The sequence below is a fragment of the Theropithecus gelada genome, chromosome 6 (genome assembly GCF_003255815.1).
Source record: "Theropithecus gelada isolate Dixy chromosome 6, Tgel_1.0, whole genome shotgun sequence".
Taxonomy (NCBI): domain Eukaryota; kingdom Metazoa; phylum Chordata; class Mammalia; order Primates; family Cercopithecidae; genus Theropithecus; species Theropithecus gelada.
The window spans coordinates 140,344,637-140,921,352 of NC_037673.1; the positions used below are offsets into that span (position 1 = coordinate 140,344,637).

At 37.7% G+C, this 576,716-nt stretch overlaps 2 protein-coding genes and 2 pseudogenes across 7 annotated transcripts; 3 read left to right on the forward strand and 1 right to left on the reverse strand.

Annotated features, from left to right (window-relative positions):
- Positions 1–111,174: 111,174 nt before the first annotated feature.
- On the reverse strand, positions 111,175–124,021 carry YIPF5 (Yip1 domain family member 5). 5 transcript variants are annotated; one of them, XM_025387683.1, is made up of 6 exons: positions 123,822–124,021; positions 123,141–123,256; positions 118,408–118,580; positions 117,077–117,222; positions 115,203–115,384; positions 111,175–113,565 (listed from the first exon to the last, which is right to left on the reverse strand). In XM_025387683.1, the coding sequence occupies exons 3-6, from the start codon at positions 118,526–118,528 to the stop codon at positions 113,403–113,405; spliced, it is 612 nt and encodes a 203-aa protein (XP_025243468.1). In that variant the 5' UTR covers positions 118,529–118,580; positions 123,141–123,256; positions 123,822–124,021; the 3' UTR covers positions 111,175–113,402. The 5 variants fall into 5 exon arrangements, with proteins under 5 accessions (XP_025243468.1, XP_025243466.1, XP_025243467.1 ...); XM_025387681.1 differs by having other exon boundaries at positions 123,137–123,256; XM_025387682.1 differs by having other exon boundaries at positions 123,137–123,256; positions 123,571–124,021.
- A 116-nt stretch (positions 124,022–124,137) lies between these two features.
- KCTD16 (potassium channel tetramerization domain containing 16) lies at positions 124,138–442,637 on the forward strand. Of its 2 annotated transcripts, XM_025387678.1 has the most exons (4): positions 124,138–124,304; positions 127,717–127,893; positions 166,275–167,432; positions 438,917–442,637. In XM_025387678.1, the coding sequence occupies exons 3-4, from the start codon at positions 166,601–166,603 to the stop codon at positions 439,369–439,371; spliced, it is 1,287 nt and encodes a 428-aa protein (XP_025243463.1). In that variant the 5' UTR covers positions 124,138–124,304; positions 127,717–127,893; positions 166,275–166,600; the 3' UTR covers positions 439,372–442,637. The 2 variants fall into 2 exon arrangements, with proteins under 2 accessions (XP_025243463.1, XP_025243465.1); XM_025387680.1 differs by lacking the exons at positions 124,138–124,304; positions 127,717–127,893 and adding an exon at positions 165,162–165,928.
- LOC112626147 lies at positions 391,771–404,291 on the forward strand (annotated as a pseudogene).
- Positions 442,638–508,060: 65,423 nt separating the features above from the next.
- On the forward strand, positions 508,061–508,939 carry LOC112626741 (annotated as a pseudogene).
- Positions 508,940–576,716: the final 67,777 nt, after the last annotated feature.

The window sequence follows — 576,716 nt, forward strand, 5'->3', positions numbered from 1 at the left end:
CTGTTTTATTACTGGCTTAAGTCTGACCTCTGCTCCTAGAGGCCACCTGCATCCCTTCTCACATGTGCCCTTCCATCCTCAAAGTGCAACAGTACTGACTCCATGTTAGAGAAAAGCTTGCTTGCTTGAATACAATGATGACTTTACTCAGATTTGTAGATTATTCCCTAAAAACAGCCCAGAAAAAAGGACCTTCAAAAGAGGTAAAAGAAAGTACCCTAGACTGGCAGTGGCTCACACCAGTAATTCCAACATTTTGGGAGGCCGAGGTGGGTGGATCGCCTGAGGTCAGGAGTTTGAGACCAACCTGGCCAGCATGGTGAAACCCCGTCTCTACTAAAAATACAAAAAAAATTAAAAAATAAAATAGCCAGGCATGGTGGCAGGTGCCTATATTCCCAGCTAGTCGGGAGGCTGAGGCAGGAGAATCACTTGAACCTGGGAGGCGGAGGTTGTGGTGAGCCGGATTGGGCCATTTCACTCCAGCCTGGGCAATGGAGCGAGACTCTATTTCAAAAAAAAGAAAGTACCCTGACCAACAACCCTGGAAAGGACTAATCTAATAAGAATAGACTGACAATGCCTGCAGAAGGGTACAGAACAGCAATGGAGAAAGCAATGATTAATTATCCACCTGAGACTGTGCACATTTTACAAGAATGTTTTGATCATCATTTCCTCTAATTTCCCTTAAAAATCCCTGATTCAGAGGCACAAATCAGAGACTTGGTCTTTGAACACCAGTTCACTGCCTCCCCTGCATTGCTGGCTTCTTGAATCAAGCTAACCTGCCTTTCATCAAAGCTCATCTCTTGAGCTTTTGACTTTCAGGTGACAAGTGGCCTAGATTTGAGTTCAGTTACAAAGGCAGCAAGTGTGCATCGAGTCCTTCCTTCTCATTCAATTAGATCATGCCCACTTGGGTAACCTCTTGTCTTAAGGTCAACTGATGTGGAACTTTATTTGCATCTACAAACTCCCTTCACAGCAGTACCTGGATTAGTGTTTTATTGAAAATGACCAGGGACAGGAATGTTAAGGGGTTGGGGGTAACATAGGTTTAGGGTAAGAAAGTGAATGAGGTGAGAGACCACAGAACAGTGAGGAATAGAGAGAACCAGCTCCCATGGTGCTCTAGTTGTAGGAGCTGCCCCTGTGCGGCTCACCCAGGTTACTGCTGCACGGGAAAGTAAAAGGAGTGTTAACTGATCTTTGAATTTTTCCAAATCAGGAATCTGTTTTTTTTTTTTTTTATGTGACATCATTCAATTAGAAAAAGCTTACAATGAACTTAAAATTAAAATGCAGGATCTTCGGGACACCAGTCAGAAACTGCCTACACAAATTCTGTGACCATGGCTGATTTTTCCCTGACTCCTTAATCCAGTCACTTGTCGTGTCTCCATGTTGACAGCCTTGTCTTTGCACACCAACCCTGGTCTCTCCATCGTGAGCACCATAAACCAGAGCAGCTCAGTAGCTGATCTTCAAAGGTTAACAAAGCATTTCTTAAGCATTGGTTTAGGGCTTCCCCAGACAGTCCCAGTGACTTTGCTTCACTGTTCTTTCACAGAGAATCTGCTCCAACTGCTCCCCAAAATAGCCCTCTCTAGGCTATAGTTTGTCTACCTCCTTTATTAGATTGTTAGCACACAGAAAGCAGGAACCAACCATGCTTTATTTGAGTCAATGTTCCCTTATTTGAAGTAATTGCCTGGTCATACTTAGTAATTATTTCTTGAATGAACAAAACGCATTCTGCAACACTAAGCAATCTCTAGACATTCCTAAAAGTGCATTGGTCATCCTGAACCTACTTCCAGAGTGTGTCTGAAACTAGAGGGAAAGATTATTTACTTGAGAGTCTAAATACCAAAAAAAAAAAAAATCAAATAATGGAATTGTTTTTAAAAAGTCTTTTACATGAACATCTATTTTTAAAAGTCATTATTACAATAATAAATGGAAAACAGTCCTCTCTGGGTAGGACCCTGGAAGGGTTGCTGATGGAGCTGCCCATGAGCAGCTAGTGTTGTCACACAGCAGGAGGTATGGTACAGACTTGGTGGTTGGAGTAGGGTGGGTGGAGTAGGATGGACTGTAAAAGAAGACTGCTGGTAATGTGGTGACTCTGATAATGTTCTTTTGTTTTGTATTTCAATAGGTAAGAAGAGTTTAAAGGCACCAATTTACAACTATATATATAGACATTCTATATCCTACTCCTTAATCCTTGCAATAGAAGGAAACCTTAAGGAAGTGTGCATAGAACAAAGCTGGGACTAGACCATCTGTTTTCTATCACCTTGCGCCTTTGGAGAAAACTCCAGCAATATTGCTAATCCAAAACAGATCAGACCCTGGAAATCGCAGGGAACCTAACTGCTGCAATTCCTTGTCCATATTTCTGGGATATTATTTTGAGCCATATCCATGAACTAGTCTCCCTCCTGTTGTTATTACTGCCATGAAAACCCTTCCTAGCACAATGGATGGCAGCAGACAGCTGCACTGGGCTTGGTCCTGCCAGAGACACTTCTCTTCACTTCTCCCTAGTTACATTCCTGTTCTTGCTTCCATATTACCCCTAAATGTAGCTGATGTCTATACTTGCCTGCCGAAGTAAATATTACTAGAATGTCCTTGCAGAAAGCACGCTGGCCTGGGAATCAAGAGACTTTGTCCAGTCTGCCATTAACCAGCTCTGTGATCCTGAGGAAATTACCTAACTTCAATGGGTCCCATTTTCTTCATCTACAAAATAATGTTCTCTCAACTAGAAAAAATGTATGAATTACGTGTTTTTATGATGATAAGGAATAGTCTTAGTTACGGTTTTATAACTGAAGTGGGATATTTCCCTTACCCCTGTGTGGGACTTGTAAAGGGGGTGCCCCGTTTACTCAGCCCACAGCTCTCAACTCCTTGTGGGAGGGATCGTGAGAGTGAAAGAGGCAGGAACTGGAGCACACGATCACTGGAGTCAGCTGGCCACTCTGGTGCCAGCAGGTGTGAACTCGACTCACTCGGACCTGCTGCATTCCACCTCTCACGGGAGGGGACATGCAGGTGAGTGGGTGCAGGATCTGGGGCGAGTGCTTTTGGTGCCAGCAGGAACCAACTCCGTGCCAGCCCTGCAGCAGCATCTTTGTTAGTGGTGGGGTTGGGCGGGGACAGGGGTGGGGGTGGTGGTGCCTGCGACCCCTGAAGCCCCAGAGGGACTGTTACAGTGCTCCTTTAACTTTGCCATCTGTAAAGGGCTTACATGTTGACAGCTCAGTGGACCCTCTGCCTTTTCAAATGAGGTGCTTCCTTCCACCAGCAAGGGCAAAGGGTCAGTGCAACAGCATTTTGCATCTGTACTCACGGTTACTGAGCTCTTGTCCAGCATCCAGGAGAAATGAGTGAATCCAGGTCTCATGAATGAATTGAAAGATGGTAAATGTGGGGGATTTTATTGGTGATGAAGGTAGCTCTTAGCAGGAAGGGGACTGAAAAGGGGACAGGGTGGGAAGGTAATTTTTCTCCTGAAGTCTGGCCAGAGATAGCTAGATTCTTCTCCAAAGTTACACCCTCAAACTGTCCCTCTGAAGTTAAGCTGCTTCTCTCTGTTGTCCAGCCATAGTTTCCAACGTCCAGTTGCTTCTCCTCTCTCTCTGTTGGCTGAGCCTGTGGTTTTCCTGCATATAGGACTGGGGGCGGGATGGGCCATGGGTGGTTTTGGAAAAGGCAACATTTGAGCAGGCAAACAGGGATGTAAGTTCTCACTTTGGGCCACGGTTTCAGGCTTTTTGGCCTGAGGGTGCAGCCCTCTATAGGAACCTGCCCTCTTCTGCCCAGAATTTCCCTTTCTCTTGCCCCTGTCATAACAAGTACAGTATATCAGTATGGTATTATGCCGATAAAGAATGTTCTTTCTTAGATCATTGGCACAGATTGTTCTTATATGAAGTCGGCTTTTTTTTTTTTTTTTTTTTGTAAACAAATGGACTAGAACCCAGAATTCCCGAATCACTAAATACCAAGTCCATCACAATGCGAACATAAAACTGCAGTTACTCTAATCATTATCTTAAGCTGCAAAGGACAGTTTCTTTAGTATATGGGATTTGTTTTTCATGTTTCTCTTGATTTAAGAAAAATAGCTGCACAAATATGTAATGAAATTGACTGTTTCTAAACACTTTAATCAGAAACAGTGTTTTTTGTTTTTGTATTTGTTTTATAAATCTTTAATGTTTAAACCCAGGAAGTAAAAAGACAGAATCTCACTGGAAAATAATACGAGAGATGTGCATCAAAGAACACTTCTCCGCCTTCATCCCTGCCAAACTCCGTCAATCTTACTCATCCTTCTGATCCCTCCCGGCAAGTGTTGAAGTTCAACTCTCCACTTTTTAAAAATTTTCATGTGATGTGGACAACAAAGAAGTTACATGAACATCAGAAATATGATTTTATGCAACCAGAATCTTGATATGGAACCCAATGTTTATGAAAAGTGAATAGTAATATTCTCAATCGAAGGGACCAAGTGGCAGGGGTGTGGCCAAGCTGGACAGGGAGAGCTGTGTGTGAAAAACGAGATGTACTCTTTAGTAGCATAGTCATCTACTCTAGTGGTTTCCAAACACAGGGGTGAGCAACTCCATGGTGTATGCAGGTATGAGGAGAAAAGTCTAGAAACCACTAGAACTTCCACTTATATTTATTTTTACACAAAAATAAAGAGTAATGGAACTTCAGTAATACTTATATGGATTTACAAGAAGATCTTCATTTAGTCAGTCTGATATCACACATAATGTTTACACTGGTCTGCTTAAGTGGACTTCTAGACCATATTAAGTATTTGAACTAAACTGACCCTCACAAAATGGACAAATGGCCATGTTGTAAAGAGACAGATTTTTAAAGAGAGCATCCATGATCCAAGTATCACAAATGGCAGAGCAGACATTTCTCCTACTCCTAGCATGAGTTCTTAAGAAGTAACGTATTTAATCTGTCCCTTCATTGAACAATTTGATATTTTAATAATAACTGAGAAAAACCACTGCTTCCCAAAAGAAACTCATGCTATGGAGAGAGCATTTTGAAAATGAAAGTTTAGAAATGTTTTAATCATTATGTGGTTTCTCACTGAAAATACGTGTTGCCATGTCTTCTTTTAAAATTCTTATATCTGTACACTTAACGCTGTTTACTCTTAACTTCTGCACAGCAAAAATATGGCTATTTCTGTTTTTTCTCTACACAGAATTTATCTGCCATTTTAAAATCCACGCAACACTTTCCCACATTTTGTATTCCTGGTCCAAACAGCCTGATTCTTGCCATGTTTTCTAACCTGTTGTAAAAATCTCCCAACTGAAGAATTTATGTCAACTAATTCTTATTATTATTTAGTAGACTAAATGATTGACATAAGAGATGACAAAAATTTGTCAGTCAAATTTCAATAAAAATGTTTACATAATTAGTAGATAGGTATGAGAAAACTGTGTATTATAAATCATTAATATCAGTTAATAGTATCTTTGCTCCATTTGGTGCTACAAATCTTTTGAAGCTATGATTTTCCTCTATGACAGAAACTATAGAAAAAAGGCTTAACCACTCCATTGATTTACTTTATCACAAAGAATTAAAACAAGATTTAAATAAAAATAAAGCATAGTTAATAACATTGTTCTCTTTAAAGTTATTATTAATAATATGTTTAGGGAGAGTAGGGTGGTTGTATTTAAATTAACAAATTAGTTAATATTAAATGCCATTCATTTCATTTTTTAACTCATTCTTTTAAATGTGTGCTTTGTTTTCTGGGTTATTGTCTTTTTTTTTTTTTTTTTTTTTTTTTTTGAGATGGAGTCTCACTCTGTCTCCCAGGCTAGAGTGCAGTGGCGCCATCTTGGCTCACTGCAAGCTCCGCCCCCCAGGTTCAGGCCATTCTCCTGCCTCAGCCTCCTGAGTAGCTGGGACTACAGGCGCCCACCACCACACCCAGCTAATGTTTTGTATTTTTAGTAGAGACAGGGTTTCACCATGTTAGCCAGGACGGTCTTGATCTCCTGACCTCATGATCTGCCCACCTTGGCCTCACACAGTGCTGGGATTACAGGCGGGAGCCACCGTGCCTGGCCAGGTTATTGTCTATTTTGGAGATAGGGTCTCCTCTGTTGCCCAGGCTGGAGTGCAGTGGCGCCATCACAGCTCGCTGAAGCCTTGACCTCCCAGGCTCAAACTATTCCCCCACCTCAGCCTCCCAGGTAGCTGGGACCACAAGCACACACCACCATGAGAGAGAGGTAGGGTCTCCCTATGTTGCCCAGCCTGATCTTGAACTCCTGGGCTCAGGCAGTGCTCCTGTCTTGGCAGCATAAAATGCCAGGAATACAGACATGAACCACCATGTTTGTACTTTGTAAATTACATAATATAGAGAAGTATATACTGTACTATTATATCATAATATATTAAATAATTTATAATGTATCAGTAAATATAGTTATAATGATTGGGGCCTATTTTTTAAACTGATAGATGTATTATTGAAAGAATTTAGAGACCACAGTTCTTGATAACAAGAGTGGCATACCTGTTGTCACCTTTTTCCAGTAATTTGAAACTGGAGACTGCATTATATTACAGTCCAAGTCCTAAAATTGTATCACGGGTACCTTCTGTGATGAGTAAGTTTATCTACGTTAAGACCATTTTAAAAATGCAGGATTTTTATGATGTTTGAAATCTCCTCAGACATTAGTAGAAGTCCAGGCAACAATGGTTAATAAAGCCAGTTCCTTAGAGGTGCTCACAACAAATTTCCAAAATACTTCTTGCTCATGCATTAAGCTTGAGCAGTTGCAGGTGAGCAAATCCCAATCTAGGCTCCCAGACAAAATACTAAAGACAGCATCTATAAAATAAGGCAGATTCTAAAATTAATTAACTACTAGCAGAGAAGAGTCCTGTCTTTTGTAGCCTTCTGCAGTGCTTCCAACTCTCTTCCACCAAAATGATTTGTTTGAAAAGTCGCTGACACTCAACAAAGCCCACTGAGTGCAGCAAGACCATCATATAAACCTGGGTGGGGCGGACCCCTAAGAGCTGCTTCCAGATCTGCCTCTACCACCTTGAATGCTACCAACTTTGCATTGTTGCCATTTTTTTTCCCTACACTTTTTGTGAAGCCAGAAGCACTTTTTTTACTTGAGGAAAACCTGGCTCGAGAAAAGATACATCTCCCCCTTGAGCTCAGATGTTGCCTAGAGCTCCAAAGAGGGGAGTCTCTAATACCATTTTGAGTGTTTAACCTGAGTGCATTTCTGAATAGTCTTTGATGGTTTGTGATTATGACAATAACTGCTGTAAGCCTTTTTTACAGATTCCCCATATGGCTGCTGAGCATTTTTTGTGTATTTTCTCTTTTAACTTGATTATCATACTATTATCATCCTCGTCTTCATGAGGTCTAAAGAGGTTAAGAAATTGCTACAGTTACACAATTAGTAAGTGGAATATCCAGGATTGAAATCCAGGCTTGACTTGACAGCTGGATTCTCAGTAACAATGCTCTTCTGACTTTTCTAGAATGTGCTTTCCTGCTTGACTAATGATTTACATGATGAATGTTAGTTTAAGACCAGCTACACTTTTTTTCTGAATTATTTCTACATTCAAAATGATTTAGAAAATCTATAGATAATTTTGATGTTATTATCAACAAACTTTCCATAAAACAGGACAATTAAAAATCAATTTCTACTTAGAACATAGACGTTAATAATGTTGCAAAAGGAAGTCACGAATCTGAAAAGACTACATACTGTATGATTCCAATTACATGACCTTTTAGGAAAAGCAAAATTATGTAGACAGTAAAAAGATCAGTGGTTGTCAGGGTTTTGGGAGGAGTGAGGGATGAATACATGGATTTTTAAGACAGTGAAACTATTCTGTATAATACCACATGGTGAATACCTGTCATTATACATTTGTCAAAACCCATAGAATATATGACACAAAGAGTGAACTCATGTAAACTATGGACTTTGGTTGATTGAAAAAAAAAAAAAAAAAGAAAGACAGTTGTGCTCCAAAAATACTTGAGAAAATGAGTAAACAAGTCACATACTAAAAGAAAATATACAAAACAAATGCATTTGACAAAGGATCCTACTCACACTACATGAAGAACTCCTATAACTCAATCATAAAACAAAAATACAATAGAAAGGGGAAAGGCCAATATGACCATATAGAAACATCTCCAGTCTGCAGCTCCCAGTGAGACCAATGTGGAAGGCAAGTGATTTCTCCATTTCCAATTGAGGTACATAGTTCATCTCAATGGAACTGGTTAGGCAGTAGGCGCAATCCATGGAGAGTGAGCAGAAGCAGGGTAGGGAGTTGCTTCATGTGGGAAGTGCATGGAGCCCAGGGACCATCTTCTCCCAGCCAAGGGAAGCGGTGAAGTACTGTGCTACCCACCAGGGGTATTATGCTTTTCCCACAGATTTTTGCAACCCAAGCATCAGGAAATTCCCTTGTGAACCTATACCACCATAGCCCCGAGTTTCAAGCACAAATCTTGGTGGCTGTTCTGGCAGGCACTGAGCTGCAGGAGTTTTTTCATACTCCAGGGGCACCTGGAACTCCAGTGAGACAGGAGAACTGTCCACTCCCCTGGAAAGTGGGCTCAAACCAGGGAGCCAAACAGTCTCTCTCAGTAGGTCCCACTCCCATGGAGACCAGCAAGCTAAGAAACACTGGCTTGAAATTCTCACTGCCAGCACAGCAGTCTGGAGTAGGTCTGGGATGATGGAGTTTGGTGCGGGGAGAGACAGCTGCCATTACTGTGGCATTAGTTGGCAGTTTTCCCTTGACAGTGCTAAAGAGACTGAGAGATTTGGACTGGGTGGAATTCAATACAGCGCAGCAAAGTGGCTGTGGCCAGACTGCTTCTCTAGATTCTGCCTCACTGGGCAAGGACTCTCTGCAGGAAATCCAGCAGCTCCATCAGGGGCTTACAGTCAGGACTCTCATCTCCCTGGGACAGAGCACTTGCGGGGAGCGGCTGCGGTTGCAGTTTCAGTGGACATAATCTTTCCTGCCTGCTGGCTCTGTAGAGTGGCTGATCCTGACAAGGAGGATTCTCCCAGCACAGCACACCAGCTCTGCTAAGGGACAGATTGCCTCCTCAAGCGGGTTCCTAACACTGTGCCTATCAACTGGGAGAGACGTTCCAGCAGGGGCCAACTGACACCTCTTATAGGAGAGCTCTGCTGACATCAGGCCAGTGTCCCTCTAAGATGAAGCTTCTGGAGGAAGGAGCAGGCAGCAATCTTTGCTGTTCTGCAGCCTCAACTGGTGATACGAAGGTAAACAGGGTCTGGAGTGGACCCAGAAAACTGTAATCGACCTGCAGAAGAGGGACCTGACTATTAGAAGAAAAACTAACAAACGGAAAACAACAACAACAACATCAACAAAAAAGACCCCCGCCACTACAAAAACCCTATCCAAAGGCCAGCAGCCTCACAGATGAAAGGTAGATAAATCCATGAAGATGAGGAAAAACCAATGCAAAAACACTGAAAATCCCAAAAGCCAAAATGCCTCTTCTCTTCCAAATGATCTCAACAACTCTCCAGCAAGGGCTCAGAACTGGATGGAGGATGAGATGGACGAATTGACAGAAGTAGGCTTCAGAAGGTGGGTAATAACAAACTCCTCTGAACTAAAGGAGCATGTTCTAACCCAATGCAAGGAAGCTAAGAATCTTGATAAAAGGTTACAGGAGCTGCTAACTAGAATAACCAGTTTAGAGAGGAACGTAAATGACCTGATGGAGCTGAAGAACACAGCACAAGAACTTAGTGAAACATACACAAGTATCAATAGCCAAATTGACCAAGTGAAAAAAAGGATATTAGAGTTCATAAACCATCTTGCTGAAATAAGGCATGCAGACAAGATTAGAGAAAAATATAATGAAAAGGAAAGAACAAAACCTCTGAGAAATATGGAACTATGTAAAAAGATTGAACCTACAATTAATTGGAGTACCTTAAAGTGATGAGGAGAATAAAACCAAGTTGGAAAACACAGTTCAGGGTATTATCCAAGAGAACTTCCCCAACCTAGTGAGACAGTGCAATATTTAAATTCAGGAAAAACAGAGAGCACCACTAAGCTACTCCACAAAGAGATCCACCCCAAGACACATAATCATTAGATTCTCCAAGGTCAAAATGGAGGAAAAAATGTTACGGGCAGCCAGAGAGAAAGGCCAGGCCACCTAGAAAGGGAAGCCCATGAGACTAACAGCAGACCTCTCAGCAGAAACCCCGCAAGCCAGAAGAGAGTGGGGGCCAATATTCAACATTTTTCAATGAAAGAATTTTCAACCCAGAATTTCATATCCAGTCAAACTAAGCTTCATAAGCGAAGGAGAAATAAAATCCTTTCCAGACAAGCAAATACTGAGGGATTTCATGACCACCAGGACTACCTTGCAAGAGCTCCTGAAGAAAGCACTAAATATGGAAAGGGAAAACTGGTACCAGCCACTATAAAAACACACCAAAATATAAAGACCAATGACACTATAAAGAAATTTTATCAACTAGTGTGCAAAATAACCAGCTAGCATCATGATGACAAGATCAAATTCACACATAGCAATGTTAACTTTAAGTGGAAATGGGCTAAATGCCCCAATTAAAAGAGACAGACTGGTAAATTGGATAAAGAATCAAGACCCATTCATGTGCTGTATTCAGGAGACCCATCTCACATGCAAAGACACACATAGATTCAAAATAAAGGGATGGAGGAAAATTTATCAAGCAAATGGAAAGAAAAAAAGAAAAAGAAAAGCAGGGATTGCAGTCCTACTCTCTGACAAAATAGACTTTAAACTGACAAAGATAAAAAAAAAAAAAGACAAAGAAGGGCATTACATAATAGTAAAGGATCAAAGCAACAAGAGGAACTAACTATCCCCCAATACAGGAGAACCCAGATTTATAAAACAAGTTTTTAGAGACTTACAAAGAGACATAAACCCCCACACAACAATAGTGGGAGACTTAAACACCCTACTGTCGATATTAGATAGATCAATGAGACAGAAAATTAACAATGATATTCAGGACTTGAAATCAGTTCTGGACCAAGTGGACCTAATAGACATCTACAGAACTCTCCACCCCAAATCAACAGAATACACATTCTTCTCAGCGCCACATGGCGCTTATTGTAAAATCAACCACATAATTGGAAGTAAAACACTCCTCAGCAAATGCAAAAGAACTGAAATCATAACAAACAGTCTCTCAGACCACAGTGCAATCAAATTAGGACTCAGGATTAAGAAACTCACTCAAAGCCACACAACTACATGGAAATTGAACAACCTGCTCCAACAGAATGACTCCTGGGTAAATAATGAAATTAAGGCAGAAATCAAGAAGTTCTTTGAAACTAATGAGAACAAAGAGACAACGTACCAGCATCTCTGGGACATGGCTAAAGCAGTGTTAAGAGGGAAATTTATAGCACTAAATGCTCACATCAGAAATCTAGAAAGATCTCAAACTAACATGCTAAGATTACAGTTAAAAGAACTAGAGAAGCAAGAGCAAACAAATTCAAAAGCTAACAGAAGACAAGAAATAACTAAGATCAGAGCAGAACTGAAGGAGATAGAGACACAAGAAAACCCTTCAGAAAAAAAATCAATGAATCCAGAATCTGGTTTTTTGAAAAAATTAACAAGATATACCACTAACTAGACTAATAAAGAAGAAAAGAGAGATGGATCAAATAGACACAATAAAAATGATAAAGGGGATATTATCACTGACCCCACAGAAATACAAACGACCATCAGAGAATACTATAAACACCTCTATGCAAAGAAATTAGAAAATCTAGAAGAAATGGATAAACTCCTGGACACATATATCCTCTTAAGACTAAACCAGGAAGAAGTCGAATCCCTGAATAGATCAATAAAAAATTCTGAAATTGAGGCAGTAATTAATAGCCTACCAGCCAAAAAAAGCTCATGACCAGATGGATTCATAGCTAAATTCTAATAGAGGTACAAAGAGGAGCTGGTACCATTTCTTCTGAAATTATTCCAAATAATTGAAAAGGAGGGACTACTCCCTAACTCATTTTATGAGGCCAGCATCATCCTGATATGAAAACCTGGCAGAGACATAGAAAGAAAGAAAACTTCAGGCCAATATCCCTGATCAACATTGATGCAAAAATCCTCAATAAAATACTGGCAAACCAAATCCAGCAGCACATCAAAAAGCGTATCCGCCACGATCAAGCTGACTTCATCCCTGGGATGCAAGACTGATTTACCATATGCAATCAATAAACATAATTCATCACATAAACAGAACCAATGACAAAAACCACATGATTATCTCAATATATGCAGAAAAGGCCTTTGATAAAATTCAACATCCTTTCATGCTAAAAACTCTCAATAAACTAGGTATTGATGAAACATATCTCAAAATAATAAGAGCTATTTATGACAAACTCATAACCAATGTCATACTGAATGGACGAAAGTTAGAAGCATTCGCTTTGAAAACGAGCACAAGACAAAGATGCCCTTCTCACCACTCCTATTCAAAATAGTATTGGACATCTGGTCAGGGCAATCCCAGGCAAGAGAAAGAAATAAAGGGTATTCAAATAGGAAGAGAGGAAGTCAAATTGTCTCTGTTTGCAGATGACATGATTCTGTATTTAGAAAACCCCATCGTCCCAGCTCAAAATCTTAACTGATAAGCAACTTCAGCAAAGTCTCAGGATAAAAACTCAATGTGCAAAAATCACAAGCATTCCTGTACATCAATAACAGACAAGCAGAGAGCCAAATTATGAATGAACTCCGATTCACAACTGCTACAAAGAGAATAAAATACCTAGGAATATGCTAACAAAGGATGTGAAGGACCCCTTCAAGGAGAACTAAAAACTACTGCTCAAGGAAATAAGAGAGGACAAAAACAAATGGAAAACCATTGCATTCTCATGGATAGGAAGAATCAATATCATAAAAATGGCCATACTTCCCAAAGTAATTTACAGATTCCATGCTATTTTCATCAAACTACCTTTGACGTTCTTCACAAACCAAAAAAGAGCCTATATAGCCAAGACAATCTTAAGCAAAAGGAACAAAGCTGGAGGGATCATGCCACCAGACTTCAAACTATGCTATAAGGCTACAGTAACAAAAACAGTATGTACTGGTACCAAAATAGACATATAGATCAATGGAACGGAACAGAGACCTCAGAAGTAACATTACACATCTGCAACCATGTGATCTTTGACAGACCTGACAAAAACAAGCAATGGGGAAAGGATTCCCTATTTAATAAATGGTACTGGAAAACTGGCTAGCCATATGAAGAAAACTGAAACTGGACCCTTTCCTTACACCTTATACAAAATTAACTCAAGATGAATTAAAGACTTAAATGTAAAACTCCAAACCCTAAATACTCTAGAAGAAAACCTAGGCGATACCGTTCAGGACATAGGCATGGGCAAAGACTTCATGGCAAAAATGCCAAAAGCAATGGCAACAAAAGCCAAAATTTACAGACAAAAGGGATCCAATTCAACTAAAAAGGTTTTGCACAGCAAAAGAAACTGTTATCAAAGTGAACCTTCAAAATGGGAGAAAATTTTTGCAATCTACCCATCTGATGAAGGTCTAATATCCAGAATCTACAAGGAACCTGAACAAATTTATAAGATAAAAACAAACAAACAAAAACATTAAAAAGTGGGCAAAGGATATGAACAGACACTTCTCGAAAGAAGACATTTATGTGGTCAAAAAACATATGAAGAAAAGCTCAACATCATTGATCATTAGAGAAATGCAAATCAAAGTCATAATGAGACACCATCTCACGGCAGTCAGAATGATGATTTTTAAAAAGTCAAGCAAAAATAGATTCTGGTGAGACTGTGGAGAAATAGGAACACTTTTATACTGTTGGTGGGGATGTAAATTAGTTCAACCATTGTGGAAGACAGTGTGGCAATTCCTCAAGGATCTAGAACCAGAAATACCATTTGACCCAGCAATTGCATTATTGGGTATATACCCAAGGGATTATAAATCATTCTACCATAAAGACACATGCACACATATGTTTATTACAGCACTATTTACAATAGCAAAGACATGGAAATAACCCAAATGCCTATCAATAATAGATGGGATAGGCCGGGCGTGGTGGCTTATGCCTGGAATCCCAGCACTTTCGGAGGCTGGGGTGGGTGGATCACCTGAGATCAGGAGTTCAAGACCAGCCTGACCAACATGGAGAAACCCCATCTCTATTAAAAATACAAAATTAGCTGGGCATGGTGGCACATACCTGTAATCCCAGCTATTCGGGAGGCTGAGGCAGGAGAATCACTCGAACCCAGAAGGTAAAGGTTGCGGTGAGCCAAGATCACATCCTTGCACTCCAGCCTGGGCAACACGAGTGAAACTCCATCTCAAAATTAATTAATTAATTAACTGATTAATTAATTAGACTGGATAAAGAAAATGTGGTACATATACACCATGGAACACTATGCAGCCATAAAAATGAATGAGATCATGTCCTTTGCAGGGACATGAATGAAACTGGAAGCCATCACCCTCAGCAAACTAACACAGGAACAGAAAACTGAACACCACATGTTCTTCCTCATAAGAGGGAGTTGAACAATGAGAGCACACAGATATAGGGAGGGGAATAACACACACTAGGGCCTGTCGGGGGGTTGGGGTCAAGGGGAGGGAGAGCATTAGGACAAATACCTAACTCATGAAGGGCTGAAAGCCTAGACAATGGGTTGATAAGTGCAGCAAATCACTAAGGCACATGTATAGCTAGGTAACAAAACTTCACATATCACACGTGTATCCTGGAACTTAAAATTTTAAAAAGTAGAAAAAGGACAAACTATTTCAACAGATGATTCACAAAAGAACATATGCCAACGACCAATAGGCATATAAAAGAGTGTTCACATTATGAGTCATCCAGGAAAAACAAGTGCAAATCACCATGAACTACACTACACACCTACTAGAATGGGTAAAATGTAAAATATTGACATCATCAAATTTTGTAGCAACTGAAACTCTCATACATTACTAATGGGTATATGAAACGTAACCATCATTTTAGGAAACTGGCAGTTTCTTTAAAAGTTTAACACACATTTCCCCTATGACCTAACAATTCCACTCCTAGAATTTATCGAAGAGAAAAGAAGAATTATGTGTACAAAAAGCCATATAAAAATGTTCATAGCAACTTTTTTTCATAATAGGCCCAAACTGAAAAAATCTCAGATGCTCATCAATAGGAGAATGGATAAGCAAACAAATATTCCTGTAATAGAATACTACTCATAAATAAAATGGATAAACTACTGATACCTGCAGCAACATAAATCATTCTCAAAAATGTTATGCTGAATGAAAGAAGATGCAAAAGACGACATATTATATAATTTAAAAGAATCTTTAGAATATGCAAAACTATCATATAGTGATAAACAGTAGGGTTAGTGGTTGTTTCTCAGAGGGGAATTGCCTGTGCAATGACACAGAATATATCTGGGGTTGATGGAAATGTTCTGTGTTTTGATAGGGTTGTGGTCTACACAAGTGTACACATTTATTGAAACTGATTGGATAGAACACTTAAGAACCAAATATTTCACTGTGTTGAAATTATACCTCAATAAATAAAAATGGAAGGATTTATTCTTTCAAGTATTCTGTGGCCAGATTATACTTGGGGGTAGTTATGGTGATAGTGTTGTGAGGGATGCCATGGAAATGGAGATAAGAATGTGACAGTCACTCTTTAGTGTGTCCTATTGCATTCATTTCTTTATAAAACTTTATGGGAACACTTTTTTCAATATAGAAAGCTGTACATATTTAGTATATTCAACTGGGTGAGTTAGGGGGATAAGTATATACCCATGAAACCATCATGACTATTAAAGCCATAGACATATCCATCACCTCCCAGAGTTTCTCACCACCCCTTTTATTATTATTATTTGTATGTGTAGAGGGAGAGGGTGGGTAAGAACACTTAAGTTTCTACTCTTTTTGCAAATTTTAAGTGCAGTATTGTTAGCTATTCGCACTTTGTTGTATAGTAGATCTCTGTGATTGTCTCCAGGGCCCTGGGAATTATAGACTGGGAACAGATATGGAGAGGCTCATCCCATGCCTGTAGGACATCAACAGATAACTTATGTGGTTTTCAATTTCATTTCCTGCCCTGATTTAATGCTGCCGATTTAAATTTCATAGTTTAACAAATAGCATGATAGGCTGACATTAACGGGAAGGCACAGGATTACAGGTATATTTTATTGTCATCTTTATGGTAATAAAAATAAATTAGAAGTAAATGGGCCAGGCGCGGTGGCTCATGACTGTAATCCCAGCACTTTGGGAGGCCGAGGCAGGTGGATCACAAGGTCAGGAGTTTGAGATCAGCCTGACCAACTTAGCGAAACCCTGTCTCCACTAAAAATACAAAAATTAGCCAGGCGTGGTGGTGCGCACCTGTAATCCCAGCTACTCAGGAGGCTGAGGCAGGAGAATCGCTTGAACCCGGGAGGCGGAGGTTGCAGTGAGTTGAGATCACACCAGTGGACTCTAGCCTGGGTGACAGAGCGAGACTCCGTCTCAAAAAAAAAAAAGAAAGAAAGAAAAAGAAAAGAAAAGAAAAAGAAAGAGAAGTAAATGAATACCTAAGTGAAGTTTGTAAGTACCAGCTTTTGAGGAATTAGTGGAAAAAGATAATTATATCATGAGATTACTTGGAAAGTAGTATATCTATGAGGTTATAGAAAGGTTAAGGAAAACGAAATAAGGAGAGTAGTATTATTAATTTATTTTTGAGACACAAGATTTGAGCTGTAAATAGAGACCAACTCTATTTCATGCCATATAACCAATTGATAAAGAAAATAAATTATACTTAATGCAAAATGAGGATTTGTATTTAACAGCAATCAAAAGAGTGGTGAATGTCTCTTAAGTGGAAATGCATTGTATTAACAAAAGAAGAGAGAATGGAGTCTGTTGAAAATGTGCCTTTGCTCAGGTGCAACCAGTAGAACAGATAATTTAGTCTTTGGGAGCAATCTGGTGATGACTAGTGTGAGGAAATTATTTAAACCTGTATGAGCTAACTTATTAAATTTATATTTGTGATTGGCTATATTTTGCTAGCATTTCAACATTTAAAAATCAGTACAACACTTTGTATGGACAAAATTAAAACAAAAAATATTGGAAAGATTATTATAATGATAGAAGCTAATTTTATTAATCATTAACTACAAAAATTTCTTGATTCTAAGATTCCATTGATTTATTAACATTTTCTAGGGAAAAAAAAAAAGAAAAGCAAAAGAAAAGAAAGCCTATTAGGAATTTCAAATGTAAGATAAAAATGTGTCTTAGAATCCAGGGATTATGGTCTGATACTGTGCTAAACAATTTGCATAAAAGTAATGTTGATGAAAAAGTCAAATTCTGTAAAATATTTGAAGAGATTTATTCTGAGCCAAATATGAGTGACCATATTCCATGACAGAGCCCGTGGGAGGTCCTGAGAATAGTGTCCAAGGTGGTCAGGGTGCAGCTTGGTTTTATACATTTTGGGAGGGATGAGACATCAACCAAATACATTTAAGAAATACATTGGGCCGGGCGCGGTGGCTCACACCTGTAATCCCAGCACTTTGGGAGGCTGAGGCAAGCAGATCACGAAGTCAGGGGATCGAGACCATCCTGGCTAACACGGTGAAACCCCGTCTCTACTAAAAGTACAAAAAATTAGCCGGGCACGATGGCAGGCACCTGTAGTCCCAGTTACTCGGGAGACTGAGGCAGGAGAATGGCTTGAACCTGGGAGGCGGAGCTTGCAGTGAGCCGAGATTGTGCCATTGCACTCCAGCCTGGGCGACAGAGCAAGACTCAGTCTCAAATTTAAAAAAAGATAAAAAAGAAAAGAAATACATTGGTTTGGTCCAGAAAGGTGGTACAACTGAAAGCGGGGGGAGCTTCCAGGCTATAGTTACATTTCAGCTTTTTCTGGTTGATAATTGGTTGAGTTTGTCTAAAGACCTGGAATCAACAGAAAGGAATGTCTGGGTTAAGAAAAAGGATTGTGGAGATCCAAGTTCTTAATTGCAGAGGAAGCCTTCTGGGAGTAGGCTTCAGAGAGACTAGGTCGTAAAATGTTTCTTATCAGACTTAAAGTCTGTGTTGATGTTAATGCTAATGCTGGAGAGGTATAATGAGGCATCTCCAACCCCTACTTCCCATCAGGGCCTGAAACAGTCTCTCAGGTTAAATTTTAAAAGAGCCCTGGCTGAGGGGGAAGTCCACAGGAAGTCCATTCAAATGGTTGGGAGGCTGTAGAATTTTATTTTTGGTTTATATAATCACAATGAATCCTCACAACAATCTTATGAAACAGGGATTATCTTTCCTATTTATAATTATCCTGCAAAGATAATTAACTTGACCAAGATTATATTGTTAGTAATTACTGGGCATAGATTAAAGCCTAAATCCTTCCTGGCTTCAAAGTCCCTGCATTGCAGAAGCTGGGATAATTCATTATCTAGTGGTCCTGTCAATTCTGGTTTCTGAGCCAAGGAAAGATCTTATTTTGCATGGTGTCCTCTCCTCAATTATTTCTGAGGCTCCCTCATGGCTTAGCTCCAGTCTTTCCAAATCTGTCTCATGTGGAGCAAAATTAAAATAAGAGAAGACAACTATATATGAGTAAACGCCAACAGATAGTAGAGTGGGGGAAAGACCAGAAGATTCTTTTTTTTTTTTTTGGAGACAGAGTCTCCCTCTGTCGCCCAGGCTGGAGTGCAATGGCACGATTTTGGCTCACTGCAACCTCCGCCTCCCGAGTTGAAGCAATTCTCCCACCTCAGCCTCCCAAGTAGCTGCAACTACAGGCGTGTGCCACCACTCCCTGCTAAGTTTTGTATTTTTAGTAGAGACGGGGTTTCACCATGTTGGCCAGACTGCTCTTGAACTCCTGACCTCAAGTGATCCGCCTGTCTCAGCCTCTCAAAGTGCTGGGATTACAGGTGTGAGCCACCACACCTGGCCAACCAGAATATTCTTACCAAATATTTTAAGTCCTCACAGGCCAATATGAGCAATGCAGGGAACCTTGGTGCTTTGCAGACACCACCATGGACTAAAAAAGTGCTATTTATTCATGGTCTAGATCCAGTTCATCTGAGGAGCAGCAAGGGCTTTTGCTCCAATTATCTTAAAAGCTTTAGACCTCCACAAACACTTTAGGGATGGCCTAGTTCCTCACTATACAGAAGAAGAGTCTCAGTGAGTGAAAGTGATTCGCCCTGGTGAGTCAAATAGGGAATCACTGGTAGATCTAGCAGAAGTGCTCAATTTTTTAATCAGTAATCATAATAATGACGATAATTTGTTGAGTATTTTACTATATGCTAGGCCCTGTGCTATTAAACAACAATTACTCTTGCACCAACCTAATTATTGTTTTATATGCAATTTTGAAAACAACTTTGTGAGGTTGATCCTATTATTATCTCTACTTTATAGGTGAGGAAATTGAGGCTGTGAGAGGTTACTTTCTTCACCCAAAGTCACTTATCTATTAAGTAAGGCAGGAGGATTCATATCTAGGTTTATCTGATTCCAGAGTCTGTGGCTTTCTCCTGCTCTTTCAATTCACAGCATGATCAATTGCATCAGTTCTCCATTGGTTTTGTCTATAATGTCTGTTTCCTCATGAGAGTTGACCTCACACAAGGATGGAGATACCCACATTTGCTGTGCTGATACTGACAGCTACTTTATGATGTTTCTATTTCATTAGCCAACTAAATTTTCCTACAGAAAATAAGCAATATAAAAATTAAGGTATTAACATTTGTTCAAATAACGTATCCCTCAGCTAATATGTGCCCTTTAACAAATGTTGAATATCTATCAATTGATCATCTATCTATCTATCTATTCAATGATGATGGAAGTGTTTTTCCCTTTTACTATAGCTAAAGAACAGCCCCTCTAAGCCAGTGGTTAAACTGCCATGATATTTTCCCCTCTTCTGCCTCTTCCTAGTTAATTTCATTAGTTTGGGAAAAACCATGCCATAAGCAATTGATTTAGGCCAGTTGATTTCTCCACAGAATGTTCAGTAATTTTCATTGCAGGACTGGAAGCCCTCACTCTCTAGAGACAGAGGTAAAATTTCCTTTGTAATGGGCGATACTGCTGCTGTGATATTATATTGTGATTTAGAATAAGAAATATATATATTTGGTGTGCCAACTTGAAATAATTGAAAAGGATCAGAATCCTGTAAATCCTTTAAATGTTCCCTTAAATCTCAAAATATTTTAAAGTTCCAACAGCTTAGATTTTGAATTACTCGTTTCCAAAGGCCTTTGACCTTTTCCTGGCACACAACTCCTACAACCCTTGGAATCTCCACAGTGATCAGTAACTTTGTATGCTAGTGAGATGACTGGTAGCTTGGGACCACTAGAAAGAAGGCCAAGGCATGGTTGGAGGGTTGGGACTTTCAGCCCCACTGACAGATCCCTGGGGTGGGGCGAGGGGCTGGTGGTTGAGTTGATCACCAATGGCCAATGATGTAACCAATCATGCCTAGGTAATGAAGCCTCCATAAAAACCTCAAAGGACAGGGTTCAAAGGGCAAACATATCCACAGCTGATAGGGTGAAATACCCAAACTTCACAAAGTCAGAATCGCCTGTGCTCAGGACACTTCCAAATCTTCCCTTATGCATCTTTTCACTGACTGTTCATCTATATCCCTTATTAATAAGCCAGTAAATGTAAGTAAAGTGTTTCCCTGAGTTCTGGGAGCAGTTCTAGCAGATTAATTGAACCTGAGAGGAGAGTCATGGGAATCCTTAATTTATAGCGCCTTGATGAGAAGTGTAGATGACAATACCACTTTCTGTTGGCAGCTGAAGTGGGATTTTCAGGCTATATTTAGTGCAAAGGATATCATTTGGGGAGGAAGTTTGAAGAACTGCTGCCTACTGGGACTTCAAACCAAGTGGTGTACAGCTCCCAACAGAATGATCACTGTGCAACTATAACCTTGATGACTGAGAGCTTAGAAGGGTCCCCAGTTATATAACAGGCAAAATGACAACATGCTGCTAAAGAAAAAAAATTATTCAATGATACTTGTTAAAGGATGGTAAGGAAGACTTTATTCAAGACCGTCACTCATGGGTATAGAGACCACTTACAATGAGATTTTGTAGTGAGGGAGTGGAATGGGGCTCAACTCTGAATACAGCATGGGAAAGTAAGAATTTATAACTGAAGACTGGAGTAAGGGCAAGTAGATGAAAAAATACTAAGAAAAACATCAAGAGTATGGAGCATTCTGGCTAAAGCAACCTAACAGGATTCTTGCTAAAGACATGCCAGAGTGATCATATGTCACCAGGAGGACAGTGGAGAATGAAGAACCTGATGAGATATTGAGGGTGATCAGATATCAAGGATAAGGAATTCTTGCTAAATTGACTTTGCAGCGTTCTTTGCTAAAATTGGATTTTATACAGAAGGGCACAGGTGAGGCTAGGAGAAGTTTCTGACTAAAGTTTGGCCAGATAAAAAAAAAATCTTTGTCAATGCCCAACATGCTGCTGTGCTGTACATAAATACAAATCACCCTTGTTTTAATGGATGAAAAACTATTAAGCAAAATAGGGGAAAATAATGGGTCCCTGACGGTATCAAAGCAGTGGGCACCACTTGGTGAATTTGAGTTGCCCTGGAGAATGGCCTCGCCCTCAGATAAGGAAGGCTGTGTGAAATGTTGTGGCACGCTTAGTCTAAATTACACCTAGGTGCGACCACCACTCATCTAATCTAGTATGGGGCACCCAACACTTTTGGGTGCAAAACATGTGTCCTAACTGCACTAGGGCTGTTAGACAATGGCAACAATGTGCATGGATACCCTTGATTTTCCAGAAAGGCACCTATCTCTACAAAGGCTCTCCTCTGCCTTGTGAGCCAATGATTCTTACTGTGAGGAGCAGCATCCAGAGGAAAAATATTTATTATCTAGAATAGGCAGATAAGAGGGATTCTCTTTCAGGAGGAAGCCAAAGTATGGGAGCCAGGCTGGAAAGATAATGAGGCTTTAGCAAAGTGGGCCAGGGAGATGCAACAAATAATTCAGGAAAATGGTCAAACTCAGCTATGGGAAAGGGGCCTGTGCCCTGACTCGACAGGGCCTCTTGACTGTTTTTAATACAAATTGAAGTTTAAGTGGCTATGGGGCAATGACCTTGTCTTTTAGCTGCTGAAGCTCAAGGGGCACACCTGTGGGAATCTCATGGCTCCCAAAACTTATAGAAGTTCTCTGAGGGCACTTGTAATTTATATTGATATACTATGACTGATCTTGCTCCCCAAATAGGTGAAAACAAAATATATCCTGCAGTACAGTTAGCAGAGATAAGAGCTATTCTAAATACAATCTATATTCTCCCTGTAGGAGGCAGGTGGGCCCTGCTGTATTATAGCTCCCAATGGAAACCAGTCTCAGTGCAAGCCTGTGAGATGAAACAGAGTGATTGGCTTTGTCCCCAATTGACATAGAACTCAGAAGTAACCACGTCATGGGCAATTGTAACAATGTCTGTCCTTAATAACATCTGGTATATGGGCAAGGGTAGACTCTGAAAAAGCAACACCTCTGTAATTTTTACTGATTTGCTCTGTAATGAAACTGAACAAATGTACATGATCATATTGTGATATGATGTAATACTGGTGTTGTTGGTAAAATTTAACTACTGCATGTAAATAGCCTTATGATAACACTGATCCTGATAATCAAACTTATTGGGAGACTGAGTTAAATTGTCCTTAGGATGTAATACCTATGGAAAATGACTGGCCTGAGGAGGAATTGGATCTAGTTAAACATCAGCTGATTTTTGTGTTAAACAGTTGTTTTTTTTTTTTTTTTTTTGAGATGGAGTCTCGCTCTGTCGCATAGGCTGGAGTGCAGTGGCCGGATCCCAGCTCACTGCAAGCTCCGCCTCCCGGGTTTACACCATTCTCCTGCCTCAACCTCCCGAGTAGCTGGAACTACAGGTGCCGGCCACCTCGCCCGGCTAGTTTTTTTGTACTTTTTAGTAGAGACGGGGTTTCACCGTGTTCGCCAGGATGGTCTCGATCTCCTGACCTCGTGATCCGCCCGTCTCGGCCTCCCAAAGTGCTGGGATTACAGGCTTGAGCCACCGTGCCCGGCGTGTTAAACAGTTTTGCACAAGCTCATGACAAGGTACAAATAGCAGTAGATGAGGAAGGAAAAGAATAAGTGAATTAGTACAAGAATATAAAAATGTATGTAGTGGCATTATAGGGAAAGTTTTTTGTTTCTTTAAATCTATCCTTACTCCACCCTGGCTTCTCCAAATGTTAGCCGTACTTGTGTTGGTATTCTTGTTATATCTATTCTATAAATGACACATTAAATGTAAATACTCAGAGAGACAAGATCATTTTGCTGTAAAGAGTCAGTGGCTAGTGACCAGGGGGTTGGCTAGAAATAATAAGAAATGTGTGTGTCTATGTGTGTGTGTATGTGTGTGTGTATATATGTATGTTTATATATATTTATATATGTTTTGGTCTCTGCTCCCAATCCCTGGCAAAGAACTCCTAAAACCCATGTAATTTCCTGAATGATAGAGGTGCTAGAATCCTTTGTTCTAATATTTTGTCTTTGATCTCAGTTCTGCCACAGAGCGCCTAAGACCTTTGTAATTTCCTGAGAGGTAGGAACGTCTGACATAGAGCTCCTAATCCGTTGGAATTATGTGGGTGGCTGGAACATCTTTTGTTCTAATGAAGTAACTCTTGGTAGGCTCCTGGAGGGGGGCTGGTCACCAGAAAGACCAAGCCAGGATCATAAGCTTGGAGCTTTCAGCCCTACCCCTCCTTATTCAGCTGATCAGGCAGTAGCACAGGTCACAACCTACTGCTTTGCAATTGACATCTGAAGGGAGGGAAGTCTTGTGGGACTGAGCCCTTAACCTGTGAGATCTAACTCTAACTCCAAGTAGATAGTGTTAGAATTGGATTTAATTATAGTCCACCCCAGTGGATCAACTAAGGTCAAGAGTTCAAGACCAGCCTGGCCAACATGATGAAACCCTGTCTCTACTAAAATTACAAAAAAAAAAAAAAAAAAAAAAAGAAGAAGAAGAAGAAAAAGAGCTGGCATTGTGGCTCATGCTGGTATTCCCAGCTACTTGGGAGTCTGAGGCATGAGAATCGCTTGAACCTGGGAGGCAGAGGTTACAGTGAGCCAAGAGCATGCCGCTGCACTTCAGTCTGGGCAACAGAGTGAGTGTCAGTCTCAAAAAAAAAAAAAAAAGGAAGAAAGAAAAGAAAAGAAAATTAAGAGCAAAATGAATGGGAACCCTAATTCTGGGAAATGTTACAAAAGGAGAAACTTAAAAGTATTATGTGGAAACTAAGGATAAATGATGCTTAACACCACATCTTGTTTTAAGGATACTTACATCTGTTTTAAAAATATTTTAAACATTTTATCATTTTAATTGTGATTTTTTTAAAAAAATACAGAAAATGTAGAAAATAAAGAAACATGTTCATCTCCCAGTTTTATTCAATGTTAATATTTTGATTTTTTTTTCTTTGAACTAGAACATTAAGAGTATAACTATGTTTCACTCAGCCATTGCCACCCCCCCTCCTTCTCAAGGATAACCTTTATCTAGAAGTCGACGCCTATCATTCCTGTAGTTATTTTTTCTTTCACTACATGTGTACATGTATATTTGTGTGTATACATACATTTTTACATAAGCAGAAAAAAATAACAACAATAATAATAATTCATGTCTGCTGGAGAATTGCTTGGTGTATGGGGAAAAACCCACACACAGTTTGGTGACCAGAGATGAAATATTCTGTGTTGAGTGGTACGTGAGAGTAGAAAAAAACAGTTTTTTTTTAATGCATGTATCAGACAACTACCTACTCCAGTATTTCCCTAAATGATTTTGAAATTGCCTAATTTCCATTCTGAACCCTGCACTAACACTTTTTTGTGTAGGCTGTCACTGTGTTGGGGCATCTGACAGGATCTCCAAGGGAAGGTCTGGCATACTACAGCTTAGTGTAGAGTTCAGGTAGAAAACTATAGTTTTCAGGCCAAGCCTTGCTTGCCACCCGTTTTCATAAATAAAGTTTTAGTGTGACATAGCCATATCCCTTTGTTTACATAGTATATTCGGCTGTGTGGAGTAGTTGTGACTGAAACTATGCTCCACAAAGACAAAAATATTTACTATTGGACCCTTTGCAGATCCCTGGCCTAGTGGATCTGTGTTCACTTTCAGGATTTCTCATTGAAGTGGGAGGAAAATGAGTATCTTCTGGGTGGCTAGTGTAGGTAAAGTTGAGCTACCAGGGAAAAATACAGATGTATAGGATGTGTTGTCTCTCCTCAAAATAATATTCATTGGTGGATCCCTTTTCAAAGAGAAGAATGCTTTTCGTATCCCTCCCTGCCCATATTATTTTCTCTGAGAAAAGAATCCAGCTAGTGTTAGCACTTGTAATTCATGACATTTATATAGCACCACACAGTATGCATAGCCTACACATAATTTTATTGAATCCAGAGATCGGAATCATTGTTTTCCTTCCACATTTGGAGTGGGAGGGGGAAGGCAGAATGAGTCAAAAGCTGGAAATGAGAAAAAGTTTCCCAAAGCATGAAACAAAGTAGAATAGCTATTTTGCTGTGGACCAAGTGGGTAAAGACATGGCATAAACAATGTGGATTCACTAAAAGCCATTATCATGAGCATGATTCATGGGTGTGTAAAAAATTTAAACAAAAATTCCTTTACCCAGTAGTCAAATTTCTCAAATTTATGACTCACTCATCATACCCTTCTATCATCTGGAACTAAATCAAATATTCAGGTTCCATCATGTTTTGGATATTTCAGGTCTTCATTTATCATTTCTCCCCTTAAAGGACGCTCAGGGAGAGGCCAACATTTTGATGGATTATATATTTCAATCTTTCATTTGTAGGGTAGCCTCCTATTTCCTGGTGTTAAAAGTAAAGATTGTTTCCTTTCCACAAGCAAGCTTTTAAGTCCTACTCATTAACGTTTTAGATTATTTAATGGCCTTATATATGATGTAGTTTACAATGAGATCATCATCAAAAATTTATGTTGCTGCCACATAAAACTAGAGAAAGAAAAACTATCAAAAGAGGCACCTCTTTTAAAAAAGTACCTCTATTAACATGAATATACTGCAATGTTTAAAGATGCAGAACATGTTACAATTAAATGGACATGACTGATTGTATTTCCCAGCCTGGCTACATTTTCATATTACTGTGATTAGTTCTGTTAAGGGAGGACAATTATGACATCTGAAAGTGTGACTTGATTTTTAAAATCCAGAAAGGAACATGCCTTCTTGCTTAAATTGAGTTATTAAAATATTCGGTAAGAATGAACTTCCCAAAAGGTAGCATAGCTTTGCTTATCATCTAGACTTAAAATTAAAAGCAGCTTTATGTTAGATTTTAATAAACGGCATAATTTCTAAATTTCTAAATTATATATATATAAAAGATATATAAATATATATCTTTTTTTATACATAAGATATATATCTGTTTAGTTATCAGGATAGCACTGTGTTTAAATTAATTTTTAAATATTAACAAGGCAATTTAATCCACATTTTTGTAGGTACAGCTGGTTGCCTACATAACTTTTATTCCCCTCCTTAAACTTCTTTCTCTCTACTAAAATTCTAATTTTGTGTGGATATACACCCTCTTCAATAGGGTCACTTACTTCAGGGAAGAATGAGCCCTGATTAGTTTAAGTTAATCATGTGATTGATTTAGCTTGGCATGTGAGGCAGGCCAGTGGCTATCAGCAGAAGTCAGCTAAGGACTTTTTGTGAGATAGTTCTTTCTCATTTGAAAAGTTTATAAGAAAGAGTTCATTACTGGACATTTTTAATGTCTACATGGGATAGCTAAAACTGTGGGAGTCATATTGAGACTTCAGGCAAGGAACTAGGGGAGGACAAGGCCAACAGGCTGAAGATGGCACAAGACAAGGAGGGAATCATGATGGCATCATGAGCCAAGGATTAGTTAACCTGTTCTGACAATTCTTGTTAGAGGAAATGGTTTATCTTCTTTAGTATCAAAGCTAACTTGTATTGATGTTTTTGGTAACTTGCAGCCTAAAGCAGCCTGACTGATACACGCCTGAAAGTCAAGCTACTACTTAGCCATTTTGGGGGTTCCTCTCAAAATACTAACATCATCCCAAAGGAAGAAAGTAGACACACTGTCACTGTAGTATGCCATCTTCAACCGTCTAGTGGGCATCTATTGATTTTAATTTTCTTTAAATCTAAGGAATAACTACTATGTTCTGAGTGTTCTGTACTTAACCAAGCTGATTGTCCAAGGAGAAGATATGTCTCTACTTGACAAGTTCTCCTATTTCCTAATTAAAGTACAATTCATACTCTGAAACAAGAGTAGCAAACTTTTCATAAGAACTCACACATGGTAAAGAAAGAGCTAGAGTGTTGACAATTACAAAGCATCAGTGATTAAATGAGAGTTAGAGGCTGATATGGTTTGGCTCTGTGTCCCCACCCAAGTCTGATCTCAAACTGTAATCTCCACAGGTCAAGGGAAGGACCTGGTGAGAGGTGATTGGATGATGGGGGTGGTTTCCCCCATGCTGTTCTTGTGATAGTGAGGGAGTTCTCACAAGATCTGATTGTTTGATAAGTGTCTGGCATTTCCCCTGGGCTCACTCTCACTCACCTGCCACCATGTAAGATGTGCCTTGCTTCTCCTTCACCTTCTGCCATGATTGTAAGCTTCCTGAGGCCTCCTCTGCCATGCATAATTGTGAGTCAATTAAATCTTTCTTTATAAAGTACCCAGTCTTTATAATAATAAATAATATTATAATAATAAAAAAGAATGTATAATAAATATATAAAGCATAGATAATAAAAAAGAAAATGTATTTCTTTTTAATAGTGTGAAAATGGACTAATACACAACACATATTGTGAATGTATCTTTTTAATCATTAACCAGCTGAAAATGTGAACGTTTCTTACTTGAACTAGCACATAGTATCTTAAATTTTTAAAAGCAGCATATAAATATCTTTGTTTAGGAATGGAAACATATATATGTTATACACACATATCTCCAAATTGTGTAGAAAATGTGTATGCTTAGTTTGCATACACTTGTGCATAAGTGTATCCTCTCTCTCACACACGTACGTATGTACATTAAACAGACACATCTAAACACATATGTAAACACATGGGAAAAGGTCTAGAAGGATTTACCTAAGACTATGAATTCTTCTCTGGATGTTAAAGCAGTGGCGATAAGTTGAAGGACACAGAGATAGGAGAGCACCAGAGGATATGAAATCTATGCTATGACTTTAAATTTTCTATGAAAAGCAAAGATGTTTTTATTATATGTATATATGTGACTTATAAGTTCAAGAGCCTTAAAATATTATATTTTTTTATTTAGCAATTTCTCCTTTACTAAGTCATCATATAAAAATAAAGTTAAATGTGGAAAAAATTTATATACAAAGATACTTTTCTACAGAATTATTTGTAATGGAAAATATGTGAAGAAACCAAGATGGCTGAATGGACACAGTCAGGAAGAGCTTCTCTCAACAAGACAGAACAGACAATTGAGTAGCCTAGCGCACTCTGAATAGATCTTTGAAAAGAAAGCATTAAAAGTGTACAGAGGGAGGATGCAGACCCCAGTCTGTAAGGGGAGGAAGCTGGAAATCTTGCACAGGGATGCTGAGCACCAGGACTTGTTACTAGCCCTGAGTGGCTCCTGGGAAAGGGGTGAATGAAATAAACATGGAATGGCTCACTCTTGTTATGGACCTCTGGCATGCTAGCTGTAGGAGACCCCACAATCCCCATGGACATTTGAGCTGGCACAGGGAACTGGATAGTTGGCAGGGATGGAACTCTTGCTTGCATAGAGGCCAGAGGGTTTTGTGCAGGAACAGCTACACTAGAGTACAGCCATGGGTACCCATAAACCAAGACTCACCACACTCCTCTAGGTGGCTTTAGCCTCTATTGTCTGCTGGACAAGGACAGAGCAGGATTATCTTGTTTGTAGGATGGAGCCAGTCTGATCTAAGCAACACCCTGTCTGTTGGCCTATCCCAGGGTCCCTACTGGCTACACCCTCTTGCAGCGTGGCCTCAACTATCTATCCAAGGTGCTTGCCAGCAGCCACATCATAGCTCTTTCTCCAGCAGATGCCACCTAATAGAGAGTTTCTGCTGGTGGGCCCCCACTGATGAGCATCTGCCAACAGTCCTCACTGGCTAGCACATACTCACCTGCAGCCCAACTGCTTCTCAATCACACATTCTCCTGCAGCCTCCCACGGCTTCATTAATGCAAATGCAAGGTCAGTATTTTCTACTACCTCCTGTGTGCTCATGCATGGACATGGCTGCTGCCCACCATCTCCCGGCTGAAATACTTTTGCCAGCATTCCTCATTGGAGGGTTGTTGCCAGCAGACTAGGAACATCTCAGCCCCTCCAATGCAGCAGGTACTGAAACTTGAGGGCCCAAAGAAAAAAGCCATGGCCCAGTCCCAGCATCCCCAGGGTTAGAGCACAAATTTCAAGAGTGCGGAGCTTAGCCTTGGCCCCCTGAACTAATCAAGAAGCAAAGTCAATAGACGAAACCCAACTTATACCACAGTCAAACCCACAAGGGTATCAAAGAATATAAGAGCAAAGGGCCCTATCCAAAGGGAGCAATTTTAATAAAGGAACATCAGCCCACACAGATGAGAAAGAACGAGCAGAAGGACTCTGGCAACCCTAAAAGCCAGAGTCTCTTCTTAGCTTCAAATAACCTCACTAGCTCCCGGGTAATGGCTCTTAGCAAGACATAAATGGCTGGAGTGACAGACATAGAATTTAGAATCTAAATGACAATGAAGATCATCAAGATTAAAACCCAATCCAAGGAATCTAAGGAATCCAGTAAAACAATTCAAGAGCTGCAAGACAAAATAGCCATTTTAAGAAAGGATGAAACTGATCCTATACAGCTTAAAAACTCACTACAAGAATTTCATAATAAAATCGGAAGTATTGGAGCAAAACAGACCAAGCTGAGGAAAGAATCTCAAAGCTCAAATGCCAGTTCTTTAAATGAATTCAGTGAGACAAAAATTTTTTCGAAATAATTTTAAAAAATGAATAAAACTTTGGAGAAATATGGGATTATGTAAAGAGACCAAACCTATGACTCATTGACATTCCAGAAAGAGAGAGAGCAAGCAACTTGGAAAACATATTTGAGGATATTATCCACAAAAGTTTCCACAATCTCTCTAGAGAGGTTTACATGCAAATTCAGGAAATTCAGAAAACCCCAGTGAGATACTATACAAGATAACGATTCCCAAGACACAGTCATCAGATTTCTAAATCAATGTGAAAGAAAAAAATACTAAAGACAGCTAGAGAGAAGGGGAAGGTCAAATACAAAGGGAATTCTTTCAGGCTAACAGTGGATCTTTCAGTAGAACCCTTGCAAGACAGAAGAGACTGGGAGTCTACATACAGTATCCTTAAAGAAAAGAAATTTCCAATCAAGAGTTTTATATCCAGATGAATTAAGCTTCAAAAGCAAAGGAGAAATTAAATCCTTTTCAGATAAACAAATGCTGAAGTAATTTGTTTCCACCAGAACCTGGCTTACAAGAGGTCCTTGAGGGGGTGTTAAATGTGAAAAAGAAAGACCAAAACACACTGAAGTAGATAGACCATCAACACTATAAAGCAATTATACTATCAAGTCTACATAACAACGAGCTAACAATATGATGACAACATCAAATCCTCCCATCAACGTTAACCTTGAGTATAAATGGGCTAAATGTCCCACTTAAAAGACAGCAAGTGGCAAGTTGTATAAACAAGCAAGACCCAATTGTATGCTGTCTTCAAGAGACTCATCTTTCATGTAATGACACATAGGCTCAAAGCAAAGGGATGGAGAAAGATCTATCAAGCAAATGAAAAACAAAAGAGAGCAGAGGCTGCTGTTCTTATTTCAGAAAAAACAGACTTTAAATGAACAATGATCACAAAGGACAAAGAAAGGTATTACATAATGATAAAGGTTTAGCTGTCCTAAATATAATATATGCACCCAACTCAACAAGAAGACTTAACTGTCCTAAATATATGCACCTAACAATAGAGCACCCAGATTTATAAAACAAACTCTTAGAGACCTATGAAGAAACTTTAGATAACCACTCAATAATAGTGGGAGTCCAGCACCCCGTTGAGAGTGTTGGACAGATCACTGAGGCAGAAAACTAACAAAGATATTTGATAACTCAACTAGACACTTGACCAAATGGACGTAACAGACATCTACAGAATACACTCAACGACAACACAATACGTGTTCTTCTCTGCTGCACATGGAACTTATTCTAAGATCAACAATATGCTCAGCCATATAGCAATTCTCAACAAATTCCAGAAGAACTAAAGTCACACTAAGCACACTCTCAGACCAGAGTGCAATAAAAATAGAAGCTAATGCTGAGAAGGTCTCTCAAAACCATATAATTACATGGAAATTAAACAATCTGCTCCCAAATAACTTCTGAGTAAAGAATGAAATCAAAGCAAAAATCAAGAAATTATTTTAGACTAATGGAACCAAAGATACAGTATGCCAGAATCTCTGGGAAAGAGCTAAAAGAACAGTTAAGAGGAAAGCTTACAGCACTAAATTCCTACATCAAAAAGTTAGAAATACCTCAACTTAACAACCTAACATTACCCAGAGGAACTAGAAAAACAAGAACAAACCAACCGCAAATCTAGCAGAAGAAAAGAAATAACCAAAATCAGAACTGAGCTGAATGAAATTGAGATTTGAAAATCCACACAAAAGATCAACAAAACCAAAAGTTTGTTCTTTGAAAGATAAATAAGATTGATAGACCATTAGCTAGATTAGTAAATAAAGAAATAGAGAAAATCCAAATAAACACAATCAAAAATGACCAAGGGGACATTACCATAAACCCCACAGAAATACAAAACATCCTCAAAGACTATTATGAACACTGTTATACACATAAACTAGAAAACCTAGAAGAAATGGATAAATTCCTGGAAACATACAACCCACCAAGATTGAACCAGGAAGCAAATAAATATCTGATTAGAACAATGATGAGATATGAAATTGAATCAGTAATAAAAAAACATGCCAACCAGAAAAAGACCAGGACCAGATGGATGCACAGCCCAATTCTACCAGACATATAAGTAAGAGCTGATACCAATCGTACTGAAATTATTCAAAAAACAATTGAGGAGGAAAGATTCATCCCTAACTCATTCTATGAGGCCAGCATCATTTTGATACCAAACCTGGCAGAGATACAATGAAAAAAGAAAAGTGCAAGCCAGCATCACTGGTGAACATAAATGCAAAAATCTTCAACAAAATACTAGCAACTTGAATCCAGTAGTACATTAAAAAGCAAATCCACCATGATCAAGTATGCTTTATTCTGCAGACACAAGTTTGGTTCAATATACACAAAGCAATAAATGTGACTTATCACATAAACAGAACTAACAACAGAAACCACATAACCACCTCGATAGACGCAGAAAAGGCTTTTGATAAAATTAAACTTTCCTTCATGTTAAAAACTTTCCAAAAGAACATACTTCAAAATAATATGAGACATCTATGACAAGCCCACAGCAAACCTCATACTGAACCAGGCAAAAGTTGGAAGCATCCTGCTTGAGAACCAGAACAAGACAAGGATGTCCACTCTCACCACTCCTATTCAACATAGTGCTGGAAATCCTAGCCAGAGCAATTAGGCAAGACAAAGAAATAAAAGGCATTTAAATAGAGAAGAGAAAGTCAAACTCTCTCTTTTCACAGGCGATATGATTCTATACCTAGAAAACTTCATAGTCTCTGTCCAAAGGCTTCTAGAACAGATTAACAACTTCAGTAAACTTTTGAGTTACAAAATAAATGTACAAAAAACAGCAGCATTTCTGTATACCAATAATGTCCAAGCTAAGCACCAAATCAAGAATGTAATCCCCTTCAAATAGCCATGAAAAATTAAAATACCTATGAATACAGCTAACCAAGGAGAATAAAAGATCTCTTACAATAAGAATGAAAAAACACTGCTGAAAGAAATCAGAGCTGACACAAACAAATGGAAAAACATTGCATACTCGTGGATAGGAAGAATCAAAATTGTTAAAAGGGCCATTCTGACCAAAGCAATTTACAGATTCAGTGCTATTCTGATCAAACTACCAACATAACTTTTCAGAGAGTTAGAGAGAAAAAAAAAAAAATTCTAAGATTCATATGGAACTAAAAAACAGCCCAAATAGCCAAAGCAATTCTAAGCAAAAAGAACAAAGCTGGAGGCTTCATGCTACTTGACTTCAAACTATACTACAAGGCTACACTAATGAATACAGCCTGGTATTTGTACAAAAACAGACACGTATGCCAATGGAACAGGTTAGAAAACTAAATAAACTAGTAAAGCCACACATGTGCAATCGTTTGATCTTCAGGAAAGTTGACAATAACAAGCAATAGGGAAAAGACTCCCTGTTCAATAAATGGTGCTGAAATATCTGGCCAGCCATATGCAGAAGATTGAAACTGGACACCTTCCTTTCACTGTATGCAAAAATCAATTCAAGATGGATTAAAGACTTAAATGTAAAACCTAAGACTATAAAAACCCTAGCAGAAAACCTAGAAAAAACTATTCTGGACATAGGCCTTGACAAAGATTTCATGATGAAGATGCTGAAAGCAATTGCAACAAAAATAAAAATTGACAAGTGGGATCTAATTAAACTAAACAGCTTCTGCACAGAAAAATAAGTTATCAACAGAGTAAACAGACAACTTAGAGAATAGGAGAAAATGTTTTCAAACTATGCATCTGACAAAGGTTTAATATCCCGAATCTATAAGAAACAACAAATCAACAAGCAAAGAACAAACAACCCCGTTAAAAGTGGGCAAAGGACACAAATAGTCCCTTCTCAAAGATGACATACACGAAGCCAATAGCATATGAAAAAACAATGCTCAACATCACTAATCACTAGAGAAATGCAAATCAAAATCACAGTGATACTATCTCACACCAGTCAAAACAGATATTATTTAAACAGTGGCAAAAAACAATAGATATTGGCAAGATTGCAGAGAAAAGAGAATGCTTATACACTGCTGGTGGGAATGTGAGTTAGTTCAGCCACTGTGGAAAGCACTTTGGATATTACTCAGACCACTTAAAACGGAAGCACCATTCAACTCTGTAATCCATTACTGTGTATATACCAAGGGAATATAAATCATTCTACCATAAAGACAATGTAGTATATTCATCACAGCAATTTTTACAATAGCAAAGACATGGAATCAAACTAGATGCCCAACAGTGGTGGATCAGATAAGAAAATATGCTACATATACATCACAGAATACTACGCAACCATAGAAAAGAATGAAATCATGACCTTTGCATGGACATGGACGCACCTGGAGGCCATTATCCTAAGCAAATTAACACAGGAATAGAAAACCAACTGCTGCATATCCTCATGTATAAGTGGGTTCTTATCACTGAGTACACAAGGACACAAAGAGGGAAACAATAGACACTGGGACTTGCTTGAAGTAGGAGGGTGGGAGGAAGGTGAGGATTGAAAAACTACCTATTGGGTACTATGCTCACTACCTGGGTGATGAAATCATTTGTACACCTAATCCTAGCACCTTGCAATTTACCCATGTAACAAACCTGCACATGTGCCTACTGTACCCAAAATAAAAATTGGAAGAAAATGGAGATCTTTAAAACTATAACATCATAATATGTACAACTATATAACACATTTTAAGATTGGAATGAATGAATATTTCCTAGGAAAAGAAAATGACCACAACTGGCCACAGAAAAAAAATAAAAGACCTAAATAGACTAATAATCATAGAAAAATCTGAAGATATATTCTGATAACTTTGTTATCTTAAAAAAATCACCAAACTCTCTTAAAAAATGATTTCACAAGAGATTTCTTTTATAATAAATAATTTCTCTCTCAGTTTTTAAAAACTGTTCTAAAGTTTGGAAAAATATAGAAAACTTTCTAAATCATTTTAGGGAACTAGCGTAGCCATGAGACCAAAATCTATGATAGCACATACACAAAAACACTCTATGACAGTTTAATTTATAAGTATAAATTTAACAAATCTAAATAAGACATAAGCAACTCAAATTGAGAAGTGCATTAAAAGAAAAAGATGTATCACCACCATGTAGAGTGCGTCCCAAGATGAGCCATTCCAAGTATGGCTCAACATTAAGAAATGTAAATATCCTTTACTTGTTGAACTGTATCTACCAGAAACCAGTAAGTGTAAGTGTCTTATGTAATGGTTTGGTAGTGGAATAATTTCCTTTAAAACAAACATAGAATTCTTATCGTCATTACTATCACTCAATATGGACTGGAGGTAGTAACCAATGCAATACGACATTTATTTGTAAAAGAAGAGATGATCTTGTAATTATTTTCAGAGATTTTTTTATCATTTACCTAGAAATGGTAAATTGATAAGAAAACCCTTTATATTTTAAAAAAATTTCTCCATTTTCTATAACAAAATCTATAAATCCATCTGTATAGGTTCCTATATTTTCTATTTACTCTCCCTTTTGAATAGAAGACTCTCCCTCTTGAATAGAGTCTCTCTACTCAAGTCCTGGGGTTTCATCCTTTCTCTTCCCTCAACAACTTTGCTTATGCATGCTTTCTTCTTTTTCCTACATCTTTGATTTCTTCCTTTCTGCTGGATTATTGACTAGTCTCAGAAGAGATACAAGATCTGATATCTAAAATATTTTGAATAAGAGCAAATCATTCCCTGACCTCGCTTCATTCCCTTTTGTTACTACTCTATTTCTTTGTTCCCATTACAACAAACCTTCTTTAAGAGGTTAATTGTGTACTCTAGTTGTCTCCATTTCCTCATCTTCCATATTACTCGACCAATTTCAACATGGCTTTCATCCCAATATTTCACTGAAGCTAGTTTTGTGAAGGTCATCAACTACATCTTCTTTTTTCCCAACTTCTCAGCAGCTCTTAATGGAGTTCTTGATGGAGCTCTCTCCTTAAATCTCCATCCTCTCTTGGCTTCTGTGACATCACTCTTTCCTGCTGTTCCTTCTCCATTTTCTCCAGCTCTTTGGCTATCTCCTCCTTCTCTACCTGATATCTAAACAACACATTGACACAGAGTTTGGTCATGAGCTCTTTCTTCTTCCGCCTCTTTCTTCTTCTCCTCCTCCTCCTTTTCCTCCTCCTCCTCCTTCTTCTTCTTCCTCTTCTTCCTCTTCCTCTTCTTCCTCTTCCCCTTCTTCCCCATCCCTTTCTCCTTCCTCTTCTTTTTTTTGAGATGGAGTCTTGCTCTGTCACCATGCTGGAGTGCAGTGGCTTGATTTGGTTCACTGCAACTTCCACCTACTGGGTTCAAGCGATTTTCCTGTCTCGGCCTCCTGAGTAGCTGGGACTACAGGCACGTGCCATCACGCCCAGCTAATTTTTGTATTTTTAGTAGAGACAGGGTTTCACCATTTTGGCCAGGATGGTCTCGATCTCTTGACCTTGTGATCCACCCGCCTCGGCCTCCCAAAGTGCTGGGATTACAGGCATGAACCATCGCACCCAGCTGCTCTTTCTTCTTTAACTTTACTATCTTCCTACATTATCTCATCTAGTCCTACAGCTTTAAATTCTAACTACATGCTTACAAATTTCAGGTTTATATCTCTAGGATTGATTGTTCCCCTGAGCAACAAATTTATCTATGCAAGCATATATTTGACGTATTCACATGGATATCAACTAGGCATTTCAAAATAAACACTTCCCAAACAGAATCCTTGATCCTCCCTCTCCTTTGAAGATCTACCATTCTCCAGTGCTTGTTATCTCAACAAATATTACCACAAACCATCCCAGTTATTCAAGCCAAAAGCCTAATAGTCCTCTCCATTGAACGCATTACTGAGTCTGATTCAGTCTACCTCATAGTTTGACTTGAATGCTTTCGTGTCTCTCCATCTATTACTGCCAATCTAGTCAAGCCACCATCACTCTCAACTCCTGTAATCAACCTCTCCTATTTCTACTTTTGTTTACTTGAAGATATTTCTCCACACAGCCTGAGCAATAGTTTTAAAGCATAAATCAGATTGTTTCACTACTATGCACTTTCAGTAGTTCCCAACTGCACTTGGAATATTTGAGATTCTTGCCCTGGCCTAACCCGACTTCTATTATCATGGGTTTCTATTTATTTCTCTGAACTCTCAACCTTGCACACTTAGATCCAATTTCTGTTCCTTGTACTGCCAGATGCTTTCTAGCATCAGGGCCTTTGGGTTAGTTGTCTACTCTTCTAGAAAGTTCTTGACATGACTGGGTCTGCTTTCTCCTCAGTCTCAAGCATGTCCTCAAAAAGGCCTTCTTTGGTAATATACCTGTGTATGTGCTCTTCACTCTTTGTTACATCATTCTGTTTTATTTCTTTCATAGCACTAAAATACATATTTGTTTCTTTGTTTATGACTCATTTTCCTACACTGGAATGCAAAGTCTCTGTGGGCACAGACCTGGCAATATCTCCAACGTTTGGCACATAATGGGTGCTCGATAATTATTTAATAAAAATCTAGATAGCAACTATTTGATTATTCAAATTAATAAATGGGTTAAAAAAGGTGACTACACTGTAGCAATAGGTAAATTTTAGGAGTATTCCTTTTCATAAGTAATAACAAATTCGAAAATTTAATAGATTTAAAAAATCTTGCTGGGCGCAATGGCTCACGCCTGTAATCCCAGCACTTTGGGAGGTCGAGGCATGTGGATCAAGAGGTCAGGAGTTCAAGACCAGCCTGGCCAAGATGGTAAAACCCCATCTCTACTAAAAATACAAAAAATAGCCAGGCGCGGTGGCAGGCGCCTGTAATCCCAGGTGTTCAGGAGGCTGAGACAGGAGAATTGCTTGAATTCAGAGGGTAGAGGTTGCAGTGAGCTAAGATTGTGCCACTGCACTCCAGCCTGGGTGACAGAGTGAGACTCTGTCTCAAAAAACCAAAAATACAGATATAGATATAGATATAGATATAGATAGATAGAGGCAATAAAACCTTATGAAATACCTATCAGTAAACCTGACAGGGAATATACTAGAATCTATTTGAAGAAAACTATAAAACCTAATTGAAATATATAAGAGAAAATCTGAATAAATAGACTAATACATCATATTCCTGGATAGGATTAAATAAAATAATTTCTACAAAATAAATTGACAGAGTCAAGTCAGTCTTAATAAAAATCTTTTTTTTTTTTTTAATAGAAATGAGGTCTCACTATGTTGTCCAGGCTGGTCTTGAATTCCTGGGCTCAAGTGATCCTCCTGCTTCAGCCTCCCAAAGTGCTGGTATTATAGACGTGAGCCAAAATGCCCAAACCTTCAATAGCAATCTTAACATGATTTTAAAAAATGTAATGAGAGTCAGTTCTAAAACTTTTCTGAAGAAGAAAATAAGAAAACTTTCTGAAACTTTTTAAGAGAAAGAATAATAGGGGAGGGTAAACACTTACCTTACCTGATGTTTTAAAAAATTAAAATAAATTTAAAAATTAAAATGACAAATATTAAAATAGTGTAGAAATGGCATAGGAGTGAACTAGATCAATGTAACAGACTAGAAATCTATGAGGTATGTTAACTGTAATGTTTCAAATTAGGGGTATGGACATAATAGTTAATAAATAGTGTTGAAAAAAGTTGTCAATTTTTTAAAATAAAACAAAATCTCTACCAAGCACTGTACACAAATGCAAATTATTTATGGATTCAGGTATTCAACAAAATATATAGAACTAGAAAATAATACGATGAAATTTTGCCAATATTCTTACAATGTAAGTACTGGAGATATAAAACCCCAGAAACTATTAAAGCAGCTGAAAATGTAAATTCTCTTAATAAAAAATAAATCATAAACAAGATTTAAAAAGAAGTACTAAAAACGTTATTTGCAACATACAACACACGAAAGTCTCAATATCCAGAATATACAAAGAATAACCATAAATCTATATATATATATATATATAAATCAATATAAGACACACGTCATAGCAGAGAAATGAACAGAGATCAGGAACAGATAACTTACAGAAGAAATACAGCTGTCCACTTAAAAACATGAATAAATGTGAGCCTCACAAAAAATTGTGGAAATACAGTTTTTAAAAGAATAATATTGTTTTGACCTATCATTACGCTGGCAAGAGATTGAGAAAATAGACATTCTTACAGACTATATGATACACCCTTATTGGAAAGAAACTTGTCAATAATGTCAAAGTGTTAAATATTTCTTCCTTTAACCCAGTAACTGTCATTCCAGGGGACCTATCCTAAAGAAATTCTAGTGTGAGCACATAAAAAAAGTATATTCTTTCTATCATTATTAGTAATAGCCAAAAGAAGAAAAAAAAATACACTGAAATATTTATCAGTTGGGAAATGGCTAAAATAACTTATGGTACATCTATACCACAGAATGTATGCAGCATTTAAGAATAATTAAGTAGACCCACAGATAAGATCTAGAAAAATCACCAAGTTAAAAAAAAAAGACAAAAAACTACTAAGCTGCAGGGAACAATACCTACAGTACAATTTAGCACAGGCACAGGCCCTCTTAGAAACTGATGCAGTTTCTGCCCACTGTGGGTAATGTGGTTCAGGTGCAGCTGAAATAACACAAATTACAGCTCTTCTAATTTCCATCTGTGTATGCGGGGCAGCCTCTTTAACCTCCACTTCTTCATATGTAGTATGGAAAAAATAATCTGCTTCTCACATTTATTATGAGAATTAAATCAAATAAAATAAGTACAGCTGTAAGCCACTGCCTGGTACATGTTATATCCTCCGTAAGGGGACACATTATTTCTGATGGTGACAGTGATTGTGATGATGGTGGTGGTAATAATAGTAGCAACAACTCACATTTGTTTGGTCAAGGACTCTACTAAGTCCTTTCTAGGTATCATCTCATTTTATTATTGCAATCACCTGAGGAGGTGTGTACTATATTATATATAACATCCTGAATTTATAGATGAAGACTCTGAGTTCTAATGAGCTTAAGTATCTACCGGATATCATAACCTAGCAAGTAATAAAGTCTGTGAATGGAACTGAAATTTTACTGACTCCCAAACCCTCTCTAAATCACCATGTTACTTGTTCCTTTGAGCCAGGAGCCAGGAAATCTGCTTCATCTGGTTACCCAGGGAGGCAGATTACCCAATACATTCCCAACATCATTGCTTGAAGTATGCTTAGTAGACTGCATGCACCAGATTTATTTTCAGAACCAAAACCTGAGGGTGGAGCCCTGAATACTCATTTTATTTATTTATTTTTGTTGTTGTTTGTTCTTTTAATTTTTTTAAAAAAACATGCCACCCAGCTGAACCTAATATACTCTGACTTTGGAGAAATACAAGCTAACCGTTTCAATTATGTGGCAGGAATACAGACAGATAAAATATGCCTTGGCTATATCCTACCCTCACATGCTTGTTTTTTTCTATCAGAATGACTAACTCTCCATTTCCAGGATGATTTGTTTTTATCCCTTCCACTGCCAAGCATAAGCTATAACATCATACTATACTAGCCACCTGTAGCCGAGGACACATTCCAGTGATGACTTTGGATTACTCTCATCCCTGACCTTTATATTATGCTGGGAGTTTAGGCAAGGCTGAATTTGGATTTTCCTTGGTCTAAGTCATTAAAGAAGTCATAAAGGACTGGGTCCTCTGGATGTTATATAGTCCCCCTAGGCACATAAATTCTGAAGTTTATGTAAGCTGACTCTGGACCAAGAAATTGGGCTACATATTTCTCTCTATCTCTGCTTCTCAGGTTCTCTCTCCCACTCCCTTCTTCCTGCTCATTCTCTTCTTTTCCTGTCTCTATGTGTTTGTCTCTCTCTGTCTCAAACAAACAACACACATACACACACACACACATGCTTAGAAAGCAAGAAGGCATCAGGTCCTAGCCGTTCTATGGTACTGAGATCAATCAGGGCAAAAATGAGAGTGCATTTCTTACTTGCTTCCCCGTCTCCAGCCATGTCCTTTCTATCCCTGGCACTTCACTGTCTTTAGGACACTACGCATTGATTCTTTATTTTGTTTTTTTTGGTTTTTGTTTTGAGACAGAGTCTCGCTCTGCGGCCCAGGCTGGAGTGCAGTGGCCGGATCTCAGCTCACTGCAAGCTCCGCCTCCTGGGTTTACGCCATTCTCCTGCCTCAGCCTCCCGAGTAGCTGGGACTACAGGCGCCCGCCACCTCGCCCAGCTAGTTTTTTTTTTTTTTGTATTTTTTAGTAGAGACGGGGTTTCATCGTGTTAGCCAGGATGGTCTCGATCTCCTGACCTCGTGATCCGCCCGTCTCGGCCTCCCAAAGTGCTGGGATTACAGGCTTGAGCCACCGCGCCCGGCTACGCATTGATTCTTAAAACTTTCTCAACTGCCTAGTACAGAAGAAAGCAGAATATTGAAGGACCATCACAGCCTGTACACATAAAGGTCAAATGCTTCCCCTGTGGTTATCTTGCCATGTATATTCTTTTGCTTGCTTTATTCCGGTTATAGCAATTCAGGATATGTGTGTTTGGAAACTTCACTGAAACAGATCATCTGTAATTCACTACAGCATCCCTCTCCTGTAGCTACACTTGCATGTAAGGTACAGCGGTAGGAGTTTTTGTTTCTGTTTTTGTTTTGGCAGTTACCACATTCCTTGGAGAATTAGAGCAAGCAGAAGAAACTAAATATCTCTTCAATGCACCTGGCTCAGATAAAATAGGAAGCAGACAAAAGCCTGCTCAATGCCACTCAGTCTTTGTCACACTCTAGACCTAGCTTACACTTGTACTAAAGGGTTGTTGATTTAACTTACATTCTTCCTTTTCAAACATGCATTAAACAGGATCAGCAGGAAATGTGAGTTTTTTCCTCTTTTCCCTCCAAAGTTTCCTGTTGGACTTTCCACAGATGTTTTTGTTTGTAGCAGCAAGGCACAAACAACTTACTGCTTAGAAAAAAAAGCAAACAGCTTGGCTAATAGCAATGCAGCTCTGATGAAAACTCTCCGGTGAGTCAAGGAGGGAATGTGGTTGTTGCAAACATTTATTCATTAGGTAATGGGTCTCTTTAATCCCCTACTCTGCCGAACTTCAGTGAACCCCTGAGGCTGGCCCCTGACCAACGTGCCAGGACTTCAAAGGGAGCATGCCTGAGAAGTGTGGGGCTCTGGTCGGGGGTTGGGGATGTGGCCCCTTTCCTGGAGCTGGAGGGGCTTACACTCATGCTTACAGAGTTTGAAGGGAACCCCATCTCCATGGGGCAGTCTGCTTGGGGGTAGGGTTGCCAGATTTGGTAAGTAAAAATACAGAACACCAGTTAAATTTGAATCTCAAATATGAATCTTCTTTTTTTTTTTAGTATAAGTATGTTCCATGCCACATTTGAGACATACTTATACTTGTTTATCAGGAATTCAAGACCAACTGGCTGTCCTGTGTTTCATCCAACATATTCTCTTAGGGTTCTCTCTTTGACAAGCCATGGGTTTTTTCAGGATTATTTCTTTCAGGGATCATTTTTTCTCCTTGCAGCTGGACCTGTTGGGCTTTACATTTGGAAAATCTGAAAGTGAAATATCCCTTCCCTCACTCTTTTCTCCTGAGGGTATCCAGGTGTATACATCCAGTGAAGTCTTTGATTTCACTTTCTGGCAGTGAATCGTTAGCATGGAGCCAGATTCTCCCAGTGGGCAAGTTCTTCTGTGGGAAAGGTTGAGGGAGATCCAAAGTTATGTTAACTCTTTCAAGCCCCGAGGATTCCATTTTGTAGGAGACACTCTCAGGACAGGAATGCTCCAAGAGGCTAACGGCTTCACCCAAATGTCTCATTTGAGCAGTGTCTTCTTAGAATCCCAGCTTAGTTCATCACAGATCTGGTGTGGAGGGTGCTTTCTTTTTATATATGAATCAGATTGGTGCTGATGGCCAAACCCATCATTAGTGTTTTCTTAGTGCCAGCAACAATACCAGCATGCCTGCTTGTGGTGGCCTAACAAGTCAGTCGGAACGGGGCTGAAAACACCTTGTTTTCCAGGCTCAGACCTATCACTCGTAGGGCGATTTTAAGTTCTGTTGCATAGAACCCAAGGTGTGGCTGAGCAGCCTGGATCCTGGACCCCTTCAGCTCCATGCCAACCAGAGTGGCTCCATTAATAACTGTTATATACTTAGGGTTTTATCTAATGCTGTTTGAAAGAAGGGCTCTTTGGCTGCAAGCAAGTTTGAAAACAACTGAACTAGGATGAGCTCTAACTTTTCTACTGACAGTGATCACATTTTGACAATGCTTTCTCAAAACCCTTCACATGGCAGTCATGGCTGTCTACGCATTAATACCATGTCCCTTGTTTACCATTACCAACCTGTGTGTACTTTGGTTCCATCCACAATGCACTGGGAATGTTTGTTCCCTAAACAGCCCACACTTTACTCTTCTACTTCTTTATTTTGAAAAACTCTTCTTATCTTTCCAAACCTGATTCAAATTGGTCCTCCATGGAGAGGTCCCCAGCTCCCCCTCCTCCTCCGAGAGTTGGAAATAAGCTCTTCTTCCTGCACACTGCCAGACAGTTTTGTTCATATCCATGCTACAAACACACTCCTCATTCATTGTTGATGCAGCTGCCTCTCAGACTCGATTTTCAGCTCTTAGAGAGTAAGAAACTGGTCTCTGTGTCTCTCACAAATCCAGCGTGGGACATTGCATGCAGCAGTGCTAGACAAAAGTCCATTTCGCCTAGCCTGCTACTTTTCTCCATCTCTCCTTGCTGAACTTCCCAACCGCAAGAACTAAATCAAAAGTAGCTTTCTCCAGGATGTCCTCCCTGACTCTCCATTGTCACCAGACACAGTATAAGCATTCTTATTATATTATCACTTTCTATTTAAAATTGTTTATTTAGATGCATGTCTCCTTCCCACAAAGTGAGACCCTTGATGGCAGAAACTGTCCTATCATCTTTGTAACTAAGCCTAGTATCTCATGTGGAATTGGTACTTAAATAATGCTTATTGAATGTATGAGTGAATAAATGAATGAAGAACTGATAGAAAGACCAAATGAACAAAGTTCAATCTACCACTATTTCTTATATATTAACAGTACAGTTCAGAAATCTATTGTGTAGTAGATTAAGAACATAGGCTCTGGACTCTGCTTGAGTTTGAATTCCAACTTTTCCACTTCCTAGGTGTGTAACTGCAGGCAAGTTAATCATTTGTGCCTCACCTTTATCCCCAATAAAATGGGAATAATTACTCCATTCTCCTTCTAGGATGCTTATGAAGATTGTATTAGATAGTCAAAGTAAAGCATTTCTCATAATAAGTACATACTAAATAAATGTTAACTATTATTATTGTGATTATTATTACTGTAGTTAGTCCAACTAAGTCAAGGAAGACTACTATCCCTGTTAAAAAGACAATAATTTGTATATCTGTAGCAACATGAACATGAACTTATTTCCAGCATTTCTACAGTATATGCAATAGGCATATATATATATGCTCATTATTAAAAGTTAAGATATGAGTCAAGTCCTATTCTGGAACAAGAAAAAATACCTTTACACAAAGGGTATAACAACTCCCAAACCATAAGCAAATTGAAAATATATTTTTTCCACTGACTCCATCACATCCTGTCCTAATGGACTTGCACTGACTATCCACAGGTGGACCTTCTCTATGCCCTGAGCAGCAACAGCCATGTGACGGTGACTTCATGTCTGTCCAGAGGGGTCCTTAGAGTCAGCACCTTGAGTCATCCAAGGGTGGAGGTGCAAAGGCTCTGACTATTTCAATAACAAGATGTGGAATCAGTGACCTTCTATGGCAGTTGAATGCTTCTCCCCTCATCTCTTTCCAGTGGGGAAAGGGATTTTATCTTTTTATAGCAGCCCTTTTCTCACAGCTGAAATGCCTTAGTCCTGTTGATTCTTACAATGTCCCCAAGGTTTGGTAGCTTTTGGATCCTTCAGGCAAAAAGTTATATTCTTTAAAGGCTTGGTTCCTGGCAAGTGTCTCTCCTAATGAGGCGTGGAAATGGGCTTGTGGAAAGAAACACATAGGCCTTGGCTGCCAACTGTCTCCACTCCAAGGTTTGTGTGTGGGCTTCTGAGGATATGATATGGGCTAGGGTAGTTAGAGTGGTTAGAGGCAAGAGAAGATGGGCGAAGCTACAATCTGACTGGGAAGGCCTTGCAATCCCAGAATATGTATAGATTCTACAAAGACATAGCCATGCTGTGGTCCACAAACCACCCAAAGCCAGCAGCTGCCTGTTCTGAAAGCCGGATTGTTCAGAAGCTCTCTTTCCATTTTCCAGTATGAGGGAGGTAGAGATCAGGAACAGAGTGTTCTCTTGTCTGGAAAGCAAACATGGAATTTAAATTTCATATGTGTTTCATCAGGGAAAAGATATTTGGCACACACTGGGAAAGTAGGATTAATTTCCAGTAGGATTTGGGGAAAGAGGAAGAAACATGATTGTTTTTACTTTGGCATTTCATGGCCAAATAACACAGATTTAAGGAAGAGCGCTAGGTAGGGATCAGAAACTGGTTTCAGTTCGGCCTCTATATCACCTTGCTGTGTTCTTGGAGCTCATTGTGCTTCAGAGCTCCAGTCCACAAAGTGAAGGTTCTCTAACTTTTCAAGTGCAAAAGAACACCCTGGGAGCATTTTTAAAATGCATATTCCTGGCATGCGATGCCTATACCTGCATCTTTAACAAGCCTCCCAGGTGACTGCGATGAAGGTAATCCTCAGATCATTCTTTGATCTTTGTTACGAACTAAAGTTCCATGACTCAGTGATTCTGCATGTCAGCAGAGTAGTAAAATGCTATTTCAAGCTTTAGGTGCTCATTTGGTCACAAGGCCATCAGTGTCCATTAACCCTGATGTTAGTAACCTCCCTTGAGGGTTATGTATTTTTTAAAGCCATCACCCTTCAAATCCTTTTCTAGGTGAGTTTATGGTTGCCAGTAAAAGGTGTGCAGTGATGGGCAGAGAGAGATTTGGGTATGAGCAGCCCATCATGTAAAACATGTAACTTTTCAAGTCAGGAAGTGTAAAACCTGAAGTGGGGGTGAGACCTGTGGGAGACCTGAACCTGGGGATGAGACAGATTAAAAGCCACACACAGGAAAGAGTTGTAGACCTACTTCCTCCAAGTTCTTAAAGAAGGTTATCACAAAAGACTCAGCATGTAGATCAATAAAATAAGTGTAAGTCTACTTGGTTATCCATTTCCTGAATTGTTATTATAAAGGAAATATAAGGAAAGTTTATTAAATCCTACAACAAATATTCATTAGACTATAGGTTCCAGGAGAAGAACAACAGCCACATCTTTTTCATCTCATATTCTCAAGGCCTAGTACAGTACATTATGCCTAATAGATGCTCATGAAAAAAATTATGGAATGTAAGAATGATATTATTCTTTAATGACTGTAAAGGAATAAAAAAATTAATGTAAATTTCTGTTTTCAGTTGTCTCTTAGGTGGCAATCTCAGAAAGTATCTTTTGTTTTTAAATTGCCAAATATAAAGTCTTTGCAATGCCTGAAAGTAAATGTGTTCATTCCTTTATATATTCAGCAGATTATATCCAGCTAGCAAGGGGGTTATGAAGATGAAATGGACACTGCGCTCATGGAACTGATGATGTGAGATAGAGTTGCAATGTGTATAAGATTTGAGAGATTTCAGGAAACATTTGGTAAAGGTAACATTTTTAAAAATTACATATATGTAATAGAACCTCTCAGGCTAGGCCTTCATTCTGTCCGAAGGAAGAAAATGCAAAATTTCTTCCCAGTACTTACAATCTAAGAGCAAAAGCTTGGATCTCAAAAACAGGCACAAAGGTTGCATAAATAGATGCAAAGGTTGCTAAAAAATAGTCAATAAAAATAGCTCGATTTGCCTTCCCATCTCTATCCCTCATGTCCCCTGACTCCTGCACCAAATACAAAAACCTCACAGGACCTACTCTCCCTCAAATCAAGCATGTTTCTAACTAGTGTTTATCATAATCAGTGGGAAAATTCCAACTCAAAATGTCTGAGAAATAAATAACACAATTTCCAGGTAATTCAACACTGATAAGTACTGGTAACATTTCTCATGATCAATGGTGACAAGTAGACTTGGAGGCTGCTGGCCAGACCAAAAGCAACTGCTTCACCTGTCTCCTCCCATTATAAACCTGCAGGAGTCCTGTGGAAGTGGAACCTTCTGTACACCAGCAGTTGGATGCTGGTTGATCCAAAAAACTGCTGCTTCTAGAAAAATGTAGGGACTGGGCAAGAATGTAGAACCAGGTTTGTCTCAGAAATGCGACGTCTGACCAGGCATTTGCTGTGGGTGGGCTGTCTCATTTCTTTGAATGACTGACGTAGTTTAGATATTTGTCCCTTCCAGTTATCTTGTTGAAATGTGAACCCCAGTGTTGGAGGCAGGGCCTGGAGGGAGGTGTTTGGGTCTTGGGGGTGGATCCCTCATGAATGGATTGGTGTCATTCTCGTGGGATTGAGTTCTCACTCTTAGTTTCCACAAGAACTGCTCATTGAAAAGAGCCTGGTATCTCCTCCTCTGTATCTTCCCTCTTCTATGGTCATGTGATCTACATATGTGAGCACCACTTTGCTTTCTGCCATGAGTGAAAACTTTCTGAGGCCTTCATCAGAAGGAAATGTGGGCACTACGCTCCTTGTACAGCCTGCAGAACTGAGAGCCAAATAAATCTATTTTCTTTATAATTATCCAGCCTTAGGTATTGCTTTATAGCAACACAAATGGACTAAGACAGTGCCTAAACAAACAGCTTTGTCTTTGCCTACCATTCAGCATTATTCACACCTCCTATTCACCAGTCTTTTTTACATCAAAAAGGTTGAAATGTATAGTGAGAATTGTTTGAGTTTTCTAAGTTAATTCTAAGGCCACCAGATAAAGCTTCAGGTGGTCACTTCCTTCATAGTACATCTGAGTGTATTTTGCTTTTGTCTAATGAAATTTTTAAGAAATGAAATTAATCAAAGCCATATAGAGAAACTTAGAGATCCAATTCTATAGCAACTCCAATTCCTCTGACATCAAAGGTTTGGGCTAGTAATTCTGAAGAGACAATGAAACCTTTTAAGGAGTATTTAGAAAATTTGGAGAGGAGTTGTTTTGGTTACACAGTGATTGAGGGCACTGCTTGCCTTTAAGGAGACTGGGAATGCCAGATCTTGACAATTTTAACAATTCAGCTTGAGGAAAAAATGTCTCAAGATTTGCATGAGTTTCTATTGTCCCAAAAGACAGTCCTGTAGCTAAGAAACCTATTTATAATGATCTTTGCATAAAATCTTTGGTTTCACATAAATTTAAAGATTTTTTTTCACAGTTTTGATTTAGGGCAACTTTCTGGCAATGCAACTACTATGCAGATTGATGGAAAGGTTTTTTTGTTTGTTTTTGTTGTTTGTTTTTGCTTTCTCAATTTCACTGGAACATTACCAAGAACTGTTCACCATTTTAGAAAAATCAATCTTCAGCAATTGCTCATGGCATTCAAGTCACAAATACAACTTCCTGTCATCTTCATGGTGATATGGTGTACAGGGATGAGCATCTGACTATTCCTTTATGTCTTCAAGTGAAAATAGGACTGAGAATTTTACATATTAAAATATGCGTTTCATATTAAATTAAATGTATTTCTTTTTCACCTTGTAGTTAATGCATTTTAATTTTTTACTGTTTAATATTATGCAGGTAAATAAGTTATCTATGAATTTTATTTCAAGAGAAAAAAGCAACAGAATTATAAAATATTTGTTATAAAAAAAAGTAGTTGGGGAGAATATTACATTCTTATTCCTTTTTTAAAACCTGCCTAAGGTGAAATATTATACACAAAGCAAACACCTGTGTAACCACCATCCAGATCAAGAAATAAAATATTGCTAATACCACAGAAACTCCTTTTTTTTTTAACTGAAGGACGAACTAAATACATCTTCTGCAGCAGTGTATGAGAGTTTTTTGGTCCTGTATTACATTTCCACATATGAGTGGGTTCCTTTCTGCAATCTATGCTATCCTATTGGACAATTAGTCTATGCTGGTGCCAATACCACACTGTAACTATTATATAACAATCATAAGCCTTGGTTTCTGGTAAAGCAAGTTCTCCTATCTATCTTTTTAAAAGGTATCTATCTTTGCTGACCTTGTTTCCTTGAACAAGAAAAAAACAAACAACCCCATTAAAAAGATGGCAAAGGACATGAACAGACACTTTTCAAAATAAGATATACATGCAGCCAATGATTATATATGTATATAGCTCAACATCACTGATTATTGGAGAAATGCAAATCAAAACCACAATGAGATACCATCTCACTGCAGTCAGAATGGCTATTATTAAAAAGTCAAAAAATAGAAGAGGCTGGCGAGATTGTAGAAAAACAAGAATGCTTATGCACTGTTGGTGGGAGTGTCAATTAGTTCAACCATTGTGGAAGACAATGTGGCAATTCCTCAAATACCTAAAGACAGAACTATCATTTGACACAGCAATCCCATTACTGGGTATATATCCAAAGGAATGTAAATAATTCTGTTATAAAGACATATGCATGCATATGTTCACTGAAGTACTATTCACAGTAGCAAAGACGTGGAATCAACCTAAATGCCCATCAACGATAGACTGGATAATGAAAATGTGGTACATATACACCATGGAATACTGTATAGCCATGAAAAAAGAATGAGATCATGAGATCATGTATTTTGCAGGAACATGGATGAACCTGGAGGCCATTATCCTTAGCAAACTAACGCAGGAAGAGAAAACCAAATACTGCATGTTCTCACCTACAAGTGGGAGCTAAATGATGAGAACTCATGGATACATAGAGGGGAACAACACACACTGGAGCCTATTGGAGGGTGGAGGGTGGGAAGAGGGAGCGGATCAGGAAAAATAACTAAATGGGTACTAGGTTTAGTACCTGAGTGACAAAATAATCTGTACAACAAACCCCTATGACACAAGTTTACCTATGTAACAAATCTGCACATGTACCCCTGAACTTAAAAGTTTAAAAAAAAAACAAAGAAGATGTACCTTTCCTTGAGGCATTTTAATTTTGCCTGCGGAAAATTATTGTAATTAACACACATATTCAGTGTCTTCTTCATGAATGGTGCCCCTTATAGTTGTGCAGTATGTTGTATATGGTGACCTGGCCTTCCCTTACCCATCCCCAGCCTAGGTCAGGTTTCCCAGATCTGCACTCACACAGGACCCTATACTACTTCTCTATAATACTTATTACAGTGCAATTGCTGTTACAATTCCCCACGACACTCTAAGCCCCAAGTGGGAAGTGGACAGTATCTTTGTTTTTCACTGTGTACACATAGTAGGTGGGCAATATTTATTTATTTATTTTCTGAGAAGGATTCTCTCTCTGTCACCCAGACTGGAGTGCAGTGGTGCGATCTCGGCTCACTGCAAGCTCCACCTCCTGGGTTCACCCCATTCTCCTGCCTCAGCCTCCCCAGTAGCTGGGACTACAGGTACCTGCCACCGCGCCCGGCTAATTTTTTTGTATTTTTTAGTAGAGACGGGGTTTCACCGCATTAGCCAGGATGGTCTCGATCTCCTGACCTCGTGATCCGTCCGCCTCGGCCTCCCAGAGTGCTGGGATTACATGCAGGAGCCACTGCGTCTGGCCAATAAATATTTTTGAGTAAATGAGTGCACAAATGAATTTTAACTATCTATGTATTTATTCGTATTTGTATAATTTAAGGCATACAAGTACAGTTTGTTACATGGATATATTGCACAGTGGTGAAGTCTGGCATTAGTAGAATCATCACTTGAATAATGGACATTGTAGCCATTAAGCAATTTCTGATCTCACTTCCCACTCTCCTACCCTTTCGATGTCTATTATTCCACACTCTATATCCGTAGGTAAACATTATTTAGCTCCCACTTAGAAGTGCAAACATGTGATATTTTACTTTCTGAAATTCTTGTAGGTAAAACCAAGTTGGGGTAAAAAGGGCTTTTCCTAGTATCAAAGGGCAATTACTCTATCCAGGCGATCCAAGAGTTAATTGCCTTTCTCTAAGCGTTTCTTCCATGTTTCTCTGCTTCTTAAGAGTAGAACAGAATGGAGAAGATGCTTCAGGACATGGCTTGTTCTTTTGCAAAGACTCATATCTGCAGCCGATACTGCCATTGACCTTCCAGGTACTGAACAAATTTAGGTAGCAAACTTCTAGAATCACAAGAAATGATTTCTTTAGATGAGTTAGCTGGCCCAGAAAAATTAATGTGTGATTCTAATTTCTGAATGAGTCAAAGTAAATAATCATAGAGCCACAGTTGATGGAATGCATTCTGCTTGTGCTGAAATGGGAGACAGATGTTTTACTTTCTAGATGAATTATGAGTGTTATTAATCAGTCCATTCCACCCTGCTGGTATGTAAGGCCAAGGCAAAGTCCAGCTGACACTAAATCAACTAAGAAATTAAAAAAAAAACTCATCAGTTTTGATTAGCTGGTATTTAAAAGTCAAACCATCATTACTATGATTTTCAATGATCAACAATAATAACAGCTCCACTGCATTGAGTCCTTACTCTATTCCATTAGCTCATTTTCTTGTCACAATAACCTTATGAGATGAACAAAGTTATCTTTGTTTTGAATATAGAGAAAACAAAGCAAGGAAATGTTAGGATTAAATTTCCTCAGGTGGCCCAGTTGCAAATGGGGGCACTGAGATTTGAATCTGAAGTCACAGACCTGCCTGTTCACAAAGGCAGAGGTACCAACCCAACCAAAGTTTCCTGAATGCCTTACGATCATTCAACAGGTGTAGGCAAGAGCTGCAGTTGTCACAAAGACCAAGTCTCTTGTTATTTGATCAATTTAGTGACTTTAAGAAAATAGCAATTGACTGGTTCTGGTGACTCCCACCTGTAATACACCCAGCTCTTTGGGAGGCCGAGACAGGAGGATCACTTGAGCTCAGTAGTTTGAGCTCAGCTTGGGCAACATGGTGAAACCTCGTCTCTACAAAAAAGACAAAAATTAGCCTGGTGTGGTGGCGTGTGTCTATAGTCCTAGCTACTCAGGAAGCTGAGATGGGAGGATGGGTCTGGGAGGCAGAGGTTGAAGTGAGCTGAGATCACACCACTGCAACTCTAGCCTGGGCAACAGAGCCAGACTCTATCTCAAAACAAAAACAAAAACAAAAACAAAACCTAGCAATTGCTGTCTGTATCCTTCCTGTGGCTACAAACAAATTTGAAAGGTAGCACAAAGGATTGTATCAAGCAAGAATTTTCCAATAGTAGTGTTTGTTGCTCAGAGAAAGAGACAGAGAAAGAGAGAAATGAAATGGAAGCATCTGTTTCTGCAGGTGGATAACCTGCTAGGTTCCTGGAAGCTCCCACTTTTTTCCCAGGTAAGGAGTCATGAGCCAATCACCTGCCACCTCTATTAGTAAACACCTGTAAACTAGCCTTCCTCATTTTCATAAATGGAACATCAGCTGACTACCACTCATAAAAGCTTTACCATAGGCCATAGACCAGCCACTCTGCCAAGCACTTCACAGACACTAACTGGATGAATCTTCTGGAAACCCTATGACATTAAGTATATCTTGTGTCAGAGATGCTCTGGGTCACCCAACCACCTTCTCCCCCTGGACACCTCCTGGGCATCTCCTTTTCCTTCGAGATCACCAGCCTGTTTTGAAGTTAGATCAGGCCGTATAACTGACCTCTGCTCTATAGGATGTAGGCAGAAGCAATTGACTGGTTCTGGTGACTCCCACCTGTAATACACCCAGCTCTTTGGGAGCTGCTGTGGGGATAATTTTTCCTACACCAGGCAGCATCCTTTAATTTGGGGGTTATAGTTTTCCTGACTGACACTATAGATATGTCATATTACAGATGAAAATGAATGTGTATGATCTGCCTACATGCACATGTCTAGTGAGTTGTAGACCTTGGACTCAAACCCATACCAGTTTGACTCAAAGGCTTACTCTCTCACTGTGTTCAACACCATAGTTTGCTGCCTTGGAAAGTGGAATTACCACGATCACCAATCCAGTACCCCTACAAACGCTACAGCCCTCCTACTGATCCCAAAGAACATGCAGCAGAAAACATTGCCTTCTTTTTTTAATCTAAAAGAGAATTCTTTCTTTATCTAAAAGAGCACATCAATCTGCTCCAACATTTGCTTTGAATTAAGCTGTAAGGCTCTGTTATACTGCATCTTTGGTTAATTCTCATTATTGTAAAAGAAAGATTTTTTCCATATAAAAACAGATTTTAAATTCTTAATAAAAATTGTATGTGCTGTCATAAAATGCAGATGGAGTGTATTTGCCTAATATCAAGTTTCTCAAAGTTTAGTGCAATAATTAGATACTGCTACCACGATGAGAGTTTGGAGCTCTGCTGAGCAAGTTGCTGTAATGCTGCTGCCATCTCAAACTTCCTCTCTTTTGGAAGCTCCACATACTTTACTTTGGTGCCACTGTCAAAATCCTATGGAAAAATATAATCATTGTACAGACTCAGAGAGGAGATCTGCATTGAGGTATGTTGAAACAGGGAGAGTTGAGAAGATGTTTTGACTGGTGAGAGGGATGGTTGATGCCTTCTTTGTCTTCTTCTTCAGTCTTAGGATGTTACACTGTAGTTGCTTGAGACCCATTTCCCCTCCCCTGTCACTACCAATTTATTTAGTGAAGCTGATAAAATTCCTCCATTTTCTGAGCTATGAATTAATGCCTTTCAGAGATGATCTAATAGATCAGGGGTCAGCAAACCTTTTCTATAAGGGGCCAAATGGTAAGTATTTCCAGCTTTGCGGGCCATGGGCTTCTGTTGCAGTTATTAAACTCTGTTGTTTTAGCATGAAAACCACCCTAGCAATTCATAAATGAATAAGCACGGCTGTGTTCCTATAAAATTTTATTTTCAAAAGTAGGTGTTGAGTTAGATTTGGACCATGGCCATAGTTTCTGACTCCTGCTGTAGAGAGTCACCTAATAAATGAAAATATCCTTTATTTGAGTGTTTATTCATTTACTCATATGAGAAATATTTGTGGAGGGGTAACTTGAGTGTTAGGAACTGTTCAGGTCACTGGAGATAAAGCAGCAAACCAGACAGGTAAGACCTGCCTGGTCTCTGAAACTTGCTTTCTTGGCAAAAAGACGATGAATAGCTAAAAAATAATTTTGGATAATAACAGGTGCTTTGAATATATGAAAGCTGAATGTGTGATAAGAAATGTCTGGGCCCTGAAGGAAAATTTATATAGTACTTCAGATGTGAGTCCAAGAAGGTGACTTAGCACAGAGGCTATGTGTCTGTGGCCTGTGCCTTATAAAACAGTGTCTTTAACTGCCATTATAACACCACCAGTTGTATCATTATACCTTTTAATATAGAAGAGGAAACCAAAGCTGAGAGAGTCAGAGAGGGAAGATAACTCGCCTACAGTTCATAGCTACTAACGACAGAGCTATAATCCAGGTCTCGGCTGGGATTCAAATCCATTTGTCTCTAAGGGCCAAAGACTTTCACTTTCTCCTAGGAGCTATTGTCTTTGCTCAGAGAGTCCCATGTAGTGTCCCTTCTAGCTACTAATTAATTCTACGAAGTCAGGACTGGAAAACTGAGAGACACCTTCATTCATTCACCCAGTCATGAAAGCATCATTAATTCCCCAAACAAATATTTACTGAGCATCTGCTATGTACCAGGACAACTGGGGATATAATGAGCCAGACAAGTAAGGTCCCTGACGATATGCTGGTAAATGTTGAAAACTGGCTCTGCAGGAGTGAAAGCAGGCCTGATTCATACAATTTGCTTATTTCTGTAGTGTAAATACTTCCACTATGGCTGATTTCATGCTGCCAACTTGTCATGAACCGGGTTGCAAAATTTCCGAAAACCTAACAGTTGGTTCTTCTGAACAGCTGCAACCTAGCTCCGGCCACTGCTATGGCACTGGTGCACAGTGCTTGCAATTTGGTGGGTGTATGAAAATAAACAGAACATTTTAATATGGGGCACGAAGTGCTATTATAAGAGGCCTTGGTAAGATCGTTTTGGTGCTGGGTTAATGCAAAGAAAGGGCACTTAACCCAGACATGAAAACAGAAAGAAAGAAACCAATCACTGTCAATATATACTTGACATCAAAGACGTAAATATTTGGAAACATTTGTATTTTGATGGATAAAAATCTTTACTTTTAATAGAAATATTGTCACCTTGTTGGCACACTCCAAATGGTCTTTTGCCCAAATTATTTAGATTATTGTTTGAATTTTTACTTTTCAAAAGGGAGCCCAATTTAATGAGAGGTTTGAGGTTCCCATTTAGAATTATTGTTTGAATTCTTTACTTTGCAAAAGGGAGCCCTATTTAATGAGAGATTTGAGGGCCTAGAGTCCCGTTCCTGCTGTTAATTGTTGTGACCATGGGCAAGTGACTTGATTCTCAGTGTACTGGTGTCTAGATAACTTAAGATATGTCAAGTGTCCACACTCTGCTAATCGGACTCTTCAGATATTAGAGTTTTATTGATATAAAGCCTCTGTCTTCTGTCCCTTTCAGTAATGACTCTCAGACAACATGCACAGAAGATGAACTGGAATTCTGCCTGGCTTATCGCAGGGCACTGTCATTTTTCACACTCTAGAACCATTTAGAGAAGGCCCCATTTAGAATTTAAAATGTAGCTGGGCCCAAATAAGTATAAAACATGTATCAAATCCACACTATTTTAAAACCAAGATGGGACAGGAAAATCGATGCCATGTGGACGGCCTTTTGAAAATGTCACCAGCTCTGAAATATCTACCAAATTAAGGCAAATTCTGGGATTCCTGGGACTTGAGCACTTTTCCAGTCATATCCAGAGGCATCTGCTCAATTCTTAACACCCACCCTCTTTGTAAATGGGACAGCTGGCTGGGTTCTGTTCACACATCAGCTAGAAACGTTGTTTGGGAAACAATTGTTGCCAGAACCAGCACACATGTGCTGTCATGCTCACACCCCCCAGAGTTATCATTGCCTCTCATATTGCCAAAAACCAGGGCCCACGTGCAGTTCCTGGTTGTGTCTCTGGATTCTCTGATTCTGAAGGCAAAGGTCTGCAGCTGTTTCCAAGCCTTTCTTTCTGCAGTCATCCCAATTCAATTTGCCACCTCTGAAGGGATCTGTGTGGGTAGGCAGCTCTTGGCTGTTCCAGCACAAAGCTCAGCAATTCCAAGTCTTGCCTCACTTCATTTGTAAGTGAGGGTTGCATCCCAGAGACTGGAGATGTGATTAAGAAAACAACTACAGCTGCAACCTGAGAGCGGACATATTAACTCTTTTCTTATGGTTGTTCCAAGCATATGTGTTGGGTTCATTTGTAATTCATTCCTCTGACTTTAATTCAAAAGCAGCACCTAGAAGTCTTCAGATGGTGCATTGTGATGACAGCCTTGTCTGTGTCTACAAAGTGCAAATTTGACAGCTCTCGAGACTCAAAATTCTCCATTGATGCTATGTAACTTGATGTGGTTAACTAATGACCAAATCCGTACTTCACTGCGTTCTTTGTAAACCAAAACCTCATTGCGTGTCTACAAAGCTAGTATCAAGGTCAATGTGACCCACTGTAATTTTCTGTCTGTCAGAATATCAGTAATTACACATTCAACCAGATTTACTGATAGGAAATAGAGGTCAAAATTTTGTCAGAGAGACAACAGAGAATACTGGAGATTGAGGCAAAGTGGAAAACTCATGCCTTGTGCAAAGAAGGCAGCCTTTACTTTGTTCCACGAGATTGTTGTCATGTGGCAATGTAAGTCCAGTGCTAGAAGATAATTCCAAATTTTCAAAAGAAGCATGCAATCTGTATTGTAATATAAATTCCCCCAATTTAGAGGTTCACAACTAATTTAGAGGTTCACAACTAATTTAATTTTTGTTTAAACTTGTCATCTAAACACATCTGTGGGTTTAAACCTGGTGCACACAGACTACGATTTTGTAATCTCTGGTACTAACAACCTATAACAAACTGTAATTTTGAAGATTTTGCAGTACCTAAAAATTTTCCCCACCACTGCCATGCACCCTTCTTTTTTTTTAACATATATTTTATTTTATTGCAATATAAATTAAGGAAAATATATATATGTCATAAGTGCACTGTTTCACAAACAGAACATATATGTGTAACTAGCACTCAGCTGTGGAAATAAGCCATTATTCCAAAAGCCTGCCCTGGCCCCCTCCAGTCATTACTCACCCCCATAAGAGTAGCTGCTGTTGCATGCACTTTTCTATTACTTTTTTCCTGTAAGTATAGTCAAATTAATGAGTCAAACAAATGCTATCTATGCATGAATTCGTTACAATAATACAAACTGTGGTTTGCTAAAAAGAAACCAACAACGTATTCATATAGAATTGTCATGCTGAAAACCTTGGGCTGATATTTCAAACCATTTATCAGCAGACTTTGACATAACATCTTTATGTCATAACATCTTTGGCCATATTTTCCATTCACTTCGTCCATACAAACAAAGCAAAACAAAGGCTTTGCATTCACAGCCTTTATGTTACCTAATCCAAGCCACTGGAGCCAAATGCTTCCCTAACTACATGTGTAGATAAAATTCAAAGATTCCTGGTCTGAGTGTCAAGATACTATTGCAAATTTCTTCATGAAGTGAACCGTATGTATAAAATATGGGACTTTGCTTCAATGCATGTATTTATTTTACGAAGTTTATGACAGTCCATCAACAAGCCCTGCTGTGTTTTGGCTTCTCAATATGTTTCTCTTTTCTCCCTTCAGCAGTCATCCTGCAGTTTAAATTTTTTGGTTCTCACATCCTTTGTTTTGAAAGGAACCTGAATCTGGCATCATTTTTTTTTTAAATGGGAGATCATCTGTGAAGTATATTATGGCATATTTGGTACAGGATGCCAAAAAAAAAAAAAAAAAAGACGGGGTTTTGTGGGGTTTGTGTCAAAACACATGCCAGCATATTGGTGAAAATAGTTGCCCTACTTCTTACTGTCAATCTTGATCACTTCCTGATTGATTCAGCTGCTGGACATCTGCTCTGGCTACTCTAGGTCAGAGCTGCTCTTCTCCATGCCATGCTGGGCAGCAGAGAAACAAGCACATTGGACTCCTGTCACATGGCCTGCTGTCTATGGATCTCTGCACGACTAGGCATTCATTGGCCATTTTATAAAATGTTGTTTAAAATGCATCTTCATTGGATTTTAAATCCAAATGGATTAAAAAGCCACCAAATATCCTGGATAAAAAGTCACCCAGTATTCAGGTCAATGTGACCCTTTGTAATTTTCTGTCAGAGTATCAATTAATTGTACATTCAACCAGATTGACCAATAGGCAATAGATTCACACATTTTATCAGAGACAACAGGGAATGCTGGAGACTGTGGCAAAGTAGAAAACTTATGCCTTGTGTACACAAGGCAGCCTTTAATCCGTTCCACAACATTGTCACCATGTGGCAACGTAAGCCCAGTGCTACAAGGTATTCTAATTTTTCCAGAGAAACATGCAACCTAGGAAACAAACTCAAGCAACATTGAAATGCCTTTTTACCTATCAAATGTGAAGTTTGTTATTGTAATTTTTTCATTGCTTAACTAATAAGGCCTGCATTTGAGGAGAATGTGAGAAAATGGAAATTTTCATACAATGCTGGAGGCAGTATACACTGATATAGGACATTCTGAAAAGCAATACTTACCGTGTGTGGTAGGTGGGATTTTGGCCACCATGGCTTTTGATCCTTACCAAGACAAAAGGGACTTTGCAGATGCGATTAAAGCTATTAATCAGCTGGCCTTACAATAGGGACATTATCCTGCGCTATCAGATGAGCCCAATGTAATCACTTGAACCCTTAAGAGCAGAAGAGGGAGACACATGTGTCTGCTTCGGAATGACTCAACCCTGTTTCTAGTCCTGGGCTATGGTGGGCTCCCTGCAAGTGCAGAAAGTGGGCTCTAGTAGTTAAGGGAGGCCCCAGCTGACAGTCAGCAGGGGAACAGGGACCTTGTCCTACAGGTGCAGGGAACTAAATTTTGTCGACAACATGAAGGAGTCTGGAAACAGGTTCTCCTCTAGAGTCTCCAGAAGGGGATCCAGCCCTGCTGACACCTTAATTTTGGTCTTGTGAGGCTTCAGGCAGAGAAACCAGCCAAACCTACTGGATGCCTAACCTACAGAACTGCTAAATAAGAAAAGAGTGTGGTTTTGAGTCACTAAATCATTCATAATTTGTTATGGCAGCCATAGAAAACTAGCACAAATTCCCTCAACAAATCTCCACATCCTTTGATCCAATAATTCCTGTTCTGGGACTTTAGAAATCCATCAAAGATTGAATACAAAATGTTTATCCCAGTAACTATTGAAGATAATCTAATTGTCCAATGTTAGAGACTTAGTTGAATAAATTATGGTAAAGTCATATGATAAAATACTATGCAGTTACAAAGATTCATTTTTATGTGAATATTCAGTAATATGAAAATGCATACAGTATAATATTAAGTGAAATAGAAAGAACACAATGTGATATATAAAACTTGGCCCTGTCACATTTGTGTGCTTTCTTCTCTATGTGTGTGTACATATGTAAGTATATGTTAACAGGATGCTGATCTTGGTTCTGGCCAAGGCCTCAAAAGCCAAGAATAAAATTAGATGAAGGTGCCCCACATTCCAAGGCCAGGTGCTAGACAGGATTGGCAAAGGGGGTCACTGAAATTAGCCCATCACCCTCTCCAGGGTATAAAAGAAGGATTCAAGGAGTGGAGGTGCTCTCAGCCTCTTTTCTTGACTGTTTATGGAAGGAGAGGGAGGTGCTTGACTTTCATCTTACAACAAATGAAAGAGGGATTTCAAGTGGCTATACAGAGAATTTGCCATATCCTCTCAAAGTGGAGGACAAAGGGGCTGGCTTGTGTCACAATTTTTAGTAACTCCATTCATACATTTACTCAATCAAGCAAATTACATGTGCTGTGAGCCAAATTACATGTGCTATGTACTGTGCCTGGTGCTGGATTCTAGGTCATTTTTGTTAAGTTTTAAAGTAATTTAAAGCATTAAAAACAAAGTAAAGTGATCTACTGCATTAAAATCTCTAGAGTGGACATTTATTCTGAAAATACAATGCAAAAAATTTTTTTTTTTTTGAGATGGAGTCTCCTCTCTTGCCCAGGCTGGAGTGCAGTGGCACGATCTCGGCTCACTGCAAGCTCCGCCTCCCGGGTTCACGCCATTCTCCTGCCTCAGCCTCCTGACTAGCTGGGACTACAGGCACCGGCCACCACGCACGGCTAACTTTTTGTGTTTTTAGTAGAGACGGGGTTTCACCGTGGTCTCGATCTCCTGACCTCGTGATCCGCCCGCCTCGGCCTCCCAAAGTGCTGGGATTACAGGAGTGAGCCACTGTGCCCGGTCAATACAGTGCAATATTACGTGAAAAAGAACAAATACAAAGCAATATATGAAATTTGGTCCTATCGCAAATTATGACTCCCCATATCCATTCTTGCTTATCCTGCATAAAGCCCACAATTTGGGTTTGGAAATTCACCCTTCCCTACCTCAGGGCACTCTTAGCTCAAGTGTGGAGTATATGGCTCAAGCCAATTAGTGCCCCTTATTCCCACAATCTTAGTGATTAATTTAGGAATGAACACGTGAATCTCACAGAGCAATGAGATGCAGTGAAATCTTGGCTGGAAATCTTTGAATAGAGGCAGTTTCTCTTTCTTGTGAATGTGAACTTGAGGTCAAGCAAGAGCTGGAACAGCTGCAGTCATTTTGTTACTGTCAGCAACTTGGGAATTGAGTCACTGCAATGGAGAAAGCCTGGTGACATTGCTTGAGCCCAGGATGGAGCCGTAACTGAAGCCAGCCCTATTCTGGTATTAACGCACGTCTATGAGTCCTCTTTCCTTAAGTCAATCTTCAAATTGTGGGGTATCACTTGCAACAGAAAATGCTCTGTTACTGACAACATCCTTTACTACTTCATGTTTTCAACTCTAAAATGTTTTTAAAAGCTTGAATGTAAGTTCTCAAAATGGAATTTGAAACTCAAAGAGGAAAAGTAATATGACAATCTTATAAATTTAAAACTATACATACATAATACGATAAAAGTGATTTTATATCTTAAAATATGCCTAAACTAAATTTTAAATCAAAACACCCTTAGGTCAGGGAAAGTATGATAAGCCAATTAAGAATGAGAGAATGTTTCCATTCTCTTTTAAGATTCTTTGATTAACTCTCTTGATGCTTTCAGATTACAGGCCAATCTGAGAATAGGGATATGGAGAAGAAACGCTTGAAGGGTAACAGAAGAAAAAAAAAGTCAGCAATTATTCTGACATCTAAACTTCTGTCAGATGCCTCTGATCCTATGAAGGAACTTTGATGTTAGTTGCCAATTTCCTTTTTAAAAATTCTCTATACACTCGATGCTCTCAAAAACACACTAGAACATATCCTGTCATATACTTAACATCTGGAAGGAGGGGAAATTTCTCAAAGAAATCTTGGCTGTTTCGTGCTCCCCTGAAGGAATTTCCCTCAGAGTTAGGATGACAGTGTGTTAAATAGCCATCATTCATTTGTGTGACAGTTCAGCATCTAACCACATCTGAGAATAAAAGAATGACGGTCTCTGATTTTTGCAGGCTAACGTTGGGATACATTATTTGATGCCAAAACATCCAGATTAACATTACAAATATTCAGTCATTCATCCACATTTTCCAAAGTATCCAGATATCTGACATCTTGTAAGCATAGCATGTGATGGCACTAATTGGATACTGTAAGAATTTTCATACTCCTTGGTCATTAAGCATTTATTGTAATCTGCTTATGTGTCAGTCATATAGGTTAGATTGATTCATAAGTCATTGCTCCTGCTCATTATGGAATTCACTAGCAATTGGCATACAAGTCACACAGAACTACAAGAAAATGTGACGAGTGCTGTACCAAATTAGGATGGTTTCATTGCAAAAAAGAGAACATTCAACTAAAAGCCCAGTTTCCACTAGCCAGTTTTGTGCTTTTATGCAAAATTTTAAAAATATGCCTCGTTCTCTAGGCAAACACAGTTCTACATCATAATAGATATGGTGGTGGGCAGCAGTACACCCTTGCACACGTGTACATGAACTTTTGTAATATAAATACTTAACATTTTCTAGAATGAGAAGTGTAGAGGTAGGCAATTCCAGGGTTGATCAGTTCTGTGATGGGAGACCTGTATTGAGAACTAGATGTATTCCATATTTCTACTCTGGCATTATTAGCATATTGGCTCTTATCTTCAGGCTTATCCCCTCATGGTTGCAAAAGAGTTGCTGCAGTAAACAATACTTCTTCATAGAACCCAAAGGCAAGAGGGCATCTGTTTTGATCAAGGTGGAAAATTATTTTCCAAAGAGCTTCCAGAAAATTCCCCCTTACTTCTCATTGGCCATAACTGGACCACTTACTTATTTCTAAGTTGATCTTTAGAATTACCAGGTTTGGTTGTAACCTGTCAAAATTTCCTACTTGGGTATAGTGAGGGTATCAGACTCCCCTTACTTATAGAGACACCTGAAACTAACAAAGGTGGGATTTGGTTAAGAGAGAGAAGGATAAAGTCCCTGTGGGTTATATTAACCAGTACCTAACATATAATCAATGAGTGTAATCAAAGTGCTACAAGAGCAGAAAAACAAGCAAAAAGGCCATTGATTTGACCTCATGGTAACTCTGATTTTGGAATTGGTACTTGATACATGAGAAGTATTTCTCAAGTGAATAAATGATGAGAACATATTTCAAAACAAAAATATTATGTAAAATTATTAATTTGAAGGTTATGTTAATTTTTTCTTATAATGAGATAAATGTTCTATACACTTACAAAGTTATCCAAGAAAGACATTGTAGGAAAAAAGTAAAAGATGTAAAAGATAATTTTGTTCCCATTAAAAAAATGCATTCTTTTATTGAAACACATACACATATATAAGCATTATTTTTTAAATACAAAGCACAATTAATCCAGACAAGGATACAGTAAAAAAAGAAAATCACAAGCCAATATCCCTGACAAATATAGATGCAAAAATCTTCAACAAAATACCACAAATTGAATTCAAATGCACATCAAAAAGATTATGCCTTCAAGTGGGCTTTATCGTAGGAATGCAAAGATGGTTCAACATATGCAAATCAATAAATGTGACACAACACATCAACAGAATGAAGAACAAAAGCCATACGATCATCTTAATAAATTCAGGAAAAAAAGCATTTGATAAAATTCAACATCTCTTCATGATAAAATCTCTCAGGTTATTAGGTATAGAAAGAATTTACTTAAACACAATAAAGGGCATATATGGCCAACTTGCAGCCAACATCATACTAAATGGGGAAAGTTAAAAGCTTTCTCTCAAAAAACTGTAATAAGACAAGGATGCTCACTTTCACCACTCTTATTCAACATATAACTAGAAGTTCTAGAAAGAGCAATTAGAAAAGAAAAGAAATAAAAGGCACCCAAGTTGAAAAGAATGTCAAATTGTACCTACTTACAAACAACATAATCTTATATATAGTAAAACCTAAAGACTCCAGGAAAAAAACTCTTAGAACAGGTAGAATAATTCAGTAAAGTTTCAGGACACAAAATCAACATGCAAAAATCCATAGTGTTTCTATATACCAATAACAAACTACTTGAAAACAAATAAAAAATTAATCTCGTTTATAATAGCTACAGAAAGATAAAATACGTAGGAGTGAATTTCACCAAAGAGGTTAAAGATCTCTATGATAAAAACTGTAAAACATGGATGAAAGAAATGGAAGAGAATACACGCAAAATGGAAATTCATACCATTTTCATTGATTGGGGCAAAAAATATTGTTAAAATGTCCACACTTCCCAAATGATCTACAGATTCCGTGCAATTCCTATCAAAATGACAATGATATTTTTCACAGAAATAAAGAAAACAATCCTAAAATTTGTATGGAACCACAGAGACCCCAAATAACCAAAGTACTCTTGAGTAAAAAGAACAAAGTTGGAGGCATTACACTACCTGACTTCAAAATACATTACAAAGCTATAATAACCAAACAGCATGGTACTGGCATAAGTACAGATACATGGACGAGTGGAACAGAACAGAAAACCCAGATATAAATTCACATATTTACAGCCAAATGATTTTCAGCAAAGATACCCAGATTATACATTAGGGGAAAAAATATGTTCAGTAAATGTTGCTGGGAAACCCAGATATCCATATACAGAATAATGAAACTAGACCCCCATCCCTCACCACATACAAAAATCAACTCAAAATGGATTAAAGATTTCAACATATGGCTAACAACTACAAAACTACTAGAAAAAAAAATACAGGAAAACACTTCAGAACGTTGATCTGAGAAAAGATTTTATGGTTAAGATCTCAAAAGCATAGGTGACAAAAGCAAAAATAGACGAACAGAAATCTTATCCAACTAAAAAGCCTCTGTACAGCAAAAGATGTAATCAATAGAGTGAAGAGACAATTTGAAAAATGTGAGAAAATATTCGGGAATCATTCATTTGATAAAATATTAACACCCAGAATAAACAAGGAACTCAAACAATTTAAGGGCAAAATGGCAAATAATCCAATTAAAAAATGGGCAAAGGATCTGAATAGATATTTCTTAAAAGAAGACAAATGGCCAACAAGTATGTGAAAAATGCTCAACAACACTAGTCATCAGACTAATACATATTAAAACCACAATGAGATATCATCTTTCCCCAGTTAGAATACCTGCTACCAGAAAGACACAAAATAACAAATGCTAGAGAAGATGTGAAGAAAAGGGGACTCTTTCTCATACACTGTTGATGGGACTGTAAATTAGTACAACCATTATGTAAAACAGTATCAAGTTTCCTCAAAAAGCTAATCATACAACTACCATATGATCCTGCAATCCAACTACCAGGTATTTATCTAAAGGAAAGAAAATCACTATGTCAAAGAGATATCTGCACTTCCGTGTCTATTGCAGCACTACTCACAATAGCCAAGATATGAAATTAACCTACATGTCTATTAACAGATGAATGGGATATATACGCAATGGAATATTATTAAGACATAAAAAAGAATGAAATCCTGTCATTTGTGACAACATGGATAATCCTGGGGGACATCATGTTACATGAAATAAGCCAGGCACAGAAAGAGAAATAACCCATGTTCTCATTCATATATGGAAACTCAAAAAGTTGATCTCATGAAAGTAGAGAGTAGAATAGTGGTTACTAGAGGCTAGGAAGGATAGGAGAAAGGGTGGATAGGGAGAGGTTAACAGATACAAAATTATAGCAAGCTAGGAGAAATAAGTTCTAGCCTTAGGTAGCTCTATGAGTAAACAATTCATTGTATTGTTTTCAAATAACTAGAAGATAATAGTTTGAATGTTACACAAAGACAAAATACAGTTGTGAGGTAATAAATATGCTAATTACCCTGATTTGATCATTACACAGTATGCATGTATCAAAGTAGTACACATGTATCAAAGTATCACACTGCATTCCATAAATATGTACAATTATTATGTGTCAACTAAAAATATATAGTGAACAATTTTTAAAAACTTAGAACTAGCCTAAGTAAAAAGAGGACTTACTGGTTATTCTACTCAGAAGTTCAGCTGTAGATGCTGAAACTATTCTGTTCCCCTCAGCGATGACTGTATTCTTCCCTATGCTGACAGAATTCCTCTAATAGCAGGGACAATTGGCTTTCAACAACTCCAAATCCCAAACTTGCAGATTTAACAACCTCAGAGAAAAGTGAATATTTCTCTTCCTTTGTGTGCATATCAATACTAGAGAAGGACACTGACTGGTCATGCTGGGTCAATTGCTCACCTCTCAACCAACCACACTTGCCAGGAGGGTGGTAATGCTCATCTGGCCTTTTGTTGTTTTTTGTGGCTATCATGGTGGGTAACACCTTTGTCCGTGATAGTAATTGTTACAGAAAATTGAAAAAAAAAGAAAGAAAAAAGAATAAAACTACATTTAATGACATTGTGAAAAAATAATCACTGTGTTCTTCCTGCAATATTAGAGTTTTGTGTCCTTTTCCAATATTATTTAAAATATATTATAATTAACATTATAAAATTGTAATCCTATATATAGTATAAATATAGTTTTGCATTATGTTTTTAAATATTATATTGTTATAAAAGTATTTTTAAAACTAAATAATTATTCCATATTACAGAATTCCTTTTTATTTTAGAAAAAAACAGAACACATAATAATTAGTTATTCACTCAACCAATTAGGAATAGAAGGGAATTTCCTCAGGCTAATAAGGCTTCTACAAAAAACTCACAGCTAGCCTCATATTTAATTGCAAAAAGATTGAATTTTTCCCTTCTAAGATTGAAAACAAGACAAATATATCTGCTGTCATCACTTTATATGCAGCATTATAGCAGAGATTTTGGCCAGGACAATCAGGCAAATAAAAGACTAAAAGATATTTAAATTGGAAAGGAAGAAGTAAAACTACCTGTATTTGCAGACGATATGATCTTGTATATTGAAAATTCTAAGTAATCCACTAAAAACGATTAAAACTAATAAATAAATTCAGCAATGTGGCAGGATACAAGATCAATATACAAAACTCAATTGTATTTCTATACACTAGCAATGAATAATCCTAAAATCAAATTCAGAAACAATCCTGCTTATAATGGCACTAAAGGAATAAAATATCCAGGAATGAATTTAACAAAAGAAGTGCAAGACTTGAACACTCAGGAACTATAAAACATTGAAATAAATTTAAAAAGATCTAAATAAATTAAAAGATATAACATATTCCACATCCATAAATTAAGATAACAATTGTTAAGATGGGAATAATTCCTAAATTGATCGAGAGTCAGTATAATCCCTTTCAAAATCCCAACTTTTTTTTAGATATTAACAACTTGGCTCTAACATTTATATGAAAATGCAGGGGGGCCAGAAGAGTCTAACTAATCTTGAAAAAGAAGAACAAATACTGGAGGACTCATGCATCTTAATTACAAAATATTCTACAAAGCTACAGTAATCAAGACCATGGTACTGGCATAAGGATAAATATGTACACAGATGAACCATAATCCCAAATCTGATGTAAACCCTCACATTTATGGTCATTTGACTTTTTATAAAGTTGACAGACAATTTAATGGGGAAAAATAGTCTTTTTAACACATAAAGCTAGGATAACTGATATCTATATGCAAACAAAAAAAGAGAGAAAATAATTTTGACCCTTATCTCATACCATATACAAAAATTAACTCAAAATAAAGATATAGCTAAATATAGGAGCTAAAACTATAAAGATCTTATAATAAAATATAGGACCAAATTTTTGTGACTTTGAATTAGGCATCAGTTTTTCTGATACGACACTAAAAGTATAAATGGCAAAAGAAAAAACAAACAAATTGGACCTCAATGAAATTAAAAATTTTGTGCCTCAAAGGCCAATGTCAAAAAACTGAAAAGGCACTCTACAAGAATGTAGAAAATATTTTCAAATTGTATCTGACAAGGGAGTTGTATCCAGATTACATAAAGAAGTCTTACAGTGCAGCACTAAAAGCACAAATAACCCAATTAAAATGGGCAAAGGACTTGAATTGACATTTTTTGTAAGATAATAAAGAAATAACGGTCAATTATCATTAAAAATATGCTAAATATAATTAGCCATTAGAAAATTGCTAATCAAAACCACAAGGGGATAAGACTTTTCACCTGCTAAGATGGTTAAAATTAAAAAGACAGGTAATAGCAAGTCTTGAAGAGGATGTAGGTAAATTGGAACACATACATTAATGGTGGGAATGTAAATGGTGAAGCCACTGTGGGAAACATTCTAGCAGTTCCTCAAAATGCTAAATACAGTATACACCCAAGATTAATGAAAATGTATGCCCGTACAAAAACTTGTAAATGAACATTTATAGCAACATTATTCATAATAGCCAAAAAGTGGAAACAACCTAAATGTCCATCAACGGATGCATGGAAAAACAAAATGCGTTATATTCATAACAATGGAATATTATTTGGCAATAAAAAGAAACGAAGTACTAATACATGTTACAGCATGATGCACCTTGAAAACATGCTCGGAAGAAGCCAAACACAAAACACCACATGTTACATAATTTCATTTATGGGAAGTGTTCATAATAGGTAAATTCACAGAGACAAAAGAAAAGAAAATAACAGGTAAATTGACAGAGACACAAAGAAATTTTTCTTTTTTTCTGACTCCCAGGGGCTAGGCTGCATGTGGGGAGTCAGAAAAGAAGAATAACCATGAATGAGTATTTCGTTTCAGTTGGAAGTGATAAAAGTTTCCACAATTAGACTCTGGTGATGGTTTTACAACTGTGTAAATATACTATAATTCACCGAAATCAACACTTTAAATAGTTAAATTTTATGGTATGTGAACTAGAACTTAACAAAACTTTAAAAAATTAGATTAGCTCTGTGTGTGTGTGTGACTACTACCACCACCTAGAGATAATCATGTTAATATTTTTGTGCATCATAATACAGACTTTTCTGTAAGTATGCATACAAAACATGCATTCTAATGTTAATAAACTGATCACATATACATGCATATTTATAAGTGTATGTATATACATGTAAACATACACATACATGCATGTATATGTGTATACACGTGCATGTATATCTGTATATGTATTTACTCATGTATGTATATATGTATTTATGTATGCACATATGTGTTTATGTATTATATATACACATATATTTATATATACACATATGCATTTGTGTATATATATGTACGTATACATTATGTATACATGTATATCCATGCACACACACATAATTGATTTAACCATTCTTCCCTTAAAGGAGAGACCTTTTCAAAGTGTGCTCACTCAGTTTCTGTTTGATTTTTTATTTGTGAGTTAAAATGAAAGTCTGACTCGTGTTGAAGATTTCATAAAACTTATTAGAGAAAAAAAGAGAAAAACACAAGCATTAATCTATTTATTTTTAAAACTACTGCTGTCATAACAATTTTATGTTGCCTTGTAAGTGGTACTCTTTTTTCGTCAATGTTATATTTAGAACATTAGTAACCATAACAACAAGATATAATTCATCATATAGAAACTCAACCTGAAGAGCATTGTCTAGTAGGAATTTTTAGATTATGTTTAAACATAAAGATGAAAGACAATTCTATATATTATTAGGTTTAGTCTTCTGCATCTAGGATTGGTTGCCCTAAAACTTCCAAATAGGCTATAAACTGATTTTTAAAAGAAATATAAAATAAGACTTGTGGAATCAAAATCCTACTATCTCATTTCAAAATTTGGTTCAGTTCTAAAACCAAGGTGTAGGTATTCTCTGTGGAATAAACCTTAAATAATTCTCCCATTTACTTTTTCGTGGGTATGCAAAAACATAAACATAAACAAAAACCTGACCCTAACAGCCTTTCTTAACCCCAGCTTTTATCAAACATGGCTGAGCTCCAAAAACATACTAGCAATGTGCCTTTTTAGCCACAAAAGGGAAACTTTTCTTCTACCATGTTTGCTTCACTGCCTTTCATTAACATCAATAATGTTTTAATCTTTTGGCTCATCCATCTCTTCAGGACTCTGCTAAAACCCAGGGCCCTATTTATAGAGAAAATGTACATAATTTTATTCAATTTTATTCACACAATTTTATTCAAATTTCAGGGGTTTCATGGGTCCCCCAAAGCTCATCTATAACCCTCTAAAGTTAAAATTCTTGGATTACATTCTAATGGATTCTATCTTTCCATTTCATTCATTTTCATTTACTCATTCATTTGTTCAGCCAAACATTTACCGAAGCTCATGACGTGGCGTGCAGTCTCCTAAGTACTTATAGTCACATGAACTTCTGCATTACTCAGGAGACTTTGTGAGGACTAGCAGGCTCTGGAAGGCTGAGTATTGCTCTCTGTGCTCTAACACAATGCATTTCTACTTGTTTTACAGAAAAGTGATTCCTTTGTTTGATGCACCTAGCTATTACGGTTTCCTTCTAGACGTATAGTTCTATGTAGCTCTGTGAAAGCCTTTTTCCTAGCAACACAGGATTTTGTAGAAAAGACAGCATTCCAGGTCAGAAGGTTTGAATTCAGTCCCAGCATTACCATATCCTATTCCCATAGGCCTGGACAAGTCATCTAACTTCTTAACTCCTTAATTTCTTCCTCTGGAAAATGGAGCTAATAGTAATGACTACCATGCATTACCTCTGTCTGAGAGTATGAGTTTAAAAACCAACAAAATAACAAAATGGATGTTGAAGCATTTTGCAAACCATAAAACAACCATTAGTATACTATTGTTGTCATTATGCCATTGTTATTATTACTGAGTACTGAGAATCAGACCAAAAGATCACTTTCGGCTCTATAGGGTAAGAGAAAGGTATGACAACCCACTTCAGTTTTCTCCTCCAGTTTGAATTCAACTAAAGGTTGTTGGAAGAAAGCAAGTAGCATAGTTTCAAAACTGTGAGACCTCTCACGAGGCAATTCCCAGCCTCTTATTTGCAGCTATCGTGCACCAAATTATAATGAATTACATGCACACACATTCACTTTACATAAACCTAGGTTACTTCTAAGCATTTTCAGGAATGAAAATACATTTTAATTGCTTGTCCTGGGCATATCTTGAAAAGGCCTTTGCAAATGGTATTAGGAATAATTTTGGCGGGAAGTAATAGAAACCAGCTCTCCTTGCCTAAACTTCCATATGAGGCATTTATTTTCAAGATAAGCAGGACCTTATGGATCTCATGAGCTGGGCTGAGTTGCCTGCTCATCAGGAAAGGCTGATGCAAGGGCAGTCGGAACCCTCAGAACTCCTCCTCCACCCCTGCTTCTCTGTGTGGTATGCTCACATTGTTCCTGAGTCTTTCTCATTATATCAGCTTCCTCTTCCCCTGAACACAGCAGGCAAAATATAATTGTATGTGACTGTACCCAACTTGACATGTTTGTGCCCAGTGCTCCAGATAAATGGAATCTAGCTCTTTGTCCCAATTCCGCACCCCCAGAGATGGGACTTAGATTGGCCTGAGTTGTATCAAGGGCCTGTTGAGATTTAAGAGGACCCAGTAACACCCAAGCATCCTCTTTCCAACCCAGATTTTAAAGCACCTGAGAAAAGAATAGAGAGATGGAAAAGTAACCTATCAACTGTATTACAAATAAAGGTAGTTTAAATGTGCTGAAACAGTGGGATTCCAATTGGGGGCAGGAGCCTTTATCCAATGGCAGGAAACTGGCACAGCAAATGTTCCCTGGAAGCAGAGAGCACCCAGGAGAGGCAAGGGGGATGGGCTGAACCAAGCAAGCCCAGCTAATCGTCTGGAACTCATCAATCAGATGACTTGCTCCTCCTCTGTGGGAGGAAGGAGTGAAGGAGGCTGGTGGTATTGTAGAGGCAGGGCTCTCTCTGCCTGAATGAGTTTCAGGCCTGAGAGGAAGTGTTCTCCCCTCATGCAGGGCATACTCCTCATCTACTCAACTGTGTTTGTGGGCATGGGATAGAGTCATGGGGACAGTCATGGTTCCTTTGGACAGCGTAACAATTAAGGGAATAATTGTGAACTGAGGGTATACTTCAAAAGGTGTGCACTACAGTTATTTCTCCTTTTAGATAAATAGAGAATCCCTAGAGGTTATGATTGGGCCTTGAGTTCAATGCTGTCAGAAACATGGCAGGAGAGAAGTTGAGACCATTGTACTACTCTTCAAATAAGGGGACTCTTCATTCAATCTCTGCTTTTATTGTGGCAGGAGAGGTTTCCTGTCCCCTTCACTCTCTCTGGCCTTTCCACTTTTCAGCCTTACAGGAAGGAGTTCTTGTTTTGTGTTGATCTAGCCTAGCATGTGCTCAAGTTAAGTAATTTGGTGCAGTCAGCATTAGGGTTTGGATGGGGTATTTATATTTGGAGTTTTCTCATTATGAACAACTGCAAGGCACAGCTGATTTTAAGGAGGCTTCTGTTCTACTAGGACACATCGCAGAAACGTGATTGCTGACATTACCCAAGCTTTATAACTTGCAGCTTCACCTCCCTCCAGGAGAGAATGATTTTACTATCTAGAATTCAAGTTAGCTTTGTCAAAGATCAGATAGTTGTAGGTTTATAGCCTTATCTCCAAGTTCTGTATTCTGTTTCATTGGTCTATGTGTCTGTTTGTGTACAAGTATCATGCTGTTTTGGTTATTATAGCCTTGTAGCATAGTTTGAAATCAGGTAGTGTGATGCCTCCAGCTTTGCTCTTTTGCTTAGGATTATCTTGGCTATTTGGGCTTTTTTTTTTTTGGTTTCATATAAATTTTAAAGTAGTTTTTTCTAGTTCTGTGAAGAATCTCAATGGTAGTTTAACAGGAATAGCATTGAATATTTAAATTGCTTTGCACAGCATGGCCATTTTAATGATATTGATTCTTCCTATCCATGAGCATGAATTTCTTTTTCTATTTGTTTGTGTCATCTCTGATTTCTTTGAGCAGTGTTTTGTAGTTATCAGTGCAGAGATCTTTCACCTCCCTAATTAATTGTATTCCTAGGTACTTTATTCTTTTTGTGGCAATTGTGAATGGGATTGTGTTCCTGATTTGGCTCTTGGCTTGATTGTTGTTGTATAGGAATGCTAATGATTTTCATACTTGAATTTTGGATCCTGAGACTTCACTGAAGTCATCAGATTAAGGAGCTTTTAGATCAATACTATTAGGTTTTCTAGATATAGAACCATGTCATTTGTAAATAGGGATAGTTTGACTTCCTCTCTGCCTATTTAGACGCTGTTGTTTTTCTCTCTTGCCTGATTCCTCTGGCCAGGACTTCCAATACTACGTTGAAGAGGAGTGGTGAGAGAAGGCATCCTTGCCTTGTGTTAGTTTTCAAGGAGAATGCTTCCAGCTTTTTTCAATTCAGTATGATGTTGGCTGTGGGTTTGTCATAGATGGCCCTTCATATTTTGTGGTCAGTTCCTTCAATACCTAGTTATTGAGGGTTTTTAACATGAAGGCATGTTGAATTTTATCAAAAGCCTTTTCTGCATCTACTGAGATAATCATGTGGTTTTTGTCCTTAGCTCTGCTTATGTGATGAATCACATTTATTGATTTGCATATGTTGAACCAACCTTACATCCTTTGGGTAAAGCCTACTTGATCATGGTGGATAAGCTTTTTGATGTGCTGTTGGATTCAGTTTGCAAATATTTTGTTGAGAATTTTTGCATTGATGTTCCTCAAGGATATTGGCCTGAAGTTTACTTTTTCTGTAGTGTTTCTGCCAGATTTTGGTTATGATGCTGGCCTCATAGAATGAGCTGGGAAGGAGTCCCATCTCTTCAATATTTTTCAAATAGTTTCAGCAGGAATGGTGCTAGCTCTTCTTTGTGCATCTGGTAGAATTCAGCTGTGAATTGGTCTGGTGCTGGGCCTTTGTTTGTTGGTAGGCTATTTATTGCTCATTCAATTTGGGAGCTTGTTTTTGGTCTTTTCAGGGATTCAATTTCTTCCTGGTTCAGTCTTGGGGAGATGTATGTGATGAGGAATTTATCTGTTTTTTTCTGGATTTTCCAGTTTGTGTGCATTGAGGTTATGGATCTGATGGTTATTTGTATTTCTGTGGGGTCAGTGGTAATATCCACTTTGTAATTTTTAATTGATTTCAATTGGATCGTCTCTCTTTTCTTCATTAGTTTAGCTAGCATAGCGGTCTATCTACTTTATTCATTTTTTCAAAAAACCAAGTCCTGGATTCGTTGATCTAGTTATGCTTTTATTATCCTAAAGGATTTTACCTGGTTTTGTAACAAATTGAGCATTATTGTCTCAGCATTACTTACTTTCTTTGCTATTCCTTATCGAATCCCAATTTTTCATATCATCTTTGGAACTAGCTTTGATATCCATCTGCTTCTCTCATGAATACATAAAATCAAATCTTAACAAGTGCTCACTGTTTGCATTAAAATCATGTTTTAATGGGTGGACAATAATGACTCAGTTTCCTGCTGGGCTCTAATTTCTCACTCTTGGCTTCATTTTCAAATACTTTGCTAGCTTTTTCATAAGGCAGATTCTGGGCTCCCTCCCCAGAAATTCTGATTCAGTGAGCTCTTGGAGAATAAGTATTTTTGAATGTTCTTCATGTGATTCTAACGCATTACTAAGTTTGACTCACTGCCTTGATTAATATTAATAATCATATTAATACTAACAAATATTAAATTTATTACCTTAGATAAAATTAATAATAGCAACTATTGATCATTTCCTTATTACCAGCCTCTGTGCTATGTGCTTTATATACATTGTGCCTTTTATTCTTATCTAATCTCTATCCAAACCCTAGACAAAAAGAGGCGGCTTGGAAAGCTCCATCCATTTTTTAAGGGTACCAGGCAAAATAGAATACAAAAAGAGTGCTTTAAACAGCAAAAATAAGAATAGTTGACATTAATCCAGCTGTTTCTTTTTGCCAAGTTCACTGCTAAGGAATTTACAGTTGGGTACTCCTCCCTTTGCCCCAGACTGAACTTCAATTATTTTTGCATGATTACGTTTATTCATTAAATCATCCTAATAGCATTTGTCAGCCATCTACCATTTTCCAGCTACCGTCCCAAGGATACCAGGCAACACAGCACCTTATCTTTAAGAAGTTTATCAGCTTACAAGGCCAGGGAATCACTTTTTATAAAAAAAAAAAAAAAAAAAAAAAAAATTCAGACCCTGGTCAATTTGTGTACTTTTTTTACCTGTATTCTAACACTTGCTCAGGATTATGATCTCCCAAACTTATGGCCTAGGATGAGAATCATTGCAGAGAGATCTGTCCAGGCCTGACTACCCCACTGTTGCAGAACTTTCTCCTTAGTTTAGCTAAACCCGGGCTCTTGTCACACAACCAGGAAAGATTAGGTTCATGGACACATAGAAGGGTGAGAACAATGGGATTTAGTGGGTGAAAAGGAAAAATGAAAAATAACTCTCAGCAAAATGAGAGAGGGTCCTGCTAGCAGGTTTCCCACCTCACAGATAGAGTCCCAGGTCACCACACAGGGACAGGAGAGGCCAGGGTCCTCGTCGCTGCAAACAGTGTGCACTTCCTGAGGCTCTACCCCCTCCTCCCAGTGTACAGGTGGGGATTATTCAGAAAGAATCAGCGGGCTTCATCTGGGACCACCCTCCAGTTTTTCAGCCTTCAGGCTATTTTAGGCTTGAAAGTGGGGTTTCGCGGGGGGACCCTTGGCTGCCTTCTTTTGTGCCCTTTGTTAAAAAGGAATTATTTTAGGCACTACCTACCTCCACAAACTCTCAAGCAGAATTCGGCAGGTATTGAAAAGGTTCAGATTAATCTTTTGGTTGGCCAAGAAATAGTTACACAGTACAGAGCCTGTGGATTCCAAGGATTCATGGATAGAATCTGAAGATCTTTGAACTGGGTAGGAAAAATTATATTTTTATTTTCATTTACCTCTAACTCAAATGAATCATGCGTGTAGGTAACAAAACAATATTAACCAAATTCAAGACTATGTTATCAATACAAATCACAAATGTTGTTATATCATGTTATTTATTATAGTTATCTCTAAAAATCGTATTTATCACCACTTTGATATCATGATGTTTACTTGACTTTCCTCTAGATCTTGTTATTTAATGCATGAGTAAAGAAGCATATATATTATTATGTCACAAATGTTTTTTAAAAATATTTTGAGGCTGGGTGTGGTGGCTTATGCCTGTAATCCCAGGATTTTGGGAGACTGAGGTGGGCAGATCACTTGAGGCCAAAAGTTGGAGACCAGCCTAGTCAACACGGCGAAACCCCATCTCTACTGAAAAAACAAAAAACCAAGAATTAGCTGGGAATGGTTGTCTGTGTCTGTAATCAAAGCTATTCGGGAGGCTGAGGCATGAGAATAGCTTGAGCCCAGGAGGCAGAGGTTGCAGTGAACCAAGATCATGCTACTGTACTCCAGCCTAGTTGACTGAGTGAGACTCTGTCTCAAAAAAAAAAAAAATGTTTTTTGATAACTCTATCTTCATACAACTGGCTTCCTTTGGAATCCTGTATATTTATAGGCATTTTAAAACATTCTAAGAAGGGAATAGATAGGCTCCACCACACTCACACATTAAGAATCCCTCATATCAGTTTGTTGATGCTCATCCCATTATACATGCTATGCAACATAGAGAAATAGAGACACTTGACATTCACAAAAGAGATGTTCCAATACTGCCATGATTATCTAAATTCACAAATGCCCCCACCGTGCAGCAGGTATGAATCTCAGTACACAACTGAGGTGTGTAAGAAGTTTAATTTTCTGTAACTTAATTCCCATTATGAGCTTCTTTACATCAAGAGGCAAAAACCTAGTATCATTCAATTCAGAGTGCAGTCCTCCTTTTGAGGGTGGCATCTAATTTCTAGGGATGGTAGTGTAACTACCCAGGCATTGTGCAACAGGCTTTATCAACCCCTGTTCTCCTCTGCTGTGATAGCCTCGGCCCTACCTGATCTCAGTCCCTGGTACCACGGGTGGCTGCTGGGTGGTTCTTGGCCCTGGCCCAGGGCTCCTTTGGAACTGTGTCTATCTGATTGTTAGACCCAGCCAGGTGTGTTGGGAGTGCCCTGCTCTTCTCCGCCTATGCATGTCTGCCCTAGGTCCATCTTCCTGGAACTACCACTAGCTATTTCTACTCGAGGGCCTCACCTTCTTCCAGGACATAGTCAGAAGCTGGGCACAGCTCTTTTTTACTCTCAGATCCCTCAATCCTATCTGGAATTTTTGTCAACCCTGCTCCAAGAAATTCATCCACCTGGGCATGGGCTGACAGAGGAGAGAGAGTTTAAAGAGCCACTTTTTTGGATATAAACTGGGGTCAGAGCTTCCTCGCTTCCCTGCACTTCCTTACCTCCTCTTAATTTGAGCAAACTTTCCAGTCTGGGAGGCTAGGAAGATTTGCTTCTACCTTCTCTAGGCCTGGCTCCCCCTCAAATCCTATGACTTGAAATGAAAAGGCAATGATTTTTAAAGCTGGAAAGCTTTTACTCTGTGTCTTGTCCTCCCTGGAGCAATCAATGTCTCTCCCCTTAGGCAAATTTAGGGAAAAGTCAAGGAGTTAAAAGGAAATACCAGGGAAAACACACCCATTGGTGCAAAATATTTTTCCACCACAAAAACATACAAATTCACATACCAAATACGTAGAACATAGTTAAAGGAATTAATCTATCCATTTTCACTGTCAATGAGAAATTCCACAAGAACGTAGAAACTAATAAAGGTGTAATGAGATGTGGATGTTGTCTTGGAGAGGCTCACTTATTAACAAAATGATTTACTTCCATGCACCACACTCTCACATTATGGGAGTCAAAAGAGAGACTCCATAAAGTACAAATTGTTCCCTGTCATCTTGTAATACTTTCAACAGTTCCTCTCTAAGCCCCCAGGCTGTAGGAGGGCTTTTTGTCCTATGCTTCTCTAATACCCTGGGTAAACATCAGTCTCAACTCAAAAAGGTACACAGGGTAAGACAGCGAGGATTGAGCAACAACTATCAAGATTTTGCTGCCAAGCAGAGTCTAGGCTCTGGAGTGTATGGTAAATAGTTTTTAAATGTCTGTATATTATGATGTTTTGACATCTTAAGCCTTTCTGGCTGGGGAAAGAATGCATGTCTTTGATATGCAAACTAACCAATCTAGAGCCATGCCTCCTTTGTCTGGCCTGTATACCACAGGAGGTGATACTTCTCTGCCTTAATCATTCCAGGGCCAAACGTCAGGAAACTCAGAACCACCCCTAAAGCTCAAAGCTCACCAAAGTTATTCAGACTGGCTAAACCTAAACTGTTCATTCTGCTCTGCCTTGCCTTTCCCATGGAAACGCCAATAAAGGCAGTGGCCTAAACCTTTCCCTGGCTCCTGTCTTCTGCCTCCTGACCATTCCTCCTGACCATGGTGTGTTTCCCATGTGGCCCCTGCAGGGCGTGCTTCTTATCTCTAAGACCTGTACTTATAATACATATTTTTTTCTTTGAGTCTCTTCTGTGTCTCCTCTTGTGGCCACATCTGACTGATCATCACATAAAATAATATGCAACATGGGAGAGGAATTCTGAAGGGGGAAAAGTGAGGCAGGTATTTTACAACAAAAGATGGCAAACTGCATCTATGGAGAGGAAAAAAAGCAAAGCCTCTCTGTTGCTGCCTGGCTTCTTCCACCTCGGGTTGTGGGCTGGGTTGGCACGGAGCTGGCTGCAGAGGCTCAGCATCTATCTCAAGACCAGAGCATCTAGCTGCCCCTGTTGCACACATGAGAGATCATGTTGAGATTATGGCTTCCAGTCACGCCTGCACCTTCTGCACGTGGTTGGTTGCAGTGAGCTGAGATCACGCCATTGTACTCCAGCCTAGCAACAGAACGAGACTCCATCCCAAAATAAATAAATAAATAAATAAATAAATAAATAAATAAAAGAATGAATAACCCAACCCCCCAATGTTTACTGAGCACTTTCTTGGTGTGAGGTTCTGGGCTTACACTTGAAATGCACTATCCCACTTCATCCTCACAAAGAGCCCCTGAGGTGCATGCAGCACCACATAGAGGACATGCACATCACCTAGCGTCACACACTTGGTAAGTGACAGAGCCAATATTTCAATCAGGAGTGGCTAACTCCTGAGGCTCAGCTCCTAAACACCTGCAATGCCGAATAGAAAGCACTGAGATAGAAAGCATTCTGTAACTTCCTTGAGCATCAGGAGACTGCTCTTTAGAAGTCCAGGGCAGCTAGAGCTGGAGCTGGTGTGGACTGTGGGACTTGTGTTTCCATGGTTGCAGGTCTGCCAAGATTTCTGAGTAAGGTACAGCACAGAGATGAGAGCCTGAGCTTTTTTGTCAAATGATAAATCCTGAGATAGTTGTATTTGTATTCACTGGCATCTTTTCCAAAAGGTTCAAAGAAAGCTTGATGTCCAGCAGCAACAAAACACACACATACAGCAACAACAGCTGAATAGAGCAGGCGCCCCGAGCTCACCACATTTTTGGGGCATCATCCCTCACGCTTAGGTTTCTCTTTTGTAAAATGCGGAGATTGCGATTCTCACTGTGATTCTCCATCTGTGGACTGGCAACTAATAATATTTTAAAACACAGTTTCCAGGTTTCCGCTCTGCAGCGTTTTTATTTCAGCAAGTTTGTGGTAAAGTCTTGGAGTTTGTATTTTTAAAGCTCATTGAGTGATTCTAATGCTCAGCCTAGTTGGGAACCACTGGTCTGGGTGATCTCCTTGGTTGCTTCCTGAGTGGATTACCCATTTTGGGGATTAAATCCCCGAGTACTATCAGATGAGTACAGGGGTGCTATAGAATGTTTAAGAAATGTTAAACCAAGTCTGGGGATGGGGACCAGAAAAAGTATCTGGAGAATGTGACAATACTAATTTACCTGATAAGTGGTTAGAAAGACAGTGCCTTTTTATAATGAATGTCTTTTGATTTTGCAGGCCCAGCATTCATTTTGTTACTGTTGAAAAAAAATTGATGTTCCTCTGAGAAATCACTCCATTCCCATCTCTTCATCCCTGTGTTTTGGGTGGGTTCGAAGCCACTGTGCTGGTGACCTCAAGGGCTATCCCTGCTTGGCTGCCCAGTGTAGGCATGGGACCCAAGCTAGGCCAATAGGACTCAAACCCAGGGTTTTTGATGGCTTGGTTATAAATCTAGGACATTTTAATCTTGGAGCTGCTGGCAGCCCTCTTCCATCATTGCAGGGAAGAAGCCTATGTACAATAGGGAAAAATGAGGCCAACACATAGAACACAGACATTGTAAATAAACCTCTAAAAGCACAATCTGTAAGGTTTTAAATAGTGATGCATTTTATTACACCTAGATTGAATTTTGTCGGTGACTGATACTATGAACATATTCAAGAGAAGGCTGCCAGAATGTGAGAAGGGATTGGTTATGTCAAAGAAGAAAAAGAAGAAAAGAGACTAATATCTTTTAGAATACGCAAGAAACTCCTGTAAATAAAGAAGAAAAAGATTGCAAATGAGTGGACGATATGAATAGAAAATTTACAGAAAAGGAAACTCCAAAAGTTAACAAACCTAGAAATGAGCTGCTTGAAATAATGATGATCGAGAGAAGTTCAAACTAAAACAATTAGATATTACTTTATACCCATTAAACTGGAAGAAATGAGGAAGATGGATATTGCCAAAGGCTGGAGAGAATGTGGAAATACAGGACGCTCCATGTATTGCTGGAGGGACTGTGCACCACTGTAGCTTTTCTGCAAGGAACTAGGCCCAACTTGGTCAAATTAGCTCTACACAAGCCACAAACCCAGTAACCTACCAGTGCTGTCGCAGGGTCTACATACCAGTGGATTTCTCTCAGGTTCACAAAGGGGCATGTGTAAGGTTCATAGAAATATTGTCTGAGGTAACAAGGAGCTAGAGGTACCCATCACTGGGAGAAGGAGTGAGGAAAATGTGGTAGATCCACACCATTGATTATTAGGCAGCAGTCATAATAAATAAAGACAAAATATATCTACTACAAATAAAGTGAGAAAAGGAGAAATCAGAATAAGGTCTATAGCCAAGTACCACTTGCACAAATTAAAAATACATGCACACAAAACAATTTATATTTTGAAAAGACATATCCAATAAAAGCCTATATATATTAAACATATTAAAATGGATGCCTCCAAAGGATCCCTAGTCCTATGGGTGTTAAAAAAAAAAAATGGAATCAAACAAATATTGGACAAGTGCAATAATGGGAAGACAAAATTAAAAACCCAGGTGCTAAGAGAAAGAATAATAAGAGAAATTTACTTCGCACAGGTTGGTCAGGGGAGGCTTCTCTGAGATCTCTGGTATTTCAGCTTCAACATGACCATGGAATAGCATCTGAGTGAACAGTTCTGGGAAAGCAGCTGCATAGAAGAGAAGTCAAGAGAAAAACTTGGAGGAAGGAAAGAGTTGGATAATTAGGGAACTAAAAGAAGTCAGAGAATGGTGACCCAAGGAGGCAAAGTCTCTCTTCTTGAGAGTTTCTGAGTTGGGGGATGGTGTGGGTGAAGCTGGGGCATCACAGTCATCATAAACAGAGTACAGGTCTGGAGCTGTGGGAGGATTTTTGAGCACAAGCAGGCAGCAGACTATTCCCCTGATAGAACTGTGTTAATATCACATAATTAGCCTGAGCTGTAATATCCATTCTCTTTAGTCTGCACAGTCATTACACGGAGGAAGGAAAACACTTTTCAGGTAAACCCTCCTTTCAGAATTGCAGCAACTAGAGTGCATTTGGAAGAAATAGGTCTGTGATTGTAATGGGAGGCCTCCATGTGGAAGTAACACATAAACCTGCCTGTGAGGTACTGCTTTGAACTCTTCACTAATCAATAGTCTGAAGACATGGAGGCTGTGTGGTACATGGGCAAGAACTTTAGGATCTGAAGGCCTGTCCTATTCATGATGGAAACCTCTGTCTGGTGCCTGATATTCTATTCAGTAGGTACACAATTATATCTATGGGATGGATATAAATAAATATTTTACTTACTTTAAAAACAGAAGTTTGAATGAAAAGGGCATGATATAGTATGACTGGTTACACCCCTGCTATCACACACACACACACACACACAAACACACACACACACACACACACACACACCAAAGCCATAAAGAAAAGACAAGAAGCAAATGGAGGAAACATACCAAAAGTGTTGACAGTGATTATATATATATTATATGGAGGGTATATGAGCAAACTTCATTTATATTTTTAAATTTCTAATATTCCATATTTTCTAGTATATTATGTATATAACCTAATATATATTTCTGTAATTTTTATTTCCTGTTTTTTGATGTTTTTTTTTCTATAACATAATTTTTTTAATGGGAATAAATCATTTAGCATAGGAAGAAAAAATGTTGTTAAAAATACTCTACCTCCTCCTCTTAGGGGATGAACCATATGCATATATTTTTGATGGCTAATGGTTACACATATATATGTAAGGTTAGATAGATAGAGAGATAAAAAGAAAGAAAGCAAAAAGAAAGAAAGAAAGAAAGAAAAAAAGAAAGAAAGAAAGAAAAAAGAAAAAGAAAGAAAGAGAAGGAAAGAAAGAAAGATAGAAAGAAAGAAAGAAAGAAAGAAAGAAAGAAAGAAAGAAAGAAAGAAAGAAAGAAAGAAAGAAAGAAAGAAAGAAAGCAAAGCCAGTATTTGGATATGCAAGGATAGACCTGAAGCATAGTCTAAGGGGGAGCTGAAAGCTATAATTTTTGTGCCTGAGTAAACAAGAAACGTGGGTTTGCACCTGCATCTGGAGAGATGGAAAGCCTAGGAGACAGATGAGCCCAAGCAAAGTAATGACAGGCAGAATCCAAGGGAAAATATGGCCATGGAGAAATTTCCCACGATGGGGTTGCTGTAAATTATTGAGAATAACAATGTCTGGCTTTCTGTGTTAATTTCTGGAAAGGAAACATCTTCTTATGGGCCAGGCCATATGCTTGGAGCTAGGGTTACAATGTTAAAAAGAGAGACAAGACCTCTGTTTTCCAGGATTTTATGTTCTTGGGAGGGGGAGAATAATAATAGTAATAGCTAGTATTTATATAGCATCAAATATGCACCAAGCACTGTTCTCAGTGCTTTATATGTATTAACCCCTTTAATCCTCACAACGACCTCACAACAATGAGCTCCTCATTTCACAGATGCAAAATTAAAGCACAAAAAATTAACTAGCCTAAGACCCTTTAGCTAGTACATGGTGAGGATGGGATTAGAACTCATGTAGTCTGCCTCTAGGAATCGTAAATAAATGTAGTTATAGGCTGTAATGAATGGTAGGAAAGGTATTTTCCGAGTATTTTGTTGTGAAATAACTAGGCAGGATCCACTTTCGAAAGATTGGTCCTAGAAGCCCTTTAAAGTGCCATTTAAAGGGAAACTTAACTGATGAAAATGAGACATGTCTAAGCTGAGGTGCATACTTTTCTATTATCCCCATGCACAGCAAGTTGACTAGCCTTGGGGGTAATGGGGCTTTGTAGAATGCAGGAAGAAGGTGGTGGCAAAATGGTTCTCAAAAAGGGTGACCAAAGGAGCTAAGCTGGGGGGTGGAGTTGACACTAACCAGGACTAGATATAACACACGCTCATTTCTTTCAAAACACAGTAGAAGAAAATGATTCTCAGATCAGAAGACCCAGGATGGTATTTACACGGACAATATAGAAAAAAGCAAACTAGGCAGTAGACACTAGGGTTACACATCAGAGACAGGAGCTGACTGCAAAAGGGAAGTTGTAATCTCTTCCTCCCCACCCTCTTCAAAGTACCTTTTGCATAATATCCTCAGGCCGGTTTCCTAAGAGGCATTGTTACAAATTGGCACGATATAAAGTGCTACCAAATTAACCAGGTTTCACAGTGTTCTAAATCTATGCCCACAATATACAACGAGCTTTTTAAAAACAAGAAAATGAGCCTATTTTTAACAGAGGGGCATGAATAGTAATGCTGCCCATTCATGAATGACCATTGCTAAGTGGAAGATTATTCTAACATATTTTATTATTCAAAAATCACCAGGATTAAATAGCTGGTAAGATGAAGCTTTGGCTGTCCAAATGAGACTCATTCCAAACTATTGCCTTAAACTTTGGTACTGCTGAAAAGACTTTTGGTAGATTTGATGTGTTTGCAGAGGCATCTCCCTTGGTGCCATCCCTGCTACTTCTGAAGAGCCCCTACACTTGGTGAGAAAAACCTGTTGAAATTTTCTGTTGATTCCTGCCACTAGGAAGATTTTCTTAGACAGCCAAAGGGCTTTCCCTCATGTGCTGCAGAGACCTTCATGCCTCTTCTGCCTTTCCTTCTGCCCTCCCTTTTAACCACGGTTTATTGGTGGCCTGGATTAGATTGTACCACTGAGACTACATGCTTTCAATTAAAAAATATTTAATCATTGCAGTAATTCATTTTGCTGTATAACAAATTACCCCAAACTCAGTGGCTTAACAAAACCCAACCATCTATCTTAGAGTTGTTGTAGGTCAGGAATTTGGGAGTGGCTCAGCTGAGTGGTACTAGTGCAGGGTCTTTCAGCACATTGCATTCAAGATGTTGACTGGGGCTGCAGTCATCTGAAAGCTTGACTGTGGCTGGAGAGTCCACACCTAAGGTGGCTCACTCACATGGCTCCTCATCATGTGGGCCTCTCTACAGGGCTTCTTGAGTATCCTCATGAGCAATCCCCGGGAGAGTAAGGCGGAAGCCATAATGTCTTTTAGGATCTAGCCTCAGAAGTCACACAGTTTTCATAACATCTTTGTGGTTATACAGGCCAGCCCTTGTTAATGTAGAAGGAGACTACCAAGGGCATTTAGAATTATGGGGATAATCTTGGAGACTAGCTACCATACCAGTGAAGGGTATGTACTCAGCCTCTGGTTTGAAGATATGGAAGCATATAGAAATCAAACTGAACTGACCTGCTTAAAAAGGTAGTCAGCTAGCACACTCTTTTCTATATGGTGATATAATTAATTCACTCATATTTATTTGGGGATAAATTATCTATTTTGAAGATTGTCAAAGTCATTATCAAGAGGATTATGCTTAATCTTATTTTTATTTATAATCCCACTTATTGCATTCTACTAGGTGTCAATTATAGGGCTAGGCACTTTACCCACATTTAATCTTCACAATAATCCTATGAGGTTGGTATTACCAGTTCCTCTTTACAGATAAGGAAATAGACGAAGAGTCTCCAGTTTACAAATAATCTAAAAGACCATTGAGTGTAAATGCCTCACAGAAGGGAACCTGTAGGTTGGAGAGTTTAAGAGACTCTTCTGCAGTCCATAGTGAAAAAACAACTGAGTTGGCACCAAAGTCCTGGCCTTCTGAGTCTGGGAAAAGTTCTCTTTCAATTACGTGAAGCAGCTGTCTTGCGATATTTTTTCCTAACCAAAAAGCTAGAACTCTGTTAAGACATCTAATCTCTGTGAATCTGTTAAAATGGGTATAACAATAGAACTTATATAGTGCTGTGAAGATTACATGAGCAAATGAATGTAAAGTGCCAAGTGCAGTACTTACCACACATCAAACACTCATCATATGATAGCTCTTATTCCTGTCATTGTCGGTATCATTATTGATTTATGAACAAGAAAACTAACCTAAGCCATCATTCAGCACCTTGATGGTGGGGATCATGCATTAAAGTCAGCACTGTGCTGGACTCCACATCACCCTTCCTAATCAAATCAATCTGCTGAGTTGGCATAACATATTATGAACTAGCCAGTCTCTTCTTTACTCTACTACCAGGGGCACACAACTTAAATCCAGCCAGGGGCACGTGACACTCACTTTGGCTAAAAGCTGGATTTAAGATGGTTCCAGTGGGCACACATTTTTATATTTTAATAGTTATGTATTTATTTTAATAAGTATTAGAAAAATATAACTAGCAGATAAACCACTGACTTAACTGATAATCTTCCCTTGGGGGAGGCTGAAATGGATGAATTTATAGAAGAATATTAAGTGAATAAATAACAGAAATGGTGGCATGCAATTACAATAAGAATTGTAAAGATGAAATGTAAATTAAGTTTTGGAAGCACTGATTTAACATATGTTGAAAATGATGACAGAGATTTGACAGTTCATAATAGCTTTGTTTATTGTTATTATTCTTGTTATTTTGCCAGTGTACTCTCTTCTGAGGTAGCTCAGCCTGTGTTCTTTTTTACACATGCCACTCCATGCCTCTCTTCTTGTCCTAACCTTGCCTTAGAAATTATTTTCCACTCTCTTTACTTGGATAATTCCTCTGATCCTTTAAGCTTTGGATTAGGCATGGTCTCATTTGAGAAGAAGGAATCTCCATTACCCTTTAAATCCAGCCTCCCAATTCATCGTCTTTATACCTCTATCCTTGCATTTAGCACTTTGTACAGAAATTAAATAATTTTATGCCTCTCTCCCCTACTTTTCTGGAGCACTATTTGTCCTCACGTACCCAGCACCAAACACCGTGCTGGCATAGGGAAGACCTTCAGTTAATGGTTACCTGAAATGAGCTAGTACCACAGACTGAAAAAGAAATACAGGCAATGTTCCTTCTTGCTGGTCCCTTAAAATTCACTGCTTGTCCAATGCACAGGGGCAATCATGAAAGAGCTTTGTAACTATTCTGTTTTATTCATGAACCTAGTGGCTATTAAATATTTCTCAGCTTGTCAAGTGTGGGAAAGGCAAGAGATGAATATGTTGAAGAAACGGTAGCATTGTTCGGGCTCTAGAATACACAAACTTCTATTTGCTGTAACTGGTAACCTGGTTTGAACTGATAACTTTTAATTAGAACAAAACCTTGGGGAAAAAAAAAAAAATCCCTCCCGCATGCAAATGCTTCCATCTGTGATCCTATTAAACATTTGCTAGTTCAGCAAAGACTTGCCAAACTGCCACATTATCTCTTCTTCTTGATAATTAACATTTGATCCAGCAATGAAGAATGGTGGAACAAACATAGACTATGGGACTCATTTTAAACTGAGTATTAAATAAAACAAGCCTGCAACTTCATTAAAGTCTTGAATAACTTGCCAGAAATTGCTTTCTACTCTAGTGTGATGAATCACTAGACTAGGCGGTTTCCATCAGGACAGGAAAGAAAAGTGTACTGCAAGAGTGAAGAGATTTAGATTCTATCTCTAATTTTGCTTTTGGGTAGGGCTTTGGGCAAGGCAGTGAACCTACTTAGACATGAGTTTATCCTATAAATTAGGAGATTGAACTAGGTTATCCTACGCTTTTTCTAGGTTTAAAAGCTATCTTTAATTCATTTATACATATAATAAATATTTATTGAGCATCCACTCTGTGCTGGGCATGGTTCTAGGTCTTTGTGGGTAAACAGTAGCAAGATAGATGAGGTCTCTGTTCTACTGAGACTGGGTGATGGAGATAAGCCTGAAGCAAGTGACTATGCATGATTGGACAAATAACTATTTAAGCGTGTTTGCACTAAGCACGTTGAAAAGGGCAGGGTAGCATGACCATACATGGTGAGGAGACCTAGAGTAGCCCCAGAGGTCAGAGAACGCTTCCCTGAGGAAGTGAGATTTGACAGCTACTATCTGACAGATGGGTAGGGGTGGCCCAGGGCAGGAACAGGGAGAAGACTGATTCAAGTAGAGGAAAGAAGCTGGGTGTTTGAGGAACTAAGAGTAACCAGTGAGGGGCTGGGAAGTCACATGAGCTGAAACTGGAGAGGCCAGCTGCAGCCAGTCCATGCAGGACTTTATACGTCATGGAAAATTTAATCTCCTTCAGTGGTAAAAGGAAGCTGTCATTAAAGGTGATATAATTAGAAGTGAAAAGATTCACAGTAACTCTGACTAAGGAAACTTACTTCTCTCTGTCCTGATCCCCAAACTGTAATAGGCTCTGATTGGTAAGATCTTGAATTGGATTCTTCTGGATTCACTATTGCAAAAGAAATATTATAATCTGAGGCTTCTTTAGGGTTCTTGAGTAATTCTACATGGCTTCCGGACCTCCAACCCTTGCAAATAAGCATGTGCTTAGTTTGCACATTATTGCAACATTCCAGGAAAGAATATACTGCTAGAATCTTAAGCAAACCTTCACTGATGGGTTCCCACACAAATGCTCTAGGCAGGAAATAGCACCTTTGTAAGAACCATCATGGACAATGTTTTGAAGGAAGTCAGCATCTTTTTTGCCTTTTGAACTCTATAAAGCTCACTTTCCCCTTTTCTCTTCTTCTCTTTGTAAAAGATCTAATAGCTTCCATTTAGAAGTTGAGGTGAATGAGAATCATGTGCTCTCTTTTTTCAAGGACACTAACATTCTAGATTTAACTCCTATTGCAGATGGAAAGGCTTTGTACTCTATTTTAAGACTCTTAGAAATCAGCCAGCTGGTGGGAAAGAAATTGTGGAAGTTTGGGCAGTGAAAGGGTTGAGTTGAGGATCTTCACAAGTGTGCCTGTGTATATTTTGACCACATGTATCACACTGACCAAGAACTATGTAGGAGCCACTTGGAAATTGGTTATAGCAAAAATTCCCTAATAAATATCCTGGGAGGTTTATCTATTTTTTATTCTACCTAAACAAAAGTATTGTTTTTCTCCCCCTGCTTTTAAAACTACAACCCTTTCAGTGATATGCATTGTTGCTATTCTTGATGCCTAACCATATACAAGTCAATCCAATTATTGGACAAGAACCTTTCTCTAGGACCGATTTGGAGTTCACAATCAATATGGTAATGCACCATAGTTGCCACTTATACTTTGCCTATCTGATTTATAGACAATCAAGCAGCCAACAAAAAAGAAAGAAGGAGAAAAATAGGTCATATAAACTCCAGGCCCTTTATTTCATGGAAGAGCTTTGGAGTAATGGAACTCGTTTACTAACTGAAACTCCAGCAAAAATCCCATGTGTCTAATGACCTGCTTTACCATGAAGGTTAGTCAGTTAGCAATGAGTCAGGAAGGTCTGTTGGAGGTTGTGGTAGTGAGAAGCTGCGTATTCAGATAATGAAGTGACAGCAGAGGTACCCAAGTAACCACATTCTGCTATCTATGGCCAAACTGCAATAGTCTTTAAAAGTTATCAGTATTTTTAAAAAATGGTATAGTATCATGTTTAAGAACATAGATTTTGGATTCCAGCTTGACCACTTCATAGCTATGTGACCTTGGAAAATACTATTTACCTGTCTATGCTTGAGTTTCCTTAGTTATAAAATAGGCATAATAACACCTAAGGCTGTGGTAAGTAGGGTAAGTCTTCAGTGAGTCAAATTTTAAGTGGATGCCACAAAATAGTATTTTAATGTAATTAAACAACAATGTCAAATTGAATGCAAAAAAAAAAAAAAAAACCCAAAAAACCATGATGAACAAAATATCAAAGAGGCTTTGTGTGTGAATGACTGAAAATACTGACCTTTAAATCTTTTGGAATTTTAACAAAAGTTGTGCAGTCACACACACAGCCTTTTCTCTCTGCTACTGTTGGGTAGCCATTTTGAACTTTCAGTATCTTTTGATTTAAACAGTCTGAGAATATTCAAAATTATCCAGTCTTGCTTATGCCATATTATTGACTCATTTTATTTTGTTTGTTTTACTTCTTCTACTAGAATTTAATCTCTGTGAAGGCATGGATTTTCTAAAACATGTTTAAGTTGAAATAGTTTTAGATTTACTGAAAAGCTGCAAAGGTAATAGAGATAATTCCCATATATTCTTCATCCAGCCTCCCTAATGTTAACATCTTATAAAACCATGGTACATTGATCAAAACCAAGAAATTAATATTCATAGTATTGGCACAATAGTATCAAATGAACTATATACTTCATTTAGATTTCTCTAGTTTTTCTATTAACTTAATTTTTCTGTTTCAGGATCCAATTCAGGATATCACATTGCATTTAGTCATTATGTTTCTTTAATCTCCCCCAATTTGTGACAGTTTCCTCTGTCTCTTTCTGCTTTTCATGGACTTGACACTTTTAAAGAATACTAGTCAGATATTTAATCAAATGACCTTCAGTTTTGGTTTGTCTGATATTTTCTCATGATTAGACTGAGGTTATGAATTTTGGGGAAGAATATCAGAAGTGATGAAAGTACATTAAAAAAATCTCATTCAGTGATATTTCCTCAGCATCTAGAATTGTGCTTGGCATATAGGAACATTAAAATATTTGTCAGTTATTTGAGACAGAGCTTATATGCATCTACCTGACGATGTGGCTGAATGATGTGTATATACAGATTTATAGCTATAAAAAGTTTTTCTAAAAAAACCCCTTGTAAAAGGTTTCTAAAGAAAATTGACTTCACTGAGACATGTACTTATATCCTAAGTCAAGGTGAAAATCCTATTTTTAATTAAGTTATTGACTGTCAGAAAACAAACAAAAGACACAAAAATATAAGAAAGCTAGATTTAAGTACAGTGTATGAGATGCAAAAAATACTCACTAGTTTTGCTGCCAAATCATACAATGTTTTACACTTAAATAAGAGTTGGAATTTGTAGAAGGGAAGCAGGTGGGTCCTGCTATGCTCTGTATTGCCAGCATCCAGCATCTTATGTGCCCCTCATGGGTGCTTTACATGAGCATTTGCTTACCCCAATCTATGCTACTGAACGTACTGCACAAGGAGGTGCATACTGGTCCCTAGGCAGCTGCTCCTCCAACTGGTTTGGGAGAAATGTCACAGGCTAATGTTGAGTCAAACAAATATGCATTCAAATCCTAGCTCTACTAGGGCAAGTTTCTTGAGCTTTCTGAATTCCATTTTCTTCATGTATAAAAATGGAAAGCCTTTTTACCTTTGTTGTCAGAGATGAAACAAAGTGTTTTATTTTTTTATTTTTTTATTTTTTCAAAGTGTTCAGCAGGAATCCTAGCACATAGAGGATGGTCAATAAAGAATCTTTCTTATCTTTCCTTCTGTTTCTTTTCAGCTTCTCATCCTCTCTCCTGGTGAAGACAGGAGGATTCCATTATAATAGACCACTGCCCCCAAGGAGGCAAGCGCTACTGACGGACAGAACCGGGAAAATATGTTTGTGGATTTGCCACTCAGAAGTGGCATGACCTTGGATAGGTTATTAACTAACCTATTTTTTTAGTATAATGGAGATAACAGTAATTACCTCAAAGAGATGCTGTGAGGATGCATAAAATGCTTAGGACTCTGCCTGAAACAAGTAACTCCTAATACATACTGCTTGTTGTTATAATGGATAGTTATATTTTATACACATGGCTGGTGACAGTAAGACAGCTATGTGAGGGAGAAGAGGAAAATAAAACCAGATTTATTATGAAGAAAATAAAAAACAGTGAATGATGTATTATAATAAGACGATAATTTTGTCTGACTCAATAGCTACTTTAGAGCTGACTCTAAACCTTTCGTGATTTAAACTTAACTGGAAGGGATGGGGGGAGGGGAAGGGGACATTGCTCTTCATTATTGTAGCATTTCCAAAGGTTTGAAACATGGGTCAGCAAATCTTTTCTAGGAGAGGTCAGATAGTAGATATTTTAGGCTTCAGTGACCACATACAGTTTCTATGTCCTATTTTGTTGTTTTCTCAAAATATTTTTAAAGCGTAAATACCGTTCTTTGGTCCACTGACCAAGGTCTGCTGATCCCTGCTAAAATCAATTACTATATTTTAGAGAAATTTGAAGAAAGATGTAATGAGGAGGTGAGCTTAAAGGTTAGAGCATTACATATTTGCTGATAAGGGAGAGGAAGAGAGTTGCAGAATAGACAATTAAACCCCTTGTCAAAACCACAGAGTGGAAGCAAGAAAAACCCAGAGTTGAAATCCAAGGCTTGGAAAAACATTCCTTTCATATATAGATAGTTCGTGATTTATTTGTGACACAAGCAGCAGGAAATTCATTTGGCCAAAGCTGTTCATAACTATTAGAAGACAATTCTCCATGGGCCGCTTAGGTTTCTGCACATCACGTGAGCAAGGCACTCACTGCTCCTTTGTTCCAGACTGTCTTTTGACGAACATCTGTGTAGTGAATAGCTTTGTAAGATAGAGATAGTGTCTCCCTCTGGAGCACAGACAAGACATGCTTACTGACTATCCTAGAAGATCTGGGTTCTCTAAAATAAGGCTCTTTTTCTGTAACACACCCACTGCATGTGGTCATCTGGCCTTCTTAACGGTGGAAAAGAATGCTAGGGTAGCTGTCCTTTATCTCTTACCCAAGAGCCTCATGTCATCTGTCAACATCCATGAAACTCTGGCAGATTTACTTAGCTTGTAAGTAGGAAAAAATCTCAACCCTTTCACACGGTTTGATAGTGATAGAAATAACAATGAGGGACTAGTTAAAGCCAGACAGCTAGAACGCTATTTAAAAATTTACCTTTAAAAACACATTTAGGAACATCTTTAAATGGTATGATACACTGAAACAGGAAAGGAAGTGGAACAACACGGTAAACAGTGACCTATTTAGCCTGCGTGGGTGATTTGGGTGAAAGTATCACATCGCCAAAGTGCCCCCCACATCTAATTTGGCGGTTTGTCTACTAAAATTGTCCACATTGTTCAAAGGGCTTCTCAAATACCACTTTGCCTGGAAGGGACCTTTTCGTCAAAGCTCAATAATTTATACCGCTTCCATTATTATATCATTTCAAAAGTAGTGATCTCATGGACATGTTGGCTTATCCTAAATGATAAATCTAAAAGATTCTAGAATGTGTATGTTGTTAATAAATGTGTATGTTTTCATTTCTTTAGTTATGTATTACGGTTATTATGCCAGTCTTATGTAGATTGTAAGCTTGTTGAGATTAACAATCCATTTTTATTTATCTTTGTACCCAAATTAGGTATTTGTTATAGGCTGAATTGTCCTACCTCCCCCCAGATTCATTTGTTGCAGTCCTAATCCCCAGGACCTCAGAATATACTGTGTTTGGGAGATAAAGTCAACATACAGGGAATTCAGTTAAAATAAGGTCATTAGGATGGGCTCTAATCCAATGTAACTGGTATCCTTACAAGAACAAGGAATGTGGACCCAGATAGAAAGGGGAGATCATGTGAAGACACAGGGAGAAGATGGCCACCCAAAAGCCAAGCAGAGAGGCCTCAAAAGAAATCAACCCCGTCGGGGCAGTGGTGCATGCCTGTAGTCCCAAGCACTAGGGAGGCTGAGGCAGGAGGATCGCCTGAGTCCAGGAGTTCTGGGCTGTAGTGCGCTATGTCGACTGGGTGTTCGCACTAAGTTCGGCATCAATATGGCGACCTCCCAGGACTGGGGGGACCATCAGATTGCCTAAGGAGGGGTGAACTGGCCTGGGTCAGAAGGGGAGCAGGTCAAAACTCCCGTGCTGATCAGAAGAAATCAACTCTACTGACACCTGAGCTCAGACTTTGAGCTTCCAGAACTATGAGAAAATAAACAACAAGAAATGAATTTCCATTGTTTAAATCAAAGTCTGTAGGACATTGTTATTGTGATCCAAATAAACTAATACACTGTTCAATATTTAGCTCTTAAATAAATGAACTTTCTGTGGAAGCTATCCTTCCTTGTGGGTTAGATATTTCTCCTACTTATTGCGGTAACAGCTGGTACTCACTTCTATCTTATCACCCACCTATCACATGGCATTGTAATAATCTCTGTATTTATTATTAGTATATATTATATATTTATATATGGTATTATATATTATATATGTTATATATATTATTATACACAATAATAACATTATATCTGGTGAAAGTGACAGAAAATCTGGTTCAAATAAGATCAAGCAAAATGGAAATTTACTGACAGTTCAGAAGGAGATCTAGCTTTAGGCATGTTTTGCTTTAAAGACTCAGATTGCATCACTAAGGCCAGTCTCTTTTCATCTCTTAACTGCCTTTCTTCACACTAGTGTCATTCTTAGGCTTCATGTCATGACAAGGCAGCTGCCAACAGATTCAAGCCTACATACTCCCAGGTTACTTGATATTCAAGTTTCAGCAAAATTCCCCAGGTCGCATTTCACTAGGTCAGGCCACATGCTTATCCCTGAAGCAATTAGTGGAAGCAAAGGATGCAACTCTCAGGCCTAGGTGGAATCCACGCCTTGCCAGGAAGTCAGAGGCAGAGTCAGACACCTGAAACCCAAGGACTGAGGGAGGGAGAGAGGGATAGGAGATGCTTTCCAGAGGAAAGTTGAGATCCAAGAGAAGGGAAATGGATGTTGGGTGGAAAATATCAAGTGTTCTTGATGCTTGTTTGTTGCTCTCATATGACTGTTAAGCTTCCAAAGACTAAACAATCCACTCTCTTTATCTTCTGGACCCAGAAAGTTCACTAAATATAAAATAATAGGCACCAATAAGTGTGTATTGAATGAATACATGCAGTAGATGCAGCACCATCAATGAAGCATGAGAAAGAGATTTCTGTTCCTGTTCGACCAGGACAGAGTGGATGAGTTTCACTTGTCTCCAGAGTTAGAACAAGTCTGCAGCCTCACAGCCTGAGCCTGGCCTATGGAGGAAAATGGCCCTCTTCTCTTCTTCAGCAAGTAACATACAGGCAGTTTTGGTGAGATAGTGAATATCAACTTTGTGATCAAATTCTATCTGGACATGGAAGAGTAGGTGAAAATGAAGATATAAACAAATGAGGAAGGTGTGACAACAGGAACCCTGTCCTAGAATTTTCAGTTCTTTACTTCAGTCGGCAAGTGGGAATGACATCAGATAGGTTACAGAACCACCTAGTGGTCGAAGAGCATCTGTGCTGGTATTATAGTATAGACTTGTGAGGTCTGTGTGTATAATGAGCTTAATCTGTCATCCTGGGTGTGGGAGAGTGTTGTGTCTCAGTCACTGAAGGGTCTAGGTGCCCTCCTTGGCTTCTGCCTCTTCTCCTACTTCTGGGAATGCTACTGAGAGCAGGGATTTGGGATAAAATGTGTCACATATTGGCTTTTCATTTCTACTTTGTTACAGGAGGTGTTGGGGAAAGGAGATGTTGACATGACAAAGGAGGCTGAAAATGTTCGTGAAAATCTCAGTCCAACATGTTCTTCTCACATCTGTTAACTCCTACTGTCCTTAGTATCTGTGGGTGGGGAGCACATGAGGGATTTCCAATTTCTACTTTATATACTTTTGTACTGCTGGAATCAATTTACAATATGCATGCATTGCTTCTGTAATAACAAAAAAGAGGAACCATTTGAAACATAAAGAAATGGATGCCACTTCCTCAGGAGCTTTCCCTGATATTTGAAGAGCAGAGTGCAGTCAACCTGCATTGATCTATCTACAAATCTCCCACTTGCACTTTTGACGTATACAGCTGGCATTACAAGCATAGACAGTGACTTTAGCACTAAATGGTGCTAACTTATTCAGATGGGAAGTTGATCCATGGACCTTGTTAGCCTGGGAACTCTGATCTTCCTCCAGAGAGTCTTGCTTTTGGCAGTACAATACTACAGGCCCTTGCCCCTCATCCTCAAGGGAGGTGGCTTGCAGCAGTATTTGAAGGAAATGAGGCTGGCAGATGAAGATGAGATGGTACTTCATTCATAAGACGGTAGTCATAATTCAAAACGCAGTTCGGTGGCCTAGAAGTGCAGCTCTTTATGATGTTCTACATAAAGAGCCCTAAAGGCTTTAGATCATAATACATATAGCAGGAGTACTGATAATCAAGTACACTGTATTTAGAAATGTATCATCCCCCAAAACTGCATTTTGGGGAGGGTGATTTGTGGCCTGATGATTTGGAGAGGGAGAGACACCAGCTTCCAAAATACTAATTAGGAGAGTGTTGTAATAATTCAGGGGCAATAATGATGACAATTGCCATGGCAGGGAAAAGAGTGTTTCTTTGCCAGCATTGAATCCTCATTGTGCCCATTACAGTGCCCAGCATAGAGTAGACCACTGATAAGCATTGGTTGAATAAACATTTACATAAACTGGATAATTAACCATAGTACTGTAGAGGATGAAGGCACGGGTGAGACTTGAAAGAATACAGAAGACTTGCTTAGTTTGTAGATATAAGAAGGTATGGGGAGAGAAAATCAAATGATGACTCCGCAGTCTTGTTGGTTAGTGGAATGGATGTGAGAAAGAGATGGAGAGAGAGGGAAAGGGAGAAGAAGAGAGAAGTCAAGAGGGCAAGAGATGGTAGGAAGGAGAGAGAGACAGAGAGACGGAGAGAGAGAGAAAAAAACGGGGAGGCGGGGGGAGAGAGAGAGAGCACGCATTGTGGAGGGGCAGACTGCCAGAGTAGAAGAGGGAGGAAGACAGGAGTTCCATTGTGCATAACTTGACTTTGAGTTGACAGTGGGGTATCTTAAAGGAATGTCTAGCAGGCAATTGATAATAGGGATTTGAGTATGAGTGAAGTGTTGGCATTTGGGATATAAACTAGATACATCTAGCATAGAGGCAAAAGTTGAATCTGTAAGAGCAAACGAACTGTCTTGCAGGGCAAGATGTAAAGAGAAAAAACAGGGCTCAGAATTGAGTTCTTAGAAACACTGACTATTTCAAAATGTGTTGGGAACACGGATAAACTTGAAGGTGACAAATTTCTACAATTGCCAGTTGGACTCTTCTTTACTAAAGGCTAGGTAAAATTACTTGATATTTTGAATGTAGACTATATAGAGAGTTATTCAAAGCCAGGTATAAAGTGGAAAATCTTGAGTTACACAGAAGAAATAAAATATTCCCATCTCTTATTTGTGCTCTGTTTTAAAATCTGCAAAAGCAACTCCAGCTTCTTCAATTAAAAAGTTTACATCTAAAGTTTGCTCTCATTTTAGTCCATTGGAGTATCCTTTTTCCCTTCTGTTTTTGCTTTTGTCCCCACTTTGTAAAGAGGTTGCTGAAACCTGTGCATCGAATTCTTTACAAAGCAACCCAGCCACTAAGGGACAGTCAAAAAGGAAGCACAGTGCATTTATAACAACTTTGCTGGGAATCAGTGGGAGGGGAAACCAAAAGGAGTGCTGTCTAGATCAATGACCCCAGAGCACTGGGAAAAGTTAATTGGCAGACCATGAAGGAACATAATGGGGGAACCAAGAGGGGCTTAAGCAACCTTTTTAGGATGAAAGGATGATACCTTTGGCAGTAACCATTTTTCACTTCCTTTCTTCCCAGTGGCCCTCTTCTGGTACGTTAACAAAAACAGTACTTTCCCAGATGTAGTCAGATATCTAGAAATAAGAAACTGCCTGGATGAGGGAGCTGCTGAGCACAATTACTGTCTTGAGTAGTGTTGAGGCACCAAAAGGTTGCTGGAGGTCATGTTGAAATAAACTTACATCACTTTAACTGATGCAAGGGGAAACAATTTCTCTACCAGGGATGTGTATGTGTGTATGTGTATGTGAGAATGTGCATTACCAGCATCAATCTGGATAGGTAAATGGAAACACGTGATTATTCCACAATGCTGCAAGTATGATAGAAACAATACACTTTTCACTAAGTAGATATCACATGGAAGCAGGACCCAGGTGTTTCCTTTCTGAAGGAAACTCCCAACAACACTGAACAACACTAAATCCAATGTCAACAATGAAAAGCATTGACAGAAAATCCAGTGATTCTTAAATCAGATTCTTAAAGGCTTAAAACACTGTAAATTCAGCTCATTAAACTGAAAAGGGGAGAAATTAAAAAGTAATCATTTTAATTATCATGTTTGTGTTACGTTTAGCCAACCGCTACAATAATATCATTTGGCTTGTTCTACTGTAATTAATCTAGTAAGTGTACAAAGTAAACAGATTAGAACTATTTATAGCTCTAAGGCTCAAGTGGAAATGAGATATGCCCAAGTACAATTACAATAAATATAGGGCTTGTTGATACTCCTTCAAATTACCCTGTTAGGACTTTTAACCCCCATGTTATTGTTCAACTGTACCAGCCTTCAGAAAACAAAGAAAATTTCAACAGTGGCTCTTGTCAAACTTATTCTCAGATGTACACGTCAAATTGAGTAATCAGGTCCTTGTTTTATGTGAGCCAAATTAGGTAAATCTCATTAAAGATATGCTAACTAACATACAAACACCAAGTGCAGTTTTAAAAGAAATCTCTGCAATGAGGTGCAAAGAGTACATGATTTTATGAGTCAGTCTCACAGAATAAAAGTTATGGTCAAGATTCATATCATTTTACTGCCATAGATGCCTTTAGACCCAGATAATAATGAATTATATATAAATGAAAGGAAATATATATCTGACACAAAAGAGAAAAAAATCTGTATTGAGAGGACCATTTTTTAAATGGTAATATCCCTCACTTAGTAAAAACAAATGAAAATTGCTCACAAGACCGCTGGTCAACTATTTAGGTATAATACTTGCAAATTAGGTCCAAAGTAATTATATTCACAATTGTAAGGAAAAAAAGATCTCTCAAGATACTGCTGCTACAACTGTTGCTGAGACCACTACTGTCCATAATAATAAATAGCATCTACTATCTGTTGCAATGCTTTTAGTTCACAAGGCACCATATTAAGTACTTGGCATTCTTTCCCTCAGTTAATGCCATAAAGGCTCATAAAGGAGGTGTGGTAGTTATCCCTGTCCTGAGATGAGAAAACTGAGACTAAGTGAGGACAACTCCTTTATGATTCTAGTAGAGAAGCTGGCTTTTGAGCTCTGATTGATCAGATTACAAAGCCTGGGCTCTTAAACACTATATTGTCTCCTGGCAAATAGCAATTTCAAATGAAGAGTTTGAGTGGGACTTTCAAAAGTAGATGAAATAGTCTGCTCTTTTTAATTTTTTTTTTTGTAGAGACAGGGTCTCACTATGTTGCCAGGGCTGGTCTTGAACTCTGAGCTCAAGCAATTCTCCCACCTCAGCCTACAAAAGTGCTGGGATTACAGCTGTGACCCACAGTGCCCGGCTGGAAATAGCTTGCTCTTTGTCTGGTTTGAATGAAGCCAAGAAAATCCACCTTCTGTTGCTTACAGAAGAGCCCACAGTTTTGCCTCAGTATATCAGGCTTAGGCTCTGGTTTTACCCCAACCACAGGTTAATGTAAACAGCTCATGAGTATATATCTGTGTTTATTCTCTACAAAAGAATGCCCAAATGTGTGTAGTCATTTTACATAAATGGTCTCTTTTGATCCTCTACTTGGTGAAGTGGGCAGAGGAAGCATTTTTCTCCCCATTTTACAGGAAGTATAAAACTTACTTTATTCAAGGCTGTATGATGGGTTGAGGGCAGAGCTAGAAGTAGAATCTATTTCTCCCTCCTCTCCCAACCACTTTGCACACCAGCTTAGCTCTTCTATGTGAGGGAAAGCAAAACAACTACAGTAGCCCAAAAGATTTTCCAGGCACCCTCTAAACGAAGTGAATAACACCTGGCTTCATGTTCTCATGTTATCTATAACTTAGAACTAGAGGCAGATATCTCCAGTTAATTTCAAAACTGAACCCAAGTTCACTAATCCAACCCTGAGAGACAGCCTTACTTCTCATTTGTTGTCCCAAAAGCCCTTTGGGGAAAAATCAAAAATGTAATTCATCGGTTCAGTGCTGGATATGTAATTTATTTATTTTTTTCTAGTTTGTCCTTAGGATGAAAAATAAATTATAAGGCAACATGAATTCCATTCAAATGCCACCATGTTTTCAGGTTTTCATAACTACTCTTTGTCAAATCATGGCTATACTCTTTGTTAGCTATGTAATCATAGGGCAAACACTTTGCATCTTTAAAATAATCTAGAACTATAATAATAACATCTATTTCACTGACTTGTTGCAATAAAGGATATATGCATGTGACACACCTGGCAGGGTGCCTGGCACGTGGCATATGACAAGTACGTTACAGTTGTTGCTGCTGATGTCAATCTTCAATGCATTTTTAAATGTATATTTGAAGCTATGTACCCAAATAATGATTATGCTTTTGTCAATTTATCTTAATGTTGAAGTTAATCAGATTTGTCAACTAATCCAATATACCATTCAATTGGGAATTAATATTGATTAATTTGCATCTCCCTTAATAAGGGGTGTAAGGTGCCAGAGCTGTGAAGACAGTCCCTGCACTGGATGAATTCACTTAGGCTTTCTCTTTACTTTCTCAAGTAATTATTAATATTTCATTAAGTTGTGAACTCCTTGAGGGCAGAGCTGGTTGTTTTTATCTGTATTCTTCCATAGAATCTATCATATAGTAGTCACTCAGTAAACATTTGTTGAACATTAATTTGAAGCCAGAAAACTAAAAGCTATTCATCCATTAAAATAATTTATATAAGTTTGAGATTTCCAGTGTATCTGGTCAATGAGAGCACCTCTAATTCTCTGGGATCTGAATTCTATTCTCAGGCATGGAATCCTTTATTTTTTTCTGAGCAGAGCTTATAACACAAAAGAAAGAGGGAGAGAGGAGAAAAAATAAGCACAGAAAGAAAAGAGAGAAATAAGGAGTGAGCACGTTGAAGAGAGAACAAAGAATTAATAATTTTCACTTTTGTCTTTCACCAAATATCCTTCAGTAGGTTTTTTTTTTTTTTTAAGTATGACTATTTATAACTTTTACAGCTGAAAGTAAAAAAGCTGCTGGTTGTTGTATTAAAATACTTCAATTAAAATGGCAGTGCAACTTGGACCTGATTTGTCATTGCAGCTATTATCCATAGTTTGGAGATTCCTGGAAGTCTTACAGTAGCAGAGTAGAAGGGAAAGAGCATGAGGCTTTGAAATCAGACAGACGTGGTCCTACAGCAATCTGTATTACCTTGTCCAATTGAATTAACCTCTTAGAGTTTCAACTTATTCATTATTAAAATAAGACAATATTAATTCTCATCTGAAAACTGTATCAAGATCCAGAGCACCAGCTCTGGAGTGAGGCTCAAACGATGGCTCCAACATTTACCTGCAGGGTAACTTTGTGTGAACTTCATTTTCCTTACGAATGAAAATAAGTATTAATTATGTTAACTCATCAGGTAGGGAGGAGACAAATTAGAGAACCAGAAATAACTCCATTCTACACATTAGTAGACCTGTATTATCAAAAATTATACTCAATTACTATATTTTCAATTTTCTCAATAAAAATTTTGTGGAAATTTGTTCTCTTTCATATATATAATATGCATTTTACATCTATAACACCTATTTTACATGTACAGATATTATACATAATGTCCTTGATTTTGTCTCTTGGCCAGCAAAGCTAAAATATTTATTATCTGGCCTGATAGAGAAAAAGTTTTCGGACCCCTGGTTTCAGCTATAGGGAGTCACACTGTCCTGAGATACTACTTCTTCTAAGTCATGTATCTTTTCCATTAATAAAGCAGATTCCATTAAGGTAAAAGTAGAGAGATTGAGGCTAGAGGAGAAAGAAAAATATAGACAATTTTTTAAAGAGATAATTCTTTCCTTAAAGGAGAGAAAAGGTTCCATTTTTTTCAGGACTAATCTAGAAAAATGCTTTATGGTTAGCTTAACAGTACCTATCCTGGAGAGACTATAAAATACATGGTGTTGGAACAATTGGTTATGCATTATGGGGGAAAACACCAGAAATTGATTTCTTCTCCATATAACAAGAGGCTAACAAATTTTAAATGTGAAAAGCAAAACTTTAAAATCTTTAGAAGAACTATTGAGACTGTTTTTATGACTATGGGATAAGGCAAAAAGACACAAACCTATACAAATGTAATACTTCAACCCTATGTAGATACCCAAGTAAACCCTTGCACACACGGTAGATACACTGCTTACAGACCATTGTTTGTAAAAGCAAGACTGGAGACAAACATAACGTCTATTAGCAGAAAAACAGATCAATGCGTGATGATATGCTCATGGTGTAATACAGACCAGTAAACAGAGCCTCACCAAGTACTCACATAACTGAACTGCACGAACTTAGGAGGAAAAAAGTAAGTTACAGAAGAACAGCACAGCATTGTATCATTTATATAAAAGTCAAAAACATGCTAAGTAATACAATTTTTAAGAATAGATACATATGCGGTAAAAACATAAAGAAAGGCTCAAAATGATAAACTAGTAACCTCTGAGGGGAAGATACGGGATGTAATTACATAATATGCAGGGTGTTTTAGATAGATTTGATATTTTTTCACATTTCACTCTAGATACAAGGTACATGGTATTACATTTTTTATCTTATTGCATATATTACATTTTATGATAAATATAAAAATCAAATCCATTAACAAACAACACAAAAGACTCCCTCTCCTTTATAAGCATTGCCTTTGGAGAGTCATACTGATTTTTCCTGGACTTTCCATGTTGCTGAAATGGACACAATTGCTTTCTTCAAGAGCAGCGCAGCTTTCAATTTCTCAAAAATATATTAGTTATTGAACTAAGGAATGGTTACCGGACTTTTTGTGAAGAGTCTTGTTACACCCCAGGAAGCTAGTGTTAATGAGAGATGAATGTCCTTGGTACTTCACAGTGAATCAAGTAACTACAAGATTGAGAGAGGCACTGATGAACCGAAAGAAAAAAAAATTAATCTAATGGTAGAATATCAAACTCTGAACTATGGGTGATATGCCTGTCTAATAGTTATATTTTTCAATGCAATTAGACTGGAAGGATAACATTTTATTTGTTTATTGATTGAGCCAGGGTCTCCCTCTGTCGCCCAGGCTGGAGTGCAGTGTGATTATGGCTCATTGCAGTCTCAACCTCTTAGGCTTAAGTGATCCTCCCACCTCAGCTTCCCAAGTAGCTAGGTTTATAGGTATACACCACCATGCCTGACTATTTTTTTTATTTTTATTTTTGTAGAGACAGGGTCTTACTATGTTACAGGCTGGTCTCGAACTCCTAGGCTGAAGCACATGACCTCTCAAAGTGCTGGGATAACAGGTGTGAATCATTACACCCAGCCAAGGACAAAATATTTAAAAGTCAAAATTACATTAAGCGTTATTGTAGCAAAATTACATTTTCCTTCTAAGGTATAGTTGAAACTTCTTCCAATCAACTCAAGAAGCTTGAAAACAGCATCTATAAATTAATTAATTCTCTCATTTAGTAAAATATTTGTCCCAGGTGGCAAGTGTGTGTGTACACACACGCACACACACAAAAATGTGTAAAGTTTTTGTTTTTTTTTTTTTTACAAAGATGATATTCTACATATATTTCATGATAAAATTAAAATATATTCAGGGAAAACTTTACCAAGTCAGCATTTATTCTTTTTTTAATATAGCTAAAATCTTATTACCATCTCAGAATTTACAGAATTTCAGAATTGAAATGCTTTAAGGAATCTAATACAATTTCTTCATTTTATATAGAGAAAATTAAGGCCCAAAAATTACTTATTGAAAAATCTTACCACATTTTTTACCCATAACAGGGTTAGCACTAAGATATGTATTTATCACTCCTGGTTCAAAAGTATGCACGAAATGTGTCACTTAGTTACATGAAAGGAAATAGATGGTTGGGCACAGTGGCTCATGCTTGTAATTCCAGCATATTGGGAGGCTAAGGTGGGAGAATTGCTTGAGCCCAGGAATTCAAGACTAGCCTCAGCAACATAGTGATACTCTGTCTTTACAAAAATATGTAAAAAAAATTTCCAGCTGTGGTGGTGACGTGAGCCTGTGGTCCTAGCTACTCAGCAGACTGAGGAGGGAGGACTTCAGCCCGAGAGGTTAAGGTTGCAGTAAGCCACGATTGCACCACTGCACTCCAGCTGAGGCAACAGAGCAAGACCCTGTCAAAAAAAAAAAAAAAAAAAAAAAAAGATGTGAGGTCACCTTTACACACTTATCATTAGATACATGGAACATGCATGTCCTGATTTGGACTATACAATTAAAGAAAGACATGAATAATTTGGAAGGAATTTAGAGATTAATCCAAAGGCAATCAGAAAAAGAAAATAAGTTGTGGGGGGAAAAAAAACAAAAACCAAAACATTGAAGTAGAGAATATTAAGCTTGCTGCGGAGGAAGCCAAAAGCATGACTTTGTTCATGGTGGGCACTTAATGGCTTGGAACTGCATTGGCAAAACTCATAGAGCAAGAGTGGAAAACATTTTTCAAGTTCCTAAGCCAGGAAAATCTCAAGCAGGGGCCTAATTTCTCCCCTTATACTTGCAAATGTATATTTGATATTATTTTTCCCCTTACTTGAAGAAGAAATATTCATTTACTTTTTTGACAAAAAACTGAGAATAGACAACTTAAAACTTTGAGATGCACAACAAATGCTACAAATACATCTTATTTCTAGATTAGAGTCAACTAAAGATCAAAGGGAAGGAAGAGATTATGAACAGAACGGTGAGACATCACAAGGATAGAGACAGAGGTAGGGATAGAAGCCATACCCTAGGCATTAGCTATAGTGTTCTTCTTTAAAATCCTGATAAACTGCCTGCTTTTTATAGCTCTCAAACTGTTCAAACTCGCAGGCTCTATTCTGATCAGAATAGCGTGATTGTCAATGTGTATAAAATGATTTTTGGAGCAGTGTCAGCAACTAGAGCACTATCAGCCTGGGAACGGGCCTGGGGAAATCGGGGGGTGTGCATGGGAGGGGAGGCAGATGAAATGAAGACTGTTAGGATGGTAGTGAATGAATACTCTCTTCCAGATCTTGACTAGGGACCACAGGTTCCCTGCTTTAGTCTCAGAGGATGGTGACGTGATCGCATCTCCAGTAAAGAGAAAAGAACCAAGCTCCAATTGCAACATGAGAAATTTAAATTTGTGATTAAGAAAAATTTATCAACACTAGGACTATAATGGATTTTTGAGAGGTTTTCCAGACATGTTAAATTAATATCAGCAAGAATTGGCTTATGTTATGTGAATATTTTAAAACTGCTTTAGAATTGTTTGAGAATTGATTTAAAGCATTCACATATCTTTCTGCTGCTTATTTGTAGTAGTTACTGCTTTTATGCCACGTACATAGGCTTTATTTTGATACACTAAACTTTGAAAATCAATGTTTACATAATATAGTATAAATATTAAAACAAATTCTCCAGCACATCTTAGCACAATCTCTCCCAACCTTTCTTCTGCTGGTTTTTGTAAGGTCCCAGATTCCTCTCTAGCACCTTCAATCCAGTCTTGACTTTCACACAGTCACCTTAGCTTCCATTCTTCCTGTAGCTGACTCCTGATTAAGACAGAGCCTCCACGGTTTGCTCATAAATGATTCTCTCTTATTTTACATGAATAAAAACAGAAAGTCAGTGTGACTCATGTCAAATATTAAATTCTAACTTTGGTTCAAAGTAGATGATCAATGTAACCATGTCTAAACACCCTTCACCTCATTGGAGATGCAGTTTAATCTTTTATTCTAAGCACAGAAATGATTGGCTCTATTACAGAAAATATCAAAACCAAGTTATCTCATCAGAAGACTGTGATCTAAACCAGGGTCAGAACAGAACATGATCTAAAGAGAAGATACAAATTGAGCCTGGGTTAAGTACGACTTTGTGACAGACCCAGACATGTGAGGAGTACCTAAATAAGCATTTTGGCCAAGGGATGTTGTTCAATACAACTGCTCATGTAGTGAGTAAAATGTACCACATTTAAAATATACAAAAATAGTTTTAAAAAATGTATTAGAAAGCAAGCCTATCTATAGGCTACAGAACATTATGAATAGAATACCCAAATGCCCTCAAAACAACCATGTCCAAACAAAAAACAACAAAAAATGCAGCATTTTAAATCATTTGACTAAGAAATTCAACTCTTAAAGCTCAATACAAATTTATATAACAAACTGATTTATGCAGATGTCTGGATTTGAGGTGTTGCTTTTAGTTTTCTTACTGTGGTAAAACTTAATGCTTAGGAATTTAAATAGGAACAAATTGGGCAATAAGGCCTAACTTGAGCAAAGCCGCTGTCAGATCATGCTATACATTTGACTTTATCGTTAGCATTGAGTATTGATACAATTTAAGCACAATTAGTCAAATATTAGGGGCAGCATGAAATGACTAAATTCGGTGGGCATACAGACCCAATCAGGAAGTTTAAAATGGGATTACTTCAGAATTTCTTAGAAAGCTATGTAAAGACAGTGACCTAAAAATCACACTGTCGGAATGACTCTTCTAAATAGGAAGAAAAAAAAAAAAAAAAAAGGCGGCTCCCTTTGAATACAGTCTTCTCTTCCAATGTGGGAATAATTTAAGGTAGGGGGTGCTTATCATCTGTTTGACAATATTCATATTCCACTGTTACAGAGTAGTAGAAAAACATAGAGATAGTTGAAAACCAAAGAGCAATGCCTTGTACAAACATGGATGTGATTTTCATGCTTCAACAACTAACAGAAAACTATACTCACACTAAAAAAAACTTAGGAAATAAAAATATTGAGATTTTAAGAATTTAAATTGGCCAGGCATGGTGACTCATGCCTGTAATCCCAGCACTTTGGGAGGCCTAAGCCGGTGAATCACAAGGTCAGAAGTTTGAGACCAGCCTGACCAACGTGGTGAAACCCTGTCTCTAGTAAAAATAGAAAAATTAGCTGGGCGTGGTGGCAGGAGCCTGTTATCCCAGCTACTTGGGAGGCTGAGGCAGGAGAATCACCTGAACTTGGGAGGCAGAAGTTGCAGTGAGCTGAGATGGCGCCACTGCACTCCAGCCTGGGTGACAGAGTGAGACTCTGTCTCAAAAAAAAAAAAAAAAAAAAAAAAGAATTTAAATTGAGTTTACAATAATGACCAACCTGAGCACAATGAACAGCAAATGTGTACTCTAGTTATAAAAATGCCAACAGCAAAGCTGCACAACTTACAGTTTTTTAAAAAAGTACAAAAACATCAACTGTCCAACAATAGGGGCTAAGTAAATTAAACTCCACTCACTTAATTAAATGATATACAGCCATTAAAGAGAATGAAGTAAATCTCAATGTTCAGCATATATAATAATGCCCACAACAGACTGTTAAGTTTAAAAACAAGAGACTTTGAAAACATTATGTAAACTCAAAGATGCCAGAAACAAAAGGCCACATAGTACATGCTTCTATGTCTATGAGATGTCCAGAATAAGCAGATCCAGAGACAGAAAAAAAGATTAGTAGTCGTCAGGATATGGAGGGAGGGGCAAATTGAGATATAGAGGATTTTTGTGGGGTGGGGGTGGGGGGGGTGATAGAAATATTCTGAAAATAGTGGTGGGTGATGACTGTACAACATTGTGAATATACTAAAAAACATTGAATTGTACACTTTAAAATGGTTAAAATGGTAAATTTTGTTATACGATTTTAATTCAATAAAAACAAGTTTAAAAGGTATGTACATGTATGTATTCTTGTGTACACAAGTCACTAAGAAGAACTGGATTCTCGTGTGTATAGTCGATAAAATGTATGCTAATCTATTTAAACGCAGTTATGGGGGGAACGAAATTTAGGGATAGAGGGGCAATTTCACTTGTTTAGTATTAATATTCTTCTGGGAAAAGGTACTGTATATATTTTAGTCTCTATTAAAATCTATCCTAAAACCTTTCTCTTGAACTCTAGAAACATAGATGTTCTGGTGGTTGCTCTGCCTCCCATTCCCCTAAAATCTATCCTAAAACCTTTCTCTTGAACTCTAGAAACATAGATGTTCTGGTGGTTGCTCTGCCTCCCATTCCCCTTTCCATGTTTTTTAAAAAGTTTATTAACATAATTTACATACTGCAAAATCCACCTATTTTAGTATACACTTAGTAAACATACAGTTGTGCAGCCATCACCACTCAAAAAGTTCCCTCCTGCCTCATTTGCCGTCAATCCCCACTACCACCTTCTGGCAACTCCTTATCTGCTTTGTCTTTATGGATTGGCCTTTTCTAGATATTCATATAAATGGAATCATATGACATGTGGCCTTTTCTATTTTTTTTTTTAACTTGGCATAATATTTTTGAGGGTCATCCATTTTGAAACAGCTTATCAATAATCTGCTTTTTATTGTTGTATGGAGGTATTATCATGATGACGGTGTACCTAGAAAAGGAAAAAGATTTTACATTCCAAAAATTAAAAATTAAAACACAGAAAACAAAAGGGCTTTTAGTGCCATTCATTGCCTAAAGACTCTACCAAGTTCTCCAATATTATCAGACCATGAAACTGATAACTGAAAGCAAATGTGTCATTAAATTTTACAAAGACACTCCTTTGCATTATATTCTAACTAGGAAAATACAAAATAACTATATTTTTTCCATTTGTAGGAAAATAAAAGAGTCATCCAACTAGATTAAAAGTATAATTTACAAGCATGTTAATGTTTCTGCTGAGTACTTCATTTTCTCATTTTTTTCTTTATTCATTTGTGTGTGCCACAAGTGCTGATAAGCTATTGAAAACACCTTAATGCATAATTAATCACTCTGCAAGCAATCAGCAGATTTAGTGCTAGTTGCAGAAATAAACCAAATTCATATATGCAAGGTAAGCCTAATTAGTTAAGCTCACAAAAAATGTAATATCCGATTTTTAGAACCTAATGTGCTCAACAAAGTATTTGTGCTTTTAAATTAGAACAGCTCTCTATTTAATTAGTCCTCATTTGAGTATGTAATCATTTTAATTTATTTACACAAACACAGGACATTGTGCTCCATCAGCAGATAATGTTCTTCATTAACCAGAGTAGGAACTTTGTGCTCAAGGGCAGCAGAAATATTTCCACCTGTGATGCAAAATCAGAACTGCATACTATCAAATTGCATTGTCTGGTTTTGATAGTCACCATCCTAAGATACATATTTGTTAATAATAACACAAGTTTGACTAAGTACTCTACCAATCCATAGAAATTAACAATTTAAATATTTAATGTTTCATTTTACCTATTGCCCAGTTACAAAATGGATATTTAATTATTAATGAACAAATTAACTTACCGAAATTCAAGTAATAGTAATGTACTACAATTCAAACTTCAATAATTTGGATGGTGGAGCAGAGTTAATTTTTTAAAAAGTTAATTCTTTCTTTGTTAGGGGTGCAAAGTAATAATAGCCTAGATTGTAGATAGTGGTGAGGCTATGTTTTATTTACACTGTATAAAAACAAACACTGTATGCTTGGCAGGCTAATGACAGATCATTCTTATGTATTTGTTAAAGCACATGAACCAATTCTTCCTTTAGGCGTTTCCAATAAACCTGGATACCTTGTTACTGGCACACTGCTTCCGCTAAATCCTAAATACACTCTAAGAAGAAAAAAAAAGAGGCTCTCTTTAACTCATCTGCTGTATGTTTTTGCTAGTAAATAACAGTTGAAATTTGACATGTCACAAAATGAGTCAGCGGATAGCATGTGATGGCAACTTTAACATGAGGAACTGTTTGGGTAGGAGGTTTGCTCTATATAGTATTTTGAAGGAAGGCCCAGTGCTACTTTTTGGTAAGTATGCCTCATTGTACAATCTGTATAATAAGAGCCGCTATATTGTTTTGAAAACTTTCCATACTACTTTATGAAAGGCTAAATACTTGCTATATACATACATTTTTTTCTTTTTTCTTTCCACAAACGAAGGGAAACAACTTGTGTGAGTAACTACATCAGATCTGCTTTATATAACAGCATGGCAAATGTGGCCTTGATTTCCCGTAACTCTTCACGATATACAGCATCTCTATAGAGTAATATTTTAACTTGTACAATTTCCCTTTAACCAAAGTTTAAAATTCTTCCATTTATGTGAAAGAAATCTAGTGTATACTTTACATCAGAAAGTCTCCCTTTTTCTGTAGGTAGTAAGTACTGCAAGCATAATTGCATGATTTTAACTTTAGAGACAACTGACAACTTTGGAGCATATCTGAGTTTAGCAATGCCTATTAAGGTTAAAAATATAAATGTGCAAAATACCAAATGTACAATGCTAAATTCTATCCCAAATCATATCATTAGATACATTTTAAAAAACTCTCTTTGATTAGGTGGCCACTATCCAAGGATAGTATCTTAAGATTTCTAGAACTTTACATTATCTGCATAACTACATCTGGAAAAAGAATGTCTATTTCCATAAGCCTAGTTACACAGCTCTTGAAAATACCCATTGATAAGCAAAGTATTATAGCAATGCCATAAAATATATGTTTACTCCATATGTAAAGTCAGCTACATGATCTTGGCATGTATACATGCATGAGTAACACACTAGTATAAGCCAACTTGCCACTCCACTGACAAGTACAGTATTTGGAGACAAGGCATGTGTCAGTCTGTCACTCCCACAGTGAGTTTCAGTTACTCGGTGACAATCACTGGATGTGTTTTTAGTTATGGTGAGTGTCTCTAGTGTTTAAAGATACCCGTATGCTTTTAGCATAAAATGGGCCTAAAGCAAAGCAGGTAATCTACCTGGTACTTAACTGAAGAAACAAATCTATTCCAATGATAGACCAAAAAAAAAAAAAAAAAAAAAAAAAAAAAAAAAGCCACATAGTACTTTTCCACACACAGTACAGCAGTCTTTAATGTATATAGAAATATGCCTACATAACAGAGTTTGATAAGAGAAGTTTTGGCTATATATGACTCTGCATGTAATCCAACTCTGGAACAAAATTTGCATCAATTCCAACTCCAATGCATAGCTGTTTTGACAGAGCAAGTTAAGCATAAAATAGCTTTGCACCTTATTATTTTGGAGCAAAATAAAAAATTACCACCAACAAAAAAAATCTCTACAATAACTTAAACTAAAAATGTTGTTGGGGATAGAGTAAACAACAAAAAATAAAATAATTTGATCCATATGTGGGTATTTGGCTGAAGATTAACAGTCTTAAGTCTAACCAACGGCGAGATAATTTTAATTTCCAAAGCACTTCTACCGTTTATTAGCAATATTTGGATATTAATGGAAGACATTTGCCTTAACAAAAACTATATTGAAAAAGACAAATGAATTGAAAAAGACAAAAGTACTATCCAAGATTTACAACAAAAAATTTAGTTAAGTTGGAAAGCCTATCAAATTGCTTTTCTAAAGCAATTTGGTAAGTTTGAAAATCTAGCCCAAAACAAATTAATGACAAGTGAGTTTCTCCAGATGATTAAGAATGAAGAAAAACATACTTATGTGAATCAATAAATATGTTATTTCTCTCACCCTCTTTTTATGCTTTGAAAACTTGCTCTAAACAAGAACCACTGATACATCAGTTTGGCATTTCTTTTTATTTAGTCTGCAAATCTCTTAAAAAAAAAAAAAAAAGCAGTATTTTCCTCCTTGTACCCTATCTTTCTCATAACTACAACTGAGCTTTGTCCAGAATCAGAGGCAGTTTTTCTAGAAAAAGCCAATGATCAATATGCAAGATACAGTATTTTCCTACAGACTCACTCGGGCAAGAGAACATGACAATATAAATCAAATACATTTAATACAATAAAATAATATAACTCAAACTGCTTCTCATTTAATCCCCTTTTTGTCTGATTCTATATTAGCTGATTTCTATCCTTAAAGCTTAAATTAGGGGTCAAAATCAGAGACTAGTTAAAAAAGAGAACAGTAGTTTAGTAAAAGTAAACTCAGTAACACAGTTAAAATTAATTGGGAAAGTTTTAATTAATAAGCATTCAAATGTACTTTACATTGATAACTGCAATACTGAATTTTGTAAAACTTTAAATATTTCCCTTAAAAAAGGTTAGTGATTTTTTTTTCTTTTCGGGAAATGTGGAGATCCAACGATTATAGCATTAATGCAACCATTCCAGGTCCCTCAGGTTGAGTTAACATTAATATCTAAGTAAGTGTTCCCATTTCATGTCTACAATAAGGTAGATTGTGAACTTCCTGTATCTCTGAATTTTAGCAAAAATTCCACAAGATAATTTACAGTAATGTCAAATTTTTGGAGTGCAAACTCATACTCTACATTTGGATCACTTTCCTCCTTTGAGTGTACCTGACTTGAGAATACAAGGCAATTTTTCTTTCCTAAATCCTTGGAAAAATATTTTTGCAGTAAGTCTTGTGCCTTTTTTTTTTTTTTTTTTGAGATGGAGTCTCGCTCTGTCGCCCAGGCTGGATGGAGTGCAGTGGTGTGATCTCGGCTCACTGCAAGCTCTGCCTCCGAAGTTCACAATATTCTCCTGCCTCAGCCTCCCGAGTAGCTGGGACTACAGGCGCCTGCCACCATACCCGGCTAATTTTTTGTATTTTTAGTAGAGACGGGTTTTCACCGTGTTAACCAGAATGGTCTCGATCTCCTGCTCTCGCAATCCGCCCACCTTGGCCTCCCAAAGTGCTGGGATTACAGGCATGAGCCACTGCGACTGGCCGTCTTGTGTCTTCTTTACTGTGACTGGGTTGTTTTTAAGAAAGGTTATCAGCTTTGTGTTTGGTTTCCCACAGTTGATAAAAATCTATCAAAAACATTATAATTTGCAAGGAAAAAGGTTTTTCAAAGGCTGCAGGAACCAGAAAGAATTAGCATTTCTTATTTGTATAAACACAAACATTTAAAGCTAGTCACACTGCAGGTAAATCCAATACAGTATTCAAAAGTTCTATAAAAATGAACAAGAGATACACATTTACTTTCATTGCTCCAACAGTCAAATGTAAATCTGCATGAGAGTTGCGCTGCAGCAGTTCACCGGTCCAATTTAAGAGTTCAAGGTCCTTTTTGTACATCTGGCCCACTGATGTTCACATCCCAGATAAATTTTCAAAAGACAGAAATCAGGGCAAAGACTCCATATAACAAAGCGCAAGGATATGCTACTAAAAGTTGCTGTCCTTCCATGGCTAATGCAGAAATAAATATTTTGGAAGCAGAAAAACTACACCATCCAATAATCCCAGCAGTGAGAATGATTCCTACCATTCCTCTGTAACCAACAAGGAAAAAGGGGGGAGGAGAAAAAAAAGCAGATGACATTAGTTATGTAAGAATACTACAATAACCTATTCTAAAGCATTTTAAATTTACATTTTAAAACTGCAAGTAGACGTATGCAGAAATAATCAGGATTTGTTTTTTCAAATGCTAAAATGTACCTCACAGTAAATTCAATCATGGCAAATCATTTCATGTGATAAACAGCTTTTGTTAAACTGTTTTACTTTTTAAAAATATAAGGTCTCTCACTCTTGGCACTACTAACATTTGGGCTGGATGTATCTTTGTTGCGGGGGCTGTCCTGTGCACTGTCAGAATGTTCAGCAGCATCTCTGGCCTCTACACCTAAGATACAAGCAGCACCCTTGACCCCCATCAGACATTGTCAAATGTCCCCTTGGAGGCAAAATTGTTCCTAGTTGAAAAAAGGGTTTTAGCAGAAAATAACTTCTGTAAAATTCAAATATGAATACACAAATTCTTAATGAATAAGAGTGATTTCTACACTGAAAATACGAAATATTTCTATTGAAAGCAGAAATAGTATAAAGCATCACTTTGCCAAATTTCTTGTATCAGACAAATAATTGACATATTTGTCTCTTCTCCCAAATCTCCACTTTAGCTTTCAAAGTGTAACAAAGCCTGACCACTGGTAATGTCTAACACTAGTCACAAGGAGGATTTTATATTGAGACCATCTGTACACTGGCCACAAGGAGGAACCTTACTGGCGGTAATGTATACCTTTCCTTTTTTTTTTTTTTTTTTTTTTTGAGACAGAGTTTCGCTCTTGTTGCCCAGGCTGAAGTATGCAACAGGGCAATCTCAGCTCACTGCAATCTCCACTTCCCGGGTTCAAGTGATTCTCCTGCCTCAGCCTCCAGAGTAGCTGGGATTGCAGGCATGCGCTACCATGCCCAGCTAACTTTGTATTTTTAGTAGAGATGGGGTTTCTCCACGTTGGTTAGGCTGGTCTCAAACTCCTGACCTCAGGTGATTTGCCTGCCTTGGCCTCCCAAAGTGCTGGGATTATAGGTGTAAGCAACCATGCCCAGCCATACCTTTTCTTTTAACCTAACATAAAATATCATTTAAAAATTACACATACTTAAAGCTGCTTACAAGTACATCTATCTGAGAAACACAGTAGGCTGATAAGTCTCTTGTCATAAAAAGATTACGTTTCATTTCCAGTTAAAAAGCTGCCCAATAGAGTATGTATTTATTACTCATACATTTGGCATATGTCCAATGGTTTCAATAAATTAGGTGGATCTAGAAAACACCAAAGAGGGTAAGCATAATTTGAACAATAATGACTTGACCTTTCTCATGTAATATTTAACAATCACCCTGTTCAATTTGTTACCACTATGACAATGGTAAGTAAACACAAAACTAGTGAAATTCTTGATCATGGGTAAAACAGAGATGGTATAAAGGTTTTAAAATTTATTCTCATTACCATTGTTCTTCATCCAAAACCATTTGGCACCATCTCTACTACAAGAGGCACTATCTGATATGTTTGCTGAATCAGTGATTTATCTCAAACTGAAGATGAGGTGAATCCTACTACATAGAATTGGTCAATCAACCCCCAAAATAAAGAACAGTACTTACTGCAAAGAAAATATCACTGCAAAGCTGGAAAGCAGGATCATAGGCAGAAGACAATATCCAAGGACACTTGCCACACAACCAAATGAAACACCTGTCATACTCATTAAGTTTAATAAACAAAACATTCCTAGACATCCGATTGCACTGATCCCGTATACATAGCCAAACTGGATTTTGCCAGCCTACGGGTAAAGAAGAAGATTACAGGTTAAAGGGCAAAAAATAAGTTATTTCTGGCCTTATTTCCCCTGAATCAGTATAGGTAGGAAATATTTCATGAACATCAAAATCTACTAATCTATTCTTTATGTAGAGAAGTAAAAGATTGAGCAGACTGGCTTGTTACATTCTTTGTAACTTTAAAGTACACAGATATTTGGTTCTCCATTTTCCAGTTAGCGTGCAGGCTTGGCACAGAAGTGAACAAATAAAGAGACAGAAGCATAGCAGAATCACTCAAAATAGTAAGGTTTCTAAAAAGAACTCTGAATGATTTTAGGCAAATAAACTAGAGACAAGAGGGAAGCCATTCAGAATATTTAAATAACAGTTATATCAGTTGAAAGTACCTAATTCCACCAAAAATGCCCCCAAGCAATTAAATCTCATTGGTGGAGTTGTCATAAACTTTCTAAGAAGAAATCTTATGATTCACTTTATATGGGTATTAGAGGAGCAAGGGGAAAGGAAGCCAGGATAAACAGGAAGCCAGGGTTCTGTGAGGAGGAGAGAAGAAATGGCAAGAAGAATATAATGGAAGATATATATTTTTTAATTTTTCCAAATTATTGGCTGATTTACACAGTCCTTTGATTAAGAAAAGACAACAATAAGCAGTTTAAGCACTGCAAAGATTAGCTAAATTGGAATTATCCTACTGTTAGTCGAGTTTGTGAACAACAAACTTTGTATTCAGGTCACACTATCACTAAAACCAGTTTACAAAAAAGCCTTCAAAAAGCTATTGATTTATCCAACTTTTGTCATATAAAACTAAATTAAGAGAATGCCTCTACAGTTTATGTTAAGTAAACAAATTGTTGGGACATTTATTAGATTATTTGTAAATACTTGACTAAAAGTGCAGAAGTTTGAAAAAGCTGAGTTCATTGATGAATTCATTCATGTAGTAATAAAAAACCTCACATTTGTACAGTGTTTTTCACTTTTCAATGTGTTCTCACATAACCTGTCTTGTTTCATCTTCAAAATAATCTTGCTAGGTAAGCAGGACAGGATTATTTTCTATGAGAGGAAACTGAAGGATTAAATGATGTGGCCAAGGGCAGATCAGGAGCACTCTGTTCAAGCCCAGCTCTTATGACTAAAAATCCCATCTTCTATACATTACAGTAGTTATCTATTATTCAGAGACATAAGATAAAATAAATATTAACAATCATCTTTACAACTTTTCTGTTTTCAATATGCCTTAGCAGTCTTGGGAAGGTGATAAATTGGGAAAATAATATATGGAAAAGTAATCATCAGTATGACTATAACAAAACATTAACCAAGGTTTAGTGATTTTTTAAAAAATATTAAAAAAAAAAAGTAATAGCGTAAAAACTGTAAGTAACCTCTGAAAAGGCAGAATTCTAATGAGGGACTGAAGCTATACCTGTTGTTTACTATTTTATTTTCCCCTAATAATTGAATCATTTCTTAGAACAAGAAATGATTTTTAAAACATGCTACACTTACTATAGATGGAGAACTAACGAATAGGTATAAATACAAGCAACTCAGTACTATTCCAAACACATCAAAGACTTGAGGTGTAAAGCAGAGTTTCAAAATGGCTTTTGGTAGAACATTCAAAATTTAAAGGTTGTTCTTTAATTGCACCCTGAAGGTTGAAATGCAAATCTTACCAGTAGCAATGTGGCTCCAAAAGCAAGGCAAAAAACCATTGGTCCTGCCAAATCAGTTTCATTCATGATGCTGCCATCTGCTACTTTTAATGGATGTAATACTGTTAGTGTTTTTTGCCAGATGTGGTCAAAATTGATACCTAACTCTAAGGAGAAAGAAAATTTAAAAGTTAATTAGGATTTGTGATGTATTTTTAATTAACTGATCAAAATCTATGTTGAAATGGGAGACAAAATGACATAGATAGCATCAAAAAAGGATCTAGCAATATTGGATGACATTATTATTATTATCATTATTGTGGTAGGTTCTCTCTCTGTCACCCAGGCTGGAGTGCAGTGGCATGATTATAGCTCACTACAGCCTCAAACTCCTGAACTCAAGTGATGTTCCTGCCTAGCCTCTTGAGTAGCTGGGACCACAGGTATATGCCACAACATAGAGCTATTTCTTTTCTTTCCTTTTTTTTTCTTTTTTTTTTTTTTGGAGAGATGGGATCTTGCTGTGTTGCTCAGCCTGGTCTCCTGGTCTCAAGAGATCCTCCCAGCCTCGGCCTCACAAAGCACTGGGATTACAGGTGTTGAGCCACTGTGCCTGGCCTGAATGGTATTATTTTAGTGAGTTCTCTATGCTAGTCTACAATGTGGTGCTCATCCCACAAATATGTCATTTCTGGATTGTTGTTGGAAAAGGGTACGGATCTGATGAAAAAGACAGTTATTACATCCCTTAGGCATGACTGCATAGCAAAGAATATACAAAAACGGTTAACAGTAAGAGGTTCTTTATCTGGGGCTTCAGGAATACCTGGGGGCCCATTTAACTGTATACAAAACTACATCTCTATGCATATGTGTGCATTTTTTCTGAGGAGAGTGTTCATACCTTTCATTAGATTTTCAAAGAGTATCTAGTTCAAAAAAAATGTTCGGAACTACCTCTTCCTAGGTTTTGGAATACAGTTTGAAAATCACCATTTTTTTAGTGATGTCACTAGTTCTGCCAGTTTATTTCCACATAGAATAATGGATACCATGCTTTTTCTTCTCACTTTTTCCACTAGTAGAATTTGGCCAATAACCTGAAGTAAAAGTCGATGCTGACAGAGTAATATACTTTATTATCACTATTAAAAGATCTATTAAAAATCCGGTCTCTTCTGGCCCAATGTGGTTTCACATATACTCTGTTTAAAATGAGTTGTTTAGCAGAAGACTTTTTTCTACAAGATTTTTTTTTAAAGGAAAATACAATTTCTCCAAATTAAGATTAATTTTCACTAACCAGCTGAATACTATTGAGTACTATCAAGTGTTGCAACCAATCTTACCTTCTAATAAAGGTGGCTCATCCTCAAAGCTGTTTCCATAGAAGGGCTGAGGTGAAGCTGGAGTATATGCCTGAGTTGGCTGGTAAATCTGCCCAGTGTATGGCTGTTGTGGCTGCATCATGTCTGGAGGGACAAATCGGCCTTGCTGCGAATAGTCATAGCCAGCATACTGTCTATAAATGAAAGAAAGTCAAATTTTTCAGAAGTATTTCAACTCTGTACAGTTAATATCCCTTAAATTCCTAAATTTTCATTTGACAGCTAAAGAACCTTAGTTGTGCAATTACTAAGATACAAACTTTGCCAATTTTTATAAATCATGGTTGAAATGATTACTAATATCAAGCTGATTATCTACAATAAAAACTCATAATTTTTATAGAAAATCTTCTTAATGAAACCAATATTCACCTACGTAGCACTAAGCATTTTACCAACTGTTAAAGGTTAGGAGGTCAACAAATGAAAATGTAAAAATTGTGTCTATTTTTCTCCCTTAGTGGATATATACAATATGAAGATACACTATGAAATAAAATCTATGGCTAAGACTGAATGAAACCTTAGGATATCAAACTTTGTAATACATGTTATATAATTTTTCACTGTAATTTGGATAGCCATTGAATCATCGTTCTTCTTTCCTCTTCATAGTATGTTACCTTTGGCAAGTGGACAAATCTCTTTAAGAAAACCATCAATTTAAAAACAGAGTGGACAAATCAAGTTTTGCTTTGTGAGCACTTGTTGAATATAACAAAACATTTTTAGTACACTTTGCATTTGAATAATATTTTTTCAAAGTACTATTTCTCAAAGTAGTTATAAACTTATTGTCTCATTTGATATGTGCTATAGCAAACCCTGTATCTAGAGGGAAAGCTTTATACAGCTATTTTAGTGACAATGGCAAGAGGGAAGAGAAGGATACTGAAGCCACATCTTTAAACATCTGTTCCATCATGTTTTGAAAAAAACCCAGCTTACTGATGGGACTAATCTAATGATACACTAAGAAACACAGATGTAAAATAATTATTTTAAAAGATATTCTTAAAAATGAGAGCTGAGAAGCCTTAGAAAACCTTTAGTCTAATTCCCATTTAAATTCTTATAGCCATAATGTCAGTTGTTTTCCTTGGGGTGAGGCTCTCTTTACTTGTTTTTGGGAACATATCTGCCGAATGCTCAAGTCTGAATAACCATAGTTTATCTGTAGTTCTTTCAAATAAAAATGGTCTTCATGAAATAACAGCCAGTTCAGCTTGCACAGGTGCTTTTCGTAGAGATAGTAATTGTACTTTAGTATGTAGTAAATACTAAATTTCGTCACAAAGAATATTAAAGAAATAGGCTGGGTGTGGTGGCTCAAGCCTGTAATCCCAGCACTTTGGGAGGCCGAGACGGGTGGATCACGAGGTCAGGAGATTGAGACCATCCTGGCTAACACGGTGAAACCCCGTCTCTACTTAAAAAAATACAACAACAAAAAAAAACTAGCCAGGCGAGGTGGTGGGCGCCTGTAGTCCCAGCTACTTGGGAGGCTGAGGCAGGAGAATGGCGTAAACCCGGGAGGCGGAGATTGCAGTGAGCTGAGATCCCGCCACTGCACTCCAGCGTGGGCGACAGAGCAAGACTCCATCTCAAAAAAAAAGAAAAAAAAAAAAGAAATATGTGTACTAAAGGGTCAGGATTTAATAAAACGATAATTCTTACTGCTTCCTCAACAGAATCCTTAAATGAAATTGACTACCTGCCAACTCTCTAACAAGTCTATAGAGTGATGAAGAATACGATGACTACTAGAACAACTTGATGCCACTATCTTGATTCATATTTGGGTACCAGCAGTTTTACCAATCAATACTTTTGCAACAGCACTGCAAATGTTAACATACCTAAAAAGGTATATGATATCTTAGTATTGTTATGAAAATAACTTTGACCTTAAAGAATCTCAGAAGAGTCTCAAGGACCCTCTGTAGTCTACAGCCTAAATTTTGAGAGCTACTGATACAGACCCATAAATTTCATGTAAGGAAGAAAAATGCTGCAAGCAATTGTTTCAAAGGTGGCACCATCATTCCATCTTCAAGAGGAAAGGTGAGAATGACAACATCATAGAATTTTACTATTTCCTTTTCTGTCAGGACCTATTCAGGAAAATTTCTGACTTGCTCCTGCTGGTTTTAAACTAAAACATGGTATGTGAGACATGATCTTTATAGGCTAAAACGACATACTTTCATGGCAGGAGAAGCAGCAAATACTAAATCAATGCTCTCATAAGTACTCTGAATCAATAACAAAGACAAACCCTCTTAACATATTGGGTTGGTTACCTAAGTTCATGGAAATCCTCAGATATTCCATAAAGATACTATCAGGCAAGTCAAAGAAGAAAAAAAATAGCCTTTCATACTTTAAAAAATGTGACTTGGTATTATGATATATTTCATAAGCATATCTGGAATACAATGTGGAATCTATCCAATTTTCCATTCATATAACTCAACAGATTATGATCAAAGGGCCTTTTACACTTTTTTTTATTGTTTTTTTTTTTTGGTGAATGGATATATGAATGGTACTTGTGAAACACCTATAGAAGAAACCACAAAATGTTAAAGCTGACTTCATTATGGCAAATGCAGAACTGTGTACTAATAACAAGTCAAGGTAAAAATGTAAAGGCAATGCAAGTAATATGCTATTTGCACCTAGATTTTCACCAATGGCGAGTGTAGTTATTAGCGGATCTCTGTTACCAAATTAGCAAATCCAAGAAAACATTATTTGGTTAACTGAGATGGACGTTTAAAATGTCATTAGATTGCAGATCTACTTGAAGGTACACAGAGAAGAGTCCAGCTTTTAAAAAATAAATCTCAGAAACTCAAATTTATTACTGTTAATACATTAGGGTTCTTGTTTTCCCAGGCATCATCTATAAACCCAAGTTTACAGCAATAATGGTTATATAACCACCCGGAATAAAACCTCTTCACTAGTACTGAAGCAATGCTTACTGGTACATGATTTGGTTGGAATGAAACTGTGAGAACAGTTAGCAACAAGTTGTTTAGAATATCTAAATTGCTGTGTAGAGATCTGAAATGACTGTTAAATGGAATGAGACTATAAGTCACACCTTTTAAGTGATGCAAATGTGGACAGGACAAAAAAGCAGAGATAGATAAATCTCGTAGGCTGCAATCTAAATGGAATAGTTCTGTTGAGTTCTAATCATAAAAATCATTCGGTTAAAAACAGGCCTGCATACAGAGACAGGTTCTCCAAAGCCCTGTTGCTGCTTTAGGCAAGGGTTTATTAGATGGACTCTGTCTCCCATACACAAAGCAATCACCATAAATACATATTTTGGTAAATAAATGAATGGAAATATCTCAATACAAATTTTCCAATTCTGCCCATTAATTTATCAAAAGAGATAAATCTTCATTGGTATGTAATTAAGTAACAGAAAAGGGAAATGAATCACAGAGGGTATTCTGACATGCTCACTCCCATTGTTCATATGTGTTAAGTTTTAGAGGAGAAAATAAAGCCTTAGAATATACCAAATTAAGCAGACTCGAAGAGACTATAGGTTTCATAAAGGATAGCTTAACCAAGACAGACTGTATTATAGAGCCATACCGAATTTGAATTTTGTTTTGTTTCTTAAATTCTTGAGCACTCTAATCCAAACACATTCTTGTATTGCATGTTTCTCACAAACTGACAGATACATAACCTTCCCCTGCCCTCAACGTGGAACAGTCTTTATGAGGTTTTAAATTCGGGATCCATGGATGATTATCATATAACACATGAATTGTCTGAAGTTATATATGCACATTTATTTGGGTGTTTGAGTGAATGCATGTATTTATGGGAAAGAGGCCCAGTTGTAATAAGATTCTCAAAGTGATCTAGAATCATCTTAAGTTTAAACAATCCTAGTATAGGAAGCTCCTTTATTTGACAGGAAGTTGATAAGATTATCTCTAGGGTCCCGAGAAACTAAGGAGATGATATCCTAGGTGAGATTGCTAGAAAGCCTTCAGTTCATGTATTTTTGTCACAAACACCAGGCACTATAAAAAGATCACTTTTTTTTTTTTAATGTTCAGAGGCTAATGGCTTTGAGTCAACCTCCTCAGTATGCAACTTATAGCATGTGTGGTACTGACCATAAGGGTTTCAGAAAGAGGAGTAACGAGGAGTAATAAAAATGATTATCAACTGCTGTATGAAAATCACCTGATGATTCATAATAGGGAGTTTATATCATTAAATAATGTCACTAAGTACTTTCAATTAGCACTGATAAAAGTCTCAAGTTGGACTGATATAACTATTACCAAAATATTTTAATTTTTCACTGTCCCATGAACTAACAGCCTATCTTCTAGGTACCTGAAGCTCCCATCATCATCTAAATACAGAAATACTGTTACTAGAAAACAGTTCTTCCAACAAGTTACTTTTCCCTTCATGGTACACCTGAAGATTTTGCAGAAGATACTCAACTCTAAATAGAGCAAGCAACTGGTTTCAAACCCAAGCCAGTGTCACATCTCTCTAGACGAAGAAGATTATGCATGAAAGATCATACTCCTAATAAAGAACATGTTCACACATTGTTTTAGGCAGAACCAAGTATTCTAAATATGTGTTTTCACTGCAATGTAGACTAAATTAATTGCCAAAGATGAAAAGTTACTTGCTATAGGGTCCTCCACTTCCTCCATAATCATAGGACTGCTGTGACTGATCATCGATGCTGTAACTTGTCTGGTAGAAATCCGTGTTTAAGTTTTCAAAGCCTGACATTGCAAATAATCTGTAATAAAAGAGAAACGGCAAATACTGCTTATGCCCAAGGTTCTATTGAATTCGCTCCTGGCAGTCTGCTTAAGCAAATACAGAACACAACAAATATTTTTTCAGTAATTCGGGGCGGGGGCGGGGGAGGAACGCAGCATTTGAAGGGCGGTGGCGGAGAGAGAGTAAGAAAATGCCTATTCTTTAAGTTGCGGCCCAGTAAGACAACTCCACCTTAAGGAGCTGATATGCCTTCCATCAGGGGCGAGGTCGTGGGAGTTGTGGTTCCATAAGGGGTCCAAAATATCAATAACAACAAAGATGATTTTTCACCTTAGGACAGGGCTTTACAGCTGACAACGCGACTGCTTCCTTGCAAAATAAGGCCCGCAGCCTGCCGGGAAAGTGCAGAATCTTGGAAGGTCGCGCCTGAGGTGCAGGGGCCCGCGTCAGGGCAAGGACTTGAACGGGAGCGAGGGTCTGAGCGAAAAGCACCAGGGCGCGGCGCCGAAAGACCGCAACAAGCCCATTTGCACAGGTGTGGAGAGAAGCTGAATAGTGTGCCACGGGCCTGGGTCACTCACCAAACTCTCAGGCTGCGCTGGCGGCGAAGGCAGTAGCTTCAGTAGTCCCAAACAACCCCCAAACTCTGTTTCAGACCCTGAAACAGCCCCGTTGCTACGTGTCACAGGGCCAAAAAACTGCTTCCGGAGCACCTCCGCTCGCGCAGGCGTGTTAGCAAGTTTTGCGCTCTCCTCTTTGGTTGGGCACCGGTGGGCGGGAGGAGGAGACACGAATATAGAGCATGCGTAGTATCTACCCTACCTGCGGCGGGCCAATGCGAAAGAGGAAAGTACTTCCGGCAGCCTGGTTAGCGTGAAACCAGGAAAGCGCAGGCGCAGCAATTGCTACTTACTTGTGGGGAGGAGGAGGAGTTTCTCAGACCGAGGTGATGAAAGGCTGGGAGGCGCTAAAATGAGACAGCCGGAGCCCCCCTTTCCTGTCCACAAACTACAATGCCTCGGTATCTGCATTTATTGTGATTCAAGCACTGTGCTAAAGAGTTTGTATGTATTATTTAATCTTTACAACCTAATGAGATGGTTACCCTATTTCCCTGTTTTAAGTGAAGCTATTAAGTGTGCATTCTGTGCTAGCTGCTGGGGATACTGTAGTAAATATAAGCTAGATGACTTCTACCCACCTGGAGTTGGTGGTGGAGAGGGGTAATCGAACACATACAAATGCGAGTGAAATTGCTGCTAATATTCTTTAGCGCTCCATAAGGGTAACATTCATCTGGGAGGAAGAGTCTGTAAAGCCACTATAAGAGAGTTAACGAAGGGTGAGTGGGAGTTAGGGAAGACGAGAAAAAAAGGGGAAAGGACAAGGGTAAAGGAGGATAATAGGTAAAAAGGTAAAGGGAAATAAAAAGGTAAAGGGAAAATAGCCTGAATATTTTAGGCAAAGAGAACAATGTGTGCAAGATCTGGGAAACATGGTCTGAGGAAAGATGAAAATCGAGCCCTGAACTTCAGCATTATTAACATTTTGGGTCAGAATGATTCTTTGGGTCATGCCCTGTGCGTGATGCTTAGCATAGCGTCCCTAACCTCTAGCCATTAGATGCCAGTACTCCTCATAACCAACCACCACCACCACCACCACCACCAAGTTGGGACAGCTAAAAATCTCTCCAGACATTGCCAAATCCAAATGTCCCTGGGGCGGGGGTGGGGGCAACATCACCTGAATTTGTGAACCACTCTTCTAAGTGGAACCTGAGTGACTGGAACGGCAAGTGAGGGGAGCCACATAGGAGTTGAGGCTGGAATAACAGGAAGGGGCCAGGAAATATCCTGTGGGATTTGTGTGTTGGTTCTAAAAGAAATGAAGATTGTGAACTGATGAGTGATGTTTAGATTGTTTCCTTTTGAAAAAGATTGCTTTGGCTGCTGTGTTAAATCACTTTCCCAAGATGGTGGAATCCCAAATACTGTGACTCCAAATAACATGCTATTAACTAATGAGCAGAACTTTCTTCAGGGTTTATAGTAATAACATTTATCATGAGCCATTGCATTATATTCCGGTATCAAAATCCTGAGGCCCTCACAAAAGAAGCCAGACCATTGTTGAGGACTAGTTTCCAAAGGAACAATAAAATTTCACTTAAAATTTTTCTCTCAACACCCCCACCCCAATAAAACAAACAAGTAAAACTAAAACAAACAAAAAACGCACTCCCCTCCAAACAAAAATAGCAAGAACAAAAGGCTATAACAACCATATCAAAAAACCTAGGATTGTACCCTAGAAACCAACAGGCAGCTGCCCTTTGAGGTTTTTACTCCATTGGTGAATTTAATTTTTTTTATTTTTACGGATGTATCATAGTTGTACATATTTATGAGATAAATGTGATATTTTGATACAGGAATACAATGTGTAATAATGAAATCGGGGTAATTGAGATGTATCTGTCGCCTCAAACATTTGTCATTGCTTTGTGTAGAGAAAATTCTAAATCTACTCCTAGTTATTTTGAACTATACAATAAATTATTGTTAATTATGGCTACCCTATTTTGCCACTGAACACTAGATTTTTGTGCTTTCTGCCTATATTTTTGAATTTCTGAAATTGCTCATTCAAGTGTTCACCACCTTTCATCAATCATTTTAGCATTTATTGGTTTAGGTATCATTGGCACAACTTTAGGTAGAATGACCACATATTATGATTTGCTGGAGACAATTCCATTGTCCCATTTTCTGCCTATTTTTCCTTACCCCCAGCATAATTATTAATATTGTTCCCTTTTACTCTCAAAAATATCCTAGTTCAGTTGATAAACTTTGTGATTGTACTTTCTTTAAGCTACATTATCCATGAAGCTGTGTTTCGAATCATCAACAAGATGCAGTAATCCATCATTATCTACTTAATCTTATGGTTAAAAAAAATCTGGTCTGTCTTGTTTTTTTCTGATGTTTCTATTTCTTCTGAATCAAAAAAGATATCCCTTTCAAATTTGAATGAGCTACAAGAATATGAGCATTAAAAATTGTCCATTTAGATGCTGGTAAGGTTGTAGAGAAAAAGGAATGCTTATACACTGTTGGTGGGAGGGTAAATTAGTTCAGCCATTATGGAGCACAGTGTGGCGATTCTTCAAAGACCTAAAGACAGAAATACCATTCTACCCAGTAATCCCATTACTGGGCATACACCCAAAAGGTTATAAATCAATCTACCATAAAGACACATGCATGTGTATGTTCATTGCAGCACTATTCACAGTAGCAAAGACATGGAAGCAACTTAAATGCCCATCCATCATAGACTGGATAAAGAAAATGTGGCACATACACACCATGAAATATTACGCAGCCATAAAAAAGGAATGAGATAATGTCCTTTGCAGGGACATAGACAGAGCTGTAGGAAATTATCCTTAGCAAACTAATGCAGGAACAGAAAACCAGATACCACATGTTCTCCTTATAAGTAGGAGCTAAATAATGAGAACACATGGACACCTAGAGGGGAACAACACACAGTAGGGCATGTTGGAGGGAGGAGGGAGAGAATCAGGAAAAATAACTAATAGGTACTAGGCTTAATACCTGGATGATGAAATAATCTGTACAACAAACCCCTATGATACAAGTTTATCTATGTAATAAACCTGCACCTGTACCCCTGAAGTTAAAAGGTAAAAAATTTGCCTGTTTTAGGAATGAATTATTAGATATAGATGTTCTTCAAATTCTACTTCTGTCTCTGAAAGCAATTAACATATTTATTTAAATTTTCCCCCTTGAATTTCTGCTCCAATTGAGAAGCCAAGCAAGAAAATTGAGTTACCTGATTGAGTTTTGCATATTGTTTATTTGACTTTGAGACATAAGCCAAAGTATCCTGCAGATGCCCATTAGGGATTTTGAGAACATCCACTAATTTCATGGCTAATCATGTAGGAATTTCATTTTGGATTTTTTCCTTTTTTTTTTTTTTTTGCATTGCTCCCTCACTCTGGGATAGGCTTCAGAAAGTTATATTAAAGGAAACTGGAGTCCTTGGTAGATGTGCCGTCCTCTGTTAAAGTCACCCACTTGGCTTTATCAGGAGTAGAAAGCCTCACCTAGGTCAAGAGATGAGGCAACATGAGCTAGAGCTGTAATAGCTGCACAGTCCTTCCCTGGGACCTAATGTATCCATCACCAAAACAAAAATGGAAAGGACATCCTAATAATGAGTAATATTATTTAGTTAAGACAGTCATGCTAGTATACACACTAACACTTTTACATACACACAAAACAACTTCATTTTTTAGTATGGCTCTGAAACTAAGGTACAGGCCCTGGAGCCAGACTGCATGGATTTACATTCTGTACTACTTACTTGCCATGGAGCTTCAGTAATTTATTTAAAGATATTTTAGAGTTGCCTTCTTTCCCTTCTGTTTTTTAGTTAATATGCCGTGGAAAATTGTGCCAGAAAATTATGGTTTGAACATGGGCAGTTTTCTCCTACCTTCAGCTATGTCCACAAGCACCACATGAAATGGAGATCTGGCAGCTCTGTGTATTTCAGTCAAGTTCCACAATGAAACCTGACAACTACGGTAAAAACCAAATAAGTGCCAGTGTTTGTTTTCACTGTCCCTGCATATTAACTATGTAACCTCTTTTCTCAAATATGACAATTATATTTCCTCTAAATTATCTTTTTTCCTTTACCAAAGAGTTTCCTCATCAAGTCTTCTGTACTAGGTTATTCAAATTCTGCTTCTGTTATTTCAGTTATTTTACTTTGAACAATGAATAGTTTTGAGAAGATAGATTTGCCTGTAATGGCATTGGATGCCTTTGTATAGAACTGGTTTTTAAAAGGCAAAGAAATTTAACCCTAATTTTATAACTATTCCTGGAAACTTTACGTCGGTATTGAAAGTGCTGCATGTTGTTAAAAAAAAAAAAAGTCTTTTAAAGATAACATATAAGCAATATTGTAAATACTGTAAATATTTTCATTGCAGAGATAAAAAATACCCTCTTAAGTAACAAATAAACCTTTCTAATATCAGGTGAATGGCTATTGTGGCTTGGAATATCAGTTTCAGTGAAGGCACTGAAGCACTGGAAGTCTATATTTCAAATAACTTGGGTAGTAAGGGAGATAATATGAAAAACAGCATGGGAGAACTCACAGTGGGCTCTAATGATGGCAAAGCCACTCATGCCAAAGGTAAAAATGAAGGATTTGAAAAATATGACAGTTAGCACCTATATATACCTCAGGCATTTGTGTGCCAAGCATTTCTTTAAGCACTTTGTACTTTTTACTCAATTACTCCTCCTCTTAACAACCCAGTGAGGTGGGTGCCCTATAACTCCCATTTGACACATGAGGAAATTGAGAACAGAGTAAGTAATTTGTTAAACATTATTATGCTAGAAAATAGTAGACTAGACATTTTGAACTCATTCCTAAATCCTTATGCTAAACCACTAGGCTGTATTGTTATTGTGTTATGAAATGTGAATGTAGAAAAGTCAATAATTCTGATTAATATCCTAATTTATCTAAAATGTGATTACTGAAATCCATATAAATTAAAATTGCAACTAGACATTTGATAATTGCATCTGCGTCTCCACATGTATATATATTCAAATTGATAAAAAATATTTTCTGTAATGTTCTCATTGGGCAAATAGTATTTAAACCTTATGTTTAAGTTTATGTTACATTAGTCATGTATGTTAATTGATATTGCATAGTGGTTAAGGGTATAGGCCCTGGAGCCAGACTGCATGGATTTACATTCTGTACTACTTACTTGCCATGGAGCTTCAGTAATTTATTTAAACTCTTTGTACCTCACTTTTCTCATCTGTAAAAGCAAGATAAGAGTGTTCATTGCTAGAAGGGTTATATGACATAATGTTTTCAAGTATAAGTGTCTAAGTACTAAGTATTCAATAAATATTTGCAATAATTATTGTTGAATCTATGTAGCTACAGAAGCAATACTATTTCTTCAGGAAAAATCGACTTTTTAAAAGCTATAAGGATTGGGTTTGAACAAGCTAACTACGTCTAAGATCAATTATAAATGTTCACTCTGTTGTTTGCCCTGCAGATTCTGTATTATAATTTGCTTTTTGATAAGGTGGAGTGTATTAAAATATGCTTTTTTATCTCTGTCCAAGATTTTTCAAATTTGGCTTGTCTGCATTGTAAATTTTAGTCTCATAAGTACTGTTTTAAGAACCGCCTATATTTAGGGCAATTATCCTTGAAAATTGTGAACAGTGCTTCTCATATTTTATTTTCTTGATATGTTTCATCTTATTTCAAATACTATAAAAAGTGTCCATCTTTCTGCCTTCCCTTTCTCTCCTCTCTTCCCCTAAAACACAGAATTTATCAGGAGACAGAGCATAAGATGATTTATATTGTGGAAAACATATTTATTTGCAAAGAAAGAAAAAGGCAGTATCTCAGGCAAGTGAAATAATAGCCATAACAATTTTTAAAGATATAGTGTTTCTTAAAATCATATATGTGTCAGGTTTTATTACATTCAGTGGGAGAGCAGCTTGAAAATTACTGCAAGCATGATATATATTGTGGTTTAGGTTCCTCTAGGCAGTATACTTTTTCTATTTTTTGTTAGAATTCTTCATGACCATATCTGTTGCCCATTTTTAATGTGGTTATTTGTTTTTCTTGTCGATTTAAGTTCCTTATAGATTCTGGTTACTAAATCTTTGTTGGATGCATACTTTGCAAATGTTTTCTCTTATTTTGTAGGTTGTTTACTTTTTGCTGTGCAGAAGCTCTTTAGTTTAATTAGGTCCCACTTGTTAACTTTTGTTTTTGTTGCAATTGCTTTTGGGGACTTAACTCAAACACTCTTTGCCAGGGCCAGTGTTGAGAAGGGTATTTTCTGGGTTTTCTTCCAGGATTAAAAAAAGAAGAAGAAGAATTCCTCACGACTCTCAATTAGAGTTATTTTGAAGAAGGTTAATGCTTGAACCGCAGTAACTGTCATGCTGTCATATCTATATAAGTATATCATTGTAATTTGTGCAGAAATGATTGGTAAGAAGGAACATTTTACTGCTGTTGAGGAATGGAAGGGATGAGACTAAAGTGATGGTTTGAAAAAAAATAGTATTCAGACTGGATTAGTTTCCTGGGGCTGCTGTAACAAAGTACCACAAACTGGGTGGTCTACATAAATGAAATGTATTGTCTTAGAGTTCTGGAGGTTAGAAATCTGAAATCAAGGTTTCGACAAGGTTTTTTCCTTCTGAGGACTGTGAGGGTGAATCTGCTGCATGCCTCTTTTGTAGCTTCTGGTGGTTTGAAAGCAATCTTTGATGTTCCTTAGCTTGTAGATGCATCACTCCCATCTCTGCCTTCACCTTGACATGGTCTTCACATAGTCTCTCTGTGTATGCCTGTCTCTGTGTCCAAGCTTCCCTTTTTTAGGAGCGCCAGTCATGTTGGTTTAGCACCTACCCAAATTACCTCATTTTAACTTGATTATCTCTGTAAAGATCTTATTTTCAAATAAGGTCACATTCTGATGTCCTGGGAGTAAGGACTTCAATATATCTTTTGGGGGATGTACAGTTGAATTCATACCAGCCTTATGATGTTACTGCATTCTTTTGCCCAAATATAGACTGAGCTTTTTGCTACACACATGCTCAAAAGAACAATAATCTGAAATTTTTTCACTTTGATCAGCTATTCATGTCAATGTCAATTGGTTGTCACCGTTGCAGAATGGCAAATCTTTTGAATCAAATCTGTAGCAATGGAGTCTTCAACTGCATCATTTCGGGTGTCTAGTTTAACATTTGGCCCAAAGTAAACTTTTTACATTGGGTTTAAAGGCAGTCCCATGCTTGTAGAAAGACACATGGCCGGGCGCGGTGGCTCAAGCCTGTAATCCTAGCACTTTGGGAGGCCGAGACGGGCGGATCACGAGGTCAGGAGATCGAGACCATCCTGGCTAATACGGTGAAACCCCGTCTCTACTAAAAAATACAAAAAACTAGCCGGGCGAGGTGGCGAGCGCCTGTAGTCCCTGCTACTCGGGAGGCTGAGCCAGGAGAATGGCCTAAAACCCGGGAGGCGGAGCTTGCAGTGAGCAGAGATCCGGCCACTGCACTCCAGCCTGGGTGACAGAGCGAGACTCCGTCTCAAAAAAAAAAAAAAAAAAAAAAGAAAGACACATGCTGGAATATTTTTCATCAGACTTTCTGAAACAAAGTAAGAGGCCATTATGTTTATAAATAAGTAAAAGCCTGCTAAAGGAAAATCTTAATGTCTACAGTGCCAATTCTTAAACAATGTTATTTTATTGAGTTTGTTCACTTGTGATGATTTTTAAAAATATAAAGTAGAACTATAAAAGTAGGCATTTTGATTTTTCAGTTTTCTTCCATAGAAGAAAAAGTTATTTAGTCATAATGCTTTTAATGTACTTAGATATTATTTTTTGTTATTAAGACTAATTATAATGCTTGACACTTTTCCTTAAATGAGGATTATTTTATTTTAAAACAGAGACATGTGAAATCAAATGTCTGATTTTAATTAAATTCTGCACATTTAGATCTAGAAGTCAAAGACAAACACATTTTTTTCCTTTTGATTTTAGGTTAAGCAGTCAAGATCTTTTTTATTCTTCTTCTACAGTCCTAATTTTTTTTTTTTTTTTTTTTTTTTTTTGAGACAGAGTCTTGCTCTGTCGCCAGGCTGGAGTGCAGTGGCACAATCTTGGCTCACTGCAAGCTCCGCCTCCCAGGTTCACGCCATTCTCCTGCCTCAACCACCCGAGTAGCTGGGACTACAGGCACCTGCCACCACGTCTGGCTAATTTTTTTTTTTTTTTTTTTTTTGTATTTTTAGTAGAGACGGGGTTTCACCATGTTAGCCAGGATGGTCTTGATCTCCTGACCTTGTGATCCACCCACCTCGGCCTCCCAAAGTGCTGGGATTACAGGCATGAGCCACCGCGCCCAGCCCTGCAGTCCTAATTTTTTGTAATTTAATGAAAATCATAAATCCCCTACTGTCTGTGATAATGAATTTTCCTCTCTGGAAGAGAATATAAACATTTCTTAACTCTTGCTAAAATGTTATTTTGGAAAGATTAACATCATTTAAAATATTATTTGATTCTAGATTTATAAATATCCTTTCTTTTCTGGACTCTAATTAAAAGTTATTCTTTTTAATTTAAAAATTGACTTCTGTACTAATATTATAACACACTACACTCCCCTTCCCACTTCCTGGAAATGAAATGTCTCAACTTCATATTAAAATTTTGAGAGGCCCCTAGGAAATTGGCCTGAATTCACTGAGATAGCTCTAAAGTTAACAAGAATAGACTAATCTTCATAGAACAATCAGGACAGCAAGTGCATCAGAAAATGACCAAAACACCCCTTGTTTAACTGGCTACACATATTGAGAATTAAAGAGAATTAAAACTTGCAGGAACCTTGAGAGAATTCATTCCCCACTCTTTGACTTTACAAATGAAGATCTGAGGCCAGGAGAAGTGAAGGGATGTGTTTAAGACCTACAATTCCATGTGATACCTTGACATTTCTGACCCTGACAGGGTCCTAAAGGTTTAGCCATGAGTTCCCTTGCTCTTGCCAGATATGTCCCCTACCCAGCAGAAAAGGCTCCCCACCAGGCAGGTTCCTCTATCGGCCACCCCACTCAGGCCTCAGCCCAAGTCATTTTGCCTTCTTATGAGCTGGTAAAATTATTCAAAGAAGCATATTATATCCCCCTCCCCCCATGGGAACCAGGAGGCAACTCATCCTCTAGATACTATACACCACAGGCCCAGCTAATTCACTCTACTCCTGAGTGTAACCACTATGTATCCCTGCATGGCGTGCAGACTCTTCTCTCCCAGGCTGGGCGTGTATGTGATTAATGAACTGCTGCCAGTCTCATCTGTCCAGTGCTGAGTATATCAGGAGCTCATCCATCTTGTACTATTTGGGAACAGGGATCCTTCCTTCGCCAACATGGTAGGTAGAAGACTATCAGAACAAGGGATTTGGTTGATTTTACTAATATGGCTAGTATCAGATTTACCATTGTGTCTTGTCTTTGCTTTTCAGCTAGTACATGACAAAGATTAGATGATAAATAAGTGATTGTAACCATCTAATTATGTCAGAAACTCTATTAGAAGAGAGGTTATATTATATTTACTTTTGTATCCCAACTATACGACATAAAATAATGTTGTTTGTGGTATTTATTCATTCGTTTGTTACAAAGATTTATTGAGAACCTACCATGTGCCAGTCACAATATACAACAAACAGATTGTGTGCCTGTCTATGGTATTTTTTAAATTTATTTTTTATTATACTTTAAGTTCTAGGGTACTTGTGCACAATGTGCAGGTTTGTTACATATGTATACATGTGCCATGTTGGTGTGCTGCACCCATTAACTCATCATTTACATTAGTATATTACATTAGGTATATCTCCTAATGCTATCCCTCCTCCCTCCCCCCACCCCATGAAAGGCCCCGGTGTGTCATGTTCCCCTTCCTGTGTCCAAGTGTTCTTATTGTTCAATTCCCACCTATGAGTGAGAACATGCGGTGTGTGGTGGTTTTCTGTTCTTGTGATAGTTTGCTGAGAATGATGGTTTATAGCTGCATCCATGTCCCTACAAAGGACATGAACTCATCCTTATTTATGGCTGCATAGTATTCCATGGTGTATATGTGCCACATTTTCTTAATCCAGTCTGTCACTGATGGACATTTGGGTTGGTTCCAAGTCTTTGCTATTGTGAATACTGCTGCAATAAACATATGTGTGCATATGTCTTTATAGCATCATGATTTATAATCCTTTGGGTATATACCCAGTAAAAATGGGATGGCTGGGTCAAATGGTATTTCTAGTTCTACATCCTTGAGGAATTGCCACACTGTCTTCCACAATGGTTGAACTAGTTTACAGTCCCACCAACAATGTAAAAGTGTTCCTGTTTCTCCACATCCTCTTCAGCACCTGTTGTTTCCTGACTTTTTAATGATCGCCATTCTAACTGGTGTCTCATTGTGGATTTGATTTGCATTTCTCTGGTGGCCAGTGATGATGAGCATTTTTTCACGTGTCTGTTGGCTGCATAAATGTCTTCTTTTGCGAAGTGTCTGTTCATATCCTTTGCCCACTTTTTGATGGGGTTGTTTGTTTTTTTCTTGTAAATTTGTTTGAGTTCTTTGTAGGTTCTGGATATTAGCCCTTTGTCAGATGAGTAGCTTGCAAAAATTTTCTCCCATTCCGTAGGTTGCCTGTTCACTCTGATGGTAGTTTCTTTTGCTGTGCAGAAGCTCTTTAGTTTGATTAGATCCCATTTATCAGTTTTGGCTTTTGTTGCCATTGCTTTTGGTGTTTTAGACATGAAGTCCTTGCCCATGCCTATGTCCTGAATGGTATTGCCTAGGTTTTCTTCTAGGGTTTTTATGGTTTTAGGTCTAACATTTAAGTCTCTAATCCATCTTGAATTAATTTTTGTATAAGGTGTAAGGAAGGGATTTCAGTTTCAGCTTTCTATGTATGGCTAGCCAGTTTTCCCAGCATCATTTATTAAATAGGAAATCCTTTTCTCATTTCCTGTTTTTGTCAGATATGTCAAAGATCAGATGGTTGTAGATGTGTGGTATTGTTTCTGAGGGCTCTGTTCTGTTCCATTGGTCTATATCTCTGTTTTGGTACCAGTACCATGCTGTTTTGGTTACTGTAGCCTTGTAGTACAGTTTGAAGTCAGGTAGCATGATGCCTCCAGCTTTGTTCTTTTGACTTAGGATTGTCTTGGCAATGCGAACTCTTTTTTGTTTCCATATGAACTTTTAAGCAGTTTTTTCCAATTCTGTGAAGAAAGTCATTGGTAGCTTGATGGGGATGGCATTGAATTTATAAATTACCTTGGGCAGTGTGACCATTTTCACGATATTGATTCTTCCTATCCATGAGCATGGTATGTTCTTCCATTTGTTTGTGTCCTCTTTTATTTCATTGAGCAGTGGTTTGTAGTTCTCCTTAAAGAGGTCCTTTACATCCCTTGTAAGTTGGATTCCTAGGTATTTTATTCTCTTTGAAGCAATTGTGAAAGGGAGTTCACTCATGATTTGGCTCTCTGTTTGTCTGTTATTGGTGTATAAGAATGCTTGTGATTTTTGCACATTGATTTTGTATCCTGAGACTTTGCTGAAGTTGCTTATCAGCTTAAGGAGATTTTGGGCTGAGATGATGAGGTTTTCTAAATATACAATCACATCATCTGCAAACAGGGACAATTTGACTTCCTCTTTTACTAATTGAATATGCTTTATTTCTTTCTCATGCCTGATTGCCCTGGCCAGAACTTCCAACACTATGTTGAATAGGAGTGGTGAGAGAGGGCATCCCTGTCTTGTGCCAGTTTTCAAAGGGAATGCTTCCAGGATTTGCCCATTCAGTATGCTATTGGCTGTGGGTTTGTCATAAATAGCTCTTATTATTTTGAGATACATTCCATCAGTACCAAATTTATTGAGAGTTTTTAGCATGAAGGGCTGTTGAATTTTGTCAAAGGCCTTTTCTGCATCTATTGAGATGATCATGTGGTTTTTGTCTTTGGTTCTGTTTATATGCTGGATTATGTTTATTGATTTGCATATGTTGAACCAGCCTTGCATCCCAGGGATGAAGCCCACTTGATCATGGTGGATAAGCTTTTTGATGTACTGCTGAATTCGGTTTGCCATTATCTTATTGCCATTATCTTATTGAGGACTTTTGCATTGATATTCATCAGGGATATTGGTCTAAAATTCTCTTTTTTGGTTGTGTCTCTGCCAGGCTTTGGTATCAGGATGATGTTGGCCTCATAAAGTGAGTTAGGGAGGATTCCCTCTTTTTCTATTGATTGAAATAGTTTCAGAAGGAATGGTACTAGCTCCTCCTTGTACCTCTGGTGAATTCAGCTGTGAATCCGTCTGATCCTGGACTTTTTTTCGTTGGTAGGCTATTAATTGTTGCCTCAATTTCAGAGCCTGTTATTGGTCTATTCAGGAATTCAACTTCTTCCTGTTTTAGTCTTGGGAGGGTGTATGTGTCCAGGAATTTATCCATTTCTTCTAGGTTTTCTAGTTTATTTGCATAGAGGTGTTTATAGTATTCTCTGATGGTAGTTTGTGTTTCTGTGGGATCGGTGGTGATATCCCATTTATCATTTTTTATTACATCTATTTGATTCCTCTCTCTTTTCTTCTTTATTAGTCTTGTTAGCGGTCTATCAATTTTGTTGATCTTTTCAAAAAACCAGCTCTTGGATTCATTGATTTTTTGAAGGGTTTTTTGTGTTTCTATATCCTTCAGTTCTGCTCTGATCTTAGTTATTTCTTGCCTTCTGCTAGCTTTTGAATGTGTTTGCTCTTGCTTCTCTAGTTCTTTTAATTGTGATGTTAGGGTGTCAATGTTAGATCTTTTCTGCTTTCTCTTGTGGGCATTTAGTGCTATAAATTTCCCTCTACACACTGCTTTAAATGTGTCCCAGAGATTCTGGTATGTTGTATCTTTGTTCTCATTGGTTTCAAAGAACATCTTTATTTCTGCCTTCATTTCGTTACGTACCCAGTAGTCATTCAGGAGCAGGTTGTTCAGTTTCCATGTAGTTGAGAGATTTTGAGTGAGTTTCTTAGTCCTGAGTTCTAGTTTGATTGCACTATGGTCTGAGAGACAGTTTGTTATAATTTCTGTTGTTTTACATTTGCTGATGAGTGCTTTACTTCCAACTATGTGGTCAATTTTGGAATAAGTGTGATGTGGTGCTGAGAAGAATGTATATTCTGTTGATTTGTGGTGGAGAATTCTGTAGATATCTATTAGGTCCACTTGGTGCAGAACTGAGTTCAATTCCTGGATATCCTTGTTAACTTTCTGTCTCATTGATCTGTCTAATGTTGGCAGTGGGGTGTTAAATTCTCCTGTTATTATTGTGTGGGAGTCTAAGTCTCTTTGTAAGTCTCTACGGACTTGCTTTATGAATCTGGGTGCTCCTGTATTGGGTGCATATATATTTAGGATAGTTAGCTCTTCTTGTTGAATTGATCCCTTTACCATTATGTAATGGTCTTCTTTGTCTCTTTTGATCTTGTTGGCTTAAAGTCTTTTTTATCAGAGACTAGGATTACAACCCCTGCCTTTTTTTGTTTTCCATTTGCTTGGTAGATCTTCCTCCATCCCTTTATTTTGAGCCTGTGTGTGTCTCTGCATGTGAAATAGGTCTCCTGAATACACCACACTGATGGGTCTTGACTCTTTATCCAATTTGCCAGTCTGTGTCTTTTAATTGGAGCATTTAGCCAATTTCCATTTAAGGTTAATATTGTTATGTGTGAATTTGATCATGTTATTATGATGTTAGCTGGTTATTTTGCTCATTAGTTGATGCAATTTCTTCCTAGCATTGATAGTCTTTACATTTAGGCATGTTTTTGCAGAGGCTGGTACCAGTTGTTCCTTTCCATGTTTAGTGCTTCCTTCAGGGTCTCTTGTAGGGCAGGCCTGGTGGCGACAATATCTCTCAGCATTTGCTTGTCTGTAAAGGATTTTATTTCTCCTTCACTTATGAAACAGTTTGGCTGGATATGAAATTCTGGGTTTAAAATTCTTTTCTTTAAGAATGTTGAATATTGGCCTTCACTCTCTTCTGGCTTGTAGAGTTTCTGCCGAGAGATCCGCTGTTAGTCTGATGGGCTTCCCTTTGTGGGTAACCCGACCTTTCTCTCTGGCTGCCCTTAACATTTTTTCCTTCATTTCAACTTCCGTGAATCTGACAATTATGTGTCTTGGAGTTGCTCTTCTCGAGGAGTATCTTTGTGGCGTTCTCTGTATTTCCTGAATTTGAATGTTGGCCTGCCTTGCTAGGTTGGGGAAGTTCTCTTGGATGATATCCTGCAGAGTGTTTTCCAACTTGGTTCCATTCTCCCCGTCACTTTCAGGTACACCAATCAGACGTAGATTTGGTCTTTTCACATAGTCCTATATTTCTTGGAGGCTTTGTGCGTTTCCTTTTACTCTTTTTTCTCCAAACTTCTCTTCTCGCTTCAGTTCATTCATCTGATCTTCAATCACTGATACCCTTTCTTCCAGTTGATTGAATCTGTTACTCAAGCTTGTGCATTCATCATGTAGTTCTTGTGCCATGGTTTTCAGCTCCATCAGGTCATTTAAGGACTTTTCTACATTGGTTATTCTAGTTAGCCATTTGTCTAATCTTTTTTCAAGGTTTTTAGCTTCTTTGAGATGGGTTTGAACTTCCTCCTTTACCTCAGAGAAGTTTGATAGTCTGAAGCCTTCTTCTCTCAACTTGTCAAAGTCATTCTCCGTCCAGCTTTGTTCTGTTCCTGGCGAGGAGCTGCGTTCCTTTGGAGGGGGAGAGGCACTCCGATTTTTAGAATTTTCAGCTTTTCTGCTCTGTTTTTTTCCCCATCTTTGTGGTTTTATCTACCTTTGGTCTTTGATGATGGTGACGTACAGATGGGGTTTTGGTGTGGATGTCCTTTCTGTTTGTTAGTTTTCCTTGTAACAGTAAGGACCCTCAGCTGCAGGTCTTTTGGAGTTTGCTGGAGGTCCACTCCAGACCCTGTTTGCCTGGGTATCTGCAGCGGAGGCTGCAGAAGAGTGAATATTGCTGAACAGCAAATGTTGCTGCCTGATAGTTCCTCTGGAAGTTTCGTCTTAGAGGGGTACCCAGCCATGTGAGGTGTCAGTCTGCTCCTACTGGGGGGTGCCTCCCAGTTAGGCTACTCAGGGGTCAGGGACCCACTTGAGGAGGCAGTCTGTCCTGTCCGTTCTCAGATCTCAAACTCTGTGCGGGGAGAACTACTCCTCTCTTCAAAGCTGTCAGACAGGGACATTTAAATCTGCAGAGGTTTCTGCTGCCTTTTGTTTAGCTATGCCCTGCCCCCAGAGGTGGACTCTATGGAGGCAGGCAGGCCTCCTTGAACTGCAGTGAGCTCCACCCAGTTCGAGCTTTCCAGCCGCTTTGTTTACCTACTCAAGCCTCAGCAATGGTGGGCACCCCTCCCCCAGCCTCGCTGCTGCCTTGCGGTTAGATCTCAGACTGCTGTGCTAGCAATGAGGGAGACCCCGTGCGGGTGGGACCCTCCGAGCCAGGCGTGGAATATAATCTCCTGGTGTAACATTTGCTGTGACCCTTGGAAAAGCACACTATTAGGATGGGAGTGACCCATTTTCCAGGTGCTGTGTGTCACAGTTTTCCTTGGCTCGTAAAGGGAATTCGCTTCCCCCTTGTGCTTCCCAGGTGAGGCGCTGCCTCGCCCTGCTTCAGCTCTCACTTGGTGGGCTGCACCCACTGTCCTGCACCCACTGTCTGAAATGCCCCAGTGAGATGAACCTGGTACCTCAGTTGGAAATGCAGAAATCACCTGTCTTTTGTGTCGCTCACACTGGGAGCTGTAGCCTGGAGCTGTTCCTATTCGGTCATCTTGGAACCCTCCCTGTCTATGGTTTTTTAAGCTTAACATAGTTCTACTCGCCCATCTTCCCTGCAGGTGCTTGCAAGTTCACAGCCATCAGTCCTCTGCCTGGAGAATGCTCCTGTTCCTCAATGCTTCTAGCTTGATAAGGTCGTTACTACACTTCCATATAAGCCAGGATCACCACTCTTTGTGAACTGGAAGGTCTGAACCAAGAAAAGATTCTAATTTGGAGATCTGCTGCTTGGGAAATGTTTATAGTGATCTGCCAATGACTATCCTTGCTGTCAGTGATAATGATGCTCCTACATGAGAAGCATTTATCTGTTTCTAAGACCACAGTCCTGAGCATTAGTGCACCTGGGATTAGACAGTGAGGGATAGCATACTTTGAGAACTTTTTATTTTGTTCAGGGCAAGGGGAAGTATATCCATGCCAACAGGACACCACAGAAGCACTCATTTAATCCCCTTGTAGTTCATTTCCTTAAATTCTTCTGCCATATTTCTCAATATAACTATCCCTCATTCCAATTATCTGTTGCCTTGTAAAGAAAAACAGACAAAAAACTCCAAAAAGCCAAAAAAAAAAAAAAAAAATTAAAAAAATCTCAAAACTTGGTGGATTAAAACCATGACAATAACATTTTATTTCCTGAAAATCTAAAATTGGACAGGCTTGTTGGGTGTAGCTCATCTCTGTTCCACACAACTTCAGCTGGGGAGCTCAAAAGCTGGATGTTGAATTCATCTGAAGGCTCATTCACGTATGTGACTGTTGATGCTGGCTACATGTTGGGATCTCAGCCAGAGCTCTCAAACAGAACATATACATGTGGTTTCTTCATGTGGTATGGGCTTCCTCCAAATATGGTGGCTGTAGTCTGGGGAAGAGAATCCTGAAAGAGAGAAAACAAAAAAGGCTGTATTACCATTTCTACATCATCCTCCGAAGTCATATGATATTCTGATGCATTCTATTGGCTAGAAACATCTCTCTAAAGCTGGCCCATATTCAAGGAAAAGAGAATTATACTGCAACTTTTTATGCAAAGATTTTTTAAACATGTTTTAAAACCACCACTTCTCAATGGGATGTAAGTGAAAAAAAAAAAAAAAAAAAAGAATAGTGAACATAGTGAACATTCTTGTGTAATCTGAGAGACCTAGATTGGTTAGTAGCTGTATCTACACAGCAATTCCCTTTTGGGTGTATATAGCCAAAGGATATCATATCAGCATCTTATAGAGATACCTGCACTCCCATGTTCATTGCAGCATTATTCAAAATAGCTAAGATATGGAAATAACCTAAATGTCCATCAGTGGGTGACTGAATAAAAAATTTGTTGTTGGTGGTGGTGTTTGTGTGTATAATTGAATATTATTTGGCTTTTAAAAAGAAGGAGATTCGGCCGGGCGCGGTGGCTCAAGCCTGTAATCCCAGCACTTTGGGAGGCCGAGACGGGCGGATCACAAGGTCAGGAGATCGAGACCATCCTGGCTAACACGGTGAAACCCCGTCTCTACTAAAAAATACAAAAAACTAGCCGGGCGCAGTGGCGGGCGCCTGTAGTCCCAGCTACTCGGGAGGCTGAGGCAGGAGAATGGCGTGAACCCGGGAGGCGGAGCTTGCAGTGAGCTGAGATCCGGCCACTGCACTCCAGCCTGGGCGGCAGAGCGAGACTCCGTCTCAGAAAAAAAAAAAAAAAAAAAAAAGAAGGAGATTCTGCCATTTGTGCAACATGGATGAAACTGGAGGACACTGTGTTAAGTGACATAAACTAGACATAGAAAGGAAAATACTGCATGATTCTCTTTATATGTTGCTATGGTTTGCATATGTCCATCAAAAAGTTGATGTGTTGGAAACTGAATGGTCATTGTAACAGTATTAAGAGATGAGGCCTTTAAGAGGTGATCAGGGCCGGGCACAGTGGCTCATGCCTGTAATTCCAGGACTTTGGGAGGCTGAGGCAGGTGGATCACCTGAGGTCAGGAGTTTGAGACCAGGCTGGACAAGATGACAAAATCCCATCTCTACTAAAAATACAAAAATTAGCCAGGTGTGGTGGCGTGTGCCTGTAATTCCAGCTACTTGCAGGCTGAGGCAGGAGAATAGCTTGAACCTGGGAGGTGGAGGTTGCAGTAAGCTGATATCGCACCACTGCATTCCAGCCTGGGCAACAAAAGTGAAACTCCATCTCAAAAAAAAAAAAAAAAAAAAAAAAAAAAAAGGTGATCAGGCCACTAGGGTTAAGCTCCCATTCTGAAGGGATTGATGCTGTTATTGCAGGAGTATGTTTAGTTGTGGCAGGAGTGGGTTCCTAATAAGGTTGTGCCCATTCATTTCTGTCTGTGTGGTAGCTTCCACCCTTCACCTTCCGCCATGGATGACTCTTGCCAGGTGCCAGCACCATGCTCTTGGACTTCACAACCTCCAGAATGATAAGCCAAATAAACTTCTATTGTATATAAATTACCCAGTCTGTGATATTCTGTTATAGCCGTAGAAAACAGACTAAAACACATGTGAAATCTAAAAGCAAACAGAGAAAGAAAGCTCTTTAAATATACAAAAGCAGAATAGAATGATCGTTATCATAGGCCAGGGGGAGAGGGGATTCAGATATGCAGGCCAAAGGGTACAAAGTAGCAGTAATGAGGATGAGCACATCTTGAAATCCCAAGTACAGCAGGGGGGCTATGAAGGTGATAGTTAATAATATGCTATTGCATAGTGGACATTTTCAAAGAGTAGATTTTAGGTGCTCTACTTCAAAGAGTCGATTTTAGGTGTGTGGTAAGAGCTTAAGCACACCGGGGATTGCTTGAGCCTGGGAAGTTGAGGCTGCAGTGAGCCATAATGGTGCCATTGCCCTCCAGCCTAGGCTGACACAGGGAGATCCTGTCGGGGGGGGGGGGGGGGGAGAGAGAGAGAGAGAGAGAGAGAGAGAAAGAGCAGACAGAGACAGGTTAAAGAAAAACTTTCTTAAAATTAAGTACAATTGTAGTCTTAATTACCTTTTACCCTTCTTCACTCCCAGTTATCTGTTTGTTATTATTATGTCTTTGTTATTATCGTTTGTTGTTATTTAACACATACACATACACAGAGTATCTGTGAGATGATGGATATGGTAAGTTGTCACTTTCAATCATTTCTCTATGTACATGTATATCAAAAATCATGTTGTATGCCTTAACTTTATGTAATAAAACATAAAAAAAATTAAAAAATAAAAGAGTGGGTATAAGACCAAAGCAAAATAAACGTGAAAGAGATAATTCTAAATATGTATTAGATCATAACATGTGAGTAAAGGGCTACTTCAGTATTGAATCGACTTATTGGTGTTTTGTGTTTCTGTAGATATAGTCTTACTGTTATTACCTACATTTAGAAATGTTATTCAATTACTAGTGAAGTATTCTGCTTCTTGCACACTGTTCTTCCCTATAAAAACGTGGTCCCAAAATAAAATAATTTACTCATAGACTAAAATACGGTTGGATAACTATTCCATAGTGCTCTTTCTCTAACTATAAAGATGCACAACATTTGCTGTTTGCTTATTTTTTTAATGATGCATAAAGGATGACTCTCCTTTTCGTCTCTACAATTTCACATCAGTAAAATGTTTATTCCATACTCATTTTGCCCCCTAGTGGCTTTCTATGGTCTTGTCCCGTATTTAAAAATAATTTTCAAATCTTGTGGAATATAGGAAAAGTACAATTTTGTTCCTCTGCCACATGCACATCGCTTTATAGATGAGGAAACTAAACCCCAGAAAACTCGCGGAACTTGTCTGGTGTCACACATCCAGTTAGAACTAGAAATTGTATATTGCTACCTTCTCCTACCCTACTACTAGAAATAAGCCTCAGGAAGGCAGGGCAGTTTTGTTCATTGATGAACAAGAACAGTGCCTAGCAAATGGTAGGTGCTTATCAAATATTTGCTATATGTTATAAATAAAAGTATAAATGAATCAAGACTAGAACCTGTATTTATAGGTTTCATGCTTTACATAATACTGTGTAGTCTGTTTAATCTTTACCATAAATCTTGTACATAGTGCTTGATACTTGATTCTACTTTACTCCATGACAGTTTCAACTCCTTGAACTACCTCACCCTTTACTTGTTTTGTCATTAGGTTTGTAACATTTTCATTCATTTAATATTAGTAACAGCTTAATCAGGCACTGTGCTGCCTACAGAACTATGAAGAGGTACTTTTTAAAATTCAATTTTTATTTATTATTAACTGTGGTAACTTTTTAAGTATACAGTTCAGTGTTGGTAAGTGTATTCATGTTGTTGTGAAACCAATCTCTAGAACTTTTTAAACTTGCAAAGTGAAATTCTGTATCTATCAATCTTCCCACCCCAGCTCTGGCAACTAACATTCTACTTCTATTTCTATGCATTTGACTACTCTATATAGTATTATTATTTTTATAACTGGCTTATTTCACTTAGCATAATGTCCTCAAGTTTCGTCCATGTTAAAGTATATGGCACATTTTGTTTGTCTGTTTATCATTGATGGACACTCTGGTTGCTTCCAATTTTTAGCCCTTAGGAATAATGCTCCTATGAACATGGGTGTACAAATATCTATTCAAGACCCCGATTTCAATTCTTTTGATATATACTCAGAAGTAGAAGTGCCTGATTATATGGTAATTCTATTTCTAATTTTTGAGAAACTGTTTTCCGTAGTGGAACACCATTTTACATTCCCACCAACAGTGCACTAAGGTTCTAATTGCTCTATACGATAGCCAACACTTGCTATTTTCTTTCTTTCTTTTTGCAGTGCCATGCTGGTGAGTATGAGGCAATATCTTATGGTTTTTATTTGCATTTCCCTAATGACTAGTGATTTTAAGCATCTTTTCATATGCTTGTTGGACATTTGTGTATCTTCTTTGGAGCAATGTCTATTCAAGCCCTTCGCTACAAAGAGGCTCATTTAATTAATCAATTATTTCCTCTGTACACAGAAAAATCTTAGCAACATGATAAGAGCCATTTCCTTTGTTCTTTTTGTTACACTTTATCACCATTATTTCAGATCTCAATAATATAAAATAATAACTAAAACTTTTATTATGTGTCAGGCCCTGTTCTAAGTATCTTACATATGTTAACTTATTTAATCCTCAAAACTTCCCTATAAATGGATACTGTTAACTATCTTCATTTTACAGAAGAAGACAGAGGCAGAGAGGTAAGTTACTTGTCCAAAGTCAAATGGCTGCTGAGCAGTAGAGTCAGGATGGGTACCTAGGAAGTTGATTTAGAGTCTATGCACTCAACCACTACTCAAAGACTGAGTAGGTGCCTCTCTGACACCTACTCAATCTTTTAAAATATCACCTACATCTTTTTTATTGGGCACCTCTTCTGTATAAGTTTGTATTTCAGACAACAGAAAATTAAATGCCAATTGATATCGTTGTAGGAAGATATTCATTGTTCAGTGGACGCCAAGTCTAGGGTACAGCTAGCTTCGGATATGTTTGAATCCAGTGGCTCAAACCATATCATATGTATTAATGGTCCCAGAAAACGTTCCCAACTCACATCTTTTTGGCTCTGATTGAGCTCCATGTCCATTGCTATGATAAACATGGTGGCAGGGAGTATAAAGTGCTGTGACCAGTCTACCCAAGTAAATCATGCACCTGTACCTGGAGCAAGGGTGACAACATTACCTGAAGCACAGAAACCTGGAGCGGGGGAGGGATGATTCTCATACGGTTTTACTAGACACCCATTCACATTGTATTGTTTCTTTGGGAGATAGGGAGCTTTTTTTTTTGCATTAGGAATAAATACATGAGTGAAATTATTAAGATTAAAAAAAAACCTTTCTTATGAATGATTTGATTAATAAAAAGGTAATAACAATAGCTAACATCAATTTAGTACTTACTATATATTAAATGCTGTCCTACGTATTCTACATGTATTGGCTCAATTAATCCTCGTAAGAACTCTCTAAGTCAAGTGCTATTATCATCCTATTTTACTGGTAAGATACCTGAGGTGCAAAAGGGTCTGGGTGTACCTGGAAGGGAATATGATAACTTGCCCTGGGTGACCCACCAGTTGATGAAGTCAAGATTTGAACTCCAGATGAGCTTCAGAACCTCTTCTGTATTCTTATCATTTGAACACCAGACTATCTTCAGAGCCTATTCTATAATCTATCATTCATATCATAAGGTAGCTTACTTGTCACATATAGAAACTGTAGCCCACAAAAGAAACAGAATAATTCATCAGTTATGCCTGATGTTTACAATCAGGAAAGACAGCAGAGACTCTCATATGGCCAACCCAGAAAACAATTAGAACTTACACTATCATGTAAAGTTTATAGTTATATAAGAAAGAAATATGTAAATATGAAGTCTACTCTACCAAATTGGTGCTAGATCCCATTAAAAAAAAAAAAAAGAAAAGAAAAGAAAAAACTAATGGTTTATGGTCCCTGTTCAGAGCCTAAGGGAATTGGTTTAAAGTTTAAATAAAAAATTGTACATGCTGCCAGTCAGAACTATTCATCATCATAAGCATTGCATTTATTTTATTTATATGTACTTTAACAATTTTCTAGTTTTGTAGTTTAAAAAAAAATAGCTGAAAAGTCTGTCTCAAAGCTCTCTCACCTCTTAAAAGAAAGCAGGACGACTTTAAAAAACCAGTTTGTTTAAACATGGCCAGACTGTTTTCCAGGTATCCACATTTTCTTCTCAACACATGCCCAATTCAAAGACAGAGCATCAAAGGCGTTATACTATATGTATGTTAAAGTTTTAATATTTACAAAACTGATTAAGGTAAAGGATTATTAACTTTTTTAACCACTAGAAGTGTAAAAGCTGTGTAGCTTTTCTTGGCCTCAATTTTCTCAACTGAATAATGAAGACAAAAAGAAACTGGAATAGGGATGTATTGATCCATTTATTCATTCAGTAACTATTGAACACCTGTTACATGTCAGGCTCTGTGCCAGGTGCTAGGGATGGGATATATTAATGAGCAAAAATAATAATGATCCCTTCTCTCTCAGCATTTACAGTGTCACTGGGGGAGAGAAACATGATTCAAATAATCACTCCCCAAATAGTCAAAGGACTCCTTAGGGCTTTTCAGTTCCTAAATTCCATATACACGCAAACATAAAAAATAGTTCATAGAACACAAAACTTCTTACATGTTTATTTGAAAGATCTGACAAATCTCATTTATTTCTTAGACTCATTTTTTTCCAGATTATTAGCCACAGATATTGCAAACCACTTATAACAATTTTCTGCCTGCCAATGACATAATGCATTGTCCTGGCTCATTATTGTAATAGTTGTTACTATGCATATTGAATGCAAATTTCAGGTAATATTTTAGTCTTCATTTTCTATTCATTCCTAGGACTACATTTCTATTTGTAACAGGGAGAGATTAAAAAATAAATAATGAATTTATTTTTTAATAATAAAATTTAGAGTTTCAAAGGTAAGAGCTGATTACACACACACACACACACACACACACACACGGGGTGAGAGAAAAATGTTGTTTATTTTTCTAGCTATAACAAAATATCACTTGGGTTCCCCTTTTCCTCAGATTTTAATTCTATTGATGAAGCATATACAGAGGAAAATAGGAAAATGAGTTGTTTTCACTGAATCATTAATGACTTGAGGTTTGCAGGAGGTAGACTTTTTAATTGCTTACTTGTTTATTAGATTTATTCTATAGCAGTTGATCTCTAGATTTCTTTGGGTACCCCAGAGTCTTGTTGTTAATCAAATATTCTGTAAAATTTTTGGTTTTATCTGTAAAAGTGATTCTACAAGTTCCAGATGTCTTAGGTTGTGTCAAATGTTTGACGAAAGAAGGCTATTTATTGGAAACCAGCCAGGATCTTTGTTTAGATTATTTTTGCCAGCAGCTCTTCTACTTCAGGCTGTGATTTCATCAAAAAATATTTGCACAAGCCATTGCTTCAGTAACCACGTCTCCAGCCCCACCGGAAGTGGATGTGGTTAATCTAGTAGACAGTACTCTTCCGTCTGAGCCTAGCTTAGACATAGTAGACTGAAAAATTACGTATCTGGAGTTGTTTTTCACCAGGGTTAGCAAAAGGCTCTGATAATCTGCCATCATTATAGGTTTCTTGCTTCTTATCACAACAGCAAGTCTTCTTTGATGGGGAAGAGTCTAGGCAAATGTTCTGGTTGATAATGAATTGTCCAAATCTTAGATTTCATCTGGATTTTTCTGTTAATGTAATCCTTCTCTGCATATTGTCCTTTGGTACTTACAAAAAGCTAATAGATACTAGCTTTTTATCTCTTCCAGATTTACTGTTATTTAGCAATAGGGAATCATTAAGTTCGCATTCTCATCCTAGATCTGTTTTCTTATGCCTATCAATAGAAAATACATGAGAAAATAGTCAAAGTTAGTTTTAAGAATGCATTTCCTGGTGGAGATTAGAATGATACATCTGGTGGTAAGCTTTCTCATCCTAACTCTTCTTCAACCCACAAAGGGTGCTTAACCAAAAGTGGCTAGGCTGATGATTAGTAGGTAGGACATTTCAACCTCTGGCAAATTTGTCATTGAGCAGCATCAGTAAAAAGGTGGAAGATTCTCCACTATCCTCAAAACTTTTTCAATGACTGTAAATCAAATGTAATAAGGAGGCATCTAACCAAAATAAAATTTAAGCTGTTGTGCCTAAAGTGATCCAAATATACATGAAGAGAATGTATCAACAGATAAATAACTTGAGTTATGAATAGTAAGGACTGAACTAGTGGTTTGGAGTGGAAAAGAGTCAGGTGAGAGGTCGGTTTGAAAACACCAAATGGGCATTGTAATATTCCTAATCAAATACTCATCTCCCCTCCCCCGCCACAAAAGGTTGCCAATCAATACTGAGTGAACAGCTTCTTTGAAAACTGAATCTACAAAGAAGTTCCAAAAGAGAGATAAAAGATCAGTTATACACAACATAATCAAAAGCAAGCCCTGTTGTCATGGTAAGGCCTTATATTCATATGTAGGGTGTCTAAGTAGCACTAGTAATTTGCAAACATTGATAAAGGCAATAAATAACAATGATATCTAATGATGCACTTAGACATTTTGGACCCTCTAAATTATGCCAGGCTCTTCAAAATACTTAAATCTACTGGAGTAGCAGTTCTGAAAGTATTTAACACATAGCTCTTAACCTATTTAGAGAACATGTACTGTTTTGAAATTTGGGTGAACTCTTGGGATCTCTAGAAAATGCAGAGCAAGTCGTGCCTGTAATCCCAGCTCTTTGGGAGGCCAAGGCGGGAGGATCGCGAGGTCAGGAGATTGAGACCATCCTAGCTAACACGGTGAAACCCCGTCTGTACTGAAAACGCAGAAACAAATGGTGTGGTGGTGGGCACCTGTAGTGCCAGCTACTCGAGAGGCTGAGGCAGAAGAATGGCGTGAACCCGGGAGGCGGAGCTTTCAGTGAGCCGAGATTGCGCCAACCTGGGCGACAGAGAGAGACTCTGTCTCAAAAAAAAAAAAAAAAAAAAAAAAAAGGCAGAGCAGGTGCATAGAGTTTTGCATACAATTTCAGGGAATTCATGAATTTTGTGAATCCCATTTGCAGACCTAGGTTAAGAATGGAGGCTTAATGCAAATCGTGCTAGGTAATAAGGACCTTCACGGAATGTAGTTTTCCTTTCTCAGTAATTGTTGTCAGCCACCTTGTATCACAATACACATGCCCTTGAGTTTTTTCAAGTGGTTTGCCAGCATTTTTTCCTCTTTTCCCGTCTATTAGTCATCTCATTTTAATTCATATGGTTGCCATATTCCTTAGCCTTTTATGAAGGTAGTTAAGGTAGACTGCTCTCTTGTTATTTCCCTTCCTTCTCCACAGTGGCTTTAAAGAGTTTATGTGGGCTCTGTGTCAGAACTACTTATTGCATTCAGGATGAGGCTGACAAACCACAACCTGTGAAGACAGACTGGGGAAATCCACCGGAAAAGGTTTTAGACGGAACTGCAGATTCGTTGTGAGTAACCAGGCCCAGCGAGAGCAATGAATTGCATAAGCACAAATGAATATGTCTGCATTTTGATGACCCTTCACCCCACCCGCAGCCAGGCACTTAGTCACTCTTTCCTCTGTGTCTCCTTAACGCTATTATACCTCTATTATAGCTCCTATCACTGCACTGGATTTATTTGTTTACGAGTCTGTCTCTCTTACTAGACTATGAGCAATTCCAAGGCAGAGTGCATGACTTATTTATCTCTGTACCTCAACCCAGTGTCTGGGTTAAGAGTGCAGGCTTTGGAGTCAGAGTGTCTGCACTCAAATCCACGTTCTGTACATTGCGTAAGATCGCTTGGGCTAGCTACTTGACTTATCTGAACCTTGGCTTCTCTCTCCTTCCTTTCTCTCTCTTACGATGCCTCACCTTCCTTTGCACCTGTAAGTGTCACACTAACAAGGTTATTGTGAAGAATAAATGAAATAATGCTCAGCATAGCGACAGTCACTTAGTAGTGATTCAGTAATTGGTATCTATTATTATATCTATTAATATTACAATTGATTGCTGAATGAAAATTCCTTTCCTTATTATAGTTCACCTGACTGGAAAAAGCTTTTTTTAGCTTAAACTACTAAAGAACACACTTTCTCCCTACCTCTTTCCTTGTCCTCTCTGTCCCTTTGCTATTAATACCCCTCCCCAGTAACGTAGTAATTAATATTCTATTTTATTTTTCTCCACTATATTTATTATCATCTGACATTCGATATGCTTATTCATTTATTGTCTAGAATGTGAGCTCAGTGAAGGCAGGGGCTTCAGCTCTTTTGTGTTCATTGTGGAATCCCCATTGCCTATAGCAATGCCCAGCATGTGGAACATACTAAACAAACATTTACTGAATGAATGAGTGAATTGGCACTCACAGACACACACACACCACAACACACATAAAACATCCTCATTCTCTGCTGAAGGTGAGCCTCACTGATTGTCATTAATGTGTGACATTCAATGTATACCATTCTTCACTTTGCCAAATGGGTAATAGAGCAGCTTTTCTCCTTATTTCCCTTTCTTTCATGGCTGGGGGATGGAGGGAAAATATTTTTTAGTACTGTCGTAAAAACTGAAATTCTTAGAACTTTAATGTCAAAGCCACACCTGTCAGTGGGACACTGAATGGGAATCATTGGTGGAAGTCCTCCCTGATAAGTGAGCAAAGGGATGCTAGGGAGAGGGTAGATGAGTTCTGGATTACTCCTTAGAAGTGGTAGTTGTTGAGAAACTTGTTTCTGTCATTTCTCCTCAAAAACTCACAATTACTACTTAGTGTTTACAGAATTAGGTTCAAACTCCTCTATTGTTCTTTCACTGGTGCTTTTTGCTCCAGCCAACCTGGATAATTCCCTGTTCTTTTCCCAACTGCTGCTCCCCTCTATATACCCCTGACACACACTTACGCACACATTTTTTTCACCCACTTTTCCCTTCTACATAGAACCTTTAGCTTCTGTTTTCTAGGTTCCACCTGTCCTTCAAGGTGCAATTGCAACCCTGTCTAGTCATGATATTTCCTCTCATTCCTCTCATCCTCCCTCCCTAAGCCCTGAAGGCAGCTGACTGAGTTCTCCTTCCTCAGATTTCTTTAAGAAATTTCACCACCTCTTTGGGGGTGTTTCCAGCTTTTGCCTCCACATATCTGTCTCTAGACTTGTCTGCTAAATTATCTCAAGGACCGAGAGGGTTCCCTGTTTTGCTATGCATCTCAGACTATCAGTGAGTGTTTGTGGCAGTGCTTGTGTACGAAGCTGCATATTTCCATTTTTTTCCCCAGCAATACAAAGAAACTTTAGGCCTTTTCTGATGAGAACATGTTAAATAGAAAGTATTTTTCTTATATGGTCAATACAAGTGAATTTCTTTCACCATTCATTCTGTAAAAGGCAGAATAATTAATAATGAAGGTAAATGTAGAGACAGGCTTGCATTTCTTGAGGCTACAGTGAGAAGGGATCAGTTTCTCATAGGGCTTGGCAGGGTATGTCAAGTTGGTAGACCAAAGGGGGCATCTCATTGCTGACTTTGGGAGTTTAAGACTTTACAAGTGGAAAGAAATGAGTAATTGAAATTGGGACTCAGTTCAGGATGCTAGGTAAGTGAACAGTGTTACTCAGGGTAACTTTCAGTTTCTCTTCTTCAAGCTTTCAGGTGGATGCAAGAGACTGTGATAACACTGCCCCCTTCTGTTACTCTAGGTTGTTAATCCTGATGATGTCTCAAGTCTGGTTTGATGATCTTGACATGAATTTTTGATTTCCAAGAAATGCTTACTTAAGACAGAAGAGAAAGGAAATCATATGGTCCATGTGATACACAATTTCATTCTATTACGTTCCGCCTTTTTATAGTTCGCTTGATCATTACATTTTGTTGTGAGGTTTCACTTCAATTGCATTATAATGGGAGATTGATTTTAGACCAGGGAACGAATGAAGCCAAGGATCATAACAAAATCAATTAATTCATCTATTTATTTGTGTTCTAAGGGGCTACATGGTTTCTTCTGGTTCCTAGAGCTTTCCTATTTCTTCCCTTGGAAGTTAAAGCAAGCCACTGGTTGAGGCACTGTGGCTCTTTCATTTATGACAGAACCTTTCAGATTTTAAGAGCAGTTGAAGAGCTGTGAATACTGGCCTTCACACATCCAAAACCAGCACCACTTTCTGTGAATATCACTATTTGTGAAATGATTTATCTCAGAACTTTGGAGTATCTCTGTAACCATTTTTTCCCTTTCCCTATAAGCCCATTTGTATGGAACTCTAAAGAAGGTGAGGCCAGATAGCAGAGAGCTTTGAATATACACCAAGGACTTTGGAGTTTATTCTGTGAGCAGTTGGGAGCCAATTAAGATATCTGGGCAAAGAATGGCATCTTTAGAAAGAGGACACTGTTAGCTTTATGTCAAATGAACTGAGATGAAAAAACTTGAAAGGAGGGAGAACATTAACAGGTCCATATAGAAATACCAACACCTGTATCCCCAAAATCCTCACCAGCTTTTCCTCATTTATTCTACTTCACTCTAGTCTGAGACATCATCATATATCACTAAATTCCTGCAAATTCTCCCCACTGATCTCCCTACAACTAATTGTGTTTCCCTGACAATCTATTATCCCCATATCAGCCAAAGTCACCTTTTAAAAAGTAAGCAAACCAGAACATGTCACATCTAACTTTAAATTCCCAATGACTTCCCATAACACATAGAATGAAATCTATGGTTTGGTCCCTGCCTGCTTCTCAGACCTGCACTCTCACCCTTGCTCACTGGGATCCAACTTGCTGGCTTTCTTGGATCCTTGAACAAGCCAAGCTTAGTTTCACCTCAGACAGCTGAGCCTTTGCTCTTGCCATTCCACCTGACTAGAGCACACTGTTCCCAGCATTTCACATAGCTGGCTCCCCTCCCCAGAGTCTCAGCCTGCAGTACCAATCCTCTTCTTCTTGCCCCCAAACAAGGTATTTTTAAAAATATTACCTATTCTATTTTATTCATAGCTAATTTCACTATTTGAAATTATCTTGCTCATTTATTTATTTATTTGTTTATTATCTGTGTTTCTCGCCTTTAATGGAAGTTCCATGATGGCAAAGAGCTGGTCTACTTTGTTTCTGGATCCCCAACACATAGAGCTTATAGCTTAGTGTTGTGCCTGGCTCATGGTAAGTGTTCCGTAATTATTTCCTAGTCAAATTTGGGTAAAAGGCAAAGCACAAAGGTATGACAAATGGAAGTGAAGAGAAGAGATATCTGAAAGAAGTATAGTAGAGAAAGTGGGTAGATTTAATTATTGAGTGTTGGGTGCCAATGGAAAGGGAGGGGTCAGATGATGGATTTTCACTTGGACTGAGAAACCTGTCATGCTCTTAACACAGAAGGAGAACTTGGAAATGAAAAAGATGAGAGTGGAAAACAGATATTTAGCTTTGGACTCCAGTGTAAGGTGCTGGTAGATCCCTGTAAAGATGCCCAGCAGGTGTATGGAAGTTGGGAAGAAAGCAAGGCCAAGCATTTAGATGTTGCAGTCATTTGCATACAGTGATGATGGTTCACTGAGACTGAATTAGGTCAACAAGGGGAATATTTGCAAAGAAAGAAGAGAACATTAAAAATGTGCAGACTTTTGCTCAGATATCCTTGTATATAAAGCACCATGCTGGGACAAGTGACATCTAACAAATGAGGAGCAAGCTCTGGAGCTTATGGGGCCAGAGATGGTGACACTGATAACTTGTCAAGTAGAAAATGTGTTATCCATACAAGAAACATTACAACACTGCTGTATAATGCTCTTTGATTTATCCAAACCACCTCTCAGTAGGAGGCACTGCATCCACGAGGGAGATTTATGTGACTGCTCTGTTTCCTTCCCTTCACATCTGTAAGGGGTCCAGAGTAAGGATTGGCCAATGTTAGTGATGTGACTCTACCCTGAGCTCTTGTGGAGCTAATAATCTAGAACAGTCTGGGGAAGGGGAGAATTCATTTCTAAAAAGACACGAAGCAATGTGTTTGTAATAGCAAATGCTACATTTGTTGAGCATTTACTATGGGCCAGTTAGTGAACTAAGGACTCAACATGCATTGTTTATTTAGTTCTCACAAAACTCTGTATAGGAAGTACAATTATTACTCCTGTTGTGCAGATGAGAAAACTGAGGCTCAGATGTATGTAACTTTCCAAGCTGGTAAATAATGGAGGTGGGATTTGACCCCAGGACTCTCTGATCCCAAAGCCCACCCTTTTAGCCGTGATGCTTCATTGCTTCTCCGTGTGAGAAATAATCATTTTTAGTACTTAAATTGTGTTTTGATATTTTTTGTGAATGCTATGAATTTGTGACTATTAGATTAACTTAAGGAAAAGTTTATTTGCAGTAATTAAAGGTGACCACAGATCCTTCAAAGTTGTCATTTTGTGCTGATCAAAAGTAACTTGTTATTTTTTCAAGATTTTATTAGATCTCCTTTGTGTCACAAATTGCCTAAAAGAATCGTTGCTTACACCGTCAGCTTCCCCAGACCCTTAGGATATCCTTCATTACAGGACTCCCTGTGTATCTGAAATAGAAACAGTGCTTGGAATCCTCCTTTACCACCATCCCCCAATGTTAAACTATAGTCATACCCTGTTAGCATGAGGGAACCTCTTCCTGGAAATTATCACATTAACTAAATTGATGCTATATGTGCCTTTGGCTAAAGATTTCTTCTATTTACCTTTCATATCTTTCTGGGTTGCTGCAAGGCTTATGTTGGCCCTTCAAAATCTCAAAGGATTTCTACCAGGCAACAAATGTCTGCTGATCTGGGTTTCTTAGACCACCTCCTTAGGGACATCTGAGGCTGTTGCAGTGCAACCTGCTTGCTACCTTCCAGCAGCTTTCATGATTTTTGCAGAATCTCCAGCACTGTTGCTTGGTCACCTTTTGTCAGCCATCTTGAGCTTCTGCGTTCACTGGCACACTAGGAACCAGAGAAAGAGGGAGCTGGTGGAGTCAACAAATGGAGAGGGAAGGGCCACTCAAATGGCTCTTAGTCTCCACTGGCTGAGAACCAAATACGAATTAGCTGTACAGTAGAGTGCTGCAACGGACTTACATTTATATACACATATAAAATATTTCTGAGATCATCAGCACTCTAATGAATCAGCCCTGTCTGGAACAGCTCTAAATGAATTCTAAATGAGTGCCTCTCTGACTTCATACCAGTAAATGTATAGTAATGCAAAGTGGCACTTTCTTTAGTTCATCAATAATTTATTAATGGGCACTTTGTTCTAGGCATGATGTTTCTTAGAGTTTCAAAAAATGACTTTGTCTTTGGTTGCTCTGTTTCTCTCACAGAACTTTTTCTAGTTCTCTTAGCAGCAGTCATCACTTTCTCCTGTGTGCGAGTTGTCTCCAAGTCAGACACAGAGTGTTTTCCCTATTATAAACTTAGTGAAAGTAACACTCATGTTTGATTCACTATTACATCCTTTATAAAGCTTAACATAGTTCCTTGTACAAATAGATACATACATATTTGAGTAAATGAATAGTAATAAGAGACATGGACAAAACATTTTAAAGGGGCTCAAAATGTATTTTGTTGGACTTCAGCAATCTTAGCTGTCATTACTATGTGGGGCTCTAGGGAAGGACTCTATGTTGACTCTGATTGGCCAGTGGCTCTGCAGGTGATCTTGTTTTTTCTTGAAGAGAAGTGACTTTTTACTGTTGTGAAGCCCTTTTATTATTGTCAGTGCCTCACAATAATAAAACTCCATCTGTCACTTCCATTGGGCAGTTACTTTTTCTTTCTTTAGCCTTATAGGTATAAATGACCTTGGACCAAATGGCAATAAAAGGAAGGGATTTTATTACTGTCTTTGGTGCAAATAAAGCATTTATTATTTCTCCATCCCTAGCCCTTTCATCTAATTTTTAATCTGAATTTATAATTGTTTTATATGTCCTATCCAGGAGTAATTGTAGCTTCTATGTCCTGCACATCAACAACACGAATGTGTGTAACTATTCTCAAGACCTCATTTAAAGATATGAAAAATTCAAGAGATTGTTCAAGGGACACCAGGTTGAATCCAGTATCTATCTGATACATAAATCTTTTTTTGTGTCACTCCATTTGTTCATAGGCATTCTTTTTCCTGATGAATGTCAACCAGATTTATCAGGAAGATATACAACACTGGCTCCATTTCAAACAATTGTCCGATGTCCTCTGGCAGCCATTGGAACTGCACATTGCAATGGTACCAGCCTGTCATTTTGAGAGACCCCTAGGGTAATTGTGAGATGTGCTTGAGGCTCAGATCATTGTCTGTAAAGGTAACATGCAATTTCCTTGGCAGAAGCTGTGCAAATCTGCATTGTACAGCAAAAAAGGTGATGTTTCCTACCTCGTATTTGAATTATGTGCTTTGGCCCCTTAAATCTTGTGCCCAGTATGTGTGTCTATGTAGGTCAATCATTATCAGGCATTCTAACTCCATAACCCACCCTACACACATGTTTGGGAAGAATGCAGAGTAACTGATGCATAAAATAGTTGGATTAGAATTGTCTGGTACCTTGCCAAAATACTTTTTCAGTAAATCATAGTTTTCAAGCATATAAGCACTTAAAAAAGATAAAAACTAGAATTTTATTGTTTTGATATAAATTCTTATCCTAAAAGCAATGTCTTATTTCTATAAGCTTTTAAATTCTGGAACATAAACATATATATTACTTATCCTTTTGGATTCATGAAGGGTCAGTTCTCTGATGCTCTATTCATAAACATTTCATGTTTCACATTTGGAACCAACATTTCAGTAAAGAAAATTAGATATGCTACACTCTTAGATCACATGCTCGCTGTATCCAGCTGAAACTTCTGGATACCACTGCCCTAATTGGTGGTCTGTTCTGTCATTTATTCATTTGCTTGTTCATTCTCACAACCCCTTAACAAATATGTACAGAGTGCTTACTCCGAGCCTGGCACTGAACTGCGACTGGGGATATAGTGGTGATCTATGCTGGATTGTGTTGTTCTGTGTGATGCCAAACCAAAATATATTGGATACACAGTGAGGATATTTAATAAAATAAACTATATGCCCAAATAAGTTGGGTGTAGTTAAAAAGGACCTCGGAATCAGACAAGTTTGGTGTGATCCGCTGCTGGTTACTCAACCTCTTGGAGGCTCTTTTATTCTCCCCACAATGCTAGCATTTCAGAATTGTTTTAGGAATTAAGCTAGAAAATGCATGTAGAATTGCCTGGCAATTGGGTCAGTTAATTTTATTAATTTGTTTGGCAACAGGCGTAGACATGAGTCTTTTAAGAAACTGGTGTCAGTGAAATTTTGAAACCGAAAACTCTGATCTCTTACTCTTTCAGTAGTGTTTCTTTTAATGGTTTTTCTTTTTTCCATTCCAATTTGACCCGACATTGAAGACATGAATGACCTCTTTGTAGTAGTGGGATAAGAGAGGGTGGTTTTTGCAGTCAGCTTATTTCTCTGGGACCCGACCAAATGGAAAGATCCCTGCTAGCATGTAGAACTCAATGTTTGAGAAATAAACTGGAATCAACTACCTTATATTCCTAACCAACAACTCCATCTGATGTGACCTTATCAGCTTTTTAATTGTTTCACTGGGCCATTCTGAGGATATCGACCTTGGTTCTGCAATTGAATTAAACAAACGTTAATTGAGCATCTCTCAGATGCCAGACCTTGTGCTTGAGGGTACCAAGAATGACCCCTGCCCCATGGATTTCTTGCAAATAATTCAAAAGGGAAGGGACGAAAGTGGTATTCAGAGCATATCTTCAATTCTCAGCTTTGAGTCCTCAAGTCTTCTAATAAAACAATTCAATTTTGCTCCTTGAGCTAAATCTTTCCATTTGTTATTTAGTGTTTGCCCTTCTTTCTTCCTGCTGTTCCCCATCTGCAGATGCCACTGGTAAGATTCATTTCAGCCTAAGAGTATGACATGTTTGGATTTATTTGTGAAAAACGCCTTCTACAAACAATTGCTATACCAAAGTGACTGTGCTGAATCACTGTAAGATGATGTGATCTCTTTTGAATGAGCCAGCCTGTTCATTCACTTTCTTCTGTTCATCATCCTTTGAAAGGTGTAGATTCTTTCCAAGTCAGAAGTCCTGTTTTTAAATGAACTAATTATCAGTCTCCAAGGGCAAATATGCTTAAAGTTCCTAGTATCACTTTCCTTTCTCCTATTCCTCTCCTACAAGGGAGAGCCAGGCTTTCAGAAAAGGGATCGGTCACATCAACAGCATAAGAGAGTAAAGTGTTTGCTCATGTTTATATAGCTGGTAGGTACCTCTTTCAAACTCTGTTCTGCCTGATTCTAAAACCTGTTCCTTTTCTTTACAACCAGGATTTTAAAACTCTTATTTCCTTAAGGTGCTTCAGGGGATTCCACAAATTCCATTTATACATATATAAAACTATTTAGAAAAAATTTAAATGCACTCTAAAGACAATTGATATATTTATTATTGCAAATTCTGGAAGATTTTTTAAAAAATAAATATTTTTGAACCTAATACCTAAGTGAATTCTGATTTCATTCCATTTGTATCGTTGCATATTATGGAAAGACAACAAAGATGCCTTTGGAAAGATGGAGATAAAAGGTTGATAATTACTGGCTTGCAACTTACACTACTCGTTTACCGAGAGATATATTACATAGCAAACAGAGCAGACATAATGAGGACTCCACCAACATGTGTAATACAATGTAGCTAACACACATCATACAGATAGTAACAGGACATGGATCAACACCCTGTAGGGGAAGGATTTCAGGGGAGGCAAGCAAGGTAGGCCTCTTGTTTTTAGGGCTATTCGTAAAATAGTGCATGTGTATTTAGTAAAACCAATTGTTTGAGAATTGTGCAGCTAATTGTGTAGCTATGTTTTTCATTTGCCAACTCATTTTCAGAAATAAGTATATTTCTGTTGGTTAGGCTTCATGCTGATGAGATTACAGTTTTAAAACACGTATGTGGCTTTACTTGACTTCATGGCCAAATTGTACACTCCTGACTTTGACCATTTTTTCCAGAATAGCTTCCTGTTTTTTTTTTTTGTTGTTTGTTTTTTTTTTTTTTTTTTTTGAGATGGAGTCTTGCTTTGTCACCAGGCTGGAGTGCAGGGGCATGATCTCCGCTCATTGCAATCTCTGCCTCCCGGGTTCAAGCGATTCCCCTGCCTCAGCCTCCTGTAGCTGGGACTACAAGTGCGTACCATGACACCTGACTAATTTTTTGTATGTAAGTAGAAACAGGGTTTCACCATGTTGGCCAGAATGGTCTGGATCTCCTGACCTCATGATCCCCCCACTTCTGCCTCCCAAAGTGCTTCCTCGTTTCAAAGACAAATTTAAAATGTGACTTCACATCTGTACCTACTACAGAAATGTATACTTCCATACACACTCACATACATGCACACTGCAAAAACTTTAGACCCTGTGAATCTAGTCAATAATGTTGCCTTTATGCCTGAAGAGCAGTACTTTTGTTTTCAGGTAGCATAAATTTTTTTAAAGATCAAATCTCAAAATTATAGTTCACTGAGAAGAACTTTGTCCTATAGACTCCTGTTCAGAGGCACGATGGTGATAAAGACAGCTTTTGCTTTCATTTGTATTTTATGACAGTGGAAATCAGGAGTATTTTCAAGGAGAAACTGTGAGAGAAATGACTTGGCTGAACATCTGCTATGAAGCTTTTATCTGAATCTGAGGCTGCAGTGGATGACCTCGAAGGATCTCCACTCCCAACTTTTAGATTATACAAGTCTAATCCAAATTCTTTCTTGTAAGGCTTTACGTTAACAAGAAAGATGGCTGCTTGCTGCCTTCTTCATCTGTTTTTTACATAGCAAATTACTTCCTAGAATGTCTGAAGTTTTGATAGCTGCATTTTGTCTTTATTTTATCGTTGGTCATGATACGTCTTTAAGGGGAAACAGTTCCATTTCATAGATATGGAAGCAGAGGCCATCTGAGGTTAAATGGTTTGTCAAAATCATATGTGAACTATGTAACACCAAAGGCCAAATATAGCACTAGGGATATTTCTGAAAATAAAAGGCAGTGCCCAAGAATCTATAACTTTGTTTTCTTTTTGAGGTAGAGTCTCACTCTGTTGCCCAGGCTGGTGTGCAGAGGCACCATCATAGCTCATTGCACCCTTGAACTTGAGACTCAAGCTATCCTCCCACCTCAGCCTCCCAAGTAGCTGGGACTACAGGAATGCACCACCACACCAGGCTAATTTTTCTATTTATTAATTTATTTTTGTAGAGACAGGGATTTGCTGTTGCCCAGCCTGGTCTCAAACTCTTGGCCTTAAACAGTCTTCCCACATCATCCTCCCAAAGCGCTGGAATTACAGGTGCGAGCTACCATACCCAGGCAATGTAACTTTAATTTTTTTCCCCCATTGGTAGGATTTTGAGTTTGTGTGTGCAGTTGCATGTGAGTGTTTGAGTCAGATATTATATCAAATTTGGCTTTGCATCTCAACTACCTAGCACTGTGCTGGACACAACATAGGCACTTAATAAATCCATGTAGTATAAATGAAAGGGTACCAGGGAAATAATCTTGTCTGGCAAAAGATAGTGGCATTTTCATTTTTAATCACTGGGATCCCGATTATTTTCAGTTCCCCACTCTGCCACCCCATCTCCCCAACCAAATCCTGAAATTCCCCCATGAATAATAAATACATTTATAACAAGCAATGGTCTTAACCTGAATTTTCATACTGGAAACAGTAACGATTTTGGATGTAGAACTCAATTTCTATGTTTGGGCATCTTTTGTAATTTCTTTATGCCTCAATTGGAGTTTAACAACAATGAATACAGATATTTTAAACCACTAGCATGAACGCTAACGACATTTATTAAGCACTTGCTGAAAGCCATGGAATGTGCCAGAGAGCTTACATGCATCTTCGTATTTAGTCCACGCAACACACCTGGGAGGCAGGTCTTCTTATTGCCACCATACCCTGGCTCAGAGACGTGAGTCTCCTGTTCAAAGTCACAAGGCCAGCCAGGCAGAGCTGGAAGAGGAGTAACGACTGACTGTGGTGAGGACTTGATGGTCAGCCCTCCATAAACAGCAGCTATTAAGATAATGGTGATAATGCAGGAGTCCTTGGGAGCACATAACACCATGAGTGTGCAGCATCTTAGCATAAGTAAGTGTACGAGATCTGTTTCCTCCCTAATAGTGAAGGCTGTCAGCATGAAAGCTATCTGCTTGAGGGCAGGGAAAACTTAAGGATGTGTTAGGGGTGAGAACGTAGAGAGTGATCACATTATTTCAAAATTAAAATAGTCCTTTTGAGAATATACCCTTCAATATTTAGCTGTGTATGTGAAAGTAGGAAACAGAGGCGAAAACATATTTTATCAATTTCACAATTTACCTAACATACGTCTTGATTTGCTATATGCTTGAATATTACAAAGAACAGGATGGAACATTCTTCCTTGCTCTTCCTCTGAGAGAAATCTGTTGCCGTATGCTGTTCAGCCTTCAGTCCGGGAGTGCCATCCCACAGTATTTCAGTGGAGAGCTGCCAGGAGAGAATAATAACACTAGCGGTGTTATTTGCTGACACGAAGGCTAGGAATACACTCACAGCCTAGACTTGGCTTCTTGCCTCTTGTTAAGGCACCGAACAGCCGGGCTTACCGACAACTTCCCTGAGACACACTCGCTTACTCTAGCACTATTTAAATCTCTTTGTGTGGTGTATTGCTTTATTTCCTTCAAATCTTTTATCTTTTTAATCTCACCTCTCATTCGTTTTCATCCCTGAGACTGAAGAAGGAAGAAGGAGTACAGATCTGGGGATGTTAACCTGAGGTCTCTGAACCCCAACATGAATGGGCTTCAGGTCAATCTTGAACCAAACCCCTGATCTCTCAGAAGGTAAGGGAGGCCTAGACCATCTTGCTTTTCTGAGGTTCCATTTAGATTAAAGAGTAGATATGCCCAAATAGAGTTAGCAAAGCTAGTGTTTATTTTTAACTGCTTACTATAATAAACTCTTTTAGCACATAACAGTATAAAAATATGATGCAATGTAATTGTGCAAAACAGGATATTTACAGTGTTTATGAAAAATACCAATTTAAAATGTTTCAGGTGGTATGATCAAATCATGGGTTGCAAGATTAAAGTGGTCTGGTGAATGTTTTCCATTTTTCAATTCTCAGCATGTGTCTCTGTGAATGTATGTGTAATCTAACTTCAAAAAGAAGTTTCATAGTCAAAATTTGAGGAATTCTGCTTATGTGAATCATCAACTACATGCCCCCCCACCCCCGCCCCTCACTGGTTCCTCTTTTTACTCAGCCTTTCCTGAGAGGGTCTGCCTTGACAGTGAATGCAATCTTTTATGCTCATAGGTTCACTTCCTAGGTTTTATTAGATGCTCTAGGCAGTCCATTTTCCAAAAAAAGGGTACAAACCTACTTGTCTCAAAAGTAATCTAACCTATTAAACCCAGACCAATGAACAGAACTCCTCATTTTAAAAATTCAGAATATTATTCTTTTATATTATAAAATCTTTTAACCTTGCAATTTAAATTAATATTAATTATTGGCATGCTTTTAAAAAGCATGTTTAGTAATCTTGAAATTTGTTGTTTCAAATTTCAAGAAAGTGTCTTGAAATTTGTTGTTTCCAAAAAAATCTTGTTTCTTAAATTTGCCGCCTCTCTATTCCTGTTCAGGAATATGTAAGGTTAAAACGAGGACACGGGTTATCCTAAAGAGTCAGTGGTCTAAAGCCCATCCTGCTACTCTGGCGCTGTGTGACCCCGAGGCAGTGCTCACCCTCTCTGTTCCTCAGTTCTGCATCTCTAAGATGAGACAGTTAATTTTTCATTCCTCACGTCCTTTTTAGCTCTAAAAGATTATTAATTTTCTTACTCTGTTTCTCCACCTACTTCCATACTGCCCCTGCAATGTTTTAATACCTGAGCTCCAAGGCTATTGTCATGACGTTCTGGCCTACTCTCTTAGAAATAAAAGAAAACAAAACATTTGCTTACTTTAACTACAACCAAAATCAGTACTTAATAGGTCTGAATTCAGATATATTTTGTCTTTGACCTGATGTCAATGAAATATTTATTTTCTTGTCATGGTGAGCAGTGCATGCCAAGGAAACTTAGATCACTATAAAAACTTAAAAATAAAAGAAAATCTAAATGTTTTGGCCCTGTTGCCAGATACAGAGCTGCACTGATAGCTTAGGGCACTAGATGGCGATATAAGTGTATCACATAACAAACATCTTCTTGATTGGTCCAGCATTAAAATCCTGATGATTGAGGCCAGAACAGGTTAATGCATTAGTTAAAGAAATGAAGTCAAATATAATCAAATGTAGGAATGTTGGCTAATGCTCTGAATATGTTCAGTAACCCAATGCTTATTGACAGAAAAGATTGTTAAAGTAGAAACTAATTTATCCTACTGTTGGGTGTATCTTCAAGCTAATTTTTTGGGCAAGAGTAGCCAATAAGCACGTTTCTCATAAAATGTGTATAATTCCTAAGTTCAGCTCCATTTTTGGTTTTCACTTTTTAAAAATAGCAATTGTTTGGGATGGCGTGTGCCTCACATATATTATTCATTACCAAGCACTATATTCTTATGAGGGATGTGAGCCCTAAGACACTGGTGTTTTAAAGGGGAAATGGCAGACTTACTGTAAGCTGTTGGCTGGGCCATTATTGACTGGCAGGCTCAACTGGAAGCACTTTGTTAGTGGATTAGGTTGCCCTGGAAATGCCTTCCTGAAACTCTAATGATGCACTTAAGGGAGCCCTCTGGAACAGGAGTAAAATGTCTTTTAGCAGGAGTGCCTTCCACCAGAGTCCTCTTGGGATGACTTGGGAGGGGGCTGGGGGCGCATCCAAAGAGATGCTCAGTAAGGAAACAACCCCAGAAAAAGGTTGCAGGTATCAATTTCTTACAGGTAAGCTAAGATAATGACTTACGGATGGATGCAAACTGTGGGCTTTCTGTGGGTGCCAGTGTTTCATGTCTTCATTTAGAAAGAACATCATTAATTTCAGAGAGTGTTTATTTATCTACCCATCTACGTATATATTAATAGTTATTTATTTATTTGCTAGGGGTTGTGGTGGCAGGCAGACGAAACAGAAAAGAAAAAAGAGAGAATCTGAGTGTATATGGTTTAAATCAAAGGATTAAAAAAAACCCACTTTGTAGTTTGAACATTGGGGTCATTTGGTGTGCGTGTCTGTGTTTTAAAGCAAGCTTTAGAGAGAAATTTGCCCTTCAGCAGGAATTCCGTGAGCGGGAAGGGGATAAGGGGGAGGGGGGAAGATTTGTAGATTTTTCAAATAAAAAGTCACTTGTGTTTATCTCACAACTTACCTCTTGGGTGGGGGGCGGGGATTTGCTGTGGGATGGTGATGGTGGTGGAGGTGAAAACAAGAAAGAATGAAAAGGCCCTTGGAAACTCCAGACTCCAGGACAGGACAGGGAGGGAAGTGGCTGCGCAGCACTGCGTCTCCGCCCCAAGCCCCGCGCGCCCGGCAATCGCGTGCCCACCGCTGGAGCGCGGCGTCCCCATGCAGTCCTGGCAACCTGTCACGGAGGAGGACGTGACTCGGAGCTGCCGCCGCTTCCTCTAAGCCATATTCCTTTAAGATGATGTAATAGTCATTTCCCTGGATGGTTTCTTGCCTGCACTGCTGAAACAACAGCATCCGAACTGCACTGGGAACTGTGGAACCACCCAGCTCCGCCACCAGAGAAGCCGGAGCCCCGGGCCCCCCGCCGGCACCTCTGCGCTGCGTTGGCCTCTGGCTCCCACCGGCTCCCACCTGGCTGGGAACATGGGAGTCCGTTTGCCCTTGCCGGCAGGTGGGGTGGCTACCTGGGACCCCAGCAGGGCACGTCTCTCCATCTTTCTGCTTCTGGGCTTTCTGAAAAGCTTCTAAGTCCTGGTACCTCTTGCAACTCTCTTCTAAGGATCCTTTCCAAAGATTTCTTTTTCCATTTCCCCCCCCCCACGGGGAAGCTTTGGTTGAATATTTTCTCTGCTTTACTTCTTCAACCCAACCTCCTCTCATCACGGTTTAACTTTTTTGTGACTTGTTTTAACTTAAGATACGGAGTGAATACATATGTACCTACATACTTACATAAACACAAATAGGCATTTATATAAATACATACATATAATAGTTATCTTCCAAGAGCACACCTCTCTGGCACTTTTCATTGATACCTCGGTCGTTTACCTGTTTGGGATTTGACAAGATCCAGACTCAGTTTGGCTGTGGATTCTGATTGCTTTACAAATGGTTATTATTATTTTTATTTTTTCACAAGAACTGGGTCTCCAGCACTCACTAAGGTAAGCTCTAAGACTTATTGCTTTTCCTGTTCAGCTGAAAGAAAACCCCATTTAGAAGTTGAAAATTGCATGTTTCTTTTTAAGGTAGACTTACAAGTAAAATTGTTTTTCATACTAATTGCTGGAGACAGAGGCTTATAGATAAACATGTAGACACAAAATCGCATGAGAGAAGCATGATTTAATTGAAGAATGACTGAGATCAGTAGTTCCAGAGCTGCTTATGTAAAATAATCTCTCTCTCCCTCCCTCTGTTTTTCCCTCCCTCCCTCTCTCTCTCTCCAGAGGACTCTCTTTTTCTGACTCATTCCGGGTTTGAGGAAATAATTTTTCTCTTTTCCTTCAGACGGACATCTGAGTAACTGGGGAATTGGCCTGCCTTGCCTGTGAGCTTGACGGAAGATTGGATATAGATGAGTTGATTATATTCTATGAAGTAACAGCTCACTACCATCTACCATCCCGGGTTTAAACTACTTTTTCAGCATCACTTCACCTGTGGACTCTTATACATTTTGCTTTCTTGGGGGAAAAAACCTGGGATAAGAGGAGGTCATTTTTTAATAAGTTAGCATCCTTTTCCCTTTCTTACAAGTTGATCCAAAGGATAAGGCTGTGACTCCATTGGATTGCACCTTCAAATCAAAATAGCAGCAGCAGAAGAAAGGGACAATGGCTCTGAGTGGAAACTGTAGTCGTTATTATCCTCGAGAGCAAGGGGCCGCAGTTCCAAACTCCTTCCCTGAGGTAGTAGAGCTGAATGTTGGGGGTCAAGTTTATTTTACTCGCCATTCCACATTGATAAGCATCCCTCATTCCTTCCTGTGGAAAATGTTTTCCCCAAAGAGAGAGACGGCTAATGATCTAGCCAAGGACTCTAAGGGAAGGTTTTTCATTGACAGAGATGGATTCTTGTTCCGTTATATTCTGGACTATCTCAGGGACAGGCAGGTGGTCCTGCCTGATCACTTTCCAGAAAAAGGAAGACTGAAAAGGGAAGCTGAATACTTCCAACTCCCAGACTTGGTCAAACTCCTGACCCCTGATGAAATCAAGCAAAGCCCAGATGAATTCTGCCACAGTGACTTTGAAGATGCCTCCCAAGGAAGCGACACAAGAATCTGTCCCCCTTCCTCCCTGCTCCCCACCGACCGCAAGTGGGGTTTCATTACTGTGGGTTACAGAGGATCTTGCACCTTGGGCAGAGAGGGACAGGCAGATGCCAAGTTTCGGAGAGTTCCCCGGATTTTGGTTTGTGGAAGGATTTCCTTGGCAAAAGAAGTCTTTGGAGAAACTTTGAATGAAAGCAGAGACCCTGATCGAGCCCCAGAAAGATACACCTCCAGATTTTATCTCAAATTCAAGCACCTGGAAAGGGCTTTTGATATGTTGTCAGAGTGTGGATTCCACATGGTGGCCTGTAACTCATCGGTGACAGCATCTTTCATCAACCAATATACAGATGACAAGATCTGGTCAAGCTACACTGAATATGTCTTCTACCGTAAGTACAAAGGGTTCTTTTAATTTTTTATGTGTGTCAATTCTCTTCGCAAATGTATATGGTCTGTGTGTTCTGTCCATACCTAAGGAACATGGTTTGGAATTCTTTTAACTCTTGAGTTATAGTTAGAGAATTAGAGGTTATAATTCAGCTCTCATGATTAACCTAAGGCAACTTTTATCCAATGAGGTCACAGAATATTCAAAGGCCTCCAAAATCACAAGATGCAAATGATGTTGGTATATGCAATATGTAAAATGGAAACAAGCATGTATATCTTTTTTTTTGCCAAATATTGAATTGTGAAAGTAAGGTTGATGATTGCATCTTGGCTGTTTGTCCATAGGAGCTTGGTATACTCAGTGGAAAAATTACTGCTGTCTATTCATTTAGCTGGACTTTGAGGTCTATTAAGCTGGTTGCTGAAGACTTGCTTTCATCAGGGGCTTTGAAAACACAAATGGATGTTGCCATGAATAATGTGGTCTTGGCTAGATGGCAGTACAGACTGCTGAAAGGCCCCCTGCTCCCCCCAAGTCTAAAATTTGCTTTTAAGGGTTTTACAAATCTGCTGTTTGATTCTGAAGCCTTTTGTACTGAGACCTGAGTTGCACTGCAGACTTAATTAAGCTGAACTTCATTTAAGATCTATCTAAAAGGAACTAGATCCTTGAGAATTGTCAATCACATACAAACACCTTCAGACAGCTGAGGTGATAGAATTACTGACATAAAAGGAAACCAGAGAGGGAGGAAATGAAACAATGATACTGAAGCCTTTTAAGTAAGGGGTTCTTAGAGGTCAGTTCATTTGCTTAAATGAAGATACCCTGCAGATTCCTCATTTTATGATATGGCATTATTCTAAACTATAAACTATGAGCCATTGGTCTCTGAAAGGAAGAGTAAATCAGCCTGCACTCTTTGGTACTGTATTTTAACTGCCAGTTTTCAACAGGCCCAGGAGTTGGGTGAAGTAAATTCCACAAGAAATGTGTTTCCAGTGTTAACATTTGATTTCCTGTATTCTTATTCTAAAACAAATCCAGAATTCAGAATTAAAATATCTAAATTTCTTTAAACATAAAAGTAGGACTGACTTTCTTGGACTGGTTTTCTTCCTTAGTTATGTTTATTCATTTGGCAATGGTGCTGGAAACCTTGGTGAAGAGGCTAGTGGGAAGCCAAGTCGTTCTCTACTAAGCTATCACACATTTGGTTTTGAGAAGTGAAGGCACACGTATTGCATAGCCAGAACAACCTGTGGAAAAAAATGAAATCAGTAATCAGTTCAGGAGTATACTGATGTGCAATAACAAACATCATTTGGTTCATTAATCCTATCTGTGGCCTTTATCTACAGTCTATATCTTCTTTTATGCTAGAGCCTAGTGGACAGGTATTGTTTTCTTCCTTTTGGTAAATTTCCCACTAGTGTAGAGATAAGATTCTGCCTTTTTAGCTTTGTATAAAGGAATATGACATTATCTATCGTTCTAAAGAAGAAATATCTTCTCCAAACTTTTTGGAGAAGTACATCTTAGAGATAGTTCCCATGCAGCTTTGTAATATTTACCATGTTCTCCAATTTTGAATATTTGAAAACATAGCATCATAAGAAGCTTCAACCACATAAATGAAAACATACCAGTTATAGCCCCCAGAAAGACCACATTGGATTTATAGTCACTTGCTCACAGAAATGAGACCGACACACTGAAATTTATTTGTCTACCAGTGGCATTTCTGTGTTCATCAAAGGCTCATCTGTCCAACACAATTTCCCTTTAGATTGCTCTGGACAGGCTCCATTCTCCTGACTATGTCATTTCTTCTTTCTTTGTTGAATTGCTGAGAGATTGCTGAGGAATAGTTTGTTCTCCATCTCTCCATGGACAGGCTAGCACAAATGCGCAGGAACTTCATACCAGCAGCATATATCTTGCAAATGATATGCTTCCCCTTTGTACCCAACATCCAGAGCTAAGTGTTAACTCTTCCTCTGTCTTAGGACCAATAAAACTGACAGCTGGCTTTCTAGGGTGCGTAACAGCTTCCGTGCAGCTGCTTAGCCATAATTATTTAATTAGAAGCTGCCAACTGTGCCTATATAAGCATTAATTCATCAAGCTGTTGTGCTCGGGTTAATGGGCCAAAACCATGGGAGATGCTCTAAAGCAGGGAGTTGGCTGCATGCAAAGATGCTTTTCACAAAGGAACTCAACTTCCTCCTGGGCTTAGGGGGAAATACATACATATACATACATACATATATTATATATACACACACACACACACACACGCTCCTTACATCTAAGGAATTAACAGTTTAAGCAATCAGTCTTTTTTGATAACACAGGAATAATGCAGAGTCACTTTGCATGGATCAATATCTCAGTAAAAAGTAAACAGCAAGAAATTAGTGCATTGCATGATGGTTCATAATCATGGGGAGAGACTTCTTGTTTCCCTGTTTGCCTATTTTTTCTTCTGAGTCTTCCAAGAAAAATTTGGTAGACTGAAATCTACCTATCAACCATGAATAAGTTAGATTCTTACCTCATTTACATTTTCATGTGGACCTAGAGTTGATGGTCACTATCAGGTGGTTTTGAGTGTGTGTTTTGTTAGCGTAGAACTATGAACAATGAAAAAGTCAACAGGTGTTTGTTATGTGCTTAAGAGGAAGGTAAGAAATGTGTTTGTCTACATCACTTACACACCAAAATATAGGTGAAATGCTATGGATTATGATTCATTTATCTGCAACTAAAAGAGTTAATATGAGTGATACAGGAACATAGAAAAGAAATGTCTACCCTAGGGATTGTCTTACAAAGTATTTTAGACGTGTCCTTTGCTTTAATTTAAAACAATAAGAAGGCTTCTTTACTCCTTTCCCACCCAACTGACTGAATAATTACTTTTCAAGCATTATGTGGAAGGTGAGGTGATAAATATCATAAAATGCCTTCTTGATTCACCTCTAAATAAAATGAGATCTATGTAATTTGGAAAAGACAAATCCTGATTTTGAACTAGATACTCAATGACAATTCACATCACTTAGGAACCAAATGACAGGTGCATGGAAATAAATGAACCTTTATTTCCAGAGCCATCTTCTGATGCCTGAGAGAGTGGGAAGATTGTTCTTGGTTGGAGAGAATTATGCACATTTCCAAAAGCCTACTCATGAGTGAGTTACTTCAGCCAAATGCCTGAAAGCACTAAGATTTAAAGGCATTTGCCTCTAATAAAGCTGTGATAACATCACCACACATAGGGAGGTTAATTCATAGGACACTTATTCTGAAAACATACACTCTGAATTCTGTGAATTATAGAAGCAGACACATTGATTCATCATCTTTTCAACAAATTGCAGCTTGTAAGTGCATTTTAACCTTTCTTCTCTTTACTTATTTTCCTAAAATTTACAGTTGCTTCCACAGAAGTCTCTAAATTGCCTTTTAGATGCAGTATATATCTTCAGGATTATTGATTAAGATAGGCTGTCGGAAAAAAGTAGATCAAGAAATTATCTTCCACTTATAATTCAGCTGTGTGACCTTGTATTGGGGAGAAATATATGCTTTGGCCACTGTGAATAATTTAGGTAAGATTGACTTTAACAAGCTTCAATAAGAGCATGTGCTTTCATAAGAAAAACAGGTGGAAATGCATCTACCCTAAAATGATTCTAGCTTTTTTTTCTCATGGCTATTTGAAAGATCTCAGTACAGGTTGAGCATCCCTAATTCAAAAATACCATATCCAAAAGGATTCAAAATCCAAAACTTCTTGAGAGCCAGCATGGTGCCACAAGTGGAAAATTCCACACATAAGTACTCAACACAAACTTTGTTTCATGTCCCAATTATTAAAACTATTGTATACGATTACATTCAGGCTATGTGTATAATGTACATATAAAACATAAATGAATTGCATGTTCAGACTTGAGTCTTAGCCCCAAGATACGCCATTACGTATGTGCAAATATCATAAAATCTGAAAAAATCCAAAATCTGAAACATGTCCGGTTCAGGCATTTTGAGTAAGGGATACTCAACCTGTAAGAATTTCAATTTTTATTACTTATAGAGATATGGTATTGGCACATTCAAAGTGAAACATCAGGGATAGCAGAGTGGCCAGAATCATAAGGTATGTGAGGTTTGGTCCCTACACCACCAGCATCTCTCTCTGTGACTTCCTTCTGTTCCTCTTTCCTTCTGTTCCTCTTTCCTTCTGTTTGAGTCACTCCTGCTCTCCAGTTCCTTCTCCCATGCCATAATCAAAGCTCATCTGGAAAAATTCTGCTCTGTCATTATACTTAGAATGCTTTCAAGGCATGATGTTACCTTCCCCAGGGGTATTTGTACATAAGAGCACTTTTAATAGTTGTGGCTCAGGCATCCTTTTACCCTGAAGAAAGTAGTTCTTAAGATTTGAAACTTCTTAATTTCTGATAAAAAACAAACCACAGCTTAAGTATAAAACTTCATTGTGAAGTCAGTTTAGACCCATGCTCAGGCAGATATTGGATAATAAAGGGCAGAAGCAGCAGGCATAATTTTTCTTATTTCTTTAAGATGCTGTGCATTGAGAATTGGGCTTAATAGAACAGTGATATAAGCATGTTAGTGAAGTATTTTATTATACTGTTTTCACTTCTATGCCAAGCAAGAGCTGTTACCTGAGCCCAGTCCCTTGTAGGAGAAGATTAAAATAGTTTCTTCCTGGGTCTGTGGCATCAGGGAAGGTATTTGGCAGCAAGAATTGTGTCAATGTATGGGTGAAAAGGGGAGGTCTCTGAGGTTGCCCCCAAGTATTCTGATACATTAAAGTATATATGATTGGAAAGAGAAGACCGAATGTTTCTAACAGCCTAATGAGGTTGTATCTAATCAAAGAAATTAGAAATGGAAGTAGCTGAGAATGTGCCACAAAGCTCCATCTGGAACACCTCCAAACACAAAACACGGAAAGGAGTAACTACGCATAGGATGAGTGCCAGTCCCATGCATAGAAAGAAGTCTTCCAGAAATGGATAGACAAATGCTCAGTTTCTGCATCATAACGCACTGTTGCTCTTTTTCTTTTGTCTCTGCGATGGCTTTTCTCAAGTATTGTATTTCTTGGCAAATCAGTTAATTTTTTTTATTACAGAAATTTTCAAACCTATCCAAATGTAGAGATAATGGCATAATGAACTTTCATGTAACCATCACCCATCTCTAATAATTACACTTAGCACTGCAAGACCAATCTTGTTTCATCCATATTCCTACTTAATTTCCCTTCTGTTGACACTGGATTATTTTGAAGCAAATCCCAGACATCAATTAATTTCTTCATCCACAAATGCTATGGTATGTATTTCTAAAATATAAATTATTTTAAAAGCAACATAACATCATTATATGGTATTATACCATATACCATTATAACATACAAAATTAATAATCCTTTAATATTATCAAATATCTAGTCAGTGTTTAAAGTTTCCTGATTTCTTCACAATGTTCTTAAAAGTTGGTTTTAATCAAGATGCAAATGAAATCTACATATTACATTATATTTGTCTGCTAATTTTCTCTCATGATTTAAAAAATATTGCATATAACTTATATGCAACGAAGTGGTAAAATGTCCATCTTATGTCTCTTTTAATTCCTCCCTTTCTTTCTCTTCTTCTGTTTCAGTTTTCCCTTCCCTTTCCTTCTCTCTCTCTTTCTTTTCTTTTCTTTTCTCTTTTCTCTTTTCTTTTCTTTTTCCTTCCTTCCTTCCTTCCTTCCTTCCTTCCTTCCTTCCTTCCTTCCTTCCTTCCTTCCTTCCTTCCTTCCTTTCTTTCTTTCTTTCTTTCTTTCTTTCTTTCTTTCTTTCTTTCTTTCTTTCTTTCTTTCTTTCTTTCTCCTCTTTTTTACAACTTATTTGTTTCATGAAGTCAAGTTGTCATGTTGAATATCCTGCATTCTGGGTTTTGCTCATCCATCTCTATGATCTCCGTGATATTATTAACACATCCTCCTCAATCCTTATGTTTTCGGTAAGCTCATTAGATCTAGACTCCAGATTTTAGAGGCTTAATCAGATTCACTCTATTTCTGACAAGTTTTCACAGGTGATAACAAGTCCATTTTAAATTTGCGTTGGAGGATTGAAATGCTGTATGTTATGGAGGCAAGATAAGGGCATGTTTTTATTGCTAGCTTTTGCATATTTATCATCTGAATCAATAGCAATTGGGTGTATTCTCTCCATTGTTCAAGTTGATTCTGATGTTAAAGCAAGCATTTAAAGAGGTCCCTCATTTTCTCTCCAGTCATTCAAAGTCTAGTATTGCCCTTCCATTGTCATTAGATTAGGCTACCATTCAGGTGCTGCAGTGAGCTTACCAAGTTGTGCAGTGGGCCCTATTGACTATGAGAATCATTTTGGGTAGAAAAGTTTGCCTTCTGGCTCTTCTGATTTTACATTTGAGTATCTTTGTATTCTTTCAATTGTGCTGAAACTCCACTGAACTTACCATTTGTGTTTCCCAAGCCTCTTCTCTAAATGGCATTGTTAGTCACTCATTGCCCAAGGAGGAATAAAACGTAGGTGACATTCCTGATTCTTTCTTCTCCCCACTTTCTCCAATCTCCAACAAGTCCTGTTGGTTCTTCTCCTTCATCTCCCTCAGGTCCATCCTCTTCTTTCCATCTCCGCTGATGGAAAGGCCATGAGCATTGCTTTATTGCTTTTCTATACTCTTACAAATGAACTTAAATTGTTCTCCCCCTCCTGCATCCTGTATTTTCCCCTTTGGATCTATCCTCCTTGCTCCAAATATGATGAGATTTTTAAGGAGTGACTGACTATATCACTCCTTTGCTTAAAGTTGATGACTGTCTTACAACTGCTCTTGTATTCAAACACAAACTCTTTAACGTGAACCACGTCCTTTTGTGAAATCACTTCTGCTTCCCTCCCCAGCCTCTACTGTTGCCATTTGGCCCTCTATGCATTTATAACCTTAGCCATAACAGATCTTTTTTAGTTCCTGAATGCTGCTGTATACTTTCATGTTCATTTTTTGTGCGTGATGTTCCTTCTGCCTGGAACTCTGCCTCCATCTGCTTTGATTAGCTAAATGTTCAGTTTCCCAATCCAGAAGTTACTTCTTCTGGGAAGCCTTTCCTAGTCCACCATACCTGGATTAGGTACCCCTTATCTTTGCCTCTTTAGATCCTATTTTTCTATATCACAGCATGTATAATAATGTATTCTACTTGTTTATTTACCTGTCTTTCCAACTGTAAGCTTTGTGAAGACAGAAACTGTATCTGTCATGTTCATTATTATGCCTGATTCAGTGCCTGGAACAAATGTAGGTATAGTACTTTATAAATATTTCTTTAGAATGCATTTTTAAAAGTTCCTACTGCAATATTATGTTTTGGTCATAGATGCTACTGTCTTGAATATACTATTGTATTATCTCTTAATAGAAGAACTGGAGGGAAGTGATGGTATGATTGATGCCTTAAATAATAATAATGTTATTTTCTAACTTTCACTGAGTGCTAAGCATTTTACAGACTAGTTGGAATTCTCATTGAAAGGTGCTCTACTCTTGGCACCTGTGCAAAGATTCTAGCTCTAGGGAACTGAGAAAAACACTTACCAGCAGCAAAGTCTCCTGTGGTCTCCTTTCAGTTGGTTCATCCAAGCAGGAGTAAATTGAAGCTGGATGTGACCAGGGTTTAGGGAGAAATCCAGGAGGGAACGAGGATTCACAAAAGTGCTGCAAAATTGATAAATATCCCCAATAGAAAAAGAGCTCTACAAGAAGGCAACCTTGTCGGTCTCACAGTACAGTTCCTTGTCGGTCTCACAGTACAGTTTGCAAACTGTACTGTGAGACCGACAAGGTTGCCTTCTTAATTTTCTTACTGCCAAAGTATTCCACTTCCTCATCTCTTCCCATAAATGTTAATTTTCATTTCTTTTTTTTTTTTTTTTTTTTTTTGAGACGGAGTCTCGCTCTGTCGCCCAGGCTGGAGTGCAGTGGCGCGATCTCGGCTCACTGCAAGCTCCGCCTCCCGGGTTCACGCCATTCTCCCGCCTCAGCCTCCGAGTAGCTGGGACTACAGGCGCCCGCCACCTCGCCCGGCTAGTTTTTTGTATTTTTAGTAGAGACGGGGTTTCACCATGTTAGCCAGGATGGTCTCGATCTCCTGACCTCGTGATCCACCCGCCTCGGCCTCCCAAAGTGCTGGGATTACAGGCTTGAGCCACCGCGCCCGGCCAATTTTCATTTCTTAATGCCAGAGGCAGCATAACATAGTGGTTAAGAGCCTGGATTTTGGTGCCCAGGCAGCTTGAGGTTGAATCCCAGCTTTGCTACCTACCAGATACATGATCATTAGCAAATTGCTTCCATGTCTCAGTTTCCTCAACTGTAAAATGGAGAGGATAACAATAGTACTTGCCACATAGAGTTGATATGATAATTAAATGGGTTGATATATAGAAAGTGCTTAGAACAGTGCCAGACACCCAGTCAGTGCAATAGAAGCCTTAATAAATACGAGGCCTCTGGGAATACTGCATGGATGAGACATAAGCGCTTCCTTTAAATAACATATGCAATTCTTTCTAATAGTCCTTTTGAAAACTTTGCCCAGTTTATTGATGTTAAAACAGGTTAAAACAAACAAAAAATATACAGAAGTCACTTTATAAGAAGAAGTTTTAGCTATTTGTTATAACTGAATCTGAGGTAAACCCCTTAAAAAGCTTCGAATTCTATTAACTCTTTGCTTCATTCTGGTTATTCCACAATGGAAGTGATTAATAGAGGGTTTCCTCCCCCCATCCCTCACCTTGATTTCAACCTATGGCTTTTTGGAACCTAGAGTAATGTACGATGGAATTAAAAATTAAGAATACAGCTTAAATTATTTATCTGATCACTGCAGAATTAGAATAACCTTTTGTGAATATCAGCCTAGAGAGTATTCCCTCTCATGGTGACAGAAAATGGTTACTGAGTATGCCACTGACAATAGGATCATTGAAATTGCTCCAGAAATGAAGACAAGACATTTTGCTTCACACTGTGAGTAGCTGTGTTATATAGCATTCAAAGGAAATAAGATTGCTAATGGGATGGGAGGCTGTTACTGTGTGACCCATTCAAAAACTGCCCCATGTGAAGAAATTCTTACTTCTCGCCTTTTACGCATCAGTTCCACTCCAAAGAAGAAAGTTAGAATAATTTCCTCAGTCAAATTCACAGCAACTTTTTATTCTGAGTAAATTGGATGTAATCTGATTAGGAGTTAGTTGTACTGATGAAAATAGAAAGTAACTAGTTGAACATAACTTGGTGGCAAAGTTAAGAGACTCTCAGCTGCGTGTGGTGGCTCACGCCTGTAATCCCAGCAGTTTGGGGGCGCTGAGATGGGAGGATCACCTGAGGTCAGGAGTTTGAGACCAGCCTGGCCAACATGGGGAAATTCCATCTCTACTAAAATTACAAAAATTAGCCGGGTATGGTGGTGGGTGCCTGTAGTCCCAGCTACTTGGGAGGCTGAGGCAGGAGAATTGTTTGAACCTGGGTGGTGGAGGTTGCAGTGAGCCGTCATCATGCCAATGCACCCAGCCTGGCCCACAGGGTGAGACTCCGTCTAAAAAAAAAAAAAAAAAAACAGAGAGAGAGAGAGAGAGAGAGAAAGAGAGACTCTCAGGCTGTTTTGGACAACATTGTGGACTGTCCAGGTCAACAATGAGAAAATAGAGAAAAGGACAACTAAGCTCTGGTAGTGGTAACATTTTTGTACAGGGGACTCTGGAGCAGCAGAGAAATTTTAGTAATTAGACTAAAGAAAATTAGGCATATCGATATTAGAGTGTGGCAGAGGCATAGAATTAAAACCAAGGGACTTATCTTGACTTAGAGAAGAGTTTCAGAGTTCTGAAGATACCCCAAACAGAGAATGAGCTGGATCACGTTGAAAAGCACATCAAGCACTGGTCAGGCATCACTGCTAATTTTCGTACAGCTTAAGCACTCATTTACATCAGTTAAAGACATTTTCCTATGGGCATATGCCTGCAAAATTACACTGTAATTCAAATGGAAAATAGAATCCAGTTTTCACTAATTTTCTTTCTAGTCAACTAGGTGAGATTTTTTTTTCTTTTTTCCTTAAACAGAGGGATATCTGTGTGGAGTTGTTCAATTTTGTCAAGCTGCAACAAAATAAAATTTGTTAATTCCTATTTGCCCAATAAAAGCATATCTTAGAAAATGAGCAGTTTCACTTGGCTTTTCTGAATAGATATTCCTTTGGGACAGAGAGGTAATAACTGATAATATAATGTGTGATATTTTCAACAATTTTAGGTCAACTTTGGATGCTCTAAAATATAAAATATTTATTTGGAAAGGTGTTATTGCTTCACACTTATTGAGGACCTGTCTTATGTGAAGTACTTTTCTGCAGGCCTGTTCAGTTAAAATGGGTAGAAAATGTCATATCTGTATGCAAAGAATCAGCATTCTGATTCACCAGCTCTTCATGTTAATGATTTTCTAGTACTTCTCCACAATCTGCCAGGGAAGTGATTAACAATCTGCATATACTTCATTGATTGGAAACTGCAGGCACTTCAAACCTTCCTTCATCTTCCTTCATATGCATCCTTACATACAGACCAAAAAAAAAAAAAAAAAAAAAAAAGGTAATGAAGTGTAATTTTGTTTTCTTACACACCTTGACATCCTTTCAACAGAATGACCTTCTTTAACAGGCGGATTTAGGTCTAGCCTCAGTTACTCGCTGAGAGTTCTGTTTACTACTTTCTGGGCAGGTGAGTAAATGACAGGCACCGTGACCTTGCTGTGCCCTTTGCTCTTGTGTGTGTTAGGTTCCTCAACATCATCCACCACGTGCAGTGGTGGGCTCTTATACATCTTCTAGAAATACCTATTGAACACCTACAGTGTGCCCACGATTACACGAAGCTCCAATAATTCACCTGTGAGCAGAAGCATATGGTCAATGTTGTCATGGAGCATAGGGTGTAGAAAGAGATTATAATAGTAAATGGGAAATTTCAATCTAGTGTGATGAGGAAGTGTAAACTGATACGAAGATAGAGAGTTAGCTCCTAGTCTGAACTTGGGGTATCAGGTAATGAAAACTGATTTAATGTTAATACTTAGAGAGGAGAAAATACTTAAATCTTTTTTGCATTTTTTGACTTTCAGACACTAGCTGGTGGATGGGGTCATAAAAATTATATCCTAGGAGGCTTAGGAAAACTTTAAGATTATTAACAATCTTTTTATTTCTGATTTAGAATTTTTGCAGTGGTGGCTGTGCAAATGATATTATTAATAGTTATAACCAAGAACCAACATCATATTTTTTTAACTCTTGAGATTTCTCTTCCATTCAAACCCTTGTCTTTTAAAAGTGCTTATGCCAAATCAGAGTCCAAATGATAACCAAGATAAGCAGTAATTGATTTTAAGAGTACTTTATATTTGTAGTCTCCTTTTATAATGATTATCAAAATGATATATATCATTATTATTAACTTTAACTAAACATGACTGATTTACCTTGCTAATCTCATGCACAAATCATCTGCAGCAACTACTACAGTGCTGAACACTCAGGAGGTGCTCAGTAAAAGTTTGTGGAATGTATGAATAAATTAATAACACCACATTTTAAAGCAAGGAAACGTGAAATGTAAAACAAATGAGATTTGCCCTCATTTTACTTGCTACTTACTTTTAATCATGAATATACCCCATGAGTGACAGTAAAATATGGTTGAATACCCTAACAGCATCAAACCCATCTGGATAAAAGCCTTAGTTCAGTTACTTCCTATCAGAGCATACTTGGGCAAGTATCTTTTCTTCCTAACACATCAGATCACCTCCCTCCACATAAAAGGGGATGAGGAAGCTTCTTTCATGGCAGTGTTGTGAATGCTAAACCAAGGTCAAGCCATCTTGTTAGCTTTGTTCTCATCAGTAGCCAGGCATTTTATCTCCCAGCTCTTTTTTTTTTAATTTTTTTTTTTTTAAATTTTTGAGTCTAGCTCTGTTGCCCAGGCTGGAGTACAGTGGCATGACCTTGGCTCATAGCAACCCCCGTCTTGTGGGTTTGAGCGATTCTCCTGTCTCAGCCTCCCTAGTAGCTGGAATTATAGGCCCCCACCATCACATCCAGCTAATTTTTGTATTTTTAGTAGAGACAGGATTTTGCCATGTTGGCCAGGCTGTTCTCAAACTCCTGACCTCAGGTGATCCACCCGCCTCGGCCTCCCAAAGTGCTAGGATGAAAGGCATGAGACACTGTGCTGGGCCTTTTTTTTTTTTCTTTCGAGATGGAGTCTCGCTCTGTCTCCCAGGCTGGAGTGCAATGGTGCGATCTTGGCGCACTGCAACCTCCGCCTCTCAGGATCAAGCGATTCTTCTGCCTCAGCCTCCTGAGTAGCTGGGACTCCAGGCACCTGCCACCACGCCTGGCTAATTTTGTAGTTTTAGTAGAGATGGGGGTTTCACCATGTTGCTCAAGCTGGTCTTGAACTCCTGACCTCAGATGATCCACCCGCCTCGGCCTACCAAAGTGTTGGGATTACAGGCGTGAACCACCATGCCCAGCCTGTCCCAGCTCTTTTAATTCATCTTACAAATGTTTGGACCCGGCAGGAGAAACTGAGAGCAGATGGACCTGTTAGAGTGATGCTGCCTGCTGCCGAAACAGAAGTGCCACAGCTACCCACTGGTCTAACTCTGCACTGTTACTACACATACTTCATGGCCCTGGAGACAGAAAAAACATATCACAACTCACATTCCTTTAGTTCCTCTGATCTGCTCACCTCTCCTGCCCCTTCTTTAGGCACTCATTCATTACACTGGCCTTTTGATGGTTCTTACAACAGGCCAGCCTCTTTCCCACCTCGAGGGATTTGTCTCAACTCTCTGCCAAACACTCATCCTTCCACTTCTCATTTTTCTGAGACCTACTCATTCTTCAGGGTCAGGCTTCAATGGGTTTTCCTTGAAAAGGCCTTCTGCTGCTGTCCCAGCTGAAGTAGCCAGTGTTTTCCTAGTGATGTCTATTCAGTACCTTGTTTGTTTCCATCCTAGTACTGTTCACATGTGTAACAATTTGCTTGATTTACTTGTTTATTCTCTCTATATATAAACTGTAAGCTTCCTGGGGACAGGAGCTATATTTGTCCTACTCTTTTGTATCCTCAGCACCTAGTATAGTGTCTTATACGTAGTAGGAACTCAATAACTTATTTTTCTCCATTCTCCCCACCTCATGATGATAAATTATAATAATAGAATTTCCTCTCATCATGAAGGCAGCAGGTTATATATATATTTATGTACATGTATGTGTTTATACATACACATGTACTATATACATGTATGTAGGTGTATATAATAGCTGACTTGTTATAGAAATGAATAAGAGATAAAAAAGAAAAGGGCAAGTTAAACCTTGAGAGAGAGGATAAGAGATGTGGACAGGAGTGGGGAAAGCCACTTTGCTAAGTCAGGTGCCTTAGGTACCTCTGTTGTATGACAGGAATGGTAGATCTATTTAACTGCATCGTAAGACACTGAGTAGCAAATAATACCACATATGTAAAGTGACCATGTTGCCTATTAGATGTCTGCTATTAAGGCAGATTTTATGTTAGCGTGAGTGAACATCTAGAGAATGTCTTAAGGATGGGTAATGAAGAAGAAAGACATTAAATCTGCTTTATTCTTCTTATTATTATACTTTAAGTTCTGGGATACATGTGCAGAACGTGCAGGTTTGTTACATAGGTATACATGTGCCATGGTAGTTTGCTGCACCAATCAATCCATCATCTACATTAGGTATTTCTCCTAATGCTTTCCCTTCCCTTGCCCTCCACCTCCTGACAGGCCCCAGTATGTGAGGATCTTTCGCTGTGTCCGTGTGTTCTCATTGTTCAATTCCCACTTATGAGAGAGAACATGCAGTGTTTGGTTTTCTGTTCTTGGATTAGTTTGTTGAGAATGATGGTTTCCAGCTTCATCCATGTCCCTGCAAAGGACATGAACTCATCCCTTTTTATGGCTGCATATTATTCCATGGTGTATATGTGCCACATTTCTTTATCCAGTCCATTATTGATGGGCATTTGGGTTGGTTCCAAGTCTTAGCTATTGTGAAAGGTGCTGCAATAAACATACATGTGCATGTGTCTTTAGAGCAGGATGATTTATAATCCTTGGGGTGTATACCCAGTAATGGGATTGCTGGGTCACATGATATTTCTGGTTCTTGATCCTTGAGGAATCACCACACTATCTTCCACAATGGTTGAACTAATTTACACTCCCATCAACAGTGTAAAAGCCTTCCTATTTCTCCACATCCTCTCCAGCACCTGTTGTTTCCTGACTTTTTAATGATCGCCATTCTAACTGGCATGAGATGGTATCTCATTGTGGTTTTGATTTGCATTTCTGTAATGACCAGTGATGATTAACTTTTTTCATGTGTTTGTTGACCACATAAATGTCTTCTTTTGAAAAGTGTCTGTTCATAACCTTTGCCCACTTTTTGATGGGGTTGTTTGTTTTTTCTTGTGAAATTTTTTAAGTTCTTTTTAGATTCTGGATATTAGCCTTTTGTCAGATGGATAGACTGCAAAAATTTTCTCCCATTCTGTAGGTTGCCAGTTCTAACTGCGTTTTTTAGAGAGTTGCAAAAACATTTATATATCAATGGTCAAAATAAAAAATAAGTATTTTTAATGGGCAAATACATTTCTATTATTTAAATTATTATAAGATTATCAATTAAGGAAAAAGTAATAATGTGATGTGGGATATTAAACATTAAAGTAAGATGCATAACAACTATAATCCAAGGGCCTGGAGGGGAACAATGAGGATATGCCATTGTAAGATTCTTATGTGTGCAAAGCAGCATAATATCACTTGGAATTAGATAGTAGAAAGTTAAAAATATATACTATAAATTTTAAAGAAATCACTAGTGTAACAAAACACAGATGTGTAGCTAATAAGCTAATAAGGAAATAAAGAAGATAAAATGAAAAATAGGGTTTAATAGAATGGTAACACCAGCCCTATATTTTTATGAAGTTGAGTACCATACATCCAAGATATGGGTACATTTGGATCTCCTTGACTTGTGTAATAATTGTACCCTTATGGTGTGTAGGTCCTAGGTCCTGGCCAAACAGATGAAAACAAATCCCTTATCCAAGTCCTGTAAACTGCAATGCTGGATGAAAGTGTGAAGTACTTTTTTTTTTTTTAAATCTTAGGCTGCGTACTTTATAAATTCAACTTACTTTATAAAATTAGAGCATCCCGAGGTGGAGAGGGGAGGAAGTCCGAGATTTCATGATTCAGTTTCCTGACTTTGAGTTGCTAGGCTGTAAATGAAGTCCTAGGTAGAAGACAACATATAGAAACTTTTAAAGTGGTGCTGTTTAGATTGAAGTGAGCATTAGGTAAGGTGTTTTTCCCTGTTCCCCATTTCTTCCTTTTATCTTGGTGGTCCTTGGGACAATTCCAGGAAACCTAGGGCTCAGCGTAGGTGTTTAAAAAAAAAGCCTGACCCAGATATTCTAAATAAAAGGTGAATTTCCCTCTCTTGAAAACTTGGCTTTTTGCATTTTTGTTCAGGTTCGTAGTAGTGTGTTCATTTTTATTTGTTTTATTTTCCCTTGGCTTATATTGAGTACTCAGAACAAGTCTACATGAAGGCAATTATTAGAAAAATTAAATGGCAAAAGCAAATTAATTTTGATTCTATCTTTTGGATCTTTCTGAGAACGTCATCTTAATTATCCAGTTTACATTTTTTTTTTTTGATAACAACACAAACAATAGGAGTTATTTCTGTTGAAAACAGGGTGTGGAAAATGGTTTCTACAACAGATTTTAAATGCTTTCTACCTACTAGTTTGGAATTATTTCTATATTGTAAACAAAACCCAAGGTTGGTATATTATTTTATTGGATCAATATAATGTGTTTTTTTCCCCCTCCAAAAGGCTTAGGAAACTGTGGTAAAATCTCTGGTTAAAATGATGCTTTCTATTCTGACATGAAGAATTAATGGTAAACAAAAAAACTATTTTGGGTGTGTTCGCAAATAATTCCTCATACCAGCCCTATTCTTCTGTATGAACATAGCAGGAACACTTTCTTTTTATCATAGCTATATTTTTATATTTTTTATTGTCTGTAATTTGCCTTGGTAATTCGCTTCTTTTTATGAGAAAACAAGTTTTCTTCCAAACAACCAGATATAATGTAGTCAAACAATTGCTGTCTTAACTTGCTACTGAAGTCCTCCTGACTCTAGAGAGAAATAAAGTATAGGTATGCTATGGTATATATTTACATTCTGTGATGTTAGCAATAATCGTGGCTATCCTTACTGAATGCTATGTCCTGTATCAAGTATTCCTCATTTAATTTCCACAAAACCCCACAATGATAAACTGGAGCTCAGAGAAGTTTAACTTAACCAAGATCACACTCTTAGGGGCTGCTTCAGAATTTCTGCATAGTAGAACCCAGCAGTATCCATCTGGCTTTAAGTTTAAAAAAAGTTCATAGGTTCATATTAAGAATGGGGGTAAGGGTAGACTGATGAAGATCAGGGGTTAGAGATGGGTCTGAACTTTAAAGTAATTATCTCTACCCCATGGACTCACATCAATGCCATGTAATATAATAATTGGTACAAGCAGAATTCAAACCCCAATTGCCCTGACCCCGAATTCTGGCATTCTTTACCGTCATGCCATACCACAGAAATACCAGATGGCAATGCTATCTTTTTCGAACTGCCAAAGCAGAGCTATTCAAGGGAACCACCTCACAAGATAAAATGAGAAGCCCACATAAAGCCTCTAGTAGGGTGTGTGGATGGGAGAAGGTGCTTAACATGGCTGATTTTTTTTCTTCTTTTCCTCTTCAAATTTCAAGTTTTATGAACACAATTTTCTCATGATACAGCTTTAAAAAAATTGAACCAGATTGGGCCGAAATCTGACAATCTGTCCTCAGTTACCCACACAGAACTTCTGGGATACAATCTCTTCTCTCAGTGACTCCTACACAGCATTATTTTTAAGAATTTGATTTCCTAGGTACCACAGATATGAAAAGGCACAGAATTTCATAGTACAAAAAAGACGTCAAAAAAAATTCGAAACAGAATAGGGAGAATTTATCATTTTGTTCCTCTACTCCACCAAATACCTAAGCAAAAATAAATAAATAAGAGTGTGTGTGTGTGTGTGTGTGTGTGTGTGTGTGTGTGTGTGTGTGTCTTTAAAACTAAGAAGTCGTATTAGTGGTTTCTGGCTCTAGAATCAGTAGCAAGACTAATAGGAGTGAAGTAGTCTTAAACAAGATTAATCTTGGTGCCCTAGCAGGCATTGTTGGTCCCTAGAGAAAGAGTACATTTAAGCATGAAACCTATGACTAACCTGAAACTCTATTTAAACCATAAACTATTCAGACAATGAGCTTCTTTTTTAGTAGCTTGCCTAGTTTTGCATTTGGGGAGAGTTATTTGGGCACATAATTTTGTTGTAAGTATTTCACGTTAATAACAGCTTTCCATTACTTTAGAAGCCTAGCTATTATAACAGCAAGCTTGCAACCGAAAAACTAGAAAGAAAAACTTATTCTTTATTTAAAAACCAATTGCCTCTCTGAACTCCTTTTTCTTCTGAATCTTGATGAGAATCCTAAAGCCCTAGAGACAGGGAAGTATACACTTTTGCTCTTCCTCATCTCTTATGGTTTTTGTTTTTCTCCACTTAAATTTTTACCTTTCTCTAAAATGAATTATAGATGCCACTGATTGAGTGCAAGTCACCCAGCAGATACTGTGATAAGTGCTTTGTAGATGTTGTGATGTTTTCTCTTTAGAGCACTAAGATTTCTCATTAGAATGATTAGGAGGTGGGGATTATTTCCCCTATTTTACAGATAAGAAGACTGAGACCTAGGAAGATTCTTACTGAAGATCATAGCTAGTAAACAATAAAATCAGGATTCAGACTCTGGTCAAGTCTGTCTGATATCAAAGACTATACATGCTTTTTAATTGCTAAGTTACATTGGGTTATCCATAGAGTACAGAGTTTTCCTATCCATGAGATAATATTTTTAAAAGATTTAGAACAATCTGTGGAATATAATAAGTACGAGTTCGTTAAATAAAATTGATTATTGCTTCTTCAATTGTTCACATAAAATTGAACCTGAAGTGATTCTATGTTTGACTTTGAGAAAAAAAAAATGTATGTCTCCTTTTTTTTTTTTTTTTTTGAGACAGGGTCTTAGTTTATTACCCAGGCTGAAGTGCAGTGGCATGATCTTGGCTCACTGTGACCTCTGCCTCCCAGCTTCAAGCAATCCTCCCACCTCAGCCACCGAGTAGCTGGGATTACAGGCATGTGTCACCACACGAAGCTAATTTTTGTATTTTTAGTTGAGGTGGGATTTTGCCATGTTGGTCAGGCTGCTCTCAAACTCCTGACTTCAGGTGATCTGCCCGCCTTGGCCTCCCAAAGTGCTGGGATTACAGGTGTGAGACATTGCGCCTGGCCAAATCTACATCTTTATGAATACATAATAGCCGACATTTGAGGGTGGTTTATCTTTGCCAGGCTTTATGCTAAGGGTTTTATGCATTATTAATTTATTTAACTATTTTTATTGAATAGCTAATATATGTGAAACAGTGTTCTAGGCACTGAGGAGTCAGCATTGAATAAAACACACATAGTTGTCTGCCCTCAAGGAGCTTATATCCTAGGATGTATGTGTATACGTGTGTCTGGAGAGATGGATAATGAACAGCAAAAATAAGCAAAATATAAATTATGTCGCAAGGATACATTGATAGACACTATGGAGAATGAAGCAGGCTGGGTTTAGGGTTGTGTGTTGGAATTTTAGGTAGAAGGTAGGGATGCCTTCACTGAGGTAGTGATATTTAAATAAAGGCTTGTAGAAGATGAACTTTCAAACGATGGGGAATCTGACAGGCAGAGGGAAAAGCACATATCAAGATCCCGAGGTTGGAGAGTGCTGAGTCTATTGGAGAAGAAGCTTAGAGGGGCAGTGTAGCTGGAACTGGTAAGGGAGGAAGAGGCTGGGAGAAAATGAGATTAGAGAGATAAAAGAAAGCCAGATTCTGTAGGGATTTGTAGGCCTTTGTAAGGACTTTGACTTTGACTCTGCTGACATGGACAGCCATTGTTGGGTTTTCAGCAGGTAAGTGACAAGATTTGGCCTATTTTTAAAAGCTGCCTGCCAAATGATGTCAGAAATTTGACATATATTTTAACAAGGTAGCTGTTGTATTCAACCCTGGCTGCTATTTTGAGAACAGACTGATGAAACCAAGGGAAGAAGTGTGGCAATCAATTAGACAGCTATTGGAATAATCCAGTTGTGAGGAGTGGATGGCTCAGAGAAGGTCAATAGGAGTGGAAAGGGTGAGAATGATCAGATTCTGAATGCATTTTGAAGGTAGAGGCATCAGAATATGCTGATGTCATGGGTGTGTTGTATGGGCAAAAGGACAGTGTTGAGGGTGACTTCAAGAATTTTAACTTAAGCAATTTGGAAGAATGGAGTTACTACTAACCAAGATAAAGAAACCTGAGGAAAGATTACCTTTTTTAGAGGTAATATTGAAACTCAAATTCAGGACATGTTAGTTTGGAGATGCTTGTTAGACATTCATGTGAATAATCAGAGTTAGATATATGGATCTGTGATTGTAGGGCAGAGTTCAGGCTTAAGATATAAAGCTGGTAGTCATCACCATGTAGAATGTATTTAAATCTGAGACTGAATGACAATACTAAGGAAGTAATGCAGTAAGAAAAGAGAGTAGGTCCAAGAATGGAGGCCTAAGCACCTAAGTGTTAAGACTGGGAGTTGAAGAGGAACCTACAAAGGAGATTCAGAAGGCGTGGCCAATGAGGTAGGAAGAGAACCAGGAAAGGGCAGTGTCCTGAAAGCCAAGTGAAAATAAAAATGCTTCAAATGGGAGGGAATAATTAACTGAGTCACATACTGCTGAAAGAGTAAATTTTTTGCAAATTGAGAGTAATGTCTATTAGATATACCAATGTGGAGGTCATTGGTAACTTTGACAGCAGCAGTTTCGATGGACTGCTTAGGGCAAAAGCCTCATTGGCATGTATTTAAGGGGAATCATAGCAGAGGAACTAGGAAAAGTGAGTACAGACAGAACTTTCAAGAAGTTTTGCTAAAAAGTGAAATATAGAAATTAGGTGGTAGAACAGAAAGTGAGAGAAAAAGAGATTTTTTTAGACATTAGAAAAAAACAGCATGCTTGTATTTTTATAAGAAGAATTCAGTGGTTAGAGAAAAAAATCAACAATTCAGGAGATAAGTGGGAGGCAGCTGAAGTGATATCCTCGGATAAGTGAGAAGGAATGGGATAGAGTGCATAAAGAATTTGTTGTAAGCCTTGTCAGTTCATCTATCTTGATGGAATCTATGAATATTGAATAGATATGTAGCAAATACAGTACATATAGTAATATGTACATATAGTACTTACATATAGTAATATAGTAAATGTAGTAATATGTATACATGCATACCTACATATATGAGGAAGGAAGTAGTTGAAGTTTGAAGAGAGAAGATCACATAAAATAGTAGTCCAGGACTGTGGGAGAGTGAATAAACTAGGGAAATGTGTTATTGACCAGTGGCATTGAGGACTCACTTGAAGCAAATGGCCATGAATGTAAAGTGAGCTCATTCTGCATTGTTGTTTATTTTTCTCCAGCTATGTCCAGTTGCAGGGGGGCAGGTGGGAGTAAGCCCAGATTTTAGCCTCACCAGCAGGCATGAGGTTTTGTAAAGTCAAGGCAGAAGAGCTCAAGGTGTATGCAAGATAATTATTTAAATGATTGGCCATTGCATTTAAGTGGGTTAAGAAATTCAGTGAAGACATGAAAGAGAGGGGTGACAATGAAAAGATATAAGACTAATGGATTGAAGATCTCTCTGGGGTTAAAGGGTTTTTGGAATCTAGTACTGGAAGAAATGAGATGGAAACCTAGGAGAAGATAGTGTTGTTTGAAATTGAGCTTATGGAGGGTCAATGAATGAATAATGACACACTTCAGGGAATGGCCATAAAGGGGATGACTAAAGGAGGATGAAATTTTTGGACGTTAGGAGTTAGGAGTACTCAAAGATCACCTGTGTACATATTGAAAGTGCCAGAAATTATATTATTTCATCTTAATAATGAATCTTTTGTCCACATTTTAGAGAGAAAAGCTGAGGCTAAGAGTTGGGAAATAAGTCCAAGGTCCCCGAACTAGGAGAGGGTAGACTAGGATTTGAATCAGGTTGGTAAGATTCATCTCTCTTACCCACTGTGCATAATGGCTCATATATGGTATGTTCTGCTGTCTCTGTGCCATGGCCAATTAAAAGGAGTTGGGAGATTTTCAAATGTTTTGTGTCATTTGCTAACCAAATCTGTCATTCATCAACAAAGATTTATTAAGCACCTACTAAACAGCAGTGCAAGGCTGGGTGCAGTGACTCACATCTGTAAGCACAGCACTTTGGGAGACTGAGGCGGGCTAATGAGGCCAGGAGTTTGAAACCAGCGTGGCCAACAAGGCGAAACCACATCTCTACTAAAAATACAAAAATCAGCTGGGCATGGTAGCATGTGCCTGTGGTCCCAGCTACATGGGATGCTGAGGGACAAGAATCACTTGAACCCTGGAGGCGGAGATTGCTGTGAGCCAAGATCGCGCCATTGTACTTCAGCCTGGGTGACAGAGCAAGACTCTGCTTCAAAAAACAAAGCTAAACTAAACTAAATCAGCAGTGCATTGCACTGTTTCATGTTCCAGGGCTACAAGGATGAAATGTATTGTATGGAATTGCAGTTGAGAATTCAATCTCAGCTGCATTTTCATCTTTGCCAGTATAAAAGTGTTTGAGTAATTATTTGAATGTTTTATTGTATCTTGCCCTTATTATCTTATAAAAATGGGTAGAAAATGGAAAATGAAAGTGGTGATATTGGTAATAAGAGCCATATATCTCATAAACTTAATGTAATTCAAACAAAAATGGAAATCTTTAGGCATGCTGAAAGGTGTGAATCCTCAGCCTTAAGTGGATATCATTGGATTTATGCCAGTTGAGTGAGTTTTCAATTAGGAAAGAACAAATGCATGGTTAAAAATGTATAAAATGTGGGAACTATATTTCAAAGATACTGTCTAAAAAGGCAGGTGTAATTAGGCATAGTTTTTTTTTCTTTTCTTAATTGGGAATGCCAATTATATAAGGTGTAAATCTATGGTTTGCCTTATGCAGCGAGACCATATTTATACATGATTTCAGGGATGTATAATGTATGAATATATGGAACACTTTTATAATATGAAAGTGATACCAGTATTAGGAAAAAGTAGAAGAGAAAGTACTTAATTCTGAATGGAATGATCAGGGATATTCTCCCAGAGATGGCAATTCTTAATCAATGTCATATAGAATAAGAAGTTTGTCAGGCAGACAACACAAGGAACAGCATTCTAGGCAGCAGAATAAGCAGATGCTGAGGTCTGGAAGTCAGGCAGAGCATGGCCTGTTCTCTGAGCCTCATAGTGAGAGCACAAGGGCAGAGAGCAGACAATGACTTGGCATGAGAGCCAAGCAGAGAGCAGATGGTGAAGGGCCTTAAGTGACACACTGAACTACTGGACTTTATCCTGGATGGTGGAGAGACTTGTAGACACCTAGTAACCACAGAACATTCTCCTCAGTGTCTTCCTTCTATTTTCATTGCTAATTCGATGTTAGTTAAATTCATGTCACTGTTGTTTGATGCTTGAATAAAATTTTGTGATATCTAATTGTAAGATTTGGGGTATTCTTTTCTGGGCCCATTTTCATCCATTTCTTCCTTTCAGCTAATGCCTTACGGAGTCTTTCTCTTCATCCATGCATTTGATTGAAAATGTAGTGAGCACATGCTCTCTATCAAGTATGCTCTAAGCACTAGGGATTGAGGGTGAAAAAAATTTATCTTCGAATGAAGCTCACATTCTAGTGGAGCATATAGATTGATAGGCACATTAATAGAAAAATATTATGTTAAATAGCTATTTTACAGTAATATTGTTATTCCCTGTCTATGTCTCAACTTTCCAACTAAGCTTTAATCTAGTGATAGTCCATGATACTCCATACCGTATGTAGAATGTAACTGATACGGTTTGGCTGTGTGCTCACTCAAATCTCACCTTGAATTGTAATAATCCCCATGTATCAAGGGTGGGACCAGGTGGAGATAATTGAATTATGGAGGTGTTTTCCCCCATACTGTTCTCGTGATAGTGAGTTTTCACGAGATCTGATGGTTTTATAAGGGGCTTTTCCCCCTTTTGCTCGGCACTGCTCCTTGCTGCCACCACGTGAAGAAGGACATGTTTGGTTTCCCCTTCCGCCATGATTGTAAGTTTTCTGAAGCCCCCAGCCATGCTGAACTGTGAGCCAGTTAAACCTATTTCCTTTATAAATTACCCAGTCTCAGACATGTCTTTATTAGCAGCGTGAGAACAGACTAATACAGTATCATATTTCATATATCTATACTATGTCACTGGAAGAGCCAAAACAGTATTCATTTAAAGTTCTGTCCATGAATACTGCCTATAGGACTTGCCTTAGGCAGAACTGTGAATTGATAAGGCCCCTTCCCATTCTATAATATACCTTTGCTCCCTTTTGACATTAAGAGTGTTCCAGAAAGGGAAGCACCACACAATGAAAGGACAAGACTTTCCAATCATACTATTAACCCTTCATTAAGAACAAAGAACTATTCTCAAGTCATTAGTGTTCCTGCTACTTGATGGTTTGCCAAAGGGTAGACTATTTTTCCCTTGTAAATCATAAATATGGTTCATAAGATCACAATATTTTAAAAATTTGATTTTGAAATTCCAGATATTCTCCTAATGATGCTCAAATAACAAAGCTGCTAATTATGACAACAGCAATAGTATTTTTTGAGCACTTACTTGCTAAGTATATTAGACACATTATTTGAACGTGTGAAGAAGTGGACTCAGAGTGGCTAAGCAACTTGCTCAAGGTCACACAGCTGGTGAAAAGCAGATCTGGGAATTTAAACCTGAGCTATGTGTTTCCAGAGCCTCGGCTCTTAGCCTCTATGTGATACGTGACCATGCTGCCAGAAGGCCAAGCTATCAAATCATCTTTCTCTTTCTGGCAAATACACATCTTTTAATGACCTGTGAAGTTGATTCCTTTCTAAGGTAGATTCTTTCCCTGAGGTAGATTGTGCAGTTTTTAGAACAGTACTGTTCAATAGAAACATAAAATGAACCATGTATTTAATTTTGTTTTATAATAATCACATGAAAAAAGTAAAAGGAAACTAAAATTAATTTGAATAAAATATTTTAACCCACTGTATCAAAAATATTCAACATTTTTCCAAATATTTTCATTGCTTCAATTTTTAAATTAAAGTCATTAAAACTAAATAAAACTGAAAAAATGGAGTTCTTGAGTCACACCTACCATATTTCAAGCGCTCAATAGCACATGTGGCTAATGGCTATTACCCTGAAAACTGTGGTTTCCTAGGGTTGCATTTTAAGGAGTCTCATGTTGCTCATGGACATCCTTTATTGATTCATCAGTAGACCTGGGAATTGAGGTTATTCCTTAATGCAATATTGGAAAACATGGAATTTTTTTTCAGGCAGATCAATTGTCCCTCAATCATGGTAGAACTGTGTCTTTTAGATTTTGATAATTGCTTTACAGTTACCTGACATATTTTCAGCTTGAGTGGGCCTGCAAGCTCATAAAGAAAGCCATATCAACTGTTAAATAAAAAAAGGGTCTTCCATCATAAGTTAACTTTTTCTGGTTGTTGTTATGGTAGGCACCAGCTGAGTTGAAGGCTATGATCCTTGTCATTTCCTTTAACACCAGGAAAAATTCTGATTCTACCATTTTTAATTCATTGGCTTATCATTCTGAAATCTATATTGTGAGGGCTTGATACCATCAAGGTCGACTCTGCTTCCATCTGAGTTTTGTAACCAGTAAGGAATCTTAACTGCCAGAGCTTTCTTCCTATGCCTGGAAAAAAAAAGAGGAAAGAAATGTCTGAGAGTTGCATGACAGCCCTTCTTACTGTTCTTTTATTCCCCCTACATCCCAACCCTTTTTGCTAGTATTTTCTCATAAAAGGCAAAGAGTGTAGTGATAATGACTTTAAGTTCTGTCCATCATAGCCCTGTCCCCAGAAGACTGTGCTATTACATTATTTGCACTTTAAATGGAATCCATTGTTAGAGTTTGGTTTTTCTTGTTTTACACCCTTTAGATCTTCCATAAACAGGACAGATATTGAATATAAAAGAATACAGCTTACCTAGCAAGATAAGGCAGAATTGCCCAGGTGTTTGAATTGTGCCGACTGGTTTTATCTGGTTGTAATAAATCCGCTTCTGCCCTGGCAGTCAATCCTAAGGAAGGAGAGGGAGAAGAGGGAGGGATCAAAAAGCACTAATTAGTACTGGGCTATTTAATTTCTGCAGTATCTGCTTTGCACCTAGGAAACCATACTATTTACTAGACAAAAGTCTCCCAGGATTAACACACAATTGTAATATTTTCTGCTTAGAAAAAAGAATGAACAGCAGGAGGAGATGATCCAATGTGAAGAATATAATCTTCAATTATTTTACTTTGGTTTTGTACTGAAGCGTTTGCATTCCTAATCATCTGATGCCAAACAGGTGCTGTATTAGCAGCCAAGTTTTAGTAATGGGGAGGAAACGAGTTATTTTTGTTTTCGATGTTGCCTTTGGATGTTCCAAATTCAAAAGTCAAGACAAATTGTTCAAACCTCCCTATTTGGAAGAGACACAGGCCATCTCTCTCTAAACATGGTGCTCCCCAGCCTCACTTCATAAGAGAAAGTTCAGATTTTAATGTTCTTGTAAGAATTGAAATATGTAATAGTTTCACACATTTTAAAAAATTCATTTTGACTTGGTCAAATCACATCATGTCTATCACCTATACCCTTCCTATTCCAGGGATTACAAGTTATTTAGGTGATATCAGAGGCGTTGAATCAGTAAAGTAATTTGTAAGCAAGTTCACTCAAATCCTGAACAAATGAACACAGTGGCTGTTTGGTGAAAAGCCCTGGACTTGAAATTAGAAGGCTTGAGTTTCGTATCCCAGTTTTGCTACTTGTCAGCTTTATGAGGCCGGATAAATCACTGGGCAAACTGAGTGTCAGATTTTCTTGCAAAAAATGGGAATAAATCTTCCCATCCCGTCTGATGGTTGTATGCCTTAAATAAAATGATGTCTATGTGAAAACACTTGGTAAACTATAAAGCATTGTGTGAAAGAGTTGTATATGTATATATTATGTGTGCATGTATTATGTTATAGGTTATACATATATATGTATATATGTATATATGTGTGTGTGTATCACAGTCCTGTCCCTTTCCACAGAAAAAAGTTACTGTGATCAAAAATGAGTTGCTGAGATGAGCCAAAAACCAATCTCTCCCTAAAGAGATCTCAGCCTTTTCCACAATCTCTTGATGAAACAGAAATGCATCATTAACTCTGTCTCTTCTAGATGAAAGCTAAAAGTCATCCAATAAGCAATAAATAAATAATTTCCTAAGAAATACACACACTAGCTTCACTAAGCTGAGCTCAATTTCTACCCAATGAAAATACACAAGCACACGCAGTTGATGGAATAAAATGTTCTCAGCTTATGCTTTTAGGGAGAATCATTTTGCATGGGTGATAATCTTGTTTTTATGCACAAAGTGTGGTGTACTGATTCAGTGATTTCAGCCTTTAACAATCTATTTCTTTAGATTGATACACATTAAAATATAATGCCTTTCCTTTTCTTGGAGGTTCTGTGCCTCTCCCAAGGGTGTGGCTTCCTTATTCATAGCTAAGAGAGGCGAAAGCACTCTATCTCCTGCTTAACCAGGGAGTTTGAATGAATTTGCTGAGCTCTTTTCTCCATGGTTTGCATTTACTCAGGTCAGGGGCTGGAGTCAGTTTGACTGAGTTCAAATCCTTATTCTACCATGCATTTCTTGCTCGACCTTGTGCACACAAGTTACTTAAACTCTTGGTACCTCGGTTTCCTCATCTACAAAATGAGGATTTGACAGTAGCTACCTTATGGAGTTGCTGAGAAGGTTAAATGAAATAATCAATGTAAAGTGCGCAGCAAAGTTCCTAGCTCATGGTAAGCCCTCAGTAAATATTACCTTTTATTATTATTACTAGTATAGAAATGAGAGATGAGAGATTTGAAAAAGCTTTTTAGATAGAAAATTATATTATAATGTTCTCCATATCTTATCAAACTTCAGACACTAGTGAAAATTCTTGCCCGTGGGAATAAGGCTTATGCCCTTTGAAAACATTTTAATAACTGATTCTTACTTTAAAGGGCACAAAACCCACCAAAATAATTTGCATAACTTGAGATTATGAATGTTCTAATTTCTTCTCTGTTCTCTCAAATCTTATCACAATGCCTGCTTTAGGGGTATTGGTCCAATACTTACTGACTACAATAATGTTTATATGTAAGGGTCATTGTCAGTGTATGAAGTCTAGAACTAGAGAAATGACATAGATCTTGGCAATGATTCTGTTATGGCATTGACGTCATTAGACAACAAAGCATTTCCCAAGGTTTTCCTGCATGCAAGGAACTGTTAGATGCTGAAGATAGACAAAAGTTGTCTCTGTTCATGAGGTGGTGATAGTCTAGTGGAGACATAACCATATACAGGTAGTTATCAGATAGTAAGTGCTATATCTGCAAAATTAAAATGCAGAGGGAGAGATAAATTCTTACTATTGGATGAAGTTAAGAAAAGCTCTGAAGAAGAAGCAACATTCAAGCTGGGCTTTTAAGGATGAGCAGCAGTTGGCCTGATGAATTGGGGTCTGTAACAAAGGGAGGGTTTCCCAGTCAGAAGGAACAGCATGTGCAGGGGCATGGAACATTGAAAGGATGATTCCACAGAAATTCATGGAACTGGTGGGTAATCTGTTATGTCTAGAACAAAGTTTAGTAGGGACTCTGTTATTAATTACACCTATGAAAATTTATGGTTATAGCTCTCTTATAGTGATATTGAGATAATATAAAATATACACAACTCATATTTTGTGACACAGACTAAAGATTATGAAAGGTGCCATCTTAGATAACTTGCTATTAGGATAGTAAGGTAGGCAGGGTAATTTAGGAAAGGCATCAGAATGAGTGGCTTGAATAGCACATGACCTTAATTGGCAAGGAAAGGAAGATCTATGCAAATGCATTTAGCCCTGGGACTCTGAGGAGGCATCTTGGGATAAACATTGGTCTGAGAGAAAGGAGATTTTTCTGTTACTCACTGGATGGTGATTTGGGAAACTTAAGCTTGTGGGCCTTAATTTTGTTATTTGTAAAGTGAGGGCTTTGGGCTAGGTGGTCTTGAGTCTCAGAATTTAAGGATTCATCATATTGGCAATGGCTATCTTATCACTGGACTATATTTGAATGGCCTGCCTGCTTCCCAGTTGAAAAATGCCCCATGACTAGGGTACACTGGTAGGTCAAGTGGTTGGACAGGTACCAGTGATTAGTTCTAGATGATTGGAAATATAAAATCTCTGCTTTGATTCTCTACCTCCATTGTTACCATAGATTCTTACCTCTTGTAAGTTCTAGGTTCTTGGGCATTCCGGGTCCCCACCGAGAATGTTTCTCCTACTCTGAAAGTCTGGTTGCTTGTGGCTTTGCCAATTACATGCCTCTATTTGCTCTTAACCTATGGTGAATATGAAATACTAAAATAATTTCCAGCTAAGTTGGTTTGGCTCTAGTTTCTTATCCCATTAAAGAACAGTCACTATTTAGATTACGAGCCATGAGGCTGCTGTCCTTGCTATCATAATTATAATTTGGCATATTGGTATTATTAAAGTTGAGCAGATGGTGCCAGGATTTAAACCTATGTTTATCAGATGCAGGTGGCCCAAAACAGTGGCTTATCTATTGATAATTTTTATTTAGATCAGGTTAAACATAAATGACTTTGCATTGCTTTTTGGTCACTTTTTTCCTAGTCATTTCAAATGGTCTATCTTATTTCTCATCGTTTTTTGGACAACATTTTGTATTTTAATTAGTACACGATTTCCTTCTATATTGATACAGATTATTTTCCCTAGACCTATTACATTTGCTTTCCAGTTTTTCTGGAACAGGGGAAAACAAACAAACAAACAAAAAGCACTAACCACCAACAACAGTCCACATCGTTGATTAGTCTTGAAGAAAATGGCTTATGCTTGGCCAGAGTTCCTAATCATGTTCTCCTCCTCCCCTCCACCTCCATGTAAGTTGTCAGTCCCACAGCAGAACTTAGCACAAGGGATCTGGAAGACCCATACTTAGTTCAGAGATGAGAAAACAAAACAGAGTACCAGAGAAGCTGAGTGATTTATCTGAGGTCATATTGAAGTGTGTGGAAGAGTCAAAGCTAGAACTGCACCTTCGAATTGCAGTTTGGTCGTCTTCTCAGATACTGCACAGCCTCCTGGAACCACTCTGGTTGCTTAGCATCAGACACTGTTACTAGTGACTGGCATTTTCCCCACATGGGGAAGTTGATGCCATCACTGTGGAGAACAAACCCTCTGCCAACTTTATGAAAAACCACAAGTTTTGCAAGTGTTTCTAGTTCTGATTCTGAAGGTGGGGCTTGTGCAGCCAGATGGTATGGCTCGAGAGAAGGAGATATTGTTGCAGTGAAGGAGGTAAGAGCAAATATCAAAATGTTGACTTTGGATGTAGGAGAACAGGAGAAGTAGGCCATAGAATCTTACAGCTAACAAAGATTCAGGAAAGAAAATATTTTAGATAGGTTTCTGTTGTCCTCTTGAAGATTTCAGGGACTTCTTTCTCAATGTCCCTTAACATTCTAGTCCTATAAAACTGGAGAATCAATGAGCTCCTTTTCCTTTCATTTAGGAATATTAGATTCCTTTAGTTTGGTAACTTTAAGTCAAAGTCTGTCACTTCTATAGTTTTCCTTGGTGGAAGTGAGAGCTGCCTAGGAAGTGCAGCAGAGTCAGGACTGAAACTTCTGCAGATAAACTGCCTTCTCTGGAGATTGTGATGGTTACCAGGCTTTATCTTATCACACGCCTCCATGATCACCTGGTTTTGACTCATTTCAGTGTAGGCTTTGCTCCTTAAGAATGCAGTGTATTAATCTCTTTCACAGCTGTGTTCTCTATTGGGATCTGGGTTATAAAATGCTAAGACATGGAAAAAGGATGCTGTAATTTGCATTTATCCAAAACAACTCATTTGAGCTTTTTTGGCACATCCTTCAGCATCATTTTTTGAGCTATACCCATTCGTCTATTCACAAATGATTACTGAGTGCATCCTTAGCACTAGGGATACAACTAGGAAAAGACAGATGCATGCCTGCAAGGAGCTTAAAGTCCGGGGGAGAAGACAAACAAGTTGGTGGATGATTATAATCCTTTGTGATAAGCACAGTGCTCTGACAGGAGCCAGCATGTGGGCTTGAGAGCACACAGGGGAAGCCCACGAGAAAACTCAATAAATGGTTGTTGAATAAGAGAAGAGTCTCAATTGCCACTTACTAGTTGTGTGATTTTTAGCAAGCCTGGACCTCAGTTGTCTTATCTGCAAACTGGGGATAATAATACTTTCCAGATAGCATCTCAGAGATTCTACGAGAATCAATTGAAGCAATACATTTAAAAGCCCTTAGGAAGCCATAATGCTATGTAGGGGAATTGTGAAGAAATAATGTGCTCTTCCTGGTGCTGTGTAGCCATGATATCTTTGTTAGAATTTGAACGTTATTAGGAAATTTGGGTAAGTTTCTGAGAGAACAGATTTCAGCTAAAGAAATGTGTCTATTGAAATCCCTGAAAGGCTTTATTTTAAATTGTCTTCCTTACAAGACAAAAACCACATGACATAGGCCCCAGAGACAGTTGCAAAGAATCTAATTTAGTTTGCATTTGGAGTGAAGAAGATTCTGAAAGACTTTTATTTCTTCTTCAAAGGGCTTTTAATTATGTTTACCTCTTTAAAACCTGTTTTGACAGGCCTCTAAATTCCTAATGACTACATCCACGGTGTCACCAGATTATCCTAGAAACACATAAAATATCATAGTTATAAACTATCATGACTTTTCAAATGCCTACTTTGTGCTCAGCATTAAGGAAAATATAAAAAGAAACAAGGTTATCCCTATCATCAAGGATCTTATAGTCTGATGAAAAACCAATTACTACACGTAAAATAATAGTGAATGATAACTATACACATGTAAACTATATGCAGAATTTAAGGCTGGAGAACCTATTTGGGTTTATGGAGGCAGTGAGATTCCATTGGTATCCATTGAAGGATGAATAAGATTTGGATACGGCTGAGTGCAGTGGAAAATTATTAATCTCTACAAGTGAGAGGAAATGAATGAATTTTGGAAATGTGAAATGCATAGTGTGAGTTTCTGGGATAATATTAATGCTTTCATTTGTTTAAGTGCTTTGTATATGCCAGACATAGGCTAAGATCTTTACATGGATTACCCCCTTTAGTCCTCATAACCACCCTATGAAGTGGGTACTATTAACACCTGTATTTACATGTAAGAAAATTGAACTTCAGAAAATTAATGTGACATCAGACACATAGCTAATAAGTGGTAAAATCAGATTTCAAACCCAGATATGTTTGGGTCTAAAGTCCATGGCATTTGCCATGATATTATGTCGCTTTCTGACTCTGCATCAGAAGGCTTTCAAACGAGTATCTGGAATCTCCTGAGGAATCAGTCAGCAATTGTGAAACCTTCAATATCTCTTTAAATTAGAATTGTGCTCCCTTCTTTTGTTCCTTCTTCTTTCTCTTCTTCATTCCTTTCTTTCCTCATCTCAGTATGTGTTTTTTCTTTGTTTTTTACTTTTTAAAATTTTGAGATAATGTAAGTCGAACAGAAGAGTTGAAAAAGTAGTACAGGGTCCCTGTATACCCTTCATCCAGCCTCTTCTTTTGTTAATATTTTATACAACCAGAGGGTTTAGCAAAACTGAGAAGTTAATCTCAGTATAATGCGTTAGCTAAAGTATGCAGCTTAACTTGAATTTCACAAATGTTTCCACTAATATTCTCTCCCTGTTAGAAAGTCTTGTCAGTTTTTCCCACATTGCATTTAATCATCACATGTCCTTAGTCTCTCCTTCAATCTGTGAAAGTCCCCCAGTATTTTCTTATCTCTCAGGACCTTGACACTTCTGAAGACTATTGGTCAGTTATTTTTTCCAATGTCTTTCAATCTGGGTTTTTCTGATGTTTTCTTAAGATTATATTGAGATTATGAATTATTGAACAGGAAACCAGGGAGGTAGTGTGCTCTTGTCAGCACTTCATACCAGGCGTACTTGATGACAATGTATGGTTTTGAAACATCCTTCAATGCTCCTAGATTGTTTAGGCTGTTGAGAGATACAAGAAGAAGTATATCTCTAAAGTGAACAAGGATGGGATCAAGATACCACAACTGAAGAGAGAGGTGGCAAGCTCTCCTCCCTGTATCTTATCTTTCATGCTTGGAAGCTACTACAATGTAGAAAAGGGCAGAATTCTTCTGTAAAATCATGCATGGTGCTTGAGGTACTCCTCTTAACTCTTAAACTCACTCAAAGGGTCTTGAGCTTTAGTCTGAATCTGATTTTCTGCATCTATACCCTGGGAATAATGACACTGGAAAGAAGGGCACTAAGTAAAAAACACTTCAAGTAATGCAATTCCTGACTTTACTCATGTTCTCAAAACACTTTTCAGGAGCATTAAAAAATAATGTTGAAAACACAGCTTTCATGATGGGTGAGGTGGAAAGTTTATATTGAAAGCACACATCATGTTTGGGAATAATAAAACGTTGTAATAGAGCCACTCTTCTTCTCACAGGAGGCTTTGGATTTTACATAGACTGTAGACTGGAAATTGCAATCAAATCAATTAAAGGCACGATATTTTGTATTATTGCCTTAGTCACTGACTTTGGTGGATATTTTAATTGTGTTCAAGGAGGCAAATAAGTCTTGCATGTGAATAAATATGAAAGGATTGTAAGTATAAAGACTTTATTGCTATCACTTCCCTGTTGAATACAGTGATTTTCTGGTTACCTGATCTGAAATGAATTGTAAGTAAGCATTAGGAGAGAGCACAATGCAATAATTTAGGGTGCCATGTTTTGCCTATGAAGCATAAATATTTGAACATTTGCATTATCATTTCTGAATGAGTGGATTAGTAGCTATGAAAAATTAACTCATGTTCTTTCAAGTATGATTGAAATATTACATTCAATCTTAACCCCCCAGGAAAAAACAACACAAATCCCTGTGTTTCATGAAACGTGAAAAGAATCTCATTTCAATATCTTGCTTCATTTAACTGGTGCCACATCTATGATACAAAATGGCAACTATGGTGTAGTTAAGAATTGAAGACTCCCGTTCTGTTCTTGAAAGGAATAGTGCACAAGTGTACCCTATTTTACTATTTTACTCACTTTCTCTGAAAGTTGTTTGTAAGTTGAAATTTATAAATTCAGAAGCAAAGCTGACAACTGAAAGAGGCTTATTTTATTTTTTGAAGGGGAAAGCTCTTTTTGAAATGTTTTGTTTTTAAGCTTATTATTTTTAAGTATGAAAAGATATTAAAGCAAGACACATCGTTTGGATTTTTAAGTCCAAGAATTTCTTAATTATCTAGGGACCATGTACTGACATTCTAGTGTACAGACAGAGGTCATGTTAATCTTGTCCATAAAAAGATGTACTTCTTAGCAAGTGTCTTTTTGTAGAAAATGATAAGCATTTCATCATATAGTAATAACATGTTATTATTACTATTATTGGATAAGTAACAAACCATAGAAAACTATATACTTTTCCCCTCCGTATAACACCTTTATCAAATTCCCAACTAATATGTTATTGTTGTCACATATTTTAATTCTATGTGCATTTTATATTTCACCAGACAATATAATTAATTTGTACAGTCAATACTCATTAATGTATTAGTATTGGTACATTATTGTCTTAGTCCATTTTGTGTTGCTATAAAGAAGTACTTAAGCCTGGGTAATTCATACAGACAAAAAGGTGTATCTTGCTCATGATTTGGCTGGTTGGAAAGCTTATGATTGGGTATATGCATCAGGTGAGGGCTTCAGACTGCCTCCACTCATGGCTGAAGGTAAAGGAGAGCTGATGTGTGTAGCGATTGCATGGCCATAGAGGAAGCAAGGGGAGGAGGAGGCTCCAGGCTCTTTTTACAACTAGGAACAAATAGAGCCAGAACTCATTTAAGCCCAAGGGAAGGCATTAATCTTTTCATGAGGGATCTAACCCCATGACCTAAGACCTCCCATTAGGCCCATCTCTAATACTGGGGATCAAACATGAGGTTTGGAAGGGATAAATATCTAAATCGTAGCAATTATTATTAACTGAAGTCCATAATGTATTCAGGTTTAGTTTTTACCTAGTGTCTTTTTCCTGTTTCAAGATTCCATCCGGGATAACATATTACATTTAATATTTTATTTCCTTAGGCTCCTTTGGCTGATGTTTTCTCATAATTAGACTAGGGTTATGGGTATTTGGGAGGAAGACCATAGATGTAAAGTGTCATTTTCATCACATCATATCAAGGGTACACATTATTAATGTGACTTATTACTTTTGATATGGATCTTGATTATTTGATTGAGGTAGTGGCTGTCAGGTTTCTCCAGTACAAGGTTACTCTTTCTTTCTCTTTTTCATACTGTACTCTTTAAGAAGAAGGCACTACGCAGAGTCCACACCTAAGACGTGGGAAGTTGTGCTCCTCCTCAAGGGCAGAATATCAGCATAAATTATGTGGAATTCTATTACCTCTTTGTATGTGGTAAAATAGTCTATGCCTGATGACCTTATTATTTGGATCCCATGTGTATTTGTTTATATTGTATATCTGTTGTATCTTTTTGTTATCATTTTTTCTTATCTTTTCTTTTGTATAGCTTATTTCTACTAAATCCCAGACATTTATTTGAAAAAACATCAGAGTAAAGTGAAGTCTAAGATGATTTTCCTCCAGAGAGGATTTATTTTTACTTATAGCAGGAGACTAGGGTACTAGCAATCCTGGGTTACCTCAACCCAAATTCAAAGGTCGAGATGACCTGAAGAACTTCTGTCCCCATGAATACTTGTTTGTCTGTTTGTTTGTTTATTTATTTATTTATCTATCTATTTATTTATTTTTATATATAGAGAGAGTCTCATTCTGTCACCAGGATGGAATGCAGTGGCACAATCCTAGCTCACTGCAGCCTCCGCCTCCTGGGTTCAAGCGATTCTCCTGCCTCAGCCTCCCGAGTAGCTGGGACTACAGGTGCGCGCCATCACGCCCGGCTAATTTTTTTTGTATTTTAGTAGAGATGGGGTTTCACCATGTTGGCCAGGATGGTCTCGATCTCCTGACTTCGTGATCTACCCGCTTCAGCCTCCCAAAGTGCTGGGATTACAGGTGTGAGCCACCATGTCCGGCCCCCCATGAATACTTTTCTGTTTATGGCATGTAACTCTTTGGGAGTATTCTAACCAAAACATGGGGAGTTTCTAAGACTCCCCACTCTTGGGGGATTAAGGACTGCAATTTATGTCTTTGTGTAGCTCAAGACGCTCAAAATCTCTTCTCAACATCTTGGCAATTTATTTTGGGATTGTCATGCTTCTATAAAAAGAGATGGTTTGGTCAAATGATCTCTGAGATGCTTAATTATGACATACTGAGTTATGCTAAGACATGGTTTCTGCCTACTTCTATTTTAGTTTTGATTCTAAAGGTATACACAGGAAGCATTAAGAGCAAATTTGATAACAAAGTGCTAAATTGCATTGTATAGATAGATAGAGAATAGGAAAATCTATTTGAAGTTGGCTGTCATGCAGTAGAAAGAATAATCACAAAACAGAGATATATATGTGTGTGTGTGTGTGTGTGTGTGTGTGTGTGTGTATGAGACAAATTGGTGAGGGTTGCTAAGTCAATTCCATGGAATTTGACTAACTGTTTTTCTTTTCGTCTCTGCACTTCCATATCAGATATACTTTATGGTCAGGTCGATGTCTGATCCAATATATTTCCATATTAACAAAATAACCTCTTTAATACATTAAACCTGTGTTTTTGCTTGGGGTTGCAGACATCTCTGTTTTTAGATATCTTTCCCAATGTGCCTTCAAAGTAGACCCAATTCCTAGTTTCTCACTTTCCCTAGACTGATCTGCCAGGAGCCTTTTGGGGTCAGAATTCTAACCTTAACTTTGTATCATTTTGAGCTTCAGATTCTTTATTGGTAAAAATGAAGCCAGTAACAAATCCCTTCCTAGGACGGTTTTGAGAATCAAATGAAATGTAGTAGTGACTATGAAAGCTCCTTGAAAGGTGAAAATCATGTGTGAACTGTAACATCATTAGGCATTATTTTGGCTTGTCATCGGGTGTAAACCTTGGAGATTATTAAAAGATAAGAAAGCTCCAGATATGAGAAGACAATGATCAATATTCTATTACGAGCTGATCATGACCCTCAGAAATTTAAACTGTATTTTTTGTTTATCTCATTGCACATTTATTTATTTAACAAATAATTACTAAATATCTTCAATGAACCTGCCATTGTGCTGGGTGCTGAGGATTAAGGAGAAAATATGCACACAATCTTTGTCTTTAAGAAGCATACAGTCTAGAAGGGAGATAAAAGTTAATCAAAGAATCAAACTAATAAATAGAAAGATACCACTGTGATAGATACTTTGAAAGAGAAGACTATTTTAATATAACAGTGTATAATGAGGGAATAGAGAGTTTGACCTCATCAGAGAAGTCAAGGAAAACATCCCCAAGGAAGTTGTGGTTGCGGTGCAACTTTAAGTGTAGGAGTTAACAAGACACATGGAGGAAGTAAGAGTATTCTAGGCAAAAGGACTAAAATATGCAAAAGTATTGAGGTAGGAAGAAGAATGACATGTCTGAAGACCTCAAAAGGGTCCAGAATGGGAGGAAAGCAGAGGACAAAGAGGAAATGGGGCTGATGTGGTTAGGATCTGTGTCCCCATCCAAATCTCATGTTCAACTGTAATCCCCAATCTTGGAGATCAGGTCTGGTGGGAGATGATTGGACCATGGAGGCTGTTTCTCATGGTTTAACATCATCCCACTTGGAGCTGTTGTTGCACTAGTGAGTTCTCATGACATCTGGTTGTTTAAAAGTGTGTGGTACCTCCCCCTCTCTTCATCCTGCTTTGGCCATGTGAAATGCTGGCTCCCCCTTCACCTTCTGCCGTGACTGTAAATTCCCTGAGGCCTCCCCAGAAGCAAAGGCTGCCATGCTTCCTGTGAAACCTGCAGAACCATGGGCCAATTAAACCTTTTTTTCTTTATAAATTACCCAGTCTCAGGTATTTCTTTATAGTAATGTAAGAATGGACTAATATGGGGGCACAAGATGGCATTGAGAAACATGCCAGATTCAGACACTACAGGGCCTTTTGAGCTATGGTAAGAATTCTGATCTTTGTCCTAAGGGCAGTGAGCACTCTTGAGGTGTACAGGGCAGTGATGTTATGAGTAAGGATGCTACATCACAGAGATCAACTGATGTTTGGGCAGAGAGTTGGTCTTCATCAGGCTTCATATTAGTCAGCTGAGTCCTCCATTTTTCAATCATTATGTTTATAGGGAAGAGTAATTTAATGTGAACTCTTTAATCCTGAGTGGGGTTTGTAAGTTTTTGTTTAGGAGTGCATTTATCGAAAAAGCACTGCATATAATTCCAGGTAACATTAAAAAATTATCAGGCCATATCCATTTGTTCAATAAATGGTGACTATTTTGCAGAAGCCATTAGGATACAAATAAGGGAAATCTGACTTTGAGTTACGTCTGATAAACATTTATTTAGGGGACAAAATATTGGGAATATCCAAACAATAGAGTATCTTGTTTCATTCTGTTTAAAAGCTAATAGAATAAAATAATTAATATAGAACTTTTGTGGCATATAATTTTTAAATTTAAGTTTTAAATATTTGTTGTGTGTTAACTTAGGAGAAACTGGATATAAGATATTGTCTACCCTACCTCCATATCGCCTCAAGTAAAACACAACAAATCACCAAATGATAATTTAACATTGCCAGGGTACCATCACTGACAAGGTACCAACATTGACAAGGTACCATAGTCATTAAAATCAAGACTTTATTGATTTCCTCCTCCTCCTCTTCCTTCTCGTCTTCCTTCTTCTTCGTCATTGTCATCATCATTGTCATCATCGTCTCCCCTTTTCAGGCCCTCTGATTTCTGTGTCATTCCTTCAACCCCCACATCGTGTTCTTTCTTGCCTATTTAGTATTTCCTCCTCTAGCCGTGGGGAAGGTGTATTAGGAAGAACTTGAACTTTGGAGTCAGTTATACGTTGGTTTGGCTCTCAGCAACACCTGTCAACAGTGTGATCTTGAGCCAATCATTTTAGCCTTTTTGCAGTTCATTTTCCTTTTACTGTAAATTCAGGATAATGGTATTTCTCAGGGGTATTGTGAGAATTAACTTAGTTTATTAGATAAAGCACTTATTCTAGTTTCTGTGGGATTATGTTTTTTAATGATGGTGGTTGCAGTAGCTCCCATCCTATACATTAGTTTACAACGTGACCAGCTAAGCTAATATCCAAAGTTAGGGCTTATTTCTTCTCTGTGACTTGTGACTGCTTTGACCACATAGTATGATGGAAATGATGACTATGACTTCCAAGACTGGGTAATGAAAGACATTGAAGCTTCTGCTTTGTTTACTGAAACACTTCCTCTGGGGGCCCTGAGCTGTCATGTAAAATGTCTGATCACCCTGAGGAAACTCAGGCACACAGAAAGGCTACTGGGAGGTTCTGTCAGCAGCTTCTGTTGAGGTACCAGCCACCAGGCAGCATTAGCTGCCAGTTGTGTGAGGGCAGAGACCTATAGATGATTTTAGTTCCCAGCAATCAAGTGTTTCCAGCTGTGGCTCCAAACATGGGAGCACAGATAAACTATTCCCACTGTGCTGTCTGAATTTCTGGCCCATAAAATCTGTGAATATGATAAAATAGTTGTTTGAAGCTGGTTGTGGTGTAGGTAAGTGTTGGTAGCAACTGGAACAATTTTCAATAAATTCTAGTAATTAATACCATGATCATGATTATTATTATTACCTACTTTACAGGGTAATTTTTATGTAATACATTACCAGAAAAGTAAACCAACCAATACTGCTGATTATGGACACACAAAAAGCCTAGAAGATGTTGTAGACTATTTCTTAGTTTTTCCTCTAAGTTGTTGTTTTCAATGGGCATCCAAGAATGTCTTCTCTCTCAAGACTTGCTCCTACTTCTCCAATTTCCCCACCATCTTGTCTGTCCACTGTTCTTCCCTGCAGGCAACACTTGGTGAGCAGGTCCTGGGCTATTTTTCATGCTCAGTGACTCTGACGTTAGGAGGAGGCATGTGATTTCAGATTCTTGATTTATGTCATAAATATTTATTGAGCTTCTCTTATGTAGCACAGGGAAAATGACAATGACTGAGACAGATAACCTTGCCTTTATGGAGCTTTCTTTCCATTTTGGAGAATTAAACAATGTGTCAGATAAATAACCAAAATATACAGGAAGCAAGCACCTTGGAGGCAGAGACTTGAGAAAGGGAGAGTAGGGGGCAGTAGTGCCATTTAAGAGAGAGTTACAAGGATGATGTCATTGAAAATTCAGTAAAATCTTGAAAGAGGCAAGAAGGAAAGCTCTATGGATATCTGGAGAATGTGTTTTGTGCAGAAGAACCAGGAAAATCAAAGACCTGAGGTGGGGCATGGGCATGAGTGTTCAAGGAACACCAAGAAGGCCAGTGTGGATGAAACAAACTGGCAGGAACTGTGGGCAGAGAAGCAAGTGAACTAGATACTGTCCAGCCTCGTAGGACATTGTGAGGAATTTGATTTTGTCTCTAAGATGGGCGAACAATAGAAGATTTGGGCAAGAAAGAATATTATCTGACTTTCATTTTAACAGGCTCCCTCTGGCTGCTCTGTTGAAAATAGATTGTAGAGAGATGTGGTTGGGAACAGGGAGACCCATTAGGAGGCCATTCCAACCATTCAGGCAAGGAATGAGTACTACTTGAAGCCATGATAATAAGAATAAAGAAGGTGAGAAACAGCCTCTGGCTTTGCTGATGAATTGGATGTGTCAAGGATGACGTTATGGTTTTTGTTCTGAAAACTAGAAGCCTATAATGACTATTTCTGAAAGAGGGAAGGCTTTGGGGGCAGTAGGGTTGGAGAGAAATCTTAGTTTGGGACATGTTGAGTTTGACATGCCTATTAGTTTCCACCATGGAAGAATCTTTCAAAGCTAAATGTTTCCTACTTCTCTTAAAAGAAAAACTCAGGGTGCTGATATAACAAAAACTTCGCCTGTTTACTTGGTCTTAGCAAAGATCCTGATCATGCAAATCAGATCAAGTCACTCTCTCCTTAAAGCTATCCAATGGCTTCCCACTTCATTTAGAATAAAATACAAATTCTTTATTATATACTGCAGGACCCTTCCTATATGATTTACTTGTCCAGCCTACCTTGTAACACTCTCATCTTCATTTCTTATGCTACTTCTATAAGGACTATATTTCTGTTTCTTGAACATGCTAAGATCATTTGGTCTTAGGGACTTGCAGTTCCTGTTCTCTGTTTCTGTAGTATTCTTATACACTTCCTGTTTTTTTTTTTTTTTTCCTGTATCAGACTCTCCTTGTGATTATTCAGATTGCAGCTCATGTGTTCACTCCTTAGAATGCTCTTTTGTAATCATTATAATTATCTCCCTATTGCTTCTCATCCTCTGAAATGATTCATTTATTTATTTATACATTCATTGATTGTCTCCTTCCCCTCCCCTCTCCCAGAAAGTATCTTATCTGACTTGTTTGCCACTGTTTACCTAATACATTGTCAGACACATCTTAAGCATTCAGTAAATATTTATTTAATAAGTTAATGGGGGTAGGAAGGAAAGGAGTTGGTGGAGAGAGAAAGCCTATTCTCTTTCATAATAAAATCTTTAAAAATTTAATATTGTCTGTATGTTGGCTACAATTTTGCCTCCATTGCTTAATTAATGCATTTTATGTTGTAGAACATACAGATTGCAAAGTATTTCATGTGGGTTTTTGTATTAACAATACAAGATCAATAGGTCAGCCTATCCACATTATACATATGAAAATGAAGCTTACAAGAACCAGATAAGTTTCTCAAGGTTATTCTGCTTTTAAATGACAGAGCCTGACTTTGAACCTATGTCCCATGACTTTGAGTCTGATGTTCTTTCCAAATAACATGCTAGGTCTCTATGATATCACAGGCACTGATACTGTCAGAAGGAGCAGCATTTAACTAAATGGGTCAGATAAAATTAGAAGTGGTCTCAAATTTTGCTGACTCAAGTCTTTGCCCACTTTTAGAACCAAATCAGATTTATTAATATCTTCTGACTCTGGTATATTTAAATAACTTTCTTTAATTTACATACATATTTCTCAGACTCCGGCTGCTGGCAGTGTAACAGGGAATATAAGAAATCTCCCAGGAAATATGCCTGTTTTCAAATTTTTACCAAATTTTAGAATCTCTGAGAAGCCTGAACTAATGGTTGGTTCTAATACATTCCACGAACCACAGCACTTTCTACAGTCCTCATTGTAAGGTGAGGAATTGTGAACCATTTTCACATTGGGTTATTTCTGGCAGAGCTACACAGAAGGGGACCCAAGACACTCTAGCTCTTTCTGCAATCATCTGCTTCTGTGTTAACCTAACCATGGTCCAAAATAATGCACATTTTAACAGAAGTGGTGCTTGGAGATGAGTATGGGGAGGGAAGTGGGGTCCTCCCAGAGTATCTGTAGCCCAGATGTCACAAAATTGACATTTTACATGGGAATTCTTTGCTTTACTTGCTACACTTCCAGAAACGTTTTTCTCAGAACTGTGGGGGATACAGAAATACAGAATCTAGCCTTTGTTCCAAGAAGTATACAGTTTAGTGGGAAATTTGTATTTGCTCTTAAATAACTATAGTGCAAATTAGAATTTAGAATAGACGCAGCCTAGAGTGTATGAATAAAGGCTTACTTTTTGGAGTCAGACATACTTGGGTTCAAATTGTGACTCTACCACTTATTAGTCAGGGTTTTTGGGATAAGATATTTAACCTTGCTAAGGCTTAGTTTCACTTTGTAACATGGGGCTAACAATATCTATATGTATTATTATGCATTATTGCATTCATGATATATTTATGTAAGTGGATTAACACAGTTTTTAGCATATGGTAATTGAACAATAAATGCCAACCTTTACAATTATTATATATATGTATATATGTTTTAAAATGGTATTGTTATCTAGTCTCCTGCTCTCAATAAGTAGCTACATTTTTACTTTGAGGAAATACTGTTGATAAAATTTCAAAAGAGAGAAAGTTCAGGATGTATGGGGAAGTGGCCAGTCTCAGTTTGGCCAGAGTACGGAATCTGTGTAGAGAAGCCTCGAGATATAAGAGGTAAACCTGGTAGGATCAGTTAAGGTGAAACTTGAAGAATTAAGCTTTTTTGAAGAATTTTAGCTTATCAAGCTAAAAAGTCTGCATTTAACAGATATGGAAAGGTAGTAGAGGGTGATGTGTTTTTAAAAGGGAGTTCTTGAGGCAAAGTACCTGGGTTCTCACTCAGCTACACTGTTCACTGCTACATAACTTTGGGCAAATTATGTAATCTCTGACTCGGTTTCCTCATTTATAGTAAGATTATAAACATCATAGGCTTATTTTGAGCATTATGAGATATTACATGTTCATTAGTAGCTGAAAGCTTGGCAAAGCATTAAATCAATAGTAACCATTATTATTATTTGAACATTACTAAATAGTTGATTTAAAAGTAACAGAAACAACAGACAACCCTTTCAATGCTATTATATAACTAAAATGGACATGCTGATGAATTTTGAGCAAGGCAGCAATAAATAGTGACATTTTAAATCTACTCTCCAGTCTCCAAAGATCTGGCTTTTCTTCAGGACTTTCCTGACCATTTTTGCAGTCTTCTTCTGACTGGAGGTAACCATAAGAATTTCTATGCAAAGTGGAAGGTTCAGATGCAATTTATATATACAGGCATGCCAATGGCAGCTTATAGTTCATGATGAATCAATATAGTGTATGTAGTAAATCTATTCTTGAAAAGTTAGGTGTCCATTAGTTTTTCATAAGTTGAACATCTTCAGCACATAAAGAAGTCTTTAGAAAAATACTATCATTAATTAATGTTTAAAATGTAAAAAAGACAACCATCCCATTTATCATCTTTCCTTCTTTTTCCCACATCTTTATTAAAGTATAATTAACAAATAAAAATTGTGTATATTTAAGGTGTGCAATGTGATGTTTTGATATATTTATATTGTGAAATGATTATCACAAGCTAATTAACATATTCATCACTTTACATAGTGATTATAAAATATTTTATGTGTTTGTATATGGTGAGAACATTACAGATCTCTTAGCAAATTTCAAGTATACAATGTGGTATTATTAACTATAGTCAGCATGCTGTATATTAGATCTCAAGAACTGATTCACCCAACATAACTGAAACTGTTTACCCTTTGACCAACGATAAAATCCAAGTGTTCATTTATTTGGATGAGTTTAAGACTGAGTAAATAGTACTTACTAAATAGCCCCATGTCTGGGGCTATCTAAAGCCAAAGCAGAGTTAATCTTTATTATTTTTTCCTTTTCAGGAAATCCACAAATATTTCAATCTGCCATTATTAATTTTCAGTGTGTCACTTTTCTTTCAGTGCAAACATTTGGCAGGTGGCCTTAGCACTTTTCATTAGAACTCAAAGTAGATGAATAATAAATAGAAATGTCACTTCCCTAGAGAAATTCAAAGAGCCAAAACTGTTCGCCTTTGAATAGTACGGGCTAGGGTGACAATTGGCATCTGCAGTCTCACAGGTGAACTTTTTTCCAGTAGGGGTTCAACCAGATCACTAAGAATCATTCCACTGAGTTAGTTGGATTTCAGGAAGATAATGAGGCTCATGTCAGAAAACTTAATGGAACATTTTGCTGGAAACAACTGTGTAACTAGGTTATGTACATCAGAGAAGTCTTGGGATGGACACTGATGTCAGGAAAGTTTCACCTCTCTCTAATTATCTTTAACTCAGTAATTAGAGCCTGGCTCTATCACATCACAGCCTAGAGCAGGGTTGTTGTGTTTTTTTTCTCTTTCATCTTGTCTTGTTTTTGTTTTGTTTTGTTTTGTTTTTTTACTCCTTCTCCCCTTTGTCTCTTTTCCCTTTTCATGAATTGATTGCTTTAAAATCAGTAACTCTTTTGGATTTCCATGACCTGTTGTTTGAAGCCAGGCCTGCTTGGAGCCATTTCTGATTCTCTTAATAAAGTGAATAGTGTTAAGAGTATTATAATTTAGATATATCCATTTGGGAAGGGATCACCAACTACATTTAGAATATTTTATGCTTCTCCCAAATGAAGCCCCTTTCATTGTCATATTTATCCCTAGGCCACCATGTTGTCTCCTCCTAGCCCACCACTTGTAGGTAGATACACATCTACCTGAATTACATATTTATATAGTGCGTAATTATATATTACAGATAGATATCCCATGTACCACTTTTCTTCTAGTCATGTAATGTTGGAATCTGGGCTTCCATAAAACATCTTCTATTATGAAAATTTTCAAATGTGTGTAAAAATTGAGACCTCATAAACTTATCACAGGCTATGATATTTCCTGTGTTTTTGTATCTTCATGATGCCAAGAATTGTTACTAGCACAAAGCAGATACTTTATTCATGTTTTCTCACCAAGCTGATTGCTTATTTATCAAATGTATTCCTTCTTCAAATATAAGGACTAGCTTTGTATAACTTTACTACTTGAATCCCCCTTTTTGGGAGGTTCAGAAATAAACTTTTTGCAGACTTGTGGCTATAGAAAATAATGGAATCATTTAAAGAAGAAGAAGATCATTTTGGGCACCTTTGTGTAGTTTTCTAAAGATGTTATACTTGTTTGGTGGAGAGAGACTTAAAACAGGGATTTTTCCTCTACTGAAGTATGTCTTTTATTACAAATTGAAGTTTTGATTGAAGGTACTTAACCCTGAAGGAATAAATGCCTCCAAAAGAGAGAAAAAATACATATACCTAGACCAAATCAAGTGCTAATAAAATCTGAAACCATGTTTTATACTTAGAACTTTAAAAAATGTGTTTTTCATATAAAAGTTTTTATATATTTTTCCAGAGGTAAAAAATAAAAGGTTGTTGTCAGCTATATTTTTACTAAATCACTGTCATGTTGATTCCTGCATCGGACTTGGGAAAGAAGTAGGCAGCTGATCATGAATGTCTCTAGGGTAACAATTTGTTGTCTCCTGACCCGTGTATCTAAGGCCCGGATAGGTCTTTGGAGAAAACTAATCTGGTTGGCAAATGCATATTCTCACTCTCATTGCATTATCTGGGAAATGCTCTCCTTGCATTTGAGACTAAGCTGATCACCCAACCAGAAGACCTTCTTCTTCCCTTTTTGAAATATGCTGTATTTTATTGACTTACATGCCCTTAAAAAATGCTAAAAACACTTAAGATGAGATCTACACTCTTAACATAGTTTTAAGTTTACATTGTTGTTGCAGACGATCTCTAGGGCTTACTCATCTTATTTGAGTGAAACTTTATGTTCGTTGGTTTATAACTTTTAATTACCCCTCCCACAGCCTCTGGCAATTGCCATTCCACTCCTTGATTCTATGACCTTGACTGTTTTAGATACCTCATATAAGTGGAAGCATGCAATATTTGTCTTTCTTTTTTTCAATCACTCTGTCACCCAGGCTGGAGTGCAGTGGTGTAATCACAGCTCGCTGCAGCCTCTACCTCCTGGATTCATGCGATCTTCCCACTTCAACCTCTGAAGTAGCTGGGACCACAGGTGTGCACCACCATGCCTGGCTATTTTTTAAAATTTTTGTAGGGATGGGGGTCTCACTATATTGTCCAGGCTGGTCTTGAACTCCTAGTGTCAAATGATCCTCCCACGTTCGTCCCCTAAGGTGCTGGGATGACAGGCATGAGCCACCATGCCCAGCTCAGTATTTATCTTTCTGTGACTGTCTTATTTCATGTGGCATAGTGTCCTCAATGTTCATCTATGTTGTTTAATGGTGTAGAATTTCCTTGTTTTTTAAGGCTGAATAGTGTTTCATTACATGTTTGTGTTTACTACATCTTCTTTATGCGTTTATCTGTCAGTGGACATTTAGATTGTTTTCACATCTTGGCTATTGTGTATAGGCTGCAATAAACATAAGAGTGCAGGTATCTTGTTGAGAGCCTCAAATTGAATTGATTTCAATTATTTTGGACAATATCTAGAAGTGGGATTTTTTGATCAGATAGTGGTTCTTTATTTAAGTTTTAGGGGAACCTCCATTCCATTTTCCATCAGCTGCCCCATTTTGCATTCCTACCAAAAGTGTGCAGGTTCCAATTCTTCCACATCCTCGCCAACACTTATTATCATTTATCTTTTAATAATATGCATCCTAGTAGATGTGAAATTATGTTTCATTATGGTTTTTATTTGCATTTTCTGAAGTGACATCTTTTTGTATACTTACTGACCATTTGCATATCTTCTTTGGAGAAATGTCTATTCAAGCGCTTAGCCCATTTTCCCTGTCTAATTTTTGATACTGAGTGAAAGGCCAAAGTGCCTTTGACTTTGAAAAAATTTTAGTATCTGGGAGCTCAAAGCGAGTGTAATTCTGAAATTACTTCACTTTGCTTCAGACAATCCAAGGGCATAAAAAACTGTCAGCATTTAAAAAGAAGAAATCTTGACATAATCATCAGATTTTAGAGAAAATAAAATCTTAGAGAATGTCTGATTCTTTTACAGATGATAAAATGGAAATTTGGAGAAATTAAGTGACTAGTTGAGGTTACGCAACTACTTATGGGCAAACACAATTCTAGAAGCAGTGTCCTGGAGCATATTGAGTCACTTGGGGAGATAGTATTAACACTTTAAATACCAGGTCAGTACTGTACTTGTGCTTGTTCTCAAACATTGTAGCAGGATGCTCTCAAGTCTTCATTGGATCAAATGAGATTATGACTGTCATGTTGCTGTTTTCTGGGTTTGAATCCAGGCACTTTGGATCTACATACCTTCTTTCTTAAACTAAACTCCCTTCCTCACGAACTGGGCATTGCCTGTGGGAATAGATGCAGCATCATTTGGACAAAACAATAAAGGTGCAATGATGATTCTTTGTACGGATATAAACGTCACATTCTACTTCTTTTTCTATTATTTGGAGTCTAAAACCAAAGAAATTGTTCCACTACTGTAAACACTGTGACTTCAGCCAAAATTATTGATTGCTGTTTGCTTCTTTTTTTCCCATTGAAGAAAAAATTTGCAAAGTCTGTTGCTAAGAGAAAGATGGTCAAAACACCTGTTTAGTGTGACTCTGTTTGGAGTGTGTCAAACGGAATCACCCATAGGTTAGCTTTTTAGAACAAAGAGTAAACATACCCATAAGGTTCATTACTTCTTTTGCTGAATTAGGAAGGACAATATCAAGAAAGACTAGTAGCTGATACCTCCAGAAAGTCCCCAAGGAGTCTTTTTTTTTTTTTTTTTTTTTTTATGTTACAGTCTGCCTGACTTCCCCTGGAGCTAGCCCAAGACGGGTGCCATCTTAATGGCACTACAAAAGCAACAAGACATTCTGGAAGATCTAGTGACCAAAATGGGAAGCTTGGGAGTCATTTATCATGTTGCTAAAGGAAAATTATTGTTTACCAAAAACTTTAGGACTTTAATTTTTTCGCAGATTTCAAATATGAGTAATCAGCATGATTATATATTAGGTAGAGTAGAGGATCAGATAAAGTATGATCAACATCTTCAATCCAGAATTTGAAAAAGTGGTTTAGTAATATCTTAAAAATATCTACCCTCTTAACTGTCTGAGAGGGGAGTAGTAAAATCAGAATGTGGAAGGTAAATAATGTGGCAATATATTTTTTCTTTTGCAAAGTAATATGTATATAATAATCGCCAAGATACTTTTTCTGTTTCATACTTTTTCTAGTTTATGTTTGGATTACTTATGTATGTATCTGTATTCTTACTAACTGGTGAGTTTCTGGAGGGCAGTGATTTGTGCATTGTTTACCTTGATATCTCCCAAAGCACAATACTTTGCACATATTGAACAATTGAAATCTAGCACTCATTTTTATTCTAGAACGCTCTTGTCGCCACTATAGTAGAAGAATCTCAATTTCACATAACTGTAAGAGAAAGGTTTTTTGTAAATGCTCAAGATGGCAAGACCACTCACTTTTGATCTACAAGGTGGGACCAATCTAAGAAAGAACTAACTCTTACAGCTAGTGAACCACTAAGAAAGACACATTTGTTTCAGGCTTGCAAATTCTAAAATAATTCCAAACAATGGTGTGTCTCTTCTTCTCACTCATCCCATGGAGTTAATCAGCAGATGTTTAGTCATAGTTTCTTTTCTTTTCTTTTCTTTTTTTTTTTTGAGACGGAGTCTCACTCTGTCGCCCAGGCTGGAGTACAGTGGCAGGATCTCCGCTCACTGCAAGCTCCACCTCCCGGGTTTACGCCATTCTCCTGCCTCAGCCTCCGGAGTAGCTGGGACTGCAGGCACCCGCCACCACGGCCAGCTAGTTTTTGTATTTTTGGTAGAGACGGGGTTTCACCATGTTAGCCAGGATGGTCTCGATCTCCTGACCTTGTGAACCGCCCGCCTCGGCCTCCCAAAGTGCTGGGACTACAGACATGAGCCACCGCGCCCGGCCAGTCATAGTTTCTTAGTAGATTCTTGGGGAATCAGCTTATCATAATGAGTGGTGCAGTGTTTGGGATTGACTTCTGGGTCAGCAGAGCGTTGACTATCAGTACCACCAAGCTCGAAGAGTTCAATAAGACCTAGATTGCCTGGAGCTATTTAGGTAAGTTATAAGGATATTTCTCCCTGGACAATATGTATATCCATTTTAATTCATAGAGCTATACCCCACTCTTTCAATTTCACCAACTTTTGTACTATTTAAGACTATTTATTGTTGTATGCATCAAACATATGAACCATTTTCTAAGTGCAAAAAGACACCATGCTAAGTCCTAGGAATGCTGAAATGAGTAATATCAAGACTATCATAGCAAATTAGTTGAAAAGAACATCTGTATGAAGACAGTGTCCTACATATTCTAAGTCTTTAGTGAGTACCAATGCATTGTAGTTCCTGCTGTCAAAAGATTATTATACTATATATTATTGTACTATGTATGATTATGACTAGATAATATTTAGTATAGTAATAATCATATATAGTATAATATAGAGTATGGTTATCTACTAATTATTTATCATGGTATTCAAGTTAGTCATTGAAAAAATGGAAATTGAACATTCTAAATGTACCTTAACAAGTGAATGTATAAAAGTTGCTAACAGGCTTTGTGCTCAAGGATCTTTTGTTCAGCTGAAGAGACAATGTTTAGTGTGGTTAAATATATAACCAAAGTGTAGTGTGATTAAAACATTACATAACACAAGAGATGATACATGATTGTGTACAGTTGCGATGGAATTTGAACAGACCTTAAGCACAATATGCACATTCAGAATAGGAGGAGATAACAACTACTAAAAGTCATTGGGTCCTTCATTCACTGACATATATATATATATATATATATATATATACTTTAATTCAAACAGAGGAGAATACAAAAATTTCTCATTTCTCTTGAAAACCTACTATTTTTTCAGGCTATCTGCTAAAAACTGTTGTTTTTATAGTTGATCTAATTTCTTTTGCACAGCTGTATGAATTCAGTGCTATTATGTCATTTTATAGATGAGAAAAGGGAAACAAGCTTCATCTGCTTACCTGCAGAGAGATGACTCTCAGTAAGTGGTGGAAGTGGACTCAAATGTGTGTGTGTCTCAAAATCCTACTTTCTTGCCACACCACACTCACATCTGAAAATTTTTGATGAGCCATAAAAAAAGGGACGAAGCATATCCTTGGGAGAACAATGAGTGAGCAAATCAGACATGAACATAAATGCTACCTGATTAGTATCAAATTGAAATGTTCTTCTAAACGAATAGTACATTTTATTTCCTTTTCAATAGGCCTTGCAGGATTTTGATGCCATTTCTAAATGTATGGCATTCGAAAACAAGTACAGAACCAGTACCTGGACTCAAAGATGTGCCCATTTACAGACCCTGTAGCTGGCTCCCTTTATACAGTCCAAACCTGTCTGTTTTTATTGTACTCAGACAAGTGACTAAAGAAATGGGTGTTTTCATTTGTTTGGATTCATCATTTCTTTGCAGAGAAAGATATGTTTTCTTAGGGTATATTGTAACATGCTTTGTACTCTGTGGATGCTCAGTAAAGGTTTGATGTTGGCTGACTAGGTGATGGTGATGATACCCTGAATTTCTTTCTTTCAAGTAAAGACTGTCAGGCTCTTTCTTTGACAAACGGATGCAAATAGGTGACCTGTCAAAAGCTAGCAAAAACCCTGTGGCCTTCAAGAAACCACTTATTTTGAAATAGAAAACATTTTCTTTATAGCACCTTAATCTCTGTTTAGGATGCCTTGCCCACAGGAATTTAATGGTTCAACCGTTTTCTATCATATCATAATGTTCAATACTCTAGTGTCAAGGTGATGAATCAGAGAATGGGACAAGAGTTTGCAAATAAGCCCCTAGGCAGGCTGCATTTCATCTTTCCAGCCTGCGTGAAATGATAGGCATCTCTTAGGATAATTAGCTCAAAAGCTAAGCAAACTTTGGCATAAAAAGGGGAAATATGAGATAGAGCAATGGTTCTCACTCCATTCATGCAGTGCATGTATGAGCAGAGAAGAAAAAATCCTGAGAACCAAGGCTGTTTGTGGACAACCTCTCTTGTGGCTCCACATGCAGTATTCATGTAACTGGGATTGTGGATGTGGTCTAGGATGCAACCAAGAATGAGCTGGTGTGTGCTCATTGACAGCATGCAGGACTTGACCTGGAAATAATTAAACTCTGCATGGCCTCTGAGCAGCTAGAAGGGCCCAGCTGTCTGCTGAGGAAGAAGAGATTTCAAGGGTAAAGCAGTTAAAGAAAATTCTGAAAGATATGATGGAGAAAGAACACGAAGCTATGCAGCCTTCTGAAGAAGCAGTTTCCTAGGACAAGTGTCCTGTCTAGATCCACTGAAAGGGACAAGGAGCTTCAGCCCTCTTCAGTGAAGAGCAAGGCACAGTAAGGCAAATAAATTCTTCCTATTATTTCTGAGAGCAAGTAATAAAGTTGTTTATTGCTTCCTCCCAAAGAAATAAGAATTATAAGGTCAAAAAAGACATAAAGGAAACTATAATGGGAGATTTATGGTCATTTGGGCAGAATTGCAAGTGTATAATTGGTGTAGCATGTCGAAAAAGATGGTTGCCTGTTTCTGTTTTTGTTTTTTTTTTTAAAAAAACTTGGCTTTTGCCTTGACAGTTTTAACAATTAATGTCTTATCTTTGAGTATCTATTTATCTTGCTGAAAGAGACTTATTCGAAATTTTTTTCTATTCTATTGGTATTATTTCTTAAGTAGCTATTAATATCATTTTTTATATAAATGGATATAATTAACTCTTAGCCTGGCAGCTTTCTTTGAAATTTTCTCACTTTTCTCTTTACTAAGGTTACTCTAATATCTGACTGTAACTTGTAAATATCTGTCTAGAATTGATGAAATGACCCCAACTGGGTCCCAATTAGCTTAGCAACAGAGGCTGTCATGCTTAAGAATTGAGTATCACTGATACAGGCTAAAAATGAACAAATGAAAGAAGGAGTTGTATTTCAGCTCTTTGGAACTTAAAAAAAAAAGAAAAAAAGAAACAGTTGTAGAGGGAAAACCTCCCTGTAAAAAACCCTAAATATTTCCTAAAGCTGGGACTTAAGGAGAAAAATGTTAAAGGAAAATAATTACCAGATTAGTATCTTATACATGTATTTAAAACATTAGATGTACTGAAAGTAGGGGGTTTTCTTAGAAGATTAACTTGAAAAATAATGTGGCAGAGGCACCCCTTAAGTCACCTCAAATGTGCTGCACCCTGTCTGCTTCTATAAAAGGGTAGAATTTGACCCAGCATGTTACTTCACCCTTTGTACCTCTCTGCAGCAATTCTTTCATCCAGAGATTTCAAAGTGTTTTTACAAATGTAAATTAACAAGCCTCATCACCTCTCTCCATAGAGATGGTTTAATTAAGTAACTGAGAAACGTACCTAAATGGCTTATTCAAGGTCACCTGAGAAGTCCTCTGTGAAATCTGGAAATGGATATTCAAAGTGTAAAAATTCTTTGCAGTCTCACTACATATCCAGGCTTATTGCAACCCTTGGCAAGTGCCACTGGTGGTACAATTATTTTTCTTCTTTAATCTTTACAGTGAGTCTTTCACCAGTTGGCCTTCTCCCAACCTCATCAAGTACCCACAACCCATGTACCTGCAGCTTCAGTCCTTTCCTCTTCTCACTTATCTGTCCCAAAAGCTGAATGAGGACAGACTATGACTGCTTTTTTTCTTTTTTTTTAAAGAATCACTTTGATTAAATAAGTACTTCGCATACTTATTTTCTCTCAAACTCTTCTATTTATCCATTTCATAAATATTTATTGAATACTTCTTTTGTTGCTACTCACTGTGCTAGACACAGGGAATGCTAAAATCATATTCTTCCCTTTCTGAGAAAGAACGAATAAAAAGAAATAGATACCTAGTGGTCAATGCTATGAAGATGACAAATGTGGCAAGCTGGATGAGGTGGGTAAGAATTAATGGATCGGGGAAGGCCTCTCTAAGCAGGGAACATATGAACCAAGACCTGTAACCTGAAAATATATCAGACTTCTAAAGTACTGGAAGAAGAATGCTCCAGGCAGAGGGAACAGCAAAAGTAAAGACAAGGGCCCTGCTGGGAAAGAACTTGGCCAAAGTCTCGTGCACCAGGGTAAGGATAGCAGGAGATGAGACTGCAGAGGAAGGACAAAACTTGTGGGCCATGGGACAAGGTGTATAATTCATTGATAAAACAATAATCAACCTATGAAGGGTTTCAAGCAAGGAAATAACATGACTGACCTGAAGTATGTTTTAAAACTAGCAAATGGTGAATAATATTCTTGCTCTGCAAACATTTTTTATCTTTGTCTAATATCAACTGATTTATCAGGTTGGACTATTTTTCCTATACCTTATAACCACTTAAAGAAATATAAGTAGGAGAACTATGTGCTTTTCTCATTTTAATCCTTACCACACCAGTTCTTTGAACTCATGAACACAAAGTAAAGCATTGTTTTAAAAGAGAAAGACCTTCCTACTTCTTTGGAGCTGATTTGGTAGTTTTTACATTACTGATGAGTTAATATTCATGCCCTACTCATTTAGAAATCTTCAGTTTATTTGATTCATCTGTCCTTCTCTGTGATCTCAATAGCACAGACCTCTGTGTGACTCTTATCAGTTTGTTTTGTCATTAAATGGTTCCCCTTGCCCTGCTTATCTGTTCATGAGCTCTCTGAGGGCTGGGAACTGTCTTACTCACCTTAGTATTTCCGGACATAATTCAGAGCCAGGTCCAGAGTAGGTGCTGATGGACACCTTCTAACTGATGGACACATGAATGTTGACCTGGTGAATATATAATGGATTTTCCCAAGTCAGGACACATTTGAATGTGAAAATGGGTGCTATTAATGATTGTGCTAGGGCAATGGGTATAAAGTTGGGCTTGCCCTGGCGAACTGGGATATATGGTCACCTTAGTAATCATTATAATGAATTATCAGAAGAATTGTAAACATTCTAATTCTAGAGGCTTTTAGAAGGCAGTATTATTCTATTTGTCCAAACTGTTTTAGAGCAATAGTTCCCACAGCATGGGAGACGTAATGGTATAGGAGATGGTTTTCGGTGGCAAGGGCATCAAAATTAATTAATACAGATTCACATTCTCATAACTCAATTCTCTGTGTGAGTCTTCTTTATTCTAGTTATTATAAAAAGAAAGTATCAGTGTGGTGCTAGATTACCTTTAACTTCTTAAACCTCTGCTAATCTTCCTTTTCTATGAACAAATGTTGGAATCGGAGCCTTTGAATAGAAAATGGTATCTGTTTTTTTCTTGTAAATTTGTTTGAGTTCTTTGTAGGTTCTGGATATTAGCCCTTTGTCAGATGAGTAGATTGCAAAAATTTTCTCCCATTCTGTAGGTTGCCTGTTCACTGTGATGGTAGTTTCATTTGCTGTGCAGAAGCTCTTTAGTTTAATGAGATCCCATTTGTCAATTTTGGCTTTTGTTGCCGTTGCTTTTGGTGTTTTAGACATGAAGTCTTTGCCCATGCCTATGTCCTGAATGGTACTACCTAGGTTTTCCTCTAGGGTTTTTATGGTATTAGGTCTAACATTTAAGTCTCTAATCCATCTTGAATTAATTTTCGTATAAGGACTAAGGAAAGGATCCAGTTTCAGCTTTCTACTTATGGCTAGCCAATTTTCCCAGCACCATTTATTAAATAGGAAATCTTTTCTCCATTTCTTGTTTCTCTCAGGTTTGTCAAAGATCAGATGGCTGTAGATGTGTGGTATTATTTCTGAGGACTCTGTTCTGTTCCATTGGTCTGTATCTCTGTTTTGGTACCAGTACCATGCTGTTTTGGTTACTGTAGCCTTGTAGTATAGTTTGAAGTCAGGTAGCGTGATGCCTCCAGCTTTGTTCTTTTGACTTAGGATTGTCTTGGAGATGTGGGCTCTTTTTTGGTTCCATATGAACTTTAAAGCAGTTTTTTCCAATTCTGTGAAGAAACTCATTGGTAGCTTGATGGGGATGGCATTGAATCTATAAATAACCTTGGGCAGTATGGCCATTTTCATGATATTGATTCTTCCTATCCATGAGCATGGTATGTTCTTCCATTTGTTTGTGTCCTCTTTTATTTCACTGAGCAGTGGTTTGTAGTTCTCCTTGAAGAGGTCCTTTACATCCCTTGTAAGTTGGATTCCTAGGTATTTTATTCTCTTTGAAGCAATTGTGAATGGAAGTTCATTCATGATTTGGCTCTCTGTTTGTCTGTTACTGGTGTATAAGAATGCTTGTGATTTTTGCACATTAATTTTGTATCCTGAGACTTTGCTGAAGTTGCTTATCAGCTTAAGGAGATTTTGGGCTGAGACAATGGGGTTTTCTAAATATACAATCATGTCATCTGTAAAGAGGGACAATTGGACTTCTTCTTTTCCTAACTGAATACCCTTGATTTCTTTCTGTTGCCTGATTGCCCTAGCCAGAACTTCCAACACTATATTGAATAGGAGTGGTGAGAGAGGGCATCCCTGTCTAGTGCCAGTTTTCAAAGGGAATTTTTCCAGTTTTTGCCCATTCAGTATGATATTGGCTGTGGGTTTGTCATAAATAGATCTTACTATTTTGAGGTACGTTCCATCAATACCGAATTTATTGAGCATTTTTAGCATGAAGGGCTGTTGAATTTTGTCAAAAGCCTTTTCTGCATCTATTGAGATAATCATGTGGTTCTTGTCTTTGGTTCTGTTTATATGCTGGATTATGTTTATTGATTTGCGAATGTTGAACCAGCCTTGCATCCCAGGGATGAAGCCCACTTGATCATGGTGGATAAGCTTTTTGATGTGCTGCTGAATCCGGTTTGCCGGTATTTTATTGAGGATTTTTGCATCGATGTTCATCAGGGATATTAGTCTAAAATTCTCTTTTTTTGTTGTGTCTCTGCCAGGCTTTGGTATCAGGATGATGTTGGCCTCATAAAATGAGTTAGGGAGGATTCCCTCTTTTTCTATTGATTGGAATAGTTTCAGAAGGAATGGTACCAGCTCCTCCTTGTACCTCTGGTAGAATTCAGCTGTGAATCCATCTGGTCCTGGACTTTTTTTGGTTGGTAGGCTATTAATTATTGCCTCAATTTCAGAGCCTGCTATTGCTCTATTCAGGGATTCAACTTCTTCCTGGTTTAGTCTTGGAAGAGTGTAAGTGTCCAGGAAATTATCCATTTCTTCTAGATTTTCCAGTTTATTTGCGTAGAGGTGTTTATAGTATTCTCTGATGGTAGTTTGTATTTCTGTGGGGTCGGTGGTGATATCCTCTTTATCATTTTTTATTGCGTCTATTTGATTCTTCTCTCTTTTCTTCTTTATTAGTCTTGCTAGCGGTCTGTCAATTTTTTTGATCTTTTCAAAAAACCAACTCCTGGATTCATTGATTTTTTGGAGGGTTTTTTGTGTCTCTATCTCCTTCAGTTCTGTTCTGATCTTAGTTATTTCTTGCCTTCTGCTAGCTTTTGAATGCGTTTGCTCTTGCTTCTCTAGTTCTTTTAATTGTGATGTTAGAGTGTCAATTTTAGATCTTTCCTGCTTTCTCTTGTGGGCATTTATCAAAAAGTGGGCAAAGGATATGAACAGACATTTCTCAAAAGAAGACATTCATACAGCCAGCAGACACATGAAAAAATGCTCATCATCACTGGCCATCAGAGAAATGCAAATCAAAACCACAATGAGATACCATCTCACACCAGTTAGAATGGCGATCATTAAAAAGTCAGGAAACAACAGGTGCTGGAGAGGATGTGGAGAAATAGGAACACTTTTACACTGTTGGTGGGATTGTAAACTAGTTCAACCATTATGGAAAACAGTATGGCGATTCCTCAAGGATCTAGAACTAGATGTACCATATGACCCAGCCATCCCATTACTGGGTATATACCCAAAGGATTCTAAATCATGCTGCTATAAAGACACATGCACACGTATGTTTATTGCGGCACTATTCACAGTAGCAGAGACTTGGAATCAACCCAAATGTCCATCAGTGACAGACTGGATTAAGAAAATGTGGCACATATACACCATGGAATACTATGCAGCCATAAAAAAGGATGAGTTTGTGTCCTTTGTAGGGACATGGATGCAGCTGGAAACCATCATTCTTAGCAAACTATCACAAGAACAGAAAACCAAACACCGCATGTTCTCACTCATAGGTGGGAACTGAACAATGAGATCACTTGGACTCGGGAAGGGGAACATCACACACTGGGGCCTATCATGGGGAGGGGGGAGGGGGGAGGGATTGCATTGGGAGTTATACCTGATGTAAATGACGAGTTGATGGGTGCTGACGAGTTGATGGGTGCAGCACAGCAACATGGCACAAGTATACATATGTAACAAACCTGCACATTATGCACATGTACCCTAGAACTTAAAGTATAATAAAAAAAAAAAAAAAAAGAAAATGGTATCTGGTTAGAAGTCAATATTATTAGGTTAATTATAATTTTTTTAGTCTTTCCTTCTTTTCATGACTAATTATAGTGATTTTCCAGGTAGAATTGGGATATAAAATTCAATATTGAATGTATCTTTAAAAATAAGAATTAGAAGATTAAAAAATATGATAAATGTTGTATGCAGATTTTGGCAAAACGCATGAAGTTCATGTAGAAATGACTGCAGTTTGGGAAAGTAGTTCAGACCAATTATTCCATCTGTTTTAGTCAGCCCATGCTGCTTTAACAGAAGACCATAGACTGGGTGGCTTAAACAACAGACATTTATTTTGCACAGCTCTGGAAGCTGGGAAGTCCAAGATCAGGGTGCCAGCATGACTGGGTCCTTGATGAAGGTTCTCATCCTTTCTTGCAGGCAGCTACATGATGAAGAGGAGAGAAAGCTCTGGTGTCTTTTCCTGTACTTACAAGAGCATTGATTTCAGCATGGGACTCCATCCTCATAAACTTCACCTAAATCTAGTTACCTCCTCCCAAGGGCTCCACCTCCTAATACCATCACATTGGGGGTTAAAGCTTCAGCATACGAATTTCAAAAAACATTTAGACTGCAACACAAGCCTTATTTCTGAATTTAAGCTTTGGGGTCCCCATTGTTTTGAACATATTCATATGAAATTAATTTAAATTAAAATAATTTATATACTTCTATTTACTTTTATAATCTTTCTCTGTGTAAAGTTTATGCATGCTTAGAGTTGCAATATGATCCTGGAAAATACATAGCAGAATAACCATGAGAATTTAAATCACACAATATTATAATTCAGGGACAAACACATTTGATACATGAGTTTCACTTTTTTCATTTTGTACTTTTAGAAATGTAAGGATTTTGGATCGCCAAATGTTAATACATATGTAAATTTGGATTTACATAAAATACATAAAAGAGTTGTGAGTTTTCTTTAAATTAGAAACAATGAACAGGTCAGGAGCCGTGATAGGCCTGGAGTGAATAATTCCAACACTTTGGAGGGCCGAGGTAGGAGGATCTCTTGAGCCCAGGAGTTTGAACATAGGGAGACCCCATCACTAAAAAAACATAAAAAATTTAAAAAGTAAGGTGGGCATAGTGGCGCCCGCCTGTGATTCCAGCCATTCAGGAGACTGAGATGAGAGGATTCCTTGAGCCTAGGAGGTCAAGAAGCAGTGAGCCGTGTTGGTGCCACTGCACTCCAGCCTGGGTGATAGAGTGAGACGCTGTCTCAAACAAACAAACGTTTAACAATAGGATGACTTTAAGTCTCAAACCTTTCTTTGTGTACTTAAAAGTTTAATTTACTCAAAATTTATATACATGTAATATTTAGCACTAATCACATAATTTAAGGCACATCTTTACTAAATAAAACTCCATACAATTTCAATCAGTTATTATGAGATAAGTGCAAGAGAAATGAGTAAAGCTTCCTTTGGAAATTTTGCATTTGAACTGTTGCCAGAGACATACACTTCCTAACTGTTAGCAATCTTACCTCTCTACTATAGAAGAATAAAACTATAGCAGATTAAGTTGTGTTCTAATTTTTAATAAAAGGAAATGATTCCATTACCTTATCAATCCAACAGTTGTAAGGAGAAAATTGTCTACTTATGAGAACTTTACAGGTGTCAGAAATGTGTATTTACATTTTTTTCTGAAACAGAAGGACATCAGCATGGTTTAATATTATTACCTTAATCACAAGCAGGCAAGATAGTTAAAAACAATGAAAACGAACAGCAAAAATAACAACCACTGCATGCCAATATAATATCCTGCTTTTCCACTGACAGTTTTATTTTCATCTCCCTGTCTAAGAATTTCTTTATTCATAAGGAGAATGACTATACCATCATTTGATTTTATATTATGAGAGTTGTTGGAATAATCTGATCTCCTTGTAATACTTTGTTAGAAAACACACTGAAGTTAAGGAAACAACCCAGAATCTTGAAACAAACTCCTGCCCAAGCCTCTGGCTTTATTCAACCGAAATGCTAATAATTTTAAAGACTGTAGTCTCCAAGAAGACTAGGAATTCACAAAGTTGGCTATATCCTCTGTGCCCAAAATTGTGCTTGGTTCTTAGAAGACTCTTAAATATTGTTGAATGAATGAACCATCATCATAAAAGCTACTATTTAGGAACATAAATGTATGTCATGTGTGATAATCAAGATATATTTGAAACTGTCATTTAGTATGCCAATTGTAGTTCTCACAGCAACTCTAATCTATGGTTACTATTTGTATTGTCTCATTGAGAAAACAGGCTCAGAATATGAAGTAATATGCCAAGTTCATATGGGGATAGTATTAGGAATTCAAAGCTATATATATCTAATATCAATGCTTCATTTTTTTCTCCTATATATGGCCTCAAAAAGGGCATGACATATTAAAATGGAAAACTTAATAGTTCACATTCAGAATCAGGTTCTTTCCTGTGGTCAGAGGATATTAACATTACTTTTAAAAACATTGAATTGTGAAACAGATTTTCCCAGTGTGTTGCCTCTAAGAGGTTGGGGACAGCCTTTGATGAATGATAATGTTATTAATACTTTTAGACTATGGTTAAAAAACAACAAATATATGTACGTATGTATGTGTGAATGCTTATATGTATATGGGTACATTGTCTTCAATTTTCCTTTGTCACTGCCTAACTTTTCTCACCAATCTGGCACCTGGGGGAAATAAAGAACTGAGAGACACCTTGACTGGATAGCTCCTTTCCATACCCTGTCTCTCTTCGGAAGCTGGGCTACCTTTTGAGGTGAATGGGCAACTGTAGCCAAAGAGAGCCCAGAATATCTGAAGAAAGCAGTAGAGGGTAGCACCTAAACAATGCTCCAGGAGATGGGAGCATCAAAAAGATTTGTTCACCAGAATTTACAGTTTCCTGCAACTTTATAAATAATTCACTTGGGTAATGTTTCATCAGGAAACACAATTACCCTGAAAGCCTGAGAATCTAATGGGCTTATTTAAAAAATGTCTAAATAGAAGCACATCAAGGCTTTGACCAAACACCCTTCCCTAACCTTGTTATGTTTTCTTCCTTCTTGGAGATAAATCTGTAAAACGCAAATGAGTTTGTTGTAATTGCCCACCTAGTGTGTAAAATTACAGCTTCAGTGTCATGCTTAATAGGCAGTGTGCACAAAGTATATGAACCCAGCTAAGCACACAGATTTCTATTTTTATTTTTTTTTATAGCAAGCAGTTGGACACTGCTCATCTCTGGGAAAAAATTTATTGAAGCAGACCTTTATTTTACCTCTTCGCTGACTTATTTTTTTCTGTCCTAAGATACAGATACTTTAGGTCATCTGGTCCTGAAGCATGAATTTTGGCCAAAGCCTTTTATTAGGTTGGTGCAAAAGTAATTGCGGTTTTTGCCAAATAATGCACTAGTTTATATATATTTTTTCTTGACACACATACCTGGCATGAAATAATTATAAAACTAAATCTTCTGGTCACGAGGTGAAATCGGCAGAAAAATGTGGATGATTTATAAAACTCTATCACTATCCTCAAGGATAGATCCTAAGTATTTGCCAAAGATGATGGTTCCTCACAGAAGACAAATAAGATTGACTAAGTGGTAAAAGAGTGAGATCTGTGTCAGATGGCCTGGTTTGAACCTATGCCCCACTGTATATGAACTGTGTGACATTGAGCACCTTCCTTAACTTTCTGTACCTCAGTTTCCTTGCTTATTAACTGTGGATAGCGATTGTTCAAATCTATGGAGGTTACTTTGAGGATTAATTCAGTCAAAAAAAATGGAAGGCACATAGGGAAAGACTGGAGCATGGGAAGCACTTTAAAATGCTGATTGTTCTTAATTATCCTAAGCATTATGTGAGATAAGCCTCACTTGCTTATGTGAGGTTCTTCTTAGCATGCAGAAGGCAAGCAGCAAATATTAATTTAATAAATGAATGGGTGCTTCCTGGAATTTACACCCCCTAAACTGCGGCTATATCCATTTTTTTTCTGATTTTCATTCTGCTTTCCATCCCTGTAGGTTGTATTTAGGGGTCAACATTTTCTTTCCCATTCTTCTTACAGAGTTTTCACAGAGGATCTCGTTGATCAATGGAGAAGGCAAAACAAAGAGACAATTTGTCAAACGAGATACCGTTCTTTCCCTCAAGTGACAAATCTTTGGTGATATGTTTGAGCTAACAAGATTTTGAATTTTCACTTTTCTGCTTGTTTACAGGTATCGCTTTACACAAAAGCACCATTTGCAAAATAAACTCATCTGAAGGCTTCCACAGGGAATTTCCCCCAATAAAAGGAGATATTAGTATTTAAAATTTGATCAGTGGAGAGGATTCTGGGAATTCAATGGAGTAGTAAGCACCAGGACTCCATCGCCCCACCTAGACAATAATTGCACTGGTAGAATGTGTTCGATGTAATAATTTTGAAACTCTGGAGTCTATTGCATGCTTCAGACTTCTAAGGGAAAGCTTGGATAGTAAATTCTGGTTAATTTTAGTTAATTTCAGCTCTTAGCACAGTAGTAGCTATTCATCTCCCACTCCTAGCTCTGTGGCAGGCAGCTGTGCAGGTGTTACTGGAGCAGCTTGCACACAGCCGATAGAGCCAAAGTGGGGAAAAAATATTCTATCCTCCAAATGTAGATCAGTGCTATGATTGCTGATTCCTGCTTCTGACCACGGAGGAATAGGCAGCAATACTTGCTGCATATCGCGCTATTGTTGACTGCCCTTCCCCCTCCATCTGAGGTGACCTCTAAGGGATTTAAAGGGCTAGAGCACCCTTTCTTTTCTCCCCTCTTCTTGTCTCTTCCCAGTTGGGAGGCAGATATCAAATACAGGACGGTCACAAACAACTTTATATACAGGGAAAGTTAGAAAGTAACTGCACTTGCGCAGAGGGAGGCACGGCTCAGAAAAGTTTTAAAAAGACCTTAGGTTTCCATTTTTAGGTATAGAGACTATCTACAGTATTAAAAATAAAACCCCCAAACAATAATTTTAAAAAGTAGACCGTGGTTTATAGAATTAGAGTTATCAGTTCATTAGATTCAAATGTTCACTTTAAAAAAAAAAATGACAAAGCATCCAAAGAAAAAGAAAAGCATGAAACTTTCAAAGGAAAAAAAAAAAAAAACAACAGAAACTGTTCCTGAAAAAGACTTCGTGGCAGTTCTATTAGACAAAGACATTAAAACTACTTTCTTAAAGATGTACACAGAACTAAAGAAAGATGTTGGGAAAGTCAAGAAAACAATGTATGAACAAAATGAAAATCTCAATAAAGACGAGACCTAAAAAGAAACCAGGAAGAAATTCTGGAGCTAACAATTTCCATATCTGAAATTAAAAATTCACTGGAGGGTTTCAAAGGCAGATTTGAGCAGGGAGAAGAAACAATCTGTAACCTTAAAGATAGGACAATGAAAATTATCAAGTCTTAGGACCAGAGTAAGTAAAAATTGTAGAGAAGTGAACAGACCACTAAGGGATATGAGGAATATCATCAAGCTGGCTGATTTACACATTGTGGGGCTCATAGAAGGAGAAGAGATGGAAAAAGGGGCAGAGAGAATATTTGAAGAAATAACGTCTGAAAATTTCCCAAATTTGGTAAAAGACATGAATCTAAACATCCAAGGAGCTCAAGAAACTAAGTAAGATGAATGCAAAGAGACACACACGGAGACACATTATAATCAGACTTTCAGGCTGAAGACAAAGACAGAATTTTGAAAGCAAGACAGAAGCAACTCATTGCATACAAGGGATCCTCCATATGATTATCAGCAGATTTTTAAAATCAGAAACTTTGGAGGCTAGAAAATAATGGGGTGATATATTCAAAGCACTAAAAGAAAAAAGATCAACAAATAATCCTATATCTGACAAAACTGTCCTTCAAAAGTGAGGGGAAAACCATTAATAATAAATTTCCAGTTAAACAAAAGGTGAGGAAATTTTTACTACTAGACCTGCCCTGCAAGAAGTGTATAAGGGAGCCCTGCAAAGTGAAGTTAAAGGACAGCAGACAGTAACTCAAAGCTATATGAAGAAACAAATACCTCAATAAAGGTGAATACACAGGCCATTATGAAAGCAAGTATTATCATAAAAATGGGTTGTAATTCTAGTTTTCATTTTCTATATAACTTAAGAGCTTATTACATTTGAAAGAATTATTAGTTTATGTTTTTTGAGCAGAGAATGTATAAGGATGAAATTTTGTGACCTCAGCAATTCAAAGACATGGAAACAGAGTTGTAAAAAACATAGTTTGTGTATGATATTGTATTAAACTGGTGTAAATTCAACATAAAGTGTTATAACTTTAGGATGTTAAATGTAATTCCTATGGTAGCTACAAAGAAAACAGGTATAGAATATACACAAAAAGAAATGAGAAAGATACTTAAACATTTCAGTATTAAGGATCAACTAATTATTAAAAAAAAAAACAGTAGTGCAGAAAATGAGGGTAAAAAAAGCCATAAAGTATATAGAAAATAAATAACAAAATGACAGAAGGAAATCTGTCCTTATCAGTACCTTAAATGTAAGTGAATTAAACTTTATATTCAAAAAGCAGGTTAGCAGAATGAATGAAGACACATGATCCAAGTTCAACAGCATATGCATTCTTCTCAAGATTGGGACGTGGGACATTTTTCCATGATTCACCGTATGTTAGGATTCAGACTCAGTTTCAATAGATATTAAAAAATAGACATTATACAAAGTATATTCTCTGACAACAATGAGATTAAATTAAAAATCAATGACAGAAGTAAAACTGGAAAACTCAAAAATTTGTGGAAACATACAAGCAATGGATCAAAGAGGAAATTACAAAGGAAATTAGAAAATACTTAGACAAATGAGAACAAAACTACAACGTGAAAACTTATGAGATACAATTAAAGCAGTGTAAGAAGAAATTTTATAGCTCTAAACACAATAAAAAATAAGAAATATCTCAAATCAATAACCAAATTTTACAAGTAAAAGAACTAAAAAAAGGGGGAATCTAAACTCAAAGCTAGCAGACTAAAGGGAATAACAAAGGTTAAAGAAGAGATAAAATAGAAAATAGAGAGAAAAATCAATGAAATCAAAAATTGGTTACTTAAAAAGATTAATAAAATTGACAAACCTTTAGCTAAGTGTATTAAGAAAAAAAAATACTCAAATTACTAAAACAGGAATGAAAGTGATGACATTACTACTGCTACTACAGAAAGAAAAAAGATTATAAGAGAGTACTATAAATAATTTTACACCAGACAACTGGATAACCTAGATAAAATGAAAAAGTTTTAGAAACACAAAACTTACCATGACTAAATCATGAAGAAATAGAAAATTTGGTTATACATATAACTAGTAAGGAGGTTAAATGGCAATCAAAAGTCTTCCAACAAAGAAAAGCCCTGGACCTGATGGCTTTGCTGATACAGTCTACCAGATATTTAAAGAAGAAAAAATGCCAATTCTTCTCAAACTTTTCCAAAAACAAACTGAAGAGGAGGGAATAATTCCTAATTAATTCTATGAGGCCAGTATTACCTTAATACCAAAGTTAAACAAAAATACTTCAAAGAAGTATAGACCGATATCCCTTATGGAAATTGATGCAAAAATCCTCACCAAAATACTAGCAAACAAAATTTAGGATTATTTTAAAAGACTTTGACCAAGTATGATTTATTTTTGGAATGCAAGGATGATTCAACATATGAAAATCAATCCATGTCATATATCACATTAAAAGAATGAAGGAAAAAAGCACATGATCGTCTCAATTAATGCAGAAAAATTATTTGATAAAACTTAACACCTTTTTGTGATCAAAACGTTCAAAAAACTAAGAATAGAAGGAAATTACCTCAACATAATATAAGCCATATGTGAAAAACCCACAGTGAACATTACACTGAATGATGAAAGACTGAAAGCTTTTTCTCTTAAAGCAGGAACAAGGCAAGAATACCTGCTTTCTTCACTTCTATTTAACATAATACTTGGAAGTTCTACTCAGAGCAATTAGGTGAGAAAAATAGATAAAAAGCATCTAAATTGGAAAGGAAGAAGTAAAATTATCTCTATTTACAGACCATATGATGTGGTCTGTCTAAAAGACTAAAAACCACACACACACACAGAGTTAGAATTAACAAATGAACTTAGTAAGACGGCAGGATACAAAGTCAACACACAAAAATCATTTGTAGTTCTATATACTAGCAATCAACAGCCTGAAAAGGAAATTACAAAAGTAATTTCATTTATAATAGCATCAGAAAGAATAAAATACATAGGAATCAACATAACCAATGAAGTGAAAGAATTATATAATGAAAATTACAAAACCCTGCTGAAATAAAGAAGACTAAAATAAATGAAAGCATGTTTCATGTTGATCAATTGGAAGACATAATATATTAAGATGCCAATATTACTTAAAGCAATCTATAGATTCAATGCAATGACTATCAGAATTCTAGTGACGATTTTTGTAGGAAAAAGTCTTTCCTCACGCCTGTAATCCCAGCATTTTGGGAGGCCGAGGCAGTGGATCACCTGAGGTCAGGAGTTCGAGACTGGCCTGGCCAACATGATGAAACCCCGTCTCTACTAAAAAAAATACAAAAAATTAGCCAGATGTGGTGATCCATACCTGTAATTTCAGCTACTCAGGAGGCTGAAGCAGGAGAATCACTTGAACCCAGGAGGTGGAGATTACAGTGAGCTGAGATTGTACCATTGGACTCCAGCCTGGGCAACAAGAGTGAAACTCCATCTCAAAAAAAATAAATAAATAAAAGAAAGAAAAAGTCCTTCCTAAAATTCATATGGAATCTCAAGATCTCAAGAGACCCCCAAAAGCCAAAACAACCTTGAAAAAGAATAAAGCTGAAAAACTAATACTTTGTGATTTCAAAATTTACTACAAAGCTACAGTAATCAAAACAGGGTGGCACTGACATAAAGACAAACATATAGACCCATAGAATAGAATGAAGATATCAGAAATAACCCTTACATATATGGTCAAATGATTTTTGATAAGAATGCCAAGACTAGTTTTTGGGGGAAAGGATAGTCTTTTCAACAAATGGTTCTTAGAAAATTGGATATCAATATGCAAAATCATAATTTCTGGCTCTTCCCCAACACCATATACAAAAATTAACTCAAAAGGAAAAAAAGATCTAAATGTAAGACCCAAAAGTATAAAACTGTTACAAGAATGCATAGGGCAAAAGTTTTACAACATTGGGTTGGGCAAATATTTCTTAGGCATAATATCAAAGGCATAGGCAAAAAACTAAAAAAATAGACTTTATGAAAATTTAAAAAATTGTGCACAAGAAGACAATATCAACAAAGTAAAAAGGTAACCCACAAGATAGGAGGAACTATTTATCAATCATGTATCTGATAAGAGATTATTATTCCAGATATATAGTGAACTCCTAAAACTCATCAACAAAACAACCCAATTTAAAAATGAGCAAAGGACTTGACTAAACAATTCTCCAAAGAGGATATAAAAATGGCTAGTAAACACACAAAAATATGCTCAACATTCCTAATCATTAGGGAAATGCAAATCAAAACTACAATGAGTTATTATATAATCCCCAATACAATGGCTACTATCAAAAAGAAAACAAAACAGAAAAACAACAAATGTTCCTGAGGATGTGGAGAAATTGAAACTCTGTGCACTATTTGTAGGAATGCAAAAGAATATAGTTTTTGTAAAAAACAGTATGAGAGTTCATCAAAAATTAATAGAATTACCATAAGGTTCGGCAATCCCACCACTGGGTATTTGCCCAAAAGAATTGAAACCAGGGTCTCAAAGAGACATTTGTACAACTATGTTCATAGAAGTTATTCAGAATAGCTAAAGCATGGAAGCAACCTAAGTGTCCTTTGACAGATGAATAGATAAGCACAATGTAATTCTGACGCACGCTACAACATAGATGAAACTTGAGAACATTCTACTAAGTAAAATAAGCTATTCATAAAAAGACAAATATTTTATGATGATTCCACTTATATGAGGTACTTAGAGTTGTCTTAATTAACAGAGACAGAAAGTAGAATGGCTGTTGTCAGGAGCTGGGAGGAGGGGGAAATAGGGAGTCACTTTTTATGTAAATGCAAAATAGTTTCAGTTTTACAAGATTAAAAGAGTTATAGAGATGGATGGTGGTGACAGTTGCACAACATTATGAATGTATTAACACAAATTTATATACTCAAAAATGGTTAAAATGGTAAACTTTATGTTATGTGTATTTTAATATAATAAAAGAAAAAATCCACTTGGGCATTTTAAGAGAAAGGTTAAAATAATTTCAGGAGAAGGAATTTCTGAAATTTTTCTTCCTTCCCCTCTTTTTCTCTTTCTATTTATTGTCCTTTTCTCTTTTCTTTTCATCCTTTTTCATTTTTACTGTTTCCCCCTCTCTTTCTCTGTATCCTTTTCCTTCTTCTTGTCTTCCTGCAACATAACCTGGAGTTTGTGGTATTCATGGTAGGAGGTCTTTGTAAACTTAAGTGTGTAGGAATAAAGGTAGCTTGGCTAGGTTAAGGGTTACTATAGAGTAGAGCAATGAATAGTAGAAAAGTAAGTAGGAGATACATTGAAGAGGGTTGGAAATGCCTTGCCAAGGCATGGTGATTCAGAGTCATTAAGAATGAGAAGGCAGAGGAAATAAGATATATAACATTTTTTCATTATTCTGAATGTGAATTTAGACCTAATCAGTATTTCTCCAGAATTCAGAAGAACAGAAATGTTTATTCTGGGTCATGACTACTCTTGTGAAAGTATCAGGTGATAATGGTGAGCAGTAGCATTCATGTTGTAAGGACTCTGTGTCTGAATTCAGCCTTCAAATTCCAGTAGATAAGAAAAGGCGAGGTAGGGTGCTGGCAAGGGAGGATAAAGAGAATTGTACCTTTCTATTTCCTCCTTGAGAGTATGTTCTTTTCTTATAATGAATCCAACCCAACCCTTGCTTACTCACATACTTCTCTACTTGGATTTTTGTACTGAAGGTATCAGTTCTATCTTTAAGGCTCCCAGATCAGAAGGTTTCCTTTCTCTTTTAGACTTTCTGCCTTACAAAGAAGTTTTAGCAAAGTCCAACAAAGCCACGATGCTTTTTAAAGCCAGCTCTGTTTAAATTGTGCCCAGGTAATTATAATTTCTTTAAAGGTGGCCATTCCTCTGGTAATATGTATTCACACTAAAAAAGATATTTTGAAATTCTTTAACAGCATATTAAAATGCAAATCGGTCTTCCTATTAAAGATTTCTTGAAGTTCTCTGACAACACATTTAAATGCAAATTGCTAAAGTGTAGATGCTAAAATTAAAATGGAGAAACATAATACACCTCCATGAAGGGGCTGAAGTTTTTATAGGCAGAGAAGAAAGTGCCCACTGGTCTCTTGCATTCTCATCACTGTCAGGGGCAGTGACCAGGTCTGGACAACCACACACCTACAAAAACAATCCCACCTCCCATCTGCTCCTCGTTTTTTTGCACTTAATTATGCAAAATGGATATGAGCAGAATAGACTCATTGCACCTAATAACCAGAGCGCATTCTCTTTCTTCCTTCCATGTCCTGTTGTCTGAACAGATACAGGAAAGCAAAGCTACAGACCCACTGGTACCATTTACTTCTGCAATGCTGCCTTGCCCTATTTACAGCCCTTTGGAGAGTTCTCCCCTTTCTCCCACTCTCTCTAAAACTGTATTGTTACAAGAGGCACCATCCCCATGGCAACAACACAAGTGAACGCTTTCCCAGTTCTGCTTTTGTGACACCACAGGGTCCTTCTAATTATTCCAAAGAGTGTCATGGGATTCTCAAAACAAAATTAGTTTTAATTTACTCTAAATTTAAAAATAAATATGTGCCATTCTGGTTTGGGAACACTGAGTGGCGAAGGATGTGGGCTGTGAGAGGGTGGTGGTGGGAGTGAAGTTAAATAATGAAATGAGGATCTGCTCAAAAAACTTGAAAATTTAATGTTAGAGATCATTTCAGGACTGTGTGTTTTCTTAAGAACAATGTGAAGTGTATTCGTAATCCCTAAAACGTGGCTCCCAGATTAATATTCTTAAAACAAGCTGTAGCATGACGAAAGCTTTTCTTGACAAGGGTGGGTATTCTATCCTGATATTGTTATTCTAGGTTATGTGCCTTTAGGACTTTTCTAAGTGGCGCTGGGAAAATTTTCTGATGAAATAAACAGGTTTCTTTAGTGCTCTTCATTGGAACTTTTGTTTAAGAAGTAATGTTTAGTTATATAAATAATACATGAATACATTTTCCCTTAAAGGCTCCTTTGCCTTAAACCCTTCTCTTCTCCCCAAAGTAAACCCCTATTATGAATTTGATATGTATTGTTGCAGATAATTCTGAGACACATCTTAGGCAATATTATAAGAATTGTGTATTTTTTGTAAAAAGAATGACATCATTCTATTATATAATTTTGTCTCTTAACAATATCTCTTAGGAGGTTACTGATATTAATGTTTATAGCTTTAGTTCACTTATTTGCCTTTAGTATTATATCACAGTTTATTTAGCCAGTCCCTGAGGGGTAGACATTCAGATTACTTATAATCTTTCACTATTACAAATAATACCGCAAGGAATATTTTTGCATGTGGTTCATATTAGGGTAAAATCTTAGACATGAAATTATTATGATGCTAATTTTTAAAGGAATTTGTTACTTTCTCCTAGTCTTCTAGTTCTGACAGAGACCTAGAAGCATTCCTTTTTGACCACTAACTTCTGATTTACTGAAAAGAAAGGTTTCATTCCCTGTTGAATCTCTATTTCACCAGGCATGGTGGCTCATGCCTGTAATCTCAGCACTTTGGGAGGCCAAGGTGGGTGGATCTCTTGAGGTCAGGAGTTCAAGACCTGCCTGGCCAACATGGTGAAACCCTGTCTCTACTAAAATACAAAAACTAGCCACGCATAGTGGCTTACACCTGTGATCCCAGCTACTCTGAAGGCTGAGGCATCAGAATCTCTTGGACCTGGGAGGCAGAGATTGCAGTGAGCAAAGATCAAGCCACTGCACTCCCACCTGGGCAACAGAGCGAGACCCTGTCTAAAAAAAAAAGAAAAAAAAGAAACTCTATCCCATAATCTATGTAAATTAAAAATAATAGTATTGCAATAAATTATAACATAATGACAGTCATATCCTGTGTTTTATATACAGTATAAATGACAGGGTGTTAAGCAGAGCTCTGAGTGTAGAGAATATCATTTTTTTCAGTGTTGCTGCATATCCATAGATTTTATATTCTTTCCTGTGGGTGAAAAACTCAGTATTTTTCCCTGAAGTGTTTTATTTCTCTTTGAAAAGTTTGATGTAGGGCAGAAATAACAATTTACAATTGCATAGTTCTTTGTGCTTTTTGGCGAGCCTCCTAGTCTGGAAGTGTTGAATTGTCTTGTGAATTCAGGAAATGTAAATAGCTGAATGCTGCTGCTGCTGCTGCTGATGATGATGATGATGATGGTGGTGATGATGGAGATGAGACTGCTCCATTGGACTGATCACAATCTTTGCTGAAGTAAAACATCACAAACTGCTAAATAACTTCCTTTTGTAGACTGCACACTAAGCTTAATTAGAGAAAAGACAAGCATTTTCATGATATAATTTCAATTATTGACTGCTAAACTTGGAAAATAACTCAGACCATCTAACAACCTCATATTATATCCAATAAAATTGAGTATCAAAGAGATGGTATATCCTCCCCAAGATCACTTAGCAAGACAGTGGCAGGGCTAGCATTATCAATGTGATTTTTTAAAATTGATTTTTGAAAATATTTACATTGCATTTTGCAATCCTATCAGAATAAGAGATCTAGTTATCTCCAACCTTGTTAGTACTTGCTGTTGTTAGTGTTTAGATTTTAACTATTTTAATAGGTGTGTAGTCATAGCTTGTGGTGGTATTAGTTTTCATTTACCTTGTGACTAATGATGTTAAGCATCTTTCATGTGCTTATTTGCCATCTGTATATCCTCTTTGGGGAACTATCTGTTAAAAACTTTTATCTAGTTTTAAATTGGGTTATTTGTGTATTTCTGTTAAGTTTCAAGATTTAAAAAATATATATTCAGAATATAAATACTTTGTTGGGTACGTTATTTGTGGCTATTTTCTCCCAACATGGAGCTAGTCTTTTCATTTGCTAAATTTCTAAGAGCAAAAGTTTTAAATTTTGAAAGAGTCACATTTATCAATGTTTTATTTTATGGCCTGTATTTTTGGTAGTGTATCTAAGAACTCTTTGTCTAACACAAGGTCTCAAAAATTTTCTCTTATGTTGTCTTCTAAAAGTGTAATAGTTTAACATTTTCATTGAAATATAGAATTCATTTTAAGTTCACTTTATTTAATGTGAGAGGTAGAAACTTTTTTTGTATATGGGTGTTTAATTGTCAAGCACCATTTGTCGAAAAAGCTATTTCTTCTCTATAGACTTTCTTTTGGACTCATCAAAAAAAATTTTTTGTGTGTTTATTTCTAGAATCTTTAGTTTGTTCTATTCTTGTATATAATTCTCCTTTTATCAATACCACTTTGTCCTGTTTACTGTAGTGTTAAAGTGTTTAAAAAAGTGTGACTCTTCCAACTTTGTTCTTATTTTTCAAAATTGTTTTGATTATTTTTGTTTGTTAGCCTTCTTATTAGAAAATTAGAAACAGCTTGTCACTACCTCCAATAATAGTCCGGCTGAAATTTGGATTTGTACTGTATTATATGTATAAATCAATTTCGGGGAGATTTGAGGAAAATCAAAATTTTAAAATATTGGTTTCCAATTGATGAGATGTCACTCTACTTAAGTTCTTCTTTAGTTTCTTTCATCAGTGTTTTTTGTAGTTTTCAGCAAAAGATTTCGTACATATTTTGTAGGATTTATCCTTAAGCATTTCATTTCATCGAGACTTAAAAACTTGTTTTCCAACTGGTTATTACTTATTGTAAAAAAAATGAGATTGATTTTTGTGTATGGACCTTGAATCCATGACTGTATTGAATTCTAAGAGTTTTTCTTGTAGTCTAAGAGCTTTTTTTATAGACACATTGATATTTTTTATGTAGACAAATATGTTACCTATGAGTAGAGACAGTTTTATTTATTCTTTCCTAATCTGTATGCATTTTTTAAAATTTTTTGTGCCAATTGCAATGATGAGGAATTCAATTATGATGTTGAAGAGAAGTGGTAAAAGTGGGTATCGTTACCTTGATCTCCATTTTAGGGAGAAGGTATTCGTTTTTTGGCTGTTAATTTTAATAGTAGCTGCATGTTTTTATAGAGATCCTTAACCAGGTTAAGAAAGATGTTTCAGTCCATTTTGAGCTGCTAAGACAAAATACCACAGAGTGGGTAATTTATAAGAAACAGAAATTTCTTTCCTCATAATTCTGGAGGCTAAGTCTAAGATCAAGACATTGGCATCTTGCAAGGACCTTCTTGCTGTGTTATCTTGTGGAAGACGGTGGAAGGGCAAGAGAGTGTGAGAGAGAACAAGAAGGGGCCAAGCTCACTTCTTTAACAAATCCACTCTAGTGATACTTATATTAATATATTCATGAGGGCATAGCCCTTGGAACCTAATCACCTTTTAAAAGTCCTACTTCTTAACATTATTACACTTGGGATAAGTAATAAGCCTGTGAATTTTGGGAGACACATTCAAGTCATAGCAAGATCTCTTCTATTTCTCATTTGCTAAGAGTATTTTAATCATAAATGAATCTTACATTTCTCCTCGTCTATTGATGTGATTTATATGACTTTCTTCTTTGGTGGATAAGTTGATTTATTTTCAAATAATGAATCTACCCTGCATTCCTAAAATAAACTTCACTTTTCTCAGCCTATATTTCTTTTAATGTATTACTGGATTTGACTTTTTAATATTTTGTTGAAGATATTTTTGTTTATGTTTATTAGGGTTATTGGTCTGTAGTTTTTATTTCTTATAGTTTCCTTGTCTGGCTTTGATATATCAGAGTAATGCTGGCATCATAAAATGAGCTAAGTAGTATACCCTCCTTTCCTATTATCTGGAAGAGATAGTAAGGAATTCAAATTATTATTATTTTTCCTAAATGATTAATAAATTTACCAGTATAACCATCTGGGCCTGGAGTTTTGTTTGTTGGAAGTTTATAATTTATAAATTAAAGTTTTTTTAATAGCTATGTAACTATTATAGTTATCTACTGTTTCTAGAGTAAGTTTTGGCAGTGTATCTTTTAACTGGTACATTTTATCTAAATGGTTGAATTTATGACCATAAAGTTATGCTTAGTTTTCTCCCATACTTCTTTTAATGTCTGTGGAGTCTATAGTGGTATATTCTGATATTGATAATTTATGTTTTCTCTCTCCTTCTTTTTCAGTCTGGCTAGAGATTTATTACTTTTCTTGATCTTTTCAAAGAATCTACTTTTAGTTTAGTTGGTTTTAAAAAATATTTTCCATTTTATTTTTATTATTTACTTCCTACTAATTAGTTTTAAGTTCCATATGCTGTTCTTTTCCTTGTTTCTTAGGGTAGAAACTTCAGTTATAGATTTGAGAATGTTTTTTAGTTCTAATGTAAGCATTAAATGTATGCATCTTCTTTGAAGCACTGCTTTAGATGCACTCTTTACATTTTGATATGTTATCTGTTCATTTTCATTCAATTCAGAATATTTTCTACCTTTCTTCTAGATTTTTCTTTGATTCATGAACTATTTAGAAGTGTGTTGTTTAGCTTCTCAAATGTTTGGGGATTTTTCAGATATTTTTCTGCTATATTCCTGTCCATTTTCTTTTATGATCAGGAAAAAGACCTTGTATTATTTCAATTAAAATGTTTTGAAGTTTGTTTTTCTGACAGCATATTGTCTGTCTCATTGAATTTTCCATGTGTACTTGAAAAAAGCATGCATTTTACTATTGTTGAGTGGACTGCCTAAGGTTAATTAGGTCAAGTTGATTGATAGTGCTGTTCAGGACTTCTATATTCTTGTTGATTTTCTTTCTACTTGATTTTTTGATTACTGAGAGATAAGTGTTAAAGTTTCCACCTGTAATTGTGGATTTGTCTATTTCCTCTTCCTGTTAATGTCCATTTGTGCTTCATGTATTTTGAATATCTATTATTAGGTACAAATATACTTAGGATTTTTGTGCCTCTTTGGTGAATTTTATGCCTTTTTTTAATCACTTTGTAATGTCCCTCTTTATCTCTGGTGTGATATTGTGAAATACATATTTGGTCTTTCTCTTAATTTTCTGGCATATAGCTCCTAAAATCCTTAAGATTTCTGAAATGATAATAATGTATTTTGTAAGCTAGTGAAATAACTGGTGGATAGTGGCTGGTCACCAGAAAGACCAAGGCAAGATTAGAGGGTTGAGACTTTCACCCCCACCTCCCAACCTCTGGGAAGTAGAAAAGGTCTGAAGGTTGAGTTGATCACCAATGGCCAATGATTTAATTAATCATGTCTATGTCATGGAGCCTTTATAAAACCCAAAAGGACTGTTTGGAGGGCTTCCATATAGCTAAACATGGGAGATTCTTTGAGGGTGGCTCCCCAGAGAGGACATAAAGTTCATGCCCCTTCCCAAGTGCCATGCCTCGCCCATTTTTTTTTTCATCTGGCTGTTTATCTACATTCTTTATTATATCCTTTATTAATAAATCAATAAGTATAAGTAAAGCACTTCCCTGAATTTTGTGAGCCACTCTAGCATATTAATCATATCCAAGGAGGGGGTTGTGACAATATTGATTAATAGTCAATTGATCAGAAGTATAGGTGACAAACTACTATTTGCTTTTGACATCTAAAGTTGGGGACAGCCTTGTAGGACTGATAGGAAGAAACAACCTCCACACATCTGATTTCAGAAGTGTTGAGTGTTGTGTTGAGTGAAGAGTAGAAAGCAGGAAAAGCACTTTGGTTTTTCCTATCTCTTATCTGGTCATTTTCCTCATCCTGAGTCTACTATGTCTAATATTTATGTAGCCCACTCTTATGACTGGGTCTGACTTAATGACAGAGGAGCAGGAGAGAAGTAAGAAAGACTCTTCAAATCACAGGGACTTCTTTTTCCAGTTCTCTGGTAATAGAGAACTGTATCCTCTCAGATTATCTAAAAATCTGTACAGGAGTGTAGGCTTATGCCTGAGGCTTGCCTGGGCCCAGCCAAGGAGAATAAAAAGAAAAATTAAACTAAATCACTATTCCCCTCACTGTATCCATCCTGCAGTGGTACCCTTTCCTGGTACCCCAGCCACCAAAAGAGTGGGAATTGAATTTCTCTTGTTTTCTAATTACATCTGCTGCATGGTCTTAGGATTCAGGCTTTGTGGAGTTTAAGTTGGGAGATATGAGGTAAAACAAGTAGGAATGTCTCCACCCTGTTGGTTAGACCACCAGCTCTATTATTTACTTTTTGTGTAATCAGATAGTTACCTTATGCGTGCTGTCTAACAGTTTTAGCCATAATCAGTGGGAGAGAAAATATGGAGTGAATTTACTCCATCTTAGTTGGAATAATCATTTCAGAAAATAGCTTTTATTTTCATTTTATCCCATACTGTGGACAACTCAGAAGACTTTCCCACTACTGTATGTCCCTTTGGTCAAAAATATCTTCTTAACTTGTTCTGTTATTATGCCTGAAGTCCCTATATTATGTACTGCTTTAAACAAATATAACTGATGCAAATGCAACACCTAAATATTTTCAGCCAATTGTGCCTTTTAAAAATTAGCTTAATAGGTAATTACTAGCATAGAGCATAACCAAGTGATAACAAGAACAAAAACAAGGGACAGAAATTCCTTGATGGAAATGAGAAAGAAATCCTGGAGACTGGTTTTCCAAATACTACTGTTTGGTAAGGCATGAACAAATATATTCCTGAGCAAATGAAGGGCAAATAAGGACTTGCATTACTTGGAGGATATAAATCAATAGGTATTGGGTTGTATCAGTAATTATCCATTTGGTTGTAATCACAGAAATCTAACAATATATTTGGTGTAATTACGCTAAAAAGGAACTCTATTTACAAACCCAAGGATAATATGGCCTCAAAAATGGCTGGATCCAGTTACTCAAATTATTCAGCCAGGAACCTGTCTTCCTCCTTTTCATGGCCTGTGTAGCTTTCTGTTCTTTTAGGTGGATTATTACCATGATATGATAAAGTCACTAGTTAACTCCAGATTCCTAATCTCCCCTCAGAACAACTTTAGCAAATAGAATATGTTTCTGAAAATTGTAATTGAATGTCAAAGACTTGCCTTGATTGGTCTGGATTGAGCTATTTTCCCATTGTCTAGACCTAGGTCTGGAAACAGGAAGTGGATTCTGCTGTTGCAAATAGCATGGACTACTAGAGAGAAAAGGGCAAATGCTCTGGGAAATTTGAGGTCCTGCAGCCATAAGAAGAGAGCATTGATTCTGGAAAGACAAAACAAGAGCTATCCACTGTGTAGGCAGTGTTGAAAGAAGAATGGAAAACCATGAAAAGAAATGCTTCCTATTTTGCAGTGTGGCTTAGAAGCCTATTTTATGTTAGAAGAAAAGCTCAAAGGCTGGTTTTCTAAAACCCTAACAGTAACAATTCTCTCAAATCCAGAGGAGGAAGTGAATATGCTGAGTTTTTGTAGTCACTGATTTTAGCACTGATATGTATAGTAAATGCCATTCTCCAGTAATATTGAATGGCATTTACAAAAGACAGTCCGTGCCTCTTTTTAAAAACTAATTGCTACCTGCTATGTTTTGTTACTTATAAAAACTGTAAGGAACATATTTCAAGTTAAATAGACTGCTTTTCAAGACGAAAAGTATATCAGATCCACTTTTTATGTCAAAATCTTTATAGCTAAGGAAAAAATCACTAGGAATTAGAAAGAGAACATTGGTTAAAGACAAGAATTTGGAAGAAAAGGAGATTGGGCATTTCTAAAGTTATAGATGCCTCTTTTTCCTCTTCTAAAACAATCACCATAAACTAGTTTCCTCAGGATTCAGAGTTGAGGGTCACAGCCAGAATCCCTAAGTGACCACCTGAAATATGCCATCACAGAGGCACCTCAGGTGAACCACCACCATTCAGCGGCTAATAGGGGCATGGAGGTGAGGAACTTGGAGACAGAATTTGCTTCATAAAAGATCTAGTCCCTACACATCAGAGAAGTTTGTAGGATGGTGTGAGAAGGTCTTGGCAAGGTGTCATATAAGATTGTTGCTGCAGCTGTTATATCACAAAACAATTTCCTGGGAACTAAGAAAGGGACCAGAGACTGAAGTAAGTTTCCTGCTGCAAATGCCAGGGTGACTGTTTAGCACTTGAGAAAATCTGAGAACCTAAAATTAGTTTTCAACATCTTTGCCATAAGAAGAAAAAGAAAAATAACAATGACACAAATGCTTCAACATTTTATTCAAAGTATGCCATATAGAGTAGTTGGCATAGCTATCTTTAACTGTCTGAAAGCATCTCAGAATGAAACTTACTTACCAGCCGCTTAATGTTCTCTCTTTTCATTTCTTCTCCAGCCCTTCCCATTTTCTCTGCCAATTCCTTCTGTCACGCAGCCCTTCTTTATCCATCCATCGCTTATGTAGCATCAAAGGGCCTTAGTGTGATTTGTATGCCCCAGATATCAATATGGGAACACATTGACTTTGCGTTTTTTGTTTTTCTGTGCACAGCACAAATATACTGTGGGTCTTTCACTGGGGTCTATGTAAAACACTTTGATGATGCACATGTGCCATTTCACCCTACAAATATGGAACTAATGAGTCATGAAAGAAGCATTTTTATTTTAATTAAAAATTACATTCTACATTGCTGTCTATTTTGCAAATGTAGAGCTATAATCTTGAATGCTGGTATTTTGTGATTGGTATTATGTGAGCTGACACTACAACACACTTGCAGTAAAAGATATTTGTCAGTTTTTGCCCATTTTTCCAAAACTCAAAATATCAGGCAGAAGAATTCTTAGATGCACAGAATTTTTCATTTCAACCACAGGCCTGCGTCTCTGAAAAATGTGTGATTTTAATGGCTGCCATCCTAATCTTTTTTTTTTTTTTTTTTTTTTCAGATAAAATAGTTAAGTCATGGATATCGTGATGATATTTTGGCAGGAGGGTTTTTATTTTGTTTTCAATCATCACCAATTGCCCAGCAGAATTTATTTGATCTGAAACCTGGAGGTTTGGGGATTTTTTTTGTTTGTTTTGCTTTGTTTTTAGATAGCTCTCTTTATTTCTTTATGTCCCTTGCTACTTTGTTTGAGATGATAGCAAACCTCATAGACATTACAAGTGTGTGAGTGAAGATACCTTGTCACTTTCTAAAAAATACCTTCATTTAATATTTTTTCTCCAACTTAGTGAGTTATAGGTGTGGGTGAACCTATAGATTCTCTGACAGAGGCATCATTGTAATTTCCACTGTCATTTTTGAGAATTGATCAGGCTGTACTTGATCTATAAAAGTGTATATCCTTTCTCAAAAGCCTCTAAGATTTGTGATGGAAAAAAGTCACTTAACAAATAATATATACTTCTACAGCTTATATTGCAAGCCTTAAATTGAGCTGCACTACTTAACAATTCAATTCAACAAATGTACAAACATTCACCATGACCCACCTACTGTGAGAGATGTTAGTACTGTGAAGTTGAATTAAACATTGTTTAGGCATGGGGGCTGGTGTCGAAGAAACAGATGGTATCACTTATTGGCATTCAGCATTGTACTTTTGAGTATGTCATTTATTTTTGCTCTAAAATACTTTTTACAAGGAGAAATTATGCCCGTGTCTCTATGATTAATTTTAAGAGTATTGCAAAGTCCTTTCATACATATTGAGTTACCTAGAATTGCATTAATGATATCATGGTAAGTTACTGAGCATGTTTGGTGAGGAAAAAATCTATCTTCTATGGCAATTGTAGTAATGGCAGTGGTAGTAGCAATAGTAAGAACAATCATAATAAGAGGCCTGACACTTACTGAGCACTTACTATGTACCAGGTATGATTCTAAACACATTTTATTATTTACCTCACACAATCCTTATGTATTAGTTTGGGTTCTCCCAGAAGCAAATATGATCCAAGACAGAATTAAACATGTAAGCATTCTGTTGGGGGAAATGCCTATGGGAGAGAATGGGGAGGAGCTGGGAGTGGCTGGAAGGTCTGTCTGGCCATGACACAAGTTTTACCTCAAGTGAAAGAGAGAGGGAAGGAGGTTAGATGGAAACATCCTATATTGCCATCCGTCTGTGGAAGATTAGGCAAGATGGTCAGAAAGTCTCTGATCAAAATTGGCCATTGAAGAAGGCTCGTGTCTTCCACAAACAGGCCTGCCTTAATACTCTCCCTGTGTTTTGTCATCAGTGGGGAAAAGTCGGTGTGAGGCGGGACACCAGTGCAAATGCTGCTGTGGATTTCAGAGCACAGCTGCCGGGTCCCTTGGCCAATTGATCAGTTATGCTCCTTATGATTGGAAGACTGTTCATTCATTCTTGCCACCACCACACCTTACAGCAACTCCATTCTACAGACAGGCAAACTAACAACAGAAAAAGCATCAATAAGTAATCCATCCAAGTTAACAGCTGATACGTGACAGAGTCAAGATTCCAATCCATGCAGTTGGTTGTCAGGTTCTATGCTTTAATCTCAAGATCAACTCCCAAGGTAATACTTGATACAAGGTTATAGTCTTTAATAATATTATTATTATTCTTCTTTTTGAGACAGAGTTTCACTCTTTTCACCCAGGCTGGAGTACACTGGCGTAATCTCAGCTCACAGCAACCTCCATCTCCTGGGTTCAAGTGATTCTCCTGCCTCAGCCTCCCGAGTAGCCGGGATTACAGGCATGTGCCACCTCATCTGGCTAATTTTTGTGTTTTTAGTAGAGACGAGGTTTCACCATGTTGGCCAAGCTTGTCTCAAACTCCTGACCTCGTGATCCACCTGCCTCGGCCTCTCAAAGTGTTGGGATTGCAGGCGTGAGCCAATGCCTGGCCCTTTAATATTATTAAAACAAAAACCTTTACAGTGATTTACAAATTGTGAAGTACCATATGAGGATATAGAGCATTGAGTTTTAAACTTTAGTATGCATACAATCACTCAGGTATTTATTGAAGATGTAGAATAGCCCCTCACTGTACAGATTCTGGCTTCACAGGTCTGGAGTAGGGCTTCAAAATTTACAGTTTCAAAAGCCATCCCTAGTGATCCTTTTCAAATGATCCTTGAATCAGACCTTTACAAATACTGCCCTAGAGAAAGAATCTGCTCTTGGGGACAGAAAAGAGTGGCTTAAATTCTGATTGTGCCAATTTCTAGTTGTAAGACCTTGAACAAATTGCTTAAATTTGTGAAACTCAAATTTGCACAATTGTGAACAGGGATGATGCTAACAGCGATAATTAACCCCATAGGGCTCATCAACTTGTTGTGGGTTCTCCCTGTTGCATGAGATGTGAGAGCATTGCTTGGCACCCTGGGGAGCACTGGACAAATGTAGGTGAGGATGGCCTCTGCTTGCAGGAGTGCTGTCACCAATGGCATAACCAGATTAGACTGCTCCAGCAGATGGTTGGTGGACCCTGGCTATTTGTGGGTATGTCATATACTTCAGATTTAGGCATGTTTAGTACTTGTCCTTGAATCTAGGTGAGAAAAAGGAGGAATGACATTAGGCAGTCAATAAATCAGAGAATACATTCCTCTTTTATTTCTGCAGTAAGGCACATTAGGTCTCCAGAAAGCATCCTGGTTGGCTGGGTGCGGTGGCTCATACCTGTAATCCCAGCACTTAGGAAGGCCGGGGCGGGCAGATCACTTGAGGTTAGGGGTTCGAGATCAGCCCTGCCAACATGGTGAAACCCCATCTTTAGTAAAAATACAAAAAGTTAGCTGTGGTGCATGCCTGTAATCCCAGCTACTCAGGAGGCTGCATGTAATCCCGTCGTGGCACATGCTTGTAATCCCAGCTACTTGGGAAGCTGAGGCAGGAGAATCGCTTGAACCCGGGAGGCAGAGGTTGCAGTGAGCCGAGATTGCGCCATTGCATTCCAGTCTGGGCAACAATAGCGAAACTCCGTCTCAAAAAAAAAAAAAAAAAAAAAAAAAAAAAAAAAAAAAGCAAGCAAGCATCCTGGTCATGTGGGAAGCTCTGGAATGGGATCCTTAAAAAGACATTTCACTGGTGTTTTCTTCATGGCATGACTGCTGGTACCTTTAAAACTTAACGATGATAGTAAATCAGAATGTGGTGGAAGATGAAGAAAAATTTTCATTTATGGTTTGTTTCTTTCTCAGGCTTCCTATGGGAACCAGAACGTGCCCAGAATCTGAAGTCTATTGCATTTCACCCTGGAATATTTAATGTTCTGACACCCCATGAGAGCAAATTGCAGGGATCAGCACAAAAACCTGCCTTCTAAGGATTTAAGAGGACTGAGGTTTAAAACAGTGATGTGTCTGTCATTAATAAATTTTACCTGTCTGTAGAGATTGCTTATCACTTGTCTCGCACTAGCTTTCTTTTGTCTGCCTGGGAAACACCAGCTGGTAGGAGAGGGCTGCCTGTTGAAAGGGTACTGCCACACACATTCTCTCTACTGATTCCATGCTCGTGCTTTCCTCCACTACCTTATGTTCTTGAGCCAAGAATCTTAGCAAAGCATAAAGCCACTTAGCCTTCCTGAGCTTCTGTCTCTTTATCTGTAAATTGAAGGTGATAACACATGCTCTATTTCTTTCCTTTTTCTTTTACACAACCAAACGAAAGCTGAATAACCTATCTATTTCAATGAAAATCTGATAAGATAGAGGCAACCCCTTCCTTAAGAACCTAATTGGTACTAGATTATGATTATACATTAAGGTACCTTTAATACTGATCTCAATTTCCAATAAGCAAAATATTATAAATTAAACTTTTATTTCTGGAAATGCATCTTATACCACAAAATTAAGAGAGCTATCAAAAAGACATGCAATTTAATCAAATCCAAGTGGATCTGTTAATAAACATTTATTAACAGACATTTTAAATAAACATTCATTAAGCGTAGAAGACCAAACAATAGGCCAGGTGTGGTAACTCATGCCTGTAATCCCAGCACTTTGGGAGGCCAAGGTGAGTGAGTCGTTTGAGTTCAGGAGTTCGAGACCAGCCTGGGCAACATGGTGAAACCTTGTCTCTAAATATATATATACACACACACACACACACACACACACACATGCACACACACACACATACTTGCAAAAATTATTCAGGCAAGGTGACACGTGCCCGTAGTCCCAGCTACTTGAGAGGCTGAAATGGGAGAATTGCTTGAGTCCCTGAGATGGAGGCTGCAGTGAGTCGAGATCGCACCACCACTGCACTCTAGCCTGAGCAGGAGAGCAAGACCTTATCTCAAAAAGAAAACAAAAACAAACAAACAAACAAAAAACAATCAATAAAAAACTCTATCATATTTCTTTTGGGAAAATTCTCTGAATGGATTGAAGTGGCTGAGATATACTAAGATATATTCATTAAAATTATTCTTTTTGTGTTGGAATCTTCCTTTTGCAATGATAGGTAGTCTTCAATTTATTCATCTTAAGGATGTTTATGATTGAGTTGTTGTGCTTAAATTCCTCCCAATTATAAGAATAAGTAAAAGTCTCTGGAAAGGCAGTTTCCATAATGACTTAATTTTTAAAGATCCCTTGCCCTTCTGTATCAATAAGATCTTTCCTTCAGAGCATCTGTCAATGATGTCCCTTATTAACAGATATCAAAATTTATCTTTTGGCAATTTAACATAGTCAAGACATTTGCTTCCCAACAAGTCCCATTTTTATTTTCTCTTAATGCCTGTCAAGGAGGATAGTTTTTACCTTTCATGATTTCAGCTGCTGTTCCTGGAAATCACATTTGGGTCATTCCATGCAGCATCCCTTGAACTCTGACTTCATGAGAAGCAATTATCTTTCTATATGTAGTTATACAGAACTACAAGGATTTTAAAGATAAGTTATTAACTTATTTATAACCATCTTGGTTCAAAAGTATGTTAATATGGATTACAAAGATGTAACAGAGCAAGACGTTAAAATAGTCCAGAAAAAGAGAAAGAGAATGGTGACCATATGAAGTTGGGTGGTGAACGAAGACTGTATAAAAGTGTTGCATCTAAAGCCAGAGCACCAATATATGAGCTAACACAGGGGAAGGGGAATGGTGCTCTGAGCTGATGGAGCAGAAAGAGCAAAGATATGGGTTTAAGCATGCCCTACCTAAAACCCTGCCTCCTGGGTTAGCATTCTTATGTCCACAATATCTGGCTGACACCAAGATCTCACATTCATCTCCTGCTACTTTGTTAAAGCACTCTAAATTCTTACCATGCCAGTATCAGTTACCTCCATGCTGGTATACACTTTGACTTTTTGTTCAGATTATTTGTTCCCTGTGATTTCTTCTTCTACTCTCCCAGATCGATTTTATAGTTCTGTTCTCTGTACTTCTTTAGAACTCAGCGTATACTACTAATATGACACACACCATATTACTCATATTATTTTATGACTTATTGAAAGATCTTTTACCCTCATTAGGCTATGCACCCTTTAGAGACAGACTGTATATCTCTAATATTGTCCTTTATATATGGTAAGTAGTTGTTCACTGAACATTTTCATTGACTAGCATTGAGCACATGTTTGAAAATAAAGGAAACACTTTAAAGAGAAAAGTTTTGTCTGCTTGAATGGCTTCCAATGAGGTATGCCTAAAAATCATTAAACCAGGGACTAGGAACATGAGATAAAATTCAGGGCATCTGGGAACTTGAATGAGAAAAAATTGCGTCTTTCTTGTTTTTAACTACTATCTTAAATTACACATTTATTTTAATTATGAGTGACAGCTACCACATGCAGTGTAATATTAGCAGTATCTTTGTTTTTGGCATCAACATAAATGACAAATATTTGTGCATCATGTCAGTTATTTCAGATTCTCAAAATATTGTTTAAAATTACCTTTTCAAAATTAGGGTAATCATTACACTTGCTAAATCTTAATTGGACTGCATTATTGAAGGAACTCATATTTCTATACAGATTTTTAAATGATTTTAGCTATTTTTCAATATAATTGGTTTCTTTTGTATTTTATTTTATGCATTTAAAAACCTTATTATGAGAAAAACTTTGAGGGTTCTTCACTGATTGCTGAGGGATATTTGACACAAAAATAGTTAAAAGCACTTTTGTTTTAAGCTCAGCAGGGACAGGGCCTGGGAGAGCACTGGGAGTGTTCCTGCAAACCCAGTTCAGGGGAGTAGTATTTTGGGACATGGTGAGAATGTCCTTGCTATGAAAATGAATGGAGGGCTGAGTAACCCAGGATACTATTGAGCAGAGCATGGTTTGGTGAAGTCATTTTTGTAGTGAAACAGGTCTGGCTATTCTGTATAGGGTGGGTTAAGGGTAGAGCTTACGTAGGAATTTATTGTAGCCCGTGTAAGAGATGAGGAGGCCAGGTCAAATGTGGTAGCCATTAGGATTTAAGACGATTTTTTTCTTCACTGCACATAGGTGAAATGAAAAAAATAGTTAGAGGTGAGCTGTAGACGTGTTGTTTTGTGTGGGAAAGAGAAAGTGTTCAATATAGATTACACCATGTTTGAACTAACATCAAAATTCTGTAAGTTTAGGTGCATATTTGGAGATTCAGCATGAAGCTAGGAATTTGAAAGCCATCACTACAGAGAGATGAGACAAAAATCAAAAGAACAAAGTGGTTTATCAATGGAAAGAGCTGAAAGCGAGAAGAAGTTGAGAGTTAGGGAGAAAAAACTCAGGATCAATAGAGAATTCTCAACTTCCCAGCCCTCAAGAGCAACCAGTGATCTTTGCCTGGTGTTTACCCTCTGAGAAGCCAGAATCCACAGAGAGAGCTAGCTGGGATCCTGGGTTGCACATGTTTTAGAAGAGAGTTGTGCTGCCCAGGAAGGGCCAAAGTTCAGCAGTGACCAAGGACCCAGGTTGACCTCAAGCTGTGAAGCACAAGGCGTAAATTCCTTTGCCTTTTTGTACAGAGACTTGGTGACACTGAAGGCCAAGTCTGGTGCAAATTGTTACTTCATTCATAAGAAACTTGGTAATTTATCTTTACTGAACTTTGCTTCCCTCAGCTCTCACAGCATCCAAATTCTACTCTTCTTTCCTCTAAGGCTACTCTCTGACTGATAGCTCATCTTCCTCTTTCTCTTCCCTTGCACTCTCCTCTTGGAAGTTTTCCTTTCTCTATTTGATGGTTTGTGGCTCTTTCCAGCTTGTCTACTTTCGCAGTCTTATCCTAATTCTTTGAAGTTTTTAAAAACTTGTGTTATGATATGGAAATCCTCAAACCTCTGAAATTAGCTTCTTCCCTAATTTGTTCCTATTTTGAATGTTTAAGGAACCTTACAGATGTCTACTATTTAACACTTTCCCAATCATTTAATGGTCCGTGTTCATTGTCTCTATAGTTCTTTTTTAAAATTATGGCTTTTCTAGAAATTTGAATTATTGTTTATAAAGAGTTTATTCTTATAAAAATGCACTGGGGTTTTATTCTTATGGCATTACTCTCTCTGACCATATCCATTGCTGAAGTTCTATTTTGAAATATCTTATAATTTTCACTGAAACTTAATCCATCTATAGAGACCTTCAGAAGCATTCATATTAAGCAGGAAAGATGGTAACCTACTTAGTAAACTGCATCTGGAATTCCAATTCCCCTAGGTCCATGACAATTTCAATAATGAACTGACCACAAAAGCATAGTTTAATAAGACAAAATATCCATTTCATTTTATTAGTCAGTTTTTGATGTAATTAAACGAGAAACCAGTTACATTTTGCATATAATGTTGAATGCTTTTAAGAAAATTATCTAGTATTTTAACTAGAGTGTAAACCATGCATTCCCTTGAATTAAAACTGCAGGGGCTGGGCGCTGTGGGTCACACCTGTAATCCCAGCACTTTGGGAGGACAAGGTGGGTGGATCACGAGGTCAGGAGATCGAGACAATCCTGGACAGCATGGTGAAACCCCGTCTCTACTAAAAATACAAAAATTAGCCAGGTGCGGTGGTGCACACCTGTAATCCCAGCTACTCAGGAGGCTGAGGCAGGAGAATCACTCGAACCCAGGAGGCGGAGGTTGCAGTGAGTCGAGGTCGCCCCACTGCACTCCAGCCTGAACGACAGAGTGAGACTCTGTCAAAACAAAAACAAAACCAAAACAAAACCACAGTGTTTTTTGAATAAATGCCAATAAATCATATCTTATTTTGCTTTTGCTGACACTAAAATGAAAATAATGGTAGAATAATTCAAAACACATTTTAATGAATTTTTAAACAGGTATTGACTTACTTTCAGTTGATACTCATCAAAGATATGGTGGTAACTCTGTAATTCAGTACAGTTTGCTTTTTAACTAGATATCTAAGGTGTATCTTTTCTAAGATGCGTAGAGATGTTTAATGGTGCCCATGTTCCCAGATACTCTCTGGGTATATGTGAGCATTTTGTACATAAACTTATTTTTTTTTCCTTATGGGAGAGATTTTTTTTCTGTACTTATTACATTAGCATGTTATTTGACTCATAGCTTGTGTATCCATCAACAATGTATAGAGTTGTCATAAATATGCTTGTTCCTCATTCCTTCCATGTAGTGTCTTCATCACAATGTTCTTTTTGGATTGAAACAGTGAATTTAGGTGGCAAAATAGCTCAGTTAGAGCATGGGACAGAATTGAGTGGGCAGAACCGGGTTCTAATCATTGCTTCAATATTTACGATGTGCATATGCCCGCTTATCCCCTCCAGACCTTTATCAGTAATGTTTATTCCCTCATTAAACTACCAGTTGTTGAGCATTTACTGTATGGAAGTGAATTTAGGTGGCGAAATAGCTCAGTTAGAGCATGAACATTTGAGTGGACAGAACTGGATTCCAATCACTGCTTCAATATTTATAATGTGCATATACCAACTTAGCTTATCTAGACTTTTATCCGTACTGTTCATCCCCTCATTCAACTACTAATTGTTGAGCATTTTCTATGCAAAAGGCAGTATGTAAACTGCTGGGGATAGGCCTAGTCTTTGACTTGATGCAGCTAACATATAAAGGGAGGATAATAACAGTATTTGTCACATAAATTTAGGCAAGTTAACTGCTTTTAATCAAATAAAGTGCTAAGCAAAGTGTCAGATGCATAGAAAGGGCTCAATAAGTGGTAAGCGTTTTAGCAGTAGTAGTAGTATACATAAGTGTCCTGTTTAACGGTACATGAGTGTCTTGGATCCACCATTTGTTTGCTCCAGTGCCTAGCATACTGCCTGGCATATGTAAGGCTCTTGTCTTAGGTAGGGTTCTCTAGAAACAAATTCCGAGATAAGAATGTGTGTGCAGATAACGAATTAAGAGTTTTCCCAGGAGAAACTTGTAAAGAATCAGGGAAAGCAGAATAAGAAAGCAGAAGAAACCAAACAAGGGTGGGATTCAGACAAACTCCAGGGGAGGCAGTGTGACCCTTCAGGGGTTTCTGGAGGGTAAATTACCTCTCAGAGCAGTCTGACCCCGAGACAGGAGAGGTAGGTTTTCACACCTCTGTACCTGTCAGTCATTGACTATGGGCCACCATTGGGGATTGTGGTGGGCAGAATAGTGGCCCCCAAAGTTATCCATGCCATTATCCCTGGAACCTGTGAATATATTACCTTACGTGGCAAAGGAAACTTTGCAGATGTAATTAAGGGTATAGACTTCTAGATAGGGAAATTATTCTGGATTGTCCAAATGGGCTCAATCTAGTTACATGAGTTCTCAAAAGTGGAGAATCTTTCCTAGCTGGCATCAGAGAGATAAATGACACTGCTGACTTTGAAACTGAAGGATGAGAGCCATGAATCAAGGAATGTGGGAAGTCTTTAGAAGCTGGAAAAGGCAAGGAAATGAACTCTCTCCCCTATAACCTCCAGAAAGGAACTTAATCTGGCAATATCCAGTGAGAACCATGTCTGACTTCTGACCTATAAAGACCTGTAAGGTAATACATTTGCATTGTTTTAAGCCACTAAGTTTGTAATAATTTGTTAATGTAGCAATAGAAAACTAACATAGGGACAAACTCCTAGGTACTTCAGAGTCTCTGCTTTCTGCTATTGCATGCAAAACAACTTCAGTAGCTCATGGAAACTTCTCTACAGAACAGTTACAGGTACAGGAATTGGAGGCAAAAGTTCATTTGAGTAGAAAGAGCCCAGAAATGGTAAAATAAATAAATAAATAAATAAAAGGACCCCAGGAAGTCTGGGGAGGCAGCAATAGCATCTTCTTTAGTGCTCAGTAAGAATTTATTAACTGAATGAATGCATTTATGAATGAATAAATACATTTATGTAAACTACTGGAGTTGAAAGATTATGTAAGAAATGGCTTCTAATTAGAGGTAGGCATGTTGGCAACTCTCATTCAAACAGAGCATTTGGCAATCAAGACTTTCTCCCTCGTTCAATTGCCTCTTTCTTATTTTCAGGTTCTCTGGGGGCCTGTGGATTAGAAAAATAAGAATGTTCTATAGATATAATAAAATAATCAAACCTTAAAGCTGTGTCTATGCTATAGGAATCCTTTAAAAAAATTCAACAGTTCTTTGGAGAACTTCACTGTATTCTAAGTGCCTGAGTTGTAAACTGCTGTAACTAACTAGCTGGAGAATTCATCATCCTCTGGAACATTTGGGTGCTTAGCAGAAAAGCAAAACAAAACTACTAGATATGGAAAAAGATCAGCCTTTAGAAGCAAATGTTTTGAGAAGTCAAGGTAAAAAAAAATAGGCTAAAAATTGTTCTCATTTTTCAATTACTAACTTTCCTTCTCACTTTCTCTTCTCCCCCTTTTGTACCTGGGCAAGAATTCTAGATGAATTGTCCTTCTTGTGGTTAACTTAGAAGAAAAATTTACATATGCAAATAATGGATTTCACATCTGTCTATTTAATATCCAAGGAAAGACAACTGATTAGAATATAAAAATAATTGAATTGAATTTGCTCATGTCCTGAACTTTGAAACCTGATTTCTATATCTTATATGGTTTCAGATCACCTAAACACAAGATGTGCTTTAAAAGTAATAGGAATGAAAATGAGATTATAAGAACCAGTCTGGAAGATACTATTAGATGTATAAGATCAATATTTCCTTTGATTCTAGCTCCCCTTCTTTTACACATTTGAGTTTCTTCTTCAGTTTTCCTTCATAAAGTGTTTAGTAATACTTTTCTTGCTGTAGGAAAAGTCAAACTATACCACCATGGGTGTCCCCCTCTTTGATTTAAATGCTACATTAGCAAGAACGTGTTTGGCTGCAAGTAAGAAAAGATACAACCAAAACAGCTTTAAGCAATTAAAGATTTATTAACTCTAAGAAGAAGGTCTGGAGTCAGGACAGGTCCAGGGTTGGTTAAGCAATGCAATCAAGGACAACTCTACAAGGCCAGTGTTATGCCCAGACCCTCTATTCCCCAAAGAAGACCACCAGAGTCCAGAGTCAAAGCCAAGCGGCAAGGATCTTTACGACAAGTTCGAACTTGGTCCCTCCATTACACAGCATACAAGAGGGCCCCGAATAATGCGAGTGTTTGCTTTTTATAGCCCGAAAGTTACAGGGGAACAAAGGAATTCTTTTTGGTTCCCACGCTTTCAGTAAAACTTTGAACGGCTGCCTCCTTATCGGAGACTTTTCCAGGTGGTGTTTGTACTGGGCTCAGGAAGTTTGAGAGATATATGGCGATATGTGGTGGGATGGGAGGATGGGATGTGTTTGTACTGGGCTCAGGAAGTTTGAGAGATATATGGCGATATGTGGTGGGATGGGAGGATGGGATGTGTTTGTATTGGGCTTGTTTGTTTTGAGCCCGGGGCTGAGGAATGTGCCCGGCTCCTCTCACCAGGTATCTCTCCTTATAGTCCCAAGTGGGCTACAGAGGTTCAGACATTTCATCAGATATATACTACATATGTTGCAGAAGAATTATACTTCAGTAGGTCTCCTTTTAATGTGGAGTAAAATACTGCCAAGATATTCCTACCATATCCCAGCATCCTTCTCTTTGGATCACATTGGCCAGGATTACATTACCTGCCATGCTCAAGAAGTAAGGCAAGCTTGAGAATTGTTCGTAGCTGCTGTTTTCAGCCTTTATAGTGAGAAGCTGGTTCTGCCAGCCAGAAGAAAGGTTAAGGGATGGTGGTGGCTATTGGACACACAGGCCTAGGTGTAGGTACTCAATTGTGATAGTGAAATGAAATAATATTGGTAAGTGAAGCACTTAGTACTGTGCCTGTAAGTTAACTGGTCTCAAGATGCCTTTGGAGACATAATTCCTTGGGAGGTGGTTTTCTACTGTGTTAACATGTTTAAGGCCCCCCAGTAAAGCCAGTCTAACATCTAGACAAACATGAGAACATTTAACAAGTCTCTCAAAGATGACGCAAGGTAGTTGTTTCATGTGCGACTGAGAAATACCTGAAACTTCCTCTTTACTCATTCACCTTCATCTCTCTGAAGTCCTCTCATCTTCACAACTTCTTCCCATTGCACTTTGGTCTCTTCCCAACTCCAGTTTATTGTAAGTCCTTTCTCTTGACCTCCTTTCAGATGGAGCTCTTTATTATTATGTAGATCACTTTAGCCTCTCCAGGCTTCTTTCACCCAGTATCCTGATGAGCACAATTAACTCGGGAATGGGGCAGGTTAAGAAAGAATTCTCTAAAGAAGCTGCGAATAAAACAAAATGCTATGAATAAGTAAAATAGATCAGTATATATATCTATTTTTAACCTGTCACTGAGCTGTTTAGCGTTGCCCAGAGCTCATATGCAATATACCACTAACACTTTGGCAAAAATCTTCAACCTCTTTCATTTTCAACCTTTTCCTCAAAAAGAACCAAGAAGGGAAACAAGTCCACTTGGCTGTACATAATAAGGATCCATCCTGCTTTGCTGAAAGCATTTCTCTATCAGAATAACAACTTATGACATACATAAAAATAGTTTGACAAAACTGCGGAGAAGGAAGAGGGCCCTCCATCTTAAACATACTCTGTTTTCTATCTTTCATTCATCTAAGACTGTGTCTGCTTGAAAGTAATTTTCCATGGGAGGAATTGGGAAGTTCTGTCCAATACTGGAATGAAAAAAATAGGTTTTGTTTTATTTTCAGTATAGGCAAAGGTGATAAAACACACAAAAATTTGGTGTGCTAAGCATTTCACGTAAATTATGTCATGTAAGCTTAATGCAAGCCTCAGGCACTGGCCTTATTATTATTTTCATTTTATTGTTTTGGTAAGGTAGAGCATTATGCAACTGAATGAAAGTAACACAGTTGGTACTAACTGCTACATTATTTGGCCTCTTTAATGTGATTTTAGGATTTTTAACATCTCTATGGAGGGTAAAATCGGAAAACCTGTAATTAAGTATGAATAACCTTACTTTTAACAAATTCATTGTCTAGGACCAAAGCATTCACATATCATTAGATCATCTGATTCACCAGAATACTTTACAAAAAAGCAAAGCAAAACAAAACAAACAAACAAAAAGGCCTCGTTTTCTTCTTCTGGATTGCAACCCAGAAAAACTTGTCAGTAATCATTTATAGCTGTCTATCTTAGAAATCAATACAGATTATCTTATGATCAATGTAACTGCATTGCTTCTAAACCAGTTGAGCCTAGTAGCTGTGGTTGACTCTAAGGGAATTATTCTGCCTCACTCAGATATGACCTTAGCACATGTTTGTATTATTAATATTACCAGAATAGTTTTTCACTTCTCGGATGGAAGAGCATTGAATCAAAAGAGATATAGACATATTCAGTAAAGTGTGGGAAGTAAATCTCTTGAGTCCCTGATGTAGCCAGTTACTCTTTTGCAAAAATAGATCAAGATATTTTGTATCTGGCATCACAAAGCATTTTTGCTTCACTGTCACCCTTCAAGTTCTCACTCTATATCTCTTCTCCCAAATTTTTGCAATCTGTCTTGAATGCTGCTGCTAATTTTGAAAACCCACTTTTCAGAATTTACCAGCTGTACCATTTAATAGGGTGCAAATTGTCTCATATTATTTCACTGAGACAGTGTAGTAGAAAGTATCTTGTAGCTCACAGGGTATTTTGCAATGGGATTTATTATATATATATGCACTATACAAGTTATAACTGACCTTATACACTAAATCATGCAATGAATACTTGTTGATTATCCAACTCATCACAGAGATCATGGTAATTATAGTGAATATGAGATAAAGAGGATCTGCCCCACTAGTGAAGACATAATTAGGGAAGAGAGAGACCCTCTCATATTGTTTTATATTGCCTTGTGCTCAGAAAAGGAAAGAGAAGCGAAACTCAAGGCAGGTAGCCCAGTGCCTAGGAACCAGACCTGAAACCAGGCCTGGGCCTGCCTGACCTAAGCCCGGTAGTTAAAATTCAACCCCTGACCTAGCAACTGATGTTATCTATAGATTCCAGACATTGTATGGAAGGACATTGTAAAACCTCCCGTTCTGTTCTGTTTCACTCTGTCCACTAGTGCTTGCAGCCCCTGTCAGTACCCCCTGGCTTGCTCAATTGATCATGACTCTCACGTGGGCCCCCTTACAGTTGTGAGCCTTTAAAAGCAACAGAAGTTGAGCACCTGAAGAGCTCAGATTTTAAGATGCTAGCCTGCTGATGCTCACAGCTGATTAAAGCCACTCCCTTCACTATCTCGGTGTCTGAGGGGTTTCGTCCACAACTCATCCGGCTACAATAACACCCTGTTGAAGAGTACGGCCATACAAACTCATGATTAATATACAGTGTGGTTGGGTGAAACAGAAGAGTCCACCCAAAGGATCTCACATTATTAAATACCTTGTCTTAGGCACTAAGTGAGAGTTTGCTAGGATAAGAGGAGAAAGACATACTCAAGTGGTATACCTCGCAGGTATAGAGCAAGGACAAATCATACCAAGAAATGGCAGGGAGTTTGGAGTACAGGATGAAAAGGATGGGAGAAGACAAGCAAGTAAGGTAGAGTCATAAAGATTATTAAAGGCATGGCACAGTGGCTCACTCTTGTAATCCCAGCACTTTGGGAGGCTGAGACAGGAGGATCATGAGATCAAGAGATCAAGACCATCCTGGTCAACGTGGTGAAACCCCGTCTCTACTAAAAATACAAAATTAGCTGGGCATGGTGGTGAGTGCCTGTAGTCCCAGCTACTTGGGAAGCTGAGGCAGGAGAATCGCTTGAACCTGGGAGGCAGAGCTTGCAGTGAGCCGAGATCACACCATTGCACTCCAGCCTGGGTGACAGAGTGAGATTTCATCTCAAAAAAAAAAAAAAAAAAAAAAAAAAAGATGGTGAAGGACCTTGAATGCAATGCTATAGGAAGTGGGATTTTTTGGAAGGCAGTGGGAAGGATTTTAGGCAGAGAAATGGATTAGAAGCTGCATAGAGATTGAATTGAGTAAGACCAGAGGTAAGAAGAAAAACTGTAGGCTATGTAAGTAGGGAAGATGAAAGATGGTGAATTCTTAAATAAGACAAGTGTGTATGCCCTGACACCTCAGCAAAACTCTAAGCTCCTTGTGGGGTATTAAATATAATTCATGTTGTGCTTGTATCTTTCTTTGTTTCTAGCAAAATTCTATGTATATAGTAGGTGCTTGGAAAATTCTTGTCTTAAGAGTGGATTAGGAATCCATCTCTACTTTAAAAATTCACTTGCACAATGTTGTCTTGACATAGTGAGCAGGATATCTTTGGTAACGCTCTGTCATTTTTAACAACATGGAAATTACCACTTTGTTAATCAACCCATGAACAAAAAAGTGTCTTGATGCTTCCCTTAGCAACCAAGTGCTCAGCAGTTTGCCCATCCAAAATCCTATATTTTTGGTTCTTCAACATACTAGCTTTTGATGTTTTAGATACTTTTAGGATTCATGAAAGTGGAAACAAGAAAATTCAGAAACAGTATTTTATTTCATGTTTATTTTATTTTATTGTTTCTAATGATAAGAAAGATTTCAGTTATTGAATACTTCTAAATAGTTTTGGGATATTTTATTTTTTAAATTTTACACAAAATTAAGTAAGTTTTGTGTAAAAATTAGGTTTTATTACTATCCCCTTTTAAAAATGAGAAGATTGTGGCAAAGACAGTTTAAGTGACTTGCCCAAGAGCAAATAGCTAGAGGCAGTAGAGCTTCAAACCCAGCTTTTCTGACCCCAAAGCACAGTCATAGGTGATCATTATAAAAAGTGAAGAGACAGACAAGTTTAGCACTGCACAGTGGTCAAGCGTCTTGAAGCTTAATAGTATCACTTTATGGATTTCAAAGTACTCTGGGCAGGCATCAGGGAGAAGAAAAAAATGAAAAGAAATAAAAGGAGAAAGAGAAATAAGTTTAAAACAAGAATATATGCTGTCACAGTAAGTGTGTAATAAATAATTTTGAATGGAGTGAAATATGAAAGACAAAAACAAAGGAGGATTTTATGGCAGGTGGTAAAAGATGGTGTTCAACCATGGCTTTGGGTTCTATCTTTGGTATAGAAGAACTATAGACTTCAAGTATGATTGCTTTTCTAGGTTGCAGCTTCATTCACCCCTGGCTATATCTAGACTTGTTAACAAATTTATAAATCTTCACCCACTGATTTTTCTTTCTGGTTAGAATCAGCCCAGATGACTTTTAGCTTCTTGAATACTTATTATCGTACTTCAAATACCGTATCAAAGAAAGAATAACTTAACTGTAAAACAGCCTGTTTTTCTGATTCTAGCTCTGACATTCACATCCTTGGAAAAATCAATTGCTCTAGTGTATAGAATGTTTTCAAATTACACGAGAGATTATGCTACAGTTGTATGTGATGAAAACATTTTTTTAATAATTTGATACAGACAGAATGATGAAAAAGCCCACTCGGCCTCTTCTTTCCTCATTGTTCTGTCTCTTTTAATTTGGATCCCTTTGAGTTGGCTATAAGCAGTGGAAAAGAAATGCAGCGTATAGAATGAGCAGCAGGATATTGTGTAATATGGAAATCATTTTTATATCGTACAGGGGAAATCTAATTACCTCTATCGATCATTCATCCAGTCTTTCCTCTCTTCTGTTTTGTTGAGTATTTGGTTGTATAATTGACATTATTAGAGCATTAGTGCCTCCTTTCAGAAGGCCTGTGGTTTGCTGGTCATTAGCAATCTTGATAGACGTGTCAAGGACAGCAGACCTCCAAATGTGGTCAAATTTTCTTTACACAGTAGGGTGACTGGCTGTCTTTAGTTAACTCATGTTTTCTGCAAATGTTATTAGAATTATATCACTTCATATGCAAGCCCTCTATGTTCCAGCTGACTCTTAGTTACCTAAACTGGGGAAGTGATTCTTTTTCTAGACTCAGGAACAAAGATGAATAGCTTTATAGGCTTCTGAGATCTCTGTAAGATCTATTATGATTTGTTAAAGATCAAGTATAGCACTTTGAAGATTCTTTAGGACCTTGAGGTTGAGCTGGGTTGTTCAGAGATGGAAATAGAACCCTTGGTTTTTGTGTGGCAAGAGCAATGGAAATGGCCAAAGGTTCAGTCTCTTGTCAAAAGTTTCAAAAATGATTAGGCTTTTTGTGCTCATTATCTCAGAGTGACCTGCAACTGTTTAGTTGTTATCAGAAATAGCATTTAAAATATTTAAAACTCTTCATTATTAACTCTTTTTTTTTCAGGCCACTATAAGGAACCAAAAAATACGATGATGCAAGGACTAGGTGGGGATGGGAAATGAAATGAGGAGATACAGGTTGGGGCTCAGACTCTCTAGTAAGTGGCTCTGTGAGGCTGGGGAGGTCATTTCTCCTCTCCTGCCTTCACCTTCTGTTTCATAAGTTGGTTGGATTTGGGAGTTTAAACTTAAATGCCATTAGAGGTCTGGATAAGAGTTTAAGACAAAAGGCAGGAATTAGTTCTGTGGTAATTGGAGAGTGTGTGTCAACCTGGCCTATAGGTGTCACAGCCTTAAACACACTTAAAGATATCCTGACACAGAATATACATCTATGATGCTTTTTGGCCCATAGTTGCCATTTTACCGCTCCCATCTATATAATCTAAACTCCTTCCCTTCTTTAGGTATACATTTTCTGACTCTACAAAAATATTCAAATAAAAAGAGGAAATGAAAGACCTAAATGAAATGTCTTATAGTAAAGTAAAAAGGAACAAGTAAATCATGTGAGGATAACAATTCATTTATTTTAGATAGAATAAAAAAAGACCCGGGTGTCATAGTTAAATCTAAGTTGCCTATGATGAGCCAGTGTGGGTAGTATTGCTGTGGGGAAAGGAAAGGGCAGTGTGATCCTGAAGTGCAGCATAAAGCACATGTGACATAGCAGCAATAAGTTATCTTTCTGCTGCACTTAGCTTTGGTCTGACTCTCATTCCAGGGGAGTCCAGATGTGGTCAGTGGCCCTTAAAAGAGATATGAAGAATCTGGGAAGCACCTAGAGCTTAAGGGAATGGGAAATTGTTTCTTTGGAGGAAAGCCTAAAAGAATTTGAATTGATCAGCCTGGAGAAGAGAAGGAAAGTATGTGGTTTACTTACTCTTCACAGACAGGTTGCATTTTTTCATTGAGGATATAAAGCAGTTTCCTTTCTGTCTGTGAGTAAAAACATTATATGGAAGAAGTGAGTTCAAAGGAAAGTAATGGAGACATGACTGGGGATGAGGCAGAATAATGACTTGCACAGTCCAGTGGCAAAATGCTAGGACGATCTACTGAGAGATGTTGGAATGTTTTGGTCCCAGGAGATCATCAAGTAGAGAAAAGGCAAGTGATTGCTCTGTTTGTCCTGAAGGTAAGGAAGGACTACTGTGCAGTGCGCGTCTGTCACTGTCCTGACTAATGTCATTATCATCATCCTTCTCATCACTACCTTTTGGTTGCCTCCCTTAACCGTAACAGGTACATATCACAGAACACTAGGACCAAAAGCCCTCTTGTGGTACTGAAAACAGAAACCTTGAAGCCACTGAGAATATCAAAATCTGGTTTTTTTTTTTTTTCTGCGTTAACTTTCCTGGGACTTTGCCTCATTTTCAGTCTCCTGGCTGCCTGCTCTTTCTGATTCACCTGACGTGTGGGACAGTCCACATTTAGAGCTTCTTACAGTGAGAAAGAAAACTGATGGACCCTCTGTTAGCCTCAGTTCCAAATTCCCAGGTGAGATTCTTTTATATATTTTTTAGAATGAGGATTCATTTCAATCCAATGAACTGTTTCTTGGAGTAGGGTGGGAGTTACTTGGTTCCATGTTGATAGGAATGTCTACCAGCAAAGGTGGTGTTATAAGCTGCAGAGTGTCCAGCTAAAACCCATATGGTGAAGCCATAACCCTCAATGCTTCAGAATGTGACTGTATTTGGAGATAGGATCATCAAAGAAGTGACTAAGTTAAAATGATGCCATAAGAATGGGCCCTAATTCAATCTGATTGGTGTCTTTATAAGAAAAGGAAATTTGAACACACAGAGAAACCGGAGAGGCATATGCACTAGGAAAAGACCACATGAGGATAAAATAAGGAGTAGGCTGGGCACGGTGGCTCACGCCTGTAATCCTAGCACCTTGGGAGGCCGAGGCAGGCAGATCACGAGGTCAGGAGATTGAGAGCATCCTGGCCAACATGGTGAAACCCCGTCTCTACTAAAAATAGAAAAATTAGCTGGGCATGGTGGCGTGCACCTGTAGTCCCAGCTCCTCAGGAGGCTGAAGCACGAGAATCACTTGAACCCAGGAGGTGCAGGCTACAGTGAGCCGAGATCATGCCACTGCACCCCAGCCTGGAGACAGAGAAAGACTCTGTCTCAAAAAAAAAATAAAAATAAAAATAAATAAATAAATAAATAAATAAATAAATAAATAAGCCAGGAGAGAGTCCTCAGAAGAAAGCAATCCTGTTGACATGTTGATCCTGGACTTCTAGCCTCCAGAGTGTGAGAAAATAACTTCTGTTGTTTAAACCATCCATTCAATGGTGTTTTGTTATGGTAGCCCTAGAAAATTAAAACAGATGATCAGTGTAGCTCTTGCAGCAATGAGGTTTGTTGTGAGCCAAGCAGATAGCCTACAAAATCTGCTATTATCATTATCATGACCTACATCAACAATAGCTGATGATTACACGGAGATTTATGCAGCTACAGTCCTCCCATGCTCAGAGTTTATAAGTGGATCCAAGTATTGTACCTTTCTAGGGCTTGAGTAGAGAATGTAACAGCTCGACCTCACTTCTAAATCATTCTGTATATTTTTCTTGTGTACTTGCCTGGGGCAAAAACTTCAGGGAAGGGAAAAGTCAAGCAGTTTGTGCTTTTGCGACCCTGGCTACTGTGCTAGGAGAACTCACCAGAACAGTCTCTACTGTGAAACCTCCCTTCCGCATGACCCCCACTGCCTGCCCCAGCAGCAGCCCAGCCACTGCAAGAGTTGTTGTTCTTCTCTTTCTGCTTCCCTGCCTTTGACTACCACTGGTGGAGCTAAGCTCAAGGACCAGGAAGTTCACATCCCACCTTATGCCAGTGATTGCTTCTGAGACTGTCTTTGTTGTGCAGTGGGCTTTACAAACTCCTTGGTAGGTGTTAACCTCTAAGGACTAAGTGACTTTCCCCTGGGCCTCATTGGCCCACAGTAACTCTTCAATGCTCTGTTTGACTTGGGCTCTGAAGACCTAAGACCTACCTTGGGATCACCTGGTGGTGTACAGAGGACTGTGAGTGTTAGCGAATCTTACCTGATAACTCTACCACCCCTCAGGATCTCTTTTCATTGCTAACAATCCTTTCTAAATTCCTGAAAACAGGATTAGATACTCCAGCTATTATGTGTGGAGGTCAGAGTTTCTTCCTCCTGGGAACTTCCTTGCTGTACTGTGGGACAACACATTCAACTCCATAGTTACTGTTAACACATACCAGAACCAAAGAAAAATTCTCTCTCCTCCGATCTCATCTGGACAGGTAACTTATTTATCCTGAAATAGTTTATGGCGTTCTACCACTTACAGAATGAGGCCCTAGGTTTTTTGTTGGTTACCCAAAAGTTTCTGATCTGACACTACCCCACCTTTCTGGCCTTCTCCATACCTGCATGCCGGTTTCACAGGTCTTCTTGCCGCTGTTCAATCATTCTTTCCCATGCCTTTGCTTTTCCAAGGTGCCCTTTCTTCTCATCCCCATCTCTCTAAATTCTATTCATCTTTGAAGGCCTAACTCAAGTGTGATCTCCTCCATAGAAACCTGCTCAAACTCACAAATTGGAGTAACTCCTTCTCTTTGAGTTACCATTGTATAGTCTTTGTGCCTCCATTAGAGCAGTGGCCTCACTCACAGCAGCATTATCATCATTAAAAGTGTTTCCCCAGTTGGAGTCCTTCACTAAACTTCTTGAGGACTGAGACAGCATCTTGGTTTCCTCCATTCCCCCACCCTCAGTACCCATCTAGTGCTTTTAGAATAATAATGGTCATTTACTGGGTATTCACTATGTGCCAAGCTGTATGCTAAGTGCTCAACATACATTATTTCATTTAGTAGTCAATGTTTATCAAATGAAGTAACTAAGGCTTAGAGGTTAAATAACTTCCCAAGTTTGCAAATGATGGAGACAGAGTTTGAACCCATTTCTCTCTAACTTCAAAGTCCGTGCTTCTCATCACGAGTCTAGAATGCTGCCACCAGGCACTCAGTAGATGTATGCTGAATTGATTCAGATTACATAGCCATTCAATTTTAAGAATTTATGTACATTAAGGTGAGCTCATGGACTGTTGCTGCTGCTGCTGCTGCTACTACTAACTTCTTTCTGAAATTCTTAGCCAAGAAGATTGCCTAATAGAGGCTCAGGGAGATTAGGAGCCCCAGAGTGTCATTAAGGATCAAGGTACATCGCTGATTTTGGCCCAGCCATGTGGTAGCTGAACAAAGGTGATGTGTTGGATGCATTTGCCATGCTAAGGAAAGAACAACCGAATGTTAACCAGCACATTAATCATGCTGACAGATGGTCTGCCTGGCTTGGGCTTTTAAACAGCCTCTTTCTATCTCACAAGCTTACTGCTGTGTACCTATTAGTTTGAAGGAAATAATATAAGATATGGGCTTGGTTGGGGTACCAGGGCAGCCTTATTAATAGCTAGAAGAAAAGAGGAGGCTCTCTGAAATTTTAATTGCCTTTATCGTAGCTTGCCCAGGACCTTGACCCTTTCTTTCTGTCACAGCAGCCCACTCCTGTTAGTGCAGTTAAAATATATGCTCACATTCTGGTTCCACACCCAGGATGGTTACAGTTTCACACATAGCACTGAAAATGGCTACCGCCAACCAGTCAGGTAAGTGCCCATTCTGAGGTAATTTGCTGTCCCTTGGGCTTTATTTTTGTTGGCTCAGTGGGCAGATTCTAATTTGAACTGGGCAAAATTTAGCCTGCCTGAGGCGGGTGGGCAGGTGTTGATTTTTTTGTGACTGGGCTGCTTGAATTGCTAGGACATCCAGATATTCCAGGCTAACATTACCTCAACAGGAAACTCAAGTTCCATTTTATGGGGATCTGGAATCTTGATGAATCCCATCCTGCGCTGATTTGACTGACAATGCCTTGACCTATCATTTGTGGAGACGTATGTCTATATGTTGGTATTGATATCTATGTATCTATTTGTCTGTCTGCATTGCTGAGGCCCACTAAACTTAATGGGCAAACCTAGTCAGACTCAAAGATAGATAAACCTGCCTCCATCCTCAGATTGTGAGGTGGGGTAGGGTGGGTGCAAAAACCTTTTAATAAAATAATAGTGAAAGCAAAAGAGGATAAAGTGTGATGGTTTCTCCCTCCCTCCCACTTTTTTTTTTAATAGGGAAGAGTATTATATTGAGCACCTACAGTGTTGAGCATGGGGTCTCACACCTCACACGAGGGCTTTGAGATAGGTTTCACAGCCCCTTTTTACAGAAGAGAAGACTGAGAGCTGATCAGGCAACAGAGCCAAAACCACAGATTGTTAAGTGGTGTAGTTGGGAGCTAACACAAGCTAATTGGATCCTAATGCTCACCTACATCTGCTGTGATGAACTATCACATTTCTCATCACATTTCACGCTGCTTTTTGTCTGAAACAAACCAATTAGCAGTGAGAAGAGGTGAAAGGTTAGACAGAATCAATACTTTCTCCTTTGTTACTGTGTTTAATGGACAGCTCTGTGCCAAACTGCCCAAAGCACTTTATGCACTCTTAGAATACCCAAATTTGAAACTCTTGATCAATACATCCTACAACTCCAGGAGGAAGATATCTACTCAGAGTAACGTTTTCTTGACTGGGACCCAGGGCATTCATATCTCCTCCACATTTTTTTTTTTTTTTTTTTTTTTCAGGCAGAAAAGATAATAGCAGTACAAGGTCAAGCCAATTGCTTGTAAAACTCAGGAGGTGCAAACTGAGTTGACACATTCTTGGCATATTTGAATGAAGTCTTCATTGGTTGTTAATATTTGAGTCTTCCAAGCCTTGTGAGATTGGGAAATGGGCCAGGGCAATTTGTAATCCTAATGAGAGAGACCAGACAAACTTCTGTTACTGTTTTGGGCCAAATATTAGGATTCAATCCCTTGGAGTTCTGGATACAGATGGCAGAATAGACCTCAAAGGCATAACCTAGAGGCTACATATCTGCTTAGCCAGTCCTAAAACAGTAGCTTCTTAAATAACTCACACACTGGCCCTAAGTTCGAGAGACTCCCAAGACAATCCTATGAGAGATGGACCATTTTGGGACATTATTAGTGGGAGATGCAGAGACACAGTTACTTGAATGAGTTTATTTCCTTGAGACTTACTGAGGAACAGGGAAGCAGAAGAAGCGTGGGAGGAGAGAGGGGGGCAGCAAAATTTGTATACAGTACAGTTTATTTTTAGTTTTATATGGTGTCATTGTGTATATTTATTAAAACATAATTTGTGAAATCTTTTTTGGTCTCTTATAAATTTTTTATTTCTTTCCAAGTATGTTTTGTTTTAAGCCAGCAGAAACATGAGTTTTTTTTTTTTTTTAATACTGTGTTGTCTTAATGATTAAAGCTAGATATTATTCTCCTCCCTACCTCCATGAGATCCACTTTTTTAGCTCCCATATATGAATGAGAACATGCAAAATTTGTCTCTCTGTGTCTGGCTTATTTCACTTAACATAATGACCTCCAATTCCATCCATGTTGCTACAAATGACAGGATTTCATTCTTTATATGGCTGAATACTATTCCACTGTGTATATGTACCACATTTTCTTTACACATTCAAATGTTGATGGCACTTATGTTTATTTCATATTTTTGCTGTTGTAAATAGTGCTGCAATTAACATGTGAAGGCAGGTGTCCCTTTGATGTACTGATTTCATTTCCTTTGGACAAATACCCTGTAGTAGGATTGCCAGATTGTATGGTAGCTCTATTTTTAGTTATTTTAAGAACTCTCCCCACTGTTTTCTGTAGTGCCTATACTAATTTACATCCCTACCAACAGGGTATGAGTTTATTATACAACCTATGTATGCAACAAAATATAACATATGTAAAATATTATATATCAATAATATTAATTTAAAACCCCCCAAACAACCTAGATAATAAAGTCTGATTCATGATTGATTTCTCAAACATACAGAGCAGTTCTATAAACTTAGAGCTCATTGAGTTGGCACTGCTTTTTTTGTGCTTCCCACTTTGTGTAGCTGTGAGGGGTTAATTCTTAATTGGCTGGTGAGAAAAGAAAATTACCGAAACTGAAATTCACTGACAGACCTCAGGGTTCTATTTACTTCTTCCCACCTTTGTTTCTGTTGCCCGTCAATGCTCATTCCCATCAGGCAGCTCTGAGAAGTGGGAAAATACATTATCCACAGTGCTAAGGTTCACCCTTCCTCATAGGACTGCAGTAGTAACTTTTTAGAATAGTGTAGGGTGGATTGTGCTAGATTTCCCAACGTCCATTGAAGTCTGACCTTTACCACTCAAGCCAGTCATGATAATTCCATCTCCTTTATCATCTAATTGGTTTAGGTGTGGACAGGCTAGACCAATTTGGTCTCTGAGATTTGCCTGAAGCTCTTGAGATACCAGTGTCTCTGAGACTCAATTGCCCCACTTATAAAGCGGAGACAATAGTAGTAGTATCTAACTTACTGATTTTTGTAAAGAGTATGTGAGTCATTTCTTAGTAAATACCTGGTATATAGCAAGCACTCAGTGAAAGGATTATTATTGTTCTTTAAAATTTGCCCAACTTTTGATCCAATCTCTCTACTTCTAGGAAGTATGCTGCAAACATTAGAAATAGATGCAAAGATATATAGATATCAATAGGTATTTATTATACTATTACTTATCATCAGAACCCTAAATATCCAAGAATATGGGAATGGTTAACAATGAAGTCTTTACCTCAAAGAATACTCTGAAGCCATTACAAATTATGTGGTAGAATTTTATTTAGTGAAATGAAAAGCAATTTATGATATATTCTGTCATAAACAGCAGATTGTTTTCCAAAAATATAACTACAAATAAAAATATAAATACAAGTATGTGAAGTCAGGCAAAGTATCTACCAAAAGTAGCAAAAAGATGCTTTATAATATTATAGACTTTTAAACACTCTGCCATACACAGTTAACTGTGCTTTTTAATCCAGGAAAAATACAGATATTAGAGAAGGAAATAAAATCTTCTCTAATGTTTCTGACAAAATTTAATGAATATTCTGGATAAGTAACTTTCAAATCTTAAAAGGTGATTTCTATTTTCTTTTTTCTATTACTAAGCATTTTAAAACTTCTTCTCTCTGAACATTGTTAAAGTCATTTGCTCCAGATTTCCTCTGAGACACTTTTTAGCTCCATTCAGCAAACATTTATGAAAGGCCCTGCAGGTGCCAGGCACTTTGCTCGATGGCTCACAAAAACATATGCAGACTGCTCTCTTAGAATAAAGACTGCTCCAAATCATCCCAAATCAAAGAAATAGGAAATACATTTGACTCGGATGTCCCCCCTTGACATGGGTAGGAACTGAAGATTTCTGTTTATACGTGTTACTCTGCCATACAGACCACGGCACACAGACTGTGCAGGACAAGTGCTCGGCCCCATCAGTTATGTCTATGAGCCTTCATCCTTGGCATTCATCACTCTGATTAAACATATATATATATACAATTGGAGGAAAAATAAAAGTGACTTCCAATGCAGCTTCAAGATAAGCTCCCTACCTCCCTTCCAATCTGATGGCTGTCCCTAAGCCCCTCCTATATAGAAATTCTGGAGCTGCCTGTACTTGTGGAAGGAAGCCAAGTCTATTTTAAATTAACTTAAAATAAATGAAGAATTTAACTGAAGCAAACTAGTTAACTCAAGTATATAAATTCAGTTTGTTCACTACAAGGATGTGGTCTCAAAACTGAATGCCACTTGCAGTCTAATTTTTTAGAATGAGCACATAAAAAAGGAGAAGAGGAAATTCTTTCTTGATTTTGCTCTTCTTCAAATGAGAAGGTGTCTGCCACAAAGGAAAATGTAACATAATGTATCATTGGCAAAGTGCTAGAGGAACCTCCACTGGAAAAGGATGTGAAGGGTTCCTTTTTATCCCTTTCCCTAGCACTTCTCATGGCATTTGGAATGGTGTTGAAACTCCCTGTAAAAATACAATGGCAACATTCTGTAAGGGGAAGTGACAAGGCGAAGAAAACTTGTTTGATTAAGAAAAACTGTCACATATGTGTCTCCTAAATAGTCTCTAAAGAAAGTTTTTAATAACTATATCTCCACTAATCGCCTTAAGTTGAAAAGTGTAGGTAGGAAAGGAAGAGTGCTAGTGGTAGTAAAAGATGGAAAAAAACAAACGAAGAGTGAAGAAAAAAGTTATTAAAAGCATAGCAGTATAGTTGTAGCCTATATTCAGGGCATTTTTAGGATATGGAGAAAGGTTGACAGAATATTATCTTAAATTGGCAATAAAAGTGAATAGGAATGTTTTGGGGTTTTGTTTTATATGACTGTGATATGAGAGATCAGTATAAAACAAAAAGCAGAAATGTCAAATATGGTAAGATAAAAAAACACACTAGCATTAATGGGTCAGATTCATATAGCACCCATCTGCTGCTAGACATAACCAGCCATTCATAAAGATCTCAACTTTTGCCACCTTTAATTTTCCACCAAACACACCCTATTTGCAGCACTTTAAACTATAGATGAGCACTTTTACTGTGATGAGACATCTTGGAGCCCCTGTTTCATGAATAAGCTTTAGACTGTCACCTGTGATTGGACATGAAAATACTGAAATATCATAAGGTTTTGTTATCAGAGAGTAGATTAGAGTTTAGAAAGTGCAGCTACAATCTTTTTAAAACTGTGAGAACACAGCAAGTGATTCCTTAATTTAATGGCACTTAAGATGTAGTTAAATTTTATAAACAGTACTACTCTCCTCTGTTTATAAACCATGGGGTGATGTTTGCCTTCCTTACAATTATGCCTTCATTACAGTGATGAGCTGACAATTTATAGGATAAAATTTATATACATGGGTAGTCAATCTGGAACATCCAGAGTCCCGTAAATATTTTTGCTCTTAGTAGTAGTTGCAGTGGTGTTATCAGTATTAACAATACTAGTATTAGTAGTAGTAATAGTACTTATTAAGCCTGCAGTATGCCAGGCACTGTCAATTATTTTCATGTTGAAAAGACTCTGGATTTAGTATATATTATCATTGATGAATATACCAGTATTATTTCTGCACTTTGGAGATCAGAAACTGAGGTTTAAAGAGGTCATTTAATTTAAGACCATACAGTGGTAAATAATGGATTTGACTTAGAAAGTCTGCTATGAGGCATTATATAGCTAAACCCCATTTACAAGAATCACACAACAGAATGGAATTGTCTGAATAATTTCTTCCTCACTTTCATTTCACTTAGAACAAAAGAGACTTGACAATTAATGGGTTTATTAACCAATGCATGAGATCAATACAAATATTATAACCATACCCCAAAGTATTTGAGTGGTAATGGGAGTACATTGTTCTTTTTAAAATTTTTATTTTGTGACTGGGAGATATGAATTCTTTGGAACATTGGGGAATTCTCTGCCACAGCAAATTGAGATAAAGCATAACTGTCTTGGGAGTAATGAAAGCTCAGGCAGGGGAAATTTCTCACACAATGAGTTCCTAGGCTGTATCATTTGCTGTTTGTGGAGTCTACATCCTTGGCAAGAAACTACAAAAGTGTATGTTCTTCTCTAGCTTAGGAGAGGTTGTACAGGTAGCCCAGTAATAAAACTTTGGCTAAAACCTGGCTCACAAAGCAGAGAGCGTCTCATGTCCAGACCTCTGTTTATCATCTAGCACAAATCATGTTAAGCACTTCAGGAATTTTTGGGGGTAGGCTAGGAGGACTGGAGGATGGTAGGATGTCAGGATTATGTATAAAAGGAATCTGGCTATGTTCTTCTCTTAGTTATACTTCCTTAAAAATAGGGACTTCATCATTTTATTTGAATACACAAAGTTTTATTATTACACTTATCCACCGAACTGCTCTTAAAGCATGTAAAGAAGTACACACACATACACAAAATGAAAAACAGACAGCACATTTAAACCTTGAAAACTTCATGCCCCCCAAATCCAATGGGCTAATAAAAAGAGCTAAATCACACTTCTTGGCCTATATTTACTCCTCAGTCTCACTTTACTGGTCAGACTTCTGTCCTGCTAAAGCTTCAGTAGAGACTGTGATAAACTGCAGTGGTGTTTGAGGATGTATGTTCTAAAGATCAAGGTGGTCTTTGTGGCTAAAGGACAGGATCCAACCATTGTCCTTTATTAGACTAATTGCTCTGCACTTTGGGCTGTCTTTCTGGGTTTCTGATATTCAAAGGTATTTTAAAGACATAGCATGTCCACACTATGAGATGCTTTGATGGCAAGATCCATGTTTTGTGAAGACCAGAGAACTGCCTCTCACATCATGCCATTGACCTTGGAACATTAGAGTTGCACCTAAGCACCCTCTCTCAAAACTTTCTTCCAGTAAGTCCCACTGTGAGTGATCATCCCTGAACAATCCAACGGTGTCTAAACAGCAAATTTGTTTCACTTTTCTCTCATTTCTTCTTCTGAAACAATTTCCTAAAGGCCCTAAACATTTTTATTTATCTATGCTAAAGAAACATTTCTTTTTTGACACTTATTTCTAAAATATAAATACTTTTATTTCTGCCAAGCATAAATCATATATTTCTTGTTTTAAAAGTTACAACAATGGAGAAATACATAAAGTAGAAAATGGAAGTTCCCTGGAATCTCATCCTAAATACAATGATGATTATAATAAAAATCAAAACAACATCTCTAAGTGTTATGTGCCAAGCTAAGCTTTTCATATGCATTAGCATATATATTTCTCATAATAGTTCTATGAGATGGGTACTATTATTTCCCAGTTTAGTACATGAGAGAACTGAGAGATAGAAGATTAAGTTATTTATATAATGCCATATAGGTAGAAAATAGAGAAGCTGGATCCTAATTACTATATTCAAATAGCAAAGTCTTAATTACTATATTTAACTAGATCAGGGCTGATCACTGGAAGCACTTTTTAAAAAGTCAAAATCAGTGAAGAGAACTCTACCTACTAGGTACGGTGGAATTATCAAGCACGTGAAGAGGCGTCCATGCAGAAGTCGCTTGCCAAAGGGAACCTGTTTCTTTCTTTCTACGCATCAGAGATATCTAAGAGCACGTATTATCAAAGGCTACCACCCTGCATAATTTTCCCCCATCTTCCCCCCCTTTCTTTTTTTTTTTTTTTTTTTTGTCTTTTTTTGTTTTTTGAGATGGAGTTTCGCTCTTGTTGCCCAGGGTAGAGTGCAGTGGCATGATCTCTCCGCTCACTGCAACCTCCACCTCCTGGGTTCAAGTGATTCTCCTGTCTCAGCCTCCTGAGTAGCTGGGATTACAGGTGCCCACCACCACGTCCACCTAATTTTTGTATTTTTAGTAGAGACAGAGTTTTGCCATGTTAGTTAGGCTGGTCTCAAACTCCTGACCTCAGGTGATCTGTCCACCTAGGCCTTCCAAAATGCTGGGATTACAGGCGTGATCCACTGCACCTGGCCCTGGCCACCATCTTTTTTTTTTTTTTTTTTTTTTTTTTTTTTTTTTTTGAGATGGAGTCTCACTCTGTCTCTGAGCTGGAGTGCAATGGCGTGATCTCAGCTCACTGCAACCTGCACCTCATGAGTTCAAGCGATTCTCCTGTCTCAGCCTCCCAAGTAGCTGGGACTACAGGCGTGCACCACAACTCCCAGCTAATTTTCGTATTTTTGGTAGAGATGGGGTTTCACCACGTTTGCCAGGATGTTCTTGATCTCTTGAACTTGTGATCTGCCCACTTCAGCCTCCCAAAGTGCTGGGATTACAGGTGTGAGCCACCCAGCCCGGCCCAGCCAGCGTCTTTTTAATGTAAATTCATATACTTGACTAATTTCAGTTAGTTCTGGCAATCAAGTCTTCAAAACATAAACATTAATTAAGGAGTGCAGTGACTTCCCCAGGAAGGAAAAAATCTAAAGCCACTCGATTAAGACTGGGCCGGCACTAAAAAAATGAAATAGAACTGAATATAAACTGCTTTGGAGGGAAGGTGCTGTTATTTTCATTGGTTTTATCAATAGCAGTATTTCTCAAAGTGTGGTCTATATACCACTTGCTATCAGAAATCACCTAGCTACTTATGCAAAGGCAGATTTCTGGGCCTCAGACTCTCATGGAATGGTTCCTGGGAATCAGCATACTAGTGTAGGCACAGTAAAATTTATGAATCATTGGTCGACCGGAGAAAACCCAAACTTATTAATGTGGTCTATAAGGTGTCATATAAGCTGGCCCTGCCCCACCATTTAGCCAAACGAGCGTGCCGTTTTGTTTCTAGTGTCAGTTCCTCTGCCCTTATTTCTTCTTCTAGGAATGCATACCCTCACATTTCCCTTTCCTAACCTACTAAGAAAATCTCTTCAAATCCTTGCTTGGGTTTCCTTCTTCTGATTCCCTCCTGGGTGACTTATCTCCTAAAGCAGAGCTGGGGAGTTCCTCCATTCTGACTTTGTTGTCACTCCCTCTCCCACTGACATGTACGTTGTATTTCTATCATAGTATGCATCACCTGGATTTGCAATTACATTTTTACCTGCATGTTGCTCCTATTACACTGTGAAATCCAGGAGTGCAGAGATGGAGATTTATTCATCTGTATTTCCCCAGAGTCTATGCCCGCACTGGACAAATAATAATAGTAACAAATATTTGCTGAACGAATGAACAAGTGATTTGGGGGAAGCTTGCTTTCCACTTAGTCTCCTACCATACTGAGCCTGGAAGCATGAATGTTCTCTTGCTGTGATGCATTCTTCTGGCTATGCAGTGCTTCCTTTCAATTCCAAGTTGAGGAGACTGAAGGAGAAGGGGGCCTCTTGCAGTGACCATTCTTGCGAATCTCTTTCTGTTATTGAAAGAGGGATCAAAGGCTCAGCCCTGAGTGGCCTGTTCAAGCCTTTGTTACTACTTTCCTTTTACAGCTAGGGACTAAGAGGAGGAATGTATATATATATTAGTACACACGTTGATGTACCTTGGTTGATGTGCAAGGTACCTTGCTCACAGTTGTTACCAGTGAGACTATCATATAATGCAATAAGGGAATGTCTGTGTGACAGCCAGGTGATGTTGAAGAAATGTATGGGTTTATTTCATTAGGAGTAATGTATTCTCAGCAGATACTGGTTTGCGTGCATAATGTGATTCTTAGGGTGCCACAGCAGATACTCTTTGTTAGGGTAAAATAATTGCATTACTTTGCTACTTGCAGATTCATTAATGAAAAGCCTGAGATCTCCCATCAGTTTTGTTACTCCTTTTCTCATTCAGGATTATTTCTCTGAGGTCACCTTTCATCAGGCCATGTAGCTCATCGGCCCTGCCTGACCGCTAGATCCTAAATGCTTCTTAGCAAGTGCCTAAGCCTGCCCTCTGTGGCTGCAGAATTACTTGCCAAAGAAAGAAAAGCTCTTTGGGGACAGATAGCCTGTCTCTATATTTCTCACTGGAATGTTCCCCGAAATGAGGTGCCTACCACTGAGATGGGTTTACATGGTTCACATTTTAATTGCTACATATTTATTTTATTAAACATAATTAAACTGGCATATAAAACTTGTGATCTAATGTTTAGGGGAAGGTTAAAGTAGGAATACAAGTTTGAAAGTGACACAGTTTAAAGGAAAGTTTTAAAAATTAGTATTAATAATAAGATGAGGAAATGACTAAAATAATTAAGGCAATATTCAAAAAACTAATGCATGAGAAGTACTATGAATAGTATAGTTCCTGATACATAGTTAGTGCTTAATAGAAATTTATTGGAATGAATAAATAATAAAAATAATAATAACTAAATTTTATTATATGGTTGTTTTGTGTCCAAGTATTTTTCCAGAAGTTTGACATGCTATATTATACTTGATTCTGATTTCTAGTAGTCAGAATCCACTGGAAAAAGTTCCATTTTATTTTTATTTTCTTTTTTTTTTTTGAGACGGAGTCTCACTCTGTCGCCCAGGCTGGAGTGCAGTAGCGCGATCTCGGCTCATTGCAAGCTCCGCCTCCTGGGTTCATGCCATTCTCCTGCCTCAGCCTCCTGAGTAGCTGGGACTACAGGCGCCCGCCACCACGCCTGGCTAATTTTTTTGTATTTTTAGTAGAGATGGGTTTCACCATGTTGGCCAGAATGGTCGAGCTCCTGACCTCGTGATCCGCCCGTCTCGGCCTCCCAAAGTGCTGGGATTACAGGCGTGAGCCGCCGCGCCCGGTCCCATTTCATTTACATTTTGTAGATGAAGAAACTAAAGAATCAAAAATCACTTTTCATGTGTCTGTTGGCTGTATGAATGTCCTCTTTTGAGAAACGTCTGTTCATATCCTTTGCCCACTTTTTGATGGGGCTGTTTGGTTTTTTCTTGTAAATTTGTTTGAGTTCTTTGTAGGTTCTGGATATTAGCCCTTTGTCTGATGAGTAGATTGCAAAAATTTTCTCCCATTCTGTAGGTTGCCTGTTCACTCTGATGGTAGTTTCTTTTGCTGTGCAGAAGCTCGGCACATATACACCATGGAATACTATGCAGCCATAAAAAAGGATGAGTTTGTGTCCTTTGTAGGGACATGGATGCAGCTGGAAACCATCATTCTCAGCAAATTATCGCAAGAACAGAAAACCAAACACTGCATGTTCTCACTCATAGGTGGGAACTGAACAATGAGATCACTTGGACTCGGGAAGGGGAACATCACACACCCGGGCCTATCACGGGGAGGCGAGAGAGGGGAGGGATTGCATTGGGAGTTATACCTGATGTAAATGACGAGTTGATGGGTGCTGACGAGTTGATGGGTGCAGCACACCAACATGGCACAAGTATACATATGTAACAAACCTGCAGGTTATGCACATGTACCCTAGAACTTAAAGTATAATTAAAAAAAAAAAAAAAAGAAAATCACTTACGCAGGCTCACACAGCTAGTTGTGTGAGGTCTACTCTCTGCTACCAAACCCATGCACACGAATGTACTTGTATGCATCTCAAATATTAAAAGTTAAAATGAGTTTTTTATTTCCAGTTCCACCTGGCTTCCCTAAGGTATTGAAAATATTCCAACATGTTAAAGGTTAGCTCAATTAACTCTGCTGTGATGAGTGTGCTGCCAATATTTTGCATTTGATAAATTACGTTGGAACTTGCCTGGTTAAACAACACGCATTTAGTCAAGTCTTAAGTCTTTGCACAAGCCTAATTTTTGGTTCCTTGTTTTGTCTTCTCATCAAGAACTTTTCTTCAGTTTCACTGTCAATGTTGTAAGAATATCATGTCATGGCTTAAGATATGATTTCCGTGGATTTTATCATACACCGACCCAAACCATAGACTTTCTAAACTAAGTCTAATGGCAGTGACTATGCTCTATTTTGGAAAACTGGAGAACTGTGTTGCTTGAGTAAAAATGGCTCTGACAGTCATCAAGACATGAATGCCAAAGGTGCTTGTGAAAACTTTGACCTTGAGTGAAATGAGTTTTTCAAAATTGCTATGCTATTTTATGTTGATAATTTTATATAAAAGATATAAATATACCTATAAATATTATAAATTGATATTTGTCTATTTCACTTATATTAGCAAAGAGTTATACATTCAACTTGACTGAAAGCTCCTCTTTTACCATTGCTTTATACTTAGAGTACATCTGTTCAGTGCCAGGTACAATGACCTATTAGCCAGGACAGTAGAAATGGGTCAAATATTGATTAAGTCTCACAACCTGATAAATAAAATTTGGTAACAGTCTCAAAAGGGTTTCTCAGATCTTTGGGGAATCTCAGGATACCAGTAGCTTCTAATTTCCCGCAATTATAATCTTTTAAAATTTTAACACTATATACATTCTCTATGCGTAGTCCCCCCTCTGTGAAATTGAGGGCTAAAAAGGAAAAAGGTATTTGGAAGAAGAATGTATTATAGAGTTTTCTTAGTTTCATTAAAATTTTAAATTGTTCTTCACATTTATGATTTCTTTGGTGCAACTCATTTGCTACCTGTGATAGGACATGAGTGTTATGGTTTAGAATAATTTCAGAGCTTAGTGACATTCTTAAAAGCTGAAAATGGTTCTTTTTCTTTTTTTTTTAAATTTATTTTTTTTTTCACTTTTTCCACACTAGTTTTAGGGAATAGATGGGTCAGACCATAAGTAGATAATGGGGATTATGGGCATTTTATGTATAATGTAAATGCCAATCCTTTTTTGAGATGGAGTTTCACTCTTGTTGTCCAGGCTGGAGTGCAATGGTGTGATCTCGGCTTACTGCAACCTCCGCCTTCCGGGTTTAAGCGATTCTCCTGCCTCAGCCTCCCAAGTAACTGGGATTACGGGCATGCACCACCACACTTGGGTAATTTTGTGTTTTTAGTAGAGATGAGTTTTCACTATGTTGGTCAGGCTGGTCTTGAACTCCTGACTTCAAGTGATCCACCTGTCTTGGCCTCCCAAGGTGTTGGGATTATAGGCGTGAGCCACCGCGCCTGGCTGTAAATGCCACTTCTTGATGAAAACTTTGCTACCGTGTTGGGAAAACCAATGATCTCATCATTAATTATTAAAACTGGAAGGGTTCTTTGGAAACCTTGTTTTCTAGAATTTCTCAAAATGTAGGTCATGAATCACCTGCTTCAAAATCACCTAGGGTGTTAAAAATGTATATTCCTAGTCTCCATTCTGCAGCATGATATCTCCAAGAGAGACTAGAGAATATAAATGTTTCAGAAGCTCCCCAGGCAATTCTTATGAACCCTAGAGTGTGGTAATTACTTCAATCCCCTCGTAGTATATAGAAATTGAGGCATGATACAGTGAAGTGACTCGTCAATGGTGAACTAGGCAGTTAATAACAAACTCCTCTGCATGGCTGTTTAAAACCATCTAGGTAAGCTGCAATTTTTTAATTCACTTGACATGCATCTTTCTGTCTCAGCTGTGTAGTTATGTAACTTAATTACTTCTTAGTTTGATTTGACGGCCTTATTCTATTAGATAAGATGTGTTAATTACCTTGATGGCAATATGTGATAATAATGGCTCGGTGTTACATTAATAATTTCAAGATCATGAATAATATGCAACACCTCTGTGTCTGAGCCATTATTAATTTGTTTCACCAGTGGTGAAGTGTTTAAAATTCAGTTTCAAGCATGTCTTCTCAGAGGCAAAAAGAATAATACATGTATTGAAAAACCTGCCCTTTATTCTCTTCTTAACTCCGTCCTTGCTATCAAAATTAGCTGCATATTTTACCTAAATAGTGAGGTAAAAATTAAATTTATTTATTTTTTAAATACAGGTAAATTGAGGGTGAAAGGAGTAAAGAAAAAAATACAGATAAATCAAAATGAAGTATTTGCTAATACAGATGGAGAAAGTGTAGAAGCAATATAAATTTTGTGGAATTATATCACATGATTGATCTCAAGGGATAAGAATAATTCTATAAGCAGATTTTTTTTTATTGGCCTGAGTTTATGAGCAGCCTTAGAATCATAGTTCCTCACCTAAAAATGTATACCCTGCTCCTTACTTAGATTATGATTAAGCAGTTGATAGGTAGGCAGAAGAGAATGTAGTGGACACCTGTTCTATCTACCTGCCTAGCATCCACTAGTCTATGAGGGGACCACCTTCAATGTCTGTAGTTGTGCAATCAAGTCAGGATTGACCAATCAGCATCTTCCATCCTACTGGGAATTATGATTGGTATAAAGATGGCGTGTGATATAAGTTGATTTAATCAGAGATAATCCTAGAACTTTCTAGAGCAGTTGGGAAATATATGTACTGAGAATAGGGGTCATGAACTTGAAGTGACTGACATCCAGCTTGCCACCATGAAAGAAAAATCTACCATCACAGAAAAAAAAAAAGCAGGGCCAAGAGAGGGTTTGTGTGACTGACTCCTGATGAAATAATTTAAATCTCTGAATCTAGCCATGCCTAATGTCACCTAATACTGTTTTATTTTTTAAACCACTATGCAATCAAGATATTCTATATTTTGCTTAAGCCATTGTGGATGGTGCTTCTCACAATAACAACAAAAGGACATAAACTTTATTTAAAAAAAAAAAAAAACCTTCTGAACTCATGAGCTTCCAAGAATAAGAATGAGTTTGCATTGTTGTGCGTGCATTCTCTCAAGTCTCCATTGTGATCAGTAAAACAGATTTGCAGCTGGTTTGGGCCAGGGGTAGGTAACTATAGAATGCATCTTCCAAATTGGAAGACTTTTCCTTCTTATCCTTTTATTATGGAGAATTTTAAATGGACACAAAGGAAATAGAATGATATAATGAACTCCTATGAGCCCATTGATCTATTGGCCAATTCTTCTTCATTCACATCTCATCACCTCCTCCCAGTATCATTTTGAAGTGTTTTCCAGACATCATTTCATTGAATAAAACTAACAGGAAAAAGGAAGCGCTAGTATGATAGAACAGCAAGTGCAAACTAAGACTGTTCCAGAGACAGTGAGACTAATAGTGTGAAATAGATTGAAAAAGCAATGGATTAGCATCCATAACCTCAATACTATACTTTTACCAACTGAGACAGTGGACCAACTGGGGTGCTAAAAAGCCTTGAGATATTTTTCTTTTCTATCAGCCTTTTTGGTTATAAACATGTTTATTGAATACCATGTAAGTCTGGGTTCTCCAAGAAACAGATGCCAAACAGGATAAAATGTGCACGTTTCATTAGGGACACATGCCCATGAGAGATAATTGGTAGGAAGCCAGGAAAGGCTGGGAGAACATTAGATCATAATGCAAATCTGACTCCAAGTGAAGGGGAGAGAAAGAAAGAATGGGTAGACGTGCACTAGGTTTTGCAAGGCTACCAGGAAATCATTAAGCCAAAGTCAGGCATAAAAGGAGTCCTATGTCTCTTAGGAATCAGCCTACTCTAGTATGGCAGCTGACCTCAGTCCTTGACTGGGAGAAGTCTGTGGAAAGTATGACCTCATTGCATAAAAAGAGTGGTAGATTTCAGAGGGTAGCAGCTGGGCCTTTGGTTAATTCTGCTCCCCATAATTGGAGGTCTGTGAGGCACATTTTCACAGCCACCACATATAGAAAGATGTTCTTCTAAATACTATCAATTTAGTGTACCATAGTAGTAAAATCATAGACTTGGGAATTAGATCAGCCCTATTAAAACCTTTGCTCTACTGCTTAGCTGTGTGACTATAAACAGATCACTGGAATTTAAGATGTAGGAGCTGCTTCACTAATGTTTTACAATTGCATCTTCATGTACTGTGACTGTGAGGACTCACTACTATTGAAATGAAAGCAGTAGCATTTGGAGATTTAAGATACTTGGTTATGGCTCTATGTTGCTACCTGGCATTAGTGACAAGAAAATTCTGTGTGCCTTTTGTTTTTCACCTGCTTCCAAATTCAGTCTCTTCCCATTGCTTGAAATTTGGGAATAGTTTGTGGAAAAAAGGTCACAGGAAACACACTATCTTCTCTCTCAACTGCCTCTTTCCATCTCCTACATTTACCATGATATAACTAAATAGTACCCCAGACTCCAGCCAGTATTTTCTGAGCAGCTTGAGAGTCAATGTGCATGTTTAATTTCTACCTTTGAAGAAATCTGATAATTATATTTGCCAGTAGTAACCAGTCGAATGGACTTTTAGAGAATTCACCAAAAAGGCTTTAGTTTTTCAGAAACTGGCTTTGTCTATGAGATACCATCTCACACCAGTCGGAATGGAGATTATTAAAAAATCAAGAACCAACAGATGCTGGTGAGGCTGTGGAGAAATAGGAATGCTTTTACACCATTGATTGGAATGTAAATTAGTTCAACCATTGTGGAAGACAGTGTGGCATACCTCCAAGACCTAGAACCAGAAATACCATTTGATCCAGCAATCCCATTACTGGGTATATACCCAAAGGAATATACATCATTTTATTATAAAGATACATGCACTTGTATGTTCACTATAGCACTATACACAATAGCAAAGACATGAAATCAACCCAAATACCCATCAATGATAGACTGGATAAAGAAAATGTGGTACATATACACCATGGAATACTATGCACCCATAAAAAGGAACAAGATAATATCCTTTGCAGGGACATGGATGGGGCTGGAAGCCATTATCCTCAGCAAGCTAATGCAGGAATAGAAAACCAAACACTGCATGTTCTCACTTATAAGTGGGAGCTGAATAATGATAACACATGGACACAGGGAGAGGAACAACACACATTGGGGCCTGTGGCAGGGGAGAGGGGAGGGATAGCATCAGAAAAAAGTAGCTAATGTATGCTGAGCTTAATACCTAAGTGATGGGTTGATAGGTGCAGCAACCACTGTGGTACATGTTTACTTATGTAGCAAATCTACATGTCCTGCACATGTATCCCTGAGCTTATAATAAAATAAAATAAAAAAGAAACTGTCTTTGTGTGCTATCCATGATGGCAACGAAAATGTTTTATAGATTAGATCTCTTCCCTCTGATTATTCGGACAAAAAATGATGGCTGTTGTAATCATGCACAGACACACACATACACAAATCTTTTCACCACCTGCCACTGCAATAGTTCAAGCTACCCTTATCTCTCATCAAGATTTCTGAGGGACTCCTTTCTAGTATGTTCAGCTCTAGAAGAACCTGCCTGTGTCTAATAGGAGATCTAATCATGTCACAAGGCTGCTTAGAGTCCTGCAGTGATTTCTCATTGCCCCCAGGATATGGTCTAATTCTTCAACAGGAATCAAAGGCCTTTCTCGCTCTTTGCTTCCACCTCCTGACGAACCCTCTGTTACTTCCTCACTTGCCCTCTCCCCTTCCCCTTAGATTCTACCCTTGACCTGCAGTGAATACCATGTCATGTGCTCTCCCAGTTCTGGGCCTTGAACAGATTATTTTCTTTGACTGGAACCTTCTTCCCTCTTTTCTTATTCTCTCTTCTCCTTTCAGCCTAGCTATTTATATTTCTCTTTCAAGTTTCAGCCTGGGTATGATGTGCTCTGGAAGCATTCATTGGCAGTACATCCTGAAGAGGCACCTTGACCACGAGCTTCTAGAGCATCGGTACCTTTCTGAGCAAAGCCCTCATCATTCTGTGTCCTAACTGCCTCTTGACTTGCCTGTTTCCCCTCGCCCCTTGCCTGTGAACTTAGGAGCTGCCCCTGTGCACTGCCAGATCTTCAGTGTCTAGAACAGTGCTTGGTACAGAGTAGGCATTCAATAAACCCTGTTAAATTAGTAAAAGATTCCATGTAGGGGCTTTGCAATATATAAATATGTTAATGTGTATTCCATTTCATTTTTATAAAACACCTTATAGGGAGAAGATTAATAATTAATGATAATAATAGCAGACTCAATAAAAGGTATTTTTAATGTGATTATTTTAATTATGTGGTAAAATGTCTTGTTTTCTCAGAGAACTCAGGTCACCCATGAAAACAATTATATTTTATGAAGTATTTGGCAGTTGTTAAAGGGAAGACATGAAAATGAAACAAATCTGTGACTGTTTTTCCCCATCAGTTACCATGGGATGCATCCCTTCAAGAACACCATCTCTAATATGGATGCCTAAGTCTGTGATAATAAAGTCCATGAAGTAAATTGAATGAGAGGGTAATAGTAAGTGTAGAATATTAGTGGATGCCTGAAACTAGCAGGAGAAAAATATAAAATAATTATCTCATTGAGGAACAAAGAGATCTATCGATAGTATAAATTTTTTAAAAATGTAACCTTTTCCGTTAAGTGTACTAGTTTATGATGAGTTGAAATATTTGCCATCTACCTTATGAAACTCCACTCCATGTGTGCAACTCAAAGTATTAAAATGGAAACAAAATAAATACTGTGTCACAGATAAAACAAATTGGACCTTATAACTAATCATTTCTTCTCATTTCAATACCTCCCACTATTCTCTTTTAACTGAAAATGACTGCAAGGAGGCTTTTATGGGGAGTTGGATTTTCACGTAGTTGAAAGATCAGTTTGTAATTCGAAAAAAAAAAAAAAAAAAAAGAAAAGAAAAGAAAAAAAGAAAGAAAGAAAAATCCAGTTCCTTTTATTTGCCTCTAGGACCTAATTCTTTGTCTTTTGGGAAATAAATTATCCTTAACAAAGTGCTTCTTAAAATTCTTAACCTCAGTAATGAAAGGCTCTTCAAAACAGATATGTTGTATTTGTAATTAAAAGCTTTCCTGTCCCTATATTATAACATTATGGCCAGCCTTCAACATATTTGAAGTAATTAGAGTGTAAATTCAGTAATTGAGCATTCTGAGAAAATTCTGAGGAAATTGCAGAGTTTTCAGGAAAATTTAGCATTTGATAGAGTGTGGGAATTAAACCATCCATTTGGAACTTATTTGTGTGGAAGCAAAACTATTTACCACTGGAAGCTGTGGTGGCAATGGTGGCAATGGGTGAAGATTTTGCCTCTAGGTGCATGTGTGGCAATAGTTCCTCAGACAGAAGTACATAGTATTTTTTGAGGCTACATAATATTGGTGACCTGCAGCTAAGAGCCTATCTTCTAGTGATCTATGGAATTTGGATATTATTTCTAATTAAGCCCTTCTCCTTACTATGAGTTACATATACTTACTAGATTTGAAGATTCAGTCAATTTCCAAAAATGCATCTTCTAGAATAGCTTTGTGACTTCCTGATTGCTCCTCCAAGTCTAATGTTGGCTCTCTCTTCAACTATTACCTTTTTTGGATAGTTTTCCTGATCTTGCCTATCTCTTCCCATTAGAATTCATGAACCCTTCTTCCTGTTTCCATGGTATCCAATATAGAGCTGTGTATGCTTGCCACACAGTATTTTTAATAATTAATTTTATTTGATGTTTTTATATATGTACCTCAGTCTCCCTTTCTACAGATAATCACTGTTAACAGTATTTTGTGTTTCTTTCTATAAAACAGAAATTTTGCATTTTCCGATGCACATGTGACTAAATACATACATGGATTTAAAAAATCACCCACAAAAAATCATATTTTTGGAAATATTTTTCATCCTGCTTTTTATTTAATATATGTAGAATGTACTTCTATGAACACATGCAGGCTTGCGTCATTTTTAAAAACAGCTATCTAATAATTCCATTTTATGGATGTTTTATAATTTATAATTATTTGGGTTCCTAATTATGAACACTTTGCTTGTTTGCAGTTTTCTGATTTTATAAACACTACAGTGAAGGATCCCTGGTGAACGTCTGCAAGTATATCTTCAGGATACATCTAAAACAGTGGGATTTCAGGGTCTGAGGGCACGTGTTTATTTAATATTGGTAGATTAACTCTACAAAATGTTACATCAATTAGCCTCCCACCAACAACATCACGCTATGTATAAAAATTGGTTTCCTTTCTCTCCTCACTTAGAAAGTGAGAAAATTGAGTGGAGAGCAGTGCTTTTAATCTCAGGATCCCCACTGCACCTAACATGGTACTCAATAAATATTTTTAGAAAGGAGAAATAAAGAATGAAAAGTTCTGCTCATATTTTAGCCTGTGTTAACACCATTAGAGTTATGTTGGAGACGATATTAAAGTCATGCATTAATATGATACTCAGACAAGTTTGATAGTTCATGGAAAGGTGCATATGTGGTTGTGAATTCACTAGGCAATTCCATAAACCTCCTCATTAATCTTATTTAGAGGTCCAGGAAGAGGAAGAAGAGATCTTTCCAGAATCAATCTGTATCACCTCTCTTTCAGAGTAGGCCTTCCCCTGAGACTAGCAATTTTTCTGCCTGGTGATTTGAGTGTGTGGGATAGGACCAAGAAGTGAATATTCTCTCTCTCTCTCTCTTTTTTTTTTTTTTTTTGGCAAGCAGAGAGTGTGTATTCCTGCCAATTAAGTGCTGAAACAATTTTTTCCTGTTGTTTTTCATGTGCATTACATCATCTATGTGTAAACTAACTGTGGCTCCTAAGAATCTCTATACTCTCTAGTCTGAACATCAAGCCTCTAAACTTTCTTTTTTTTTTTTTTTTAATCTAACAGTGATTATTTTTATTATCATAATCATCAAGGTTAGATTTACAGAGTAAAACAAATTTTCTTAATTTTTTTTTAATTTATTTATTATTATTATACTTTAAGTTGTAGGGTACATGTGCATAACGTGCAGGTTTGTTACATATGTATACTTGTGCCATGTTGGTGTGCTGCACCCATCAACTCGTCATTTACATCAGGTATAACTCCCAATGCAATCCCTCCCCACTCCCCCCTCCCCATGATAGGCCCCGGTGTGTGATGTTCCCCTTCCTGAGTCCAAGTGATCTCATTGTTCAATTCCCACCTATGAGTGAGAACATGCGGTGTTTGGTTTTCAGTTCTTGTGATAGTTTGCTAAGAATGATGGTTTCCAGCTGCATCCATGTCCCTACAAAGGACACAAACTCATCCTTTTTTATGGCTGCATAGTATTCCATGGTATATATGTGCCACATTTTCTTAATCCAATCTGTCACTGATGGACATTTGGGTTGATTCCAAGTCTTTGCTATTGTGAATAGTGCTGCAATAAACATACGTGTTCATGTGTCTTTATAGCAGCATAATTTATAATCCTTTGGGTATATCCCCAGTAATGGGATGGCTGGGTCATATGGTACATCTAGTTCTAGATCCTTGAGGAATCGCCATACTGTTTTCCATAATGGTTGAACTAGTTTACAATCCCACCAACAGTGTAAAAGCGTTCCTATTTCTCCACATCCTCTCCAGCACCTGTTGTTTCCTGACTTTTTAATGATCGCCATTCTAACTGGTGTGAGATGGTATCTCATTGTGGTTTTGATTTGCATTTCTCTGATGGCCAGTGATGATGAGCATTTTTTCATGTGTCTGTTGGCTGTATGAATGTCTTCTTTTGAGAAATGTCTGTTCATATCCTTTGCCCACTTTTTGATGGGGTTGTTTGTTTTTTTCTTGTAAATTTGTTTGAGTTCTTTGTAGGTTCTGGATATTAGCCCTTTGTCAGATGAGTAGATTGCAAAAATTTTCTCCCATTCTGTAGGTTGCCTGTTCACTCTGATGGTAGTTTCTTTTGCTGTGCAGAAGCTCTTTAGTTTAATGAGATCCCATTTGTCAATTTTGGCTTTTGCTGCTGTTGCTTTTGGTGTTTTAGACATGAAGTCTTTGCCCATGCCTAAGTCCTGAATGGTACTACCTAGGTTTTCCTCTAGGATTTTTATGGTATTAGGTCTAACATTTAAGTCTCTAATCCATCTTGAATTAATTTTCGTATAAGGAGTAAGGAAAGGATCCAGTTTCAGCTTTCTACTTATGGCTAGCCAATTTTCCCAGCACCATTTATTAAATAGGGAATCCTTTCCCCATTTCTTGTTTCTCTCAGGTTTGTCAAAGATCAGATGGCTGTAGATGTGTGGTATTATTTCTGAGGACTCTGTTCTGTTCCATTGGTCTATATCTCTGTTTTGGTACCAGTACCATGCTGTTTTGGTTACTGTAGCCTTGTAGTAGAGTTTGAAGTCAGGTAGCGTGATGCCTCCAGCTTTGTTCTTTTGACTTAGGATTGTCTTGGAGATGCGGGCTCTTTTTTGGTTCCATATGCACTTTAAAGCAGTTTTTTCCAATTCTGTGAAGAAACTCATTGGTAGCTTGATGGGGATGGCATTGAATCTATAAATTGCCTTGGGCAGTATGGCCATTTTCACGATATTGATTCTTCCTATCCATGAGCATGGTATGTTCTTCCATTTGTTTGTGTCCTCTTTTATTTCACTGAGCAGTGGTTTGTTGTTCTCCTTGAAGAGGTCCTTTACATCCCTTGTAAGTTGGATTCCTAGGTATTTTATTCTCTTTGAAGCAATTGTGAATGGAAGTTCACTCATGATTTGGCTCTCTGTTTGTCTGTTACTGGTGTATAAGAATGCTTGTGATTTTTGCACATTAATTTTGTATCCTGAGACTTTGCTGAAGTTGCTTATCAGCTTAAGGAGATTTTGGGCTGAGATGATGGGGTTTTCTAAATATACAATCATGTCATCTGCAAAGAGGGACAATTTGACTTCTTCTTTTCCTAACTGAATACCCTTGATTTCTTTCTCTTGCCTAATTGCCCTAGCCAGAACTTCCAACACTATGTTGAATAGGAGTGGTGAGAGAGGGCATCCCTGTCTTGTGCCAGTTTTCAAAGGGAATTTTTCCAGTTTTTGCCCATTCAGTATGATATTGGCTGTGGGTTTGTCATAAATAGCTCTTATGATTTTGAGGTACGTTCCATCAATACCGAATTTATTGAGCGTTTTTAGCATGAAGGGCTGTTGAATTTTGTCAAAAGCCTTTTCTGCATCCATTGAGATGATCATGTGGTTCTTGTCTTTGGTTCTGTTTATATGCTGGATTATGTTTATTGATTTGCGAATGTTGAACCAGCCTTGCATCCCAGGGATGAAGCCCACTTGATCATGGTGGATAAGCTTTTTGATGTGTTGCTGAATCCGGTTTGCCAGTATTTTATTGAGGATTTTTGCATCGATGTTCATCAGGGATATTGGTCTAAAATTCTCTTTTTTTGTTGTGTCTCTGCCAGGCTTTGGTATCAGGATGATGTTGGCCTCATAAAATGAGTTAGGGAGGATTCCCTCTTTTTCTATTGATTGGAATAGTTTCAGAAGGAATGGTACCAACTCCTCCTTGTACCTCTGGTAGAATTCAGCTGTGAATCCATCTGGTCTTGGACTTTTTTTGGTTGGTAGGCTATTAATTATTGCCTCAATTTCAGAGCCTGCTATTGGTCTATTCAGGGATTCAACTTCTTCCTGGTTTAGTCTTGGAAGAGTGTAAGTGTCCAGGACATTATCCATTTCTTCTAGATTTTCCAGTTTATTTGCGTAGAGGTGTTTATAGTATTCTCTGATGGTAGTCTGTATTTCTGTGGGGTCGGTGGTGATATCCCCTTTATCATTTTTAATTGCATCGATTTGATTCTTCTCTCTTTTCTTCTTTATTAGTCTTGCTAGTGGTCTGTCAATTTTGTTGATCTTTTCAAAAAACCAACTCCTGGATTCATTGATTTTTTGGAGGGTTTTTTGTGTCTCTATCTCCTTCAGTTCTGCTCTGATCTTAGTTATTTCTTGCCTTCTGCTAGCTTTTGAATGTGTTTGCTCTTGCTTCTCTAGTTCTTATAATTGCGATGTTAGAGTGTCAATTTTAGATCTTTCCTGCTTTCTCTTGTGGGCATTTAGTGCTATAAATTTCCCTCTACACACTGCTTTAAATGTGTCCCAGAGATTCTGGTATGTTGTATCTTTGTTATCATTGGTTTCAAAGAACATCTTTATTTCTGCCTTCATTTCGTTATGTACCCAGTAGTCATTCAGGAGCAGGTTGTTCAGTTTCCATGTAGTTGAGCGGTTTTGATTGAGTTTCTTAGTCCTGATTTCTAGTTTGATTGCACTGTGGTCTGAGAGACAGTTTGTTATAATTTCTGTTCTTGTACATTTGCTGAGGAGTGCTTTACTTCCAATTACGTGGTCTATTTTGGAGTAAGTACGATGTGGTGCTGAGAAGAATGTATATTCTGTTGATTTGGGGTGGAGAGTTCTATAGATGTCTATTAGGTCTGCTTGCTGCAGAGATGAGTTCAATTCCTGGATATCCTTGTTAACTTTCTGTCTCGTTGATCTGTCTAATGTTGACAGTGGAGTGTTGAAGTCTCCCATTATTATTGTATGGGAGTCTAAGTCTCTTTGTAAGTCTCTAAGGACTTGCTTTATGAATCTGGGTGCTCCTGTATTGGGTGCATATATATTTAGGATAGTTAGCTCTTCCTGTTGAATTGATCCCTTTACCATTATGTAATGGCCTTCTTTGTCTCTTTTGATCTTTGATGGTTTAAAGTCTGTTTTATCAGAGACTAGGATTGCAACCCCCGCTTTTTTTTGTTCTCCATTTGCTTGGTAAATCTTCCTCCATCCCTTTATTTTGAGCCTATGTATGTCTCTGCGTGTGAGATGGGTCTCCTGAATACAGCAGACTGATGGGTCTTGACTCTTTATCCAGTTTGCCAGTCTGTGTCTTTTAATTGGAGCATTTAGTCCATTTACATTTAAGGTTAAGATTGTTATGTGTGAACTTGATCCTGACATTATGATATTAACTGGTTATTTTGCTCGTTAACTGATGCAGTTTCTTCCTAGCCTCGATGGTCTTTACATTTTGGCATGTTTTTGCAATGGCTGGTACTGGTTGTTCCTTTCCATGTCTAGTGCTTCCTTCAGGGTCTCTTGTAAGGCAGGCCTAGTGGTGACAAAATCTCTAAGCATTTGCTTATCTGTAAAGGATTTTATTTCTCCTTCACTTATGAAACTTAGTTTGGCTGGATATGAAATTCTGGGTTTAAAATTCTTTAAGAATGTTGAATATTGGCCCCCACTCTCTTCTGGCTTGTAGAGTTTCTGCCGAGAGATCTGCTGTTAGTCTGATGGGCTTCCCTTTGTGGGTAACCCGACCTTTCTCTCTGGCTGCCCTTAAGATTTTTTCCTTCATTTCAACTTTGGTGAATCTGGCAATTATGTGTCTTGGAGTTGCTCTTCTTGAGGAGTATCTTTGTGGCGTTCTCTGTATTTCCTGGATTTGAATGTTGGCCTGCCCTACTAGGTTGGGGAAGTTCTCCTGGATGATATCCTGAAGAGTGTTTTCCAACTTGGTTCCATTTTCCCCCTCACTTTCAGGCACCCCAATCAGACGGAGATTTGGTCTTTTTACATAATCCCATACTTCTTGCAGGCTTTGTTCATTTCTTTTTCTTCTTTTTTCTTTTGGTTTCTCTTCTCGCTTCATTTCATTCATTTGATCCTCAATCGCTGATACTCTTTCTTCCAGTTGATCAAGTCGGTTACTGAAGCTTGTGCATTTGTCACGTATTTCTCGTGTCATGGTTTTCATCTCTTTCATTTCGTTTATGACCTTCTCTGCATTAATTACTCTAGCCATGAATTCTTCCACTTTTTTTTCAAGATTTTTAGTTTCTTTGCACTGGGTACGTAATTCCTCCTTTAGCTCTGAGAAATTTGATGGACTGAAGCCTTCTTCTCTCATCTCGTCAAAGTCATTCTCCGTCCAGCTTTGATCCGTTGCTGGCGATGAGCTGCGCTCCTTTCCCGGGGGAGATGCGCTCTTATTTTTTGAATTTCCAGCTTTTCTGCCCTGCTTTTTCCCCATCTTTGTGGTTTTATCTGCCTCTGGTCTTTGATGATGGTGATGTACTGATGGGGTTTTGGTGTAGGTGTCCTTCCTGTTTGATAGTTTTCCTTCTAACAGTCAGGACCCTCAGCTGTAGGTCTGCTGGAGATTGCTTGAGGTCCACTCCAGACCCTGTTTGCCTGGGTATCAGCAGCAGAGGCTGCAGAAGATAGAATATTTCTGAACAGCAAGTATACCTGTCTGATTCTTGCTTTGGAAGCTTCCTCTCAGGGGTGTACTCCACCCTGTGAGGTGTGGGGTGTCAGACTGCCCCTAGTGGGGGATGTCTCCCAGTTAGGCTACTCAGGGGTCAGGGACCCACTTGAGCAGGCAGTCTGTCCCTTCTCAGATCTCAACCTCCGTGTTGGGAGATCCACTGCTCTCTTCAAAGCTGTCAGACAGAGTCCTTTGCGTCTGCAGAGGCTTCTGCTGCGTTTATTGTTTACTGTGCCCTGTCCCCAGAGGTGGAGTCTACAGAGACAGGCCGGTTTCCTTGAGCTGCTGTGAGTTCCACCCAGTTCGAGCTTCCCAGCAGCTTTGTTTACCTACTTAAGCCTCAGCAATGGTGGGCGCCCCTCCCCCAGCCTCGCTGCTGCCTTGCCGGTAGATCACAGACTGCTGTGCTAGCAATGAGGGAGGCTCCGTGGGCGTGGGACCCTCCCGGCCAGGTGTGGGATATGATCTCCTGGTGTGCCTGTTTGCTTAAAGCGCAGTATTGGGGTGGGAGTTACCCAATTTTCCAGGTGTTGTGTGTCTCAGTTCCCCTGGCTAGGAAAAGGGATTCCCTTCCCCCTTGCGCTTCCCAGGTGAGGCAATGCCTCGCCCTGCTTCAGCTCTCGCTGGTCGGGCTGCAGCAGCTGACCAGCACTGATCGTCCGGCACTCCCCAGTGAGATGAACCCAGTACCTCAGTTGAAAATGCCGAAATCACCGGTCTTCTGTGTCGCTGGCGCTGGGAGTTGGAGACTGGAGCTGTTCCTATTCGGCCATCTTGCTCCCGGACCGCCTCTAAACTTTCTAGCCTCTAAACTCTCTAGCCTCTTGACTCTCTAGCCTGAACATCAAGGTCCTCTATCACGTGCCTCCAGTGTGTGTCCAGCAGCTGTCAGCTACACCCTGCTACTATTCATAGCTGAAGATCTCCTGTGGGTTTTGCCCACCTGCTTTATGGAATAATTCTGTCCTGTTCCACTGTGAAAAGTGCTCTCGTTTTCCCCATATCATATGACTGGGATAGCCTTTGCTGTAGCTTTTTTTTTTTTTTTTTTTTTTTTCCGGCATCTGATTTCTTGTTGCCTGATTCATTGATGCCAATCGTTCTTAGTTCAGATTGGCTGCCATAGTGATCTTTAATCTGTACCTAATTTTTTATTGAATGGACTGTAAATATGATCACCCATCTATATCCCTGGCTTGAGGCTCAGGGCAGTTTTTTAAAGACCTATAGTGCTTTTCAAGGCAAACTTATTTGAAATATTGTTTGCATCCCACAATGTTGACACCCTTGGGAGGAAACAAGGTGAATCTTAAAGGTATTTACTTTCTCCTGCACACTCACTGGCCTGATGCCTATTTGGCTGATGAGGCCTGACTGGCTCGGCACAGGTGTAATGAATGTCTTAGATTACCCAGTGACTTTGAACTTTAATTTTTATTCGCTTGGTTCACTCAAAGAACACCTCTGTGCCACTGTAATCATTAGGATGCTTCATCTCTGCAGGCTGATAGGATTTATGGCCCCAGGGTTGGAAAAGCATAAAGAGGAGATGGTCCTCCTGAGAGGTTTGTCTCTTCAGGTTAGTGTTAATGCGGAAGCTGTATTTGCCCACTGGATCCCAAGACCATAAAAAGTAAATCCACAGCAGAGTGCTAAAAGATGGCTCTTGTTTGGAGCCATTGCAGCATCTAAAAGTGACACTGCAATCAATGAAAGCATTTTATTGGCCCCTTGGATTTTACTACAGGAAATCACAAAGCTCTATTATATACCAAAACAGCAACAGATTTATATACCAAAACAGCAACAGATTTTGTTGGTGGCCTTGAATCAATCTGTTAAAAATATTTGAAGGAATATGGATATTAGTAAAGTTGGACAGGAATTCTCAGGTAGTGCCTAGAAATAAGCTTCTACAAATAAACAATCAACGCAAACAAACAGAAACACAAGTAGTTGCCTAGTTCCCACAAGTTTGCAAAATACTTTCACATATATCATATGTTGAGTCCACCAGCCTTACGAAGAACATCAGGAAGGCATGATTTGTAGTCATTCTATTTTAGACATGAAGGTATTTGAGGTGCAGAGACATTGAGTCATGAGAGGTTGAAATTCTCATAGGTGGTTTTGATGTCTCGTTTGTGTTGCATTCCATGACTTCAAAAATTACCAGGAAAGCTATAGTTGCTTCAATTCTAAATAGTATCTAGAATACAAAATAAAGTCACAATTTGTAAGTTATTCAGCTTATTGAAATAATATGTATATTCCACATGGACAGTTCAATCACTTAAAAAAAGACATCTAGGCCAGACGTGGTGGCTCACGCCTATAATCCCAGCACTTTGGGAGGCTGAGGTGGGTGGATCACCTAAGGTTAGGACTTCGAGACCAGTCCAACCAATATGGTGAAACTCCATCTCTACTAAAAGTACAAAAATTAGCCAGGTGAGGTGGTATGCACCCGTAGTCCCAGCTACTGGGGAGACTGAGACAGCAGAATTGCTTCAACCTGGAAGGCAGAGGTTGCAGTCAGCCGAGAACATACCACTGCACTCCAGCCTGGGCAACAAGAGTGAAACACCATCAAAAAAAAAAAAAAAAAAAAAAAAAAGACATCTAAGGTTTTATTTACTGGGATTATAAAAACAATCTGACTCTTAAGTATTACCCATTCATTCATTCATTAATTCATTTGTTTAAAATTTATTGAGCATTCTCTCTGTACCAGGCATTGTGCTATAATAGATATACAAATGAGTAATATTTAATTCCTACTTCTTAAATACAATAATCATAATACTAGATATTATTTACTGATGCTAGCTTCTGATATGTCAAGCAATGTGTTAATAACTTAAGGTATATTACAATATTGATTCCCAATAGCCCCTTATGGTATAGATTCTCTTATTATCCCTATTTTCCAGATAAGGTAATAGAAGCACACATCCAAGGTGGGCTGGCAAATGGCAGACTTGAACTGCATTCAAGATCTGGTGTGATCCTGAAGCACTTAGTTTTTAATCTTTCTGTATCTTTTTCTTCCCATGCTCTGCTCCCTGGCTCATGGTCTGGGGTAGAGAGGCAAGGAAACAGATGACTTAGTAATAAACTGGAGGGACTTTAATAACAAAGGAATAAATGAAGTTCTGTAGGAATGTAAAGTGAGGAAAATTAGAGAGAACTGGACTTAGTAGATGGAACTGAACTTGGGTCTTAAAATAGCCATAAACTTTTTCTAAGCAAAGAAAGAGAAAAGCCATTCCAGGAAGAAAGGAAAATAGAGCAAAAGCATGGAGTTACATCTAAGAATTTCTGCTTTAGGCGGCATAGAAAGTATTCTTTGGTTGCCAAAAGTTTACTGAGTCCTTGTAGAGTTCCTGATACTGCATCAGTTACTTGAGGCACTGACTATGGAGTGGGTCTGGTCTTGTGGGCATGGTCTTTTGCTTTAAGCTAAAAAGAAGTCCTCAAATCTGTATGACAATCAGACCTCAAGGTGCAGCACCATCACAGGACTGGCTGTTTCAGTAACACAGAAGTATCCTGAGCTCTGAATTTCAGCGCATTGGTCTTAGGTTTTATTAGCTCTCAACAATGTGAGGATTGCTACTTAAACATGCAGAAAGACTTCAAGTCATCATCTAATTCATACAAGAGACAGTAGCATAGGTTGAAAAGCAGGGAGTGTATAATTACCCAGGAGCAGATGAGTGAGAGTTGACAGCTGTCAAACAATGTGTTACCCTAGACGTGAAGCAGAATTATGGATGGGGGATGGGAGTCTGTCCATTTCCCTATAGACCTGAAGACTCTGAGATCTCTTAATTGAAGGTACAATGTTACTGTCACTCACCAATAGTAGTATCATGTTATTAAGAGTCTAAGAGAATTCTAACAATAGCCTAGGAAGACTCTCTATCCTTAAGGAGCAGTGGAAAGGTCTCAGAGCTTCCTGGAAAATGAAGAAGGATGCATTGAATGTGATTATCCATAAAAATGCTTTGGTGCACTTGAATTCCACTCTTATTTCTAAACTGGAACTTTCCTGACCCCTGAGTTCTACCCAGGAAGTAAATAAGAAAGCTCCTTTATGCTATTTAGGGTTAAAAAATAATTCTTAAACTCAGAGCATTCATAATTGTGACTCTCTTGACCTTTGAGATTATAGGAAGATGTCAGGAATTCTTAGAAAAAGCCCATGCACGTTAAAAAGTAAAGGAGAGGGCATGTTGGCAAAAGACAACAGATTAAAGCAACAGGTTTTATTTTCCCTCTCTGATTCCTATCAAGCACCTCTAAAATGACAAAAAAGGAGTAAAATGTCATAAAAATATAAAAAAGAAAATGGTCTGCAAGATGACATTGGATGAGAAACATCAACATGATTTTGGAAGTTAGAAAGTAGATGCACAAGTAATGACTGACTTGATAAAGAAGAGAAAACTGAACCCAAATAGAAGGGAAAGACAGCAAAATGAGGCTGAGTCTATGACTCAGGCAAGGCGCAGGGGGCCTGGAGATTCCGGGTTGCTGGATACATTGGAAGGGAATGGGGCTGTAAACACAGGCATCCTCTGAAAGCCCGCATAGGAAGCAGTTAGCTACCTGATAAATCACCTACCTTGCGCAGCCAAGCACCCCACCCTCTCCACCTGGCAGTAGCAGAGAGGCTTGTCATCAGCTAACTGAACCAGGGACAACATGCCCAACAGAGGGCAATGCTGAGATACTTTACTGGAAATAGAAGGATTAATTTAAAGTCTACACATTGGCTGACAAGTCCCTGAACTTCTGTTCTCTGCATATCTCCTAGAACTCCAAATAGTTCAGTCAGAAATTGAAGAAGTTTTATCTAGAGAACCAATACGCCCATAAGGAGTTGGGGGTTGGGGAGGGGCACTAAAAATACTAACACTTGGCATCCTTCAAAGAAACAGCCAGATCTCAATTTGATCTTATGTATTAGTTCTCACCCTGCTAATAAAGACATACCTGAGACTTGGTAATTTATAAAGAACAGAAGGTTTAATGGACTCACAGTTCTACATAGCTGGGAAGTCCTCACAATCATGGTGGAAGGCAAAGGAGGAGAAAGGCATGTCTTACATGGTAGCAGGCAAGCATACGTGTGCAGGGGAACCATCAGATTTCGTGAGACTTATTCACTGTCATGAGAACAGCATGAGAAAGACGCGCCACCATGATTCAATTACCTCTCACCGTGTCCCTCCCACAACTTGTGGGAATTGTGGGAGCTACAATTCAAGATGAGATTTGGGTGGGCAGACTGCCAAACCATATCATCTTACTATTGTAAAACCCATCAGTAAATATGTTATAATGCTACTTGTGCTTTTTTGCTAAGCCATGACATTTTAAAAAGTAATTGCATTATGAGCTTTAGGACTTCCAGGGGGAGATTATTAATATAAGAACCTTTTAGTAATCTATTCTATAGCATTGTAATCACTGAACAATTGAGCAAAAGGAGCTTCCACTCCAGTGGAAAGCTCTTGAAAAATAATATATGTTTTTATTTTGGGTTTTTTTAAAGATTTATTTTTAAGTTTTTTTTTTTAAATTTATTTATTATTATTATACTTTAAGTTGTAGGGTACATGTGCATAACGTGCAGGTTTGTTACATATGTATACTTGTGCCATGTTGGTCTGCTGCACCCATCAACTCGTCATTTGCATCAGGTATAACTCCCAATGGGGATATACCCAAAGGATTATAAATTATGCTGCTATAAAGACACATGCACACGTATGTTTATTGCAGCACTATTCACAATAGCAAAGACTTGGAATCAACCCAAATGTCCATCAGTGACAGATTGGATTAAGAAAATGTGGCACATATACACCATGGAATACTATGCAGCCATAAAAAAGGATGAGTTTGCGTCCTTTGTAGGGACATGGATGCAGCTGGAAAATAATATATGTTTTTACAATGTGGCTGTTCTTCTCATTTGGCCCCTTGTATATCAGTTATGTATTTCCACAATAATGCTGAAAGGTATACACCCAGATCTCACTAACTGAAAATAATAAGCCTTTATGTAGCCTGAGAGTGTGTAGCTTGGCTAGGTAATTATTCTGGTGTTGACTGGGCTCACTCAGCTCATTTGTTTGTGGTCAGCTGCAGGTGGTCCTGCAGCTCTCTGTGTGCATCTTTCTGTGTATTTGGGGGTCAGCCAGATGTTGGCTGGGCTAATATTGTTCAGGCTGCATAATGAGGGACAACTCAGTTCTGTTTCATGTGTCTCATTCCCCAGCATTCTTGTCTGGGCATGTCCATGGCAAAGGCAGAGAAGCAAGAGTGAAAGCAAGCCTCAAGATATAAGTGATTTTCATGCCGCTGCTTACATCAACATGCTTGCTAATGTCCCAGTGTCCAAAGCATGTCACATGGCTGATTCCAGAATCAAGGACACATGAAGAACTAGGTCCATCAATGCCATCAGTTTACCACATCTGGCTCCCTCTTTTCCCCCCATCTTTTCTTTGTGTCTGGAACCTACTCTAAAATTCAGGGAGTATAATATTTTGGCCTACCATTATCCAACAGTTTACTCTTGACTTAAAGGTTCCCAAGCTGTATACTTTTTATCACTTTATTAAACATACAACTCAGCTTGAAACCAGAGTATATTTGCCTTAGAAAGCTACTGACATAAAAATAAATCCCTCAAAGGTTGAATTCAGGGAATCAGTTTATACAACAGACTTTGTGTTCTTTGAAGTGTGGTTATGAAGGGTTTCATCAACATGGGACTGAATTTATAAATCTCCACTCAGAGTTGACATGATAGAATCACTTTGGAGTTTCCTCTGATGTGTCTTGGAAGTTCAGACTCTTGAATACATAAGGGATGGTGTCCTGATGGGGTAGATATATTCGTTCTTGGTTTTGGGACTCAAGGTGGATGATCTTGACCAATCATGTGACTTCTGCTTCCTTTTCTGAGAAAGACTGGTAATTATTCTTTATGAAGAATACCTATCTCATAGACTAAAGGATTAAATGGCACAAATGCATGCTGATACTAATCTAAATATATACAATTCTAAACCAGTGAACAATTTTTATAGTATTCTTATGACAAAAAGTTACCCTTCTGGTGGCATTCACAGTAATAATAGCTTTCGATTGCTGAGTGTGTGCTGTGTGCCAGGCATGATGTTATGCACTTCGTTTCCATAATTTAAATTAATCTTCACAGAAATGCTATGGAAATTAATATTATTCTTGTTTGACAGAAAACTGAGTGTTAGAAAGGTCAGCTAACTTACCGAATTTCACATGGTAATGAAACGAGTGTAATGAAAGGAACCTGGCTACTACATTCCAGAGCCTTGCCTTGCCTTGCCTTTTTGTTTTGTTTTGTTTTTAGACAGGGTCTCACTCTGTCACCCACATTGGAGTACAATGGTGTAGTCTTGGCTCACTGCGGCTTCAAACTCCTAGGCTTAAGCGATCCTCCCACCTGAGCCTCCTTAGTCCCTGGGACTACCGGCATGTACTACCACACCTGGCTAAGTTATTTTTTGTAGAGATGTGGTTGCCCAGGCCAGTCTCAAACTCCTGAGCTCAGATGATCCTCCTGCCTTGACGTTCCAAAGTGCTGGGATTACAGAAATAAGCCACCATGCCCCGCCCAAATCCTGTTTTCTTAATTACCTTTCTTGTGCTGTACATGGTGTCAATCTTTAGCAATTGTGAGTGAGCCTTCAACACTCTCCAAAGTATTCACCCAGAATTAACTCCCATGATGTAGCATCTTACCTTAACTAGAACAGATGTTACTATGAATGATCTTTATTAAGCACCTACTGTGTACAGCATACTGCTAAAAGTGAGGGCATAAGAAGAAGACAGAAAAAGACTCTTTAGAAAAATGTACCCACACCCAAAGAAAGTAAATAGCTTATAGCCAGGATGGGTGGAGGACAGCTGACAGGTGGGACTGAGAGAAGACTGGAGAACTATACATGTGATAATGACTTCTAATTGTTTGTTCAATGACCATATATTGGAACTCTACTATGAGAAAGATTCAGGGGGTAGAAAAATGAGTAAAGCTGTCCTTGTCCTAAAGGAGCTCAAGTTCTAATGAAAGACACACACACACACACACACACTACAATGACACAGCCTGGCAAAGGGCTCTAATAGAACTTTGGTTTGGGTGTGGGGTCAGGGACAGGTACTGAGTCCAGGGAAGGCTCCACAGGAGGTGACAATTGAGCTGAATCATAAAAAATGAAGCAGAACCTCTCAGAAACAAAAATCAATAGTGAAACAGAAACAGAAAAGGCTATGTAGTGTGAGCAAAGCGCTGGGAGAGGAACAGTCCATGGTAGGGGCGAGATAGAGTTGGAGGGTGAAGGCAGGTGGGAAAAGAGCATCAGGAGGCAATTAGGGGCCAGATCATGAAGAGTCGTGCTGAGAAAATGGAGATGTAGCTTAGAAAATGGGAGCTGCTGATTTTAAGAACCTGAAAATCCCTCATTAAGTAAAAGTTAAAATGGTAAAATGCTTCAGTACCCCTATTGGGCAGGGTTTGCTCGTGCTTTTTGATAGGACTAGCAGAGGCACATCATGGAGGTGCCCCATGTCCAGTGCCATCCATCTTGCTGAAAAGGCCTTCCTATGAGACCACATGACCTCCCCACTGACAGAATCCAGGCAGACAGGCTGTGTTGTGCACTGGCCCTTGGAAAAGCAGAGCTGCTACAAAATCTGCTTCTGAGAAGTTCTAATTCATTTTCCCCTTTGCCAATGCTGGAGGAGCTGGGATACCAATAGGGCAAGTTCCAGACACAGCTTCTGACCTTACTCTCTGGTGTCTGTAACAGCAGCACAAGCAATGAACAAAGCATGAAGGTGTGTGCAAGCCTGAACTCCAGTCCACTCCAGTCCACAATTGTACACAAAGTCTGCTAATCGAAAACTGGATGGGCTGTGCACAAATGAGGCAATTCGGAAGCCAGGAAGAGCATCTGCATGTGCATGCTGTGAATTAGTAAGCAAGCTGCCAATGTGGGTTCCCTCTAATGTCATCTTTTACTTCTATCAGCTTGAAAATATTTCAGAAACCTCTTTGCCCCTGGTCCCATGCCTGTGGTCATCAATGCTATGCTCTGCTTACATCCAGGATATTATATTAAAACTCTCTGTGTTTCCCACCTTTTTTAATGAAAAAAGTTGCCAGATTTCAACAGTAGGCACTTGGTAAGCCTGTTTCTGTGATTTCTGGATGAAAAAGACAAATTGTTCTACCAGAGTTCCAAGAAAGAAAGTGCTTATTCACATCCTATGAATCCACTTCCATCCATATGCTCCCTCCTTCCCTTTGAAACCTGACCTGCTTACTCTGATACACACATCATACCCACACACAAACCCACACATACTCACACATGCCTCTCATATTCATAAAACTACATGGAATGTTGCTGAGATCCTGGTAATTCAAAATTATATAAAATCCAAGAGAGAAGTCTGTGTGAATGGGTGTCAGTGTTCATATTAATACATAATGGTAGTCATATATATATATATAAATATATATATAGTATATATATAAAAAATATATATAGTATATATAGTATATATATAAATATATATAGTGTATATATACTATATATAAATATATATAGTATATATAAATATATATAGTATATATATAATGTTATGTTTTGCTATATTAACATACTATTCATAAATATTTCCCAAGTTTCTTCCTTGTCTTTATAATTACTGTCTTAGTAACTACTACATAATATTGCAATGGGTTGATGTATCATATTCACCTTATTTATGGTCAAACTTCAGACATTTTAATTTTAAATATTTACGATTATAACTAAGGCTATAATGGACATTTTTGCATTGCTTGCTGTAGCATGATTTCTTCGGGATACATATCATAGAGTGAAATTATTGGGGAAAAGGATATGAAAAATTCTATAGATCCTAATAGTAATTTTCCTGTTGTTTTCTAAAATAGGTGATACAAACTTTTTATATCATTAGGGGTGTGAACATGCCAATTTCACAAGAATTTGCCCAATAGTATGCTATGATTTTAATGTATGCTGTTTGTTCTACTAATCTGTTGGGTGTAAAGTGTTATAGAAAATTTTCTTAATTTGAAATTTTGTGATTGGTAGGAAGCATAAACATTTTTCAAAGAATTTACTTAATGTGATGTAAGTGTTACATTTACTTTTTATGTGATGTACATTGTTTATAGTCTTATATATTTGGTGTCTGTGGATTTTTCTCATAAATTTAATGAATTCTTTAAATGGTATATATATTAACCACTTATATGCAATATTAGACATTTGTAGACTATAATAATTTGCTTTCGTGAAATGTCCTTTGCCCAACTCTTGACAAGACCTACTTCTCATTATCATTCAGCTCTCTGTTCAATTACCATTTTTTTAGAGAGAGTAGCCCTGATCCATCTATATATAGTCAAGGGAGAAGAGTGGGTGAGAACAAGACCTTTAGAGCCAGAGTATCTAGGTCCAGATCTTGGCTTACCACTTACTATGTAGCTTTGGGTGACATATTAAATGGGGAAAATGATGATATCCACCCTTTAGGATTGTTGTGAATATTTTAAAAATTGATATAAGCAAAGTGCTTAAAACCATGCCATCCAAAAGGAAAAAATAAAAATAGCTATTTTTATTTAGGAGTATAATATCAGAAATCAATGGAACTGAGTTTTTAATGGGTGGAGAAGAGATGAGAAAGTAAGCTCGGACTTTCTTCCCAATCTTTTCCCAGACCTAGCCCTGCTGGTATGGTTCTTTTTGATGCTTCAATGAACATTGATCAAGATCTTCTACATCAAGTGACTATGACAAATTATTGTGTCCAGGGAAAAAATGTTCTTAAAAAATGAGTTCTCCAGAGGCATTGATTTGGGGGATAAAATATAAATATGCATATTAAATAATAGCATGCCACAGTGGAAAGAACATGAATTTTGGAGACTGGTTGACCTGGGATCAGATCCTGTCTTCACTGTGGGCTGGTTGTGCAGCTTTGATCAAGTCGTTCGATCTTTCTGAGCCTCATCCGGGCCCTGCTGGCTTGACAGGAGAGTTAAATAAGTTGACATAAGTATGTAGTGCATATGGATCATAGTAGACATTCAATACCCTATAATAATTGTATCAAAAGGAGGGTGGGGTGATTATTCTTTGAGAAGTGGAATTTCTGTTACTGCCTGATGAAATAAAAAAAAAATCCTGTGGGTTCAGACAACAGATGAGTTTGAACAGATCCTTAAGTGACAGATTTAAGGGTTAGAGAGAGACCCTCAGTTGGGATAGCATGACATGAACCTACTTTATGGGCATATGCAGGCATATGGAGAACGTGGGATGAAGATCATGTACTTGGAGTGAAGTGGATGGCTGAGGCATAGGAGTGATGGAAAATGAGATGAAAAGGGAAGGCTGAGCTATAATGGTGAAAGGCCAAAGGGTTACTCTCAGAGATGCATTGCAGTTATTGAGATTCTCCTCACTTTTATTAGATCCTTTGGAACCAGAGAAAAGGGACATTTAGAAAGCACAGAACGATTTGCTAGTGGTTAACATAAAAGATGCTAGCATTGTGATTTATCATGCATTGAAGAGAGATCATCTTAATTTATCCATCCCCTGGAACTTGAGGCAAGAATTGTTCCAGAGAAATGCTTTGACACATCCATGGGACAACTGTTTGAACTACCTAGATTAGCAGCATCACATTTGTTCAGCAGCATCATCACCTAATACTTATCAAGCCCTTACTCTGTACCAGGTACTCCGCCTAGTGTATTCTGTGCATTACCTCATTCAATCTTCTCAGTAACCCTAAAAGCAAGTGCCAATTTTATTCTCATTCTACAAATAAGCAAACTGAAGCTTAGAGACATTCCATAGCTAGAAAGTGCCGAAGCTACCTTTGAACACAGGATTGCCTGTCTCCAAAATCACTACTCTCAGCAGTCTCTAACACCAGCTTTACTATCTCTTTGTACAACTATTATTCAATCACTGCCCTCTCTCCTTTTTTCCCCATGTCCTCAAATGCATTGCATTTTCTTTCTGTCTCTCTCCCCTTCTACTCTTGCCCTTGCCCAAGCTTTCATTTGTGAACTCAATGCCTCAACGTTTATGGAACACACACAGTGTGCCAAGTGCTCTATTAAGTGATTTTACTTCTCCATGTTATTCTTTCTCCATAATGCCTGACATGGTACTAGAAATGAACTCAATAAATACATAATCTTGTTAGGTGTGGTCTAGTGCCTCAAGGAATTGAATAACTACAGGATATTTTAACTAAAATTCCCAGAGTTGGGATGCACTCTTGCCTGCTTTCCTTCCTCTCCTTCTTTCCTTCCTTCCTCTTTTCTTTCCTTCCACAAATATTTGTCATATGAATGTCTATATCAAATACTTTGCTAAGTGCTAGGGCTACAATAAAATACACAGAAAGGCAAGTAAATTTAATTAAACACTTTTATGATCCAGGACCGGGCTGCAATGGACATCTCCTGGAGGCTGTCGCTCAATACTTGCCCCTCTCTCAATAATGAGTAATATAGTGCTTGTCACTGCTGCCCTTTAAAACTCCAAATAGAATCAACTATGGACAAGAAGGGCAACACCAAAGATTAAATAAGGGGGAAAGGGAGGGGGCCTGTGGGTAAATCTCATCCATTCCATTCTATCCAGTGATCAGATATTTTGAAGCAGGGGGCAGGTAAGATCCTGTGGTCATCCTTAAAAATCATGATCTGAGAGGCAGAGTTGGAGAGGGTGAGCTTTTGGAAAACCATGGGAGCTGGATGGGACAGTTCTAGTGATAAAGCAGTGTCTGAGTGTGTCCAAGTGTTACGGAAGAGGCATTCGTGTCTCCCCAAATTTCATATGTTGAAGTCTTAACCCCTAATATGATAGTATTAGGAGGTAGGGCCTTTGGGAGATAATTAGGTTTAGACAATGTCATAAGGGTGTGATTAGTGCCCTTATTAGAAAACATACCAGAACTTCTCTCTCCACCCTGTGAGGACACAGCAAAAAGGTGGCTATCTGCAAACCAGGAAGAGAGCCCTCATTAAGAACTGAATCTGCGCCGGGCGCAGTGGCTCATGCCTGTGATCCCAGTACTTTGGGAGGCTGAGGCAGATGGATCACCTGAGGTCAGGAGTTCAAGACCAGCCTGACCAACACAGTGAAACCCCGTCTCTCCTAAAAATACAAAATTTAGCCAGGTGTGGTGGCGGGTGCCTGTAATTCCGGCTACTAGGTGAGGCAGGAGAATCGCTTGAACTCAGGAGGCAGAGGTTGCAATGAGCCAAGATTGAGTCATTGCACTCTAGCCTGGGCAACAAGAGCGAAACTCTGTCTCAAAAAAACAAACAAAAAAACAAGACAAAACTGAATCTGATGGCACTTTGGCATTTTGATCTTGGACTTCTCAGCTTTCCAAAACTGAGTTATAATTTTTGTGTTTAACCACACAATGCATGGTATTTTGTTACAGCAGCCTGAGCTGCCTAAGACACCAAGTTTCTCTAACAACATGACTAAATGGCTTCTGTGAATGACTGACAGGAGCAGGCAGCACCCTTTTTTCCTTCTGGCTGGGGTGGTAGAAGATTAACAGGATGCCATCCTACCTTGCTGACTTGGGGAGAAACAGTGTTTTCCAAATCAGACATATATATGTGGGGAATTTCTCATGGAGATTAGGCAATGGATCTAAAAAGGTACTCTCCTCATGCCTGACCTTAGCTCATCCCATGGAGCCCTCTCTATTGTGAATCTGAAGGCTTAGCAAAAATCCTCAGATTCACAATATTTTCTCAATACATATCAGAACATCTGCAATGAACATGTTTCTATGTTAGACAAAGTGGATTAATTTTATTATAAACAAAAACCACCTTCAAAAGAGTATTCATTGTTGGTTTTTGATTTTAAAAAGTAGAACCGCTTGCATGAGTTCACCAATTCCCAACTGGTTGGTTCAATGCATTACAAGAGAGGAACTCAGCAACCCTGGCTCATATTTTATCAGCCATAGCAGGACATGGAGTTTGGATTTGGGGGATCAAGGCACTTTCAATTTCCAGTATCAGAAACTCATTTATTTATTAAATGAACAAATTGAGTATGCTATTTCATATTCTATTTTAGAGTATGAAATAGAAATGTTACTTTCTCATTCTTTGTCACCCATTAATAAACAGTGCACATTTGTGTAACAGTAGGATCAGTAAGTTAGTTTTGGTCTCTTACGTAAGCCATTTCATGGAAGCTTTTCAGTAGTACATTATTGCTTTCACCTTATTTTCAGAGATCTCCTGGAAATAACTAAATATGGGACTGTTTTATTATGTTAAAAAGTTTAGTTAGCAGAAAATGCAATATAACATGTATGTCACACAAGTTTATAGCCTGCCTACATATTAGATATTGGTAATTTCAGGGTAATTTCAGTCTGTAAGTTTGTTTTTCTCAACCACATTATTTATCTTTTATTCTTATCCAGGATGAATGTAAACCTTTTGGGTTTTTCTTCCTCTTATCCATTCATTCAGAAGATATTTACTGAGTACCTATCTATGCCATGCAGTCTCTTAGAGAATGGGAATACAGCAGTGAACAAGATAGGTAAGAGTCCTGCTGTTAGGGAACTTAAATTCTAGATTAGTGCTGTCCTGCAGACATTAAAAAAAAATTATTTTTTATTTTTGTGGGTACATAGTAGGTGTGTCTGTTTATGGGATATATGAGATGCTTTGATACAGTCATGCAATGTGAAATAAGTACATCATGGGGAATGGGGTAACCATCCCCTCAAACATTTCTCTTGTGAGTTACAAACAATCTGATTATACTCTTTAAGTTATTTTAAAATGGATAATTATTATTGACTATAGTCACCCTGTTTTGTTATCAAATAGTAGGTCTTATTCTTTCTTTCTTTTTTTTTTTTTTGTTGTTGTTTGTTTGTTTTTGTAGCTGTTAACTACCTCCACTTCCCCCCAAGTCCCCTCATTACCCTTCCTAGCCTCTGGAAACTATTCTTCTACTCTCTGTGTCCACGAGTTCAATTGTTTTGATTTTTAGATCCCACAAATAAGTGGGAACAGGCAGTGTTTGCCTTTCTGTGCCTGGCTTATTTCACTTAACATAATGCTCTCCAGTTCCATCCATGTTGTTGCAAATGACTAGATCTCATTCTTTTTATGGTTAAATAGTATTCCATTGTGTATATGTACCACATTTTCTTTATCCATTCACCTGTTGATGGAGACTTAGATTGCTTTCAAACCTTAGGTATTGAAAACAGTGCTGCAACAAACATCGGAGTGCGGATATCTCTTTAATATACTGATTTCCTTTCTTTTGTATGCATACCCAGCAGTAAGATTGCTGGATCATATGATATCTCAGTTTTTAGTTTTTTTCAGGAGCCTCCAAACTATTCTCCAAAGTGGTTGTACTCATTTACATTCCCACCAACAGTGTACACCAAAGATTCCCTTTTCTCCACATCCTCATCAGCATTTGTTATTGCCTATCTTTTGAATAGAAGCCATTTCAACTGGAGTGAGATAATATCTCATTGCAGTTTTGATTTGCAATTCTCTGATGATCAATGATGTTGAGCACCTTTTCATATGTCTGCCATTTGTATATCTTCTTTTGAGAAATGTCTATTCAAATCTTTTGACCATTTTTGATTGGATTGTTAGACTTTTCCCTATAGAGTTATTTGAGCTCCTTCTACAATCTGGTTCTTAATCCCTTGTCAGATAGGTAGTTGGCAGATATTTTCTCCCATTCTGTGGGTTGTCTCTTCGCTTTGTTCATTGTATCCTTCACTGTGCAGAAGCTTTGTAACTTGATGTGATCCCATTTGTCCATGTTGCCTTTGGTTTCCTATGCTTGTACCTACACTCAAGAAATCTTTGCCCAAACCAAAGTCCTGGAGATTTTGCACAATGTGTTTTGTAGTAGTTTCATAGTTTGAGGTCTTAGATTTAAGTCTTTAATCATTTTGACTTTTATTTTTGTATATGGTGATAGATAGGGGTCTAGTTTTATTCTTCCAGCAGAAGTTTCTTTGATGATGGAAATGTTCTAATGTGATTAGATTACATTAGGAAATGATTTACTGTTCAATGTAGTATCCTGTAGCCCCATGTGGCCATTGAGCACATAGGCTATGGATAGTGGATAGAATTATTTGACTTCAATAAGTTTAAATTTAAATAGCCACATGGGACTAATGGCTACTGTATTGGACAACACTGTTTGGTAGGAGAGGCTGACATTAAAGAAGTAGATGCAAAACTGGCTGGGCACAGTGGCTCATGTCTGTAATCCCAGCACTTTGGGAGGCTGAGTCAGGAGGATCACCTGAGGCCAGGAGTTCGAGACCAGCCTGGCCAACATGGTGAAACCCCGTCTCTACTAAAAGTACAAAAATTAGCTAGATGTGATGGCAAGTGTCTGTAATCCCAGCTACTCAGGAGGCTGAGGCAGGAGAATCGCTTGAACTGGGGAGGTGGAGGTTGCAGTGATCTGAGATCGCACCATTGTACTCCAGCCTGGGGGACAAGAGTGAGACTTCCTCTGGGGAAAAAAAAAAAAAAAAAGCAAATATAAAACCAAGGCAGGTACTGTGGAGGAAATAAACAGGTGATGTGATGGGAGTGGTAGAGGAGGTTGGCTTCAGGGAGAGGTGTCAGGACAGCCTCTAGATGAGAAGAAGCCAGACTCATGAGAAGCTGAAGGAAGAGGATTGCAGGCAGAGGAAACAGCAAGTGAAAAGGCTGAGCCTAGGATTCCTCAGAAGTGCACTGAATGCACTGACAGCTGTCCCTTTCCAGGCCCACATCGAGGCTGGAGGCTTCTACTTTGGGATGGCAAACTTTCTCATCTGGGGGGACCTCTTCTGTGTGGGAGCATGCGTTAGGCTCAAGAGTGACCAAAACGACCCTGCTGAGATCTGCCCCAGGTGAGCTGCCATCTCTTCTCTGCACAGCAGCTGGTGCAGTAGCTGACCTCATGTCCTGGTGCCTCCAGCCACATTCTTTTAGTTCTCATACCGTAGGTATACACAGGCAGCACAGTAGCTGTTTGCTGCCTAACCTAGTTTCTGCATGTAAACCTTTTCTGATTTCTCTGGGGATATAACTTACTTCCACTCTTTGACTCTTTTCTTTATCCACATTCCAATGACTATGACTTTCCTGTCTTTCTACCTCCTTCACCCAATTTGTGTCCTCTCATTTGTTCTGTTCACCAGTTTGCTGACTCTTCTCCCTTCAGCATCTCCCACAAGGCATATATGTGTTTCTATTTCTAGTGTTATCTGTCTATAGCACCACAAAGCACTTGAAATATAAGACATTTGATATTTGAGATATGACTGGCCTTATTATTATTATCTCTATCATAGTTGTTATCATCACCATCATCATTCCAACTTTTACAGATGAGAAATAAAAATGAGGCCTAGGGAGATGTAGTGCCTTGCTTTAAGTCACCAGCTGGTAAATAGCCCAGCTATGATGTCTGACTCTGAATTCAATGCGTTTCCAAAGTACTCTACCCATCTTCCTCATCATGTTACTTCCCTATTGAGCTGGTCAGTAATTGAACTGCCTTTCAAGTTTGAGAACTTGAGGAACTCAAATAAATTGTTTCTTTTCCCTGTTTGAGAAGACCTGCAGCTTCTCATTTTTCCATGCTCACTCCTATGGCCAGAGTCAGTTACAAAGATATTGTATTCTGAATAATTAAGAACATGCTTTGTTATTTTCAAAAATTTTAACTGAAATTAAGACACCAAAAAAAAAAAAAAGTTCTCCTAGAGGATTCTAGGATCTCAAAATATATTTTTTAATAGACTCCTTGAGCTTAAGAAATACTGACTTGTGTTTGTTTATTCTAGTTCACAATCCTGTTTAGAGAAGGCTGACCCTTGCTGCAGCAATCTTGACTAATACCTACCAGCCCCACTATCTCCTATTGTAAATGCAGTTCCAGAATTTGGAAGAGAGTAGGTTCAGGGGGCTAAAAAGAAATCCTGTTGGAAAGGCAAAAACGGGTCTGTGGAGGTGAGGGCTTCTAAGTTTTTTGCTTTCAAAGCTGGGCTGTGCCTGCCTTTTCTTCTCCGCATCGGAAGCCTGTGGTTCACAGGAAGAGGGTTTAGGATCACGTTAATCTGGGCTGTTGGGCCTCAGATTGCAGACCTTAAGAATAAAATAAATGAAATATTTTTATACATCTCTCCTAATTCTTTCATAAACTTTGAAACTGAAAACCATCTTGGGAGGAAGGCACTGTCCTGTAAGCCCAAGAGGTGGTGCTTTGCAGGGTTTACATGTGTGGCCTCTGTAATTCTGACCACCTGGATTTGAAGTCTGACTCTACCCCTTTGCCAGCTACATGAGCTTGGGCAAGCTCACCTCTCTGTGCCCCAGTAATGGCATTTAGCAGGTAGAATTTTTCAGTATTAAATGTAGTAATATATGTGAAATACACAAGTAGTTGACAAATGGCTGCTATGATTTTTATCATTCCTGAAAAAGTTATAGATGCTATACAGTGTAGGAATGTCACAATCATTTCTTTTTTCTGAATTGAATTAAATCCAGCGTTAAGCCCTCATTCACTAAGATTGGCAAAATTCCCCAATAGTAGGCAATTTTATGGATCTTCTCACCTCTTTGTATCCTATACCTACCTCCAGACTTAGCCCAGAAGATGGAGAAGGGCCTGGTCTTCAGTCTGTGCTGGTCCCACTGTTTGCCTGCCATGCTGAGAGCTGGGCCTTTCCTGTCTGTCCGGTACTGCCCTGGGGTCCTATCACCTGGCCCAAGGATCCCATGCTGCCATCCCCACTTGAGCCACTACCTTTCCCCATCACACTGTATCACATTCAACTGAAGTCCTGCTCTCTGTGACCATGGAATCCTAAAACCCCAATCTCGGACCCCCAAACTATCTCCTACATGATTAACACCTTGACCTTCTCTAACCTCAAAACCAGACAGCTGCCAATCCCTTCCTGTAGCACAGGCAGCTTTATCCTCTTGATGAGACTCAACACACTCCAAACAGGAGCAGAATGCCAAATTCTGCACATTTTATTAGGAAGGTTATGGTAAATATTTGAGCTTGAATCCTTTAAGACAGAGATTGGACTCCCCAGTTTGGGCCACAGGCTCACTACAGGATTATCCAGAATAATTCACACATTTATGTTATAGCCCCTGTAGGTATTTTAATTTTTAAATGCTGCATTAACAAAGCCCTGAGTGGAGGTTTTCTTTAAGCTTCAGTGCTCTAGTTACCCTACATTCTCATGGTAATGCCTGTTTTTAGGTTTCAAGACACATAAAAAAATTAATTACTTTCCAGGGCAGGGAGTCCATAACTGTAAACACAAGGCCTGGTTATTTTTCTTAAAAGAAGAAAAATAAATATTATCTCATTCTTGTGAATGGAGCAGTGAAGGCATAGGACAGAGACACATATTATAAAATAATTTCAATATTAAATTATAAAGCATCCTGATATGTTAATTTTTTACAGAAAAGAAGTCTGAATTATATATTAGTGGCTTTCCCCAAATTCATTGGTAAATAGCAGAGTTTTTAATTCCATATTGCCCCTCTTTGCTGCAATAAATCTCCAGCAAATGGAGACCCTTAATGATAGATACTTCATTACTTATGGAATTAATGATAGACATTTTAGTTTGGGCTGTTAGAATCTTGGCATTGAGCTCTGTACCATTTTGTGGATGTCCAGAAAAGAAAACATTTTTTTGCAGCATCAGGCAATTGATAGTTTCATGAGATTATCATAGTTCTCTTTTAAGATAACCCTGCATTGGTGGTTTCTTTTCTTTTTTTTTTTTTTTCTATCTTTCTTTCTCTTTACTCTTCTGATATTTCCACAGACAGTGATTATTATTGATCTTCTCTATCACATGTGGATATTTTGTGGTGAGACTCTCAGATTTTTTCTTTTTTTTTTTTACTAGAGAATTATCATGCAGCTTGTATAAATTTTCCATGCTGAATTCCATTAACCCCAAATCCAGGTATGTAAAAACACATTAATTTGTAAGAAGCAAGAAAATTGCATTTTAACTCAAAATCTAAGTCTGAACACCACTGAAATAAAATGGGCTTTAAAAATGAGTTGTTCAGTTGTATGTATGTATCTGGTAAATAACAGATGAGAATGCTTATAATCAGAAATACGTATTACTTCCCTTTGAAATGTTTTATGGAGAAGACCTTTGATCTTTGTCGTTTGTTCCCCATCTCTGCCTCATCTTTCCCTTTTCTATTCATTCTACGAATGTGTCTTGATCATCTTGTGAAGGTGCTAACAGATTTGAACTTGATTCTGTAGGTAATAAGGAGCCAGCCACTATTTTAAAGCAAGAACATATAACATCACTAGTCATCAGGGAAATGCCAATTAAAACCACAATGCAATATCACATCATATCTGTGAAAATGGCTATTACCAAAAAGACAAGATAAGTGTTGGTGAGAATGTGGGGAAAAGGAAACCCTTGCACACTCTTCATGAAAATGTAAGTTAGTACAGCTATTATGGAAAAGAGTATGGAGCTTCCTTAAAGTATTAAAAATAGAACTACAATGTGACCAAACAATCTCACTTCTGCTTAATACATATCCAAAGGACATGAAATCAGTAAGTGAAAGAGATATCTGCATTCCCATGTTTATCGTAGCACTATTCACAATAGCCAACATATAAAACCAACCTAGGTGTCCATCAATGAATAAAGAAAATGTCTTATACTGTATATGCACAATGGAATACTATTAGCCTTAGTAAGAAAGAAATCCTGTTATTTGCAACAACATGTATGAAGCTGGAAGGCATTATGTTAAGTAAACCAGACTCATAAAGACAAAAACTGCAGGATCTCATTTATATGTGGACTGTGAAAAAGTCAAACTCATAGAAACAGAATAGAATGGTGGTTACCAGAGGCTGTGGGGTGGGGAACTGGAAAGATGTTGGCCAAAAGTCACAAAATTTCAGTGAGATAGTAGAAATAAGTTCAAGAGATCTACTGTACGTCATGGTTACTTCTATTAATCACAACATATTGTATATAGAAATTGCTAAGAGAGTAGATTTTAACTATTCTTATCACAAAAAAATAAGTGTATGTGTTCATGCATGTGTTAAATACCTTGATTTACCTATCTTACAATATATACATCTATCAAAACATCATGTTGTATACATCACTATATGCTATTTTTATTTTTCAATTAAAAAATAAAGAAAATAAAGCAGAGGCATAATATGATCATGTCCACTTCTTAGGATTGCAATAATATCAATGGAAAACAAACTAGCATTGTTGATTCTCTAGGCTTTGGGACTGGTACCAAGGATAAGAGAAGGGAATAAGGGCAGACATATGAAGAAACCACAGGTGATAAGAAACTGTGAGATTCATATTGAGTACTAAGTGGGGATGTACTGGCAGAGAATGATAGCTGAATGAATACTAGGGAATAAATGGTGTCAGCTAATACTCCTCCCACCCCAAACACTGGTGACACAGATATTCTCTTTCTTGTTCTCTCCCCTGAAACTGGTGCTACTTGGAAAAGGCTTTCATTCCAGCTTGTCTGCCCTGGAACTCTTTGTTCTCTGGTTTCCGTGGTTGCAGAATCTAGCAAATTGAACACAGTCCCTACAGAGCACTGAATTGTGGATGTTAAAATTTACGATGGAGCAATTTGGTTGTGCCCTGTTCCAGAAGAAATGGAGACATTTAATTTTTCACGTGCTTCAGTGGCAGCCACTTGTTATGACTTCAGATCAAAAGGTGGTGCAAAGTTAGTTTTAAATTATTTTAACATGTGCAATTGGAACACTGAGATGATTTATGAAAACAAATGATCTGAGTTGGCACTAAGGGGTTTTGAGACTCATTTTTCAGCCATTTATTTTTAATCTCTCTGAATATCTTCAGCTCTGCTGATACCAACACTCACTTCTGAAGCCAACAAGCCGTCTGCTTATAAATACTGAATCAACTGGTAAATCACATTAATTTGATTTTGTTCATTCCACTCAGCTTCTAAGAAGGTAACATGCCTTTTAGGCTGCACAGACCTTGGTAATCTAAATAGGAGCAGACCTGACAAAATCTTAATTAGATGTAGACCAGGGCTAAGGTTTGCCACCCCTTGGAAATAGTGTTGTTCCCAAGGGGCCCTACTCAGACGCTGGTGCATTCTTGGGGAAGTAGGGCCTCATGAGCCCATTTTCTTTTGAGAGACCTTACAATAAATTCCTTACAGGGGTCTCCTTTGTGTTACTGCTCATTCTTCTGTCTGGGGAATACTCTGGCTTAATCACAGGTGAACATAGACACGAATTTCCAGGTACATTTATACTATTTCTCTGATCAAGGGACTGGAGCTAGAAGAAGTGAAAGAGAAGCAGTACAGTGGTTAAAGATGAACTCTGAGATGGCAGAGATGGGTCAGATTCCTACCACTGCTTTAAACCAGCTATAGACTCAGCCTAATTTTTCATCTTCAAGCCTCATTATCTTTACTTATAAGTTGAGCTTAATATACTGGATTTATTTTATGTCATTATTGTAAAAGTTAAGACAGTGTATAAAAAGTGCTTAGGCCAGTTCCTCACATACTATAAGAACTCTATAATAATGTATATATTATCATGTATTCCTGTTCATGTGACGTTGAGAGGTGACAGAAGGCTCTCTACCTCCAACATTTCTTGTTAGTGCTATTTTAACAATAAAGAGCTTTCCTAGGTTTAAGGAACTAGCATTTAATTATACTGAGTGATATGCAAATATATGCAAATAATGAATTTCTATAGGTAGATACACATTCCTGAGACTGACTTTATTTGGATGTAACATGGAATCAAGAAAAGGGGCTTAAAACTTATCAACTCTGGTGTAGTTTTTTTTAAAGTCACAAAATTGTTATTTGCTGACTTGTATACATATATTTTATTTGAACTCACCCTCAATTACAAGACTTATATATCACTAAGAGTTTTTTGAAGACAGAACAAAGAAACATTTCACTAGATGCATATTTTGATTATAAGGTAAATTCTGATTTCATAAATATTAAAATATGGGGGGAAACCAACTTATAATTGAGGAACGATCTGTCTACTTAGAAATACTGGTATTTAGTATACATAAAAATATGTACCATAAACATGATTCTACAACTCTAAAAAAAAATTCTGTAACTTCCTTTTATCACTTAATACATCATAGACTTTTGTTCGATTCTATATATATATATATAGATCTATCCAACTATAAGAACCACTACTCATAAGTTCATAAGTTTAATATATATATATATGTACCATGTCGATTTGATCACTCTCTTATTGATATTGTTCAACAGATATTTTAAGCTTTTATTGCCATGGACTCCTTTAAGAATCTGTAGACCTTTTCCCAAAAGGTTTTCAAGAACCCAAGATTTGTATACATTTTCAATGACTTCATATTACCCCTGGGGTTCACTCCTAGGCCCTTCCACCCTCTGTCTAGCCTAAAATCCTTAGAACCTCCACCTGTGGTCAGCCTAAGATCCTTAGAGCCTCTAAACTGTGCAATTATTATCTGCCATAAAGAAACACACATGAAAACAATAGTAAACTATAAAACAGAGCTTTATTTTATGTTAAAATTAAGATATCTTAGTTCTAAACATTCCGATTGCAAAATTCTTAATACATTCATTGAATAAATGATATGTCATTTATAAGGATTCCTGCTTTGCTGAGCCTGAAGCATGTGTACAGTCTGTCTATTCGTTAATATAAAAATAAACTTTATGTGTTAACTAGAAAGCAAAGTCAGTTGCTAAGTGAATTTCATATGAGACATACAAATCAGTACAGACTCTGCTATTCTAGGGTTTAACTTTCAAATTTTTGTTTAGAGTGTCATGTATTTGAAAATATCATTAATAATAGGTAACATTTATTTGATGGTATTATAGCTAAGAATAGCTAACATTTATGGAGAACTTGATATGTGTTAGACCCTTTACTAAGTACTTTAAATGTGTTGTCTTATTTGGTCTTCACAACATCCCCAGGAGGTGGGTGATTTTATCAACCTAATTTTACAGATGGAGGAACTGAATTTCATAGAGATGAAATAAGTTACCCAAAGTCACACATCTAGAACATTCTGGAGCTGGGAAACAGACCTACTACTGCCATGTTTATGGCTTGCCCTCCAGTCATTATACAGATAGGAATTTTCAGATGACAACAATATCAAACACATTTTTTTGAGATTTTGTTATCATGTTAGCTGCTGTCCATATGGCCTTAACTTTGCAGATTAAAACAAAAATATGAACAGCATCAAAAGAGAAAAAATAAATTCCAAAATTTGTCTTCTTGCTTTTAAGTTCAGAGACCTTCAGAAGGAATATTCAGAAGATAGCAATTTACATTTGAGGGATATCAAATCTCTGAACTCTCAAACTAAATTTTGATGTTAGGAAAGGTGAAACTTCTGGAGGAGTATCACCCATTGGGAAGAGACAGAGACAGGTAGTGGGAACATAGTGGGCTAGCCTGAAGACCCTGCCTTGCATAGAGTGTCTCTCACCTCTGTGGGCTTTAGTTTACTTCCATAAAATGGCAGGCAGGGAGAAAATTCAATATCCACTCATAGTTCTCAAACTCACATCTCCTCCTACCTATCATTTCTTTTTCTTTTCTTTTTTTTAGCCTACCATTTTACAGATAGTTTCTGACAGTTGGTCCTTCATCGCTAATCTCCACTCTGCTTCTCCCTCTGCTTTCTTCCACATTTGTTCAAGGGATTCTCAGGGATGTATTAGGAAGACAGCAGGGTGATTTCTGGCTCCCTTTTTCTTTTGCTCTAGCTACTACCCTTGCCCAGAATGTCCTTTTTGCTCCATTCTTGCTATACAAATTCTATCTATTCTTGTAAATCAGCTTAAATCTAGTAAGGTCAACCCATTTGGGAGAAATATCTGTGTAGCTTCCGAGACACTGAAGGGAGAAATTTTAGCCCTTGTTGACCTCCCTTCTCTGGAGCTTGTAGAACACAATTAAGTTGTGAATTCTACTGAGTTTATTGCACTCTTGTTTCATATATGATTATCTTATTCCTAAGAAGATTACAAAATTTTTAAGCCAGGGCCATGTTTTAAACTTATAACACCCACATAACATGGTTAAAAGCTACGACAGTCTCACTCAATGAAATATACATGCTTGGCTATCTTTACTTTACACTGTCCATATTTTAACTTTTATACCTTTATGTCTCATATGAGAAGTTTGAAAAAAATCTCTCTGAATATACGACTCAGGAAATTTTAAGGAGTATGCTTTTTCTCTGAGTAACTATGTGTCGTTTGCATATATAAGTATATGCAGGTTGAAAAGTCACTCATTCAAACAAACCTTTGATCTCCTTTGTATATTTGCAATATAACAAATGGTCTTCAGTTTTTTCATGAAACCCATCTAAATTTCATTGTGTAAGGAGAGAAAGAAGACAAGGGGGACAACCATACAGAAAGGTTCTGAAAGGTCAGTTTCAGAATTTTCACTTGAATTTCAGTGCTGGGTTTACTGCCCATTGGAAGAAGGGCTCCAGTTCCTAAGGTGTATTTGTCTGCATCCCAGGAGTTTTTATTTACTTAGGCTGCTTTCTTTGCAAATGGTGATTCATTTAGCTTAATCCTTGTCAAATCACTGGAGATAGAATTGAAATGTAAATTTTCTTCCTTTATTCCTCTTTCTTCCTGTGGGGAGAAAGGCTGGGAAAGGACTACATACTTTCTCCCCAACACCTAATGCTGAAAACAAACATGACAATAAGCTCTCCTCCCTTTTCCCCTTCCTTTCCTTCCTTTTCATGCCCTTCTCTCCATTCCCTTCCCTTCTTTTTTCCCTTCTCTTCTCTTGTCTTGATTTTCTTTATTTTATTAATAAGGCACACAGTCACATTTCTTGCATATTAAATGACTCAGATCAAAGAGATTAGGTAACAGTCTTTGAATATGATTTAAGCTCTCAGTGGCTTTTCCATTTCATGGAAATGGTAATACCTAGAAGTTTACTGCTTCTAGGTATTACTTTGAGTATCCCTTGGCCCTTTGAACCTAAGGAAAAGGACCCTTGGATTAGGAGATGAGTTACTCTTTGAGGTTACAACTTCTTATACTCGTATCAACTTCAGCTTTGCCCATGTAAGGAAAAAAGAGGTGCATCGCAAGGCTGCCAGTCACTTGTGATTTTTCAGGGTGTTCCCTGCTTACTGGCATTCAGCTAAAGAGTTAAATAGGGAGGAAATCCATCCCAGTGCTCCATGTGTAGCCACTGCTTCCTAGTATGAGGGGATGGAAACCAAGGCAGGTAGGGGTGAGACCTTTACCTTTCCATAGCTCAAGAGCAATTCCTGCTCATCTCGGTTGTTGCTCCAGAATATAATCTTAGGCGATGTAGAATCAGAATCTATGACCTTTTCTTGAAATCTGGAGTCTTCTGGGATGAATTGTAACAGGGAAAAAAGGTATAAAATAAAAACACTCTAGCTATCAAAGATATTGAATGTGCCTGGTGCCAGGCACTGTAGTAGAGTCTGGACAGGCAGAGATAAATTAAATATAACCAAGGTATGTTCTCTCCAGAAACTCACAGCTTAGTGGATGGTGCAATAACTGATGAATAGAAGACTGTCTAAAGAACGGAGGATGTAACATTTGAGCTGGGCCTCAAAGAATAGGCAGGAGTTTGCTAGGTGGAGAAAGAGATGAAGGAAAATATTATAGCTTTAACTCTTCAAATATGCACAATTCTCTGTATTTCCCTTTGTCTAACATCCTAGGAAAGGTATATTTTTCTTTCTTCTCTTTTGCGCCAAAGCCCTCCTTGTTAAAGTGTACCCCAAGGACACCTGCTCATCTGCTCAGAATCACATAGAATGCTTTTAATTAATTAATTAATTAATTTTTATTTTGAGTCTCACTCTGCCACACAGGCTGGAGCACAGTGGTGCAATCATAGTTCACTGCAGCCTCGAAGTCTTGAGTTCAAGTGTTCCTTTTGCCTCAGCCTCTAGAGTAGCTGGGACTACAGGCACATGGCACCACACCCAGATAATTCTGTTTTTTTTTTTTTTTTTGTAGAGACGAGCTCTCACTGTGTTGTTCAGGCTGGCCTCAAATTCCTGATGTTAAATGACCCTGCGGCCTTGGCCTACCAAAGTGCTGGGATTGCAGGCATGAGCCGCTGTGCCTGACCGCCTAGACTGTGTTTTAAAATGCAGAGGCTTAGGCCCTATTGAAGACCAACTGAAATGGAATTTACAGGGGTTGGGTATAGGTATTTGCAGAAATGCAAAGGTGGTGAGAGTTTTAAGCTATTTCCATATTTTAAAGCTGTTGTCATATTGAAATTGAGGAAATGTCACCAACAGAGTAAACAAAACTGACTTTTGGTCAGGTGTTACACTTAATGTCTGCTCCTCTTCCCCAATGGCCCTGTTAGTAAATTCCACAAAAGTACTGTCTCAGTCCTTTCAGGCTACCAAACCACAGTGCCACAAACTGGGGGCTTATAAACTACAGAAATTTATTTCTCACAGTTTGGGAGGATGGGAAGTCCAAGAACAAGGTGCCAGCAGATTTTGTGTTTGGTGAAGACCTACTTTTAGGGCTGTCTTCTCACTGCACCCTTAGATGGTAGGAACTAATGAGCTCCTTTGGGCCTCTTTTATAAAGTCACTAATCCCATTCATGAGAGCTCTGCCTCCCACAGGCCCTACCTCCCAGTTCCATCACCTTGAGGGCCAGGATTTCCCCATATGAGTGTAGGGAGTGGATATAAACTATCTGATCATAGCAGGTGTCCTAGGCAGCTTATCAAGTACTAATCTGCAGACCCACTCTTGAGACTTGCTGTCTAGCTGCCTACTCTGAGCACACAAAGGACACTGAGGTTCAGAAGGTTCAGAAAGTGGCCACTCCCTTATTTTTCAAATAAGAAAAGATTGACGATGCAGTCATACCCAATAAATACTGCATCGGAAATTACATTTCTCCAGGTGCCTACTGTGCCCGGTCTCTATAGGACTGATTATAAATGGAACAGCCTCCCAGATTGTTTCTCACAGTTTAGATTATAAGTTCTCTGCATTATAAACACTTCAGAATGTTTTCTGTAGAAGCATTTCCACTCAGCACCTGTCAGATAGTGGCATGAAGTGGTAGGGATTCTTCAGTGGAGCCAAATTGTCCTAAGTAGGTCATCATTAACCCTCTTTTGTGAAGAGAATGGCCATATCAGTAATGAATTAAAGTCATAGACAGATTGAAAGGGGAGTTTTGGGGATTTTTACATTACATGACCATTGCTTCTTATGCTAATAAGAAGTTTGCTGTGTGTTGTATCACAGTAAGTTATAACTGCTTTTTAATGCTTTACATGCAATTTTCATGCTTCTATCTCTAGAACAGTGATATCAAGTGGGCGCAATATGGCCCCTGCAACACTTGGCAATATCTGGAGACATTTTTGGTTGTCATAACTGGGGATGGCGTGCTATTAGCATCTAGTGGGCAGAAGCCAGTCATGTGGCTAAACATGCTGCCTTGCACTTTACAACCTCCAATGACAAAGAATTGTTTGGCCCCAAATGTCAGTAAAGTCAAAGCTAAAAAACCCTGCTATAGAGTCAGAATTCTTTATCTAGGGGTCTTATTCTAGAGGCTAGAAGTCAATGGATGTGCCCCTCTGAAAATTTGTGCAAAGCCTTGTGTGTATGTGCATTGTCTAGTAGAGAAGATCTGTGATTTTAATCTGATTCTCAAATTCCTCAAAGGTGACAAATCACAAAACTTCTGTCCTTGTCCTGGCCCATACCCAGAATGTCTTCCCCATTGATTTTTGGAACCATATCTCTTACTTTCAATGAAAACCTAGTTAGCATTCCTGTGTAAATGTGAACAGATAAAAAGTGTGACCCTCTATCTTTTTTTTTTTTAATTATGCTTTAAGTTCTGGGATACATGTACAGAACGTGCAGGTTTGTTACATACGTATACACGTGCCATGGTGGTTTGCTGGATCCATCAACCCGTCATCTACATTAGGTATTTCTCCTAATGCTATCCCTCCCCTAGCCTCCCACCTGCCGACAGGCCCCAGTGTGTGATGTTCCTGCCGTGTGTCCATGTGTTCACATTGTTCAACTTCCACTTGTGAGTGAGAACATGCAGTGTTTGATTTTCTGTTCCTGTGTTAGTTTGCTGAGAATGATGACTTCCAGCTTCATCCACGTCCCTGCAAAGGATATGAGTTCATCCTTTTTTTAAATTTTTTTTTTTGTTTTTTGAGATGGAATCTCGCTCTATTGCCCGGAGTGTAGTGGTGTGATCTTGGCTCACTGCAACCTCCACCTCCTGGGTTCAAGCGATTCTTCTGCCTCAGCCTCCCAAGTAGCTGGGACTATAGGTGCACACCAACCCACCCCGCTAATTTTTGTATTTTTAGTGGAGATCGGGTTTCACCATATTGGCCAGGCTGGTCTCAAACTCCTGAGCTCGTGATCTGCCCACCTTTGCCTCCCAAAGTGCTGGGATTACAGGCGTGAGCCATGGTGCCCGGCCAAACTCATCCTCTTTTATGGCTACATAGTATTCCATGGTGTTTATGTGCCACATTTTTTTTATCCAGTCTGTCACTGATGGGCATTTGGGTTGGTTCCAACTCTTTGCTGTTGTGAACATTGCTGCAATAAACACACGTGTACATGTGTCTTTATATCAGGATGATTTATAATCATTTGGGTATATACCCAGTAATGGGATTGCTGGGTCAAATGGTATTTCTGGTACTAGATTGTTGGGGATGTTATAAGGTAGATGGTCTTCTTGTGGAAGACCACAAAAGGTTAAATATTTGCACAAGAAGACCGTCTATCTTGTAACATCCCCCTTCACTCTCAACTGTGTCCTGGTCCTGGTTTGAATGATAAGTTGCAAAGTAACGATTCAGATGTATTATGTCCACTTTGAGTCTCTCCACGATTTCAGGAGTTCCTCACTGCTGAGGCATAAACTCTGTGTTTCAAAAATAAATCCATGCATGAAAATATACAAATACACAGAACCCCTTCGTTGCTAACCACCACCTCAGGCTATGCAATTCTTTTGGGGTATAGAAGGAGAAAAGACTGTATGACAAGTGCCACAATTATGTTAAATATTTTACTCAGGATATCTTTATGTACTAAAAACAGATAACATTTAGAAATCTCATTATGGATACAAAACACTTGCCAAATTAGGGTGTGTTCTCATCACAATCTGTGGCCTATATAGCTAAAAAAGTCCCATAAAATATTCAAAATGTATCTAAAGTCTAGTCCCAAGAGAGTCACATTTTATATATTTTACTTTGTTGTTATGAGGCTGGCGTTATTTTGTGTGTGTGTGTGTGTGTGTGTGTGTGTGTGTATAATATATTTATCTAGCACTTGTTTCTGGGAAAGTCAGTTAACATTTCTCCAAATCCAGGAAAATAATTCTGCAAAATGTGGTAACTGTAATCAATTTTCTCTAAAGTGCCTTCCAATCTAGAATTCCATGCTTGTTCGTTCATTCATCCATTCATTCATTCACTCATTGATCTCTTCAAACTAATAGAGCAACTACTCTCACCTAGGTTCTGTGCATGGCCCTGTAGGTACAGAAATGAGAATTACCCTTTTAGACCCCAAGAATTTCAGGGCCCAGTAGGCAAAGTTGATATCCATGTTACCATGGGTGTATGGAGCTGAATTCCTAGCATAGCTGGAGGAAAAAGAGAAGATAGCTGATTCAGATATGGAGAGGAAGATATGTTCATTTACTATTTGAATATAATTCAGTAATGAATTCCTCTGGGAAGGCGATAGATCCTCCTCTAGATATAAACTCTGTTCTGGCAGGAAATCACCTCTTCCCTTTGGATCTCTGGTTTTAAGAGTGGAAGAGTGGGGTGATTAATGACAGAGGCTTTGCTATTAGCTCTGGGTTTGAATCTCAGCTTTAGGGCTTACTATACCATCTTAGGCAAGAATGATCATTGCCTTGAGGTTCTAAGTTTCCTCATCTTTGGACTGGGAATAATAATATGATTACTGATATTTATAATATCATATTATTTAAATAATATGATATTTAAAATAATATGATTATTTTAAAGGGTTATTTAAATTGATTGAAGAAAATGATGTGTGAAAAGCACCTGGCACCTAGTAAGTACTCCTTAAAAGTTAGTTTAGGGTGTTGTTGGATGTGGTTGTCATAACTGAAAGAGCATAGGCAGTACTGTCCGACACACTTGAGCTTAGACCTGAGCCCTGCCACTGACTAGGGGTGTGATAGCAGGCAAATGACTTCCTCATCCCAGCCTCAGCTTCCTTATCAGTTTAATGTGAATAATAAAATGCACCACACAGAATTCTTCTAATGATTTAAGAAGACAGTGTATGTAAAGTGATTGGCATATAATAACATCTACTTTGGAAGTCATTTCTGTTTCCTTAAGTTCTTTCCATTTGTTTTACATTGTTCCTCCACTGAAAACTTCTATACAGTCTCTCATTTGGTCACTCATTTGTTCATTAAAAAATGGTTTTATACACCAGGCACGGTGGCTCATGCCTATAATCCCAGCACTTCAGGAGGCAGATCACTTGAAGTCAGGAGTTTGAGACCAGCCTGGCCAATGCAGTGAAACCCAAACTCTACTAAAAATACAAAAATTAGCCAGACATGGTGGCAAGCACCTGTAATTCCAGTTACTCTGGAGGCTGAGGCATGAGAATCACTTGAGCCCGGGAGGCAGAGGCTGCAGTGAGCCAAGATCGTGCCACTGCACTCCAGACTGGGTGACAGAGGGGGACTCCGTCTCAATTTTTTTTAAAAAGCATTTTTGTGTGTGTGTGTGCTAAAGTGAATCCAGATTTCAAAGTCAGTCTTCAGGGAGGCAAGGACCAATACTGTATCTGATTTCTCTCGTCACCGTCCTTCTGCTTATGGTGGCCCCATTTTAGCGACTGGAGCTCTCTAACCAGGCATAGGTGCTCTCTGCACCTGCCTCTTCCTGTTTCTTTGTGACAGACTCTCCCTTAGGATATGAATATGTGATAAGTTCAAATGATCTCTGCTTCAGGAACATCAGAGTCAAACTGGAAAGGAGGGAGTTTTCAGGGAGAACAATTGCCTCTGGAGAGGGTGGGTGCCCGAGTGTAGGAAATTGGTGCTAAATTGCCTACTCTCATTTCATTCTCATCTCACATGTGCATGTCAGGATCTTTGTCCCCAGTGTGACACCTCCCGAAGATCATCAGTTACTGCTGGGAGAGCCACTATCTTTTCCCTTGTCTTCTGCCTCTTTGAAGCTTTTCCCTGGCATACATTCCCTGCAACTATTTGTCCTGCTATTATGATAAATGTGCTATCTGTTGTTCTCAAATTTTGGGTAGTAGTCAAGGTGTAATGCAGGTTGATGGGCTTTATTTAGTTTGGTGGTGACATATTTATTTTATTCATTTCAGATTTTGTGTGTGTGTGTGAAATTTAGTTCTATAATAAAGGGGACTTTTTAATGTTTGTTAGATGATTGCATTCTTAAGCCCTTTGTTCTCAGACATTTGATTTCCTATGGTCACTTTTGGAATGAAAATAATATCCTAAAAACATAAACAACAAAATCATGGTCCAAACCAAATTCAAGCCCCTTCCATGCTTTTGAATCCAGGCATTTTGCCTGCAATGACTAGGTGAAGGTACGGCTCTGGTGGCACGGTCAAGCTTCTGCACCTGCAGTTCTTGAATCTAAGCCACAATTGCTGATGTTCCACTGGAAAGGACACACACTAGAAAGGAGGGTTAGAAAAAAAATGTTATTTTTTCATTTTTTGTTTTCTTTCTGCCTTAGTGAGTGTACTTGGATGAATTAAAAATGGGTGGGCAATGCCGAACATATATTGTAGTCCACTGGCTTCCAGAAAGCTGAACAGAACAATAAGCAAGCATGACTCCACAGGTTATCACATCGAAGTAGATCCAGTGGCATTTTATGGTACTAGATTCTGTAAAATAAAGTGGGACTTATTAATGTGTAACTACATAGTCATTATATATTTATACTCTGTAGCATATATAATTAGAGTTATACTGACTGTATAATTTGTGGTTGGTAGGCACAGTTAGGACGGTTCAGATAACCATGTACTGCAATTATGTAGTAATTGCTATTCTTTGAGTAAAAGTAGTAACCAATAAAGTGAAAACTGGCAAGTAATTGCCTTATAATTATTTGGGAAAGGAATTGTTCTAAGTAACACAACTGAAGATAAACAGATGAACCTTTCATTTGATAGGTGATGCTAGCGGATTATCAGAAGCTCTGCAGTCATATCAAGACAGGTTCCATGCTATTTTTTTTTTTCTGTTCTTTTTTTTACTTTAAGCAATCTGGGTAGTATGTTGATTTCATAGAATCTAAATGAATCCTACTTATGGCTGTTTTAGTAATTATCATTAGAGATTGCTTTCAAAACTGGGTGCAGGTTAATACAGAGCAGAGCAAATCCTCTTTTTTTTTTTTTTTTGCTTTTATATCTCTCTTGTTTCTTTGATGATGAGCTGTCATTGCGACAAGCATAGAAGTGAGCTTATCTATCCCAGAAGCCTTTCCATTTGTGATTTTTAATAATTTCCAGGACAACTCTTTTTATACTCAAACTTTCTTGTTGTGAGATATTCTTTCTAGAAGAGGGCTTAAAAGATTTCCCTTGGAGATATTCTGATTTGCCATAGCTAATATTTTATTTTGTACTGGAGTGGGTTTGGTAGAAAAAGATAATTCATTTATGCAGTTCATTTATACGTTCAATTGTGAAGCTTATTTAAATAACATTTGTTTATTTATTCAATCACTCTTCTAATTAGATCAATAGGGAACTTTTTTGTTCTCAAGTTAGTGAAAGAGAGAAAGAGAGAGAGACAGTTGTAAACTAATTAAGCACATGTTGCTTGAACATTTTTTTCTTACTTGCTTCCTATTCCCATTTGAAATTCAGGTAACCTAATTACATGCATCTTCAGGAACAAAACCAATAGGGATCAATACTATTTATTCGTTGCTTGAGGTTACTTTAGCCTGTTGTGTTCTTAAAAAATCCTTGTGTTTCAGGTAATGGAAAAGGCAATGGGATGTGAATAGCAATTAGACAGAACGCTGAATTTTCTCATGATTCAAATGAATGTTTTTATCTGCACCAAGTTGCAATCAATGGACAACTGAGTAAAGGATTAGAGTTTGTGGAGCAGGTGAAGGCATATTAGAGATTTTATTTATTTATTTGTTTGTTTGTTATAAAGACTGTAGCCTATCTGTGCGTACCAAGTTGAACAATTTTCAGATTTACTATTAAGTAGAAAAGACTGGTGAAGAAATGTGTGACTATTGTTCTGCCATTGGTATAAAAATTGTGAGCTATTTATTTATGCTTGTTTATATAAACATTAGTGCTAGAAAGACACTTAAGAAACTGGTAGTAAAGTTTGCCCTTGGGAAGGGATCATGAGGTTGAGATGGGAGGAGATAAACTTTTTACTGTTTTATTTATTTACTTTCTACATTTGCATACTTTGCATACTTGGAATGTATACTTATACATATGTACATATTTCCCTAGATTAGCAGATTACCTGATACCAAGAAATGCTTGGTAAAAATGAGTTGTGGTTGTTGTTAGTCATCAAAAAGCTGGCCTATGACAAAAACTGTGATAACACCTGCAATCTAAAGTACACTGTCGAAGATATGCCTGCTAGAAATTACTGATGCTCAAAAAACTCCCCTTCAGAGTCTTGTTGAGCTGTGGATCCCAAAGAAGGATGTAAGGATATTAAATGGCCAGCCACTGATTTTTGTGCCACACATTACATAAGCAAGCCTTTTCTCCCGTGACATCCTTTGCTATCATTTTTTGTTGTAAAGACAGCATCAAGTTGTGATCAGTTCTCGTAAATTCCAATAACTTTTCTAAGATAGTGAATTAGAAGAGTAAGGAGTTTGGAATTCCAAAACCTGGAGTAATGACCCAGCTCAGCTATTAGCTAACTCTATGTTTGCAGGCAATCTATGAAGCTTCAAGATGCTGCTATGCCTGTGACCCTCTTCTATGGAGCCCTGAGGTCGTCTTTTAAGCATAATCCCTAGGGTCCACACTATGTATCCAGAAAAAAAAAATACTGCTCTCCTAGTCACAAGTGACCGAGTAGGTGTGCAAACCAAGATCAGCCATATATAAGCTGGGTGCAAAGGAAACCCAGTCACTTCAAAGGCTACTTAGCACAAGTTGGTGGCATAATAGGGTCACTCAGATGGATGGTGGCGATCAGATCCAATCAGACTCTCACTTATAGGAAGTGGAATTGTTCACAAAATGTGTAGAGAGAGTGGATCCTTTCAGCTCTGGCCTTACTGAGCAGAAATCTGAGAAAACCTCTTTGGCAATGTCCAGCTAGCTCATGGCCTCTGCCTCCCTAAGAGGAGGGCTATTAGCCCAGAATCAGGAGCCCAATCACAGATCCTCACCCACATTCACACACACTCTTGGACCCAGCAATCCTGTCTATCCTGTGTGGCCTTGCCTCTCTGGTCATACCTGATGAGACTAGTAATGGATAGCTGACTTAAATTCCCTCCCTTGAATTTAGAATTGGCCACTTGAACTTCAGACAGGTACATTTTGGGTTTGGGGGAAGGGTGGGTGTAGACCTGTGCAAACAAGCAGGCTGGCCAAGAGCAAAGAATGAAGCAGATTTGGAAAGAATGAAGCAGGAGTGGCGGCATGGATTTTGGAGGCTTTCTCATTCTTGGTTCCAGTTTCCAGATATGAGTTATGTGAGATCCCTTTGCACCCTTAACATTGTACATTAAAATACTTTTTCCTTTTTCAACTTATATTTTATTAAGGGAATTTCCATTATTTACAACTGATAGAACCACGAATAAGAGATTCATCTTTCTATGCCTCTCAGTTTCAGAAATACTGAGACCTGGAGTAAGATCGTGTGTCCCCAAGGAGGTCACAACTTACAGCTCCACTGTTTCTTGCCAAATATCCCACTGAGGAGAGTAATCTGTATCTTTCCCCCCATACTCTGGATTGTTTTATTTTTAATTCTTTCATTTATTGTTATTTTTTCTTTTTTTTTTCTTTTTTTTCTTTTTTTTTTTTTGAGACGGAGTCTTGCTCTGTCGCCCAGGCTGGGGTGCAGTGGCCGGATCTCAGCTCACTACAAGCTCCGCCTCCTGGGTTTACACCATTCTCCTGCCTCAGCCTCCCGAGTAGCTGGGACTCCGCCACCTCGCCTGGCTAGTTTTTTGTATTTTTTAGTAGAGATGGGGTTTCACCGTGTTAGCCAGGATGGTCTCGATCTCCTGACCTCGTGATCCACCTGTCTCGGCCTCCCAAAGTGCTGGGGATTACAGGCTTGAGCCACCGTGCCCGGCCTATTTTTTCTTTTTCAAATTTTATTTGAAAAAGAATCAGGTGATTCATGTGCAGGTTTGTTACAAAGAGGCATTGTGTGATGCTGAGATTTGGGGTTTTCCAGCCCTTGCTTCCCACCTTCTCTCCCTCATCTAGTAGCCCCAGTGTTTATTGTTTCCAGCGTTTTGTCCATGAGTACCTGAGGTTTAGTTCCCAATTATAATTGAGAACATGCAGTATTTGGTTTTCTGTTCTTGCCTTACATTCTAAAATATTAAACTCTACTGATACATTCTAACATCTGCAGAATGGGAATAATAATACTAACTCCCTCACTCAGGAACGATTATAAAGATTTTAAAAAGGGATCATTATTCTGTTTTTGAACTCCTCTGTGTTCTCAGCAGTCAGAGTAAGTAAGTTGCACTCCCTTGTAGAGGGGCCCATGAACAAGAATTAGGCGAGAGTAACTCCTGCATATGATAAGCAGAAGTTTGGTCCCTTTGACCTTTGTACCTGGTGTTACACTCATAAATATGTTACATTACATGACAAAAGGGAATTTGCCAGTGAAATTAAAATTATTAGTCAGTGGACCTTAAAACAGGAAGATAATTCTGGATTATCCAGATAGGCCCAGTGTAATTACATAAGCCCTTAAAAGCAGAAGAGAAAGTCAGAGAGGTGGGAGTCAGAAAAATCTGAAGGTTGAGAAGGACTCAGTGCAACATTGCTGGTTTCAGGATGGAGAGATACATAGGAGAAGGAATGTGGGTGGTCTTTAGGAGCAGATTGTGGCCCCTGACTGACAGCCAGCAAGGAAACAGGAAACTCAGACCTATAGCCACAAGAAGCAGAATTATGCTAATTATCTAAATGAACTTAGAAATCGGTTCTCTTCCAAAGCCTTTAGATAAAAAAGCCCAACCCAGTCAATACCTTCATTTTGACCTGAGTCTCAGAGTAGAGAACCCAGCTAAGCCACACTGGGCCTGGACTTCTGACCCATGCAAACTGGGAGCTAATAACTGAGTGTTGTTTTAAGTCACTGAGTTTATGGTAATTAGTTACTGCAGGGATAGGAAATTAATACACTGTCCTAGAGTCCTTTACAGTCATTCCATCATAATCATCAAGAGGCCTTAGGAAGTAGGGAGGTCTGTATCTGTTAGAAAGGAAGAAATCAAGGCTCAGATATGTTAATTTGGTTCAAAATAATAGAGTTTAGTAACTGGCAGAGCCAGAACTCGAACCCAGATTTTTCTGAAAGAGGCTCAAACCAATGTTGTTTACCAAATAAGGTGTCAAATTTTGGCCAGCTGGAAATGAGGACTGCCTGGTCATCCTGGTGAGTCTCATGGACCATTATGCCAGGTGTATAATTCATCTTACCTCCTTTCTGCTTGCTTTGTGTGAGACAGAAAAGGAGCCAGACAGCAGCTCTGCACCTGCAGAGAGTGGCTACACTGCCCCATAGGACCGATTCAGCCTCAGTCAGCCCGTCACGGCGTGGCTCCCATTCCCTTGGCAACCTGAGCTCCGTGTCACAGTCAAGGTTCTGAAGCATGAAATGGGGTTTTGCACTGAAGCCTGAGAGACCCGGCGCATGTAGCCTGGTTTGGCTATTCCCCCTCTACTGTTTGTTTTTAGAGATAAAATAAGGGCAGGCATGGAAAAGGTCTCCCAGGTCCTCCGTATGACATGGCAGCCAGCAGTGGAGGCAGGAATACAAATAAGATGAAGTAGGGCGGCTCTCTGAACCCCAACATGTAGTCAACATTTAATATGCAGTGATCATTCTTGTTATGATTACCATCCCTATTACTATATGATTATTTAAGGGGCATGGAGAAAACTCCCTGACTCCAGAGTGAATTGAGTCACAATTAAGGAGTCTTTTCATTCTCTAAGACTAATGTCCTATAAAAATTTGTTTTTTTTTAACCTTCATCATCGATCTTTTGACGCCTCTGAAATACACATTGTTATAAGGAAATAGCAAGTAGTTTAAAAGATGTTAGGGATTTTCATTCAATCTAAATCTAATCTCCTTAGTAAGAAGAATTTGTGATTCGTACGTTAATACAGCATTTCCCAGGTGTAAAATGAGTACCATTGAGGGAAGGGTATGTGACATGATTTTAAGTGATTCACGGGTGAACATATAATTTTAATAGTTATGTATTTTGAATATGACTTATAGGAAAACATATGTAGTATATTAAGTGCATTATTTCTAATGAGGCTAAAGTTGGTAGGAAGTAAAAAAAATGTGTCAATGAAAAAGAAAATAGTAAGTAGATAATGATCTACTTAATGTTAATATTAAGATACTTAACACTAAGGATATAATAGTAATATACAGGGGGTACAAAGATAGGGAGAGAATATGGAGTCAGTTTGTGGGTGCTGGGAACCTGGGAATCTCTGCTTTAATATGGCTTCTCAGTTCATCAGATTATTTCCAAAGAGGACACTGGAATAAGTGTAGAGAGAGGATCCTGATCCCCTGAGGAATAAAATGAGGACCAGTAGCTGTGAACATCATGGCAGCTAAGGAGGGGGTAGAGGGGATAGAAAGTATAAAAAGCCCCTGACAGAGAAGCTTACAATCATTTGGGTCAAACATGGCTACCTTCAAAGTTTTTCCGAGTTCTACCTAGACTGAAGGATAAATGAATGTGACTTCTGTTGGCCTAAAAGAGTGACTATGGTTTCCAAAATAGCTTTACCTGCAAGCAGACTTGCACTGAGAGATTCCTTTATTTATTTTTTGATAGCAGAATTTACTTTGGCTCTACCTGAAAGAACAATACTCTTTACACAATGTTGGTTCCAGAAGGGACCGGATCAACTTCATCATTTTACAGATGAGAATCTTGGAGCATGGAAAAGTTAAATGATTTTTCAAAGGTCTCACGGATAACTAAAGTCAAGGCACATAGCAGTTGTTTATAAAGGAAAGAATCTGCTACTAATCTTTAGTCATATATTTAGAGAAAAGGTATTGCAAAGATTTTTATTTGTGGGAATATAAATTGCTTTTATGCAGCAATAAGGATCGGGGTGAGCTGGCTAATGACCTGTAACTACTAGCTTGCTTGCTGGAGTCACTTCCATTGTATTTCAGAAACAAATATCTTTTCAAGAAAATACAGAGTTGCTTAAAAGCTATAGGGGATTCCATTACTCCATTAACCATCAATCACAGTCCTAATATGAGGTTGGTGCAAAAGTTATTGCAGTTTTTACCGTTAAAGGCAAAAACCACAATTACTTTTGCACCAACCTATGATAAAAATGAGACCAGTCCATTTCCTCATGGATGCCATCATTTCAGAAACAAAGATGGAGATAATTCTGTTGCAGTTAAGTCTCTGGTTCTGGCTACCCCCACACTTCTCTCCCTTTTGTCTGGTGATACGAACTTCTAAGTTCTCCCTTTAAAGTCTTAAGATCTAAGTTTGGGTGGTTTTTGCCACCTGAAATCCAGAATTCCTGCCTCACTCTGCTTCAACAAAGACGGACGTACTAACCTTATATCTATTCTTCCCTTTATCTAAATTCTTTATATATTGTACTTTGATTTTAGGTTTTTGAGATCTTTCTGGAAATGCACTTTTTTCAAGTATCATTCTGAAAATAATGATTTCAACGGTCTATCATAAAGGAAATTGTCCCTGTTTGGTCATTTCTACCATGATGGAGAGGCAGGTCGTTCAAGATTGTTTTGGGATTTGAGAGCCAAACATTAAATTACCATGAAACTTTGTCCAAATGACAACCTCTCAGAGCTTCTGTGTCTCTCTTGTAAGATGAGTATATATTATCTGTTTCTCACACATTCCCACCAGGGAAGACTTCAGAATGTTCCATGTTCCTGGACACCATACACAGTGACAAGAAGCAGCTGATTCTGTGTATTGCTAAGTAGAAATGGTTAATGAATGCCATTGGAATTAAAGGCGTTCTCTTTAGCTTAGGTTTTGTGGCACTGATGTTCATGGAAAAACTCTAAGAGTCACTGTGGTGAGGGCTTGAAATTCATCTTGGATGCTGTCTTTTTAACTTAGATCTAAGAAATGCTTAATCGAAAACACTTCTTTTCCTTTCTCCTGTTATGCCATTTATGGGATAGCTGCTAGGTAAGAGCTGCAACTTACTATTAATGAATAATTAACACTCTACTTAATAACCTGAAGCCTTCTTCTGCCTCTTCTCCCTCTAGCTGTCAGTGGGTTCTCACCTTATGCTCTGTTTAATCACACCCCTTCTCAATTTTTCACTCTGTTATCAAAGCAAGAAGGAATAAAGAATAGGGGATTGGATATGTCTCTCTCCTTGACAGGGTAAGGATTAGGCCAGTCTTACATGTTGGACACTAACAGGAAGGGTCGGGAAGTTGCTCATTCATTCAATTGCTGCAGTGTTGAGATTAAAATCCTGGAGTTAGGCTGTTTTAGTTTATATGCAATTTCTAAATGAGTGAATTTGGAAAATTTGTGTAACCCTCTGTGCTTCTTTTTTTTTTTTTGGTCTACAGATGTGAATAATAGTGGTAACCAGCTCATAAAAGTTTTGTAAGGATTCAGTTAGAAAGTGTATACCCTATGGCGGTTTCAGAGTAAGCTTCCAATAAAAGTTAGCTACTCATTCATTTGTTAATTCATTTAGCAACAACTTATTAATTGCCTATTTATGCCAGTCACTGTACGCAGGAGGATGCAAACATAAATGGGAAATAGTGTTCTCTTTAGAGGTTCATCATTTGGATAAGGGTGGGACTGCCAATTCCATAAGCTGGTAATCATAATATAATGGTAGATGTTTTTATTCACAGCTATACCATGATATGTTACAAGGTTCCATGAGAGTTTAGGGAAGAAGCCTGACTCAGCCAAATCTTTACAGAGGAGGCAACTCCTCACCTTGCCAAATCCTGAAGATCCTGAAGGGTGAATAGGTACTGACTGGACAAAGTAGACTTGCCAGGCAGAGAAATTGTATGTCTAGAGGCTTGGCGATGGGAGACAAGGTCTGTGTGATTGTAACAGTTGAATGTATGAGGCCTGGTCAGGGAGTAGTAAGAAAAACAAGACAGAAAGATGGAAATGCCAGATAATGAAATACCATGGCAGGCCCTTTGGAGGGCTGTTAGCCCAGAATCAGGAGCCCGTGAAGAGTTGTAAGTAGAAGGGTAACAGCTGTATTTCATTTTTTTTTTTTTTTTTTTTTTTTTTTTTTTTTTTGCCACTGAAGAGGAGAGTTGGGCAAATATAGTATAGAGCCAATGAACTCAGTTAGAAGGGTTATAATAATCTGGGGTAGTCTAAATTTACTAATAATGGGAACAGAGGACAAAGGACAGATTTAAGAAAAACTGAAAGCATAGAATGGGAGAATTTGGTGTGAATGATGGAATGTGGGATGTCAAGAGTTAAAAACAACTCTGAAATTCTGGCTCAGGCTGCTGGGTAGTTGGTGGTGCCACCAACTGAAATATTTGACAGACAGGAGGCAGGACTGGCTCCAAGAGAGGATGGAGGCTCATATGTTAAATTTTGTAGTCTCTTGACTCTTGATTTTGCCCTACTTTCTCCCATAAAATAGACTGGTTGTGATTTTGATAGTGATATGGTGCAAATGAAGGACCCTGTTATGAGGGGTGGTAGCAAGATATGGGTGTCAAGTACAGTGATCCTAAGTTAATTAAATTAACTCTCTGTGCAGAAATAAAACCTTTATTTTGTCCAAAACATTTTCCATCAGTTTTCAGCTTGGAAAAATAATAAATATTCATTATAAAAAGAAAAAAAGACTAATCCAATATTGGAGAAAATGAAGGCCATCCTGTAATCCCACTATCTAGAGATAATTACACTTGTCTTTTTAGTGTATATCCTTCCAAGCCACTTGCGATGCACACCTAGTTCCTGCGTGTCTTCTGCTGCTCATTATTTTTTACATGATATATCATCTACAGCTCAGCATATAGGTCAGTGCTTATAGATCTTTGTCATTCTTTTTAATAGATGAGAGATATATTGTATAAATATCCTCAGGAAAAATATTCTAGATGTGAAGTTACTGGCATAGGCATTTACAAATGGCAAATCAAGTCTTCCCGTTTGATTGATATTTAATAATTGGTAAGAGGAGGTTAGTTAGCCCATGTAATTACATTGCTAATTGGAAGGATATATGTTTTCATTTCCTATGGCTTCTGTAGCAAATGAACCACAGGCATAATGGCTTAAAACAGCACAAATATATTATCTTACAGTTCTGAAGATCTTTGCTCCTAGCTGTATCACTGAAGTTTCCGTTTCAATCACCATATCAACTTCTCCCTTATATGACCCTCTTGCCTCTATGTACAGACCATTCTGATTATATTGAGGGCCCATCTGGATAACCCAGGAGAATGTCCCATTTCAAGTCCTTACTTTGTTTGCAGTATCTCTTTTGCTATGTAAGGCAACATACTCACAGGTTTTCTGTGTTCGAATTTGATCATCTTTGTGGGGGCCATTATTTAGCCTGACAAATATTTCAAAAATGAAATGCCAAATTTTCAGGAAAATAAGATTAATATTAGAAGCACCATCTAAATTAGGACCTGTACCCTCCTATTGCTTTGAAAGGGACGATAATGAATGATGTTTGATGCGTTCTTCTAGGTACTCTGGGGTGAAGTAGAGATGATAAGATAACCTCAGTCTCTGAAGACATTTAGATCTCTCATTACTAAGGGAGGGTGAGAGTGAGGTTGGATAGCAAGGTTTATATTTGAAATGACAGAAAGATTCATGAGGTAATATAGTATCATCTGCTAAATGTTGTGATGCAGGCTACGTGGGAAGCAGGAGGTGAAATAATTCAGGTTTCTTTAGAAAGCTAACTTTTTTGATAGAGATCTCATTCAAACTTTTAGTTTGTCATGATTTCTAATAGAGGTAGTGTTTGCCTGTCCCTAGTAGAAAGCAAAGCAGAGCAGTACTGGACAATAACCTCTTTTACTTTTATTTCTTTCAATACTCTGTGGCCAATCTTGTGGCCTTTTGTATACTCCTAAGAAACGAAAATGGCTACTCTTTATTTTTTTTCCTCCCGATAAAGTACTACTCAGCTAACATGCATGATATGCCTGTAGCTCTCATTACCACAACATCTTTTCTGTGCTGCACTTTTCACTGAAGTTTAGAACTAAAGGTTTGTTTCAGTTCCATTTTCTTAGCTTCTACCCAGCAAAATGTAGCATGTGGCTTCTCCTTCCCAGGGATTTTCACTTTGGGACTGCTGTTGTCTCCCAGTCCACGCCTTTTACATTGTTCCCCAGCAATTATGCATTTATTGCAACATCTCTTAGGTCAGTTGTGTGGCCAACTCTAATGCTGGTGAATTCTTGGCAAAGGGATTGGCCACACACAGGTGAACCAACCCTGGTTTGCATAGGGAAGGCCTTCATTCTGAATCTCAAGGCTTATTGCTTTCCAGGTCATGGTTTTCTGTACCCAACTCTTTGAGAAGAGAGATATTATGAAGATACTGCCATAACCTTTTACTAGCAAACTGGTTGGAGTAGCACATGCTCTCTGGAAAATGTCTTACCTTCTTGATGTCTACACAGGTCTGCTAGAAGTCTCTCCCAAAATAGATTTCCTTTTTTTCTATTATAATAGAATTTCAGCTGAACAACTGGAGCCTATAATCATATATATCTCTGCAGATAAGTGTGAAAATGTGATCTAGTTCTCATCTATGAAATATAAAAATGTGAGAAAAAGTCATGTCCCTAAAAGGAAAATGCTTGACCTGGACTTCCTGTGTTTCTCCCCTCCCGTGATCTGGGACGTGGGTGTGACAATGCCATACTGACCCTGCAGAAGAGGACAGTATTCCAGGTGATGCTGGAAATACCAGATGGGTGGAACCTGAGTACTTGAAAGGTTCATGGAGTAGAACTGCCCCTGCTGTCATGTGAGAGAAAATCCTTTCTCATTTCAGCAACTATATTTATGTGTCTTTTTGTTCCAGAGGCCTTTGCCTTGGTATTCCCATTTGAAAATGGAGAGGGGAGAAACCAAGATGTGCTTCCCAGGGCCAGTATACTAGAACTGTCACATCAAACTTTTCTTTTCTTTTCTTTTCTTTTCTTTTCTTTTCTTTTCTTTTCTTTTATTTTCTTTTCTTTTTTCTTTTCTTTTCTTTTCTTTTCTTTCCTTTCCTTCCCTTCCCTTTCCTCTTTTCTTTTCTTTTCTTTTCTTTCCTTTCTTTTCCTTCCCTTTCCTTTCCTCTCTTCTTTTCTTTTCTTTTCTTTTCATTTCTTCTCTTTCTCTTTCTCTTTCATGGAGTCTCGCTCTGTTGCCCAGGCTGGAATACAGTGGTGTGATCTCAGCTCACTGCAACCTCTGCCTCCTGGGTTCAAGTGATTCTCCTGCCTCAGCCTCCTGAGTAGCTGGAATTACAGGCACAAGCTGCCAAATCCAGCTGATTTTTTGTACTTTTAGTAGAGACGGGGTCTCACCATGTTGGTCAGACTGGTCTCGAACTCCTGAGCTCAAGTGATGTGCCTGCCTTAGCCTCCCAAAGTGCAAACTTTTTTTTTCTAAATTAAATCTTCCTCATTCAAACTCATGTCTACCTTTTTTTTCCTTTTCTTATTATACATCCTTTTTCCTTCTGTTGTGATATCTGGGTCTCAATACTCTTCTTTTCATTTATGATTTAGTTTCCTGCTTTTTGATAGCTAACTCATTATAGATATATGTCCAAGGGTATTCATTTTATAATTTATTTATAAAGGGTATAGTCTTTATCAAAAAGAAATATACTGAATACATGTGTAATAATATGGACAAAATGTTACAATCTCAGTGGTTGGTCTAATAGTTCCTTTGTAGAGAGAGAGAGACTTTGCCGAGAAAATGAGATGATAAGACCTCCACTGGAGAGAAATGAGTTTCTGGATTCCATGTGTGAGTCTGGACCCAGCTTTCACGCAAAAATTGGAGGCTACTCTGTGTCATAAAAGAATTTGATGATGGAGGAGAGAATTCTGGTTTAAATAAGGGAAAGGGCAGGTGAGAAAAATTAAAGAACCTGATTTACAGAGCAGCCAGAGATTCTTGGGAGAAGCGTCATATGTCATATTTTTCCAAGTGAGATGCAGTATATAGTAGGATATGAATCCTTCCTGTGAGTCCTGGATTTCCAGTTAGAAAAAAGGATCCGACAATATTCTTGGACTGTTTGGCTTTCTAATGGAAACTGATTAAAGGGCTTTGTTGTGCTTTAAGGATGGTAGGATATTGAAAGTTATAAACTGGGAATCAATCTCATTGGCTGTGATCAGTAACACAGTAAAGATGAGAACTGGTGAATTCTCTGGCATTACTGCAGTGCTACACCACTTGTGCTACTCACAATTGAGCAGTCTTTCTGTTGGCCATTCAAGTTTACAAAAGAAACCCTGCAGAATATTCCTTATTGCAGGCTTGGGTGTATGTATCTACCCATTCAGATTTGAGATAACACTGGATGATGAGGTGGTATTTTAGGGATTGTTTCTCTATTTTATCAAACTCATTTCCTACCCTATTTCCTCCAACAGGTCTGCAATTATAGCTCCCCAATGCTGGCCATCCCTCATGGAGCCCTTCTCTGTTCAAGGAGATATATTCCTTATTGGACTGTCTCTCTTTTTACTTTCTCTTGGGGTTCCTTGATAATCTTAACTATAACATTTTCAAATAAATATTAATAGAGGTCCTGGATACAGCATACATGAGTCAAGTGGCTGGATATCAGGCTATAAGGAATGGAGTGGACAGTGGCAAACTGATAAATTTATATCCTGACTCAAGGGCAGCTGAGACTCAGCTCTAGCCAGGCATGAAAGTTGGCTAGAGTAGTCAGATCTGATCTTCAACAGAACACAGAAATTAGGAACTGTATGTGATACTTATTAATTTTATTACATTATACAATTAAAGAAAATGCCTCTCTGGGGCCAGAGTCAGTCCACAGGCCAGCAGTTTATGACCCTTTGTTTAACTCTGTCTTCTCCAAACTTACCCAATCTCCTACCTACATATAAGACTCTGTGGTTTGAAGAGGGGAGAAGAGAAGCCCTCCCTAAATTTAAGCTTCTGAGAAGATTATTTAAAAATCCATCAACCTTTTCATAATGCCAAGAAAGACATCCTGCTGACAAGTCTTCTGCAGGCTGTTGTGCTAAATGTGTCATCTCAGGTTCACTAAATTCTCAGACCCAGGAATGACTAGGTACATGGAAAAGAGAACAGTAATAACCAAACTCTCCATCCCACCACATCTGGTACACCTCTCTTTCTACAATGCCATGATTTTGTGCAATTAGCTGGGTAATTATCTGTTGCATCTCTTTTTCAATCTTTTAGACTTTGTTTTCCTGTTACTTCCTTCCATTCCAAGTAAGGGAACGCATGAATGTATGTGGTGTGTGTGTGTGTGTGTGTGTGTGTGTGTGTGTGTGTGTGTCCTTGTCTCTTCATATACATATATATCATAACTTGAAATTGGTCAGAAGGGGACATTAATTATAAGAAAACAAAGGAACTTAAACTCGTAGCAGATACTCAGATTTCCATTCATGGTTTGGGGTTTTAAGGAGGTTTTCCTGAATTTCAAAGAACACAGCTTTCCCTCCTTCTGTGCTCTCCCTCTTTTTCCCCAGGGAAAGGAACACTACTAGCCTGGAGGTTGGGGTGGGAAGGTATATTTAGAATTGCAGGAAAAATCTGTAGTGAAAAGTAATAGAAGAACTCACAGCTATGAAATTCCAGACACAGAGATGAAATTAGACTAATGTGTATACGAATAAGGTGGTGTATGTTGCCAGATAATATACCAAATATAGTTTCTTGCTTTGTCAGATCATTGATAAGTAGTTTACAGGATTTGAATAAATACAATTTTTTTATTTCTTCTAAAGATGCTAGATCATATTCTCTTACTCTACTGAAATCTCATATCTAGCTAGTTGAAGAGTGGTTTTCATTTCTATAGTAACATTGTGGAAATAATTACTTAGTTTAAGATGTGTGCAATATGCTAAGGCCAATATGCAGGGCTACTTCTTTCTGGAAAACTTTTGGAATCCAACTTTGTTAAGTATGTCATTTCTATGCCTTTGTTACATTCTTGTGTAATTTAAATAAGATGTTTAAAGTGCATTAAAATCATCTCACATGTGTCGTCAATGGCAGATTAACTTCATTAGATTAGCCCTGGTCAAGGCAACAGAATAGACTTGTGTTTTTAAATTATTCAAGTAAACAGCTCATGTACCAGGCATGGATTGAGCTGGACCAATGTATTATTTGGCCTCTTCTTTCTGCTTCACTGCATATAGACAGATGGTTGCTTTGTCTTAAATGACTTTTTACAATGCATTGATCTTATACTAACATTCGTCATAGGAGAAAATGCAAGCATCCATGAAATGGGATTTGGCTATATTAAGTGTGGCCTTTCTCTTAGATGCCTTGGCTTCAGAATGAATATTCATTTACAACTCATGGAGAAAGGGATGCATGCTGGAATACTGACCTTTGGCTATTGTCAGATGAACTTTCTGCTTTCAGCATATTTTATGCTCAAAAGTAGATTCTTTTTATAATGAAATGTTTGAGGCAGGTACATGCCTTTTACGACTACCCATGTCTTCCTTCTCTCCTGCCCATTAGGTTTTCCTATTTTTATGCCTGCTCTTTGGCCTAACTCCCCACATGTTCCCACAGATGACAAGAAAGATATGAGAGGGAGCCTGTTTTCATATTTAGGCTGTGTTTACACATTAGGTTAGACTTTGGATAAAGATTGGAGGATTAGCAAATAGATATTTCATGTGCTAGAAGAAGAGGGGCTTACCTGAAATGACTTTAGGATTGTAATAAGATGAATTTTGGTGTTCTATAAATAAACTTTGTGAGTACAGGGATTGTGAGAGAACAGTGCATTACTGACAGAGGGTTTGGGAGTTACTTTTGGAGGATATCTTTAAGAATATCATTATAATAGATTAAAGACAAGGAGTTCATTTGGGAGCTTGGGGGCATGTTCCAGTCCTAAATATGGTTGTTATTTTATTTTCAAAGGTAGTATCTTTAACAAGTTTTCAGATAGATCTCTTTGTACGAGTATGACAGAAAATATCAATGTATGATTATTCACTCTTTCTTTTAAATTAAAGTTTCACAAAGATAGCCTCTACAAATGCACCAAATAAGATCAGCCATGCCGTTTTGTTTTTGGTTGGTATTTGATATTGAGAATTTTAGCTAGGCTGAGTCAGTAGTTATTGTTTCAAATATTCATCACTGACTTGAGAAACATTTTTAAAAGTTATATTCAAATAAAGCAAAATGTAAATAAAAGAATAAACCAAAAATTCATGTATTTCCAACACTAATATGTATTGTATCATAAATGTAGTCTATATATTTAGCTTTTTCATTTTCTTTACATACATACTTAGGTATAGATGGCAATATGCTGGTTTTATACACATATGCAGTTGCAAGTGTGGTTTCCTCTGCCGGGATTCTATACCTAGAAATGATTTTATACCTCAAAAAGATTCTACACTTATGATTCTATATTTATGATTCTATACCTAGAAAACCCCATAGTCTCTGACAAAAGTGTCCTATAAATGATAAACAACTTTAGTAAAGTTTCAGGCTACAAAATAAATGTACAAAAATCGGTTGCATTTCTATACAGCAATAGTCCAAGCTGAGAGCAAAATCAGGAATGCAATCCCATTCACAACAGCCACAAAAAGAATAAAATACCTAGGAATACAGCTTACTAAGGAGGTAAATGATCTTTACAATGAGAGTTACAAAATACTACTGAAAGAAACCAGAGACAGCACAAACAAATGGAAAACATACCATGCTCATGGATAAGAAGAATTGGTATCATTAAAATGGCTACACTGCTCAAAGTAATTTACAGATTCAATGCTATTTATATCAGACTATGAATGTCATTTTTTACAGAATTAGAGAAGACTATTTTAAAATTCACATGGAACTGAAAAGGAGCCTAACTAGCCATAGCAATTCTAAGCAAAAAGAACAAAGCCAGAGGCATTACATTACCCAACTTCAAACTACATTATTAGGCTCCAGTTACCAAAACAGCGTGGTACTGGTACAAAACCAGACACATAGACCAGTGGAACAGGTTACAGAACAACTATATGATATTCAACAAAGTCAACAACAATAAGCAATGGGGAAAAGACTCCCTATTCAATAATTGATGCTGGGATAACTGACTAGCCATATGCAGAAGATTGAACCTGAACCCCTTCCTTGCACCATATAAAAATCAACTCAAAATGGATTAAAGACTTAAATGTAAAACCTAAAACTAAAAAACCCTAGGAGAAAACTTAGGAAATACCATTTGAGACATAGGCCTTGGCAAAGATTTTATGACAAAGTCTCCACAAACAATTGCAACAGAAACAAAAATAGACAAGTGAGACCCCAGAGTTTCTGCACAGCAAAGGAAACTATCAAGAGAGTAAACAGACAGTCTATAGAATGGGAAAAGACATTTGCAAACTATGCATCTGACAAAGGTCTAATATCCTGAATCTATAAGAAACTTAAACAAATTAACAAGGAAAAAACAAGCAACCCCATTAAAAAAATGAGCAAAGGACATGAAGAGACACTTTTCAAAAGAAGACATACAAGCATATGAAAAAAATGTTCAGCGTCACTACTCATCAGAGAAATGCAAATCAAAATCACAATTTGATACCATCTCACAACACTCAGAATGGCTATTATTAAAATGTCAAAAAATGACAGATATTAGCAAGGTTGTGGAGAAAAGAGAACATTTATACATTGCTGGTGGGAATGTAAACTAGTTCAGCCACTGCGGAAAACAGTGTATTAGGCTGTTCTCTAATTGCTCTAAAGAAATAACCTGAGACTGGGCAATATTTAAAGAAAAGAAAAGAGGTTTAATTGGCTCAAGTCTCTGCAGGCTTTACAGAAAGCATAGGGCTGGCATCTGCTTGGCTTCTAGGGAGGCCTCAGGAAGTTTGCAATCGTGATGGAAGGCAAAGGGGGAGTAGGCATGTCACATGGCAAAAGCAGAAGCAAGTGAGAAAGAGTGGAGGGGGGTGTGCCACACACTTTTGAACCACCAGATCTTGTGTGAACTCAGAGCAGGAGCTCACTTATCACCAATAGGATGGCCCAAGCCATTCATGAGAGATCCATCCCCATGATTCAAACACCTCCCACCAGCCCCCACCTCCAGCATTGGAAATGACAATTCAGCATGAGATTTGGGTAAGGACGTATGTACAAACTATATCAAGAAGTTTGGAGATTTCTCAAAGAATCTAAAAGATAGTTACCATTTGACCCAGCAATCCCATTATTGGGTACATATCTAAAGGAATATAAATCATTCTTCTAAGAAGACACATGTGCCCATATGTTCATTGCAGCACTATTTACAATAGCAATGATATGGAATCAACCTATGTGCCCGTCAACAGTGGACTGGATAAAAGAAAATGTTTATATATATACACACATACATACATACATATAATGGAATACTATGCAGCCCTAAAAATTGAAATAATGCCGTTTGCAACAACATGGATGTAACTGAGGCCATTATCCTAAGTAAATTAATAAGGAACAGAAAACCAAATACTTCATATTCTCACTTCTACGTGGGAGTTAAACATTGAGTAACATGGAACCAAAGATCGGAATAATAGACATTGGTTCTTACTTGAAGGATGAGTATGTGGGAGGAGGGTGAAGGTACTATGCTCACTTCCTGGGTGACTAAATCATTTGTACACAAAACCCCAGCAATACGCAATTTACTCAGGTAATAAACCTGCACATGCACCCCTGAACCTACAATGAAACTTGAAAAAAGATTTTAAAAATAAAAGGATAAAAAGAACTAAGCTCAGGCATTAGCACCTCCAGGAAGGCTCCCTGGATTCTATGCCCCTCTCCTCTGACCCCATACTTAGGATCCTCTTACTGAGCTTACTATATTTAGTTGTTCCATACTCAGTATTGAATGAATGAATATGGAATAGAAACATCACCTTTCTCCCATATTATATGATAAACTACAAGAAAACTGGAAATTTGTTTTATTCATATCCATGTACCTAGCTGCCAGAACCATGCCTAACATGTAGTAGATGCTCAGTAGCCAAGTAGTGAATGAATGATCATTTGTCCCTGAGGAGGTGAAGTTTTGATTTAAAGCATCTCTGGATCTGCTGCGAGTCCCTGGATGTTCATCTCTTTTACTTCAGAATTTGCTTATGCTCTTATTTGGAGGTGCATTGAGTTATTCATTCTACCTGGATCAAGAAAACAAGACTATGGCAGTAAAGTCACCACTAAATTCTCATATTGCTTTGCCAACTTGTGCATTTCTCACATGCTATTCCAAACACTGTTTCCTTTCTATTCAAAGCACCCACAATCCTCTGGTAGGGAGCTTCAGGTTGGTTTTCCTAGTGTGCTGTGATAAAATAGTTTTGGCACTTAACTTCTACTCATATCCTTCCTTACCATTACCTCTGCAGAGAAGCAGAAACCTGCATATTCACTCTCCACAGATAAATGGGGTCATTTCAACTTCCCTGGTGCCTCACAGGTAAGTTTGAAAAGAGCAGAAGATGCATAGTTGAAGAGGACCTAGGGACTCTCTTAAATGATAAATGAGGATTTAGAAAACTGCCCACCTTAGCTGTAAACTATACTTGCTGGACAAGTTGAGGATTAAACTGTCATCTTTCATCCTGTAGAGCTGAGATTTCTCTGCAGTCAGAGCTGCCATTTTGACCTTTCTTTTCACATTTTGTTGAGTTATTCACTCCCCGGCTCAGCTTTTTTGATTTGAAATACTCAGATCTACCTTTTTCACGGGAGGGATCTCTTGTTTTCTCCCTAGTATTTTCTCATGCCACTGAACTGCATCATATGTTAATAAGCTTTTTACTGTGCTAAATTGCTTTGTTTCTGTAGCTGATTAGAAGGCAAAAAGGCCCTAGAGGGTGAAGGAAAAAAAAAAGAAAAGAAACATTTTAAACTAATTAGAATGATTACAGCGGCTGAAAACATTGCTTTCCTAAAACTGCAATATTTTCTCAGGAGATTTTTTTTCCTTTACAATAGCCCATGAAGCACTAGGATTAGTGTTTCCAAAGCAAATGGTGACTGGTAGTTTTTCATTATAGAGCTGAATGAGAGTCACACATTGGAAATTTTAAAATGCATTATCGTGACCAGCCATAGGCTTATCTTGCTCATCCTTTATTTGGTTTCAGTTATGTCCTTTGCCTTCATGACCATCTGAGTCTGACTGAGGCTTAGCAGTCATTTCTGATGGGTTTGAAACACTTAGTTAAAAACTATTATTATAAAAAATATGTAAAAATATATTCATTAAAAATGGTGAGTTGTAGACACCTTTTTGATCAGAAAAACCAAAACAGTAAATGTGGCAGCTATGAATTGACACTTACAAATAGATGATTTCCCCCCGTGAAATATTAGTCTTTGTGCAACAGAATAAATAGCACTTTCTTCCCAGGGAAAAGCTGAATTTAATTTTCAAGATGAGTGGGAGTCATTGAAATGGGAGAGGATTTAAGATGGTGAGTTGATACATTTTATGCTCTCCTCTCATGAAGATCAGGTAGCAAGTGATGGAGCATTTCTACGTGTATCCAAACCTTTGCAAAATGGGTTGCGATCATTTCCTTGTAATGGATAGGCAAAGTCCAGGCACTCCTTTGGCACCCTTGTAGCTTTGAAAAGCTGGTAAGGGGATAGAACTGGAGGCTGAGGAAGAAGTGAGAAAGGAGCTTGGTCATTCTATGTTTTAAATCCTTTCTCTGTTGTCTTCATCAGACATCTGACCAAAACGGCAACACCAAAACGGTATTGCTGTGGAAATATACTAATACCCTACAATGAAGTTTTCAAAATAAATATATTTTTCTAAGTAACTTTAACGTAAAATTTTATTTGGGATATACATCTTCCAAAGTACATTACCTATTTTGCTACCATTTTAAAACAAAATATAGTAAACATAATTTAACCTCTTTCTGATGACTCAGGATACATTTTACAAATATTCTATAATTCCGTATTCATCATTCCTGTTTGCAGTATTATTTCTTTAATGTAGAGACCAAATGCTACAAAACAAATGAACTTTTGTGATAATATTGGACAATTTTTAGAGTCTGTTTCCGGCTTCTAGCTTTTGTTTCCTAATGATGGTCACTTGGCTATTCTTTAAAGTTTTAGGATGGATAAGTAGGTAATTGAGAGTATAAAATAACAGGTAAGGAAGAGTCAATATAATCTGTGGGATGATCCCTTTCAGGTAATGAAGTGCATACGTTTTGTGATATTTATTTTGCCTGTTTAGAAGCTTGTTCCCTTTTGGACTCACTGTTGGAAGTCTGACATTCAGATAAGTGGGACATTATGGCCTGTATTTTGGCTAAAGGGGATGATGTCTGCAGCTGGAATAAACAATCAGCAAAGTCATAAATCATAATTTCCTTCACAGTTCATTGTAAGATAATAATATATGAGCAAAAACTATTTTCCTCTATTATAGCTGTCACTAAAGGAAAATTTCCATTCAGGCTATAACCTCTCAATAAAATACAAGGCACAAAAATTCAGAAAAAATTATTTTTGTTTACTTGTAGATGCTGGTGACTTCAGTGAAGATAGCATTGCTGCATAATGTCCACAAATCATGGATAATAAAAATATAACCAAGAACATGACATATGTATTTATTACTTGTATTTTTATATTTAATTTTAAATAGTCTTCAGTAACATGCCTGGGACCAAGCCATGGGGATTTATTTTTCATGTCCTTCACATCCACTTCTACTTCTTCTGAGTGATTTCTTCATAGACAGTGGGTGGAATGGACCAAATATGGACCATATTTCTTTTTCATATTAAATATTTTTTCCCAGACATCTGCTTCATTGCCACTCCATTACTATAGGATAATTTTCTTTGCTTCCCATTCTCACAATAGAAAATATGGCCACTATAAGCTTCCAAGTTCATGTATTACTTGTCCAGCCATCCAGAAAGATTGAATCAACTCTTGGTTCCAATCCCACATTTGCAAAAATATATATGTCTGCCTCTGGACTAATAAACTGCTTTGTAAGTAAGGCTCATGCTGCACAGATATGTTGGGCCCGCTCAAATCATTTAAGAGTATGTGTGTGTTGTGGGGAGGAGAGGTGATCCCTTAAAAAAAGAAGTGGTTCCCCCCAAACTGGTATCTACCGCTTCCTTTTTGGCCTAGTAGGGCCTAATATTAACATCTATTTTTAAAAGGCATCAAGATTGTCTTTAAAAAGTTTCACATGCCGTCTACTCTTCATTAAAAATATTCATGATAGAGAGTGAGGCTGAGCTACCTAGTAACCATTGTTTAGGATTTAAAATATTGTTCTTATGTTTTTCATGTAAGCTTGTTGTCACTCAGAGACAGTATTTCCAGAACTGTGTAAAGACAGGATATGATAAAACAGATAACGTGTACTAACTCAGTTAAGAGCAAGGCAAATAATCTTTAATCTCTTCTTTTCTACAGAGCTCAATAACTATCGACTTTCCCTCTGAGTTGATTGGAAAGGGCCGTCTGTGGTGAACTGAGTATAGCCGGGGTGTGTACCTCATGCCTTCTGAATGGCAGCTCCATCACTAAAGCATCCCAGTTGCACAGTAACCAATTCCGGGGAACCTCAAATACTTTATAAAGTTTGTAGCAAGAAGAGTTTCTTGAGATTTCTAGGCATTGTCAAAATACTAACGATTAGTCATTTAAGACTTGTATATTTTTTAGGTAGCTATTGACCACTCTGTGGGTAGTATTGTGGATAGTACTGTGGTACTATGGTCACATTTGTTCTCTCTTTCTCTCATTTGTACAGTTCCTGCTTTAGACTCTGTACATGGTCATGACTGTGCAATCCATTGTAAATACTCAATACATATTTACTAAGTGAAAAAATATGTGTGTCTGCAATGACAGGGAACATACTTCCATCTTTTTATATTCCCTGAATTTCTTAGCTTCATGCACTGCTTATAAGAGATGCTTAGTTAATGTGTGTAGATGAAGAAAAAAAAGAATGAAATTCGACACATTCCAAAGTGCTTAGATGGTTTATTTGGTAAAACAAAAACAAAAACAAACAAAACAAAACAAAAATAGCCATTCCTCAAAAACTCAGAACTAACCATAACAACTTAGGCTCCATCAGTCTGAATGAGTTAATGCACATGAGAGTACTAGGTAAGCTTTAAAGTGGTATTATTGTTGTTGCAAAAGACAACTCCAGGCTCACCCAACTAAAATAGCTTACAACTGTAGAGCCTTTTACCAATTACAAAGTACTTTTTTTTGAGACACAATCCCCCTCTGTTGGGGTACAGTGCAGTGGCTGGTTCATGGCTCACTGCAGCCTCAGTCTCCCAGGCTCAAGAGATCCTCCCACTGCAGCTTCCCAAGTAGCTGGGACTACAGGCATGCGCCACCTCACCAGGCTAATTTAATTTTTTTTTTTTTTTTTTTTTTTTTTTTGGAGAGACAGAGTCTCACTTTCTTGCCCAGGCTGCTCTTGAACTCCTGGGCTCAAATGATCTTCTGCCTCAGACTCCCAAAGTGTTGGGATTACAGGCATGAGACACTGTGCCTGACCCAAAGCACTTTCATGTATAGTGTCCTTATCATTTTCTCACAACCTCATGATGGTGGCATTTTTGTTATCTCCATTTTATAGATGAAGGAGCTCCTTTATTGAGAAAAAATAAGTCATTCTAGGTCATATATTTAATAGTGAAGTCAAAGTTCAAGCTCTGGTTTTTCTGAACCTAAGCCTGAGTTCCTTCCTCCACACTAGAACTAATATCCAAGGGTAATAATTTTCCATTGTCAGGAGTAATGATGCTTCCCAACTTACTCAAAGCATAAAGAAAGAATCAGGCACTCTTTTGCTTTCCTGGAAAAGAAATCAACCAACCTTTAAGTGTTGGAGTTGTGCATAAGCCCCAGGCGAGGCATGGAGGTCTCTGTTGAGACCTGAGGGATTAAAGAACTCAGGAGTGTGAGAATTTCTGTCACTTACATGAATGACTTTTTAGGTGTAGCTTTCAAAATGAGTTTCTTTGCCACTTAGAAAATGACCCAGCAGGAGCTTTGCTGCCAGGTGGACACAGCTGTACCGTCCAGCCTATAAGGGGAGCTTAGCAACAACCCTATCACTGAAGAGTTTTTTAAAGCCCCTTCCCCCTTTTTAACTAATCACAAGGTCTGGTGTTAGAGCTATTTAGTAATTTGCCTAAGGACACAACTCTAGTAAGAAGCAGAGCTAGCGTTTCTACTGGTTTCATTAATTTTTTCACTTTTTAAGGGTCAAATATTATATAGAACCAATTATTTATTATTAATCAGAAAAAAATAAACCAGAGTTCAATTTTAGAGCAAGTTTTTAAATAAATGAACTTTATATTGCTTTTCTTTTATTACCAATCTTTACGTTTTCCTTTATTAATTAACTCTGAGTATTGTCTTGGATGTAACATTGTTCATGAACTTTTATCTTCAATTTAAGCTTATTTGAGAGTTAGATACCATGGGATATGAATCAATCAATACAGAAGCAAAGCTACATTTTAACCCTAGAAATGTAATTTATGCAGTCTTGGCTGCCTATGCAAACCATAAGAAGGTCTCAGCTCACATTTTCAGCCTTTATGATTTGGGGTAGAAAGAAGTTGTTTTTAGGCAATATGATTAAGCCCTGTTACTCTTTGTCTCAGCCATGCTGACAGGTAGCAACATGGGGAAAAATATGTATTCTATATCCATTCAACGAATCAAACACCTACAATATTGAGACACACTACTCAAGACACAGAGAATACATCAGTGAACAAACAAAGACTGTTCTCATGGAACTCATTTTGATAGATAAAATAGTTAAAATATATGTACATATATATGACTTAATATGTGTGTGTATATGAATATCTGAGAGGTAGTAAATGCCATAGATAAAAATAAAAGTAAGTAAGGGTGATGGGGAAGAAAGGATTATGTGGGTGTTTTATAAAGGATGGTCATAGAGGACCTCTTTGAGAGCCACAGAAATTTGGCTTCATCTGAGGGTAGCATCCTTCTCTCCTTCCCATCAGACAAGCTCCCTGTATGGTTGCCTACTGCAAGAGATGAAGTGGATCCCAGGGTAGATGGACATCTCTGCTATGTGAGCAAGTCATTAGAAATAAATTGTTGCTGAAGGTAGAAATCATCATGTAGGGCAGGGGTCCCCAACCCCCAGGTCACAGACCAGTAGCAGTTTGTGGCCTATGAGGAACTGGGCCACACAGCAGGAGGTGAGTGGCAGATGAGCAAGTGAAGTTTCATCTGTATTTATAGCTGCTCCCCATCACTTGCATCTCCACCTCTTTTCAGATCAGCAGCAACATTAGGTTCTCATGGAAGCTGGAACCCTATTGTGAACTGAGCATGCAAGGGATCTGGGTTCCATGCTCCTTATGAGAACTTAAGGCCTGATGATCTGTCACTGTCTCCTATCAACCTCAGATGGGACTGTCTAGTTGCAGAAAAGCAAGTTTAGGGCTCCAATTGATTCTACATTTTGGTGAGTTGTATAATTATTTCTTTATATAATGCAATGTAATAATAATAGAAATAAAGTGTGCAATAAATGCAAATCATGCTAAAACCATACCCACCTGGCCCATCTGTGGAAAATTGTCTTCCATGAAACCAGTCCCTCATGCCAAAAGAGTTGAGGGACAGCTGATGTAAGGAACGGCAAGAAGAATCATAAGAAGTATGGATAGAATGTGATGCACAAGCATGCTGATAAACATTCTCTTGGTTGTGTCAAGCTGCCCTTTCTGTTGAGCACAAATGTTTTAGGTTCAGAACTGATTTGACCCTTTCCCTGTTTGGGAAAAAGAAAAGTTAGTTTCTCTTTCTTCTGAAGGTCTTGGTTATCACGGGAGCAATGACCTAATTAAAATTGGATTCCAGCATGTAGACTCTCTCTGAATGTTTGCTATCTCTATGGCAGCTCTTGAGGATATTCATTACTCAATCTCATATTTCAAAAACTTCTTTTATCAAAACTAATGAGTCTTTATCATTCATCTCTGAAGCAAGTGGCTACACACATTTAATATTTTATGCAGCTCTTTTATGTGGATGTGAACGGAATTAGAGCCAATAGAACCATTTAGTACCCTTTTCTATATGTGATAATTTATCATGGCTGTCTGCCCAGCCAGGTAGATTTCCTTGTTTCTAGTTCACTCCTACATAACACTGATTTTAAATCTGTTTGAAAACAAGGAGAAGTGTGCACAGGGGGCACCTTGTGGCAGGAACTGGAAATAGTGATGTGTTTGAAGGAAAGAGAGGAAGGCTGGAATTGGATCTCAGAAGAGAGGGAAAGATGAGAGTCTAGCTCACAACTGTGGGAAGGTTGTGGGGTTGGGGAGCTGGGGAGTCAGGCTGTTTTTACAGTTGCTGAAATTCAGTCATTAAACTGAGCTGTTCAGGAGAAGAACTCAACCCGGCTATAAGAAATGTTTAAAACAATTTATTATTATTATTATACTTTAAGTTCTGGGATACATGTGCAGAACATGCAGGTTTGTTACATAGGTATACATGTGCCATGGTGGTTTGCTGCACCCATCAACCCATCATTTACAGTAGGTATTTGTCCTAATGCTATCCCTCCCCTTGCCCCCCACCCCTGACAGGCCCCGGTATGTGATGTTCCCCTTCCTGTGCCCATGTGTTCTCATTGTTCAACTCCCACTTATGAGTGAGAACATGGGGTGTTTTGTTTTCTATTTCTGTGTTAGTTTGCTGAGAATGATGGTTTCCAGCTTCATCCATGTTCCTGCAAAGGACACAAACTCATTCTCTTTTTTATGGCTGCCGAGAAGTGCTTTATTCAAAGCAAGATTGAGTTGATTAGTCACATCTAGGGCATGATTGTGCTATTTGTCTTCTGTGTTCTTAACTCCTTTTGTTCCATGATGGTTGGTGACTTTATGAGAACCTACTGCCCCCCCACCCAATTGCTACTCATTTTCCCCCTCCATCCTTTCCCATGGCACTCAGAGCTACCTTGTGCCCCACTATGATCAGGTGCTTCCTGACTCCATTCCTAGCTAACTTGGCATATTGCATCATGCACAGTGTTCCACATACAGTAGGTGGCTCAAAATATATTTCTTGAATAAATGTGTTCATAGCTTAATATGTAACCCCTACCAAGCACCACAGGTATTGCAAAAAGGCTTCTTAAAAATGTGCTTTGGCATGAACTAATGGTACAGATTTCAAGGTCCTTAGAGATATGTGGAAGCGATATATTTATAAATCTGAACCTTGATGAAGTTCTTCTTTTGCCCGATCAATTCCTTTGGGCAGAGATTCTGAAATGAATAGTGAGACTGAAGGTCATCCTCTGCATATCTATTCAGAATCTGGCCCAGGTGTTATATTAATAATTTTCCTTTCATTAACACTGTCCCCACATGAATACTTCCAGGGCTGACCTTCCTGAATCAAGAGACAGGATGGTTTGTGGAATGAGAAACAGATGTACAGTCAGGAGTCTCTAGTTCACCTTCCAGCTTTTCCCCTTACCAGCACTGCAATATTGGTCAAGTCTCTTCACTTCTCTCGGCTTCCATTTTCTCCTTATAAAATGGTAACTCTATACCCTGACCTACCTACAGTGAATTTGAAGGACCATTTGCCGTAATGGATGAAGATATTCTTTATAAACTGTGAAGTGTAAACAAAGGCATAAAGACATGTTTAATGCTAACATTTGGATTTTATGTTTAAATACCAGATCAGCTGCTTTCTGCTACACAAATGTTAACTGATCTGATGATCTTTATTAGACATTAATGGTAGAATTGTGTTGAATTTACTTATCTGTGTGATTGTTGAGTGCCTACCCAATGAAAAGTTGTGTGCCAAGTGCAATGTGTACATGTATAGATGGTGGGAAAAAAAAACACATTATTTCTTGGTGAATTTACAGAGGGAGAAAGGTATTAGGTAAGCCTAATGACTATGTAATTATAAATGTATAATTAAATGTATGTTATAATAGTTATATTATATTAAATGTATGTTATAATAGTTACCATGAAGGAAACAAAAGGTGTGGGAGAGAGATACAGAGTTAGTGAAAACAGAATGTTGCGAAATGAGCAGTGGTAAGCCAGCAAGCCAGGTCAGGAATCGGAAGCAATGCAGGGGGAACAGCACATGGAAAAAGCCCCAAGAATTCAGGAAACACAAAGGGGGCTAATGTGGCTATGAGCAAGGTGAGTAGTGCAAGTGCTTTGAGCAGCTCAAATAGTGGGTAGAAGGATCTGAGGGCACACTGGTAGGCAGCAGTTACATTGTGAGCCTCATTTAAGATGCTCAATCTGATTATAAGCTAAATGCAAAGTCATTGAAGTGTATGGAAGCATGAGACCACTATGACCACTAGATTTGTGTTAAAAAGGAAAAAACCTTATGCTTTCTGGATGCTGTGTAACCAGATGAGAGGTGGACCTATGTGGAAACAGGTAGACCAGCTAAGAGGTTATTGCAGTCATCCAGGCAAGAAATGTGGATGACTGTGGTCGGCCTTGCTACTGTTTAGCACGTATCTCTAGCTCTCCTTTTTCCGGGGGCACTGTAGGATTTCATCCCTCAGCTCCTTTTAAGGGTAGGCATGAACCTTTCAAAACTGACTTTGGTCAATGAAACTGAGAGAAATAACTTGTATTACTTCTGGACAGAACATTTAAGAACAAATGAGCAATTTGCTGTGTTCCCTAGCTTCTCTCTTGATGTGCATGGAAACACATGCCCATGTGAAGCCTCCATCAGCACAGGCCCCTGAGTGGCTATGATGAATGGTTCTTCTGCTGGGCAGCAATGGATATGGCATAAGAAGGGAGCACACCTTTGTTGTGTGCTGACCACTCAAATTTTGAGGTTATTTGTTACTGCAGAGTATAAATTATGTTAATTGATACTGTGCTTATATATGGGCATCATAATTAATTTAAAAATAAACTCTCCATTTTTACACATATGAGGATACTATAACAATACTATGATGAATGATACTACAATTTTTAGCCATTTATAACCCTTTTTATAGCACTTAGCACTTCTGAATTCTGTTGGTAGGATTACAGCTCGCCATTGTTGCCTCTACATCTTGATTCAGAGCAATAATCTTGTTAGTGAAATATCAATATCCTGGTCTTTCTAGAAAGACTTTTTTGGAACTTTCATAATTCTTTTAGTTACCTTCTTTACTTATTATTATTTATATGTCATTCAATGAAGAGAGAGAGTTAACAAGCTAAACATAGGAGAAGTTTGAAATGTTTTAGTTTCTAACTTGTTTTTTAAAGTGGGGGTAAATCTGTGTGTTTCTCTATGGGAATATTATTAAGACTCTGGTCAGGTGACTTTCTATCCCTGTGTCATTCCTACTCAACCCCTGGGCAACAATAATTTGGGGCACTCAAATATCTGTCCTTAGTTTTATGTGGTAATACCATGTGTGTGTGTATGTATATATACATATGTGTATGTGTGTGTGTGTGTGTATATATATATATTTATATATGGTGAATGTATGTATACACACACCATATATGTACTTAAGAAAGCCAAGTTGGCTCTTCTCTGCCACCTGCATGCCTATTTCTTATGCACTTACCCATGCTATAGGAGAGACTAGGCTATACATTTAAAGCATTGACCTATTCCCTGACAATCTGCATTGTGGAGTTTCAATGACTTGTAGGTTGCAGGACGAATGGGAAGAGTTAATTGCCAGCTTTATTTTGTTAGAAGAGGCAGCTTTCATTTCACATTGATTTTCTGCATTCTCTGTGCCAATTTGTGACAGCTTGTTTCGCAGCTCCACATTTGTTTAAAGCTCTCTAACAGGCTGAATTTTATTATTTTTTTCATGCTGTTTTTTCTTTTTCTTTTTTTTTTTTTTAACTTAGGAGAACATGGCTTCGCACATGGTCAGGAACCCAAATAAACCTCTCTCTCTGGAGATGGTGATTGGCAGCTCCCCCTGTCGTGCAGATGTGAAACACGGAAAACTAATTTTCCCATCGACTTTCTAGTTTCTATTACTATCTGTCATTTCACATTGGTACTCATTACAGCCATCTTCTTGCCAGATGGAAATCTGCCTACTCACTGGGTGTCTATTTTCTGCCACTCATGGATCATGACAATGTCAGACAATATGTCAGTAAACTCTTTTCAATATACTTTTTTTTTTTTTTTTGCATTGGATAGATTGGTGATATTATGTGAAATGCTTGATATTGACAGGAAAGTACCTTCATGTCATACATTAGCAAAGTAAAAAAAAGGCCAGAAAGTCCAAGTTTCTTGAGAAAATTTGCCTATGATATAAGAAGAGATAAGTGTGCCGGCAACACAAATGAATCATTGTGTTGCCGTATTTTTTATCTGAAAACTGAACTGGACATGACTAATGACCCATACGAACATACAAATTAAAGTATTGATATATGCCCAACTAATATAGTTTGGCTATGTCCCCACCCAAATCTCATCTTGAACTGTAATCCCCATAATCCCCACATGTCGAGGGAGGGACCAAGTGGGATGTGAATGGATCATGGGGGTAGGTTCCCTCATGCTGTTCTTGTGATAGTGAGTGAGTCCTCATGAGATCTGACGGTTTTGTAAGCATCTGGCATTTTGCCGGCTTGCTCTTCTCTCTCCTGCCACCATGTGAAGAAGGTCCTTGCTTTTCCTTCGCCTTCTGCCATGATTATAAGTTTCCTGAGGCCTCTCTAGCCATGCAGAACTGTGAATCAGTTAAACCTCTTTCCTTTATAAATTACCCAGTCTTTGGCCATTCTTTGTAGCAGTGTGAGAATGATTCAGTACACCAACACTAGAAGGTCATATTCTTGATGAGATGACAAGTTATAGCTGGAAACCAGTGTTCCTTAACCCAGTGGTTCTCAAAGCCTGGTCCTGGATCAGCAGCATCAATATCACCTGGGAACCTGTTAGAAATGCAAATTGTTAGACCCACCTCAGTCCAACTGAATCAGAAACTCTGAGAGTGGGGATCAGCAATTTATATTATTTTAGAAGCCCTCCAGGTGATGTTGATGCTTGCTAGAGTTTGAGACCCACTTAAGGACTACGGCAGAAATTGGAGAATTGGTGCAATCAAGGAGTGTTTTTTACTTGGGTTAGTAACCCAGATAGTTGTTTCAGTTATCAATTTCTTTTTTCACAGATAAGCACGGGGAGGCGATATATCTGTGTCTGATATACTGAACTAAACAACTTATGTAATGCAATCAAAATGCAAGTTTATTTTTGTTTTCCAAGCTTCTTATAAAATGTATCCACTGAAAAGAGGTCTTGCCTGCCTTTCATGGAGAACTCCTGGAGGCCTTCTCTGGGCATTCTGCTGCAATAAAGTTCTTATGGACACATTAAGGGCAAATAGGTCTCAGCATAGTTGTTTGGTCTTCTCTCCAATCGCAGCTGGGTCAGCTGCCTGCAGGAACCTGTAGCAGTCTTCTCTATTCTTCCTTACGCACAGCCTACCTATCCAGCACTAGCACTTCCTGCTTACAGCCGCAATTCTCTCCACCAATTCTCTCCACAATAATCCCCCGTTAGAGTTCTATTGTCCTCCCAGGTAGTCCTTTTGGGGAGAATTCAAGCAGTTCCAGACAGGCTGTCTCTTCCTACCATGGTCCTGATCTGGACCATGGGAGGCCCTCAAGCATCTTTGCCTAACAGCTGTGGTCCAGTAAACTGATGGCAATGCAGCAGCCACTCTGCTCTGCTGCTCAGGATGTCTTTCAGCCTCTACATCAGGTGTTGGCCCATGGGCCGACTCTGGTCTGCTTTCGTTTTTATAAGTAGTTTCATTGGAACACAGTCATATCTGTTAGTTTATGTATAGTCTATGGTTACTTTTGCACTACAATGTGCAAGAGACTATATGAATTGCAAAACCTAAGATATTTATTATCCGTCTCTTTGCAGAAAAAAATTGCAAACCCTGTTCTAGATTTTGGGGGTGGATGACATAGTGGGGAGGGAGAAAATGGGAAATCAGACCCATTTTCTCCCACTTTGCCTGTCAAATCCCAACTGCAGGGATTTATTTGGCTCTCTAGGTGTTCTCCTTGAAGAGCACTTCTGTCCCTCCCTTACATTTAAGGAGAAGAGGTGGCCAATTCTCTCATTACTTTCCAGCCCTTGACATCTTTATCATTTTGATGTCAGTGAGGTGTCCGTGTCCAAGAGTCATCGCTGATCTTTGCCACCCATTTTGAAAACACAAAATTTTGTTCCATTAACCTCATTTTGCCTTAGGTCAAAACTCAGGATTTACATTCAAGGACATTTGCGTTTATATAGTTCAGTAAAACTCAGAACATATTCCTGGCCCTTGATTTGGGGGAGATGTGGGAAAACTATTGGTGGACTAAATTAAAATTTAGCTGATATTTTTCCTACTTAGATCATAATTGTGGGTCAGAGGCTCCATTTAAAGAGATAAGCACAGAAGCTTTCTAAGCGCTACAGGTGACATATTCACATAATACATTTTAATCACCTCTCATGTCCACATCAGGCCTCTGATCAAACCTAAAATGTAACATTGCAAATCAAAACACCCAAGCATTGCTCTGTTTCCTTAAAACAGGCTCAAAATAAGTCTCATGCTTATCAATGCTCTAATGTCTCATAGAAAAATCAGTCTGCTTTCCAGTCCCCGGGATATAAACCGACTTGTGGCATCTTCCAGTCAAGTTCCTTGTTTATTATTTATGTATTGTTTTAGAATTGCTGAATTCACTTTAAGGAAGTAATTGTACTGTATTATCTTGGATGGAGACACAGGCTAATGGTCCATGAAAAGAATTTATCTCCGATGCTAGTGAGAAGAACATGTCTCAGATTCCCCTGGAGATGATCCAAAAAAATAAAATAAAATGACTATGTGGGATAGAACATGTCAGGTGAAGTCTTCAGTCCCTGACCTTGCTCTAGCAGCTGTTTGCATCCCCATGTAGATAAGCTGGTTTGATGAACAAGTAGTGAAAATAGCTGAACCATGAGGGCATGGTTGGATTATTTTGTGTTTTTAATACCCCAACTTAATGGACTATATGGTGAAGTTCCTGCCTTGCCAGAAGTGGAAATCCCACAGCAAAACCTATTAATGATGCCTTGCTTGGCTTTTGATTTTCTAGTAGTGACTAGGTACTTTTCTAATTTATAGTTTTTAAAAATATTCAGTAACATGTTCACTACTATTTATCATATTTACCATTAAAATGGTGGTAACATATCAGGTAGTAAAGAGAAGGGCTGCTTGCATCTGTTATTATTATACACACATACTAACGTTTTTATTAAATCCTAGTTTTCCTCGATCTTATTATGTTTATGTCCAGTATGATTTATTTTAAGCCAACATGATTATGAGCTTATGCTAATTTACATAGTTAGAGTACAGGCAGATTGTTAAGCGAAAGTGAGAATTTTCTTTACTTCATTGCTAATTCCCCATTAAGTCCCTCCAGCATGAGCTCTAGAAATATTAGTTATCTTATATCCTCAAGTTGTTTTTAAAATTTATTCACAAGTTTTGAAGCTTGGCTACATGTGAAAATGCTTCCTTCTATAAAAACGTTAGAATAGTTATACAAATAACCTAATATAAATACCTTTGAATATATTATTCTCTCTCTCTCTCTCTCTCATATAAATTTACCCCAAAGGGAGACTCTGGTACAGACTTTCCTGTTTTTACTGTGTATTTATAATATTTTTTTTCTGAATATTTTTATTTCTTCAGGATTTAGAAAAGTTCTGCAATGTAAACCACCGTGCTTTTTGTTGTTATATTTTGGTACTTCCTTGCATTTACATCTTATATACCATGACTTTTAACACCTTTGCTGAAGGTTAAATATGGGATTCTCAATTGGTTCCTGTGAATTAAAATCTCCAAGGCAAATCTCTAAGTACCAGAGCGAAACGGCAGCATGTTTGCTAATACAGAGGAGCAATACACTGATTTGTATTCTCTTGAAGCAAATGTTGACTGAACTCCTACTATGTGTGAAGCGTGACTCTTGGTACTAGAAGGAATCTGAAGATTAAAGCAAAACTGAAATTGTGCATATTGAACCTTAGGAGCATACGTGGCACAGATGTATTATCTTATCCAGGTTACCTAACGTAAGATAATTCACATAAAATTTTGTTTTGCTCACAAGTTATCTAGGTCACTGCTATCTCCTCTATTCCCTGAGTATAAGTAGCCTACCATTAACTAACATTTTGTTTTTCTTCCAATATTTTTTGTGTGTAGAATCTAGGGTTAGTGCAAAACCAGAACATTACTTGAAAAATAAAAATAGTGATTAGGCTTCTTTCAGTTTCGTAATTTGTTGTTACTGCTTATTTAGAAATAGAATCAGTTTCCCATTAGCAAAGTGGTTGTGTTTTACTTTTTTTTGGCCGCCATATGAATCACAAGTACATTTTTTGAATTGCAACCATTTGAATAGTAATGAAAAAATATACTTTCTTCATTCTAAGAATCTGATTAAGATGTTAAAATATATTTCATTGATAGCTAGTCTAGTCCATGAAATACATTTATTGTAATCTTCACTAGTCTGATTGATATAAGATGAACAAACAATTTTATACATAAAAATAAGTTGCTCATGAATATAGCAAAAATTATGATATTCTTACACTCATCTCATTTTCTCATCCTCTGACCTTCTGGAACCAAAGCAGTTCTGCCTGTTTGAATTTTCTAGAGCTTGATGTGAGCAAAGATCTAAGATTGATTCTATCTCTGATAGTAGAGAAGGAAATTAAGGAATTTGCAGTGCTAGAACTTCTTTTTTTGATAATACACAAATTTGAATTTAAATCCTCAATTGTTTCAGAATTTTCTTTAAGTTATGCTTCCATTTTCCCATTTCAAAGGCTACAGTCACAAAGTAGACATGGTGGTAGTCTCAGTGTCTCTTTACTTTCAATGGGTTTACTTCCTAAATATATTGATTATTTTTGTATGATACAAATTAATCCTTGGTTTATAATAAAAGATATTTCTTTCAGCTCTGTTTCAAACAGGGGAAGGTAGGATATAGTTCCTGTGGGGATAGGTGCCTGCTGGACAGAGGAAGTAGCTTGCAGGGAAGAAGGGAGAGCAATGAAGAGGCTTCCCTAAGAAATGCTCACATATATTTGACTCTTAACCCTCATAGGTATGATATCTCTACCAGTTTGGAACAAGGGAGGAATCCAGAGCCTGAGAGGGAGGAAGGAAGTGGTTAGCTATCTCTCTGGCAGCCAGTCAGGCAGAGTTCCAAAGCATAGAACTTGCATCAGAATCTCTTGCCCAGAGCACAGCTGCAGGGACCCTCACACCAGATGAACCCTCATGCAACACATCAACATTTATTTAGTGTTGCTATTGGTCACGGTGTTTCAGAGAATTAGGGGTGTGGAATATGAGTAGCAGTAGATTATAACATGATATAGAACATTTCATGTGGAAGGGACCTTAGAAATTACTCCTTCAACACCATCTGTGTGCCAGGCGTTGTTTTACATGCTGAGAATTTAATGTTGAATGAGGCAGATAAGGTCTCTACCTACATGGATCTCACAATCTAATAGGAGGCAAGCAATACATAAATAAATATCAAGAAGATATTAGATATTTAAAAATGCAATGAAGCAAACAAAATGAGAACAGACGATAAGAACTGGTTGGCAAATTCAGATGGTGCGATCAGAAAAGAGATCTTTAAGGAGGAAGTATTTGAGCTGAAACTTGGTGGGGAAGAAGTCAGTGACGTGAAAAGCTGAAGGAAGAGCATTTACAGGAAGAGGGAACAATAAGTGCAAAGGCCCTGGCCTTTGCAAAAGATTTACATATTGGGGAACAGAGAAAAGGCCAGGGCAATTGGGGCAAAATGAATAGCTGGCCAAAGTTTGGAAAGGTAGGCAGGGACATATCATAAGACCTTGAAGGCCAAGGTAAGGATCAAGTGTGAATCTCTTCTTATAAAGAAGCTGAAGCTCAAAGAGGCAAACTGCCTTGAATAGAGTGGTTAGTGCCAGCTCTGATTTCTGTGCTGACCTGTACATCACTTTCACATTCCTGCCAAGGATGGGATATATTGATTTTAATATCCTTATAAAGAATTACAGCACCAATCATATGAAATTTTTAACAGAGATATTGATAATGACGGATAACTATTGATAACTAAAAGAAGTGAGACCACTCTTAGGAGTACAGGTCATCTGGGAAGGTGTATCATCTCCTTAATTCCAACTGGCATAGGAGTGTATGTCTTTGTATGTTAGACTGAAACACACAGAGCATACATGCACACACATAAATGCACAAACAAATGTGTATTAAAAAAAAGTTAAAGACATACCAATCATGCTTTTGATTTGTTTCCATGTGCCTCTGATTTAGCTGATGGCTCTTGGGTGACCTCTGGCCATCTTGAGTCCACCAACAGCATTGAGAAGTGACAGCAAGCAGGGTTTCCTGGGCATTTTGCAGAAGGATGGATGTTTGCAATATTCGCATTTCTTTGGGGCAACAAAACTGTGTCCAACTTGCCTTTACCATCTATCCATCTATTCATCCAAGTACTCACGTGTGAATATTTATTTAGAAATAATTCTATGCAGAATATCTTGCTAAGCATTGTAAGTCTACAATACTTTATAAGGTAAAGTTACTGCTTCTCAGATTTTAAATCTGTATTTCATAGATATGTAAAGAAGCTCAGTGAGATGAAGTGAATTACTCAAATTAACACAGGCTCACATGTGATAGAAGGGGATGTATGAATCTAGGCATGCTGGACTCCTGTTCTCTTCATTTATCAAATATTTGTGGAGCACTTACATCCAAGGGGCTGTGTTAGGCCTGAGAGCAGAAGTGAGACAACAGATAAGGTGCCATCATGAAGCTCACAGTCTATGCTGGACATCTTCTAGGAGCTCAGAAATAACCCAAAGAAAGAGGGAAGAGGGACTGATTTTCTCATATTCTGTTTTTAGAAGAACAGGTCAACTTAGTGTACAAGCCAGAATCCCCTGGCATATGCAGTGCCCAAGGCTGTTATTCTTCTTCTGCCAACTGGATACTGGCACCATTAACTGTTCGTTGGCTTTAGAAGGGGCTTTTCTGGGCTAATTTATTAGCTCACAATAGCATCTGTGGCAGGAAGATATTTTCTTGGCCTCTCCTTCCCCACCTCCCCTTAGGTGGCCAGGGAAGCAATGATCGCTTCTTTTCTGTGAAGACAAATTGCAAGTGTGCCACTTTTGCACCCTTCGTAGGCCAGGCTTTCTGTCCTGTGTCTAGTGAGGTCATTTACCTCATTGCAGATGGATGCAAGAAGAGTACGGCTTAGTGATAAGGAAGAATATAACTCTTGGAGTTAGACTGATGTGGGTTCAGCTACTGACTCCACTACTTACTAGCTACAAGTTATTGTTTCTTGACCTCGATTTTCTTCAGCCTTTTATTAGGAATAATAAGAGTACCTACTTCAAAAGGTTGTTTTGAAGAGTTCATTAGATAATCTCTCAAGAGGGTTTAGCTCAGTTGTGCAACCTGATTGCTGCAGATTTCTGGCATGAGTCCAATGTTAAAATTTTACCATTCACCTATTTTTTCCCTTTGTTAAGGGAACTATGTTCCTAAATATCAATGGAAAACAAAATATAAAATTCTGATTTTTAAAATTACCTAGTGCATTCATTTTCTACTGCTACTGTAACAAATTGCCACAGATGCAGTGGTCTACAGTCCACAAATTTATTCTGTTACAGTTCTGGAGGTTAGAAGTTCAAAATGAGTGTTACGGGGTAAAATTAGAGTGTCAGCAGGGCTGATTCTTTCTGGAGACTCTAGAGAAGAATCTGTCCTTACCTCTTCCCACTTTTGGGTTGCTGACATTTGTTGGTTTACAGCTACGTCACTGTAATTTCTGCCTTTGTGGCCGAAAAGCCTTTTTCTGTCTGACTTCTAGTCCTCCTGCCTCCCTCTTGGGTTCTTGTGATTACATCAGGAGCACGTGGAAAATCCACGGTTATCTCCCATCTCAAGATCCTTAATTTAATCACATCTGGAAAGTCCCTTTTAACCACATATTGCAGATTAAATTGTGTCTGCCAAAAAGATAAGCTGAAGTCCTAACCTCTGGTACCTATATGAATGTGACCTTATTTGGAAATAGCATCTTTGTAGATGTAATAAAGTTAAAATGAGATTATACTGAATGGGTCTAATCCAATGCATGGTGTTCTAATAAGACAAGGAAAATTTGGACACAGACACAGAGAGAGAAGAATGCCCTGTGAAGACACATAGACAGAAGTGACACACAGAGAGCAGCATGTGACAACAGAGAAAGAGATCTGAGTGATATATCTACAAACCAAGGAAAGCCAGGGATTGCCAGTAACCACCAGAAGCTAAGAGAGGGGCATGGAACAGATTCTTCCTCTGAGGCCACCAAGAAGGAACCACACTGGTGATGCACTGGTTGTCAATTTCTGGCCTCCAGAATAAATTTCTATGGTCTTAAGCCACCAGTTTGTAAAAATTATTATAGTAGCCTTTGGAAACTAATGTAAGACAATGTATTCACAGATTCTGGGGATTAGAACATGGACATCTTTGGGGAGCCACTAGTCAGTCTACCTGCCACACATAGGCAGTGCTCTTTCCTCCCTCCCCCACTCTTCCCCAGTTCAGGGCTCTCTGGTAAGTGGTAACAAAGCATAAGCTATCATTCTGGAAGTAAGAGTGAGGCTTTTGAAAACTCCACCCCCATTCTATTTGGCAGAACAAACTTATGGTCTACTTACTCCACCAAATCCATGTAGGAGGGGTCGAAAATAGTATGAGTGGCAGAGAGCTAGACCTGGGAAGCAGGCCGTGGACATCCCCCCAGGCCCTTATTTCATGGGATGTGCCTCTCGAAGGGGGCAGCATAGAACTCTAACACACAGCACCCTCACACCCAACTTAAAAAGATGACCTGAGAGTGTCTCAGAATCTACTCAATTCATTTAATAACAGCACCTCTTTCTGGAAAAAGAGAGTAAGAGGATGGAAGAAAAGAGTTTACAAACTTTCTGTGTAGCAAGCCCCTCGCCTATTGGCAGAAGGGGAAATGACATGGTATTCCCTATGAACTGACTTGGAATCATATAGCAAAGAGAATAGTTTAATACCATCCCTTAATAGTATTAAACAAACAATAAATATCAATTGATACCGATATTATTATCATTAACAGCTATTTTCGATTTTTCCCTATATGCTGAATGCTTGACTAGCCTTCGTAGTCAATGAATATTTTCCCCCTGTTAATTTGAGAAAGATGTATATGACCTGGTTGATAAGTATCCTGGTGATGAAAAATATCCCTCAATCACAATTTGTGCATGGTATCTCTTTTCCTGTGTCACAGGGATACTAAAACTTTGACACATCTGAGTTGGCATATGTTGACATGCTTTGGAAAGTGCAAAGTAATTTGCCCAAGATCACAGCTACGAAAGCCAGAATTTGAACCACAACTTTCTAACTCCAAAGGCTAAGCTTTAACTCATCTTATTATAATTACTTGTGTAAATTAATTATCCATGTTAAATCAAACCCATTTTGTTTTGTTACTACCTCAGTAAATTCTAGTATGAAAATTATGGTAAAGTCAGGGAACATTTAAGCATGGTTTCCTACAAACCATATTTTGCTGGAGATTGGAATGAATTCAGGCCAATGAGAATGTTGTGAGCTTTAAAGACTTTTCTAGGACCTTGTAATGTTTGGCAAATTACTTTCTTGGATGCCTTGATCCCTGCTGTCACAGCGTGCATCTCATTCATCTTGTTCTGTCTTCAGTAGAGATGGAGACCTGCCAGTAACTATTTCTGTAACATAAACCTTCATTGTGCTTGAAGACTCTTCTTTAGACTCCTGTCTTAGTTTTGTTTCTCTGTAACACATGAGAAGCCTCATCCTGCTAAGGTGAGGACTTAGATTCTCTGCTTTGCACAGCTCACCAGATAGCTCTGAACTTGTAGCTCCAGGGCCAAACATTCTAGCAAGCCTTACAACTGTGGGAAGTCGCTTCCCTGATGATGCTGGTTTGGTTGGGCTTTTGTTGGCAAACAGCTATGTTTTTCAGAAAATTGATTGGAATGGCAGAAGGGATTAGTGGGAATCTCCAGTAGAATGACCAGAAAAACCCAAGACAATAGGGCTCTCTGGTCAGGCTGTGAGTTTTATCTCTCCCAAGTAGCTATTTAAAAACCATTGGTGATACTAAGCCCCGTTGGAAATCCTAGTTAATTTTGAGTTTCCAATGGAGTGGATGAAAAACAAAGCCATCAACTATTTATAGGACAGATTTGCTGAAAAGTAGAAGCGCTATTGATATGCTTTTTAATTCTGGTGAAATACTGAGGGTTGTTGTTTATAAAAATGTTGTAAGTACCCTGTAAAGAAGGCTATTTGTATTAGCAAGTGATGTGACTATCCTAGCCCCTGCGCCTGACTACCGAGGGACTTATTTAGATAACCAGGAAGCACCCTGAGAATTCCCAAAGTGATTTCAGCCTAATAAAAGGCAGCCCACAGCAAGCACACGGCGTTTTAGTTTGGACAAAGGCTGTTCTAGCTCTAAGCAGTGGCTGAGAGGCAATGATTTATGTTTTCCCATCATAAGGCACAGTTAGTTCCTTACTTTGTCTCAAATTTATTGTCGCTGAAGAATGTTAGTTTGTTACAATTTAACGCAAAGGAAAAGAAAAGTCCTTAAAGGTCAGAGAGTTATTTATAATTTGAACTGAGGAAATAATTTAAAAATATTTAAAAATCAACTCCATGGCAGGGTGTCTTTTGAATGCTTTACCAATGATCTGTTCTAGAAATGTCCATATATAAGTGACAGGTTTTCTCTCCTAGTTGTCCAAAGGCAAGATTTTTCCCCTTCCTTATTATTCTGTGGTCAAGGTGCACCCATTATGGTTTATCTCATTTTGTAATAACATATACATCACATTAGTGCAAACAATGAAGTGGGCACCTGCTTCACAAACCTTGACCAACGGCACACGTTCACAGCAACCAATGGAGAAGCGAAGAATATGGTGTGATGGAAGATAGAGAGTTAAAGCTATTAAAATGTGGAAAAGGCTGAGGATTCAGACAGTGGAGATTCCAACTAAGTCAGTGATATGCCAATCTATGCAAGCTTGTCCTGGGGTATTTTCTTCAGCTGCTGCCAGCCTCTGTGTGAAACCATAAGGCAGAGAAACTCATTGGTCATTCTCAAAGTTTATCTTTCCCAGGATTTGGAGATCAAAATTATCTTATTCCTGATCCACTTCCAATACAGGGCACCAGGATAGGATTTTTAACTGATCTTTAAAGGTGGAACTTGGTTCCCTTGGCCCTGGGATAAGAGGAACAGACAAGAAGGCAGCTTTGAATGAAGCTGGAGGAGGGCTCTTGAGTAGGCATTACACGGTAAAGTTCATGCCTTTGATAGGATGCGGGTGAGGGAAGTAGGAAAAATTGTGTGTGTAGCCTTATCAGAGTCTCAGAAGTTTCCATCCTTTAAAAAATTATTCCTGTTTTTTTTTTTTTAAACTATGTCATCAACTAAATTCTAGGTTGAAAATATTAGAAGAGATAAGGCAGAAAACAGCTCCACTTAGGGTTTCTTTAGCAACGTATCACTTAGACTCATTAAATTCATGCTTAACATAAAGTAAAAGTTTGGGGGTTTGAGTGACTGTGTATTTTTTTTTTAATTAAAAAAAAATTTAGGTTCAGGAGTACATGTTCTGGTTGGTTATACAGGTAAATTGCAATATAATGAGGGTTTAGTGTACATATTATTTTGTCCCCATGTCATAAGCATAGTACCTGATAGATAGTTTTTCTTGTTTTCTTTTTTAAATTATGTTTTATGTTACTTTTAAGTTCTGGGATACACGTGTAGAATGTGCAGGTTTGTTACACAGGTATACATGTGCCATAGTAGTTTGCTGCACCCATCAACCTGTCATCTAGGTTTTAAGCCCCACATGCATTAGGTATTTCCTAATGCTTTCCCTCCCCTTGCCTGCCACGCGCTCACAGGCCCTGGTGTGTGATGTTCCACTCCCTGTGTCCATGTGTTCTCATTGTTCAACTCCTACTTATGAGTGAGAACATGCAGTGTTTGATTTTCTGTTCCTTTGTTAGTTTGCTGAGGGTGATGGCTTCCAGCTTTATCTCTGCAAAGGACGTGATCTCATTCTTTTTTATATTCCATGCTGCATAGTATTCCATGGTGTATATGTGCCACATTTTCTTTATCCAGTCTATCATGGATAGGCATTTGGATTGATTCCAAGTCTTTGCTATTGTAAATAGTGCTGCAGTAAACATACCTGTGCATGTGTCTTTATAGTAGAATGACTTATAATCCTTTGGATATATACCCAATAATGGAATTGCTGGGCCAAAAGGTATTTCGGGTTCCAGATCCTTGAGGAATGGCCACACTGTCTTCCACAATGGTTGATCTAAATAGGCTGCGTATTTTTAAGAGAAGTTATTAAGATCTCAGTTGCTTTCTCACCGTTGTTCTTCTGCACATTGTTTAACTAGGACAAAAGCACAAAGCCAGGAGCAGAAGGTCTGGTATTTGAATAATCCTAGTAAGTAATCACTGGCTCTGCAAACCCCTGGCAAAGAGAATTCTCACTGGGACTCCATTTTGAATACTATAACTTGGTGGAATTTGCAAAGCCTAGCTCCACAGTTATGATTCAAGCACTTATGCACAGCCAGATTGTACTGAGTGTATGGTCAGATTGCATTGACAATACATTTTCACACAAGTATATTTATGTATAACTATAAAACCTTCTTGTTTCCAGAAAATACATTAGAAATGAGTCTTTGTCTCATTTGTTACATTAATTCCCAAATTTTTCACCCTGATTTATATCGGTGAGTCTACCATGATGACTGGGTTAAATAGACACTGTACTTTGGTAAAAAATGTCTTGAAGGTGAAGGTATATCAATTATATCACTCACTCTCAGAGCTTCCCAAGGCATTTAGAATAAATACACATATGTTACCTTGGCCTACTGGATCCTTTGAGATATGGCTTCTACCTGTGACTCCAACTTTATACGATTATCCTCTTTACTCCCTATACTCCTGTTATTATCACCTCCTTTCTTTTATTCTAGTGTTCCAACCATCTTCACATTTCACGTTCTTTATTCCTCCCCCAGACTTTCAAATGTATCCTACTTTCTTAACTTCAGGTCAAATGCCACCTTTCAGAGAGGCCATCCCAGGCCACATTACATAGTATCATGCTCTCTATTGTGTCACATTTTTTGTGACTCAATTATTGCCAGTCTATTGTCTGTCTTCCCTCATGAGAATATATGCTTCATGAGGACTGAGTCCTTACCTCTCTTGTTCACCCATATATCCCCAGTATCTAGCACATATAAATATTTAATTAATACCACCAAATGGTTGAACGAACTGGAAATCAAAAGATCTATGTTCTGTTTCATCCCTCCCATCATTAAACAGAGTTAGTTCCTAGAACTCTATAGGCCTTAGCTTTATTTTTTGTAAAATGAAAACAATTTGAACCAGATTTCTGTTGTTTTTACATATGTCTAAATTTTTACATTGATTGTGCTCCATTAAATTTTGTTTTGCTTTACAGGCATAAAAATCTTGCCACAAAAGCATATTATAGGTTAGAAACTCTATTTGAGATCCTCCCATCTGTACAAGCAGCTTCTACCGATTGAACTTTTGACATCATTCTTGGGACAACTGTGTTATCCATCACTCATTCAACAAATGTCCTATGAGAAATAGGCACAATATTTGGCTTTGGGGAAACAGCAATGAGCAAGACCATCTCTGCCTTCAGGGCTCTTATATTCTCAAGGAGATGACAGCAATGAAAACAGGCAATTGCGGGCCAGACACTGTGGCTCATGCTTGTAATCCCAGTACTTTGGGAGGCCGAGGCAGGCGGATCACCCGAGGTCAGGAGTTTGAGACTGGCCTGGCCAACATGGTGAAACCCCATCTCTACTAAAAATACAAAAAATTAGCTGAGTGTGGTGGGAATCGCTTGAAAGCAGGAGACGGAGGTTGCGGTGAGACGAGATCATACCACTGCACTCCAGCCTGGGCAACGAGAGCGAAACTCCCTCTCAAAACAACAACAACAACAAAAGGAATGAAAACAGGCAATTGCAATTTAGTGGTAAGTACTATGGTGGGAGAGTTTTGTGAGATTGCCACAGGCAGGGCATCTAATGCAAATATGAGACATCATAGAGACTTCCTTGGTACTGTGACAGTTCTGATAGGACCAGAACGGTATTGTTACTCAGGTAAGGGTGAGGAGGGGAAGGATGCTCCAGGAAGAGGCACTAACACATGCTAAAGCCTCAAAGGGACAGAAAGTATGACTTGCTTTAGTAACTTTGCAGTTACTGAATCAGTAATTGCATCAGACATTGGATCAGAGGTTGCAAGGAGGAGATGACTGGGAAATGTGGCTAAGCTTTGCTGTGCACGGGCTCTGGTAAAGAAAAGGGGAGATTGTCCTAGGTTGTCAAGTTCTCTGGTCTTGAAGCAGGAGGACTTGATTAGTGCCTTCTGAAACAAAGGTCCAGAATAGGATAAATTGTTTGGTTTATGCAGCTGTTAAATTATTTATTCTCCGTGACACTAATATATTTAATCTATTTCTGTAGAAGATATAGAAAACATTAGTACTGCTTTGCTATTTCATTTGACTTTCATGATAATGTCCTACCTGTAACCTCATATGTAACTAGGATAATTTCTGAGGACTACTTGCTGGGAAGTTCTGGTTTTATTTTTTCTCATGGGCTATAGAAACTAACACTAGATAATACAGTGGATTTTTAAATGTGCCAATTCCCAACAACCACCTTTGTGTATTCCAAAGTTGAACCTATTTTGCTATTTATTCTGGGCTTGTTCATTACTTCTGTGACATTTGGTCTTTATCCTGCTTGATCTGATGTGTCAAATTCCTCAAGTTCTCAGCTCATGTTGTCATGGTACTAGGGGTTGAATGATAGGCAATATACTGTTGGGAAAATAGCATTTCAGATATATGTATTTTTTGCCTGAAGGTTTGATTATGTCTATAAACACACAAAATAAGTTATCTTGTGCTAATTTGTAAATATTCTGATAACTTGATACTTTGTTCTTAAGGCATCTAAATACAGCTCTGTTATAGACTGAGTATTTGGGGGCTATCGTTCCCTACCCTCTCAAATTCATATGTTAAAGTCCTAACCCCAGTACCTTAGAATGTGACTATATTTAGATATAGTGTTTTTTAAAAAATAATTAAGATCTGTACCTAAAACCTGTAAAACATTGATAAAAACATAGAAGAGGACACAAAAATAGAAAGCCATTCTATGCTCATGGATTAAAAAAAATTAATATTGTTAAAATGACACTAATGAAAGCAATTTACAGACTCGATGCAATCCTTATCAAAATGCCAATGACATTTTCACAGAATTAGAAAAAAAAGTCTTAAAATTTATATGGAACTACAAAAGACCTTGAATAGCCCAAGCAAACCTGAGTAAAAAGAACAAAGCTGAAGGCATCACACTATGTGACTTCAAAATATACTACAAAGCTGTAGTAACCAAATCATCATAATAGTGGTATAAAAAGGCATGAAGAGACCAATGGAAAAAATGCAGAACCCAGATATAAATCCATGCATTTACAGCCAACTCATTTTCGACAAAGGTGTCAAGAACATACGATAGAGAAAAGACATTCTCTTAGATAAATGGTGCTGAGAAAACTGGATTCATTCATGCAGAAGAATGAAACAAGTCTCTTTCTCACCGGATTAAAAAAATTAACTCAAATGAATTAAAGACTTAAATGCAAGACCTACAATTATTGAAGTCTTACAGAAAAACCTAGAAGAAATGCTTCTTGACATTGTCCTGAGAAAGAATTTTTTTGGATAGAACCTCAAAACCATAGGGAACAAAAGCAAAAATCGGCAAATAGAATTACATCAAGCTAAAAGGTTTCTGCACAGCAAAGGAAACAATCAAAAAAGTGAGGAGACAATCCACGTAATGGGAGAAACCATTTGCCACTATCCAACTGACAAGAGATTAATAACCAGAACATACAAGGAGCTCAAGCACCTCAATAGCAAAAATAACCTGATTAAAAAATGGGCAAAAGATCTGAATAGATGTTCCTCAAAAGAAGATATACAAATGGCCAGCAGGTATACAAAAAATCACCAATTGATGAATCATCAGAGAAGTGAAAACCACAACTACAAAGAGTATCATCTCACCCCAGTTCAAATGGCTTTTATCAAAAAGACAGGGTGTAATGGATGCTAACAAGGATGTGGGGCGAGGGGAATGCTTGTATATTGTTGGTGGGATGTAAATTAGTACAGCCACTATGGAAAACTATAAAATTTCCTCAAAAAACTAAAAATAGAACTACTGTATGATCTAACAATTCCACTGCTGTGTGCATATCCAAAAGAAAGAAAATATATTGAAAGGATATCTGCACTCCCATGTTTATTGTAGCACTACTCACAATAGCCAAAATATGGAATCAACCTATGTGCTCATCAATGGGTAAACGGATAAAGAAATGTGGTAGATGTCCCCAATGGAAAATCATTAAGCCATAAAAAAGAAATGAAATCCTGTCATTTGCAGCTACATAAATGAAACTGGAAGTCATTATATTAAGTGAAATAAGCTAGGCCGAGAATGGCAAATATCACATGTTCTCACTCAGATGTAGGAGATAAAAAAGAATTTTGTGAAGATAAGGAGTAGATTGGTGCTTATCAGAGGCCAGGAAGGGTAAGGGGGAGGGTTTATAAAGACAGTTTGACTGATGGATTCCAATATACAGTTTAACAGAAGAAGTAAGACATAATGTTTCAGCCAGACGTGGCGGCTCATGCCTATAATTCCGGCACTTTGGGAGGCTGAGGCAGGCAGATCACTTGCGGTCGGGAGTTCAAGACCAGCCTGGCCAGCATGATGCACCCCCATCTCTACTAAAAATACAAAAATTAGCTGGGCATGGTGGTGCACACCTGTAATTCCAGCTACTTGGGTAGCTGAGGCACGAGAATCGCTTGAACCTGGGAGGCAAAGGCTGCAGTGAGTCAAGATCATACCACTGCACTCCAGGCTTGGCCACAGAGCAAGAGAGACCCTGTCTCAAATAAATAAATAAATACCTAGTGTTTGATCTATCAGTAGGGTGACTATAGTTTACAATACTTCATTGTATGTTTTAAGATGACTAGAAAAGAATAATTTGAATGTTTCTAGCATAAATGACAAATATTTAAGGTGCTGCATATTCCAGTTATACTGATTTGATCTTTACAAATGATGTGAATATATTAAATTATTACATGTACCCTGAAAATGTGGACATCTATTAGGTATCAGTACAAAAATATAATTACTATACTTTTAAAAAAAGGTAATTAGGTTAAAATGAGGTCATTAGAGTGGGCCCTAATCCAGTATGACTGGTGCCCCTACTAAGAGGAGATTAGGACTCAGGCATGCACAGAGGAAACATCCTGTGAAGACAAAGAGGTCCTCAGAAGAAGCAACCTTGTTGACACCTTGATCTCAGACTTTAGCCTCTAAAATTATGAGAAAACAAATTTCTGTTGTTTGAGCCATCTATTGTGTGGTACTTTGTTATGGCTGCCCTAGCAATTGAATGCAGGTTTATATAAGATTTTTCAATCTGTAAATTGAAGATTACACATAATTCATTCATTTATGAACTAGTCTAGCATATCATTTGTTGATTTAGGGAAAAATGTTCATATGTATTTTTCAGGAATGTATTATCAGTTTGCTTTCAAGAATATCAGCCCTCCACCCCCAACAAATCTACAAGATCCCCTTGAAGGGGCAAGAAATCAGGGACTATAAGAAGAATTAAAACAAAAACAATTCATTAATTATCTTGAATTGTGGTATTATACTAACACTAGTCATTCATTATATCTCCATGGTCAAGATGGAGACTCCTGTGATTTCAATGTACAATGCATACTCTGGAATGAATACAACGGGTATAGCTTACAAAAATCTGTGAGTACTCTCTTTTGAATAGACAGGCTGTCAGTGGTATTTAATAGGTTGTTGCTGCAGAATGAGCATCAATTTAAGAAACTGGAAAACCAGGTTCAGGTTTGAAGTCTGTCACTAGGTCTGTGAAACCTTGGCCACTCCAGTTTTTCTCTGTGGATTGCAGAGTCCTCATCTGTGAGCTAAAGGAACTGAATTGGATTAGGTGACCTTGTAGATCCATTCTATCCTTAAAAGTCAGTGTAAGCATCCCCAGTGGATAAATCTGCTTAGGAAACATTTCACACCTGTAAGACTTTTGGGTGGGTTTAAAGCCATCTATCTAGCCACAAGTTAGACAAGTAAATATTCAGAAAAACTTAGCTCTGCTTCGAAATTTTCAAGGTATCAGTGGAAGCATGATATCCTGTCATTTCTTCTACATTCTCCTTGTTATTTCATTCATGTTTTCCTCTCCATGGTGTCGACGTTGTATAGTATTATAAAGTAAGTCTAGCCTCTGATTAGTAGTATAAAAAGTGCTACATATCCTCAGAACGCAAACAGGTTGTCATGGCAACTGATGACATTTTTATCCTTCAGAGTGTACTAGAAGTACATGGCCTGTGTGTCCCTGCAAAGTGTTTCATGTTATTTTTGCAGTGGGAAAGATGGAACCACTAATGGTGTGAAAATAGGAAGTCATCCAACTCAAATCTTTAATTTATGGGCTTAGTTCAGGCAGGGACAGTGTCTTCTTAGTCACTGAATCCCTAGGGCTTGCATTAACATAGTCACTTACTGCATGATTTTTGCATAAAGGAATAAATACATTTCAGAATATCTTGCTGGTACATGACCTCCAGCATAAATGACCTAGCCAATTTAAATTTAGCAAAGTTTTATTTATCATGGTGCAGTAGATATTTGTCATTTTTGCTAATCAGCATCTACTTATGCCTCAGTTTTTTTTTCTGCGATATCACCCTCTCTCCAAATCTTGTTAAGTGTGTTTTAGTTGAAGTTGCTCTTCCCCAAGACACAATAATGGACATTTGACTTAAGACTACCAATGAGGGCCTTGTATTCCTGTGTCTGCAGCAATTGGTTCAGAGATAATTACACTGAGACACACTGCTGATGGAACTCAGAGGCACACACTCCTTTTTAGCTGATCCTCATATGAATTTTGATTGGTCTGAAGCTATTGGCAACGGTCTTAGTCTGTTTTGTGCTATTATAACAGAAAACCTGAGACTGAGTAATTCGTAAAGAATAGAAATGTATTTCCTCAGAGTTCTTGACCCTGGGAAGTCCAAGAGCAAAGCTCCCATCTGATGAGGGCCTTCTTGCTGTGCCCTCCTACCCAGCAAGGTGAGAGGGCGCGAGAGAGAGAACAAGAGGAAGCCAATCTTGTCATTGTGTAAGAAACCAACTCCCATGATAATGAATCCACTTCTGTAATAAAGACATTAATCCACACATGAGGATAGCGCCCCCATGAACCAAGCACCTCCCATTACGTCCCATCTCCCAACATATAACACTGAAAATCAAGTTTCCAACACATGCTTTTTTGGGAACACATTTGAACCATAGCAACAACCATATTACCATTAATGGAACCTGAGGATGAGGTCATTGTGGAACAGAGCAGAGGAAAGGGATGAGGAGGGACTGGGACCTGGTGATATTGTTTGAGCCACTCCTAAAGCTAGATCATCTTTCAGACGTACCCATTTTATGAGCCAATAAAATTTTCTTATTGTTTTAAACAGTTGGGATTGAATTTCTATCATTTGCAACATAAATTATATCCATAGAAAAAAGACCCAAAACAAGCTTTGAGGAACAGTAGAAAAAATCCTGATCCATGGACAAACACTTGACTGTTTGATTTTGGGCAAATTTCTCTCTGAGAAATGGGGTCAATTATCGAAGGCCTTTCTATTTTCCATGGTTATTAAGAGGATCAAACTTGAAAACATATGTTTGAAGTGCTTTGTAAAATATAAAACTCTTGTACTACTGCCAGCTATTAAAATTTTGACAAAGGTACTGAAAATAATACCAAGGAATAGGACTTAATCTGGAAGCTGCTAATTCCATGATATTTAAATAAGCATCTTAGTTATTACATGCCTCTGACCTGAAGGAAACCATGTGATGCAAAATGATCAGGTGCTGAGAGAAAAGAAATTTAATCTGCTTTTAGAAAGTTTCTGATTACACAGATAATCTTACACTGTAGAATGGGTGAAAGGATTTTATTAACAATATTATTGTCACTCATATTCATTGACCATATGCTATACATCATGCTTTGTATATCCTTCTAACTCCCACAATAACTCTACAAGGAAGGTACTGTTTTTTTTCTCCTGTTATATAGGTGAAGGAACTAAGAGTTATGGACACTGAATAATTCTCTCAGTGTTGAACAAGTAATAGGCAAAACACAAACTCAGTCCATCCATCTCCAAAATACTTAGTTTTGTTTCTTAATTCAAATGTTTACAACAGAAATATAGGTATATGTGTGCTGCCTTCATTATTGAGTTGTTTTGTTAAGGTGAGTTGCGGTTGAGTTGGAAGACAGAAAAGGCAGACTAGTAGCCCAACACGCAGTCCAGACTCTGCCCAAACTTGGACAAGTTACATCATCATCCTGAGAGTTTCTCAAAGGGAATGTTACGAAGATTGAATGAGGCACACCTAGGATAGTTCTTTGAAGAACTAAGATGTGTTAGACAGACAGGAAATATGTTTACTAAAGATATTCTAGGTCCAAGTCATTGTCCCTCCACTGAGGAATTAAGTTGCCTTTGAATTTGATAGTTACAAAGTACTGTCACTCAAAAAAAAAAAAAACCCAAAAAAATCTAGGTGAAATTTGCATAATATAAAATTAACCATTTTATAGCAAACAATTCAGTGGCATTTAGTATTGTCATAATTTTGCACAACTACCACCTGTATCAAGCTCCAAAACATTTCCACCACTCCAAAGTAAAACTCCCTAACCATTAACCAGTTTTTCCCCATTTCCTCCTCCTACAATCCCCTGTAAGCTACCAATCTGTTTTTGTGTCTTTATGGATTTATTTTGGATATTTCATATAAATGAGGCCATAACTATATGTGATATTCTGTGTGTGGCTTTTTTCTCCTAACATAATGTTTGGAAGACTCATCTACCCTATAGCATGTATCAGTACTTCATTCCTTTTTAGTGGCTGAATAATATTTCATCACATTTATATACCATAACTTGTTTGTCCATTTATTCCTTGATGAGGTTTAGGCTACTTCCACTTTTTGGTTTTTGTGAAGAGTGCTGCTATCATCATGCTTGAACATGTACTTGTTTGAATACCTGTTTTCAATTCTCTGAATATATACCTAAAAATGAACTTGTAGTGTCATATGGTAATTCTACATTTAGCTTTCTGAGGAACCACCAAATTGTTTTCTGGAGTGGCTGAACATTCAGGGGCTAAATATTTCGATTTCTCACCACCATTGTGGAGAGTTCTAATTTCTTTGTATCTTCAACACTTGTAATTTTTATTTTAAAAATATATTATGCTTATATTAGTGAATATAAAATGGTGCCTCATCATGATTTTGATTTGTATTTCCCTAATGACTAATGAAATCAGGCATCTTTTTGTGTTTGTTGCCCATTTGTATATTTTCATTGGAGAAATGTCCAGTGAAGTTCTTTGTTCATTTTTAAACTGAGTTTGCCTTTTTCGTTACTGAATTTTGAAAGTACTTTATACATTCCAAAAAAGAGTTATCAGATAGATGATTTGCAGTATTTTCTCCCATTCTGTAAATTATGTCTTCATTTTTTGATAATGTTCTTAAAACAATATTTTTAAATTTTTGATGAGATACAATTTATTTTTATTTTGTTGTTGCTTTTAATGGCATATCCATTACCAAACCCCAGGTCATGGTGATGTAGTTCTATGTTTTTCTGCAAGAGTTTTATGGTTTTAGGTCTCATATATTCATTGATCCTTCTGAGTTTTTTTTTTGGTCTATGGTGTCAAGGAGGGGTCCAACTTCATTCTTTTGCATATGGATATTCAGTTGTTTCAGTATGATTTGTTGAAGATGTGTCCTTAATTGGTTCCTTCTGGTGTGTTCTTGGTCTCGCTGACTTCAAGAATGAAGCTGCGGACCCTCACAGTGAATGTTACAGTTCTTAAAACATGGTGTGTCCAGAGTTTGTGTCTGATGTTCAGATATGTCCAGAATTTCTTCCAGTGGGTTCGTGGTCTTGCTGACTTCAGGTGTGAACCTACAAACCTTCCCGGTGAGTGTAGGACACTCTTAAAGGTGGTGCATCCGAAGTTGTTCAGTCCTCCCCGTGGGTTCATGGTCTCAATGGCTTCAGAAGTGAAGCTGCAGACCTTCACAGCGAGTGTTATAGCTCATAAACGTACTGCGAATCCAAAGCGTGAGCACCAGCAACATGTGTTGCTAACAGCGAAAGAACAAAGCTTCCACAGCCTCAAAGGGAACCCAAGATTGTTGGGGCGGGTGGCCTGCTTTTATTCCCCAATTTGGCCCCACCCACATCCCGCTGATTGGTCCATTTTACAGAGAGGTGATTGGTTCATTTTACAGAGTGCTGATTGGTCTATTTTACAGAGTGCTGATTGGTCCGTTTTTACAGAGTGCTGATTGGTGTGTTTACAAACCTTCAGCTAGACACAGAGCACTGACTGGTGCATTTACAATCCTTTAGCTAGACAGAAATATTCTCCAAGTCCCCATCTGACCAGGAAAGCCCAGCCACTTCACCTCTCAAAGGGACTCTTCTTTACTTCTTTACTGGTCTTGGTGCTCTTGTCAAACATCAGTTAGCCTTAGATATGTGGGTTACGGTAATTTTATTTTTGCTATTACTTGCTTTTCCCAATCCTGGTGGAAACACGGGGAACCAATTCTCTTCTCACTTTAACAAGTGTGGAAGTTATGCCTGAGATGTTAAATGTTTTAATATTAAAAATGTTTTCCATTTTCTAATAGACCGTCTATGTGTCAGACCATGCTGGAAGAGATGTATCTGTTATTTCTGAGTTGTATAACAGTCCCAAAGAATCATTACTCCAGTGTACCATGAAAAGTATTATGAGGTCAAGTTACACACCCTAACTTTTACAACCCATTAACATCATGGTTATGTTTGGAACATAGAACCTTTGACCCCAAAGCTCATGCTTATTCCACCAAGCCACACTGTCTTTAGTTACACAGCTCATCATCTCTCTGTATCTTGTTTCCCACTGCTGTTATCCTCATTGTAGTTGGAGGAGTCTTCCTAAAATACAGTCAGATCAAAACACTTTGCTGCTTAAAATACTACTCTTATGATCTTGGTAAGAAGTTATTTCCATTGTGTCCATTTGACACATGTTTGTTGCTCAGTTTCTGACGTATTTTGGAGAAAATGCTCCTGCACTATCGTAATTTGCATCCCTGATATTCTTATGTCTGACTGCCTTTTCAGTCCTAAAAGGTTTACAGTGTGCTTTGTTACATGCAGCTTTTTCTGAATTCTGTTGCTGGATTTTAAAATCACCTTTTAGCCTACTTTACTTGCTTTTCTCTTATGACCAAAACAAAAATGCATAAGAAATTGTGCCATAAAGTGATTTATTGGCTTTCTCCCCCTTAACCGGTAGAGTATTCCTTTTGCAAACAAGATATACTCTTGTCAACTCAATCATATTTCTCTCTGTGTATGTTTAATATGAAGGGGATGGTTTCTCCTCTAGTTATTAAACACATGCGTTTCTTCCTCTTCTGCTGCTGGAGGCAGGGCAATCATGAAGGCTGGGGTAAAAATGCCTTTTAATTCCAGCTGTTACTCATGGAGATGAAGAGGGAATAATCCACTTGATACCTATAGACCAGCACTTTCCAGTAGTACTTTTCTGCAGAAGTGGAAATATACCTATCCTATTTAATGCGGTAGACACTGACTACATATGGCTACAGAACACTTGAAATGCTCATGAAGAATGTACTAAAGTTTTTATTTTATCTAATTTTAAGCAATTTAATTTAAATTAGATAGCCACCTGTGGCTAACGACTACCCTGTTGCATGGGAGAGCTACAGCCTTTTGCAATTATGACCACAGAACTAGCAAATATAGATCAAAGTAATCAGGATAACTGATGAGTCAGAAGCACTCGGTAAGAAGTAATCTAGGAAGAACTCCTGAGGCAGAAGGCAAATGACTTTTTGTACAATTCTTCCATGGGCTTATATTCATTTATTTATGTATTTAAATAATATTTTGAGCACCTATCAGTTACTAAGTACTGTTCTGAATGCTGGTGATACAGCAGGAAGCAAGATAAATTCCCTTCCTCATGGTGTTTATATTCATAGAGTGTGGAGTTCATCAATCTCAGCGTTATTTTTGGCCAGATAATTTTTTGTTGTGAGAGTCTGTTCTGTGCATTATAGGATAACTTGAAGCATCCCTGGCCTCTATCTCAGCAGTTTACTGGTTGGGGACTGCAGTTTGAACTAAGGCAAGAGTAACAGAGATACAGAGGAAAGAGGCAGATTATGGTGATATTTAGGAAGTGACGGCACACGTATACGTATGTAACAAACCTGCATGTTGTGCACATGTGCCCTAGAACTTAAAGTATAATAATAATAATAATAATAATAATGGGAAGTGACATTGACAATACTTGGTGGCTTATTGGGTCTGGGAGATAAGAAAGAAGCAGGAATCAAAGATGGGTCCAGAATGACTTATTTAAATGTGTGTGTGTATGTGTGTATGCATGCTCATAGATTTTTACTCTTCAGAGGCCATGGTTACAATAGAACAACTGTACTTTTTTTTATAGAGGCTGAGGATTGAATCCATGTTTGGGTGTTCTTAGGGGAACTGCTTTTAATTTTCGTTTTGGGAAGGGTCTAATGCATCATGTATAGGTGCATATATGTGGCTCAACCCTTTGCTTTATCTCTGGTAAAAAGCAAAGAGAAAATACCTGCCTATAAGCCTCAAAATATCCTGGAGGTCAATGTTCTTGGGAAACCTATCAAAGGAGAGAGACTGGGGCAAAAATCGCTGTCTTGTGCTCATAGATAACCCTCAGAATAACTTCTCTGATGGCGTTGGTTTGGATTGCCCTCCGAATGTGAATTTCACGCTTGATGAAAGTCATCTCAAAGCCAATAGAAGGAATTTGAGCAGAGGAAATCAGATTTATGTAATCTGCTTTAGCCTCTTTTCTATTCTAGCATCTCATGCATCTTTCTGCTCCTTCTCTACCTCAGTGATTTTAAGCTTCACTTTGTTATTCTGTTTTCTCAGACCTTTTCCCAGCTGTTATGTGGCAAGCCACAGGGCAAGTATAGATATGTCTTGATTGCTTATTTTTAATTGAAAAACTTTGTTTTTTGTCTTTAACTTTGAATGGTTTAATGTGGGTATTTCCTGACTTAGGTTCTCAAAATCATACCAAACAAAACAAAACTAAACTCAACAAAACAAAACAAAAAATCTCAAAGCGAAATCAAGTGAGTCTCTCAAGCCCCACTTCTCTGTGCAAAAAGGTGATTTATGACCTATATTAAGGTTCCCCTGAGTCCAAACTTGTTTTCGTAGTTGGGCCATGTGTAAATCTGTTGTCCTGGGGAGTCAGGTGTCTACTTGCATGGGTTGATTTATAAGGGAGACTGTGGTGCATTGGATAAAGGAGTAGGAAGAATATTTTTGTGTGTACCTGGGACTTGACACGAGACAGAATATCATGCCATGAGTACTCCATCTGGTTCCTTGGACTCAGTTTGAATGCCAGTGGGGTAAGAGTATGACTCAGTGCTGAAGGAATTTGTTTTTTCAAAGCCTTAGGTGACAGAGTGTAGCAGAGAGACAAAGATAGGGCTACTGTCTCCACTGTTGCACAGACATTACAATTACTCCAGCAATACTAGGATTGGCAGCTTTGGATACATTCAGGACTTGCTTACCTAGCATGGACATTGGTTGTAGGGACAATGATAAAGATGAGGAATGTGAATAGACTTGTTCTTGAAAACACCAAAGTCAACTCTTAGAATCCAGGGAGAAAGTAAGTAAGAGACACTCTGATGGGGAGAGCCTAATGCCATCCAAAATGAGTGGACAGAACTCACATAGAATTTGGGTCATCTTGCTTTATTTGTACTAAAAGGCATGCAAGACCTGGGATATTGAATTAGCCATAAAGGCCCTAGATAGGATAATATTTGTCTACATGTGCAGTAGAACTTTAATAAAAAACTTGGTATGAGTTCCCTGACAGAATTTCAACCACTGTCCCTCATCTACTTATCACATACTCTGACTCTTAAATGTCATCTACAATCTCTGCTTTCTGAGTGACAAAGCAGAGAATGCAAAAGTAGAAACAAATTATCTGGCTAAACTCTAGGCTGCTTAGTATGTAAAACCAGTGAATGCCATTAACTTTGCTGAGCTGATAATCATCAAGGCTGTGGTCTAGTATTTGTCAAAGAGAATCAGGGACCAGGCTTTCTAAGCTGTTGATTTACATCTAAATGTTTCTGTTTGATTGTGTGTTGATTTGAGAATTGGAATGGTGTGCCATGTACTCATCTCACTTTCTTAAGCAGCTTGAAATTTAGAACATCCACATTTTAAAAATTTCAAACAGATCCACAAGTAGAAGTATTTGTCCTCCCCTATTTGTGTGCAAAATACAACAGGCTGTACTGAAAACTTTCAGCAAGTGCTATTTATTCTTATTACTTGGCACGGAGCCTTCTCAACTCTGTCTCCAAATAGTACAGCCCTATGTGTTTCATTTCTGGTTGTCTAGTTGGGGAAATGTGGGATAGTATTGAACAACAGCAAAAGTCAAATTTTCTCATCATCTTTGTCTTCTAAATAAACAGTAAATGGGTTTATATAATGAAAGAGTAAAGAAATGACCTAATCCTCAAAAATTGTATATTTATTAAGGGGACTGTGGGATTCTGTAGAAGAATATGTTACCATTTAAAATGAAAACATGTTTAAGAAGCATATCTAATGATATGTCAAAGTACTCCTTGTCTAATGCTAAGTGAAAACAGTAGATTACAAAAATGAATATATACCCCGTGTGAATGTTAGGAGGTGAAAGTAACATTATGCAATAGCTTATGCAAGTGTTCAGTGAACATCTACAGGGGGAGCACCAACAAGGACCTTTTTCTTATAAGCTTACATCATAGTAGCAAACATAGATAATGAAGCAGCAAATAATCATTCTCCTAAGATTGTGACATTTGAGTCACCTGAATGACAAGATGGAGCCATATATGAAAAATGAAAGAGAATGGCATTCTCATCAGAGAGAACTGTAAGTTCAAATGACCTGGTGTGAGAATGAGTATGGAATGTTTGAGGAACAGAAGGAAGGCCAATTTTGCTAGAGTGAAGTGATTGAGGAAGGGAGTGGTAGATGATAAGCTTTGGATGGAGCAAAGACACCAGTCATGTAAGATTACATAGGCTCGAGTAGAGTCAGGATTCTGTTAAGGGAACATAGGAAGCCAGCTTTTAAGCAAGGGATGACATAATTTGTTTTATGCTTTTGAAATATTCCTCTGGCTACTATGTGTAGAATGAACTGTAGGGGACAATCAGACCTGTCAGAGAACATTACAGGCACAGAGGAGAGAGATAATGGTTTCTTAGTCTAGGTTACAGGTCTCAGTCAGGTCATTCCTTCCATCCCCCAGCCCTTTCAGAAAATACATTAGACAGTGTCTCTAGATATTTTTGGTTGTCATAACTGGGAAGGGGTTGCTACTGGTATCTAGAAGGGAGAGACCAGGGATACTACTAAGTATCTTACAATGCACAGGACAACCTCTTACAACAACAAAAATATTTAGCACAAAATCTAAATAAAACTAAGATGGGAAAACCCATTTTGAACTAACCCAGTGGAGATGAGAGAAGTAGGTAGATTCTTAGTTAATTCTACAGATTAAATGAACAGGACTCACTGAGAGATTGGATGAGGAGGCAAGAGGAAAAAAGTAATAAATAACCATTCCCTGGGAATTATGCTTTATCCACCAGTGTCCAACCTTTTGTCTTCCCTAGGCCACACTGGAAAAAGAAGAATTGTCTTGGACCACACATAAAATACATGAACACTAATGACAGCTGATGAGCTAAAAAAAAAAAAAAGATGTGTGCATAATTTTCATGATATCCACCACCACAGATAAGCAAAAAAAGTTCTCACATTAAAAGTGTTGGACATCCATGTTTTATACTAAGATTAAATAGTACATGGCAGAGCTGGGACCAGCAATTCAGATACTCTGACTCTGAAGTCCGGACTCGCTACCACATCAAGCTTCTCTGTAAGTGGTAGGAAAGCATGCGTTAAACTCAGATCTATCATTTTAAATATTTACTGCCCTAAAACCTGCTCTTGTACTTCACTATATTGGTCTGAGAAACTTCTAAGTGGCCAATGAAACATAATTGGGTTAATTTCCAGTGTATATGGTCAGCCAGCATTAGTTTTTACAATTGTCAATTATACCAGGAAATTTAAACAGCATTGACTAGGATATCTCTGCATAGGCATATGGGGTGGGTGAGCTGATGCACGTTCTTCTGCATCATAGTAAGTCAGTAAATACATAATCCTCAGATGGCTTCCCAGCTGAATTAGAACACAATCTAAAGGCCTTGATCCCTAAGCAGTTTGCACTGGCTATTGCTCACCTCTCCAATCTCAGTTAGGGCCACTCTGTATTAGATCATGTTCTGCTGTTACACTAAAATATAACAGACTGAGTAACTTTAAAAGAGTAGAAGTTTATTTGGCTCATGGTTCTAGAGGCTGAGAAATTCAAGAGCATGGCTTTGGCATCTGGTGAGGATCATTCCATGGCAGAAGAGCATCACAAAGCAAGTGAACTTACCACACAAGAGACAAGATGGGAGCCAAAGTTATCCTTTTATCAAAAGCCCACTTCCGTGGTAACTAGCCCACTCCCATGATAAAGTCATTAATCAATTCATGAGAGTGAAAGGGAATCCCTTATTGCCAAAGATCCCACCTCTTAATATAGTCACAATGGCAATTAAATTTCCCCATAAGTTTTGAAGGGAACATTCAAATCATAGCATTCCATCCCTGCCCCCCCCAAAACTTAGGTCCTCACATACAAATACATCTATTGTATTCCAATAGCCCCCAAATCTTAACTCATTCAAGCATCAACTCACAAGTCCAAAGTCTATAATCTCATCTGAAACAGATACAGGTGAGACTCAAGGCATGATTCATCCTGAGGCAAATTTCTTCCTGCTGTGAACCTATGAAACAAGTAATCTACTCGAGAAACACAATAGTAGATCAGGCATAGGATAGGCATTCACACTCTCCAAAAGGGAGAAATAGGCAAGAAGAAAGAGGTAACTGATCCCAGGTAAGTTCAAAGCCCCAAAAGGGGAAAAAACTCAATAAATCTAAAGCTAAATAATAATATCCTTTGACTCCATGTCCTGTTTCCTGGGGGTAGAGATTGGTTCCTCAAGGCCACAGGCCTATAGCCTTGTTGGGCTCATCCCACCCAGCAGCTCTGTCAGGTTGGAGTCTTCTGCTTGCAGATTTCCTAGGCTGGAGCTGCACACTGGTGGGCCTGGAGTAATGGGGTCTCTGAGAGACCTCAGTCCCATGGTTCCACTAGACATTGTCCTCATAGGGACTCTCTGTGGTGACTTTACTCCCACAACAAGTCTCTGCCTGGACCTCCAAGCAATCCACAATATCCTCTGAAATCTAGGTGGAGGTAGCCATACCCTCACTACTCTTGCATTCTGTAAGACTGAAGAATTAGCACCACATGGATGTTGCCAAGACTTATGGCTTCTACCTTCTGGAGTAGCAGCATGTACCACACCTGGACTCACTTGAGACATGACTGAGGCAAAAGAAGGACTGTGCTGGAATGCAAGGAACAGAGTCCCAAGGAAGCCCTGGGCAGTGAGCTTATGAAGAGCACCTTGGGCCCATCCCCTGAAACTATTCTCCCCTCCTAGAGCTCTGGACCTGTTATGTGAGGGGTAGCCTCAGAGATCTTTGAAATGACTTCTTTAGGGTCTTTCTCCCATTGTCTTGAATAGTAACTTATTCTTTCCATTCATACTAATCTCTTCGTCCCTTGCCACACTTTTAGTTTGCTCTCATAAAGACACCGTTCACTCTTTACATGGCCAGATTGCAAAATTTTCAAATATTTCTGTTCTGCTTCTCTTTTATTGATAAATTTAATTAAGTCATTTCTTTTTTCTTGTATCTCACTGTATGCAGTTAAAAGCAACCACTAAGCAGAATGAATGAATTGCTGCTTAGATATTTCTTCTGTCAGATGTCCTAGTTTTTCATTCTCAAGTTCTGCACTCTGTCAATCCCTAGGGCATCAGCACAATTCAACCAAAGTCTTTCCAACTGTATAACCAGGATGGCTTTTATTCCAGTTTCCAATACCTTGTTTCTCACTTCCATTTGTGACATCATCAGAACAGCCTTTACTGTGGATACTTCTACTAGCATTCTGATCATGAGCACTTAAGTAATCTCTAAAAAGACTTTCCCTACAGCTTGTCTCTTCTATCGAGCTCTCACCAGAATCACCCTTAATACTTCATTTGCAAAAATACAGGCATTTTCTAGCCTGCTCCTCTAAAATTCTTCCAGATTCTGCCCATTATCCGGTTCCAAAGCCATTTCTACATTTTCAGGGTTTTTTGTTTGTTTGTTTGTTTAAATAGTATTAGCTCCATCTCTCAGTAACAATTTTCTGGCTTAGCTTGCTTTCTGCTCCTGTAACAGAGTACCACAGATTGAGTAATTTATTTTAAAAAAAATGGAAGTTTATTTGGCTCATGATTCTGAAAGTTGGAAAGTCCAGGAGCATGGCACCAGCATCTGGGGAGGGTCATACCCATCAAGGGAGGTATCATAGGGCAAGCAAGTGCATGAGAAAAAGAGACAAGATGGAAACTGAACTTATTTTTTTTTTATCACAAGCCTGCTCCTAGGGTAACTAACCCAGCCCCTTGATAATGGCATTAATCTATTGATAAGGGTGGATTCCTCATACTTAATCATCTCTTAAATTTCCAACCTCTTGATACTGTCATAATGACAATTAAATTTCAGCATGAGTTTCAGAGAAGACATTCAAACCACATTACTTGTTCCATTGGCCATTTTTCTGTCCCCTATATATGCTACACTTATTCCCGCTTTAGGTCTTTTGTATTCTCTGTTCCCTCTTCCTGGAATACTTTGGCCTGATTTATAATAAGGTTAGCTGTTGCACAATGGGAGAATGTAGCTGAGTATGCTTGGTAGCAGAGGAGCTGTAGGTTCTAGGAAATGGGATTGCAAATAATACCCAGACACTTTGGGAGAAAATGTTTCAGGATAAAGACATTGGAAATAAACTTCCAGCTTAAATGAAGTTGCTTAGGTGGGGCTGAGTATCTTGATCTTCTACTCAGGATTCAGTTGTTAGCATAAAAGTCTAGCCTCAATCAAATTCAATAGACATTCCTACTTTATTTTCTGGGCTCCTTTTCTACCTTCCAGTAACCTCACTTCTTGGAAACTCAGAGTCATATACTCTTTTATTACTCTCCAGAACCCCTATTGTGCTACATTCTCTGAGGAGGGACCCAAACTCTCCTCAAATGGTTTCTCCTTATATTTTCTGATGCATCCAAAACCTTGTGCCCTCTTGAATCTGATATCAGCTATTTCTTTTTAAAAAAAATGAAGAAGAGAAGATACATCTTGGATCACTGGTTCACAAATTTGTCTGCATCTTCAAGTCACCTATGACATTTTAAGAAACACAGATTCCTGCTATCATCCCCAGAGATGCTGATTTAATTGGTATGGAGTGCAGCCTGGGTGCCTTCCAGGTGATTCTAAGACACAGCCAACATTGAGGGTAACTGTCTTAGATTATACTCCTGCAGCTAAGATATAGCTCCAGTGGAAATAACATAGACTTTGAAATTAAATAAATCTGGTTTCAGATTAGGAATATTAAAAAATGGAAAGGTTACTCCATTTCCTAGTTTGAGAATTGGATTAGGTTACCCAGTCTCAATCTTGTGTAGCTCATTTATCAGTAAAATTAAGGTAATAATAATTACCCCAGCAGTGGGTTGTGATTATTGAAATAGCTTACCACGGTATCTGTCAGGGTAAGAAGTCAAATAATTTGACTTCTTTCCCTTCATAGCCCTTGACTTGTGACCACAGAAAGGCTGTGCATACTCCATTTATAGATAGAGTCCTTCTCCCTTTGTTACACCCCAAAGAAGGACAAAGACTTAGTTGGCAATCTGCCTCAAACCTCTGTCCCCCAGGTACACCTTCCTTAGTTGGAGTACTCATTGTTACATATTCTGACTCAAGAGCATTGGAAATAGATAAAATGGTGGTAAGTCCTTCTTTGCTGTTGCTTGTCTGTTAATCAGCATCTTGAAAACAACTCTAGACACCAACATCCTGTTTGTCTCTCTGATGCCAACACTTGCATGACAGCCAATTACAAGGCATTTGTCATTGTTTTTATACCATAACTTGGTAATTTGATTTAGACAGGGGAATTTTCTGTTGATTAATCTAGGTGGATTACCAAGTCAGAATACATTTATTAAAACACAAATTAGATCTGGCTCCCTCATCCATCACAAGACCTTTAATTCTTATGTGGTTTTGTCAGGGTGTTCCAGGAACCATGTTTGCCTGAGTCAATGACTTAAATCAAATTGTCATTTTACAAGGATTACCTTATCTTTAAACTTGAGGGCAAGTCATTCTTTATGTCCTCTGTGAATAATAAGCAATATTGTTTTCAAGCCCTACTACTACATTGTTGGGATATAGCATGGGAAGTAACTCCAGGAAGCTAAAGCCAAAAGGTAGTGTCCTCCAGTGGGAGGTACACTCCCAGGGTGCCTGTGAAGTTGAAGAAACACACCAGTGAGATGAGTGCAGTGGAAAATTGAGTTGTCAACAGTCAAGGTTGGGGAGAAAGTATTTGAGAAGAGCAGATGCTGTTCCTTAATAATTGTTTTGGGTGTTCTTAAGCTGAACACAATGTATTTCTCTTCTTTTCTCCAACTTTTGTTTTTTAACATCAGTTGACAAGAATAATATTTCTTATTTTCCTAAACTGTCTTTTCAGGATTGTATATTCTACTGTGTCCTACCTGCTGATACCTTGCATGAACACATCTGTAGCAGGTGGCAGTAAAAAGAGCTACTCCCAAAGGAGAAAACAATAAAGAAGACAGGGGTTGGGCAGGCAGGAAGGTGAAATCTAAGGAAACGGAGATGAGAAAAGTGGAATAGACTGATTTTGAAGAAAAGTCCCTCAGTAAATCTTCATCAAGCACTGATCTGGGACAAAGCATTATGAATGTATTTGTCAGTATTTTTCAGTTGGAAGTGTCAAAAATCCATCTTAGGCAAGCTTAAGCAAAAGACTGGGTGAATACCGGCATGGCTTACGGAATAAACAAGGCAGCTGAGTTCCCTATGGCTGCTTTTTCCTCTGTAAGTTGCATTAGTTTTCTCCAGCTACAGGAAGTACTTCCCTGAACAGCAGAGAACATGACCTCAGGTAGTTCAGGTACTGAACTAACACCATTTTATCTGAGTGACCCAAGATGTAGAATTTTCTCTGAGAGCTCAATTTAATGTATCTTGGGAAGAACTCTGGACCAGGTTGGATCACATACCTCCCTTTAACCAATCATGCAGCACAGGGAAATGGTAGGCTATGATTGCCAAGGTCTGAGTCATACACCCATTCTTGGCTGGGGATGCACTACCATGTTTGACCATTACCATGAGGGCCAAATGTTTAGAGTCAGAAAGAAGCTATTCCTCAAGAAAAGAAACTATTACTAGAAAAGTTGGTGTTATGAGTGAGGAGTGATATTGGGTAAACTCTCCCTGAGCAACAACTGAACTAAAATAAGGAATACAAAGGTGAACAAGGCAGACAGGGATATACACTACCCTCAAGGAACTTACATCCTGTCAGGGAACTCAGACATGTTCATAAATACCTTTATATCTAAAGACCAAAGCAAAAGGTGAAAAAAAAAATTGAAAAGAAGGAAAGGAGGAGAAATAGAAAAGGAAAAAGAAGAAAATGGGCTGAGCAGAGAGCAGATAGGCCTAGCTTTTTATAGGATAACAAATGTATGAGGCTACAAGATGACTGGAATTATAGTCATGGGAAAAGAACAGGTGCAATATGAATGTGCAAGCTAGCTGAATCTATATGATATCTTCAGGGGCATTGTACCTGTGTAAGCCCTTGTGTGGTCATTTTTTTTCTTAACCAAGCAAATCGACGTCAGAGACCTCATTTTCCCTTTTAACTTGGCAAGCATACTTATCTTCCACTAACTAATGAGTTTTATTTTATATTATGCAGACAAAATCCATTATTTTTTAAAAATAAAAAATATGAGAAATTTGAAAAGGGAATTGCTGTCAAATCAAGATGGCAGAGAACAGGAGGGTAGAATAATAAGGGAAGGAGTGAGTAAGGTTCAGGTGGTGTGAGGGAAGATGAATTCTCTGTGCTTGTGACTTTGCCTGTGGCAGATGCATTTTAGTAGGAGTCAAAAGTGTTAGCCTCTGGGCCAGGCTCTGACACCAACTTGCTATGTGGCCTCAGGCAAGTCAATTCACCTCTCTGGACCTCAAATTCCTCATTGCTAAAATGAGAGAGATTGAGTTAAATTAGGAATGGCAAATTGTTTTGCCACATGTGCCAATTCTGATCAATTAGCAGTGAGAAGGGTTGTGTCTGGATTCAGTGGGAAAGACTTCAAGCAATGAGACAGGTAATATGTTAAGCCATCATCTGTTGTTAGTGCTTTAGTGGGAATTGGTTTTCCAGGATTTTTCCATGTGACAGATGAGGCATTTTTTATCCCCCTGGGAAGAGTATGAGGATACTGATCCAGCCTCCCATCTCTCCAACCAAACAGAATGTCTCTCAGTTTTCACTGGCAACATCCCTGGAATGAGTTTTCTGCACATTGCTGTCCTAGTCTTTCATTTTATAGTGCTGTGCAACTATTTTTAAGGCATAGGCCTCCTTGAGAATCTAATAATAGCCACAGACCCTTATACTAAATAACATAAATATTCCATATTTTGCATACAGTTTCAGGGGTCCCACAGTCCTCCTGAAGACCAAACGTGTAGCCCCAAGAAAGCTCTCCATGATCATCAATTCCAAATTAAGGAACCTTGAGATTAAATACAATGGTACTTTATTAGGGTGCTAAAATATGGCCAATTATAAATTGAGAAATTAGAAAAAACACTCATTGCATATTAAATGAAGTTGCCTCTGTCAAAACTAACTAGCAGGTAATAGCCTACCTGCATATCCATTTAACATGTTTAGCCCATTCAGTAAAAGAAAATCAGGAATTGTTTTTCTTTTTTAAATAACTGATCGTATGTTTTACTTCAGTATGATAATAATTGTGTTAAATAGTAACTTGAGCAAGATGAAGAGACTTGCTTTAGCTTCTTCACAAATGCAATGAGGTACTTGAATGACTGACTTAAAGTCATGACAGCTGTAATGCTTTCCATATTCTAGTATGTAGTTAAATAATTCACCAGTGCACAGCTTTCTAATGGAATCAAGTTTAGCTCTTTAACTCAGTTGATCTTAATAGATGAGTGGCCCTTAAATCTTAGAGTGCATACAAATTGCCTGGAGTGTGTTTAAATGTAGATTGCCAGGTCCACATCACAAAATTTTTGATCCCTGAGTCTGTGAGAGGAGCCCAGAACTCTACATTATTAAAGACTTCTTCTAGTGATTCTGATGCAGGTGGTTCCAGCAGCATAGTTTAAGAAATATTGCACTAGAGGGTTGGCAGTGGGAGACAAAGATCGTATTTTACTTGTTTTTATTCCGACACAATACTATGTACAAAATAGAAAATACATGCACTCAATAACTTGAATTATTTGTACGTTAGTGAATCATGGAAAAATTGCCTGGGCTTATAAACATTTTGAAGAGTATTGCATACCATAATATAAAAAGTAATGGAAAATGTTAACACTAAACCGTGTGTCTTAGGAATCACAACTAAATTTCCTTTATGATGTTTTTTCAATATGTAAATCATTTTAAGCACTCATTTTCTAATACAATGAAAAGAGCTATGCATACTCTATAATTCAATAAAAATGAAGTAGATGATGTGGTACTTTCTTCTTTTTCCACTATTCTAATGCACCTTGCAAACAGATGCTGTTTGGCAATATGTACATTTAGGTTCTCTTCATGCCATTTCATTGGGGTTTGACTTACTCTGATTTTCATTTAAAAATGAAACCATTATTATCTTTTTTCCTCTTTAAGCTGAGTAGGATACTCTTCAAATTAATCACTAGAAGGAAGGTAAATGGGATTACCAGTGTTTAGCTCCTTTTATGTGCTAGGAACATTAATAAGCGCTTGCAGACATTGTGCCAAGTAAGCCTCACTACAACCCTTTAAGAAACAATTATTATGCCCATTTTACAGATGAAGAAACAGATTCAGAGAAGTAGATTTCTCAATGTCATCTAGCTAGTAGCCAGTAGAACTGGAAATTGTCTTTTGTAACATTTTTATTTATTTTTTTTCAGAACCTAAAAATAGTTTTATTGAGACATAATTCACATGTCATAGAATATACATAAAATGTGTATACCAAAAGCAATTCAATGACTTTTAGCATATTCACATAATTGTGCAGCCATCATCATAGTCAGTTTTATTTTATTTTTTATTTTTTTATTATTTTATTTTTTTAAAATTATACTTTAAGTTCTAAGGTACATGTGCACAACGTGCAGGTTTGTTACATATGTATACATGTGCCGTGTTGGTGTGCTGCACCCATTAACTTGTCATTTACATTAGGTATATCTCCTAATGCTATCCCTCCCTGCTACCCCCACCCCATGACAGGCCCCAGTGTGTGATATTCCCCTTCCTGTGTCCTAGTGTTCTCATTGTTCAATTCCCACCTATGAGTGAGAACATGCGGTGTTTGTTTTTTTGTCCTTGCGATAGTTTACTGAGAATGATGGTTTACAGCTTCATCCATGTCCCTAAAGGACACAAACGCATCCTTTTTATGGCTGCATAGTATTCCATGGTGTATATGTGCCACATTTTCTTAATCCAGTCTGTCACTGATGGACATTTCAGTTGGTTCCAAGTCTTTGCTATTGTGAATACTGCTGCAATAAACATAGGTGTGCATGTGTCTTTATAGCAGCATGATTTATAATCCTTTGGGTATATATCCAGTAATGGAATGGCTGGGTCAAATGGTATTTCTAGTTCTAGATCCTTGAGGAATCACCACACTGTCTTCCACAATAGTTGAACTAGTTTACAGTCCCCCCTATTTCTCCACGTCCTCTCCAGCACCTGTTGTTTCCTGACTTCTTAATGATAACCATTCTGACTGGCGTGAGATGGTGTCTCATTGTGGTTTTGATTTGCATTTCTCTGATGGCCAGTGGTGATGAGCATTTTTTCATGTGTCTGTTGGCTGCATAAATGTCTTCTTTTGAGAAGTGTCTGTTCATATCCTTCACCCACTTTTTGATGGGGTTGTTCGTTTTCTTTCTTGTAAGTTTATTTGAGTTCTTTGTAGATTCTGGATATTAACCCTTTGTCAGATGAGTAGATTGCAAAAATTTTCTCCCATTCTGTAGGTTGCCTGTTCACTCTGATGGTAGTTTCTTTTGCTATGCAGAAACTCTTTAGTTTAATGAGATCCCATTTGTCAATTTTGGCTTTTGTTGCCATTGCTTTTGGTGTTTTAGACATGAAGTCCTTGCCCTTGCCTATGTCTTGAATGGTATTGCCTAGGTTTTCTTCTAGGGTTTTTATGGTTTCATGTCTAACATTTAAGTCTTTAATCCATCTTGAGTTAATTTTTGCATAAGGTGTAAGGAAGGGATCCAGTTTTAGCTTTCAATGTATGGCTAGCCAGTTTTCCCAGCACCATTTATTAAATAGGGAACCCTTTCCCCATTTCTTGTTTTTGTCAGGTTTGTCAAAGACCAGATGGTTGTAGATGTGTGGTATTATTTCTGAGGGCTCTGTTCTGTTCCATTGGTCTGTATCTCTGTTTTGGTACCAGTACCATGCTGTTTTGGTTACTGTAGGCTTGTAGTATAGTTTGAAGTCAGGCAGCGTGGTGTCTCCAGCTTTGTTCTTTTGTCTTAAAATTGTCTTGGAGATGCGGGCTCTTTTTTGGTTCCATATGAAGTTTAAAGTAGTTTTTTCCAATTCTGTGAAGAAAGTCATTGGTAGCTTGATGGGATGGTATTGAATCTATAAATTACCTTGGGCAGTATGGCCATTTTCACATTATTGATTCTTCCTATCCATGAGCATGGAATGTTCTTCCATTTGTCAATGTTCTCTTTTATTTTGTTGAGCAGTGGTTTGTAGTTCTCCTTGAAGATGACCTTCACATCACTTGTAAATTGGATTCCTAGGTATTTTATTCTCTTTGAAGCAATTGTGAATGGGAGTTCACTCATGATTTGGCCGTTTGTCTGTTATTGGTGTATAAGAATGCTTGTGATTTTTGCACATTGATTTTGTATCCTGAGACTGCTGAAGTTGCTTATCAGCTTAAGGAGATTTTGGACTGAGACGATGGAGTTTTCTAAACATACAATCATGTCATCTGCAAACAGGGACAATTTGACTTCCTCTTTTCCTAATCGAATACCCTTTCTTTCTCATGCCTGATTGCCCTGGCCAGAACTTCCAACACTGTGTTGAATAGGAGAGGTGGGAGAGGGCATCCCTGTCTTGTGCCAGTTTTCAAAGGGAATGCTTCCAGTTTTTGCCCATTCAGTATGCTATTGGCTGTGGGTTTGTCATAAATAGCTCTTATTATTTTGAGATACATCCCATCAATACCTAATGTATTGAGAGTTTTTAGCATGAAGGGCTGTTGAATTTTGTCAAAGGACTGTAAAAGTTTTAATAAATTCTTTTGAGCACACATATGTTATCAGGACTTGTTGAAATGATATCTTTGAAAAACTCTTTATATATCAATGGCCATAACATGGCAGTGGTACACCTGGGCACGACAGAATGGCTTATGTTGGATCAGATTCGTATTCCAGTGGCAAAGACAAAAATATAACAACACTAAATGTGTGTGTGTGTATATATCAGGGAAAAACAGAGGACTAATAAAACTATTCAGTTTACCCAAACAAATTGGTTTCCTCTGCTAATGTAATTTTATTATTTCTTCTGTGAATCCCAAATTTTCTTGAATTGCCCTAGACATTATTTTTTATTTACAGCTTTTTATGTTTGTTTTATGTACCAGCTACCTATATATGTGTATATGTATGCATAGACATACACATATTTTTAATCTTTTAATAAACATTTTTAATTTTTAATACACATATATTTAATCTTCACAGTTGACATAGGAGGTAGACATCATTGCCATAATTATTTCCATTTTACTCATGGGATAACAGATTAGTGGAGAGATTAAATGATTTATTCAAAACCAAACAATATGAAGTGGCAGAACCAAGTTTGTACCTAAGTCTGTGGGACTTTGAAAGCCTACTCTTCTATCATCTTACCTGTCACAGTAGGCATCACAAACTGAAATACCTACAGAAGCCAGACTAGTAAGTGTAGGTCAGGAGTAAAAATATATATAAATAAATTACTAGGCTTTTTTGGCCACCCTTCTGTTTTCTAGCTTTGGGTAGGGACCTGAGAACAGAGAACTCTTTCTCTGTTATTAGAAAATAACTGGTCTAGTGCAGTGATAAACTGCAACTGATGGTCATCCCTGGTGTCATGAGACAATATGGAGTGGCACAGACTGTAGTGAATGGGACTTAGAGGCCCAGCCATTACTCCCCTTAAGATAACTGCTACATGAATCCATGGTAGTTCAGAAGCACTGGATTTTCTGATTTTTTCAAGAAAAATTGTAATTCTAGATTTTTGTATAACATCTGATTTTTTAAAAATGACTAATTTTTAAAAATTTAGGCAAAATGCTTACCAAACAAAACATGTATGCAGGCCAGATGAAGTTTCTCAACCACTTGTTTTTGACCTCTGGCATTATCACCTATTTGAAGTTTAGACATAAATAGAAAACCAGCATGTGACGTCACATTCACCTTCACTGGCTTCCCAAGTAGACTGTGATAAGGTCCTCCTATTTCAGCTTTACCTATATCTTCTTGTTCCTTCTTACATAGCTGGTAGAGTTAATGTGTCCACAATAATGATGATGTTTGAAGTCCTTAAAGCCTTGTTTTTCTGCTCTAAATACTACATCATACTCTTTTGCTTGTGAAAAACAACGTGGTGGTATACATCATTTTGTTGTTGTTATAGTCACTGCCATCAGGGTTTTCTGATAATGCATTCTGTGAGGCAGCTGCCCCGTGTATTATATTATCAGTCACTGACTATGCTGGCCCAGAAAGAACTCGAGAAGTGGTTCTTGCCACACACCAACTTCACCAGCAGACAGAGCCCTCAGCTCTACTAATCTGTGAAATTGTTTCCCACTTCCCAGCACACTGAAAGCTAATTGCTTTCTTCAATGAAACAAAACGATCCACTGAGCCAGTCTGAGCTGGGAGATTACTCACCTGTTACAGTCAGCTTATCTCTAGGGTTGTTAAATGTTTACTGTTCGGACATAATTAACCTTAAAGACTGAGCAGACCATGTAGGAAGCTTTACCTTTCTGGGTGGTTTTTGTCTCTTATTTTAGAATTGGAAGTCTACTCCCAAGCTAGGAAATGATTTATCTTTACTAGATATTAGAGGTAGTCACATGCTTTTAGTTGATGAATTAATAGCTAAATTAATTATATTTCACAGAGGGACCTAATAATATTCATAGACATCATAATATTCAGTATGAGGATCCTGAATAAGGGAGGGGTGTGTAATTGATGGGCTACTACTGCCCATGTAGATTACAGCAATCATTTTAAAAGGCCAGAGGGAGGGAAAATTAGGCTCCATTGGTTCTGTACTTCATCTCATTTATCAATACTTACCACGTTTTTCAATCAGTTTTCATGTAATGTTATACATTATACACTTTTGGTATGATACAAAGGAATTGATTGCAACTGGACAAACCTAATGATGTTTTAAAACAATCATCCAAAGCCTACTCCTTCATTCTGGTTAAGTGATTACAATATTGGCCTAATCAGTATCTAAAATATGTCATAATACAGCTGGATCATAGAGGTGGTTATTATCGCTGAATAGGTCATGTGAAACACTTTTCTTTCCTGTAGCACAAATACAACTGTGACATTGTGGGAGACAACAGAGCCAAGGAACCACTCGTCTTAATATGAATGCTTATTTCCTAATGATGAAGGCTGCTAGATGGTGGAAATATCTCTCTGTGGAAGTAAGAGGGGCTGAGTTCTTTCTGTCACTTCAAAGTGGAAGAGGGAGGCATATGAGGAAGGGAGCTAGAAGATGTGCTGTGAAGTTTAGAAGGGGAAGTGGCCAGAGGCAAATGCAAATAACCCATGGGTCGATGGTTTTTATTGGTGTCTTAAAAAAGTTTTTGTGATCCTTTTTAGCTTCATAAAAAATTACAGTTCATTCAAGAAAAATATTTTTTAAAAGTGGATTATATTTTAAAAGACCTGATAGCCCCCTTACCCACTCCATTTTATTGAATAGCTATGACCTTAGCTAAGGTGTTTTACCTTTCTTTAAATTGCTTCATTTGTTTATCTATAAATCAAAGATAACAGTAGTATCACCCATAGATTTGCTGTGGGATCTAAATAAGTTTCTGATAGCAATGTCTTTCCAGATCACTGTGTATCTGTTGGTTTAATCTATCTACTATATTATTCAGCCACTCAGTTTTCCCCACACCAGTTTATCATGAATATCACTTCACATTTTTGAATATAGAACTACCTCATTCTTTTAAAGTATGTTTTATATTTCAAAATGTGAACATACTGTAAGTATCAGTATAAGTATAGTATAACTGATACTATAAGTATCAGTCTCCTTTTAAGGAATGTTGTCTTTATTGCCATTATTAGATATTACAAACAAAATTCTGCAACAAATATTCTTTCACATATACTATTCTATATTACCGGAAATGGGATTGCTAGGACAAAGGACCCATATATTTAAAATGTTGATAAATATTACCAATTGTCTTTCAAAGAAGTTGGGGTTATTTACACTGCTTCTAATAGCATCAGATAATTTCCTTCTCTTTGTGCTTTTGCCATCCTTGGCAGAGGTGATTTTGTTTTGTGGTGGTGGTTGTTTTTGTGTGCTGTGTGCTCCTTCACTGTGTGTGTGTGCTTTACTGTGTGTCTGTGTGCCTGTGTGTGTGTGTAGTTTTATTCTGATGCCATTCTCCAAGAATTCTGTAACTGTTATGTTGTCTCCTCTGTTCTACATTCAGTACTTCAGCATTTCTCTGCTATTTTACTGGCCTAGAGTACATCTCTCCAGCATTTTCTGGTACACTGCTTTCAGCCATCCACACACCAAAGGGGCAAAGAACAGCTGTACTTGTAGGAGCATATTTATAGAGCCACTCTTTCTAGCTCCCTGTGGGAATCACTTTAGTTTTAACTAGGTGACCTGTTGTGCAGATGTGACTACAAGGTGGAAGCTGTCCAAGTCTCAATTCTTTTCTTCCTCTCTGTTGAGCTAAAGCTAAATCCTGTGGGACTTAATAAATGTTTACACTTTGGGGCAGGCAGACCTGGCATAGTGGCAGATGGGATTGACTTCTAACTACTTGTTATGATTAATATGATCTGGTGCCCTAAATACCTCTTTCATGGCTCTGTAGCAGTGTTAAGCATGTTCTCCTTAGGATTTAATTTTTAGGGACCATGTAAAACACTATTCACTTTATTTTAACCCTTTGACCTCATTTTGTAAGGCTATTGTTCATGGCTTCGAGGATTGGCATCATGGAAAGAAAAAGGATTCTGGGGTCAGGAGACCTAGATTTTAGTCCAGAATAGCAGGTAGTTGGAGGCTACCTACTAGGCCTGTGTCCACATTCCAGTTTTGCCAACTACTTCCTAGAAAATATATTGGGAAAAGTGTTTAACTTTTTTTTTTTTTTTTTTTTTTGAGACAGAGTCTCACTCTTCTCACCCAGGCTGGGGTGCAATGGTGCTATCTCAGCTCACTGCAACCTCCACCTCCCGGGTTCAAGCAATTCTTCTGCCTCAGACCCCTGAGTAGCTGGGATTACAGGAGCACGTCACCATGCCCAGCTAATTTTTGTATTTTTAGTAGAGACAGGGTTTCACCATGTTGGTCAGATTGGTCTTGAACTCCTGACCTCGTGATCCTCCCACCTCGGCCTCCCACAGTGCTGGGATTATAGGCGTGAGCTACCAGGCCTGGCTGAAGCAAAAGTGTTTCACTTTTTAAGGATTAAGTTTCTTTTTGTGTAAAATGACTATAATAATATGTACTACTGGTATCAATCAACATTCTTGGCTATTGATAATGAAAATGGACTCTGGAAGTTTTAAGCAAAAAGAATGTTATTGAAAGGACATCAGGACTTCACAGAAAACCAGGAAACTGTAGATTCAGTTTTGGAAGACAGGCAGGAATTCAGGTCCTCAAAAGGCTAGGCCACAGGTATGATCTGACTCGGGTGTCCCGTCTGCTGTCCTCCATGATGAATAAATTCTCATATATCTTTTGTATTTGTAGCATCTCCCTCAGGTGTGAATTTCTGGGAGTAATCAACTCACCAAGCCTGAGTTAAGTATCCAAGCTGCCAGAGAAGAGGGAGAAGGAGTAAATGTCTCATTTGGCCTCTACAATGGGAAACATGTTGCTGCCTTCAGCAAGACCACAGAGCAGGAGTAATGGATGGGTTAATAGTGTGGATTCAGGATCCAAAAGCCCTAGGTTCAAATCCCAGTCCCATGTCTTAATTCATTTGTTCTTCACAGATAAATGAGGATTAAGATACTTACCTCATTAGGGTCACTCTGAGGATTGAATGAGTCAATATTTGTCAAGTTCTCAAAATAGTATCTGACATATACTCACTAGATATTATCTCTTAATATTGTTAATTTCCCCAGATAGGAAAGAGTTAATACTGAATAGCCAAACACAAAACAAACAGAAAACCTAACAAACAAACCAATATCAACATTTATAGGTAGTAACTATTCAATATCTAGCCATTGTTTTTCCTATTTTTTAATATGAATTCCATCTCTGAAACTAACTTACTTTCATTAGGATAGATCATTATTATTTTATTTACCTATAAAATGAGAAGGTGGACCACACGACTTTTAACGTACCTGTCAATTCTGGAATACTACCAGTAGGACTCAAGAGAAGGCAGACTTTGCTGGGAAAAGGTAGGGAATGGCTTAGATCTTTGCTGCTCATTACAATAGCCGCATGTGGCTATTGGACGCTTGAAATGCAGCTATTCTAAATTGAGATGTTTTAAGTTTAAACTGTTCAGTAGATTTCAAAGACTTAGAAATGTACTTTACATTACAAAAGAGACTTAAAGTAATACTTTTTAAAAATATTACGTGTGAAATGATTTTATGTATATTAGGTTAAATACAATATATTAGTAAAAATAATTTTATGCACTTATTTTTACTTTTTTAATGCAGCTACTAGAAAACTTAAAATTAGATGTGCGGCTCACATTATATTTCTATTAGCCAGCACTAGACTATGTATATGAGTAAGTCTGGAAACAGTACAATGTTCCTTGATCTTGCATTAGTCAAGATATTTTCATTTTTAATTGACAGAAATCTTATTCAATCTGCTTTTAAAGGAAAAATTAGAATATAATGACTCACATAGCTGAAAAGCACAGGAATAGACTGTCTTCAGGCTTGCCGGAATCCAGGAACTATATCAATGTCATTAACACTCTGTAAGAGCATATGTGTGGACTCTGTGCATCTGTCTCCGCTCTGTTTTCTGCTGTGTGGGTATCACTCCTAGACAAGTTCCTATTTCATAGTAGCCACAGTAATAAACCTAGAGCTTTGAGAGGAGATGGCCTCATCCACTGAGTTCCAACAAACCTAGCTTGGGTCATGTTCAATACCTGCATCAATCACTGTGGTGGGTGCAGGATGCTCTGTATCTGTTGAAAACAGGCTGGGTCACTGGCCTCTCCAGCTCTCCTTAGAGCACAGGTGGAGACAGCCACTTGAAGACTATGGACTGAGAGTGGGTTGCTAAGGAAAGTATGTTTTCTGTTACCAGAACAAGGAAGAATGACTGCTGGACAGGGAAAATCAATAGTCAAAGGTTGTCAGGGGTGAGAGAAAGGATGTACTTATCCTGTGTTTTTCGACTCATGTTGATCCGAGCCAAAAGACCTGTAAGTCACCATCTTCTACCTCTTCCTCACTCAACTCATTCAGTTAGTCACCAAATTCTATTAATTTGCCTCTTAGGCAGTTTCATATATATTCCTAACTTCCTTTCTGTCTTGCACATGTTCCGTTCTGGTTCTAATTTCATTTTGTTTTTTTCTGGTTCTAATCTCATCTTGCTGAAATTCAAAATCTCTTCTCCACATTACTTCCAGAGTAATTATTTATTTAATTCATTTAAAAATATTTGGTGCTGCTGGGAGTTGCTTGGATGTTGTGGTGTGGGACTGAAAGCTTGCAGAAGCAGTGATCACATCGCACAAATAAATTTACTATTTGAAGAAATACAATGATGAGGGGATTGAGTATTGGCATGCCATGTTGCCCAAGGACATAGCCAAGCTGGTCCCTAAAACCCAACTTGATGTCTGAATCCTGGCGTTCCGCAGAGTCAGGGATGAATCCATTATATGATCCATGAACCAGAATCTCACATCTTACTATTCCAGTGCCCACTACCCAAGAAGTCAAATAAATGAAGTCAGCGAGGCACTTTCCATCCTTGAGCTTTACACAGCTGTCCTTGCTTCCTAACATCTTTCTGATAACATTATTATGTTGCCTTCTTGTTTCTCACTTTGATATTTAAAAGATGTTCAACATGCTTTTTGAATGTGCTGGTAACTGTTTTGCTTCTTGAGTAGAGCCGCCACCACCACAACCCAGACAGGTGAGTGATCTGTGGACCACCGACTCAGCTGAGTGTGACCCCAGAAGCCACATTGTGCTCTGTATCCAGAACATACTTGGTAGATGGAGGAAGCATCTGAGATTAAGATCATGGCTGTTACAGGGATCATGTAAACTTGCTGTTTTTGTTTTTTCCTGCCGGGTGTTGTATGTATGGTGACTTATGGATTTATGTTTCAATATATTGGAAACTTTCCATATTATTCAAGAAATCTGTTCATGTTAAAAGCCTTGATTGAAGAGAAAGTTTTCATAATCTAAAAAAAAACCCTATTTTAAAAAGCCCACCAACAACAGACACAGAAAATGTCACAAAGCAAAATGCATTACTTAATGAATTATTCTAAGGCAAACATCTTGTAACCTAACCATGACCAGGTCAGAAAATAGAACTCAGTTAGACATTCTGGAAGCCCCTTCTGTGTACCACATTTCAAACACAATCCCTTTGTCCACCACACCAACTTTTATACTAAACATTTCCTTGACAGTTTTATACTTATCCCTCATCATTTTGTCTTAAAATGTATCTGTTGAAAACACAGGCTGTTTGAACTATGGAGTTTCTCACAGTTTGGATGTGGCTAATTGCAAATGCATAGTACAATTCACTATGTGCCATTGTCCTCTGTATTTTCTGCAGAAAATAGAAGTGGAATTGCTGTGTCATATGGTAACTCTATGTTTAACTTTTTGATGAGCTGAAAAACTGTTTTCCAAATTGCCAGCACCACTTTACATTTCACCTCCAATGCCTAAGAGTTCCAATTTCTTCACATCCTCATTAGTATTTATTATTACATGACTTTTTGATAGTCTAGCTATTCTAGTAGGTGTGAAGTAATATTTCACCGTAGCATGGTTCAGCAGCTCACACTGGTAATTCCAGCACTTTGCGAGGGCAAGGCAGGAGGATTCCTTGAGGCCAGGAGTTCAAGACCAGCCTGGGCATTATAATGAGGCCCTATCTCTACTGAAACAAAAAAATCTCACTGTGGTTTTGATTTGCATTTCTCTAATGATGAATAATGTTGAGTATTTTTTGACGTGTTTATTGACTATCTGTAGATCTTTGGATCTATTCAGATCCTCTGTTCATTTTTAATTGTGTTATTTGTGTTTTTTATTGAATTGTGAGTTCTTTATATATTCTAGATATAAATCCCTTATCAGATGTATGATATGTGAATATTTTCTCGAGTTCCATGGGTTTTCTTTTTCATTTTCTCAGTGATATCATTTGCAGCACAAAGTTGCTAATTTTGATGCAGTGTATCTATTTTCTTATTCTGTTGCTTGTGCTTTTAGTGCCATATCTAAGAAACTATTGGCTAACCCAAGGACAAAAGGATTTACTTTTCTTTTCTTCTAAGAGTTGTTATTTTTAGCTCTTACATTTAGGTCTGTGATTTATTTTAAGTTACTTTTTGTTTATGATATGAGGTCAGGATCCAGCTTCATTCTTATGCGTGTGGATATCTAGTTCCAGCACAATCTGTCAAAAATACTATTCTTTTCTTATTGAGTTATCTTGGTACTCTTACTAAGAATCCGTGACTATAGATACAAGGTTTTACTTCTGAATTATCAGTCATATTTTATTTATTTATATGTCTATCCTTATATAGTACCACATTGTCTTAATTATAGTTGTAGCTTTGTAGTAAATTTTGAAATCAGGTTGTATGAGTTCTCCAAATTTGTTTTTTTTAATGTATTTTAGCAATTTTGTATCCCTTCCATTTCTATATAAATGTTAATATCATCTTGTCAATTTCTGCAAAAGAAAAAAAAAATCTGGGATTTTTGTTGGAGACTGCACTGAATCTGTAGATTGACTTGCAGAATACTATCATTTTAAAAGTGTTGTCATCCATTCATGAACATTTCAACATTTAAAAAAACATTTAATATTTTTAATTTCTTTCAACAATACTTTGTAGTTTTTAGTGTATAAGACTTGCACACCTTTTGTTAAATTTAAATTTATTTGTTCAAATTTGTTAAATTTTCCTGATGGATTGATTATTACAAAATACCCCTCTTCATTGCTAGTAGTATTTGTTTTTGTTGCTGCCCTCGGATCAAAGTAGCTTATTAGTCTTCCAGTATTTTGTCAGAAGTAGTGTTTAAGCCCTTTTTGCTAGCAAGGTTTCAGCTTCTGTTGATGTGTCTGAGTGAAGCTTTGGACATGCTTTGATTCTGTCCTAAGTCTTTTCTCTGATTGCTTCTGAGTGGATGTTTCCTAGCACATGCCACAGCCTTGTGACTACCAGACGCCACAGCCTTGCGACTAGCAGAGTTGACTGTGATATCAGGAAGGCTCTTCTTGGCTCTCATTTTTTTTTCTTTCTTTCCTTTTCTTTTCTCTTCTCTCCTCTTTTTTCTTTTCTTTTCCTTTCCTTTCCTTTCTTCCCCTTCCCCTTCTCCTTCCTTCCTTCCTTCCTTCCTTCCTTTCTTTCTGCCTTTCTTTCTGCCTTTCTTTCCGCCTTTCTTTCTGCCTTTCTATTTATCTCTTTCTTTCCCTCCTTCCCTCCCTCCTTCCAATTTTTCCTTCCTTCTTTTCTCCCTCCCTCTCTTCCTGCCTCCCTCCCTCCCTTCTTTCCTTCCTTCCTTTGATTATTTTGACTTATTTTCTGATTGCTCTGTAATTCTGCTTGTTTTGGAGTTACCAGCCTCTTAATCATCTTCACCAAGATCTCCATTGTTTTTGACAACACTCTTAGGTATCAAACTCTCCACTCTCTGTTTCACTTAAGTTCAGCTCCCTCAGGTAGAGCTGTGGGGCTCTTTGACTTTATAGAACCACAGCTAAGGTGGTTAAGCATGGAGACCTGCTTTTTGAGTGACACCTTTGCTCTATACTATGTACTAGGGATACTAGCGATAAAAGTGGAAGTCTCTGGGGTTTTTTTGTTTTTTGTTTTTTGTTTTTTCTGTTGTTGTTGTTGTTGTTTTTCCTTTTTGGCAAGGAACCTCTACCATCTGGGAAATCTGGATATGAAACAATGTGGTCTCAATATTTTCAGCCTGCTATGGTTTATGTAGAACTTTCTTTATAAAGATAGAGCTTGTCAAAAGAGAGCTCACGTTCTGTTGGCCATGTTTGCCTAGAATCAAGCTTCTGCAACAGGTGTCTGGGGAGTAGTGAAAATAAGAAATACAGGCAGCCTGCCCTTACTTGAGTGAAACTGGAGCCTGACACTAGAATCTGGAAAGTGAGGTTACTATAACCTTCTCTAATGGGGTAGAGTTTCCATTATACTTGGAGCTTATACTTGGAGCTTATAAGGTGAAGGGCATGTAATGGAGTAGGTCATGGCTTAAATGCCATAGGTCCACTGTTCTTACCAAAAGTTCGTAAATTTTTCTTGAATAAATGTTTTCCATTTGTTTATGCAATTATGATAATTTCTAAATACCTTAACAGTTGTTTTTAATAATTTCACCAGATACATTTTTTTTTTTTTTTTTCTGGAGAGAGAGTCTGGTGGTATTCTTACTTCATCATTCTAGAAATTCTGTCTACTATATTTTTCATTTTCTGCTTTCATAAAAGAGAAGGTTCTCTTCCTTTACTATTGTTTATCTTAATAGTATAGTTCATATAAGAAAGGTAGGTGAAAGCTTGATATTTTTCTTAACTTACTGATTTTCAAGATGATGAAGTGTTTTCCTGTCATCCTCCACATGTGACAAGTTACATTAAATATTATCCTAATGAACTCATTGATTTAAACATATTTGATGGCTTAAATCTATTATAACTATTATCATTATGAAGCTCAAGTTGTTCTATCCTTGGCCAGTGGGAGTCTCTTCAACTTGGCTTCTGAGTCCTTTTTATTTTTTGAAGATCTATAGCTGTCTTATTTTATTTTATTTTATTTTTACACAGTAAGTGTATATATTTATGGAGTACATTAGATACTTTGATACAGGCATGCAATAAGCAATAGTCAAATCATAGAAAATGGATATCCATTCCCTCAAGTATTTATCCTGAGTCTTTTTGACATGACTTTGGTAATTTTTGATAACTTTCCTAACACCTCTTTAGTCATTTAAGTAAGTCTTGTTCTATTATAGATTTCCCAGAAAGCTTTTAAGCTAAATTCATCAAATTGTATACATTAAAGATGCATAGTTTTTGCACATCAGTCATGTCTCAATAAATTTTTTTTTAAAGATGCCCTTACATTTTACAGTTAATAATTTGTGCCTTTTATACATGTGAGTTTTGCTAGATACAAAGCCCTTAGCTTCTACTTTCTTTCCTTGAGTATCTTACATGTGATACTACATTTTCTTTTGGCATAAAGTCTTACTATCAAAAAGTCTAATGATAATTTAATATTATTTCATTAATAAGACACATGCTTTCATCTCCAAAAAGTCTGATAATTTTACTAGAAGGATACTGGTGTTGTCTATTCTGGATTGATATTCTGATCTCCATAGTATGCTCTTTCAAAATGTAATTTTTATATATATATATGTGTGTGTGTATGTATATATAAATAATTTCAAATGTATATAATATAGTATATATAATATACAATTCTAATATATATTACATAATGCTATATAGTATTTATAATAAATAGTATTATATTACATATATTATATATGATATGCATATATAGGTACACATATATTTGACAATTAAATTTTTCTTTTTAGCATTTGTTCTGTTCCTTTGCCCCATTTTTTCTTTAGGGACTCCTATTATATGTATGTTGAAATTTTTTTTGGCCTACTTTTTATATTTGACATTTCTCTAGGACACTTTTGATCTCAACTTCTTAATTTTAAATTCTAAGACATTCTCTTTTGTGTTTATGTGCTCTTGTGTTCTAGTTTAGTCTTCAGTTCTTAAATTATTTATCCTTTTACTTATAATCCTTTCATAAACACTGTCATCTAAATATGAGTCTTCTCTAATTCCAATTTATGTTGCTCTTGCATGTTTTGTATCAATTCTTAATGTGTTTGAGAATTTTGGAACAGTGGACTGCAATTCAAATCTCCTTTATGTACCTGTCATTCTGGCATGAATTTATTGTCTGGAAGGGTGTTATCCTGCTCACTTTTCTCTTTTTCTTATAACATCTTTGTATGGAAATTGCTATTCTGTCACTTAGTTTCTCTTTTCTTATTACATCTTTGTATAGAATTTGAACTTAACAGTTTTTGTTGTTTATTTGTATGTGATTATCTTTCCAGAACATTCAGAATAAAGTGGGGTTCAGGATTTTTTTTTAATTCCACAGAACTTCCCCTTCTGTTATTTTGGTATAATTTTCAAAAACATGGTTGCTTGCTTCCTGAAATTTCCTGGCTTTGTTCCCTGTCCTCATTTTGGCCTGGACCTTCTTTTTGTTTCATTATGGTCTCTCTGTCTTGTTTAATTTTTGTTCTACTCATAGCAAATTTTTTTTCTCAATATTTGGCCCCATCTTAGAAAAGAATCCTGATAAGTCAGTATTGAGGATTTATGGTGGTTAAACTGCTTCAATCTGTTCAGTCTAGTTTAGGGAGAGAATCTCCCAGTTTTCTGTTTTTGGTCTTAAATTGGCTTACTATGCTTTCCAGTACATATCTGCTGGCTCTTTGGGAGTTGTCCTATTCGCAAGTGCTTTAAGTCCTACTTTGTTGTTTTTTCTTCTTTCCATACAGATGCGATTATCATGTGGGTCTTGGGACTGTAGGTGATTTGTTCCCTTCTGCTTGTATTTTAATATTTTGGGGGATATTTTGTCAGCTAATTGTGTCATAAATGTCCATGAGTTTCTGCTTCTGTTAGTTAGTTGGTTGATCTTTTAAATGTGGGTAAAACCAATGCTGCCAATTCTGCAATTTCCCCAAAATCCTGCACAGTGATCTTTTTAAAACACAAGTCTATGACAAAAACAAGCAATGGGGAAAGGATTCCCTATTCAACAAATGGGCATTGGGAAAACTGGCTAGCCATATGCAGAAAACTGAAACTGGACCCCCTCCTTACACCTTATATAAAAATTAACTCAAGATGGATTAAAGATTTAAATGTAACACCTAAAACCATAAAAACCCTGGAAGAAAACCTAGGCAATACCATTCAGGACATAGGCATGAACAAAGACTTCATGACTAAAACACCAAAATCAATGGCAACAAAAGCCAAAATTGACAAATGAGATCTCATTAAACTAAAGAGCTTCTGCACAGCAAAAGAAACTATCATGAGAGTGAACAGGCAACCTACAGAATGGGAGAAAATTTTTGCAATCTATCCATCTGACAAAGGGCTAATATCCAGAATCTACAAGGAACTTAAACATATTTACAAGAAACAAAAAAACAACCGCATCAAAAAATGGGCAAAGAATATGAACACACACCTTTCAAAGGAAGACATTTATGCAGCCAACAAACATATGGAAAAAAAAAACTCATCATCACTGGTCATTAGAGAAATGCAAATCAAAACCACAATGAGATACTATCTCATGCCAGTTAGAATGGTGATCATTATCAGGAAACAACAGATGTTGGAGAGGACGCGGAGAAATAGGAATGCTTTTACACTGTTGGTGGAAGTGTAAATTAGTTCAAGCATTGTGGAAGACAGTGTGGCAATTCCTCAAGGATCTAGAACTAGAAATACCATCTGACCCAGCAATTCCATTACTGAGTATATACCCAAAGGATTATAAATCATTCTACTATAAAGACACATAAACACATATGTTTATTGCAGCACTGTTCACAATAGCAAAGACTTGGAACCAACTCAAATGCCCATCAATGTTAGACTGGATAAAGAAAACGTGGCACATATACACCATGAACTACTATGCAGCCATAACAAAGAATGAGTTCATGTCTTTTGCAGGGACGTGGATGGAATTGGAAACCATAATTCTCAGCAAACTAACACAGGAACAGAAAGCCAAACACTGCGTGTTCTCACTCATAAGTGGGAGTTGAACAATAAGAATATATGGGCACAGGGAGGGGAACATCACACACCAGGACCTGTTAGGGGCTCGGGGGCAAGGGGAGGCATAGCATTAGGAGAAATACCTAATATAGATGACAGGTTGATGGGTGCAGGAAACCACCATCGCATATGTACACCTATGTAACAAACCTGCACATTCCACACATGTATCCAAGACCTTGAAGTGTAATTTAAAAACAGAGAAAAGAAAAAGGAAAAGAAAATGCATGGAATTTACAGGAAGATTGTTTTCAGGAAAAGGAAAAAAATGTATGTCAGAGTCTGAGATAGGGTAGATATTCACTATTTGTTAAAAGACAGAATGAATAAATACATATACAACATAAACTAAAAACAAAACAACACAGTATAAAGTCTAAATGTGACACTTCCATGATTTACAAATAATTATTTTATTTTCTATTATTCTTAGATGAAGTATATGCTTCTGATAATGGCTTAGAAGAGTGGTTCCTCAATTTTGCTCTCTACTGGAATTAGCTAGTGTGCTTTTATCAATTCTGTTGCTCAGATTATACCCTAGACCACTAAAATTAGAAGCTCTAAAGGTGAGAACAAGCATCAGTATTTTTGACACTCTCCAGGTAATTTCAATGTTTAAGGACCACTAACTAGAAGGCCCTTTACAATCTGATCTGGCTCTTTTCTACTCCATCTCTCTATTGTGATGCCCTTTAACAAGCTCACAGATAGTTCATGCTTCAGTCATATCCAATTACTTGTAGTTACCAAAATTCACTATCCCGTTGATGCTGTGGTCTCTTTGCTTATACTGGTTTCTTTGCCTAGAATTTTGCCTTGCCTCCAAATGACTATTCACCTAATAATCCATCCTATTATGTGTAAGTAGCAGATCTAAAGATTATTACGAGTATCTGGTTTTAACATAGGGCAAGGAAAATGGTCAATTCATTGTAAATCCAGATTTTGGTTTTTTTCTCTGTACTGGGCCCAGTGTTGAACCCTAACTGTCTAAGCCAGTTTCTACTTGGAGGTGAGCCTTCAGCTTTCTCTAGTTACCTCTGTGAGTTCTTGGAGATGAAGATTTGGTCTTTGGAAAGTTTGTTGAGAAGGATGAGTTACTGACCAGGACCTCTACAGCGTGTTTACTTCTCTGGTTGATGATTTATATTCATAACACTGAGGCTGAAGTTGGAAATTAGACCTGCCACTTTAAAATATGCTTGGCTTGGTTCTGGTATTGCAAGCAGTGGATTCTTATCAGCAGTTGCATTAAAACAGCATCAGAGACAAGAGCAAGCATATTTTTAAAATGACAGCTCTAAGGAGCCTTCCTGTTTTAGATTAAATCATGATTCCAAAGGCTAAGCCCTGGATTAAAGATTTTGATTTGTCTCCATATTCTCTTAATCAAATCTCTTTTTCCTAATTCTTCCATCCTTAGGAAAAATGAGAAACCGCTTCTTCCTAATGGCTTTTATTATATCACATTAGGTCTCAATAGACAGCAAGCAATTCATCTTGGTTTGTAATATGATAAACTTTTGATACAATCAAGGAACCACCTTGAAATGATTAAAAACAACATCATAGATTCATTTTCACAGTTGTGGAAAGATGATCATATAAAGTCTGGAAGCATTTACACAAAAATAGTAAAAATTATTACCTTTTCGTGATTGAATTATAGGTGGTTTTAAGATTTTCAGTGTTCTCTGACTTTTCTGATTGTCTGCAATGAATATCTATATGTACATACAAATTTAAAGAAGTTAGGTATAGTTAGAGAATATTCCTATAAGAGAGCAGACGTTCTCTTTTTCAAGACTTTAGGTATAAACTTAACCAAAGAAGTGAAATATTTGTACACTAAAAACCAGAAAACGTAATGAAATAAATTAGACACAAATATACTCAAAGACATTTAGTGTTCATAGTTTGGAAGGCTTGATATTGTTAGAATGTACATACTATGCAAAGCTGTCTACAGATTCAATGCTATACCCATCAAAATCTCAATGAATTTCTTATAAAAATAGAAAAAAAAATACTAAAATCTATATGAACCCACAAAAAGCCCAAAATAACCAAAGTGATCTCATGAAAGAACAAAGTTGATGGCACCAGACTTCCTAGTTTGAAAATATACCAGGTAACAAACCTGCACGCATACCCCCTGAATCTAAAATAAAAGTTGAAATTATAAATAAATAAATAAATAAATAAATAAATTATATGGAAAACAAGCAAAATATGTTACAGAGCTACTGTAATTAAAATAGTATGATACTTGCATAAAGATAGACCTGTAGAACAATAAAAATAATAGAGGACCTAGATATAAATCCATGCACGGTAAACTAATCTTTGACAAGTTTGCCAAGAATACATAATAGGGAAAAGAAGTATAGTCTTTTCAACAAATAAATTGGACCCCTGTCTTACAATATAGACAAAAATCAACTTAAAGTGGACTAGACTTAAACATAAGATCTGAAATTGTAAAACTTCTAAGGAGATATGGGGGAAAAATTTCTTAATGTTAGTCTTGGCAATGTTTTCTTGGATATGACACTGAAAGCACAGGCAGCAAAAGCAAAGGTAGACAATTGGGATGACATTAAGCTAAAAAACTTCCGCACGGCAAAGGAAATGATTAGCAGAGTGAAAAAAGCAACCTAAAAATGAGATAAAATATTTGAAAACTCATTTATCTGATAGGAATTAACATCCAAAATGTATCAGAAATTTCTATAACCAAGCAGCAAGAAAATTAATAATCAGATTTTAAAACTGGAAAAAGAACTGAATAGCTATTTCTCTAAACGTGACCATACAAATGGCCACTGGGTATATCAAAAGGCACTCAACATCACTAATATCAGGAAAATGAAAGTCAAAGCCACAATGAGAGATCACCTCACACCTGTTAAATGACTTTGTTAAAGTACAAAAGATAATAAGTATTGGCAAGGATGTGGAGAAATTGGAACCCTTTTACACTGTTGGTGAAAGTGTAAAATGTTGCAACAGCTATAGAAAATAATGTGAACTTTCCTTAAAAACTTAAAATAGAACTATCATATGATCCAGCAATCTCATTTCTGGGCATATATTCAGAATAATTGAAATCAGGATCTCAGAGAGATATCTGCACTCTCATATTCATTGTGGCATTTTTCACAATATTCAAGATATGGAAACAACCCAAATGCCCATCAACAGATTAATGGATAAAGAAAATGTGTCATATACATACAATGAAAAATCATTCACCCTTTTAAAAAAGTAGAAAAACTTCCCATTTGGGTGATAGATGAACCCAGAACACATTGTGCTAAGTGAAATAAGCCACTCATAGAAGAACAAATATTCCATAATTCCACTTAAATGAGGTATCTAAAGTAGTAAAATTCATAGAGGCAGAGAATACAATGGTAGTTGCTAGGTATTGAGGGGAGGGGAAAGTAGGGAGTTGCTGCTCAAGGGGTAAAAAATTTCAGTTATGCAAATGGAAAAGTTATAGAGATCTAACGTACAACATAACGCCTATAATTACCAATGTGGTATTGTGCACTTAAACATTTGTTAAGAGGGTAGATTTCATGTTAAGTATTTTTATTACAAAAAGAAATAAAAACAACAAAATGACAAAAGAACACAAGGAAATTTGGGAGGTGATGAATACGTTCACTATCTTGCTTGTGGTTGGTGGTACCATACGTTAAACATGCACAGCTGCTTTTATATACCAATTATACTTCAATATTAAAAGTATTCCATTGAAGAATTTTTAGAATCTGTTACCCTTTATATATTTTTTTCATCTGAATTGGAGAAGCTGGAGTCTCTCAGAACAACGTACCCTGCTTCTTTTTGCTCCTTAATTCAAAAGACATCTCTAGTAAATTAGAGAGCAGATTTTTAAAAAAGTGGAGTAGTTAATTTCTCCAAGTTGTTTTTATTCTCAATCTTATACCTGAGATAGATGGCATAGGACGACACAGAAGAGAGCACATGGTGATTCTTTGTCTGTTTGGGTGTGGTATGGACCAGGTCACCTCACAGGATTCATCGGTCTTAACTGTGCTGTTTCTGCCCCTCCAAGAAAGAATGGCTGAGGGGAAGACATTAATTACTGGTTAAAAGTGACAAGCCAGTGTTATTACAAATAACTGAAGCAAAAGTCTCACTTTTTTTTTTTTTGAAGCTCTATTAAAATCAAACTTTAATCACAAATTGTGAAATAGAACACAGGCAGTTAGGAGCTGCTAAAATATTAACACTTCTATTGAAACAGAAACTCAGGCATTTTATTATTTTCATGACCAACTCTGAGATTTCATAATTAAGTCTTTCAGTTTGATTTATTTAGACTCTAAGCAAACTTTCAAAGTGAGTTTGAGGGACTTTGTACTTGAAACATGAATGCATTGCATTTCCTGAGGCAATTTGGAACTGGGGTTTCATCATTTCAATGCCCTGACTCAGAAGCAGGTATTCTGAGAAACTTCTCTTAAGTATCCTAATTCATTAACTATGAGAAGGACCTCAGACATTTTCCTTATCAGGGTGAATATTCAGAAGGGAGGAGAGAGGGAAATATATTATATTTAGGAGTGAAACTGTATTTGTCACAGCATATTAATTTATCTAGGTCTGTTCTCTTTGGCGTTACAAACAGACATTTCTTATCTCCCATCTAAGCCTTTAGCTGGTTCTAAATATTTTATCATTGATCAGAATGAGTGGAAAATTGCATTTCCCCCCTCTCCACTGCTCCCAAAACACACATATATGTGTGTGTGTGTGTGTGTGTGTGTGTGTGTGTGTGTGTGTGTGTGTATTCCTGTCACTCTCTAAGAGGTAGTTTGGCATTGAGGAGCACTGAATGTCGCATAACCCTGAGATCCTGAGATTGAATATGGGGCAGATTCCCAGGATAATCTATGTTTGAACATACTATGTAAAATTTAACCAATTTTAAGGAATGGGATTGGTTAATTAAGGAAGAGAATGAAACCTAAATGAAATACTGACTCTAAGGTGGCAGTTATAACACAATAATCTTTTTTACTGGCAGAAAGAGAGAGAGAGAGGGATTGTGAATCACATAGAATGTATACCTATTTATTTTTAATATGAGAGAGAGAGGTGGATTGGGGGGAGCAAGGTACAGGTGAGAAGGGAAAGAGAGAAATAGGGGCAAGAAAGAACATTGCTAGAGAAAAGTAGAGTATCTCTATTTTAAAATGTGGGGATTATTCTGGGATATCCATTTTGAGCATTTGAAAATGACCAGTTGACCTTGGTCATTTGACAAATCAGCTGCCAAATCTGGACCAAAATAAAACAGAGCCTGTCATCACTGTGAAGATAGAACATAAAGGCTAAGTAAGAAGAGAAAAAGAAAGAAAGGAAAAAAGAAGCCTCACACCAAGAGTATAGGGAAGGACTACCTGAACCCTCCCCATGTGCTCAATCAGTGAAGAATTAGGCTGCTTTTCTCTGAAGATCCAGGTGCTTTGCAGACTATTATTTGAGAAACAATACAGGGTACCCTCAGCGTATCTCACTAATCATACGTGAGCTGGAGGAGGTGGCTGGTAAAAATCATTTAGCCTGGTGCACAGAAAATGAGGAATGTATCTGAAACATATAAAGCAGGGGTTTGGTCCTAAGAAGCCCTTTCTCCCTGAAGACAGAGCTGTTGGCAACATCTTGGGGCATGGTTAGGGCCATGATCTAAAAGTAGAACTGGTCCTAGGCAGATGGTGAAGGGTAACCATTTTCTCTGCATCCTTGTCCCTCCATTTTGGTGCCCATCTCCCTTTTCCCTCAGATGATGCCCAGGTTCCCTCCCCTTGGTCACCTCTGACACGTCAGAGTCCCATGTGACATCCTCAACCAGCCTGTGTAGCTGTCCTACTCTAATCACTTTTCCCCTGATCAAAAGGGATCCAAAGTATGAGTTGATCCCATCCCTCTAGTCTTCCTCTCATCTTGCTGCTGAAGAAAAGAGATTTCAGCCTGAGTTTTCAGTGTTTCCTTAACACTTTAAGATGTCTTTATGATCTGTATGAATTTTTATAAGAGTCTGGAAGTCAAAATGCCTTAACAGAAAGGATGAGGGGTTTTAGTGTTAGAAGCCCCTAGTTTGAGTCCACATTAACTGCAGAATCTTGAGAAGTCTTAATTAGTAGGAACCTCAATTTATTAATTTGACAAATAGAAGAAATAATTATTTATTTCACACAATAAAAAATAAAATGTCATTATAGTTATATAAAATCCACTAATAAACTATTCAGCATTGAGTAATTGTTGTCAGAGTTATTATTTTCATCATGGTAGAATTCTTGACCAACTAGTGAAAGAAGTATCTTTTTGACATAGAAAAGGGTTGCCTCCATCAAAGTTCTATTATCATAGCTTATAGTAGCTACCTGTTCTACTGGTTTTAGACTGGCCTTAATCTGAGACTGAGATTTAAAATACGTACCAACCCTTTGTAATAGTTAATTTCTCTACAGCTTCAGAAGTGGGGCCCCGTTTGCTCTAGGGTGACCTCATGTTCAGATTATCAGTGTAACACTGAGCCCAGTCAGTAAACTTGGCACATGGGGAAAAGATGAGGGATGGAATAAAGGGTGATTGACCTCTCAGATTTATTTTGATGAGAAAGTTGACACCACATTTTTCTAATTAGTGTTCTAGGCTGGCTAGATAAATCAACAACGAATCAACAGTTTTTAAGCACATGTACGGGTATGACAACTCTGTAGTTAACTCAAATCCATGTGCTATGTATTATTTTGCTACATAACTCAGAATTCAGGAAGCTACCCATCCAATCAGTCTTTAGCTGTTTTATTTCAGTAACGAGTTTATGCAGAACCTTCCATATCTCTCATAAAACCAGAGCATTCATATAACCAGAAACACCCATGTCAACTTTATATTGTTTTTGCTTTTTTCACATGGGAGTGGTACAAATCAACTCTGTTTTCTCAGAAAGTATCTGTTTGTTATTACTAACACTACACCATTTTCCATCCCTGATAATATGTACAGAATATTGATTCTTCTTGCAGTCAAATTCTTAAGATTTCCAAATTATAAATTGGCCACACTTCTGCAATTTATGTCAACATGAAATCTCTAAGATATTTCCTCATAGATATAAAGCTAAAGTTTGTGGTTAGGTTTCTAATTGGAATCAGAAACTTCTTTATACAGTTTATCTGGGAAGACAGGATACATAAAGCTCCATGATGAATAGCTCAACTTTGAGAAGGAAACGCTTCATCCTATTATCCTCTCTTCTTTACCCTATAGGTATAGAGTACTTCTTTTTACCAGGAGGTTTTTTTGTTTTCCTAGAAAGAAGAAAGTATCATTACAGGTATGATGACTATTTTGGAGACATTTAGACCTGTAAAAAGCGAGCGAACTTAAGTTTTCCTGGAACGGAATAGATTGATAGAGATATAATTAGCAAATCCAGTGCAATACATTGATTTACTCAAAATATATTTTGAGGTTGGTGTCTACATGTGCAGATATTCTTCTGGGCACTAAGGCTACAGTAGCAGACAAAAAAGACAAAAAAATATTGGTTTCTTAAAGCTTACATTCTAGAGCATATCAGGAATCTTAAACTTTGAAATAATTGGTACAAGCTTTGGTGCTTGAGAAAGCCCCAGGAGGTCACAGGCTCCGTGTTGTCGGTGGTGTCCCTAACTCCAGCTTCTGTCTGTGAGCCAGGACAGGCTCTTTCTCCTTTCCCCCAACAGAGGTGTATTAAGGAGTGTGCACACCCCTCACTTTAGAGCAAATGGAAGAGAGGCAAGTGGAGAGTCTCACCCAACTTCCTTCTGCTTCCAGATGGCCCCTTCTCTGTCAAAGTGACAGAGACTCCTCTGTGCTTAGCCAGAATCCGTTCCATATTTAATGGGTCACTTGTTGTGGTATCCAGCATCATATGATGAAGGGTGGGGGCACATTCAATTTTTGCAACAGTACTTATTTTTACTAGATAACAAAGCATTTTCTTGTTGTGGCGAATATCATATTGGCAGATAATTTGGGGACCAAGAGAAAGTGGAGTGGAAAAGTGAAAGAAGAAAGTTCAACAAAGACTTGAGTGACAGAGTTTCATGTGGGGCAAGACACAACTACTGGGTTCAGTCTTATTAAGCTATGGGATGAAGGCAGGATTAGTTGAACCAGTAGTGGGAGGAGAGAGTTGGGACTGAAGGATGGGTTGACTGTGATGAGTGAGCAGGAAAGCAAGTAATTGCAGCAGTCCAGAAGGTTAGCAGGAGGGTGGAGGAATGTTTCCAGGCAAGACTGCCAAGTTTAGAGAGGGCATTTAAGCACCGAGGTGAAGGCTTGACAGCCTCTGATCTTTAAGAAAAGACTTCCATAAATTGGGAGCGGACTGTCTGCAAATGTCTTGAGTATAGCAGGCATATTTATCCTAGTGTCCTGGGATCATGCCTGATTCTTCTACAATGGGATCACAGAAGCGACCACTGTGCCCAGTATTTGAAATGTGAAAAATGCAAATACGATTCACAGATAGACAGCGAGCCATTACTGTGTCTCATACTATGCCACTTAAAAATTGTACCTCTATAAATAAAAGTAAATAAAATTGTACCACACTTACATGATCTTCTACTTGTAGCTATAAATATCTGATTCACACACCTCCCTAAATGATAGGAATGGGGTATGATTTTGGAGCTTAACCCTTTTATCTAGGTATATCTAAAAAGGCCCTTATAATTTACTATTCTTTAATTCTTTATATATTTTCTGTCTCCCTCACAACCACCCCCCCAACACAAACTGTAATTTTGCTGGTATTTTGTACAATAGGGATAGAATGAGAATAGTGTACTATTGTTTTTACTTTAACACTAACAATTTGGAAGAAAATATTAATACATAAAGAAAATACATACATGCTTTTTAAATGAAATCAACTGAATGAAAACACAACCTCTCTCTCAGCTCACTAAAATATGTGCTCTTTTTCCCTCTCTGACTTGCTCTATCACTTTGTTCCTTTTCAGTGCCCCTCTCCCGACCAACACACACACACACACAAACACACACAAACACACGGGGGGTTGGAGGTAGGGAGGACTTAGTCTAAACTAAACTCATTAGGGCCTTATGACAATGCAATTTGAGTATCAGACTTCTCCTGCTTAGTTTTCAGTCAGTTGAGGAAGGTAAATTGCTATAGTCTCAGGTTCACTATTCATTTAGTTAATGCATGATTCAGTGACTTCATTTAAGTGGTGAGTGTATTTTTGACTGATAAATTTATAGTTGCATCGATCTGGGATTTTGAATTCATTTTGACACATTATCTTTGAGACTACGCCGCAGAACTCTTTTGTTTTTTTCCTGGTAGGTGTAAAAACAAGCAAACAAAACAATAAAAATCCTTCTGTAATGACTATAAAGATGAGTATTTGAAAAGACAGACACTTAAAAATTGTTTTTCCCTCAATATTCTGTCACACCTAGCACTATACAGACTGTTTTTATTCAGAAGTAGTATTTAAATATCTGAAAGGTGGGGGAACACAGAAATGTTTTAAATAAAATATCCATATTGCCATAGATGGAAAATGAAGTTTAAGCTTCAAGTGAGGTAGCTGAGGAAACAAGCTATATTTGAATAAAATACAAATTTGTAATGGAGAAGTGATAATCCCTTAGCTATATGTATTTAAATGTAATGTACACTTATCAAATCTGTGATTGGGTACTTAATCAACTAAAAGTTGTTTCATTTATTTGTTCCCTCCAATGACTGGGGCCAGGTGGCCGTTACATGCCAAATACTTTGCTCTGCTGTCAAGAGAGAAGATGAATAAGCATGGTCTCTGATAAGATGGTCAGGGGCTCACAGTCTAATGTAGAAGCCATTTACAAAGCAATGCTGTAGTGCAAGAGAGATGTGCCCCAGATGAATGGGAGGTCAGAAGGGTGATGGCCTCTAGGGGCACTGGAGTTAGGAATGGTAGAAATGAAGAGAAGCCCTGGGGAAGGTACAACTAAGCTGGTTCTTCATTGACAGGTTGCCCAGGTCAAGGCAGGAGGGGGATGGGAAGAGCATTTTAGGCAGAAAGGACACTGAAGTTAATGAGGTGAGAAACCTAATGTACAAACACTAAGAAGTAATACAGGGAGTGGAGGGAAACCAGATTAAGGAGAGAATCAAATATCAGATCAAGAGCCTCTTCTCTCCTGTTAAGGAGAATAATTTAGTGCCAATGAGATTAAAGTGAAGACTGACAATAACAGGGATACTAATTTTATCCCAAAACATATATGTTGTGATATTGTTATTATTTTGCAAAATGTTTTCATGGACATTCCATTTGCTGTAAAGAAACTGGCAAGGTGTAGGTCAATAATCCTGTCAAAATTAGGGATGAGAAAAACAGAGATTTAAAAAATTTGGCCATGGTCATGTAACTTGACAGCACCAGATTAGGCCTGGGATGCTGGTCTTATACCATAACTGGTGCAGACAACTGCCCATTGGTGTAACAAGGGCACATTTGCTCAAGGCCTTCCCTGTTTCCAGAGATCCAGGCCAGCCATTTTCTGACACACAGGGTAGTCAGAAGAATTTCCATTTCATACTTTATGTGCAAATTCATTCTCTTCACATGAGAGAAACAGAATAAAGAAAAATCCTTAAGAAACTAGCAGTCTAGTAACAATCATAAGAAGAACTGGTACAATGAAAAATTTATTTATTTAAGTGGTTATGGGAGGCCAAGCACCAAGCAGAGCACTTTGCATTTATTTCTCGAACAACCTCATAGGCAGGTACTGCTATTGCCCCCATATTACAGGTGAGCAAACTAGGTTCAATAACTCATTCAGATCACCCACTGAGAAGTAGCAGAGTGTCATGTGATTTATAGTGAGATTCATCTGACCTTGCAACTGGGTACTCAATTCTACCTGGCAAAACCACCTTTCTTAGGTACTGCCACTTGATTTATACAACACCTGTACTGCACCATATGTGAATTGTTGGTACTTAATAAGCCATATGGAGACTTTCTCAGTTCCAAGATTTCTGTCACAGAGGCTGTTGTTCCATAGATAAAGGAATCTCATCCTAGAATGTTTACTCACTACTCTTTGGTCCTGTTGTTTAGAAAAAAGAAAAGAAAAGCCAAATGTCTTAGACTCTAGTGGAACTCAGTTTACTATGTGCTTACTCATCCAGCTTCAGGTGCTGGGGTCCAATAGAAATCTATTAGACACTCTCACATAAAAACCTAATGTACAAACCAAAAGAATGATATAAACCTGAACATACTGAAAACCTGTCAGTTTTTAATGTTTGAGCTTCAGGTTTGCCTCCTGTTCCTAAGAGCGCATCAGAGTACAGGGCTCTCTTCTTGCATTTCAATGTATTTGCAGCTATACTTTCTGCCCCTCTTGTAGAGAACCCACAATCAGGTATTAAGACGTGACAGGATGATGGAAATGAGAAAGTAAAGATGGTACATGGGAAGGCAGTAATTAACCAGAATGCATATTTATCATAGTCTGTCATTGTTTACAAACAATATAATGATTCTTGATTGTAGAATTAAACTCCAGGCTCTAGTTTGCAATGCCAATCAAACAACCCCAGCAGGTGCAGATCAGCAGAAGGACTAACCAAGTAAGTGTTCTGTATAGAGGATGTATAGGAGCTGCAGACAGCCGGAGCATCTTCTGTCAAAAAGTAATCTTTGTTGAAGACTTCTGAACAATCATTTTATTGGGATGGCTAATTTATGAGCCTCACTTTTGTCATCTGTAAAATGGGAATCTGGAAATCTATGTCAGAAAGTCCCAATTCTCCATTCTCACTCCTAGAAGTCACTATCATTTCTTGCCTGAACACCTGTAATGGTAGGCCTCCCTGGCTCAATTCTTGCTCATCTATAATCCAGACAGGAGGTTTCTTTTCTCTTTTCTTTTTTTTAACGGAGTCTTGCTCTGTCACCCAGGCTGGAGTGGAGTGGTGAGATCTTGGCTCACTGCAATCTCTGCCTCCTGGATTCAAGCACTTCTCCTGCCTCAGTCTCCCAAGTAGTTGAGAATACAGGTGTATACCAACACATCCCACTGATTTTTGTATTTTTAGTAGAGACAAGGTTTCGCCATGTTGGCCAAGCTGGTCTCAAACTCCTGACCTTAGGTGCTTTGCTCGCCTTAGCCTCCCAAAGTGCTGGGATTACAGGTGTGAGCCACCATGCTTAGCCCTATAATCCATTCTCTAGATAGCAGCCAGAAGAACCTTGTAAAAAAATTGAATCACACAATTTCCTGGAAAAATAATCATTTTTATTGACCTGGTGAAAAATTCTAACTCCTAACTGTAGCCTTTGAGGGCCTAAATGATTTGGCTCCTGTCTCCCTCTCCAATCTCATCTTTGATCACTCCTTTTTGATCATTCAAGCTATACAGGCCTTCTTTCTTTTCCTTTTTTTTTTCTTTTTTGTTGTTGAGACGGAGTCTTGCTCAGTCGCCCAGGCTGGAGTGCAGTGGCGCGATCTCCGCTCACTGCAAGCTCCGCCTCCCAGGTTCATGCCATTCTCCTGCCTCAGCCTCCCAAGTAGCTGGGACTACAGGCACCCCCCGCCACACCCGGCTAATTTTTTGCAGTTTTAGTAGAGACGGGTTTCATTGTGTTAGCCAGGATAGTCTCAATCTCCTGACCTCGTGATCCACCTGCCTTGGCCTCCCAAAGTGCTGGGATTACAGGCATGAGCCACCGCACCCAGCCACAGGTCTTCTTTCTTTCCCTTGCATATGCTATCTTGTGTTTCTACCACAGGACCTTTGCATCTGGTGTTCCTTTTCCCTGTAAAGACTTCTGTTAAACACATGATCTTCACAGGTTGGCTTCTTTTGGATACTAGTCCCAATCAAAATGTCAATTTCCCTGGCCATGGCATCTGAACACTATCTATTAAACTGCAATCTTCTCGACCAACTCACTCCACCACATACTCTGTTTTATTTTTCTTCATAGCCCTCATCACTACTTGACATTTTATGTTTTTGAGGCAGAGTCTGACGTCACCCAAGCTGGAGTGCAGTGGCACAATCTCAACTCACTGAAGCCTCTGCCTCCTGGGTTCAAGTGATTCTTGTGCCTCAGCCTTCTGAGTAGCTGGGATTGCAGGCATACACCACCACACCCAGCTAATTTTTGTATATTTAGTAGAGATTGGGTTTCTCCATGTTGGCCAGGCTAGTCTAAAACTCCTGACCTGAGGTGGTCCACTCTCCTTGGCCTCCCAGAGTCTTGTGATAACAGGCATGAGTTATTGCACCAGGCCCATCTTTCTTACTAGAATGTAAAATCCCTGTGGCCAGCTGTGTAACCATTGCCTAGAGAGTGTCTGGCAGAGATCAATCAAATGTTAGTTTAGTGCTTAGTGAATGAATGTGAAGATCAAATGGAGTGCAATTAATAAAAATGGTCTATAATCTAGTAAGCATTATTATACAAATACCAGATACCATGATTTCTCTTCTTCTGTTAAGCCATGGCTCTTCTCAAATCTTTGTCAGAATGAAAAGAACATAATCTTCAGCCAGGAACTCTCTTTCAAGTGGGATCTTACCTTCCAGGAACTTAAATAACTTATAGTGTAATGAAAGTCAAGATTAGCACAAGAGTAGAATTAAATTTCTTACAAAAAAATGTAAGATACTGTGCATTTATTTTGCTAAGGTCAGTTTTCTGTTTTGCACCAGGCTGTGCTGCATAATTGTGTGGATGCATGCATGTCACAAAGAACTATTGAACAAAGGGATCTTTATGGAATTACAGGAGAAGCATGGAAAAAGGGAATTTCAAATAGTGTTTACAAGAAGAGAGACCAAGACTGATGGCCTTGGATGTTCTACAGGCCCGCAATTCCAAAATTGGACTCATCACCTTTATCCTCTTCCCATACCCCCACTCCCCAGCCTCTTTCCCTTCCCAGATCGCCTACCTCAGAGAATGAAAGCACCATGCACCTACCAGCTGCCCAAGCTAGACATCTCTGGGACCACTCTGCACACTTCTCTCCTCTCCTCACTGATATCTGTAACTTCTACCTCCTGAATGCTGTGGAATCTGGCTTCTTCTTTCCATTTTCAGTACCAGTACCTTGGCTATTGTTTCCTCTCACCAGGACTGTTTTAACAATATCCTAACTGGTCCTTGAGTCCTCTGTCCTTTCTTATAGCAATTCATTCTCCACTCTTTCTAGACACACTAATGATCTGGTCACTCTGCTGTGGCTCCTCATGTCCTCTTTAACAGGGAGACAAGACTCCATGTCTCACCTTGGCTACCCTCACACTCACTCTTTAGCCACCAGTCAACTACTGTTAGCTCCCCAAAGGCAGTATGTTTTCTTTCACCCCTGGCCACGGAACACACTATTTTGAATGTCTCATACAATATTTATGGGTCTTTTTTCCCTTGACTCACCTTTATTTAATTATCACTTTTGTCTAAAGCCAGATGCCGCTTCCTCCAGAAAGACTGCCAGAACTTCCCCCGCTCTCCAGAGTCACACTGGGTGCCCTCGTTTTGCAGCCTTAAGAATGATACTTTGTTTTCTTATAATACTATTCTGGTGTTTCATCATTTGTTTTCCAGATTCGCTTGGGAATTGATTCCGTTGTCATGGCCTACCCTGGCATTTTTCATTTTACCTTTTTTTCTCTGTCTTTTCTCTTCTATTACTAACTCCTTCTTTGCTTCCTTTACTGTCTCACATTTGCTCTCCTAATTGTTACTATGATACTAGTATTTGTAGTTGCATTTCTTTGTCTTCAGGTTTTCATTGCCCTCACTGCCGTCACTCTCCTCACTTCCTTTGTCTCTACATCAGTCTGTGACTCCCATCACTTTGGGCCACATTCATCAATATTACAGTTTTTAAACTGAATGATTTAATATTTGCCAGCTAATCAATCTGAAGAAGATTTTGCACCACTTTTGAATTTTCAACTAAAAATTTTACCATCTCTTTCAGGAATTCTCATTGCCATTAGAGTCATCATGATTTGATGAGAAAGAGAAAATTTTCTCCCTGGTTAGGATGGGAGAGAAGAAGGAAGAAAAGTCCAGCCACCAGACCTATTATTATTATTTTTGTTTAGAATCATTCTCTTTTGGTTTCTTAAAAAACAAAAGTCCTTTTCATTAATTTTTCCAAATGTTAGCAAATAAGAGTATATTACCCAGTGACAATTACATCAATGCAGATAGAAGAATATATTTTAAAAAAACCAAAAAACAGAGACATCTCGCAGTCTGGCTTCCAACGGTTACCACAATGACCATACTATTTATGTTCCATGCCCTCTGGTCTTGAAGTTCTTAGTGCGAATTTACGTTGTGGCACACCCTTGCTTTCACTGGTCACTATGTCTGTCAACACCTGAAAGCCTGTGTTAAGTGAATAAACCATGGAGATAATAGTGGATTCCATACTTGATGGGTGTTTTTCCCAATCAGAGGGAATCAAGCAATCTTGTGATGTTATGCATTTGTGTGAAATTAATGTGATTTAACAAAGACAAATCATATATAAAGGAATAGCAATCAACTGTTATCACAATGCACAATTTATCCCCTCTTTTAAAAATTGTACTGCTCTTAGAGTCACTGCAGGTCAAATATGGCAATCTTTGTCCATGAGCCAAAAGGAGGAGACTTTTATATTATGGACTTGTGCATCAGTGGTGTTTTCCTAAATATTATCAATCTATGCAAATGGGATTAATTCTTTGGCAGAGAGCCCATGATGAAGGTACAAAACAGAGATATTAGTTAAGTGATATGAAGGTGGGTTTTGAGTAGACTATTGAAAGACAAGCAGAGGAAGCAAGGTATTATTTATATAGTTATCTCTATTGAATTTGCCTTTTATTGTAAGTGTTTACATACTGTGGTTAATATTAAACATGCCAATGTAGGTATCAAAAGCAATCAGTTATCTTCTAAAAACTTATCATTCAATGGGCATTGAATATTTTCTAGGCACTGTGGTCATGCTGTGGACAAATCATATCATTCAATTCTCACTCTGCTATTAGAGAAGCATTGTTATTTCCAACATTTTTTAATGAAGAAGCTGCAAGTTACCAGCAGAGCTGATTCCTATTTCTTTGATTCAAAGCCCAAGCTCTGAGCCACTCACTGGGCTTTAGTGTCTGCTTCTCTGTGGAAATTCTGGGGTCACACTGACAGAGTCTTCATCATAGCTCCACTTCTGAAAGATTTGGGTTAGTTGCTGACCTCCCTGTGCCTATTAGCTTTTCTGAAAACTGTGCATGACAAGAGAGTCTGATTCATAGGAACATTATAAATCTCAAATAAGCTTCTATAAGGAAAGTGCTTAGAACACAACTGGCATGTAGTAAACATTCAATATAAAGATGTCTATTATTTTTACATAATACCAACATAGGATCTGCCTATATGGGAAAAACATTTAGTTAGCTCAATCTTTGCTCCATTTAAAAATCCTAATTAAAGGAATAATGACTTCTTATTAGCTAGTCAGCAGAGATATATGTTCAGGCAGAGCTGCTAAATTTTGTCAGTCTTTCTATTCTGTTATCATGTGAAGATAGTGTGGTGAAAACGAGGCGTTCTTTCCATTTCGTGAAAAGTGAAATGACAACTCAATTTCCTTCATCTACTTTCACCGGGCTTCTTTTGGAAGTTATTGTGAATATAATGGCTGGGTCTTTGCCCAATACATTCCTGTCAGAAAGGCACCATTTTTCTGGAGCACTACAACATAAGTGATGGAATAGGCACTAATCTTGAAGTTGGATCTACCAAAAATTAAATCCTACTTTGGCCTTTCACTAGTTTTCTGAGCCATGAGAAAATTAGTAAAATTGTATGAAATTAAGTTTCCTCATCAATAAAATAGGAATATTTATTTGAAAGCAGCGGTTCTTAGCTGGAGGCAATTTTACCCCTAGGGGACAGTTGGCAATATCTGGAGACATTTTTACTAGCCTCAACTGAGGAGGGGAGGTGCTAATGGCAATAAATGGATAGAGGCCACAGATGCCGCCGTACATCCTACGTTGCACAGGATGGTCCCCATAAGGAACGGTTCTGCCCAAATGTCAATAGCGCCCTGACTTAGAGTGTTGTTAGAATAAGATAAAATGTAAAGCACTTACTATCACACATGACATGTGATAGGTGCTCACGTTCATTAATCCAGCAAGTTCTTCTTCCTCTTCTTCTTCATCTCCCCTTCCCCTTCTCCTCCTCCTCCTCCTCTTCCTCCTCCTCCTCCTCCTCCTCCTTCTTCTTTCTGCTGCTTGCTAGGCATTGATCACTAATGTGAGTTTCTAGGTTTCCCTCTCTGTTGGGCCCAAGTACTGTGATAAACTAATTCACACTGAGATGTCTGAGATTTATTCTTCTCCCAAAAATATATGCAGTTTAAAAAGAAAGTCTTTTAGATCTTGATTATGAGTAAATCCCTGTGATGGAAGGTCAGCCATTCTGGCATCTGGGAACATTTGTTCTTCTCTAGCTACCTATTTGCCCTAGGAGGTAGAGATTAAGCATTGCAATTTTTACCTCCCTTTGCTGATTGCAAGGATTCAGTGAAGCAATACAGGTAAAATGTGTGGCATAGGATAGGTGTTTGATAAATGTAGATCAGTCTTATCACATACGTAGTCTCTTTCTCTCTCACTTTCTCTCTCGCCTTTCTGGACATTAGGCATGTGATTGTATTTCAGGAATCTTCTCTCTCCAGAGTACCCTGTCCTGTGTTTATCTTCACTGTAATCAACAATTGACTCTTTTTCAGAGCTTTTTAATTCCTCTTCCCAGATGATAGACTGTCCAGATGTGAAACACTATCCAGCTGATTTTGCTGTATTTACCTTCTGCCCAAGTGGCTTTGCACCTTCCCAGCTGTATATCTGACACCCTTTCTTTCTCCAAGCTGTGTTTCCTCATTGTAAAATGAGGGCCACTTGGGGCCTCTCAGGTCTCTTCGAGGTCTCACACGATTCTCTTTTCAAACCACTGCTGTGGTCATGTGGGTCTGCCAGCACTGAGATTCTGCATGAGCATCCTGATTGGCCTTATCATGGCCATGCTTCTCATGCATTCTACATTTTCTGGTCAACCCTCACTGCTTCCAAGTAGTTTATGACTCATAAATGTTTTAAGATCTTTTCCACCTGTGTTTCTCACAAAATTCACAGGGTTCTGTAGCTCTTGAACAATTGCTCTGAATTTAACTTTTTTTTTTTTTAACCAGGAGGATTAATAGAAGTTTAAGTTTGCATTTGCCAATAAACCATAGATTATTGTAGATTTGTTACTCTTGTCACCCAGGCTGGAGTGCAATGGTGCGATCTCTGGTCACTTCAACCTCCACCTCCCAGGTTCAAGTGATTCTCCAGCTTCAGCCTCCCAAGTAGATGGGATTACAGGTGTCCGCCACCATGCCTGGCTAATTTTTGTATTTTTGGTGGAAACGGGGTTTCACTACATTGGTCAGACTGGTCTCGAACTCCCAGCCTCAGGTGATCCTCCTGCCTCAGCCTCCCAAAGTGCTGGGATTCAGGCGTGAGCCAGCCTGCCCGGCCATATATTTTTTCCCTTTTGGAGGAGATATCACATACTGGTTGGTTGTTGAGTATTCATTAAGCAATATTAGCAAATATTATATCTTAATTCACTAGCAAGGGTTTTTTTTTTTTTTTTCATGAACTAATTAAGTGCACACTTCACACACTGGTGATTGCTACCAAGGCAGCCCTGGTAGAACTGAGTAATGGTGGAAGGATACAAAATGTCCCACACATCAGGAAGAGAACCACTGACACTGTATCCTTCAGGTAGTCCTTTTCATTATTTTCAATGGGCAGAGGGAAGGGAACTTACATTTTATATGTAAATATAATGATAAAAGACATAAGAAAGCCTGAGCTTTTAAGTTGTTCGAATAGCTGGTTACTTTTAGAAGTTATTGAAGGGCTGGAATCACTGGGGCAGTCATGTTTAACATCAATATTTAAACTCTTTCACTCTGTTAATACTTTTAAATATCTCTCATAGAAAATTTTCATGTTTGGATATTGTGTGCACTAAATAAAAAGCAGATGCTTTGTATTTTAAAAGATCTGAGTTTTAATTCTCACCACTTGTCAACTTTATAACTTTGGATCAGATAATTAACCACTTTTAGCTACAGTTTCTTCTTCCATGAAAAGAAAAGAATAGCATCCTAATTGACTAATGAGATTATTACTAATTCACCATTCACTAACAGGATTATTGTGAAGATAAAATTATGTAAAGTGCTGAACACAATAAAAAGACACAGGGAGTTCTCAATAAATAATATCTATTATTAGAATTTCACCAAGTTTCTGGTTTGGAAGAGTTAACTGTTACCTTATTCACTTTTGGAATCGCAATGCACAATAGGTAGCAAGGGAGCTACAGTACATCTTTTGAGGTGTTAAGTCAAATATGTTGGGACTGGTATAGCAAAGCGGTTACCATTCCAGAGAAGAAACAGGTTACCTACAAAGTAGCTTAGCAATAGTAATATTGCCTGTCCCCTAAAGCATTGACCAGTATTAGTGCTAGACTTGCATAGGTGCTCAGAGGATAAAAAGGGTACGTTAAACAGATAGTAAGTGCGTTTACATGAATTTAATGTAGTGTTCAGGACTCTGGTTATAACATAAAATTTACTCCCACTAGATTAAACCAAAAGATAAAATCATAAACCTAGGGATTGGGCCCATTTAAATACTGCTAGATGTAGGTCTCTGTCTCTTCACTATTTCCCAGCTTTGCCTGTCTCACTTGGCTTCTTTCTGACTGAAAGTCCTCCCATTAGGTATGGAAGATGGCAATTGGGCTCACATACCCCTCGCTTGGCAACCTCTCAAATCATAGAGCACATATGACCCACCGTATTTCACCAGAACAGTCCCAATGAGGACTTGGATTCACCCGTCCTGAGTCTCATGCACTTACCTGAACCACCCACTATGGTCAGGGGGTGGGGAGTACTCTGTTCAAATATGGGGGGGTCATGTGTGCCCCTCTGAGAAGTACCACCACCATGGTTGACAGTCGTTTAAGGGCAATGTGAAATAGGGAAAGGGAAAGAAGGAGGCTTTTACTGGAAGAATGGAACACGCAAACTCTGTAGTTAATACATATACATTTCATTTTAAGAGACAAAAGATGCTGAGATATTGATTGCGAGGAGCTGCAGGCTTTGAAAGACTTGTTCCAATTTACAAAAAAAATCAGTGAAAAGAAAAATGAAAAAGGAAGTCTCTAGGATGAAGAGGACCAAGTAGGAAAAGGGGTCAGGATGAGCTGCAGAGCCTAAAGTAGGCAAACAAATATGTTTTGTGCAGAAGTAATCAAGTGTGATCTTAGTCCAAAACAGCTGAGACTAAGATGAGGAAATAAAATGAGGAAGAATGCAAGAAAAACACAAAAATGACTTGGAAAGTGGAATACATGTGTCATCAAGGAACACTTAAAAGAGCAAGGCAGTTCTACAAATCATTGCATTGCTCTAAAATCTAACATTGGAAGCTCCGGAGCTGAGAGGGTATGCCTGATCATTATCAAATAGGGAAATTATATAAATAGGAACCATGGGCTAAATGGTTAAGGAAGTTAATTTTTTACCTAATCATTCAATGCTTTAGGGATGTTTATACTAATAAATTACTGAGTGATGGTCAATTTATATATACACACATATATAATATATATATAATATATACACACATTTTATATATAATGTATATTTATATATATATATAACTATATATATAAAATAAATGTAAAACACTTTTAAAGTTCTTGATAGGCCTGTAGATTTTGCCATTTTCCTCTCTGGGTCAGCATGTTTTTGTCATATGTACATTGACTGTCTAGCAACATGCCTAAACATTTTCCATTCTAATGTCTTTTGCATGTCAGAATTTTCAATCCATTTTTCTTTTTGGGTGAAAGGTTTACTCTATCACACACACGTTCACACATTCTAAACTAAACTTTGCTTTCTGTACATAACAGGCTTCCTCCCCCATTCATTTATCATGCAGCTATTCAATGAGCATCTGCTACTAGACGCCCTGGCAGGCTGATCTGTGTGTGCCCTGGAGCATGGTCTGGAATTCAGAAGGAAACAAGCACATCCCTTACAGTCTAGTGCGGAAAACAGACATTAAGCCAATAAACCTAGAAACCCACCCATGTTTATACATTATGGTGCTGTGAAAGCAACGGGCAGGAGGTTGAGGCTAGCTTGAAAGTAGAAGGATGCGTGGCTGATAAAGGGAAGATCACACACAAAACCTTGAAGTATAAAAAATGGCTGGCAGGGCAGGAGCTGAACTGAGGTGAATTTTTTTTTTTTTTTTTTTTAATTTTCATTTCCTAGCTTGTGCAGTAGAGCACACATTCCTGCAGGTCAAGAGTGTCTTTCATTTCTTTTGCATCCCTCGCAGGGAGTGTCCTCGTTATTAAGGTGTTGTCTCTCAGTGCAAAACACATCCCTTTATACTCTATTTGTGATGCCAGGACTGGGATTTGGGTTAACCACACAGGCTAACTACACTTTTCCTTTGCCTAGCTGGCTTTCTGTTAGGCTCTGTCAATAGGGGTGCTAGAAGTAGACACTAAAACATGGGAAGAATTCCTTGCTTGCTCCTATCAGCGTCAACTCAGCTTTTGTTTACTCCAAAAGCAGTTGGTTCCACTTTCCCTTTTTTCCCCTCTATAATCCCCAGAGCCAGGCTGATTCAGAGACACCAGCACCAGCAGGCCACATGCCCTCTTCAGATGTCTGGGTCCAACCTCCACACAATGCCTCCTCTAAGATTTAAGGTTCTAATAACTGCATCTTCTTTTACTTGTCTCCTTAGACTTAAGGATGGTAACCACCTCATGTAGCCACTATCTTTGTCTCTTTACTGCTACCTGTTTGCATTTTCACTTCTCCCATATCTGTCTAACCAATACTTATGTTAAATTCTCCCTGTTCAGGTAACTGGTGGGGTGCCTGTGTTCCTGACTGACTCTGATGGATGCATGGATAGTTTAACTGTCTGTTCTTGCCCATACTAACCATCTCTCAGTAGGAGCTCCCACTGGGCCCCTCCAAGGCCAACTGTTCATGAGTAAAAAGGTCAACTGCAAGCAAGAAGCGATGATTGTCAAGCTTGAAGACAAACTTTTTTCAGAAGCTCTCATAGCCGGCCTATTCCCGGTCTCTCAGTATGCAATATCTTTTTCAAGGTTAGCAGAATTATAAAAACATCAATTTGGCCATTATTGACTTTTCAACTGGGATACCAAGAAAGCCTTTCAGCAGCCTCGATAAATTAAATCTGGCCACCTAGCTCCCAGACTGGCAGGCTCCTACATCATTGACAGAGAAGACAGGGAAAAGCAGTTTTCCCAGCTGTTGCAGTAAATGATGTGCATTGTGCTCACAGCCATTAGCAGGTGGAAAATTTGAAGTGTGGGTACATTGCAGAGCTGCCTCTTTTAAAAATGCATAAGCACTTTGTGAGTTTGCTAAGTCATGTTTCACTCAGCTCAGTTTGAATTTTTCATAGAGGAGAAATATTCTGTAGTCTTTCCTCTTTAAGTTCTTCTTTATCAGTAAGAACTGACACAGTGAGGTCTATAGTGGAAGGGGGCCAAGTCTAATCATACCATTTGCTTGATTAGTCCTCTAAGTTGTAAAATGCTTGAAGATTTAGGGCTTTAAGGACTTAATATAACTGAGTTTCCTGCCTCTCCCTGTTTAATCCAAAATGCAAATTCTTTCCCATTCTGGATTTGAGTTTATTTGATGTGTTTTCAAGTAAATTTTTATCCTGAAGAGCTCATCCATTTGTGAAATTTTAAGCATTGCACTGTAAAGACTCCTTTTTCTCCAAAAACATTCCCTGTTCACACACCATGTGCCACACACAGTATGTGCTTGTGGTCACTCATTGGTCACACCATTCCTATGCTGAGGCAGACATTACTAAGTACTGAATACACATTTTCCTGATGCATCCAGCTGTAATATCAGTGTCATTATTAATGTGATATTCCAGCTAGACCTAAGAATTAGTTGTGTAGTGTACTGATGGAAGCATTATAATTATACAGCAAGCCCTTGATTTGTTTCCTTCATATGGAATAGCGTCAGGATTGTAGTAGAACAAAGATGTATAACTGTGCCCCAAATTATGAAACATCTTTCACATTAGCTACCTCATTTAATTTTCTTCAAAGCCCTGTGAAGAGAATACTATTAACAGCCTTATTCTTCAGATGAGTAAACTGAGGCTCAGAGAGTTGAACTAATTTATGTAAGGTCTCATAGGTGACAAATTGTGAAGCCTGACTCTGGCGCCTGAGACCTGCACTGCCATGTTATCAACTTGATACAATTCAACATATGTGTTCAGCTCATTCATTGATTATTCATCAAACATTTATCAAGCCACTCTTATGCAGCAGGCACCAAAAATCATATTCAACAAATTCAGCAATGACTTATTAAAAAACAAGGTAGAGCTATTAGGTTCTCTGACCAGCAACTAGATAATAACTCCCCAAACAGGCAATAGATTTCCTGATTTTTTAATATCAATAAATCAGACTTTTCTTGGAATGAAATGGTTTTCTTCCCACATCTGGCTAATCAATTGTAACCTATTTTCTCCCCAAATGGAGAGAATTATTCCAGCCAGTATTGAAACCTCAGCAAATTGGAAGCAAAATACGTTGCAATTTGAAGTACCAAGGTATTTATGAGATCGTTATTTGCTATAATTGGGGGGATTCTAGAATACTTTGTGTTACAGAACTGACCTTTCATAGATCTTTCCATACTTTCCAAGACTTGTAAGCACATCACAGTGGTTCTGCAAGGTCAAAGGGTCTGGAGCTTACATGTGTCATTTCTGTGTTCTGATTTAAAACCTCTTTGCTTGTAATTAGGTTCTTGGGAAGAGGGTGGTCAGGCAGACAGTGCTCCTAGAAAAGATATGGGGTGGTCATCTTCTCACGTTTGATTATTTTTCAAACTTCACAACGACTCTTCATGTAGGACTACCTTTGGGCTGTAGTACTATTAATCCTATAATATTGGATGAGCTGGATGGGGCCCTTCTGATCCTATCATCTTTCTTTTTTGGTTTAATATAATATATAGACTTCAGAAGCCATCTCATAAATTATCTTGCCGAAATAAATGGCAAGTAAAACAGTCAAATGTTCTCATAAAATCTTGAAACACGGCAGCATGACAACCTCCACGAGAATTAAGTTGCTTAATTTCCCTTTGATAGTGATAGTGCCCAGAGTAAGTGGAAAGCAATACTTCTGTTTGGTAGCTGGAGGATCCCACATGACATTTAAATACCTGATCATCCCAGCAGTTCAGGGAGGAAATAACTACACCGTTGCCAGGTTCCTGGCTTGGCACATAGTGAGGGCTTCATGCAATTTTCCACATGAATATACAGAAATCCTTCACATGATGGTGTTTATGTTGTTAAAATAACTTTGGGAAGACTGGGTGCGGTGGCTCACACCTATAATTCTAGCACTTTGGTAGGCCGAGGCAGGCAGATCACTTGAGGTCAGGAGTTCAAGACACACCTGGCCATGGTGAAACCCCCTCTCTACTGAACATACCAAAAAATTAGCTGGGCGTGGTGGCAGTTGCCTGTAGTCCCTGCTACTCAAGAGGCTGAGGTGGGAGAATTGCTTGAACCTAGGAGGTGGAGGTTGCAGTGAACTGAGATCGTAGCAGCACTGCACTCCAACCTGGGCGATAGAGCAAGACTCTGTCTCAAAACAACAACAACAACAACAACAACAACAAAACCCAAACAAAAACTTTTGTAGAAGTCTCAAGTTTTCTTCTGGGTCCATTGAATGAAATGACTTAACCATGGGGAAGGTGATTGACTCTTGGACAAAAAGACACAGCAATTGCTTCTCTACTGGTTCAGCAGGGTTTATGGCCAAAATATTTTGTAATCTTGCTTTAAGGTAATAGGTGTTTCCCAGCATATATTTCTTCTCTTCTTCCTTTTTGTATTTCCCCTCTCCCTCTTCTTTCTTTTTGTAAAAGCTAAATTCAATTTCTGCACTTTTTCAAAAAGGTTTAAAACCAGATTGTCACTGGTTTGATGTGATTACTTTTCTTCAGTGCAATTCATTGGAACCATTTCTCAGTTAAGTCATTTTGGTATAGGGGTTGCCGAGTTTGGGGAAGCAGAAGCAGATTCTGCCTAGTGAAGGTAAAAAATGATGCCCTCAAAATGTATGCTGGCAGACAGAAACCATTTTCTATTACTGATATTTTCAGTCACCAGCTGGTATATGTTGAACAGTTTCTGTATTGCATGGAAAATGTATAATAGCATGAGATAACTAGAACAATACTGCTATTGTGATTCCTTTTGGCTAATTGGATTGTTGCATTTAGTTTAACAGCTTTAAAAACACAATGATTACTCAGTCACATTTTAGAAAGTGACTTGAAAGAGTGGGTATAATTTAGGAATACTTCTGGAGTTGTGATTTATAGAAACTTTTGTTTTACTTTCTCTTTAAAAATTGTATGGAGATAAGTAGGTATATGTTTAAATCATTTAGTGTGTAAAGGACAGGCATTATCCAAGAAGATAGGACATAACTTTCCTAATAGTTTTCATTCTAAGTTTTCTCTACTTTGACTATGTTAGAAATGGCAATAAAGTAAGATCCTACATAATGTGACTTATGATTCATGAGAATAAGATATGGTGTAAACCAAAATGGGGTCTCCTTTAAAACTATATAAAGGTACTACATTATCCTTGTCCTCAACATCATAAAGGAATTTGTTCTCTTTATTTTTATGGATTAAGTACAAAGAATTGTAGAAGTGCCCAGCATGTAATACATGATCAGTAAATAGTATTAAGTTTATGACTCCAGGAAGACTGTGGTTGTTCAGAGGGTGGCAGTGGGGGGCAGTGACTTATTTTTAGGAAGTTGCTTTGTGCCATGATTGTGGACTTTTTTTTTTTTTTTTTTTTTTTCTGGTTCATGGAGCCACTGTGCATCTGCAACATTGCTCTGCCTTCAAATTGCTAAATGCAGTATTATGAGTCAAGACTCAGAGGAATGGGAGAAGAGGGACTCACATTGGCTGAAAAAATGACACAGAATATAGTTTATCATATAAATGAAAAGCTCACTGGCAAGACTAGCTTCAGGTGTGGCTAGATCCAGATACTTAAAAGTTATAATACGGCCTTTTATTGAATTTCTACATTGTTCCTTGGCGTATTTGCTCTATTACAAAAAAGGATACTTCACTATGCTCATATTAAGGAGCTCATGGCCTAGTAGCTAATATGATATACAACAAAATGTAATATGTGCTATAATAGAGGAACTTACAAAGTAGAACTATAATTCAGAGAGGAGAAAAAAGCAAATATGTCTGAGGAGAGGTTAACAAGAAATTCAGAGAAGTTATAACCTGAAAATTGTTTTGAAGTAGAAGCAAAGATTTTACTAACAAGGATACTGAATAAAATGGTTAATTGGTATTGTTATGGCCCTTGGAAGGTCTGTATTCAAATCTCAGCTCTGCCACTTTCAAATTGTACAAACTCTGGCAAGTTTCTTAAACTCTTGGGGTCTTAGTTTCCTTATATGGAGACTGAAATTGAAACTACTGAGTTAACAGAGTTTTCGTTGAGGACCAAGGAGCTGAGAGATACCCAGATAGGGACAGGCACAGAGTCAGTCCCCCTTCTTTGGTTACTGTCATTCTGTTTTGATAGCGTCCTCCTGTTGTACCTGACTGCTGTCACTTGGAGCTTTTCATCAGCTATGGGAAATCGGCTCGCTTTTATTGAGAGTTTACTGTGAGAGAGATACTGCATTAAGAATTTTGACTTATCTAACTCCTTCCTGTAACTCCAGATAGTAGGAAAATTATTACCCTTAAACCACAGATGAGGAAAGTGACTCTGAAAATCTAAGGAATGTGCCAAGGTGACAAGCTTAATAAATGATGTTAGCTGGGTATTTCTGACTCCCGTGCTCATGGGCTCAAACATTATACTATATTTCTTCTTATATAGCATGCCATCATTAATTTCCTCCCCTCATGGACTTGGCTTTTGGCTCCTGTTGCAGCCCACCCTGGGTACCACCCCACTTTTTCTAAAAGCATGGTTCCATGGTGCTTCTCTTATATGTGTTTGTGTGTATGTCCAAGTGCTATACTGCTACTCCAACTGACCTGGCTGGCAATAATCCTTTGGGTCCTGTGCTTTCTTTTCAGGTGAGCCTTCCAGATGGTCACCCTCACACTGCGATTGCTGCTGCAAGAATGGCAAAGGTGACAAAGAAGGGGAGAGTGGCACGTCTTGCAATGACCTCTCCACATCCAGCTGCGACAGCCAGTCTGAGGCCAGCTCTCCCCAGGAGACGGTCATCTGTGGTCCCGTGACACGCCAGACCAACATCCAGACTCTGGACCGTCCCATCAAGAAGGGCCCTGTCCAGCTGATCCAACAGTCAGAGATGCGGCGGAAAAGCGACTTACTCCGGACTCTGACTTCAGGCTCCAGGGAATCGAACATGAGCAGCAAAAAAAAAGCTGTTAAAGAAAAGCTGTCAATTGAGGAGGAGCTGGAGAAATGTATCCAGGATTTCCTAAAAATCAAAATTCCAGATCGGTTTCCCGAGAGAAAACATCCTTGGCAATCTGAACTTTTACGGAAGTATCATCTATAAGGGAGGGCTGGGGGTGGGAAGATTAAAAAAAAAAAAAAAAAAAAAAAAAGTCTTCATTTTGAAATTAACCTCCTAAAAGGAATTCATATTTTAAAGGAAAAAATACAACTAATGATGTACATTTCTTAGAACACAATAGTCCATTGATATACTACTGCCTACTTTACCTAGTTCACCTTAACATGTAAATCCACAGGGTAGATTTCTTGCTAGATGTGGAAGTACAAGAAAATCTTTTTTAGTTATTTGTTTGTTTACTTGGTCCCATGTGCTAAGTATCTTATATATAATGAGAGTCAGCTATATAAAAGTAGCTGAGAGGCCTTGGGAATCGTTTATCCCAAAGCGGGTTTTTTTCTCTCATCTTCTACCTCCCTCCTTTGAATGAGGGTATGGTAAAAAAAAGATCTGGCCCAATGGCATAAGTTTGGAATTTTAAATTTTGCTTTTTCCTTTTGTTTATGGGGTAAGGGGGCAATGGCAGATTTATATGACTTTTCACTCAAATCTATATGTGCCAGTTTATATTGACTCTGTATGCATGAGTATTTGTGCAACATAAGCACAACTAAGTATGTATATACACACTACGCACACGATGCCAGGGCCTAGACATCCCAAGGGCTGTACTCCTGCTCCCAGCAGCCCTCTCTTAGAACATTTCAGATGGATGAGCTTCTGACTCTTTCTTAAAATTCTTTTGGGAAGATTTCCCAACCTTTCTTCACAACGCTTTCTAACATCAAATGACCCTCATCATCAACAAATTGTATTCCTTATTTTGAAATTAATACCCTCAGGCTCCATTTTACTGCTTTGCTCTTTGTCTGCATTAAGAGAGGATGAGGAGAGCTGGTCAAACATTCTTTGTGTTAAAACATCAAACGTTCGTATTCGCAAAATTTTCTGCTAAATGACCCCACACTCAGCCTTCTCTACCCTGAACTAAATTATCACCTTTCTCTCCATGTTTTCAGAGTTCTTACTGCCCACAGTTTAATGGTGTGGCCTTTCCACGTAATCCACATTAAGTTCTGTGTTCCTGTGTTGTGGAACTAAGGACAACACACAGTACTCAAATAAGGGTCTGGCCTTTTGTTTGTTTTAGAGAAAGTTGTATTCCACATACAATCTAATAATTTCTTATAAAAATTTTAAGCTACGAAGCTACATTTTTACTTGCTGGTAGCCTTTTTTGTTTGCCTTTTGGATTCGGGGTTTGGCTGTGCCCATGCTAGGGTTTAGCTGTGTCATTTTTATGATGTTTGTAACAACCCAGCAAGGTAACTGAAGCTCCAAAGTTAAGGTTTCAGATTTCTAAATGAAACAATCTTTTTCAATTACATCCTGACCAGTATAGACACAGCCAAAAAGAAACCGCTAATAGCCATCCATCCATGTAACTCTGTATTTTACTAAGGTACCAATAGCTCTTTCATAGACTTGTGCTACATGAAGGTTGAAAGACCAGTTTTTATTTTCAGCATTCCTCATGCATTTCAGTAGTAACCAAAAATTGATTTGTCAATTATTAATTGTGTGCCAAGCACTCCTAATTTGTTTCATTGCGTGTGTGTGCATGTGTGTATGTGTACCACAGGTAATAAAGGCAATTGGATGATATCTGTAGGAGGAAAACAATGACTAATTTCTTCCTTTTAAAATCTTTCATTGATGCACATTGTTCTGTCTTGATTTCTGTTCTTAGTGATGATTAGTATATGAATATTTTTCTGAATTTTTGTAATTCTCACCTTCACACTTGGATGACAGGCTCAGCTAAGTTTTCCTTGTCCTGAAGGTTTGAATGGAGTTTAAAGTTTTTACATAAGTGAAAAAGAAAGTATATCTTGGGAGTTGAGTTGTCAAGAGAATTATAATTTATGAATTTAAGTGATGTTCTTTTCTGTATTAATATATTAGCAGATATTTGATCTTAACTACAACATAGCTTTGTTTGTAAAGCCTACCAGTATGTCTTCATTATTTTCAATGTTTCTTGATAGCACATGAAAATACCATCATCCTAATAACAGAAGATCTTGCAAAGAATCACAGAGCTTAATGGGTCAAGAAGTTGAATTTGGGGAAAATATCCTGAAACTCACTTTGGTCATATGATAATTGTGTTATCACTGGAAGTGCTGTCAAAGACTTTGGTGTCTAACTAAAATGGCCAAAGTTCCAACTTCCTTAAATTTCAGACCTGACTGTAATGGCCTCAAGATAGAGAGATACCCTCATAAGAATTAAAGAATTAAGATGATAGTCAACCCAATATTTCTACTACATTCTTTAAACAGGAAATTAAACACTGCAAAAGGAGTGTTAATGGCAGTGTTCTTCTGACCCCTGACCTGTCATCAGTTTTCTCTGCTCTGACATTCCTTATATACCCAGTGAACAAAGCTAGGATAGAAAACCTGTTTAAAACAATCACAACAGCAGTATTTTTATTTTGGGCCACCTCTCGGCTGGCACCCATCCCATAGTAAAATATTCAAGTAACTAAGACAATAGCATGGCGTTTATTTGTGTGAGTGTTGGTATAGAGATGAACATAGACCTGGCCAGTAAAAGGCTCTGAGGAGGCTTAAAGTACCTAGTTTGAGTGGAGTTATCAAGTGAGGTTCAGGTAGCCTGCAACATTGGAAATGAGTTCTGGGTAAGTGAGTTGTAAGAGTACATACTCTAGTAACTCTGGTAGTTACTGTGACTCGGGCATGTTTCCCTGAAGTTAAAATAGTTTTTAGAACTTTTTGTTTAATTCTGAACAAAAAATGTATGTGGTTTGCTTCTAGAACATTGGTTATGACAAGGGCCATAAATTGCTAATATAAAGAAAGTAGTAATATCAAATGGATACAATGAATGGGGAATCACATGTATGGAGCCCCAACTTAGATTGCCTTCTGGGAAATCCCACTAAAATCCAGTGAGCTTGGGGAGATCATTCTCTAAAGGTATGTGAGTCGTCTAAAGTCAGAAACGTATTTACAAAGCCCTTCTACCCACTATCAAAAATGAACTGATCCACATTCAGCAGGAAAAGGGGAAGACAGGAATATAAAACTACTAGATCATATGGTAGTGTGATTTTCTTTCCCCCGCTAGGAAAAATTGCACTGAAATGCTGTCAAAAAATAATGAAGTGAAGTGGCTTCCAATATATGCACTGATGTTATCCTTTGTATTTATAGGCACAGTTATCTTACTGAAAATGCATGCACGGTGAATTAAAATAAAAGGGGGAACAATGCACAAATAATAAGTTTTCCCTTTGCTCTTTATTCCTTCATAGTTGTATCTATTCCAACCAATTCATTTTGGGGGAACACATTTATTAAAGGGTGCTGACATGGAACTTTTCTCTTTTCAGTTAGCCTTGTTCGATTCAGAGGAACCTTTATCCATAGGCACAGATGTGTTGCTTGTTCTGGGACCCATTACTTCCTGTGCTTCTGGATTACTTTTGCTTTCCTGGGCTTTAGATTCTTCTCTGAGTATCCTTTGTTGGTGTCAGACAAAACATGCTCCAATGAGACAAAAGGAAGGCATGTATGGTGTTTTGCAAAATTACTTGACACCAGCTCCCACAATGGGAACCAAATTTTGATTCTTATACATTTTCCTTTGTTGCATTTCCAGCCTTCCAACTTTGTATCTACTATAGAGTGGATCTGTGAATTTGAGTGCTGGTATTTTCTGCCACTATATACTATGCCATGGAATTTGACTAGCCTTCGTCTTCTAGATGATCTTTACTAGAATTAATAAGATTCTTTCTGTGAATTTTTAGGAAGAATTCTTTGTCACCTCCACCTGACACACCAATTTTCAAAGGAAAAACGAAGGGAATTCATTTTTCCTTATGGTGACTCTTTGGCAGATAAACGTTTTTGCCAATTTGCATGCTGGGTTACAAGTTTAGCATGGACCATTTCTCTCTTTAATGTCTTGGTATTATTGACGTCTTGCAATCTTGATGCCCCACACTTTTAATTTATTTATTTTCTTTTATATTGTCAAAATAGCACACTAGAGAAAGAACCAGAGTGAACATTCGGTATCCTGAGTTACAATGGAGTTACATGTCATTTGTATAGAACTGTATAATGATTAATATCTGCAGAGAAATTAGACCAAATGAAACCTGCTGGCATAGGTTTGATTTATATTGCCTTCATCATTCTGGTTTCAGACAAAATGGTTATTGCTCTCTACCACTGCTGAAAGAATAGAGTCTTAAACTTTAATAATCACAGCCTTGTGATGCAAGCACAGAGCTTATTTGTTTGAAATGCCTATTATTCTCATCTTGCTGTATATGTTGGAATGGAGATTCTTTTTCCAGTGATCTCCATTGCAAGCTTTTTAACAGTGTTTTTTAATACTCAGTATGCATAAAATTCATGTGTAGCACTTGTAAAAATGCAGATTCCTTCAACCTATCTTCAAAGAGTCTGATTCGGAAACTTGAAGCAGGGCCAAGAAATTTGTATTTTGAGCTAGTCTCCTTAATAATTTTGATGAAGATTGTCTATAGACCTTATTTTGAAAAATTCTGCTATTTAGGGAATATGCAGAGACCAACAGTTCCTTTACTTCTTAGAAGCATTTCCTCATTTTCTCTTACTTCCTTCCCACTACAAATAAGTCAAAGCATGCATTATTCATTATCTTAAGGGAAAAAACCCAAAGAAAAACATCCTAAGACTAGGGCAGAATAGATTTTCATGAATTCTTTGCCATTTCATCTGCTGTATGTCAACCATAACCCTTTCTCCATATTGTGTGTGTATGTGTATGGGTTTTTTCCCAAAATAAAAGCCTACATTATTATAGTCTTAGCTCTGGGTAGATGGGAGCACATCTCTGAGTGAGATGTATTCTAATGATACCCAACAAGAAATAAAAATAATGGTCTTTCCCAAGGAGAGTTGTTTATTTCTAGGCCCTTACTTAGTATGAGTAGGAGGAAATTGAAAGTGACCCATAATTTAATGATGTATATGGCCCCAAAGGTGATTCCATTAACTGCACATAAAATATAACCAAAATGAATATGGAATGATTAGTGAATTCAGCTACGTTTTACCAAACAAATCCTGTGCCATTGAACTGCTAAATTTGTCCAATTTGACTCAATCAGGACTATGAAGCTCTCAGATAATTGAAGATCATGAACCCTGACATTAACTAAAAATTTGAAGCCAAACTCATGTTTGAGAATAAATGCCAAAAAAGAAAAAAAAAAAAAAGAAAAGAAAAGAAAAAGAAAGCAAGAAAGAGTGAATTCAAACGGGTTTCAATGATCCAATTGACTCTATTCATTTAACAGAATAACTGGATACATACCAAATTCCCACATTATAAGAAAGATAAAAATAGAGATCACACTTGTCATGATCATGAGTGAATATGTGAGTAAATATTATTGCCAAAGGAAAGTGAAGTATGCTTAATGAAACTGTTGAACATGAGCAACTAATTATGTTAAACTGGCCAAGATTAAAACAAAAATGGTTAAATTTGATTCAGTTTGTTGCTCTCTCTCCTCTGCTTCCTAAGTGGGATTCCTTTTCTGTCCCAGCTTCCTAAGGTTCAAAAATGTTTCTCTTGTTTGTGAACAAATTTTGTTGCCAATTAGGTAAAAAATGTTAAGGTCCCAGACTGTCATCCTTGCATTATTTAGGAAATTTACTTTTAAAAGGATAAAGAAAAATGTGCCTGGCCTAGCAACTATCAAGGGCTTGTCCTGGAGGAGGGCGGGGGTAATCTTCCTGTTAATCAGCTTTGTAAAAGCACTTATATGCCAACCAGAGGGTTTATTAAGTCTCTTGTCTCCAGCAACCTCCTCCATCTTATCAGTTTATTTTTAGAATTGACCTTTAGATAATTTACCTGCATTTGCACAGTGAAAAATCAACATAACTTTATATTCTCTTCCTGCTGACGTGGTCTCCATCCATCACAAATGGAAGCAGAACTGATGTTTAATAAAGTAATGAGAGTTGCTTTCAAATTATATCAGTGTGCATGTGTGAGTGTGCACATAACCATGTGCAATTTTTAGGTTTATGTCAGTTCAGTGGATAATGTGTGTGGGAGTGCTATCTGAGTGTGTGGAAAAAGCCTTTGGTTGCATAGTTTAACAGCTTTTTATTTCAGCACAATAGTTTGTCTTTACTGTGGATGTCAGTCCTTGAGAATGTTAAGTAAAGCTGGTCTCCTCATGTGGAATTCAAACAATACTATTTTCTGGGGAAAATTCAAACTCATATCCACGTATATAGTGAAGAGTGGCATCTTATTCAAAAAAACAATGCATTTTTCAAAGCTAAAATAGACATAGAATACACATTAATCATCAGTAGTCTTTTTTAATTGCAGCCAGTGGTCAGTGTTATATCTACACCTTTAGGTGAGAGACAGAAAAATTTCAGGAAACTCTCCTTGATTCATGTGGGTTATGTGCAATTAAGGCCATGGTTTTCAACCAGGGGTGGTTTTGCATCCCAGAGGTCTTTTGGCAATGCCTGGAGATATTTTTTGTTTCATGATTTGAGGGGTGCTACTGACACTTGATGGGTATAGGCCAGAGTTGCTGCTAAATATCCTACAGTGCACTGGAAAGCCCTCCATATCAAAAAGTTATCCAGCCCACAATGTCAATAGTGCTTAGCTTGAGAAACTCTAAATTAAGCATGGGTTTAAATTTGTCAAGGCATTTTTTTTTTTTCTGTACCATATACGGAAGTCTTCCAGGTCAAGAAATAGGATAAAATAGAAAAATAAAAATCAGAACCAGTTTAAATGTGTAAAGGAATTATATGTATGGAAATTATTTGAAGTTACACGTAATTATCTCTTTATACACATGTGAAAGCTGAGATTTAGAGAAACAGGAAACTTTTTCCAGGGATCTGGTAGTGATGAGGAAGGCCTGTCGTTTATGTGTCTTATCTTCTTCTACTTCAGTCTTTCTGCTTCAGAAAAATTATACTTCAGGGATGTTGTCAATCTTTTAACAGCTAAATGCGCTTGTTGTGAAGCACTCTGGGATCCCTTTCAGTTTACATGATCCTGTTAAAGATGTTTCCCAAGCTGATCAACAGTAGACCACAAGGTGCTCTCAGAAATGAAACCAGTAAGGGGGACAAAGTGTTTAGAGCAGGCCAACGATTTCATTGTCTGTAACTGCTTATCATACACTTTGTTACTTTGAGTTGAATATTCCCTCACTGAGGATGGTAAAATCTTATTGGAAAATATGTTTCGTAGACTTACACAGCGGGGGCTCCCATGTTCTTATTTCCAAACGTGACAAAGTCTAAGCACAAGTCCTGGCTACTGAGCCTTATTGTTTAGTTTACATGTACTGACTTTATTAGAACACAAAGCACATTTGTGTCTGATATGATTTGACATTTTTCTTTTAATTTATCATACCAACATCCCAGGGATGGAATAATGATAGGGTCGTTCTAATTCCATTTTATGCACAGGAAACTAAGGACCCAGAAAGTTTAAATCAGTCATTTATTTGTTCGTTTATGCATATATCCAGCAAATATTTGTTGGGTACATACCATATATAGGTCACTGTCATGAGCATTATAATGTCTAAGCAATCAAATTTGGAATAAAGAACTTGAATTAAGTTCATTCAGATCCTAGACTGACATTATTTCTGTATGTAGTTCTGATCAATATTCTAGAATTATGGTTTAAATATCAAGTTATAGATAATATATATTACAGATTTATTATTATGTACCAAAAACTCTACTAAGTACTTTTCATGCCTTATCTCATTTAATCCTATCATAATCCAATGAAGTAAGCCCTACCACTATCCTCTCTTTACAGATGAGGTCAGTGAGGCTCAGAAAGATAAAGTAGCACATAAAGGCTCATAGCTAAAAAGTGGCAGAGCCAGATTTTCCTCTGAGATTTTTAAACTCTAAAGGCTGCTGGCTCAACCATCTCATTGTACAACCTATTCTCTCTATTCTCTGAACTTTGCCTGTTTCTACTCTCTCCTATTCTAAACAAGGTGGGATCTCAGTCTGACATCCTTCCTAAAAGTCATCAGTTTTATTTTTTTTAATTGCAAATGCCATTAGACTTGCATCTGCCTAGAAGGTAAAGGAAGGGCAGATTTGCTACAGGTTGTACTTTATGCCACAAAAATTTTCAAGGGGGCAATAATGTTGTAGAACAAGTATCTGGTGAGCACTGACATCCTAAGAAACTCACCATGATAAGCTAGCTTCCATGTCAGGAGAAAATGACACCTGCAATTGCTTGCTGTGCTGCATACAGGTCACTAGGGCAAGCTTCAGGGGAAGTAAAATAGGTGTATGAGCATGTTTATGTGTGTTTATATATGAGTGTATCTATGTCTCTGCTATTTTCATCTTTTGGCTTGTTAAACAAATCTCAGTTTTTTATTCAAGACAGGTCAAAAGTCCAAATGTAATTAACTGCCCTCAGCATCTCATTGTTACTCTTATAAGTTGGGAAAAAGAGAGGCAGCTTTAGAAAAGAAACTTCACCGAAATACGTGCATGTGTGTGAGTGTGTATGTGTCTGTGTGAGAAGTGTGTGTATTTATGTGTGTTGTGTGTGTTTATGTGTAAAATTATGTGTATATATGTACATATGTGTGTACATCTATCTTAATGTATATATATACATATCTATATAGCTATACATATGTATACACCCATGAACAAAGCTCATAGCTTAAAACTTTGGAATTTTGAGTTTGGAGAACTTATTATTATTACAATTTATATTTGGTTTCCTAGATGGTCTAATATAGTTCTAATTTCCAAAATTCTCTCCCACTAAAAGTGTATATATTTATTTATGGTGCCGAGAACATTAAAAAAATATTTAGATTTAATATCTATGGATAATAAACCAAAAAGAGTGCATTTAAGGAAACACCAAACTTGTAAAAACTGGCTCTCTTATCCAAACCATTTGTTGGAATTTCAAACTACATGTTTTCAAACTTCTTCATTCAAAAACAAACAAACAAAACAAAACAAAACAAAAAAACAAAAACAGAAAAAACCCCAAACACTACCAAATGAACAGTCATAATGTTTAAGAAGAAAAAGAAAAATGTAAGTGTATGATAGCACAAATTCAATGGTTATTGTCCTAGTGGTGCTTCACTTACCTATTGGTTAATTTATTATATCCTGGTTAATTTCACTTTATCACTTATGAGGGTTCCTGTGTCCCTACATGATTTGTTGGTGCAGCTAATTATCTGTTTAATTATTAAAGCTATAGTAAATAATTTATAATATGCATACTGTAAATAGATACTAAAGGTCAAGGGCACATTGTAATAATCACAAATTTTTAGTCTCCTGCAAATAACCCTTAAAGCCTGTTTATACAGTACCCAAATACTTGCTCATAGAAAGAACAATGTAAATCAAATACAAGAAAACCTTACTTACCTATTTCGGCATTCTACAGACATAACAACCAAATGACCGAATTTTGGGCATCTTAAGGATACAGTAAGTTTTGTACTCATTCATAGCCATGTGCTTTGCATATTATTGGGGAATGTGGAAAATATTTAAAGTCAACTTGTGCAAACAGAGATTCCCCGCTGCTCCTTGGGATCAGTTTGTATGCACACAAGCCCATGCCTTCAACTGACAGTCCTAGCACAGATCCCTCCTCCCAGAGATCTGTCAGAAGCACTTGTAAACTAATCAAGCACGGTCACTGAATCCTTTTTTCACCAGCCTTCTGCAGATGTTGTCTTAAAACATAAGAAAGAAAATCCATTTTTTTAAAGCAATGAAATGTTCTAATTAGGTTTGAGAACATTTGAAGGAGTGATTGTTTTCTCCCCAAAATTTTGGAGCAGAGGGGAGGTTTTACATCATCCTAACTTCATGTTCCTCTGTCATTTTATTTTATTTATTTATTTTTAATTCCAAAGGAGAAAGTTGAATCAGGAGAATTTGTCTTAAAACATCCTGTTTAGTTTAGAGACGGACAAACTAATGTATTTTTGTAAATCATGGGTGGCAGATGTCAAAATCTCTCATTAATTATCCTGTTTTTATCCCTTAGGAAATTGATTCATGAATTATTGGAAAGGTATTCTAGTTAAAACACACAGAAACACAAATTTAGGGGAGCTGCACTTCAGAGAGTCCCACTGTAATCTGTTAACAGAATCTGCTTTAAATGAGTCACTCTTGAGATCGGCAATGACTCCCAGCTTAGTCTGTAAAATCAGGAATCTTTGTGTTCGCTGAAGGAACTTAATAATCTTAGTTGAATTCCTCTTCCCCATGTCTTTTAAAACCAGAGCACTGGGTCGGACCTAACCAGCAAAATAATTTGTCCAAATTAAATTGATGTGTTTACATAATATCAGCACCACCCTTTACACTTTTAAAGTTAAAGACCCTGTTGATGAGGTTACCTGGAAATCTCAAATGCATCTGACCAGGGATTATCAAGCTCCTCGTGACATCTGTTTCTGATGCAATGAATGTGATGTTACCACAAATAGAGGATTCTGAATTTTGCTGGTACTAATGCTGAGTGGTGACTTACTGGGGCCTTGCTTATGTTACCTTTTCCTGCCCTCATTCAAGCACTTGATGACTTGGGTCAGTTTGTTGCACATTGATGAATAACAAGTGACACCCAATGAAATTACCTCTTCTCCTTTCCAATACAGTTCACTTGTACATAAATGTAATGTCAAATTGTTTACAGGTTATTTTTGTGTGTAATTGTGATAGCAGATTTAGCTCAAACTTTAAAGGAATTTGTTTACTGACTGGTGTTAAAATGAATGTGCTTATTACAGTATAAACATCATTAATTATGGACTCACATGAATGCATGTCTACATGTTGTCAGTTCTCAGCAGCTCGGTTATTCAGCAAAAAGTCTGCAGTCTGTGAATAGCAAATATACATAAACTACTGTGACTCTAATAACTCAGTAACTGTTTTTACCTTGGGATGTAACACTGTAGATCTTAGCCTGCTGTATTTCTTTCTTACCTATTTGTTTTGCGAGAAAAACATAATAGAAAATACTACTACTAATTGTCCCAATGGAATTGCACATCATTTTGGCAATCATTGGTTCACTCAGAAGGCAACTGCCTATAGATGGAACAGCCCTGAGCAACATATAAATATATACATGCATATCTATGTATGCAATATCTACACTGCAAATTACTACCATCTATTCTCACTGCCAATGGAAACAAACTACTCTTTTCTTTGGATTCATTGATGGATATAAAAAAATTAATTTGCTATTAACTGCTTTCATATTCTGTTTAGTTCTTATAGTATGGTAAATGATACAGGTGCAGTATCAGTATTGTAAAATTGTATGGTGAAAACTACAAAAGTCATTCTGTGGATATATTTTAAAAGGAAGAACAGAAACTATATTTCAGATTCTTGTGTGAATATAATTACAGAATAGGTAACTATTTTTATGTGTTTCCATAAATGACTCCATTTCATATGCATTGTAATTTAGCACCAATCATAATAAATCATTTGGTAACATTTAGTTGTTATATATATGTATTTCCAGTATACATAAGAGACTGATGAGTCAACATTATTTCATGCTAACTCAAGAAATTTAGATGAAAGATAATTACCATTGCAATTAGTTTACTTCCGGTGTGTTGTGGCAGCTTTCTGAGTTGGGGTACAGAAAAGGAGAAGACTTAATGAGTTGGTTATTTGATATACTTAGAATTAAACTGTAATAGGTGGAGGCCTTGCCTTTGTCTCTTGCTAATTGGATGGCTTTGTACTATTTTTCAAACCTCTTTAAACACCAGTTTCCTTATCTGTAAATAGGAAATAGAAATAATGGATACATCACAAGGTTCTTGTGAGAGTTAGATAATCCATATAAAGCACTTATCACAGTATCTTGTACATTAAATAGGTGCTTAATAACCATTATCCATTCTTATTACTATTATTCCAAAATGCAAATTTAACAAAGGAATTCAGCTTCACACTGAATATCTGAATATATATATATATATATATATTTTACTCTTTACCATTTTATGACATTGCTAATAGTGCTAAGCATTATGTTTTTTAATCAGAAGGGAAAATTCTACAAAAAATAATTTTACAGCTTGGGAGAGCTTTAGAAATAATTTATCCTTTTGCTATTGTGAGTGTTTTTGGTGGCATACTTGCCCCATGATACGCACTGAAAAAATGGAGGGAATTGGGCAATGTAAAGTTTGAAAGATGTAATCTCCTTTACACATTCCACCTTGCACTTTTAAAATTCTCTTTATTATATTTAAAGCCCTGGAAGTTTTGCAGAAAACAAAACAAAACAAAAACTTTCAAACTTTAACCCAGAATCTCCCAGACTGGTCTCACCAAAGATTCTTCTGGTTTTGAGAAACACACTTTGGGAAATGCTTATTTAACCTATTCCCTTCCTTGTATTTCTTGTACAGAAGGGGAAAGTTAAGATCTAGAGAGGAAGAGATGATTCTGGGTCTAGAATTGCATCTGTGGACTCAGGCTAGGACACTTTCTCGTAAGCTATCTCATGTAAGTGAGATAACAGTTACAGCTTCGTTTTGAGAAACTATTCTAAAGTCACAACATCCATACTGCATGGACCCAAAGTAAAAAGTCCCACAAGGTACAGAAGGCCAAGCAGAAGAAGGTGAGGATCTAGTATACAGGAATCCTCCTTAAAACTCTGTTACCACTGAGATCACTTAGGAATGAGATGTAGAATCTATTTTGCCTTAATAAGCTGATCCTTAGCAATAATGGCTACAGGGATGCTGTACCATGCTGAATTTCAGTCCACAAGAGGGATGGACGCTTAGATAGACTGAAGTGATGCAGGGGTTTGGAGAGAAAGTTTTCCCATTAATTCTTTTGTGGAAAGCTGAGGGCTTTCCTCTGAAAACTTGAGAGAGAGGAAGCAACTGTGATGGAGAATTGTGAAGTTAATGACCTCCAAAGCCTTAGAAATTGACTAAATAGAGCCAAAACATTAAATTTAGGCACAGGGAAAGGCTAGGCCTCCACCGTTCCAGAATGATATAGACAAGTAAAGAACCAACATCAAAAGAAAAAGTTGGCTGCATATTTACAGGATGAACAGCAGGAAGGAATTTGTCACCATTGTTCTGCCCAGAACAGCAGCTAGTTTTCCTCAAAAATCAAGGGTCCTGAGAACACTCCCTAAAGCTTCTGCGATGTGGGTGGTGAGGACACAAGGGGGTTCTCTTTACTTGCTGGGAGCCTGGGTGGAGAAAAGGGTGTATGGGGAGCCCAGGAATACAGTGGTAGTGGATCAGGAGAAAGACTCCTCTTGAGCTCTGTGGAGAGATTTGGGGAGATTCGTACATAGCCGCTGATCAAAAACTCGTCCTTCTGACAAATTGAATTGAACAGGACTTGATCAGAAGGATCATAATTTTTGCAACGAGGACAGTGAAATAGGAAAAAATACCAACTGCTCAGACAACTTCCCTCCAATTTCAACCCAAAGGCAGCATTCCTTCCTATGACTGAAAAATATTCAGAGCCCACATCAGTCTTGTCCCAAATGGCAACTGCCACTGAAACAGGTCATGATAGGTCTTCATTTCAATAAAGGGATGATAAAAACCTTTAGCCAGGCAGAGCAGCTTCAGCCTTAAGGAAGCCAGCCTCATGTTGCAGAGTTAAAAAAAATCAATAGGTCAGCAACAAAGGCTCAGGAGGGCAGGGTTTTCAAATTCTAAGATTGCCAGAGAGGTCTATGTACACTCCATAAACTCCTTGGTTATTCTTAGCTACCATGTTATAAAAGCACCAAAAAGAAATTCTGAGGACTAAGCTCAGTCTTTGACTTGTGTTTCTCTTTCTTCTAACTTACCATATGTTGTGTCTTTAGGGTAGCAAGAAACAAAAACACCCTACAAAACTGGAAGATATCTAGTATATTGAAATGGTATTGCTCTTCCTCTGTGGCTAGGTCTGAGATCAAACATGCTATTCAAGCCTGTCTGCTTCCTGATGGATATGCAGCAATTAAATGGGATATCTCCAAGATACAAAATCACAGACACTTAGGTACCTTTGACACAAATAAAGCTTTTCTCCTCTCCGTCCTCCCTGGATGTTCTACTTTTTTCTATACCTTTCTTTTTCTCTCTTTTTATTCTGTTTGTTCTTCATGTGTCTGGAGTACAGGGTAAACATGTTTAATAAATCACAGCATCCTTTATCTAACAGTGCCCCTTTTCCCCACCATACACTTTTCTTGAAACCTCAGTTTATTCATCTAGTCTGTGACTGAGGACTTTGAAGGAGATATATTTTTTGCACCCTTTTGTCATCCCTTTCTCAACTGATTTTTACCTCAGTTCTGGCTGGTCTCCTATTTGAAGGAAGAGGTGGAGGTGGGGAGGATTTGGTGGTTTCCAAATGTTGACCATTTTAGATTGTCTTTGAGAGAAAACAGCAAGTCTATCTAGGAGGAAATGAAAGACAAGGAGAAGGTGAGTTGAATGCTGGTGAACTGTGGTCTGTGATCCTAAAGCTATTGCAGATGGGTGAGCTACCTTTACTGTTTCCTCCTTGGAGATGAAGTGGACACTCAAGGCCTTTCCCTGCTAATTTCCACACATGCCCCAGTTTAATGACTCCTTTTCTGCATTAACATTAACCATTTTTTCCAGAAAGTCCAGCATGAATTTCTGTTTTGTCTTTAACATGGATAGATGGGAAGGGATTGGAAATGGTGAGAAAGTAGTAAACTTATTGGAGTTAGACAGAGAAGCCACAGAGTTAGCCGCAAATCATTCTTTCTTTCTTTGCCCCTGGGAAAGAGTGGCCCTTCGTACCTAGAAATAATAGTCTGTCATTTTTTTTTTTTCAATCAGGAGATGGAGGCCCTAGTCTCTCCATTACCTGACATTAACAAATGTGAGAGAGTATGAGGAGGGAAAAAGATGTTAATAACAATCAGGTTTGTGTACCTGAGGCATAAGAGAGCTTTTTTCCTGCTAGAGTAAATGAATAACATGGTAATTAACTTGATCTACTCTTTAGGGAGCTACTACCTGCAGGTCCCTTTGCAAAGCCCAGGCTTTATGCTCACAGTGCAATGGTGTTCACAATGTCCTCTGGCACCTTGAGGTTTGCAGCATGTATTCTTATTCATCTATAGTTTCTGAAAGCTAAAGCAACAAGTGGGGACTTGGAAAGGACTGCATCATTTTCCTCTTAGTTATTTCCTATAACATAACTTCTCATGAGTCTGTACAACTATGGAGTATCTTACACTGCTGTGTATGATGCTTTGAGGAAGTGCTGGAAATATAGCAGATTAAAAATTAGCCAAAAGAATATATGAACATGTCAGTATCAGCTGTTTCCCATATTTTGTGGTACTCTTTTTTTAATAAGTAAATATCAACCAAAGACAAAAACATACAAGGGGAAAAAGGATGCCTTCTTTCTTGAATAGGAAAAATTGATTATTTACTGTTTTATGACATACAGACAATATAAATCCCATCCTTTTAGTCTCAAGGCTGTGAAACCACCCAAACAGAAAAAGGTCTCCAAAGTACACAAGACCCAGATTCAAGGATTCCTATATGTATGCCAACAACCTTAAGGGAAGAGCTGGAGAAAGTCTCAACATAAATGCAGAGCTCTGAGAATATGTTTTTAAAGCCTGAGAAACAGACCAGAATGACAAGAGGTAAAACAATTATAGATCCTACAGGTACAAAATTTTAGTACATTTCTTACAGATCCAACTTCACTGATACAATCTCATGATTTTTTCTTTCTCCCAGACATTTCCCTCCCTTTGACACTAATTGTGTTTCTGCTCTGATTATCTTATTGGAATATCTCAGAGTACCTATAAAAGAGGCATAACGTAGGTAGCAAGGAGTTGAAGTGAAATAGGTTCTGGGAATGGGGAGAAAAATGGTCTTGAGCCTTGTTTCTCAAAGTCCATTCTATAAACAGGCAGCCTAGAACTATAGAGTCTCAGAACCACTCCTACTTCCAGTCCTACTGGATCAGAATCTGAATTTTAACAGAACCCAAGGACATATGTCACATACACATTAAAGTTTGAGAAACATTGGCCTATAAAATATGGCAGAATTAATAGTGCTATCCTCAGAGGCAAAAAGGAGAGGTTGAGACAAGGGGTATATGGAAGGTAGATTCTTCCAAGTGGGTCTGTGGCATTAGGTAATGTGGAGGTTGCCATGTGAGCAATAAAAACACCACTGGCCTCAGCAAAAACCTTACACTCCAGTAGGGATTGGGGTCCTACTTTAGCTTCCTTAAAGAGAATAACTGTCAGCCAAGAATTTTGTATCCAGCAAAACTAAGTTTCATATATAAAAGAGAAATAAAGTCATTTTCAGACAAACAAATGCTGAGGAAATGTCTCACCACCAGATCAGCCCTAGCAAAAATGCTAAAAGAAGTTCTAAATCTTGAAACAAAAGGTGCACCAGAATTAAACCTCTTCAAAGCATAAAACTCTAAAACAATAAAAGACCTATAAAACAATCACACAATGAAGAAAACAAAATATGTAGGTAACAATCTAACAAACATGATGACTGGAACAGCACCTCGCATCTCAATATTAACATAGAACATAAATACTCGATTGCTCCACTTAAAAGACACACATTGACAGAATAGATTAAAAAATCACAAGTCAAATATCTGCTATCTTCAAGAGACTTACATAATATGTAAAAATTCATATAAACTCAAACTCAAGGTAAAGAGGTGGAAAAAGATATTGCACACAAATGGAAACCAAAAGCAAGCAATTGTAGATATACTCATATCAGATAAAACAGACTTTAAAGCAGCAACAGTAAAACAAACCAAAAAAAAAAAAACAAGAAGGTCATTATATAATGATAAACGGATCACTCCAACAAAAAGATACTAAAATCCTAAATATATATGCACCTACCTCTGGGGTTTCCGGATTTATAAAATAATTGCTACTAGACCTAAGAAATGAAATAGACAGCAACACAATAATGGGGTGGGAGGACTTCAACACTCCACTGAGAGCACTAGAAATAGCACCATGACAGAAAGTTGACAAAACAAAAATGGACATAAACTACACTTTAGAGCAAATGGACCTAACAGATATTTACACAACATTCTACCCAAGAACTGCAGAATATACATTCTCATCAGCACATGGAATCTTCCCTAAGATAGGCTATAGGCAACAAACCAAGATTTAATAAATAAAAAAAAAAAATCAAAATCATATCAAGGTTATTCTCAGACCACAGTGGAATAAAATTACAAATCAACTCCAAAAGGAACCCTCAAAATTATACAAACATAAGGAAATGAAACAATCTGATCCTGAGTGATTTGGGGAGTTAATAATGAGATCAAGATAGAAATTTTAAAATGCTTTGAAATAAATTATAATAGTAACACAAGTCATCAAAATCTCTGGGATACAGCAAAAACAGTGCCAAGTTGAGAGTTTATAGCACTAAATGCCTACATCATAAAGTCTGAAAGATCACAAATTGACAAGCTAATTTTACACTTCAAGGAACTAGAGAAACAGAAACCAAATCCAAAGCTAGCAGAAGAAGAGAAATAACAAAGATCTAGGCAGAACTAAATGAATTTGAAAGAAAAACAATCATAAAAGAGCAATAAAACAAAAGGTTGACTTTTTGAAAATAGAAAAATTGATAGACAAGGTTAACAAAGATAAAAAAGATTCAAATACACTCAATTAGAGATAAAAATGGAGACATTATATCAGACACCACAAAAATGCAAAAGATCATTTGAGACTACTATGAACACCTCTATGCACACAAATGAGAAAATCCAGAGGGAATGAATAAATTCCTGGAGACATACAAACCTCCTAGATTAAATCAGGAAGAAACAGGCACACTGAACAGACCAGTAATAAGAAGTGAGATTGAATCAGTAATAAAAAATTGCCAACAACAACAAAAAAGCCTAAGGCCAGATGGATTGACAGCTGAATTCTACCAGATGTTTAAAGCAGAATTGGTACCAAATCTACTGAAACGATTCCAAAGGATTGAGAAAGAAAGAATCCTCCTTAACTCAGTTTATGAGGCCAGTATCACCCTCATATCAAAATCAGGAGCAGACATAACAAAAAGATAAAACCATGAACCAATATCCCTGATGCACATAGATATGAAAATCCTCAAAAAATAGTAATAATAATACTAGCTAGCCAAATCCAACAACACATCAAAAAGATAATACATGATAATCAAGTGAGTTTTATCTTAGGGATGCAGGGATAATTTAACTTACACAAGTCAATAAATATGATACTTCACATAAACAGAATTAAAAACAAAAACCAAGGCCAAGTGTAGTGACTCACACTGATAATCCCAGTATTTTGGGAGGCTGAAGTAGGAGGATTGTTTGAAGCCAGGATTTTGCGAGTAGCCTGGGTGACATGGTGAGACCTCATCTCAACAAAACAAAAACAAAAACGAAAAAGGCAAAATTAGCCAGGCATGTTGGTGCCCAACTGTGGTCCCAGCTACACATGAGGCTGAGGTGGGAGGATCAATGGAACCTGGGAAGCCAAAGTTGCAGTGAGCCATGATTATGCCACTGCACTTCAGAACGAGATTCTGTTTCAAACACACACACACATACACACACACACACACACACGCAATCTTCCCAAGAGATGCAGAAAAAGCATTTGACAAAATCTAATATCTCTTTATGATAAAACCTCTCAAGAAACTGGGCATAGAAGAAACATAACTCAAAATAGTAAAAACCGTATATGACAAACCCACAGCTTCATAATGAATGGGGAAAAGTTTAAAGTATTCCCCCTGAGCGGGGCAGAGCAAGATGGCCGAATAGGAACAGCTCCAGTCACCAACTCCCAGCGCAAGCGACACAGAAGACCGGTGATTTCTGCATTTTCAACTGAGGTACTGGGTTCATCTCACTAGGGAGTGCCAGACAATCAGTGCTGGTCAGCTGCTGCTGCAGCCCGACCAGCGAGAGCTGAAGCAGGGCGAGGCATCGCCTCACCTGGGAAGCACAAGGGGAAAGGGAATCCGTTTTCCTAGCCAGGGGAACTGAGACACACAACACCTGGAAAATCGGGTAACTCCCACCCCAATACTGCACTTTAAGCAAACAGGCACACACCAGGAGATTATATCCCACACCTGGCAGGGAGGGTCCCACGCCCACGGAGCCTCCCTCATTGCTAGCACAGCAGTCTTCGATCTAACCCTAAGGCAGCAGCGAGGTGGGGGGAGGGGCGCCCGCCATTGCTGAGGCTTAAGTAGGTAAGCTGGGAAGCTCGAACTGGGTGGAGCTCACAGCAGCTCAAGGAAACCTGCCTGTCTCTGTAGACTCCACCTCTGGGGACAGGGCACAGTAAACAACAACAAAAGCGGCAGAAACCTCTGCAGACGCAAACAACTCTGTCTGACAGCTTTGAAGAGAGCTGTGGATCTCCCAACACGGAGGTTGAGATCTGAGAAGGGACAGACTGCCTACTCAAGTGAGTCCCTGACCCCTGAGTAGCCTAACTGGGAGACATCCCCCACTAGGGGCAGTCTGACACCCCACACCTCACAGGGTGCAGTACACCCCTGAGAGGAAGCCTCCAAAGCAAGAATCAGACAGGTACACTCGCTGTTCAGCAATATTCTATCTTCTGCAGCCTCTGCTGCTGACACCCAGGCAAACAGGGTCTGGAGTGGACCTCAAGCAATCTCCAACAGACCTACAGCTGAGGGTCCTGACTGTTAGAAGGAAAACTATCAAACAGGAAGGACACCTACACCAAAACCCCATCAGTACGTCACCATCATCATCAAAGACCAGAGGCAGATAAAACCACAATGATGGGGGAAAAGCAGGGCAGAAAAGCTGGAAAATCCAAAAATAAGAGCGCATCTCCCCCGGGAAAGGAGTGCAGCTCATCGTCAGCAACGGATCAAAGCTTGATGGAGAATGACTTTGACGAGATGAGAGAAGAAGGCTTCAGTCCATCAAACTTCTCAGAGCTAAAGGAGGAATTACGTACCCAGCGCAAAGACACTAAAAATCTTGAAGAAAAAGTGGAAGAATTGATGGCTAGAGTAATTAATGCAGAGAAGGTCATAAATGAAATGAAAGAGATGAAAACCATGACACGAGAAATACGTGACAAATGCACAAGCTTCAGTAACAGAATTGATCAACTGGAAGAAAGAGTATCAGCGATTGAGGATCAAATGAACGAAACGAAGTGAGAAGAGAAACCAAAAGAAACAAGAAGAAAAAGAAATGAACAAAGCCTGCAAGAAGTATGGGATTATGTAAAAAGACCAAATCTCCGTCTGATTGGGGTGCCTGAAAGTGAGGGGGAAAATGGAACCAAGTTGGAAAACACTCTTCAGGATATCATCCAGGAGAACTTCCCCAACCTAGTAGGGCAGGCCAACATTCAAATCCAGGAAATACAGAGAACGCCACAAAGATACTCCTCGAGAAGAGCAACTCCAAGACACATAATTGCCAGATTCACCAAAGTTGACATGAAGGAAAAAATCTTAAGGGCAGCCAGAGAGAAAGGTCGGGTTACCCACAAAGGGAAGCCCATCAGACTAACAGCAGATCTCTCAGCAGAAACTCTACAAGCCAGAAGAGAGTGGGGGCCAATATTCAACATTCTTAAAGAATTTTAAACCCAGAATTTCATATCCAGCCAAACTAAGTTTCATAAGTGAAGGAGAAATAAAATCCTTTACAGATAAGCAAATGCTTAGAGATTTTGTCACCACTAGGCCTGCCTTACAAGAGACCCTGAAGGAAGCACTAAACATGGAAAGGAACAACCGGTACCAGCCATTGCAAAAACATGCTAAAATGTAAAGACCATTTAGGCTAGGAAGAAACTGCATCAACTAATGAGCAAAATAACCAGTTAATATCATAATGGCAGGATCAAGTTCACACATAACAATATTAACCTTAAATGTAAATGGACTAAATGCTCCAATTAAAAGACACAGACTGGCAAACTGGATAAAGAGTCAAGACCCATCAGTCTGCTGTATTCAGGAGACCCATCTCACATGCAGAGACATACATAGGCTCAAAATAAAGGGATGGAGGAAGATTTACCAAGCAAATGGAGAACAAAAAAAAGCAGGGGTTGCAATCCTAGTCTCTGATAAAACAGACTTTAAACCATCAAAGATCAAAAGAGTCAAAGAAGGCCATTACATAATGGTAAAGGGATCAATTCAACAGGAAGAGCTAACTATCCTAAATATATATGCACCCAATACAGGAGCACCCAGATTCATAAAGCAAGTCCTTAGAGACTTACAAAGAGACTTAGACTCCCATACAATAATAATGGGAGACTTCAACACTCCACTGTCAACATTAGACAGATCAACGAGACAGAAAGTTAACAAGGATATCCAGGAATTGAACTCATCTCTGCAGCAAGCAGACCTAATAGACATCTACAGAACTCTCCACCCTAAATCAACAGCATATACATTCTTCTCAGCACCACATCGCACTTATTCCAAAATTGACCACGTAATTGGAAGTAAAGCACTCCTCAGCAAATGTACAAGAACAGAAATTATAACAAACTGTCTCTCAGACCACAGTGCAATCAAACTAGAACTCAGGACTAAGAAACTCAATCAAAACCGCTCCACTACATGGAAACTGAACAACCTGCTCCTGAATGACTACTGGGTACATAACGAAATGAAGGCAGAAATAAAGATGTTCTTTGAAACCAATGAGAACAAAGATACAATATACCAGAATCTCTGGGACACATTTAAAGCAGTGTGTAGAGGGAAATTTATAGCACTAAATGCCCACAAGAGAAAGCAGGAAAGATCTAAAATTGACACTCTGACATCACAATCAAAAGAACTAGAGAAGCAAGAGCAAAGGCATTCAAAAGCTAGCAGAAGGCAAGAAATAACTAAGATCAGAGCAGAACTGAAGGAGATAGAGACACAAAAAACACTCCAAAAAATCAATGAATCCAGGAGTTGGTTTTTTGAAAAGATCAACAAAATTGATAGACCACTAGCAAGACTAATAAAGAAGAAAAGAGACAAGAATCAAATAGACGCAATAAAAAATGATAGAGGAGATATCACCACCGACCCCACAGAAATACAAACTACCATCAGAGATTACTATAAACACCTCTACGCAAATAAACTAGAAAATCTAGAAGAAATGGATAATTTCCTGGACACTTACACTCTTCCAAGACTAAACCAGGAAGAAGTTGAATCCCTGAATAGACCAATAACAGGCTCTGAAATTGAGGCAATAATTAATAGCCTACCAACCAAAAAAAGTCCAGGACCAGATGGATTCACAGCTGAATTCTACCAGAGGTACAAGGAGGAGCTGGTACCATTCCTTCTGAAACTATTCCAATCAATAGAAAAAGAGGGAATCCTCCCTAACTCATTTTATGAGGCCAACATCATCCTGATACCAAAGCCTGGCAGAGACACAACAAAAAAAGAGAATTTTAGACCAATATCCCTGATGAACATCGATGCAAAAATCCTCAATAAAATAGTGGCAAACCGGATTCAGCAGCACATCAAAAAGCTTATCCACCATGATCAAGTGGGCTTCATCCCTGGGATGCAAGGCTGGTTCAATATTCGCAAATCAATAAACATAATCCAGCATATAAACAGAACCAAAGACAAGAACCACATGATTATCTCAATAGATGCAGAAAAGGCTTTTGACAAAATTCAACAGCCCTTCATGCTAAAAACGCTCAATAAATTCGGTATTGATGGAACGTACTTCAAAATAATAAGAGCTATATATGACAAACCCACAGCCAATAACATGCTGAATGGGCAAAAACTGGAAAAATTCCCTTTGAAAACTGGCACAAGACAGCGATGTCCTCTCTCACCACTCCTATTCAACTTAGTGTTGGAAGTTCTGGCTAGGGCAATCAGGCAAGAGAAAGAAATCAAGGGTATCCAGTTAGGAAAAGAAGAAGTCAAATTGTCCCTCTTTGCAGATGACATGATTGTATATTTAGAAAACCCCATTGTCTCAGCCCAAAATCTCCTTAAGCTGATAAGCAACTTCAACAAAGTCTCAGGATACAAAATTAATGTGCAAAAATCACAAGCATTCTTATACACCAGTAACAGACAAACAGAGAGCCAAATCAGGAATGAACTTCCATTCACAATTGCTTCAAAGAGAATAAAATTCCTAGGAATCCAACTTAGAAGGGATGTAAAGGACCTCTTCAAGGAGAGCTACAAACCACTGCTCAGTGAAATAAAAGAGGACACAAACAAATGGAAGAACATACCATGCTCATGGATAGGAAGAATCAATATTGTGAAAATGGCCATACTGCCCAAGGTTATTTATAGATTCAATGCCATCCGCATCAAGCTACCAATGAGTTTCTTCACAGAATTGGAAAAAACTGCTTTAAAGTTCATATGGAACCAAAAAAGAGCCCGCATCTCCAAGACAATCCCAAGTCAAAAGAACAAAGCTGGACGCATCACGCTACCTGACTTCAAACTATACTACAAGGCTACAGTAACCAAAACAGCATGGTACTGGTACCAAAACAGAGATATAGACCAATGGAACAGAACAGAGTCCTCAGAAATATTACCACACATCTACAGCCATCTGATCTTTGACAAACCTGAGAGAAACAAGAAATGGGGAAAGGATTCCCTATTTAATAAATGGTGCTGGGAAAATTGGCTAGCCATAAGTAGAAAGCTGAAACTGGATCCTTTCCTTACTCCTTATACGAAAATTAATTCAAGATGGATTAGAGACTTAAATGTTAGACCTAATACCATAAAAACCCTGGAGGAAAACCTAGGTAGTACCATTCAGGACATAGGCATGGGCAAAGACTTCATGTCTAAAACACCAAAAGCAACGGCAGCAATAGCCCAAATTGACAAATGGGATCTAATTAAACTAAAGAGCTTCTGCACAGCAAAAGAAACTACCATCAGAGTGAACAGGCAACCTACAGAATGGGAGAAAATTTTTGCAATCTACTCATCTGACAAAGGGCTAATATCCAGAACCTACAAAGAACTCAAACAAATTTACAAGAAAAAAACAAACAACCCCATCAAAAAGTGGGCAAAGGATATGAACAGACATTTCTCAAAAGAAGACCTTCATACAGCCAACAGACACATGAAAAAATGCTCATCATCACTGGCCATCAGGGAAATGCAAATCAAAACCACAATGAGATACCATCTCACACCAGTTAGAATGGCAATCATTAAAAAGTCAGGAAACAACAGGTGCTGGAGAGGATGTGGAGAAATAGGAACACTTTTACACTGTTGGTGGGATTGTAAACTAGTTCAACCATTATGGAAAACAGTATGGCGATTCCTCAAGGATCTAGAACTAGATGTACCATATGACCCAGCCATCCCATTACTGGGTATATACCCAAAGGATTATAAATCATGCTGCTATAAAGACACATGCACACGTATGTTTATTGCGGCACTATTCACAATAGCAAAGACTTGGAATCAACCCAAATGCCATCAGTGACAGACTGGATTAAGAAAATGTGGCACATATACACCATGGAATACTATGCAGCCATAAAAAAGGATGAGTTTGTGTCCTTTGTAGGGACATGGATGCAGCTGGAAACCATCATTCTTAGCAAACTATCACAAGAACAGAAAACCAAACACCGCATGTTCTCACTCATAGGTGGGAACTGAACAATGAGATCACTTGGACTCGGGAAGGGGAACATCACACACCGGGGCCTATCATGGGGAGGGGGGAGGGGGGAGGGGGGAGGGATTGCATTGGGAGTTATACATGATGTAAATGACGAGTTGATGGGTGCTGACGAGTTGATGGGTGCAGCACACCAACATGGCACAAGTATATATATGTAACAAACCTGCACATTATGCACATGTACCCTAGAACTTAAAGTATAATAATAATAAAAAAAAAGGAAAAAATAAAAAGTATTCCCCCTGAGGACTGGAACGAGACAAACATGCTCACTTTCACCACTTCTATTCAACATAGTACTGGAAATCCTAGCAGGAGAAATCAGGCAAGAGAAAGAAATAAAGGTCATCCAAATTGGAAAAGAGGAAGTCAAACTATCTCTGTTTACCAATGATGTGACTGCATACCTAAAAACCCTAATGCCTCCTCCAAAAGACTCCGAGATTTGATAAATGAATTTAATAAAGACTCAAGTTACAAAATCAATGTACACAAATCAGTAACACTGCTATACACCAACAACATCCAACCTGAGCCTCAAATCAAGAACTCAATCCCCTTTACAATAGCTATCAAAAAATAAAAATAAAATACCCAGGAATATTCCCAACCAAGGAGGTGAAAGATCTCTACAAGCAGAACTAAGAAACACTGCTGAAAGAAGCCAGATGACACAAACAAATGAAAAGAAATCTTATAGATAGGAAGAATCAATATCAGGAAAATGACCATACTGCCCAAAGAAATCTACAGATTCAAGGCAATTCCTATCAAAATGCAATTATATTTCTTCATAGAATTAGAAAAGAAATCCTAAAATTCATACGGAATCAAAAAAGAGACTGAATAGCCAAAGCAATTCTAACCAAAAGGAAGAAATCTGGAGGCATCACCTGACTTTATGTTATACTATAAAGCTATAGTTAGCAAAACAGTATGGTCTTGGTATAAAAGTAGACACATAGACAGGTTGAACAGAAAGGACAACCCAGAAATAAAGTTAAACACTTAAAACTAACTGGTCTTTGACAAAGCATTAAAAAACATAAATAAGTTAAAGGACACCCTGTTTAATAAATAGTGCTGGGAAAACTGGATACCCACTTGTAGAAGAATGAAAATGGATTACTATCATTCACCTTATACAAAAATTAACTTAAAATAGATCAGAGACTTAAATCTAAGATCTGAAGCCATAAAAATTCTAGAAGATAACCTAGGAAAACCTCTTCTGCTCATTGGTCTAGGCAAATAGTTTATAACTAAGACCCCAAAAGCAAATGCAACAAAACCAAACATACATAAATGGGACCTAATTAAACCAAAAAACTTCTGTACAGCAAAAGAAATAATCATCAGAATAAACAGACAACACACAGAATGGGAGAAAATGTTTGCAAACGATGCATCTGACAAATAAATAATATCTAGAATCTCCAAGGGAATCTACAAAGAACTCAAACAAATCAACAAGAAAAAAATTCCATCAAAAAGTGGGCAAATAACAGGAATAGACGTTTCTCAAAAGAAGATATACAAATGAAGAACAAACATATAAAAATGCTCAACATCACTAAACATCACTAATCAAAACCACAAGATACCACCTTACCCCAGCCAGATGGCTATTACTAAAAGGTCAAAAAACAATAGGTGTTGTCATGGATGTGGTGAAAGGGAATGCTTATGCACTGCTGGTGGGAATCTTAAGTAGTGCAACCTCTATGGAAAACAGGATGGAGATTTCTTAAGAAACTAAACATAGATCTACCATTCAATCCAGTAATCCTACTACTGGATATCTATCAAATGACAAGAAGTCATATCAAAAAGATGCCCTCCTCTGTATATTTAATACAACACAATTCACAATTGCAAAAATATGGAACCAAAGTAAGTGCCCATTGACCAATGAGTGAATAAAGGAAATGTGGTATATATCCACCATGAAATACTGCTCAGCCATAAAATGAATGAAATAATGTCTTTTGCAATTACTTGGATGGAACTCAAAGTCATTATTCTAAGTGAAGGAAATCAAATACATATGCTCTCATTTGAAGGAAATCAAATACATATGTTCTCAAGTGAGAGAGAGACAGATAGAGTGATATAATGGACTTTGGAGACTCAGAAGGGAGAGGTGAGGGGTAAAAAACTACATATTGGTCACAATATACACTACTTTGGTGACAGGTGCACTAAAATCTCAGACTTCACCACTATACAGTCTATCTAAGTAAGCAAAACCCACTTGTACCCTAAAAGTTATTGAAATAAAAAATGTAAATGACAATAGAAAGAATGCAAAAGTAAGACAAAGGCATACCCCAGAAAAAGGAAGGATTCTGTGATTCTGTGTTAAGAGTGTGTTTATGGAAGAAAAGCTAATGAAGATATGAGTTGTAAAAAACATAAATGAGTCCTTTGAGATCAGGCTCGCAAGTTGTCCTCTGATGCTGAAGGGTGAGCATGAGGCTTGAGATACTGTATTTCATCAAATCAGAGTTCAGTTTGTCTTATCCAGGTTGAGGGCCTGAATCATTTCAACAATCAGCCTCATAAGCTCCAAGAGCAAATTCTCAACCAGGAGAGCCACCAGTCTACTAACTAATGGTTAATTTTGCTGGATGGGATCTCAAAATTCAACCCATAAGACACAAAGCTTGAATCTAAAAATATTAATTGTGGAAAATGGGGAAATAGTACTTTGACTTTGACTTTGCATTTAAAGATAAAATTGGCTAAATCAGAATTTCAATGAAATCATAAATAAAAGTAAAAGTGGATGCCTGGATAGAAAAGCTTCTAGACCATGTGCAACATCATTTTAGGTGGGAGCGTAAGAAATAAAGCATGAAAATATCGTAGAGGCATCATCAGAGAGTCACTTGAAGAACTTTTGGGAGATATAACCTAATTAAGCCTCTGGAAAGATAATGCCTTCCCAAATGCAGATTTTCATCATATTCTGAAATTACTTTTTTCTCTTTATTATTCAAATGTATTTATTGAGAATAAGCTTTCTTCCCCATTAAGAAAAAGAGTAAAGCACCATATGAATGGAAAAAGTTATTAGAGATTTTTACCTTTCTCTGCCATTAAAGTGTAAACTTGGGCAATTCATGATCTGTTGGGTAACAGTTTCCTGATGAACAAAATTTCAATTAAAAGAAAAAAAACACCCCACTGGTGGAAGGAGTTATACTCTGAATTTCAACTTAAGAGTTGGCCAGCTAGATATAAACAGAAATTAGACAAAAAAGGTTAACCATTTTTGCAACATTCAGATATTATCATAATTAACATTTCATCCTATGTTTTCCACTTTTTTTGTATATATACTATTCATATGGGTAAAATATTTCCTTGTAAGCACATAAATTAGCTACAAAATACATAAATAAATGCCAAACATGATAGAATATATTAATACAGACATATGCAATTATCTATGTGCGATACATTAATTTTACATAAGCAGGAATGCAAATGTTGTGTTTAACTGACATTTCCTGAGTACAACATAGTTTGACTTATAAATGCCCTTTAGTAGTAGACTAAATACAAAAATAAACATATTTTGGATGGCTCTATCTATGCAGTCTTCAAACAAATAAAAACTAAGCTATGCCGTTAGAAATCAGAATAGTGCTTATCATTCAAGAGTAGCCGTTTGGTAGTCATGGAGGATACAGGGTGAGGATCTCTGGAAGGTCATGGAGGATGCAGGGTGAGGACTTCTGGAAGGCCACTAATGCTCTACTTCTGACATAGGTGCTCAAGAAATACACTTCAATAAGGCAGTTAAATAATCATTACAAAATAATGCCTTACATTGCAGAAATTGTGGAACATGGAGAAAGTGTCAATCACTATTTTCATTTTAATATATGCCTCCCTGATCTTTTTGTTTCTTTTAGAAATGTCTTTATTTTTTCTTGTAGTCCCATGTAAAGTATACATATTAAAACAAAAATCCCAGATCAATATGTGTATATTAGAAAATAAATGACCACTAGAATTTCATGTCACAAAGGTAAGTTCTGTTAAAGTTTAGTGCTTATTCAGGAAGGGTTTGTTTTTATTTCAGTTGTATTTCACAAGTGAGGTATTGATAATCCCATCTTTTTTTGTTTGTTTGGTTGGATTGTTTTACAAATGTTCCTTCTCATGCCATGGAAGTATATTGGAAGTACATTGGAATAAATATATAAATAAGGGGGAGAGAGAATATATAGGAATATGCTAAACTCTATTCAAGAAGTGAAAGTCAGTCACTGTTGTTTAGGCTCACTATCTACACCAGACTGCCTCCCACATTTTACTATTGTGTTATATGTTTGGGAATTAGAAAAGAGAAAAAGAAAGAGGGAAATTGGCATTGACTAGGACCACAGAGGTCATTCCATAAGAAGTCTCTCTTTGAAAGTATCAAAGTCCTGGCCCACAAGGACTTGCTTAACTCATACAAAAGCCAAGAGTCATCCTTTGAGTCCTAGGGGCCACCCCAAGTCTCGGGCCAGCCCAAAGAAAAAATCTGAAGAGGAGGACATAACTGGTGACACAAGGTCTCATTCATTTCCCACCATGCACTGACTCAGGGTAGGGATGTGTGCTCTAAAATAATAGTGTTCAGAGGCCCTTTAAAATCATGTAAGCCAGTGGTCTTAAAGCGAAGCCAGCTTTACTTCCTGTGGGACATTTGTCATGTATGGAGACAACTGTAGTTGTTATGGCTGAGGATGAAGGTTGCTACTGGCATCCAATGGGTAGAGGCCAGAATGCTGCTAAATAGTTAACAATGCATGAGAAAGACTCCCACAACAAAGAATTATCCAGTCCAAAATGTCAGTAGTGTTGAGGCTGACATTAAGAATGTGAGTGGATAATCGTGTGTGTGCAACTGTATGTATGTGTGTGTGGCTGTGTGTGTGGCTGTATGTGTGTGTGGGTCTATGTTAAGGGGATCAGTTTTCACTGGGGCCTCCAAATAGTTATGCAGATAAATGACAAATTTTCTTCATCTCTGGGGAGGCTTCCTTGATGGAGAACAGATAGTGGTTAAGTTCATTTCACCATGATTTATGGCACAAAATTCTGCATTATTCACATAGATTGGCACTGTGTTGCAGTGTCAGAGCACATACATACATTTAGGATATGCCAAGATTAGAAACAAACAAAACCCAAGGCAGTCTTGTAGGAAACCAATAGGTTCATTATCCCAAAGATGTACTTTGGCAAACACCCAAGCCCTTTGTGAGGCCAATTGGAAGGACCTGGGAGAAAGAGTCACTCAGTTGAATTGATGCTGAGCAGGAACAGATAGTGAGAAGAGGTGGAAAGAACGATCAGGGAATCTGGGTTATTGTGCTGACACATAGGACTCACTGGGGCACTCAGAGCAAGTCATTTAACAACTCCAGAACTCTTTTCTCCTTATTTGTAAAACAAAGGAGAGGGGAAGAAAATAAGCATTTATTTTAAATCTACTGTTTTCTAGAACTTTCGCTGGTAACTTTCTTTCGTTTGGTTCTTATCATATTCCAATAAAATAGATATTGATATTTCCATATTACATATGAACCTCAGAGTGTTAAGTCGTCTGCCCAATGTCTCACAGCAAAAAATTCATAGGGCCAGATTTCAACCTAAGTGTCCTGGTATCCTTCATTTTACATTTTTCCACAGATCCTGTTTTCTCAACCTGTAAAATAGAGATGATGCATGGGTTTTCTGTAAAAATTGTTTTTGTTTTTTTTAACTGTACACAGCCAAAGAACAGCAGTAGACATTAGATAAATGCTGAATATTATTTATCATTATATTATTTTGACATGCCTATTGAAAACAAATTCCCTTTTATTTGCAAAAATATCTGCTTAGAAATTGAATTCAGTCATTATTAGATACCAGTTATAAAGCAAATGTACAAAGTTTCTTTGGGGGAAAAAAAAAAAAACTGCCCTGATTTCTTTTTACTGGCTGAATCGAGGAAGGCTTTGGGGCCTAAAATTCTGATCTGGAGACAGAAATCAAGGCTGTAGCCTTGAGTGCCCCATTTACCAAGCAGGGGTCTTGCTTACCCTCTGACAGGCAGGTGGAGGGTAAATGAAACTGCTAACAATACCACTGGCTAGAGCTCAGAAGTTGCAGTCTCTCTTGGTTATCAGGTTCTCAAAATACTCTCCTGGGATTCTCAACTATTAGAGTAAATGGTCCCAGTCTGGGAGGATGAGTAATTCAGTGCTAGCCATAAATTTTTGGGAAACAGAAGTGTGGGAGACATTCTGAAGGGTTAGTTGTGCTTAAAGGCAGCCCCTTGCAACATGTGGTTTTAGGTTCTTCTATAACCAACCCACCAGAGCCTCCTCCCACCAGTACCCACTCCCACCAACACCTGTTGGGCTGCCAGCAAGCCCTATCCTTAAAATAGCACCGCCTGTCAAGACATAGGAGGTTCTTGTTAAATTGCAAATGTTACTTCGAGCAACAAATGCATGAATATGTTAGCATCCATTAACCCCGTGTTTATCAGATTAGCTGTCCCTTCCTAGAGCAGATCCCTGGGGAAATGGGAGCTATTTTGCATTTGTATTGAGGATAGAGAAGACGACCCAGTGGGGGTAGTCCCTCTTTAGATAAACCTTAATAGTTTTCAAAGTACTTTCACCTTCTCATGCTATCATGTTCTTTGATATTTACATACTCATTCTAGGTTTGGCAAGAAGCCGGGCGCATAGAGGTTAGTAACTAGCCCGAGGTCATACAACTAGGAAGGGGTAGGGACTTGACTAAAAGCTAGGAGTTTTAACTCTCAGTTCCGTGTCAGGAGGTTGGCAGTGTATTGTCAATAAGGCAGGGGATACAATAGCCTTGGTAAAGAAAAGCGCAGGCGTCTGTGCTTGAGGTTGAAGACTTGGATTTAATGGGACAAGTTACTTTTGCCTTGGTTTAAAGGAAGAAATAAATAAGGTGTGAATGTATAGTTCAGAAGGTGAGATGTGCAAGTATAAATGCATGCATGTGTGTGTTCAGGGGAAGGGGAAGGTGGTCTTTTTTTTTTTTTTTTTTTTTTTTTTGGATAGAGTCTTGCTCTGTCACCAGGCCAGAGTGCAATGGTGTGATCTGGGCTCACTGCAACCTCCACCTCCCGGGTTCAAGTGATTATCTTGCCTCAGCCTCCCAAGTAACTGGGATTACAGGATTACAGGCGGGCACACCACTATGCCTGGCTAATTTTTGTATTTTTAGTAGAGATGGGGTTTTACCATGTTGGTCAGGTTGGTCTCAAACTCCTGACCTCAGGTGATCCATCTGACTCAGCCTCCCAAAGTGCTGGGAATACAGTCGTGAGCCAACGCACCCGGCCGGAAGGTGGTCCTTTTGCCAGAACGTGCTGTGACTTCATTTACTGCCAAGGGAATTGAAGCAATATGCCTTGGATCTCGCTTTTGGTCCTTTGCCCCATCCTTTGTCTCACAGGCAGAGGGAAGGGAGGGACTAGCTTAAGAGCAAATTTGCCACTCCTTGGACCCCTGCCTGACCCCGATGTGCCTTTCTCCTGTGTAACCATCCAAAAAGCACCTAGCACAAAGAGGCCTGACACAGAGAAGAGAAATACAAGGACTTGATTTCACACAGGAGGGGTCTGAGACCTCTTTCAGGCAATTACTAATTGCGTTCTGACCCAGCCCTAACGTTTGCAAAGCTCAGGAAAAGAGCACACACAAAGTCAGCACACCATATGTCTAAACGTTTAAAGGTTATATGTAAGTCAAACTTAAAATGGTTAAATAAAATGTATTCTATTATCCTAACTTCACGTTCATAATAACAAAATCAAACTGCATAAATGAAACTGCCTTTGAAAAGCTATAACAGGGAGAAAATTATGACAGTGAAAGAGATCTTACTAATTCTATCTTTCCTTTTAACTTCCAAACTGCCATTGTTCATTACTGGGCACAGACTGGCTAACAATAAGAGGAATTTAGTTTATACTTTAACTTAAAAACAAAGGTAATAACAGTCCTTTCCCAAAACAAACCCCTTTTTGCCTGGGAACCAGATCACCTTGAAAAGACTAACAAATTAGTCACAAGATTAGAAATTATGGTTTAGGAGTCATGCAGCCAGACGCCACAAGATTCCAGACCTTCTCAATTGCTCCTAGGGATAAGATCACTATTATAAAACCTAAGATTGGTGTTTCAGATATTTTTCAGACCTCACATTCTGATGCACCTGCTGACCCCCCCAGACCAGTTGAGTAATCTGGCTCAACCAGCTCTTCAGTCTCACCCAGGGACAGAAGACAGCAAGAAGAACCCCCTTCAACTACCTGTGATTTCATCTCCAACCCAACTGATAGCACTCCCCACTCACTAACCTCCTCCCCACCAAATTATCCTTAAAACACCCCAGTCTCTGAATTTTTGAGGAAACTGATTTGAATAGCAAAACTCTGGTCTCCTATTAAACATTTTCTCTGTTGCAATTCCCCTGTCTTGATTTTGGCTCTATTTGGGCAGCAGGCAAGAAGAAATCATTGGGCAGTTACATCAAACTCTGGTTTTTACATGACTGAAAGTCTGCAGAATATGAAAGAAAACTGAGTTTAATTATTATTGCATACATCTGGGTGTTAATCGGCTAGCAAAGTTTAAATGAGTACTAAAATAAAGACAGGTGTAACTAATGAATTATTATACTTATCCCCACCCTCAAGTTTTTTCTTAATTTATTTCAGCCAAAACACTAACATTGCTGTTATAATCAAGATTTTTCCAAATAATTTGGTATTATTAACAGTAACTATCTAAAGGTTAAAATTATAATCATATCCAAGATACCTGCAATTTGGTGATATTTTCTCAAAAAGTATAAATTACAATAGAGGTAATAAGTCAAAAAGTATTTTTCATGTGTAATCACACAGTTAGGTTTTTCTAAATTATTCAAAATTGTGAGGATTAAAAAGGAAAACTCACATTAATAATAATGGACCTCAACTTTTAATAAGCGAACAACCTTTTGATTTGAATTACATTTTGAAAATTTAATTACTTCTTATTAAATAGTTTCATATAAAGTCTACTTAAGGTTATTTAAGTGTATTTAAAAAGAAAAAAGTTTATTTAAAAAGTTATTTAAATAAACAATTTGATTCTAATTATATTTTGAAAATTTGATTACCTCTTATTAAATAGTTTTATATAAATAAAACTATTCACAATTCTAGCATTCCATCTTGTAGCTGACATGGGAGAAATCATTACATAGCATGCTATGGGAACTGAGAGGTGATATGGATTGTTTAATATTTTGCAGGATGCTCCTTAGCCACCATGTTGCAAACTCATATGTACCTCTGGAGTCATGAATTTGAAAACAAATGGAAGCAAAAACATAGCTGCCCTCTGGGGAAAGAACATTTTGTTATGCTGTGCTGGGAGGGAAAATAAAGGTGTGATACCTTTCCTCAGTCATCATAAGGGTCACGGGGACACTACTGTAACAAAAGACAGGTTATAGATGACACAAAAACACAACATTATGATTTACTTAATCAAAGTTTTACTGCCACATAAGTCCTCAGAAATGAAGACCTAAAGAATCAGGAAAAACTTTATTTTTATGCTCAGATTCTATAATAGAATGGAGAGCTATGGAGAAATACGACTGAACAAAGGGGAATGACCTAATGGTAATAGCCTGAGTGCGAAACCCACCAAGACCTGCTGTTTGGATTCTTCTTTGCCTCTGAGTAGCATTCCTTTCTTCCAGGTATAGGGCAAGACCCCTTCTGGTATGAGGGTCTTAGGACCTAACATCAGGCAAGGGTAAGACAGAGAATTTCTTTTTGGCCAGTTCCCACACAGAAAAGGAGGGGAAGTTTAGAGTAATGTTTTTAGTTTCTATGACCCACCTTGGGGAAGAGGACTCATAGTTCCCATGGCCTGCCTTGGGGGGAAAGGGGGAGCAGGAGAAAGAAGGGGAGGAGAAGATTAGAGGCAGACTTTGCTTTTGAGGGCTTTTCAGCATCTCTTGGTTCAAAGCACTCAGCACGCCAAAGTGCCATACTTTGGGGTATCATTTTTCGAGCCTCAACACTTTAAATATATTACTTTCATACTATCTGAGGTAAAGGATTTGACAATTACTGTCTTTTCTTTTATCAAAGAGCTTCTGCTGTTCAAATCCTACCCTTGCTCTAAAACAGTGTCTATCTCTAGTATCAGTAACAGACAACCCTAAACATTCCCAGTTTTTGAACATAATTGCCTTTTTAGAGGATTCAGGGCAAGAGAGGAGGAGAAATGTGTCTTTGACCTAAATAGTATTAGTTAGGAGAGTAGATATTTAGGATTTGGGGTCACACACTGTGCCAGATCTGAGTGTTATTTTGGGGATGTTTGTGATACAAATTCTCTCCAAGTGTAGAACCTGGAGCAGGGTACAGTCTTGGTCTTGCCTGGGAGTAAGGGCAATATTGTTTACATAATTTTGGGCAAATCATTTTTCTGACTTGAGGAAGGCAATAATACCTCCTAATCTACTTATTTCATATTTCTCTTAAGAGAAGGAAGACAATGTGTTTGCATGTCCTTCAAAAATATATTTATAATTTTGGTAAAAGCTTGGTATTGAAGGAGCAGAAACTTCTGCAAACATAAAGTTTATTGTTTGTTTGGATTTCTTTTGTGTATATACATATTAACAAAATAATTAGAGATTGAATTAAGAGAACATGTTATTCTTACCATATATCAAGTGTCAATCAGCTATGAATTTCTATTCATGCATAGGATTCTGAATAGGTTTTTTATTATTTACCTTACTGATATCCTAAAGCACATTAAAAATTCTGTGTGTACAAAGTGAAATGGAGATGGCATTTATCTAATAAAGTCAAGCCATATAAACGTTTGGCTATTCACTTGCATATCAGGGTGACATTACCAGTTCCATCTTCCTAGTGAGACACAGTCACTGAAATCTTGCCTTCTTATGTCTTTATCTTGCTCATTTTTTTCTAATAAAACTTTCCATGTTTTAAGAACATATTTAGTGTCAGTGTCTAGGCCAAATTTTACATGTAGTGTCTCATTGAGTCCTCATAATAACCAGGTTTTATTATTATAATCCCTATTATAAAATAAAGAAGCAGAGACAAAACAATTTGCTCAGGATCATATAGGTAGTGAGTAAAAGGACTAGAAACAAGATTAGTCTAATTTCAAAGCCCATGCTCTAAATTATTACACTGTACTGTCTGCTATAGAGATTGTTGAAAATGCCAATCCAAGTTCCAGGATAGACTCACCTGTCATTGACTTCTCTGCTTGTACTAGTGATGCTGGTAACTCTGGGATCTTTCACTCAGCTTGACTTTAGAGAAAAATCTGTCTGACCCAGAATTCTGAGTTGGAGGCATCCTAGGCTGATTTGCATGACCTCAGCTGTGTAGGGTTGTACAAAATGCTGACTTTGAAGGCTCTGGTTCAGGATACTGTATAACTTTGATGTGAACAAAAAGATCAGCGTGTTGTTTCAAGCACAGCTGTGTAATCAAAGCCACACAGCCTAGATGGATTTGAGCTAATTGGTTCAATGGAAATTTACAGCTGGAATGCCATGGAATGAAGCTGTCTGCAGTTACTCAGGCAAACCAACCTCGGTCACGTTCCCTGGCCGCCACTGAAACAAATGTCCTACTTTGTAAAGAGGCACCGAGTGGCGGCACACAAATAGCTAAGCTGTTTAACATTTGCAGACATTCACAGTAATGTATCAGCTGTCAATACGCTGCACACACATTAGGGGGGGATCGTGACAGCATTGCTGACACGCTATTGATTCATGGCACAGGCTGTTTATCTGTGACAAGAAAACATCAGTTGATATTGACAAATCATCTGAAAATACTCACCTACTTGCACTCTATCAAGTTGAGGGAAATACACAGTAAACTGACTGCCGGGAGTCAAGATAGGTCCACAGAATGACAGTACCCATCACACATTAGATATTCTCTATAAATACGCAGCTCTGGTTTATTGATGATAAAGAAATAGTTTTCTCACTGTAAGGCCAAAGACTGAAAATCAGTTATGTAAATAATAGGAAAGAACAATGAGTGAATTCAGAGTGGGGCTTATTTACAAAATTCTGTCTTTCTTGTTGACCTTAAAAAGTGAGTGTGAGAAACTGCCTGGTGTGCAGTGTTAGGCGGGCAAAAGTCTCCAACAGATTAGGGAGATAAAAGTATGCTTTTGTCTGAAAGAGCCATGATCAAGGTTGAGGGTTTTTACTTAAGACAATATTTTACAAACACATTACAGGACTTTGCTCACCATTTTCTGTTGGGGTGGCTATTGAAATGCTACAACATAGCACTAAATATAATGAAAAGAGTAAAGATTTAGTTGGTTAGGTGAGTGAAGATTCAACGTCCCATTCACTCAACCTTTTAAAAGCACTAAGCATTTTAAGTAACTGTCATAGCCTTTGATCAACAAAAATTTTTAAATTGTGGTGCAGTGCCCATTATGTCAAGCTACAGTGTTGCATTTAGGTTATCTGAAAAAAAAGACTGCCATTGGTCTAAAAATGCTGTTTCAAAGAATCTATTGACTCATTCAATCAAGATTTATTGAGCATCTACTGTTTGTCATGCACTGTGCTGGGTGAAAGGGATATAGCTGAGAACAGGAAACAAATTGCTCACTTCGTGGGTTTGTTTTCCAGTTTTGACGGGAGACAAAAATATTAAACAAATATTTAAATGACTTCAAGTTGCAATAAGTGACATGTAGGGAACAAAGATAGTTTGAATCAGATCTGCCACATGCAGCAAAAAAGTCTTCCCTGGTAAGCTTAGCTGTGTTGGCCATATCTGAATGTTCATTAAGTCTTCCATGGAATCATGTACCCATAGTGATACAGGGTTAGTGAAGAGAACTTGTATCTACTATGTGCCATGCACTGTAGTAGGTGCTGTTAGAAAGATTAAGGATTGTGAGTAGCAGCTTGGTGGGAGGAGCTCAGGATGTAAATGAAGTCAGAATATCTTTAGTTTAAAACCTGCCTCTTCTATATTCTACTACTGTGACCCTGGGAAGGTCACTTAAACTAGCTGAGCTTCAGTTTCCTCATTTATAAAATGGAGATCACATTTTGCTGGGTTGAAGTAAGGATTAAATGAGATATTATGTGTGCACTATGTCGTACATAATAGGTGATCAATTAATTTATTGAATGTTTATTATCTTCTGAGATGGGTGGTACTAAGTACCACTATGCTATATTTGAGGATCTCAAAGACTATGCAATTTATTTAAAATGCTTGGTGCTTTTAATGGGTCGAATAAATGCGACATTGGATCCTCATCTAACAGATTTAATTTTTACTCTTTTCATTATATTTAATACTACGTCATAGTAATTCAATAACATTTGCTCCTAATTATTCCTAGCACCACTGTCATCATGGCCTCCACCATGACTACCACTGCCACAATAGCCTCCACCATAACTGCCACTGTCACCACCTCCATACCTCCAATAGGCCTATTTCTATCAGCATCGTCCCTTTGTTGAGCCCCTCTGATATGCCAGAAAATATGCTAAGTTGTGAAACATATTATCTCATATAATTCTCACAACAACCCTATGTGATAATGTAAAAACCTCTCATGTTATAGATGGAAAAATAGAAGCCCTCTCTGCATTAAGAAATTAATTCTGGATATTAGCCCTTTGTCAGATGGGTAGATTGTAAAAATTTTCTCCCATTCTGTAGGTTGCGTGTTCACTCTGATGGTAGTTTCTTTTACTGTGCAGAAGCTCTTTAGTTTAATTAGATCCCATTTGTCAATTTTGGCTTTTGTTGCCACTGCTTTTGGTGTTTTAGACATGAAGTCCTTGCCCATGCCTATGTACTGAATGGTGTTGCCTAGGTTTTCTTCTGGGGTTTTTATGGTTTTAGGTCTAACATTTAAGTCTTTAATCCATCTTGAATTAATTTTTGTACAAGGGGTAAGGAAGGGACCTAATTTCAGCTTTTTACATATGGCTAGCCAGTTTTCCCAGCATCATTTATTAAATATGGAATCCTTTCCCCATTTCTTGTTTTTGTCAGGTTTGTCAAAGATCAGATGGCTGTAGATGTGTGGTATTATTTCTGAGGACTCTGTTCTGTTCCATTGGTCTATATCTCTGTTTAGGTACCAGTACCACGCTGTTTTGGTTACTGTAGCCTTGTAGTACAGTTTGAAGTCAGGTAGCGTGATGCCTCCAGCTTTGTTCTTTTGTCTTAGGATTGTCTTGGCAATGCAGGCTTTTTTTGGTTCCATATGAACATTAAAGTAGCTTTTTCCAATTCTGTGAAGAAAGTCATTGGTAGCTTGATGGGGATGGCATTGAATCTATAAATTACTTTGGGCACTATGGGCATTTTCACGATACTGATTCTTCCTATCCATGAGCATGGAATGTTCTTCCATTTGTTTGTGTCCTCTTTTATTTCATTGAGCAGTGGTTTGTAGTTCTCCTTGAGGAGGTCCTTGACATCCCTTGTAAGTTGGATTCCTAGGAATTTTATTCTCTTTGAGGCAATTGTGAAAGGGAGTTCTCTCATGATTTGGCTCTCTGTTTGTCTGTTTTGGTGTATAGGAATGCTTGTGATTTTCGCACGTTGATTTTGTATCCTGAGACTTTGCTGTAGTTGCTTATCAGCTTAAGGAGATTTTGGGCTGAGATGATGGGGTTTTCTAAATATGTAATCATGTCATCTGCAAACAGGGATAATTTGACTTCCTCTTTTCCTAATTGAATACCCTTTATTTCCTTCTGCTGCCTCATTGCCCTGGCCAGAAGTTCCAACACTATGTTGAATAGGAGTGGTGAGAGAGGGCATCCCTGTCATGTGCCAGTTTTCAAAGACAATGCTTCCAATTTTTGCCCATTCAGTATGATATTGGCAGTGGGTTTGTCATAAATAGATCTTATTATTTTGAGATACGTCCCATCAATACCTAGTTTATTGAGAGTTTTTAGCCTGAAAGGCTGTTGAATTTTGTTGAAGGCCTTTTCTGCATCTATTGAGGTAATCATGTGATTTTTGTCTTTGGTTCTGTTTATATGGTGGATTACGTTTATTGATTTGATTATGTTGAACCAGCTTTGCATCCCAGGGAAGAAGCCAACTTAATTGTGGCAGGCAAGCTTTTAGATGTGCTGCTGAATTTAGTTTGCCAGTATTTTATTGAGGACTTTGCATCAATGTTCATCAGGGATATTGGTCTAAAATTCTCTCTTTTTTTTTGTTGTGTCTCTGCCAGGCTTTGGTATCAGGATGATGCTGGCCTCATAAAATGAGTTAGGGAGGATTCCCTCTTTTTCTATGGTTTGGAATAGTTTCAGAAGGAATGGTACTAGCTCCTCTTTGTACCTCTGGTAGAATTCGGCTGTGAATCCGTCTGGTCCTGTAGTTGTTTTGGCTGGTAGGCTATTAATTATTGCCTCAATTTCAGAGTCTGTTATTGGTCTATTCAGGGATTCAACTTCTTCCTGGTTGGGAGGGTGTATATGTCCAGGAATTTCCTCTAGATTTTCTAGTTTATTTGGATAGAGGTGTTTATAGTATTCTCTGATGGTAGTTTGTATTTCTGTGGGATCGGTGGTGATATCCCCTTTATCATTTTTTCCTGTGTCTATTTTATTCTTCTCTTTTTTATTCTTTGTTATTCTTTCTAGTGGTCTATCAATTTTTTCAATCTTTTCAAAAAACCAGCCCCTGGATTCATTGATTTTTTTGAAGGGTTTTTTTTGTGTGTGTCTCCATCTCCTTCAGTTCTGCTCTGATCTTAGTTATTTCTTTTTTTTCTTTTGGTGTAAAAGGCAAATTTTACTTTTTAATTCCTTTAAATTTTATTTTTAATTGACAATTATATATATGGGGTATATAATGTTTTGACACATGTATAAATTATGGAATGATCACATCAAGGTAATTAGCCTATGTCACCTGAAATATTTACCATATCTTTGTGGCGACAACATTTATTTTTTATTTTTTTATTTTATTTTACTTTTTTGGAGACAGAGTTTGGCTCTGTTGCGCAGGTTAGAGTACAGTGGCACGATCTTGGCTCGTTATTATTTCTTGTCTTCTGCTAGCTTTTGAATGTGTTTGCTCTTGCTTCTCTAGTTCTTTTAACTGTGATGTTAGGGTGTCAATTTTAGACCTTTCCTGCTTTCTCTTGTGGGCATTTAGTACTATAAATTTCCCTCTACACACTGCTTTAAATGTGTCCCAGAGATTCTGGTATGTTGTGTCTTTGTTCTCATTGATTTCAAAGAACATCTTTATTTCTGCCTTCATTTCGTTATGTACCCAGTAGTCATTCAAGCGCAGGTTATTCAGTTTCCATGTAGTTGAGTGGTTTTGAGTGAGTTTCTTAATCCTGAGTTCTACTTTGATTGCACTGTGCTCTGAGAGACAGTTTGTTATAATTTCTGTTTTTACATTTGCTGAGGAGTGCTTTACTTCCAACTATGTGGTCAGTGTTGGAATAGGTGCGATGTGGTGCTGAGAAGAATGTATATTCTTTTGATTTGGGGTGGAGAGTTCTGTATATGTCTATTAGTTCTGCTTGGTGCAGACCTGAGTTCAATTCCTGGATATCCTTGTTAACTTTCTGCCTCATTGATCTGTCCAGTGTTGACAGTGAGGTGAAACTTAAACAAATTTACAAGAAAAAAAATCAAACAACCCCATCAAAAAGTGGGCAAATGATATGAACAGACACTTCTCAAAAGAAGACATTTATGCAGCCAACAGACACATGAAAAAATGCTCATCATCACTGGCCATCAGAGAAATGCAAATCAAAACCACAATGAGACACCATCTCACACCAGTTAGAATGGTTATCATTAAGAAATCAGGAAACAACAGGTGCTGGAGAGGATGTGGAGAAATAGGAACACTTTTACACTGTTGGTGGGGCTGTAAACTAGTTCAACCACTCTGGAAGACAGTGTGGTGATTCCTCAAGGATCTAGAACTAGAAATACCATTTGACCCAGCCATCCCATTACTGGGTATATACCCAAAGGATTATAAATAATGCTGCTATAAAGACACATGCACACGTATATTTATTGCAGCATTATTCACAATAGCAAAGACTTGGAACCAACTCAAATGTCCATCAATCATAGACTGGATTGAAAAAATGTGGCACATATACACCATGGAATACCATGCAGCCATATAAAAGGATGGGTTCATGTCCTTTGTTGGGACATAGATGAAGCTGGGAACCATTATTCTGAGCAAACTATCACAAGGACATAAAACCAAACACCACATGTTCTCACTCATAGGTGGGAATTGAACAATGAGAACACTTGGACACAGGGTGGGGAACATCACGGACCAGGGCCTGTTATGGGGTGGGGGGAGTGGGGAGGGATACCATTAGGAGATACACCTAATGTAAATGACGAGTTAATGGGTGCAGCACACCAACATGGCACATGTACACATATGTAACAAACCTGCAAATGTACCCTAGAACTTAAAGTATTAAAAAAACCCCACATTTAAATAAAATTAAAATATCTGATAAAAAAAGAAATTCATTCAACTTCACTCACCTAGTAAGGAATAGAACTGGAATTTGAACCCAGGCAGCCGAACTCCAGAAATTTATTTCATCAGCTATGTCTCCAATGTATAATTTAAGTGAGCTTTTCTGACAATTCCATAGTTGAGTTATTAAAGCAGCCACAGGAACAATTGACAATCTGGTAACTGAGGTCTTCCCTATTCTGGAATCAGGTTGGTCACCCCATTGCCTTCTTGGCAGCATTCCAGATCCCCCTCTCCCATTTTTTTTATTCAGAGGGTGGCATAGACGCAGGGAGAATCTGGCTCAACAAGTGCTAATTGATAGTGTTACCATAAGGAAAAAGCAGTAGGAAGCTCTGTCAGGAAGGCAAAGGCTTGAACGTAATATGTTCTATTAAAATGCTTTCTCATGAGTTACTAATGAAAGTCAAGACACTGGTATTTCCTTATTTGATCAGGTACCCTGTTAAGGATTGATTGAACACACACGTTTGCCAACTTACTGAAAATAACTTGAAGTGTCATTAAATGAATTTCCACAGAGCACAATTTCAATCTGCCGTATCTCTTTGTTTATAGCCATTATTTTCTGGGTTACTGCAGGGAATGCTCTCTCCCTCCAATAGATCTAATAGAAACAGGAAGATATTCTGCTGAATTTATAGAAATCCTTTTCTCTAGCTTGTGTAAATGTCCTTAGCTCAGTTGCCTATTGTTTTTGAGATTTTTTTTTGTGTATGATGTTTATGGTTTAGCTATGTGTCTTGGAAATCAATTCCTTTTTTAGTGATAAGCCTATATAATCTTTGCATGCTCTCTCTGCAGTGGGGCCATTGTATAGGTGAAAAAAGGTAACTTTATAGTAAGGTCTTCCTGAAATGTTAACAATAAAATTGCATTGGATAAGATAAAAGTCCTAAGTTATGTCAAATTCTATGTTAAAGTGATTGTTTTAATGAGACATTGTTGTGTTGAGGATGGATGTGTTGGAAAATAAATTAACTGAAGTACCCAATAAGCTATTATCAATGCAATTAGGAAAAATATTTGTCTCCAGTTTTATCATTTATACCTTCAAAGCCAATTGGTTTCTGCTTGGTTATTGGTATGACCGTCACAAAGTGATACAATATGCTTTAATTACTTTTAATCAAATCTTGATTTCCAGGAATAATAAAGTAGTTCTGTGCAGTTTCTTTTCCAAATTGGAATTAAGTCAATTGGTTTCTCAGGGCGACCTCATCCACACAATTATTTTATATGTGGGGCCAGTGCTTGATGGTCTCCCAGATGTAATTGTTGCCTGTGTGTAGGTAAACTCAACAAAGGACTCTCGACGCAGGTAGACTGATGGATGAATGAATGGATGGGAGAGCTACAAGAGATATTAATTTATCTTTAAAGAAGAGACCCTGAGTAACGGGAATAACATATACAAAATTCTGGATATGTATAGACAGAAACAATCTAGTTTTTTCCATTTTCCTGGGAGTCAACAGAGCAACCTCACCAGTAGCTAAGATAATACAAATTATATCAACAATTAGAATATATTCGTATTGTAGAGTTGGCATAGCAAAATACCACAGATTGGGTGGCTTAAATAGCAAAAATTTATTTTCCGATAGTTCTAAAGGCTGGAAGTCTGAGATCAAAGTACCAGCAGAATGGGTCTCTCCTGGGGTCTCTCTTCCTTAGCTTGAAAGAGCCACCTGTGCCATGTAAGGCCCGCTGTGTCCCTACATGGCATTTTCTCTATGCACGCACATCCCCGATGTCTCTTTCTCTTCTTATAAGGACATCAGGCATATTGGCTTAGGAACCCACCTTTTTAACTTCATTTAACCTCAACCACCTCTTTAACGATTCTATCCCCAAATATAGTCACATTCTGAAATTATGACTTCAACATATAAATTTAGGGGGTTGGATCACAATTCAGTCCATAACAATGAAATACCTTTTTATTAACTATAATGGGTCTAAAGAGGATAATATCACATGGTAACAAGATTGGAGAAATGGGCTTTCTCATTAACTTCTAATCAAATTGTGAATTGCTATAATTTGGGGGGTTGAAAGAGTAATCTGAAAATATCTGTGAAAGTAAAAATATATGTTGTTGACATAGATACTCTAAATGCAGAAGTTTATCTACAGTAATAAACTTACTTATTGATAATATATCTTCATCTATGGTTTGTTATCAGATGAAAATAATAGGAAACAACCCAAATTTCAATAAACTGGGGAAGTAGAATAAATTACAATATATCCATTGTATGAAATAGTATATGACTTCAAAGAGAGTGAGTTAGATCTCTATCAAATGACCTACAGAGACATCTTATATGAATTGGAATATGAGAAAGAAACTTGCACAGTAAGTATCTGGTATTCACCGTCTTTAAAATGAATAAACTACTCTAAACAAAATATATGTCTGAATGGGCAATGGGTAGCAACATTTCTTAACTTGAGTTGGGAATGCAAGTGAAAAACATTTTTTAATGTTTATTTATTGGTTAAATTTCTAAAAATTATGATCACTTAAGCATTAAATTTTTAGAAAAAATAATTATATTTCTCTCATATTGTTCACAATATGCTTCTTCTTGGATCACTTATGTTTCTTTAAGAATATCTCTCAGCGTTACATACTTCCTGTTTTGATTGTCAATATTCTTGTCCATGTTTGATCTCTGTGTTTGACTTTGATCTTCACAGGGGAGAGGACTGGTCTGATTCATTGTTTATTCTCTTTAACCTTTTTCTGTAGAGTTTATGGCACCTAATAGGCACTTAACAACTATGGATATGGCCAAATACAAGTTAAAATTCCTTGCTTCCTCTAGAAAATAGAAGTCTTGTATTAAGTCTGGGAATAAATATGAAGAATATCTTCTTTGAAATATTCACAAGCTATGTAATGAAGAATGTTACTTTCACAGGTTGTTAAACAGTGTTGATTGATTAAAAAGACTTCTCTTGTGAAGCACTTTTGGGAAAGACTGGGATAAATAAAGTTAACAAAGTAGCTCTACTGTTCATTATTTGAATTTGAATATATGAGTATTATTTTTGAGTATTCAAATTGAGCATATAGAATGAAATGTTTGATAAACTTCTTTTACCACAGAACACTTTTCTTTTCTGAGTCTCTCTCAGGACTATGGAATGCTCTTTGTGAAGTGCTACTTTTGTTTTCCATATTCTGGTTTTATAGATAAAACACCAAGGTCTGATGAAGACTCACTGAAAGCATATTCTAAGTTTGGCTAGAAGGCTCATCCTAAGAAAACAAATAAAGAGGGAACTGCTAATGACAAACTTGGACAACTTAGTAATTTTTTCCATGGCTGAACACACAAATGATAATTTTGCAAAGCTGTGCTCCAGACTCAGGGAATTACACAGAATTACTTGTGTATTCAAATGCCAATCTTTACATCTTTCAGGAAATGTCTTACTCTTTCAAGCCAGATTATATTTTCCCCCGCTTTTATTGATGGACATAAAACAACCAGTAATTGAAGCTGTCTTGATCACAGAGGGTATCATTTTGCATTATCTAAAGGTTATGGTATATACATTCCATCTTAGTTCTAAAATTGATGATATTATTGAACAAGCTCATTTGAGTTCCCTTCATTATTTTTAGTCATTACCCATGCCAAATCAAGTTAAGACTTGCTTACAGATGTTTTACTTAATGATGATAATAATGACAATTCCATTTACTGAGCATTTACTTGAACTAGGAACTTTACATATGGAATCTCATTCATCTTGACAATAACTCTATTAAGTACTGTGGTAGCTGGCCTCTTTGATGGCTCCCACTGTACCTCACCTCCTGATGTTCATACCCTCTGTAATGCCTTGGCACTTTGAATCAGTGTTGGTGTGTGTGTGCAGTGGAATATGGTGGAACTGATGGCATGTGATTTATAAAGCTGGGTAAAAAAAGGCATTATAACTTCTGCCTTGGTTTTTGAATTATTCACTCCAGGGAAGCTACCAGTAATGTCATAAGCAGCCTTACAAGAGGTCATGTTGGGAGGAGCTAAAGCTTCCAGCCAATAGCCAGCACCAACTTCTGAGGCATGTGAATGATTCATCTTGGAAGCAGGTTCTCCAGCCCCTATCCAGCTTTAAACAACTGTAGCCTCAGTTTGCATCTCCCTACAATTTTATGAGCACTCCCTGGACCAAACCACACAGTCAGGCTATTCCCATGACCCATAAAAACTGTTAGAAATAAAAAAAAATTACTATCATTTAAAGCAACTAGGTTTTGCAATTATCTGTTATATAGCAGCAGATAATCAACATAGGCACTATTTTCTCATTTTACAAATGATGAAGCAAAGACATTTTAATCTGTTTGAAATCTTACATATAGTAAGTTGTGATGCTAGGATTTGAATCCAGGCCTTTTAAACTAAAATTTAAATCCTTTTTTACTCATGATCATATTCTTACTTCCTATGACTCAAATATCACTAAGACTCTATCTAATTTATATAATGAAGTGTAGCTTTGCACCTTAATTGTCTCCCTGTGTTCCAGATATTACAAACTCTTTATTTAAAATCCCATTCATTTGTTTATCAAACATTTATAAAATATTTACCATATATTTGTGGATACAGACATAAGAATGGGTACCTGCACTCAAGAATCTCATAGTTCAGTTATCTATGTCCTGTAACACATTTCATATGTCAAAGCCTTTCATTATTATATGTATATTTTATGGATTGCCACAATGCTTATTCTGTCTTTTTTATTTCATTGTTAATATATGACTAATAGCATCTTCTATTTTGTAGCATGAAATTCCAGGTCGGTTATTTAAATGATATAAAATATTGCTATACTACCTTGAAGTTAAATGATCTTCATTTTCTCTGCATTTTATAATAGTTCTATCCTAAATCTTTACAAGAATTTCATTATTTGGTTGAGGGAATATTTGCATAATTATTAGCATATAATCTAGTGTAATAGTTTTCATGATTTTCACTGGTGCAGCTAATCTAAACAGAATGTTTAACAAAAGTGGACTGCATCAGACAATTAAAGAAGGGAATTCTGAAAAGCGAGACAACATGATATTGTTTGTCCTGACAATCCTTCACTATGTTTATTATTGTAGAGATCATGTATTCAACTTGTGTCTGAATATCCTCTTTTAGGAATATCTCAAGCTAGATAATTTGCATTTTTTTCTCTTTAAAATTTCAATGTTAGAATTATCAGCAAGGCATAGGATATTAATTGAAGCTAATAACAGCTTGTAAATTTGGGTTTGCAAATAATGTATTCTATTTAGTATATAGTTAGATATGCACAGGAGAAACCTCCTACAAATATTTTTCTTATTTTATCAGTAAAATACAGAACAATTCTAAAAAATAATTCCTAATAGTGCCTTAGATTGCTGTATGATACCTAATAGTGGATGATTCTGGAGCCCAACCCTATGTCTCCTTATTAGAACCCTGGCTCCATTGCTTGCTAACTCTCTCTCTATAGCAGGTATGGCTAATTAGGAACACAGAACCACTGTGAATATTAGGGAGTAGGAAGTATACTTTATCTAATTGTAGGTGAATATGGGGAAGAAAAGGTCCAACAAAGATCAGAGAAACATCATTTGCATAGATGAACCAGTGTGGGGCAGATAGATGAGTTGGAGACTGCAAGAAGCTAAGCATATACAGCTATTGGAGTGGAACTGTGAAGAAGGAGAAGTCTATAAATGGTTACTGACTCTGCAGGTATTGCTACAGTGAGATTTCAGTGAAGCATCTAATTGTAGGCCTGGAGTTACTGCTAGATCCCAGTCAGGAGGAAGACCTGGACTAAGATGGAAAAAGCTAGAATAAATGCTTTGCATTTCTTCCAATCAATAGGGACCTCCAAAGTAAAATAGCAGCTGATTCACTTTCTCTTCAGAATAATAGGAGTGTGTCTTATGAACAACGTTAACCAGGAGCCATACATGGAAAGGAGTTCTGAGAAATATAGTTCCAAGATAACTAAATTGACATGGTACAAAACCAACATTTTGTGTGACCTTAGGTAAATTAGTTATACTCTCTGAACATGTTTCTTTTTTTTTTTCTCTTTTCATCTGTAACAGGGGAGTTGAAAATAGGACTTACACTGCAGCATTATTTTAAGGACTGTATGATGTGCTTTGTGTAAAGCATTTTTACAGTGCCTAGCACAAGCTGAAAGCTCAACCCTCTTAGTGATTTTTATTTTCATACCTCTATTCTCTTGTCAGTAGCTGAATATACCCCCTGCAGTATTACTCTATTCATCTGTGTTTATCTTTACCCTTGGGATTTTTGAGGTTGTGTCAAACTTAATTAAGCAAACATTCAGAGATAAGATATTCTACTGTCTAAGGTAGCTTTAGAGAAGGTTGTCCCACAAGTTCAGAAGGGGAGTATTCACATTGAAAAAATAATTTTTTATTCTCCAGTTTAGCAGTTCATAGAGGATGAAACATGTTCACTAACCTGTAACTGTAGACACTGGAAAATATTCTAATCTGAAGTGTGTCTGTGCCTCACACAAAAGAGTGAATATTTGGATAGAAGATCTGCTTAATGCGTTGTCATAGTCACTCCATGCAAGATGACTGCTTTCTGCTTTTCTGGGGTATATTCATGCTGCTAATAATCTGTCTTCCCTACTGTGCCCAGTATGAGGAGGGTGTTGGCTCAGTGCTCTTTTAGCTGCTCCCAATTTTGTTGGTGTGACTAGACCAGGCAGCACAGATCTCCAGGGATGAATTAAACTTAAGTTTATTCAGATGCTCCTGCTTTCTAAAGGCTGACTTTATTGTAACTGCAGGTAGTGCCCACAAGAATTTAAATTTAATGCTAACAGTAGCCCTCCCACCAGTCAGAATACTGAGGCAGGGGTGACCCTCCATTGTTTGAACCTACTAATGCAATGGTTCTTGTGGTTGTCCTATTCAGGCTGAACTATCTAAGACAGTTATAGCAACAGACATCTAAAAAGACACCAATGTTATACTGGCAAAAATTAGTTTCAAACTTTAAACACTGAGAAACTGAAATCTAGGGACCCAAGAATAGCAGTGGAGTGAAAGTACATAGAGGACAGGGGCTACTGTGCATGCTTTGTGTGTTTTGATTTATCAATAAGTGTGCAGTGTGTAGGTGAACCATGAGCAGGGCACCTAGAATTGCTTCATCTGTAAAGTTATTCCATTCCTAGTGTTCCATTCGTACCACAGCTAGAAGACAGAGGTGAAAATCTCCCTTGAGATTTAGGTAGTAGTTCATCTTCTATTTATTTATTTATTTTTTGTTGAGAAGGAGTCTTGCTAGTAGTTCATCTTCTAAAAGCCTTTCTTCCTTTATACTTTGCCACTAATTCAATCTTAATCTCTCGTCTCACCTTTCCACCTTTCCAATCTGAGTTGATAGAATTCCAACTTACTTGGTATTTGTTTCCCTCCTTTCCTTCCTTTCTTTCCTTTCCTTCCCTTCCTTTTCTTCCCTTCCCTTTCCTTCCCTTCCTTTCCTTTCCTTCCCTTTCCTTCCCTTTTTCCTTCCTTCCTTCCTTCTTTCCTTCCCTCCCTCCTTCCTTCCCTCCTTCCTTCCTTCCTTCCTTCCTTCCTTCCTTCCTTCCTTCCTTCCTTCCTTCCTTCCTTCCTTCCTTCCTCTCTCTCTCTCTCTCTCTCTCTCTCTTTCTTTCTTTCTTTCTTTCTTTCTTTCTTTCTTTCTTTCTTTCTTTCTTTCTTTCTTTCTTTCTTTCTTTCTTTCTGTCTTACAGAGTTTCGCTCTGTCGCCAGGCTGGAGTGCAGTAGCTTGATCTCGGCTCACTGCAACCTCCACCTCCTGGGTTCAAGCAATCCTCCTGCCTCAGCCTCCCAAGTAGCTGGGACTACAGGCACAAACCACCACACCCAGCTAATTTTTGTTTTTTTTTAGTAGAGATAGAGTTTCACCGTGTTGGCCAAGATGGTCTCAATCTCTTGACCTTGTGGTCTGCCCACCTCAGCCTCCCAAAGTGCTGGAATTACAGGTTGTTCAGTTACATTTGCAAGCTTTGCTTACATTTTCTCACATAATGTCTAATTCTTTTACCTATATTGTCATGTACTACAGTGTAAGAACTAGCTCTATAGGTCAACTGAATTGTAGTCTACTCTAGTGTAAGGATTGCCACTCTGTATGCCAACTGTATGCTAATCTACTTCATTGTAAGGTCTAGGTTTCACAGCTCAAACATATAATTCATTTCAGTGTATAGAACTACAGTTCCATAGGTCAACTGCATTATAATCCACAACAGTGGAAGGGATAGAGGCTCATAGCTCAACTTGTAGTTTTCTCCAGTGCACCAACTATAGCACCATACCTATAGCACATTACATTATAGCTATGTACAAAGTATATGCTGGGCACATTTTGAAATAATTAATTTATGGATGATCTAATAATCCTTGAACATTAATATCTTTCTCAACAAATCAGCTTGCCTATGCAAAGCCTCATGGCATTATTAGATAATCTATGGAGCTCTGATATTGCATGAACACATTTAGGCTTCACATTCTGGAGTCTAAAATGGTTACTGAAATTGTTACTACCACTTGCAATGTCAAGAGCTGACTTCATAAGTAAGATTCAGATTCTGATGTGGACTTGCAGAAGGTAAAACTATAATGACAGCAATATTTAAAAAACACATGATAATTAGATTCTTTATTTGTTTAATCTATTCACTAGATCTCATTTTAGTTAACAGGCTTCAGGTAGCATCTGTGATTACTTATAATCAGCCTTGCATTGTTTAATTGGAAACTTTAGCTCTTATTTGTTTGATTATAGGTATTGAACTAGTAAAATGTTAAAGTGAAGGTAGATGTCTTTATCTGATCCTCAGCATGTGGATATAAAATAGAAAAGCTCTATCAATCAATTAGATGTTTCTGGAACCAGCTGTACACACAATGCCAAATAACTGAATGGTTAGAAACATCTGGCTAATTGACAGAATCTTCTTTTAAACATCTAGACGTTTGATAACATATTGACTTGATAAACACAGAAACCATTCTCAATATTTGGGACTTGAAAAATCATCTTTACTTAATAGAACCAAGAATGTGAATCAAGATGACCTATATGACAACTTGAAAGCTTTGAAATTAGAAAAATAATTTGTACTTAGTCAAGATCAGATTTTAGGCTCGCTAAAATATTTATAGGAAAACAAAAGATTCGCAGTATGAAAGACTAACCTTAAAAACTATTCCCTCTTCTACTCCAGGTTTCTCATCAGTTAAGGAGTGAAAATTGTATCAAATTCAGTCAAAGAGAGTGAAATGGCTATATAATCAATACATTATCATTAATTACTAAAGTACAAAACTGATGTACCTTTGCTTCCAAACTCTTCCTCCTTTTTTGCTGTTAGGAGTATGAGCTGTTTTATTAGTCATCAAGACTCCAACTGCCCATGCCAACTTTAATGTCTTCCTCTTCTTTGTCCTTAGTGTCCAGCCAGTGGACAAGTGCTTTCTCTTGTGTCAGCTTTACAGATACTTCTCTTATCTATCATTTTTCTCTCCCATTAAAGTTCTAGTTCAGATCATATAACCTATTTTCTCCAAAACAGTATTCAACTCCTTTTTAATTAAAGGGTAATGGATGCCTTTTGTTAAAAACAAATTCAAATCAAACAAAAATGCACAAAATAAAAATGGAACATTTCCTTTCCATCAATCTCCCTGCTCAACTGTTGTAATCATTAGCAATGCTTATTTTCTGATTTTACTATGCCCATAAAATATGTCCTTTATCTGTCAATATAACATGTAAATATCAATATCTCTATCATATGAAAATATTAGCTAATATTTATATAACAATTAATGTGTGCCAGCAATTTGTTAAGTACTTCAAATAACTGTTTTGTGAAATCTCTGTAAAGTATATACAGTACTCTTACCATCCTTGTTATACTATCTAATAAGTAGCTAAACCAGAATTCTGACCTTGCCTGTTTAACTCCAGAGCTTCAAACTCTATCCTCACCCTACACGATAGTATCCTTTATTGTTTTTTAGTAAAACTGTGATGACACTGTAAAGTTTATTTGCAACTTTCTTCTTTTTACTTAGGAAGATATTAGAGACATCTCTTCTTATATACAAATACCTCATTCTTTTAAATAGCCATATGGTATTCTACTGCACAGATGAATAATTACGTAGTTAAAAATTTCCCTGTTAATAGACATTTAAGATATTTTATCACTTTGTGATAAATATTTTTTGTATAGTTGTGCTTATGTTTCTTTTGGATAGATTGCTTAGAAAGTGATATGGTTTGGCTCTATGTCCCCACCCAAATCTCATGTTGAATTGTAATTCCAATTGTTGGAGGTGGGCCCTGGTGGTAGGTGATTGGATCATGGGGATGATTTCTAATGATTTACCGTCATCCTCCTAGTGCCCTCTCATGATACAGTTCTCATGACATCAGGTTATTTGAAAGCGGGTAGCACTTCCCCATTCACTCTCTCTCTTCCTCTGCCACATGAAAATGTGCCTGCTTCCCTTTGCCTTCCACCATGATTGTAAGTTTCCTGAGGCCTCCCTAGCCTGTGGAACTGTGAGCCGATTAAACCTCTTTTATTTATAAATACGCAGTCTCTGTTATGTTGTTATAGCAGTGTGAGAACGGACTAATACAGAAGTAAAATTGTAATAGGGCCTTAACTTGTTTGTCCACCTCCGGTTTCTGCACTTGCAAGCTTGTCTTTCTCATTCCTTCCAGATTTATCACCATGGAGCATGTTCTGATCTCACCAGTTCTCTGCTCTGGATTTTCCACGACTTGTTTAATAAGGCATAAACACCTTGTCTTTTCTGGCTTTCAAAATGTTATATCCTTTAACCCCAACTCATTTCACTTAGCCCTCTTTTACCCACTCACTGCTTCAGTATTAACTATTCTCAGTACTGCCTTAGCCTGGAATCTCCTTTTCCTGTAACTTCTTGAGAATGATTTCTACTTATTTTCAAAATCTAGCACAATCATTACTTCCCATGTAAATTCTTCCCAGCTAGAAGTCATATCTCCGTGGTCCCAATTTCCCAAAGCATCAAATTCACATCTGTTTGTAAGTAATTATTTTATGAATAAATTTGCACTTAAACATGATGTCCACTTTACTCTTTTCCTGAGCTCCTTTTTCCACTTAGAAGCCAAAGACACAAAACCGTTGAACATGAAAATTTGAGCTGCTTACTTTTCTGAAAAATAAATACCGACTGGCCGGGCGCGGTGGCTCATGCCTGTAATCCCAGCACTTTGGGAGGCTGAGGTGGGCGGATCACAAGGTCAGGAGAGCGAGACCATCCTGGCTCACACGGTGAAACCCTGTCTCTACTGAAAATACAGAAAATTAGCCGGGCATGGTGGCGGGCGCCTGTAGTCCCAGTTACTCGGAGGCTGAGGCAGGAAAATGGCATGAACCTGGGGAGTGGAGCTTGCAGTGAGCTGAGATCGTGCCACTGCACTTCAGCCTGGGTGACAGAGTGAGACTCCGTCTCAAAAAGAAAACAAAAAACAAACAAACAAACAAACAAAAAACTTATAAAAACTGAAATATTGTGGTTGGTATCATATGTGCCTTCCATACAGGTTTTCATAGAAAATGCCTTAGTCTAACCGTCCCAATTTGAATAGAACAGCAGGTATAGAAACACACTGGACTTTGGTGATAAAACTGGTACAGTCTTGAGTAAAAAGGGAAAGTTTGTCTTCTTAGGAGCCTTGGTGTACGGATTAATACCACTGCCATAACTTAAGCACATATGTTATTGGTCAGTTTGATAGACAGAATAATAACTCCATAAAGATACCTACCTCCTAATTCTGAGAACATGTGAATATGTAACTTTAAATGACAAAAGCAACTTTGCAGATGAGAATAAGGATCTCCAGATAGGGAAAGTATTTAGGATATTTGAGCGGTGCAATGTAATTACAAGGGCTTCTATAAAAGGGAGGTAGAATGGTCAGAGGTAGAAAAGCCATTGTTGTTATGAAAGCAGGGAGAGATTTGAAGATACAAAGCTACTGGCTTTGAAGATGGAGAAAGATGAGATGATCTAAGAAATCAAAGTGGCCTCTAGAAGCTGGAAAAGAAAATAAATGGATTGTCCCCTGGAGACTCCAGAAGAGACCAGCCCTGAAGTCTTAATGACTTTAACCTACAGAGATTAGTTCTGGACTTCAGTTTTCCAACTTTGTATAGTAGTAAAGTTTTGCTGCTTTAAGCCAATCAATTTGTGACCATTTTTATAGCAGCAATAAGAAACTAGATAAAGTCCAATTCACTGAAAAAAGAAAAAAGAAAGAAAATGCCACAGTCTACAATTCCTGATCTTAGGTGGTCATAGCCACTCCTCTCTTCTACACCCCCAAAAAACTAAACTGGAATAAACAGTTGATCTATGGCCAAGCAATCTGTATTCCAGTCAGTAAACTATTATCTATTTTCTGGAATAAAAATGGAGGCAAGCCAATCAGATTCTCTTTCAGAATTTAGAATTGAGAAACTGTGAAGATGAGATGTGATATGGAAGCAAAAAGATGCTATGAGTGTGCTAGAGCCAAACGTTTTAAGAAGGCCTAAAAGATGCACAGTGGAGCTGTGCATTTGAAGGATGGTCCCCAAATGCAGTTGGTATTACAGGAAGTCAAGTTTGCCCTTCATAATCCCTTACAGAGGTGCCACTTTGGGGACCAGGATACTGTGTCCTGAAAAATCCAAACATAGTGTGATGTTTCAATAGCTTTGGGAAAGATTATTGTTTCCTCAGCAAAGTACCAGAGGAAGTAGTTAGTTGGCTTGCCGTGTTTTATTGAAAATGTGTATTTTAAATACTAGAATTATACTCAATGCAGTTAGATAATCACAGTATGTGAGGCACCTGGAAACTGAAGCTGACTGAGAGAACAACAGTTTCAAGATACTCATCTTATGCTCACTTCTCTCTGTGTGTGAGAAGCAGTTAGAGATGAATATGCATAAGATTAATCCACATATAATTTGGCTCCAGGATAGGGAAGAGAGGATGAAGCCTGTAAAGAGAGAAAATGGAGGAGTCATGCAGAGAGAAGCAGAGCCATCACAGAGGCTGTGGAGCACCAGAGGGGTACACAGGACAGCAGGCAGTCCCTCAAGTTGGCTCAGATCTGGACCACCACCGCTACTTTCTTCTCCAGTCCCTGTCTATCCTTACAGTAAACCCTTCTCCCTTAAGATAACACAAATCAACCTCTTGTTCATTGAAACTGAAATTATTCACTAGTCTGTGAAATGGTAAAGACATTGTTTCTCAATGTTTTCCAATAATTGGCTTGTATCTATGAAAATGCTTACAGGTGGAAACAGAACATCTGTAGAAAATGTTCTCCATTCTATGTTTTTTAGAGAAAGTATATATTGTCATTTCTAAACCTGTTATTTAAGCAATTGGAAAATAAACCTGTTATTTAAACTAATGGAAAAGAAAGGCAATATAGAAATAGGACAAATAATTAGTGTTTAGACAAAGTGGTGTCATCTACCATGTATTTTTTGTATAATATGTAGCATATCCAGTATGTTTTGTGCTTCCAAAATTGCCTTTAAAGGTAGTTTAGAACAATTTTCGTATTTTCAGCCATATAAAAATTATGTTGGCTGGGTGCAGTAACTCATGTCTGTAATCCCAGCACTTTGGGAGGCCAAGGCAGGCGGATCACCTGAGGTGAGGAGTTCGACACTAGCCTGACCAACATGGAGAAACCCCATCTCTACTAAAAATACAAAATTAACTGGGCATAGTGGCACATGCCTGTAATCCCAGCTACTTGGGAGGCTGAGGCAGGAGAATTGCTTGAACCCGGGAAGTGGAGGTTGCAGTGAGCCAAAATAGCACAGTCGCACTCCAGCCTGGGCAACAAGAGTAAAACTCCATCTCAAAAAAAAATAAAAAGTATTTTGTGTTCTGTTTTGCATATCATCGCAGACCAGCTTTGGCTGTAAAATAAAATGCTTTCACAATAATTTTTTATGGAAAGTAAATGCATAATTTCCAATTCTCAGATGATAGTTTATTTTGAATACGTCCTGGTTCCTCCTTTTTGTGCAAAGTCTGTAGAGTGAACATCCTGGGATTTAATCAGCAAATGGTATTGGGGAATCAGCTTAGAAAAATAGCTCTCTGTAACATATCTGCTCCTTAGACTGACACTGTGTACTGCAAGGAAACATCAGACTTCAGAAGAAAAACAAAACAAAACAAAACAGGAAAGCTGCCAGGGAAAGAATGGCAACACTGGACAGTCTTTTGCAACATCTGTTGAGAGTAGACTGGTCATGGGCAGCCCGGATTACACTGATCAACTGGAGTGCCAGCTCCTGACCAAGGGGAAATTGGTTTCCAGATCTACTGGGCTGGTGTCGAAAAGAACACAGAAAATTCATGAAGCAGGAGAAAGCAAACAGTTTTGGATGTGCTTGGCAATAAATAACATCCTTGGGAAAACCTCAGCTTTCTTTTCCCTCCTCTGAGGATGCTCGTTTTGTGATCTATACTGAAACTGTTTTTCTTCATTTGTCTAAAACTTGAATTTTTTGAACAGATACACATACACACACTCACATTTCTACTGAGAACTCCAACTGGCACATGCTGCTTCATTTTTGAAGAATAAAAATAAGGAGCCCATTCTCTCAGGTACTTTACAATAGGTACATGTTGTCCATCGTAATAGCCTCTTTTGTTGCAATAACTCTTTCCTCCAATCCAATGACTTCTGTTTCCCTTGAATGCACGTGTCCTTGTTAACTAAAATGAAAGTTGACCCATCTTTTCTCTCCACCCATCAAAGTCATCGCACTGACTTACCATCTGCATTCAGACAGATTCTACTGGTGATTCTGGTGATGGTATTTTTGTTTATGAAACTAGAATCCAAAAGTGTCTCTAAATTATTCGTAGATGAGGTTTGACCAAAAATTGAGTAAGCCAGGCTTGATTAAGGAATAAATTCAAATGTACATAGATGGTTTCTAATAAGAAACCTAGTGAGAAAGGAGAGAAACAGGTAATGCAAGAAAACTTCTGATGATATGCAACAACAGTAAGAACTCATTCAGTGTTCCAGTTCTGTGATGTTTTGCTTACGTTTTCTCATTTGTTTTGAAGAATTGCCTATAAGAAAGGAATTGCTATGCTCATTTTCCTAGTTCAGGGATGTTATGTATTTTACATACAAGCAATTCACTCCTTAACTGTAAGTTTTCCTGACTCCAAGCGTCAGGCTTCTTAAGTATATTCTACTGCGTACACAGAATGTTATCAAGCATTCATTCAATAAAACGGTAGTGCATGCTTATTCTGTGCCAGACATTTTTCCAGCACTGTGGCCACAGCACTGGAAAGAAATTTAAAAGGACAAAATTATGTCCTCATGGAGCTTATATTTTATTATCAAAGTTAGAAAGGCCCTAGGAGGAAATCTAATCTAACCTAGCTAAGGTGGGCAACTGAACATGCAATTTTCTCCTAAACTGCGAAAGCACATTATGCAAGTGATTAGAGCATGGACTCTGAATCAGGTTTTATATCAGAGTCCTGCCATTCCCTAGTAGCAGTCTCGATTTATCCATCCATAAAATGAAGTTACTACAATAGTACCTGTCCTACAGGAGCATTTTTTGTTGAAGACTGAAAGAGAAAATTCACTGCTTAGTACAGCATCTTGCACAGCATTTAGCAAAAACTTGATAAAAGTTTACAATTATTGAATGTGATGACGAGGATGATAATATGGGAATCTAGACAATTATTGTAACAAAAGCACAACAGTTTAACTCAGAGAGAAGAAAAAGACCTAAGAAAAAACAGACAATTGTTAAATTTAAAGCCCAGAACTCTTTTATAGAGGAAGTGCACCTATTCTCAAAATCGTTTTATTTATTTTGTTTTGTTTTGTTTTAAACGTGTTAAACTAAACTTCCAGTTAACCTGAAGAGTTTTCTTTTTTCTCTTTTTTTCTTTTTTGTTTTTTTGAGACGGAGTCTCGCACTCTTGCCCAGGCTGGAGTGCTGTGCAGTGGCGCGATCTCGGCTCCCTGCAAGCTCTGCTTCCCGAATTCACTCTGTTCTCCTGCCTCAGCCTCCCGAGTAACCGGGACTACAGACGCCCGCCACCGCGCCCTGCTAATTTTCTGTATTTTTAGTAGAGACGGGGTTTCACCGTGTTAGCCAGGATGGTCTCGCTCTCCTGACCTTGTGATCTGCCCGCCTCAGCCTCCCAAAGTGCTGGGATTACAGGCATGAGCCACTGTGCCCGGCCAACCTGAAGAAAGTTTTCAAGGTTGGTGACCATAACTGCATATGAACCCCTTTTTTTGGCATTTTATCTGCAAGTCGTTGACCAGGTTTGTCCCTTCTGGAGATGCACAGGGGTAATGTGGCAATAAGGTGCTAGTTTGCAGACCAGTAGGGCTAGAGAATTAGCATTTACCATAGAAAAGGGGGCTTTTCTTTGATCCATTCACAGTCCTTCTTCTTCTTCCCAAAGAAGGCAAATCATACCTACGAGAGTACAGGGCAGCCTGTCAGAGAGAAGCTAGATGGAAAAGAAGATATATAATTAATGCTTGAATTTGTGTTATGGTCTAAAGAAGGATTAGAATTTTGGCTCAACAGTTGGGCATGAGTATTCAGATTGCCGAGTTGGGGAATCATGTTCACATGGATGCACGTTGTTTATGAATTCCTAAACTTCAAAAGTTGGATTGGTTTAACACGCTCTGCTGACTGGTATACCTCATATATCCTGCCCATTGTCATTTAGATCAACACAATCTGGCGGCTTCTACACTTGTTAATTAATAAATCCTTAGGTGTTAGAAATGGGAGATTTTATGTCATTTATGTTACATAAGTGAGATATGGGCCAAGGACAAATTCACTTTCACTGTAGTTTGCTGAAATCCTTGTGCAAGGACACAAGGGCACCTCAAGCAAAGCACCTAACCTTCCTGTGTCTGAGTCTTCTCAGCTATGAAATGGAAATACTCATAGCTATCCAGATACTCTTGTGAAGCTGTATTAAAATAATGGATGTCAATATCCAGTTTGAATAAATGTTTCCAAACTTTCACAGAGAACTGATGGCGCAACTCACTTTCTCTTTGTATTGTAGTTTTTCTTTCTTTCTTTCTTTTTAAAAAATATATCTTATCTTCTCTGTCAGCACACAAGACATCAGTTTAAGGTTAGGTGTTCATTCCATTTGTACACCTTTTTTCATAATCCTTTGTATAGTCTTCAATTTTACTTCTTTCTTCAATAGAAATTTGAGTGGTTTCTATGCACCAGGCTCTGTGTAGCTGGAAATCTTGTTCTATTTTTTGTTCCATTTGCTTCCATATTTATTAGCTGCTTTAGGGTCATACCCAGGGTAGGAAAGTAGGTAATTAACAGGACAAGAGAAGTCTTAGATGGTTGATATTTTTAAAATCAAAGTTTATTTTAAAGTAGTTTTAGACTTATAGAAAAGTTGCAAAGACAATACAGAGAGTTCTCATGTACCCCTCAACTTGTTCTCTCCAATATTAATATCTTACATTAACCATACATTTGTTACAATTAATAAACCAACACTGTTACATCGCTGTCAATGAAATTTTACACATTATTCAGATTTCAAAGTTGTCCCACTAATGTTTATATTTGTTTTTGTTTTTGTTGTTGTTGTGTTCTAGGTTCACAACCAAGACACTATGTACATTTGGTTGTCATGTCTTCTTAATCTCCTCCGGTCTGTGAAAATTGTTCAGTCTTTCCTCATTATTCATAACTTTCACAATTTTAAGGAGTACTGGTCAGGTACTTTGTACAATTTCTCTCAACTTGAGTTCATCTAATATGTTTCTCATGATTAGACTAGGGTTATGGATTTCTGAGAAGATCACAAAAGTGTCCTTGTTATATCCTTTCAGAGTACCTGCCGTGAACATGTGAACATGACCTATGTTTGGTGATGTTAACCTTGATTAGATGATGAGGGTGATGTTTACCGGATTCTGCACTACAAAGTTGCTTTTTCCCGCTTCCATACTCTATTTTTGGAAGAAAATCACTCTGTCCAATCTACACTCAAAGAAGAGAGTGGAGAACTAAACTTCACATAAATTATTTGAAATTCTTCTGTAGGGAGATTTGTCTCTTCTCACCTCTATCTATTATCTATTAATTTATTTATATAAGCATAGACTCATGTATATTTATGTTATACTTTGTGTTATAATTCACTACTACATTTGTTATTTATTTTGTTGCTCAATTGTTCTACCTCTGGCCATTGGGAGCTTTTTCAGGTCAGAACTTGTATCCCTTGACAATCCCCTAACATTTTGATTTTTGAGCACTTCCTTACTTTCAGAAATTACTAGATGCTCCAGGCTCATCTTGTATTTTTCCTGGCCAGCCCTAACAATCAGCCATTTCTTCAAGGAGCTCTGCTTCCTTTTATTGAATAGTAATATTAGAAACCAGAATCTGGGCACTTATCATGCTTGTTACAACTGAGGTGTCATAGATTCTAGGACTCTCAGAGGCTGATATAGTTTCAATTCAGCATAGAGTCCTCTGCACAATGGAAGCTCAAGAGCTGACTCTCTTCTCTTGGAACATGCTTTTGGGTCCATCAGAAGTTCCTCCACTGGAGTCATCCAACTACCGTTACCTTATTGGCAATAGGGACTATTGATAATTTTTTAAAATGTGGCATAATAATTGAAGCCGTGTTTTAGTAAAAATTATTTGCATAGCAACTTGGGCGATGAAATGGATGAGAAAAGAGACACAAGATGAAAAGGTCAGATAGGAAATTAATGTACTAGACTTGGGTTATCTTTAAAAATCTACGCAAAGGTGATTACTGTAAAAGTAAAAAGGAGGGAGGCAGATATAGCAAACATCTATGAAAAATCTTGATGGTCTGGGTGTTTTCAGACACTTCCTGCCATGGTTATACATTTTAAGGATTTTTCTGAAACCCAATTCTGTTGTTACTGCAACATATAAGTTGGGACAGCTTCTAACCCCTATCTGACACTCAGGCCATTTACAATGGGGGAGTCATAGAGTGGTTCCTGCAGTCTGCAGCTCTTGGGCCCCAAGTCTTAAGACTGGGTTATACATCGCTTCTGCATTGCATTAACATATGATATTTTGCTACTCCAGAAAGTTTATGAATTCAGGCAGGAGGTATGACTAGACGTATAGTAGATGCACCTGACAGCAGTAACTTAACCTAAGCATATCCTGAGGATGATCTTGTATGGTAGATGCATCTGAGAGCAATAACTTACCTTAAGCATATCCTGTATGCCAGATACACCTGACAGTAATAGCTTAACTTAAGAAACGAGGGTTGCCACATTGAAGTTGTTATGGGAGGGCAGTAAGTAAAAGTGCTATATAAACAGCATGCTTTTTACAAGCTGTTGCAATTCTCCTGTCCAGCCCACTGCCACTGGATTACCCTGGTGAGTAAGTATCCACAAATAAACCTCTGTTTAATTCACTGGCTCCAGATCTCCTCTTTGGCCTCTTGAACCTGGTGTCATCCCTACTGAAGGTAAAAAGGTAAAAGGTAAAAAGGACCCAGTATGACATGACATCAAATGCTCTTTTCAAATAACTCTTGAGCACTCATTTTCCATTTTCCCATTTCTTGTATTTTCTAAGAGGAGGGTTGGGAAATAGTACTGAAATAAAACATTTATGGATCTTGTGAGGAGGAGAATGTGCCATTTAAGGACTTTTGGGTCTTAGCCCAAAGCAGTGTACATAAAGTTCCTGATGAATATGGAGGGCTTTGAATGCTTGTCAGGAGTTTGCATTTAATTCTTCAAGACTTCTTTGTTACATTAAATGCCTGGAGCAGCAACAGCTGCATCACCTAAGAGTTTGCTGTGAAATTAAGAGTTATCAGGCCCCATCTACTGAATAAGAATCTACATTTTAATAAGATCCCCCAAACCATCCATATACACATTAAAGTTTGAGATACAATAATATAGACCAATGGCCCACTAAGTTGACTACACTTGGGAATCATTTGGGAAGCTTTATAAATTACTGGCATTGGGATATATCCGCAGAAATTCTGATTTAATTGATATTGTGTGATATGAGCATTTGGATTTTTAAAACTTCCCAATATTCAACATATTTTGAGAACTACTATTCTCAGCCAATGGCTCCTAACTCTAATTGAACATTAGAATCATTTGAGATATTTAAATTCAACAACAACAAAAAAAGATGTTTGGATCCTAGCATCCACGAGTCTTAGTTAATTTTGGGTGCTGTTTCTAATTCTTTTTTATAATTTCCCGTGTAATTCTAATTTGCTGCAAGCATTGAGAACTTTTACTTTTAGGCCTCTGGAAGATACACCTGGAAGCTATTTTTCCAAAAGTGGAATAGAGGCCTGGAAGAAATTAAGTGACTTCTTGAAAGCAAACTAGAGTCGAGAACTTCTAGATTGCTGCTCTAACTACAAGATACTCTTCAGTTCCCATCTTCAAGACGAATAGCACAACATTGTGCAAGTTAGAAGCATTACCATTCCTCATACAAGGTTTTTATTGCTTGTTCAGCTCCACTGGGTATTGTGAATTCTGTGACATTTGCAAATTCAAAAAGCACCATATTATCTATACATTTCACATTGCTTGTTGAAAGCAAATATTACTCACTGTATTGTACAACTCCCTCATCTCTGCACATTACATTTTAAGAATCCACTAACAGATTTCTTCCCTCTACTCCAGAGCACTACCAATGCGTCTCTGCAAGCTTGACTTCTCCTCTTGCCTGAAGAGACTTGGAGACTAAACACTCTTTTCTCAAGTCTTTGCAATCGGCCTGTATTCTCCGTATAAACACTAGTTTCAGCCTTTATTTTTAGAGTTTTATAATACACTCTGATAAATGCTTTCCTCCTAAGGGCTTGTCAGGAGCAAGGGTGATTGATAAACTGTTTCAAAGGAAAGAGAAAAACGTTCTGTCTAATATCTGCCATTGTGGCAGATTACATAAATAATGTCCTAAAGCTAATCGGTACTAAATGGATTTTGTATTTTAAATGCTTGCTTCAGCCAGCCAGGTATGAATTACATTTCTTTATCAAAATCATTATGAGGGCCGCCTTGACTTGTAAAATCTAGCACATAAATACAGGACACTGAATGGTGCTAGTTGTGTGTACTTGCATTATTAGGGCATTGTTTACTTTGAAAGCTCGTTAATCATCACTACATGTGAAAAGGCCTGCCATAGAAAAATAAAATGTTTGTCCTTGGTCATCAGCATGTCTACTTGGAGAGGTGTTGCTTTCTCAGTGTCAGGCGACTGGGGCTTCAGCTCTTCACTCCTTGTTTGCCTAGAATTCTAGGGACAGGATTCTTTTCAGCAGAGTTTTCTGATGTGTGTCAACCAGAGTACTTTTAGGTGGTACATGAGTGAATATTTTGATTTTGGCGATTGCAACATTTGTTTGTCTTTGCATTAAGCCTGCTGATATATTTTACTTCCTACTTTGCCTGCCTCCAGGAGCTCAGAACCAGGAGAAACTAAAATAGAACAGAAGAAGGAGTGAAAAAGAAAGGAGCCAATGGAAGCATAAAGAGGAGGGATCTAATGTTAAAAAAGAGGTATTAATAAGTGCAGAAAAGTGTGTGTGGTGTGTGTGTGCGCATGCGTTTGTATGTGTGTATCTAGAAGCTGCTTCTGAACTTTCTTCAATGGAAAGGTCCATCTCGCCTGACCACAGGAACAGCAGCTAGAGAGCTCTGCTCCCACTCCAGTGAGATGAGAACTTTACTCCTCTCTTAAGGGCTGAGTGAGATGGAACTTTAGAAAGCTCAGTGAAAAGAGTGACAGGCAACAATAAAGAAAGGTTTGGAAATTGTAGTGCAAGCAGTAATACTTGACTACAGGAGTTTTAGAAAAATTAAAGGTCCAAAGCTATGCAGCTCTGCAGGTATGTACACTAAACCTTTATGATAAAACAGCCATAGATACATTGCAGAAAGCCCTGAATTAGGAATTAATGACCACAGATACATTCCCCTGCTGCGTGCTTAAGTCACTATGACTGAGGAAAATCTCTTCTCTTCTGAGCCTCAATTTCCTCTTCTGTAAAATGCAACAGTGAGATTTAAAAAAATACGTTTCATTGTTATTTTGCAAAAGAATAAATCCAGTATGATTGTTTGTTGTTATTGTCGTATTTTTTTTAAGTTGAATTTATGCCGTGAACTTCTATTTATGGCAAATGAAATAATTACTTTTCAACTTATAATCATGATACAATGTTTTGCTTTAGGTAAGTTTATTTAAATTAAAAAAATTTTACTTGAAGAAAACATAGTTAATACTTAAAGTAAGAATGGATGCTTTCATAAGGTTTATTCTGTGTCAGACACTGTTCTAAGGGCTTTATGTACATTAACTCATTTGATCCTTAAAATATGCAGAAAACATTATATTCGTTTTTCCCAAATAAAGAGACTGAGACATAAGAGGTTAAGTATCTTGCACAATTCATGAGTAAAGGATGTCAGAGACTGAATCCAGATTCTCTGGCTCCGTAGTCAATGTGCTGTACAGTTAATCACTCCACATATTGCAGCATACATAGCAATACAGGAAGGGAGAATATGGCAAGAATATGAAGGATGCTACTCAAAAGACACTGCCCTAAGTTTTTCTTGGAATTACAGATTTGTTTCTTACTTAAATGTTAAGGTGGCTGCTCAAAAAATGATGTCATAGGTGAACAAATGAATGAATTTGTTTTCTGTATCACAACCAGTGATATCTCTCTAAACCTCAAATTATATCATTTAATTCTTCTGCTTAAACTCCTTTAGTGACTTCCTATGAAGGTCGTCAGATTAAATAAATAAAAACACAGAATACCCAGTTATTTTGATTTCAAATAAACAATGATTTTTTAATCATATCTTTTTAGTGATAAGATATATTTATACTAAAAATTATTTGTTGTTTATTTGAAATTCAAATTTGCTGGGCCTTCTACATTTTATCTGGCAACCTTGCTCTCAATTGCCCTCAGAATAATGTCCAAATTATTTAATTTTCTTTGGAGTTTGTGATGTCCTTGTAGCTTATTTCTTCAACTGCTTTTTACACCATTCCCCACTTAGACTTTATGTTCTAGACATACCTGAATATTTGCAGTTCCCTGAATGAATATTTTTCTCTAAACTTCTGGCCTTTTCACAGGATATTCTCTTATTCTTACTATTCTTCACCTAACTTTTTTGTCAGATCAGATTAGAAGTTGCTCCTCCAAAATGTAGGTTAGGAGCAACTATGCCTTGCTCTTCTCCAAGCAGAGTTCTCATTACACTGTCTAGTAATTGTCAGATAAACAATTATAATTGTTTATCTCTCTCTAGACTTCAGGCTCTTTGAAGGTAGCGGAATATCCATGTTGCTTAGTGTTGCATCCTTTTGTCTGCCTGGCACATAATAGCATCTGAAGCAATATTTGTTGAATGAAATGATCTCACAAGTGTAATTATGGAGAAAGTTAGAGTCTCCTTGCCCACTTTGTTTATTCAGAAAACAAGGAGCCAACAAAGTATACGTAATAAAGAGACTATTGGTGCATATGTGTATTCTGCATGTTTTACCCATGTCAGATCCATTTTTTACATGAATATATTTAACATTAATACAAAGTTTTAAAATTTTGTTTTTCAGGTGTAGAGTATACATGATTGGCTCCTTTCAGCAGCAGTGTCTGTGTGGTTCAAACCAATGGTATAAAAAATTATGGCTTTAATCATTCTGATAAATCATTGTAACTTTACAGCTTATTTATCAATTTCTACAGAATTTAGTATCAAGATGTAGTTTACCCAACTGATTCTATGTTTGCTTACTGGCAACCTTTATATAGTCTGAATGTATAAGACAATGATGAACACCACATAAAATCCAGACTGTATAGTACTAGTGCTGAGCAATTCAAGGCCTCTCAGGGATGTTCCTAGCAAATCTTCTTCTAGAACTTAGACTGATCAGTAGGCAATCATTAATGTAGCCATTTTTCACAGAGGACTACTGTACAGTCATTTGTGATTGTGCTATGCTAATGTGGATCTGGCACCTTCATCATGCAGCTCGCTGAATATGAACTTGCAAATTATTCTGCTGTATCAAGGTCAAGTTTCACCCAAATCAACACGAACATTTCCATGAATTTAGAAAATGACAACTGGGCAGCCATGGTTGACTCTGGAGGCGGGGCTCAGATACCAGGCCAAATAGAGAATGAGCTAAAACAGGTCCAGTGTGGGAAACAGCTTTCCATAAGACACACCCCACCAGCGTGCCAAGTTAATTTACCATTGTCGTGGCAACACTTGGAAATTGCTGCCTTCTTCCATGATAATGACCAAATGACTTGAAGTTGCCACTTTTTTGCTAGGAATTTCTGCATATAATTTAAAGTAGGTATAAATATGCATGCAGACATGCCTTTGAGCTCCACTCTGGGCACATTGCCTACGGGGTAGTCCTGCTCTGCAAGGAGCAGTACCTCTGCTGGCTGCTGTACACTGCAGCTTCAATAAAAGTTGCTGTGTAACACCACCAGTTCACCCTTGAATTCTTTCCTGGGCAAAGCCAAGAACCCCTGGGCAGAGCCAAAAACCATCCCAGGCTAAGCCTCAATTTTGGGTCTTGCTTGTCCTGCATAACTACCAGTTCCTTTCTGGATGATAAAGCTGGCTTCAAATAGAGAGCATAGAATTTTGAGTCAAACATCAATCTGAAGACTTTCTGGTTTTGTTAGTCTTTGAGCCTCCATCACCTTCTTTGTAAAATGGAACTAATAATATGAATTTTTGGAAAAGAATTGCTTTAGGTTTCTAACCTTTTAAAAATATTTTAAGCTCAGCCAATTTCATCAGAAAATGCTGTTTGTCTGCCTGTGTTTTTTGTCTGTGTACTGCCTGCCCACTTTTCTCTGCCTCTCTTTTATCTGCTTGGAAGTATATATACACACACACACACCCCTGGGAAATTGGAATGGAAACACCTCTGGTATCCATGGAGCAAGTACTGGCTCAAACCATCCATAGGTTAACTGAATATTAGCGAAGCCAACCTCCTCTGTACTGGTTTGACATTACTCCACTTTAGGATGTCTAAATATCAGAAAGTCTAGTGAGACAGATCACCTTATTTCTAATTGTTATCCCAAGTGATATCAAATGAACTTGATGAGGATCTTGATGAAGAGCTGATGGGAATGTAACCACTATCTTTCTACATCTTCATATTTCTCAACAATAAAGTTCTAATACCTAAAGAGTGTTACGCATGTCTATCTCTTGAAGCCTTAAAAAACCTGCTGAAAATACAAGTGTCTAAAATTTTATTGCCAGAACCAACAACTGGGAAAATATATATGACTAATAATGTTTATAGTAATTTGTTTCTAATAATGAAAATTTCAAAATAACAGAAATATCGAAAACTGGCAGAAATTAGTGGCTATGCTTTACAAATTTTATGATTGAGCAGGGCCATCAGAATCTTGCTCTAATAAAGCTATATGCTGGGAAGCCCCTGGCTTCACCTGGCTACACTGAAGACTGAGTGGATTAACAGCTTGAGATGTACCTGAAGTCCATTCATGGCACGCTGACTGGAAAGTTCTAAACTAAAGCATTTGCTTACAATGGGATATTTTAGTCGGCAAAAATCGTCATATAAATCTAAATGAAAAGATTTCTACAGCAGATTGCATGGGAAAAAAGGTGACAGTTAATTATACATAGTTTACACAATTTTTGCCTATGGGCATACCTGAAGAGCTGTCTGGAGAGAGTCAGCAATATCATATTATGAAGTGATAGGATTCTGGGTTCTAATATATGTGTGTGTGTGTGTGTGTGTGTATAAAATATAAAAATTTTTGCCAGTGTTTGCCACATCTACTGTGAGAATGAAGACCATTCTTTGGCAGACTGTTGATATTTCAGAAAATGTCAACATCACTCTGAAGGGATGCATAGTTTTTGTGAAGGGCCCCAGAGGAAACCTGCAGAGGGACTTCAGTCACATCAATGTAGAACTTAGTCTCCTTGGAAAGGGAAAGAAGAGGCTCAAGGTTGACAGAGGGGGGAAATAGAAAGAAAGTGGCTACTGTTTGCACTATTCGTAGTAACGTACAGAACATGATCAAAGGTGTTACACTGGACTTCCATTACAATATGAGGTCTGTGGATGCTCACTTCCCCATCCATGTCATTATCCCTGAGATTAGGTCTCGTGTTGAAATCAGACATTTCTTGGATAAGGCCAGATGAGGTGGCTCATGCCTGTAATCCCAGCACTTTGGGACACTGAGGTGGAGGATCGCCTGAGGTCAGGAGTTTGAGACCAGCCTGGCCAACATGGTGAAACCCGTCTCCACTAAAACTACAAAAAATTAGCCAGGCATGCTGACGGGTGTCTGTAATCCCAGCTACTTGAGAGACTGAGGCAGGAGAATCACTTGAACCCTGGAGGCTGAGGTTGCAGTGAGCCGAGATCACGCCATTGCACTCCAGCCTGGGCAACAAGAGTGAAACTCCATCTCAAATATATATATATAAATATATATATATCTAATCTCCACAGGGTTCAGATGAGGCCAGGTGTTGCTTGTTCAGTATCTCAAGTCCTGAAAGATGACTTAGTCCTGGAAGGAAATGACATTGAACTTGCTTCAAGTTCAACTGCTTTGATTCAGCAAGCCACAACAGATAAAAATAAGAGTATCAGAAAAAATTTTGATGGCATCTATGTCTCTGTAAAAGGGACAGTTCAGCAAGCTGAATAAGTTGTAACAGTTGTCTGGTTACATAAACATGATGCCAGATGATTCCAAAGAACTAATTGTGATAGTTAAATGATCCAATAAAAGACCTGTTGATTTGAAAAAAAAAAATATCGTTATCAAGTATACTTTTCCAAAATAATAACCCTATACAACAGAAGAGGGGTCTCACCTACTGTTGTTGGTTTTCAGTCTATCCTCCTCCACCCTATTTATTTCCCATCAGGTGATGGCCTTGCACTTTGGAAGATCAACTTCACTTTTCTGGGGATGTTTCATGATTAGTTCAACTGAACCTTATTAATTCCATTTCTTTTTATCAGTGATTGATACAAGCAACTCTATCTAAGGTAATAAGAACATGTCAATTTTTAGTTCACAAGAACTAGTTTAAGACTGGGGATCTGACTCAGTTTGAAACAATGAGATGGAATTAAAGTTTATTAGTGGTTTCTGGAAAAGTTTTCTTGTTTTTAAAACAGAGACTCAAGGAAGAGATTATCTCTTTTTTCTCTGTGTTTTTTTTTTTTTTTTCCAGTTGCAGATGTGCCACTTTGCCTGAGCATTGGATCTAACTAAGAGAATTAAAAAGAAATAGAGTCAGAGTTCCAAATTAAGTACTCCAGGCTTAGTTTACTGTTACCTGAACAAATACTTTTCCTTATAGCTTAATGCTGTTTGATTTCATTTCTGTTGAATGCATTTTAATAGGTTCATCTACTTGATTGGTGGCAAGAATAGAGTTATCCCACCTCCAGGCAGGCATGTCAAAGAGATATTTTTTAATGTATGGTGATGTATATAATGTTTAACATATATACATTAAAGAAACAAACAAAAAACTCACAAGTTGTTCATCTCAGCATTGTGGAAATGTGCAAGCCATATACATAATTTTAAAATTTCTAGTTGCCACATTTTAAAAAGTAAATATAAACAGGTAAAATTAATTTAAATAATATGTTTTATTTAACTGTAATATATGAAAATCGTTTAAATATTTAATCAATACAAAATTATTAATGACCTATTGCATTTTGGGGAGCAGTAAGCATTTGATGTCTGATGTGCATTTTATATTCAGGGCACATCTCCATTTGGGTAGCTGCAGTTTGAGTGCTCAGTAGCCACAGGTGGCTAGCGTTATTAAACACCATAGGTCTATTTCCATGCTAGTATTTTCTACATGCCAGAAACATCAGCAAGATTGGGAGCTTGTTAGAAATACAATTTTAGTCCCCACCCCAGACTTAGTGAAACAGAATCTGAATTTTTATTTATTTAGTTTTATTTATTTACTTACTTACTTACTTATTTTGAGATGAGTCTCGCTCTGTCGCCCAGGCTGGAGTGCAGTGGCGCTATCTAGGCTCACTGCAAGCTCCGCCTCCCGGGTTCACGCTATTTTCCTGCCTCAGCCTTCCGAGTAGCTGGGACTACAGGCGCCCGCCACCACGTCCGGCTAATTTTTTGTATTTTTAGTAGAGACGGGGTTTCACCGTGTTAGCCAGAATGGTCTCAATCTCCTGACCTCGTGATCCGCCCACCGCAGCCTCCCGAAGTGCTGGGGTTACAGGCATGAGCCACCACTCCTGGCCAGAATCTGCATTTTAACAAGATTATCAGGTGATTTACTTTTATGTTAAAGTTTGAGTAAGTATTATTATTGTTGTTGTTTCTGTTTTCACTGTTATTTAGTTATTAACAGAAATGAACCACTTGTAGCACATTTTATGACTGAGCTATGGCAAACTGGGAGTACAGTCAAGGTATGTTGCAGACAAATACCTGAATGCAGACCTGATCAGGGCTGGCATAGATTCTTCAGACTGCCTAGGCCTTATGCTAGTTCTGAAATGAATGGTGTAAGCCTAATAGTAACAGAAAAGATTGGTTGTAAGCCCCATGTGAATGGCACAGCTGTAATGTGTTGATGCATTCCTAATCAACAGATTTATTTATACAGCCTTGTTTTGCATGAGAAATCTCTGATATGGGATTGTTGGTAAAATATTTACAGTTCTTCAAGTTTTCTTTTGGAGAGATGGGCCAGAAATTGAATGGAACAATGTGAGGTCGTCATTAGACCCTTATCACGTGCCAGGTTTCTGTGCATTTGTTTTGGTTTGATTTCTATCTGCTTTGCATTCTTCCTCATGATAAATGGTACCAAATCATTAGTTAATAATTCCCCATTCAGTGGAAGGGAGAGACCAAAGGATTTTCAGAGATAACACAACTGGTCTTGAATTCCACAGTGGGCATAAACCTTGGTGCATTTCTGTCCTGTATAGTTATTTTTTCTATTCATCTCAAACCTCATCCAAACAGATAATAAACCACTTCCTGAACAGATGCGCCACTTATTTGTGTAGTTCTGTAATGATAATGAAGAAAATTTAATCTGGAGTGTCTGTAGAAGATGAACTAAAGCCAGATTGGTAGGAATAATAAAGGCTCTATTGGAATGTTGGGTCCCACATGAAAAGCCAATCATTAAGTACTTGACAATGCTGTCTTTGATATAGTCTAATAGTGTATAGAAACAACCACCTCTCGGGTACTGGACTCCTCATGCAGCTACTGTTTCTACAGATATAAACATTCTAAATTGTTTAGAGCATAAGGGAGCATAAAGGATAATTTTTTTTTTTTTTTTTTTTTTTTTTGCAGCTGGAAGCAACATCTGATGTTGCAAAACGCTGCAAGTATGTTGGAGGGATTGCTTTATTCAGACAAATGTAAAATGAAGTAAAAAACATGTGTAGCTTAACATTTTTGTTGAAAAGAATCAACAAATTGAAACCAATTTCCTTCAAAAAACTATGCAAAATTATCTTTTGGGGAACAATGATTTGCTTGAAATCTGCTGTACACTTGACCTTAGTTTTATACATGATGTGTAGTTGTTCTTGGCATACAGAAATATGTGGTCTCTGCAGTTGAGAGGCAGTAGTATGTTCAATAAACTCCAAAAGAGATTTGTCATAAGGATTGTTTGATTTTCTCATTTCTTATATAATTCAGTGCAATAAAACAGCAATAACAATAACAACACCTATATAAACTCTGAGAATTTGGGTTTGTCCCATATCCTCAATGTGTCCCCCATTTTCAACACAATTACTTTTTCTTTTGGTGTTTTTGTGTCTTTGTTTTGGAAATGTGGATAAGAATAACAATTTGCTTTGTGAATCTATTGACTTACTATCTATTTTTAATTTATAAGTTGTATTATAAGGAACTTCAATATACCATTTTAATAATGAAAAAATCATTCAGACAGAAAATTAATAAAAAATTGGATTTGAATGTCACTTATCAATAAAAAAGACCTAAAAGACATTTATAGAACATCTTCCCCCAAGGAAACAGAATACACATTCTTCCCAAGCATTCAGTGAATATTCTCCAGGATAGATCATATGTTAGGCCAGAATACAAGTCTTAGGAAATTTAACAAAATGGAAATCATATCAAGTACCTTTTCCAACTACAATGGCATATAATCGGAAATCAGTAACAGGAGGAATTTTTGAAAATTCACAAATATAAGGAAATTAAACAGTATGCTTTCAAACATTCAATAGATAAATGGAGAAATTAAAGGGAAAATTTAAAAATTTATTGAGACAAAAAATTGGGAACACAATATACCAAAATTTATGAGATGCAGCAAAATCAGTTTTAAGAGTAAAGTTTATAGCAATAAACATCTACATCAAAAAAGAGAAATGATCACAAACACATACAACTTAACATCACTCAAGGAACTCAGGGAAAGAAAAAAGAACAAACTGTGCCCAATATTAACAGAAGGAAAGGAATAATAAACATCAGAACAGAAGTAAATAAAATAGAGACTAGAAAAACAATACAAAAGATTAATGAAACAAAGTTAGTCTTTTTTAAAGATAAAAAAATTGATAAACCTTTGGCTAGACTAAGGAATAAAAGAGAAGACTCAAATATATAAAATCCAAAATGAAAGAGAAGACATTACAACTGACAGCTCAGAAATACAAAGGATCATGAGAGACTACTATGAACAATTATATTCCAATCAACTGGATAATCTAGAAGAAACAGATGAATTCCTAAACACATACAACCTACTAAGACGGAATCATGAAGAAAGAGAAAATTTGAACAGACTAATAGTGAGTAAGGAGATTGAAAATGTCTTCTATCAAAGAAAAGCCCAGGACCTGATGGCTTCACTGCTGAATTCTACCAAACATTTAAAGAATATCTAATACCAATACTCCATACATTGTCGCAAAAAGTCAAAGAGGAGGAAATACTTCCAAGCTTTTCTTATGAGGCTAGCATTACTCTGATTCCAACGCTGGATAAGAAAATCACAAGAACAGAAAACTGCAGGCCAATATCCTTGGTAAACAGATGCAAAAATCCTCAACAAAATATTAGAAAATCCAATTCAATAACACATTAAAAGGATATTCATCACGATCAAGTGAGATTTTTTTCTGCAATGCAAGAATGGATCAACATTTGTAAATCAATAAATGCAATATACCACATTAACAGAAAGACAAAAATCATATGATCATCTCATTAGATGCAGAAAAAGCATTTGACAAAATTAAACACATTTTCATGATGAATACATTTAACAAATTAGGTATAAAAGGGATATAATTCAACACAATAAAGGCCATGTATAATAAGCCCAAAGCTAATATGATATTAATACTTAATGATGACGAATTGGAACCCTATCCTCTAAGGTTCAGAACAAGAGAGGAGTACCCACTCTCATCACTACTATTCAACACAGTTGGAAGACCTTGCCAGAAAAATGAGGGAAGAGAAAAAAAAAAAGGCATCTAAATAAGTATAGAAGTAAAAATGTCATTATTTGCTGACAACATGACCTTACATATAGAAAACCCTAAAGATTTCACAAAAATACTTAGAACTGATAAACAAATTCAATAAAGCTGCAGGTACAAAATCAACATGCAAAAATTAGTAGCATTTCTTTACATTCACAACAAACTTTCTGAAAAAGAATCAAGAAAGCAATGCTATTTATAATAGTTACAAAAAAAATTTAGGAATAAATCTAACTTAAAGAAGTGACCAAGACCTGTACATAGAAAATAATAAAACCTTAATGAAAGAAGTTAAAGAGACACAAATAAATGGAAAAATATCCAGTGTTCATGGCATGTAATAATTAATAAAGTTAAAATATACATACTACTTAGCATGATCTACAGAGTCAATGAAATGCCTACCAAAATTCCAGTGTCATTTTTCATATGGAAAAATATTCCTAAAATTGATTCAAAACCACAAAACAACTCCAAGCCCCCCAAATAGCCAAGGTAATCATGAACAAAAACAACAAAACAACAACAAAATTAAAAAAAAAATCCCAACAAAACAAAACAATAAAACAAAGCTGAAGTTATCCTCCCATCTGATTTCAAACTATACTATGAAGCATAATATGATATTGGCATAAAAATTAGTATGATATTGGCATAAAAATTAGCACATTGACCAATGGTACAGAATAGAGCACCCAGAAATAAACCCACAAATCTATGGTCAATTGATTTTTGACAAGGGTGACAAGAATATACAATGGCAAAAGGACAATATCTTCAATAAGTGGTGTTGGGGAAACAGAATATTCACAAATAGAAGAATAAAATTAGACCCTTATCTCACTCCATATGCATGAAAGATGCAAAATGGATAAGAGATTTAAACGTAAATTCTGAAAGTGTAAAACAGCTAGAAGAAAGCATGGAGTAAAACCACACAATATTGGTCTAGGCAATGCTTTTTAAATTTGGCCCCTTAAGTGCAGGCAACAAAAGCAAAAATTGACAAATGAATTACAAAAGTAAAAAAGTGAAAAAGCTTCTGCATAACAAAGAAAACAACAGAATGAAGAGAGAACCTAGAGACTGGGAGAAAATATTTGCAATCTGTACATCTCATAAGGGATTAATGTCCAAAATATGTAAGGAACTCAAACAACTATATAGACAGAAAACAAATGATCTGATTAAGAAAGGGGCTAGGGACCTACATAGACATTTTCAAAAGAAGACATATGAATGGCTAATAGATACAAGAAAACATGCTCAACATCACTAATTATTAGGGAGATACAAATTAAAACCACCATGAGATATCACCTTAAACAGTTGGAATGGCTGTTACCAAAATGGTGAAAGACAGCAAGTGGTGATGAGAGTGTGGAGAAAAGGGAACCCTTATACACTGTTGGTGGGAATGTAAATTAGTGCAGCCATTGTGAAAAACAGTATAGAAGTTTCTCAAAAAGCTAAAAATGGAATTGCCATATGATCCACCAATCCCACTTCTGGGTATTTACCCAAAAGATTTGAAATCTCTGCGTTGAAGAGATGCTTGCATTCCCATGTCCATTATAGCGCTATTCACAATAAACAAGTTATAGAATCACACTAAATGTCCATTAATGGATGAATGATTAGAGAAAGTGCAGTATATATAGAATGAAATATTATTCATCCTTTAAAAAGGAAAAAATTCTGTTGTGTGCAACAACACAGATGAAATCAGAGACTATCATCTTAAGTGAAATAAGCCAAACACAGAAAGACAAATACCACATGTTCTCACTTATATGTGGAATCCAAAGCAATTGAACTATAGAAGCAGAGATTAGAATGGTGGTTATAGAGATTGGGGGATAGGAGGAATGGGGAGATAATAGTCAAAGGGTACAAAGCCTCAGTTACATAGAAGGAATACATTTGATTTTTAAAAATCTATTGCACACTGTGGTGAATATAGCTAATAGTTGAGTACTTCACATTTCAAAATCAGTAAGAGAAAATTTCAAATGTTCTGAATACAAAAGGTATTAAATATTTTAGGTGATGGAGGTGTTAATCCATTTGATTTAATCATTTTACATTGTATTCAAATATCATGGCTGGGGGTGGTGGCTCATGCCTATAATCCCAGCACTTTGGGAAGCCGAGGTGGACAGATCACGAGGTCAGGAGTTCAAGACCAGCCTAGCCAACATGGTGAAATCTCATCTCTACTAAAAATACAAAACTTAGTCAGGAGTGATGGCGCATGTCTATAATCCCAGCTACTTGGGAGGCTGAGGCAGGAAAATCGCTGGAATCCAGGAGATGGAGGTTGCAGCAAGCCGAGATTGCACCGTTGAACTCCAGCCTGGGTGACAGAGCAAGACTGCATCTCAAAAAAAAAAAAAAAAAAATCATAACATTACTTTGTACATTTTAAATATACATATGAATAATTTGTCAATGTACAATAAAAAAGCCTCCACCTCCAAAATCTTTGAATTAGGATGGTGAAAGACAACTTGAAAGTTTCTGGTTATGGCAACTGATTGGATTGTGATTTCAATAACTGAAATAGAAAACTCAGAGTCAGGAATTTATGCACGTATATGGAATGATACTAAGTTTGTTTGGATTTTGTTCAATTTGAAGTGCCTTTGTGGGTAAGCAAATTGAAGACTTGCAGAAGTTTTGGAATGTAAGTCCCTGAACACTTGTCAAAGGGCAGAGTAAGAGCTGTAAGATTATATGTTATAACTGTTATTGTGGTAGTTTGGTTTTAGTTTGTAGTACCTGTACAAAATACCCCAAATGAATTTCTTTATGCTACCGTATATATTGGTTGCTGTTAACAGCTACTTAGTAATATTTTCAGTGGTTTACTTTAAGTACAATCTTTGACTTAATATTCTCTTTCTATTTTATCCTTCAGTTATCTTGCTCAGTATCGGTTATTTCCTTGAGGCAAACAACCCCAAAGTGAGGGAAAACAAATGAGGTCTTTTGTTGACAAACTGCATGGAAAATATCAATGCATGTACAAGGTAATAGGGATATTTTTAAGCATTTATTTTGATGGTGCCCTGGTTTCAACTAAAAGAGTAACGTAAGATGGTGTTGCAAGGGCCATTTGGGACTGGATAAGAAAAAATTGCTAGGCCGAGGACCTTTGGAATTCTTTTCAGTGGATAATAGAAAGTCTTTATAGTTTTAAACTGGAGAAATTGGATATGTGCTTTAGGGAGATTCATTTGGTTAGAACTTTTAAGATGGGTTGGAGAAGGAAGGTATCACTGGCACAGATTCTAATTTGTGACTCATGCTAGCCTCAAGGTGGGAGGTAATTGACAAATGAATAACTTTCCATTGTTCTTTCTAGTAGTGATTACAAAACAAAAGCAGGGAATAATTCATAACCATTTATATTTGGGTTTATGCTTTGTAGAGTCATTCTTTCAGTTTGCTTCTGTTTTTACTATGTGTGTATGTGTGTGTGCGCTTTTTTTTTTTTTTTTTTTTTTTTGCTGTGAGCCACTTCTTCCAAATTAGATTTGACTTAAAATCAATTTAAGAAACATTCATTAACTCTTAGGTGTTAAGAGCTGCCCTATGTTATCCAAGTTTAAAAAATTAAAAGAAAGGGGCCTTCTCTTCAAAGAGGTTTAAGTATAGATGGATAGATAAAACATGGATTTTACTAAATAATCAGAAAAAAATTCTATGTTCTTTGCACACCTCAATTCTATTATAGTACTGAAGACAGGGCAGGTGGCTTGAAAGTATGTGAATGAAGGTGGCCAGAATGCCACTACGTTTTACATGGAAATTATCCATTTGCAGCTGCAGTTAGGAGATTAATGAGGAAATGGGTGTACACAGAAAACATCTAAATGACTATATTTTTACATTTAGAAACTGCTGGTGACACAGGCCCACACCATCTGTTGGCTTGGCAGCTGTGACAGTTGACAATATTGCTCAACAGAGGAGCCAGGATTCACTTTTGGGAGGATAAATGCACAATTAAGCATGACCAGGGGAGCTTGTGAACATGGGTTACAGTGGCAAGCCTAGAATAAAATTCCGTGGTTTTTATGTCCATCCAAGGCTTGGAACTCTGAAAAGTCCCCTTCAGCAACATCTTCTTATTTCTCTTCATCCCAAATAAGCCTGATCTTGACCCTCACCACAATCTCAAGGCCTCAAACCTTTCTTGTCTGGGTTCTTATGCCTCTCTATTCAACTAAACCTCTTTTATAAACTAACACAGTTTTCGTAGCCTTAACATCTGCCGAATGCATTTGTCAATCTCCAATTCTGAATAAACTCCATTCTCAATGTTCTTGAAACATCTATGTTTGTTTACTGCTAGGTAAATTTGTGGGAAGGTGATATGGTTTGGCACTATGTCCCCACCCAAATCTCATGTCAGTTCATAATTGAGGGAGGGCTCTGTAATCCACACATGTTGAAAGAGGAAGGTAATTAGATCATGGGGGCGATTTCCTCCATTCTGTTCTTGTGATAGTGAGTGAGTTCTCATGAGATCTGAGAGTTTTATAAATGTTTGAAAGTTCTTCCTTCACACTTCTCTCTTGCCTGCCACCTTGTGAAGAAGGTGCTTGCTCGCATCTGCCATGATTGTAAGTTTCCTGAGGCCTCCCCAGCCACACAGGTGAGTCAATTAAACTTCTTTCCTTTATTAATAATCTAGTCTCAAGGAAGTTCTTTACAGCAGTGTAAAAACAGACTAATACAGAGGATAAATTTATGAGTGAATCTATTTTAATTTCACATAGATAAACCAGTAAGACTATTAGTCTGAATCTCTTATCTGTAAATCTGATACTAAAAAAAGTTCCAAAAATTAAGTGGTTTTGTGATTTACCTGGTGACAAAATCCGGCACAGCTTGAACTAATCTATTAACAATCTCCTAATCTCAACTGACCTAGGGCTATCATTTACTTCGTTCTCTTGGTGCAAATATTAATATTTCACTGAAGAAATATGTGATTGCAAACTCATTCCTTTGATCTTTTTTGAGATGACATATATGTTATTTCTATGTCATTATGTCTCTAAAACAAAAATATGGATTCTGAAGTGTATACAGTCTCAAAGTTTAACTTTTGGGGGGGAACCTGTATGCCTTTAACTTTATGAGTTACAAATAATTCCATGTGTTACCTTGGGTAATCCTTACAATAATCCTGAGATGTTACGAATGCATTACTGCAACCATTTTGTTTAGATGCAATGACTGAGGTTTAAAAAATGTGAAGTCTCCAATTATATGGCTAGTAAGCAAGAGAGCTAGGATTTGAAACTGAGTGTTTTTTCTAGTTCTCTGCCCTTTCGGAATTTTTCCTGTAACAGTTTCTGTCTATTTTTACTATGAAATTAGTCAGAGGATTTAGTAGAAAGTGAAAAATCTGAAAACTAGAAAGAAAGAAATCAAAATCACTCACAACTTAGAAATAACATTGTCTTGAACATTGTATTACTTTTTTATCTGTTTTTGATCATAATATATCTTAAACAAAATTGATATATGTAGTAATTTTTTATTTTTACTCACCTGAATTATGCACATATTCTAATGGCATTAAATTATCTTCTGCATCACAGTTTTCTCTATTTTCTTTGAGCCTCTGGTGCAGAGAATTCAGGGTGCATTTCCACTTTCAAAATTTGTAGGGTCCTCCTCATTCCTGGTCCCCACTCCTATTCTACCTCACTCCTCCCACACCCACCTTTATAGACACTTATTCTCACATGTCTGATATATGACCCTAGATATATGGATATTTATATAAATAAATGTTATATAGATTAAAAATTTCAATTTCATGTTTTCCAAATTATTTAAATCATAATATGGTAATGATGGGGCTCACTTCTAATAATTTTTACCCATACTGTATTTTTTAGATTTTTTTTTTTTTTTTTTTGAGAAGGAGTCTCACTCTGTCACCCAGACTGGAGTGCAGTGACATGATCTCAGCTCACTGCAACCTCCGTTGCCTGGGATCAAGTGATTCTCCTGCCTCAGCCTCCTGAGTAACTGGGACTACAGGCACATGCCACCACACCTGGCTAATTTTTTGTGTTTTTAGTAGAGATGGGAGTTCACTATGTTGGCCAAGCTAGTCCCAAACTCCTGACGTCACTTAATCTGTCTGCCTTGGTCTCCCAGAGTGCTGGGATTACAGGCGTGAGCCACTGCCCCTGGCCTGGATTTGTGATTTTTTAAAACTGTGGTTAACTGTTTCATAGTATCCATAGTGATTATTTATCACCCTTATTTAATTGGTAGATACTTCATAGTTGTAAACAATGCTGTGAGGGATATCTCTGAACATGTTGCCCTATGAATCTGAGTAAGAATCTCTCTGGGCCAGCCAAATCATGAGTGAATTCCCATTCACAATTGCTACAAAGAGAATAAAATACCTAGGAATACAACTGACAAGGGATGTGAAGGACTTCTTCAATGAGAACTCCAAACCACTGCTCAAGGAAATAAGACAGGACACAAACATATGGAAAAAAAAAAATCCCATGTTCATGGATAGGAATAATCAATATCATGAAAATGATATTGGACCTCAGAATCAATATCATAAATCAATAGAATCAATATCATGAGAATCAGTATCATGAAATATCAAAAGTCAGTATCATGAAAATGATATTGGGCCATACTGCCCAAAGTAATGTATAGATTCAATGCTATCCCCAATCAAGCTACCATTGACTTTCTTCACAGAATTAGAAAAAACTACTTTAAATTTCATATGAAATAAGAAAAAGCGCATATAGCCAAGACAATCCTAAGCTAAAAGAACAAGGTGGGAGGCATCACGCTACCTGACTTCAAACTATACTACAAGGTGACAGTAACCAAAACAGCATAGTACTGGTACCAAAACATATATATAGACCAATGGAACAGAACAGAAGCCTCAGAAATAATGCCACACATCTACAACCATACAATCTTTGACAAACCTGACAAAAACAAGCAATGGGGAAAGGATTCCCTATTTAATAAATGATGTTGGGAAAACTGGCTAGCCATATGCAGGAAAATGAAACTGGACCCCTTCCTTACACCTTATACAAAAATTAACTCAAGATGGATTAAAGACTTAAACGTATGACCTAAAACCATAAAGACCTTGAAAACCTAGGCAATATCATTCAGGACATAGGCATGGGCAAAGGCCTCATGACTAAAACACCAAAAGCAATGGTAACAAAAGCCAAACTTGACAAATGGGATCCAATTAAACTAAAGAGCTTCTGCACAGCAAAAGAAACTATTGTCAGTATGAACAGGCAACCTACAGAATGGGAGAAAATTTTTGCAATCTATCCATCTGACAAAAGGCTAATATCCAGAATTTACAAGGAACTTAAACAAATTTACAAGAAAAAAAAAAAAAAAAAACAACCCCATCAAAGAGTAGCCAAAGGATATGAACAGACACTTCTCAAAAGAAGACATTTATGTGGCCAACAAACATATGAAAAAAGGTCATAATCACTGATCATTAGAGAAATGCAAATCAAAACCACAGTGAGATACCATCTCATACCAGTTAGAATGACGATCATTAACAAATCAGCAAACAGGTGCTGGAGAGAATGTGGAGAAATAGGAATGCTTTTACACTGTTGGTGGGAGTGTAAATTAGTTCAACCATTGTGGAAGACAGTGTGGTGATTCCTCAAGGATCTAGAACCAGAAATACCATGTGACCCAGCAGTCCCATTCCTGGGTATATACTCAAAGGATTATAAATCATTTTAGTATAAAGACACATGCACATGTATGTTTATTGCAGCACTGTTCATAATAGCAAAGACTTTGAACCAACCCAAATGCCCATCAATGATAGACTGGATAAAGAAAATGTGGCACATATATACCATGGAATACTATGCAGCCATAAAAACGGATGAGTTCATGTCCTTTGCAGGGACATGGATGAAGCTGGAAACCATCATTCTCAGCAAAGTAACACAGGAACAGAAAATCAAACATCATGTATTCTCCCTCATGAGTGGGAGTTGAACAATGAGAACACATGAACATAAGGAGGGGAACATCACACACTGGAGCCTGTCAGGGGATGCAGGGTTAGGGGAGGGATAGGATTAGGAGAAATACCTAATGTAGATGACGAGTTAATGACTGCAGCAAACCACCATGGCATGTGTATACCTATGTAACAAACCTGCACGTTCTGGCCATGTATCCCAGAACTTAAAGTATAATAATAATATTAATAAAAAATAAAATAAAATAAAAATAGGAGAAATAAGTTTTGAGACCTATGGAACAGCAGGGTGACAAAAGAAAAAGAATCTCACTGGGCTCTGTACTTAGAGTGTGATTTCCCAGTCATAGGGCATACACAGCTGAATTTCTATAAGTAATGCTAGATATTTTTTTTTGACACATGTGCCGCTTAAGTGTCTCATAAGCAATGCTGAAGGATGTCCATTTCACTAACTCTAGGAATGACCCAAGTTTTGAAACTTTTTGAAATTTAATGAGTGTCAAATGGGATATCATTCTAATTTGCATTTCTCAGTGCCAGTGAGTTTATGAAAATCTTTATATTCTGTTTATCCATCTGTGGTGCCTTATCTACAAATTGCTATTTCATACCCTTTGCACGTTTTCAATTGAATTTCTGTCTTTTAAAAATTTATATTCAGTTGCTTCCATAAATGTGACAGATATTTCATTTTATGGAAGTGTTAAAATTTATTTCACCTATTTCCTTTGTTGAATATTTTGATTGGATTCATTGGTTGACACTTTATATAATGGTGCCTTGAGTATTTCAGTACATTTGTATATATCTCTATTTAGTTCTTAAGCCATTTTTTTAAATAAAAAGAAAAAGAACTACTGAGATTCAATAGTTCACGTTTGTTTAAAGTGTTAGGTAGGTTATAAGAAATTAGTTTGTATCAATACACACAGTGTATGAGACTTCCTAATTTCCCAAACCCTTGCCAACTTTGACTAATACCTTTATCTGAATAATCACTAATTGTTGAAAAAGTATGAGTTTCAATTAGCATTTCTTCAGTAACTAATACATTGACTAGAGTGCTATCAAACTCTTTATTGATGTGCCAGTAACACAGGATTTTAATTATGCATATTTAAGATTTGCTTTTATACTGTATAGAACTGGTCTCCCTTATTACTGTTTTTTTGTTTTTTGTTTTTCATTGGCGAGAATTTTCCTGTATATTCTTCTTTATTTTTTTGTTTGAATTTTAGAATTAGTTTTTCTGGTCTCCTCTTATGAAGTTCAGTGAGTTTTGTTTCTGTTTTAGGATTTGGTTAAATTTATATATTACTTTTGACAGGTTTGAATCTACAATATTGAGCTTTTCTAACCAAGAACATGGTATCTCTTTCAATTAGCTTACGCCCTCTTTATTCTTCAAGACCCTTCAAATTTGCTTCATATAGATCCTGATATTTCTTACTTAGTATATTTCTAGGTGGTATATCTTTTTTTAGAAGGAGGGAAGAAGAATTGCAATTTTTAATGAGATTTATTCCCCATTATAACTTCTAACTTGTTTGTATATATTAAGACTATTGATTTCTTATATTAATTGTGTATACTGAACTCCTTATTAAATTCTATTATTTTTTGTAATTGCTCTCCTGTTAATTTGCATAACTGGAAATATAATGTCATTGTTTGTAATAATACCATCTGCAAATAATGGTAATTTTGACTCCTTTACAATTTTTTTCTCTTTAGTTGTTGTTGTTGTTGTTTTCTGTTTCCTAATTGCATTTCCAATCCTCCAGAACAATGTTAAATAATAATAGTGGCTACACACACCTTTGTTTTATTTGTGATTCTGACTGAGAACGCTTCAAGTGCTTCCTTACATTGTGAGATAGCACATGTCATGATATTAGACAGTTACCATTTATTCTTACCTTAATAAAGAATTTTTGATTTTTAAAGAAATACATTTTTATTTTGTTAAAACATTTTCTAGCATCTATGAAGATAAATACCATTCTTTTTATATATGTTAGACATTTTAATTAATATTCTAAAGTTTACCTGCACTTTCATTCCTGGAATAAGCTCCACTTTGCCATGATGTATAATTATTTGAATGTATTTCTGGATTTTGTCAGTTAATATTGTATTTATAATTTTATGTATTTATTTAGAATTTTAAAATGATATTTATAAGTTAGATTGGCATATAGATTGATTTCATCTAATATTTCTGAACTTTTGATTTCAAAGTTTTGTTTATTTCATTAAAAATTATTCAGATGCACACGGGTAGAATTTTAGACGTTATGCTAACTGAAATAAGCCAAACACAGAAAGACAAATACTACGTGTTCTTACTTACATGTAGGATCTAAAACAATTGAACTCATAGAAGCAGAGAGTAGAATGGTGGTTATCAGAATTTGGGGTCGGAGGAATGAAGAGATGATAGTGAAAGGGTGCAAAGCTTTCACTATCATCAGTTAGATCATTTTTTGAGATCTATTGCACAGTGTGGTGACTATAGCTAATAAATGAGTACTGTACATTTCAAAATTTCCAAGAGAGTAAATTTCAAATTTTCTGAATGTCTAAAATGTTAAATATTTGAGGTGATGGAGATGTTGAGTAGCTAGATTTAATCATTTCCACGTTGTATTAAGGAATCATAATATCACTTTGTGCCCCATAAGTGCACACAATAATATTTTGTCAACATATAATAAAAAGTTACATTAAAAAAAACAGAAAAGTTTTTTTTTTTAAGATTTTCCTATGTAAGTAGAACTATGTAATAGAAATTTGCTCTAAAATTTGTGGTGTAGAGCTTTTAAGGGCAGTAATAGTTGGTCAACTTGTGTGCACTGGCTTGCTCACTCTCTCTTGCTCTCTCTCTTCTCTCTCTCTCTATCTCTCTCTCTGTCAGTGAAACTCAACTGAGAGTGGCTTAATGTGGACTAAGAAAGGTGATTGCTGCCATCTGTGGTTTCTGTTCTCACTGTATTGTTACTTGTATGTCTTATAACTTCTGACTGCTTGCTTATCATTGTCCTTGGAAAATTATTTGTGAATTATCCTGAAGTCTAGAATACATTTCCTTCCTCCAAGAGGCTTCTTCTACTTCCATAGGCACTCCCAATCAGGACTGCCTGGACTACTCAGCCTCTGTACCTGAGGGAAGGCATAACTTCTGTCCCATATCCTTTCTGTTTACTTTCTGGTTCGGCTTAGCACCACGTCAGTTCTTTCCATCTTTTATAGTATTTGAAGTGAGTAGTGGTAGTGAGGGGAAGGAGAGAGGGTTCTAGATCTGCCTTGCCCTTGTTCTGAGTTGCACTTGGGGCCCTGGCTCAGCATAGGAGGATTCCAAGTATAGTGGGCCTTGTGTGTTGGCCTGTTTTTTCTCTAATTCAGGGATTGAAGCCACAGAACCAGAACCATGTTGTGGTATAAAAAGATGACCTCCAAGCAGGAGCAGCTTTACTGCTCTGATACTGCGCTTACTTATCTTGCTAAAATCTTGGCTTGGGACTTTCCATTTTCTTTTAATATTGATGTTTTACTGCTTTTTGTTTTAAACTTTATTTTAGACATCATGCTTAGACATTTTCAGTGGGAGAGTTGATTTGAATAACTGAGCCTGCTGTTAATGGAAATTAGAACTGTTTCTCAAATTATTGTTACCCTCTCTTTATTTCCACTTGACGGTTTTTTAGTATCCCCATTCCCTAGTTATATTTAGCAGAGCTCCAGTGTTTCTCCTGATTCTACCTTAATTTAATACATTTTTACATTTCTATTTCACTTTTTCCTGAATTTTTCCAGCTTGCATTTCAGTTTCTATGGTCTTGACATATTGTCTCTGAGCTCCTTCAACTCTGCTTTGTGCTTACATGTCAGACACTTGATTGCCGCATAATAGTTTTAACATTTGTGGTGAATTCAGGGTCACATTTTCTGACGTCTTTTATTGGTCAGCCATTTCTTCATATCATTTCATTCCTCCTGTTTCTATAGAATATCTTGTACATATTTAGGGACTGCTCATTTTGTTTGATTATTCATATTTGAAACAAGCAAATTTTTCCTGGACCAGCTATTTAATAGAGTTTCTGTTGAGGAGGGATCATGAAGATTGGCCAGTATTTTCCCTATGATCTGAGATTTGTTTTAGATTTAGTTTCTCCCATATTAAGGATATGATATCAGGAGACAGATAATTCAGAATGTAACATCTTTTGTCTCTGCTTCCAAAAATATAGATTAATTTCTGAACTTATGGTTTGCTCATCTGATGAGTTTCTAAGTAGGTGCTGTTGTGTCTGGCTGTTTCATAGTAGCCTCATTTGGGGACAACTCTGCTACCAGCCCACATGCCTCTTTGGACTGCTGTCAACCAAGAATTCAAACGCATTCCAATCCTCAGCTTCAGGGGTGTACTTTGAGCAATTAACTCTCTGAGGCCATAATCTTGCTCCATTCCTTCTCTACACATTTTTTTGCATTCTCTCCATTGCTTTTGGCAATCCTTTGACACGTCTTAAGATTTGAGGTTTTAGCTGTCTCTTCATTTAGCTGAAAATGGAATGTGCATGTTTGCTTTGTTGCTTTTAGATAGTTTCTTGGAAGAGAAATGTTGAAATGCTGACTTAATGACTTTATTTCCAAACCAAAAGTTGATTAAGAGGCATTTTTCTATATTTTTCAGTTCCATGAATAAATTTTAAATTTGTCAAACGCCCCTTGTTCATCTCTTATTTTTGGAATTCAGTGATTTTGAAGAGCGCATATTAAATTTTAATAACGCTGTTTTAGAATATACCAAAGTGATCACACAATTTTTATCCTTTGATCTGCTGATGCAATAAACTATATTAGTACACATGTAATATTAAATCTTTCTTCTATTCCTCAAATAAATTTCCCTGAAAAGCTAACAATAAAATAAGAAAAGGTAGACGCTCAATAAATATAACTGAATACTTGGTGTATATCATCTTTTTCAATCCTCACCACAGTCCTCTGAGATCAGTACTATTAATATTTTACAGTTGGGAAATGAAGAGTCATTGAAGTTAGGTTGTATAAGTTCACAAAGCAGTGTAAATGCCAAACTCAAGCTTTAAATAGGTTGGCTGACCTCATAACCCACCATTTTATTATTTTAATGTGCTAGTAAATTTAATTTACTAACATTTCATTAAACCTTTTAAATCTTTTCCAGTACATCTGTAAAATTTTGGTGTAATGGTTATTTTTGCTTTATAAAATGAAATGGAGAGTTTTACAATTTTTTGCATTTTTTATTGGAGAGGCAATGGAAGGCAGTAGTTATTTCTGCCTTAAACATTAGATGGTTATCACTTATAAAGCCATTTAAACACAGTGACTAATTTTAGAAGCAATTCTTCAACATTTATTTCTGTTTTTCCTAATGTTGTCATTTTTTTCAAGATTTTTTTTTTTTCTTTTTAGAAAAGTTTTGGTAATTTTATTTTTCTACCATTTGTTCTCTTTTATTTAAATTTTCCATGTTCTTATAATACATAATTTTTATATATACATGCATACATACATGCCTGCCTGTGTAATATATATCCAGATAAATAGGTAGGAAAATATGTAAATACTCAAATGTGTTGTCATATTTTTGTCTTGAATTTTCCTTTCTTTTCTTGTGCTCTTTTCTTGATATACCAGGCGTAAGATCCCCTGTACCACACTCCAAAACCGTCTCTTAAACTCATCAAGTTTTGCTTTTGTTTGTTTTAATGTATCTTTGTGGTTAATTAATTATTATTATTATTACTTGGGACAGTTTTGCTCTTGTCGCCCATGCTGGCATGCAATGGCGAGATCTCAGCTCACTGCAACCTCCACCTCCTGGGTTCAAACGATTTTCCTGCCTCAGCCTTCAAGTAGCTGGGATTACAGGCACCTGCCACCATGCCCAGCTCATTGTTGTATTTTTAGTAGAGATGGGGTTTTACCATATTGGCCAGGCTGTTTTCAAACTCATAACCTCAGGTGATCCACCCACCTTGGCCTCCAAAACGGCTGGGCTAGTTATTTTCTCATAGATTTTCATCAAATGTACTTTAATGTTTTCTTTCTAAAGCTTAAAGTTAAAAGTTAAGTATATTTTCTTTCATTTCTTTTAAGATATTGATCGAATTTAAAGGTGTAAATTTCTATTTAGATTTAGCCTTTTTCTATTATTTCTAAAAAGCTTAAGTTATAGTTTTGATTTTCCTTTTTTAAAAACAGTTTCCTTTGGTAAGTGTAAATTTTTTTTATTATTTAATTCTACTTTTATTGAGTTGTATTAAAGAAAGTGGTATATAATATCTACCTTTGAGAATTTATGCTGGCCTTATTGCCACAGAATGAAACCAATTTTGGTAAATGTTCCATAATCTCTGGAAAATAAGGTGGCCTCTGGGTATGTGAAAAAACTATTCTATATACAGCCATGCATTATATTTGAAACCTCAATATATCGTGTGTGTGTGTGTGTGTGTGTGTGTGTGTATACATATATATATATATATTATATATATATATATGCCTTTGCTGCTGCTTCTGTCAAAAGCTGAGACTGGTATATTAAATTTTTCTAATTCATTGTGTTTCTAAAAATCTCTTATTCTCTGTAATTCTGACAATTTTTGATTACTATATTTCAATACTGTGGTACTACCGAAGATTCATGACTCACATTTTAACGTCTTTTTCTACATTTAATTTTTGTTAATATAAATGACTTTTTAAAAAATTTTTACCTTGATTATCAAGCTTTGATAATGTTTCCAACTTGATTTTTTCGTTTGTTTTCTTTCTGATGTGTCCTTGTTTTATGCCCTCCCACACACATCTACACACATATTTTTGTTTTTATTTCCGTGATTTGAGAGGAAAGCATGTACAGTGAGACCTTATCAAATATATATTTATGTGTTTTCTCTCTTTTAAGGAGGACACAAGAATCATCTCAGATCACTCTTGGAAGTACACCAACATCGAGTTTCTTAAGGTGTGCTCCCTCAGAACGGTTTGGCACCTTGGAGTTGCTTAGGGGCCTTCCATAGGAAGGTAGATGAGAAGCTCATTTGTCTAAAGAAACTTGATGTAACCAGAATCTTTATGTTTTGACTACTGAAAAGAATTTGCTTTAGGAAGAGGGAAATGTTTCTGAGTCTAGCAGGTAGTCATTGGGAATACATCCTATGGCAGTATTCCCGAGGAGGGTGAGATGGCTTCCTAGTAGGTCTTTATGGCAACTGAGAGAGCTAAGCGCTAAGAGCTGTAACCCTAGGAAACCACGCCTGGACCACCAATGCTCAGTACTTGCCTTGATCATGTCTCCTTAAGGAATGAAGACAGCTTGGGCAGTTCTCTGAAGAACTGAATATTTCTCCCAGTAGTGGGCCAGCAGCCTTTTTGAGTTATAAACAACCATTCTTCATTCACAACTCCTTGTGGAAATCAGAAGGAACAGTTTTAGTGGACACATCTCACTCCAGGACACTTTCTACCATGTACATCCTTCAGATTAACCTTCCTGGGTGTGAGTAAATCCCTGGGGCTCCTGGATTTCCAGAGAGGATAGACGAATATCAGGTAGAAGCTATCAAACCTCCTGCAAGTGCAGCATTTGTAGGTGAGAACAATTGGAAAAATAAGAGAAGTGACCATATCTAAAACCTAAATTCATGGAACAGGATATGTATCATATTTTCATTCAAATTGTGGTTACTCCTAAGTTAAAAAATGTTTGAAATTTATTTTTTTTAACAAGATACACGTCGAAATAAAAATTGACTGTTGACTATAAGATAGAAATTTTAGGATAATTCTTAATTCTCCCTTCTATTTGTTCTCATCTCAACATTTGTTCATATAATTTTGGATTTGGAACCTCAAATTACTATTAGCTAATCACAATTTGTTCAATGATGTGTCCAAGTCTAAAACTATTTTGGATTTTTTCACTACATTTTACAACCATATTGACAAAAATTATTTTAACCTTACTTTGTTTAATTCAGTTTTATTCATAGTTACAATTTATAATAACCATTTCCTCTGGAAATATATTCTTATTCATCTCTAGAAAGCTGTTACCATCAACAAGTAATTTATTTTTTAAGAAGAATGTACGGGTGCTACACACATAACCTCCTTTCTCTTTTTTACTTCTTATATATAGTTTTACATCAATGCAATTAAAATTACAAATATTTTTCTCTATATCCATTACTTTATTATATTTAAAGTATCTGCTCCATTCGCATTTGTCTTTCCTCAACTCAGCAAAGTTTTCTTTTATTGTTTCTTATTTTCTTTTATTTTTTCTTATTTTTGTCTTAAAATAAGAAATTTTTCTATCTCCTTTGGGATTCTCGTTATATACTTATCCTTTCTCTCATCTTTTACATTATGTTAATATTTTGTCAACATCTTTGAATTTCTTGAATTTGTCAAAATCAATTTATGGGGAGTGTCCAACCTTCTGCTTACTATGCTAATATTTTAAAAGGAAATCTTTATATAACCTTTGCTGATTTTGAAATATTTTTTCCAAAACAAATACTAAGCTCTATTTTCCTATGTAAAATACTTTCTTAAATCATTTTGGAAACACAAATTAGAAATTCTTTAATATGCTCTTCTATTTCTCACAGTTAAAGAAGAATCTCCTTTGATACCTTTTTTTTTTTAAAGTAATTCTCTTTTTTTGAACTGCACTGTAAGTGTAGAAGTATTTTCTCTATTTTCTCATTGAAAGAAACCCAGAGGATTTTTTGCCCCCTATTTAAGTTATTTCCTCTGGGAGAAAGCCCTGCCTCATATAATTCTTTCATTGTTTGAGTGTTGAAACACTACCTTTTCTCATCTCACTTACCGAGGGAATGTTAGTGGAGATTTAGTGAAGTACTTTACTTCTTCTTCAGGAAACCTTTCCTCTCATAAGAAAGGAAAAATTGTCTTTCATTCTATCTGTATTCTATTTTTTCTGCAGATATCTTAGCAGAAATTATTTGACTTTTCTGAGATCTTCCTTATTTCAATCACTGATGAAGGCTTTCCCTATTTAAAATCCACACAAAATTTTTATAGAAGTGGGGCAACAAGGTGAGTGGGCTTGTTTATAGCATATTTTACTATGTATTTCATAACATATTACAATATGTACTATGTACTTATTTAATATCATGTATACACCACACATGCTACATGCACAACATCATGTATTTTACAGAAATCTGTAATCTTTTGTTAATATCTAGTTGTCTTTCTATTATGGCATGCATTCTCTTCATTCCATATTTCTCCTAATCACTGTAAGATCTCAGAGCCTTTACTGAGAAGAGCAGGTCAATTCAATGTGAACTCCCCTAGCTTACTTTTTTCTACATCCAAAATTATAATACCACTTTCTCCTTTTTTAAACCTTTCTTCCTTGTAAGGGATCTCTATCCATTCTCATATTCCTATTTCTCTGAGTCTTCGGTTCCTCGATTGTCTTTTTTTCCCCTTGCAACGAATTTCCTTTTACACTTTTTCCTAGATGGAAAATCTGCTCAAGTATTCCTTATCCTGAAAATCCTTCCTTTGAGAAATAAGTCTACCCATGATGCATACTTTTTATGACCATGCACTTATTCCTCAACCACAAAGCTTTTCCTGTTAAAATAATTTTTTGAAAGTAACTTCTAAAAGGTGGCTGTAACTCCTTATTCTCCTACCAATCTTTGTGGCCTATAACATCATTAGTCATCCCTTCCATATTGTAGAAACTCTTTCCACCTCTGAGACCTAGGTTTATTCCCGTTTATTTTCCTTACTCTCTGATCATTTTTTTTTTCTAGCTTTACTAACTCTTCTGATTCTTTTCTCTCCCTAAGGTTTCTGGTACACTGCTGGACTTCTTTCCCTATACTCTCCTTGTTGGTGAATTCTTCCCTTCTTAATTTTAGTCTGATGGCTGTTGAATCTTTATCTTGTATTTTGAGTGCATCCTTCTAAGATCATAATCTTTTCTCTCAATCATCAGATAGGCACTATCTACAGACTCCTAGCATCAATGTTCAGAATCTGGTAATCGCCTCCCTTTCTCTTCCCACATCCACCAGTAGCCAAATGCTGTCAGTTTTTCCATTTGTGTATTTCGTTTCATTCCTACCTTTGGCCTCATCTCAATTTACTAAGAGCAATCCCATACATTACTCTTGTATCATGTGCAGTAATAGACTCGAAGTTACTATGATTGCCTTCTCATAAACAGTGATGTGAACAAGCTATTCAAGACCAATTTCTGCTGTGACCAAACACTCTGAAGGCTCTACTCATATTCACATACCATGTAAATCTTTCATAATACAGAAATATCTATGATGATAATATACTCCTTTGAAGTTCCATCTCTTCCTACTGCAAGAGAGTAATGTTGTAAGTACTTAAACAGTATAAAGGGATGAACTTAAAATATTTTTATTTTTAATAACTTTCAGAAAACCATGTTCTGGGACTTATCTCTTATGACTTATTGCCAAAAAAAAAGCCATGCCAGCATACGAGTGACTCATGTAGTTCCTTGTAACACCCATTCTGCCCAGAAAATTATCTAGCTTGGAAGTTAGAATAAATCCTGGTGTGTGACAGAAGAGAGAAATAGTTTGCAAATATTTGGCCAAGCAGTATTTTTAAACAATACACTTACTGAACTATGGGATTTTAAATTCTGTAATGATATAGAGTCTTTTTGTGTGTGTGTATGTGAAATTGGTTTGGAGACAGGGCCTGGGACTAACAGTGTAGGCTTGAGCCTTAAGTGATTAAATCCCATTATGTAGGGTTCAGTATGAAGCCCGGGCAATGATGGCAGCTTATGTGTACACAGCACATTAGAGTTCATGAAATACTTTTATCCATTCTGTTTCACTAATCTTCACAGTATCTCTATAATATAGGTAGAAAATGCTGCACTATTTTTAATTAATAGGTAAAGAAAAATCATGTTTGGAGGGATTTAAGTGGCTTGAGCATGTGAAACAGCTAGAAAGTATCAGATTCTGGTCTTCAGTTCTTGCTTCTAATCCCAAGACCAGTGTTTATCTCCATAGTTCATTTGACTATGATTAAATCCTATTATTTCAGTTATTTTAGAGGCATAAAATAGTAACAATTTGTTACACTCACAGATTCAGATTCTGTTAATGAATGATACAATCAAGGCACAGCCGTTGCCTTGTCTCTCCAGTTCTAGCTTCTGACTCTAAGACCAGTGTATAAGGTGTTATACAAACTTATCTCGTTTATACACACATTAAGTGCTCTTGTAATTTTATAAGTCTTCTCCGTATTTTGAGTATGAGCTCTTCATCTGATTTCATATTACTCATCTTTGTATCTCTAGAGACTGTTAACAATCACTGGTACTTGTTGCTGTCCACTATGTTGATATTTGATAAACAAAAACATAACAACTACTAACATTTATTGGTGTTTCCTTTGTTTCAGATACTGTTAATCACTTTATTAACTTGCTTAATTCTTATCAATATTCTATGAGTTAGACATGTGGTATGGTTTGGCTCTGTGCCCCTACCCAAATCTCACATTGAATTGTAATAATCTTCACATGTTGATTGGGACCAAGTGGAGGTAATGCAATCATGGGGTTTCTAGCATGCTGTTCTGGTGATAGTGAATGAGTCTCATGAGATTTGATGGTTTTATAAGCATCAGGCATTTCCCCTGTCTGTGCTCATTCTCTCTCCTGCTTCCCTGTGAAAAGGTGCCTTCCGCCATGATTGTAAGTTTCCTGAGGCCTCCTAGCCATGCCAAACTGTGAATAATTAAACCTCTTTCTCTTATAAATTATCTAGTCTTGGGTATTTCTTCGTAGCAGTGTGAGAATGGACTAATACAGCATGGCAATTATCATCCCTCTTCTATAGAGGAAGAAACTTGAGCCAAGAAAGGTCAAGTAATGTAACCAAAGTTACACAACCAATAAGTAGTAGAGCTTATATTTGAACTCAGAACTCATTTAACCATATTGCTCCACTGACTTTCAGTATTTGTGTTTATTTTATGACAAGCTAGGTGATAATAATTAATGCAGTGGTTTCAACAAGGCCATATATTTTTGACAGTCTTTCCATGGAAAAGTGTGGGTTTACATCTCCTCCTGTTGAATCTGGAGAGTATAGTAAAATTGATGTTATTTGGCTTCCAAGACCGAGCCATAAATGGTCATGCAGCTTCCCCTCTGTTATATGGAAAGTCTGCTCATAAAGCTCTGACTGCCATGCAAGTAGTCCAGCAAACTTGAGGATGTCCTGCTGTGAGAAACCCCGTCCCTCTGCAGAAGTCATATGTTGTTAGCTGTGGTTAACAGTCCCAGCTGATACTAGCATTCAAGTGGACCCAGACACAATATTACACATAAATGAAGAATCACTCCTGTCCCAGGTGTTCAAGTCACTCCTAGCCATTCTAGTTTTCCCAACTGAGGCACCAGACATTGTGGACTAGAGAAGTCATCCCTGCTGTGCCTTGTCTGTATCATTAATTTACAGAACGTGTGAGGGTAACAAATAGTTATTGTTTTATGCCTCTAAAATAACTGAAATAATAGGATTTAGTCATAGTCAAATGAACTCCTCTGTATTCTGAAGCCAACTTACTTTCTGAGAGTATAAAATAATAATAGTATAGGGCTATTAAGTTCAACCAATCAAATATGTCCTATGTTACACATCCCACACTTGAGAGTGCTCTGCATTAGCTGACTGAAGTGTTTAAAAGGGTTGGACTGTTGGACAGCTCTTTGCTTCCAGAAAAGCCACAGGAATATGGAATCTCTTGTTTATATTCTGCTGAGCTCAGTGTGTTGTGTGTTTGTTCCTGGCTTCTTGCCCAACAAACCTTGGCAACCATATCACTTGCTTCTTGATTATTTAGCAACCGGGTATGAACTGATGCTGCTGTACTGAAGTTTTATTCTCTACATACCTGGTGTATTGGCCAGTTTCCTTCACTGTATAAACCACTTTCTATCCCTACATTTGTCGAGGACTAGCCAGGCCCAGAGATAGTCAGAAATGACAAATATTAGTTCAAGCTTTCTTTTTTTTTTTTTTTTTTTTTTTTTTGAGACGGAGTCTGGCTCTGTAGCCCAGGCTAGAGTGCAGTGGCCGGATCTCAGCTCACTGCAAGCTCCGCCTCCCGGGTTCACACCATTCTCCGGCCTCAGCCTCCCGAGTAGCTGGGGCTACAGGCGCCCGCCACCTCGCCCGGCTAGTTTTTTGTATTTCTTAGTAGAGACGGGGTTTCACCGTGTTAGCCAGGATGGTCTAGATCTCCTGACCTCATGATCCACCCGTCTCGGCCTCCCAAAGTGCTGGGATTACAGGCTTGAGCCACCGCGCCCGGCAGTTCAAGCTTTCTTCTTGAGCTGGATACATTTACTTGGTTTGGTCTTTGTATACTATTTTATAAACTAAGGATATCAATTTGTGCCTCCATGTCATAGCAATCACTAATAACTTGGGAGGTTTGTAAACTCTGGACACCCAAAAGCAATAAAAGACTCTGCTGTAGAATGCATATCAGTAACTGCTGTTGTGATGTGTTCTCTGAGTCCAAATTTCTATTCAAGCCATTCATTACTTTATTCATTCATTGAAAAATTATTAATTAACATCCATATGTGAAACACTCTGCTAGAGGTTGATAATGAGGCAGCACACAAAGCCAATATGTTCCCAGCTCTTATAGACTCCATAAACTAGTGAAGAAATTTTTCAGATAAAATACCAGTGGAATGGAAATTGGAATTTGCTTTTCACAAATTTCTGATATGTAAAGATGAATATTGTGCTTTGCATGCAACAGCATATACACATATCTCCTACCTCTTCGTATCTCTTACCTCTTCTTGCCCATATCCAGCAGCAGCAATACTGTTCAATATTTCCTTTTAATAAAATTTAATTTAATTTTTAATTGACACATAATTGTGCATATTTATGGACTACAGAGTGATGTTTTTATACATGTTTATAATGTGTAATGATAAAATCAGAGGGACTAGTATACCCGTCTCTTCAAACATTCATCATTTCTTTGTGTTGGAAACGTTAAAAATCCTCTCTTCCAGCTATTAGAAAATACACAATAAAGTATTGTTACTAATAGTCATCCTACAGAGCTATCAAACATTAGAACTAATTCCGCCTATCTAGTTACAATTTTGTATTTATTAACCAATGTCTCACTATCATTCCCTACACCTTACCTTTCCAAGGCTCAAAAAAACCCCACAATTCTATTCTCTACTTCTATGAGCTCAAGCTTTTTAGCTCAACACGTACAAGTGAGAACCTATGGTTTTTTTCTTTCTGCGCTTGACTTATTCACCTAAAGTGATGTAATCCAGGCTTATCTATGCTGCTGTGAACGACAAGATTTTATTCTTTTTATGGCTGAATAGTAGTCCACTGGTATAGATACAACATTTTCTTTACTCACTCATCTGTCATTGTAAACTTAGGATGCTTTCATAACTTGGTTATTGTGAATAGTGCCACAATAAACATGGGGGTGTAAGTATCTCTTCAGTACACTGATTTTCTTTCCTTTGGATAAATATTCAGCAATAAGATTGCTGCATCATATGGTAGTTATATTTTTAGCTTTTTGAAGAAAGGCCACACTGTTGTGTTTTTAACCATGGGACACCATGCAGCATTTCTATTTCTTTAGATCTACAAAGTGAAAATTTGTTTTTTTGTTAAAATTAGATTTTATGTATTTTATTTCATATTCTACTCTTTAAAACTTTTATTTTAGCTTCAGGGGTATATGTGCATATTTGTTATATAGGTAAATTGCATTTCACGGGGGTTTGTTATACAGATTATTTTGCTACCCACGTAATAAGCATAATACTTGAGAGGCATTTTTAATGCTCACTCTCCTCCTTCACTCCGCCTTCGACAGACACCCTGATGTCTCTTGTTGCCTTCTTTGTGTTCATATGTATTCAACATTCAGCTTCTATTTATAAGGTAGAATATGCAGCTTGGGTTTCATGTTCCTTTGTTAGTTCACTTAGGATAATGGCCTCTAGCTCTATCCATGTTTCTGCAAAGAATATAATTATGTTCTTTTAAGGCTGCATAGTATTTCATGGTATATATGTACCACAGTTTTCTTTATCCAGTCTACCACTGATGGGCAGGGATTTAGGTTGATTTCATGTCTTTGCTATGGTGAGTAGTGCTATGATGAACATACATGTGCATGTGTCTTTATGGTAGAATGGTTTCTATTTCCTTGAGTATATACCCAATAATGGGATTGCTGGGTCAGATGGTAATTCTACTTTGAGTTCCTTGAGAAATCACCAAACTGCTTTCCACAGTGGCTGAACTAATTTACATTACCAATGGCAGTGTAAAAGTGTTGTCTTTACTATGAAACCTTGAGAACATGTTATTTTTTGACTTTTAATAATAGCCCCTCTGACTGGTGTGAGATGGTATCGCATTGTGGTTTTGATTTGCATTTCTCTAATGATTAGTGATGTTGAGCATTTTATCACATGTTTGTTTGCTGTCGGTATGTTTTCTTTTGAAAAGTGTCTGCTCGTGTTCTTTGCTCACTTTTTAATGGGGTTGCTTGTTTTTTTTGCTTTTTGATATAAATTTCTTATAGATTGTGAATACTAAACCTTTGCACAGTTTGGAAATATTTTCTCCCATTCTGTAGATTGTCTGTTCACTCTGCTGATAGTGACTTTTGCTGTGGAGAAATGCTGTAGTTTAATTAGGTTCCATTTGTCAATTTTGTTTTTATTGCAATGGCTTATGGCATCTAGGCTTTATATTTAAGCCTTTAATCTGTCATGAGTTCATTTTTATCTGTAGTATAATGAAGGGGTGCAGTTTCAATCTTCTGCATATAGCTAGCCAGTTATTGCAGCACCATTTATTGAATAGGGAGTTCTTTCCCTATTGATTATTTTTGTGGATTTTGTTGAAGATCAAATGGTTGTAGATGTGCAGTATTATTACCGGGTTCTCTATTCTGTTCCATTAGTCTATGTGTCTGTTTTTGTATCTGTACTATGCTGTTTTGGTTCTGGTAGTCTCGTAATAGTTTAAGTCAGGTAACGTGATGCCTCCAGCTTTGTCTTTTTGTTTAGGATTGTCTTGCCTATTCAAACTCATTTTTTGTTTCATATGAATTTTAAATTAGTGTTTTTAATGCTGTGAAAAATGTCATAGGTAATTTGATAGAAATAGCATGGAATCTGTAAATTTCTTTGGGCAGTATGGCCACTGTTAACAATATGTACTCTTCCCATCCATGAACATGGAATGTTTTTAAATTTGTTTGTGTCATCCCTGATTTCTTTGAGCAGTGTATTGTAATTCTCATTGTAGAGATCTTTCACCTCCTTGGTTAGCTGTATTCCCAGGTATTTTATTCTTTATGTGGCTATTGTGAAAGGGATTGCATTCATGACTTGGTTCTCAGCTTGGATGTTATTGGTATATAGAAATGTTACCAATTTTTGTACATCAATTCTGTTTCCTGAAACTTTGCTGAAATTGTTTATCGAATCAAGGAGTTATTGGGCAGAAAGTATGGGGTTTTCTAGGTATAAAATCATATTGTCTACAAACAGGGATAGTTTGACTTCCTTTCTTCCTATTTGGATGTCTTTTATTTATTTCTCTTATCTGATTGCTCTGGCCAGGCCTTCCAGTATTATGCTGAATAGGAGTGGAGAAAGAAGGCATCCTTGTCTTGTGATGGTTTTCAAGAGGAATTCTTCCAGCTGTTGCTTATTCAATAAGATGTTGGCTGTGCATTTGTCATAGATAGCTCTTATTATTTTGAAGTATGTTTCTTCGATGCCCAATTTGTTGAAGGTTTTTAACATTAAGGGGTGTCAAAATTTATTGAATGCCTTTTCTGCATTTATTGAGATAATCATGTGGTTTTTATTTTTATTTCTGTTTATGTGATGAATCACATTTACTGATTCATGTATGTTGAACTGACCTTGCATCTCAAAGTTAAAACCTACTTGTTCATGATGGATTAGCTGTATTATATGCTGCTGTATTTAGTTTTCCAATATTCTGTTGAGGTTATGTGTATCTGTTTTCATCAAGTATATTAGCCTGAAGTTTTCTTTTCTGTGTGTGTCTTTGCTAGGTTTTGATATCAGGATGATGCTGGACTCATAGAATGAGTTAGTAAGAAGTCCCTCCTCCTGTTTAATTTTTGGGAATATTTTCAGAAGGAGTTGTACCAGCTCCTTTTCTTTAATTATACTTAAATTTCTGGAATACATGTGCAGAACGTGCAGGTTTGTTACATGGGTATACACGTGCCATGGTGGTTTGCTGCATCTATCATCCCGTCATCTACATTAGGTATTTCTTGTAATGCTATCCCTCCCTTAACCCCTTATCCCCTGACAGGCCCCAGTGTGTGATATTCCCCTCCCTGTGTCCATGTGTTCTCATTGTTCAACTCCCACTTCTGAGTGAGAACATGTGGTGTTTGGTTTTCTGTTCCTGTGTTAGTTTGCTGAGAATGATGGTTTCTAGCTTCATCCGTGTCCCTGCAAAGGACATGAACTCATCCTCTTTTATGGCTGCATAGTATTCTATGGTGTATATGTGCCACATTTTCTTTACCCAGTCTATCATTGATGGGCATTTGGGTTGGTTCCAAGTCTTTGCTATTATGAACAGTGCTGCAATAAACATAAGTGTGCATGTGTCTTTATAGTAGAATGATTTATAATCCTTTGGGCATATACCCAGTAATGGGATTGCTGCATCACATGGTATTTCTGGTTCTAGATTCTTGAGGAATCACCATACTGTCTTCCAAAATGGTTGAACTAATTTACACTCCCACCAACAGTGTAAAGGCATTCCTGTTTCTCCACATCCTCTCCAGCATCTGTTGTTTCCTGACTTTTTAATGATCACCATTCTAACTGGCGTGAGATGGTATCTTATTGGGATTTTGATTTGCATTTCTCTAATGACTAGTGATGATTAGCTTTTTTTTTTCACATGTTTGTTGGCCACATTAATGTCTTCTTTTGAGAAGTGTCTGTTTATATCCTTTGCCCATTTTTGGTGGGGTTGTTTGTTTTTTTCTTATAAACTTTTTAAAGTTCTTTGTAGATTCTGGATATTAGCCCTTTGTCAGATTGATAGATTGCAATTTTTTCCCATTCTATAAGTTGCCTGTTCACTGTGATGATAGTTTGTTTTGCTGTATAGAAGCTCTTTAGTTTAATTAGATCCCATTTGTCAACTTTGACTTTTGTTGCCATTGCTTTTGCAGTTTTAACCATGAAGTCTTTGCCCATGCCTATGTTCTGAATGGTATTGCCTTGGTTTTCTTCTAGCATTTTTATGGATTTAGGTCTTATGTTTAAGTCCTAATTTAAGTCCCTATGAATTAATTTTTGTTGAAGATGTAAGGAAGGGGTGCAGTTTCAGTTTTCTACATATGGCTAGCCAGTTTTGCCAGCACCATTTATTGAATAGGGAATCCTTTCCCCATTGCTTGTTTTTGTCAGGTTTGTCAAAGATCAGATGGTTGTAGATATGTGGCATTATTTCTGAGGCCACTCTTCTGTTCCATTGATCTATATATCTGTTTTGGTACTAGTACCATGCTGTTTTTGTTACTGTTACCTTGTAGTATAGTTTGAAGTCAGGTAGCATGATGCCTCCAGCTTTGTTCTTTTTGCTTAGGATTATCTTGGCTATACGGGCTCTTTTTTTGGTTTCATATGAAATTTAAAGTAACTTTTTCTAATTCTATGATGAAGGTCAGTGGTCTTGATGAGGATGGCATTGAATAAATTACTTGGAGCAGTATGGCCATTTTCACGATACTGATTTTTCCTATCCATGGGCATGGAATGTTTTTCCATTTGTATGTGTCCTCTCTTATTTCCTTGAGCAGTGGTTTGTAGTTCTCCTTGACGTGTTGCTTTACATCCCTTGTGAGTTGTGTTCCTAGGTATTTTATTCTCTTTGTAGCAATTGTGAATGGGAGTTCACTAATTATTTCATTTTCTGTTTATCTATTATTGGTGTATAGAAATGCTTGTGATTTTGTATTTTTGTCACCAACGGGCCTGCCTTACAAGAGCTTCTGAATGAAACAATAAACATGGAAAGGAAAAACCACTACCAGCCATTGCAAAAACAGACCAAACTCTAAAGACCAACTACACTATGAAGAAAATGCATCAACTAATGGTCAAAATAACCAGCTAGCCTCATAGTGATTGGATCAAATTCACACATAACAATATTAACCTTAAATGTAAATAGGCTAAATGCCCCAGTTAAAAGACACAGACTGGAAAATTGGATAAAAAGTCAAGACCCACTGATGTTCTGTATTCAGGAGACCTATCTCATTCACAAAGACACACATAGGCTCAAAATAAAGGGTTGGAGGAATATTTACCAAGCTGATGGAAAGCAAAAAAAGCAGGGGTTGCAATCCTAGTCTCTGATAAAACAGACTTTAAACCAACAAAGATCAAAAAGGACAAAGTAGAGCATTACGTAATGGTAAAGTGATCAGTGCAACAAGAAGAGCTAACTATTCTAAGTATATATGCATCCAATACAGGAGCACCCAGATTCATAAAGCAAATTCTTAGAGACCTACAAAGAGACTTAGACTCCCACACAATAATAGTGGGAGACTTTAACACCCCGATGTCAATATTAGACAGATCAATGAGACAGAAAATTAACAAGGACTTGAACTCATCTCTGGACCAAGCTGACCTAATGGACATCTAGAGAACTCTCCACCCCAAATCAACATAATATACATTCTTTTCAGCACCACATAGCATTTGTTCTAAAATTCAGCACATAATTGGAAGTAAAACACTCCTCAGCAAGTGCAAAAGAATGGAAATCATAACAAACGGTCTCTCAGATCACAGTGCAATCAAATTAGAACTCAGGATTAAGAAATTCACTCGAAACCGCACAACTCCATGGAAACTGAACAACCTGCTCCTGAATGACTACTAGGTAAATAATGAAATTAAAGCAGAAATAAATAAGTTCTTTGAAACCAATGAGAATAAAAACACAATGTACCAGAATCTCTGGGACACACCTAAAGCAGTGTTTAAATGGAAATTTATAGCACTAAGTGCCCACAGGAGAAAGCAGGAAAGATCTAAAATCGACACCCTAACATTACAATTAAAAGAACCAGAGAAGCAAAAACAAATAAATTCAAAAGCTAGCAGAAGACAAGAAATAATTAAGATCAGAGCAGAACTGAAGGAGATAGTGACACAGAAAACCCTTCAAAAAAATCAATGAATCCAGGAGCTGTTTTTTTTTTAAAGATTAAGAAAATAGACCACTAGCCAGACTAATAAAGAATAAAAGAGAGACGAATCAAGTAGACACAATAAAAAATGATAAAGGGGAGATCACCACTGATCCCACAGAAATACAAACTACATCAGAGAATACTAGAAACACCTCTATGCAAATAAACTAGAACATCTAGAAGAAATTAATAAATTCCTGGACACATACACCCTCCCAAGACTAAACCAGGAAGAAGTCAAATCCCTGAATAGACCAATAACAAGTTCTGTAATTGAGGCAGTAATTAATAGCTTACCAACCAAAAAAAGTTCAGGACCACATGGATTCACAGTCAAATTCTACCAGAGTTAAAAGGAGAAGCTGGTACCATTCCTTCTGAAACTATTCCAAACAATAGAAAAAGAGGGAATCCTCCCTAACTCATTTTATGAGGCCAGCATCATCCTGATACCAAAACCTGTCAGAGACACAACAAAAAAAGAGAATTTTAGGCCAATATCCCTGATGAACATCGATGCAAAAATCCTCAATAAATTAGTGGCAAACTGAATTCAGCAGCACATCAAAATCTTATCCAACATGATCAAGTTGGCTTCATCCCTGGGATTCAAGGCTGGTTCAACATATGCAAATCAATAAACATTATCCATCACATAAACAGAACCAGTGACAAAAACCACATGATTATCTCAATAGATGCAGAAAAGCCCTTCAATGACATTCAACACCCATTGATGTAAAAAACTCTCAATAAGCTAAGTATTGATGGAACATATCTCAAAATAATAAGACCTATTTATGAAAAACCCACAGCCAATATCTCACTGAATGGCCCAAAGCTGGTAGCATTCCCTTTGAAAACTGGCACAAGACAAGGATGCTCTCTCTCCACACTCCTATTCAATATAGTATTGGAAGTTCTGGCCAGGGCAATCAGGCAAGAGAAAGAAATAAAGGATATTCAAATAGGAAGAGAGGAAGTCAAATTGTCTCTGTTTGCAGATGACATGATTGTGTTTTCAGAAAATCCCATCATCTCAGCCCAAAATCTCTGTAAGCTGATAAGCAACTTCAGCAAAGTCTCAGTATACAAAATCAATGTGTAAAAATCACCAGCTCCTTTTTATACATCTGATAAAATTTGGCTATTAATCCTTCTCATTCTGGGCTTTTCTTTTATTGGTCAGCATTTTATTACTGAATGAATTTTGAAAGTCATTATTGGTCTTTGTTCAGGGGTTCAATTTTTTACTGGTTCAATTTTGGGAGGTTGTATGATTCTAGAAACATCCACTTCTAGGTTTTCTAGCTCTCATGTGCATATAGGTTTTTATAGTATTCTCTGAGGGCTGTTTATATTTCTATAAGGCTAGTGGTAATATCCCCTTTGCCATTTCTGATTGTGTTTATTTGAATCTACTCTCCTTTTTTTCTTTTTTAGTCTAGTCAGCAGTCTATCTTGTTTATATTTCAAATAACAGATTTTTGATTTATCTTTTGTATCTTTTTTGTGACTCAATTTTCTCCAATTCAGCTCTCATTTGGGTTACTTATTTTCATCTACTATCTTTAGAATTGGTTGCTCTTGTTTCTCTAGTTCCTGTGGTTGTGATGTTAGGTTGTTAATTTGATATCTTTCTGATGTTGTGATGTGGGCATTTAGCACCATAAACTTCCCTCTTAACACTACTTCAGCTGTGTCCCAGAGATACTGATATGTTGTATCTTTATTCTCATTAGTTGCTAATAATTTATTGATTTCTGCCTTAATTTCATTGTTTACCCAAAGGTCATCAGAAGCAAGTTGTTTAATTTCCATGTAATTGTATGGTTTTGAGTGATTTTCTTAGTATTTATTACTGTTTTTGTTGCGATGTAGTCTGAAAGTGTGGTTGTTAATAATGGCTTTGTTATTTATTAGCACTAACAGAGCTAACCACTGTTGGTGGTGGGAATGTATCCATCAACAGTGTATAAAAATAGTCTTTTCTCTACATCTTTGCCAGCATTTGTTACTTTTTGTCTTGTTGATAATGGTCATTTTAACTTAGATGAGATTATATCTCATTTAGTTTTGATTTGCATTTCCCTTATGATTAGTGATGTTGAACATTTTTTCATATACTTTTTGGCCATTTTTTTGTCTCTTTTGAGAAATTCTTTGCCTATGTTTACATAGGATTATTTTATTGTTGTTGTTGAGTTGTTAGAGTTGCTTATAGATTTTGAATATTAATTCTTTGTCATATGTATAGTTTTTTCCCATTCTATGAGTTGTCTCTTTATTCTGTAGTTTGTTGACTTTGCTGTGCAGAAGCTTTTTATTTGTAATAATTCAATTTGTCTATTTTTATTTTTTCCCATGCTTTTGAAGTCTTACTCATGAAATCTTTGCCTAGACCAATACCCTAAATAATTTCTCATATGTTTTCTTCTAGTAGTGATATAGTTTCAGTTCTTAAATCTAAATCTTTAATAAATTTTGATTTGATTTTTGTATATGGTGAGAGAGAGAGAGGTTTAGTTTGATTTTTCCGCATATGGATATCCAGTTTTCCCAGCACCATTTATTAAAGGGGCTGTTCTTTTCCCAGTGTATATTCTTGTTGACTTTGTCCAAAATCAGTTTTGCTGTAAATACATGGATTTATTTCTGTGTTCTCTCTTCTTTTCCATTGTCTGTGTGTCTGTTTTTATGCCAATACCATGCTCCCTTGGTTGATATAGTTTTGTAGTATGTTTTTAAGTCCCAGGTGGAATGATGCTTCCAGATTTGTTCTTTTGCTCAGGATTGCTTTAGTTATATGTGGTCTTTTAGGCTTGTTTTGTCTATTTCTGTGAAAAATGTCGTTGACATTTTAACAGAAATTACACTGAATCTGCAGATCACTTTGAGTAGTGTGGTCATTTTAACAATATTATTAAGTCAGTACAATTACTTTTGCATTAACTCTAGTTCTTTGAAGTTATGAATGTGGGATGTCTTTTTATTTTTTTTGTTCTCTTAAGTTTCTTTCATCAGTTTTTCATACTTTTATTGTAGAGATCTGTCCCTTATATGATTAAATTTATTCCTAGTTATTTTGTTGTTGTTATAGCTACTATAAATGAGACTTCTTTCTTGATTTCTTTTTCAGCTAGTTTGTTATTGGTATGTATAAGAGAAATGCTACTTATTTTTGTATGTTGATTTTTGTATCCTACAACTTTACTAAATGTGTTTATCAGTTCTAAGAGTTTTCTTATAGTCTTTAGGGGTTTTAAAAATATGTAAGTTTATATCATCTCCAAAGAGAAACAATTTGACTTTGTTTTTCCAATTTGAATGCCCCTTCCTTCCTTCCTTCCTTCCTTCCTTCCTTCCTTCCTTCCTTCCTTCCTCCCTTCCTTCCTTCCTTCCTTCTTGTCTTTTCACCTAATCGGTCTATCTAGGATTTCCAATACTGTATTGAATAAGAGTAGTAAAAATTGCCATCTTTATCTTGTTCCAGTTGTTAGAGGGAAATCTTTCAGTTTTTCTTTGTTTAGTATGTTGTTAGCTCAGGCTTTGTCATACATGGCCTTTATTGTATTGAAATACGTTTCTTCTATACTTAATATTTGAGAGTTTTTAATATGAAGGGATAATAAATTTTCTAAAATTATTTGTTTCCATGGAGATAATATAATTATTTTTGTTATCCATTCTGTAAAACTATCACATTTATTGATTTGCATATGTTGAACTATCCTTACATCCTGGGATAAATTACACTTGATTGCAGTGTATAATCTTTTTGATGTGCTGTTTGATTCTGTTTGCTAGTATTTTGTTGAGAATTTTTGCATCCGTGTTCATCAGAGAATTTGCCCTCTGGTTTTCTTTCTCTGTTTTGTTCTTGTCTAGTTTTGGCATCATGTAATGGTCTTGTCGAGTGAGTTAGGAAGACTTCTGTCCTCTCCACCTCTTGGAAACAGTTTGAGAATTGCTGTTAGTTCTTTAAAAGCTTGTTAAAACTTAGTAGTGAAGTCATCCAGTACTGGTATTTTCTTTGTTGGGAGAGTGTATTACTGATTCAATATTGTTACTTGGTATTTGTCCTTTCAGGTTTTCTATTTATTACTGGTTTAATCTTGGTAAGTTACATGTGCATGTAAATTTATTCACTTTCTCCAGGATTTTCAATTTGTTGTCATTTAATTGCTCATGACAGTCTGTAATTATTCTTTGTATATCTGCTGTAACAGTTATAGTGTCTCTTTAATGGTTTCTGATTTTGCTTATTTGGATCTTATTTCTTTTTATTTTTAAAAATTTTTTGAGATGGAGTCTCGCTCTGTTGCCCAGGCTGGAGTGCAGTAGTGGGATCTCAGCTCACTGCAACCTCTGCCTCCTGGGTTCAAGTGATTCTCCTGCCTCAGCAGGATTCATCCACCTCAGCCTCCCAAAGAGCTGGGATTACAGGCACGATCCACCGTGCCCAGCACTTCTTTCTGTTTTCTAAGTTAGTATAGCAAATAATTAGTCAATTTTGTTTATCTTTTTAAAAAACAGATTTTTATTTTGTTCATCTTTTGTATTTTTTTTTTTGGTCTCAATTTTATACTTCTGCTTTTCATCATTTCTTTTCTTCTACTAGATTTGCATATATTCTTCCTTTCCTAGTTCCCTGAGGTTTTTTGATGTAAGCATTTATTGCTTTAACTTCCCTTTTAATGCATTTTTTTTTTGTATTCCATGGATTTTACTATGTTTTGTTTTCGTTTTCATTTGTCTCCATTTTTAAATCAATTGTCTTCTCAATTTCTTCCTTGAGCCCATTGATCATTCAGGAGCATGTTGTTTAACTGCCATGTATTTGTGTAGTTTCCAAAGTTCCTCTTGTTACTGATTTCTAGTTATATTTGTGTGTGGCCTGAACAGATACTTGATAATATTTTGATTTTAAAAATTTGTTAAGACTGTTTTGTGGCCTAACATAAAATTTATCCTGGAAACTGCTCCATATGCTGATGAAAAGAATGTATCTTTTGCAGTTGTTGAATAAAATGGTCTGTATATATCTGTTAGATCTATTTGGTCTCTACTTCAGTTTGTGTCCATTTTTTTTTTGTCCATGTGTTGTCCAGGTGATCTGTCCAACTATGACAATAGAGTGTCTAAGTCCCCAACTATTATTGTACTAGAATCTATGTCTCCCTTGAGTGCTAATAATATTTGCTTTGTGTATCTTTGTACTTTAGTGTTGGGTGTATTTAAAATTGTTATATCCTCTTGCTGAATTTATTATTTTGTCATTACATAATGATATTCTCTGTCTCCTTTTTATGTTTCTTTGACCTAAACTCGATTTTATCTCGTATAAGTATGGCTACTTCTGCTCAATTTTGGTTTCCATTTGAATGGAATGTATTTTCCATCTCTTCACTTTCAGTCTTTCTGTGTCTTTACAGGTGAAGGAGTCCCTTATAGGAGGCATATAGTTGGATCATGTGTTTTCTTTTACCTTTTCAGCCAGTCTGTATATTTTAATTGGGGAATTTAAAACATTTACATTCAAAATTGATATTGGGAAGTGTGGACTTCTGCCATTTTGTCAATTATTTTCTGGTTGTTTTGTGTATCCTTTATTTTTTCTTTCTATGTAATTCTTTATGTTTCCATTCTGGTGGTTTGCTGTAGAAATAACTTCTGATATCTTTCTCTTTCTCATTTGTATATCCTCTCTACCAGGGAGTTTTATATTTTCATGTATTTTATATTGGTAGATTTTATTTTTTATTTTTTTGTTTCCAAATGTAGAGCTCCATTAAGCATTTTGTGTAGAACTGATCTAGTTGTGATGAGTTCCCTCCGTTTTTGCTTGTCTGGGAAATACTTTATTTCTCCTTCATTTCTGAAAGATAGCTTTGCTGGTTATAGTCTTCTTGCTTGGCAGGGTTTTATTTACTTTCAGCACTTTGAATATATTTTCCTCATCTCTCCTAGTCTTTAAGGATTCTGCTGAGAAATATGCTGTTAGTCTAATGTGGTTGCCCTTAGATGTGACCTGCCACTTTTCTCTTGCTGTTTTTAGAATTTTCTGTCCTTGACTTTTAACAATTTAACTATAACGTGACTTCAAGAGGGTTTTTTTGTATTGAATGTATTTGGACATCTTTGGGGTTTTGTAGATTTTGTAGATTATAGATTTCCATATCTCTCTGAAGACTTGAAATGTTTTCAGCTATTATCTCATTAAATTAGTTTTCTATGCCTTTGCCCATCTCTTCCTCATCTGAAACTCTCACAATACGAATATTTTTTCACTTAGTGGTATCCTATATATCCCATAGGCATCCTTCATTCTTTTTATTTTTTATTCTTTTTTGTTTGTTTGTTTCTAACTGGGCTATTTCAAAAGATCTGTCTTCAATCTCATTTTTTTTTTTTTATTCTAGAGCTAGTCTATTGTTGAAACTTTCAATTGTGTTTTTAATCTCTCTCATTAAAGTCTTTATGTCTGAGGTATCTGTGTGGTTTTTCATGTGATGTCTCTTTTAATTTCTCATTAAGAGTGTACATTTTTTTTTCTAATTTTGTCAAATTTCCTATCTGTGTTATTTTCTATCTTGCTGAGTTTCCCTAAGTACACTATTTTAAATTCATTTTCAGGCATTTCAAATATTTTTATTCCTTGGGTAATTGTTACAGACTATTGTGTTTCTTCAAATGTGTTATATTTCCTTGCTTGTTCATATTTCTTGTGTCCCTTCATTGATGTCTGTGCATCCGGTAGAAAAGTCACTTCTTCTAATTTTAAGCAGTATATTTATTGGGGAAGATTTTTTTTTTCTCTGTAATGTGTTGGTTGGGTTGAGTGCTTTAGTTTTGGCCTTGGGTGTAAAGTTTTGGCCTTGGGTGTAAACCAACACTGTAAAGTGTTGGTTGGGTAGAGTGCTTTAGTTTTGGCCTTGGGTGAACATAGTAGTGTATACTTCATATAATTTATTTGACTGTAATGCACATCAGTGGTGTGTGCAAGTGCCTGAATAGCCTAAGCTGTGGTTGTGTGGAAGCTGTGGAAAAGCCTTGCTGGAAGCAGAGATGCTAACTGAGCAAAACTCAATAGCTTGGCCACCTGATATGCTCCCACATTTGTCTCTGGGGGGTGGGGTTGCCAGCAGGGGCAGCAGACCCTTGGCAGGAAGCTATTAGGTTCTGGTGTGCACACATATTTAACCCCTCTGACCTAGGCATAGCCTCTCCTCTGTTCTAAACTGCTTTTGTCCTGAATTTCAGGGTGCTGTGTGGGCTGGGGTGCTGGAGTCATGGCTGCATTGCTGGGTGTGGCTGTTGTAATGCTGCAGCTCATGGATTAATGTAATGGATTGTTGGAAGGGCTTCAGGAATGTAGAGTTGCAGGGGCTACTTGATTCCAGGGCAGGATACACTCTGGTGGTGACTCCTCTCTGAAAATGCTAATGTACTGTGGCTTCTGGAGTCATTGGGGTGGAAGAGATACAGACTGAATTCTTTCTCTGAATTAATGCAGTCATGTGGACTCCAGGAACATTCCTATACTGGACTCAAGGCCAGCTAGGGCTGTGATATTCTCCTGTAGCTAGGATTGCAGGTGCCTGTGATGGAAACGTGGTCTTCCAGGGACTCCCACTTAACTTTTCCTTACTGTGGGGGAGTCCCTCTTGTTTCAAAGTTGATGTGGGCCACGTGCATTGCTTCCCTCTCTATATTGCCATCCCAAGTCTTCATGACTCAGATGGTATTCGTCACTTCTTTGATGAATTCCAGTGTAACCCCTAGACACTCTATTAAATATGTTGTTATTTATTTGTTGTTTTGGTCTTATTGTATGGCGTACAAGAGTAAAGGCTGGGTACCTTTACTCAGCCATATGATGATGTTTCCAATCTTTAATATATGCTCCTTTTAATGAATGAAACTTTCGGAAGTAAAATTAAAACTTTTTACTTTTTCCATAATCAGGCAAAATATGCAGGCATTGAAACATCCTCGGGCTGGCTGTAATCCCTCTGCTTACTACTGCCTCTGCTTTAGAACCTCTGGGGCCTACAGCAAATGTAATCTCCACCAGCTGGAATCTTTCTTTTACAGCCTGAGGCCACAGCTGGAGAAAAGGCAGTTCTTGGATCAAAAGTTCTTGGATGGACTAAAATTACAGTCAATGCCTGATTTAGAGTGTAGTATAAATCCATTGTTTCCTTACTGATGATTTGTTCATTGCTGAAAGTTGAGCGTTCCCTTTTATTATTGTATAGCAATCCACGAACTGTTAATATTTTCTTTATATATTTAGGTGCTCTAATATTTGGTGCATATATATTTAAAATTGTTATGTTCTCTCACTGAATTGACTCATTTATCATTCTATAATAAGTTTTTGGTATTTTTTAAACAGTTTTTGACTGAAAATAAATTTAAATCTTAGGTAAGTATAGCTACTCCTGCTCTTTTCAGTTTCCATTTGCATAAAGTATATTTTTCTATGCCTTCACTTTCAGTCTATTTGTGTCTTTATAGGTGAAGTGTGTTTCTTATAGACAGTAGATAGTTAGGGCTTGTTTATTTTATATCCATTCAACCGCTGTGTACTTTCATTGGAGACTTTAGTCTATTTACATTCAGTGTTACTATGGATGAGTAAAAATTTACTACTGCCATTTTGTTACTTGTTTTCTGATTGTTTTATAGACCTCTCTTCCTTTGTTCCTTCCTTCCTCTCTTTCTTTTTATGGAAATGGCCTTCTCTAGTATGTTTTAATTTCTTGATTTTTACTTTTTGTGTATCTGTTGTAAGTTTCCGGATTTGAGGTTACCATGAGCTTGCAAATGACATCTTGTAAACCATTATTTTAAACTGATGACAACTTAATATTGTTTGCAAAAATGATCAAACTAGCTAACAAGCAAAGAGAAAACTAATAAAAACTCTAGACTTTATTCCCTCTGCTTTTTAAGTTTTTGTTTCGAATTGTATCTTCTTATACTGTCTATGTCTTGAAAAGCTGTTGTAGTTATGATATTTGATAGTTTATCTTTTAGTCTTTCTACTCAAGATATAAGTAGTTTACATACCACAGGTATGGTTATTGGAATATTCTGTATTTGTCTGTGTATTTAGTAATTCCAGTGAGTTTTCTGCCTTCACAGGATGTCTTGTTGCTCAGTAATGTCCTTTTATTTCAGATTAAAGAACTCACTTTAACATTTTTTTGTAGGACAGATCTTGTTTGATGAAATTCCTCAGCTTTTGTTTGTCTAGAAGTCTTTGTTTCTCTTTCATGTTTGAAGTATATTTTCACTGGATATACTATCCTAGGATAAAAGTTTATTTATCCTTCAGAACTTTAAATATATTATGCTACTCTCTTCTGGTCTGTAAGATTTCCACTGAGTAGTCTGTTCTGGGACATGTTGGACCTCCTTTGTGTGTTATTTTTCATTGCTTTTGGGATCCTTTCTTTATCCTTGACCTTTAAGGGTATGCATATGAAATGTATCGACATAGTTTTACTTAAGTCTGCTTAGAGTTACATCACCTTCTAGTTGAACACTGATATCATTCTCTAGGTTTGGGAAGTTCTCTGTCGTTATCACTTAGAATGAACTTTCCACTCAATCTTTTTTTTCCTACCTCCTCTTTAAAATCAGTAGCTCTTAGATTTGCCCTTTTTAGGCTATTTTCTAAATCTTGTAGGCATGCTTCATTCTCTTTTTTTCTGTATCCTCTAACTGTGTATTTTCAAGTAGCCTGTCTTCAAGCTCACTAATTCTTTCTTCTGCTTAATTTCTTTTTTTTTTTTTTTTGAGACGGAGTCTCGCTCTGTCACCCAGGCTGGAGTGCAGTGGCCGGATCTCAGCTCACTGCAAGCTCTGCCTCCCGGGTTTACGCCATTCTCCTGCCTCAGCCTCCCGAGTAGCTGGGACTACAGGCGCCCGCCACCTCACCCGGCTAGTTTTTTTTTGTATTTTTTAGTAGAGACTGGGTTTCACCGTGTTAGCCAGGATGGTCTCGATCTCCTGACCTCGTGATCCGCCCGTCTCGGCCTCCCAAAGTGCTGGGATTACAGGCTTGAGCCACCGCACCCGGCCTCTTCTGCTTAATTTCAATTCTGCTATTGAGAGACTCTGATGCATTCTTCAGTATGTCCATTGAATTTTTCAGCTCCAGAATTTCTGCTTGATTTGTAAAAATTATTTCAATCTCTTTGTTAATTTATCTGATAGAATTATGAGTTCCTTCTCTTTGTTATCTTAAATTTCTTTGAGTTTCCTCAAAATAGCACTTTTGAATTTTCTGTCTGAAAATTTACATATCTGTTTTTTCCAGGATTGGTCACTGGTACCTTAATTATTTTGTTTGTTGAGGCCATGTTTTCCTGGATGGCCTTGATGTTGTTTGTCAATGTCTAGATATCAAATAGTTAAGTATTCATTCCAGTCTTCACAGTCTGGCCTTGTTTGTACCTGTCCTTGGTGAGAAGGTTTTCCAAGTATTCAAAGGGAATGGGAATGTTGTGATCTAAATCTTTGGTCACTGCAGCCATGTCTGCATTAAGGGTCACCCCAAGGCCAGTGCTGTAAGCCATGCTGCCTACAGTTGGGAGAGAGGTAACACAAGCATTTCCTTGGCCACCCCAGTTGGTGACTCACTAGGTAATGTGCATTCCAAGCCCACTGGATCTGAGCCCAGCACAGCACAAGGACTTGCCCAGGAATTGCAGTCATTGTGGCCTAAACTGCCTTTCAAATTTATTTAGGATCTTGGAGCACTTTAGCCCATGGTGGTGGGGCTAGCCGGAACTCAAGTTTCTGACCAGAGGGATAGATGATTCCCCTCTGGTTAGGGCTTGTCTAAATGCTCCCTCTGTGGCCTTGGCTGAATTCTGCCCTGTGTTGCTTTCCACTGTGACAGGAAAACACTTGAATTCCAATGCAAAGTCTCACAATTACTACATTCCAATTCCACCAAGAATACAGATTCTATCTCTCTGCCTCACAGCTTTTGCTAGGGAATGTGGGATAAGTGGTATCAGCAATTCAAGACTATCTTTTCTACCCTCTTCAGGGCCTCTTTCCTTGATATCATGCTAAACCAAGTACTGTGAATACTCACCTGATTTTTAGTTCTTAGAAAGCTGCTTTCTTGTATGGATGGCTGTTCAGTTTGGTGTTCCTGCATGGAGGGTGATCACTGGAGTGTTGTATTTGACCATCTTGGTCTGCTTCCTCTCCTTTATGTCTTTTTATTAGAGAATTTAATTCGTTTATATTCAAGGTAATTATTGATAAGTAAAAACTTACTATTGTAGGCAGCAAGCTTCATTAAAACACTTATTTTGAATTATTTGCTGGACAGTTTATACAGCTTCATTTCTTTTGGATTGGTCACTGGGGACTTTATTTTGTCTCTGTTTCCAACATTCCAGAATACAGGTACTATAGAAAATAGAAGTAAAATAAATGGAAATAAATTTAGTGTGTTTGTGGTTTAGGTATAGATTTGTTAACTGACTAATGGAGCATAGATAACTTTCTTCTTTTGGTATCTAAACAACTTCACACTGGAAAAGAAGGGAGGACAATGATAGAGCAACACAAAAGAAACCTATACAGAAGCAGTGGAAAATAATGTTGGAAAGCTGTGGTGGAGAAGGTAGTGAACAGAAATGAATTACTGAAGAACTTGGTGTTTGATTGCAAAAATGTTAAGATTACATTAAATCTCATTGAAGTCTTTGTTACTAGGAGAAATTTTTGAACTCTTTTTACTCTGACACATAAAGAGTAGAGACAAAGAAAGAGACAAAACCTACAGTCAGAAGAGTAGTGGTCATATTTAAGCTCCTTATTTGCCATGCAACCTGGGACATATTATGGTACTGAGCAGCAATTTCTCCTCTTTATAATGGGCAAGATACTAATTTCTACCTTGTGAGTGTGGACTTCAATCATAGCACAATGCCTGGCATATATTATGGGTCTAAATATATTTAATGAATATATAAATACATAAATTTATGTTTAGAAGTATATAATAAAATAATTTACATACAGCTCTTCCAAGGCATGCTGTCTAATAGATAAAGCACTTAAGAAATATTAATTGATGTTACCTAAAGTTGTTATGGTATATGTGTGTATATGTATGTCAAAATGACAGACACATTATGTTAACTATATGTAACTACATTGTATATATGTAACTACATTTTATACATAACCATTATGAAGACTACTGCATTGCATATGTATTTATGTATATTGTATGTTTTTTTTAAAAGGAAGATTCAGAAGGGACAGATAAGATGACAGATTAGAATTCTCCAGCAATCATCTCCCTGCAGAAACATCAATATAAACATCTATCTATGTAGGAAAATGCCTTCACAAGAGCTAAGGAAAGCAATTCAAAGATCACAGTACCTGGTTGTCACACACAATAAGAAAAAACACATTGAAGAGGATAGAAAGGACAATTTTACATTTAGCCTCCCCCAATCCTAAGCAGCACAGCCTGGAGAGAGATCCTGTTCACTTGGAAGAAAAAGATAGAAGTAAGCACAGGGCTTTGCCTTGGACTCCAACACCCGGCCCATTGCAAAAAAACCAGCACCGGGCAGCCCCCAATGGCTACAGGTTTCAGGCTGATACCCAAAGGCTGAGACTCCAGAGACCTCCCTGGCACCAGGTGAGACCCCACAGCCCTAGTCTTTAAGACTGCAAGGCCAACTTGATTTAGACTATACGTGACCCACCATACCTTAAATATTTACTACCTGGCCTTTTACAGAAAAAGTTTTGCCAGCCCCCAATCTAGATCAAAGATGACAAGTCGATGACTTATTTGCTGATAGTCTATCCTGCTCTGCCAATGGCAGACATCTTTAATGTTTTACAGTATTTCCCTCCATCTGCTTCAGAATCCCTACCAGCATAGTGGTCCTAAAAGTTATTACCAACCTAGTGGATTTGTCATTTTAGCCTGCAAGTCCTCATACTCAGAAGAATTTTGTGACAGTCTCTTAATGTTTCCAATTCTATTTTTCTAACGTTTTAGTGCATTCTAGCTGACTTCCATTGCCAGTATCTGTACGTCTTTTGCCCAAGGGCTTTTTCCAAAGTCATTGAAGGTGGCTCTCCTCCTACTCACAGCCGGCCAGAAATGCCAAGGAATTAACACCTCTGGGAATTAACACCTCAAGGAATTAACAGTGTCAGGAGTTGGTGTATAAATACCCCAGCTCTCTTGCATTTCGGATAGGATAATTATGAGACATTTTTAACAAAATCTCCCAGAGTTTCCCCATGGGGTTAAGCTCAATTTGCTCATTATGCTATCTAGCCTAATGAGGCACCCTTTATTGGCTATTTTCCATTCCCTCTGTCATTATTCTCTTCCCTGCTAGTGTTCCCTGACTCTCTGAAATAAACTACTTGCATTTGAATCCTTATCTCAGAGTGTGCTGCTGGGGAAATCCAAACCAAGACAGATTTCAAACCTACTTCTCTATGAAAGTAATGCTTTTACAAAGGCCTCTAATTTAAAGCATCACGAACTTCACTTACAAGTCCTCAAACTTGCTGCCTGCAGTTACTCATTTTGAGGAAAGCACAATTTTGTGTGGTCTGATGTATCCATTGTTGACTTTGACATTACAGATGGGTCAACCAATTAATTTTCTGATTATATACTGGGTGCTTTTCAGTCTTCTTCTCCAGGCTCCTATTAGTGAAGAGACTTCCTAGGTGCCCTTACAATGGAAAATTCACGACCAATAAACACTTGAATCTTAAGATTCACATTGGCCAGGCAGGTCGTTATACCAAAGTCTAATAATAACTCAATTTTTCCTCATACCCTGGCAGAAAATGCAGGCAGCTGTGTCCAATTATGCTGAGCACAGCAAACTCAAACTTATTAAAGGTAAGAAGCAGGCTGTTTCAGGATGTGAAAAACTCAACATAATGTGAAGCTAATTTCTCGTGTATGGTTTACTTGCTGTTTTTATTTCATTTTATTTCTCAAGCCAGTATTAAGTTTTTAGTTCCCATTGTAGGGCAGGAAACATGGTCCTCATTAATACACAAAAGTCACAGTCCAGTTATATATGCTCCATTCCTGGGTCAACCAACAACTCTGCTGAAGGACCCACAGCAAATCACTTGTTTCATTTACTTACTAGGAAAATGCATTTAACAGTGCCTTATAGTAAAAGAAAAAAAAGGGTTTATATAGGGCTTTAAGATCTAAAACCAAGATACAGAAAAAAGCAAGATGGTGAGGCATTTTAATTAATTGTCGCATGGGTCCACCTGAATTATTGGAACACTACATTTTATGAAGTGATATTCGTGAAATGGAAAAAAAATATGTATTTTGTAATGATGTACAAAAAAAAAAGTATTTCTTCCAGCAACTTTTACTCCTTTGACCACCTCTGGCTTCCCCAGAATAGCTGATTCCATCAGCAACTCGTTCCATCACCAAATTATTCTGATGATGTTTTCTAAACATTTAAGCAGAGTTTTCCATGCTGCAACACAGACCTGGCATAACTTGTTTCCTTACTCTAATAGAAATAATTGATCCCTCTGCTGGTTTTCTCTAATGAGGGCAAGCCAAGGATTAGTCTCTTTTCTCACACTTTCACTAATTGAATTTGATTTTTCCTGTACCATAAGATACTTTACAGCCATATCCAAAACAATGCACACAGTAGTTTTTCAAGCTGCCAACGTGAGTATTTTTCTAAACAACTTTCATATCCCCCATCTAAATTAAGTCGTCTGTCATAATGATCCCCAACACTTTTGGCACCAGGAATTGGTTTTGTGGAAGACAATTTTTCCACAGATGGTGGGTAGGGTGGGGGTAGGGGAGGTACAAAGAGGGGATGGCAGGCCAGGGGAGGAGTTTCAGGATGAAATTGTTCCACCTCAGATCATCAGGCATTAGATTCTCATTAGGAGTGCACAACCTAGATCTGTCGCATGTGCAGTTCACTATAGGGTTTGGGCTCCTGTGAGAATCTAATGCCACCGCTAATCTGACAGGAGGCAGAGCTCAGGTGGCAATGCTCGCTTGCCCACCACTCACCTCCAGATGTGCAGCCCAGTTCCTAGACAGGACACTGATGAAAACTGGTCAGTGGCCCTGGGGGTTGGGGCCCCTACATCTATCATGCCTACTCATGTTATACTGTGCTTTCCATTCATTGACTTTAGAGTTGTGTGTAATTATTTATTCATTTTGTTGGTTATGTAACTAATGTTTCTTTAAGTAGAGTTTTCCATGCTGCAACACAGACCTGGCATAACTTGTTTCCTTACTCTAATACTTACTCTTACCCACTAGTCTATATGCCTCCAGAGGACAGAAATCCTATTTGTCCATTCCTATATGCTCAGTGTTTTTCCTAACACATGGTATTGTTGAATGATACTAATTACATATTATACACACTTAACACACTTATATATCACATTTATTAATATATAATCATTATTCAATAATGCTATGTTCCAAAAATATACTTAGCCCTGAGGATATGTATATATATGTAAAATATATATACATGCATATATATGTAAAATATATATACATGCATATACTATATACTGCCTGCATATATACTATAGATACATTGTGTATACATGTATGTGTACAAATATGTTTATTTATTTATATGCCCCAAAAACATAGAGTTATTTTTCTTTTAAAATACTGAATTTTTATAAGTTTTCATCAAAGGCAATGAGAAACTTGTTGAAGTCTGTTGTCCAAGTTATGTTTATTTTTAACTTTCTAAGAAGATCCTAAGTTTGTTTTTCATTGTTTCAGGCTGAGAATGTACAATGCACGGGCTACATTTATATTAGTTGCCATGGTTTCAAATACTTCAGAAATTGTCCAAGAAAGGAGTGGAATTTTTCTCACCATGCAAAGATGTTTTTCCCTAACTTGTTTGTGCCCACGTAATGTACCAGTTTGAATCGTCTGCTTTTCTCCTCCCCATCTGTGCTGTTTTCAAGGGGCGGAGAGGAAAAGAAGAGAAAAAAAGCAGGTAGAAGAGAGTTAGACATAGTTTCACTCCAGCATCTATTAGCTCACAATTTCACACTCTTGGTTGTAAACTGAAGGCCTCTTACACAGTATAGACAGCATCTATAATATGTTTTGCTTTTCTCAAATCATTCCTACATGACCATATAACAGGTTTTCTAGAAAAGGCAGGGCAAAGACTACTAATTTTCAAGAGGCTGAACTGTCAGAAGAGATTTTATGCTAACAGTTTTATTCCTGCTGTTGCTGCTGTTGTTTTTAATTACTCTTTTATGACCAATTGGAAGGATCTACTTTTGTAGGTATGACTGCCTTTGCTTCTGCTCTAATTACTCATCTGTATTATTATCTCAATTCTCCTAAAAAGGAAAATACATCTTGTCTAGAGAAAGTGTTATTTACTCCCAATTTTATGGCTTCTTTCCCATTGCAGTAGCCATTATTGCATTCCAACTTTCCCTTAGTAATGGCTATTACTTATTAAAAACTTATTATGTGCTTGAAACTGAGTTTAATATGATAGAGTCAACATTTGCTTAACCCTCACAATAACCCTGTAGCATAGATCCTATAATTATTCCCATTTTAAAGATGAGAAAACTGAGCCAGAATCCAATGTGTGGATCTAGAACTCCAAAATAGATCTTCATTACATTAGACATTTATAAATTTATCAATTCAGGAAGTTTATTGACAGCTAACTATGACATGGGTAATTTTATAAGTTCTGGAATATATATTAATGAACAAAATAAAGTTTCTGCCCTCATAAAACTTCTAATGATCTACACAGGGCTACCCTGCCTCTTGTATCATTTATTCAAGCAGAAGAAAGATTTTGCCCAAAAATGTTGTGGTATTTCACTCTTTGTAAGTTACTTTAAATATTGGGGTATTTCACCCTCTGTAAGTTACTTTAATCTCATGTCAGTAAGCTGACTAGTCTATTGCTAACGAAGGAAGCTCTAATAGACAAGTTTTGGGTGTCTGCTCAATTGATTACCCTTTTCTCTAAGTTCCTGCTGTCCACAGGTATGGGCCCAAGAAGTTGTGTCTTTTCTGTGTTCCATTACCTTGTCAACACCAATGGTCATGGCTGGTTGGCTTTTTTCAAGGCTAGACCAATTGTTTTTTTTTTCTCCTCAATCTAAAATTTGAAATTAAAAATCAGAGATACTAAAAAGACTGCTTGCTATTTGAAGAGAAGAGGTTTAAACTGATTTTATCCTGTCATTCTTGGCTATATAGGCTCAAGAATAGCACAAGTTTGCCATGAGAGTGAGAGAGCGAAAAAGAAGAGGAAGAAGGAGGGAATTGTGGGTGAAAGAAGTTAAGCAGATAAACAGAAGCAGCAATAGAGAATAATATGATACTAAAAAGAAGGAAACCAAAAAAGCACTCTCTTAATATGGCACCTGAAATCCTATCTTAGTTTCTGCTGCTAGGAAACCTGCCTAAGAGAGTTGGTACTAGGAGTGGGCTTAGGAGCAGCTGGCTGAGATGGAATTTTGGAGTTGGATCACCCACCAGCCATTTGGCAATGAGGATACTGTCACTGATGGCAGATGGAGTGGTGGTAGATCTAGCATGAGGTTGCAGTGCACTTGGAGAGTGAAGACCTTCACCTGTGATAACCCAATACAGGACACAGCTTGGAAGAGTGCACTGACTCATGCAGTACCTCTAGCATATTATACGAAAGATGTAGGGAAATACTAATTATAACAATTCTGTTGTGCTGACCATCATTGAAGCTTTGCAGAGGTACAAGCTCAGAAAATAATTCCAAGTAAAGCTTGAGGATCAGAGATCCTCCTAGGCAGCAGTTAGAGATCCTCACTACCTGAACTAGAGAGTAGGGGAACTGAAGACCATGCAGATAGTGTAACTGGGAGACTGGCATAATTTCAGAGAAAGCTGATAGTCTCAGTGTGGCACTTCACCCATGCCAAGTAAGGGCATTATAAAGAAAAAAGTGTGACCCTGAGATTGGCATGAGGATATCTGCATAGATGTACTTGAGCAACTTGAAGTGTAAGATTCTCTGATCTCTGTGGGCCTGCAGAAGACTTCCATTTTCCTTTGTTGGAGATAGAGCAAAGCTCACCTGCCCACTTCCACCCTTTGCTGGAGGCAGTGGAGAAACCTCAAATGAGGCAGGTTCCTTGTAAGATAATGCTGATCTGATTATCTTACAAGATAATGCTGATCCTCCTCTCCTGGTTGCCAGACTGATAATGAAGGGCAGATGGTAACAAATTCTGGGCCTGCTGAGGTGCAGGAGGAACTCTATGCCAGAGAAGCGGGACGCGGAACCTGGCTATCATAGACTAAGTGGAGTTGGCAGAGCCTGACTTAGATGGATTTTCGGGGCGAAGGGTCAGTAAACTAGATAATGGAGCCCTTTTTGAATTAGGGACTCTCCATATCATAGGATTTAACACCTTGGTGGGGAGGGCTCTGGGAGACGGCCCTGATATGTTTTTGGGATGAGCCTTGGAGGCTTAGATAAAATAGTGGACCATATAGAGATTCCAGAACTGCCATGGCACACAGTGGAGGAAGGCCTCGGAAGCCTCTGAGAACTGGTATGCTTGGATGAGTCTACTATACAAGAATAGAAAACCCACCAGCTGACTATATCCTTGGGGCAGGGGTGCCGAGTGCAACCTATTTACCAAGTTGATAAAAAGGTATTGCTAAGGATAGTACCTGCATCACAGGATGGGTGAGAAGCTCAGTGGAGGTTGTACTCCACATGTGGGGCTGACGGTAGGAGACACTGGTACAGAACTGAGATCCTAGAAGCAGCTGATATAATAAGATAACAGATTATTAGAAGCCACAGGCAACACTTGGCATCAGGAGCAAGGTGAGCTTAATTATTCTAATGGTCAGTGAGCCTGGAATGGCAACCTAAGAGACTAACCTGTGAAGATCTATGATGCTGTCTATTAAAGCTCTCCCTCCATAAGTGATGTGCCCCCAGACCTTTATCTCAGGCTTATATCTAGGGGACCCAACATAAGATAACCTCATTTCCAGCCCACAGGCTTAGGACTCTCCTGTTTAGGCCTTAGTCATTCTGAAAGAATAGGAGAGAAAACTTCTTATTCCGCATTTTAAATGGGAGCCCCTCCAGGAAGTTGCCAGGCAGGAATGGCAGCAGCTGGTCTGTATCCTGTCATTACAGAGCCAAAGCAGACGTCTTTCCTCAGCCCAAAATGATGGCCCTGAAAATGCAGACTGCAGAACTTGGCGTGGGAGCAGGCGGTGCTGTCCTGGGGTTGCCAGATGGTGTGCACTCACATGGACATAGCATGTGGGCTCTGCCGGATGGACGAGGCTGAGACCCATGAGTCAGATAGTAAGTGAGCAGTCCAATTTGGTCACAAGAATGAATCTCCATAAAATAATTATATACTTTGATAATTGATGTGAGTGTTTTGTTTGTTTTGTTTTTTGAGACAGAGTCTCACTCTGTCACCCAGGCTGGAGTGCACTGGTGAGATCTCTGCTCACTGCAAGCTACGCCTCCTGGGTTCAAGTGATTCTCCTGCCTCAGCCTCCCAAGTAGATGGGATTATAGGTATGTGTCATCATGCATGCTTAATTTTTGTATTTTTAGTAGAGACGGGGTTTCGCCAGGTTGGCCAGGCTGGTCTCCAACCCCTGACCTCAGGTGATCGCCAGTCTCAGCTTCCCAAAGTGCTGGGATTACAGGCTTAAGCCACCATGCCTGGCCGACTTGTGGTTTTTTAAGTGGCTTTCTGGTCTGCTTTCTTGTTGGATCCTGTATTAAAACGAGGTATTTTTGGTTATATCTGAGAGAAACAAAACTCGAATTAAGCTCAGTCCAAGAAGGGAATTTATTAACTTACATAATTCAAGGAAGGGTTGAATAAGCACACCACGAGAAAGGCAGATAAGCAACTGCACTGCAGGAAGAAATAGATACAGGACCTCAAATGCCACCAAGTCTTTCCTCCTGATTCTCGAAATTCCCTTTTTGGTGAAGTCAGGTTCATTCTCTCTCACTGCAGACTTGTTTTCTCCTTGAGGAGCAACAGAATGGTATCAATAGCTTCTGAGTGTACTATCTCTGTGGCTTCAATCTCCAGAAAGAAAATGCCCAGACTCTTTCTTTGGCCCAACGTACAAACATTTAGGGAACAGAGCTACTTAGTAGGTCTTGAGTTGGTTGCTGACTCAGAGATTAATCAACTGTAGCCAGAGGGGTAGGAGCATGTTCAAACATGACTTTTTCTAAGGAGAAGGGTCAATGCTTGGTCAACCAAATCTCTATACCTCCACAGGTTTCCACAATAAAGCCTTGGGCAATCTTGAGTGGAAGGCCAAGACACCACCCCCTGTCAAAGGCACTGGAAGTAAAGATAGAAAACATAGTCCAGGCCTCCATGAGAGCATGTTGGTATGGGGGAAAGTGCTCAAAACTTAAAATCAAAGGTAGCAAAAGTTCAAGTAGTAGTTACCTCATTAACTGAACAGAAATGGGGCATTGTACTTCTCTATGTGACTTCACTGTAAAATAGGAGTCACTGTCCTGTTTACCTATGATTATGGAAGTCAAATGTTAATTTTAAAAGGTAAGATAGAGTAGTGGAGTCAGCTCTATAGACAGACAAATCCAGGTTAAAAACTTAATCCAGGTTAAGAAGCTAGAAAACTTATTTCTACCTATGTAATTTTAGATAAGATTCTTAACTGTTCTGAGTCTGTTTATTCAGCAGTAAAATGAGAATGATTATATCTACTTTCTTGGGTCACTGTAAGAATTAAATGAGATAACATATCCAAAGAAATATAATACCACAGTAAGTACTCAGTAAGTGTTAGCAACCATTATACTAGCAATACTAATAACCATAATCTCCTGGTAGCCTGTGAGTTCACTGAATGTTGGGATTATATTTTATGTATGTTTATTTATTGAGTTCATTGGATATTGGAATTAGGTTTTATGCATGTTTATTTATTACTCTAAAGTAATCCCAGCATAGGACTTGCCACGTTATCCAAACTTAATGTGTATTTTCTGAATCGTAATATAATGATAGTCCATCATCCATTTTTAAGCCCATAACACATTCATTCAGAAAATAAGTATTGAGTTTGAACACATGCACGTACAAATATGCACACGCACATATACATAAACACACAGTTACGTTATTATTCTACCCCTGGCATGACCACATTGGAAACTGTTCATTTATCTGATCTATTGTTCAGCATTTAGGTCATTATGATTATGGGAAACTCGACTGAATTTACATATCCTATCAAAATGCATTAAGCAAAAGAACATGCAATAGACAACACAATTATCTAGTGCCTTCACATCTGAAGACTTATGTCAGGGCAATATATTTGAAGCTTGTGTTACTTAGACACATATTTCAGCTCCACCTTTCATTTCATTCAACATACATAAATACATGCTTTCTAAGGATTTCTGAAATAACTATTTTCTTTTCCTTTATCTTTTCTGCTTTTTCTGGGTCCGTTGGGCAGGTTTTCCTAGAATTGAGGAGAAAAGAAACACATGTTAATTTTGTTCATCTGGGGAAGTTGCTGGAAATGTGTCTTCTGAGGCACACCTGCTCATTCCTAGCCCTGGCTCTGAGCCACACCTTCCCTAAACAGCTTCATTTCTGGGGAAGTAGCCATGGCTTTTTTATCCCACCTGGAGTGATGTCTGAAAGGCTCATTTTAGTTTCTGATGTTGGATTGAGAGGCTCACTTCTCTTCTTTCACTGGAAGGGCCTTTAAAAAGGCCTGGCCTCAATAGACTGGATTCCCAGGATAGAGTTCTACACAGCCCTGGAGGCAGACAAAGAATAAGAGCTTCTGTAAGAAAAGAAAAGCAAGGCATTCACTATTTACCTATTTGTAACTGTGCCCCTCTTTGTTTACAAAGCTGTGGCAATATTTGTGTTGAATCACTTAGAGCAGAAAAATGCTTTAACCAGAGTTTTGAAAGAGACAAAACACAGTTCTCAATTCCTTGTTTCCTTATTCTTTTTTGCCCCATCCCCCCGCCCACCCCATAACAAGGGCTAAAAGTAATACCACTTGCATACACCTTGGAGCTGGGAGGTTCCAAATTATCTTAGCCTGAGTTTCCCAAAAAGCAGAGCCTAGGCAAAGGCTTATGAGGGATTATTTTCAGAAGAGAATGTAATTCTAGTAAGCCTGATTAAAGGAGAAGGGGTGTGCAGCAGGGAAGCAGTGAGAACTAATGTGCCAGTATGAACACATGTTATCAACACAGCAATCACTTGGTATCAAGTGGAGCTGATAGTGCTGTCTTGGAGGCTGTCTTCAGAGAAGTTCATGGACTTGTTCTCAGGGCAGTTCGTACAATTAAAGAAGGAAGACATTTATCTGGTCTCCCCAGATTCCCATGGGTTCAAAGTTTCAGTCCTTTAGGGCATTAATTCCCTTATTACTCCCAGCAGCATCTGTCACCTCAGCAGCCCGGGGCACCGAGGACACAGGTGAGTAGTGCACAGAGCATACACAGGTTATGATGCTGTCAGCCTGTGTTTATGGGAACAGCCCATGTTTATGGGTCCAGTTGGTCAGAGATAACTGGGACTGGGACAAGGGCCAGAGACTGATGAGGCCAAAAACACCCGAAGTGGCACATAAGAGGTGTTTGGCATCCAATTAATTTACAAGGAGACTTTTTTTTTTCTTTTTTTGAGATGCCCAGGCTGGACTTCAGTGATCTGGGCTTACTGCAATCTTCACCTCCTGGGTTCAAGCGATTCTCCTGCCTCAGCCTCCTGAGTAGCTGGGATTACAGGCACCTGCCACCACACCCAGCTAATTTTTTCTATTTTTATTAGAGACAGGGTTTCACCATGTTGATCAGGCTGGTCTCAAACTCCTGACCTAAAGTAATCCGCCTGCCTCGGCCTCCCAAAGTGCTGGGATTACAGGCATGAGCCACCATGCCCAGCCTGAGGCATTTTTCTTAAATGGAAACTGTCATTAGTGTAAGTTCACTTGGGAGGCAATATTGCACAGAGGTTAAAAGACTGGACTTTGAGTCCAGTAAAGGAGGTTTTTAACCTAGTTCTGCCATTTCATGACTATGTGACTTTGGGCCACAGATTTCTTACCTGTAAAATGAGGCTAAGAAAAGGACCTATTTTACAGGCTTTACTTAAATAAAGCAACTCATGTGCAGCATTTAACACAGCATCTAATCTCTAAGAAGCACTCAAAATTTGATAGGTGATATCACCATTTTCTCCACTTCTGGGGATTATGTTACATTTCTGTGGGAATTAGATTTTATTTATAAAGCCGTTAAATAAATTTTCTGCCAAATATCCTCAAGTTATTCTAGCCATAACCGATTCTTTCTGTGTTGTAGATGAGACACTAAAGTGGAAGGGGACAAACGAGGTTGTCAGAAGAGTAAACATACACATAACCACTAACACAGTTTTAGCAGTAGAGTGAAAGGGAAAGAATCCGTATTTTTTAAATTCCCAGGTTATTGTGATAGTGTCCATTCACAAATCAACACTTAGAAACTACTTTTAGAGATTATTAGTACTTTTAACCACAAGCCTTGACATGCCTATCACTCATAACACTGGGATTTGTGAGCTTTTGGGTAGCGTCTTTCTTTTATGACCTTTGTAAAGCAAATCATAAACATACACACACAGTCTCACACACAGATTTTTTGGAGAGGTTAGGCAGAGGGTGCAAGGGAAATAATTTAAGTGTCATAAACTACATGAATTTAATTAGTACAGGCATGTATACAAAGAGCAACTGTGGGGTTTCCACAACTCTCCCACACATTCTTAGGAACTACGATTTGTAGTGTCTTATGTGGACTCAGCTCCCAGTTTTCCTTTAGGGAGGTTGTCTGCTTTGTGAATTATGACTGCCAGGTTTATCTCCATGGCCAGCAAGCCAAGCTGGCTGGCTTGCCTCCCCCACTGTGGAAAGCATGTATTTATTCAGGAAACAGTCGCTCAATTTTAACATTGGCCTTAGCAAACCTTTTTATGAAGGTAAATCCAGGGCTGCTGCAAAATTAAAACCCAGCTTGAACACCTTCCAAAACCAAGCTGAAATGGCTTTTGGATTATCCACAGTGGTGGATTATTCACACCACTGCTCTCCTATTAACAAAGCCTTTATTCATAATTCACCACCCAGACAAGTCCCAAAACTGAACGAGCACTGCTGCAAGTCCGTTGCATGCAACTCAGAACATGTTACCCTGTAAGCTGTGTGAGGAATTGTGGTTAGACCCTAAGTATGTGGTTCTCAAAGTGTGGTCCCTGTCCAACAGCAGCAGCAGATGCACCTGGCATCTTAGAAATGCAAGAAAATCATTCACTTTTTGTATAATTAGATGTGCATAATGAAAAAAAAGATTGTAACATATGAAATGAACTGCCTTGTGATATGGCATGTGTCCAACAACTAGAAATATTTAAGTAGAGATGAGATAGCATGTTGGAGGCTCATAGAAGAGATTCTTGTTTTAGATGAGGCATTGAATAAGAAGGCTGCTAATAATATTGCTTCTGATGCTAACATTCTGTGCTCCTACCAGCAGGAAGTGAGTGGTCAGAGTATCTCATCTTTGTGTTTTAATTTGGATCTCATGGATGGCCAATGCACCCACACTATTACTCATTACTTCCAGACCAGTGTGAATCTTTTCCTGAGTTTTGCTGCAATATCTGCATTTGCTTCCAAGTAAGTATTTGGGAAACCATTTTCCAAATTGGTCTTATCTGTAACCAGAATTTCTGAGGTTTCTAAAGACTCTAACAGCATAATAAAAATCAAACAACTGAGCCTGTGTGTGGGATGAGATAAAAATGTTTGGGCAGTATGATTTACCTGATTCATAAAAACACTTTATTTTTATCACTGGAAGGTTATCATTATTGACATCATTCACCAAATTTTAGCACAAATTGTTATTGTCATGAATAATAATAAGAGAATAACTTTTGTACAGTCCTTTTTGGAGGACACAAAGTACATCTACATACATGAGCACGTTTTGTTCTTACAGTGACCCTGTGAGCATTTATTACCATGTTTACCCACATTTTACAAAAGAGCCTGGTGTTGGAGAGTTCAGTGAGTTATCTAGGATTACTCTGCTACTAGTGATGTAGGAGGAGAAATGGAGTAGTCCAGGCCCTGACTTTATAAGTCTATATTCTTTCCCTTAGTGCTTATATCAATGGTTCTTAAATGGTTTTGCCTCAGGATCTCAATTACTGAGGACCCCAAAGATATTTTACTGATAAAATTTGTCTCTTTAGACATTTACTGTATTAAAATTTAAAGCTGAGAAAATTTAAAAATATGATCTGTCATTTCACTTAAAATAATATTAGTAAACAAATTACATCATAATATAAAGAGTACATATTTACATTACTATATTAAAACATATTTTTTCAAGACAAAAAATAGAATAGTTTTTTTTTTTACATCTTAAAATCTCTTTTTAATATTTGGCTTAATAGAAGACAGCTAGGTTTTTGTATTTTTTCTTTTGCATTCTGCATGTCACAATTGATATTTTGGTTGACGTATATAAAAAATGCTGACTCACAAAGATATGTGGTTTGAAATAGTTGTATATTTTAATAACTTTTACAGATAATTGTCGATTTTTCGTTGATACTACACCAAAACTCAAGCGATAGATTCTCAAATATCAGTTGTAATATTGAATGTGCATCCTTTTTAATGAACATTTTGTACTTTGTTACTTTAAAATACATTAATTTATCATGTATATTTAATGAAGATTTTCCCCATATACTATTTTATGGCATTATGCTCTGTTCATTTGGAAAATATTAATTCATTGAGTTGCAAAGATTTTCTATTCATCACATTTTATTATATAGTATCAAAAATCACATTTGTTAGTGGTATCACCAATATTTTCAGAAAAGTCTTCGTGTATTGAGAAGCTGTTAAGTTTGTGATTGCAGCTACAAGGTTTTCAAAATTCTCATTTTTCGATTCAAATGTTATCTTTAACACCAAATGTTGTTTCTTTGAAGTGATAGGCTCACTTTATTATTCTCAAGAATATATCTTCATGTCAAATTTCCAAGTCTGAACAAACAGAATTTATATTTTATACAATATCCCCCACAAAAATCAGTTGCTTTAGCTTGCAGCTCAAACACTCGCACAAGTCTTTCTCCTCAAGACAGCCATCATCCATTGGTATGCAGCAGTGGTACTTCATGCCTCTTGCATAAATTTCAATTCAGCATTTTGTCACACAAAATGTTAAAAAGCCATATATTCAAGATCAATATTTAGTAAATTTAACTTATTACTGCTTCGACAATGATACCATTTAGTGAAATTGTTTGTTTTTAAATGCAAGTGCACAGTAGTGAAAAATACAATGGATAACTACAAATGCAGTTTGGAGCCACTTTCTTTTTTTTCTTTTTTAATTATACTTTATGTTCTGGGATGCATGTGCAGAGCATGCAGGTGTGTTACATAGGTACACATGTGCCAAGGAGGTTTGCTGCACCCATCAACCTGTCATCTATATTAGGTATTTCTCCTAATGCTATCCCTCCCCTAGTCTCCTACCTCCCAAAAGGCCCCGGTGTGTGATGATCCCTTCCCTATGTCCATGTGTTCTTATTGTTCAACTCCTACTTATGAGTGAGAACATGCAGTGTTTGTTTTCTGTTACTGTGTTAGTTTGCTGAGAATGATTTTGTCTAGCTTCATCCATGTCCTTGCAGAGGACATGAACTCATCCGTTTTTATGGCTGCATAGTATTCCATGGTATATATGTGCCACATTTTCTTTATCCAGTCTATCATTGATGGGCATTTGGGTTGGTTCCAAGTCTTTGCTATTGTGAAGAGTGCTGCAATAAACATACGTGTGCATATGTCTTTATAGTAGAATGATTTATAATCCTTTGGGTGTATATCCAGTAATGGAATTGCTGGGTCAAATGGTATTTCTGGTTCTAGATCCTTGAGGAATTGCCACACTGTCTTTCACCATGGTTGAACTAATTTACACTCCCACCAACAGTGTAAAAGCCTTCCTATGTCTCCACATCCTCTTTAGCATCTGTTTTTTCCTGACTTTTTAATTGTTGTCATTCTAACTGGCGTGAGATGGTATCTCATTTTAGTTTTGATTTGCATTTCTCTAACGACTAGTGATGATGAACTTTTTTCATATGTTTGGTGGCTGCATTAATGTCTTCTTTTGAGAAGTATCTGTTCATATCGTTCAACCACTTTTTGATGGGATTGTTTGTTTTTTTCTTGTAAATTTGTTTAAGTTCCTTGTAGATTCTGGATATTAGCGCTTTGTCAGATGGATAGATTGCAAAAATCTTCTCCCATTCTGTAGGTTGCCTCTTCACTCTGATGATAGCTTCTTTTGCTCTGCAGAAGCTCTTTAGTTTAATTAGATCCTATTTGTCAATTTTGGCATTTGTTGCCATTGCTTTTGGTGTTTTAGTCATTAAGTCTTTGCCCATGCCTATGTTATTAATGGTATTGCCTAGGTTTTCTTCTAGGGTTTTTATGATTTTATGTCTTATGTTTAAATCTTTAATTCATCTTGAGGTAATTTTTGTATAAGATGTAAGGAAGGGGTTCAGTTTCAGTTTTCTACATATGGCTAGCCAATTTTCCTAACACCATTTATTAAATAGGGAATCCTTTCCCAATTTCTTGTTTTTGTTAGGTTTGTCAAAGATCAGATGGTTGAAGATGTGTGGTGTTATTTCTGAGGCCTCTGTTCTGTTCCATTGGTCTGTATTTCTCTTTTGGTGCTAGTATAATGCTGTTTTGGTTACTGTATCCTTGTAGTATAGTTTGAAGTCAGGTAGTGCGATGCCTCCAGCATTGTTCTTTTTGCTTAGGATTGTCTTGGCTATACGGGCTCTTTTTTAGTTCCATATGAAATTTAAAGTAATTTTTTTCTAATTCTGTGAAGAAAGTCAATGGTAGCTTGATGGGGAGAGCATTAAATCTATAAATTATTTTGGGCACTATGGCCATTTTGATGATACTGATTCTTCCTATCCATGAGAATGGAATGCTTTTCCATTTGTTTGTACTCTCTCTTACTTCCTTGAGCAGTGGTTTGTAGTTCTCCTTGAAGTGATCCTTCACATCTCTTATAAATTGTATTCATAAGTATTTTATTCTCTTTGTAGCAATTGTGAATGGGAGTTCACTCATGATTTGGCTCTCTGTTTGTCTGTTATTGGTGTATAAAAATGCTCATGATTTTTGCACATTGATTTTGTATCCTGAGACTTTGCTGAAGTTGCTTATCAGCTTAAGGAGTTTTGGGGCTGAGACAATGGGGTTTTCTAAGTATACATCATGTCATCTGCAATCAAAGACAATTTGACTTCCTCTCTTTTTATTTGAATACTCTTTATTTCTTTCTCTTGCCTGATTGCCCTGGCCTGAACTTCTAATACTATGTTGAATAGGAGTGGTGAGAGAGGGCATCCTTGTCTTGTGCCGGTTTTCAAAGGGAATGCTTCCAGCTTTTGCCCATTCAGTATGATATTGGCTGTGGGTTTGTCATAAATAGCTCTTATTATTTTGAGATATGTTCCATCAATATCTAGTTTATTGAGGGTTTTTAGCACGAAGGGGTGTTGAATTTTATCAAAGGTCCTTTCTGCATCTGTTGAGATAATCATGTGGTGCCTGTCATTGGTTTTGTTTATGTGATGGATTGTGTTTATTGATTTGCATATGTTGAACCTGCCTGCATCCCAGGGATGAAACCAACTTGATCCTGGTGGATAAGCTTTTCAACGTGCTGCTGGATTCGGTTTGCCAGTATTTTATTGAGGATTTTTGCATTGATATTCATCAGGGATATTGGCCTGAAGTTTTCTTATTTTTGTTGTGTCTCTGCCAGGTTTTGGTATCAGGATGATGCTGGTCTCATAAAATGAATGAGGGAGGATTCCCTCTTTTTCTATTGTTTGGAATAGTTTTAGAAGGAATGGTGCCAGTTCCTCTTTGTGCCTCTTGTAGAATTTGGCTGTGAATCTATCTGGTCCTGGGATTAATTACGGCCTCAATTTCAGAACTTGTTATTGGTCTATTCAGGAATTCGACTTCTTCCTCATTTAGTCTCGGGAGGGTGTATGTGTCCAGGAATTTATCCATTTCTTCTAGGTTTTCTAGTTTATTTGCATAGAGGTGTTTATAGTATTCTCTGATGATAGTTTGTATTTCTGTTGGATCAGTGGTGATCTCTCCTTTATCATTTTTTATTGTGTCTATTTGATTCTTCTCTCTTTTCTTCTTCATTAGTCTGGCTAGCAGTCTATCTATTTTGTTCACCTTTTCAAAAAACCAGCTTTTGGATTCATTGATTTTTTTAAGGGTTTTTCATGTCTCTATCTCCTTCAGTTCTGCTCTGATCTTAGTTATTTCTTGTCTTCTGCTACTTTTGAATTTGTTTGCTCTTGCTTCTCTAGATCTTTTAATTGTGTAGCAGGGTCAATTTTAGATCTTTCCTGCTTTCTCCTATGGGCATTTAGTGCTGTAAATTTCCCTCTAAACACTGCTTTAGCTGTGTCCCAGAGATTCCTGTACATTGTGTCTTTGTTCTCATTGATTTCAAAGAACTTATTTATTTCCACCTTAATTTTGTTATTTCCCCTATAGTCATTCAGGAGCAGGTTGTTCAGTTTCCACGTAGTTGTGTAGTTTTGAGTGAGTTTCTTGTTTTTTTTTTTTTTTTTTTTTTTTTTTTTTTTTTTTTTTTTTTTTTTGGTTTGAGACGAAGTTTTGCTCTTGTCACCCAGGCTGGAGTATAATGGTGCAATCTCTGCTCACTGCAACCTCTGCCTGCCAGGTTCAAGTGATTCTCCTGCCTCAGGCTCCTGAGTAGCTGGGATTACAAGTGCCCACCACCATGCCTGGCTAATTATTGTATTTTTACTAGAGACAGCTTTTCACCATGTTAGCCAGGCATGTCTTGAACTCCTGGCCTCGAGTCCTTTGGGAGGACCCACCTTGTCCTCCCAAAGTGCTTGAGTGAGTTTCTTAATCCTGAGTTCTAATTTGATTGGACAGTGGTCTGAGAGACTATTTCTTATGACCTCCATTCTTTTGTATTTGGTGAGGAGTGTTTTACTTTCAATTATGTGGTCAGTTTTAGAATAAGTGTGATGTGGTGCTGAGAAAAATGTATATTCTCTTGACTTGTGGTGGAGAGTTCTATAGATGTCTATTAGGTCTGCTTGGCCCAGAGTTGAGTTCAAGTCCTGAATATCCTTGCTAATTTTCTGTCTCGTTGATCTGTCTAATGTTGACAGTGGAGTGTCTGAGTCTCTTTGTAGGTCTCTAAGAACTTGCTTTATGAATCTGGGTTCTCCTGTATTGAGTGCATATATATTTAGTATAGTTTGCTCTTCTTGTTTCATTGATCTTTTTTCCTTTATGTAATGCCCTTCTTTGTCTTTTTTTTTTGCCTTTGTTCGTTTAAAGTCTGTTTTATCAGAGACTAGGATTGCAACCCTTGACTTTTTTTTGCTTTCTCTTTGCTTGGTAAATATTCCTCCATCCCTTTATTTTGAGCCTGTGTGTATCTTTGCATATGAGATGGGTCTCCTGAATGCAGCACACTGATGGGTCTTGACTCTTTATCCAATTTGCCAGTCTGTGTCTTTTAATTGGGGCATTAAGCCCATTTACATTAAAGTAATATTGTTATATGTGAATTTAATCCTGTCATTATGATGCTAGCTGGTTATTTTACCCATTGGTTGATGCAGTTTCTTCATAGTGTTGATGGCCTTTACAATTTGCTATGTTTTTGCAGAGGCTGGTACCCGTTTTCCCTTTCCTTATTAAGTGCTTCCTTCAGGAGCTCTTGTAAGGTAGGCTTGGTGGTGAAACAATCTCTCAGCATTTGCTTGTCTGTAAAGGATTTTATTTCTCCTTCAATTATGAAACTTAGTTTTGGCCGGACATGACATTCTGGGTTGAAAATTATTTTCTTTAAGAATGTTGAATATTGCCCCCAGTCTCTTCTGGCTTGTAGGGTTTCTGCAGAGAAATCCTCTGTTAGTCTGATGGACTTCCTTTTGTGGGTAACCCGACCTTTCTCTCTGGCTTCCCTTAACATTTTTTCCTTCATTTCAACCTTGCGGAATCTGACGATTATGTGTCTTTGGGTTGCTCTTCTTGAGGAGTATCTTTGTGGTGTTCTCTGTATTCTTGCTAGGTTGGGGAAGTTCTCCTGGATAATATTCTGAAGTGCGTTTTCCAACTTGGCTTCATTCTCCCTGTCACTTTCAGTACACCAATCAAACGTAGGTTTGGTCTTTTCACGTAGTCCTGTATTTCTTGGAGGCCTTGTTTTTCCTTTTCATCTTTTTTCTCTTGTCTTCACACCTCATTTCATTAAGTTGATCTTTAATCTCTGATATCTTTTCTTCCGCTTGATCAATTATGCTATTGGTACTTGTGCATGTTTCACAAAGTTCTCGTGCTGAGTTTTTCAGCTCCTTCCGGTCATTTATGTGCTTCTCTAAACTGGTTATTCTAATTAGCAATTCCTCTAATATTTTTTCAGGGTTCTTAGCTTCCTTGCATTGGGTTAGAACATGCTTCTTTAGCTCAGAGGAGTTTGTTATAACCCATCTTCTGAAGCCTACTTCTGTCAATTTGTCAAACTCATTCTCTGTCCAGTTTTGTACCTTTGCTGGTGAGGAGTTGTGATCCTTTGGAGGAGAAGAGGTGTTCTGATTTTTGGATTTTTAGCCTTTTTGTGCTTGCTTTTCCTCATCTTCATGTATTTATCTACATTTGGTCTTTGACTTTGGTGACCTTCAGATGGGGTTTTTGTGTTGACATCCTTTTTGTTGATGTTGATGCTATTCCTTTCTGTTTGTTATTTTTCCTTCTAACAGGCCCCTCTGCTGCAGGTCTGCTGGAGTTACTGGAGGTCCACTCCAAACCCTGTTTGCTGGGGTATCACCAGTGGAGGCTGCAGAACAGCAAAGATTGCTGCCTGCTCCTTCCTCTGGAAGCTTTGTCCCATAGGGAAACCCGCCGATCCCAGCCAGAGCTCTCCTATATGAGGTGTCTGTTGACCCCTGGTGGGAGGTATCTCTCCGTTAGGAGGCATGGTGGTCAGGGACCCACTTGAGGAGGCAGTATGTCCCTTAGCAGAGCTTGAGCACTTTACTGGAAGATCCCCTGCTCTCTTCAGAGCCGACAGACAGGAACGTTTAAGTTGGCTGAAGCTGTACCCATAGCCACCCCTTCTCCTAGGTACTTTTTCTGGGGAGATGTGAGTTTTATCTATCAGCTGTGCTGGCAGGGAGAATTTCAAGACATTAGTTTGCTGTGCTCCGTAGGGGTGGGATCTGCTGAGCTAGACCACTTGGCTCCCTGACTTCAGTCACCTTTCCAGGGGAGTGAAAGGTTCTGTCTCAATGGTGTTCCAAGCACCACTGGGGCATGAAAGTAAACTCCAGGAGTTAGCTCAGTGTCTGCCCAAATAGGCACCCAGTTTTGTGCTTGAAACCCAGGACCCTCCTGGTGTAGTCATCTGAGGGAATCTCCTGGTCTGCAGATTACAAAGACCATGGGTAAAGCATAGTGTCTGGGCTGGAATGCACTATTCCTCATGGCACAGTCTCTCATGACTTCCCTTGGCTAGGGGAGGGAGTTCCCTGACCCCTTGTGCTTCCTGGGTGAGGTGATGCCCCACCCTGCTTTGGCTCCCGCTCCGTGGGCTGCACCCACTGTCTAACCAGTCCCAATGAGACGAGCTGGGTATCTCAGTTGGAAATGCAGAAATCACCTGCCTTCTGCATTGATCTTGCTGGGAGCTGCCAGTGCCACTTTCTTGATTCATACAATGAAACCAGCAGTTTTATCCACCGTTGATTTTGCCTCCTCACTACAAATGTCCACCTAGTGAAAAAGGCAAGTCACGTCTTATTATTATGAATACAGTTTTGATCTCATGGTCCCCCTGGAAGGGTCTTGGGGACTTTGGTATCCATAAAAGTATTGCTGTCTTATATCAAACTACCTTTCTCTGTAGCAGCTGGATTTTGAAGCCAATGATCTTACATTCCATTTTAGAGTAGATGCTTTTAGTGCCAAACTTCTTAATGTTGCTGACATTGACATTTTTTTATTTTGTGTTTCTCATGGCCCATTTTGAACTGTTCTCCTCTTTGAACAATTCATGGCAATCCCACTAAACTTTCCATGCTTTTAATTCACTTTGTTCTCTCTAGCATCTGGAACTTCATAAACATTAGTTCTTCTGCTGAGAAAACCACTCACCTCATTAAACTATAGGGTTAACTCATTCTCAGGTATGAGCTTAAACATTATTTTTCCAAGGAGATGCTCCATGACACCTACATTGAAACATACTTTTAAATCCCTACTGTATGATAGGGACTCAGCATTTAGTCATACACTGGTAAATATTGAATATACATTTTTACTATATGTTTAATGTCTCTCTTCCTTACTAAGCTCCTTCCATATGGGGACCTAACTCTCTATCATTCATTCTTATATCATCAGTACCCAGCATGGTGCCTGTTCATGAAACCTGTTGAGAATGGCTGCAATATACACTTTATAGTTAGTCCTCATTATTCACAGATTCTATATTTGTGAATTTGCACACTCACTGTAATATATTTGTAATCCTAAAACAAATAGTCATGCTGCTTTTATGGTCACACTCAGATGTGTTCTGAATGGCATGAAACTTGAGCTGCCTAACAGGCATATTCCCAGCTGAGGTTTCACAAGGCAATGCTTTGCCTTCTTGTTTTAGCTTTAAACAAGTGTCCTTTGGGGATCTATTTAGTGCTACATTTTTCACATTTTTTGAGCATTTCGCTGGTGATTTCACTGTTTTAAGGAGAAAATGTGTGTGTTAGGTAAGCTTTGTTCAGGCTCGAGGTATAGTGTTTGCCGTGAGTTCAATGTTAAAGAATCAACAATATATATGAAATAAGATGTCTATAAACAGACACATATAAAACAAGGTTATGTATTGATCAGTTGACAAAAATGTTGTGACCAGAGGCTTGCAGAAACCTAATCCTGTTTTTCCCCTAGGAGCAGTGGTTTAATATCTACTACTTCTGTATTCAAGACAATATTTTAGAACAACTACCATGAATAATGAGAATTGACTGCACCATTTTCCTGTCACTTTCTCTGGTAACAGAGTAAGCAGCTGCCACCTGAATTCTGATTCTAGCTCTACCATGTACTCACTACATGGAAGACCAGGAGACTTTTTGAAGAAAC

Excerpts from the sequence above, each read along its gene's own strand:
- YIPF5 (XM_025387681.1), bottom strand. The coding sequence starts at position 123,246 with ATGTCAGGCTTTGAAAACTTAAACACGGATTTCTACCAGACAAGTTAC. Across the intron at positions 118,581-123,136 it reads AGTGGAGGACCCTATAGCAA|ACAGTATGCTGGCTATGACT; the intron begins GTAACTTTTCAT and ends TTTCATTTATAG. Across the intron at positions 117,223-118,407 it reads TGAGCCACCTTTATTAGAAG|AGTTAGGTATCAATTTTGAC; the intron begins GTAAGATTGGTT and ends CTTTCTCCTTAG.
- KCTD16 (XM_025387678.1), top strand. The coding sequence starts at position 166,601 with ATGGCTCTGAGTGGAAACTGTAGTCGTTATTATCCTCGAGAGCAAGGG. Across the intron at positions 167,433-438,916 it reads CACTGAATATGTCTTCTACC|GTGAGCCTTCCAGATGGTCA; the intron begins GTAAGTACAAAG and ends CTTTCTTTTCAG.